This window comes from Delphinus delphis, chromosome 7 (assembly GCF_949987515.2).
Source record: "Delphinus delphis chromosome 7, mDelDel1.2, whole genome shotgun sequence".
In the NCBI taxonomy this organism is placed as follows: Eukaryota; Metazoa; Chordata; class Mammalia; order Artiodactyla; family Delphinidae; genus Delphinus; species Delphinus delphis.
Window position 1 is genome coordinate 11,411,547 of NC_082689.1, and position 576,716 is coordinate 11,988,262.

Here is a 576,716-nt window from a genome sequence, read left to right on the forward strand (position 1 = left end):
TATTTCTAAACCAACACCAGGTGTGGCCTCGAAATCCTTCACAACTCAGTTCCTCCTAGTTGGCAATAAGGTCTACAACCTATATGCCATCCTATGGCCAAATGACCTTCCAATGTTCTTTCTAGTCTCTTGTGATTAGGGATTTCCCTGTAGGGATTTCCATTTAAACTTTCTGATGGCTTTACTCAGTTCAGCAGTGGCCTAGGGACCTCCCTTTCTAGGGCAGGAATCTCCCCTAGGATTTCTTCTAATAGCTGTACTCCTACATTATCAGTCATGTGAAATAATTAAGAGAGCCCTAAGAATCCTTGCTTATAACTTATGTTTACCTAGTCCACAAAGGCAGCTCTTTAAACGTTTCAAGTTCAATATTATTATTGCCTGTAGAGCTTGGGTCTTGATTTCAAAACCCTCTTTTGTATCAGTGCTCCCTGTCTACCTCTCTCTCTCTCTCTCTCTCTCTCTCTCTCAACTACATCCCTTATGTTAGATTTTGAAAAAGAAACAAGTAGACTGACACAAATCTAAGCTGCATCATGAAGTTCAAAGACAATGACAGGGTGAGGTACAGTGTAGGATTTTACATCTTGTCACCCTAGACATTAAAAGGGAGCTCTCTGCATACATGACATTGATTAGATACATAGAGGGTAGAGCCCAGTGCTGGGCCCCTTTCTTGCCTCTTTTCTTTGCTTGCATCACCAAGCATTCCAGAACTACTTCTGGAACTTTCCAACCTTGTGCTTTCCTCAGTGCCCCTTGACGTGATGATTTGTCTTCTGCAACACAGCAGTACTGCCCTCGAAGGGAACAAGCGGGCTTCCCTGGTGGCGCAGTGGTTGGGAGTCCGCCTGCCAATGCAGGGGACACGGGTTCGTAGCGGCTGGGCCCGTGAGCCGTGGCCGCTGAGCCTGCACGTCCGGAGCCTGTGGTCTGCAACAGGAGAGGCCGCAACAGTGAGAGGCCCGCGTACCGCAGAAAAAAAAAAAAGGAACAACCAAGTTAACTTATATCTCCAAACTGGAAGAAGCCATGTGCCAGGAATGTTGCAACCTGTGATGGGAGGGTGGTCAAGTTCTCTGTGCAAGAGAGGGACTGAACAGGAGGTCGTGTTGTGTTGTGTTTGGTTTAATAGTTGTAAGTCTAACGTAAACCAAGAAGGTTTTAATATTTTGTGATGTGACTTTGAGAAATCCTTTCGTCCCCCTGCTTCCACACTCATGTTCCTCTACTGTCCATCCTCCACCCAGTACGTGGGCGGGGGGGGGGGGGTGTCCTTTTAAAACCGTAAGTCGTACCACGTCACGTTGCTACTCAAAATTCCATAATGCCCGCCTCCACGCCTGGCTACCCCTTCTACAAGGCTCCTCTTCTTCCTCTCTCTGCCCAGCCATTCTGACCTCGCCACATGGGGAAGGCAGCAGGCTCCTGCCTGGGGCGTTTCCTCTAGCTGTCGCCTCTGCTTTAAGCCAGATGTTTGTTTGGCTAACTCACTCATCTCCTCTCTCTATCTCACTTTCTCAGCAGGGCGTGTCTCGATGACCCTATTTAATATGGCAACCAGCCTCACACATACACACCCCAGTTCTCCATCTCCTTAAACTTGCTCGCCTTTATTTTTATTTTATTTTATTTTTTTCCAGAGCACTTATGAACTTCCTAAATACTATATTGTTGTTACTTACCATATTTATTGCTTATTATCAACTATCTCCCATGAGAATGTAAGCTGGAGGGGGGGTGGGGTGGCAGGAATGTTTTACGCTAATTGTCTTTTTCACTAATGTATTCTAGGTGCCTTGAATTGTGCTAGGTAGTTTAGGTGCTCAATTAATAGTTGATAAATAAATGGTTGAATGAATAAAGAAATGAATCAATAAAGCCTTTGTTCTGGGATGACTGCCGATTAGTAGCATCTAGAAACCTCACCTCTAACAGCGTTTCTAGAGTAAGGAAGGGGTGGGGGTGAAATCAACATTGTAGAAAAGTCTGAACACGATGAGATGATCGATAGCATTTATTTCTCTGCGTAATACATACTCACTGGTGGTGGTGACCTATTTTTATAGAAGCAAAACTGACACAACTTCCAGCAGGTACTTTTAACAGTAACTTTTTTATAGAGTGGTGATTTTAATATTTGATTTTATTTTATAAAAGACGGCTGCAGCAGTTCTCTGGGTCTTTCTGGCAAAAAAAAAAAAAAAAATGGTAGCCTGGACTACTCTAATAGCACTTCAGGTTTTCCTTCATTGGACAGAAAGCAGAAATGCATGGTGCAAGGAAGTTACTTAAAAGGCATGAATATTTTGCCAAAAGAAAGATGCTTTTGTGGTTGAATGATGGGATAATTTATGCTAACTACCTTTCAGCGACTCTATTTTTGCATGTGGAGGTGAGCTCATGTCACCAGGAGCCAAAAAGCCTTAGTAAGACATGCTCTCTGGACGGTTAATGAAATGACAGGCCGAAGGGTACCACCAAGGCAGTGCAATGCATCATTATCAAATAACCATCATCCCATCCAATTAACTTTTACAGAGGAAGCAACCTTGAATCTAAATGCTAACAATACTGGGCTGTATAAAGACAGCATGATTCTATTGAAAAGAAAGCTGACACTTGAGGCCCAATGAAACCGTGTCCATAAGACTCTGAATTTGAGAGAGGAGAGGAAATATGCAAAATAAGATGACAAAGTAAATGTACCCTGAGTCTGTATGCTTCAGAAGGAAAATGTGCATTTTTATGGCAATCTGGGTTTTAAAGACCCCTTTAGGGTGTTTATTGTTTCCTTCCATGTACTTTGCAGAAGTGCTTTTCACAATCTAGATGCCGACATGATTAATTAAACATGCACACAATGACACTCTACTGTGTGAGCTTAGAAAAATTGCAAGGCTAACCTTTTTAAAAAGTGCACCTAACTGCTAACACCTAATGAGAGGCGACACCAATGAAAGATTTTCAGATGAATCTCTGGTTGAAGTCAAAAGTCACCAGCGTTCCGTGGGCAGAGAAGGGATTAACCTTGGTTTCTTAGACAAGAGAGCTTCCTAAGAAAACCTAATGCCGAAAACTCAGCCTCTGTGGACCAGTGCCGAATCAATTCCTGCAGACAGATTCTCAGAGACAGGTGAAGTAGAAAAGAAGAGCTTTTTTGCTTTGCCAAGCAAAGGGGGACACAGCGGGCTCATTCCCTGAAAAACTGTATGTCCCAACCTGGGAGGATTTGGTGAGGAGTTTTCTAGCTATGGTTCAAGCTCGGGGCTGCTGAGTGTGCAGGGCCTGCACTCCTTTAATCTGGCCTCAGGTGGTCTCCGAATGAGCTTCTCAAGGTTATCAAACTGTTCCTTCTCTCTGGAACATCTTCCATTTGGCGGGGGTTTTAGTTCCGCAGAAGAGCTGAAAGATATTGTTAGGTGTGTCCCTTGAGGCCGAACCAGGACTCTGCCCCAAGGCTGCACTATTGTTTCTTGACTACTCCTCCCTTTTCTCTGTATCCCTTCCTGATTAGCAACTGTTGAAAGGCTTCCACCCCAGGAGCCCCACAGCATCCTGCTCGGTTTCAATACTAGCCACTTGCTACCATTTTCTTCAAAGGCAGAAATCGATTTATCCTTCAAGCCTCAGACCCGATCTTAATCTTCTGTAAAACCTTGCCAGATTTTTTTCAACCAGATGTAATGGTTCCTGTTTAGTTATTTGAACCCTTGTAATACTAGGTTGGCGCTTTTCCTATCCCCTTGGAAAGGTACCCCTTACCAGGTAACTAGATATGTCAGGTACTGAGCTCAACACTTCATGTGTATTGTCTTATTTGCTTTTGAAGAGTATGTATTACTACTTGCATTTTACAGATGAGGAAACCCACCCTCACAGAAGATAAGCTACTTTTCCAGATGCACAAAGCAAATGTGACTAAACTTATGTGTCTCCTTAACTTCACTTCTAGATTAAATGCTCTCTGAAGGCAAAGTCAGCATCTCTTACTCAACTTTCCACACCCTGTGCCTCACTTGGAGAAGGGGTTCATAAACACCAAGCATTGTTGATTTGAAGTGAATGTGTGGTTTGGATACCAGAGTCTAGTGATGTAGTAAAAAGACACAGCAAACATAGCATTGTACGCTTTCCAGTGCATTTTCACATACGTTATCTCATTAAGACCTCTCAACAATTCTGTAAGATATGTATTGTCTCCATTTCTCAAGTGGAAGACTGGGAAGCTAATTGGCTTTCCTCAAACCAAACTGTCAGTTGTGGCAGAGCAAGGACTCCAATTCAGGTGTCTGTCCATATGCCATTCACTAGAGCAACATTACCTCCCCGCTAGTCCCATCTAAAACCCAACCAATGGCACAATATCTTGGAGGCAAAAGAACCTTTATATGAACCTCAAATACTGCAAAAGAGGCAATGACCACAAATTAGCAGAAAACCTGAAACTGTTTTGCCAAAGTTCAGTTCTTTAGAAGGAAGAAGGTAGATAAACCCAGAGCCAGGCCAAATGCAAGAAATCTAATTCTCATTCTGTGGGAAGAAATAGTCAGCTCAAATAACTCCTTTAATCTAGCTATGGATTTATATAAAGTAACAAGACAGCAGGTTTTTAGGAACTCTGAATGTTGAACATTCTCATTTTTAAGAATTCAGTTCTGGAGCATTCTTCCTTTTCTTTCAGGAAGGTCAGGCGTGTCATTTCAACATGTCCCTGGCAGTGGTAGCCTTACAAAGGGGTTGGGCTAGATGATGTAACCATTTTTATATTTCTAAATATGAAAGCACAGGTTGGTGTGTTATACAACAGTGAAAGAAAAAGAACGGCTGTGTCTTTAGTAATGTGTCCCATTTCAAGAAGCAACCAGGGGGCTTCCCTGGTCGCGAAGTGGTTAAGAATCCGCCTGTCAATGCAGGGGGCACGGGTTCGAGCCCTGGTCCGGGAAGATCCCACGTGCCGCGGAGCAACTAAGCCCGTGCGCCACAACTACTGAGCCCGTGTGCCACAACTACTGAAGCCCATGCGCCACGAGCCCGTGCTCTGCAACAAGAGAAGCCACCGCAATGAGAAGCCCGCGCACTGCAACGAAGAGTAGCCCCAACTCGCCACGATTAGAGAAAGCCCGCGTGCAGCAACGAAGACCCAATGCAGCCAAAAATAAATAAATAAAAAAAATAAATTTATTAAAAAAAAAAGAGAAAGAAGCAGCAGCCAGGGTTTAGTAGGGAGTTTGTTCACCATAGAAAGAAAGAATGGAAGCAAAAACTGCTGACACACATTTGCAAAGGGAACGATTGCAACATTAGTCCAGGGAATGGAACTATAACTGGACTTTGTCTTTCTTCAACCTGATGGGGCTGGAGAGGAGCTTGATTGCATTATCTTGCTGTCCAGAAAGACTTCCTCGGGGTAGAACAAATATCAGACGTGGACTCTGTATCTAAAAAGTCATTTACTTAACTTGTGATCTGAATGCCGTGTACAAAGTCCTAAGTCACATGGTATAGGAAATACAACAAGGAAGTAGAGGCAGATCCTCCCCTCAAAGGGTTTTCTGGTTAATAGGAAAGGAGCATAAATGACCTCAAAGCAAGACAGAAAGGGAAATGTCACAAGAGCGGTGAGATACTGTGCTAACGCAGTTCAAAGGAAGGTGTGATTCCCTCAGTCTGGGAGAAGAAGGGAAAGGAGACTTCACAGAGGGGTTGGCAGTAGAGGTGGGCAGGATTTGGAGGGCACGTGGCCCTGGGAAGAAAGAACATCCCAGGCAGAGGAAACAACCGGGGCTAAGGCTGAAAGTAGGAAATACAAGAGGCAGAGCCAGAACAGAGAATTGACTTCGTCCATGATGTAGGATGCTTGAAGGTCAAACTTCTTCTAACAGTAATTTCTGTTAATAAGGCTTAGAAGGCATGATGAGGCTGTCTTTCAATAAAGTGAAATTCTTCTCAATTACCCAGTCACTTGTCTGCCCCTCTCTTAGCAATCCTAGTAGAAGAAGATTTTTTCACACATTTAAAGCTACATGGAAGGAGTAGCCAGTGGGCCAGGCACCCACTAGGAAGCACTTCATGGAATAATATTTAGATTTTACAACCAAGTACCTGTCCTTGGTTCGTACAATATGAAAAGCTCTGCAAGGTTCAAGGAAGCGTGTAAAATGCACACTTCTTTATAGAACTTGCTAAGGCAGCTGTTGGATTTTAAGTGTACAATTGAACATTAACACTGTGCAATACTTGTACTGACACATCCATGCCTCATGCTTGATTTCATAATCCAGATGTGTTGAATCAACTTTTCTGTTATGCATGAACACTGTAATAAGAAAAAAAAAGGGAAGGAAGGAAAGAAGGAAATAAAGAGGGAGAGAGGAGAAAAGAACATTGGCTTCCTTTGTATCTCCAAGTCTCAATTTCTGCATTTCATAATTCAGCTGAATCTAGGAAGCATAGTGTGATGCCTTTCCCAAAAAAGAAAGAAGGTATTTTCCTGCCAAATTGAATATATAGATTTGGATATGATGTTTAAGCCACGTGGTAACATATTTCAAGAGTTCTCCTTTTGTGACTGTCTATTAGCTCCATCTATACACAAATGTGTACTGGACTTCACTACCATAAAAAGGATACCTTTTTATTTCATCCTGAATCTCTAACTTTTTCTACCTTATGAAACATGTACACTGCAATGTTGTGTTTGGCTCAGTCTACTAAAAAAAACCAAAATCTTTCTTCAGGATAATCTGACCCTGTTCCCACTGTTTTCTCAGCATGTTTTCAGCATCAGCACATGGACTGTGCTGTCATTAGCCAGAATACTGAGACAGGAAAGAGATCTATTAGATCATCAAAGTCCATTCCTGGAGTGGGCCTAGGTCTCCTGGGAGCGCCTGTGACATAGCATCTTAAGCAGATGACCAAGGAGAATGTAGAGGCATGTAAAAGTTTACCTGCTACAGTTTTTAATTTTTGAAAGTTTCTGAAATAACTCCCAGGGACTGAAACAACAGCTCAAGCTGAATTTAGGTCAGTGGTTCTCAAGTGGGGGCAGTTGTGGCCCCCAGGAGATATTTGGCAATATTTGGAGACCTTTTTCGTTGTCACAGCTGGGGTGGGGGGTTGCTACCGGCACTTAGTGGGTTGAGGCCAGGATTGCTGCTAAACTTCCTACATTGCACAAGACAGCCCCCCTACGATGAAGCATTTATCCGGCCTCAACTGTCAATAGTACCCAGGTTGAGAAACCCTGGTTTAGGTCCTTTTCTAACTCTTTTTTCCCTGAAGTTTAACTGTTCACTCAGCTCCAGGCAGGTCAGATTGCTTGACGACGTGGCACCGAAGAGCACACACTGTTCTGAAATAAACTATTTCAAATAAAATCCCTACTAATTCCTTCTTCTTCAGCATGCAAGCAAGTATTAAGAATCATACGGAGAAAACAAAAGCACCTTTTCTAGTGATTTCAAGAGTTAGACTGTGTTGAATTTCAGAAGCCTCCAGATCTGGTAAATAACATTCTAGAAACTTGAGGCAAAGGAACCATTACACGCTTTAGGAAAAAGAAACCATCATACTTTCCTAAATCATTAGAGCCTTATTGTTCATCAGAAGCTTATATTTTTGTTTCTACATAGTCTTCAAATGTTTATAGGCAGAGTAGATCTTTAAACTCAAAACCTTAGGTGAAAAACTTTTGGTAACAAACAAACAGCTCAGAGTACTCGACAGATACCCTCCTGCCCTTACCCCAAATCATATCCATCATTCATTCTTTTTTAGGAAGTAAAGAAAGGGAAAGAAAATATAAGATAGAATGGAGGGATAGAATAAGGGCAAGGTAAGGAGAGGAAAGGAGAGAGGTAAACCAAAGTTTTGTTTCTGCCGGTTCAAATGGACCTTGGCTGACAGAAACTTCCGGGTGGGTTGTTCAACACCCAACTTTCTGTGCGACGTAGCACCGGCCTTGGCCTTACCTGTAATGTAGATTTCAATATTGCACATCAGGGAAGTTTGCAAAGGGAAGAAATGGGTAAAACATTTAAAACAGTTATGAATTGTTAACAAAATACTAGCATCGAAAAAGTAAGCAGTATTACAAATATATCAGCTTAAGTTTATCCCATGTCATAATATTTTCGCTTGCTTTGTGTTTCTAGTATTGAGAATCTAATTTGAGTTAATATTTTCAAAGACCGAAGGAGTTGTTACAAATTCCAGATTAGCTCAGAGGCTTTGAAAGTGTGAGAAGCAAGCCAGATCCACTGAAAATCCTTTTTAAATACATGGAGCTTTGTTTAGCTCATTGATTTCAATAGCAAAATGACACCTGTGCATTTGAAACATGAAAGCCGTTTACTCTTTGCCTATTATGGAGTCATTCCTTTTTTGAAACTGTGCCTTGACTATGACATTCACCCTCCTCCCCTGCCCCAAACAGAATCAAGGTTGAACCTTTCTGCACTATTAGGATAACTTGAATTAAAATCTGTCACTTGTGTTCAGTTACAATTCTGTTGTATTTCCTAATGAACTGTGTCTGATCTTCCTGCATTTCCTAGGGGATGTATGAGAATGGTGCAACTAAGGCTTAGGAGAGACTTCATGGTGCTATTTAGTATGTGAAGCATCTTTACAAAGCATACAGTCTAGAATCGTCATTCTTTCTTGTTATTAAAATCAGTCACCCACACTCCTCTCCTACTGCATGAGTCATGCCCAGGATAGCTCAAACACGAATTCTTCACAGGGATAGGACTGATCGTAGCAGAACTGGGAACTGATAAATCCAGTCCTGACTTTCTCTATAAACCAGGAATACATTTAATAAACTCTTTTCCTTTCCTTTTATTTTACTGAACTTGTACAAATTACAACAGTCATATAAGCTCATGATAAATGAAAAAGTGTCTACCACACAGAATGGTAGTGAAAACAAAATTTCCTTTCTCTATCTGCCCAACCTCCAGCCCCATTGCTCAGAAATAGGCACTATTAATAGTGCTTCTTCATGTGTTCTCCTAGAAGTTTTCAGAGACAAGAATAGAGAAAAAAATTTTTTTTCTGTGCCCCAATTCCTTTTTTTTTAATTTAAAAAAAATTTTTTTTTTTCAGAGCTCACAGTACTTTATATCACCACTAAATCTTTACCAGGTCAGTCCCATAAATATCTCAGGCAATTCTAAATAAATTAGAGAGCTAATTAAAGAAAATAATTTCTTAATATTAGTGGCAGACATTAAATAACATTTTCCCCAGCCTTCAATGGTTTCTCTCTCTGTTTATCTGTTTTGTTTTGATTTTTTTTGCGGTACGCGGGCCTCTCACTGTTGTGGCCTCTCCCGTTGTGGAGCGCAGGCTCAGCGGCCATGGCTCACGGGCCCAGCCGCTCTGCGACATGTGGGATCCTCCCGGACCAGGGCACGAACCCATGTCCCCTGCATCGGCAGGCGGACTCTCAACCACTGTGCCACCAGGGAAGCCCTTTCTGCTTTTTAATTCAAGTCCCCAAGTTCATTTTGAATTTTGTAGCTGTTTTCTTTCATTACACAAAGGGCTTCATTTAGTGAAATTAAGTGGAGACAAACTAACATTGATCCTGCAAACCCATGAAGACAGTGTGGAAATAGGGTATTCATTAGCAGGCCCACAGATCTGAATGTGGTGCTCTGATAGTCCTGAATATCTTGTTGCTTCAAGATGCTGTACTCTCACTATTTTTATTAAATCCTGAAACAGGAATGCATCACGCCCCTGGTCTGTCTTCCTGGCCGATTTCCTGTTCTCCCTGGACATATCTTGAACCTTTTATGTTTTTAAAACACATACCACTACTGTATCTAGGTTTGACCTCAGCCTTTTTGTTGAGTCATTCTGGCCTCGAGACTACTTTTAGGGAAACTCACCAACTTCCCCCAAGTCACTAAGGGGCTGCCACTAGGTGATAGGCCCCTGTCTTTCTATTACCTGCAAGGCACTCGCCACAGCATGAGGGAGAGCTGACAGGAAGATCAGGATGGATTTTATTATTAGCCCCCATCACCCCTCCTGAAGAACCCCAGTTTTGCTCAGGACAACCCTCAGGTCCTTGGGAGCAGCTGAGCCTCCAGGATGGGAGAAGGGCCTGGCTGGTCTGTCAGGAATCCCATCCCCTCCTCCAGCAGTTGGTTCAGTGATGGGCTTGTGAGAGGAGAGGTTTCCTGCAGCATCCTGCAAAGTCTCCTCACTCTAAGGAGAAAGGGAGAGGAACTAAATACTAACTAAACTAAATACTAACTAAACTAAATACTAACTAAACTAAATACCAACATTGCTGTTCTGGTCTTTCTCTTCCTCTGGAACGTCTCAATATTCGCCTACAGATGAGTTCAGCCCACAGGGGAATGCAGAGCCCAAGGGGATGGAACTAGAGCCTGTGGATTCAGTCAACCCTGACCGTGTCCTATCAACGCTCCAGTTGTGGGAGCCAAGACAGTTTCTCATTGTATAAGCCAGTTAAGTCCAGTATGTGTTACCGGACACCGAAAGTGTTCTAAATGATACAAAAATAGGGAAGCCAGCATCAAAGGAACAAAAACAGAATTTCTACCCCACAAACCATATTTTGTCCTCTTGGGCAAAGTAACAGCTTTGGAAAAAAGCACACTGTGGGTACTTTTTAATACCCTTATGGTTTCTTTGAATTTCTATAACATGTATTTGTTTTGGCCTGCTGTGTTTTGTTTTCTTTATGAAATGAAGACCCAAATTGTGTGGATTTTTTTTTCTTTCTTTCTTTCTAATTTAGAACCATAGGACACAGCTAAATGTATATATATATTAATATCAGTAAGAATAATAATTGCATTTAAAGCACTGGACTAAATATAGTGGTTATGGAAAGAGGTATAAAGAAAGATAAATAACATTGTGCTAGACTTAAGATGTTCTCATTCTAGTCCTATCCCCAAAGAATCATGGAGAAAGAGCAGTTAATGTAATTCTAACTGACAATAGCCTTGAGCAGAGGTGACATTTGACCTGAGCCTTAAAGCTTTTTTTTTTGCATAAAGGAAATTCAAACATAAAAAATACAGAGAATTACGTACTAAGCACTTGTGTCCTCAATAAACTTTTTTTTTTTTTAATAAATACTAACGTTGCTGTTCTGGCTTTAGATTCGTTTTTTAAATTAATTTTTAAATTTTGAGATAATTGTAGATTCATATGCAGTTGTAAGAAATAATACAGAGCTTGATGGGGTAAGTTACACGTTAAGCTTTACTAACGGCCAGGGAGATTGGCGAAGAATACCAATTCCCCAGCCTCGTGTCTCTATGTAAAGGGAAACTGTTGGAAATTATAAGATGCCTTGTTTTAACAGTTGTGATACCTTTAATAAGAAATAAAACAAATTCAAATTAAAAAATAATAATAATACCAAGAGATCCCCTGTAGTCTTTCCCCAGCTCCTCCAATGGTAACATCTTTTTTTTTGGAGGGGGGAGGTATAGTTGCTTTACAATGTTGTGTTAGTTTCTGCTGCACAATGAAGTGAATCAGCTATAAGTATACATATATCCCCTCCCTCTTAGGTCTCCCTCCCACCCACCCTCCATCCCACCCATCTAGGTGGTCACAGAGTCCTGAGCTGAGCTTCCTGTGCTTTATAGCAAGTTCCCACTAGCTATTTATTTTACACATGGTAGTGTGTGTATGTCAATCCCAATCACCCAGTTCATTCCACCCACCCACCGCCCCCGCCATGTCCACATGTCCATTCTCTACGTCTGCGTCAGTAGTGGGATTGCTGTGTCATATAGTAGTTCTATTTTTAGTTTTTTAAGGAACCTCCATACTGTTCTCTGTAGTGGCTGTACCAATTTACATTCCCATCGCAAGAGGGTTCCTTTATCTCCATAGCCTCTCCAGCATTTATTGTTTGCAGATTTTTTGATGATGGCCATTCTGACCAGTGTGAGGTGATATCTCATTGTAGTTTTCATCTGTATTTCTCTAATAATCAGTGATATTGAGCATCTTTTCTTGTGCCTCTTGGCCATCTGTATGTCTTCTTTGGAGAAATGTCTAGGTAACATCTTGTAGATGTAGGTAATACATTACCACAACCAAGACCTTGACATTGATACAGTCAAGATATAGAACATTTCCATCCCCCCAAGGATCCCTCCTGGTGTCCTATTATAGCCACACTAATATCTCTCCTATTAGGACCCTCTCCTTAAATCCTGGAAACCACTATTCTGTTCTCCATTTCTACGCTTTTATCATTTTGTAAATGTTATTTGGATGGAATCATAAAGCATGCAACCTTTGGGATTTGCATTTTCACTCAGCATAATTCCCTGGAGATTCATCCAAGCTATTGTGGGTGTTAGTAGTTCATTTCTTTTCATTGCTGAGTCATATTCCATGGTACAGATGTGCCACAGTTTGCTTAACCATTCAGTTTTTGGTTATTACTAATAAACTTTATTATTATTGCTACAAATATTCGTGTACAGGTTTTTCTTTTACATCTTTATTGGAGTATAATTGCTTTGCAATGGTGTGTTAGTTTCTGCTTTATAACAAAGTGAATCAGTTATACATATACATATGTTCCCATATCTCTTCCCTCTTGCGTCTCCCTCCCTCCTACCCTCCCTATCCCACCCCTCCAGGAGGTCACAGAGCACGGAGCTGATCTCCCTGTGCTATGCGGCTGCTTGAACATGTCTTTATTTCTTTGGGGAAAAATGCCCAGGACTGCAATTGCTAGGTCATAGTACTTGCATGTTTAATTTTTTAAGGAACTGCCCAATTGTTTTCTAGAGAGACTGTACCATGCTAGATATCCACCTGTAGTGGATGAGTAATCAAGTTTCTCTGCATTCATACCAGCACCTTGAGTTGTCACTATTTTGTAGTTTAGCCATTCTAATAGGTGTTTAGTGATATCTCATTGTGCCTTTTTTCATTGAAGTATAGTTAATTTACAATGAGTTAGTTTCAAATGTACAACAATGTGATTCAGTTATACATGTATATATATTCTTTTTCAGATTCTTACCCATTATAAGTTATTACAAGATACTGAGCTATAACAGTAGGTTCTTGTTGTTTACCTGTTTTATATATAGTAGCAGGTATATGTTAATCCCAAACTCCTAATTCTCATTGTGGTTTTGATTTGCATTTCACTAATGAATAATGATGTTGAACATCTTTTCATATGCTTATTTGCCATCTGTATATCCTCTTCTGTGAAATGTCTCTTCCTGTCTTTTACCTGTTCTTTAACTGAATTGTTTTTTGCTTGTGTGTTTGTTTGAGTTTAGAGAGCTCTTTACGTATTCTATATACCAGTCCTTTGTCAGATATATGGTTTGTGAGTATTTTCCCTCATTCTGTAGTTTGTCTTTTCATCCTCTTAACAGGGTCTTTTGCAGAGAAAAAGTTTTTAATTTTATGAAGTCCAATTTATCCATTTTTCTTTTCAGGGATTGTGCTTTAGTTGTCAAATTTAAGAATGCTTTGCCTAGCCCTAGAACCTGATGACTTTCCTATATGTTTTCTTTAAAAATTTTTGTAGCTTTATGTTTAACATTATGTCCATGATCCATTTTGGGTTAATTTTTTATAAAGTTTGAGGCTTACGTTAGGTTTCATAGTTTGGGCTATAGATGTGCTCCAGTACATCTGGAGCTCCAGCAACATTGGTCAAAAGGGCTATATTTCTCCGGTTGTACTTTTGTCAGACATCAGCTGGGCATATTTGTGTGGGTCTATTTCCGTTACCTTGATCTCTGTGTATATACTTCCACCAATACCACACTGTCTTGATTACTGTAGCTATATGATCAGCTTTAATATCAGTTAGGCTTCTTTCTCCTACTTTATTCTTCTTTTTCAAAACTGTTTTAACTAATCTGGTTCCTTTTCCTTTCCATATAAATTCTAAAATAATCTTGCCTCTATCTATAAAAAAATCTTACTGGGATTTTGATAGGAATTGTGTTAAAACAGTATATAAATTTGGGGAGAATTGATATCATCATCTTTTTTTTTTTTTTTTTGGCCGTGCCACACAGCTTATGGGATCTTAGTTCCCAGACCAGGGTTCGAACCTCAGACCCTCAGCAGTGGAAGTGGGAAGTGCAGAGTCCTAACCACTGGACCATGAGGAAATTCCCCATCATTATCTTAAGTATTCCAATTCATGTACACAGCGTGCCTCTCATTTTTTTTAGATTTTTAAAATTTTCTTTCATTAGCAGTTTTTTCAGCATGCAAGTACTGTACATGTTTTGTTAAATTTACATTTTTTAATCTATTGTGAATGGTATTGTATTTTTAATCTCAGTGTCCATTGCTAGTATATGGAAATACAATTGATTGTTGTAAGTTTATCTTGTATCCTATGACCTTTCTAAATCCACTAATCACTTCTAGGAGGTATTTTTTTGTTTGTTTTTTCCCTGCAATTTTCTACATAGACAATCGTAGGATCTTCATGAGACAAATTTTGATATGTTGTTTTTCCATTTTCATTCACATCAAAGTGTTTTTTTTTAAATTTCCTTAGAGACTTCTTTAACCCATGGATTATCTAGCAGTGTTTAGTTTCCAAAAGTTTCAAGATTTTCATATTATCTTTCTATTTTTGATTGCTTGTTTGATTCCATTGTGGTTGGAAAACACACTTTGTATAATTTTGATTCTGTTAAATTTTTGAGGTCTGTTTTGTGGCCAGGACATAGTCTATCTTGGTATGTGTTCCACTGGTACTTGGAAAGAATGTGTATTCTGAAGTTTTTAGGTGGAGTGTTCTATAAATGTCTGTTAGGTCCTATTGGGTATTGGTGTTGAGTTCTACATCACTGCTGATTTTTTATTTAGTTGTTCTATCAATTGTTGAGAGAAGAGTGTTGAAGTCTCCAACTATAACTGTGGATTTGTCCATTCCTTCTTCCAGTTCTAATGTTTTCTGCTTCACATATTTTGCAGCTCTTTTGTCTGGTGTGTATACATTTAGGATTGTTATGTCTTCTTGGTGAATTGGTCTCCCCCTTTCTTTTAATTATATAATGCCCTCTTTATCTCAGGTGATTTTCCTCTGAAGTCTATTTCATCTGATATTGCTATAGCCACTCCTGCTTTTCTTTGACTAATGTTTGCATGACATATTTTTTCCATCTGTTTACTTTCAATGCTTATATCATTATATTTCTAAGAGCATACAGTTGGGTCATGTTTCTTAATTCAAGCTACCAATCTCTGTCTTTAAATTGGTGTATTTATATCATTTATTGACATGTTAGAGCTTAAATCTGGCATTTTGTTGTCATTTTCTCTTTGTTCTATCTGTTTTTGTTTTTGTTTTCTTTTTTCTATCTTCCTGTGGGTTACCTGAACATATTTTAGAATTCCATATGTTTTTGAGTATGTCTCTCTGTTTAGCCTTTTTAAAGGTTTCTCTAGGTGTTGCATTATATATAGTAACTTATCACAGTCTACTGGTGTTGTCATCTTACCAGTTTGAGTAAGGTGGAGATCCCTAACCTCCCTTTACATCCATTTCACTCGCTGTTTACGTTATTATCTTAAATATTTTCTCTACATACATTGCAAATATTAGACAGTGTTATAATTTTTGTTTCACTTGAAAAACATAATTTAGAAAACTCAAGAGGAGAAGGAAAGACTCTTATATTCACCCATAGTTTATTTACCACGTTCTTTCTTCCTTAAGTTCCAAGGTCCCTACTTTTATCATTTCCTTCCTTTAGTCATTCCTTTAGAGTAGGTCTGCTGACAATAATGTCTCTTAGTTTTCTCTCATCTGAGAATGTATTGATTTCCCCTTCATTCCTGAAGGACATTTTTGGTGGATATAGGACTTGGGGTTGACAGTTCTTTTCTTTCAGCACTTGGAAAACATTGTGCCTTTTCTTCTGTCCTCCATGGTTTCTGGTGACAAATATTCTGCCTTTCAAATTATCTATCCCCCTATAGGTAATGTGCCATTTTTCTCTGGCTGCTTTCAAGATTTTTTTCTTCATCTTTAATTTTCAAAATCTTAATTATAATGTGTAATGGATTTCTTTGGGTCTATCCTATTTGGGATTCAGTCACCTTCTTGAATCAATAGGTTTATGCTTCTTGCCAAATTTAGGGAGTTTTCAGCCACTGTTTCTTCAAGTATTTTTCAGCCCTGTCTTCTGTCTCCTCTCCTTCCAGGACTGCAATGACATGAATGTAGAAACTTTTGTTATAGTTCTAAAGGGTCCTTAGGCTCTGTTCATTCTGTTTTTTCTATCTATTTTGTCTCTGTTATTCAGATTTGGTCAGTTCAGTGTTCAATCTTCCAGTTCACTGATTTTTTCCTCTGATCCCCCCATTCTGTGGTTGAATCCATGCATTTGGGTTTTTACATTTTCAGTTACTGTAATTTTCCCTTCTAAAAGTTTTATTTGGGACTTCTGGGTGGCATAGTTGTTAAGAATCTGCCTGCCAATGCAGGGGACACAGGTTCAATCCCTGGTCCAGGTAGATCCCACATGCTACGGAGCAACCAAACCCGTGCACCACAACTACTGAGCCTGCTCTCTAGAGCCCCACGAGCCACAACTACTGAGCCTGCACACCACAACTACTGAAGCCCGCACACCCTAGAGCCGCATCGCAACTACTGAGTCCACGTGTTACAACTACTGAACTAGAGAAAACCCGTGTGCAGAAATGAAGACCTAACACAGCCAAAAATAAAGAAAGAAAGAAAAGAGGTAGCACAAGGCAATGTGTGTGTGTGTGTGTGTGTGTGTGTGTGTGTGTGTGTGTGAGATGAAACTCTTTTGTATCTTGATTGTAGTTGTAATGATATAACTGTATGCATTTGTCAAAACTCAGAACTGTAGGGACTTTCCTGGCAGTCCAGTGGATGAGACTTTGCACTTCCAAGGCAGGGGGCATGGGTTTGATCCCTGGTTGGGGAACTAGGATCCCACATCCCAAATCCTGCATGCTGCATGGCACAGCCAAAAAACAAAACCAAAAAAAAACCACTCTGAACTGTATACCAGAAAAGAGTGAATTTTACTATGTTACTAAAAAGTAAAGAAAAAAGTTTACATGAGTGTTGTCATCCTTCTGCAACATTCTTATTCACTCAACATTGTTTTATATCCAGATCTACCTATGTCTTGGAAAAATTCCAGTATGTAGAAGAATGCATTCCAAGTAGTAGGACTATTAGGAACAAAGATTCAGAATTGATGTGACCTTGGAGCCATCTATGCACTTGATTCTAAAATGAAAAATATCATCAAATGGAGCAGGTTCAGATGATCCCCTGGGGAACATCACTTTGACAAGAAGGTTGACAGAGGTTATCCATCATAAGCCATTGACTCTAAACTTAAAGGCTGTTATTCTCAAAAGGTGAATTCTTCCAGGGATCTCAGCTATTTCAACATTAAGTAAAAAACATGAGGGAACTAGTCTCTACATTTTCTCTCATTTGTTTTTTTCCAATCCTGTAAAAATCAAAGTTATTTATCCATACTGCATTGGAAAAAGTACCCTATAAGTTCTAGTCCTATTTTACCAGCTAAATAGTTGGTGATGTTGGCAAGTCATTTAACTACTCAGAGTCGCTTTCCTCTTCCTTAAAAATTTGCATTGTGCTAGATTATTTTAAGTCTCTTCCACCTATAAAATACTATAGGATATTAATCAAACCTCTGAAGTATTCAATTGTCCAGTCAACTGCCTGATGTGTCTCAGGAACTTATCTAGGTGCCCTAGATACAAATAAGAATAAGGAAGAGTCCCCAGTTGAGTGTGGACAACAGCACAGCCATAGAACAATGGGTTGGTTGGTCAAGGTCTTGGGGGAGAACCACGAAGAGAGCAGTTCATGGCCATTTTGAGAGTGGGGAGAGGATATGAAGGATGAGAATGCCAAATAAGTATCCAGACACCCTCAAATTCACTGCTGCTTCTCTGCTCTCCACCTCTGATTTCATTTGAGAAAGGAAGAGGACTTTCCTCTGCTTCCATTGGTCTGTCCATGGATGTAAAGGAATAAGAAGCTACAGACTTTCAAACTTACTTAATGCCCAGATGTATATCCTCTCAAATCTTCATTTCTTACTTAACTAAACATATAATGAAAGCATCTGAAACTGGAGGACCTAGTGCTTCAGTAAATGTAACGCTCTAAAAGCTTTCCCAGTGATGAGTAAGCATTTAGAAGCTGGTCATTTTGTTGGGGTTTTTTTTGTAAGTGGTAACAGCCTAGCTTTGAGAAATGTGTGTAGCACATTTTCCCACACATCTTTTAAAGAAACAACAAAATAAATAAATATTCCGGAAGATGATTTTAGAGAATGAATATAATTCCTGCCCTTTAATTACCACATGATTTGACACCAGGAATGTTCATTTAAAAACAGTTAACCCAGAAGCTTAAGTGACAAGGAAAATTATTGTGATGAAAATCTAATGGTCCATTAATACAATCTCACATGAATGTGGAAAAGCTTAAAAAAATTAAATATGGAATAAATGTTACATGAATACTAGGAGTATATTTGTCAAAGATTAAACAGGGTTTCTGTGCATGCTAGAGAAACTCCGTTAATCAGAAAGCTTCCATTCAAATTTAAATAGGAAATGGGAAAATTTTTTCTACCACTTTTACATCTATTGTTGAAACTCTTTCTAAAATATAAAAGCTTTCCTTACTTTCTAAGCACAGAAAAGTTATCACAGTTGAGTTAACCCTTGAAGATTGAGATATTGAAACATCTGTGATGATGGCTGAGTACAGCAGATGCCAGGATTGAAGACCAGCCCTCAGACCCTCAGGTGAATCCTAGAGAATCCTTTTGGAGAGATGAATTCCTGATCCCAGCTTTAAAGCATTAAGTTCTCTCCTTTCACCAGGGTGTAGGGATCCAAAACCTAAAGTTTGGCAAAGGAAAACTTTCACTTCATCGACCCTGGCCAACTGAGATTTTACTGTCTTCAGAGAAGAAAAGCTCATGAGTTGAGATGCTGAATAATGTACTGGATCTCAAAGAACAGTCCCTCCAAATATTTTTTCATTATAAAGGCTAAAATAGTAACTTTACAGTGGGGAAACCTGCAAGATAACACCTTAACCAAATGACCAAAGATAACCTTGCAGCAATGGAACAAATGTATAGCATGTGTCTCCTAATAGGATACTCTAAGAAGAGCTCAGTATCACTCCTGTGGGATTCTTGTCCAAAGTATGTTACCTGAATCTAGTCATGAGAAAACAACCAACAAACCCGACTGGAGGGATGGTCTACAAAACAACTGGACTATACTCTTCAAAAATGCCGATGTTGTAAGAAAGAAAGACTCAGGAAACCATATCTGATCCTAGGAGACCAAAAGAGACAAAGAGACAAGATGACTGAATTCAAATGTTGGATAGTTTTTACTATAAAAAATACTGTTAGGGACAATTGACAAAAGCTGTAGATTAGATAATAGCATTGTTTCACTGTTAATTTCCTGATTTTGATCATCCTCCTATAGTCATGCAAGAGAATCCATGTCTTTAGGAACTACCAACAAATATTTTGTAAAAATAGGGAGTAAAATGTCATCATATCTAAATTTACTCTTAGGTAGGTGCAAGAAAACTTTCTGTCTGACAAAAGAGTTCCATATCTTTTTTTTTTTTTTTTTTGGTACACGGGCCTCTCACTGTTGTGGCCTCTCCCGCTGCGGAGCACAGGCTCCGGACGCGCAGGCTCAGCGGCCATGGCTCACGGGCCCAGCCCAGCCGCTCGGCGGCATGTGGGATCTTCCCGCACCGGGTCACGAACCCGTGTCCCCTGCATCGGCAGGCGGACTCTCAACAACTGCGCCACCAGGGAGCCCAGAGTTCCATATCTTGACCGTGGTGATTACAATGGTTACATGAATGTATTTATTTGTCAAAGGTCATCAAACTTAAGTGCATGAATTTTATTGTTTGTAACCGTATCTCAATTAAGCTGACTTGTTAAACTGCTGTTCATTTTGATATTGTATAGTATTGTTCGTGAAGTAGTTATATAGGTAATAAGTCATATGAACTAAGTTTCTGGTTTTTTATGTGTATGGTTTCGTAATGATTGATTGATTGGTTGCCTAATCTGAGGCATGAAATTCACTAAGATTGTCACTGAACTTTTTACAAGCCCACCCTCTCCATTATGTCATTTTGTGTCATCTATTTTAAGAAGTTTGCAACTACACATGCAAGTTCTCATTCAAATCTTGCTTGCTTTTTATTTTTTATTTATTTAATATATTTATTTATTTTTGGCTGTGTTGGGTCTTCGTTGCTGCACAAGGGCTTTCTCTAGTTGCGGCGAGCGGGAGGTACTCTTCACTGCCGTGCGCAGGCATCTCATTGCAGTGGCTTCCCGTTGCGGAGCACGAGCTCTAGGCGCATGGGCCTGGGCTCAGTAATTGTGGCACAGGGGCCTCAGTAGTTGTGGCTCGCAGGCTTAGTTGCTCCGTGGCATGTGGGATCTTCCCGCACCAGGGCTCAAACCCGTGTCCCCTGCATTGGCAGGTGGATTCTTAACCACTGCGTCACTAGGGAAGCCCTTGCTCCCTTTTTTAAAGATCTGCAAATATTTTCTATCTAAAAACATGTCTTCTTGTCAATAAAAGATATCTCCAACCTAAAACAATTCCTTTATTTTGTTTTATATAAAAGTGAAAAAAGAAGAAAAGCATGTTGGCTGCTTCAAAGGAAATGAAAACTAGGATTGGGGCCATTTCTGATCATTAAATAATAGGCACAGGAACTTAGCTATTAACTCAACTTAGGAAGAGGATTGCAGAACAGACTGCTTCTTGTTGGGAAGAGATTCTGATGCCTTTACATGGCAGCACCAAAGGCTTGAAGAAAGGTGAACAGCCAGGGTCAGCAAACACCATAGAAATTGGCTCTCAAACCTCAGGAGGGAAATACCGTGAGCACAAGTTGAAGCGATTCTGACCGACACGTGGATTTGGACCTGACCCACATTAGCAAGGCAGGGGGAGGCTGCAGCCTGCCTCCAAGGGCCAGAGCTTAATGAGAAGTGAGCTGAAAAGGTGAAGGCTTTCCTTTGTCCTGGCTCTACCGGATTAACTGAGCGTCCTTGTACCACGTTCCCTCTCTGTGCCTCAGCTTCCTCATCTACAAGATGAAAGGCTGCAGCAAATGTTCTTCACAGTGAGCATCCTTTGATTCTGAATCCCAGCATCTTCGATGTGGAACACAGAGGCTTTTTTCTGCTTCCTAACTTCTGCCTCTTCTCTCCCCTTGCTTACCAAATCTGACAACATTGTTCATGCTCATTGTCTATAGTGCTGCTTGGGACATTCTTGGGATGAGAGGAGACATTTAAATTGTTTCCATTGTGGTTTTTGCTTACTGGGAGATAGAAAATATTTCTCTCTTTGTTTTTTCCCACTAATTCCTGGGAATATCCATAAAACCGTCCACAGCATGTACAGACATGCTGAGGAATGGGTACAAACACTGCTAAGAAATAGAAATAATTTATGTTTGCTTAACTTGCATCTCCCGGAATTTCTCAGTAGTTGCGTAACCTTAACCGGCTGGTAGTAATATTATCTATGTGAAGGAGCCTATAGGTTCTCTTATCATCATTTACAAATTAACAGATTCTGGATTTGAAATTGAGGTACTGGATGTGGGAATATTCTTAGAATACAATCAAGAAACGCATCGAAAAAACCATTCCAGGCAATGTAAGAGGCCAGTTCAAGATCCAGCTTAGACTTCACACAGCTCTACCTTATGGTGAAAATGGCTACTTTAAATATGCACCAGCTTTTGAAGCTGAAAAGTGTTGAAGGGTACCGAAATCTGCCACCCCAAAATATGACTCTTTGGCATGTGGATTATTTTAAGAACCACAGATGCAGGAAAAACAGGGCACACAGCTTTCTTTTGTAAAGGAAATTTACATTTACAAAGGAAACTTCCATTTGTAGAGATGTTTCCCTCTGCTGCACCAAGAAGAAGGGGACTCAACTTGTATCAGTGGAGAAGGCCCCATAATAAATGTCACAGCCCTTGTTTTTGCCTCTCCATAACTTGTCTCCCCTACCCAGAAGCCCAAGACCCCTTTTTCTCGGTTTGGCCTACAATGCTTTATAAGTCCAAGTTCTAATCACCCCTTTGGGTTACTCAGCACTGGCTGCTCCCCTGCATATGCGTGATGCGCACGTTAATAAATTTCTGTTTGTTGTCTCGTGTTAATCTGTCTTCAGCCAGTCTAATTTCCAGGCCCCTGTGGGAGAACCTAAAAGGGGTGGAGGAAAAGATTTTGTTTCCTCCCCTACAGTGCTAGAGTATTAGACTAAAATATTAGAATAAACATTTTTAACCTTAAAGAAGAGAAATGTGCCCAGACTGATGGAAGAAGCCACTTTTCATTCCTTTTGTGATTGCACTGGGGCACTGTTTGTCAAAGTGTCTTCCTGAGAACAACAGCCATGGAAGATAGATGTGCAGAGAAAAAGATTCTGAGATCAAGGAGACAGAGAAATACTGCATGCTCTACCCAGTATGGGAGAGTCACAGTCCACACTGCCCATGCAAGGCTCTGAGATGTTCTGTATTCATTAAAATACAATTAACTTTATCATTAACGTGGAGCATTTCAAACCTAAGTGACCTCAGAACCCTTTCCTGTTTTGCAGAACACACTTTGGGAAACCCAGCATCAGGGTTCATTTTACTAAGAGTCCACTCGAGATTTGGTAATAAAATAGGGTTGCTCGTGGAATTTGGGGTTGGGCCCTGAGTGGGTTCTGCTTTTTCAGCCTTTTGAAAGTCATATATTACAATCAGGGAATATGTCGAAAACTGAACTCAATTTTCTTTGCAATATTGCTTCTTCTGTTCCTCCCCCGCTCAAGCCCACCTGGCCCCCTTTCTCACCTACGTCCTTATACACATATACACCTGTTAGAAGTTTTTTTAAAAAATATTTTTATTTATGTATTTATTTGGCTGTGCCGGGTCTTAGTTGCGGCATGCAAACTCTTAGTTGCAGCATGTGGGATCTAGTTCCCTGACCAGGGCTCGAACTCAGGCCCCCTGCATTGGGAGCGCGGAGTCTTAGTCGCTGGACCACCACGGAAGTCCCAACCTGTTAGAAGTTTTACCGATAGGAAGAACGTGTGGCACACAATTTACAAATATAATAAAACACGCAATAGTCTTTACTGTAGATTCCATGTGGTCTATCTATTCTTAGCAAATGCTTTCATTGACTTTTACTGGCTTCTTGTAACCACAGCCCTCCTATGGTACAACTGCTGAAGGAGTGTGGCCCTGTCACCCATGCTATGCAACCCAGGCCCCAGGCGCAGAAACGGTGTTTTCTTTTTTTAACCATAAAAGCTAGTTGTGTTTTATCAACAGGATGCCACAAAGGCCCGTGACAAAACCAGGCTGAACCAGCTAGATCCAAGATGGCGGGCAAAGCAGGCTAAAGGTCCCTGCTTTCCTTGTCTTGATTTATCTCTGTGTTTCCATACCAACCCCTGAGAGCTAAGGGACACTTACCCTGATTTATTTCTGTGTTTGTTTTCAAAAGTACCTGGTGTCTGGCAGAGATGCTTTGCAGCTGTACTTTGAGACACATGCATTGAGAGATATAGGATGGTCAGCTGCCTCAAACCACATCTGACTTGACCACAGGAACGCACCTGTGCAGATGAAAGCTGGAGGTGTCCGAGAGTTACCTTTGCTTCATTACCATGCTATGATCTCCACCCAAAGCGGGCATTTGCCCTCTGCTAGGCACAATCTGTGTCGTGTGCAAAGAAGTGTGGAAGGCTGTGCTTGCCCCTTTCCTAGAGCCCTGATGACCTGTCTGCCTCCTCACCCTAAAAATTCCCTTATTCCCATCCCGTTTGGGAGAAGGAGCTTCTAGAGCATGGGCTCCCCCTCTCTATCCTCTGGCCATTGAATAAAAGCCTGTCTTGCTAGCACCAAACTCAGTTTCATCCTTGGCACTGCAAACCTGAGAGGGAAAGAACTTCATGATGGAGCTGACGGCCTTCAGTCCAAACAAATGTTGGCTAATATTTTTGTTTATAACAGTGAATATGAAGCAGAAGGCGTATATTGAACTTCACTTGTTCATCAGTGATGCAACTCACTTCTTAGCTGAATCAGATAATAGATCTAAACATTGGAAGAATATTTCAAGTTTTTACACTATTATGTCATGGCTACAGACATAAAACCCTTTAAAGTTTAACTTACATTATTAACACTTTCTGTATCACTTTCTAGTCTAGAGCAGGAACTGGCAAACTGGTTTGTGGGCAAAAAACCAAAGCAAAGGGCTTCCCTGGTGGTGCAGTGGTTGAGAGTCCGCTTGCCGATGCAGGGGACACGGGTTCGTGCCCCGGTCCGGGAGGATCCCACACGCCGCGGAGCGGCTGGGCCCATGAGCCATGGCCGCTGAGCCTGCGCGTCCGGAGCCTGTGCTCCGCAGCGGGAGAGGCCACAGCAGTGAGAGGCCCGCGTACCACAAAAAAAAAAAAAACAAAAAAAAAACCACCAAAGCAAAAAAACTGGCTGCTGCCTATTTATATCAATAAAAATTGATTGGAACACAATCAAAGTTATCTTTTATGATTGTCTATGGCCACTTCCACACAACAACAGCACAGCTGAATAGTTATGACAGGGACTGTGGAGCCCAGAAAGCCTAAAATATTTTCTATCTGGACCTTCATAGTAAAAGTTTGGTGACCCTTGAGCTAGAAAATCAACAAAACAACAAATTGAGCCCTAATTTGTAGCTTTCACCAACTTTTGTGTTTATATATTTCCACCATGGCAGATTTCAAGCTACTAGGGTGACATCAGTGATGGAGTCAGGAAGAGAGACGCAGAAGTGCACCAGGAAATGGTAAGTCCATCAGACAGATATGGTAGATGCACGTGACCTCCAGAGCTTGGAGAACAGTAAAATCTAGTAAAATAATTGAGGTGATGACTTCTGAGAATGTGTTGACTTCTCACGGGCCGTGAGAGGCCCGTGTACCACAAAAAAAAAAAAAAAAAAAAAAATTAATTTTATTGTAAATGTATTTAATGTTTAGTGACGGCAATGTAAACTTACAATTGGATCACCTGCTGCTTCCAGCAGGCCACTGCTGAAAGGACACGTGAGTACCCCACCTCCCTCATGCCAGCCCATCAAATTGGTCCCCAAGTCCTGTAATTCCATCCCCTAAACCTCTGTAACATCTGTTCTCCTTCCTCGGTGCTAATGCTTTTTACCTCTGGGCATCTTCGTCTCTTGCCCAGACTATTATGATACTTTCTGAAATCCTCTCTTGAGTCCAGGAGGCACGCCTCCAACCCAACTTCTAGACAATGCTTCTTAAACTACGATATGCGCCTGAGTCATCGGGATCCTTGTTAAAATGCAGATTCTGACTCAGCAGGTATGGGAGGGGCCTGAGATGCTGCATTTCTAACAAGCACCTCGGCAATGCTGATGTTCCTGGTTCTCAGATCACACTTTAAGGAACAAGGCTGCTGAACACTCCTGCAAAAATGTGAATCTGACCGCATTACTCCCCTGTACAAAGCTATGTATAGTTCTCCAGACAGAACAGGCTGTTTCACACCTCTGTGCTTTATTAATATTGCTCCCACTGCCTGAAATCACTCTGCTCCCTCCTGCATCTACCTGGGAAACGCCTTCTCTCCCAAAGCACAGCTGTTTGGCAGCCTCTTCTGATGAGCACCCTCCCCTCTGTCCCCCTCCCCCATCCCCGTTCCAGTCAGTGCATCCATCTTCCTGACATTGTTGCATTTATTTGTTTGCATGAGTCTCTCCCTCATTAAACTCTGTCAACCAAAATTCCCTAAGCCATATTCTGACCTCAGCTCAAATGTCATTTCCTCAGAGAGTTTCTCTGACATCCCCAAGAAGCCCTCCACCCCCTACCTCGTCACTCTTTACACCCTGCCTGTAGCTTTTAGAGCGCCATTCAGAGCCTGTGATTATTAGTTTTTAGTAGAAGCAGCCTTATTTGACACAATTGATACCAGTAGTTGGTAAGTTGATTAAAAGTTAGACACTAAAATTGGGGAATCATAAAAAGTGACATATGCGTATGTTAAATATTTTTGTGAAAATATAAATAAAGGCACGTTCATTTACCGTGGTTTTAACCTAGAGCCAAGACCATCACCCTGGATGGAAGTTTGTTGATTCAAGTTCAGCATCATCTTTCTTACATAAACTATATCCATAAAGCATTATCTACAATTTCCAGTTTCAGTTTCTTTAAAGTGGAGCATGAACATAAGGAAACTTGTAAAGCAAGATTGAAAAAAACATTTCCATTAATTTCCTAATTTTACCAATTAAGTCTTGCCCACCCCTAATTTAACAGCATTGTTTAAAAGCAACCCATCATTATCTAATCTTCCAAAGAGTGTAATTTAGCACTTTTTTTTAAACAAACATTTTATTTGGGGGTAATTTTAGATTTACAGATAAATTGCAAAGATAGTACAGAGAGTTCCTGAATACCCCTCACCCAGTTCTCCCGGTCTTTACCGTCTCCATTTGTCAAAACTAAGGAACCAACATTGCTACATTATTATTAACTAAACTCCAGGCTTTCTTTGGATTTTACCACTTTTTCTATTGTCTCTTTCTGTTCCAGGGTCCAATCCAGAGTGCCACATTGCATTCAGTTGTCACGTCTCCCCAGTCTCCTCTGGTCTATGACAGTTTCTAAGTCTTTCCTTATTTTATTTTATTTTTAATTAATTAATTAATTTATTTATTTAGGCTGCTTTGGGTCTTCTTTGCTGCGTGCGGGCTTTCTCTAGTTGTGGTGAGCGGTGGCTACTCTTCGTTGCGGTGCACGGGCTTCTCATTGAGGTGGCTTCTCTTGTTGCGGAGCATGGGCTCTAGGCACGCGGGCTTCAGTAGTTGTGGCGCACGGGCTTAGTTGCTCCGTGGCATGTGGGATCTTCCCAGACCAGGGCTCGAACCCGTGTCCCCTGCATTGGCAGGCGGATTCTTAACCACTGCGCCACCAGGGAAATCCCAGTCTTTCCTTATTTTTCATGGCCCTGACAGTCTTTAGAAGTACTGGCCAGGTATTTGTAGAGTGTCTCCCACACAAATATGATATCTAAACTAGTAATTGTGAGAGGAAGAGAGTACAAATGCAGGATGTTTGAAATTCATTTGAAATTAAGAGATCAGCAACCTAAAACAATCATGTTTATTTATAGAGAGCTATATCAAAACCTCATGGTAACCACAAACCAAAAAATCTATAATAGATATACACACAACAAAGAAAAAGGAATCCAAACACAACACTAAGGAGTCATCAGAGCACAAGAAAAGAGAACAAAAGAGGAAAGGAAGAAAAAAATACCTACAAAACCAAAACAATGAACAAAACGGCAATAAGAACATACATATTGATAATTACCTTAAGTGTAAATGGATTAAATGCTCCAAGCAAAAGACATAGACTGATTGAATGGATAAAAAAACGAGACCCGTATATGTGCTGTCTACAAGAGACGCACTTTAGGGCTTCCCTGGTGGCGCAGTGGTTGAGAGTCCGCCTGCCGATGCAGGGGACATGGGTTCGTGCCCCGGTCCGGGAAGATCCCACGTGCCGCTTAGCGGCTGGGCCCGTGAGCCATGGCCGCTGAGCCTGCTTGTCCGGAGGCTGTGCTCCGCAACGGGAGAGGCCACAGCAGTGAGAGGCCCGTGTACCGAAAAAAAAAAAAAAAAAAAAGAGACCCACTTTAGATCTGGAGACACATACAGACTGAAAGTGAGGGAATGGAAGAAGGTATTCCATGCAAATGAAAATCAAAAAAGGAACCTGGAGTAGCAATACTCATTATCAGACAAAATAGACTATAAAATAGACTGTAGAATGTCTCCCAATATCTGATGTTTTTCTCATGATTACACTGGAGTTATGGATTTTCAGAAAGAACACACAGAGATGAAATGCTCTTCTCGGACACATCATACCTTCTTGCGTCACTATTGCTTGTAACCTCCACGTAATTTAGTTTTTATAAAATAATGCTCATCCTTTGAGCACTTACGTTTTATTGGTTTACATGTGATTTCATCGAATAATGTAATCAGAGACATAAATAAAAATGGCAGACACGGGATTGGGAGCAAACACAACTGACTCTGGATCACTGTGGTTTCCACAAGTGGGAGCAGAGCGTTTGGCATCGTGGCTGTCAGCCTGACAAGGGTATCCATCAGTGAGGTTTATGATGATGTGGAAAGCAATGGTTACTTCAATTTTATAAATTCATTGAGAAGCTAAAGGAGCATTAACCATTTACATTAGAAATTAAGAGTTTAAATCTCTCCCTGCGGTAAGTGGAAGTGCGTTAAGAGATTCCCCATGCTCGTTAATTGCGTTTATCTCTCTCCCCACGAAGCCAAGGAGCTTGTCTGGGTTATTCATCTCAGCATCCCCAGGACTTAGCACAGTGCCTGGCGTCCGGTGGGAACTGATTACATGCTTGTTGAATGAATACACGAACAGAGCAAACTTTAAGAGTAAGTCAGTCAGGTTCCAGTTAAGAAATATTTGAATTGAGAGGGCTTAATTGTTAACAAAGTACAAATCTGTGGACTAGAAACCAGAAATGGCAAAAAGATTGCACCAAATTATCAGGGAAGTAGCAACTGTAGGAAACAGCTATGACCCCTAGGGCTTGGAGAACAAAGAGACGAGGCTGAAATGATCGAAACTTAGATGCTTGGAGGAAAAGCCCCACAGAGCTGCAAACCAACCCTCAAAGAAGGACGCCAGCTGGCTGGTGCTGATGTCTCTGAGAGCATGTGATGAGACCAGCTCTGTAAGTGTTGAAAATACCGCAAACTGGATTTGGTAGTTGCCATGGGCAGGAATTGCTGCTGCCGGGGTGAAGAAGCGTCGCCGAGGTGCTGCCCCCAGGAGCAGGAAGCAGTCAGGAGGGAGCATGACCTTCTCCATCCTCCTTGCAGTAGCCCCCTAGGATCCCCCCACAGGCACAGCTTTACAGGAAGCCACCTCCAAAGCAAAAATGTGGTTTGCAGACACCCAGCCCCAGAATAACAAAGCAGAATGGAGAAGGTTGGCTTCGGAGCCGAGAGAAGATAGCTTTAGTGATCACCTCGGTACAAATTAGTTTGCAGTAATTTATTTTGGGGGGGCGGTGGGGCATGCCGTGTAGCTTGCGGGAAGTTCCCTGGCCAGGGATCGAATCTGAGCCCTCCACAGTGAAAGTGCCTTGTCTTAACCATTGGACCACCAGGGAATTCTCACAATAATTGTTAATACAGCATTTCACTACCTCAGTTTCCCCTTCCTACCCATGCCAATGCAGGGCATCAACCTTATTTCTTGGTTCCTCTCCCTTCTGGTATCTTGGGGGTCTCTAGACATGTCTCAGCTACTGTCGGAAGATTTCAACCCTGCCCTTGTCTCCAGGTCAATGACCAGGGTTATGATGATCCTGGCCAGTCTCATCTCATTCCTCCCATTACAGAGCCATTCCTCCTCTTCCGGGTTCTGCTGCCTTATTTAAGGCAGCAGAAATGAGTTACTTGGACCCAAGATGTAACGTGGTTAACTACACTATTCTTTTCTTTTTTTTTTTTTTTTTTTTTTGGCGGTGTGCGGGCCTCTCACTGTTGTGGCCTCTCCCGTTGCAGAGCGCAGGCTCAGTGGCCATGGCTCACGGGCCCAGCCGCTCCGCAGCATGTGGGATCTTCCCGGACCGGGGCACGAACCCGTGTCCCCTGCATCGGCAGGCGGACTCTCAACCACTGTGCCACCAGGGAAGCCCTACACTATTCTTTTAATTCTATATAAGGTCCTTTCCTCCCCAGGCCATTGACACACCTCCATTTTCTGACTGGGTCAGGTATAGGCTCAAGGACAGGCGACTCCAGATTTAGGACCTACTTTCTTTCTGGATAATAGTCACAAATGGAACAGGCTGAAGTCAAACCTTGACTATCTATCCCACTTCTGGAAGCCCATTCAAACCATGAATCTATAGACATTTATTTTGACAATAAAATAAAATCCAAGTTGATGCATTTGTAAACAGTTGAGAATGTGAACCCACACATTTAATATAAAAGCTGTTTGGCAAATGTTTTTGGAGGAGATTTTTCTTAATTGAGATCTCCTAAAATATAAATCCAGTAGACTTTGGACTGAAGATCCCTTTTTTTTTCCTGGTAAATCTGCTCAGCAAATATAGCTGTTACTCACTGCAACAAGGACTTTCCAATTGAATTAAAAATTAGGATTATCTTTCTTGAAAAAATATAGGATTGTCAATATGTTGAGCACCAAGGCTTCCAAGTATTTTGAATGGTAAATGCTGGGAGAAGGGATGGGAGGGGAAGTACTAATTCCATGAAGTTCCATGGCTTCACTAATCCCTCGCAAGCTGTTTCACAAGGTTAACTGCCTAATGCTATTCAATAATTTTAGTAACCTTTGGAGGAAACCTTCTTTGTTCCTATATCAGAATCTGCAGTTTCTCCCTGAACTCTGCTGGTGATGCCAACTGGTTCACTTCCTAAAATGATCAAATCATTCTTTACTTGGGCTACAAACATTTTAATGAGCCTCTTCTTAACCATTTCAAAGTTAAAAAGATAATGCCGATAGGCAGAGCACAGAGGGTCTTTAGGGCAGTGACACTATTCTGTATGATGCCATCATGGTGGATACATATCATTATATATTTTCATAGAATGCACAACACCAAACGTGAATCCTAATGTAAACTACGGACTTTTGGTGATAATGCTGTGTCAGTGCAGGTTCATTGATGATAACAAATTAACAAAACGGTGTGGGATTTTTATAGTGGGGAAAGCTGTGTGTATGTAGGGGCAGGGGTATATGGGAAGTCTCTGTACCTTATGCTCAATTTTGCTGTAAATAGAAAACTGCCTTAAAAAATAAAGTCTAGGGAGGGATAAATTGGGGATTGGGATTGACAATATGTACGCTACTATATATAGGATAGATAACTGAAAGGAACCTACTGTAGAGCACAGGAAACTCTACTCAGTACTCTGTAATGACCTATATGGGAAGATAATCTAAAAAAGAGTGGATAAAAATATATGGATGGATGATTCACTTTGCTGTACAGCAGAAACTAACACAACATTGTAAATCAACTCTACTCCAATAAAAATTAAAATAAAGTAAAATAATGCCTTTGCTGAAATCATTTCTTGGTTTACAGGTATCCACCATGATGAATTTTTCTCCTAAGGAACCCCATGGTTTCTCTTTTCCTTTTAAATTGTTATTTATCCTGTTATGCCCTTTGAATAAAGCTTTTTAAATTCCCATGAAATCAGTAAGTATACGTGTTTTAGAGAAACTGAAATGGGAAGGTGTGAGGTCTACTTCGTGCTGCATATTGGAAGCTACACCTTCATGAGGAGACATGGTTTCCCTTTCAATTTAGTGTCTATTGTTCACCTCCACCCTTCCAAGCCACATTTATCAGACCTAGGAGGTAATGGCGAGGGAGAAGGGTCATGTATATAGGAGTTGTGGTCACCAGACAAACTTTAGCTTTTGACATCTGGGAACCCATGTCACCATAGGCCTTTCAATGGTAGAGGCCAGGTCTGATTTATCTTGGCTTTCCCATTACCTAACATAGTGACCAGCACATATCACTTGCTTAATAAATGTTTAATGAGTGACCGAATAAATAAACAAACAAGAAAAACAAATGGAGATTCAAGAGTTGAGTAGAGGCATTTAGTGGAGAAAAGCTTTGAAGGAAAAAGAACGGAGAGATGACAAAGTTTATATTTTTAGTATCCTTTCTTCTGTTCCTTGGCAACTCTGATGTGAAGAGCGACAGAGATTGAGTCAGGAAACCTCACTCCAGGTTTAGAAAACATTGTCAGGGTGACAGAAAAAATCTAGTCGCATCCTTCCTGCTGGTCTAGCTCAGCCTGATTTCTTGCTTGGGAACACGCAGTTCAGAAGCTGACATTTCCTGCGACAGCAGCTTAGAGAACCCCAAGAATTTCAGTCTCCAGAAATAAAGGGGAGAGAGAGAAATTGGGTATGAGGCTGGATGGGTCAGATACAGCCACAAACACACACGTGCAGACCCCACCCAGAAGCAAGGTTTTGAAATTGGTAATGACGAGCACACGTGAGTTCAGAGCAGTTTTGACCTTCAACTTTGCAATACAGCCTGGCCAGGGCAGGAGTTGCAAACTGGGAGCCCATGGCTGGATCCAGCCCATAGACAAAAAAAAAAAGTCTGGCCTGAGTGGTTTTTAAAAAAAAATTGTAGTACATTGCCAAGATTTAGACATTGGGAAATTTCAGATCAAATCTGGATTTCCGGCTTCTTGTGAAAAAGCAGATCTGGGAAGAGCTGGCCCGAGTTTCCTCAGGGCCTCATGTGCTAGTGGGGGAGGGAGCGTTCACCTGACTGGCCTTGTTCTTGACCCCAGCAGCCTGGCCTTGTGGACGCTGGCATTTGCGCGCGCACACACACACACACACACACACCCCACCGCCCCTGCCTCTCTGGGTTCTTCCAGGGAATGAAGCTGGTGGTGAGGGCAGACATGTGTGATATATTCCTGAAAGGATAATATTACACTGATGAGCCATTCTGTTTAGTAGGAATCGAAGCTTCCTGGAGCCTTTCAATTATAAGCTCAAATGGAGGCTGTCACAGGGTCATAAGCGTATTGGGTGATTTAAAGATACAAAGGTCAAATTCTGTAAAGAGGACCCATGGCTCCTCTCTTTGCTCTGGCCCATTTGACCTGTTCTAAATGGCAGGAAGAATGCCTTCATTTTTATATCACATCTATACCTGGGCCAAAGGTCCAAAGGAAGGTAAGTTTCTTCCACATTGAACATTCCACCCTCTTTCAAATTAAGGCAAAATTGCTATGAGAAATAGTCTAAGAAATTGGCTGAATTATGAAATTTGCACTTATTTGAAATACCATTTCCTACTGACATTCCCCTTCTGGCTGCCTTGGCATTAATGTAAGAATTATTTATGACTCAGCATTTCCCCACAGCAGCTGCCCATGGGACAGAACATGAACTGAGGAAAAGGAAAACACGGCTGACTCCACTCTCTTGACTGAGAAGAGACAGCACCCGCCGGGGGACGGGGTACAGACTTCAGGGGGGCCAAGCTGGGTGCAAACCCTGACTTGGGAACGGACCAGTTCAGTGACCTTGAAACTGCTGTCTACAACAGGGGTCAGCCAACATTTTCTGTAAAGGGCCAGCTAATAAATATTTTCCACTTTGCCAACCTTTGTAATTTCTCAACTCTTAGCAACTATCGTAGCCCCCAAACTGCCAGACATAATATATTAATCTGCTACTGCTGCCATAATGAAGTACCACAGGCTGGGTGGCTGAAACAACAGAAATTTGTTTTCTTACAGTTCTGGAGACTAGAAGTCCAAGATCAAGATGTCGGCAGTGTTGGTTTCTTCTCAGGCCGCCCTCTGTGGCTTGTATATGGCCATCACCTCGCTGTGTCTTCACATGACCGTCCATCCCTCTGTCTCTGTTGTCTGCGCCCTAATTTCCTCTTTTTATAAGGACACCAGTCATATTGGATCAGGGCCTACACTAATCAGCTCATTTAACTTAATCACCTCTTTAAGGGCCCTATCTCCCAACACAGTCACATTCTGAGATACTGGGGGTTCAGACTTCAACATATGAATTTTGGTGGGGGGGAATACACACACAATCCAGCCCACAAAAGATAGCAGTATATCCAATAAAGATGTTAAAAAAATTATTAAATTAAATTAAAAAAAAATAGCAGTATGCGGTTGAGTAGGTGGCTGTGTTCCAGTGAAACTTTCCAGAACCAGGCCTGCGGCCAGATTTGGCCTGTGGATCCAGGTTTGCAGATGGCTGGTCTCCACTGGCTTCATTCCCTCCCTTCCCACCCCCTCTTAGCCAGCTCTCACTGGACTCTCACTCACATCACTCCATCTAAGACCTCTCCTAAGGTCACCCTTGGCCTCAGCTTTCTTGTCCCTCAACAGTGTCAGTTCACGCAGGTGACTTCCTATTGAGCCTTTCCTCCCTGGACTCTAGTGAGGCCGCACTCCATGGACTCCCTCTTATTTCTCTGGCTGGTGCCTCCTCCCCTTTCCAGCCACTCAGTGTTAGACTGTCTTAAAGCTCAGTGCTGGGCTCCTTCCCTTCTTGCTATATCATTTCTTCTAAGGTGATCTCATCAACACCCCCAATTTCAATTACCCTCTATAAGATGAAAACTTCCAAATATATAGCTCCAGCCCACACCCCTTCTCTGAGCTCCTGCCCATGAATCTAACTACCTCCTTCACATTTCCTCTTGTCACTGTTCCTGTAATTTTTTTTTTTTTTTTTTTTTGCGGTATGTGGGCCTCTCACTGTTGTGGCCTCTCCCGCTGTGGAGCACAGGCTCCGGACGCACAGGCTCAGTGGCCATGGCTCACGGGCCCAGCTGCTCCGCGGCATGTGGGATCCTCCCAGACCAGGGCACGAACCCCTGTCCCCTGCATCGGCAGACGGACTCCCAACCACTGCGCCACCAGGGAAGCCCTCCTGGGCCTCTTAATATGCCCCCAGTGACCAAGAGTCCCCTCTTGGAGTACGATCAGGTGGATCTCCAGCTAGCTTTTTCCCTAGGTTTCAATAACAAAAGAACTCATCTTAAAAAACTTTATTCCCTTATTTTTGAGAATTGAGGCCCTTCCCTCCATTTCAAAGGGGTATGACTAATAGCCATAACTAAGAAGTGATGAATTGGATATTAAGGGATAAGAAACATGCTGTATCAAGAGGAAAGGGGTGGGGAGGATAAATTAGGAGTTTGGGATTAACAGATACACACTACTATGTATAAAATAGATAATTAACAAGGACTTACTGTATAGCACAGGGAACAATAGTGAATATTTTGTAATAACCTATAAGAGAAAAGAATCTGAAAAAGAATATATATATTATACATATATATAACTGAATCACTTTGCTGTACACCTGAAACTAACACAATATTATAAATCAACTATACTTCAATAAAATTTTAAAAAAATTTAAAAATGCCGTATCAGACTCCAGAGTACCTAAAAGATTTCCAGACTGATTACAAGTTCAGTCACATTTCTGTTAAAGCAATTAAAACAAAAACCAAACAAATTATGTGGTCTAGCCTCAGGGCTTTCATTGGACAAACCATTTTGGTACATTCATTGTATTTTAATGTATCTTTTATACATTGCTTGCAGAATGCACCTGAATTTAGAAAAAGATACTTTCAAAAGCCATACAAAGAATATCTCTGCTAATTTATAAAGAGATCATCTCTAGGAAGATTTAAGATGCTGCTTCTATTGAGGAACCAGGTTCCTGGAAAACAGGCGATGGGAATGTGGAGGTTCCCCCCATACTCACATTTGAACTTTTTGAATTTTGTACCATGTATACAGATTACCTACTCAAAAATAAGTAACTTTTTATTACACATGAAGAAAAAGCTATATATTTATTTTTGTCAAGAAGTCACTCTCCCACCACTTTTATCCTAAAGAAATTCTCTCAAAGACTGAGGAAAATGATGAATTAAACTTTCTCTGACAGGAAAGGCAAAGTCTGAAAATTATGCCTGATGGAGAGAAAGAAGAATCCTGGCAACAGACACGGTGCTGACAGACGAAAAAAAGCACGTCTGACAGAATTTGGACTATACACAGAAGCTGAGCTACAGCCAGAAAGCGACACGTGTTTAGAATGACATCGTCCTTCTAAGTGTCAGTTTACTCAAGTAACCAACCCACTTTTGGGTCATGGCACCTAGTCTTCATCCTCTTCCAACTAACTGTGTCTTTTTTCGTTTCTTCCAAACTGATGGACACAAAAGTTGAGTCCCATTTTTGGTTGGAAACACAGTGCTGTCGGGATGCATTTTTCACTGCACGGTGGTTCCCAGTGCCCCAGGGGTGAGCTGTGAATGCCGCTGTCCCAAAAATTGGAAGATCGAGAGATGCGACAGAAAGTAGAGGAAAGAATTAGCAGCAGAACTGCCCGCTGTAACACGTGGCGGGAGGAGAGAGGTGTGCTTTCCTAGGACTGTTTGGCAGAAATGTGCAAGGTTTATGTATTAGGTCACAGCTAATGCGTTGTTTTTGCTGTGCCCTTTGATCCTTTTTGGAAGGCGAGCCACATGCCATCAATGACACACCCCGAACTTGAACATGCACACCCCGAACTTGAACTCAGAAGACACAGCGAGGTGCTGGGCATCACGGGGCCCTATGGGCTTTGGGCTTGCACCACTCACGGTACAATGACAGGGTTTTCATGGGGAGGGTTCATGGTATTACCATCTAATGGGTGTTATCTGGGTAAGAGACGGGGGATGGTTTATGTAAGAGATGTAGCCTGCTTCTCATTTCCTCAGATCCCAATTTTTCAAAGAGATAATGGCCGAGCAGACTCCAGGACACGAAGAAGCTGGCAATGTAATAAAACAGGATGCTACGGGCTGGGATCTGAAATAGCCATGATCTCCCCCAAAAGTTCCATGTTGTATGGGATGCGAGGCGTCAGAGTTTGCTGCTGGATAAATAGGTTAGGGACAGCTCCATGCAAGAGGGAGTAAGCATTGTTCACTTTGTTGAGTGAACCCTCAAATCATTTGACTGCAAATAGGGGAGGCCAGAGACCACCTCTACGGCAAAGACTGAACACTTCCATCATCCCCTCTCATTTGGTAGAATGTTGTCGCAATCCCCACTCTCCACTAAACAGTCAGATCGACTGCAGCCAGATGGTATCTCTAAAAATGTGGCCCGCAGCCATGCTTGGGAGTCGAGTGTGTGACTTGCACTCTCTCTCGGAATAAGAATACATAATGTAACCTCATTAAAAGCTTTTGTGCAGCAAAGGAAACCATCCATCAACAAAATGCAAAGACAACCTACTGAATGGGAGAAAACTTTTGCAAATGGTCTGACCGACAAGGAATCAATATCCCAAATATGTAAACAGCTACACAGCTCCACATCAAAAACACGAAGAAGCAGATTTAAAAATGGGCAGAAGACCTGAAGAGACGTTTTTCCAAAGAAGACACACAGATGGCCAAATAGGCACATGAAAAGATGCTCAAAATCACTAATTATCAGAGAAATGCAAATCGAAACCACAAGGAGGTGTCATCTAACACCTGTCAGAAGGGCCATCATCAAAAAGGCCACAGATAACAAATGTTGGCTAGGATGTGGAGACAAGGGGACCCTTGTGCACTGTTGGTGGGAATGTCAATTGGTGCAGCCACTGTGGAAAACAGTATGGAAGCTCCTCAAAAAACTATAAACAGGGTTACCATATGACCCAGCAATTCTACTCCTGGGTATATATCTGAAGAAAATGAAAACACTAATTTGAAAAGATACATGCACCCCAATCTTCATAGAAGTGTTATTTATAATTGCCAAGATATGGAAGCAACCTATATGACACACAGACACACACACAAAGGAATTTCAAAAGAGAATGAAATTTGGCCATTTTCCACAACATGGAGGGACTTGGAGGGTATTATGCTTAGTGTCAGACAAAGAAAAACAAATACTGTATGTTATCACTTATATGTGGAATCTAAAAAATAAAACAAACTGGTGAATATAACAAAAAAGAAACAGACACACATATTGAGAACGGTTATCAGTGGGGAGACGGCCATGGGGAGGGGCAAGATAGGGATAGGGGATTAAGAGGTACAAACTGTGTGTAAAATAAATAGGCTACAAGGATATATTGTACAGCACAAGGGATATAGCCATTATTTTATAAATGAAGTAGAACCTGTAAAAGCATTGAATCACTCTGCGGTACACCTGAAACTTATATAATATTGTAAATCGACTATACCTCAATTAGATAAACAAAAACAGATAATGTAGACAGCGCTGGTTGGGAGCGGCTGAGAGAGAAAAGAAACTACAGGATGGGACACTATGTGACTGAGGTTACTGATTCGTGCCCTTGTTTGCTCATCCCTCCCTCCTATTGGAAAGTAAGCTTCAGGAGGGCAGGGCTGGCACTGTCTGACTCAGGGCTGCATTTGAGCCCCTTGACTCATGCCAGGCACATAACACGTGCTCGGTAAGTTTTCCTCAAATGAATGAGGGGCTTTCTCAGAATGTTTTCTGTGATCGGGGACAAGACAGCGGCAGATTCTCTGCAGTCGTGAAGTCTATCTTTTCTGAATATCCCCACAGAGGCCGTGTCTTGATTACAACCATCGTGAGCCTAGATTGCTACGCAGACGGCCACGGTTTCAAACACAAGGATGAGAATTCCTCCCAGCTCCTGCCAGGCTGCCTCCTCACGCTGACTTTACGTTCGGGCCTCTTTGATTAGGTCTGGGGCCAATCTTGCCCCTTGCAAACGTTATTTTATGGGTCCCTTCTAGGTCCAGGAGTTAAGTCAGACATTCCTGCAGAGGGTGGATGGCTCACCCTCGCCCAGGTTGACTCCTGAGAACACACCGCCCTCTTGTGTCTATGATGCATTTGACAACATAGCTTCCAAGGGCCGCTAAAGCGCAGCCAGATGAAGCCCTTTGTGGCTCTTGGCAGAAAGACCTCAGTATTAAGGGGGAGGGAGAACAAACACGCCCAGTTGCCGTGAATGTCCAGAATGTTTTGAAGATGCTACTAATTCAGAGCTTTGAAAATGAAAACAAAAATCAGGCATGAGAAAATTCAAATTCAAGAGCTCATAGACAGAAAATTCTACCTTCTAACGGGGCTGGGCATTTCCATAAACTGACACTTAGACTATGAAGTAGAAGCATGAAGCTGCCCTCTTAGCATCTTCATATGCCAATGTATTGCCTTTTGAACCATCTTCCACATATTTTGTGTGTGTGTGTTGTCCATTCACACCACACACAAACACACACACACGCTCACATATGCAAGCTGTGTGAGGGTACAAATATACCCGTTCCATGGGTCCGTACACCCAATCACAGGGTAAGACTGTTCATCTTACTCGCACACCTTGTCTCGGGGAGAGAGGACCTTGGATCTCTACTGCAGCCTGTCCTCTTCACTCCAAGCCTTTCAGCAGGTGCAAGGGGGGCTTCTGGCACAGCCAGACAAACACCTGAATCTGAAATGCGCATGTTCACTGCCCAAGTGTGGTCTGGGTGAGACTGGTGAACTGAGCCTCTATTCTATTTGTTTTTAAAGTAGAGGCTAGAATGAAAGACACTTCCATCGTTGACATTATAAAAATCATCTTCTGAACACTCGATGGTACGTGGTCTTGGGTTACATACTGCAAAAAAAGAGTAAAAAAGACACACTTTGTGTTGTAGGAATCTGCATTCTACGGCTCCACCCCTCATACAGGTGCACCTCACCTTCAGAAAACTGCAGTTAGGGCCTCTGCAGGAGGCCCTGGCTGCGAAATAAACACCCCCGAAGGTGTGCAGTGCACAACCTGAACATCCTTACCAAGAAACCCTGATAAAATACCTTCTCTAACAAAAGAGCACAAATGTTTAGACTATGCCTTTAAAACCCCGTTTTGCTCACTACTCAGAAAATTCAAGAAGTAAGTCAGGACTGGGCTTTCCTACCTCCCCTCTTGGATTCTCATCCCACCGGTACTGTGTCTTTCCTTATCGATCACTATGCCTCCTCCATCCTTTGTCTTTTTTTTTTTTTTTTTTGTCTATTTACCTTCATTTAGGTTACAAAGGAAGCCCATAGTTTTTCCAAAAAGTTCAGGGAATATAGTAACGTAGGGCTTACACAGTAAAAGTCTCCTGTGTTTTACTTCCAGAGAGAATCTATTTATATCAACAATATGGCATATATTGCCCAGACCTGAGAGTACTAACGCATGATATCCACATAAATACAACAAAAATGCTGCTATTCACCTTCTCTTCTACAGATTGCTTTTTCACTTAACAATACTCACAACTGACTATACAACCTGATAATTTTGTAAATTATACATGCATAGAAAAAATAATAAGGGGAAATATAACATAATGCCAATAGCAATATTCCCTGGGTGTTAACATTATGGAAGAGTTTTTTCATTGCATACATTCTTTGCCTTCTGAATTTTCTTCAATGGAAGTAGTACATTATTATTTTTTTTTGGAGTATAACTGCTTTGCAATGTTGTGTTAGTTTCTTCTGTACGATGAAGTGAATCAGCTATATGTATACCTATATCCTCTCCCTCTTGGACCTCCTTCCACCACCCCCATGCCACCCATCTAGGTCATCACAGAGCACCGAGCTGAGCTCCCTGTGCTTTATAGCATGTTCCCACTAGCTAGCTATTTTACACATGGTGGTGTATACATGTCAGTCCTAATCTCCCAACTTGTCCCACTCTCCCCTTCGCCCCCCCGTATCCACATGTCCATTCTCCACATCTCTATTACTGTCCTGCAAATAGGTTCATCTGTACCATTTTTCTAGATTCCACATATATGCGTTAATATACAATATTTGTTTTACTCTTTCTGACTTACTTCACTCTGTAGGACAGACTCTAGGTCCATTCACGTCTCTACAAATGACCCAATTTCATTCCTCTTTATGGCTGAGTAATATTCCACTGTATATATGTACCACATCTTCTTTATCCATTCCTCTGTCGATGGACATTTAGGTTGCTTCTATGTCCCGGCTATTGTAAATAGAGCTGCAATGAACATTGTGGTACATGTCTATTTGAATTATGGATTTCTCAGGGTATATGTCCAGTAGTGGGATTGCTGGGTCATATGGTAATTCTATTTGTAGTTTTTTAAGGAACCTCCATACTGTTCTCCACAGTAGCTGTATCAATTTACATTCCCACCAACAGTGCAAGAAGTTTCCCTTTTCTCCACATTCTTCCAGCATTTATTGTTTGTAGATTTTAAAAAAAATAAATTTATTTTATGTATTTATTTTTGGCTGTGCTAGGCCCTCACTGCTGTGCACAGGCTTTCTCTAGTTGCGGCGAGCGGGGCCTACTCTCCGTGGCGGCGCACGGGCTCTCACTGTGGTGGCTCCTCTTGTTGCGGAGCACTAGGTGCGCAGGCTTCAGTAGTTGTGGCATGTGGGCTCAGTAGTTGTGGCTCGTGGGCTTCTAGAGAGCAGGCTCAGTAGTTGTGGTGCACAGGCTTAGTGGCTCCACGGCGTGTGGTATCTTCCCGGGCCAGGGCTCGAAGCCACGTCCCCTGCATTGGCAGGCAGATTCTCAACCACTGCACCACCAGGGAAGCCCTGTTTGTAGATTTTTTGTTGATGGCTATTCTGACCCATGTGAGGCGATACCTCACTGTAGTTCTGATTTGCTTTTCTCAAATAATTATTGATGTTGAGCATTTTTCATGAGCCTCTTGGCCATCTGTATGTCTTCTTTGGTGAAATGTCTATTTAGGTCTTCTGCCCATCCTTTGTCTTTCAAGGTGCACCCTGCTTCTAACAGGGCACAATCCCTTACCTCAGAGGAAAAAAGTTCTGCTGGTGACCAGCAGGTAAGGGAGGTATTTGGGGTAGCATGACATTTCTGATAGCCCTTTAAGCAGGCTTTCTATGCCTGTCTCTGTCATCTCTGTGAAGAGAAGCCTCTCTTTCTCTCTCTCTTTTTATTCTCTTATCCCAGTCTCACTGATCAAAGGACAGTTGGCCCAGTTGCAGAATAGATCTGACCTTTCCCTCCAGGGGCTCGAAAAGGCAATAGTGATCACACCAGTGTACCTAGGATAAGCGGAGTGTTGTTTGCTCTGAGCTAAATTATTCCAGGAATTGTTTTTTCTGATTTCTCTTTAACGTAAATTGAGGCTAATGGTAAAGGGCAGGGCCCTTGGGTTCATAGTTTTCTTCTGTAAAAGGGATTAGATTAAAAACATAACAACAATTCCGTCTCCAGGCTGGCTCATAAGGTGTAGGGTGCCCAATCGGGTTGGTTGATTGGCATTTCAAAGTGGCTCCTGAAGACAGTTCCCTTTTCTGAGGCCTGAGAGGGGGCTCTTGTTGGGTGAAGAATCTAAGAGAAGTCTCAATATACCACTTGTCTCCATTCTTCAGCCCACACTCGTCAAGCCCACCACACCATCCCACGGCTCCTTCCTGGTCTCCACGTTGCTAGATGCTGTGCACCATGTCTGGCCTGCCTCACCCCTGTGCTCTCAGCGTTGCCCACCATCTCCTGAAGACATTCTCTTTCTTTGGCACTGGCAGCCTGCCTGCCTGGTTTTCCTGCCACCCCTCTGCCTCTCCTTCTGTGGCTCCTATGAAGCCTCCTTCTCTCTGGTTCTCTTCTGGTCCCAGCCCTGACCTTCCCACAGCCTGCTTGATATCGTCATGCAGACGAGGCACTGGTATTTCCAATCCTACGTGACTGGCTCGAACGTCACAATCTTGCCCTCACCCCAAACAACCCCAGCAAGGAAACGGTCTTCCCACACCTGGTCACTCAGAACCTGGAGCAATCTTGACCCTGCCCCTCCCTCCTTTACATGTCCTCCTAAACATGTCCTAAACCCATTCACTCCTTTCCAGAGCAATTTCCTCCCCTAAATCTAATCCATCCCACCTGCCTGCCTATCGCAATGGCTTCCTTTCTCCCCATCTCCACCCTTTTCCATCCCATTCTCCACATGGCAGCAAAGGGGCCACTCACTGCCAGGCTGACAGCATACCCGCTGCCCCCAGGAGAAAGACCAGGATTCTCACCAATCCTGCAATGCTGGGCAAGACCTGCTCCCCACTCTCCCCCTGCAGTCTCACTGCAACAAGTGCCCCTTCTTTCTCCACAATCCACATCCTCCAGCTTTCTTTCAAGTCCTCTAATTCCAAAATGTTCCTACCTGAGTCTCTGAACCTGTTCTTGCCTTTGCCTGGAATGCTCTCACTCCCACACGTTGGTGGCCAGCTGCTGTTCAGACTTCAGCCGGCAGCTGTCTCTTCCTGGGGCACCTTCCCTGACCCACAGACTTGGTTAAGATCCCTCTGCTATAAGCCTCTCCTTCCCAGCACCCCTCACCATTGGAACCAAAATATATCTTTCGTTCTTTGTAACCACAATTGCCTTCCAAGGAGGGCAGAACCTATGACACTGCTGGATATCTTAAGGAGTCTGACTGTGAGAGCGTACGGGAAAACTAAAACATTTTACCTAATACAGTAACAATGACAACGCTGGATTTCTCAGAGGTATCCAGAAACAGGAGCAATGAGGGATGGAGGGGTGGATGCTATGGGACAAAGGGTACAGAGAGGGCCCAAGCGGAGTGACTGGAAAAGCCCTTTGAAGAACAGAGTTAGCATACTCTTAAAACATTCTATTTACCCAGGACTGCATCAACAGATCTACCTGTCTGTGTCAAAGACTTCTCCCTGGGTAACTTAACTCCTATTAAACTTGAGTCCAGAAAGAATGTTTTTTCCAAGTAACAAGGACAGCTGTGGCAGGAGAAATGTCTGTAGGAGCTGACATGATCAAGACAGACTCTGTGGGATGGATGTCCACTCTACCTGACCATCCTCCTGCAAATGTCCACACGGCAGACTTGGTGGAGGAGGGTGGGGGAGGGGTGGGGGCAAAACAGGAAGTAAGATAACTGGGGCGGCCAGGTGCACAAGTGGCCAGCAGGGAGGGGCAGGCAGGGCGGACTCCAGCCTGTACCCCGCTTTCGTCAGACAACAAAAGCTGTAAATATTACCTCGGAAATTCCCCAAGATCAATGTTAGCTGAAGCTCCATCCAGTGTTCCTGAAGAGCTGCTGTTAAGGCCTATATGTAGCTGATTTATATGTCCCCAGACACACCCAGGTGCAATAAATCCCAGGACGATGACGGAGGTGAATACGGTATCGATCCCACGTCAGTTTCTCAAGACCTATTCGACTGGCTCACGCGTCCCTGTTTTAACAGTTTCTGGAAATTCTCCCAGAACAATAATCATGTTTTCTTAATTAAGAAAAACGTTTCATTCTAATCAATCAAGTAAACCACACAACAGTGTAAGGGAGATTAGACCTTTAGAACAGCATCACAAACTTCTCCTGTCAAGGGGCAGGTAGTAAATTAGTCAGGCTATCTACCATCTCTGCTGCATATTTTAATTTTTTCTTATTTTTACAACCCTTTAACAATGTAAAAACTATTCTGAGCTTGGGGACAGTACCAAACCAGACCAAGGACAGATTTGGCCTGGGGCCATAGCTTGCTCTTCCTTTCTTTAGAGTAAGGAGAAACGGTGACAGGGCCATTTCACAATTTTTGATGCCCTGGGAGGGAGTTCAGATGGAGAAGCTGAGCTCAGAGACGTAAAACAACTCCTCCAAGTTCTATAACCCGAAAAGACAAAACCCAGATTCAAACCTCATCTCTGTGCCGGCCTATAGCTTCCAAGGCTCCTCTCGCCATGAGGCTGTGAGAGGCAGGCCATAAAAGATGACTCAGCCACCACAAGCACGGGCAGAAGTCTCACTTGTGAGCAGCCGTCCAGACAAAGGAGTCCTGAGAACACGGCCTGAGGCACTCAAAATCCACACTCTTCGCACAGTTCGTCTACCAAGCTTGTGCATCTTGGAGAAGTCAGTTCTGACTATGTGGACTGCCTATAGAATCCTCCAGATGTGGCTCTGAGTAGGGGCTGGGAGGGGCACTGTTTATCCTGTTTCTGCTCTATGTCAAGCACTGTTGTGGGCACCGGGTCTACACAGTGAGCTCAGAGTCTACACTGTGTGCACGATCTAAGGTGCGTGCGGAGTCTACAGCTGTGAGGCGTCCTCTATCACTGCAGGGTAGATATACATATGTATGTATACGGGAGGCCCATATGCTTCCTCTATGGGGCAAGGGGAACGCGTGGGCTTTGGCAAACGCGGGGCTTGGCCTTGCATGTGTTGCGGCTCAGTTTCCCTGCCGGTCCGCCCCCCCCCGCACCCCACACTTGGCAGTTGTGCCCATCAACAGCGGTTCCCTGACCCCCCTGGTACCTGATGCTCAGCTGTGGCTGCAAAGCTAAGAGCAGCCATCCCCCTCCAATCCTTTCATCCAACGCGTCGAAACCTCTGAAGGACATCTTTCTCTCCTTCAAAAACAATTGCTAGAGGGGCTTCTCTTTTCCTGATTCGATTCCAGCTGACAAACACAGTGAGTGCAAAGTCCTGAGGTGGGAACACATGTATTGCAGAGAGAGAGAGGCTGGCAGGGCTGGAGGAGGAGAAAACGATGCCGGAGTGGGGAGAAGCCAGAGGTAATTTACACCCACCCGGAGAAGGGCCCCGTGAAGCATCCTAAGAAGTCTGGATTTTATTCTGGAAGCTCTGGAAAGGCACTGTGGGGTTAAGGCAAGGGAGGGAATTAAACAGGAAAGGGGAGAAGTGGGCAAAACCAGACTGAAGAAACAGAACTAAGGAAATATAAATAAATAAATAAAATAATGAGACAGAATAACATGTTCTGGAAAAGAAAAAAGTGACTAAAAGGTACTTTAGTAATTATTTGTCAACATCTGAAGGGCTCTTTTTTTTTTTTTTGCGGTACGCGGGCCTCTCACTGTTGTGGCCCCTCCCGCTGCAGAGCACAGGCTCCGGACGTGCAGGCTCAGCGGCCATGGCTCACGGGCCCAGCCACTCCGCGGCACGTGGGATCTTCCCGGACCGGGGCACGAACCTGTGTCCCCTGCATCGGCAGGCGGACTCTCAACCACTGCGCCACCAGGGAAGCCCTGAAGGGCTCTTTCTGATTTTTTACATTTGCCCCATGTTTTCCATCTATTCCAAAGACAGAGGAAGGCCAGCCAGCCTCAAACCATAGAAGCGTTTAGGTTAGTGACACGGGAAAAAAATCCCCGACTGTAGAAAGAGGTTGAATACCCTCTTTTCTTGAGAATGTACACAAATAAGATAGACAGCTAGTGATTTTTAGCTGGGTGAAATCCAATTTGAAGACAGTTGTCACGTGTCCCTAGCAATTGGATCCACACAATCATGGATCATTTGGTCTCATGTTTATATTCACTCTTGGAAAATTTAGCCTTGCTTCTAACACTGTGTGTTGGTTTACTCTCTGTGTGCTCAGAAAGGCTAGTTTCTCAGTCTTCCATAATAGACAATCTTCATGTTAGGGAAACAAAGTCTGGAAATTACCTTATAACATTGTCATGACTCTGTTATGAACTGTGTTAACAGTGATAAGAAATCACCAGTCATTGCATCTTGAACATGTGAGAGGTCTGTGGCAGGAACCCAGGTAATGGGGTATTGGGACCCAGAGGCAGGCAAGGATCAAGGGAACAAGGTAGCCACAGTCGTCAATAACCAGTCAGCTCTCCCACTGACGCAGGCGCTCGGCTGAGGTCACAGCCTTAAGCTAATCACGATGATGTCACAGGAACAGAATATGGGACGTGACATCCAACCCTCACACACCCCTCATCTGTCAGCTCTGGGCCCAGAGGGAGAGTGGCGCATTCGAATCAGGTCCCACCAGACTAGTGGTCTCCACCTTGAGTTGGGAGGGGTGGGACTTGAGAGAGAGACAGAGCATTTCTGCCCTGAAGGTAGAAGCCGGGAAAGCAGACCTAAAACTGGACCCCGGATCCTGAGGCCAAATGGAGTGGGAGGCACAGGTCTGGGAGAGAGGATGAGAAACAGGAAGGGGAACAAGTCCTAGAGCAGGTGGGCTGGAGCAATGCCGCAGGTGCCGGCCACCCCGCCCTGGCTTCACGCCCAGAATGGACAGAGCCTGAACCTGACATCACTGAGACCTGGCCTAGAACCCCGGCTCTAAGTCAGCACTTGGGGGATGTGGGGCAAAGTACTTGACCTCTTTGAGTCTCAATACCCTCCTTTTTAAAATGGGAATACTGGAGGTCTTCATTATCTAGGGATAATTGGTACAGGGGGAAAAAACTTGAATCTATTTAGACAGGAAATAAAGTTTCACAGCAAATAATTTAGTAACATGATTGATTGCAACCCTATCTTTAAAAATGAGGCTAAAAATGATGCATATAAATTATTTTGTTTTATGGTTAATAAAATATAGGTTATGATTACCACTGTGTGCTCATTTCTAGAATGACAAATAACTCAGATTTGATTGCAGGGTTTTGGCATATTTTTCCTGACAACATGTTGGAGGGCTCCATCATTTCCTCTAAGCATTTCTCCTAATATTTTGATAGGCAAAGAATTCCCTCCCCATGATGTGGCATCCTATTGTCAATATATTCCTTTCAAGAACAGATAGGGAATGAATCAATTAATTGTTTTTAACTTTAATTTTTTATAGCTTCTTTAAAAACTCTATTGATCATTTCCATTTCTGGCAATATGGTAGGCTAGATACCCCGAAAAGCCTTCTGTCTCTGCAAAACAGTTAGAGATTCTGCACAAAATATAACAAGCTCCCCTTTAAGTGTAGAGTTGGCTCAGGAGAGTAAAGGCAGCCCCGAGGGGAAGAGATGCAAGAGGGCTACAAATTTGACATGCAGCATCCTTGGGCTGGGCAAAGGGGAACTGAAGCAGAGGCCCCTGTGGGAAGTGTGGACCCTCTAAGTTTCACCCTCAGTGAAAGGAGGGCTTGGAAAAAACCCACCCAGGACAAAGCAACCTATCTAGTGTCTGCAGCGGTTTGGGTGGTGGGTAGATGGGAGATTCGCAGAAGCGTGTTTTGGTGTATATCTCTTCAGATCTTTTCAGACACACGCACATACACGTCTAAACGAATTTCTATTGTTCTGTAATTTGGTTTTTTCCTCTTAGTTTTAGAGAGCTTTCAATGTGTACTATATGCATTTATCTCATTTTCTAAAAGCTGCATAATAGCCTATATCATGGCTATGGTTTAATTTGAAATTACAAAACCACACCACGTTTGTAATTTTCTTTTACTTTTCCGTTGAACTTAGCACATTCTAATGTACTCAATATTTATCCATTAATATTTATTTTCTGTTTCCTCCCATGAGCATGGAAATGTCAGGTGGCAAGGATTTGTGTTGGGTTTATTCACTGCTGTATCCCATGTGCTTAGAACAGAGCCTATCACACAGTAGATTCTCAAGTAAATACTTGCTGGATGAATTGAATTAAGCAGTGAGTTATACTTCAACCAATTCCCCCATGACTTATACGCTTTCATGACTCTAAAGAATACGACAAACGTCATCATATACGCTTCTACATACACAAAACCGCAGTCAAATCCTCTACATCTAATCTACGCTAGTTTAGAAACTATATGGAAAACTACCTCTATGGGCAAAACAGCTCGCTGTTATTTTGCTCGTGATTATTTATTGCAGATACATAATAAACAACTCTATTAGAACTGCTTCTCAGATCTTTTCCTGGAGGTTTTCCATTTTGCTCTGCCACAGTCGAGGCACACGACTCTAAAAGAGCTACTCATTTACTCCCGTTTTCCCCTTCGCTCTAATACAGAGGTATGTTCCTCTTTCCTCTGGGATAAGAAGGTGGAGAAAGCAAGCTCTTGTCTGCTTCATTTTTATTGCTCCAAGTTGAGCCTATGGGCAGAGTGGAGCACTTTAGGAAGTTGAATGTCAAGGTTCATGGTGACTGTGGACTGAAACCAAGATCCCATTAAATTAACAATGTTTATTTTAGCTTTCTATTTTATAGATAATAGTGTGTAAAATAGGTAACTGATAAGGACCTACTGTATGGCACAGGGAACTCTACTCAATACTCTGTAATGACCTATATGGGAACAGAATCTAAAAAAAAGTGGATATATGTATATGTATAACTGATTCACTTTGCTGTACCGCAGAAACTAACACATTGTAAATCAACTACACTCCAATAAAACTTTTAAAAAACACACTGTTTATTTTCTGTGAGAAAATATACCACATCATAGCAACATAAGACATGAAGAAGAAATTGTTTGTGAGAAAGACACATGAAGCAGAGGGACCTGCATAAGCCAGACAGCTGGAGGGGCCACCTCACATCACCAGTGCATTTTCCTACTGCGTCATGACTTCCTTCCAATTTCACCTTCCACAACATTTCCCCGAAGGGTGTTCAACCCGATAGCATCCCATGAACAAACAAGGAATGACCAGATATTCCGTTTGAAAGAACACACTCTCTTTTAATATTTTTTGTTGCCTCAGGTGATGTAGGGAAGAACAATAATCAGTCCCCACTTCTTTATGGGGCGGGGGGTGGCAACTCCACATGAAAGCAAGATTTGCAATGAACCTTTCCAAACCCTACCTCCCATCCTTCGACTGAAGGGCATCTTTGGGTTTCCCTCCCAGTAGACATGGTTTTGAGCATCCTAACTGACTGCTCTGCAGGAAGAACATCTCACCCATCCCCTGGACTGCTGGGACTTCCTCCTCCCACGCCTAACTTTCCAGGGCCGCCAGTCCCCACGGGATGAGCACAGACAGTTAAGAGTGGCTTTCAGGCCTCTCTGGACTGTGACCCCTGCCACCCCAGCCCCTCACTGCTCCTTGGACTCCAGCCACACACACCCTGACTATCCCAAGCCTGTCCCATTCTCCGTGTGCCTATTTTGTACTTCGGCTCGGATGCCCTCCACCTTTGTTTGCATGCATCCCAGCCCTAACGTTTGCAGGGCTGAGACTTGGGTACAAATGGAATTGCAGACTGTACAGTCTCAATACTATAAAGCAATAAATCATGTTAACAGACTGTTACGATGTGCTCTATCCTTTTGCCTGGTCAGATATACCATCATAAAAACCATATGAAAGGGCTTCCCTGGTGACGCAGTGGTTGAGAGTCCGCCTGCCGATGCAGGGGACGCGGGTTCGTGCCGGGGTCCGGGAAGATCCCACATGCCGCGGAGCGGCTGGGCCCGTGAGCCATGGCCGCTGAGCCTGCGCGTCCGGAGCCTGTGTTCTGCAATGGGAGAGGCCACAACAGTGAGAGGCCCGCGTACTATAAAAAAAAAAAAAAGAAAGAAAAAAAAGAAAAAAAAGAAAAAAAAAGGAAAAAATATGTATAACTGTGTGACTTTTGGCAAAATGCCAAAGACAACTGAATTTAATCACTACTGCATTGTGTCTGGGTATTATGTTGATGGGTCAGGATGTCGGATGAGTAGTAAAATAGAGATACACATAATTCATAAATTATTATATGTTTATTACAGAGTGTTTTTCCTTACCTTCATTTCAGCAAATTATTAACTATTTGGAATAATAAAGATTAAAAAATAACTTCTAATCTATTGACAGTAATGATCTAAAGGTTTAAAAATGAAATGTAAAAGTATTCAAACTGTACAAAATTTAAATATATTTTCATCAAAAAAACAGAAAGTGTAAAAGTAAAAAATTTAAAGTTTTTTTCACATGCTTAAAGCTTAACTTTCTTGGAAAAAATCTTCAAAATTACCTATAAAGTTAAAAGATAAAAATCAAATTATAATTAATGAACATTTTAAATTAAAATTATTTAAGTAAAACTAAAATATTTCTTTCAAAAATATGTAATTAAATTTTAGCAGATACATTATGAGAGTAAAAGCCATCACAAGGCTAGTGTTTAATGTCCATGTAGTGCCACAGTAAAGAATCAATAGCCCATTTCATGCATGTAAACAAATGTAGGGAAAATCTGTGTTGTTTAATACTGTAAACACTGCTCAGCAACCACATGCAAATGTTGTGGACACCACAGGGACATGTGAGTATCTCCAGGACAAGGAATTAGAACACAAAAGAAGATGCAAAAAAATGGATGCTTGCCACTCCTTACGGAAATGATACTTTATGATACAAGAATATTCTGAGGAAGCATTTGACAAGTCAGTCAGACGCTTCTCTTGCCTAAGTGTCTCTCCATCCCACAAATCCTCCTCCATGCTTTCTGAAGCAATCAGCCCACAAACCTCCACAGCAGTCGTGAGCCCCTGTTTCCAGGACATAGGGCAAGGGCTGTGGACACCATTGCCCCAGGGCCCGAACAGTGTGTCATCTCGCAGCAGCGAATGTTGAGGATTACGGGCCAAGTTCTGGATCCTACGTGGCAGAGGGGCCCTTGTATTCTTTAATAGATTTATGTCCATATGCTTTTGGTATGTGGGACCCTAACATGCAGGGCCTCAGGCCTCTTGCCCAAATCTAAGGGTGCTGCTGGGTGCATGGAAAACTCCTGTGATTATTGACGAATCACCCCCATGGAGACCTCCTCTGGGAAGGAGGGACCACCACTGGGACTTGACTCTAAAACAGGACTCAGCATGTGGCACTGAGATGGCTTGTTTGTACATAAGCTCTCACTCCCCTGCAGTCTCCTTGAGGGCCCATAGCTTAAAACCAAAATTTACTGGTACTTTGCTGTGTTTCCAAGGTAACACATACTCAATTTGCCAAATACAAAATTATACTGAATCTGTTTTTCTAGCTACTCCTGCCATCCTGTTTATGTGGCCGGGTGGAGAGCCACCATGCTCTTGGAAAGAGGGTGTTTCGTGTTCCGGGGCCGACAGGTCCAAACGTGGGTCTGTCTACAGGATCTGATTCATGCTGTGGGATTGCGTCTGGTTTCTGTCCACCAGCTGGTTCATCTAAATATCAAGTTTACAATTGAACAGAAAGACACCCGACTGGAAGTTAGAAGTCCCAGCCTAACCGTGAGTGAGTCACCTTAGCTCCCCTGAATCTGACTGTCTTACTTCTCATCTATAAAATATTAAGGTTGAGCTGAGAATCTCTACAAGCCTTTACAGCTTTAGCAGCACAGGAGTCTACTGAGTTCTCAAAATTAAATCCACAGGTTCTCTAGCCCACAGACTCTTGTATATACTTTGGCTACAGTGGGCATTAAAATTTGTTTATGTATATATAAACAACTCTCAATCCAATATGATCCATCGGTCAAAATCTGCCCTGCAACACAAATAGGTCACAGCCTGGTTCTGAGGGTGCAAAAATTCCCACTAATGGGGTCAGCGGAATGAAATGATACTTTTAAATATATTTCATTCTTTTGAAACATTTACTTTTCTGTTTGTGGAACTTCTGCACTTGTATTCCTACTTATATTGGTTATATACAGTAAGTATATAACCAGTACAGTATATTTCTTACAGTTTCTAATGTTCCCTAATCTTCCTAATTTCTGAATAAAACTCTAGGAAAATATGGTATCTCAGTGTCTTGTTTTGATTTGTTTTTTTATTTATCTTTGGCTGCATTGGGTCTTCATTGCTATGCGCGGGCTTTCTCTAGTTGGCGGTGAGTGGGGGCTACTCTTCATTGCGGTGCACGGGCTTCTCATTTTTTTTGATGTTTTTGAGGAGGGGTGGAAATGATGGAGTTGACTTTCAGCAATATGTTGCAAAGGTCTGGAAGGTTTTGAGGTGAAAGACAAGGGACACACTGAATTCATTGGGGTAATGCTAGCTACTCTAACATTGACACAAAAACATACTATGAAAAACATACAATGACTTAACATAATAGACATTTATTGCTTGTTGATGTCAACTATCCTGAGCAGTCCTAGGTGGGCAGAAGGGGCAGGGGTTGGGGCCTCTAGCTGGTACAGATTTAGGTCCGTGGAAGCTGATATTTTCAGCACATGACTTCCAGAGTAGCTTGGTTGTCTCCAAACTATAGATGGAAAAGAAGAAAATGGATGACCTCCATCACTTTGTAATCTCCTTAGATGAAAATAACTTCCCATTGGTTAGAAATAGTTACATGGCCCAACCCAGAGGCATGGGTAACTGGGAAATGTAGTCCAGGGCTGGGTGGACACTTCTCAACCACTCTACATGAAATGTAAAAACACAAATGTTAGTGGAGAGTTAGCCATATCTGTATATAAAGCCCAAGTTTTTCAGTCAAATCAGCCTCAACTGATTTGACTGAAGTGTGTTTAGAAGAGGACGCCTGACCTAACATGGGTGAATGTTTAATACCCATTCATATCACATGAATTCCTCCTGGGGTAGTACGGTCAGGCATACTCAGTGCATGGTTGGGGCTACTTAACTCCAACCATGGAGTGAGCAGAAGACAGTAAAAGCTAGAGAATTTTAGGAAATGTGGTCCCTGGTGTTTGACTACAATCCTTACTGCTCCTAGGTCCGTGGTGTGCAGTGGGCTAGGAGAAGCAGCATTAGGTCGGGCGGGGGGAGGACAAAACAGAGTGCTTTTGCTTTACCTCTTGTTTTCACCAATGGCACAAATATGACTTGGCTGTGACTCCATTCTCTCTCATATATTAAGTCCTACCCCTCGAAAAACCATATTTTTCTAATATGTTTTCTTGAGATGTGTTCTCATGTGAATCAAACAGGTAGTTTTAACTCGTTTTTAAAATGTTACATGTCATCCTAGACATGTAAGTATATCTAGACATTCTAGACATCTAAGACATGGAAGAAACACAAACATGACTGAAATCACTTAAAATGGTACGTAGTAATGGTAATCCCAGCTACTCTAGAGAAAGATTTTTCCATACAATTTAAATGAAATCACCCTGGTGAATTGTCTTCCTCAATATTCATTTCAATGTCATTCTAGTATAGCTTTCGGTACAGTAGAGACTGGAATGATTACCAACTACATTTTCCAGGGACTTCCCTGGTGGTCCAGTGGTTAAGACTCCACACTTCCAATGCAGCGGGCATGGGTTCGATCCCTGGTTGGGGAATTAAGATCCCACATGGGTGGCAAAACTACATTTTCCAGAATACTCTACATCTAAGTCTGGATATTGCAATAATTAGATCAATCCTTGAGCGATATTGAAATGGAGCAGGACCCTGCGGTCCTTGCCTGCCCCCCACCCCATGTCCTCAGCCTGCATTTTGTCTGTAGAAAAACTTTAGAAAAGAGTAAGTTTAATCAGAGAAGTGAGAACATGCAGCAACAAAGGAAAAGAGTCAAAGGAGACCAAATAATAATAGTTTGGTCATTAAGCAAAGTCAAGGACGTTTAGTTCCTCCTCAGGGGCTATAGATAATATTCTGAGCCGTATCCTGTGAGCTGTGTTATAGATACTGAAAGCCCCATCAGGTGGAAGAAGTTAACTACGTGATGACCAGACTGTAGCCACGACATAAGCTGCCACAATTCCGAGAACAGGTCTCAAGGCAATGGGAACAAACCGACCCTGGAACTGAAGATTAACTGTACTTAAAACAATCAAGATGACCCTGGTCAGACCACTGAATGACCAATTTCAAGATGACTCTCAGAACTGACTGTGCTTTTTCTGCATGTAGCCCCCAGCCTCCGTCTATAAAAGCTCTTGCCCACTGATTGTCAGTGGGGTGGGGAGTCGGCCTTTGGACAGGAGTCCGCCCTCCCCTCAGCAAATTTTCCTTTCCACCAACATGCCTCTTTATTGGCTTCTGAGTGGCGAGCAGCCAGACCCCACTTTCAGTAACAATATGGAAGACAGCAAGGAGGTAGAGGCCCTCTTTCTGCTGCTTCTGTCTGTGGCTGTGAAGGAAGATGGGGGGCAGGGGTTTTGAGTTTTCTGCACAGCCGCAATGTTCCTGGGTCCAGATACTACTTTCACGGAAGCTAAGAAGAAGTTGCAGTGGCAGGAGAAGTCAAATTCAGCGTTCCAGGGTCCTGTCTACCCTTGAGGTTGTGGAGGGGCAGTGGCAGCAGCAGTGGCGGTGGGTTCCTGGACTGCGGCTGCCGTGGTGTATGCATCCCAGAGGTGGCTTCTTGATTTCCCTGCCTTTGTGAGGACTGCAGAGGCAGAAGTTCCCCTGGGGCCATTCAGCAGTCATGTCCTGGAAGGCATTCCTGGAGACTGCCCCTCCAGCCCTCCCAACAGTTTTGTACTCGATTCCCCAATTATCCTTCTTCCAGCTTAGCACAGCTAGCAGAGTTTGGGTTTTCTGCAACTGACAGTGGTACATGAAATACCTTTCTGACCATCTTTTTGTGTCAAATTCTAGCCATCTTCCAAAGCCGAGAGGAATCCTGCTTCTTTGCCCATCTTGATAGAATCCTTCCGTTTTCTTGACTCCTTTTGCTATTTTAGTATGGCAAGTTATTTGTATACTTTTCTATCCTTGGTTTTAGTAACTTTGGCTTTGTTTTCAAAAAAAAAAAGAAGCCCACTTAAAGTACTAATAGGGGGATAATTTATTATGAGAATATAGAGGCATCTCACAGTAAACAGACACAGGACCAGCAGTCAGTCTTCATAGGGTAGAGACCAAGAAGTAGAAAGCCTGTTTTGTGTGTGTGAGCATACAGCCTGAAACTGAACCCTAACATTTTGACTAATCAAGAACATTGGCAGTAGAGAAAATGTTTTCTCCCAATCTCATATATATTCATTTTCTTGTTGAACCATTTCAAAATAAGGATCTTCCATAGCTGGTAATAATATCAATACAACAAGAAAAATAGGTTATATTAACTGGATATTCTTGTTTTTACTTTTTATATGGCATACTGGTATAATGTAAAATATGTTAGAAGGGTGTATTTTAAACCCATTTTTCTTATCTGCTGATTTTCATGTATAAATTTACCTAGTAGCAACCACAGATTTTTTTCCCACCTACCTTCCCCACCCCATGGTAACGTAAAATCGTCCTTACTTCCTGCAATACTCCTCATAATAATGTCCTGCCCTACTGGACTCTGAACTCATTTCTGTAATTTTTTTTTTTTTTTTTTGTAAGTGCTGAGCTTTAACTAGAAAGCTCAGGATAAAAGGCAAGACAGTGCCACAAAAACAGCCACCCTGACAGGGTTTCTCCTCGAACCAGGGGGTGACCATGACCTGCTGTGAAGGATGGACAGCCTGCAATGGATTCAGCCTGCTGGTTCTACTTCTGTTTGGAGTAACTCTCAATGCAATACCTCTAATTGTCAACTTAGTGGAGGAAGGCCAAACTTTTAAAAACCCCATCTCTTGCTTTGAATGGTTGTTCCCTGGGATTATTGGAGCAGGTCTGATGGTGAGTGAAATTTATTTGACTTGATTTGGAGCTATTTTACTGAACACGGTCTAAAGACCATCTTGCAGCCTTGCCGTGAGCTATGTCTTGGCTTAGGATATAGTGAGGATCAGTGAGTACGGTATTAATTTATATTGGCATCAGTGAAGAACAACAATTTAAATGAACTGTGGTACAGGCTAGGGAGCTTGGGCAAAAAATAAGATATTGATAAAAATTGGGCTTCCCTGGTAGCGCAGTGGTTGAGAGTCCGCCTGCCGATGCAGGGGACATGGGTTCGTGCCCCGGTCCAGGAAGATCCCACATGCCGCGGAGCGGCTGGGCCCGTGAGCCATAGCTGCTGAGCTTGCGCGTCCGGAGCCTGTGCTCCACAACGGGAGATGCCACAGCAGTGAGAGGCCTGCGTACCGCAAAAAAAAAAAAAAAAAAAAAAAATTGGTTGGGTAATTACGTATCATACTTCTTCGCATATAAGGCTGCTCTTCCAAGCTTCATAGTTAGTGTTCGGGACTTTTTGAATTTATTCCCTCAGCTTTCCTTTGCCAAAACCAGCTCTGAGTATTCACAGGGAATACGGCAAAAGCGAGAAGTGCTCAAGAGGAAGGGCAAGAACATTCCACGCCCGATGAGTCTCCTGGATGATGACGGTGAGGCATGAACATGGCATGGCCTGCACCGAGGGGAGCTGGCCCGAGAGGTTGGGGACTTGAAACCCTGGCTTTCTGACCTCAGGGATGTTTTGATTCAGATCTTTTACAACCCGTACATCATGGTGCTTGTTTAATGTTCGATCATTTTTAACAGGGCTATCTTTGTTGAAGTCCGTAGCAGAGCAGTGTAAGATAGAACTCCCCAAGGTACCTGGTCATAAGCCACCCGAGGCACCTGTAATACGTGCAGATTCACAGACCTTCTGGGAACTCTGACTCAGCAGGCCTGGGTGGTACCCATGGTGTAGAGCAATAAATCCTGTTTTCAGACATGACAGGATATTGAGATATTCTGGTTGTATATTCTCCAATATACTACTGTTAGCAAATCATTTATCCTGTGATTTTGTTTCCGTATCAGTCAAATGGGGATGTAATTGAAGTTTGAAAATTCAGCATTCAAGAGCCTTGTTTTTGTGATACCACTTGGGTGCTAATAACACCCACTTGTGGTCTCGTTAATGCCAGAGAAATGCGCCTTTGCTTGGATGTATGTGTGTGTGTGTATGTGTGTTACAATGACGATCAGTTATTGCTTCTAGTCTTATTCTAGTCTTATCTCCAGACTTAACATGAAAACACTTGTAGGTCATTATATATGAAAGAGAGACCACTGTTAAGTGCTAACCACTGGGTTCATACATTACACTATCTTATTTAAATGCTATAATAACTTGGCTGAGTAGTTATTAACATTTGTATTTTAACAGACCAGCAAACAGAAGGTTAAGAATGTTAACAAGGTCACATAGTAGGTGTGAAACCCAATTCCAGATTTATCTGACTCCAAAGCTCTGTTTTCCACCAGTATTAGCAACATAATCCTCATCACCTGTCTCAGGCTGACAAAGGGGAAAGACAAGATCTATAACTTAACCCATAAACTTAAGTGACCAGGAAACTGAAGCATAGAAAAATTATATAAATATGAAATCGTTTCAGAGAATCTGGACTTTTTTTTTTTTTTTTTTTTGCGGTATGTGGGCCTCTCACCGTTGCGGCCCCTCCCGCCGCGGAGCACAGGCTCCGGACGCACAGGCTCAGCGGCCATGGCTCACGGGCCCAGCCGCTCCGCGGCATGTGGGATCCTCCCGGACCGGGGCACTGAACCCGTGTCCCCTGCATCGGCAGGCGGACTCCCAACCACCGCGCCACCAGGGAAGCCCTGGACTTTTTTTTTGCAGTACGCAGGCCTCTCACTGTTGTGGTCTCTCCTGTTGCGGAGCACAGGCTCCGGCCCGGGGCATGAACCCGTGTCCCCTGCATCAGCAGGCGGACTCTCAACCACTGCGCCACCAGGGAAGCCCTGGACTTTTCTTGTTCCAGGATTAAGTTTGCTTTATCACCTCAATAAATATTAACAATGTGCTGGTATCACGCCAGGCTCTTACTATTACTCGGTATTGTGGAATATCTTCAAAGTATCACACAACCCTTTGAAAAGTTCAATAGACATTTTATAGCTAGAGCCTCAAACTCTAGACTAGGCTCACAAGCAAATAAGTGGGTGATAGAAAGGTTATTTTCTTGATCCTTGGCTATATATAGAATGTGGAAGAATATCTTTTTTCAAAGGGAATTGTGTCCTTTACATCTATCAAAATACTGACTTAGTTCAAAACATTGAACTCTCAATATACTTGTAAATACACAGAAAAGTTAATGAAGAAATCACTGTCGTGATAAGCACTTTTGTCATAGTTCTTGAAATCTTTCTAATCTGTAGCATTTTAAATTAGTATTGTTTCAAAAACAGGGAATTTTGCAGGAAGTAGTCAATAATAAAAACTATGGAATTCATTATCGATTACTCCATAAAATACAGTCATTTTATGGTTTTATGATTTACCCAAAACAGAGGTGAACCTTGTCATCTTTGAAACCATAACTAAGAGTAAATATGTTACGTAATTACCTTCACCTATTATCTGCTAAATGGAAAAACCCATACACATTCTTTTTCCAAGTCCTGAAAAAACGACTTGAAACGTTTCCTTGAAATGTTTCCTCTAAAAAATAAAGACCATTTTATTTTATAGATTAATTGTAAGCCTAATCTTAATCATGCCTATTTACTGAGTTCACTTATTGTGTAATAATTCACCAATTATTAAAACCTTAACAGAGAAGAAATTGTTGAACGTTACATTAGAAAATATTATGTCTAACAAAAATTTTCAAAATAGATTTTATATAATGAGCCACTGTTTTGTTACTTTCATGTTCAAGTACTTAGAAGAACCCTGAAAGTTTGAATTCTATTAGAGTTGTAATGGTCTAAAGCTCTTCTGTACTTCACTGATGAAATCATATGCCTTATTTCTAAAACTGGATGAAAATATGGATTTCTGTAAGGAAAAATAAACAGTGCTACTTCTTTTCTTTATAAAAACAAACGATTATCAAGAAAAAGTTTCACAAAAACTCATGCATTCAAATGTGCTTAGGAATTGAAGAGAAAGATTATTCTCAAGATTACTTACTTGTGCAGGAGATTATCTGGAAGACTTATAATTCAGTCACATACACACACACACTTTCACATTTTAATGTTCATCCTATAAAGAGCCCCTCTAATTTCCAAAGCTCTGAATAAGCAAAATGCTTGAAATACAGAGTTATCAAGTTACCCATAATGATGTAACAAAGATGTGTCAACATGCCATGAAGTCAACCAGGTGAGGATTCATACATGATAAGCTATTATTACTTTATAAAATTCCTTTGCAAGAGAAGCGAACTATGAAAGTATCTCTTTCAGCATCTCTGAAATAAATTAACCTTCAAGAAAGTTAGCAGAGTTTAATTTACATCAATAAGGAAAATGGAATGATTTATCCATTTTAATTATAATTTAATGTTGCTCTTTCTTTTAACAGATTAAATTTCTAAATCAGGGGTTAACACGTTTTTTTCTGCGAAAAGCCAGGTAGTGAATATTTTAGCCTCTGTGAGCCAGTCTCTCTCACAATAATTCAACTCTACTGCTGGTGCGCCAAAGCAGCATGGATAATAAGTAAGCGAATGGGCATGTCTGTTTTCATAAAAGTTTATAAAAAAGAGGCAGTGGGCCAGTTTGCCAGTTCCTGTTCTAAATGATTTGTTCCTTAAGCTCAGAAGGCAGTATCACTTCTAAGTACAACAAAAGAAATTTAGCCCATGAACACTGACACCTATTTGGGTACATACATTTCTTTTCCCTTTTCTTCTGGGCTCTCAGCTATGCCTTGAATGGCTAGGCTGCCATACATACACGTGCCCTTTGAATTATAAGAGTGTTGGTGGTCAAGGCAGTATGCAAGCAAAGCTTGATAACAATACAGTGTTTTCCATACGTGACACGGAGTCAGCACATGGTCAGAGTGGGGTGAAGTCTGTCAGGAAAGCTGCCTTGTAAGGCTGTTCAATCCGAGACCTGCTCTGAAAGGACAAAGGTGGACATGGTCTTGGAAAAATGGATTGGGGAAGGAGCAATTAGGAGGAGGACAATGAGATGAGTGAGGGGGTGATGGTGGTGGGGAAGATGAGAAGGTGCAAGCTCTAAGGAGGAACAGAGAATTGCTAGAATCGGCCAGTGTGACTGGAATAGTGGTTGAGTCTGGGCTCTGGAACCCTAATGCGCAACTGTGACTCCCAACTCTTCCACTTTCTTAGGCAAGTTACTCAAGCTTCCTGTGCCTCAGTTTTCCGACCCAGTAAAATGGGGATAATTGGCACCTACCTCATAGGATTTTTTTTTGTGGTACGCGGGCCTCTCACTGCTGGGGCCCCTCCCGTTGCGGAGCACAGGCTCCGGACGCTCAGGTTCAGCGGCCATGGCTCACGGGCCCAGCCGCTAGGCGGCACGTGGGATCTTCCCGGATCGGGGCACGAACCCGTGTCCCCTGCATTGGCAGGCAGACTCTCAACCACTGCGCCACCAGGGAAGCCCTACCTCATAGGATTTTTACGAGGCTGTGAATGAACTAAAACACGTATAGCACCTATAACAGTGCCTGGTATGTTGTTAGAACTCAGTAAAATGTTAGAAAACAAGAGTGGAAGGAGAGAGAGAGAACTACTCAAGGGCAGCTGTGCTGAGACGGCAAAAAACTTATGGCTAAAATATCTTAAGTGTAAGGAAGTAATCGACATTCAACCCTTCAATGATACAAAACTTCTTTCATGAAGAATTTCTAGTTATAGCTGCTGACTAGTTATTAGTAGAAATTTTAACCTAAGGCCTGTGAACATGGCATCATTTCTTACAGCTTTCCCCAGCAATGTGTGTTCCTTTGACACAGAATGTAATACAAGATTTCTAAACATCAGTGTGAAGTGAGATCATTCCATACCATGGATACAGGAGTAGAAAGGAGAACGTAGAACTAAAAGTAATTCTCAAATAATAAGTTTGGGGAACTACTGAGCTGGTGGTGACCCTGGGAGTGAGAGGAAAGTTAGGGAAGTGGGAGAAGGGTAGTGACAGAATTCTTAGCTCCCAACTACCAGGCAGACAAAACCATCGAGTTCCTTTCTGAATCCTTGCCAGATTAATTCACACTATTTTGGGGAAATTGGGTAAGTGGTTGCAGATTATAGTAAAAAAAAAAAAAAAAGTGAATTTTGGATGATGCAGCCATTCCTTCAGAAACATTCCTCCAAAATAATGAATAAATAACTTTATTTAAAATCCAAGTCTCTCTAATGACTCAAAGTAAAAATGTAGATGGAAGTTTTAAATTGCTATACTGAAATCCCCCATCCTTTCCCCCTTTTTAATCTTTATGGTCCAAATGGGGATCGTTAAGGGTCACAAGATCAAGGACATTGTCACATCTCCTTTTTATTCTCTTAAGCCTCTTGGCTTCCCACAACTGCTGGCAAGTAGAAAGTGAAGATTATTGCTTTATCAACTGATGAGAAGTAATAATATTCTTTGTTCCTGTTGATGTAATTTCCAGGTCATTCCAGCAACAACGATGTCCTTAGCAGCGAGGAAAAGAGCATGCTGCAATAACAAAACCGGGGTGAGCACAGCACAGCTGGTCTGGTGCATAAGCAGTTACCGGCATCTCAGCAAAGCCGCCGAGGCGTCAGCATCTCCTGAATCACCGTGTGGCTCCAGTGGCAGGGCTGGTCCTAGAAACACGTTATTTAGAATAATTTATATGATAATGCTGAAAGTGTGAAGTTTGTCTTTTTGTTTTCCCATAAAAATTTGGTTTTGGAGCGAGCTTTCAGACCTCTCCTCAATCTTCGGTTTCAGTCTAAAAGTTTTCAAAGAAAGGAGATTTTTGTCTGCACTCAGGGCTGTAATCAATTTCATAATACTCAAATACTTGTTACTTTTGTGGTGTGTATAAAATACTTAGGGAAAAAGTATCCTCAGTTCTCTTATGCATGTGAAAGACTGGTTTACTAGGAGCAGACTGTTAATTGTCCTTATCCAGTTAAGTTAAAGGAGACAACACTTATTTTTTCAAACATTTGGCATGTATAAAATTGTAACTATGTTAAAAGTAAAGGAAATTAATATTTATTAACCTTCTCTCACTATACTCAGAACATTTTCAAATACGCTATCTTATTTTTCTGAAAACCCATACGTTTTATGATCTGTTTTACTGAGAAATTGATCCTCAGAGAAAGCATATAACCTGCCAGTGTAGCACAGTTATTAGGTAGGTTTGTATCCAAATCCATCAGACTCCAAAATTCCCAGTCATCATACTTTTTATGCCATGAACATTGTTACGAAGTAACACTGAGGGCTCTCATAATTCTTTAAGGAAGCAGGTAGATCAATAAATAAGAAATCACAGTAAATATTCCTGACTGAGCTTGAGGTTTTAAAGCAATGGTTCTCAGCCTGATGGGAACATTAGAATCACCTGTGGAAAATCTTAAAAATACCAATGCCTGGTGGTCCCCCTGAGATTCTGCATTAGTATCTTTCAAAAGCACCTTGTGTGATTCTCATGTGCTCCCAGGGATGAGAGCCACTGTTTAAAAGGGTACATATTTATAGCCATGAGTTTGGTTTATTTATTTTTTAAATTACCTTTTCCTGACATTTGGTATTCATATAGGATTATAGTTACTTTGCTAGTTATTTACAGTCTATCTTTGTTCCTGACACACTGTAGTGGTCCGTTGAAATGGACAAGGTTCACGTAGAGCATAAGAGTTCAGGTTTTTCAGAAACAGTGGCAAGATCAATGATCTTTTAGCAAGTCTAATGAAATGGCAGGCACTCTGCCCTCTGCCTTCTTGTGTAAGTCACACCTAATCAAACTGTGATCTTAAGATCTAGGACTGTAAGGTGTCAGCAGAATGGCAGCAGCTGATGATAAAGACTGCATGTGCTGCTGAAACTAGAAACAGACAGGCAACATGTAACAACATGTGCAAATGTGCCTACTTTATTTTTCAGATGTTTCTTTCATCACTTCTGAACGTGATCACAGTCACTGGAGCTGCATACTGCCTGACGGTGTCCATCCAGGCTCTCGCGGAGGGCCCTCTCATTTGTAACTCTCAAGGCAACAGAACTTCCAGTTGTGAATTGTCATTTGAAAACTTAACGTGAGTAACCTTTTGCCGTCTTACACAGCTGCAGCTAGTTAGGTTAGGATAGTGTGGTGCTGACCCAGTGCCATGTTATCTGGCGTGGGACAGATTCTTAGGTATTTAGCACATTAATCCCAATTGGCCCAATCGCAGAGAAATGGAGGAATCACTGCATTCAGAGTGCTTTGGGTATGGTCTCCTCTAAAAGGAGTAGTTGACTTAGATGGATTATCCTTGTCCTTTAAAAATCTACAGCTGCATATGTGCATGTATATTAAAAAGTTCTGGAAATATACACCAAAAACTTAACTTTCATCTTTGGAGAATGGTAATGGAGGATGCCCTGGGGGAAGGAAGGGAGCATTGACTTTCTCCACTTCTGATCTAATTTAATCTGTAGACCCTGGGACTTCCCTGGTGGTCCGGTGGGTAAGATTCTGTGCTCCCAAGGCTGGGGGCCCGGGTTTGATCCCTGGTCGGGGAACTAGATCCCTCATGCATGTCCCAACTAAGAAGTCTGCATGCCGCAACTAAAGATCCCGCGTGCCACAAGGAAGATCCTGTGCACTGCAGCTAAGACCTGGCGCAGCCAAAATAAATAAATAAATATTTTAAAAAATTGTAAGCCCTAAGCATATATTACCTTTATAATTTGATAAACTGAATAAAAACACAATAAGTAAAAAAAAAATCTAGAGGCTTACCTATAAGCCTTAAGAAAGAAACAAAGCAGCAGCCAATGGAATCATGCAAACATAATAGAAACACAGTCAGCATGACAATGAATCAAAAGTTTAACTCACAGAGTAACAAATAATGCTGAAGAGTTACATGGAAATGGCTCATTTCAGTCTTGTAAGATGGTTCTGGGCCTGAATCTAGGCACAATTTGTAAAACTGGAAGAAAAGAACAACCTAATTCATTCGTTACCTATATATTGTTCAGTATGGAAAATAACTAGAATTCACTTTTGTAGTTACATGAAAATTTTTTTTTCCCTTTTTCCTTATCTCGCTGCATTAAAAAAGAAAAATCTCTCAAAATTTGCCTACCACAGCTGTTGTGGATCAAAATCCAAAGAAACTCCCTTTACTAGTAGAGCTGGAGTAGAAAATTAGAGATTTCAACCACACATGCTATACACATTCAGTCCTCAGCGCATGGCTACTCACCATGTACCAGGCGCCAGGCCAAGCTGGAGGTCACAGCATCAAGGTATTCCCACTCTAGTTGGGGAGACAGACAGTTACGGAGAGTAAACAATTACAGAAGAGTGACCCTACGCTCGCTGCAAACTGCAATGAGCATACTCATATTCCACGTGCTGACATGCTGTTGTTCTTCCCAGGCTGCACATCAGTTGCTGGTATGCAGAAATGCAAACTCTCTAAGAACACTTAGTCCTACTGTAGAAAACCAAAGATAAATCATGTCAGGACAGATGTGTTAGGGCTAAAAGTTTCTCATTCTCCATACCTTGTTACAACAAGGTTTTAACCAGACATATTTGAAATGCCTTTTGTGAGTAAACATTGTACATCGGGTTTAAGAACAGACGCAACACACCAGTTTTGCACTAAGAACTGAGCTCCTTGAACGGGGGAGCTTGTTTTAGTTTCTTTAGCCAGTAGAAGAGTGCCTGCATGAATAGGTGCGACCACAGGAAACTTAATATTCAACCCTTTCTGACATAGAAAATTTCATACAGTTCAACCTAAGAGTAGATCCTCTGTAGATGCTTGTTGAGTGATGGGATATACGATGTCAACGTTTTACAACTGTTAAGAGTACAACGGCACATGCTCAGAAACCCTCACCTTAGCTATAGTTTCTGGGCACGATGTTTCAAAAGCACTTTCTGTTTTACCATACATGTCCTTTTCTAGGCACAATGCTGCATTCTTTAGACGGTCAGTGGTATTCCTGAATATCTTATCATTATCATTTCTTTCATTTTGTCCAGTGCCATTCATCCAGAATCCTTCGATCTGCAGTGGTTCTTTGACGACTCTTGTGTTTCTCCTACGGATTTCAATAATCCCTCCAACAACAACACAACAGCCAGTAACTGGAGAACATACAGCTTACACTTCAATTCTATGGAAAACAAGCATAGGATTATCCATTTCTCAGTATTTTTAGGTCTACTGCTTGTGGGCATTCTTGAGATCCTGTTTGGGCTCAGTCAGATACTCATCGGCTTCCTTGGCTGTCTGTGTGGAGGAGTCTCTAAGCGAAGAAACCGAATTGTGTAGTTTAATAATAATAAAATGGAAATACTAGTTTGAACCATTTTAGAATGACATTTACAAGACATGCTTTTAGAAATTCAATAATGGAACATTATCTAGAAAGCTGTGGATGAGTCAGTTTAATCCAAAGGTTGTTTTTAAAGTCACCTTTGATGTACTTAAAAAACAAGTCAAGCTTCTACACTGAAGCATGTTGGTAAATGCACATTTTCATATGGAAAGAAAAATATCATCAGCGGTTGACTTTGGGGAAAAGTGGAGAGAAGCTTTCAATTTGTTTTGTGTCTTTCTGTACTATTCGGATTTTCTAACTATGTTCTCATATGTGGAGAAAGGAAGGGAGGGAAGGAGGAGGGTAAGCAGGAACAGAAGTTATACTGGAAGCCAAAGTATGGGACCTTTTTATTGCATTTCTTTATACTTCAAAAAGGTTAAATATATACAGTTGACCCTTGAACAACACAGGTTTGAACTGTGCAGGTCCACTTATAATGCAGATTTCTTCCAAGAGTAAATAAATACTAGAGTACTACACGATCTGCAGTTGGTTGAATCGGTGGGTGCAGAGTCCTGGATACAGAGAAACCCAGCATATGGAGGCCCAACCAAAAGTTACATGTGGATTTCTGACTGCGTGGAAAGCTGGCGCCCGTAACCCCTGAGTTATTCAAGTGTGAACAGTAATCTAAATACAATCAAGTTTTTAGACCTAATTCAGCTTACAGAAAATCCAGGGAAAGAGGACATTATTCAGACAAATTCAAAAGGTGGGACAGTAAACAGTCAATGGTCCCCTGTTTTCAACAAGAAAATGTAGTATAAGAAAAATAAAAGGTTGGATGGGTGGAGGGAACTATTCTAGATTAAGAGAGCAAAGAGACAGACATGATTCAACCAAATAGATTACGTGAACCTTGTTGGGGATAACTGGGGGAACCTGCACAAGGACTGGTTTAGGTAATATTAAGGGCTTACTGTTAGTTTTTTTATGCCTGATGATGGTTTTATGGTTATGTAGGAAAATGTCCTTATTTTTCAGAAATGAATATTTATGTGTTTGGGGGAAAATGCCATTTCAGTTAAAAAATGAAGCAACTGAAAAATGTTACGTTTAGGTGACAGGCATATGGCAATTCATTACACTCTTCAATTTTCCTATGTTCGCATTTTTCGCAATAATTAAAAAAACAATAAATATCTAGGGAAAAAAAAATCAGTCTTTCGAAATCTGGCTTATATATATGCCACACTTTAAGACAGGATAACGAAACAGCGTATTTACCATATTAAAATGTTATAAAATAGACAAAACTCAAAATCTACAATTTTCTGAATATGATCATTCCTGCTTTTTTTTCAATTATTTATATTCACTGGGCTTAAGATTTTAGAAATAATTTACAATACATATATTATAGCTGTCCCCCTCCCCCCAATCAGTAACATCAAGAACTTATAGGCATTTTTTTCTGAACCCATTCACTGTATAAAGACCTTCTTCCTATACTCCTATAAATACCTATTTATCCTTAAGGTCTAGCTTAAAAATCTACTATTTGAAAAAGCCTTCCCAGAGTGCATGATTTCAACAAACTAAGTTAGCACTTACCCAAACCACGATTATCATACCTGTCACAATGTAACGTAAATATTTTTGTTTATAAATCCATCACTTTAACACAATTTAAGAGAACAGGGACCATGTCCTTCTCATCCATTTATTCATTAGCTCTTTCCTTCTTCAGGTCCTCAGCAAGGCCTCTTCTCTGCCCAGCTCCCACCTCTCACTCCCACCTGTCTAAGCTCTGGCTAAATCCTCTTCATCTTTCAGACTTCAGCACAAGTATCACTTTTTCTGAGGCCTTCCCTAACAGCCTAATGGAAGGCAGGCTTCCCTTTACTCTCTCCTTTAGCGTTCTTTCATTTACAGCAGGGGTTCCCAACCCCCGGGCTATGGACCGGTAGCGGTCCACGGCCTGTTAGGACCCGGGCCGCACAGAAGGAGGGCAGTGGGCGCGCGAGCGGAGCTTCAGCATCCGCCGCGCCCGTCGCTCTCATTTCCACCTGAACAATCCCCCACTACCCCGTGGAAAAAACGTCTTCCACGAAACCGGTCCCTGGTGCCAAAAAGGTTGGGGACTGCTGACTTAACAGTACTGATCACAATGGCAACAGCATTTTAATGTGTACTTGTTCCTTAAATTTCACTCTCCCCCATAAGACCATAAGCTGCATGGGTACAGGGATATTTTTCTTTTATTCACTCCCGGGAGAGTCAGTACCAAGTACCGTGCCCGATACAAAGTAGGGCCACTACGAATATTTTGTTGAATGAATTAATCCTATCTTTAGTACTCAGCTTTTAGCCAAGACTCAACACTTACTAAATGAATGTCAAACTGCCAAGAGCCACAAAATTAAAACGCAAGTAAAATAAACACGACAGCTCACTGTATTTGACTGAACAAGTCAATGACAGTGCATATAATCTTCATTAGCCTGGAAATGGGTGAGAGATGACCCCAGTTTGCTACAGGGTCATGAACAGACGTGAGCCTCTCATGTCAGAGGGCAAAAGAAAGGATGGCTGGCAGTAGCACAATCAGCTGAAATAGCTGGCAAGTTAGTTCTTTGCAATTTTGGTCTTGTGGAAACTGCAGCCTTGATTAAATGCCTAAAGCCGATGGGCCACTTGTGGTGAGGTGGCTTTTGGGGACATGCCATCTCCACCCCGGTACCTAAACTTACAAATGCACGTCTATACACCCCCCCCCCCCACATACAACATGCACCTAGTCATCTACAAAGCTCATTGTTTTTTATTTCTCACTTCCATTCCCATGTTCAATCTCACGTTGGAATCTTTATACTTTTATTTTTTTACTGCATCCACCATCTGAAACACTCTCTCCCTGTTCTTGGGCATATATCTCAAATTCCTTCTCCTTCATAAAATTATTTTTATAATCCTCTACTTCTTTAATAAGCCTTATTTCCCTCCTCCTCCATTAATCTGTCAATTCCTTAAGAGCAGGGCTTGTGGTGCATCTGCTATAACCGCTTACTACTGAGGTCAGTGCTGTGCACACACGACTCTCTACTTACTGACACGATAATACATTGTAAGTAAAAGAACAAGTTACGGTAGTTACATTTTTCCAAACTTGAGGCCAGAAGAAGTTCAATTTCAGTATCAAATATGATCAAGAAGCTGGATAACAGACATTCATGCAGGAAAAGAAGGAAAGCTCTCTTGCAAATATATTTTCATAAAATTATCCCTCAAAGTGTCAATAACCAGCAAATGCTTCAACAAGTATTCCTAGAAGTGAAAAACGCCCAACCATTAAACAGAGTTCCGAAAGTAGTGGCACAATGTACTTGGCTACACTTGTACTTGCTACTTAGTTGTATGGCACTAGTGAGTATGGTAGGTTGATTACTGTTACTGGCCCTGACTGTATCCTTTTCTTCCACTGTTCCCTGCATCTGGAATCTTTTCTTCATTCTCTGCTTGTTGAAATCATATATTTATTTATTTCAAGGTTCAGCTCAAATATCTAAGAAGTATTTCTTGACCATCCTGACCAGGAGTGAATCTGATCCTCTCAACTCCCAAACCACTTTCTTACAATGATGAAAAATGACTTCTAGGGAAGGGAGGCTGGCATAGCTGGACTTGGTTTTGGAGTTAGAGAGACTCAAGCTCTTTTGTTTTTAGATCTGTGACAAGGTGAAGACATGTTTCTTTGTTGTCCCCTTTTGGTTGCTAAGTTGATTTCTCATTTACCCTTTCACTGAGGGTGTAGTTTTTTGGGGTTTGAGTTTCATGCAGGAGTCTCCTGTTATAGCTAATGCCTGCCTAGGAAGACATGTAATTATATCTCCTACCCCCGTATAGCCATTAAGAGAGAAAGTTCTAGGTCTCCAGTGTTTGGTAAAAGTCAATAGGGAGAAAAATAGCTTTTGTGCTTATCTCCTGGAATTCCTGCTCATGTTCATTTTTGACTTTTATGGAATCAATCCTTTTCATGTCTGCCCAACAAAAGAGGTGTTAACTTTATCCACTATTCTTTTTAATTTAATTTAATTTATTTATTTTTGGCTGCGTTGGGTCTTCGCTGCTGCATGCAGGCTTTCTCTAGTTGCAGCGAGTGGGGGCCCCTCCTCGTTGCGGTGTGCGGGCTTCTCATTGCGGTGGCTTCTCTTGTTGCAGAGCACGGGCTCTAGGCAGGCGGTTATCAGTAATTGTGGCTTGTGGGCTCAGTAGTTGTGGCTCGCGGGCTCTAGAGCGCAGGCTCAGTAGTGGTGGCACACGGGCTTAGTAACTCCACAGCATGTGGGATCTTCCCGGACCAGGTCTTGTACCCATGTCCCCTGCACTGGCAGGTGGATTCTCAACCACTGAGCCACCACGGAAGCCCTTATCCATTGTTTTTTAAATCATTTTTGTAGTTTCAATTATTCACAGAAATTACCTTGAGATATACATATAAAGATAGAATATAATTAATGACATCATTAGGATATTATGAAAGTCAGAAGACTTTCATGGGTAAAAAAAATTGTCACCAAACTCAGGATAAACCCTAGGAATTAAAGAAAAGAATCCTTCCTCCAAATATTTTTTTTTTTTTTGGAAGGACAGGAGAGAAGCAAGAATAGAACAGTTCAATATACCTACATCTAAGGAATTTCCCCTAATTGTCTTTCTCAAAACTCACTGCCTTGGTAGAAAGACACTGAAGATGTATGGAGAATACTGCACCTAAGTAAAATTCTATCCATTTCTGAAACAAAAAAAGGAAAAAAAAAGTTTGGGAACTAAAGGTTCCCAGCACTTGGTTTCATTGATGCATTTAATCTCATCAGATTTAGTATATCAGCTAAATACAATGGAAAAAGCAACACAACTGAAGGTTTTTTTTTTTTTTTTTTTTTTGCGGTACGCGGGCCTCTCACTGTTGTGGCCTCTCCCGTTGCGGAGCACAGGCTCTGGACGCGCAGGCTCAGCGGCCATGGCTCACGGGCCTAGCCGCTCCGCGGCATGTGGGATCTACCCGGACCGGGGCACGAACCCATGTCCCCTGCATCGGCAGGCGGACTCCCAACCACTGTGCCACCAAGGAAGCCCAACTGAAGGTATTTTTAGCTGAACCACTTTATAGACACTACAAATTACAAAAACAGCTGTAACAAAACCAGCGCCTACCACTACCAGGACGAAGATCTGAAAGGAAGCAAGTGGGTTCTTACTACCTGCCAAGTCATTAATTGCTTTCCTTGCTCCAGAGCCGGGAAAACTTAGGTGCATATAAAGAAACATAATATGGAATATAGCTCACAGCACAATATGATGAAATAAAATCTTTTGATACACAAATATAGCTTTGGTTGACAGTTTATTAAATACACTACATTTGTACCTTATTCTGTAGTTTTTTAAATCATTCACACAAGGACTTAGTAAAAATGTACTTTATAGAAAACCATCTGCAAAACTAAAATAAAAATAAAAATGCACATTTTGCCCTCATCTTAAACTGCTGAAAATGTTAGGAATTATTTTATTGAAGGTGATCCTGAAACATGAGGTGACTTGAGTTTATTAAATCTGACACCAGACCATGACTTCAGTAGTGTTAATGTTGAAATGTGGATGCAAAAATGTCTATTAACTAAACTGTTTAATCTAACAGTGTTTGAGAAACAGGACAATATAAAGTATTATTTTTCCTTTACAGACACTTCTCTAAATCCATTTTCTGTACACTTTTTTCTCTCCCATTCATAGAATTAGCTATGCAGACTGATGAGGCAAAAACAAAACAAAACAAAACAACAAACAAACTAGGTCCTATTTACAAAACATGCAAACGGAGAATTTTAAGTAGGTGTTATGGCAGAACTGGTTAAAACTAAATACAGTCGAGTGACAGGACATACCTTTACTTCTGCAAATACAAGTCTTTCCCCCATCCTTTCTGGGAGAAATACATTTTCAGGGTGGGGACTGTAAAACGGCATACAATGCAAAGACAGAAATAAAGAGGTTTGCAAATTCTTTATATTTCCAGCTGTTGAGACAATATTTTTGAGAGTTGAGGTTACCTCTAGCGGCGAAACCAGAGCCAGCTATTAAGCAGCCAGAATGCTACAGTAATTGAATACATGACCATTTCTCTTTTAGCACGTTCTTTGTTCTCCTCTTCCAGAAGTTGTAGACGTCTATTTAGTTTGATTATCTAAGTAAAAAACAACATCAAAAAATGAATAGAAGCTTTAATGCATGATGCAATCAGATTCTTACAAAGTAGTTTAATTTGTAAAAAGAATGATTACAAACATGAAGAGTTTCATTTGGAGCAAAATAAAGAAAGCTATATATAGAAAAAATGTTACCCACGACAGCTTAAATTCACTTAAATTCTCTTCTCTTATGAGCTTCTGTCACTCAGCTTCAGTTTTTCACCTTTAACCTGCTTTAACTGTTTTATGCCTTCTCTGAGTTACTAAAAGGATCCCAATAATTAACCTACTATAGTGGGCCCTGTGACCTGCCACCCTTCAGGACTAAAAGGCTAATTCTCTACCTGTTAGGAGTGTCACTGGTTGACAGCACTGTCCTCGGCTTTGGTCCCTACTGTGAATAGCTCTGGGCTGAACAACTGTCTTGCCCAAGTTCATGCCCCCTTATGAAGGCAGCATGAATCCACCGACTGGTCTGTGATGGGGTTAAAAGGCCCAGGCCGCTTGCTCCAACTGTGAAGGGTCATCTCAGCTTCAGAGCAATTTATGGATGCACTGGTTTGCTTAAAATGTTAGGATTCTTTGTTATTGGCTAGAATTACGTCAATCCATTTTGGTAATACTGCTTTATGCTGATCAAAACATGTAAATAGTAGTTTAATATGTCTTTAATCAAAATGGGAAAGTCAATTATGGTTTAATAAATAGTTTGATAAAATATTTTAATCCATGGGTTCCACTGGACAGAAAATGATAAAATGTTAGGAACTACCACTTTAAATATTATATGAATATAATTTAGGATTATATGGTATTTGGTACATTAAATACCTGTCGTCTTAATGAAGCTGCATCTACAACAGTCATGTCATCTGAGGTTCCTTCAATCGTTGTATCTATATGTGAAATGCCATACCTAGCAGATAAGAAATAAAAATATGATTTAATATTAGAATAGAACTAAAAGTACCTGGCAAGTCAAATCATGTAATATATTGTGTAATGCTCAGAGAACTGTTAAAAAGACTGGTATTTAACAGTACAAATTACTAAAATATTTACCAATCTGGACGGGTACTAACAAAGGAAAGGAAAGAGCTTAGCTTAACAACTACCTAGAATACTAGGAAGGTGTCCTGAAAGTTTGAGAAAGAGAAGAAACCCTGACTAAAGATATAAATAAGGAGACACTTTTCAACTCAGAGGGATGGCCAGTGTTAAAAAGGATACCTGGCTGAAAAGATTTGAGAGCTGCTGTGCTAGCATATAACGAAATACAATTCTCCCACCATCTGATGTCTGTATGTGGTTCCTCAGAAGTCCCTGCTGAGACTCATGGCAGGGAACACAAAGTAAACAAACTCCAGCTGAAAAAGGAAGACTCTGATCATGTTTTATTTCTCCTACTCTTCTCAGTGCCTCTTCTCTTGCCATTTCCACTCTTCACTTCTTATTTCCAATTACTTATTCTCTACTGTGTCTCCATAGAAGCAATTATAAAATCACCTGAATACATCCTGTCACTACATTCAGATCCAGAATTTAAATACTATAATTAAGAAGCGGTGTATAAAATAATACTGGAAAGCCACTAAGACAAACCTTAGAGAAACATTAAAAAGTATTTCTTGTTCAAATGCAGTTACTTCTAAAGGCGCACCGATTTTTAAATGAATGACAATAAACTTCTGAGATACAAATGCACACAAATGCTATTATTCCTCTTTGCCCAGATTTCCACTTTTAAAATATATTTTAATTAAGATACAATTCACATACCATATAATTCACCTCGTATATTTATATCCTTACTATTTGAATCCTGTATGGTTATTTCAGTAAAATGGCACATTAACTTTTCCAAATGAGTGGATCATAAATAAACTGAATTTAAAAGTTACTCCTATGTAATCTACAGAGTTGGCACATAGAGCGTAATATTGATATTTTTAATATTTCAAGCAAGTCCCTATTACAAAAAGCATATTACCACACAAACGTGTATGAAGAGAATTATATTTTTCCTCCAGACACGTTAAAGACAAGTCTATTCAGAAAATCCTTTTGTTACAAATGCCACTGAAAATAATTCAAAAATACTTTAATAAATAACATAAAACAATTTTTAATTGTATAATCCTGCAGTGTCATCATTCTGAACGCTGATTTTAATTACACAGGTTGCAGTTTCAATGATAGATGGTATGTACTGACTTTAGATAATCTAGAACAATCTCTAAATGTTCTTTTTAGGGCTAAATTAACTTACTTTCTCCTAATCTGCCCCTTCCTTCATGGGAACACAGCAAATATACTGGAATACCGAGAGTAACGGCATCAGATAGAGAAGTTAGCTACTAAGTTAGTAGGTGCTAAGAACTATGGCTTTACAAACATCTGAGTTAATTATTCCTTTGAACATTAAGCAGAATTCTTAAACAATTAGTGGAAAACATAAGGGTTGAAGATTCCTCTTCTCTACACTTTATCCTCAAAATAAAACTCTTCTATTTGTGAGGTCATACATGAGATAAATAATTGGGAAAAAAACAACAAACAGTAGAAGCAATTGCTTCAAAGGTAAAGGGACCCAGACTGAAGAGAGAGAATGAAGTATAACTGAAAGGGACTCCCCACAATTTAGATCCTGAACTAACTAAGGTTTTAAATATCTGTAAAGGAAATCTTCATTTGCTAAGAAAGCTAAGGATATGACAAAAGACTTTACTTGTATAATTTGACTTAAAACTAAAACCTGTATTGATCAGAGCTAAAAACTCTGTAAGAAATCTAAGTCAGATCACTGCCTGAAAATACTTTCACAGAAAAATAAAAGGATCACAAACTTACGAGAAATACACAAGGAAAAACTTAAAACGGACTGAGTTAATATTGTAAAAAGAAACAAGTCAGCGGAGTGGAAAGGGACCCCTAAGGACACACTTTTCAATTTTCTAACCTAAATTCAGTATTAATGAGAAAACAGTATTTCCCTCTTTTCTTGCCTAAAAATGAACGTGCCAGCTTGCTTCCTCTCATCATAGAAATAATGCTGCCAGTTTTTTTTGTCTGTTTTTTTCTTTTGCGGTACGTGGGCCTCTCACTGTTGTGGCCTCTCCCATTGCGGAGCACAGGCTCCGGACGCACAGGCTCAGCGGCCAAGGCTCACGGGCCCAGCCGCTCCGCGGCATGTGGGATCTTCCCGGACCGGGGCACGAACCCATGTCCCCTGCATCGGCAGGCGGACACTCAACCACTGCGCCACCAGGGAAGCCCCTGCTGACAGTTTTAAATCTACTGCTACAGATAATCAATTTCTGCTTAAAATAAATAAAACTGGCTCTGAAAAAATTACAGAAATGCTATCTGTAAATACTAACCAATTTTTTTTTTTTTTTTTTAACCCAAGAAGTTGGGAAATGAGATTTTGGCACCTGAGAACCTCGAAGTATTCGTATGTGCCATTCTATCTGTCCTTGTGCATGACAGGAAGAAATAACTACTCAGGCTAAGCATATCTGAAAGTGTGAAAGGGACAAAAATAAGAGAGAAAAGCTTAATCAACGGATGACAAAAATTCTTAAAACTAAATTCTCTTTCTAAACATTTAACTTCTCAGGTTACCAATGCTGATTTAAGATGATGCTTTACAGACACATTTATCTACACACTGGAAGTGACATTACAGACAATTAACAACTAAAAAGGAAATGCTGGACAGAACCTCAGGCAACAATTAAAATGATGCACATAAAACAAGGTTTAAGATTATTTTTTTCTGTGTTTTAGTATGACCGCCAATAAGCTATTAAAACCATGTTTAAATACCCTGTCTCTGATGTTCCCATGATAATGTATCATAACTATTTTTCTTTATACTCTTTTGGCCAAATGTCATGAATGATTAGACTCACTGTTCTCAGAGAAAAACAGGATGTACTCAGAGAAAAGCTGTAGAGATTCAAGCTATAATATAAAGGCGTGGCTGCTACATGCATTACGTCCTGCAAACTACACGTTCAGTCAACTCTCTACCCTGGTAATTACAAAGTCTCAAAGTTTACCTGGCGTTGTCATGATGAGGGTTAGAGGTGGCGGCAGCAGACCCACCACGCAACACAGGTCTAAGGCGGGTTTTTGCGGGAGAAGGCACAAGACAGAATCAGGAACCAGAGAGTAACAAGATAAAAGCAAAAATAAGACAAAAATAAGACAAATAAATGTCAAATATGTTTGTATGTTTCAATATAATATATTTCAAACACTTCAAGTATCTTTGTCTCACTGTCCTCCACTTTATGATTTTCATAAGTTTAGTATCTTACAATGTGTTAAAAAACAAAGGGAACCTACGTTTTTCATAACAAAATAGCACCAGCATATACTTTTTTTGGTGCTTATATTTTGATTTATGAAATTCAAGACAGAGGACAACTCTGTTCAAAATGTATACTTTCTCTCTTCTAGTTGGAAAAAAAAATCACCAGCAACTTTAGAAGCATGTCAAGAACTGGTTAGTAGCACCTGCATCATCATGGTTGCTCATCTGATATCAAAGCTCTATCTCAAAAATTTCAAGAAACTCCCATTTCTCACAATTCCTTGCCTCCCACCTCATTAATTTTGCTTAGTGCCTGATACCTTAATATAGTTGTGTCTCATTCAAACCCTCAGCTCTCAAGAGCAAAACTGTAAGCCTCAGCTCTGGAGCTAAGGAGATCAGGGACATGCTCTGAGGGGCATACTGCAGCACATTACAGGAAGTGCAATCAAATATGTGAGTCTGACCTTGAGACAACCAGAAGCGACATACAGGACTGCTGAAAATGAAGATTAAGGTGCACTGGATTTTCACCGAGTACATACTTTGATTCTAGAGGACAATTAGTTCTCTACCTAGGTAAGCAGTAACCTTTCCAATAAATTTTATTTTATTTTTTAAATCAGAAAACAAAAGCTCTATGTGGTCACTGGTCAATTCCCCAAAAAGTAATCAGCAATATTTATAACCAGAGAAAGGAGACTGGGGTATAGAACCCATATAAGGATTTGAAGAATTATTACATTCTATTTTGAATGTCTCCTACTCTACAGACGGATCAGGTTTTGTCTGAATTTAAGTATCAAGACAATTCTTACAGTAAACACTTAGTACCAAATGCACTATTTTTTTCCTGCAAGTTGGCACAGCTGTAGAATTTTGGTTACAATACAAATCACTATTTTATGTCAGGTCAGTTTATACAAGAAAATTTTAATGTTTAGCTTGTATGTTTCCTAAAGGCACTACTGGTGCTTAAAGAAAATTTCCAGAGCCTACAGGATAAGAGACTTTTGGGTCAGATGTTAGACTTCTATTTTGTTGGCTAAAGAACAGTGAAAAATTACATATGCTTGAGACAGGTTTTCAACTCATCCCATCCTACTAATTAATTTATTCTGTGACATTAGGAAAACTTACTTAACTACAATCCTACACTACATTAACATAGGAAAGGTTAAAAATGAAGCCACCGCTTTGTCACCTAAAGCTTTTTCTAAAAAAATCATACATTGCTCAAAAGGAGCTGCCATATTCAACATATTCCACCACAGAGATTCCCCTTTTATGATGCAGAGCCAGAAAATAACACAGTTACCTTTGACAACGTATTTCATTTTGTCTTCTCACACTGGCAATTGACACATATAATATAAAAGTAAATTAGAGAGGTATTTGGCAAAGTTAGAAACTTCAAGTACCACTTTCTACTCTAACTATGACTTAATACATTAAAAAATCTTTTTAAGTTTGAAAATATGTTTTGTAATTAAAGTGGCAAAAGGGAATGAGACTCAAGGCTCTACAAGTTCCCGCATTAACTTGTATACTGACATTTTTGAGTAAATAAATGGTCTGACTTAGTAGAATATGTTTCTTTGCTAAAAAAAAAGGAAAACTTCTACAGTAAGTAAACAGTTTGGATGTATCAGGAATTATATGAATATTTTAAAAATTAAAAATTTAAATTTAAAAATGATAAATAACAAACACTGTTTCAACTGCAACTTTGCATTTCTAGGTCTTCCAAATAATATATTTATATGGATACCTGCAAAAAATATAAATTATTTACATACTGGTTTCTTATTCTGTTCATTCAAAGCTAGTATAATCTGTTAAAGAAATAATCAACCCCCCCCCTTTTTTGGGTCATGCCACGCAGCATGCGGGATCTTAGTTCCCTGACCAGGGATCGAATCCTCGCCCCCTGCAGTGGAAGCATGGAGTCTTAACCACTGGACCGCCAGGGAAGTCCCTCAAGCTCCTTCTAAAAGTAAAACTTAAGCATGCTGAACATGACTCATCTGTCAATACTTAAATCATGTTCTTTCATAGGGACTAAGTTTCTTTTTAAAAACGTTAATATTTTGCATTGGCGAGTGAGATACGGAGCTCTAGCAGGTGTCAGAAGACATGAGCATCTCATAACCAGCAAGGACTAAACAGCATTTTAAATCCAAAGAACACACCTGGTGCTTGTCCCAGGTGTTCTGGTAAATTTTTGACACCTCAGTTTTCCAAATGCACAGCACTGACCTATGTAAATAAACTTTTCTAATGTATACCTAGGATTTAACTTTGTTTTCAGATGAACTTGGTTTTAGATCATGTAAGTGCTCAAGATGAGAAAACAAAAATACATAAACCTTTCAACAGTGTCCCTCAAAGTATAAACTAAAAATAGTTCTCATGCCAAACAACTGTGAAAATGCATTATTTTATGATAATAAAACAGGCAGACAGGTTTTTTTCTTTCATTCTGCCAAATAGTTCTAACTTAATTTAACTATACCTAATGTGATGGCTTAAGACCAAAGATAAGATATTGCATTAGCATAACAGCCAGGAATAAAAAGCAGAAAGGAAAAAATATGATGTACAGAGCAAGGAACATAAAAGCACTTAAAACTTTATAAGCAGTATTATTTTATAGTCATGCAAATAGAACATTATCCAAATTTCACATTCCTATTTCTTATATCTGGTAAGTCATGCTAGACAGTTCTCGTAGTAGAAATAAAAATTGATTTGGCACTTACAACTCTGATTAAATCCTGCTGAACATCTGATCATAAGAGATTTCAGTGCAACGGGGAAAAAAAAACTTTCAAAATTGAAAGCATCCAATAACACTAATGAGAATCTAATCTTCCAGGCTCCAAGGTGTGTATCCAGGAGCAAAGAATTATTAATACAACTACTTTATGAATTTTAAAAATCTCATTTAAGTGAATAAGATACTTCCTTCCCAAAAAAGGGAATTTTCGTTATCAATTTATTACAATTAAAAAAAATCACTTAAAGCTCAAAATAGTTTTTTTATAAATAAAAGAATACAAAGTAAATTTTATAATTAGTAAGATTTTTGTACTTGTGAGCTTGAGGCAAAATTTTTCCATTAAGGAGTAAAAAAATCCAACTATGTTTCCATATACTGCACTGAACTGTCTATATGTAGGGGGATGGGACAAATAATTTTAACATACTGGGGCTTTGTCATCTAGCTTTTAATCTATATAGCATTTATAAACATCTTTCTCATTCAGATATTTTCACTATAATAGCATTTAATATGATGTAATTTGACCTAATAATCCAGTCTCTTCTAAGGACCTATTTTAATTAAAAAGTTAAAGAGGATACCTGGTGAAGAATAAATCTATGTTAGGAGGGAGGAGAAAATAGGACTTTGGAAATATTAGTCAGGTGCCAGGTACTTTATATTCAGTAACTTTTTAAGGATCTCCCATGACACTAAATAAAGAATTTGAGTCCATTATCCCTATATCTTAAATAAAAGCAGGAGGGGGGGAAGATTCCTCATAAGAATCCAGAAAACTAGGTTAATATTAGTATTACCCTTCTTTTTTAAAAATAGATGAAGAAAATGAGGCCCAGAGAAGCTAAGCAATTCGCCCAAGGCCATCATATAGCTATAGCTGTTCAGTGGGGTCGATCAAGATTAAATCTGACCCCCTCCCTTGATCCATGTTTTTTTCTTCTGAACCATGATGCTTCTTACAGGCTCCAAATAACCTAAGATAGTCCTTGAAGCTTCAAAGAGATAAGAGGGACTCTAAACCTTTGGGGAGGGATATATATATATATATATAGATATATATAGATATATATATAGATATATATATATACACACACACACCCCCACACATGCATACACACCTATACATGAATACATATGTCCATAGATGTATATATAATTTTCACCCTGCCATGAGTTTTCTCTTTTATGCTCTTTCTGGTACAGCTTTAAGTCCTTGGACCCACACGTATGGGAGCCCTGGGAAGGGTCAGAAACACTAGTTGAGCAGCAGGAGGTGAAACACCTGGGGCTTATGTGAGGGTCAAAAGCACTTAATAAAAAGTTTGTTCAGAGCAAGTCATAAGACATATCAGTTCCTAAAGTAACAAAAAAGGTTTACTGAAGGGCCAGCTGAATTTATTGGGAATTCTTCAAAATGCAAAATTAACAGTCTAAAAAAATGATCATGAAAATTCAAACACTGACTCACAGAGTTACTACATAAAATGTTTAGAGTTGAAGTGAAACTGACTGTACCTTCCTCATACTATGCCAAAAAAGCTCCCAAATTCCATCTTTTTAAAACACCATCTAGTAATGAAGCAAGGAGAAAAAAGTATTTGAAATAATGGCAAAAAATTTATTTGAATGAACAAAGTCTAAGTATACACTACTAATGATTTTACTTGGAGATGTTCGAAAGTTAGATACACTATCCATACTGAAAAAAAATCAGCATTAAAAAGACAACAGCACCTGGGATTTTCAGTACAGGTGTGGAAATCCCTAGTTAAGAGGAAAGAAAAAAATCGTCCTGGCAGCTACACTGATATCATCTTCTCAGATTTGCTTCCTAATCCAACCACATTAGTAACATAAATGAGTGAATCAAAAGACTTACTGAAGAAAATGAGTACAGTTCAGTCCAACATCACACACTCAATCCAAAAGTACCCCTCAGCATATCCAAAAATGGAATCAGGTACTTAAAAACAGGTCAACAAAGTCTTGGGAAAAAAACCATTATACTTCCTGTGTATAATTAGTTATTAACTGAATTCCCTCCCTGACTGAAGAGAAGCTAACAGAACCTTGTGAAATGTGAATTTTGGACAATAATTTCAAATTAAAAGAAAGCAAAGCAAGCTGTTTTAAACCGCTGCATCTGAGAAAGAGACAAAGGCGCGAACATAAAAGGAAGACACCACAGTCCACTCATGAGGAGCCAAAAGACAGGCGGTAAAGTTGGTGCGAATCACAGGGCCGATCACCTGCGGCTTTCATCCAGCACATCCAGGATCTGCTGGCAAGCCCTACGAGTGGAAGACTGGATAAGCGACAAAATGCCACGAGCGGAGGAAGGATTAGCTCCATCTTCAGGTAGCATACGGGGAGGACAAACCCGAACCTGTTGTGGCGATGGTGTCACACTGTTTACACAAGCACAGCAAATGAAGAGAAAAACACTCAAGTCAGATTTGTATAAAACTTCAGCTCAGCAGTTTCCCCAAAATTTTAAGAATTATTAAAATTCTTAATTTTATAATTATTTAATTTAATAATTATTAAAATTATTAAAATTTTAAGAATTTCCCCAAAATTTCCCCAAAATTTTAAGAATTATCGTTTTCTTGCCCATTTTTCCCACCCTTCATTTTCCCCCAAAAGAGTCAAGCCAAAGAAGTTAATAAACATATTAAATTGCTTTAAAAAACAGGCTACCATGCAGTATCTGTAACTGTGGCTTTAAACATCAAATTGAGCAAACTGAATATGAAAGAACAACTTTAAGAGGGAAGAGAACTACGGCAAGGAGTATATTCAACCCCCAGCTTCGGAGAAGCGGCATTCTTTGCTTTGTGTGTATATTCCAATTCAGTAAACCAAGCCTCTAACAAACAACACTGCACTGCAACTTATGGATGGGCAGAACAGTCAGATAGAGAATTCTATATAGGCGTCAAGGTTTACACACATGAATCCAACGTGATTCCATGAAAATGCCATTTCAAATACTTCACAAAGACAGTGAAGCAATCTGAGTTTATGAGGAGTAAATTTAAAGATGAATTAAAGTTTCAGAAAGCTAACAAAAGCATTTTGATTACTTAATTACATTAAAGCATATGTTCCCTAGCTAAATGACTAAAACATAAAACTACTCCCAATTCTGTGAATACAGTGAAAAGGTAAGGATGGATGTTAAACAGCTATTTCTGGGTTGCTCAGTGACAGGGATCTTAACCATTCTTTCACACGTGAGTTGCGATTCACAATTTCTTTGGCTCCCCTGACAGCACCTCCTAAAAGCTGAGAGCATTTGAATGAAGCAATTTTACAATTCTAACCTGAACTCTTTACTTTCAGAGGCCTGTCTAATGTTAGAGCATGATCAGCCATATGCGGTATCTAACTGATATATGGACTTGGCATCTGGTTTGTTGTAAGAGGTTTTGTTACAAGAGGACTATGGGAAGTGGGCTCAATATTTTTTCTCAGTGTCAGGGCAAGAACGCCTTAGATTAAACCTCATCCTTTTGTATTCTGCACAAAAGGGTGAAAGTGGAGCAGACAGTGAACAACTGAAAAGATAAAAGATTTTATTTTGATTTGTGTAAATCTTTTCTAATTTAACATGTATTTGTTTGGGAACCACAAAATAAGTGCAATAATGTTTGAAGGGGTAACTGTCGTCTAATATTATTCCCAGAGTCCCAGAAAATTAAAAACAAAATCTTCTCCACAATTTTGTGAATAACTTTCAATGTCTTGATGATCCAAAGTGAGAAGTACAATAAACATGAAAACCATGTTTTCCAAAGACTACTTAAAAAACAAAGATGTAAGCCAAATCTTGGCATACTGAGAAATTAATCTGTCAGGGTTGATTCACCATAGGAATTAGGCCTAATCGTGTCAAGATAAATGCAATTTTTCAGACGCAGGCTCATGGATGGTTACCTTAAACATCTGTCCACAGACTAGGAACCTTCTGTAATATATATAACGTATCAACAACAGTATATATATATATAGCTTATCAACTGACCCACGGTACTTGGCAAAACCCACCCTGCGTATCCAAGAAGAGTAAAAGAATCAGTATATCTGGGACTCAAAGTCTAGGTACTAGCCTTGCACTCATAATTCTCTTTAGGCAGCATGGAGAAAACCTGAAGCTCTTGCTCTTTGTGAGAAACCAGACTGAATTCATGTTAGAAAAGTGTCACCAGAGGCAGGAATGGAGTGGCCAGTTCTGCGTCAACATAAACAGGCAATCCATCTTACACTCTTCTTGATAGCAGTGCCAACATACCTAGATAAATTTATACTTAAGCAAGTTTTAAAACACTAATCAGTACAATATCTATTGATATAATTAAAGCATTTGTCTTCGTATTTTGGGGCTAAATTGAACACTTCACATATCACTTTGTACTAGTAAATAAATTAGCTACATACATATTAAAGTCTATAATGATCAATATTTAGAATTATAATCTTACAGCAAAAACGCCGACAAACTGAATCCAAATCCATGAAAAAAGTTTGATGCATTTTTGCCCATTAAAATTTAAAAGGAAAGAAGGCTTCCTTTTTTTTTTGCGGTATGCGGGCCTCTCCCTGTTGTGGCCTCTCCCGTTGCGGAGCACAGGCTCCGGACGCGCAGGCTCAGCGGCCACGGCTCACAGGCCCAGCCGCTCCGCAGCATGTGGGATCTTCCCAGACCGGGGCATGAACCCGTGTCCCCTGCATTGGCAGGCGGACTCTCAACCACTGCGCCACTGGGGAAGCCCAGAAGGCTTCCTTTGATAGAACTCATTTTGTCAGAAATAAGCAGTAGGAATTGTTTATTTAAGTTCTAAAAGTACAAGTTTTTCCTGTCCCTGCACAGGAAATCAGGTAATCTAGAATAAATTATTTTCAGATTAATTGCAAGGAATTCTTAACATGGAATGCACAGAAGACTGAGTTTTAAAAACAGTCTATAAGATCACTTTCAATTCTAAGATTCTATGATCACATAAAACTGGAATATGGTATTAAATGGAAAAAAATCCTACCTGGTCTGTAATTGTAACTTAATAAGAAAACATGTTTATGAAGAAAGATAAAAGTTAAATTAAGTCTTCATCAATACTAGTAAAGATATTTCATCAAAGACTAATATCAAAAACATATTTGGACTTCAGGTTGTTTCTGAAAAGAAATTCGTTTCAAAGATTAGTAAGAAATCTGACTTTTCATTAATGTACATGGCAATCTTTCATAAACAGCAAAAACAGAGTAGGAAGCATTTTATACAACACTTTAGGCAGTGTACATATAGATTAAATGCCCTTGATTGTTAATATTTATTTCTATCTACAGATGAACTGAATGATTAAATCATAAGATGACCACAGTTCACCCGAATTAGAAGAAACAGTCTAGCAATTCTTTCTTCTTCAAGCTTTAAGCAGTCTTGCAAGTCTCTTTACAAATAAAAAAATTTAAACTCAGACATAAAAAGGAACTAAACTGGGTCATTTGTAGAGATGTGGATGGATCTAGAGACTGTCATACAAAGTGAAGTAAGTCAGAAAGAGAAAAACAAATATAGCATATTAACGCATATATGTGGAACCTAGAAAAATGGTACAGATGAACCGGTTTGCAGGGCAGAAATTGAGACACAGACGTAGAGAACAAACGTATGGACACCACGCGGGGAAAGCGGCAGGGGTGGTGGTGGTGGTGTGATGAATTGGGAGATTGGGATTGACATGTATACACTGATGTGTATAAAATGGATGACTAATAAGAACCTGCAGTATAAAATAATAAATAAAATAAAATTCAAAAATTCAAAAAAAAATTTAAGATCGAAAAAGAATAAGCCCCATTTTAGCAACTGGTCTGACGCTAGCTGGTATGTCCAGCACTGGCATCAACTGTGACAGGAAACAGTTCAGAGTTGAGTTTCATCTCTGTCCACGCATCCACCCAACCAAAGTGGACTGACTTTCTGGCTTTTTTGTTTGTTTGTTTTGACGCATGAACTACTGTGAAAAAGTAAACATATTGCGAAGGCACTGAGATTATTTAAGCAGAAGGTATAATATTAGTAATTTAATAAAAATGCATGTTGATGATAAATTGATCCTAGTAATGTTATAAAACAGCAAAATCTGTTTTATCTCTTTCTTTCATAAAAGATAAGGACATTTTCGGGCTTCCCTGGTGGCACAGTGGTTGAGAGTCCGCCTGCCGGTGCAGGGGACGCGGGTTCGTGCCCCGGTCCAGGAAGATCCCACATGCCGCGGAGTGGCTGGGCCCGTGAGCCATGGCCGCTGAGCCTGCACATCCGGAGCCGCCTGTGCTCCTCAATGGGAGAGGCCCATGTATCGCAAAAAAAAAAAAAAAAAAAAAAAAAAGGTAAGGACATTTTGAAGAAAGCACTTACATTTACCATGCTATTTCATTAGTAATAGTTCTCTCTCATGCTTACAGGAAATCTTACTACACAACTACTGAGTAAACAACACTAGCCAATGTCAGAACTCAAACTTAAAAGATGTACTTGGCATAACTATGTCATTATTACAAGGTAAGTCCAAAGTCAAACACCTCTTTCTGCATGGGTTGTCATAGGAACAGTGTTTCTCAAACTGTGAGGATTATCTCTTTGGTGAGGGTCCAGCCTCTTCCAAAAATACAGTAAAGGTAAAACAGTAAAATGGGGGAGAAAAAATTCTCACTGAAACACAAATTCTGTACCATTATGGTACAAATTCTGTACCATAAAATTTCTTTTGAAATTTTAAATAGAGAGAAAGCTTTAATTTGTTGCCACTAAGGTAACTGACTAGTTCTTAGAAGCATAACAAGAGAATGAGAACAGGAGAAAAATCATTGGTTGCCAGAGTGGCTTCTGATACTTGAGAACTACATTAGCTGATGAATCTTATACTGCACGCCAAAGTGCCCCCTCCCCTTAGGAGGCCAGTCATTCCTACACCTAGTTCTAGCACATGTACAGAAAGAGTGGGTTTAATGATCTCAAAATATTCTTCCAAAGCATAATTTTAATCTATGGAATTTAAAAAAAAAAACTTAATGACAAACTACACTCAGACTCTTTGTCCTTCTGGGTGAAAATGAACAAGAAAAGATAGTATGCCAAAATTTTCAAAAAGATTGGGATCACTGAACCTCGTTCAACTGAATCTATAGAGGACTAATGTGCCAACCAGAGCAAAATGAAGGAAATGTAAAAGGATGCTTGGTGTAAATTATTCCCTTTTACTTTCACCCTTATACCCAAAATCATACATAACTTCCTTGGTCTAGTTATTTCTTTTCTTGACAAAGTGTATGATGACAGCTTGAGAAATCCTGAAACAGAGGTACTAAAAAGCCAAACAGTAAAAGAATTAGGGCATTACATGCCAATTACCTGGTGAAATATTAGTATAACAAAAAGCCTGCAAAATTAGAACAACTCCTATTTGTGAAAAGCAGAGCAGATAAAATCTTACGTGTACTCCGGTGCAGAAATCGGTGCCTGGAACCTTGAAATTTTATTTCTTGGAGCAGAATCTGATCTGTGCCACCTTAAATAATAATTATGCTTCTTTTTATATATTCAGCTTTTATAACACAAACAGAAAGCTAAATACGATTCTACTGGTCAATCGTTTCTGTGTCAATAGCTGACAATAATCAATCCTATTGTCTCTTGCAGGTAAATAAGAAAACAAAGGCCAGTGTTTCTGCTCTTATACCCATATAGACTTCTATTCTTAAGGCCAAGGAATAAATAAAGTGGAGGCAGGCAATGGTTTGTGCACAATGACACATAAGTAATCTCACATTACAAAGAAAAGACTACAGAAGGTAAAGACAGGAAGAGTCTAATAATTACTTTGGTAGAGGTAAAATACAGCCATGTTATATTAATAGTTTCTTCCTTACCACATTGCCAACATTAAATACATGATGTGCTCATTATATTAAAATTCTAAAGTTCACTCAATGTAGATTCTTAAAGATGAATACAATTATAAATGATAAAATTAATAATGGTAGGAGAAGAAAGGGCAAGGTTACATTATTAACAAAAAGATGGTTAAGTATGTTACCAGGTAACGGTAACATAAATAACTACTAAAACAAAAAGTATGGTTGAGTAATGTAAGCATTTCATTGCAAAAATTGTATAGTTAAATATTCATGTTATTTTTACTACCAAAAATTAAAACATGAGATTCTGTTTTATTTAAAAATGCCATTAAGGCAACTTAAAGAAACAAAGAATTCAAATATTAGTTAACTTTGTTAACCTTTTCTGTTATGAGGACTTACATTATAGGTAACTGCAAAAATATCTATGAACTAATCATTTACTATAAATCATACTTCACTGGGTTGGTTTTTATATATAATAGAGCTGTTTCCTTTCTCTTCAACTTAACTCAGCTATCAATAATATATACTTTGTGGGGAAAAAACCCAAAAATGATGCTATAGTAAAACAGTCCTGTTTTTATTTCACTAACGGGAAGTTTCAAAGTAATTACGGACCTAAACAATAAGCCATATCTTTATATAATAGGAAAGTTTATTAGAAACTTTTGGTGCCTAGAAAGTATTACAAATAGAAAATAACAAAAGCCCTCAGGTGTAAGTTTAATCATTCTGAGAGGGTACTAAATATCAAGAAGCTACCTTCACCATAAATTATATGGTCTTTTCACCATTTGTTAACATAATCGAATATATTCTAGAAAAACGGATTCCATGGACTGGCTGACATCACTGTAAGCCAGGTACCTTCAGGGAAACATACAGTTATCATAAAAACTTCATATTAATAATGGTTGAACCTTGCAGATAGGCCTTCCCTGAAGGAGACATATATTCTTTTAAACTTACTATCTTCCTATATACCCCTTCAGAATAACTCTAACTACTTGAGGAGACATTTAAAGCTTCCCCAAGAAATGAGAACTGTTATAGTTCTCCTTTGCACCTAACACAAAAAAAGAGAGATCCTACCCCTATCAAAATCCCTTCTGCATCCTTATACTCTTTAGTCAAGTCTGAATTAGAACTTGATATGGTTTAACAGAAATAGTATAATTGCATTGTGCTCTAGTTATTTTGTATGTAAATTTAAATGTTTTGCTTTTACCTAGATTTGCAAGCTCTGTGAGAGACGTATCATCTGATTCTTTGGCCGTTCCCAGAGAAACTAATATGGACTTTCCTGGTGGTCCAGTGGTTAAGACTCCACATTTCCAAAGCAGGGAGTGCAGGTTTGATCCCTGCTCAGGAAACTAAAATCCCATGTGCCGTGTGGCCAAAAATAAAAGTCAGTTTGAGAAGCTAATATGATGCTTGATATCAAATATGGTTCATGGTGAATGAGCTTATGAAAACTGACTGAAAATTTAATGAGGAAGAAACATTAATTTACATTAACAATCTAAATCATCAATGGCTTTGAGACTTAAAATTCTGACCAGTTTTTTAAAGGGATATTTTATTTTTAAAAACCCATTAATTTTAATAAAACAACAAAAAGCACTTGCCCAATTTAAAACATCTTATAGAGGGGTAGCTTTAAGATCCGGGTATAATGTAACCAAATGAGCAAGAAAGGTTGACACAAATAGTCTGTTAATGTATTTAAATTTTTGGAAAATGAAAGGGATCCAAGAATTCAATGACTCAGTGGCAGAGAGCTAAAAATTAATCCTGGAAAGTAAAAAAGTTCGACTTGCTTACGCTACATTGTTTACCATGGCTCATAAGAAGCAGAGCTGGAAAGGGCTAATCCTGTGATAATCTTATGACAAACTGAGTAACTTGAAAATAAAGATGCTTCCTTAATAAATTGTTTTCCTTTTATTTTATATTTTTCCCCCCAACCTATATGCTAGATAAGCATTTTGGAAGGCTACATAGAACTGAGCACTTACTTTTATCAATTTTTCTTAAGTATACTTTATAGGAGATTTCCAAAATAAGCAAATCATATTTATAGAAGACTATCATACACATAGAAGAGGATAACAGGATTGAAAAATTCTCACAACTAACAAAATGGTCAGACTTTAAGGCTATAAAGAGTATTGCAAAAATATAAAGTTGATGTAAATGTATAGTAGATTTCAAACACTATTAGAATTATTTTTTTCTCCAGGTTCTTAGGCATAAAACATACACTTCCTCCTCTTTTTTTTAATATTTGAGTTTAAAAAAGGAAATACATTATTTAGAAAAGGATAGGACAGACAGTATATGGAGAAAACTTAATGAAGGAGATACAATGCTTAGTGGTTCTACTCACATGGAGTCAGTCCTGACCAGCTGTCCATTTTGGCGAACAGCATTTTCACTCATAGAGCGTTCTCTTTTTAGCCTGCCAACTGCACGGATCTGTTAGGCACAAAGAAGGGGAAAGGAATAGAGAATATTCTTAATAGCCTAGTAACTGCTTAGCATCAAAAGGACCTTTATCAAAGACTAGCCACAAAATTTACAAAGAAATAACCAAGAATTGCTACCAGGTATGTGTATTATACGTAGACATGTTAAAAAAAAGAACACCCTACTTATTATAATGCAGATAAACTTAGGAATGCTTATCTTCTTTACAAAAAAAGTTAATTCTAGTTTCTTTTTAAGTATCAATCTTACTTGGTACAATTATTAATATTTTTATTTATCATAATTTATACAATATACTTACATTATTTAAGAACAATTTACAATAGTTTTTAAAGGCACAAACACTATAGGACATGGGATATATTTGTACTCAAGTAAGTGTTCCTGGCTTCTGGGGTTAAAACAAATTCAGATTTGGTTGGATATCTGAAAACTAGACTTAAAAAAAGTTTTACTAGCTTAAAGGTTTTAGCATTCTAGAAATAGCCACAATCTTCCATCTCACACGCTCTTCTTACAAAATGTTATCACTGACCTCTTTCCATTAAGGAATAGAACCTATGTTCCCTTCCCTTGAAATTGGGTACTCTAGTGACCGCTGCAGAGATGATACAATGTGACTCCTGAGGTTAGGTCATAAACAACAATAAGGCTTCTGCCTTTTTCCCCTTCCCCAGGGGAGCTGTTTGAGATTCGAACAATGACACCATGACGTGAGGAAGCCCAAGCAGCCACACAAAAGGCCATGCGTAGGTGCACCAGCCAATAATACTGGCTGAGGTCCACACAACAGGTAGTATCAACTGACATGTGAGTGAGTAAACCTTTAGATGACTGCAGCCTCAAGCTGTGTGAGTCATAAACAGCCTTTGATACTTCCTAGCCTAGGCCCAGATAATATACAACAGAAATAAGCTTTCCTCATTATTCCTGATGCAAATACCTCACCCGCAGAATCCATGAGCAAAATTATTTGTTTTTGTTTCAAGCCACTAAGTTTAGGGTGGCTTATTAAGGGGCAATAGATAACTAGAACAATGGTAATCATTAACTTCACTTCTTTTTTAGAATTTTTTTTTCGTCTTTTTTTTTTTTTTACTACAAACACCCATGGCAACTTAATGGTTAAAGAAAAATTTGAACTTTACTGTAAAGGACAACTGGTGTGTGAAACAATGGACTTGATAATTAAGATTTTCAAAATGCACACCCAGTATCTATTAATGCTCAAAGACTTGGGAATAGATTATCAGGTTATAAGCACCATCAAAGCAGATTAAATCCTGTATTTCATGCCAGCAAAACTTAAAACTACTATGCAGCACATAATTTCAGAGACTGGTTTAGATTTGGTTATGGTTGTAAACCATTTACCCATCCAAACAAAAGAAAAAAAAAAACAGAAAAGGAGTCGGTTCAGAGCCTACTGCAAGAGTTCTTTACAGTTAAACCAAAAATCAAAATTACTTGAAGGCATTTATATATAAAAACTAGCACCTCCACAATCAAATACACTTTACTCATAGTGAGCAGTACTGGGTTGCTTTGTGAGAATCCTACTGATGCTTGCCTGCCTACCTACTGCACAGTTGTGCTTGCTTTTTCTAGAGAACTGTTCTTCCACGTTGTAGGGATCAAGATGAATTTCCTACTATATTAGAACTGTTCCTCCTGCTATGTGGTAAGAACTAACATTCAGCAGATAGGAAGAGACAGGACAAGACAAATTAGTCTATGACTCCAACATAACCTGACAAAGTAGAGGATCCTAGGTCTGTTATTTTCGCCATTTGAGACCCGATTTAAATTATATCTTAACAGGAACATTAAGCTCGACATTACTAACATATTGAGGAAAAAGACAACATAAGACAAAAGCATATATTTGTTATGCCTTCATATGACCAGCCTGTATACTGTAATACCAAAGAACTTTGATACTGCCTGAGGTGATAAGCAACACGGTGATCTTTAAATACTTTCCCCTTTAGTTCACAATCACGATGGTTGTTTTTTTCAATTCAACGATTTTTTAAAATTAATTACATTTGTTCCCAACATTATTGAGATCCAATTGACAATTCAAGGTTTTAAAATGTCATTCAGAACCATCCTGCATTGATTACCCATTATAAAACTTACATGCACTCCTTAGGCTGAGAAATAAGTTTCCAAGCTTCAGGTAACTTCCTGGAAGTTAGGTCACAGGGTCTTCTGTGTCTAATTATAGGCATAAAATTCTCCTCTAATGTGCTTATACTCTGAGTTACTTTCGATTGTTCACAGAATCCTGGACAAATCAGTGTCCCCGAGGTCTTTGTTTACTGGTTCTCTAGATTTATCTAGAGCTTGTCTCTCCTTCAAGAATCTGCTCAGATGCCTCAGTATTTTCCCCTATACTGGTCCCTGTTTTTATTTTTTTATATAATTTTTAAAAGTTACACTCCATTTAGTCACTACAAAATGTTGTCTATATTCCCCATGTTGTACAATACATGCTTGTAGCTTATCTTACACCCAATAGTTTGTACCTCTCACTCTCCCATCCTCATATCCCTCCCACAAACTGGTAACCCTAAGTTTGTTCTCTATATCTGTGAGTCTGCTTATTTTTTGTTATGTTCACTAGTTTATTGTATTTTTTAGATTCCACATAAGTGATACCATATAGTGTTTGTCTTTGTCTGGCTTATTTCACTTAGCATAATGCCCTTCAAGTCCATCCATGTTGCTGCAAACAGCAAAATCTCATTCTTTTTTATGGCTGAGTGATACTCCATTATGTGTATGTGTGTATGTGTGTGTGTGTGTGTGTGTGTGTGTGTGTATATATATATATATATGGCACGTCTTCTTTATCCATTCATCTACTGATGGACACTTAGGTTGCTTCCATATCTTGGCAACTGTAAATAATGCTGCTATGAACACTGGGGTGCATGTATCTTTTTCGTATTGGTGTTTTTGTTTTTTTTCGGATATATATACTGATTCCCGTGTACTCCCTTTTTTAACAAGACACTTGTTTTACTTCTCAACACATACAAAATAAAAAACTGTAATTATATTAAAACAACCAGTAAGTATTACAAGCACATAGATCCTACCATAGCCTAGTTCTTCATAACCACTGTGATTACTAAACAACCCTCAGAAAATCTGTAGCAAAAACTAAGATTGAAAACTGATTTCTGAAATGTTTGTGTTATGCCTTTCATTTAGGCAGTTTTTTATTCTTTTTAGTATTTTTTAAACAATTTTACCTTTTTAAGAAAAGGATTTCTTTTAATTCTGTCCAGAGAGAGAAAGGGAAATCCTCCATTTAATCATTTGGTATAATCTCAGTGAAAAATGGAGATTTATCCTCAAATAGTATGTAAGTTAGTTGCATTTTCAGTTAAGAAATAAAAAAATATAACTATTGAATAGAATTATTCAGCAAATTAATGGATACTGATCCTCTTTTTAAAAATAATAGTTCAGAGACATTAATCTGTGAATTGCTGTGGGACTTTTATTGGAAGAGGTAAAGCAGAGTTAAAAATGTGGGCCAAACAATCGGGGTGAACAGTCTTACCCCCCAAAACATATTCACTGTCCAAAATTTAAAATAATAAACTACCTGGAAAAATAATTAACCCAATGGGAAGGAAACATGGAATACATGTGTCAGCAGTGAATACAATGCCCATGCGATAGGGCCATGAAACAGTAACTGCACAAAGGATGTGAGTGCACATCTCTGAATCTTCCATGGATGAATGTGCATACATACATACAATTAATTAAGCTGTTCTTTTTCCTCTTCTCTCCCTTTTGCTCCATTCTACTCATCACAGCCCCAGCTCCTCTTTCCACAGGAGGGGAAAGGAAAGGGAGTTAAATAAACCATCACCAAATTGTGATCAGACCCACATTCATCAGCTTCTCAATTTTCAGAGCTACTGCCAGGACCCTTTTAAGTCCTTCTGAGTGTCCGGGAGTCCTTCCGCATTTCTTTTTCGTTTTTTAATTTTTATTGGAATATTGTTGCTTTACAATGTTGTGTCACTTTCTGTTGTACAGCAAAGTGAATCAGCCATATGTATACATATATCCCCTCTCTTTTGGATTTCCTTCCCATTTAGGTCACCACAGAGCACTGAGTAGAGTTCCCTGTGCTATGAAGTAGGTTCTCATTAGTTATTTCTTTTATACATAGCAGTGTATATATGTCAATCCCAATCTCCCAATTCCACATTTGTTTTAGGACGTGCCATATGGCTAAGTCACTCATTACACTTCAGGTCAACTATGTACTTTCACTTCACATCCTAGAGGTTGTCATGGCAATTGAACTGGACCATCACCCGGCACTGATAACCACCTGCTACGTCCTTACAGACTGTTGGATTACAGATCTAGAGCCCTCTGTTAGACACCCATGGCCTTTGTGTTGTCCTTAATGACAGCTTCTAGAGCAGCTGCTTTCCAAGTGTATTCTTTAAAGCAGTCAGTTCTAGCTGGATATATTTCCTCCTAGCCCTTGAGCTAGACACTTTGTACATGGTTGCTGTAGGATTTGGCATCCTGTGTAAAGCTTGCATGGCCTGGATACACTTCCTTTTCTGAAAACATTCATTGCCTTTGTTCTTTTCCAAAACCAGGTCAGGGTTTATACAGACCAATCTTCCCAATTCTTGGGACATTTGGGGTTCACTGCTGTTCCAGATTCATTGCAAAAATGAATGGCTTTCTCATCCTTCTCTTCTTTGAAGTAGAAGCTGCCAATTCAGGCAAAAGCTCTTATAACCTGTCTTTAGTCCAATTTGTTTCCTCTTCCCACTTCAGTGGTCTTCTCACAAAGCTCTTGGCCATTTATTGTAATTGATTTTTTCAAAGAAAACCACTGCTTGAGTGATGGGATATACTGATGGAGTCCAAATTTTTTACTGGGTCACACTGCTTCAAAGCTGTGTCAAGTCCTCATATTTTTCCAACTCTTTTTCTTTACCGTTCTTCCTTTTTGTTCTCTGCAAGATCTTCTCTCACGGGCTCCCATCTGGAGGTAGTGTCAGTGTCACAGCCTCTTTCTCCTCATTCACACTGCCTAACCTATTCTAAGAACACTGAGAGCTGTCATGATTTGTGTACTTTGCAGTTCATAGCCAGATCAGATGGTTTATTGCACAGTTGCTTTATTAGTTCCCTGTAGGTAGAATCACCAAGCAATGGTCCTTCCGAATATTAGCAGAGATTAGGCATATTGAAAGGTTCATCAATTTCCTCTACCTCCAGATTTTATAAACCCTCTCTGAGCTAGGGGGATTATATGCTTCGTGTTTTAAGGCCTCTTCATATGTTCACTTGGATACTTCAAGCCAGTTTAAGAAGTCAGTACGTTATTTTCTGCAAATTTATTTCTTGTATCAGTCAGGCTTTTAAACAAAAATCGTATAGTGTTCCTCGTAAGTCACCTTCAGGTATTCTTCTTTCTTGCCACAGGCCAGTGGTTCTCAACTGGGTGTGATTTTTTCCCTCCAAGGGACATCTGGCAATGTATGCAGATCATCTTTTCTGTCTTTTTATTGTGATAAAATAGACACAACACAAAACTCACCATTCTAACCATTTTAAAGTATATATATTATACAATTCAGTGGTATTCAGAACATTCACGGTGTTATGCAACCATCACCACTATCTAGTTTCAGAACATTTTCATCCCCCCAAAAGGAAACCCCAAGATTAAGCAGTCAGTCCCAAGTACTCTCTCCCCTAAACCCCTGTCAACTACTATTCTGGATATTTCATGTAAGCAGAATCATACAACATATGGCCTTTTCTGTCTGGCTTCTTTGACTTAACACGTTTTCAAGGTTCATCCATGTTGTAGCATGTATAAGTACTTCATTCCTTATCATAGCTGAATACTACTCCACTGTATGGATATACCACATTTTGCTTATCCATTCATCAGCTGAAAGGCATCTGGGTGTTTCCACCTCTTGGTTATTTGAGACATTTTTGATTTTCATGACTTGAAGGATGCTACTGGCGTCTCGTAGATAGAGCTCAAGAATGTTGTTAAATATTTTACAGTGCAAAAGGACAGCCCTCACCACAACAAAGAACTATCTAGTCTAAAATGTCATAGTGCTGAGGTTGAGAAACCTTGGCATATGTTGTAAAATGATTATTACAGAATAAATGATTTAGGGAATCTTACTTGATATATTCTAAGTAGCATCCGAATGAATAATCAATGTTATCAGCACTCAGGGCCTTACTACCCTTCCATTTCAATCCATTTTGTAGAAGCTACCAGAACTCTGGTTCCTTCCCTTTTCTCCTCTGCTCACTAGTTGATTGCCTCTTGAGGGCCACCTGACCCTTCTATGGACTGAAGCACAGATCATCACCTTTGCTTTCCTTTTAATAGGGAACTAGTACTAATATCGGAAACTCCTCTCCTACATCTCAGGATTTGGCCCCTGCCAAAGGTTTTTTTTTTAATTGAAGTATAGTTGATATACAATATTACATAAATTAAAGGTATACAATATAGTGATTCACAATTTTTAAAGGTCATACTCCATTTATAGTTATTATAAAATACTGGCTATAGTCCCTGTGTTGTACAGTATATCCCTGTAGCTTATTTTATACATAACAGTTTGCACCTCTTAAACCCTTACCCCTCTACTGCCCCTCCCCGCTGGTAACCACTAATTTGTTCTCTATATCTGTGAGTCTGTTTCTTTTTTGTTATACTCACTAGTTGTATTTTTTAGATTCTCAGACTTACTTCACTTAGCATAATACTCTCCAAGTCCATCCATGTTGTTGCAAATGGCAAAATTTGATTCTTTTTTATGGCTGAGTAGTATTCCATTGTGTGTGTGTGAGTGTATGCCTGTATGTCACATCTTCTTTATCCATTCATCTGTTGATAGACACTTAAGATGCTTCCAAATCTTCTGCCACAGGATGTTAATTTTCACAACAATGATACTTGTACCTATTGAACTTTTCACATCAATTAGAACATGTGCTAAACATACTACACATATTATTACATTTAATTCTCTCAATAATCGTATGCAGTTGGCATTATTCTTATCATTATTTTAGAGATGAGCCTTGGAATTGTTAAATAACTTGCCCAAAGTTATGTGGTTAATAAGTAGCAAAGTAGGCCTTCAAAATTAGGTTAATTCTCAGCCTCAGCTTTTCACTCCAGTGCTATACACTTTGGACATTTATCACATTTGACTATATATCAATTACAGCAGGAGTAAACCCCACATGGGCTTAAAACCTAGGTCTCCTGAGAGACAGTACTCGTCTTGTTTTCAGTTGGTTATTCACACCAAGTAGGCACAAGTGTCTAAAATGGTGGGAACATAAAGATCAGAAGACAGACAAAACCTGAAGAATATCAAAGGGAGGGTTTCTCTCCTGGCAGAATCCTCATTCCAAGACAATATTATTCACAGACCACTACAAAGGAACCATGTCTCACTGCACAGTGTCTTACACAAAAGCTCAAAAAATGTCTGTTAAATAAATATCAGTACAATTCTGCAAGTACCTTAGTGCCTCTTCATCGTGTGAACATTCAAATTTAGTACTCTTCACCGAGTAAATACCTAGAATGTCTAAACTGGCACCTAGGAGTGTATTATCTGAGTCACCTCAGCTCAAACTTCCAACCTAAGAAAAGGTCATACCTAGTACTAGGAAACTGCACTCCCGTAGGTTATATGGGTGATTTACCCTCTTAGGAAAGGATTATATGAAAAATGAAAGACAAGGGCAGTTCCATTATCAATAAAAACACATCTTTGCACACTGTTTTATACTAGCATCATGACAACACAGGAATTTAGAAGTTATAATGAAAAAGTTGCAACTACAGAAACCACAGAAAAGGAGTCTTACAAGATTGGCCCTGAATCAACAGCAAAGGCAAGATTTGAACTTTGCAACTAATACCTTATTAGTCCATATACTATCATATTTAGGTCAACAAGGCCATTAACACTACACAACACGGTAACTAACTCAGTTGAAACTTTCCAGCAAGCAGGGAGAATAGGTAGTATCAAGGGGAAAAAAGAGCTTTCTCTGCCATTTGCCAGACTGCTTTTATAACAAAGTGATGCATTAATTTTTTCCCATGCTAAACTTCCCAAATTTTTCTGTATTGCTTAAAGTGTAACTCCCAGCCATAAAAGCTCATCCTTCAAGACCACATGAATGTTAATGATTTCCACAAAATTGTCATTTTCCTGAAATATAATATTTAAATTGAAAAAAACCCAACAGCATAGTATCTCATTTGGGGTATTCATAAGCCAGAATTTATAGTAATCAATGTTCCATGCAAAAGGATTCCATTACATATTACCAATGATATGATTTATAGCCTCTTAACTCCTCTTTAACTTTTGCTTCTGTCTCTATTACTTCAAATTCAGATGATGTTAAAACTCTAGCACTTACTTCTTCACTTTGAGGGGTTGGAGGAGGTTTTTCTAAATCCAGAAAATCTAGTGGTCTTTCACTTAGTGTAAGTACACGAGGTGGTGTTTTTAGTGCCAGAGGTTTGAAGGGAGTTGACTGTATAAGGTCAAGATCTGCTGGCCTTGAAAATGGAATGTCTTCATTATTTCCTAAGCGTAGGGGGGAAAAAAAAAGGAAAAGAGGGAGATTTTTAAAAGACATAGGTTTTATTAAAATGTATTTGCCATTACACACCCACTAGCAATAGCTAAAATTAAAAAGACTAACAATACAAAGTGTTGTTGAGTGCAAATGAAACTCTCATATGTCACTGATGGGAATATAACAGGGTACAACCAATTTCAAAAATAGCTTGACAACTTTTCATAAAGTTAAACGTCATAACTTATAATATGATCTAGCAATTCCACTCCTAAGAGATATGAAAACACATGTCTTCATAGCAGCTTTATTCCTAATAGCACCAAAAAGGAAACAACCCAAATGTCCACCAACAGGTGAATGTATAAACAAATTGTGGTTTATCCACACACTGGAATATTAGAAATAAAATGGTATGAACAACTGATACAGCAACAATATGGAAGAATCTCAAAAACATTACATTAAGCAAAAGAAGCCAGACCCAAGAGTATATAGTGTATCAGTCCATTCATATGAAACTCTGGGAAAGACAAATGTGATCTCTGGTTATAAAAAGGAGATTATGGTTGCCTGGAATTGAGGGGTAGGAACTGAATGAGAAACCTTTTGGCGGGTAATGAATATGTTCTATATCTGGACTGTGGTGGAGGTTACATAGGAGTATACATTTGTCAAAACTCATCAGGCTGTACACTTTAAAATTAGACCATTTTATGTATGTAAATTATATCTCAATAATTAGTTGAATTATTAAAAAATACTAGTTGAAATTTCAGACTATTGTAATTTATAAACTTTTTGAAGAAAATGTAAAGTTGCATTTCCCAACCCCTTTTCTAAGTAACATTTTGAAAAATCCCAAAAGTTTTCATAAAAATATATAAAATACATTTATCAGGCAACTTTATAAACAAATATAAAATACCTGCTACAACAATTCTCTCTGGAACCTGCATAATCACACTAGCATTTGAAACTCCTTCTTGGAATCCTTGTTCCAGGTCAGCATTTGGTGGTGCTACCTTTAATTTTTCCGGGACCCTCATTCGCTGACTAATACCTTCGGTGTATTCCATTTCATATTGAATTCGACTAATTTCCGCCATCTCAGCAGCACTGGGAGAAGGAAATGCTGCCCCACTCACTCTGCGGGCAAAAAATTTAGACAGGGTGACTGAGTGTTAAAATGTCAGTCTTTTCTATGTAGTGAAGTTAGGATATCTTTTAGAAAGAGCAAAGGAGACTTCTCATTTGTGAGTACTGAATACATCCAAAGGAAAAATAAAAGATCAAAGAAAATGTTCTCCTCAACATAATACCTTCTCACTTAGTTGAAACTGCACCTTGAGGATATTGCTTAGGAACAAATTTTTTAAATTATTGTATAACCACAAGACGAATGTGCACACACATACACTCTCTTCCTCCCTGCATAAAGAGATATGCATGCTGCTTACATAACTCAAAAAATGCCTAAAATAAAACTTAAATAGAAATTTCCTAATGAATTATATGAAGGGAAGCTGCTAGAACTTTATAAAAATGAAATTAGAAATTCCGGTCATGCATGGAAAAAATAAAACCTTTTAATGACGAATATCAGATTCATATGGTAAATAATGTTAATTCTAAATTTACTAAAAAAGAAGCAACCCCCTGAATTTCATAAAATAAAAATGAAAACTTCTCTTATTGAATGTATATCTGATGACTGAGATGAAATGAATACCAAATATAGAATATACACTAATAAATCCTTAATGTTTGCATTCATTTTGAGGAACTATAGTGTGAAAGTTTCACACTATTAATTTGTACTCAGTATCATATTTACATGTATATTTTTAAAAAACATGACATGCCTTCAAACAGAAAGACAGGACAAATGCATTGAGAAACCTAAATCAGAGAAGGATCCATGCTCCAGGGAAATGCAGCAGAAAGGAAGTTGCCCCAAGATACAAAATGCTGACAGAAGTGTAAAGGAACAGGATTAGCCTATGGGCAATCAGCTTTAAAGCAACTATGTCTCAAACCTATAATGTCATCAGCTCAACTGAATAAAATGTCACTGACCTTCCTAGTGATGTGTCATTGCTTGTTCGTTTACTCATTTTTAATACAGTAAATACACGTTTATAATAGCTATTAAAGTACTGCCTCCCTGTAGTTCAGTTTATTTACACAACAATTCCCCTAAAGATCTGAATTTTTTTGGAGGTGTACATAACAACACGGAAACTGCTTTTCCAGCTGTAAAAAAGAAAGAATAAAAATCAGTATTTCAACAATTCATTTCATAAGAAAACTATCAATAAAAGTAAATATCTACTTAAAATTATTTTTGGATTTCAACCAAAATCAATTTCCAAATCTCTCCTAAAAAGAGTTATTCTATACCTCAAAAAAATATAAAGACTGTTTTAAGCATAGTCACTGTATTATGATTTTGCAAACGGGATAAAGAAAAGCTAATCAAATGTATATACAAATGTGAAGTCAGATTAAAAGAAAACATTTTGCCATAAAACTCCTCTAATTATTATATTCTAAAGGGGGAAAAGATCCTTTTCTTTTTCAGCCTAAGTACAAATGAAAAAATTATGAAAATAATGTAAAGGGCAGAAAAATGTATTTGAAGTAACCTAATATTTGATGTGTAAGTAATGGTTTCTTTAAAAGGAAATAACTTTGAAAGCCAAATTACACTACATTTTCAGTAGAAGGTATTATATATAAATCCAGGTCAATAAAAAATTAAAGACAGTATAAATGTAAGCCATAGCTGGGACATTTCTTAAACTCCATGTCAGAGATATATCACACATTTTAAACTCCACCTTACTGACATGCTTTGGAGGGTTCTTAGAGGTTGCTAAGGGGCTAAGCCCTGACAAATGGTTACTTATGACTGCTAACTTGCACCCTTCATTCTTTACCAAAATGTGTGAATTTTCAGGATTTGCATACAAATGGTTTAAAGACTAAGAAAACAGAGCCAAAAGAAAATTTTTACTCACAAAAGTGTACCAACTACTGCTTGCTTTTTGGCATTATCTGTTTCTGTGCTTCATATTAAATCCTTTAACTTGCTTCAATATGCATGTGCTGGATTTAGAGCCGCTTTTGTCCCTGGGGGAGAAAAAACAGGAGCTAACTGAAAAACTAGATGATACTACCATTAGGGATTCATTGCTGGAAATACTCCAAATAATGAAAGTCACTAAAGATGTACAACCTTACCTTAAAAAAACCAGTAAAATAAATAAAGAAAAAATGAACAAGCTTACCACCAATTTTAGGCCTAGAGACAGAACCCTACAGCCATTCATTAGTTAATGCAAGATAAAAGACAATCATTGTTTCTGATTTGAAACAAAGGAAAACATACCTGGTGAAAAATACTTATGTTTAAAAGAATCTTAATACTTATGTGTATAAATAAGTGTATATATATACACACAAATTAAGGAGGAGCAAATGCATTGGCTAAATTTTCATCCAGCTATTTTCATTCAGTATTTAATCTCATATTTGTTTCATTTCATTCCCAACTTTAATTTGGTATTTAATTTGAACCAGTAACACACGCACATGGTACAAAGTACACAAGAACACACAGAGATGTAGGGCCAGAAACTATAAAACTTACAGGAAAACATAGGCAGAACACTCTATGACATAAATCACAGCAAGATCCTTTTTGACTCACCTCCTAGAGAAATGGAAATAAAACCAAAAATAAACAAATGGGACCTAATGAAACTTCAAAGCTTTTGCACAGCAAAGGAAACCATAAACTAGATGAAAAGACAACCCTCAGAGTGGGAGAAAATATTTGCAAATGAAGCAACTGACAAAGGATTAATCTCCAAAAGTTACAAGCAGCTCATGCAGCTCACTATCAAAAAAACAAACAACCCAATCCAAAAATGGGCAGAAGACCTAAATAGACATTTCTCCAAAGAAGATATACAGATTGCCAACAAACACATGAAAGGATGCTCAACATCACTAATCATTAGAGAAATGCAAATCAAAACTACAATGAGGTATTACCTCACACCAGTCAGAATGGCCACCATCAAAAAATCTACAAACAATAAATGCTGGAGAGGGTGTGGAGAAAAGGGAACCCTCTTGCACTGTTGGTGGGAATGTAAATTGATACAGCCACTATGGAGAACAGTATGGAGGTTCCTTAAAAAACTACAAATAGAACTACCATACGACCCAGCAATCCCACTACTGGGCATATACCCTGAGAAAACCATAATTCAAAAAGAGTCATGTACCACAATTTTCATTGCAGCACTATTTACAATAGCCAGGACATGGAAGCAACCTAAGTGTCCATCGACAGATGAATGGATAAAGAAGATGTGGTACATACATACAATGGAATATAACTCAGCCATAAAAAGAAATGAAGTTGAGTTATTCGTAGTGAGGTGGATGGACCTAGAGTCTGTCATACAGAGTGAAGTAAGTCAGAAAGAGAAAAACAAATACCATATGCTAACACACGTATATGGAATCTAAAAAAAAAAAATGGTTCTAAAGAATCTAGGGCCAGGACAGGAATAAAGATGCAGACGTAGAGAATGGACTTGAGGGCACGGGGAGGGGGAAGGGTAAGCTGGGACGAAGTGAGAGAGCAGCACTGACATATATATACACTACCAAATGTAAAATAGATAGCTAGTGGGAAGCAGCCGCATAGCACAGGGAGATCAGCTCCGTGCTTTGTGACCACCTAGAGGGGTGGGATAGGGAGGGTGGCAGGGGGACACAAGAGGGAGGGGACATGGGGATATATGTATACGTATAGCTGATTCACTTTCTTATACAGCAGAAACTAACACAACATTGTAAAGCAATTATACGCCAATAAAGATGTTAAAAAAAAAAAGAAAGAAAGAAAAGAAAAAAAAAAGAATGCACAAAGAAAATAAAGTGTCCCACCAGATCCTATCCTATAACCACCTAGGTCCCCATAGGCAATCTCTAATCAATTTCTGTGCATCATTCTAAATGAGATACTCTTCTTATAATTGTGCGTATATATCTGAAGCACAGTAAAAGCTTACAGTTAAAACTAACACTGAAAAGAGATACCTCAAAAGGAGTATAGCCTCGGGACATCATAAACTGAAACTTTATAATAATAAACAAGGGACACAATTGCTAGAAAAACATTATCTCCCTGAAATGTGCTATTCTCCACATTCCATTTACTACATTTCAGCCTTCTTATTAACTTTCCACTAGTATATCCCACGGGTCTCAACATTTCATTTTACAGCAACATCTTCTCTTACAAGACTCTCTGAGTTTGCAAAGTACCCCAGACTTAGATCATAAAGGTGGACAATGAAAAGACAACTTCTGGAAAAAGTCAAATTCTCCTGTAGCCAATCTGAGCTACTGACAAAGTAGATGGAACTTTTCTACTAAGATTTAACATTGTACTGTTCCAATTACTGGCTTTTCTGCTTAAGTAAAATAGATCAAAATCTAATTTTTTTCTCCCTCATTAGACTGTGACATTTTTGTTAATATCTTTTGGCAATAAAGAAAATAAATTTCTCATTTGGAGTTAAGATATTAACTCCAATTTTGTCACTTACAATCTACTGGGCAACAAGTACATGAGTCTCTGTGATATAACTAAGGAGACAAAAGTCTGTCTCAGAATCATAGATGATCTTATATCTCTACTTTCTAAGCCCGGTGGTTTCCAACCATCAGTAACTTACCAACTTCATGCTTTTTTTTCCCATACTCACACAGTACGTTTACGCTCAGCTATACTTAATCTTTTCTTTAACTCAATTTTTAAAAACCTTAAGTGTATTTTAAAAGGAAATTTTACATTACTATTTTATTTTATTTATTTATTTATTTTTTGGCCATGCAGCTTGAGGGATCTTAATTCCCCACACAGGGATTGAACCTGGGACCCTGGCTTTGAAAGTGCTGAGTCCTAACCACTGGACCACTAGGGAATACCCTTACATTACTTTTTTAAACCATGGACTTAATGTACATATATAAAGACAGGTAACAAAAACATAACTCTTACAAAAAACCCTCATCTGCAAACCACCTAAAGTCAAGTCACATCCCACTTGTGGAAAATGTCCCAATTTGGGGACACAATGATTCAAGCCTGACTTTCTTATTTCTATATCAGAACACTGGGATGCAAAGAGGTAGCCCAGGAAGTCACAGAAACAACCTGGGTCAAACTGACTGTGGTTGCAAAGATTTATATAATTCTCCAATTACCAAAAAAAATGTTGGGTTGTTTGTCGCTTATTATGTGGACCTAGTTCAAGGCTTTTATACAGTCACCCTGTTTCAGTTCTCTTTTCAAGCAACTATACTTAAAGAATGGGTGTATGAGAAAATCACAGTGTAGTACCCAGGATTAATTTTAATTTTTAAAGAAAAATCACTGAAAACTTGGAAAAATACAAATTAACGAATTTTAAAATAAGGTTATCGATCCACAGAAAACAAGTTTCAACACAAGAAGGGAGGACAGTAACAGCTAAACTTTGTAATCATAAAATAAGGCAGCCCTATCAGACAGGAAGGGATAGAAAACACAATTTCCTTTTGGAAAAATCCAGCAAAACCAACTCACGAGTGCTTGAAACCAAATAGATAGCAGGTCCCACCCACAATTTAATTACAGGGGAAGAGACTACTAGGTACAACTAAATCGCTCTAATTGTTTCTGAATCTATCCTCCTCAGGGTTTTTCCTTTGGGATATCAGACACGGAAACAAATGTTTTTCATTTAGGGTGAGAAAACATTTAAAATCCTTCAGTTAAAGTCTCTCAGTGGGGTGAGAGGCCTGTAAACAACTGGTTCTATATTTGGGAACAAGGGCCCTAAAGCTTTTATCTTTTGCAACTAAAAGACGCGACCACTTTTGAAAGCATTCTCCTCCCTCGAGAATGCCCCCTGCTCTAAAGTTGTAGGCCGCACCCGAGGGTTTTCTTCTAAATACCATATAAGCGGAACTGCACCTGCAGACGAAGGTCAGAGGCTTGTCGGAACGGGAATCCGAGCTTTCCCCATTTCCCAGCTCCTGGAATGAAATCTAGGAGCATCTCCGGGCATCCACACCTGCGAGCAAGGATGCTTACACAGCGGCCCGACCAGGGACCTCCCCGAGGTACCTGGGCTTCCAACAAGGCCTTTCTTTTCGAACACGTTCTTTTCCACAAAGTAAAGACAAAACAAACCAAAAACTACTTTTAAAGACGGCAGGCATCGGGTTCAAGGTCATACTAAAAGGTACCAGGACCTTGGCTGAGAAGGATGAGAGAAGACTACCAGCCAAACCGCGCTTGAAGCTCTCAGGACGCCCTAAGGAGGAGGAAAGCCCAGGGTTGAGGACAAGAGGCTCTGGGGTCGGGCCTCCGGCCAAGACTACGCTACTAACGGGCCGGGGCCGCAGCGGGTCCCTCCATCAACGGAGGGTCAGAGCCGCGGCGCTAGGCCCGGCAGCCGGCTCGGGCCGCGGCTCCTGGGTCGGGAAGACGTCAGTACTCACCCCTGGGCCCGCTGAAGGTCCCTGGCGAGGACCGCCGCCCGCCGGCTCCCGGGGCGCTCGGGTGGGCGCTGTCAGAGACCGTTGGCCGAGCGCACGGAGGCGCCCGGGCAAATCACCGGCCAGAGAGGCCCGCAGCGGGCGGGAAAAGACGCGAGAACTTCCGGGACTGGCCCCTCCCAGGAGCCGTAGTTGAGGCAGGTTTGTGGTCATGTGACTCAGGGAAGGGCGGACGTACGGCCCACGCATAGGAGCGGGGGCAGTACGACGCCGATGAGGCGACATCTTTGTTATGGGCAAGGTGTGCCAACCGCTTCTCCTGTTTACAAGGTAAACCTTCAATAGCTAGTTAAATAACTAGTTTTCAGGACTGTCTGCATCAAAATCAGGACTGGTGTGAGGCCTAAGAATCTGCATATTTCGCCAGTTCTGCAAGTGATTCTTAAACACTATAGTACAATTTTGACGACTTTTCAAGCCCTCTATGTCTTCCTTAAACAGTGACCCCTGCCCTGACTGGCTCCACTGATCCTTAAAGATGAGAATCACCGAAAAGGAGAAGTTAGGGTTCACAGTAGTTAGCAGCCTTGTTTAGCTTCCAAGAATTGTCTACATCTAACCACTTAACCACTAACTTTCCGGGGGAAAGTCAGTGCCATGCTCATCAACGTTGGGAGGGACTGAAGCCAATTCACAGAATACTTTGTGTGCCTCGACGTTAACAAACAGCCAAAGACATACACATGAGTAGGTACTTCGCTAGAGTCTAAAGATACTCCAGAGATGTTACCATTCTTTAAAACCATTTAGAAAGTCCTCTGAGAATTTCGTTTTGGGGCCCCTTCTTAATAGTGACAAATCATCCTTTAAGAATAGATTGATGGGCTTCCCTGGTGGCGCAGTGGTTGAGAGTCATCCTGCCAATGCAGGGGACACGGGCTCATGCCCCTGTCCGGGAGGATCCCACATGCCGCGGAGCGGCTGGGCCCGTGAGCCATGGCCGCTGAGCCTGCGCGTCCAGAGCCTGTGCTCCGCAACGGGAGAGGCCACAACGGTGAGAGGCCTGCGTATCGCAAAAAAAAAAAAAAAAAAAAAAAGAATAGATTGATTTTAGGAGTGATCAGACATTACAAGCCAAACTTTCGGGGGGAATTTAGAGACCAAGCTGAATAAGCCCACTATGACCAAAATCTTTAGAAGTGAGGGTCTTCCTGCTCCACTAGTATTAATATCTTTCTATATCTTAATTACTTGCAGTTTGGTTTTTACTCCTGTCCCTTACCCTCCAGGAAAATCGAATTCACTTTCAAATGAGGATTGTGATCCAATTACCAAATCCAAAGTCTTCTCCCTTAATCTTGATAATCCATAATCTTCCTGCATCAGTTGATTCTGTTAAATTAAATTAGACAAGATTGTAGTATCAATACATGAAAGCACCTACCAGTTACACCTAACTGGTAGTAAATTCTAAAAGAAAAAAAAAAGGCTCTTTCTCTCCCTTACCTGGAAACTCTGCTCCCTTTTTTTTTTAAAGTAAATTTAGTTATTTAATTTACGTATTATTTTTGGCTGCGTTGGGTCTTCATTGCTGTGCGCGGGCTTTCTCTAGTTTTGGCGAGCAGGGGCTACTCTTCGTTGCGGTGCACGGGCTTCTCATTGCAGTGGCTTCTCTTGTTGTGGATCACGGGCTCTAGGTGCATGGGCTTCAGTAGTTGTAGCGTGTGGGCTTCAGTAGCTGTGGTGCTCGGACTTCAGTAGTTGTGGCTCGCGGGCTCTAGAGCGCAGGCTCAGTAGTTGTGGCACACAGGCTTAGATGCTCCACGGTATGTGGGATCTTCCCGGACCAGGGCTGGAACCCATATCCCCTGCATTGGCAGGCAGATTCTTAAGCACTGTGCCACCAGGGAAGCCCTGCTCCCTTGTTTTTTGTAATAAAGCTTCATGCTGGGTCTTCTGTCTCTTCTGTCATTAATGTGGGCATTCCTGTTTATGATTCAATCCATCATTGACTGTCTTTTCACCCACAGTTGCCTCAAATCTTTTGTGGGAAAAGGTGGTATTTAAATCTAAATAAAATTAACAGACCATTTTGTCTCATCCTGTTACAGTAGTTCTAGCCATTTCTTCGTAAGTGTCCCATTGGAGCTTTGATCCCAACAGGGTTTCCAACTCAAATTTTCTCCCTCTTCCTAATCCAGATAACTTCTGAATTTCCTTGTTCAGTTGATGGCAAGATATTTTTTACAGTCACCAAGATTCAAGATTCTGAAATCACCTTTCACTGTCCCCCATCCTTTATATTCTCCCACCTCGGGGCTAACTGTCCGCTTTCTCTGTCATTTCTCTTCCCGCTACGAGACCATGACCAATCATCTGGACTGTTACCCTTTTAACTGGCCTCCCCATTTCCAATATTTTTCTTTCTCTAATTATTCCTGGATATTGGATCCACAAAGAAACTATTTTTACAATTTGTGACAAAGACATCCCAAATTTGAAGCCCCAAATACAAAAATAAATTGATGACTTATAGTTCTCCACAAATTCAAATGTCCGTACAGCAGTACAGTAATTTTTAAAAACACTTGAAACTGGAAGGGTAGTATATGAAATATTGGATCTTCCATGTTACCATTTGTATGATCATTCTACTCTTTGGCTCAAAATCTTCAGTGGGTCTCTAATGCCAACCAATGATGTGCAAGTTCACTTTGGTGTTCTAAACCCTAATATGGCCCTCACCTCCTGCTATGCCACTTTATTTACCACTCCTTGTGTGTGTGTATATGATATATATGTATATATTCCATGTATTCTTGACCATTAATTGTTCTGTGAGATTGCTTCATGCTTTCCTAAGTACTTACTTTTATCTATGCTATTTCTGCCACCTAGAATGCCATCCTGCCTCTGATCACCTTCTGTTTCTTGAAATCCTAACTGCCCTTAAAGGACCACCTAAAATGTCCTCTCTCTTATGATTTCCTGAGGGCTCCAACTTTTGAACCACTGTTTGTTGACTCTTACAGTACTTGTCATATTCTGTTCAGTATTATAATTATCTATGTATTTACCTTATTTTCCCTTACCAGATGGTAAGTTCCATGTTTGAGACCAAGGTCTTTATCTCACTCATCTCTCTATCTTTATGGAGCAGCCATATTGAGCATGGGTTTGGGTTTAAAGTAATGAGATCTTGGGTTTAAAGTAGGTCTTGGGTTTAAAGTAGGTCTTGGGTTTAAAGTAATGAGATCTATTTCCCTGTTTGACTGATAAATTGGAATTAAAGATAATTCCGAAGCAATAGTTCTAAACAGGTTTTGAGCAGTGTTAGCATTTTTAGAAACACCATAGGGCCTCCAAAAACCTAGAGAGGGTCATATTTATCTGAATGTTTAAGTTGAGCCCGGTTATTCAAAATCAGTTACGTTTCCTCCTGTGTTTGGTTGTCTCTTAGTTTCCAGTAAGCAGAGAAGGGATTAGGGTGAGGTGAATTAGGCACTCTTAGTGCTCTGCAAGTGCCCTGTCAGTAAGTTGCAAAGAATCCCTTAGAGACTGATCAAGATTCTTCTTTTTAAACAGGCTTGTAAGTAGAGAGAATGAACTCAAATACAGCACTCATTGTTCTACTTGTCAGCAGTAAAAATAAGTTCATTAAAATAGATGAGTATATTTTTTGACTCAAAATGTTTTCAAATTAGACTTTTTTGTCCCAATTATGAGAGTGTTTCTAAATATTTATTTGAGCAACAATTTTCTTGGCTTTCTTAGAATTATTACCCAGCATCACTATTCATTCATTCTGTTTTTTCCTTTGATTGTATCTTTATTGTCATTTAACACGGCCCCAAAATTTCTTACCTATGAGAGTTAAGATTTTGTGTATTAAAGGCATTCATCTTTACCAATTCTCTACCTTTGAAATTTTATGACTATTTTTCCTTGAATAAGGAGTATTTGCATTATAAATGGGGAACATTTATCAAAATATATGACCCATAACTTCTGTAATCTGTATGTTTTCCTATTGACTTGTAAAAACTCCTTAAATATCTCAATAGGAAATGATAAAGATATTAGGCCTTTCACAGTAAAAAAAAAAAACAAAACCACGCACTAATTAAATATACTAAATTAAAAAACCCAGATACTAATTTAAAGTGATAAATATTCAGCCTCACTGGTAATGAGCAAAATGTAAATTAAAATGAGACAGGCAAAATTACAAAAGAATATCCAGTATTGATAAAATCATAAGGAGATGGGTGTTTTCATTACATTGTATTGATGTAACTGGAAATTCTAGCAATGTTCCTGGAGAACATATATATATATATATGTATATGTATATATACGTGTATATATATATGTGTATATATATACGTGTATATACATATATATATATATATATATATATATATATATATATATATATATGTATCTCTCTCTCTCTCTCTCTCTCTCTCAAAGGCCTAAGATTGCAAGTCCTTTGATTCTTCAGTTTTCCTCCTAGAGATTTATCCTGAGTAAATAATTGGACAAATGTAAGATAAAATGTGTATAATATGTCCATAATAAAACTAAAATAAATGTCCATCAATTCATTGATTTATGTAGGAAATCCATGTAAATAATGATTAGTTCTTATCTATTGATGTGAAAATATGTCCACAGTGTATTAAGTTTGATTAAAAATTTTAGTTTCAAGACAGCATGCTTTTTATTCCATTTTTGTTTAAAAATATATTTACAAGAAAAAAGTTGGGTGGGGCTGAGGGTTAGATCATGGCAATTTTTATATTCTTCTTCATAATTGCTGTTGTTTTTACAGTGAACATATACTGCTTTTACAATCCAAAAAAATTTGTTTATATTTTGAAAAAAATAAGACCAGATATAATTTTTTCAATTTTATTCTTAGACAATACAATAAAATAATACTTAAGTTGTAATTACAGAAATATTAGTACATTACAACATTGTAATTTTGTCAAGATATAATATAAAATATTCAATATATTTTAAATATATTTCATTTGGTTATAGAGTAAATATTAAATTAAGTTTAGTAGCAGTAAGTTACATTGGATGCATAGAAAAATCTTTGTAAGTTAAATTAGCAATAAAATTCAAATTTAGAATTATTGTAATACTTTTATAAATAAGTTACTTAATAATGTTTATCTTGTAAAAAGACCTTTGAGAAATCCACTATTTCAGCACACTGTGAAATTCCAAAGTTGAAGCCCGAAATTTAAAAGAAACAAGTTATTTACATTTATCTACAAAGTTAAATCTTCCTAACCTTATAAACTACTGATAGGTATCTGGAAAGGAATGCACATGAACTATCTTTTAATGCTCAGTCTTAGAAGTGGGACTGAGCAACTGTTAATATGGCTTCATTGGAATTTAAGGTTTTAGCATCACTTGTCTTCCTCAGAAGTTAAACACTGATAAGAGGGCAAGAAAAGATGGAGGCTTGGGGACAAGCAGAGGCCAGTCATTTGGCATTAGCACCAGTATAGAGCATTTACTTATTAGTAAAATTAGATGACCTTAAGGTCATTTGTGATTTTGGACTTTAAAGAGAGGCATGGATGGAGCAATGATACTGGCAGTGAACCAAAGCCAGCTGTACCTGGTAACTGTCTGTAGAATTGTTTCTTGAGTGTTTGCCTAGAGCAGTTCTTCCCAATCAGAAATCACCTGGAGGGTTTGTTAAAACACAGATTTCTGGGCCTTACCCCCAGCGTTTCTGATTCTAAAGGTCTAGGATGAGCCCTCGAATTTGCACTTACGGCCAGTACCCAGATACTGCTGATGCTGCTGGTCTAGAGACGACATTTTGAGAATTGCTGACCTACACAGGGTTTGTGGAGATCAGCTAGCCCTATGCCGTGATAGTACAATTAAGAGAGTAGGATATTTTTAGAGCAAAAAAAGTCTTAGTATCAGATGAGTCTGAAAAAAAAATGAGTCTAAGTAAATAAGTAAAATGCACTTCTCAGTTTAAATGTAAAAATGGCTTGACAGTAGTCACATGAGCAGTGAAGGATGCCAACCAAGGTCACAGTCTGTGCTGTCCTCTGGGGTCACATCTTCACTTACAGAGCAACTGAGGCTGAAGCAATAACCTGAATTTAAATATCAGCACCACCAACTCCACCTAGGTGGATCAGGAAGCATAGTTGACATACAACTGCCAAACTATACAATTCGTACATCAAGATTTTTACACAATGGACTCTTTCAATGGTTTGTAAGAATATCAAAAACATGTTTTTACAAAGGAAGAATTAGACAGTTAACAAGGGAATAAATCTCTGAACACCCAGTTTAAATGGAATATTTAGAGCAAAGGAAAAATATTCTGAGCCTGATCAGCTAACAAATGACTTTTCTTCCATGGATTGCTGAACTACTATTTTATAAGGTATGCACCAAGATTTATAGGGATGGGGATAAAGTGCACATTTAGGAAGTAGTGTCCTTGTTATTTGTGTGGATGTAATTAATTCACTAGGGTAAAAATTGTATCTATTTGAATATAAGCAAGCTATATTGCTGCAGTGAAATGAATTCAATGGACAAACAAAAATATCTTTTAAAAAATGTAAACCAAAACCAGACAGTATTTCCCAGGCTATTATGATTCCACTCAGAGCAACCCCCTTTTGGCCATAGTCTTGGGTATGTTTGAAAAAGCACTAGAAAAATCCATAAACCTCAGTTCAATTCTGGTTCCCTTAGGCCTTAGGTTACTCACCAGGTTTGAAAGTCCAGTTTATTCATGATGCTCTAGTATTCCACTTGTCTCCATCCCCTTCCCTACCCTGGGTCTAAAGCTTTAGGAAGCGGGTGGTTGGGCAATCTAAAACAGATTTAGCCTCCCTGAGTCTCAAAGACTGGAATAGAAGGGGGGCAAATCCTGGGAATCCAGTAGACCAAATAGCTCTTAACTTGTAGCATCAAACTTTATACAGTCACCATTTACTTAGTGCATTGGATACAAATGGAATACAATTTCAGTGATATTTTGTGAAAAGTCTACTGCCTTGAGTTAGGGAACTTTGACACAGTACAGATTTAGAGAGCAGTATCACAGAACTAACTTAAAAGAATGCTTTGTTGTGTGGGGAAACAAATAGCAACTTTGTACTAAGCCATCATAGGGCGATACTGTTCGGTTAGAGAAAAATACTTAAATAACTGCATGTTCTTTATCATTACTTGGTTATTTAGGATGAAAAGTCACAGTTCTATTTTTTCTTTATTTCTTCAATGTCTCCTCTTCATGCACACCTGACAGCGACTTATTATCTTTTCTAACTCCCCAGCTTTCACAGTTGACGGAATAGGTTTTCTGAAATAAAAAACAAAACAAAACTAAAAAAAAAAACCCACAAAAAGTTTCATCAATTTATAGATAAAAGGGAAATACTTCCTGGGTTCGAGTTTTATTAATGAATATTGTAGCTCATCTAAACTTTATTATAGGGAGGTATATTTCTGAAAAGGTATCTATGTCAGTATTTTAGTTGTATTTAGTAGCAACTTGCAGGTGCAAACTTATGGATCATTTTTTCTGAAATAAAAACTACTCCTATCCTTTCAATACTCTGTATTACTCACAAGTCTTCCAATACAGTAAATTAAGATTAGCAGATCATTTAGTATTGACAGTTTCATTCAGTAGTCTATAAATTCATATATAAATATTAAATACATTTAGTGATGACAAAAATCACTTTTTTTTTGGTCTTTATTGGTACAGTAGCACAAACCAGGGCTACCTGTTGACTCTAGACCACTTGTAAACTGGATTTTATTGGCTCAACAGGCTAAACAGGATTTTATTGGCATGGGGAGATGTTTTAGATGTGAGTACGTCAACACACAGGGCATGAAAATCTAACATAGGCAAGCTTTGAATCGTTATGCAATTGAGTCATCACATTAAACGTGACTGTGAATAGTTACCTGAACATTCTTCTGGGGTCTAATGAAGCCAACCAGAAACTGTAGGAATTTGAATAGTAGTTGCATGTTCCTCTTCCATGACATTCTATAAATGGACTGGCTCGGAATTCTTCTAAGCAGGAGCCAGGGGATGCCAGTGCCTGCCCAGCGCCCTCTGAACCTGCACTTGTGAACTATCATAATAAAAGTATCCAAATAAGAATTCTTTGCATACTGCTCACATTTTCCATGCTCGAAAATGTTCTTTGTTGTAATAGAAGACAGTAAGAAAAAAACCCAGAAGGATGAATTAAACCTCTTGTGCTTCTTTACCCAAATTTACTAACACTCCAGCTACCTTCCAACTTGAAGGATAGTCATCAAAAATAAAATAAAAGCTATTTATTTTGCCTGGAATGCTCTTTTCCCCAGGTCTGACTGGTTCTTCCTTGTCATTCAGGAGTCCGCTTAAATATAACCTCCAAAAAGATTTCCTCGACTTCATCCCTATCAGTCTCTCCCCTTATCTTGCCTTATTTCCTTCCTAGGACTGTTCACCGCCTGAACTCATTACTATTATTGTTATTTTGTCTTCTTGTTTATATGTCTATCACTAGGATATAAGCTCCATGAGAGCAGGAACTTTGGTTCGCTGCCAGTATCCTTAGTACCTAGAATGGTCAAGGCATATAGTAGGTGTTAAATAAATATTTGTTGAATTAATGATTGAATGAATGGACGTCTGTGAGTAAAGAAGGGGGAAGAGTATATCATAAATGATGCTACACAGAATATGAATGACCACTAGCCACGTTTGTGCAGGTATCAGAATCACAAATGTTAATCCCTAGATTTCTTCACTTAGTACTTACATCTCGGGAATTTTTCTTTAAATCCTATGAAGATGGGAACTAAAAGAAACAGCCTTTAAAAGGCTGTTCAAAGTTCAACGGGTCACAGTATAAGGCACAAAGATTTTGGAGCAGACAGGCTCAGATTCAAATCCCAGTCTTACCACTTACTAGTTGTGAGGCCCTGAGGAAATTTCTTTACTTCATTCTTACTTGTAAAACTGTAGATGATAGAAACTACCTTGCAGGGTTTTCAGAAGGCTTTTGGAGGATATATAAAACAGCTGCCACATTTTTTAAAAAAGGCATTCTATTACCAATATGGTAGCTACTCTTCACTTAAATGTCTTACTTAGAATTTGTGGGTAGTCTCTTTCTGAGAAGTCTATTTTTTAAAATGCTCCATTATTTACCAAAGAACAACTTACTTGAAGTAAAAAAAAAGTATTTGCAGGTTTTCAAGCAAATATCCACAGCACATTGTGCATATTGATGTCAAGCAATATTCCTGGGGCCACGTCTCATCCAGCCCAATGTAAGATTCCACAGATTATCTTTACTATGAATTTACTGTTCCTTTTCTCCTTACCATGATGAAAGAAAATCCTTTCCAGAGAGAAATCCAGCCAGGAGGACATGAGGGGATATCAGTAGTTTGGCTGTGAACAGCTACGGCAATCGCAGGACCTTCACAGACAGTGCATCTGTAACACGGAACAAAGAAGGTGGCAGCATCTCCACTTTCTGCACCATGACGTGCTGCCTTACATTCCATTACAAACGAAGTGATTCAACTGCTCCCATCACGAAACTAAGGGATTGGGATTTTACCTGCTAATATAAGGCTCCAGGGCCCGGCCAGTAATTGGAGCCATGTCCACTGGCATCAGAGCTGGTGTTGACAGCCAGTATGAATAATCGTTTCGAGATGCGAAATTACATACGTCATTGATATTGCAGAATAAGAATGGCATCGTAGTAAATCTCTGCAGGCAGCTCCCAAGAGTTCCTAATAAAACATCAGACTGGGTGTCACCTTCAGTAAGTTCAAATTATTTTGATTATCATTACTAGACAGAGGCTAATTAAAACACAACCTATGGCAAAAACTGGAGAAGGACAACACAAAAGAGCTATTTACAAAATGTGTGATTGAAAAGTTTTAATACTGGTAGAAATTAAAGATCCAATAGGGAAAGAAATCCTCCTTCGTTCTTCCACCTTTAACACTTCCTGTGGCCGTTTCTAATCAGTCTAGAATTTAAGGACTAGCAGAGGTTGCTTGGAAAAATGTCTGCTTCAAAGTATTCCCAGTTCTTCATATGTATATGCTAGCCAATAACCAGACAAATCTTTAGAAAAGATGTTACTTTGAAGATTAAAAAGCAGACAGGTATTTTAGTGAAAAGTCTTTGCGTTGCACAGGATGAGCTAGATTGACATTCATGAGCCAGGCTCCTTCTAGAGCTAACATTCTGGAATGAATATTAGACAGGCCAACATCCTATTTACTCTCTTTAAAAAGTGCTGTGAGATACTCAGGTTGTTTATACTTAACTTCAGAGGGAAGTACCCCATGCCATAAAAATGTAGAGTCTGCATGTGGAACAAAGTAGCTAGAAATGAGAATGAGGGCATTACCCAGGTCCTGTCCATGGGCTTGTTCATTTCCTTGTACAAAGAGAAGAGAAAACCCACTATAGAGTGGTTCTGTCCCTTCTGGACAGGAGGGAATCGCCGTGGTCTGGCTGTGCCGGGTGAAGACAAAGCCCCTCATCGTTGTCCCCCTTGCAGGTGGTCCAGTGTCTCCAGGTTTCCCCTTCAAGCCCGGCAGGCCATCGGATCCAGGCGGTCCTTTAAAAAACACATTAAACACGTTGCAACACAAATGAAACCTCAAACTTGTCTTTCCAAAATAAGAATTTAAATGTTTATATATATTGATTAAGCCTCAAATACAGAAAGGAGTCCCAAAGAATAATGGTTTATAAAATGGCCAAAGAATATTCTTAAATGTTGACTATTTTATTACAAATGCCTCTTACGATAGATATTTGTGTATATCTGATGATGAGTCTTTTGAGATCACGTTTTCATCTTCGTATTGCCCTGTGGTGCCTGACCTCAAGACAAACTCTGTCTACTTGTGAATAATTCTCAGCACAGTTTGTGTTGTTGTAGCCTTGCTCTTGCTTTGGCCCCATTCTGTAACCCAGACTTGGTCAGTAAAGTTTTTCAATTTATGGGATTATTAATAAGAGTTTTATTTTTTACCATTTTGAAAAACACATTTTTAAGGAAAGTCGAATGATTAATAATGTTTTAAAGCACTCAGGACAATTCTAAGTCATGAGTGATTATGCAGTTAATATTACAATTAATATTATTAGTTAGCATATTTAAAGACAAATCTCTAGTCTTTACAGTTGTATTATAGTAGATCTGGGCATATGTCAATGAATTCGAAATCACGTTTAGAGTTTTCTCTTACTTTAACAAAGTCAGCAATCCTAAAAAGTAAGATTTGGAGAGCTGGGTATTTTCTAGAAAGGTGCTTTTGAAACTTTTGCAGAAGGTAGGTTTTGATCCGGGCATATCAAATTGACACATATAAGTTTATGTTCAGACTAAAGTAGTTAAAGAGGCCCCCTTTTGGGACACGCACATGAGTTGTTGAGTTAGTATTCAAGAATGGCAAAGTTAAAAGACAGCTTTCCTAAATAGGGATACTAAGTTGCTCTTCTGTTCATATCAAGGTAATGTTTTTCCAACTATGTACTTAGGTGCTACTCTTACAAGTAGATATTATCAGCTAAGTACACAGTATCTGCTTTTCTGAAAATAGAACTGGTGTTTCATTAGGCCTGTGTGTCCTCAGGTTAAAAATCTGAAGTACATTTGTCCAGTTAACAGATAGGAAGAATGGTTTATTCCAGTAACTCTTGATTTTCTGTCTTCTTCCGAAAGAACATTTTGCCCCCGCTTTTCGTCTAATCTGCACAACACAAATTGAAAGATCTAGATCTAGATCTTGATCTAGATCTTATAGTCACAAACTTGAACAAGGCTCCTTTCTCTGTATATATATGGGTAATAGCTCTCCTTCAGTGAAGGAGAACAGCCAGCTGTTTGTTTACCTTGCTCTCCTTTACAACCTTTGTTGCCTTTTTCTCCAATTGGTCCAGGGGTTCCTGGTAGTCCATCCTTGCCTGGTTTACCTCTTGGCCCACAGGGTCCTAGGCAAAAAAAAACAACATTGTATTGAATGGATCATATAGAAAAAAATGCAGGGTGGCCGACCATCCCAGTTTACCGAAGACTTCTACAGTTTCAGCAATAAAAGTCCTGCAAAGAGAACAGACTGGGCAAACTGGGACAGTTGGTCATCCAACATGTTACACTCTACTTCCCAGGGGGGAAAAAAAAAACCCTGAAAAGTGAACTAGGAGTACATGAAATACAGCAGTTTAAAATTGTGCTACCATTTTGATTTATGTCGCTCCAGAATTCACTATGCCCTTTTATTGATCAAAGTAATAAATCGTCTCTCTCTTATCTCCCAGGTGATTCAGGCAAACGTAGAACACAACAATTCCGTTCAGAAGTCTATTACAATATGCTAAGACTATAAAAAAGGGTTAGTCAATTTCCATGAACCAATATTTTGAAAAGATTTCATAATATTAAGCATACATTTGCATTTACTACTCTTCCAAGTACTGTACAAACTGTTAGAAAAGTATAAATACCTGAAACTCAGGTTTATTTGGGCAATCACTTATAAATAGTCAGAACTCTAAGAATGACAGTTGTCAGAGAAGATAGTCTTCATACTTTTACCTTAACCAAAAAAATCCTGAGTTTCCTAAAGTGTATTTGTTCAAGTTTATACTATACACAACAGTTTTCAATAGACTCAAAAGGAGTTTTATTTGCTGGTCAAGAGTAAAATGAGCTCAATGCTAAAGCTGATTATTAAAAACACTGTAATGTGTAACATTTTCTGAGAAGTTGTATCATTTGTTTCCAAAGCTCTTTACAGGTATTTTGGTTCAACTGCTTCCTAGTGGTCCCAGTCAATGCTGCCAGTTCCACACCTGGGTTTCCCGGTAGCCCCGGGGGCCCAGGTTCTCCTTGCATCCCTGGTTCTCCAGCTGGGCCAGGTGGGCCTGGGCTTCCTGGAAGGGAGATGATCTTCACTGTGCCAGGGTCTCCACGTACACCTATTGACATGAACATATAAGAAGATGATAGCTTTCCTGATGAGTTACTGTTTCTTCATGGACAGCAATACTAAAGAAATCATATTTACCAGGTGGTCCTTTTGGCCCAATTCGCCCTGGAGGTCCACTTGGTCCCAGAAATCCTGAATTACCCTTCTCCCCTTAATAAAAATAAAAAGGCAATGTGATTCCACATAGAACAATGGGTTTCCTAGCTCTTTAGGTTGATGGTCGACTGTAGATAATGGCAGTTATGACCAGAGGTCATGAGTTCTGTGACACTGGCTGCAACTTAGTTATATTTGTGTGGGTTGTGGAATTTCATTTGGACCCAATTAGCCATGTAGCCATGTTTAATGTCTATTAAAAATATATTCTAGAAGTAGGCATTAAGAACTAGTATTTTAGCATTGAAGGGGAAGGATTCCTAAGAGTTCTTTTTAAGTTCAGAAACCTATTCAATTTAATATTTAAGGTAAAATATGAAGTGACATTAAAACCTATTTTAGCACTTCCTAGTGAATTATATTTGTTGTCAATAGTTATCTACTTTATCAGCTTATTACTCTAGCTTTACTAGTAGCCCAAAGTTAGTTATGTCAGAAACTCTCATGAGCTCATATGGAATATCTACTTTGACGTAAACTATGAAAGTGGTAAGATTTCTCTCCCAAACAGTCTTTGACATGAATGAAATGTTACCAAGAACCATCGATTGGGAGAAATATTCTCTTTTAAAAAATCTTGACAAAATGTAGACATTACATCTGATTACTTAGAAAGAACTTAATACTAAACATGATATTCATAGCAGAAATATAATAAAACAATTATATTACCCAAAGGTAACTGGCAACTACACTATAAATTATCCACTGGATATCAGAACTTGAGGATAGTGTTAACATTTGCTTACATCTACCAGAAGAGGCCCAAGTATTTTTCCCTTTGGGGATTAAAAATTTCCACATAAAGAACTGCAAACTCATAGGTAGTGCCAGATGACAGACAGTCTTATTCTGGAATCTAAGAGACTAATTGAATGTGTTTCATGGAACATATTCCAAAGAACTGATTTTACGAATCTTCCCTCTATATACCTGTAAATATTTCACCAGAATATTTTTTTCTTTAGTAGGGCCTTTCTATAAGTTTTCAAGTCTTAGCTGCTCCTGTTCTGAGACTCGGGGCAGTGGCAGGTGCACACCTTTTCCCCAGGCTGTCTGACAGTGTTCACCAACCCAGTGTCTAGGGAGACTCCTCAAAATCACTTGCTTTGATTTCTTCTTTGCTATTTTGCTCCTTGAAGAGCCAGTGGTTGAAAGCATTGAAAAGGCTCTCTTTAAACTCCAGCTTGTCCTCCCTCAGATCTGGAAAAGTTTGTCTTTCACAGAAACATGGTTTTGTTCACTTTGGTTGAAATTCTTGTGTAGCATCTATTTAGTCTACAATAATAGAGTCCCTGCACACACAAAACAATAGCAGTGGATTTAACCAGCTAAGACAACACATCCAATATTCAAAATGTCATCTGAGGTCATAGCACCCTTATGGAAGATTTGTGAATTATTTTCTGAAACCTGAAGTTTAAATTTATGTGTATGAACATTTTAAACTTAAAATCTCCAAATTACATGTCTTCTCTGATTAAAAACATAATACATGTGCCCCATAAAAAAACAAGTGCTTGAATCTGCATATAAAAATTTACTTACCCTCCCCCATTATCAGCTTGGTGAATATTCTTTTAGATTTTCAGCTTCTTAAAATTATCACACATACACAAAGCAAAATAAACCATTCAAAGCAATACTGTTGCTGCTGACGTAGTCCCTTATCCCCCAGCCCGACACACATCAGTACTCTCAAAGGTAACCACTTTAAACTGTTCCTGTTTTGAGTTTTTCTATAGTTTCCATCCTTAAGGTATGGTTTAATTTTTAAGGCCCCTGGGGTTGTGTGCTGGTGAAGTCTTCCTTCTTCGTTCATACTGAGGTCCTATTTGTATCCCAACTGTCTGTGGTGACCGTAGGGGTTCAGTAAACATTTGTGTACCCTAAAATATGAATCATGGTCATTGTCTTTGCATCCAAAGAGTAGTGCACAAAAACAGTACCTTTCATGCCTGGAAATCCATAGAATCCAGGATCACCTCTGACCCCTGGCAGACCTGGGGCACCTGGTACTCCCTATATTTTAAATAAGAAAGAGCAGAACAACAGACATATTTTTAAAATCACAGTACTCACTACAGTTTGTTTTTTTTTAAAGCATATAGGATATAATACTATGTTGGGTCAGAATGAGTTAAAGTTGTCAGACATCACTTTTACATTCCAATCCAGTATTTCACCTCCTGTAACTCCTGTGCCACCTACCTCACCTTATGACTGTCATTTTCAATAAGAAAGAAGTAAAAACTACCCTTAAGCCCAAGAGCCAACATAACTTCTCCTGTTAAAGTGTGTCGGTGTGAGTATTGGATACAATTGGATATTCTGTATTCTAAAGTGAACTGCCCAGTATTTGAAGATCTTTCAGGAAGAATAGGTACCAGATTGCCAGGATGAAAATTATAATTTGTATTTGTAATTCTTGCAAAGGCAACAGAGTTGCTGTTGAATTGTAGCACCCACCATCATTCTAACTAAGCCATCAGGGTTATAACTTACTCTGGTCAGAGTGACAGAAGTAAAGGTTCCAGGGATGGGAGCATGAAGGGGTTGACAGGGGAGTTTTGACATGCATGTTTGGCAAAGATGCAGTGGTCTGACCGGGCAGAGATGCTCCCTCCTTATGAGGTTCAGACTAATTGCTGAACCTCAAGCAAGATGCTCAAGCAAGGCCATCGGAGGAGCGGGGAGGAAACAGGGCTTCCGAAAAGAGTTCTATGTCAGAATGTATATTGCATCTACTCTTATACTGTCCATATGAATGAGACAGAATGCTATTACTTGAAAACAATGAATTGAAGGTCATGGAAAATGCCGACAATAACAAAACTGGTCTTTCAGCCTGCTGTCTTTGGAGCTAGAAGATGAAAGAAAGAACAGTCCTATTTCTTAGATAAGGTGGTGTGAGGTTAAAAAAGGAGAGAGAGGGCTTCCCTGGTGGCACAGTGGTTGAGAGTCCGCCTGCCGATGCAGGGGACGCGGGTTCGTGCCCAGGTCCGGGAGGATCCCACATGCCGCGGAGCGGCTGGGCCCGTGAGCCATGGCCGCTGAGCCTGCGCGTCCGGAGCCTGTGCTCCGCAACGGGAGACGCCACAGCAGTGAGAGGCCCACGTACCACAAAAAAAAAAAAAAAAAAAGGAGAGAGAGAAAACAACCATGTGATCAAGGAGTCTCAGGCTTCTGAAGTCTGGCCTGTTCTCCAGTGGTAAAGATAACCAGGGAGGAAGCTCTGGTGCCAGGCCCTGCCCTAGGGTGGAGAAGAAGCTGCTTCCTGCAAGGAGAGAGCGGTTAAGGGCAAGGAGTCAGTTTAGATATCCATCAAGAAGAATTTTCTTTCAAGCGCAAATGTAGAAGCCTAGACTAACCTTGGAGGCACAGGGGATTTAAGAGGGATCGCATTTCCAAACCAGACTTTCCACATCCCAGTGTCCTTGGAAGGACTTTCAGTGTGATCATAGGATTAGTGTTTGCCACTTTCAAAGAATCACGGAGAACATGAGAAATACCTAAGACTGGAGTTGGGCAAATATCTCACTTAAAAAAAAAGTTTTAAAAAGGTAGATTCTGGAAACCAAATACCAAGAGAGCTTAAGAGAGTGTAACATGTTTCCTGACAAGAAGCCATGCTGAAGAACCTCATTACCCATCACAAGGAAACACAGAACATCTCTGACATAACCGATTTCCTCATTAGTTTCCAAGAATTTGATGTAAACAGAGGGATCAGGTTTTTCAAATATGCTGTTAAGAGAAAGCTAGGGAAGGTGCCATAGTGTTGAGTGAGATGCTGTGAATTGAGAGATTTTAATAGGCTGGAAACATGAGCCTGAAGGAACAAGATGATAACTAAGGAAGGTAAATGTGTAAGTTCTGCCCTTATGTCGCAAGTATACAAATAGACAAGACAAAAAGTAACGGAGAGGGCTTTCCTGGTGGCGCAGTAGTTAAGAATCCACCTGCCAATGCAGGGGATGCGGGTTCCAGCCCTGGTCCAGGAAGATCCCACATGCCGTGGAGCAACTAAGCCCGTGAGCCACAGCAAGTGAGCCTGTGCTCTAGAGCACGCGAGCCACAACTACTGAGCCCACGTGCCACAACTACTGAACCCAGCGTGCCTAGGGCCCGTGCTCCACAGCAAGAGAAGCCACTGCCGTGAGAAGCCCGTGCACCGCAGCGTAGAGTAGCCCCACTCGCTGCAACTAGAGAAAGCCCACGTGCAGCACGAAGACCCAACGCAGCCAAAAATAAAAATTAAAAAAAAAGTAATGGAGAGAACTTAGTAGCAGTTCATGAGGAAAAGGCACAAGGTCTTTCGTTGACTATAAGCTCAATGTGTGATGACTGTGTGGTAATGAGGCTGCCAAACAGCTCATGTGGAATTTTAGGTTGGATTATAAAACAGAATGTTCAGGATAGTGAGACTCTTCCATCCTCTAGCCACTCCGTGGGGTACTGAGTTCTTACTCCTGTAAGGTGTTTGTCCCAGGGGCTGCATTTTTAAGGTATTGACAAACTAAGATATATTCAGAATAGAGGCAGAGCTGATGACATCTTAAACTGAATTTGAGAGAAAAAAAAACCATGTATTTATTGAGAAAGAAAATAGAAGGAAATGGCAGTTATTTACAAATACTGGAAGGTATGTCATGGGGAGAAAATAAATAGACATTTAGGGGATGGCAAAGATAATTTTTTTTTTTTTTTTGGCGATACGCGGGCCTCTCACTGTAGTGGCCTCTCCCGTTGCGGAGCACAGGCTCCGGATGCGCAGGCTCAGCGGCCATGGCTCACGGGCCCAGCCGCTCCGCGGCATGTGGGATCTTCCCGGACCCGGGCACGAACCCGTGTCCCTTGCATCGGCAGATGGACTCTCAACCACTGCGCCACCAGGGAAGCCCGGCAAAGATCATTTTGAAAGCATATTAATAGAGAAAAATTATGTTGTCATCTAGAATGGAACTGTTCAGAGTCTAAACAAGAAAAGGTCGGGAATGACATAGAGAAGGGTCCCATATGGACCAAACTTTCAGAGGCCTCTTGGAGACCAAATCTGTCCAACTCTTAAGATTCTTTGAACCTTCTGGACTCCATCTTTTTTGGGGTGCACTACACAGAAGCATCACAAGTGGGAAATTTTTGTTGCCTCCAGTTACATCTGATCCTGGCAATCGATTTAGAAGAATCTAAGACGTCAAAATAATTTTCCACACTTACCGGATGACCTGGTGGCCCCATGTCTCCTACAGTTCCAGGTGGACCTCTTGGGCCAGGTTGGCCCATAAATCCCTTGTCTCCTTTTATGCCTTCTACGGGACCCCCTTTAGGTCCAGGGGGACCAGGCTCACCTGAATTTACAAAAAGCCTGTCAGTATTGCCACTCAGGGGGCTTTGCAGCTCCTGTCAGTTACCCTTTTGAATGAAGAGCAAACTCTGTACTTTATCGTTACAGCGAACATACTTTGCCTCGTGGGGTGTGACAGGATTGTGAATGAGATAATGCCAGCCAAGCGCCTGGCACAAGGCAGGAACTGCTTCTCCCTGATGACGGTCTGTTAGAGCAGGGTCTGTGTCTAACCCAGTACCTTATACAGAGTAGGAACTCAATAAATATTGATGAATGGATGCATCTCTCTCTTCCAGGCTCATTAATTTGGTATGTACTAATTTTTCAAACAGGTCCCTCTGCCTCAACACCAACAGCCTTACTGCACCCCATGTGAGGACAGGTGGGCATGGGAAGCCAGAGGAGACCAGAGGGGAAAAGAAGCAAGATGGTCACGAGAAGATTGAAAGACATCAAATGTTACTTTCACTCTTTCATCGTATTTAGAAGTAGATCCTCTACCTGGGTTTCCTCTTCTGCCAGGTGGACCTCGATCTCCTTTTTGGCCAGGGATGATTGAACCAGGAAAGCCTGGTGGCCCTTGAGGTCCTGTCATGCCAATGGGCCCTCGAGGCCCAGCATCTCCCACTGGCCCTTTCCTGCCAGGGAGGCCCGGCAAGCCTGGGGCTCCCCTGTCTCCTTTGGCTCCTGCAAAGAAAAACGCCTGGTAAGTTCCTGTAATGCCCCTATATGTGGTGTTATAGTTTGTGATTATCCCTAATAATGTAGGCACTTTGATTAAAGGTGTTAAGCTTCACAAGATAATTTTTTTTAAGAGGCTGACAAAAGAGATACAGGTCTACAAGGACTGGGTCTAGACTAGACTCAATTCTGACTCCACTTAGCTGTTTGATCCTGATAAAGTCTCTTCACTGTTACAAGTCTCCGTTTTCTTATTTAAAAAATGAAGGTGAGGCCTCTGGCCTTCCAAGATGGCCCACACTCTGTCTATGGAGTGTGTATCTCCCTGAATAAACCTTCCTTCACTTTACTGTGTCTTGCTCTTGAATTCTTGCCTGCACAAAGCCAAGAACCCACACTGGGCGGCCATCCCAGGGACTCGGACATGACTTGGGATGTGACCATCCTCTCGCACCCCACTCTCTTTCCTGTAGCATCTTTTCTGGCACCCAGTGCGGGGCCTCCAAGGCCATAATCTCGATCCGCCTGTTGGGCTATGGCTCCCCTCTGAAGGGTGGCTGGGCCTTATCCTGAGCCACGTAGATTCGAGTAGCCCGTTAAGGGGCAGCTGACGTCACCTGCAGGATCTGCCAGAGACCAGTTCTCTGGCTGTGAAGAAGCGCACTGAGGCCAAGGCTTTTCCCCCTCAGTCTTTCTCCTTCTCCTATTGCTCTATCTCTTTGGACGTGAAAAGATCCACCCAGATGACCACCAAACATCCAAATTAAGACTGCGCGGCAAGTAATTGACAACTTGGCTGGGTCTAAAGAACTCCTGCCAGGGGGCTTATCTGGTGGCGCAGTGGTTGAGAATCCGCCTGCCAATGCAGGGGACACGGGTTTGATCCCTGGTCCGGGAGGATCCCACATGCCGCGGAGCAACTAGGCCCGTGAGCCACAACTACTGAGCCTGTGCGTTTGGAGCCTGTGCTCTGCAACAGGAGAGGCTGCGATAGTGAGAGGCCCGCGCACCGCGATGAAGAGTGGTCCCCGCTTGCCACAACTAGAGAAAGCCCTCGCAGAGAAACGAAGACCCGGCACAGCCAAAAAAAAAATAATGATAAAAATTAAAAAAAATAAAAAATGAAGGTGATATCTGACTTAACTCAGTTTTTTAAATATCAAGTGAGAGAATATACAGATGGAAAAGCATGGTGTAACCTTTAAAGTACTCTGTCCATGTAAGCCATAATCATTATTATCTGGTGATATTTAATTACAATGATATTATTCAATCACTGATAATTCAATAGAGCACTAAAAAGCTAAACTTCGGGACTTCCCTGGTGTCACAGTGGTTAAGAATCCACTGATGGATTGGGGACAAGGGTTCGAGCCCTGGTCCGGGGAGATCCCACATGCTGCGGAGCAACTAATCCCGAGCCTGCAAGCCACAACTACTGAAGCTCGCGCGCCTAGAGCTCTGCAACAAGAGAAGCCACCGCATGAGAAGCCCACGCACCACAACGAAGAGTAGTCCCCGCTCGCTGCAACTAGAGAAAGCCCGCCCGCAGCAACAAAGACCCAAGCAGCCAAAAGTAAATAAATACATACATACATACATTAAAAAAAAAAAGCTAAACTTCATGGCTGGTTTGTGCATTTAAAGTGTTGCCCAGACAAACCCAGAAAAAGGAACGACAAAGTTGCCATCCCCATTCTGTCCTCTGATTCTCCCCCATAACACAAACACTAGTCTGGAAGGGACAAATGTGGCGAGAGGTTTGGATTTACCAGAGAAGACCCTGCAAAAGGTCACAACTTAATACTAATATTTTTCATCTCAGAGAACTTTCAAGAAATTGTGCTTTGACATTCATAAATGGAAGATGTTGCTTGAATTGAAAATAATCTCTCCCTCTTCTCTCCCATCTTTGTGTTATTCTAGAAGTGGTAAATGGCATGAAAATGGGAGACAGAAGAAAGGAAGAAGGACAAGTGAGGAGGGGGCTGGTGGCACAGGAAAGGGCTTTATGCAGGGAAGGCTTAGGGGGATGATGAAAATAAAATTGATGACTATTGAATATCTAGCCCTTTGTCTATCATGTTCTTTAGCTTTTTTTATGCCTGCAATTTATACTTTTAAAAGAAAGTATTTAGATGATTTCAGCTCTCTTCAAGCTCTGAAATGCTGTAATTGTACGACAGGGTCTGGCAATGGTCTGAGGCACCAGGATGCTGTCTTGAGTTGTATATTCCATGTCCATGAAGATGCTTCCTTGTTTTACAATATGATTTCTTTTTGGGATTTGGGAGAATTAAAACTAATTAAAAGGATTCATACCTTCCAAGTATCAATGACCTCGTCTCCATATTTATTTATCCTAGAGGGACTGAGGTGCATAATCATTTGCTTTCATAGTTAGGCTATTTGTTGTTTTTAAAGGCTTTTTAATTTAAGATTTGATCGTTTGGTATCAAATTTTATTTCCAATTAAATGCTAAAGTGTCCTCATTACACATGGTTAAACTGTGAGCTTAGCCTAGGAAAATGAACGGAAACTCCCCTTTTGACCATAATTCTAAAACTAGGTTATGAAAAGCCTTTATGTTCACGAGGGAGGGAAGGGTCTGAGAGACGTGCAGACATTGAGCTCAACCAAAACGACTATCGCATCATCCAGAAACAGGAAAGAACGGCTCTTGTCTACTTTCACGTTGAGCTGGGAGGTCAGAGCAGTTCCTGCCCCGTGGGGTTTCTCTGTAGCATCAGGCTACTCCTTGCTGGTTCTTTTGAGCATCAATAACCAGAGGCCGTCACTGGGCTTAGGAATCTTTGCTAATAAAATACTCCTACCTACAGGACCTACGGCTGAGAAGGGTCAATAAAAGGTACAAACAATCTAGTATTTCTTCTGGCAGGTTTCTATACAAAATGGAAAAAGTTAAAAGAAGCTGCTTATCTTATGAAACACTGGCATGAGAAATCCAGACTGGCAGTCTGTCAAACAAAAACTTGTATATTCTTTGAATGACATATTCAGTAAGTTGCCGTGTCTGAGACGCTGAGAGAGTTACCGGGAATCCCTGAATAAACAGTAACCCGAGCCACAAGCTGGCTCTGGGAGGTTGGAATCAGACCTATGAAGATAACAAGGTGGGAAAGGATTAGTGTTATTACTGCATCTCAGAACAGCAGGGAGAGGAAACTCTTTGAGAAGCTATCAATTCCACCTCCAACTTTTTAGGAGGTGATACATTTAAACCATGCTAACAACATCGAAGCAAATACAGAAGTCTTTTTCATGTTTAAAGACCTTCATGGAAGGAAATTCCAAAATTGGATCACAGTGTTTAGTTTGTTCATTTCGTGGTGATGGTAATAATGAAGCATTTTTACTTGAACACTAAGAATATACATATGCTATACTACCACTGGGACTTCTTTAATTCAGTATGCTAAGTTTATTTTATCTATCAGGCATATTAAATTAGATTCTATCCTTGAAAATGTATATCACCAGGTTCAGGAAGGAAGAACTGCTCACCTTGAGGACCAGGTTTCCCTCTTGGGCCTGGAAGTGCTCCCAGCAAACCTGAAAGAGAAAATTTTGGCATTTTAATATTCTATACATACAGTTAATTTATATATACATATAAAAATGTATATGTATTTATATATATAAATTGTGAAACTGACCAATGTATATAAAATTTATTCCACTTGGTCAATTTCACTTTGGTTACAGAAAGAATTATCACATACCCAGAACACATTAAATATCATCAGTTCCGTCAGGGAAGAATTTCTAGAGCCATGAAGGATTACAGTGACACTAATTATTCTACGAAAAAGAAAACTAGTGTATCCAAAATGATGAGCAAGCGGTACCTGTTTCTCCTTTTTCTCCAGCTGGACCAGGAATTCCATCACGTCCTTGATTACCTCTCTCACCCGCTGGTCCAGGATTTCCTGGGAATCCTGGAGGGCCTGGAAAAAAAAAGCCATTCAAAGAGAGGACTTACTTCCTATCAGTGGCCTAATGTGAACCCCAGATGTGTGGAATTCTGCGAAATGTGTTCATTTTTCAGAACTGAAGCTATATGAAGCTAAATTCACAGTGAAAACCATGGACAGGTTAGTGCTACCATGAGGATTTTTCACTTTGGAACGTGTAGATCAGCTGATCTTTGAATTAGATCCGTATAATACCTAATCTCACTTTTCTGCATTGTCGTCTGAAGACTGGGTAACTGGGAGCTACCTTCTAAGGAGCAGTCATGGGTCAGAGGTACCGGTAGACAGAGATTCCAGCCTCAGAAGAAAATATGCTTCCCTCACAAAAGGGAACTAGACAAAGTACAAAAATGGAACCTGGAGGGCCTTTTATTCCTGGAGAGCCAGGGAAACCTTTGATTCCTTTAGACCCCAAATCACCATCAGGACCGGGCTTTCCTATAAATGAAGAGAGAGGGGAAGGAAAAAAAGAAAACCAAAAGATAAATGATTCCAGCAATGGCTGAAACAGTCAGCTCTTACAGTCAACTGCGCTCAAGCTGGCCTTCAAGGGGCACTCCTGCGACCAGTCACTTCAGGCTGTTATTTCCCCAGAGAAGCACAGCAGAGACATGGCCAATCATTTTCAAAGGTGTGCATGCCCCAGCCCCTTGGACCGCTCAATATCTGATTTATTACTTTAATTGGGAGTTAGCAGCAAAGCCACTGAACCTTTCCGTGTTTGAAAAGATAGTTTAAATATTGTCTTTAGGTAAGACCTGAAGCTGCAAACCAGTGGCCTGGCAGTTGTTTTTGATCAAAGTGAAAACTTCAACCCAAATAACAAGCAAATAAGAAAGCAAGCCGATGTTTAAACTGGAAACAGCAACAACAAAACCCTTAGAACAACAGTGCTATGGGTTAAATTGTGTTGCTCCCAAATGCATATGATGAAGTCCTAACTCCCTAGTATTTCAGAATATCACTGCATTTGGAGGTAGGTCTTTATTGTCTTTTTTTTTTTTTCTTTCTTTCTTTTTGGCCATGCCACACGGCTTGTGGGATCTTAGTTCCTTGATCACGGATTGAACCCAGGCCCCTGGAGGAGTCCTAACCACTGGACCATCAGAGAATTCCCAGGTAGGGTCTTTAAAGAAGCAATTAAGTTAAAATGAGGTCACCAAGGCAGTACCTAACACAATATGACTGATATCCTTATAAGAAAAGATTGGGACACAGACACACAGAGGAAAGACACCTGGAGAAGGTGGCCACCTACAAGCTAACAAGAGAGGCCTCAGAAGAAATCAACCCTGCCGACACCTGGATCTCAGACTCCCAGCCTCCAGAACTAGGAGAAAATTAATTTCTGTTTAAGTTACCCAATCTGTGGTATTTGCTTTGGAAGCCCTGGAAAACCAATACAAATATAAAGTTGGACAACAAGCTAACATTTCAGGTCTTTAGGCTGAATTCATTGAGGCAGCACCCCCGAAGTTTTGTTTACAGGAGGAGGTTTTTAGATTTCAGGTCACCAAAGTCGACTGAAATGGGCTCCTTGCGATTCATTTGCCATTCCTTAGTGTCTTCGAATTTGAAGATCAGATTTGAATAAAATCAATTGTAGTACAAAAGCCTAAACTGCTTTCCATTTACTATTCTAGGAGGCAAGGGCCATACCACACTTCTCGCTTGCAGCTTTCGGGTTGCAAAACCAGAGCTCACCTGGGTGGCCAGGGCTTCCGGGATTCCCAGGAACTCCCTCTGGTGCAGCAGGGCCCGAACATCCAGGTGTGCCAGGTGGCCCTCTACCTCCTTTCTTTCCCATGTCACCTGGCAATCCTGGATCTCCCTTAAATTCAGTCAAACACCTTTAAAATTCTCATAAGCAGGATATGTGATCAGAATTAAGTATAAACTAGGTTGGTTTCTATTTATGTATTTATTTATTTAGCAATTCATGGTAAGTGTCTGCTGTGTGCTACCACCCTGATAGCTGCTGGGAACAGGATGGCTACATAATTTGTGGGGTGCAGTGCAAAATGAAAATGCAGCTCTCTTTAAAAGAACTTTTAAAAAGTAATTGAAGACAGAAATGGCAGAGCATTAAACCAAACATGGAGTCCTTGTCAGCAAGGGACCTCTGTGGCTACACGAGTCCTGTGCCCAAGAAGCCAGGAATATAATAGTAACCATGTACGAATATGTGATGGATACAGTCCCTGCCTTCATGGAGCTTTAGAGACCAGTGGGAGATAGACACTAAATAAGGAGGTCAGAAAGAAATAGAACAAATGGATGTGTGTTCTTCATATACTCTGCATGCAGATAAACGTATGTCAACCACATGTAAAAAAAGAAACAAACAAAAACACAAACTTCCCATGGTTTAATATTCCTTAAATCTGTACTTCACTTTTATGATAAGCCAGAACATATGGATTTGATAGTAACTTACAAAATCTCGATGGCAGCTGACTAAGATTCATTATTCTGTTACTAAGATTTGCCAGCATGATAAAACCAGCACATTTTGTGTTCAACGCATAGTTTAAAAAATTTCTCCTGTGGTTATGAAAACTTTAAATGAAACTATTCATTAATTGAATGTGAATTAAGTCAAATATGATTCCTCACTCAGGAAAAATTTCAGCGGAAGGAGTCTCTTTCTGGTTTTCTGAGGACCTCGTTAAAAATAAAGGGAAAAGGAAATTTGTTTGAACTCCAAGTAGTAAAGGGTTACTTTCTCGGGTCTTTGTGGTTTCTAAAAGTTTTCTTTCTTGTTGTTTTACAGCTGGAGGAAATCTTTAGGAAAGGTGGTGTTTTATAGGCTCAAAAGAGAGTCAGGGAGAAAGTCTCCTAAGTAATGATTTTTATACTTTTTGGAAGTCTGATGAAAAATAACAGACTCCTAAAAAAAACAAAAACAAAAACTGTATCCAAACAATTTTCATTCGATTTCTTTGGATACAATAGTCTTCCCCAGGGATCCATGGAATCCCATGTGAAGAACCCCACTTGTGGGAATTTCTATTAATTATTCTCTATCGCTCTAGCTCTGGCCCTTGTGTAACTGCTATATGCAGAAAGGATGGAAGAAGATAAACCTAAAAGAACAGCTGAGCCACACTGAAACGTTTGGTTGCTGCATGATACCACATTCAAGGGAAGGCTTTGGCATCCAGTCTCTTAGTTGACAGGGCACAAGCGCTGAGAACACTGTGACAAGATAGAAAATCTTCTGTGTAATGCAACGACAAGAAACTTTTAAAACGATTAAGAAAGATAAATGTATATATCTTAGGAATTTTTTTGGTTTTGCTTTTTAATAATGCTCTAAATTTATTTTATTTTTCATCTTTTATTGTGTTTAAGAAGACAAGTATTTTTTATTACAAAGTTGGAACATTTATTTTTGTAAGCCTGTGTGAGATGAGTCTATAGCAGAGACTGGCCACTTTGTAGCACAAGAAAAACAAACACTGCCCTGGCAACTTGTATGGGCTTGTGATCACTACCTCCTCCTGGTAGCACACTTAAATTGCAGGGTTGGTTATGAGAAATTCCTTGGGGGTTAAAACTGGAGGGAATAAACTCAGAAATTGAAGTTGTGTGATAGGCATCCTTAGTTATAGAAAGAGGGGAGAAAACCTCAAATAACTGTCTGAAAATACAGTAATATTTTCAATTTTCTTTGCCCACAATGTTGATATTTAAAGGGACTCATTCCACCACCAAAACATAAATACTTCAGTGGCCTATATACCTTTGGTCCTGGTGGTCCTGGCCTTGTACCTTCTGAATAACCTGGCTCTCCCTTATCTCCTTGGGGACCATGAGTACCTGGGAGGCCTGGTCTTCCAGGTAGACCTGGGAATCCCATAGTTCCCTTCATTCCTTTAGTACCTGAAATTAGGAAAGAAATCAGGTAGATTAGTAAAGGCAGAGATCTTGAAGGGTTCTACTTCTCACCTTTTCACAAACCACCTTTCTCCCAAGAAGCTGGTTTTTCAGAAGCACTGATGTGTCAGATAGTCTTTTTTTTTTTCAATTTTTTAAAAATTGGAGTATAATTGCTTTACAATGTTGTGTCAGTTTCTGTTGTACAACGAAGTGAATCAGCTATATGTATACACATATCCCCTCCCTCTTGGACCTCCCTCCCACCCCCTCATCCCACTTATTAGAGAAATGCAAATCAAAACTACAATGAGGTATGACCTCACACCAGTCAGAATGGCCATCATCAAAAAAGATCTACAAACAAAAAATGCTGGTGAGGACGTGGAGAAAAGGGAACCCTCTTGCACTGTTGGTGGGAATGTAAATTGCTACATCCCACTATGGAGAACAATATGGAGCTTCCTTAAAAAACTAAAAACAGGTAGTCTTAATGGATGATTTTTACACAATGTAAATGTTTATTTTGTTCTCACTCATGTTCTGGTTGCATACAGTACATTTGTCTAGAAGCAAATCTAGTTGTTTTACACCAACTTTCTACCAAGTAGAAAACCAAAATGACAACACAGAAAATCTAGAATTAGGACCCATCTTGAGGCTGTAGGCTCGTAACAGGACATTCTGCATTACCTGGCACCCCCATGTTTCCCATGCTTCCTGGCACACCACGTGGTCCTGGCTCACCAGGATGCCCAATGCTGCCTGGATCTCCTCTGGAGTCTTGAGAACAAATAAATAGTCATACGCTCTGTGTAGTTCCTGGACATAGTAGATGCTCAATAAACACTTGTTGCTTGCACAAATGAATGAATCCAGCGCAGCCAGACCATCTGGTTTAGGTACTTGTTTAGCTGCATTTATGCCTTCAAATAAGGAAGGGACTGGTGACTCAGAAAATGTAAAATTAGAGAAAGTTAGATTTTTGTCAGCAGGCCTGGATTTCAAACATCAGAATCATCCTAGGACCAAAGCCAGCAGGAAAGAGGGGGCTCCTGTGACAATATAGTAACAGATTTTCCAATGCAATATGGAAATTTTATTACAATGCAATAAATTTCATCACAGATGTGGTCACGGGGAATGGGGGCTACATTATTTGTTTAAAAAATGACTTTGCAAACTCAATAACTTGTTTAAAATAGAAAGAGGCAAATTTGAAAACCTCTAAAGCATTATCTTACTTTCTTCTAGGATATATGAGGTTGTAATAAATTATAGTTTAGAATACATATCAGCTAGTTCAAAATAAAATTTTGAGTGCAAAGCAGAACTTCACGTAGGTTAACATTTTTTAGTTAATACAGGCTGACTACAATTTGGTTAAATTATAAGAAATATAATTTGGTTAAATTATAAGAAGCAAATTTCTGTTGGGGCAGAATTCATATTCTAGAAACACATTTTTGTTACATTTAGATCTAGGAAAACTTAACATCTGATATTTCTATTAGAGAATCAGCTATACCTGGTGATCCTGGTGGTCCAGGTGGCCCTTGGAGTCCTTTGAAACCTGGTAATCCTGGAATGCCTCTGTTTCCTTTCTCACCAGGCTTCCCTGCAAGTCCTAAAGTTAAAAACTATGCATTAAAAATACAGGTTAGAATTTTATCAGGCTTATCCATGTCCTGATTAAAATTTTTGAGCTATTATTGAAATACAACATAGCATATTTGTTAAGAGTATGGGCAGATTTGGGCTTATATTTTATTTAAAAGGAAGATTAAAAGAGGTAATACATGAAAAGCATTAGCACAGTGCCTGGCATGAGTTAGTTCTCAAAGAACTCTAGCAATTTTCATAACATTTACACTTTGAACCAACATTTTAAGAACCAGTGGCCTAAATACAGGCTTCTTTTTTTTTTTAAATAATGACAGTACTAATGACTAGTACTGTCATACTAATGACTAGTATAATGACTACTACTAATACTGTCATACTAATGACTAGTACTAATGACTAGTACATTTAAATAATGACTAGTACTACTACTATTCTTGTCTGGACTATTTCATTCTTAATCCATTTATTACAACTATCATTTATTAAGTAACTGGTTTATGGAAGACATTATTTTCTTTTATTTATCTTATTTAATCTTCAGGCAACCTCAGTGTATTCTTGAGCCTTTCCAGATAGGGTGTAGAGATGAGAAAATTGAGACTCTTTAAGAAGTCAATGAAATAATATAGAGTCACACCATCAGTTAGTGGTAATGCTGGGACTTGAATCCAGTTCTGCAGGCTAGAAGTCTCATAAGTTTCCCACAACACCATCCTCCCTTCCCTAAAACATGGCTTTGATCACATTCTCCTGCTCAAAAATATTCATTGAACCTCTTTTGCCTACAGAGTAAATGACAGACTCCTTTCACTGGCACTTGAAACATTCTACAACCTATCCATGGCTGCAACTTGTGCCTTTTCTCAAGCAGATTCACTTCCCTTGGCTGTTTCCCTGCTTACATATTCATTCATTGACATACGTATTGAGTACGTAATTAACAGACAGCTCTTGTTCTAAGTGCTGGAGACATAGAAAAATCAAGTTCTCTTTTCCCAAGTTTTTAGTGTTTAACTGGGGAGACAGCCAAGTAAAAAATTACCACCAGTGAGATAGTTTCTGTAACAGAGTTGGGCACAATAGGCTACAGGGAAGAATTTTGAGAAGAGGGGATTTTTTTAAATTGTAGTGTGATTGCTTTACAATATTGTGTTAGTTTCTGCTGTATAGTGAAGTGAATCAGCTATAGGTATACATATATCCCCTCCCGCCTGGACCTCGCCCCCCATCCCACCCATCTAGGTCATCACAGAGCACTGAGCTGAGCTCCCTGTGCTATACAGCAGGTTCCCACTAGCTATCTGTTTTACACATGGTAGTGTATTTATGTCAAACCTAATCTCCCAATTCAGCCCACCCTCCCCTTCCCTGATTGTGTCCACATGTCCATTCTCTACCGCTCCGTTTCTATTCCTACATCACTAATTATTAGAGAAATGCAAATCAAAACTACAATGAGGTATCACTTCACACCGGTCAGAATGGCCATCATCAAAAAATCTACAAACAGTAAATGCTGGAGAGGGTATAGAGAAAAGGGAACCCTCTTGCACTGTTGCTGGGAATGGAAATTGGTACAGCCACTGTGGAGAACAGTATGGAGGTTCCTTAAAAAGAGGGGATTTTTTTTTTTGCGGTACGGGGGCCTCTCACTGCTGTGGCCTCTCCCGTTGCGGAGCACAGGCTCCGGACGCACGGGCTCAGCGGCCATGGCTCACGGGCCCAGCCGCTCCGCGGCATGTGGGATCTTCCCGGACCGGGGCACGAACCCGTGTCCCCTGCATCGGCAGGCGGACTCTCAACCACTGCACCACCAGGGAAGACCAAAGAGGGGATATTTATAAGCTCAGTGTTGAAGAGCAAGTGGGAGCTAGCTGGATGGAGAAAGCATGGAGTGGGACAGAATTCTTAGGCAAGAAAATAACGTGCAGAGGAGTGGTGAGTAGCAGGGAGTTAGAATATTTTCTTTTGTAACTTTTGGTTTTTTTCCATTTATATCCTTTATCATAACCTAAAAATATAGATCACTTAGTTTACTCATTTGCTTTGGTTTTTAAGGGGCAAACAACCGTCTGTGGGCCAAACTTGGCTTGATGTTGCATGGCTGGAGAGCTAAGGATGCTTTTCCTATTTTTAATGGGCTGTAAACAGACAAACACACACAAAAGAAGAATAGGCAACAGGTGTCATATGTGGTCCACAAAGCCTAAGATATTTACTACCTGGCCCTGGATATAAATTGTTTACAGAGACATTATTGTTTCTTTCTCTTATTAAGCTGTAAGTTTCCTCATGACCAGAACACTACCTCTGCTTTGTTCACCTCTGTGTCTTCAGGACATAGTAAAAATGTCTAGTCATAGGTACTAAAAAATAATTGCTAAGTAAATAAAGGTCATGTGGCTGGAGAAGTAGGCAAAGGGCAAGTGATAAAGAAACCTGGATGCCAGTCAAAGAAACCTGAATTCTTTTTTTTTTTTTTTTTTTTTTTTTTTTTGCGGTACGCGGGCCTCTCACTGTTGTGGCCTCTCCCGTTGCGGAGCACAGGCTCCGGATGCGCAGGCTCAGCGGTCACGGCTCACGGGCCCAGCCGCTCCGCGGCACGTGGGATCTTCCCGGACCGGGGCACGAACCCGTGTACCCTGCATCGGCAGACAGACTCTCAACCACTGCACCACCAGGGAAGCCCAGAAACCTGAATTCTTAAAGCAAGGGGAGACTTGGAAAGATTTTAAGCCGAGAGTATCCCTTGCTCATCGGAAACCTACTCATAATTTAAATCCTTCTTCATGGAGGCTTCTCTTTCTTAAAATTTATTTTATTGAAGTATAGTTGACTTACAATGTTGTGTTATTTCTGCTGTACAGCAAAGTGATTCAGTTATACATGTATAAGTTCTTTTTCATATTATTTTCCATTATAGTTTATTACAGGATACTGAATATAGTTCCCTGTGCTCATGGAGGCTTCTTTGACTACCCTGGTTGAGGTGTGTTCTGCTTTGCTCATGTCCCACAAGGCTCACTGCCAGTGGTACCCAGCTGGCAGCACAGTGAGAAGGCTGAGTATGGACTTTGGAACCAACAACATCAGTGTGAGGTCCATCTCTGCACTTCCTATCAGAGTGACACTGAGTAATGTGACCTTTCCATTTCCCATCTATAAAATGGGATGACAGCAATAACCTACTCCTAGGGTTGTTGTGAGAATTAAATGAGTCAATATTTGTAAAGCTTGGAACAGTACCTGCATGTGGGAAGGGCTTCACAGGTCTTTGCTAAAATAGCATAACAGTTCTTTTATATTATTCTTTACCTTTTTGTACATATGTCTAAATCTTCCATGCAGACTCCTTGAGGAGAGGACGACTTTGCTTTTCATACCTTCAATAGCTCTTCCACATTTGCAGTGGATGTCTTTAAGTCAGAAACTCAGACGATAAATGAATCATATAGAAATTAGAGAGGCCTAGATAGTATGATCTTTTGTTGTTGTTGTGGTCTATCTCTGCTCCTTGGTTGTGGGTTTGAAAAGCCAAAAGGAAACATGTAGGACAGCTTCCATGCACCTTGTACTTTGCTAGAAGCATAAAAATAGCATGTGTCCCTATATATTTTACAGAAACAATTCTTTAATTGTAAATTAGTACCCATTGTGCATTCATGATGTTAGAGTCAAATTTTAGTTTATGTAGGCACAGATATGCTATTCATATTTTTTTTCAAAATGTTTGCAACACTACCTAAATCATCTAGAATAATCCAGTGAAGTGGTGTCTGACAGTTTATGAAGACTGGACACTTGTGTCAGTATTTTTTTTTTTTTACATCTTGACTTAGACCAGTTCTAGCAGAATTTTATAAAATTCATACTACTTTCTATTCTATTGTTAAAAATGTAATGCAGTCTTCTGTTCGCACCCAGAACTAAACCATCCCTTGGACAGCAGATTAAAGGGGGACTACCCAAAAGGCCTTTACTTGCTAGTTTTCCTTTATAGAAAAAAATCTGATTCTTTTCCCAATGATTATCCTTTTATTTATTTATTTTTAAAGTTTGGTCCATTTGAGGAATAGCAAAAGGCCAGAATGGCTATTTTATTTTTATTTATTTTTTTAAAAAATATTTACTTATTTATTTATTTGGCTGCATTGGGTTTTAGCTGCGGCACGCGGGATCTTCGTTGCGGCTCATGGGCTTCTCTCTAGTTGTGGCACGTGGGCTTAGTTGCCACTAGGCATATGAGATCTTAGTTCCCCGACCAGGGATCAAACCTGCATCCCCTGTGTTGGAAGGCAGATTGGATTCTTAACCACTGGACCACCAGGGAAGTCCCTGATTATCCTTTTTTAAGTTAGCAAATTAGTTGGATTCAATCACTCTCCAGAACCCTGCTCCAATGTCACCTCTGTGAAGTCCTTCCTGATTCTGGGAGAGACAGCTATTCAGTCTTGCCAGCCTGGTCTACAGAACTCTATCCAGAATTTTTAAAGCAAATCTTACAATCTAACTTCTCAAAGTTGATTACAAATTATTCAAAACTTGATATGGTTTTGCAACTACAAACACATTTTTCTTTTATTCTTCCCTGCTATAGAAGTTTGATCTGCAAACATTTAATTTTACCCAGAATTCCTTTGTTTTATTAAAGTTACTTGGGGTTAGGCTGGATCAGGAAGACCGCAAGGCAAACCTTAAATTTTGATTTGATATTGGCTGTATTGATCATATAAAAAAGCCTGTCATACAAAGTGCTTAAATAACTTGAAATAATTTGAATGGGTTTGAATTTGAGCTTAACAGCTATAGCTAACAAATAACAGCATTGTTTTGTTTTTTTTGTTTGCTTGTTTGTTTTGTTTTTTGCGGTATGCAGGCCTCTCACTGTTGTGGCCTCTCCCGTTGCGGAGCACAGGCTCCGGACGCGCAGGCTCAGTGGCCATGGCTCACGGTCCCAGCCGCTCCACGGCACGTGGGATCTTCCCGGACCGGGGCACGAACTCGTGTCCCCTGCATCAGCAGGCGGCCTCTCAACCACTGCGCCACCAGGGAAGCCCAAATAACAGCATTTTTAAGGCACTGATTTGTAATCAAAACATATTTTCTCTTTAGTAATTATTCTCCAAAGGATTCTGAGTGTAAGAAGCAGTTTTTAGATGCAATCAGAAAAATTCACCCTAGCAGCTGATAGAATAGAGTTGAATTTGGGGTGGAGTTTTCTACTCCAGCCAGGGAAGTTTTTTATGTGGAATTTTCTAAAGGTTTAATTTTCACCATACTTGGCAAAAGGGGGCTTTGAGGCTTAGAATTTAAAGATTGGCTAGTGAAAATTTAAAGACAGCGGACCAAAATGAAGAATTAACTTGGAAATAAAAAGTTACGATTTAAGGAGGCAACATATTACTGTTCAAGGCACACAAAACCCAGTTCTAGTCCAACTCAGTCACCAACTGGCTTTGTGAGCCTGGGCGGGAAATTAAACCCTGGTCCTCACTGTTCTCATATGTCAACTAAAGGGATTTTCCTGGATAATTTCTTAGTCCCAGAATCAGCTCTGATGTTCTGGTTCTAAACATAAGAACGTTTGTACCTTTGAGTCCTGGTTCCCCTTTGTCCCCGACTAAGCGTAATATTCCAGGAGGCCCTGGAATTCCTTTATCTCCTTGTTCCCCTTTGGCACCTGGGGCTCCTCTCTCGCCTTTTACTCCTGGAATTCCAAAGCTCCCTAAGAGACAGATGTAACATCATCAGTTCCTTAATTCTTTAAAAGTTCATGAGGATTCAAAAGTTAACAGTGCTTACCATAAAACAAAACAAGACAGATAAACCAAAAAAGGTTAACAGGGCTGAGAACTTGATAAATAGTTGCCCCCAAACAGGCAGCCACATGAGGGTAGTTGTCTAAGCCTGTAGGGAGAAAATATGACTATTCAAAAGGGACAAAGGAATACAGAAAACTGCAAAATCAAATATAAGGTTTTCTCAGAACTACTTTCTCCTCAAAGAATAAAATATAATTTATTTTTCTGCTAATTAAATGAACATTGTTCATGCCTCCTGATAGCTGGAAAGATATTCTATCACTTACCCCTCTGTCCCAGGGTGCCTGGCTTCCCAGGAGGCCCCGGAGGGCCAATGTTTCCGGGAACCCCCATCATCCCAATCGTTCCTTTTTCACCTATGGAAACAAATTAACACAAGGCAGCACATGCTGTAAAGAATGAGAAAAGTGAAATACTCCATAAAATAAAATGAATTATACTTAGAAAGAGAGAAAGAGTGTTGCAAAAATGGTTTCTGTAAACAGGAAAATAATCCCGCTTGTCTAGGGATGGGTCAGTAAATGGTCTTTTTTTACATCGTGGATGTGGAATTTGGTAGCAAATCACAATTGTGGATGAGGAGAAAATATGCTGAAGGTTTGGAGCATTCCCTCGTCCCAACCCTTGATCAATAACTTTGTTATATTCCCTTATTTTACTTTCTTCATAGCATTTGTCACTAGATGAACTTAGCTCTTAAATGTGTTTGTTATCGTGTTCCCCATTGTTCGAGGTGGAGTCTTATCCACCAATGTGTCTCTAGGGTCTGGAACAGTGATGACATATGATAGTAGCTCAATAATATAAATGAAAGGTTAATTAGCAGATTAAGTTCTTATTCTGGACTCTTCTCTGGAGGAGAGACCAGTGAGGTCCTTATGCCATGAGAAGACTATTGAAATATTCTCCCCCAAACATATAAACCATAATAAGTGATGAAATAAAAGAATTATAAGGGAATACTATGAACAATGACAGGCCAGAAAATCCAATTCTTAGAAGAGGCACAGATTACCAAAATTGACTCAAGAAGAAACAGAAAATTTGAATAGATCTATAAGAAGCAAAGAGATTGAATTAGTAATTTTAAAACTTCTCTCAAAGAAAACCCAAGCCCCAGGTGACTTCACTGGTGAACTCTATCAAATATTTAAAGCATATCAATTCTTCACAAACTCTTCTAGAAAATACAAGAGGAGGAAACACTTCTCATCTTGTTCAATAAGATAGCATTACCCTGATACCAAAACCAGACAAAGACATCACAAGAAAACAGACCAGTAAGTATCCCTTGTAAATATGGATGCAAAAAATTTCAACAAAATACTAGCAAATACATTTCACTAGTAATATATTAACAAGATTATACAGCAAAAATACTCATATTGTGGGTAATTGTGAAATTTGACCATCCCACTACCACCAGTTCCCAGCCCTCTGGCTCCTTGCAAATAACTCAGAAGAAAAACTTATACTAAATGAAAGAGAAGCTTAGAGTCAAAAGCCGATGCGGGTCTCTAGTTTACACAGCTACCTTAAAAGGAATATGTGGAAGAACAGAGAAGAAGAAAAACAAAAGCACATAAAGGGTACCTGGTGGCCCTAAAAATCCTGGATTTCCTGGATATCCTTTTGTACCAGGTGGTCCCATCTCCCCTCGATGACCCGGCATTCCTGGTGGTCCAGGTTCTCCAGGAAATCCTGACCTATCCAAGCCTGGAATACCTGGGTCTCCCTTTGGCCCCGTTTCGCCTCTTCTGCCTATATATGAATGAATGAATGAATGAATGAACGCACGATTGCTTTCCACACCAACTCCAGATATATTTTATGGCTGTAAATATTTAGCTCTGTGATTGTGGGCAAACCACAGACTTTTCTAATTGATAGATTTAGGTCCCCTTTTGTAAAATTCTAAGATCCCTTCTGGATTTAACATTCTGTGTTTCAATGATTCATGAAGTAATGATAGTGCAGAATTTAGATTTATTTTCTAGTCCTGCAGGCACATCTTGGGAATGCACTTTCTGACCGTGGCGCAGTCTTTAACTGGCAGAATTCATACAGAGCCACTCACGTGGCGGCAAGCCACCAGATGCTTCTAGAAACAATAGCAGCACCACTACAACAATTAACTTCTTGGCCAAAATTTTGTTTGTGAACATATAAGAAGTATAATAGGCGAGTTCTAAAGGATTTTTTACCCAGAAACAGTTCACAGATCTGGTTGAGAGGAGCGAAAAAGAGGGTAAGTTTCCCATGACCGCCTGGCTTTCATAATTTAGATTTACTTTCATACCCTTTCTTTTATGTTGCTTGTAAAGCAACCAACTATGTATTTTAGTTTGTAACTTGTGAACATATACCTTTGCATACATTCACTCTGTTTCAATAATAAGGATACATTTACCGCTTTAATATACCTATGAAAGTATTAAAGATAAAAGTTATTTGAGAGTTTATATGTATATATATATATATATATATATGTAAGTATACATCTGTATATATCTTCATTGTTCATATTTTCTTGCATACAAGACACAAACCAATCTTACTGTAGTAACTTCAGGTCTCTTACTCTATAGTTGGTATTCACTGCAACAAGTTCGTGACAACAGGTTTTTGTTTCTGAAATCACTTTTCCCATTGAACAGTGGTCAGGACTTATTACCGGATAGTTCTCATGTTAAGCAGCAAAACTCAAAGCAGGAGTCCCATGTCATCTGCCCGCCTGGTGACTGGTTTCAAGGGCCTCCCCCTACCTTGTTGCCCTTTCAATCCATTTAAGCCTGGAAGTCCTTGAGCTCCACTGAGACTTTCTTTGCACCTTCCTGGGGGGCCTCTTTCTCCAGGTGGTCCAGGCTGCCCTGGATCCCCTGCAAAATAGAGTCCAAGAATACAATCGGGTGGCAAAACTCAAGGTCCTAGTATTGCTATCCCAGTCATTCTCTTATAACTTTCCCTCCTGAATCGAACTTAGAGTTAATACCATTGATATGTCTTATAGAGAGGACACTCATTAAAAAGGAAAGAAGGAAGAAAGGAAGAAAGAGGGAACAAAGGTAGGGCAGCAATGGAATGGAAATTTGAATGGAAAGTTAATTAAGGCTCGCAAGTTCAATTTATTGAGCTGGAAGTTTGAGAAGAGTTCTTCACCCCTAGAGCACCTACACATTCAATCTGCAGCATTTTAGCTGAGCTCACAGTGGAGAAAAGCAATCACACTTGCTATTTTACCTCGTGGTCCATCAAGCCCTCCAGTTCCTGGAATTCCAGGGAGACCTGGAAGTCCAGGGAGTCCACTTTCTCCCTTTTCCCCAGAGTTGCCTCTTTCTCCTGGCAAACCTGGTGCTCCTGGCTCTCCAGGCATGGCTAGCCCTGGTTCTCCCTATAGCACAGAAATTACGTTAGTTTTACTGTATCATGCTTGCAAATCCTTACCGACTATTGATCGGTCTTTAGGGCTATTTACGTGAAAATAACGTCTCCATGATGGAGGTTCTATGTCCCTTTTGTACAGTCACCACCATTCCATCCACTTTCCTTTTTCAATTGTAGTTGCTGACTTTTTAAATAAAACTGTGCTTAGTAATTCTTCATAGCCTCCACTTTTTAAGAAGACTGTGGAATTTTCTGTAAACAGTCTAGATGTCTCTCCTTTTGATAGTTTTTCTCATAGATATCCACGTCTGTTTCTAGAGTTTTCCCATTTTAAGTACTCTGAATGTTTCTGAAGATTAAGGAAGAAATAGAGAGGCAAATTGGTCTTCTTACACCTTCTATTCTCCTTTCTAAAGGGGAGTGATGGTTCAGAGAAACTTTTAAAAAAGTCGGCATCTTCATCATCTACAAATATATTGACAATTTCTACACACAAAGCATCCTAACTGACTGACTGTAACTGCCCCTCCCCTCCCCTCCCCAATTATCAGTCTGAATTTTAATTCTCAAAGACCTTGACTCCTGGGAGGCCTGGCTTTCCAGGTAACCCTGGCTTTCCCATTTCTCCAGGACAGCCTGGTGATCCTTTTGTTCCTGGAAAACCTCGGTCTCCTACAGAGAAAAAGATAACAAAGGTTGTAAGACAGGTCTTAAAAGATTCTGAACAGTAGCTCTTAGATATTTTTATGAAAGTTTAAATGATGAGAATGCCAACCGCTAAATTAGCACTTTAAAAAAGTCAATTCCAAATCAGATTAAATTGGTTCCCAGTTTAAAAAATTACCTTCTCCACTCTTGTTGTTTAGCACCACTAAAGTTTGATTGAGCAATTCTTTAAACCACTGATACCGAATGACCATTTGGGTGCCTTTTTTAAAGTGTATTTTGCATACTGTGTACAGCCAAATGAATTTTTAAATGTGTCTATATATCTACTCAAGCATGACCCAGATCGAGATATAAAGCATTTCCAGCATCCAGGTAGCCTTTCTTAACCTGGGTTGCTCAAGAGAATTACTTCCTAAAGCTCTGTAATAGCCACTGAACATTAACTTCTCTTTTACGCATTTATAATAGGAGAGTTGAGAAAGGAGTTAACACACATCTTTTTCTCCGGTCTGTGGTTCAAAAGAGGAAAGCCTGGTAGAGCAAGGCTGCGTTCAAAGAGTTCCTTTGTGCCCCTAATTTGACCAGTTTCATTTATTTATTTATTTTAGCCATGTCGGGTCTTAGTTGCGGCACGTGGGATCTTCTTTGTGGCATGTGGGCTCATAGTTGTGGCATGTGGGCTTCTTAGTTGCGGCATGCATGTGGGATCTAGTTCCCCGACAAGGGATAGAACCCGGGCCCCCTGCATTGGAAGCACAGAGTCTTACCCACTGGACGACCAGGGAAGTCCCTAATTTGACCAATTTTAAATTCACAGTTATTTCATGGGATTTATTAGGTTCAACTGGGAAATTCTGAATCTCCACTTTCAAGAAGCCCTTATGCTAGTTCTGTTTCCCATAGTTTACAGTCTCCTTCCAGAAGGCAAATCTTTAGGGTGACAAGCTAGGATGCAACGTCTCAAGGCAGGGTCCACGAAGCACCTGGCTAAAACATGGGCCAGGTTGCATTACTTCAAGATCACTGGGAAGAAATCTAAGAAACTGGAGTCAAAGCCATTCTTGGGACCATGTGAGAAATGTGACTATGTTTTCTGTTTCAAATACTCATAAACTGAGATCAATATTCCTATATTTGGGCAGAACTGATGGGTGATAAACATTGCTGACATATTAATGTAAGAGTTGAAGCACCAAAAAATGGATTATATTGGGATAAGCACTTTCAACAATATTGAAACAAACATGAAATTATCATAAAATCTGAAGTTCTATGGGACATCGCAGGGACTGAGATGACTCATATGCCATCCTGGACAGGACTTTGATGTATGTGTCAGCAGGGAGCCTCAGGTTACTGTTTGAGTTCTTAGCATCTGGATTTCTTTGGAGTGTTTTCCCGCTTTGATGAGAAACAGCATTTTTCCCTAAAGGAAAATAACTTCCATAATTTATTTGGGAGTATATAGGGAGATCAGCTATCTGTGATTTAACAGTTTTTTTTTTATTATAAAAGAAATGTATAAGGTGAAGAAATGTGTAAATGTACAAAGTACAGGCATTTATGAAGAAGAATAAATTCCTCCTAATCCCACAATCAAGAAGCATCACTATTAGCATTTTAGTGAATTTCCTTACGGTTTTTTTTATGTACTTTAAAAAATATGACTGCGATGAGATTGCATAAATCAATGTGAATTCTCCCTTTTTCGCTAAAATTATTGTAAGGTTTTTTTCCCATTTAAGTCTGCTGGAAAACATCATTTTAAAGGATTTAATGGATATTTCCTATATTATTCATTATACGTATTTATATTTTATAAATATCCACAATGAACCTTATGTTTAAAAATTTTTTTTAATTTACCCTTAGGTCCAGGAGGCCCAGGGAATCCGATTCCTGGAATTCCTGGTTCACCATCGGGCCCAGGAAGACCCAGATCACATTTTCCTGTGGATCCAGGGATACCTTAAAAACATGCATACATTTACATCAGCGCCTTCCCTTTATCTTGCCTTAAAACAAAATGTTTGTTTCTGGGTCATCCCAGATCTTTTTGAAAATTAAGAAATAATAACCCCACCTTCCTCCCCCTTTCTATGCAATGAGCTCATCATTAAGAGGTGCAAATAATTTTGAAAATATAATTTAACTCCTAAAAAGAAATATTCTCGATATCTTGAACTATATGTCTCCCTCCATCAATGCAAAGTTAAGTTTTAGACGATGTTGGCAAAGAAGGTAAGTTTTCAAATGAAGAAGCTGTGGGAACTGTCCTGATTAAACACCAGCCCACATTCCTTGCTCCTCCACCAAAAATCCATGCAGATTGTTCTGCATTCCAACTCCTCTTAAGTAATGGTAGAGATTCTGTTTTGGAATCAGAAGTACTAACAGGAATAATCTGGGTAACCTCATAGGACAACAGCAAGTCTCCTGTCTGTTGGCTTGTCCCTTCTGGCTTGCACTGTTTTTTTTGGAGCCAGTGACTATATGCTTTCCTTAGAATGGGAGAGTTATAACTAGGAGAGTCAGGGTGCCATCTGATGCCATGTACCAGATGTGGCAAAGGGATACTCACCAGGTGGACCTTGGGGGCCAGCACGGCCTGGGGCTCCAGGAGGTCCTGGGGGCCCTGGAACTGGTGTCAAAACACCGATTTCTCCCTTAGGACCTTAAGAAAATTTGCATCATAAGATTGGCGTGCATATTGAAGCTTTTCTTTCTTCAGAAGGGAAAAACACAATTATAAGGGGTTCATAAACATACCCTAAGGAACATAAAAACTAATCTGCTTCCATAGGCTTCAAACTGGCTTAAAGATGACCAGCTCATAGAAATTCCACTGACAAATATATGGAAGCATCTACTATTGTCTAAGCCTTGTTTTAATTAAGAGCTCAACATGCTGGTCTATTAAAAGAGAGCCTATTTTTAAAAATATTAATAATATGGAATTCAGCCTAACTGCTGGTGAATACTAGTAGGATATTTATTTATTGGGTGACTAGTTTTCACAGGAAGGCAGTATGGTTTATTGGACAAAACATGAAGTGAGGCCTAACAAGTTGATCTGGGCTTGATTCTTGGCCCTGCTTTTTTTTTTTTTTTTTTTTTTTTTTTTGCGGTACGCGGGCCTCTCACTGCTGTGGCCTCTCCCGTTGCGGAGCACAGGCTCCGGACGCGCAGGCTCAGCGGCCATGGCTCACGGGCCTAGCCACTCCGCGGCATGTGGGATCATCCCGGACCGGGGCATGAACCCGTGTCCCCTGCATCGGCAGGTGGACTCTCAACCACTGCGCTACCAGGGAAGCCCGGGCATGTTTTTTAACATAAGTTCCTCATGTGTTGAGAAAATAATGCCTGTGTCACTGGTAAAGATTTGAGATAACATTCTGACCACAGTGGCCAATATTAAAAACATGTTAGTGATCAGTATTGTCCATATATTCATATATTTATAGAAAGAATAAGTTTACAGTAATGTGATGGGGAAAATTTGGTAATAATATATTTTATGACAGTGGAGTCCTTCACTAAAAATTCACATTTAGAAAGAACAGAAGAAGATTTGAAAATGGATTAGAAGAGGGCTGAGTAAACTTTTTTAGTAAAGGACCAGATAGTAAATAATTTAGACTTTATGGCCCAGGTGGTTCTCTGTTGCAATTACTCAACTCTGTTATCCTAGTGTGAGAGTAGCCAGGAACAATCTGTAAATAAATGAGCATAGCTGTGTGCCAATACAACTATATAGACACTGAAACTTGAATTTTATATAATTTTAACATGTCACAAAATATTATTCAAAAGGTTTTTTCCCCAATCATCTAAAAATATAAAAACCATTCTTAGCTTGGGAACTATACATGAGTGGGAGGTGGGCTGGATTGAGACTGAGGTCTGCCATGGTTTGCCAATCCCTGGATTAGAATAGCAGCCTCAAAGGTAAGGTGCAGAAAAAAATACACATGTATGAATAATCACAAAATAAGATTTACATATGTGTGTGGACAGAAATGCATGCATACAATTTATAATGTACTGGTGACCCCTGAACAACACAAGTTTGAACCACGAGGGTTCACTCATTCGCGGATATTTTCAATAGTAAATACTAGAGTACTACATGAACTACAGATACGGAGGAACCACACATAGGAGGGTTGACTCTAAGTTATACACGTAGAGGGTTGCCCGTCCTAACTCCCGCGTTATCTGAGGGTCACCTGTATGTGAATACTACTGGGGATACTGCACTCAAAATTTTATTCCTGGTGACGGATGCTATAAAAAGATTTGGAGACCCGTGGTTTTTTGGGTCTCTAAAGTGATTTTAGAAGTAAAAAACGACCATGGTAGCATTACTTGTTTAACACTGTCAGTAACGTGAAATTCTCATCTTTCGCCATGTTCTCCACCACGGATAAACATTGAGGTTCAGATCCCTCCTGAATCCCGCAAGTATGTTCAGTATACGTGGATCCCAAAATTAACGGGACTTTATTATCAAGACAACTTTTCTTCATTTGTCTTAGCTACTTTGAAGTTTTATTTAGAAACTATTTATGAGGTTATGAATCAAAAAGAACAAATTTGCAATAACATGAGTGGGCCCTGGGCCCAGGAAGAGGCTTCTCAAGATCAATCCTATAGGTTTTTGCCTTCCCTTTGTTTATCGTAGCTAACTTCCGCTCATCTCTTAGGATCTATTCACTCCGTGTATTTATATCAGTAATGGATATAGACTATTCCTAGGAAATTTCAGCTGTACTGCTCACTAACAGGGAAAAAGAGGATTATCTCTACCATATCCTACATGTTATTTCCCAGTGTCTACAAGTTGACATCGTCTATTTACTAGAAGCATGTTTCTATACATTCATTAGTCTTGAGGGAGTTTCACTAGCGCTAGGAACCATCAACCCACTCCACAGGAAAACAGGACTGGAAAGAAAACTAACCAACCGGCTTCTCCAGGTGGTCCAGGGGCTCCAGGAAGTCCTTGGGTGCCCTTTGGACCAGGCTCTCCCCAAGGTCCATAGTCTGATGGTCCAGCCGGTCCTGCAGGTCCTGGGGACCCAGGGATGCCAGGATCCCCTGGAAGACCCTGGTCTCCCTTCTCCCCCCTCAGGGCCTGTATCAATAGAAATATGTTTGGATAGTGATTCGTCCAGTATCCCTTTACACAGGCTAACCTCACCGTGCATATGAATACCAGTTAGGTTGTCATGGAGAAGATCTTGAATTAAAAAGCAGTTGTTACCTGAAGGGCATTGTTCCTAAAATAAGAGCACTGAATGATGTCTGTTGTTTTGCCCTTTGGAATCCAGCAACATTTCATTAACTCTCTTGAGTCCCACTTAAGGTGTCCTACAATGGGACGCCACATATGACAACAGCCCCAAAAACTTAGCTCAAATTGGCCAGTAACTCAAATGGCATTAGAGGTGACATTCATGTTACTGGCACATTTCTAAAATAAAACCAGTACAGCAAACTTTAATTTGATTGGTTTTTCACCAGGTATTTTCATTATAAAGGAGATATTCTATCTATAGTAATTTTTTTCTTATAAAATATTTTTTTTGTTGTTAATTCCATAGTCTGTCACTTTGAAAATGAGTTGTTTATTTTAAAGAAGTTGAATTTGACAAAATAATCGAAGTTCCCCTTCTTCTCCAACATGGCCCCAAATAATAAATTTGACTGGATTTTTCATTGTTTAGTGTCAATGTGGGACTGGGTAATCCTTCTTTCATAATTGCAGGGTGTAAGACTCTAATCAGTTCCTTGATTTTCTCTTACTTTCTGGGACTTCTTTACTGGAACTAATAAAAAAAATTAGGGCGATGCAAATGGAAGCATCATGTGAACTGTCTTGATATCAGACCAAAAGAGTTCCCAACTCCAGCCCTCTTTAAGGATAACTGCCACTCTGGAGGGGCAGCTGACAGTTTGCCAAAGAGAGTCTGAAACATTGGCCCTGCTAGCTGCTTCCACTCAAAAAGCGTTTTGTAGTTAAAAGGTTTAGGAAAGTCTGCATATCATATCCACAACCTGAGGAGTCACCATTCATATTCTCATACTAAAGGGTCTGTGAGTGAATCTTTAAATTTGTTTGACGAGTTTCTCTGCTTGAGGTGAAACCCTTTGTATTGGATGACACTGATTAACCCTGGGAGAAACTGGGATTTTATAAAACAGGCTGGGCAGCATGCCTTGCAAACTTCTCAGATACATGCGATAGGTTCTCAGCCTCTGCCTCTATGACATTTAAAAACAGATTCTGGGGACGCAGTGAGAGAGTGGCATGGACTTATATATACTACCAAATGTAAACTAGGTAGCTAGTGGGAAGCAGCTGCATAGCACAGGGAGACCAGCTCGGTGCTTTGTGACCACCTGGAGGGGTGGGATAGGGAGGGTGGGAGGGAGATGCAAGAGGGAGGAGATATGAGGATATACATATATGTGTAGCTGATTCCCTGTGTTATAAAGCAGAAACTAACACACCATTTTAAAGCAATTATACTCCAATAAAGACGCTAAAAAAAAAAAAGATCCTGGTAGGAACCTCTCACTTGAACGTGTGAGAGATTCCATCCCATGAAAAGAGACAGAATTATATAAACTTAAATATGGTAAATGACAAAACATTTACCCAAATGACAAAGCCCTAACTATTCTGTCCTCTTATGCATTTATTTTTACTTAAAAGAATGAACATTGTCCCCCAAATGTTGACTAAAACTTTCCACTATTAATCATTTTCTGAACTTCCCTATAAACTCATTTGATACAAATGTGGAATTGTAACTTGTGTATGAAACAAGGTCATTATCAATGTAGAATTTTCTATGGGCTAAAAAAACCATGGAGTGCTATTTTTTTTTTGTCAAAATACTATAAATATTTGTTCGGGTTATTACTGCTCATTTGAAGATGCCTAATCCTGCAGTTAAAGGGATGAACTGTGCTGAATGGCCAACAATTTTTTGAAAAGAAATCATCTGATGTCTTAACTTTAGAGCCCTTCATTCAGAGGGAGGGTAATTTGAAAAAAGTGTCTAGATACCAACCGGTTCTCCCTTAGGTCCTGGTAATCCTTTTACTCCCGGAGTTCCAGGAATTCCATCCAAGCCCTTTCTTCCAGGATGTCCTCGGAGCCCTGGATCCCCTGGGGCACCCACTTGTCTCTCTGGCCGAGATGCTTCACCTTTTTCTCCTTTAAGTCCTGGATGACCCTGATCACCCGGCAATCCCTAGGGTGGTACAAACATGAGTCTACCTTGCATTTGGGTACAGTTCTTGTGTCAATATTTAAAAATGTCAATAAGAACTTTTCAATTTTAATGAACATGAATTTTTTTCCAGACCCTTTCTTTGGCCCATAAGTAAAATTTCAAGCTATTTGGCTTTATCTTTTTCTTCCAAAACTATAAAAAAAATTCAATTAGTGTAATTCAATGCAATATATATACAATAATATAATTCAATATGATACAACCTTCATCATAATTCAGATTATGTTAGAATACTGGTAAATTTCAATATGCATCTATGGATAATTTGATTTAAATATATTTATCCAAGTATAACTTTCTGACTTAAATTTTTAACAACTTTATTGATGTATAATTTACATATTATAAAATGAATCTTTTGTAAGAATACAATTCAATGATTTTTGGTAAATTTACACATTCATGCCACAATCACCACCGTCCAGTGTTAGGATGTTTCCACCACTCCTCCAAATTCCCGCAAATCTATTTGCAGTCCATCCCTGTTCCCAGCCTCAGCCCCAGGCAGCCACTGATCAGCTTCTGTCTCTGATACCATTTGAAATGATTATAAATTCATTCATTCATTCACTTATTCTTTCACACATCATTCATTTATTCATTCAACCAACAAGTATCTACTAAGTGCTTTACTATTAAGTGCTCCTTGCCAGGCACCAAACTGACAACCTATATGGGGCACAACCATATTTCCAGAGGGCTCCATTTTCCAAATTGAAAGTAAATAAAGCGTTAAAACCATGAAATCTTACCGGAAATCCTGGAAGACCAGCGCTTCCTGGGGACCCTGGGATTCCTTTAATGCCAGCTGCCCCTTGTCTTCCTGAAAGCAGTAAATTATTAAGTATACATTGAACACAAACTCTGAACACCTAGGGTAATGCAGTATGTGAAGAAAATAGGATGTCTTCTTCTGAAGAAAGAAAATTTCTTTATTAAAACACACAGTGCAAGGTAAGAATGGGAGTAAATAACTGGAATAAGAGAGAACATTCAAAACAAGAACTCTTAAATTTTAGCTTCCTAAAATTCTTGTCTTTATCATTTTAAGGAGACACATTTTTTCTTCTAATGATAAAAGTAATGGGTGTTCATTGTAAAAAAAAATACAGAAAGAAGAGAATAAAAATCACACATACGGGGGCGGTCGTGGTGTGATGAATTGGGAGACTGGAATTGACATATATACACTAATATGTATAAAATAGATAACTAATGAGAACTTGCTGTATAAAAATAAAATAAAATAAAATTCAAAAAAAAAATCACGCATAAATCTACCACCAGAAGACAGTATTTGCTAAAATTTTCGTGTGCATTACTCATAAAATTTTATATCCATAAATGCATAGGACTCATAATACACTTTTTTGGAATCATACTGTACATATGTCAATAAATATGGACTTATAGCTTCCCTTTAAATGGCTGCATGGTAGCCTATTGTATGGGTGAACCTTCATTCATTCAGCTAACAGCTATGTTTAGACATTTAGATTGTCTTATTCAACTTTAGTTGTTGTAAACAATGCTGTGATAAATACCTCTGGATATTTAGTTCTGCAAATTCGTCCAAAGATTTCCTTTACAATAAATTGCTAAAAGTGTAACTGCAGGTCCAAACAGGTACAAATCTTTCTGAGGCTTTGTATATCGGTTGCCATATTGCGTTTTACTGTATGATTTTATTCTTCCTCTATTTAACTATCTCTGTAAAGAGGATCCCTTTAGAGGATCTTTTGGACGGATCTCAGGTCAGTTTATTAACAAATGTTTATTCAGATTTTTTTTTTTGGCAAGATCTAAGCCAGGAGAATGTTTTGTATAGTAATCCAAACAGTTTTACTGCTTATGTATCTCTTTGAGCTATACCTGTAGTACCTCAAATGTAGGAAAACCAAGGAATATACAGCAATGCGACCGGTTGGTTAGCAGCAGTGAGCTACCTGCCTGCAACACTAACCTTGGGCCAGAGATCGCTCTGGGGATGTAGGAAAATTATGATGGCTTTCCTTTTGTTCTTTACCTTCCTCCCTTCCTTTTAGTTGTTGTTTTAACATTTCCCCCAGAGACTTGGGCCTCAAATAGGAGCTGTATGAAGAACACTGCCCCCTGTTCTTTGCCCCATCCTTTCCCGTCAGGCTGGTCTCAGGGAGTCAGGGGGCAGTGACTGCAAAGCAACTAAGGCCTTCATGAAGAAGTGGGTAGGATTTGAGGGTGACAAAGGACCCCTGCCCCAATGCATGTCCTCTACTGGCTGGCCACAGTGCTCGCAGCTGCCACCGTGAGCCTTTCTTCTTTGGACTGAGACCAAGCCTCCCTGAAGACTCTGTGTCAACGCAAATGTCTACTGGATGGTGGTAACATGCAAACATGCTCTTATCTCCAAAGGTAGAGCTTTTGGCTCTTAGCTCCTAAGGTAGAGCTTTGGATTAACTTGGCTCAAAGGGCAGCGCCTGGTACAGCAATTAAGGGGTTCCAGTGTAGAAGGCGGGAGCATGTCTCCAGAGGAGAGTGTCTGGACTGGAGTCAGGCTCTACCGCTTATTAGCTATGTCATCTGATACCTCAGCTTCCTCATCTGTTAAATGGGGTTAATGTAACACTTGGCTCTAGGGTTGACATGAGGACGAAGGGCTGGAGGCACAGAAGACATCTAGAACCATGCCTAGGGCACTGAGCGAGGGCTCCGTAACTTGAGAGCTCTTAGTAGTTAATGAGAAATCATTTGAGGATGGTGTCTATAGACCAAGGTGCTAATGGCAGAACCCAGATGGTGTGTGATACCACGTGAAGGCCCTGGGTGGCCAGCAGAGTGGCACAGGGGCAGAGGAACCCAACTAATAAAATAGAGACTTTTTTCTACTTCAAGGCTTTGTCCATGGTCATTTCTATGACCAGGGAAGGGGAAGGTAGGAGAGCCGAGGCAGAGCCAGCCTGGAGCAACAGTGCTGAGGTGGAGAGCTCTAGTCCGGCACAGAGGTCGACAAGGGAAGCGACATACGCTTTATTTAGTCCTCAGGGTACTGGCCTATGAAATGTTTTTTCCTTCAAAAGTTGACGGCTAATTTTTTTTAAAACATGAGATTTCAGATAAAAAATCCCAATGTTATTCTTCCCATGAAAGATTGGAAGATTTATTAGCACAGAGCCTAAAAGGCTGCCGAGTAACAACAGGCTGGAGTTGAGCACCTCGTGGCACCTTCCCGTTTACCGCGGAGCCCCTTCAGTTTACTGAAGTCCTCACCACTCCCTATCTTCCCCAGCACTGGGGCCACGGGTGAACTTTGTTATCGTGCTTGTACGGTTAAGCATAATGTGAAATAGTGCATGTGCCCATGATGATATCAAAAGGGGGCACATGAAAAATTAGACTGAGAAGGGTCATGTCTCTTGAAAAAAAGAATGGGAGACAGTTTCTTGCATTTTTTTTTTTTTTTGGCCACGTCTCTCAGCTTGCAGGATCTTAATTCCCCAACCAGGGATCGAACCCTCACCCCCTGCAGTGGAAGCCCAGAGTCTTAACCACTGGACTGCCAGGGAAGTCCCAGGGGCTTATTTCTTTATGGAAGAAAAAAGTGGTTTGTGTTTGGTATGGCTGCTTCACTCCTCCGAGTTACCAGCTGCTCCCCTGTAGAAAAGTGAGTTTACAATTCCTGGATAACACAGTGGTTTGCTAGAGTTCAGCAACTAAGACGGAATAAGGGGAAATGCCAGCTTTTATGGGATTTTTGGCTTACTTTATGTTAACAGAGTGTGTTTCTGAAAGTCTCCCTCTAAATTCATATAAACCACATCCTGACATCTAGCAGTCTGATGCCTTTTTTTCCTGCCCAATGAATCGACCCTTTCGGTACTTGAAAAGATACTTGTGTGCAAATTGTCTGTACCTGGGAATCCTTTTACGCCATCTAACCCCGGCAATCCTGGGGGGCCTGGAGGCCCCGGGACACAAGGACACTGTGTGCACAAAAGGCCTGGCTCCCCTGCAATGAGAACACACTTGCATCACTCACAAACCCATGCCGAGTCCTTAGAAAGGACGTATTTTTGAACCACACGATCATTCGTTACGCCTAAAAATTTTTTCATGTATTGAAAATCATTTAGGACATTGTACATATTAATAAAAACATCATTCATCTATTATACCTGCTTACTTTATCTGACCTTATTTTTTGCGTGCTGAGAGAGGAAATCCCAAGAGCCTAGTATTAAATATTTACTATTTCAGTGTTTCTCTCCTCGAGTGCAGGCTACAACCCACATTCTAGGAAGAGCCAATGATTTATTGCACAGGTGCTAAATAAATGATTCATTTCCAGATAAATAAATACCGTTAGGTAATCCTTTTGGAAAAGAAGCCGTCTCTGACTGTCTGCTATTTTGGGGTCATTGTTGTCTCAGGGAAATATAAAATCAGTGATAATAAAGATGATGAGAATGGCTTATTCTAGTTGAGAAACATCACTGATTGAACCAACCTTTGGGCCCATCGACTCCCGGGATTCCTGGAGACCCTGTATGGCCTGGAGGTCCACCATCTCCAGGGGGACCTCTGCGAAGAACAATACCACCTACGAAGAGAAAACACCAAAGCTAGTTTTTTGTTTTTGTTTTTGTTTTTTTTGCGGTATGGGGGCCTCTCACTGTTGTGGCCTCTCCTGTTGCGGAGCACAGGCTCTAGACGCGCAGGCTCAGTGGCCATGACTCACGGGCCTCGCCGCTCAGCGGCATGTGGGATCTTCCCGGGCCAGGGCATGAACCCGTGTCCCCTGCATCGGCAGGTGGACTCTCAACCACTGCGCCACCAGGGAAGCCCGAGTTTGTCATTCTTAAAGCAGCTTTTCAAGAAAGCTGTTCCCAGTCTTCCACATACATCTGCTATTATAATGGTACGGTCAATAGTTAATTCTCTCAAATTGTTGTGTTCTATGATCTAATTTTTGGTCTTGCCATTTCCAATATAGGTTGAAGGCAATGCTGATGAAACTAAATATGTACAAACAATACCTATAGCTTCCCCCAATTTCAGAGCAACAGGTAACAGTGGAAACATTTAATTTGGATGGAATATGTATGTGTTACATTATGTCTGTTCCATTATGAAAGAATGCTTATTTTGTGATCCAGTTATCTGTGTCCTTAAGTTGAATGGGTAGTTATCTCTGAACAGTAAAATCTACTTCCACTTCTAAAACAAATACATCCTAGGGATGAAATATACAGCATGGTAACTATAGTTAATAATACTGTATTGCACATTTGAAAGTTGCTAAGAGAATAGGTCTTAGAAGTTCTCATCACAAGAGAAAAATTGTAACTACGTATGGTGACAGACACTAACTAGACACTGTGATGATCATTTCATAATATATACAAATATTGAATCAATATGTTGTATGCCTGAAACTAATATAATGTACATCAATTATACTTCAATAAAACAAACTGAATTTAAAAAATAGAAAAAAAAGTAAAATCTTACGGCACTTTTATACTTAACGTAGACTCATGTATACTTTTACATTTATACATTTGTAGATACTTATACATTTTCATATTCATTTCATATTTAACTCAACAAATATTTGAGTACCTACAATGTTCCAGCCCCCATGCTGTATGCTGGGCTTCAAAGAGTAAATGAGACACTCCCTGACCTCAAAGAGCTTTGAGTCTTATAGGGGAAACTGACTCAGACAAGCAATGTGGAAAATTCTATGATCAGGATAAACCTGAGTGTTATAAGAGGTAGGTGGGCTCAGTGAAAACTTTCTGCAGGACTTTGAAGCTCCAACAGGAAGGACAGATAGGTGTTGCTTAGAGAAGAAAGGGTAAGAAACAAGAACAGTCTCTGAAGGGCGAGGGAGCATGGTGCCTTTGGAGCGGGAGCTGATCTACGGCAGGCGCCCTGTGGGCCAGATTCTGATTTGAACATTCCTGAGCTTCGTGAGCTGTGCGTATCAGGCTTGTCATCGATAAAAGGAGGACACAAAACCTACACCTGGAGAAAGACTTGGAGGGCTAGAAGTTGTTCAAACCCCTGATATACAGTAAAGTATTTTTGTTGAGTTTTGCTTTGCTTAGTTTTCCATAGATCCACTCCATAGCTTAACAGCTTGTTCTTAGACATTGTCTTCTGTTAATAGGATAATTTCTTAGATTGTTGTTAGCCTAAAGGAAAGCTTTTATTTATTTATTTATTTATTTAGGCCGTGATGCGCTGCTTCTGGGATCTTAGTTCCCTGACCAGGGATTGAACCCAGGCCACGGCAGTGGAAGTGCCGAATCCTAACTACTAGAACACCAGGGAACTCCCTTTATTTTTAATGTTACTCATATAACTAGACACTTAACAGAATTATTTTATTACTACTAAGAGTTTTCCAGATTATTCTTTTTAATTTTCTATGTTTATAATTATATTGTCTATAAATAATGTTTCTTCCTTTCTTAAAAATATCACTGATGCATGGAAGATTCTTAAGGCTAGTAGGAGGGTTGGGTATAAAACACAAGACCTCCCAGGAACCTGCCAGGAAAGGCATGTAAAAATATATAGGGCGATCTGTATGTTCCTGAGGTTCTATATCCCTATCAGCCACATACAGAATGCTAAGTGGCTCTATCAGGGGATGGAGAGAAAAGGATAACTTCATCAGAACTTCCAGGTACCGCTTCAGAGCCTCTGGGCTGCAGCTCTGCGGTTTCTGACCCACTTTTCCTGGCAGCATCTTGCTTTGGTCCATGTTGCACACCTCTAGCCTCCTGTCCTGGGGCTCCCCTGCTGATGACAAGCCCCAGGACGCCCCAGGAGCCATGTCAACACAGCCTGGAAGTGTGTGTCTGTGGGGGGACGTGGATGGGGATGGTAGGGTGTTAGTCCCGTCCTGTGGTGCACAACTTTGACCCATGCGAAATAGGGTCTGGTGGGGAAATTCTTGCCTCTTTGTCTCCCCAGGAAAGATTATCCTGAGACGAAGTTATACAGCTTCTTGGAAGATAGTCTCCAGGGACTGAATGAGCAGTTGCGCTTGGCCTAGGCCAACTTGATAATGGTCATTCCTTCCCTGCTTCTCTCCCCTTGTTCCTGTTTCCTGCTCCACCCTCCGTGGGAACTCAGGCTAACACTGGGCTGCGCTTGCAAAGTAGCCCTGCCACCGTAGCTGCTTCCACAGATAGTTAATAAAATGAAACTCCAGTGGAAACATAACTCCTACGGTCCACACTGATGGCCAAGCTGCGTGTAAGGTTCATTGCCCCCGATGGGCACTTCTCTGTCACCGGGCAACGTACGCAAAAGGACATCTTTACCTGGTGGTCCTGGAGGTCCTGGCAACCCTGTAGGGCCTGGTGAACCAGGACAGCCAGGGGACCCGGGAAGCCCCACTGCGCTCTTTCCTGGGGGTCCTCGCTCGCCTTTACTTCCTTTTGCTCCTGGTACTCCAGGGGCTCCTTGGAGGCCAGGCCTTGATGACCCTTGGAGAAAATAATCATTTATTGTTTTTTAGATGTTTCCCTGATTAATATACATTTGTTTTTCAATTGCAAAAAGTGATATATTCTTATAAAAGTTGTACAATTGAAAAGTATATAGAGCATATAAAAGTGAATTATCTGATGTCCCTTATCTGTGGCCTTGTTAAACTATCACAATACAGCAGAGCTCAGACCATACCATTTCAAGAAGATAATTTATGTGACTTATTACAAGGGGCTGAAACAGAGGTTGGGATGCACTGTAGTCTCTTGATTCAAAAGGACTTCAGGAGAAATTCTTCAGTATATGTTATTTTATAAATTCTTTTTATTAGAGACTAAAAGATGCCTATCTTTCAGGGTCTCCAATGAGAAAGAGAGAAAATTGTAATTGGACTTTTTTCTTGCCAATCGTCTTAGTTATATTAAAGGGTACCCTGGGGGAGGCAGGCATCTCCTGGGGCAGAAGCCATGCCAGGTGATACAAAACCCCCTTCTTCTGTCCCTTCTAAAATGACCCGGATGTGAGAAGGGCAGTCTCAAATCTCTGCCTCATAGTTAAGAATCTCTGCTGAGAAACCAGTGGGGGTAATATCCGATTATTTCTGATTATTGAGCTTGAAGATTTTGGCCTAAAGGCTAATAATCCTTCGGATTGACATCTGTTTTAGAGCTTTTTAATTTTCACTTGCTGGCTTTTTAAACCATTCTATTCATTACTTGGAAGGAAGTCTTTCTTAATATTTGGTCAGACCTTTAAAATCCCCTTTTGCATCATTTCGACTTCAAGAAATACCTGCTGTTAAGAGTTTGGTATATATTTTTCCACGCATATGCAAGAACACATAATATTTATCCACTGATCTTTTTCTTTTGCAATAGGATTATAATATACATGTAGTTCTTCAGTCTGTTTAATTTTAATTCATTTTCAAAATTATGAAATAGTTTAAATATACAGCATAGTACAGAGAAAAATATAGTCAATGGCAGGGCTTACCAAATCTTTGCTATTTTGTTCTTAGTTTTGTCTCCTTTACAAAATGACACATTACGGTACGACAGTTATAACTGAGGCTACGGTCGTTGATCTTTAACCATCCTTGATCCTATTCTTCCTCTCTCAAGAGGCAACCACTCAAATGACTCACAGATATTTTCTCCACTTCACAGAATTGTCTATGTACCACAAACAATATATTTTTAAAATTAAAACTTTACACAACAGCTGTAATCTATGTGTCTTTAGGCAACTTGTGATACACTACGAAAACTATCATTTTAAGCAACCTAGTTGCCATAAAATTATTGTTTTTCTAGCTCTGTGCCTCTTCTGAGTTTCAAGCCTTCTGCTCCTTACACTGAAGTTACTGTCTTACACTTAGTTAAAACTACTGAGAAGTAAAAAAGAGCATTTCTCTATTACTTTGTGTCAGTTTCCCAGTTTCCACTTCCTTTTCCCCTGCAGGTCACAAAGTTAACGATTAAGACGTTGGAAACACTTGTATATCAATGAATGAAACATTTGTCTTATGTAAATACTGTCGACTCACTAGAGAGCAGTGTGTTTTCCATTTAATAGCGTTTCTATTGGTATCCTGAGAAACATGTACCTACCAGGACTTCCAGGGGCTCCAGGGGGACCACTGGGACCTGTGAATACATAATAGCAATTAATTGTTTACAAAGATGTAAATATCCCCTCCCCCCCGGTTACTGAAATCTTGGATGACGATATAATAATAATATAATAATACATTTTTCATACTTTTTCTCCACTCTCACAGAGGTAAATATGAGAAAACTTCACTCATTTAAACAAACTGTAAAGAAGAAACTAAGTTCATCTTAGATGTCTAGCACTCAAAAAGGGGGAGGGAAGAGAGACAGGGGTAGGGGATAAGGGACATGAGCTACTCTGTATAAAATAAATAAGCAGCAAGGATATATGGTACAGCAGAGAGAAATACAGCCATTTTTTGTAATAACTTTACATGGAGTATAATCTACAAAAATATTGAATCACTATGTTGTACACCTGAAACCAATATAATATTGTAAATCAACTATACTTCAATTTTTTAAAAAAAGTAAATCATGCTACTTTATCATCTTCAAATAATTCAACAAGACACTTCCTAAGAGTCTGCTCTGTGTTTGGCATTTTGCTGGGATGATTCAGATGCCAGAATATTAAATAGCTGGAATTGTCAAGAATATGAGTTTGGTCTGGATCCGTCTCAGATCGCTTATAGCTGTAACACTGCGTAGGGCTCTAATTCTTTGATGTATATGAGTGATTTATAGTAAGCATATCAGATTTTTAAAAATCTATGTCTAATACTTATCTGTCCATTTGTTTAAGTACACTGAGACTTTTACCCCTCTTAAGTAAAATTCTTTGAAATATTATTTATATCAATAATTTTCCTAGATCAGTGGTTCTTAATCCTGTTGCACGTTAGAATTAATCTGGGGAGCTTTAACGATCTGCCAGTATCCAGGGCCCTCCTCCAGGCAATTAAATCAGAACCACAGGGATGGGACCTGGACGTGGTTCTTATTTAGCAGTTCCTGGGGATTTTAATGTGTAGTAAGAGATAAGAGCTATTAGCCAGATCTTTGCAATCTATCAAAAGGGATAGAACGTAAGTAAATGTGACTTTAATTCATGATGCTGGAAGTCAGAAAACCAGGACTTCAGTTCTTTCTTGTCACTATTTGTGTGGATTTGCTCAAATCATAGCTTTTCAGGGACTCCATTTTCTCTTTTGTATCCCACTGAGATTGCTGGTTTCGGACACTCCCACCTCCTTCTCTCCAGCCATGTTTGTGTCTTCCTACCAGACTTGAACGTTATGCTTTCCTACATAAAGATAATTCAGTTACCTTCTACTGTATACCACCTATGGAATTTTCTTATGAAAATTAGGAAACACCAAAAAATATCACCACCTATGAACATTAGGAGACCTCCCTTCTCCTCTTGCCAATTCTGGGTCTGTAAACACACGCTATACATTTTGCCTTGAAAGAAAGACATGGAATGATCAGCAAATGCTTTAGGAAGAAATTTATTCTCACCCTGTGGGCCAGGAGCTCCCTTGGGCCCTGGTGGGCCTGGAATTCCTTCATCTCCCTTTTCCTGGTACGCATCATAATATTCTGTCTTAAAGGAAAAAGAAATTAATAAAGAAAAAAGACAGTTATTTATGGACAGCTCGCCAAATGCAATTACTTCAATTCCTTCTTTTTTGGCTACAATGATAGTTTCCTTATTTTCCTGAATTCATAGGTTTATGTGTTAGAAGGATATGGCAGTTAAGTATATGGGATGGATACATTTAAAAATAAAAGTTAATCTGGTATCATGATATCATATATTTCATGGGCTTTCAATTAGAAATACATTTTATGATGTGGCCCAAATCACATATACACATTTCAATATACATATACATATCTATATATGTGTGAATATGTATGCAGAAATTAAAGTTTCACAAAATAGTGACTTCTTACAACATATGATCAACTCTGATATTTTTTATTCTATTCTATTTCACTTTTTAAAAATGCTTGTCCTGAGGACTAAATTTATTTCAAAGTATATTGGGACCTACACATCAAGAATACTTTATTGATTGTTTCTTTACATTTCAGGACACTGTTGACCTTCAGACAAAGGTTTCCTCAGTCCAAGGACTCAGGACTATTACGTATTTCTTTTTCTTTTTATTTTTTTTGCGGTACGCGGGGCCCTCACTGCCGTGGCCTCTCCTGCTGCGGCTCCGGACGCGCAGGCTCAGCGGCCACAGCCCATGGGCCCAGCAGCTCCATGGCACGTGGGATCCTCCTGGACCGGGGCACAAACCTGCGTCCCCCGCATCGGCAGGCGGACTCCCAACCACTGCGCCACCAGGGAAGCCCGACTATTACGTATTTCTGAAGTGATCAGTGGACCTACTGCTGGTCTCCTTAACCATCTACTTCCAAAGCAGAACTTCCTCTGAAGTTAGCAGAAGCTGCAGAGTTATGTGGTATTGAGCATGAGAAAAGAAAATAGAAAGAAGATGGAAGTATAAAAGTTTTTTAAAAACTTAGTTTTTTCATACGCTGCCTGGGGCCAATTAGTTCACTGACTTGTTTAAAGAATAGGTAACTAGAGCTTTGTGGTTAAGCAGTATAAAATCACAAAAAAGAATTACTACTAATCATAGTACTAATAATGTACTAATCTCCTCCATCATAAAATCCATAAAGACATGTGAGTACCTTCCACGTAAGTACTTTCACAGAATAGCCTCTTTTATTTTCCCAGCAACCCCTTAAAAGTATCTTGGGATTACTTGCCATCTGAAGCATTTGCTTGTAGTGTAAAGAGGCTGATTTCTGGGACCCTCCTCCGGTTACTGAGTTGACTTACTTAGCCTGAAGGGCCTGAGGACTGCGTTTGTAACAACACGCACACACACTCCCCCAGTGACTCCTTTGCCACCATGGAGGAGTTTTCTGTCACACCTGCACAGTCACACGGAACGTGAGAACCACTGTCTTTTGAGGCAGGAAAGGAAGAGGCCAGACCTCAGAGCCTGGGTCTTCTGCACTCATCTCCTTAAGCTGCAGAGTCACGGTATAAAATGTAGCCACCCTGCAGTCAGGAGCTGACAGACATCAAATCCACGTTCACGCCGGGGAGGGGAGGACACAGCCTGCCACTAAGGAGCATGGGCTGGGGTCGTTGGTTTTTGCTGGTCCTGTATTAAACCCAGGGCTGAGCTGCTGCTGCCTCACAGTGCAGGGCTGTCTTAATGGGGCCCAGCTGGAGACGGCCACCCTGCTGCCCATGCTGTCCTCCTCTGCTGCCTTCCTGCCCTACTTAAGGGCAAGGGATTACTTACCTTGGGCCAGGCCTGATTAGACAAAGGTTTTCTTCTCTACAGCCCAGGATGGGCATGGCCAGTGCATTCCAGGGACCAAGTAGGACCAAAGAAAAATACTTGTCCATTATCAAATGGACAAATAATGACAACCGCTATTTTTTTTGCCCCGGTTTGATAAAAAGGTAAATACTGTAATCTCTATCATAGCAGTCAATGAGAGACAATGATTCAAAATTTCCTTGATATTTTGAAAGACTTGATCAAACATGACCTTAAAATGGTCTTTAATTACACTTACTGGACCACGAAATCCTGGAGGGCCCATGTCTCCTTTCCACCCCTATGTTGAAAGACAGTTAGAAATTATGAGCACATTAATCAAAAGTATTTACATGTTAGGTATACTAGAAACCAAAATGCACAGTTAAACAAATCTATGTTAAAATTGATGTTATTTCTATGAAATGTACAAACCAAGTTAACATGAAAGGGATACTACTTGTGATTATCTTCCTGGAGGGCCATTATCTGAGTCAAGAATCTTATCTACAAGGTCTGGAAGAAGTGGCTCTTGTTGTCTAGGTTTCTTCCACATCACTCCCTTCAAAGGATGTTTGCATCATTGCGTGCTCTCCTGTTCCTACCCAGACTAGAGGCACAGAGAAACCAGGCTGTGGGTTGTAGGCGATTCCCAGTGTCCCAGCTATAATCAAACTCCTTTCTTACCTACTCAGGAAGGCATTCCAGAATTCTACTGGAAGTGATATTAACACAGGATAAAAATCTTGAATCTGCATATATACCTACGTATGAAAACTATTTGAAAATATCTGTAACGTGTTGTCAGAAACAATGATGTGGAATACGGTCCACAGTTAACTGATGATGACCTTTCAGTACATCATGACCCAGGTTGAGACTCACGGGGACCAGCCTACCCTTGACCTCTGATGACCTGAAACTTCCTCCAATCGCAGGTCCTTTCCAGCTTCTTCCTCGGGGAGCTGAAATCTCAAATCTCAGCTGAGAGTGAGCTGAAATCTCACTCGTCCAAAGTCAGCTTCTACTACACAGGACAGGTGTAACATCTTTCCCCTTCAAGTGTTCAAATATAGTTGCCACATCTCTTGTTTCTTCTTAACAAATATGCTAAGATGTTTTAGTGAGCTCTAATTGCAATTCCTTGTACCGAGTTTCAGGACGTGTGGGGAAAGGGTGACCAAACCCAACCAGTTAAAAAAGCTGAAGATAGATGTTAGGAAGGGAATTACCTTGATGCCATCTTCGCCCCTTAACCCAGGGAAACCCTTGCTGCCTTTGGCTCCCTACGGAGAACAGTAAAGTGCGTAGGTCAGAAGAAACATTGATAATCAATCTCTTCTGTAGGAAGCAAAATGCTTTAAACTCCTTTCGGGAAAAAAAATGTGCTCAGATGACCTCTCTCCACAGTGAGGGTGTAACACTATGATTCTCAAACATAATTTTTAAAAGCTATATGCTTTTTGTTTGCTTAAAACTACTTAGTGACTCTCAAAAACCCTTCTTTGTCTAATAGGACCGACACTTTCACTATATTAATGGGCCACGTCACGTCTTTACCTCAGTGCCAGGGAAACCGGGGGCACCATCTTTTCCAGGCTTTCCCTAAAACAAAAGCAAAACAAAAACACGTAACTTCATAAATATGGGTAATTTCAATAAACATGAAAAATTAAATGATATGATCATCTCTTGACCTTAGGCAAGAAAGCCTGACTGAGGTTTCCCCCACTTATTAAAAGGAAAAACTATTAACCACAGAACAGGTGATGACTTTCTCTTGCCAGGGAAGGCAGAAGCCAGTCAGAATGGGAAATTAGGGAGGGTCACTGGAAAAAGGAGAGGATATTAAGAGCTAAGCTTAAACTAGAGTTAACACTACCCATCAAAGCTTAGAAGGAAAATCAAGGAAGCACTGAGCAGAGAATCGAACAGGAAAATCCAGAAAGAGGGAGGCGTTCACAGTCTATTCATTTGCGGTGTTGGCAATTCCCTGAACTCCAGATGTGCCTATATTTAAATATATGCATAAAAGGTATTTTGCAGCATTCAAACAGACAGGGCTTTTGGGATTAACTATTATGATAAAATAATAAATGATATGATAAAATTAAAAATCATATTAGTTGAATATTTTTTCTTAGAAAAAAATATTTTCCCAGTGTATAATTTTTAGAGTTTTTAAACAATATATGTGTTTAAATATTTGCAAAATAGAGCTGGGTGGGAGAGTGAGCCTCTGTTACTTCTACATTCTCCTCTTTTTTTACCCATCACCCCCTATATGGATGAAGATCGTTTGTCAAAGAAGAGGATGAGGCTGATACACAGAGAGGAGCAGAAGTGAAATGGACAGAGTCCTGCCCATTTCATTTCAGGTTCAGAAGTCCTTGAAGCTTGTTTTAACCTTGAACTTCTCAGATACTTGAACAAAGAAATTCTAACTCCCAAATTTTTAAAAAAAGTTTAGAAAATCTAAGCTAGTTTGAGTTAAGCACCTTACATTCATGCCCTCAAGAGTCCTGAGTACTTACTAATTTAGGTTGCCCATGACACTGAATTTCCAAACTCACCTGCGGGCCTGGTTCTCCAGGAGCACCTTTTTCTGATCCGTAAGATTCTCCAGGTGGCCCCTGTATTAATGAGAGTTAGGTCAAGTTTTGTAAATTATTGATTTTTGACTTACATTGATTTTTATTAACTTTTCCCTTCTGTTAAAAATTTTTGAAATGGTGGGTTATCTAAGAAGGACATCTTATTTATGAATATTAATTTAAACACAGATGCTGAAGATAAATCATAAGATGGGTGCCATTGGGTACATGTAAAACGGTGCAGGGATTTCAGCCAGAAGTGGCCATTAAATAATCCTAGTATTTACGATCTCTGCGGTAAAATACTACCGTGCTTTAGCTAATATTAAGATTTAAAGGTAGATCATACATCAGAATATGCTCTAAGGTTCTACTTTTTGTTTCAAGGGAACAACATGATTCTTAGTGACCTACTGAGGGTCCAGGGCGTCCAGACTGGCCCATGGCTCCCTGGTCTCCCTTCTCCCCCTTGAGGTCCTGTCACAAAAACAAGTTAAGGTCATTACAAACAGATCAAACAAGATATTATTGACTATACTTGCAAAAGTCCCCTATCTGTTCAATGGATTGGATTTTAAAGCTACTTATATACCTCTTGTTAACACACCACATTATCAATTTTCACATTTTGAATTTTATACCTGGGAACCCCCTGAAACAATATACAAACTTTTTGTGTGCTATATTTTATTTAATTTTTAAACTGATGTATAGCTGATTTACAATATTATATTAGTTTCAGGTGTACAATGTAGTGATTCAAGATTTTTATACTCCTTTTATAGTTACTATAAAATATCGGCTCTATTCCCTGTGCTGTACAATATATCCTTTTTATAACCTTTTCTTTTTTTAAAAAAAAAATGAAAGTATCCTTTAGATCAAACTGTATTAAACTAATTTAATTCTTGAATCAGTTTTCTATAAGCACAATTAGATCATTTCTTTTTTTTATTATTTTTTTTATTTTTTATTTTTTTTTTTGGCGGTACGCGGGCCTCTCACCGTTGTGGCCTCTCCCGTTGCGGAGCATAGGCTCCAGACGCGCAGGCTTAGCGGCCATGGCTCACGGGCCCAGCTGCTCTGCGGCATGTGGGATCTTCCCGGACCGGGGCACGAACCCGCGTCCCCTGCATTGGCAGGTGGACTCTCAACCACTGTGCCACCAGGGAAGCCCAGATCATTTCTAATGTAGTCTACTTTCATTTTTAATATACTGAAATTATTTTCACTGAGATCAACTATTTTCTGAGTAAATGTTAGGAGGATTGAATTCATTAATTAGGTTTGTTTTGCCCTTATCACATTTTATTTATATATTGTGAAAATATAATTTTCAAAAACAATTTTTTCCCAATGTGAGTATCCTCCTGAGGGCATCATTTTTAGAAATAACTCAATTTTGTCCCCTGGGTCAAATCTTCCAGATCTTGCTTTTGTCAAAATAAGATTTTTTCCCATCAATTTTCAGCCAATAGAGCTTTAGACTTTATTAAATATACTTTTGTTGATTAATTCTGAAAAGTTCAGTTATTCTCCTCAGCCAATTTTTTTCCAGTCTTCAATGAGAGTTATTATTTTGGCCATATAAAACTTCACCATGTTCTGTTTTAACTCTTCTAGTTTTGTTTTGATAATTTCTATCATTAAAAATTAATTATATTGGAAAGAAATGATTAAGGGATTTCTTCTGGGGTGATGAAAATGTTCTAAAATTGCACGTGGTTATAGCTGCACAACTCTATGGATATACTAATAGCCACTGAATTGTACACTATATAAGTGAATTTTATGGCATGTGAATTATATCTCAATAATGCGGTTAAAAGTTAATTATAATTAAAACCCATGAATTTTATTCTTTAAAAGGGTGAAAATTATGGTATGTGAATTATATTGCAATAAGCTATTATTAAAAACAATTAATCATTAAGTTTAAAGGAGAAGGATGATTTATGTTTATTTCTTAGTTAATCCACAAGAAAATTGTTAGCTTCCTCCTCACTCCCCATTCCCCTTCCCAGACATTCCAGGATCAACCTGGTGTCTAGGATTGGTGTATGATGTTGTGATGCACTTCTTCTGAGCATCTGATTCAATTCCATCCTCTGGTCCTTCTAGCTACCCCAGTGTGGGAGCAAAAAGCACATGATAATGTCAAAATAACGAGTCACAGTGCCCTTGGAGGGGAGTGGGGGCCACACTGCCTTGGGGTTATGACGGCAGGGTAAAAATGTCCCATTTGATTACGATACTGCTCTACCCTTATCTTTAGGTCATTGCTATCCAATTGCATCAGAGCCACACACCATTTTGCTACTGTTTATTCAAAAATACTCACCATATACCCACCCTATGTTAGCAACAAGGAGAGGGATGGGGATAATGGGTTAGCAAAATTAGATCTAGGCTCTTCCTTCAAGAATGTTGGGAGTGGCTTGCCTTGTATCTTCCCCATTTCATGTTTTCTAGTTCTCGAGTAAAAGATGGAGAAGGAATAAAAGTCCAGTTGGCTGAGCTGGGCTTAGGTGACAGAGCTTATAAAAGAGGTAAGGGATCAAAGGACCTCATCCTAGAAAGGGGAAGGCGCAACCTTAATAATAAAATTGAAGAGTTACCGTTCTGTTAACCAGGCCGGTTAGTGTCACGATAACTGTTCCTGGTGGTCCCGGCGGTCCTGTTAATCCTTTCATACCCTAAAGACAAATACACTCAGGAATAAAAAACTAAGCTTGAGAGATCTACATTTCCTCTTTAGTTCTTACCTAGGAAGATAAAGCACATGAAACCTGAGACACAGGAAATACTTTCGTTTCAGTGTGACTTAGTGAATCAATTGTGTAAGTTGATTGCTAGGGAACTTAAAATATCTTGCCCACAGATAAACCACAGAATTTAAATTACCCGCTCTCCTTTTTGTCCTATCACGTTATCGCCCATGTGACCCTGTAAGAAAACACAAAACCAAATTTTTTTTTTAAAATGAACATGAATGTATAGTCTAAACCCATTAAGGTTCAATGTTTATAATTGAACATTTATATTTTAACTGTAATGTTACTATCATGAAAGTTATTTTAGCTGTTTCTTGGAGTGGAGTGGCAACATGTTTCTTTTAAAAGTAGAGATCTTGAAGGGCAGAAAGCTTAAGGGGTTTACTTAATAGGGCAAGTGATAACAGGAGATGGTGTGGGCCAGGGGAAGGAGCCCAGCTCGGAGGACATTTTTCTGGCTCAGCCACCAGCCAATTTTGCTTCCTCTGGCTGGTAACTTCCTGATGCCCTAGTTTCCCCATCTTAAAAATAAGAGGGATGTGTAGCTGATCTTCAGGATTCTGAAATTCAAAACTTAATAGAGAACTAAGAATAGAATTCAAGCAACCTGACTTCACTAGTAAGTTAGTGACATGAGATAAGTCTGTGAATCATCTCTCTTCAGTAATCTATCATTTCAACCAATGTGTCTGTGCTTTTCTGCTCTTGAGTTTGCAGATTTTCCCCCAATTAGGCCACAAGCTGTAGAGAAAAGCACTTAACCTGAACCTATTCATCTCACAGGGTATGTATGTGTGTGCATGTGTGTGTGTGTGTGTGTGTGTGTGTGTGTGTACACATCAATGAAACAATAAATGTGAAAGCACCTTGGCAAGTACCCTACACACAAAGGCTATCTGACAGTAAGTAATTTCCTGGTGGGGCTCAGCCTTGCTCAACATTTTCTTACTTAAAATAATGAAGGGGATCAGAATATGCCACCCCCAAATATACCACTTTGGCAGAAGAATTATTTTGAGCTGAAGGCAAGTGAGAAACAGCAAATGCAGAAAAAGTTCCTTGTTCTCCCCCATCTGCCTCAAGACAGGGCCTAAATTTCCCTTTGTGAAGGTGTCACCCTCCCCTCTCCTGTACCAGGAAGAGAAGACAAGTCATCACTGGAGACAATACACACTTAAGTCTGCATAAACAAACTTTACTGAAATAACACTTATCTTCCATTAGTTTCCCCCATATATTGACCTTTCCACAATCTACTGCCCCTTGAAGCTCAAAACCCTGTTCCTTTGTCCTGTCACTCCTCCACAAATTTATCACCCTTTGTTAAAATGGTATACAAGCCTCTGGGTCTGACTGCCTCTTTGGGGTTTTTTATTTCATTTCTGTGAGGTTTCCACATGCATATGAAATCAAACTTTCTTCCTACAGTTAACCCACTCACTGAACCTAAGAAGATAGAAGAAAAAGTTTTTTTCTTCCCCCATACTAACAGTTGGCCTTTGTAATAGAAAGAAATGCAGGACTGTGCTTAACGAGTCCATGAATAGTCATTTTTATTTACTAGTATAAAAACAGGTTGGCTTTGGGAAGCAGCCCAGTAAAAAAATATATAAGGTAAAGTGTTGCGGGAAACATAAAGAGTAGGAGTCCTTGCCCTTTTCCTGATGAGGAACTCCTTATAATTGAATGAAGACGCTTTGTATCAGAGATCAAGTTACTGAAGTGCAGGGAGAAGGGAAGTAGGAGGTGCAGAGCTGCTAGCCATGCTTACTTCCCTGCTGGGAATCCTTGTGAGTTCCAGAGGGGTGCCCAGCAGTGACCCACATGTGGAATCAGACTGAGTTTGGCTTTTAGATCGGTTAGGATGTTCTGGCTGACACAACATACAAATTGTCATCTACCTTAGGTCCTGGAGGTCCCATGGTTCCTGGAAAGCCCTAGAAAAATCCACCAGTTAAAATTACAGCAGGTAATGAATCAAGCCTAAAACTCTGTTTAAAATTTTAGGCTATAATTCTTTTATTAGTTACAATGTGTACAGCAATGGTGGCTTCATACTCACAAAGAATCCTGGAGGGCCAGGGGGACCAATAGGTCCAGGAAAACCTGGAAGGCCTGGCAAACCCTTTAAATTAAGAGAAGAATTAGAATAAGTTTAAATTTACTTCTCACTGAAGAACGATGTCCATTAGTTAAATGCATTAAACTATTTTAGAAAAACCAGAGCCTAATGTTTCTTATTTATGGCTGCAATTGATTTCAATAGAGGCCATGTGTAACATGTGTTGCCATGTATAACAGGCTACCAGGATCATCCTGATGGTACTATTTCCAGGAAAATGACCAGAGCAGTTGCTTTACTTAAGAAGAGTTTTACAATTTTTAGAAATGTTTCCTCTCTCTCTCTCTCTCTCTCTCCCTCTCCAAGCACGCTCTTATCTCTGGGCCCTTCCACCTGCTCTGCCTCTGCCTAGAATCCTCTTTCCCCCGATATCTCTATAACTCACTTTCTCTCCCTTTTCTTATCTTTATTCAAACGTTATCCTTTCCATGGGGCCTTCCTGCCCATCCGACCTAATGCCACAACCTTCCTTCTAATCTGGAGACACTTCCTATCCCCCAACCCTGCATTATTTTTCTCCTTGGCATTTATTACTATCTAATACAACATATACTTAGTAATTTACATTTTTAAATATTTTCTCCTTCTAGAATGTGCCATGAGGGCAAACATTTTTGTTAAATTATTTTTGGAGATTTGTGCACCTAAATAGCCCCTGGAACCTACCTGGCACGTAATAAGGATTTCTTGTATGACTGAAGGTCCCACTGCTATACTTTCAGCAGTAGCACAATGCGGTACACGGCCAACACTCAATACACATTGAAGGGATACATCCGTGTCCCAGATTGCTACTATCTCCTCTTACTAGATGCCCTGCCCTCAGCATCTGGCTCCCTAAATGCTTCCTAAGCAAAAACACAAGAGCCATCATATTCTGCATCTTTTCTCAAAAGCTTATACGGCCCCGAACTGTGTCATTCTTCAGTTTTGCAGCCCATCATTAGCTGCCATGGCTCACCATATAGATGTTCAACAACCTTAACTCAAACTCTTTGACTCACTCAGGCAAATTCCTATCTCTGCCCAGGAATTTCCACCTATACTTCTGAATTAAGTTAAAATATTTCTGATTAATTAACCTAAAAGTTAGTATCAGAAGATCCCCCCCCCCTTTTTTTGGCTAAGACACGTTTATTTTTCCTACTTCTTTACAGCAAGAAAGCTTTTTGAGGGCCTTCAAAAACATATACCAATCAAATAACTTATCATCAAAAGATGCTTCTGAATTACAGAGTAAAGTGCACACAGCCACCAAATAGCTCTTTCCTTGTATCTATTCTGGATCACCCTCCGGCTACACACAGAGAGATCAGAAAGCAAACTATTCAACAGGAGAAAGGTGCAGTTAAATAAAATACTACTATCATGCAAACTTTACAATAGGACTGTTACGTAATATGACGATTTTAAATTGTATTCAACGTGTAATACAATCTTACCCGGGATTTCAACAAATACAAAGTGGAACACAACCATTCCCTGAAGGCTCCTTCTTAGATTTAGTAAAGCTTGGGTGATTGAGACTTAAGAAGAGGCTAAAAGACATATGTACAAAATCACCTTTTTTATATGAGCTAAATGTAGTTTCTTATAATGAGGTGAATGTGTTAGAATAAAATGAGGTAAATATGTAAATAGAAGAGATATGAATATCTATGAAGAACATTTGTAAGAGAGTGAGAAAGAGATAGAGGGAGAAGAAGAGAGAGAGAGAAGAAGAAGAAGAAAAAGAGGTGGAAAGAGAGATACAGAGAGAAAGAGATGGAGAATGATAGGGATCTTCTCTGAAGTGAGTACCTGGAATCCTGGAGCTCCTGGCAACCCAGGGTCACCTTTTCCATCAAGGGCTACGCCTTCTCCTTCAGCAGGAGCCCCCTTGAAAATGAAGAAGTTCATCAAACATAAGCAATGTTATATCTTCAAAACTCCTCTAAATGGTTATTCAAGGTCATACCGCTTCAAGGATAAAAGCGCTTTCAGGATATATACTTAGAGAAATGCTTTAGGATTATTTAGTTATTCCATTTTGAAGAATTTAAAGCATTTTTGTATTTTCTAAACTTGACCATTTACTGTGGAGGGAAGAAAGACACAAGAATAATAGACCATTTCCCAAGACACCAAAATGAGTGGCAATTCCTTATCTAGAATTTGGGGCCCTGAGCATAAGTTCAGCTCTCTTTTCCCAGACCCTATTTTCCTAAAGAATAATACAAAACTTGTATTCCTGAAGACATATCTATGACAAGAAGTAGAAGTTGTTCAATAGGAATAAATATCATGTCCTAATTCCTATGATTTCTGAATTAATCATGAGATCTGATTTGTAATTACTTATGTCTTATTGTTTAATACAAGTCCCTTTCATATGTACAATTAGAGATTTTTTGACAATCACATGCCACAAATAACTTACTTTCTCTCCTTTCAAACCAACGGCACCCTAAGAAAAGGAGCGGCATATTAGCGACCAGAGGCAAATCAAATACACAGCATCCCTGCTTTGTCCTCCCTGCTATTCTGCCTTCTCTCCCTGCTCTGTACCTCCCACTGGATTTTAAACATGCTCAAGTCTTTCTCATTTAAACAAAGTCTCCCCCTAAATCCACCCTCCCCATACTGCCTTGTCTATCTTTCATGTCATCGGCAAACTTCCCACTCTCTTCATCTCTCACATCTTTCTTACACTCACGTCTATGTCCTCCCTCCACCTGTCATGGAAGTTAAAGTCTGCAGTGACTTTGATGTTACTGAAACCGACGACAACACCTTAGTTCCCGCCTTACTGGATTTCTCAGCAGCACTAGGCAGCTCTCTGTCACTCCCCTTTACTGGAAATTGTTAAAAAGGAGATGGGTCCAAGATGGAATCACTCCTGTTAGGTCCACAGCAGCAAACCAAGACTTAATACCTAACCTGACTACAGTTTTAACCTACCCTAGGAATGTGACCTTTGACCCGCCAACCTGGAAATTCCTGGTCTGCACTAATAAGATATTCCACCCAATAACACCTTCCATTCCCCTTAAGAGGCAGCTTTGCCTAAGAAAATGCCTTCTTTGTTAATAAAACAATACATTCTTTGCTAATAATGTCATTTTTTCCATTCCCTCTCTGGCTTTAAAAACCTTTCCTATCTATGGTCGGATGCAGCAACTCTCTCCTTGCTAGATGGGATGCTGCCAGCCTCGTGAATCATCCACTAAGGCCAATATTAGATGGTCAGATTTATTCAGTCAAATTTTTATTATTTAGCAACATCTTCCCTGGGCTTCCAGAATACACTCCCTGCTTTCTTCTACCTTAAGGGCCCTTCCTCCTTTACAGGCTTATTGTCCTTGATCTCACATTACATGCTGGAGCTCTCTAAGTCCCAGTTCCAGGGCCCTTTTCTCCTCTCTTCCATCCTTGAGTCACCACAATCCAGGCCTTTCCCACTGTCTAGTTCACATCTCCCCTTCAGTGTCTCAAAAGCAAAACAAAGTCTCAAAGTGCATTTATTCATTCATTTCTCAACTATTAGTTGAATGTCTACTGTCGGCTGCTTCAGACTTCCCCAAAGTCATGACAGATTTCTGTATGTGGTCATTCCAAAGGAAACTCTTTGTAATTGTACTTTATGTCTTGGATGGGGAGTTAGAAATATAAACGTACCGGGATGCCTGGGTAGCCTGGTGTCCCCCGAAGTCCTGGAAACCCTTGCTCACCCTGGAAGACATACAGCGCTTGTCATTCTCTTAGTTGTTCTAGAACAGCCTATTGAGATAATTTCCCTGTTTCTCTCTTCCAACCCTGCAGTGGTAAATCTAGACAAAGTAACCCAAATTCCTTACAGCTACTGGGTCATGAGGCTGAAGGCCAGGAAACCATTATCTTAATTGAAAACAGGATTAGAATCTACTGTTTCTCAAATTGTGCATAAATGGCAAAAGGCTAATTGTGCCAAGAACTTTTCAATTGCTGCTTCCTTGAAACTTTAGTAATTACTCCTTTCATGGCCACCATTCTGGGGAAAAGGAGAGTGCAGTCAGGAAACAAAGGAGATGAATGCACATCGAAAAGCTCAGTCATTCTATTCCAAAGACCAATTTTGCATTCCAAGCCTTAGTTTCTGATTTATATATACTCACAACCTCAGATGCAAATAACCATTTGAGCCCCCAGTTATCTTTCGGTGGGAGAGCATCAGAGAACTTCCTTAAAAAGCAATCAGAAAGCAAGGTGGGGAGGACTTCCTTGGTGGTGCAGTGGTTAAAAATCCGCCTGCCAATGCAGGGGACATGGGTTTGAGCCCTGGTCTGGGAAGATCCCACATGCCGCGGAGTAACTAAGCCCATGCACCACAACTACTGAGCCTGCGCTCTAGAGCCTGCGAGCCACAACTACTGAGCCTGCGTGCCACGACTATTGAAGCCCGCACACCTGGAGCCCCTGCTCCGCAGCAAGAGAAAACACCACAATGAGAAGCCCGCGCAGTGCGACGAAGGGTAGCCCCCGGTCGCCAGAACTAGAGAAAGCCCGCATGCGGCGACGAAGACCCAAGGCAGCCAAAAATAAATAAATAAATTTTTTAAAAAAGAAAGCAAGGTGGGGGAGGGGAGGGGAATTGGATGCAGACACTGCAATGGTACTCCAAACTTCCAGTTATAAGATAAATAAGTACTAGGGAGGGAATGCACAACATGCTAAATCTAATTAACACTGCTGTCTGTTATACATGAACATTGACAGCGTAAATCCTAAGAGTTCTCATCACACACACAAATGTTTTTTCTTTCTTTAATTTTGTATCTATAAGAGATGGTGGGTTCACTAAACTATTGTGATGATCATTTCATGGTGTATGTAAGTCAAATCATTATGCTGGACACTTTGAACTTATGTATTGCTGTATGTCAATTATATCTCAATAAAACTGGAAGAAAGTAAAGAAAAAGGCATAAGAAGAAAGAAAACCATCGTATGTCTGCCCTGAAGACACATACCATCGGTTCTGGCTAAAAGAATATTTCAAGGAAAGCCTAGCCTGTCTCATTACTACTTCACCTTGATTCATTCATTTAGCAAAACGTTAACTAACCATCTCCTGTGTGAGGCATACATACCTTAGAACCATTGCATCCTGGCAAACCGACAGGTCCATACGGTCCAGGATGGCCTGGGATGCCCTAAACAATAGAGCAAGTCTCAAAAAGGAGAGATAATCAGGCCCCGGGAACAGGTGGAAACAGTGCAGAAATCATGGTGGGAAAAGATGGGCTAATTTAGATAGTTCTTTAAGTATAAATGGTTATTTAAATAAAGTAGTAAATTAGTTATTTTAGATAATAATTTAAATAAAAATCATAGCAAATAAAATAGGCTAATTAAAACCAAAAATTATCCAGTGAGATATAGATATTTAAGATAAAACAAAAGGTCTTTCTATATAAAATAAGTCCATTAGCACGCTGTGTTAAGCTGGCATAAAGGAAAGAGAAGAGGGAAGTGTGCACAGAGGTAACTATTTTATTATTTTATTATCCTGTGCTATCAAGCAGAGTTCATTCTATTCTATTCTATTCTATTCTATTCTATTCTATTCTATTCTATCCCATCCCACCCCATCCCATCCCATCCCATTCCATCTCAATCTGTTCCATCTGTTTGTATCTCAGGAAATATACTTTGACTTGTATGTCTTGTAAATCCACACTCTAATACACTATGTGATTCTGATATTTTCATCATGTAGCAAATGTATCAGTACTCATTTTCTTGTGCTATTGCTTTAACATCTTTATTAAAATGAGCTTACTTCTTATTATTCCATTTACATATTTTTCTCATTACTTACTGGAAGTCCAGGAGGACCTGAAAATCCTGGTAATCCAGTTGTTCCCTAAAGACATAGAAAACGGAGAGGGCGGCAAGAAAAAAACTCTTTAAAGATGTTCAACCTATAATCAAAAAATGATTTACCATGCCAATAACCCCGTTCTGCAACTATAATTGGGAACACTAAAAACTATTTGAAAAACAAAAAAAGGCTTGACAAACTTTGTAAATCTTCCATTTATATAACTTTTAAAAGAGATGATTAAGATTGCTTTGGGCCTTTCTTGGGTAGATTATTTCAGGTTTCATTTGCATACAGTAAAGTGCTCCAATCTTCCACAAACAGATTGAGGAATGTTTATATATGTGCATATGCATATATTGGTGATACTGTCACCCCATCCAGACATAGAACATCTCCAACACCCCAGATGGTTCCCTCATGCCCTCTCAAAGTCAGTTAACACCTACCCTCAACAAAGTAAGGACTATTTTGACTTCTACCATCATAGACTGGTTTTACCTGTTCCTGAACTTCATCTATAGAAGTGTATCACACACAATGTACTCCTTTGTGACATCTGTATAACTTTTACAGTGCAGATTTCTTTTTTTAAAAAAAAGAATTTTCAGCAAACAGTCAGGCTAGACTGGTTGGACTACTAACCCTCACGCCTTTGGGACCAGTGAATCCTGGAAGTCCTGGAGAGCCCTAGATCCAAAGGAGAAAACAAAAGGTAAGCACTGTGGCAATTATTTGGCATTAATAAGCCCATAAATGAAAGGTCCCAGTTTTATTCACACGCCAAAGAGTTTTGCTCTTGCGATTATTTCATCGTTAATACGGTTCAATTGCTTGTTGTTTCATTGGCGCTATAGTATTTATCCGAAAGGACAAACAAAAATCCATTCATACCCTTGCTACTCAAGGTGCGGGATCCAACAGTAGCCTCATCGGGGAGCTTGTTAGAAATACAGCTCCCTCACCTCCCAGACCTATTGATTCAGAATTTGCATTTCAACAAGATGTGATGATAATTCTTGCTCACATTAGTGTCTGAGAAGTGCCTCTGGAAAAGCCCCACATTAGCCAGACAGCTGCCGGGGGCTGATAAGGATGAATGACACGATTACAACAGTGGATGAGAATGGCAGCCAATATTTCTGTGCATGAGAAACACTTTATTAGCAAAATGTCCCTGGTGGGCACAAATAAATAAATAGCGAACTAAGGACTGCCTGAACCAGAGATAAACTTGCTTCAAGAACACGATGAATACATTTGGAGGTCCTGTTTCTTAGAGAATAACCACAAACAAAACTGTTTTCACGAGGCCACTTGGTGTGAAAGTTCCATTACCCAAAAGCTTTTCATCATTCCTGAGAGTTTCAGTATGTTTTGGTATTTCTGATTATTTGAGGAAAAGGTTGTTACAGAGCCTTCTGAGACTGGACTGTCAAGGCCAAAGTCAGCCTTTCCTGTCTGAGGTAGAATTCCTGGGTGTGTGACCATGGCCCCCTCCTCTGCAGGATGCTGTGTCTAATCTGCAAAGGCAGAAGCGTGACTTGCAGGTTTCACATCCCCATTATAAATTTTCTCTTATCTTCTATAGGAGACTATATAGAAAATATTTAAAATGAAGACATTTATAAACCTGAAAAATCTTTTTGGGCAGGTTTTAATATTCTCTGATTGTCTGCCTTTGATCGGATTATCATTTGTGACTACATCTCTGAGCTATACTTTAACATATGAACTCATGACAACATACGTTTCTGGATGAACTTTAGGAAATACCTGCACACCATGTAACCTATACGAAGCACCCTGTATTTACAACTATAATTTTAATTTATTGCTGGCTTCTCTAAAGAAATGCTAAGGAAACCAGCAGAGTGGGGTGCAGAGGACAAAATAAAAAGGAAGGAGTTGGCATTAAGCTGATCCTGAGTCCAGCGTTGAAGTGACAACTTCATTCTACCAGGAGAATGGAGGGAAATCTGAGGCCACACCCTGAAGGAACGCAGCGGAATGTTCAGACACTAAACATGTCTGAAATCAGACACCAAATGTCCAGAATCTGAATGACTTTTTCAAAATTAGGATCAGAGGAAGGAGAAATGAAGAAACAAAAAGCATACACAAATACAATAAAGTAGAATTCCTGGGAAATAATAAGCTTTGCAGTTTTACTTGGAAACTGTAGGTGTGGGTTTAGTTTCTTTGGCTGTAAGAGTTTGATTCTGGCGTCATCTAATACTGGATTTGAACTGTGATTTTGTCACCTATTAGCTATGTAATCCAGAACAAATTACTTAAGTGCTCTGAGAATCAGTTTCCTCATCTCTAAGATGGAGATAATAATATGTAACTATAGTCATGATTGATGGGATCAATGTGAGGGATAAATGAGATCTAGTCAAGAATAAATGTCCCAATGCCTGGCTCAGAATAAATTAGCAGAAAATGTTGCCTAAATAGTCTATACATCTGAAATTTAAAAAGACTCTGTGTGGATCAATTATAATTGCATTTTCGTAATTTATTAGTTAGTTCACGGCTCCCTGGAAACCGGCAGCCAGGGGAGCGACCCAGTGGATGCGTGAGAGCCCAGGCTTAAGTCCACAGCAGGAAAGAGCCATCAGCAGATCTAGTGGTTATACAGTTAGTTAGCAAATCCTCTAGGGCATTTATTGAAACAAAGCCCTTTGTTGTATCACAGACTTTAGGATAAAAATCTGTGATGAGTGTGAAGGGCAGTAGGCTCTGGTAGGAACCTTAGGATGCCTGATGTGTAAGGGACCAGCTGAGAAAGAGGAAAGCAAAGAGGATTCCGGAAACAAAGACATGTGTTTCAAGGAAAAGAGAGTGATCCACACAGTTGGAAACAAAGCAGAGGGGTCCAGGTCAGATAAAGACACAGAGTATCCTTCTGCATTGGCCTTTTGGAGGCCATGGGTGACCTGGAGGTCATGGGTTTTCAGGGCAGTGGGCAGGAAGCAAATTGTTGCTGGCTGAGGAGCGAATAGGAGATGAAACACAGCCAGTGTGGTTAGTTATTTTATTTTTTTAAAAGAAGCTTGACTGAGAAAGGTAAGACAGGGAAAGGATGGCAATCCTTTGGTTACAGGACCTGAACGATCTAGAGGAAGTTTATATTGGTACGGGTTTTATATTTGCATGCTTAAGGATGGAAAGAGAAAAACCAACATCAAAAGGAAAGTTGAAATGGCTGAGAAAGAGGACACACCATCAGAACAGGGTTCTAGTAGGAATCCCAGCGACCAGGATACCGGTAGAGGGATAGGTCCTGAATGGAAGGTAAAAAGAACTCATCCTTTCATGTGGGACGAAAGAAGGGAGGGGCCGATGCAGGTAGGGAGACTGTAGCTCAGGGAGGGGGATGAGGTAGAGCAGGGAGCTTGAAGATAATGATAATCATTTGAATCATCTTGGAATAAGATTCAGTTCGGAGGGCCCAGCTAAGACCGGAGCAGGAAATTACCAGAGCGTCCATCAGCTGGCTGCGATGTGGAATTCTCTCCAGGTTCTCAGCAGCCCTGGGGTCAGCATAAAGAAGGTTAAGTGGACTGGGGATTTTTTGAACTCACAGACTGGCATACCTTGGGTCCCTGTGGTCCAGGCAGGCCTTCCGGACCTGGGTATCCTTTCTGGCCAGGAGGCCCAGGGGGTCCGGGAAAGCCTTTCTCCCCCTGTTAAAATCAAAACAAGACAATAAACACAGAGAACAGCAATTCCCAGGAATAAACACACCCATAACCATCATTTTCTTTTCTTTATGATGTAATGATAATATCTTGCATATTTTTTCCTTGGATTAAAAAAAAATAGCCCTCAGCAGTAAGTACAAGAGTAACTCTAAATTTTCAGCTGTTAGTATTTGTCTGTAGGCTTGAAAGTGTTTGTCTTTGGTCTCCTGGAAACTCTACATTTACCCAAATGGTAGAGCTGCCCAGAACAGAGATTAAGGGAGCATGAATCAAGAACTGAGGGGAAAGCCCAGCTAGAGAGATGGAGGTTGGTGGAGTGTGTTTTCTGGGGGATGGAGAGACAGTGAAAATCAGGCACAAGAATGTCTTGAGAGTGTGCATAATTGCTATGTAGCTTGAAAGAACCACACACAGGCTATGAGTTTTAGTCCTTTCTTGATTACACAGGGATTAGGAATTCAATCTGCTGTTTGTGGAGGAGATGCAGGAGAGATATCGAGTGGCAAAACGAAAAGTGTGAGCTAAATAGTTAAGAGATGATATTACGGGAAAGCCCTCAGGGATGAGTGAGTAATTTAGTAATATAGGCCCAATGAGGGACATGTTTCTGCCACAAATAATCTTCCCGTGGACACAGATCCCATGGCTCCTCTTTAATAGTAAAGGCCACAGGTTGATTCAGTCAATCTAGTTACACAATTAGCAAATTTGATTTTTAAAAGAGTGATCAAGTCAGCGATTTCACAGTGTGTGTGAAATCCAATAAAAAGAGAAATAAAAGCATTTGCTAGACCCGTCTTAATACTCCATTACCTTCACACACCTGGAACAGCATCTCACCCAGAGTAGGGATTCCATAAATGCTTCTTGAATTCGAGAATGAATCATAGCTTTCCAACATGGATCTGAATATACTACTTTCATAGCTTCAGGAAATACCCTAAGTCAAACTACACATGAATTATAGAATACTTTAAAATAAATATGGTAATTTTTATTATTTTGTCTAAAGAGCTTAAAATATGTTCTAAAAAATATTTTTAAGCAGTCATCTTTCAATATTGTTAAGCAATTCATTAGCATATCTGAGAAAAGGGTTTTGTAAACAAAGGACAAACTTTAGTTCTGCCTCTGTCTTAATCATCACAAATTGAAAGTTAATGGAGCGAATTAATGAGATTTCACAGCACTCATTTTTCACTCCAATTCTACAATGGAGATGCTTTCCTCCGCCGAATTTTTGCCTCAGCTACAGTGCTGATGCAAGATTCTTCCACCAGGGGACGCCCTCACACCAATGCTGCAGGGCAAAATCTGCAGGTTTCAATGTTTCTGCCAAAGTGAGGCAATCAAGTTGTTTTCAGTTGTTCTCTCGCGTTTAGCAACAATGTAAATAGGGTATACACACGGAGGCATTCTTATAAACTCTGTTGTTCTTTAACTTACTATCTTTTCTTTACAGATCAAGAGAGTTACAGTAACTGCCGGTATTTATACAAGTTATTTGAAGTTTCCCTCCAAGGCCTTTTTCTACCACCCCAGGTTCATGTTTATATACAGCTACTTTGAAATTGGACTTGGGGAATGGAATATCATACTGCTGATCTTTTTGCTACGAATGAAAGAAGAGTGTGAATCCTTTAATGAGCTCTCTGGAGAAAAGAAGCAGAATGAAGGTTTTGTGTTTACCTTCTCCCCTTTGGTCCCATCACAGAAGCACTGGCCTTTGTCTTTACAGACACAGCCCTAGGAAGAGGGAAAGAGAAAGGGTTTTGTTTAAAAATGGCTTAATAGAGCCCAACTGACAGAACAAAAGCAAACATATTTTTCTGTTCTTTGAGCATCAAACACTATTTAGCAGGATCCCTGTGATACTGTAGCAATTTATCAATAGAAATAGAGTAGAAAAGTGAGATGTACATAGAACTGTGGAGAGTACATCATTTTTATTGTATTTAAGAATTTCAAGTAACTTATTTATGCAAAAAACCAAGTCAACTCTCCTTTTTTTCAGAACAATATATAGTTGAACCAAAGACCTACTGTATAGCACAGGGAACTATATTTATATTCAACATCTTGTAATAACCTAAAATGGAAAAGAATCTGAAAAAGAAAACATATATATGACTGAATCACTTTGCTGTACACCTGAAACTAACACAACATTGTAAATGAACTATACTTCAATTAAACAATGGTTAAATAAATAAAAAAATATATATATATATAGTTGAACCATATGAAATTTCCATTGTTGTAGGTAGAAAGTGGTCTAATGTTTGCAAATTTCTTAGGTTCAGCAAAATGAACATATATGTATTTGTGTATACTAATTGGTGATATCTTCTATAGGTAATTCTAAGGTTTTCTTTTCCTGAAATAATGTTCAATACTGAGAAAAGATTATCAGTACCTGTCATGTATTTTAAAGAACAAACTAATTAACTGGAGCTAATATCAAAATGCTTTTTCTTATTAAAAAACAAAACCAAAAATTTAGCTGTGAACTTGGGAACTCTTACCCGTCTAACTAGTCACTTTGACACACTTACAGGCCCAGCTTTCACATCTCTGCACACACCGACTCTAATGAAGGTCAATTTTTAAATTCCTCTCTGCCAGCAGAGGAACAAAGAGAAACAGATTTAAACAGTGGATTTAAAAAAATTTTTGACACACCTTCTATAGTTATATATTTATCTTTTTTGGGGCGATGTTAATATTGACTGGAAATTAGTTTATTTTCCCCAGGAAAAGATAGTAATTGACAGCAGAGGCAGGGCAAGGCTAGGAGATGTGATGGCTGGTAGGAAAAAGAAAAAGAAATTGCCTCAGATATTCCCAAAGTGGGGACCCTGTTTGTGCAATCAAAATAAGAATACACAAACATCTTTAATTGAATATATTTTCTGAGCCGAGGGCAGTAGGCTATGCTGTTATTCAAGAAAGAGGAGGGCTTCCCTGGTGGCGCAGTGGTTGAGAGTCCGCCTGCTGATGCAGGGGACGTGGGTTCGTGCCCCGGTCCGGGAAGATCCCACATACCGCGGAGCGGCTGAGCCCGTGAGCCGTGGCCACTGAGCCTGCGCGTCCGTAGCCTGTGCTCCGCAATGGGAGAAGTCACAGCAGTGAGAGGCCCGCGTACAGCAAAAAGAAAAAAAAAAAAAAGAAAGGGGAGTCCATAGTAATTTTCATACACTCATCATTGATCCTCACCACATTTACACGCATCTCAATTTATATGAATGGAAAGTAATTAACCGAAAAGGAAAGTCTATATTTTTCCCAAGGTTGGCTATTTGGTTTTTTTTTTTTAGAAGACTGAATTTTTCCGCTTTTCCTCCCAGGTGCTTGGGGTTATTAAGTCATACCTAGCTTAATTATTTTAATCTTGTCTTTCTAGGTTTTTAAACGTTAGTGTTCATTTCAGTCACATGTTTAAGTATACTAAGTATATACTAAATCTAATATACTAATTTAGTATACTAGTATGCTAATACCTACTAAAGCGGTAGTTCTCCAAGTGTGCATTTCCAGACCAGCAGCACCAGCATTATCCGGAAACTTCTCAGAAATGCAAATTCTCGGCCCTACCCTAGATGCACTGAATCAGTAATCCTGGTGTGGGTCTCAGTAATCAAAATAGGCCCCCTGGGTGACTCTGATACTACCAGTCTAAACCAATAGCTAAATTTCCAGTCTGTAGGGTAGAGCTAATTCTCTGAAGATTTCTGAACACTATGCCATTTGAGACACTCATTTGCACATCCGCTCTTTGTTTATGATGCCATTTCTTCTCTCATTCCAGGAAAGTAGCCAGGCTTGTATGCCCCTCACTTTCGGGATGCTTTTGTCACTGGGCTGAAAGCAAAAGCTGCCTGAAGACAAGATTTCTCCTGGCTTCTGTTTCTGGAGTGTAGGGACCTGTTGACCGTTGGCCCCAAGAGTGGAAGGGCCAGCAAGATGTTCCCACACGGTGTCTGGAAGAGGCAGCAGGGCCTCGGGAAGGAAAGTCCGAGTCCTACACCCAAGGGGACCAGATACTGGGGCGAGGAAGTTCAACCTGGGCAAGGAGCTGGGGCTCAAGTTTCCACAGCAGTGTGGCCACTGTTTTACATGGTCAGAGACCAAGAGCATCTCTGATTCTTCTGCCTCCCAGACACCACACAACACCTGGATTCCAAGCATCTCTGGACCACAGGTAAGAGGAGGCAACTGGGCAGTCCTCTAACTCCAAAGAAGATGCATGCAGGTCATCTTAATTTTATTTCTTACAGTAAAAGTCATAGTCACTCTATACTACTGAGAACCTTTCAACCTTAGCTTGAACAAATAAATGTTTGCTGAACTCCTCCAAACTCCCCCTTCTTATATGCTCCCCTGGGCCACTTGCAGTTCTATGTTTAATGTATATTTTCCTTGATGGCCCTAAGCCCCAGGAAAGAAGGAATTGTTCAGTCTTGTTCACAATGGCAACTGGGGCATATAATATGTCCTGAACAAATGCTTGTGGATTGACTGAATGGATAAGTGAGTGGATGGAGCGCTGGTAATTTGTTTACATCCAGTTTGGTCCTGGAATTTCAATGCATATGGTGTCTATGGCTGTTGTTGGGCTGCCATGACTAAGATATTTCCTATATAAATGTATATAGATTCTATATGTATGAATTCTGAACAACTGTGATTGAAGTGGAAGAGAATGAAACTAGAAGCTTTGGCTCTTTTAACACATGTTAGAATTAACACAAGGCTAATTAGTTGTTACTTGCTTGGATATAAATTTTTTTCTGGAAAAAATTTAAATCTTCAGAAGATTGAAAAACAGTACAATGAACACCTATGTATCTTCTCACCTAGGTTTCTCAACTGTTAACGTGCTTTCCCAGCCTTTACAGCTACACACACACACACACACACACACACACACACACACACACACACTTTCTTGCCAAACCGTTCAAAAGTAGACTGTAGACACCATGACACTTTACACCTAATACTTCTGCATGCATCTCCCCAAAACAAGAGTATATTCTTTTTTTTAATGATTTTTTTTTTTTTTTACGGTACGGGGGCCTCTCACTGTTGTGGTCTCTCCCATTGCGGAGCACAGGCTCCGGACGCGCAGGCTCAGCGGCCACAGCTCGCGGGCCCAGCCGCTCCGCGGCATGTGGGATCTTCCCGGACCGGGGCACGAACCCACGTCCCCTGCATCGGCAGGCGGACTCTCAACAACTGCGCCACCAGGGAAGCCCAAGAGTATATTCTTATCCAATTACAACATTATTTCCAAACCTAAGGAAGCAACATTGATAAAATAACTTAGTTACTAGTTTTTAAACAAGATCTTCAGCTTTACAAGACCCTTGATGACCATTAGAAAATGAAAAGCTATTTAATTTTTAACAAATCTTTTTTTTACTTTATATTTATTTATTTTGTTTTTTTGGCTGTGTCGGGTCTTAGTTGCAGCACGCAGGATCTTTCATTGTGGGGCGCTGGCTTCTCTCTCGCTGAGGCGCGCGAGCTCAATAGCTGTGGCGTGCAGGCTTAGTTGCTCTGTGGCATATGGGATCTTAGGTCCCTGACCAAGGTCCCTGACTCACGTCCCCTGCATTGGAAGGCGGATTCTTTACCACTGGACCACCAGGGAAGTCCCACAAATCTTTTATTTCATACCAGAGATTTGGTCTTAATCAGTGATTTCACATCTAATCAATACATGAGGTCTGATCTTAACAAGTGACTGTCACATATCCAAGAAGCTGTAGAGCCGACACGGCTGCACCCGGAGGTCAGGCGTGGGACTCTGAGTGTCAGCCCTTGCTCCTCTGAATTCCCTCTTGCCTGGGGACTGGTGGCCCATCAACACCGACAGCAACTTTGATCCTTGTTCTTTGTCATCAAAACCATGGCACCTGATTTTTTACATTATTGCCCTTGAGTTTGCTTGAATCTTCAAGGGGTGACATATTTAGCTTTTGTTTGTATTTGGTTTCATTGTTTTCACACAAGGGTGGAAGCCTTATTTAGTGGTTTGGAGCCAGCTGGTCGGTTAGTTGAAAAAGTTAGTGAAAGTGAGGAATCAAAAACAAACTAACAAAAGAAACGTAAACATGTTAAGCATTTTATTTTAACTTAAAACATATAAATGCACAACAATTCTCCAACGTTGTGAAACAGGGCCCAGGTCTTTTCTTTGGGAATGGGTCCGTTATTGAGAGGTGTAGGGCATCTCTTGCTAAGTCACACGCATAATGCACCACCGACATTTCCAGTTTGAGTTTCTTTGAAACAGGCCAATTGCTTAAAGATGCTTGCGGAGCAATCTGAGTATAGAGTCCTTCTAGATACGAATCCATGTTTCCCTCTAACTTTTTTTAAAAAAATAAATTTATTTATTTATTTTTGCCTGTGTTGGGTCGTCCTTGCTGCGCACAGGCTTTTTCTAGTTGTGGCGAGCAGGGGCTACTCTTTGTTGGGGTGCAGAGGCTTCTCTTTTTGCGGAGCACGGGGTCTAGGTGCGCAGGCTTCAGTAGTTGTGGCACACTGGCTTAGTTGCTCTGTGGCATGTGGGATCTTCCCGGACCAGGGCTCGAACCCGTGTCCCCTGCATTGGCAGGCAGATTCTTAACCACTGCGCCACCAGGGAAGTCCCTCCCTCTAACTTTTTAAATGTTTCCTCAGACACACTTAATTGAATAGCAGTTTTCTATCAGTTTTATCTTTTCAAATCTTCCAACCTAGTTTTCACAGAAACACGTCTTTAAGAATTTTCTTATTTATTAATTTACTTTTTAAATATAGCAGTGTGTACCTGTCAATCCCAAACTTCCAATCTGTCCCTCCCCACATCCATCCCCTTGGTAACCATAAGTTCGAGAGAAGCATGTCTTTTTTATGCATTTGTATTTAAACAATTTGTTATTTAATATTTAATCAGATGACCTTGTTATAATAATAAGTACAACTGGCAGAAGCAGCTAACCCTTGGCAATTGTAAAGCTCCACCATGGAGTGGGCATATGTCAGTGTGCTAGGGAAGCCTATGGGTGTCAAGGGGGCAGCAGACAGTGGGCATCAAACTGGTCTATCGTATAGAAGGTATGGAGAGTTCTGGTCAGTTGCTGAAAGTTAAAAGGAGAGTCATTGAGAGAGGGTCTACTGTATTATCTACTCATTTGCAGTGTCATCCACGGTGTAGATGTTCAGCCCTGTTGGCAAGACTCCAAAGCCAGGGCTAGGGCTGTGTTTCTGTGCCCAGTTGAGCAGAATTGCTCCAAAATTTTTCCAACTTTAATTTTCAATGAAACTGGCAAGGCATCGCCTGCTTATATATCTGCACAATGGAACTGACTAGGATTTCAGAGGATGTGACAATTTTGCTGACATGTGGGTGCTCCACCTGATTGAATAAACTCATAATTATGGTCTGGGCAGCTCTCTGGCAGATGTTCAGCTGCTTCTCTAGAAGCAAGTGCTGCAGAGAGCTGAGCAGAGGGCCATGTGAAATAAAGCACTTCGCTTTTCTTGGATATGATGACAGCAGCCCCAGACTCAAGAGATCCATTTCTCTTAATTGTGCTGCTTTTCTTGAAATAAATTTTTAACTTTGCAAATGTGTTTTAATAATTCAATAATTCAGATAGGTTATTTGACTAGAAGATAATAGTGGCCATATCTTCATTTTTGTTGAGTTTGATCCACTTTTTTCGACTCCCTTTTAAAACACCATGATTATATTAATGGAATATAACCCATTAATTACTACTCAAATGCTAAATCACTTGAAAACCAGTACGGCCAAATGCTATGAACTCTTAAGAAAGCATAACGATGGATATTTCTTAAGCAACATTTTAATGATTTTTCCTCTTCCAACAATAAAGTACCTCTTAGTTTCCATGTAACTTAATGGAGTGAGAAATCATTTGTCATGAGCAGAAAGCTCTTAATAATGATTTTATGGCTTTTCTCCCCCTGCTAACCATTAACACATCAGGAAGTGATCCAAGATTACATGACGTTTTAGCACCATTGCATATTAAACAGTTGAACTTGTGAGACCCATTCATTTAATAATCACATTCATTTTTTTATGACCTCACTTAGGATGCAAAATAAACTTTGGTGGTAGAGAATCTTAAAAGCCTATGAAGTCCAGAAATTACACGCCTTCTGCCAGATCTGTAAGGGATCTATTTCCAGATTTGCCAGTTACTCTCTGGAGCTTTGGACAAATTACTTAATCCTTCCAAGTTATCTCACCTGTAAAGGAAGCAATTGGGCTGGCCAAAAAGTGCGTTCGGGTTTTTCCGTAACACCTTACAGAAAAACCTGAATGAACTTTTTGGCCAACCCAGTATAATCTCTATAGGTCAATAGGGTGCCGGTAGAGTGTCCTGCATTCAGTAGCAGACTCAGTCACTGGGGGCGGCCACTCTCTCCTTTTTGGCTGCACAATCCTGTGCCAAAGCACATACATGCTACTTTCTGATATTTTTTTTCCAAACTAGCCACCGCCTTCCCAGACGTTTCCTCCTGAAGTCGTTTGTCCACTGCCAAATAACGGGTCCTGAGCAATTGTCAGAGAGACTAAAACGTATTTTTGTTAAACTGCAAATGGATTAAGTAGTATTTGTTAATAGTCCTCTTAGAGTTTGCTGAATATATTAGCTGATTAACCAATTATGATTTGTACCTGAGCACAGAAACAATTTGTTTTATTTATTTAATAAAATAAATATTGGGGTTTGAAACATCAATTGTATTTGATGCTTAAAAATGAAAGGTGGCAGATCAAATATATTACAAAAGCAGTAAGCACTTCTGGGAACGCTCATCAATCAGCTCTCACACTTTTCTCTCTGTTTCAACTCCCATCATGACCATGTATTGCCCGTGTATCACCTGCACACTGCCTTCTGTTCGGGGACAGTGTGGCAGAAAGGTAAAGGGCACTGGCTCCAGGGCAGATTTCCTGGGTCTAAATGCCAGCTCTGCCAAGCCACCTGTGTGACTTTAGGTGATCTCTGGTGCCTCGGTTTCCACATCTGTAAAATGGGGTCAAATAGGTTAACACTGGTAAAGCACTTAGAAGGGTACATAGGATGCCTACTGAGGGCTGTGAAGGAAACCAGAATGTGTCACCCAAAATTCGCCTCTTTGATATACAAATATTATTTTGAATTGAAGGTAATTAAGAAATACTAAATGCAGAAAAAGCTCCCCCATTTTGTGCCTAAATTCAGGAAATAAATTCTCCTTTTAATAAAGACAGAATCTTAGCCCAGAGATAGCACTAGAGGAATCTGCATATAAACCTCATTAAACTAGCCCTTATCTCCTAGTTACTCCTTCACCATTTACTACCTCTAGCCCAAACCTCTTTGTCTTATCAATTCTTCACAAATTTACAGTTTCTTTGTCTGAAAGGTCTAAATGCTTCCTCCTCCGGTCACTTCCTTGGATCTTCATTCTCTTGCAAATGCTCCCATGCACATGTAAAAATTTTTTTAAAAATGTGTATGCTTTTCTCCTGTTAATCTGTTTTTGTCGGTTTAATTTTCAGATCCAGCTAGGAACCCTAAGAGGGTCTAGGAAAACATTTTCCTCCCCTACAGCTGTTACAGAGGGCTATCCATAAGGTGGGCTATTACTAATATATTAACTTAATGTTGCTACTTAAATGCCCATGAGCTGAGGGCTTATTACATTTACTAGTCTGCAAGTAGGAACTGGGTCTCACAATCTTTACATCCCTTCAGCACTGGCAGGCAGTAAAAAGATTATCTGATTTTTACTCTTAAAGCTAATAAAGGATCTAATTATGCACATACATTTTAAAAGATTGCTCATGAATAAACCAGGAAACAATTTCCAAATGAGCTTGGATGTTTCCCCTTTCTACTCTCAAAGCATCGCAGGCCCAGCTTCTGTGCATCCCTGTGCAACAGACGTGGCCTTCCCAGCCCTCCCTCCAGGCTCCCCTCCCCCTCACGCAGCCCAGCCTGGTTTAGCAGAAGGGGAAGTTGGCAGCGTTCAAAGCTGGTTAACACTCTACTGAGCAGCTCTGTTGATTTTGCATTATGATTATTGACCCCCCTGCCCAGCCAATAGCCTGAGGCCAAAGTTTCTGTGTGTGAAAAGAAGAGCTGACAGACTGCGGGCCGGCGGTGCCAGACAGACTCCAGTGCTGTTCTTTGCAGGGTCCCTACATCCGCGTCTGCCTTAAGCAACCAACTGTGAGCCTTGGCAGCCTGCCCTCCAGTGACCGAGGCTGACATCCATGTGCTGCTTTCTGCGGTGTCCCCTTCTTCCCCGCCCAGGAGCCACTGTCCCCGCACTTGTGTATCACAGGGATCTCACTGCAACTGCCACTTCCTATCTTTCTGTCCAGAGAGACAACACTAGTCTAGACTTCTAAACCAGCCACCCGTTTGTGATTTTCTGGACGACAGCAAATGCACAGATTACTGGCTCTGACTAAGAAGGTGGCAATCAGACGTCTCTTGGTCCACTGGGGAATAAACTCACATAAAGCAGTGAGTGGCTTTTATACCTATAATCATTAACTCCCAGGTTTTAATTTTTTTAATTTTTCTTGCCCTAAAATGTTTTGAGTTCAGTAAGACTATGAGGCCGTTGCCATTCATGTAAGATTAATAGACTCTACAGTATCCTATGTAAAGGATGCTGTGGAGAAAATGAACTTCGATCAGGACTCTAATGATACCAGGAGGCAGCATTTTGGGAGCACTGCTCAGGGCGCACTGCCTAGTGCATGATCTGATTCACATTTGATAACAGTTCTGTGAAGTAGATGCTATTATTAGTCTCTTCTTCCAGATAAGACAACTGGGAGATTAAAAGGCTACAGGGGGTAAGGAACAGAGCTGGGGAATCTGAACCCAGGAGGGTTGACCCATGCCATATTCTCAACCCTATGCCCTGTGTCATTATTATTATTATTATTATTATTATTTTTGCGGTTCGCAGGCCCCCCACCGCCGCGGCCTCTCCCGCCGCAGAGCACAGGCTCCGGACGCGCAGGCCCAGCGGCCACGGCTCACGGGCCCAGCCGCTCCGCGGCAGGCGGGGTCCTCCCAGACCGGGGCACGAACCCGCGCCCCCCGCATCGGCAGGCATACTCCCAACCACTGTGCCACCAGGGAAGCCCCGCCCTGTGTCATTATTGACCGGCTCTGTGGGCTACCGAGACATTGGGGGAGAGAGAATGCACATCTCCTGCCCTCATCTCGTCACTGCGCTGCAAGGATGTCGTAAAATCCCAGCAATAAGCATAACATGGTTGCTCATGAAATCAGCTGGGTTGGCTAGTGCAGTCCACAGGTCAAATCCAGTCTGCCCTCTTTTTCTGTATAGCCTGTGAGCTAAGAATGGTTTTCATACTTTCAAATAATTGAAAAAAAAATCAAAAGAACAATAATAGTTTGTATCATGAAAATTATGTGAACGTCAAATTTTGGTGTCTGTAAATAAAGTTTGGTGTTTCTTCACTAAAGTATTTGTGGGTATTTGCTTTCTGTCTTGTTACGTAGGTATCTACATAATAGCCTTGATTTTGCCTCTTGACCCTTTATGGAAAAAGCTTGTTAGCCCCTGGTGTAAATTATCTTGATTATATGTTTTGTGGCAGTACAAAAGTTACATAAAAACATTAAAAGAGAAACTAAGGAATTTACCAGCTCTGAGCTCAGGTGAGAGATGATTTTTCTGCCTCCAAATGTCAGACAGGAATTTCTCTCTTTTCCTCCCATCCCTCCCTTATTTGCTTTTTCCTCCATCACACTTAAGCCCAAGATAATGCAATTTTGGGACTGGAAGAACCCTGAAGATCATCTAATCCAGAAGTTCCTAGTGCTTTGGAATTTACAGAGATGTAAAATACATATTTTTTAATGGACACAAACCTAGGCCTGTCCTATTTATAATTTGCTCTGTAAGGGCAATGGCCACCTACAAACACAAACAAACAAATCTAACCTCTCACTCACCAATCTGTCATCTACCACTGTCGTCATTCTGTAAAAATAAATGAATTAATTAAAAAACTATGAAGGAAGCAAGGAAATGCTCACAGAGTACAAGATGTTCTTTTAAAATGAAAACAAATAACTTTTTCTTCATAAAAAATCTCTACACTGTTCTTATTTCTTTCATTTGCCTTAGTCTGATGAAAGTCTACACAGATATGACCTTGTGAAGAGCTAAACTAGGCATGACTGCCCCCTCTCTCTGCCCCCATCCCCTCTGGCTGGCCACTATTTGCTTAGTGACGTATTGCAGCATGGTCTTCTGTTTGAGAGGTGACAGGAAGTTAATCTCATACTGCATAAGGCACGCTAATGAATTAATTTTTAAAAATCTGACGCATCTTTCAAGAACCAATGCCTTTTTTTGTTTGCTTGTTTTGTTTTTTTGTTTTTGAAGAACCAATGCCTTTTAACACACAAACACAAACCCCTGCCACAAATGCCACAAATGGTAGAAAGTTCCAACTTCAGACCCACAGGTGGAGACACATGTTGGGGGATGGGGCCCCTTAGTTTGAAAGCCTGGTTTGCCTGGGCATAGGGCCACATCTTTCAGATAATATCTTTGATAATACTGTTTAAAAAAAAATAAAATGTAGCTTATATACAAAACTCAGCTCTCCCATTTTCATTTGATAATCTGTGAATAAGCACTTAATAGGATTTTACCTGTTTACTGACAGTTGAACCAGGCACTTAGGGTTCTGGTTGATCTTTCCAGAATGTGCTGCTTCAGATGGGAGTAAATCTCCTGGGAGAAGCTGCCCTTAGCCCTTGTCCATGTGGAGAATGACCACATGCCTTTCACCACTTCCACAAGCTGTTACTTGGCTAACTACACCAATTGTCAATGGCGAATCTAAAGTGCATTTAAAAGTTTTACATTTTTCCATTTTGGTTCTGGGACAGTTGTTAAGAATTCTTAGAAACCTGGTACTTAATCACAGAAATGTTAAGACATTTTAAGGAAAAATCCATTTTGTATCCGTGAACTTAAAAGTATGAAAGAAAGAAGAAGCTGTATCCGTGAACTTAAAAGTATGAAAGAAAGAAGAGGCTGTATCCGTGAACTTAAAAGCATGAATGAAAGCAGCAACTCAGGGTCACCCATAAGACAAGACCACTTTTCCAAATGGAAGCCTTCTTTGGATTCTAGGGAAGATTCTGATGTTACATTATCTGGAAATATGGACGCTGCTTGAGTAGCAATACTATTCTGAAGAAAAGCAGGAAAAACAGGTTCGCTCATATGAGAGTTAATCCAGAAAGACAGTTGCTTCAATAACTTCGTATGTGCCCTCTACTTTTGAACACCAGAATACGATGATGGATAAAGAATTTTAAAAGTATCAACTCACGAGACAAGTAAAATGGGTGAGAAGACAAAACAAGATTAAAAGTGTCAATTAATTTTTGGAAGATGGAGGTGAGCGGAATCTTCAAGTCAAGTGGGATGGTACATTTATGAATACACCGGCACATAGTCTCTGTTCCAATAAAAGATAAGATATAAGAATAGAAAATAAAACAGACAAACTCAAAAAACAAGATGCATGTTCCCGGTGAGCAAAATGCCATGGCAACATACAGCAGTGGGAGAGGCCAAAGCCTTAGGTGGCTGGACTGAGTCTGAAGCCCACTGTGGTACCCGGGAGACTGGCTCCTGGACAGAAGAGGGAGCATGAACCAAGAAACACCATTTTAACACTATTTGGATTGGGGTCCTGGAGGACTCCCAAGAAAGGCAGCCCTAAAAAGCTTGGCACACACAGAGGAGAAAGAGAAAAGAAACAACAAAAGTTGGAACAGAGCTGTGGCAGCCAGCCTCCAAGATGGCCCCAGCGATATCTCGTCCTGGTGTCTATGCTGTTGTGTGGTCCCCTCCCACACTGAACCAAGGTTGGTCTGTCTAACCAAATAGAATAAGGTAGATGTGATGTTATGTCACTTCTGAGAATAAGTCATAAAAAGACATTGTGCCGTCTGCTCTCTCTCTTGGATTACTTGCCTTGGGAAGCCAGCTGCCTTGATAAGTCAAGAAGCCTTAGGAAAAGGCCCATATATTGAGGAACGATCCTGTGAATGACCTATTTTCAAGCTCCTCTTCCAACTCTGTCAAGCCTTAGATGACTACTGCTCCAGTCTATAGCTTGACTGCAGCTCCATGGGAGACTCTGAGTCAGCACCAACCAGCTAAGCTGCTCCCAGATCCCTGACCCTCAGAAAACGTATGAGATAACCAGTGTTTGATGCCTTAAAGTGCAATATTGTAGGATGACTTGTTAGGCAGCAATAAGTAATACAGGAGCCCAACTAAAATTGCAAGTTTGATGGAAATGATGAAGGAGAAATTCAGGAAATCTTCCTAGAAAATAGGACAAAAGGAAGAGAGGTGAATAAGAAAAAAACTAAGGTTTGAACATCAATCCAGGACGCCCAATGTCTGTCCAATAGGAGTTTCAGAAAGATAAAAGAGAGAAGATAGAAAGGAGGAAATTATTAAAAAGATAATGACAAGAAACAATTTTCTCAAGTGAAAAAAATAAATTTTCAGATTGATAGGGCCTAGGAAATGTCTTCCTCTCACAAACACACACATCTGAGGCACATTATCATAACAATACAGAACACTGGGAACCAAGATCCTAGGAGTAAACAGGCAACAAGAAGCAGTCGCCTTGGAGTCCAAAAGGCATTGGATGTGTCAACAGCAAGATCACGCGGGACATATGGCTTGAGGCCTTCAGAATTCTGAAGGAAATTGATTTTCAACCCACACTTTATACTCACCAAATGATACATACGTTGGAGAAGACACAGACATTTTCAGATGTGTAATGAACAAAAATATTACCTTCCAGGCACACTTTCAGAGTAAACTACAGGAAGATGTGCTCCACCAAAAAAAGAGAATTAGGTCAGGAAAAGGGAAAGATATGAGATCCAGGAGAGAGACCTAACTCAGAATGACAGTCTCAGATGACGATGGTACACCTGACCCAGATTGGAACCAGAGGATTGGGGCCCCAAGGGGACACCAAGGAGATAAGACAATTGTCTGACGACTGAGACAGTAGGAAATTTGAAGACTTCGGGTAAAACAAAAGTTTGTCCAAGAAAGTCTACAAACATGAAAAGTAGTGGCTCAGCAGTGGACAAAATTTCCAAAATCATTCACTACTGATTTAACCAAAAGTTACGATACAAGCGTGTTGAGAAGATTTAAGGAAAAGGAGGGAGGTGGGTCATGGGAGTGTCCTCCCCTACCAAACCGCAAGTCGATAGATAATGTCAAAAGTGGCAAACTGAGAAGTAACTCTATAAGCCCATTTTTCAGAAACATGGAGGTGAATAAATGGAAGAAATAGACACAAGAATTGAAAGTGGTTGCCTCTGTGGAGGGGAACTTCGGAGAGGGTAACCCGAAGAGGGGCTTTGTTTTTGTTCTGTCTTTTATATTACAAGTATTTTATCATTATCACTATTATTTTTTTTACTATCTGCATACTTTATGTTGCTAAAAATTAATAGTAAAAAAATAAAGTTCACCCAGAACAATAAAAAAGTTCACCTCAAAAACAGAAAATTTCCTGTTCCTTTACATTTAAAGTTCTATAATTTATTGTATTCTCAAACAGAGAAGCATTCTAAGTTCATATTAAGTGATGTTTTCCTTCAATTTGGAAAACTACCAATTTAGCTCTGACTTCCCGGTAGAAAAAAAATACAGTCAGAATAAACACAGGAAAATTTTAAGAAAAATGATTCAGACACATGATGAAGAAACCTCAAGCTGACAATTCTCTGAGACAAAAATAAATCTGGAGGTTGCCTGAGAGCTCAGTTGCTGGTAGTGGAGACCTACGTTCTCCCTTGTTATAAATCACGGAATATTAAGACTGCAAGAGGCCTTAGGGTCATCCGTCTCATACTGATTCTGAGGTTGGTCCAGATTTTATCTAGAGCCCGGAACTTCTAATTTTCCCTTGGCTAGAGGAGCTGACTGCCTTTTGGAGAGACTGCAAACTTCATGCACAGAGACGGTGCTGCACACGAGCTCTCCTGCCCACAAACCTGCAAGCTCACCGTAGAGAAGGAGAATTCTCTATGGCTGAATGGTGCGCGGGCACAATTCCTGGCTTAGCTGGGTCACCCCTGTGAAAATGTCTTCTCCGTAACAGTGGATAGTAGATGCTGTCCAATTAACATTTTGATTAGGGTTGGACATAAGCCAATAAATCATGAATATAACTTTCTATAAAGCATAAGAAGAGAATCTGATACCCTGAATTTGCTTTTGAAGACGTATAATATAAACCTTTTGGATGGTTTGTTGCCTTTGTTCTGATTAGCATCCTTATTTGATAGCCCCAATTCAAATCTAATTGTGATTCAGAAAAATCTCTCTCTTTCGTTTCATGGTACTACAACTAAAATTTAGGATAACAGCTCTCAACTTTTAGTATCTATAAATTACCTGGAGCTCCAGGTAGGCATGCTTTTCCCAGGATCCCTTCCTCACGAGTAAGTCTGAGGGCCTAGCATCTGCATTTGAAACAAGCGGCTCAGAAGACTGGGTTCCCCAGACCACACTTTGAGAATCTCCTCAGCATATCAAGCATGAAGCAGGAACTAAGACTCATCTGGAAAACTATTATACTAACCTCTGCGCTATTGATGAAATAATGAAAACAGCATTTATTTTTAAAAATAGAAGATGGTTGGATTAATTACCAACCCTAAATAGATACCCCAAATTGCATTACATCACTTCCCCTATTCAAATTATTTGTTCCTCAGCACGATACCCATCAGCAAGATGTATGAGGTTCTGTGTATTCTGGTCCCTCTATTTCCCCAGCCTCAGAGGCCACCGCTCACCCTCGCTCTCATTCCCATTCCTGTGCTTTTCCACATGGTCCTTCTTTGGCCTGAATGCGCACTTCTCACCACCCCTTACCTTGCTTGGCTAAGTTTTGCTCATTCGGGAGCAGTTCAAAGTTTACTTCTTTCTGGAAGATGACTTCCCTAAATCCTCTAGGTAGGTAGTGGCTCTCTCCTCTGTTTTGTGCATAACTGCTCTCATATTACATGTCTAATTGCATTGTAGGTATTTGTTTACATGTCTTCCTCTATCACCTGACAAGCCTTCTCATAGGACGCCACACTTTACTCGTCTCTGTGTTTCTGGCAGTGGGGACAGTTCCCAGGGCAGGTCTGGGGGGGAGGAGCCGTCCTCCCAGGGGAGAAATTGTCTCCTTAGCTGTGGCACAGGACATAAGGGGCCCCTTCGCTTATAAACGAGGCCCTTTAGATACACCAGAATGGTGGGAGTGGTCCATATGTATGGAAAGGTAAAAAGAGTAATGTAACAAACACCCCTTTGCCTACCACCCAGAGTAAGAAATACCACAGTATAAATACAGTTGGAGTCCCCTTTGTTGTCTCTGAATCCTCAGTTAAGTTTGCTCTATGAAACTGTCTTATTCTGGGGAAAATTGAACAAGTGGCTCTCTGTCCTGCTCTGATCCACGAATGGAACAAGAGAAGTGGAAATTGAGATGCTTGGGAGATTCAGTCTTTAGCAAGCACAGGAAATCAGAAGAAGAAGCTACCAAGAAAATGCAGACTCCAGGGAATTTGCAGAAGTCTTGGGCAGAACTTGGACTTCCCATGGATTTGAGATGGCATTCAAAGAATTTCAAGTGGTTTTAAACCTCAGAGGATAGGGTACTCCTAGATAGCACTGGGGCTACAATCGCAAACAGTAGATGCTCAATATATGTTGACTAGATGAAAGACAGATTACAGGTTGCTAAATACATAAAGATGGTACATAAAATTGGTGGTAGGGGTAATTTATACAACTATATAAAATATATAACTCTAATTATAGTGATGAAGGAAGGTTAAAAATGAAACTGGGCAAATATTAAGAGTAATACAATGTTTCACAGCTCTGAAAACAGACCATGGAGAGATAAGCATGGGAATATAATGATGACAGCTAGAGTGAGACATCCTACAAAAATAAGTAAGAAAGTGTAGGGCTTCCCTGGTTGGCGCAGTGGTTGAGAATCTGCCTGCTAATGCAAGGGGACACGGGTTCGAGGCCTGGTCTGGGAGGATCCCACGTGTCGCAGAGCAACTAGGCCCGTGAGCCACAACTACTGAGCCTGCGCGTCTGGAGCCTGTGCTCCACAACAAGAGAGGCCGCAATAGTGAGAGGCCAGCGCACCGCGATGAAGAGTGGCCCCCGCTCGCCACAACGAGAGAAAGCCCTCGCACAGAAATGAAGACCCAACACAGCACAAATAAATAAATTAATTAATGAACTCCTACTCCCAACATCTTAAAAAAAAAAAAAGAAAGTGTAAGCTATGTCTCTGGAAAAACAAACATGGATATTTTAGACATTTTAATGATTGACGGAATATCTCTTCTCATCCACATGACTAATGCCAAGTAAATAAAATCGTAGGAGCAGATAAATGAGAAAGCCACGGGAGAATTAACCAGAGTCCTTAGGATTAGCACTGGGGAAAAAAAATCCATTAGCTGGCAGAGTGTAGTATTATAAATAGGAGGGGCACTAAGAGAAGAATAAACGCATGAGCTGGAAAGCAGAGTAAGAGGAAAAGGCAAAGACGAGAGAAAAGCTGGGTCAGAGGATAGAGATTTCATTCTATGCTATTTCATTTTTGATTAGAAGATGAGAAATTCTGCATAATGGTGGTATCTGTTTTGCAGGAATACAGAAGGATATGATAAACGGATTTTTAAAGTTAATTCTGTATTTCAGAATAAGAAATACAAGCAGGCAAAAATAACATAATTTCGAATGCAAACAATTGAAATTTGGATCACTAAATTTCTAACTGTTAAGCATCAGATATGTTTTGGAGCTCTCTGAGATGATTCTATTTGCACACCAGGAATTCCTAATGTTTGCTTTGCTTTTCTCTTACTATTAAAAATATCTTTGTGTTGTTGCTGAAATAAAGTTTGCTTGTTCAGAACAGGCATCTAGATAGCTTGCTTCACTGTTAGTTTTGGAATGAAGACTACAGAAAGAACAACAAAAGTGCATTTAAATTAGTTTTCTTAGGACAGAGATATAATCAGTATCACATCCTAATAAGAAAGGCAATGTTTTTACATGACATGTTTTCAAATGTGTGATTGCATTTAGAGAACCCTAAAAGGGGTTTAGCTATTCTGGCAAATTCAAAATAATTATGTATATAATGTATACATATATATACACACACAATTTATACACAACATGTATGTATATATATATGCAGACAAGTAAAATGGTGTGGCTGTCTGTTAATAGGACTTTGGCAGTCAGGGTTCATGAGAGCTGCAGTGTCGCGGGCTGTGCTATAGTCATTATACAATGTTGCTATTCAGTCACATTCAGGTTTTTCAGAAGTCATTTACTCTGGGAGTTTGAATGTGTTTTTTTTTTTTTTTCTTTCTTTTTTTCTTTTTGCGGTACGCGGGCCTCTCCCGCCACGGAGCACAGGCTCCGGACGCGCAGGCCCTGCGGCCACGGCCCACGGGCCCAGCCGCTCCGCGGCACGCGGGATCCTGCTGGACTGGGGCATGAACCCGTGTCCCCCTCATGGGCAGGCGGACTCTTAACCACTGCGCCACCAGGGAAGCCCTGAATGTGTATTTTAATGGATGAATGTGGCTATCACAGCAGCCCCGAGAGCATCTCCTGCCCTTCGGCAAGCACAGTCTTGTTTGCAGAAACACGCTGCCCAACGGAACAAGCAAAACATTCAAAATAATGTTTAACTCGAAGGCCTCCAAATATTGTTTTAAACATTTTTTTGATGTGGATCATTTTTAAAGTTTTTATTGAATTTGTTACAATACTGTTTCTGTTTTGTTTTGGCCTTTTGGCCACGAGGCATGTGGGATCTTAGCACCCTGACCAGGGATCAAACCCGCACCCCCAGAACTGGAAGGTGAAGTCCCAGCCACTGGACAGCCAGGGAAGTCCCTAAGCCTCCAAATTTTAATACTTCACCTCTAAAGGAAAATACTGAGGTCCCATCAGAGACTGCACTGATCAAGTCTTTTTTACAAGCACACTTTTCTTGAACAATGATCTCTGCTATTGAATTCAGTTGCTGAAACCACAAGTTTCATTTCTGAATCCTCGCATGGTAAATACACTGCTAGATGACATATTGATAATTTTTCACAATTTACAGCTTCCCCGGAAAGAGGGAGGAAAGCGCCAGAAGTCACCGTCATGTAGTGATGTAGTGTACAACAAGTATTATTTTTTTTCTGTCTGATATCAGCTTTTTCTACAGCCCAAATCTATAAACTGTGGTTCTTGGCACAAATACCCAAATACAAGAGGGCTATAGCCAAGAAAACAATGTGGCTAAAATCAAGACACCCTGTTGCAAATGTTTAAAACTAGCAACTATGCCTTCATAACCTGCACACGGGCTGCTTGGTGAGTACCATGCTTACGAATTGCTCTGTTACAAAAGGAGCAAAGTGGGTGAGGTAGCAAGTCACGTCACTAATCCATATATGATGATTAAAAAAAGTCTCATTTTGACCCAGGGTTGTTGGGAAACATGAAATATTCTAAGTCTAATTTCTAGATAACTGGAGTTTATGCCTTGAAGTGCCCAAACTTTGATCATCTGTCATTGTATTACACACTCCTCTGCCTTTGTAAATAGATTTTAAGTGGCATAATCTTCCTTCTCTAAACACTACTGCTGTCACTGTCAACATTTTCATATCCTAATGGATTCTTGGCAAGTCACTGATAATTAAGAAATATTTGTTGATTGATGGTATTACATGTATAGAGAGGTCTGCATCTATATCATTTGACTACAACATAGTATATGGCTTCAGTTGTTAAATATCCTTTTTTTTTTTGAGGAAGGATTTTTTTGAAGGCATTCTGCCTTTCCTTCTTTCTGCTGTTGGTTTGCTGCCTGTAGCTGTCTGTATTTCTTGCTGCATTTCTAATTGTTTCATATGTGTTATTAAGAAATCAGGTAACTAGAGTTTGGTAGAATTGCTTACAAATTCAGAATAAAAAGACTCTGGGTAAAGTCTGAAGGCCTCAGCTGTAAACGAAGTTCAGGAGATTTGCAGTCTTGTCCAGGTTTTTTATTATCTTCTAGATAACTGAAATTGCTAGGTAAGGGTGGTGTTTATATAACTAATAAGTAAATGTTACATTTTTATTAAATAAAATATATACAGTCATCTTTTACATATCCTCTTATTTCTAAAAATGTTTGGTTGTGGTACAATATACGTAACATAAAATTTACCATTTTAACCATTTCTAAGTGTCAGTTCAGTAGCGTTAAGTGCATTCACATAGAGCAGTCAATCTCCAGAATTCTTTTTATCTTGCAAAATTGGAACGCTATACCCATCAAACAACAGCTCCCTGCCCCCCCACCCCAGCCCCTGACAGCCATCATTTTTTCTGTCACTATGAATTTGACAATTCTAGGGACCCCATATAAGTGGACGCACACATGACTTGTCTTTGTGTGACTGACTTATTTCACTTAGCATAATGTCCTCAAGGTTCATCCATGTTGTAACATGTAAACACTCTCTTATTTGCTTTATCATGATTAAAATTTTAATATCAGAAGAGTAGTACAAACATCTGTCATTGAAAGCCAAGGTCACAAAATGCATACCTGCCTACATGAAGCTAGGAAACACTGAGGGAGTATAAATCTGCCCATAAAAGACACAAGATTTCAAAAGGGGTTGGTTACATACATTACAGCACATCAGTACAGTGGAGTATTACGGAAACACATAAAAAGACAAGGCAGATCCATATGTATTACCTCGGAGAGAAGATATGACATTAAGTGAAGAAAATCAATTGCTAAAACAGCATGGTCATATTTCACATTTTTGTATGAAACATATCCACATATGTGTAGAAATTCTGGAAGTATATACATGAAATGGTTAAAAATGATTATCACTGGGGGTGGGATATGCTTTTCAACTATGCCTTTCATATTTGACTTTTTACTTTCTTTAATTGTTTTAAAACTTTTGCATGTACATTACTTCCTAATCTGGAGCAGAAACAATAATAACAATTTTCCTTTTTTTTCCAAAAAAAAAGAAATAATGATGATTATGAGGGAATGGTAGGCTGTTGACTTATCCACAAATATAAAAAAAAATTCATTGCTGAGAAATGTCTATGTTTTAGGTTCAGCTTATGTTAATTTTTCATTTCAGTCCTACGTTCTAAGACAACTAAACAACAACAACAAACCCCAAAATTCAACTACAAGTTTCACACATTCAAGAATGAGTCAGTCTGAAAACAAATATTTTCATGCACGCTTTTCATTTTTGTGGAGTGGGTAAATAGTGCCCTTGGGTAATGATGTGATATGATAAGAGGTTCTTAAAGCAGACGCCCAGACTGCAGAGCTCTATGGGTTTACAAGAAAGCTCTTCAGAATATGGGGCGCTACATAACGAGAAGGAAGCTAACAATGTCCATGACCATATTTCAAAGGGCTCGGCAGTGACTCTCAAGTTCTCTACACGCAGATGTTTGCCACGTTTTCCACTTTACACAGCCAGTGCCTCTAATTCGTAATGAATAGGCATTTGAAGAATGGAAAGCCAGTCGTATACCAGGAGCTATAGCTTTAGGATTGTAATGTGTTTTACAGGCTCTGGCTTATGGAATAAAAACCGAAAAAAGACACAATTCTGAACACACTCTATAGTCATCTGGCTTTAGAGAAAGAAACAGAGAAAAAAGGTTTGGATGCTAAGCTGTCATGAAAATGCAACTTCCTTTAAAATGTATGAGACAAACAGCATATGTCTAAACCAGAGAAGATGCGAATGACAAAATCCCCATCAAAGAAGCCATCTCTGATAGAACATTGGAAATATTAATGGCATGTCTGATATGCTTTCCAAGTGTGCATATTTAAGGGATTATAATACTAAGACATTGTGTTTTACTAGGTTATCAGGGATTTTCACATCAATTACCGTTCTTCATTTTGTGGTTTGGTACCTAAGAGTCCCCAAAGCATGCAGATTTCTCAATATGTGGAAGGTAGAATGAACCAGAATCCAATTTACTCAAGTCATCTTCAGAACTGATTCTCAAATAATATAGAATTAGTGTCTTTCCAGGAACATATTTTCATCTGTGGTTGCCTGTAAAATGCAACCAGACTCTTGTTCCACTGGGGCTCTAACTTTATTTTCATATGCCTCTTATCACCAAAAGACTGAAACAAGAATTTACATCTCATAGGTGTGGTTTAGAGCAGGGGTAGAAATACAGCCTGCAGGGCAAACCGGGTCTACCACCTGTTTTTGTATGACCCTCGAGCTAAGAATCTAAAGATATAAAAGCATAATCAGCCTTTCCAGGAGAGCAGTTGCTTAAAATATTTACTTTCTGACTCTCCAAAAAGAGTTCGTTGGCCCTGGTATAAAGTAGAAAGGATTGGAACTAAACAGAGAGCAAGAAGACTTGAGTTAGTTTTCAGACTGTGTGATTTTGGGCTGGCTAAGGACCTTCTCTGGGTTTCCATATTCCTATAACATATGGTCTCTTTTAATTTAATTCTAATTTGTGTTTCCGACAACACTGTAGCTATTTAAGAAATTCTAACAAACCTAATTTGCACAGCACCCAGAGAATAGCACTGTGACCTCAATTTGCTTTGGAGGAAGCCAAGCTGGGTCAAGATGAAAGGAAGTAATTATGGTGTTTACAAGTTTCTAAATGTCAAACCAAAAAGTTTGACGGAAACAGGTTGTTTATGAATGGCCAAGGCTATACTGATTGAGTCAAGAACCATCTCTAGTGCAAGGGTCTTGAGTTTTACTTTAAACAGGTTTATAGCCTTCAAATAGACAACAGTGTCTTGACTCTGAAACCTCTCAATGACTTTCACCAGGACCCTACGAATCGTGGATGTTCACCCCACACTATGGCCTGACATTTGAGGCCTGGGAGTAAGAGCTGAGAATGTGCTTTTAGCGGTAAGACAGTAGCAATACGCACCAGGGATGACCAAGAACTACAGTAAGTGAGAAGCATCATTCTAAAATGTACATGGAAGTGTAATAAGCCCACAGTAGCCAAAACAGATCTGAATAAAAGGACCAGGGACTAAGGACTAATAAGAACCTGCTGTATAAAAAAATAAATAAAATTCTAAAAATCCAAAAAAAAAAAAAAAAGGAACAAGGAGGGAACATGCTGGTGTAGATTTCAAGACATACGATATAAAACTATAGTAATGAAGCACTGTGTTGTTGGTATAGGGATGGACAACAGACCAGTGGAACAACAAAGAACCTAGAATAGACCTGCAGATATGGAAACCTTGTATATGACAGAGTTGGCATTGTAGAACCCTGGGGAAAGGATGGTCTATTCAATCAATAGTGCTGAGTCAATTGGTCATCCATATAGAAAATAATGCAAAGTTTCTCCATCTCATGTCTTACAAAGGATCAATGCCAAATGCACTAGGGACTCAAAGGAACAAGACACAATTTTTAAATTTTAGAAGAAAATTTAAGAGTGTATCTTTATGACCTTAGTAGGGAAGGCTATCTTAAACAAGACGCAACAGCACAGATTATACATTAAAAAATTGATATATTCTACCATATTCAAATGAAAATTTTCTCTTTCCCATAGATACCATAGAGAGAATGAAGAGATAAGTCATAAGCTGTAATATGAGATGTGCAACACACAAAACTAACAGAGAATTAGTACCCTGAGAATCAAAAAGAAAAAGACAAAAGAATAAACAACAGATATGACCAGTCATTTCACAGAAGAGGGAACATAAACAGTCCATAAACATGCACAAACATGTCCAACACCATTATTAATCAGAAAGAATTATTAATCCAAATTCAGGTATGACTTCACATGAATCATTCTGGGCAAAATTAAAAGTGGGTCCCAGACCAGTGAAAATTAAGTCTGACAGCATCAAATGTTGGTGAAGATGAAGAGAAACCCAAACTCTCATAACCTGCTGGAGAGAATATAAACTGTTTTCCAATGTGAACGTTGGAAATGTTAGCATTTCCTAATCAAGATAAACATGCACAGCCATGACAATTCCATGCCTAGGATACTCCTTACAGAGACCCTGACACACGTGTACCAGGACAAGTGTACAAACATATATTCACAGCAGTACTGTTTCTAATAGTAAAAACTGAAAATCCCCACATATACTTCACGGAAGGATGAAAAAATAAACTTTATGACATTAGGATGGGATATTATACAGCAATGAAAATGAAGAGACCACAGCTTTACAATAACAAGGATGACTTAAAAACACACGTAGAGTGAAAAAAGCAAGTCACAGAAAATTCATACAGTAAGATTCCGTTTACACTGAGTTCAAAAATAGGCAAAACTAATATATGTATAAATGTATATATATATATACACACATACGTTTGTTTGTTTAGAAATAACTGTGTAGAACAAACCTATAGAGAAAAATAAGGAAATGACAAACATAAAATTCCGGATTGCATTTGGTGGTGAGGAGACTGTGGGAAGGGAACATAGTCGTGGTCGATCCCACTGGAGTTTTAAATGCACAGGTGAAGTTCTGTATCTTAAGGTGGATGTGTGTGTGTGTGCATGCACTTGCCTGTGTGTTTATTGTGTCCTCTTTACACTGTGTGTATGCAATATGCACAGTCTTTTATGTGTATGCTGCATTTGATAATGCACTGCTTGTTACAGACTTACAAGGATACTTTGGAACCTTTGTCCCAATTCTGCGACAACAGCTAACGTCAGTTTGGGTTTGTTTCAGCAAAGGTAGTCAGATTCATGGATAACACTTACACAGCTTTTACTAGGTGCATCGCAATGTATTAAGCACTTTACGTCCAGTAACTCATTAGATCCTTACAACAACCTTTTGAGAATATAGTATTATTCCCAATTTACAGACAAGAAGACTGAGGCAGACGACATTAAATAACCCATCAAGCACCTGAGGGTTGGTCAGGACATACCCATTTATATGTGGAATCTAAAAAAAGGGTACAAATGAACTTATCTACAAAACAGAAATAGAGTTACAGAGGTAGAAAACAAACTTATGGTTACCAGGGGGTAAGGGGGGGGAGGGATAAATTGGAAGATGGGTATTGACATATACACACTACTATATATAAAATAGATAACTAATAAGGACCTACTGTAGAGCACAGGGGACTCTACTCAGTACTCTGTAATGGCCTATATGGGAAAAGAATCTAAAAAAGAGTGGAGAGATATATGTATGGATAACTGATTCACTGTGCTGTACAGCAGAAATACAACATTGTAAATCAACTATACTCCAGTAAAAATTAAAAAAGAAATAAAAGGATGACAAAGGGGCCAGGGTAGGTAAGAGTCTCATCTACTTGTCCTAATTCATAGGAAGTGAAGATCACATAAGATAAGGTTACAGAGGCCCCACGGAAGAGGTGGAGCTACAGCTGGCTTAGAGAGACTGTAGGATTCAAAAGAAGGGAGCTATGGGGGAAGATACATCAGGAAGGAAGAATAACAAGCAAAGGCTAGAGGTGAAAAAATACAAGGCATATTGAGGATTTCATGCTATTGGACCCCACTGGCTACAGTGAGGACAGCAGGAAGGGAAGGCCTATTTGGTCCACTGAAAAAGCAGGTTAGACTTCCAGACAACTGACATCGGAATCGAGCATCCTGACACAGCTGGATGCAGCCTGGACCATGCATTCCTAGGGAACTTCCCAGGATTATCCTCGGATAACCTTCCAAGTACCCCAGCATGTAACAGGACCTAGCATTGTGCTGGTGACTTATACCACGTCGGTGACATATGACCACGGTTAGCAGAGCTGCTTTTTCTCAAGCCATATTTTGCATTGTTCAAAAATAGCTGGCTTATGGGCTTCCCTGGTGGCGCAGTGGTTGAGAGTCCGCCTTCCGATGCAGGGGACAAGGGTTCGTGCCCCGGTCTGGGAAGATCCCCCATGCCGCGGAGCGGCTGGGCCCGTGAGCCATGGCCGCTGAGCCTGCGCGTCCGGAGCCTGTGCTCCGCAATGGGAGAGGCCACAACGGTGAGAGGCCCGCGTACCGCAAAACAAACAAACAAACAAAATAGCTGGCTTAGGCCAAAACTTCGGTTATTTTTTAAGTTTACTTTTAGTGCCCTCCTCCCCCTCTGCTTTCCTTTGGGAATTTCTCAACTCTTATCCTGTTCCCTTTCCTTCCTTCCCTCATCATTTTTTTTTTTTTTTCGTTACGCAGGCCTCTCACCGTTGTGGCCTCTCCCGTTGTGGAGCACAGGCTCCGGACGCGCAGGCCCAGTGGCCATGGCTCACGGGCTTAGCCGCTCTGCGGCATGTGGGATCTTCCCGGAACGGGGCACGAACCCGCGACCCCTGCATCAGAAGGCGGACTCTCAACCACTGCGCCACCAGGGAAGCCCTTTCCCTCATCATTTTTAAGTAATAATGATCTCATGAAAACTTTAGGTAAAACAATTTTAATGTAGTAGAAATATCTGATATCACACAGGTTCTTTTGCTTTTTGCATGCCTCCTATCCTTTCTTCTTTTGCTAATTTGACTTTGTTTATTTTGCATCTTGCTCCTCTTTCTAGAATCCTGTGTCAAGGTAACTTCTATATGTGCAACTGTGTGTGTCAGAGAGAGGAGGGAAGAGACAGGAAAGTAAATAAGAAGTGAAGAGAGGGAAATATTTGGAAGACATTTATTTTGTGTTATACTAATACGCATGTCCTTTTAGTGTGTGTTTGATTTTTATTTTAAGTCTGAGTGACTAGGCATTCCATTTGTACGGGGGTATTATCTTTTGTTGTTGTCATTTTCCTAGAACTTTTCCTCTAAGAAGTTCTTCTAACTAATTAGAAACCTGGAGTGAAAGCCCAGGGGTGACAAGAGAGCAAGCCCCCTGGGGTTACCCCCCTAGGGCTCTGGCAAGGGGTGGGGAGGTTCTTGCCCATTCACAGGCCTGCCGTTCCTAGTCCAGGACTTAGGCTTTCACTTGGGGATATCTCAAAGCCCCTGTCCTCCAGGGTGTCCCATAGACCCCCTTCAGGCCCCCTTCAGAGGTGGTGACATGTTATATGAATATGGGCAAGAGCTTTGGAGTTAGGAGTGTTGGGTTCAAATCCCTGCTCCACTACTTTCTGGCTGAGCAAACTACCAAACCCTCCTTAGTTTCAGTTTTTCATTTCAAAAATGGGCAATGATAAAGAATACTTCCTTCTGGGTTGATAGGAGGCTTAGCTGAGATGAGAACATGTAAAATTGCACACCAGTGTACAAACCTCAGCGGTTGCCATCATTGTTGCCCTGTGACCTAGCCTGGGATTCTCAAATCTTACTGTGAGTATAAAGCACCTGGGGGGCTTCTGAAAATGCAGATTCTGATGCAGTAACTCTTGGGGGGGTGGCCTGCATTTCTAATAAATTCCCAGGTGAAACCCAGGGTGTGAGTCCACCAGTCACACTTTGAGCAGAAGAATTCAGCCAATTCCTTCTCCTGTTGTTCCCACAATAACTCACTTTTGTTGACCTCCTGGCTCTCATCCTTTTCTTCCTGCCCTCTCCCTAGTCCCCAACCCAGTCTATCAAAATGTTATCCATTCTTCAGAACCACACTGATTGTTGGCACATCAGAATCACCTGGGGAACTCTTAAAACCCTCCAAAGTCCCAGGCTACACCCCCAGACCTCGTGAATCAGATCCCCGGAGGCTGAACTCAGGCATCAGTATTTTCAAAAGTTGCCCAGTGATTTCCATTGGTGAGACCCAGGTGAGAGCCACTGCCCTAGAGCCTCAGCTGAGCTGCTCCCAATGTCCCCAGACATATGGTTGACTCGCCAGCATTTCCATAGGCCCCTTCATGTGTGATGGTTTTAGTAATGTTTGTGAGAGTCCCTGCCAGGATTATAGTAAAGGAGAAGGGGGAAGGGTAAAGGGAGAAGAAAAACGTGAGGTAGAAGGAAAGAAGGAGAGAGAGAAAAAGATAGAAGCAAAGGAAGAAAAGATCAAGTAAAGGTAGTATCGGGTTATACCTAAAAGTAATAGCTTAGAGTTATTGAACATTCATGTGCCAGGCATCGTTTTTTGGTTTTCTTTTAATTGACGTATAGGGACATCCCTGGCGGTCCAGTGGTTAAGACTCCATGCTTCCAATGCAGGGGGTGCAGGTTTGATCCCTGGTCTGGGAACTAAGATCCTACATGCCACGTGGTGTGGCCAAAAAACAAAACAAAAAAAAACATGTAAAATTGAAGTATAGTTGATTACAATGTTGTATTAGTTTCATGTATACAGCAAAGTGACTCACATATATATATATATATGTTCTTTTTCAGATTCTTTTCCATTACAGGTTATTACAAGATATTGAATATAGTTCCTTGTGCTATACAGTAGGTCCTTGCTGTTTATCTATTTTATATATGGTACCATGTATATGTTAATCCCAAACTCCTAACTTATCTCTCCCTCCCATCCTTTCCCTTTTGGGAACCATAAATTTGGTTTCCATGTGAGTCTATTACTGTTTTGGGCATTGTTCTAAATATGCTATTTCTATTAATTCATTTAATCCTTACAACATATAACAGATTAAAAAACCTGAGGCGCAGAGAGACTAAGTAATTTTCCCAAGGTCACCCAGCTAGGAAATAATGAAACTTGGATTTGAGTTCAGACAGTCTAGATCTGCTGTGTGAAGATGCCACCCAATGATATTCGTGCTGCAAATTGCCCTTCTCATGAAGAAGGTAACCTCCATACTGTCAAGGATCTTAACATTTTCCACTACTGTATTCCCAGGTTCTATTTAAGACTGTGAGTCAATGAATATTTATTCCCCCCTTACTATGTGCCTAGCGATGAATGGTGCCAGAGATCCAGCTGTGAACATCCCACCTTCAAGAAGCTATATTCTAAGCGAATGTGCTTGTTATGTGATAAATATTCGTGGAATATTACTGCTGGAGATAAAAACGGGCTTTGCTCCCGTGATATACGGCTTCTTTTTTAAACACAAGCATACCAACATCATCAGTCCAAAACAGAGAGCAAACTTGGGGTGCCAAAGAAAGACGGCCATAGTTATAGAAATTAAGGCTTCAAGAAATACATATAGTATGTAACAAATGGCAACGTTTGATTGGAAGGATAATTAAACATGAAAGAAACACATGGGAATAGTCACAAATGCAGACAAGTATAAATTACTTAGCTGTCTGAACACAGGTGAGTTACATACTGCAGGCAAGCCAGAACTTGTGATGCCTTGATATTGACACTTACAATGTTACATCGGGTTGAATACGTGCTGTATTCAAAACATCAAATTCAATGAACCTGAAATAGAACATAGTAATACAATAATTCTGGAAAGGAATTCTGCACATGGATTTTCATGCTGCTAACCAACCCTGAAATCAAACTATTAAATAGGGCTTAGTGCACTGGCAAATCTTGAAGTCTTTTTTTTTTTTTTTTAAACCAGCGTTCAGGTTAATGGTTAAGGGTTGGTATTTAAAGTATACTATAGTTTCCTTTTAGTACTTTAGTTAATCATACATCATCCTTTGGTGTCTGAAGAATCGGTCAAAACAAGTAATGGCAAACTAGACCAATACCTTATTTGGGATTAGGGAGTGTTTAGGACAAAATGAATCTGGTTATCCGCTTCCAATAGATAGGAGTCATTAATTTCAATAGGAGAAATATCAATACATACAACTGGAATGCTTGAGTCCCATAGATGGTTTTAAATCTCTGGTACCATTCAGAATCCTTTCTATTTTACAGAATCCTTTCTATTTTCTATTTCTATTCTGACTGCTGTCTGTAGTAACATCAGGTATTTCTCAGTATTTAGAATGAACTATTTGTTTCTTTAAACACATGACCCCACACCTTGGATTTCACAGTCTATTGAAATCGAGGTCAACTGGAAACTAATCCTCTGCTTCCATTCTTCTTTTTTGCCTTCAGAGTTCAAGTAAAACCACTGACTGAGAGGAGAGCCCCCAAATACAATGTAAGCCTGGATGTGACAAATTTGCTTTTCCTACCCAAAATATGTTGGATTTTCGTTCTTTCATTTTTCTTATTTTGGATTTTGCTTTTTGAACCCACTTAACTATGTCCCTCCTATTAAACTACTGTTAAAATTTTACCAACAGGGGAAATTTTTTCCTCCTCAGTGGAAAAGTTTCATGTCTTAAAACTACTCATGAAGTTGTAAATAAGAGGAGATATATATATATATAAAATATTCCCTTGCTCTTTATACAGATGTGAAGTCAATATTGTTCAACTTTTACCTTCTTGGTTCTTCCTGGGGGCTGACTGGCTCTAGAACGGAGATTCATCAGGGTAACATTTCAATCTAATTAACGTAGATGTATTTGTTCAAGCAAAACTATTTTTAAAAACATTTGAGACATTTCATGATGTTTACATTAAAATGAAATGTAAAAAGTGTAATTTTTAACAGTAAATTAAAAGGAAAAACTTTTTCAAATTTTCTGAATGTTTAACAATTTTTATAATAAAATTTTAGAAAAAATACAAAACAACCCCCCCCCAAAAAAAGCAGAGATTTGACCGTTTTAGTTGAACATTGAAATCATAAACTTAATTGTAATTAACATCATGTAACTGATTATAGAGACAAGTTTACAAATACAAAGCACAGAGAACTAAAATGTTCTTTTAGAGAACCCTGCTTTGGGAAGGTGTGCACAGGTTTCTAGAATCTAGACCCCAGCACATTGTAGCTCTGTTTGTGCTGCTGAAGGGGATCAGAATACGTCATCTCAAAAAATTCTACTTTGGTGTAAGGATTATTTTGAGCTGAAGGCAAATGGGAATGGATATAGGAAGTGCCATCTGCCTCAACACAGGGCCTTTATTTCCCTTGGGAAGGAGCTCTCCCCTCACCCATTCCAGGAAAAAGATAACTTCCCTTATCACCAGAGACAAAGCACCAAGATGAGTCTGCATAACCTTAACAAGTAACCTTTATCTACTATTAGTTTCTCCCATATATTTACTATTTGTAGAAACCCCCAAACCCCTTTCTTCTGTCTAGTCACTTCTCCACAATTTATTGTCCTTTGTTAAAATAGTATATAAGCCCCCAAGTCTAACCACTTTTTCACTTCTTTTTCACTTCTTTTCTGTGAAGCCCCCATGCGTGTAAAAAAAATCAACATCAAATAAAAGTTGTATGCTTTTCTTCTGTTAATCTGGCTTATGTCAGTTTAATTCAAAAGACTCAGGTACAAACATAGGAGGGCAGAGGAAAAGATTTTCCTCCCTAACACTGCCAAAGGGTCTACTATGAATGGTTTTGTGAGTCTGAGCCGTTCTGAGTCCTAGCTCGAGTGCATACTAGAAACAACCACCATCATCTTTCTGGTTTTCTAAAATTGGGTAACTTTTAAATCTACATGCATTCTTTCTGCACCAACCATGTGCAGTAGCTGTGTTTGGAACTATGAAAAAAATTCCATAGTGGGCCAGCCCTCAAGGAGTCAAGGATTTAGAAGAGAAGAGGATGAGAACCAATGAGAGAACAAAGAAGGGTTGAAACCCTATGTGGAACCAGTACTATGTGAGAAATGGAGAACAGTTGGGTGCCTTGGGCTGCTGACACCCGGGAAGGACTTTGTGAACACTTGAATCCAATATTCGAATGGAAAGTAGCTTTAGACTGAAAAAAAAAAAAGCCCTTGCTTAGAACTAGATATACATATATACACCATGTAAAGACACAAAATTTGTTTCTGCTCTTTTTCTTCCAATGACTATCCGGATCACAAAAAGTAATGTCTGAAGATGGTAAGGTGACGGACGAGGCTCAGCCCACAGTCTGGCTCTGCCAGCATTTAGCCATGAGCACATGTTAAAGACTTCAGTCTTTCTGACACTCAGCTTCCTTAGATTGGTCAAGGCCATCTCTATGGTTCCTTCTACTTCTAGCATGCTATTGCGAGGTCAAACTATTCTCATGCCTATGAAATGTGGTACCTTCAAGGCTGTGAGTAAACATGCAGAATAATTTATAAATTAACATATAAAATATAAAGATAAGCACTTGCCTCAACCTTCCAATTTTCTTAAAAATCATCGAAGGCGTGACCCATCCTTCATACTAGTTTTCTAACATTTTTATGTGCACGGGAATTACCCAGGGAGCTTGGTAAAAGCACAAGCCCTTCTGGACTTCTGTTTCCTACAACCAGTCTTCATTCTGATTCAGCTTAAGTCTGGGAATTTGTATATTTAAGAAGTTCCCCCAGGTGATGTTGATGCCATGGTTGTTGTCCTGGAACACTGAAGCAGGGGATTCAGCCTGACCCTGAGTCATTTCTCCAGCTGAGTACTTTTAGGGACTTTAGGAAAGTTTCAAATCAATCTCTTTGGAATGCTTCAGATTAGAGATAAATCCCTTAGATCTGTTTTGATCCAGTCATGGTTGTAGGCTGAGGCAAAATAAACTACAAAGGGGACATTGATTACCCAGTTATATTTAAATTTCTTACATACTTCTTTTCTAGAATGATGGTGTGTCAGGGGCAAAAACTTCCAGAGGCAAAATTGTCCAAGCGGTGTCAGTGACAGAAACAACCCAAGGCGTAGTGGGGAGGGGGAGGATAGACAAGGAAATTAGTAACTAACTCTGCTCTAAAACTACAGAGCTTGCAATTACCCAGGTAAATCCTCCAGAGGAACATGGAATTCTTCCTGTGATAAACATCTCAAGATGTTTGTTTTTGAGATGCCCCATTGCTATACTTCCCAGTCTTCACTTACTGGTAATGTGCTTCTTTGTGCCTCACCTGAATTTTTATTCCTTAAGTCATTTTTCTCTGGTGTGTCCTTGGTTAAGACTACAGCTGGTACTCTCCAGGGTTAAACCAGCAGAGGAAAAGTTTCAGATACATGGAAAATATTAAGGTAGCCCTTTGATTTAGTCATCTTATTTTCAAGTATTGTGAGCACTATTTTGTTTTGTTTTTATACAATTACAGTTATTAGTTATTACAAAATGTTGGCTATATTCCCCGTGTTGCAAAATGCATCCTTGAGCCCATCTTACACCCAATATTAAGTACCTCCCACTCCCCCACCCCTACCGTGAGCACTATTTTGGATCTTCTGTGAACATTCCTAAACTTTGCAGAGGGGCGTCCCTTGTCCAAAGTCACACCCCCTCTGTGGTTCGGACTGCACGCCACGATGCTGTGGTAAGACGGGGTGGGGTATAAGTCCCAGGCTCCTTGCTTTGATTCATTTGATTCAGAAAGACCATCCTGGTTCCTGCTATTTCCAAGTCATTCAATTTCCTTTCCAGCCATCCTTTATACCGTCACACTGTCTTGAAAATGTAAATCTATGTTGATTCCCTGCTAAAAACCCTACCTTGCCTTCAATATAAAATTGAAATGCTTTTACATTGGAAAAAAAGAGGGGCTTTCATAAATATAGAGTACATCTCCCTCTTCCTCTCCCCTTTCTTTCTCTTTCTCCCTCTCCCTCCACCTCTGTACAAGAACTCTGACCTTCAGCCAAGGCTGCCAGAGGCTTTTCTCTCCCATCTTTTAATTCTTATGTCATTTTAATAGTTTTACAAGTAGTTTGGAAACTTTTCCATCTACCACTGTAATGGGAATTCCTTGAGGTCAGGGATTTTTTTTTTCATTCATCTTCATATTCCCAGTACACGACCTCGAGTGTTCATTAAATGAATGCATTTAAAAAAAAGAATGAAATAATTATTTAATTATCTCAAAAAATGATGTATATAACTCATGTGCTTCATTTGAAGTAATAATACTATAAATACAAATAATATATTTGTAACAATGTATTCAATTTTACTTGGTTCATTTGAAGCATAAGTAATACTTGATTGACAAGATAGTTTATGTTCTTAATACATGATACATTATATTTGAAATTTTTTTTTTTTTTTTTTGGTGATACGCGGGCCTCTCACTGTTGTGGCCTGTCCCGTTGCGGAGCACAGGCTCCAGACATGCAGGCCCAGCAGCCATGACTCACGGGCCCAGCCGCTCCGCGGCATGTGGGTTCTTCCCGGACTGGGGCACGAACCCGTGTCCCCTGCATCGGCAGGTGGACTCTCAACCACTGCGCCACCAGGGAAGCCCTATATTTGAAATTTTAAACAGTAATTGTGATAATTTAAAAAATCCAAGTTTGAGGTTAAGAACCTACTTCTAGTCAGACTATGATGGCCATTCACAAATCCAAGTTTGCTTGATAAAACCTGGATGCAGGAAACAAACATCTCACTTCCAGACTTTGGTTTCAATGCCATGAGTGGTTACAAAATAAAGATAGCTGCCCTGCTATCACTTACAGAAGATGATCCACATAGATAGCCAAGAACTGAATTAAATCTATTCTGACCAAGAGAAAAATGCAACAATCCCTAGAACAACAAGCCAACAAGCTGGGCCAGTGACTCAGGTAAGAGTCAAAGGGGGGCTATTTCCAAGAAACTTGGCGTTTTGCCTTTTCTTCACCTGGGCATAAATATGATTTCCACAATTCACAAAGGACATGGGAAAGGCAATAAACTGGAGTGATGATACCCACCCAGAGTTCTAGAGCCAGACTGCCAGGCTAACATCCCAGCTCCACTGCTCATCAAGCCTGTGACCCTGCATATTTACCTCATTAGTCAAATGGGATACCTCATGCTGTCACTCCCTCATTAGTCAAATGGGATAATAATTGTAACCTATCTCATGGGAGTGCTGGAACATTCTAATTAATACCCATAAAAAGCTTGCCACCATGCTGGCATGCTGGCCCACAGTAGGTGGGCTCAGTAAGTATTAGCCATTGTAATTTTCCAACTGCTGCTTCTTTTCCAAGGGGGTGTGTGTGTGTGTGTGTGTGTGTGTGTGTGTGTGTGTGTGTGTGTATTGTGAGAAATGACTGGAAAATTTTCAAATGCTTTCTAGTATCTATAGGGATACGGTTATGTTTTTCTCTTCTGAGTTATAAACATGGTCAATTTTATACATAAAAGCATTAAACAACTTTGCATTTCTGGAATGATACTACTTGGTCTTGGTGAAAATATACTGTACTTTTATTATTTTATTTTGTTTTGCTAATGTTTTATTCTGGACTTTTTCATCAGGATACTTACATGATATTATGATTTTATTTTCCTGTGCTATTTTGCTCAAGTTTGCAATTGATTTACGATGATTTGTAAAATAACAAAAATGAAAACAAAAAATCAGGACACCTATTATTTTTCTCTATGCATGGAACTGTTTAATAGCCTGAAGCTTAACTATTTCCTGGAATATTTACTGAATTTTCTCCTTCTGATTTAATTTTCTCTATTTGCATTTATTAAGAAACTTTTTGAGTTGATTGTTTCCTATATTTATCTTCTTTATTTTGATAACAGTGTGGCTTGCAGCAGAGGCAGGTAATTTCCAGTCCTCCTCCAGGCTTGCCCTCTATCCTGGGAGGCTGATTGTGAGGGCCAAGGAGAGGAGCTCACACAATGAGGGGCTTCTGAGCTGTCAGGCTTCTGGCCAGAGATGGAGGAAAGGAGAGGTGGGGGGAGAGCAGATGAAGCCAGGGTCTTTATTTTCTTGTCTCCCTCCCTGCTGGGTTGCCTTGAACTCCTGGGTCCCTCTACCTATGACCCCGGAACCCCTCAAAACAGTGGTCAACTTGGTACCACTGTATTTCAGGGTCCTGGGAAAGGAAGCAGAGAGAACTGGAAACAGTTTGCCTGCTGTACTATCTCTGATGGCTTCCCTGGACCTCATCCTTGTAAACAGTGTCTCCATAAATAAACTCTGCTCAAAGGATCTGAATTTGAATGTGCCACGTGTTTCTTATTGGGACCCTGACTGACACAACAGCTATGCATTTTCCTCGGAGGACGCTATTGAATACATCCCATATAATTTCATTCCTCGTCTTCTCATTATCAATATTTATTTAAATATCCTGCCATTGTGACCTTGACTTCCTCCTAAAGCTAAGAGTCATTTAGGAGGAAGATGTAAAGTGTACAGGTAAGCTTTTTGTTGTTGTTTTCTTCTAATTTGATTTGTTTGTAATTTTATTGCATTGTTAACAGATTTTGATTCTTACTTTATTTGTAACATTTGTGGGATTCTTTCAGTTATTCTTTGTGCTCAAATTATGTTTGATTTTTATAAATATTCTATGCACACTGGAAAAGATATATATCCTTGGATGCAGGAGATAAGAGTTTGACATATCAGGTTAATTACTAATTGCGTTATTCAGTTTCTCTAATACAGTGCAATTCAAAGCATGGGTCTCAGTTTCTCATCTGAACATGACAAAATAATATCAGACCTTGAGAGGCATTTAGAAAGTTTAGAGCAACTTGACAGAGCAATTTCATGATGGTTGAATCTAAAATAAAATAGTTGGGCTTATATTTTATATCTTCTTTATTCTACATTTTTTAAAATTTATTTTATTTTTTGCTGTGTTGGGTCTTTGTTGCTGTGTGCGGGCTTTTCTCTGGTTGTGACAAGCGGGGGCTACTCTTTGTTGCGGTGTGTGGGCTTCTCATTGCGGTGGCTTCTCTTGTTGAGGAGCACGTGCTCTAGGCACATGGGCTTCAGTAGTTGTGGCACGTGGGCTCAGTAACTGTGGCACATGGGCTTAGTTGCTCCGTGGCATGTGGTATCTTCCCGGACCAGGGCTCGAACCCATGTCCCCTGCATTGGCAGGTGGATTCTTAACCATTGTGCCACCAGGGAAGCCCCTATTCTACTTTCTTATCCTTCATATTCATTAAATTTTACACAAGTATTGGTCCACGATAGAATGGAAAGTAAAAGCCAAAAACAAAACTGTCCCGTCACCATAGAAAGATTGAGAAACATTGCTCTAAACACTTATTTACTTTGGTTAAATTGGTTGATCAAGGATCTTTTATTCACTCTTCACTATTGTCACACAGAGGATACATAACACCTCTCTCTGCCTTCCAGGCCACTTCTAACCCACCCAGCTCTCCACCACACACACACACACACACACAGAGAGAGAGAGAGAGAGACAGAGAGACAGAGAGACAGAGAGACAGAGAGCAAAGTTCCAGAAAAAAGGGACACGTTCAGAGATTGAGGATTTGGGGCACCCACACCTCAGCACCACTCCCGGGACAAGAGGATCATGTTTATATGTAGGACACCATTTGATCCCCACAATGAGCTGAGATGTAATAAGAGTGGATGAGAAAACTGAAGCCTAGGGGTTGGGTTGGTACTTATCTTGTTCTTTTGACTTTATTACCCCCTCCTTAGGTTCTGGAGAAAATGAAATAAGCAAGTCAAATGAGATAGTGTACACTAAATCACATTTAATGTTTCAAAGTATTTTGCGCACATAGAGAAATTAAATAAAATGATAGGGGAAAGATAACAACCACACACAAACCTAGCCTTCTTCACAACCCTATAACTAGGTTTGGACAAGCTATTCAAGATGAAATATGATACCAGCACCTGGAGCCACACTTGTTTGGGATAAATTAACCATCCGTCTTTCAAATACATTTTGCATCTGAATGGTAAAGGCATGTCTTGCTTTTCAGCCTATAACCTGAGTGACAAAAATGAATAATTTAGAGCAATTCTTTCTTCTAAAAGGCGTGCTTTAGAGAATGAAGAAATTAACAGTGCTACATTCACAGTTAGGTAAATTGAAGCAAATATAAATTTCTTTCTTCCTTCAATCATTGGGGGTTTTTTGTTTTTGTTTTTTTACTCTTAATGAGTATCCTTAGCCTGTTTTGATAAGGGCACTGCCTCTGGAGAAATTATCAAGTTTATTCCAAAGTCTCTGTGCTGTACAAGAGCATTTGTAATACTCTTAATTTCTCACTATTATTAGTGTCCCAAAAATGAATTATGAAAAGAATCTTTATTTTTAAAGATTCTTAAAGTCTTTAAAGTCTTTTCAATGACTAAAATAAGTGGTTTTCACTAAAAGTTCACAATCTATTTCTATTAGAATTACACTGAAATTTCTTGAAGTTGAAGGCAATAGTGTAAAATTATAGCCACATCTGCCTCCAAGATGAGTTATTAGGCTGACTTTGAAATCTGATAACTCTGTTTTGCTGAGTCACTGTAATCTTCTATTGCAGCCCCTTGGCATCCTTGATATGGGGCCTGGCCACCAGGGGGGCTCCATAAATGCTTCTTAGATGGAACCATTCAACATTTTTATATTGCTGATGCAGAGTGATTTTGTGGACTGCTTTTCAAAACACTTTTCTAAAGCTGATTATATTTCCTGCTTTCTCACTCCCTTTTTTTTTTTTTTTTTGGAATAAAGTCCAAATTCAAAAAATGGGTCTTTGTATACATCAAGAATTTTAAACTTTCACACCCTTTCATACCGGAATTCCATTTCTGGGAACTTATACAGAGAATATAATCCAAAATCTGAAGCAGAGTTTTATATACAAGTATGATTACATGCAGCATTATTTACAGTAATAAAAAAATGTGAGGGGACTTCCCTGGTGGCGCAGTGGTTAAGAGTCTGCCTGCCAATGCAGGGGACACGGGTTCGAGCCCTGGTCCGGGAGGATCCCACATGCCACGGAGCAAATAAGCCTGTGCGCCACAATTACTGAGCCTGCGCTCTAGAGCCCGCAAGCCACAACTACTGAGCCTGAATGCCACAACTACTGAAGCCTGCACACCTAGAGCCCGTGCTCGGCAACAAGAGAAGCCACGACAATGAGGATCCCATGCACTGCAACAAAGAGTAGCCCCCGCTTGCTGCAACCAGAGAAAACCCGCGCACAGCAAGGAAGACCCAATGCAGCTAAAAATAAATAAATAAATTAATTTTAAAAAATGTGAAAGGTTCTAAATCTGCTAAGAGAGAAGTAGTCAAGAAAGCATGAATGTTAAAAAAATATGTTTTCAATACAATGTAAATCTTATTTATGGAGTCTATTTTTGCAAAAGAAAAAGGGGCATAGAATTGTACACACAATATCTTTACATCTATATTTTAAAAAATTCTATACATAATAAAAATGCTAGAGGAAAATACTAAAAACATTAATGATATTGACTTTAAGTAGTGAAATTATGATTGACTTTTTTCTTTTTAAATCTTCAGAATTTTGCACATTTTCTTTCATTAGCATACATTACTTTTATAATAGAAAATCATCAATACATTTTATTTTTAATTATTCACTATATCTCAGCCTCAATATAGAGAATATACAAAGTCCCTCATCCATAAGATGTTTGGACCTGAAAGAAGAAACTATGTATGTTTCTAGATAATATGTTAAATACCTTTATCTATTTATGTGTTTGACTTAGACTGCAGCAGTATTTTGATTTTAGTTATTCAGGAATAACAGACTGCTGTGAGAAGCATCATTTTATGTCCGTGCTTTCAAAGAGTATCAGAATCTGCAAAAGACGATATTCAAGGCATGTTTGTACAACCAGCAGAGAAAGTAAGAAAGAGTCATGGGGCATGTGGACAAGGGTGGCAGTGAGGCAGAAGCATAGCTCCGTCGAGCATGCCTCCAGCTCTGGAGGGAAATGCATATACTTTGCCCTAAAAGATGAGAATTTATTTCAAAATCTCTTTGGTGAATATTTCTACTCATTTACAGCAGTGACGGCAGTTAAGATGCAAAGGGAAACGTGCTGAATGTAGTGGATATTTGCTTTTTTTCCCCTTTCCGCTGACATCCTTCTTCCTTCCTCTTTTCCCTTCCATCCTTCTCCCTGGCAACTGTGATTGCTTTAGAGCATAGGACTCCAAAACATTTCCTGGAAGATTTTTGGGAAATGAAACTTCCTGATTTGGGGGTTGGAGGGGAGGAATAACTGGTGGAGATGATTCCTCTTCATTGTGGACATAACACAACAGGGAAGTATGCTGTTGAGACCATGACAGAAAGCAACCTTAGGAGGAAGCAGACATCATAAAAAAAGCAGGGGCCCAAGAAACCAGGTCTTTCATGATACTGAAGCATGACCCAGCCTCACCTGAAACACTCCTGACACTGGATTTTTAAGTTATGGGAACAAAAAAATTCTTTTTCTTGTTTACATCATTTTGAATAGAGTTTTAGGTTACTTACAATTACAAGGCTGCTAACTGGAATTCTGGGTTATTTAATTCTTACTTGATAAAAGGAATACATACTAATTCTTACTTGATAAAAGAAATACATACTAACATAGTAAAATAGACAAACTCTTCACTGACACTAATTGGAAAATGAGTGTAGCACAAGTCCTTATTCGAGGTCAGTGCTTTGATGATGACTTGGGGTAGATCTGAAGACATCCATCTATCATCAAGTTCTATTGATTAGATATAAAAAACTCATAGACCTGCCTGCTTCTCTCCACGCTCTTGACCTTATCCTCCCTGGGACCACCTCCATCTCTCATCTGGATCACACCATGCCTCTGATTCTTTTTCCACACCACAGCCAGGGTGCTCTTTCCAAAGCATAAATCTGATCATATCTCTGGTTTCTGTGTTCCCCATTACTCTCACGACCAAGTTCAAACTCTTTAACATGACCCTGCACGACGGACCCCTGCCCACCTCTCCAGCCTCCTTCCTTCCTCACTCTACCTCTCTATATCCAGGCAATTTCATCTTCTCTTGGGGCCTCCAACAGGAAGCCCTAGTCCAGCATGGACTGCTCTCTCTACTGGAAGCTTCTTCCCTCCCATGCTTCCTGGCTGCCTTTTCCTCATCTTTCAGGTCTCAGTGTGGGTATCACTTTCTTTGAGAAGCCTTCTTGGACACTCTTCTGTGTGCAGGCATCCTCTACTACCACACTGCCCTCTTATCATATGACACTGCAATTGCCTAACTCCTACTGGATGGGAAGCTCTGTGAGGGCAGGCCCACCTTTCTCACTCTCACGCCCCCAGCTGTAACACAGCACCTGGCACACAATAAGTGCTTTAGAAATACTTGTTGAATGAGTGAATTAATTAGAAAATTATTCATCCGGTAAACCCAATACATAATACCATATGTATCTAGCAACGCAAAAAACTACATTCTGTGTACATATATTTGTGTCTAAACCAGAAAGTTATTTCTCAGGTATGGTAGCACATTTAAGTGAAAATGGTTCCAGCTTTAAACAAGTGAAAAACATTTCATTTGGGTTTTCATTTCATGAATCACAGAACCTGTGCCAATTTTCTAAGTGAACTGCTGTAACTCTGTTACGTGAGATGGTGTCGGGGAGAAGGCTTTAAAAATAGCTGACCGGATATCCCTCTTGGTGGCTTGGGTTATGTAAAAGTATTTTGTGTTAAGCCAATGTCTCACAATGGATCGCTGAGCTTTGAAAAGGCTATTTGGGATCCTTTTTTCAGTGTTAAATATCTGCTTATCAACAGAATCGGACTAAAAATCTCCTAGAGAAAGGGTACAATGTCCAAATAGTTATCACTTTTTAACTCCAGATACTTCAAAAAAAAAATCCAGTGCTAATACTAAAAGTGACTTTAAAAGACGGAAGTCCTTTAACGACTTAGTGAGAAAGAAACCAGGATTCCTATAAAGAAAGGTGGTTAGATTTGGGCTTAAAATACTTATTTTTTGGAGCAGACCAATCAGATAAATATCCTGTGTTACTAACATTTACTCTAATTTTTAAAAGGAAGTAATTTTGAGACATTGTTCTCATAAGACCCCATAAAGGCAAAATAATAGGGATTGTTGTTTGAGAGTTTATTACGGACCGCGTCCTTGGGCACAGCTGGTTGGACCAAGGTGGGTGAATCCATTGTCCTGTGATCTGCCCTGACCCAAAAGCTATGTCAAGGCAAAGATGAAATGATTAGCTGGACCAATCAGATTCTCCTTGGGGTGGGGAATTAGGTGCTTGGTGATGGGAACAGAAGCCCAGAACAGCACGCAGAAGGCAGAAGGGAGAAAGTCTGGCAGGAGAAGATGTGAATGAGCAGAAACCATGAGGTGGAAGCTGAGTAAGCAGAAACCAGGAGCTGGAACACACACAGGGAAGACGGTGAAGTGGTTAGTTAGCTGGGGCAGGAACAACAGAAGCAGAAGCTTCTACAGAGTTGCTATAATTCCTACTGTTCAAGGGACAGTGAGGTGACTTGGTCACTAAAAGTGCACATTCCTAAAACATCTTCCACTATCCATGAGACCTGCCTCAAGATTTAGATCCCTCTCTGGGAAGGAAATCCAACAAAGAGGGGATGTATGTATACGTATAGATGATTCACTTTGCTGTACAGTAGAAACTAACACAACATTGTAAAGCAACTAGACTCCAATAAATAAACAAATAAATAAATAAAAATAAAAAAAGAAAGTTCCTCCCCCCAAAGAAAAGAGGAATCTACATTCCTGTTTTTCTTATTGTTCAGTGTATATATTTACAGAGAACAATTTCTTGAGATACTGGGAGAATCTCTGTTCCTCATCAAAAAAGCATCATCCACATATATGTATATATATCTCTATCTATCTATCTACCTATCTATATATCCAAAGAAGCATGCAGACTCATTTGGGTTGTACAGGGTGCTTCCCTTCTGCCATACTTTTCTCTTGCCGTGGTCACACCATTCAAAGCCCGTTTTTGCAAAAGCATTGCCAGATGTACCAGTCTCACCCCAATTAGAGGAGTGTCATCACCATCTTTCCCCCATCCTCACTCTCACCCTACCTCTGATTTTCTCAGTTGGCAGAAGAACCCATTCAGCAACTTAGTAAGTCAACATCTGAAAGGGTGCTGGGATCCCTGATTCCTGAAGAAGATGGAGAATTATTCAATTATCCTGGGTCAGGTACTCTGAACTTTTAAAGACAATATGTCAGTTGATTACAAGGATCGAAGAAATGCACTGCTAGGCACCTGCCGTTTTGCCATGTGTAGTGAAAATAACTGGAAGATGTCTAGTAAGTGAGGAGACCGCCACCAATGAGAGGAGTGGCTCCAAGTAGTTTCTAACTAGTCGTTCCAGGTAGAATTTTCCGTCCCCTTGAGAAGCACCTAAGTTTATGATACTGTCAAGAACTAAATTTTCTTCATTTTCTCTACATTTTGGCTCTGTGTTGCTAGTATTAATGTGTTATTTAATTTTCCTGCTATGTGTGTTAGAGATCCAGTGTATAACAAATTAAATGAAATATATGTTCCTTTTATAGTTGAAGATGAACTTTAAACCTCCATTTTGCATTGCTTTTCCAGTAGTAATGACAGCTTTGCCTGATAGTCAAGAGCAGGAACAGCTTGTCAGGTTGCTCTTTTTCTCAGACGGCTAGAAGTGAACCAGTCCACCTGGAGATTTGATCTGTTCTTGGTGTCCTGACTAGCAGCACCATGCACTGGTTATCTACCTGGGGTAACTGCTGACAGCCTTGCGGCAAATCAGCTCAAGCCACCCATCCTTCATTTCATCAATCATCAACTAAACCTTGCACTTGGCCAGAAGCTTTTTATTTTTTACAATTTGGTTGACTGAATCCACTTCTTTAAAAAAAAATCAGCCTAATGTCAAGAGTCAAACAAGTCAGCTATGCAAAGTGAGGGTCAAGAATGTGTACACAAGTTTAGAGAGAATTTTTCCAAAATGTGCCTAATGAAAAAAAAAAGATTAGACTTTTTATAGAGTAAAAATGCCCTATTCGGTTTGTTTGGTTCTGAGTATGAACTTTAAACACGTTCAAATTAAGTTATTTAAAGCAGTTAAAATATTATCGCTGGTGGAGACGAAAAGGGAGGCCTTACAAAGTAAAAGGATATATTTAATGAAAATAGACTTTGAAATGAACACCAAAATATAGCAGTGCAGCAAAAATGTTGACCAGGTCCTTCTTGTTACAAAAAGCAAGGACCATAACTTCTTGAGGGCTGAAACCAAGCTGGCAAACAAGGTTACCTTCATGAATGTGCTAAGTCAAGTAGTTATTCCAAGTTACATCTCTTGGGAAGAGGTGATACTTCAATAGTTCCCGTTTCTTTTATCGATTGATTGAGTCAATCTTGATTTTACCTGGGCCGGCTCTCATACTGGATGCATACAAAACAGTGCTTCATAATTCGGTGATAAGCACTGCTTAATCAGTAACTCCGTTCTCACATTTCCCAGTCCATCCTGGGTAACCGCCAGGTCAGTTTCCTAGCAAAAGTTCATCCGTGTGCACTTGCTGGCCTGAATTTGTTGCTGCTGAGGGGAACTCTCTCCTCACATGTTAATATAAGAGGCTCCTTGACTGGGGTAGAAGGTTGCTGACCCACCAGTTCTGTTGGCCAGACTGGTGTCTGGATTCCTGAGTTCTTTGGTGGCAAGCAACAGAAATTATTTAGGCTAACTCAACGATAAAAGAGGAATTTGCTGGAATGACATGGGGCAGCACACAGAAGTTGAAGAAAAGTTAAACAAACAGGCCTCAGAAAAGACCAGCCTCAGGGCTGTGGTGAGGATCAAGGTACAAAAACGAACGGAAAGTTTTTCTGGGCGCTGCTGTCAGGATGAATAAGCTCCCTGCCCTTTCAGCTGAAGATTCAAATTCCTGGGAGAGGGCACTTGACTGGCTCAGCCCAGGTCATGTGCCAACCCCTCGCTCAGGGACTGTCAAGCAGCGAAGGGAGGATAGTTCCCTAAAGTAAAATCAACGTGCCACCCCCAGAAGGAAGAAAGCAGAGTGGTCAGGAAAAAAGAGCAGATGTCCACTGCACTCTGTTTTCGGGTGTTGCCTGATTTCCATCTGTCTGTCTGTTGGCTTTGGACATACTGTCTCCCCTTAGTTTGGGTCCTTCTGGCCAAGGTTGATAACCACCAAGTTTGAGCCAATCTTCTACCTAATTAAAGAGCCCTCTGGGGCTTTGCTGGTGGCGCAGTGATTGAGAGTCCGCCTGCCGATGCAGGGGACACGGGTTCGTGCCCCGGTGTGGGAAGATCCCACATGCCGCGGAGCGGCTGGGCCCGTGAGCCATGGCCGCTGAGCCTGTGCGTCCAGAGCCTGTGCTCCGCAACAGGAGAGGCCGCAACAGTGAGAGGCCCGCGTATCGCAAAAAAAAAAAAAAGAGCCCTCTGATTTACATCTCCCTCATTCCCACAAACTCCTTTGCTCTGGTCTCTGGTTGGAACATTCAGATGTTTCTGGCCTCTGGCTTCTGAGAAATTCCCCAGATTCACCCTGTCCTTATGCTGGTCACTGTTATTCTGGGCTCATTTGCCCCAAATGGTTATTTTAAGGAGAAAAATTCAAGATGTTTATCTATACAATTCCAATTTTTTAAAAAATGGCAAAACAAGCAAGCAAACCAAACCACTCTCCTCCCTTTGGAAATGCATAACCCTTAAGAATCTATCTACTTAGAAATTACTTTACATCTGTTTGAAAGTCAAATCTTTCATAAATCCAATGCCTATGAGTACAATGTCATTAGGAACAATTCTAATTTAATTTATTTTTATTCCTCTTGGTAAACTGAAATTTAAAAATTGAAACAAGTACCTTGTGATATAACCAGGATCTCATTTTTAAAAATGAGCAGCTCAACAGTCCTCTCAGTATGCCACAAGAGATTGTAAAGTAAACTAAAGGAGTTTGACTGCTGGGTTCTAGTAAGTAAAAACCAGATGCTGATTTGGTCGAAGACTGCCCAATACCACCGCCCACTGCCATGAACATGTACTGAGCTCCCAACATGCCAGCCATGGTGTTAAACATTTATAGACTTTGTCTTATTTAATCATCATCATATATAGGAACCTATAGGTTTGTATTATTATTCCCATTTTATAGATGAGGAAAATAAAGTTCAACAACTTAGCCAAGGCCAGACAACTAGTTGTTGGTGGACTGAGTTATATAATGATTGAGTTTCTATCATCTCAAACAAGTTTGGGTCTGTGAAAAAGTTTTACATGAGAAAAGGGGCCTCCGATTAAAAATGATGAATTCAGTGTTGAGGGAGAAACTATGATTGGAATTAACAGTCTCTTAATTTTATTCTAACGCATAGCTATGAACGCTTGTATTTCTCTACAAGGCCCCACAGATGGACAGTGGGAGATCATCTCCTGGGGTCGTGGTTCACTGTGGTGGTTTTGATGAACATGATCATCTTCAATTTGCTTACTGTTAGAACTACCACTCTAATTTTATTTATTTATTTATTTATTTGCGGTACGCGGGCCTTTCGCTGCTGTGGCCTCTCCCGTTGCGGAGCACAGGCTCCAGACATGCAGGCTCAGCGGCCATGGCCCACGGGCCCAGCCGCTCCGCGGCATGTGGGACCTTCCTGGACCGGGGCACGAACCCGTGTCCCCTGCATCGGCAGGTGGACTCTCAACCACTGCGCCACCAGGGAAGCCCTACCACTCTAATTTTAGAAACAAAAAGCACCATCCTTCTTCATAGTGAATAAACAGGAAAACTCTAGGCCAAGAAAAGCTTATAATAACAATGAAGAACCCACTGTATTTAGACCAATTCAGTGATTTACTCAAATGAGAAAGCACAGCATTTTCACATGTAAAAACAAGTCTGGCTTTAGCGAAGTTTTTCTGACTGCTACTTTCTGAAAGTGAACTTTATTGAAATAGACTCCCAAGTAAATCATTTACAGTATGTTAGTGGGTGGATGTTGAGAGTAATTGGTATTAGTCTCCTGGTTTTACATCAGAAAATGCTAAATACATTGCATTCACGTTAACTTGCTTAAAGAAAAGTTCTTGAATCCTGTGTGTGATGATTCAAGAGGGGTCTGACTGATACTGTGTCTCAGTAGGTGCAGGTCAAAATTTCCATCTTCCTCTTTTACAAAATCGTGAGTTTTCAGGTCTTTTCTTTATTTCAATTCTGTTTTTCTCTGCACTGTTATTTGCATATGAGATTATAATGCAGTCATTATATAATCTACTTCTGGGATTATAATGTACTATAATGTTTATCAAGTTACTGCTCAACTTGATATAAGGAAATCAACTTAGTTCTAATTTAGATGCATGGTTTAAACCCGATTGGCCTTCAAGACACCTAAAAAAAATCTAATGGATTCTTGGCCCAAATGTCACCTGCTGGGAGGTCATAAAAATGCATGAGAGAGGCATGAGGAGATAGGGTAGGTAGAGTGAAATTGAGAGAAAAAAAATATCATTGATATTGATTGGAAATAGCTCATTCTCTCCAAATGCTTAGAATGATCTAAAACCAATGGGATGTGCTATAGGGAGGGTTAATGGAGATCTTTGAGTCTAACCTCATTCTAAGTTTACAGCTGAGGGCGAGGGTGGAGGGGTCACTGAGAAATGGTGGGCTGACTGAGGTGAGCATCTTTAAATCTAACACTAGGCTGACTCCAGGTCTATTCCCTAACAAGGAGAATAACTGGTAAACCCCATATTTAATCTGTGGCCATTAGCTGTGTATCTCATTCTCAGATCTGTGTTCTAAGAAAATCCTGACTCTATTCAAGATATTCATTTTCGGGCAGAACTGAGATCACTAGAATTCAGTGGGAGATTGGTAGATCGTTGCAGAAATGATGTTGGGAAAATTGGCTAGTTTGGAGAAATTTTAAAAATCTATATCCTTTGCTCACATCATACACCAAATATTTTGGATTAAATTAAAAAATAAGATAGAACTTATATCAAAATGTTTACTCTAGTTACATTTACATGATAGAATTTGGCATAATTTTGTTTTCTTTTTGCTTAGTATTTAAACTATGTCTATTGTTGGACAAGTAGAACTTGTATAAAAAAAGAAAAACATTATGCCAGTTGATCTAATTAATAGTTCTAACAATATATGAGTCTGTTATAAAAAGAAATTATAAAGAGTCAAGAATTCTTCATAGTTTTGTTTATAACATCAAAAATTTAGGTTAGGGCTTCCCTGGTGGCGCAGTGGTTGAGAGTCCGCCTGCTGATGCAGGGGACACGGGTTCGTGCCCCGGTCCGGGAAGATCCCACATGCCGCTGAGCGGCTGGGCCCGTGAGCCATGGTTGCTGAGCCTGCGCATCCGGAGCCTGTGCTCCACAACGGGGGAGGCCACAACAGTGAGAGGCCCGCGTACAGCAAAAACAAAAACAAAAACAAACAAACAAAAAAAATTAGGTTAAATTATGGTATATAAACATGATGAAATGGTATGCATTAATTTTTAAAAGATATTTATTGATGTGAGAAAATACTAGCAATATAATGTCAAAAAAGCAGGATACAAAATGCCATATGCTGTATGACCTTATTTTTATACAAATATACCAAAATATTAACACTGGCTACCTCTAGGTTCTTATGTTAGGAGTACTTTTTGTTTTGCTTTGTTTTTATACTTATATATCTTGAATGTTCACAAATGGGCACATATAGTACTTTTACTGTTAGGAAAAAAAGCAACATAGAAAAAATATTTTTGTAGGTCTGATAACTGGTTCTAGCAACTTCATCTTGAAACTCCTCAAGGATCAATCCTCTGTTTGAAAGATAGTCCAAGAGTTTCCTTAGCACAATACATTGCATCTAAGGTGCTCAGTGAATGTGCACAAAATGAATTTACACTTTCTACCCTGTTGCAGCTGATTACCCATTAACAGAATTTGAGGGAGGCTGTGTGTCAAAGCTGGTTACATGGCTTTTCTTTTAAAGACAGGCCCCAAAGCCTATATTTTAAAGATAAGAAAGGAACAAATTATTAATCTGAAATGCTATCCAGGACTATCCCTGTAATTAACAGGTATTTTAGTTGAGGTATTTGGCAAGTCACCAGAAAAGTGATGAAATCATCGCTTGAGTTTTAGCATTAGTATTTACATGGGATGTAAAGTCAATAAACTGTTCATTTTTTGGTGGAGACAGTGCTAAGGGAGGATGCCATTTCTGCTGATGTTTCCAAATAATGTTATTAGAAAATACCAGCAGCAAAGAATGCACTGAATAATATTTTTGAAAATAAGAAACTCCTTAATACATTCCAGGAAGTTGATACTAGGTCACAACATAATAGGAGAATTAAATGAGTATAAGAAACATATTTGGACTACTGCTTTCCTGATATTGAAACTCATTCCTGTCTCAATACTACTTGGCATTTGTAGCATGCTTTTACTGTGTGCAAAATGTGTTCCATTGTATTATTTCTGGAGCTAGCAGAGAGAGGTTTTATTACCACGTTTTATGATTGAGGAAATGAAGAGTCTTGGAATTCAAGTGATTTGCCCCAGACTGTCACAACAGTGTCTTCCTGCTGGCACGGGATGAGGGGTTCTTACTGCTGCCCAGTGTTGCCTCATTGGATGGCAGGGAGCCTCAGATGTCCTTACCTGCAGGACTGCCCTCTTAGGGTCTGGAGATGTTGCTTGTTCCAGTCTCATGGGCTCTGAATGCTTCATCTCCAAGAGGTCTCAGCAGGTCTCAGTGAGCAGAAACTCTGACTAGTTCTGTGGGCACAGCCCCAGGCACATGCAGGACTGGATAAATCAATCCCTTGGCTTTCTCCAGCCTTATCTGCAGCAACTAGAGAGCGTTGGCATCTTCAGGAGCACATAGTCTGGCTTCCAATCAGTAGGAACCTTATCTCATGAGATTTCAGATACAGTATTGTTCTTAGATTTTTTTTTAAGATTTTTTTTTTGATGTGGACCATTTTTAAAGTCTTTATTGAATTTGTTACAATATTGCTTCTGTTTTATGTTTTGTTTTTTTGGCCACGAGGCACGTGGGATCTTAGCTCCCCGACCAGGGATCAAACCCTCACCACCCCCCCGCGCTGGAAGGCATAGTCTCAACCACTGGACCGCCAGGGACGTCCCTGTTCTTAGTTTTTATCACTTTTTGGGAGGGACTGTGGAATCCAGTCCATGTGCGTAAACCTTGCAGGCACAGCTGCCGAACGCTGACCAGAGCTCCAGTTGAGACAGAGGCTAGAAGGTGAAAATACCACCGGTAACTCTATGAGCTGCTTTCTGCACTCATTCCAACCTTATTTTTAGTACTCTACTTTGAGGAGAAGCTATGTGTTTAAGCCACCGAAATCTTACTATTTCTGGCTCCATTGCCATCACACACTTGCTTTATATACAGCCTGTGTGTTCGATGTTCTGTACATTTGCGGACCTTTATTCTTCCTTCCCAACTCCACTTAAATTTCGCTTTTGCATATTTGCCCTGTTACAGCATGTATAATTTTATTGCTATTGTCTGCATATTTATCTAAACCCCTCACTTGGTGACATATTCCATAAAGGGAGGAGGGGCTGTGTTGGTTTTATCTTTGTTCCCATCGTCTTGCTGACTTAATGAATGAAGCATTCAATATTTCTCTTGAACCACAAATAAGTGTTGGCAAGGATGTGGAGAAAAGGGAACCCTTGTACACTGTTGGTGGGATGTAAATTGGTGCAGCCACTATGGAGAACAGTATGGAGGCTCCTCAAAAACTAAAAATAGAACCACTATATGATCCAGCAATTCCACTCCTGGGTACATAGACAAAGAAAATGAAAACATTAATTGGAAAAGATACATGCATCCCAATGTGCATAGCAGCATTGTTTACAATACAAGATATGGAAGCAACCTAAGAGTCCATCAACAAATGCATGAATAAAGAAGATATGGTATATATATACACAATGGAATACTACTCAGCCATAAAAAAGAATGAAATTTTGCCATTTGCAATAACATGGATGGACCTGGAAGGTATTAAGCTTATTGAAATAAGTCAGACAGAGAAAGACAAAATACTGTATGTTATCACTTATATATGAAATCTAAAAAATAAAACAAACATTGACTATAACAAAAAATAAACTGATTCACAGATATAGAGAATAAACTAGTGGTTACTAGTGGGAAGAGGGCAGGGGAGAAGGGCATGTTAGGGGTAGGGGATTGAAAGGTGCAAACTATTAGGTATAAAATAAATAAGCTACAAGGATATATTGTACATCAAGGGAATATAGCCAATATGTTATAATATCTATAAATGGACTATAATATTAAAAAATATTCATCTGAAAAATAATGCTTTATTTTTCTTCTTATGCCAAAGGATCAAAAGATCTGTTAATTCTTTATCAACCTTTTTGTTTTAGTGTTTAATAAAATGTACATCCAATTCTATAAACATTCATTGAGGACCAGTAATACTAAGTGTGTTGTCAAGAGCTGGAATAACAAAGATGGGAAAGACACCTGTCTGCAAGAAGTCCAGTAGGGAAAGCGACATGGAAATAGGTTAAATCCTTTCTAGATTGGCAAGATAATTAATACTTCAGTAAATAAAGGTATTCCGTTGGTGTTTTGATTGTAAAAGGATAGCGGTGTCAGGAATCAGTCATTCTGGATAACTGAAGCGTTTAAAAAATCAATCTTGGGACTTCCCTGGTGGTCCAGTGTTTAAGACTCCACGCTCACAATGCAGGGGGTGCGAGTTCGATAACTCGTTGGGGAACTAAGATCCCTCATGCCATGTGGTGTGGCCAAAAAATAAATAACTAAATAAAAAAATCAATCTTTTCTCAAATAGTACTTAGTTATTTAAATGATGGATAAAGTGGCATCTGACACTCTTTTTCCATTATCTGTGATGTTTTTGGTAGTAAAAAGCCCTACTGAAGAGCCCTAATAAGCATAACTCCAAATTCTAAATCCACTCCCTCCACTGACTTGATGAATGCTCTTCCATCAGACCGTCATCTGTAAATCAGAAATGATATCACCTTGCCATCTAACTCTCAGAAAAGCACAAAATCAGACACTTGATAAGAAACCATCTACACACAAAATTATTTAAAATATAATTTTAGTGAATGTTTATCTCCAAGGAGTTCCATTGTAACATTATTTCTAAAGAATTGGAAATAACCAAAATATTCAGTAGAAGGGCATTACTGAAATAAGTTACGGTACCACCTATAATGAAGTACTCTGTAGACATTTAAAATGATATTTGCAATAATTAAAGACTCAGAAAACTTTTTCCAGTCTATTCTTAGGTGAAAAAAAAGTAGAATAAAAAAAAGTCTGGAAGGAAATAGACCAAAATGTTAACAGTAATTATCTATGCACAATATGATTATGGATAATTTTTATATTTCTTTTTGTACTTTTAAACACTTTCCAGATTTTGCACTACCCGTACAACTTCTTATTTTTAAAGCCAGCATGTGAATTCTTCAGCTTTCCCAATTTCATACATAAATAAACAGCATAAAATTATCCTATCATCTGGTTAAACAAAGAAAATGAATATTAGCCTTGTTGACTCTTCCCAGACACTCTTCCCTTTGTCATTTGATTCAAAGGGATAATATTGAAGATTTCTCAACTTTCCACTTTGTAGAACTTTTTGTTTGAAAAGTTCATGTAACAGCAAAATATACTGGTGGGAAAAAAATCCAGTGACCTGACTGTTTTGTCTACATAATGATAAACCTCCCAAGGTTTCTAAATAACTTGAACTTATTTTTAAATATGGGGATCACTTCTCTAAGAAACCGATTTAGAGAGACAATCTAATTAACAACCATCAATCTTAGAGATTAAAAATGGAAAATTCCCAACTTACCCCAAAACTACTGTCAGAAAAATAAAATATTTTTATATGGTTACATTTTAAATAGCTCTGAAAATTACACTTTTTTTAAAAAAAAATTAAATCTTAACTTTATTTCTATTTTATGTATGTTCAAAATGTTTATATATATATATATATATTTTCACATCTTTATTGGAGTATAATTGCTTTACAGTAGTGTGTTAGTTTCTGCTTTATAACAAAGTGAATCAGCTATACATATACATATATCCCCATATCTCCTCCCTCTTGCGTCTCCCTGAAAATTACACTTTTGGGGGGGGCCATTATCTCCCTACAACAATTAACATAAAATTCTGAAAATATAAGCTACTCTTTAAATATATTTGTGTGTATATTTATATGTACACACACATACAGACATGCATAATACCTACTATGATATGTGGAAATATTTTTTGATAGTCTGATCTTGTATATACAGAGCATTACACCATGGACTGGATTTTTTTTCATGAACTGGATTTTTAACCTTCCTCTGTTTGTACATAAATAATTATCAGATTAACTGCACAATTAACAGGGACAGACTGAGCGACTGCTATACTGGTCTAGACTGGTTCTCCTCCCTTCCTCTCTTTCTGATTTTCAAGGCACCAGAATCCAAAGAGAAAGCACCAACAAGACTTGTTTCCTGCTTGGTTACTTCACCTTTACATAGGCTGGGTTCCCAAGGACAGAACAGCCAACCCTCTCCAGGGGTCAGCCATATAAATCTTTAAAATAGGGGTCATGTCACCATCCTTCTGAAACACTCCGGCACCAATCACATCACAGTTTGAAGGACCCTCCAGTGTCCTTATCAAGGCTGGTACAGTTCTCAGACAATAATATGCCCAGGAATCCCTTGGATTGGTTAAAATGCGGATTCCAGTTGGGGAGGTCTGGGGCGGAGCCCGACATGACATTCTGTCTTCCTAACCCACACCCAGGGGAGGCTGGTGTTACTGGTCATTTGATTGAGGAGGTCTCCAGGTCCTTAACTGGGTTTCATCCTTCCCTGGCCTAGAGCCTTCCCTGGACTGGGCCTATGTCAGCTGAGACAGGGACTCTTCGGCTCAGCTTTACCTCCTCACAGCCACATTTGGCAAATTTAGACCCGTCCCTGTGAGGTTGAGAAGAAGATGAAGAGACAGGAGCAGAAGAAGGTTTTCATCGCACCACTTTACATGTGGGCCCATTACCAAGCCACAGTGTGAATCTGTTACTCATCCATGACTAATGTGCCAACTGTCCTGCGAGTAGCGTAAACACATGCATTGTGTCTTTTTTGTTAAAATACAAATTTGTTGAGTGCAGACACTAAAATCATACCATGATCAACTACATACAGGCCTGTGGACTTACCCCACCCTATTCTGCAAGCAATTTTCCATCCTTAATTAGCAGGACCGCCATGAGCTGGCCCTCTCTGGGGCCCCTGATGCCCTGCTTCCCATCCCTCATCCACCTCTAACAAAGTACTCAGCATATTCCGTCAGGCGCATGCGTTCCCTTGGTGGTGAGTAAATAAACTCAGCTTTTTTTTCTCCCTTAAAAAAAAAAGTTCTCTTGGTCTTGATTTTATTCTCTGACCACCCAGGAGCCATAAAATTGGAAGTGTCTCACCTCTCCTCACTGTCCAGAGGTCCTGGACCATATTCCTCAGTGCTTCCCAAGGCACTCTCCATGCTGTTTCCCTAGGCCTTAGCCTCTATGCTGCTCCCTCAGAAAGGCGGGTCCCGACCACCACTAGCTACAGTAGAACCTCTTCTTCTCCATCACCACATCCCATTCTCTCCCAGCAGGTACCAAAATCCATAGCTGCACATTTGTTTACTGAGCTCTTGTTTCTCTCACCTATTCCACTAGAATCCCAAATCCATCATGGCCAGGGAGTCAGGCTGTTTGGTTTATCCCCAGCACCTTGCCATGTGCCTGTGTCTCTGTCCTATTCTCTCCTTCCTGCTTTTATTAACGATAACAAATTGACTGTAGCTAGAATCTAAAAGCTGGGTACTTATTTTGTACTAAAAACTGTACTGAGCACTTTACCTGTAATAGATACAGTACCATCATTTTCAGATAGGGAAGCTAGTTTGCTTTTGGAAGCAACTTGTTCAGGGTAACACCCTGTTACCTGGCTGAAGTCTAGTGACAATTTAGTCTAGACGAAAGGCTAGGTGTGGCATGATGGTGTTCAATATATTTCTCACCTTCTCTATTTCTTTGGCCAAGTGTTTGCTGTTTTTGTGATGTTTCTTCAATTCTTTATGCACATAACTTACTCATATTTTGATAATGGATCACTATAATTAAATTTGTACGAGTGGTAATTTGTTTCGCTTTAAGCATTGTAGTCAAGGCCAACTATCTTAATTTTCTGGAGAAAAAGTTGCATACATATTCAGGCACAACCCATGCTGATTTATTGTCTTAAATTAAAGTTTATCATTTTGCCACATGTTTATTTCTTATGGTAAATAAACAAAATGTGTTCCATCCAGAGGTAAGTCCTTATGGACTGTAACCCTCTCTCATATCTGGATGCCATTTACCTAGATCTTTGCTGTCCAGAATGGTGCCCACATGTGGCCATAGACACTTGAAATGTAGTTAGATTGAAAGGTTCTAAAAATGCAAAATAGGCACCAGATTTTGCAAACTTAATAAGAAAAAAGGATTGTAAATATCCATTAATGTTTTTAATAGTGATTACATGTTGCAACAATACTGTTATGGATCTTTAGAATAAATAAAATCTGTTAAAGTTAATTTCACCTGTTGCTTTTTCTTTTTTAATGTGTCTACTGGAAAATTTAAAATTACATATGTGGCTCCTAGTTATGGCTCACAGTATATTTCTATTGGGTGACATGGACATAGATATTTGTTTATCTGAACTTATGAAAGTGAGTTAAGTGGAAAATTATAAAGCTGATATAATTTAATTCAGTCTTGGCTAGAAAATGTACCTGAAGCCAGAGGTCTTAATTGGCGGTTACCGAAAGAACCCAGGAGGAATGGGAAGACTGACACGGGTGTTTAGAGAAGACAAGAGCCAATGATTAGATCTTGTGGGATGAAGTAGAACTTGGGGTAAGATGCTTTCTTATCAGATCTTTAGAGATGAGGACAACTCTGAGAGGTTAAGTTCAAGGCCGTGGTGGTGGTAGGGCTGATAACGTAACATGTCTACTCTGTTAAGTTGATATAATTTTGGTTTCCTTATTTTCTCAAACTGAAAACAGAGGTGAAATAAATGACCTATGGTGAAAGTCTGTTATGATTCAAAAGTTTAGACTGAGGCTGGATATAAACTTTGTAGAACAGAAATGCTCTGAGCACCATGTGTTTGAAAAATCATTGACTCCGTGGTGGATGGCTGCTTTTTGGCTGAAGGCCATGACATGAGTGTGGTTAACTGCACATGGCTGAAGGACCACAAGGCGTATGCAGACCAGACTGCCCTGCTGTCAGACTCATACACTTATAGGTTTGAGGGTCTTAACAATTGTAATATCTAACAAAGTTAATCTTAGTCATAGGTAACACTAAGCAGTTATTACTTTGTTCTGGGTAACACGGCCATAATGATAAGGGAAATACAAAGACAAATTGCATTTAATTCACAGATTTTCCATGGACAATGCCTGAAAACATACCAAGGACCGAAACCCCAGAGAAATGCTAAAGGAGAAAGACCCTTAGTCTGGTTAGAGAGACAAAGCTGGCGGCTTTGCTGTGTGGTCTTGACCCTGCCCCACCTCATCAAATATGAGTCTAGCATGTTTGGAGGAAGTGGGTAGTAGGAGGGGACTGGAGGAGGGTGACCCTGAGAACAGGAAAGGAAACACCTTTGGTGCGCCCCTCCCCCCAGATCATTACTACATCAGTCCATCTTAGTGGGGAAAATCCCCTGGAAGCCTCAGAACTCCTTTGCTCCTTTTTCTTCCGGGGCAGGACAGCTCCAATCTGGGAGCAAGCTGTGATGACAGAGAGGCTTATTTTCCCCAAATCTCTCATGTACATAGTCTTCCTACGGATGAGAGTCAGTCAACAGACTGAAGAAACAAGATAGACTCCCAAATCTTGAAATCATACAAAAAGAATCAGAAAGATAATACAAATAAGTGCAAAATGACTAAAGTCATAAAAAAGAGGGGAAAACCCCTACAAAAAAGACCAAAAAAAACAAACCCTAACAAGTCAGAAAACCCCAGACAGACTTAGACTCCAAAAAGCACATCTAGAAATACGAATAGTCATTGAAATTAAAATTTAATGAATAAAAATAATCATATTTAACATTTATTGGATGATTACTATGTGACAGGCATGGTAAAGTATGTGTTGTATGTGCTAAATCATTTGATCCTCATAAAATGCTGAGGTGAGTCTCTTACTTCCAGTTTAAGATGAGGAAACTGAGACAAAAATTTTTAAAAAGCTGGTAGTTAACAGACCTGGGGTTATAGCCATTGTTGAATGGTTCCAGAGTTCTTTTCCATCATGGAAAGTTACAGTAGATTGAAAATCTACTGAACATTACAAACAGCAGGAGAGAGAATTAAACTTTGAAAGATGGATGTGAGGACATGTCGCAGGATACAGCATGGAGGGAGCAGCACGTGAAACAAAAGCTCAACACGTTACAATTTGGTCTCAAATACAACTGATGATGGGTCTCCTGGAGCGGCTGTGAGAACCTCTGCACTTTAGGACCGTTCTTCTGGGGGCAGAAGAGAAGAATTTATCCAATGGCTTCCATCTCCCACTGGTCAGAGATTTGCCCTGCAGGTGCTAATGCCCTGCACTTCTGGGGTGCAACAGGAAGACGTGGAAGAGAGTCTCAAGGAACACGAGGCTGTGCCTGTGTGAAGTCTGTGGCCAAGCTGACCACTGGGGGAGAAAGTGCCCAGAGCCCAGGAGCAAGGAGAGGCCAAGCGGAGCTGAGTGGCACAGGAAAGGTTATCTGACATAAGAAGGAAGGAGAACTGGAGGACGAGAATGAGAAGGCCCAGCTAGCATCCTGAGAATGCCAGGAGTAGAGACAGAGTGAGGAAGGAGAAATATAAGAAAGGAATGTCTGAGAATGTTCAAGATTTGATGAAAAAGAGAGAATCTCAGGTTAAATATCCACTGAGTAGGATTTATAAAAAACACATGTGTACCTGTATCACAATTTTAATAACATGATAAAAATCTTGACCTAATTGACATATGTAGAAATCTTTGAAGTCAAAATATCATCTCAAAATAAAAATAAAAATTAAAAAATAATAATAAAAATAAAAGAGAAAAAAATATATCATCTCTACCACAATTCAGTGAAAAAAATAACTAGAAAATTTCTGTATGTTTGGAAATTAAGAAATAAACAGTTAAATAACCAATAAGACAAAGGAAAAAATTAGAAAAGATTTTGAACTTAATGATATTAAAATTTGTATGATGCAGCTAATACAGTGTTTTGGGGGAAACTTTTTAGCCTTAAATGCATTTGAACTATTCAAAGTTGCTTGATCAAAGCCAAAACATAAAATTCAACTATGTTTTGCTGTATCTTTACCAGTTAAACTATAAAATTTAAAAAGTATATACCATTTCTAATATAATAGCACTAAAAAATGTCAAATACTTAGAAATCAAAAAAACAGAAAACTCTAAAATGCTGGGAGAAATTAAAGCCCTAAATAAACAGACTCATGTAAGAATACAAACAGATCATACATGAATGAGTTCTTGGTACACATGTTTGCAGATGTAACACTGAAAAACAGTGAGAGAAAGGATGGACTGTTCAATAAATAATGTTGGGACAGTTCATTTTCTATATGGAAAAAGATAAAATTATAATCCTGGAAGTAGAAAACAATTCCAGGATTATGAGTCTTAAATGTAAAAGAATTAAACTGTAATTTTTTTTAAACGTAGGAGAACATTTTTACAATCCCAGGGAAGGAAAGGATCTCTTCAACAAGACGCAAAACACAAAATCAAGGAAATCAAGGAAAAGATGGATAAGTTTGAGATTATAGTGAAAAATATTATACATTAAGGTACCAATAACTAAATGCAAATATAAACCAAAGATTGGAATGAAATACTTGCTGCACATTTAAATAGCAAAATTTCAGTACCCAAATATATAAATAGCTTCTAATTAATTAGCAACAAAAAGGCAAAGGCCACAAAAGATAAATATGCAAAGACTTGTTCACGCAATTCACTCGGAGAGAACTATAGACTGTCAATCAAAATATGCTAAGATTCCTAAACTCACTAGTCAAAACACGATCCTATTTCACACCCATTAACATCTAAGCACACCAAGTTTTGCTGAGGATATAGGGAAACAGGTACTCTGGCACGATGTTGGTACAATCCTTTTGGAGTCAATTTGACAATTCTTAAAAAATTTAAAATACGCTTTCTCTTATAACCCTCTGAATTCCACGTAGGAATTCAAAATCTAGTTGTCACGATGGTACATATACAAAGATATAAATTCCAACTCTGTAAGCTGAAAGCATGGAAACAAATTCGCTGCGTTTAGGCAGATGGAAAAATAAACTGCTTTATTTATGTAACTGGATACTATGCTCTCACATCTATATGTATATAAACAAATCGCATCTCTATGTATCAACATGGATAAAATCCAAAAACATCATACTGACTGATACAAGCAAGCTCCAATAGGTATGTATCATGTGAAACCATTTATTACATTTGAAGGACCACAAGACAATAATATTTATTTTTTATGGTTACTAACACACACACACACACACACACACACACACACACACTCACACATACACACATATCCATGGAGTATAAATATAAAACCATGCATGGAAGATGAGGCAAAGGAGGTGTTTAGGACTTTCTGTATTTATCTGTTATTTTCCTAAGGGGAGAGAAGTGAGAACAAACAGGTCAAAACTTATTAATACTTGCTTAATCTCAAGGGTGGATACACTGGAGTCTGTTACATTACTTTCTGTTTGTTTGAAATGTTTCTTAATTCAACTTAATTTTTTTTTTTTTTTAGATTTAAAAACCAAATCAGTTGAGAAGTCTCCTCCCTAAATGCAGCTGTTATTCAGCTCCTGATACTTGATTTCTGCCTTGTCTGGAATTTTAAGTTAAAAAGAGGAAGGATAAACCATGATATCTCAAACCATGAATCTCACCTTCTCTAGATATCAGAGAAGGAGCTTTCCCTCTCACTCTTCTCCCAGACCTGTTGCCTGAGGCAACAGCACAGTGCCTCCCAGTTTCAAGTTGATGAGCTGGGCCTGGTAATAGCTATAAAACCTGGGGATGTGCTGAACAGCCAGGCCTGGAACCGAATGCCTGCAGGCAAGCAGCAGAGGGATTTTACGCAGGGCTCTTCAGAGCAAATTGTGTGGGTGGACAGTTCCACCCCGCCTGAACTCAGAATAAGGGGTGAACAGCACTCCTATTTCTTTGAGAAATGCTAACGTAAAATTACAGGAATTTAGAGCAAAATATGTCCTTAACTATGCAGCACAAAGTTGATAAATATTATGTCCCAAAGACTACATTTAGCTCTCACTTATACAGAGTTTGTTCCTTTTTCCTAACATTTAGAAATTGAGAGATTTCTCATGGAAACTAGATTACCAGCTTCTTTTCTGAAAAAGCTGGATTCTGGTATTACTGAGTCTGAATTCTAGAATGTCAACAATTAGCTGGCCCTGAAGACTGCCCCCTACCTCAAAGCCTCACTCAATTAACCTTATCTACTGGCTCCATGAGGGGTTTCAACTCCCTCGTTTTACAGATAAGACTGAGGCTCAGAGAGGTCAAGAGGCTTGCACAGCATCAGAGCTACCCCGTGGAGGGAGGCATGCTGGCACTGTGCCGACCAGTTATCAGTTAATTTGCTGTGATTCCATTTTTCTACACGATGAGGGTACGTTTCATGATTTCTAATGACATCGTCTGTGTAACTGAGCAAAGTTTTAACAGAGACTTACTTCAAGGGCTGTTAAAAATAATATGAATGGATTAATTGTAGAATCAGCAGGAAGCCTCCAAGATTTGGCCAAACTCAAGACAGAAAAATTCTTATGTAAAAAATAATAAGGGAATATGACAGTATGATTGAAAATTGGTATGACTAGAGGTTGAATGATTACAGAGGATCACTTTTTCAGGCTGATCTTTACCGGTGTGTAATTCTTCCCCTCTTTCTCCACCGTCCCTAATCTCCCCTCTTCTTTGAACTCTAGAAGAATGTGCAAACCCTGCTCTGGAACTCTTCCCCAGCCCTTCCCACGACATACATACACTTCCTTTAGTTTTTTTTAGTTGTTGGATTTGTTCCTGGATTAATGCTGGTAGACATTCAATACTGACTTAGATGAGTTCTAACCATCATGCCCAGAAGTACTGAGCTACCTGGGTTGGGCATTCTTAGTCTATGCAAAGCACATTTTTGTTAGAACTATAACTACATGAAGGGATTACATGGATTACAAAATCCTTTAGAATATAAAACACTAAATAGCCTAAATGTAAATTGGTAGGGGAATGGCTCAATTAACTTTGGCATATTCATATCATGGAAAACTATACAATAATGCAATAAGGCAAAAAGAAAAGAGGTAGATCTATCTCAAATACTGTCATGGGGAGACATGTAGGATGCAAAAGGATATATACAGCATAGGTATATGGTATCGATTATGTTAAAAAATACAAACAAAAAACACATATTGTTTGTAGGTCCATATATGAATACATAAATGCCTAGAAAAATGTCTGAAAAGAAACACAAAGTGGCGAGAGTGGATATATTTCTTTAGACAGGGTGGGGTAAGGTATGGAGGTGATCAAAGGGGGTTTTAGCTTCACCTGTAATGTCATAATTTAAAATTTAACTTAAATGGAAAATACTTGTATTTCCTGTGACTTAAAGTTCGAAAACATTTTCACGTTAACACATATTTATGTGACTATTAATTTCCAATCACAATCTTAATCATGAAATTTGAAAAACATCTGATCATTCTGGGAAACGAAACTTACACTGCGTTGTCATCCCAGATTAAGTTTTCTGTGTAAAAGTCACAGAAGGCGGCTGAAAAGTTACATTGCACTTTTACCAGTTAAAATCAAGTAAGTCAACTCTAGGAGTCATAACAGTTTTGAGGACACTAATTTATCTTCGCAAAGAATAAGAAATATACGGGTGGATATAAATGAATCCAGGAGCTCTCAAATTTTGAATAGAAATCACAGCGACAGATTGCTTAATTTATCCTAACATGAGTTCTATTTCTAAGGTGCTATTAAATTTTCAGTGACGGCATTTGCTTTTCTCAACAAAACTGATGGAACACTTGAGGGCAAGTATTGACAAGGAGGAAAAGCGAGCCCCAGAGAGGTCAGAGTTCAGTGTGAGGTGACATCTAGGAAGTGGCAGGGCTGGGACTCCAGCCCTCTGTCCTCTCTGCCAGGCCATGTGCCTGCTCTGATTCACCGGTGTGACATCGCGCGTCTGTATATCCCGTGTTCTCAAGCGCTCATCCCTGGAGATTATCTATCTTTCCACATCTCTATATCTACCTGCCTGCATATCTATCTATCTATCTATCTATCATCCGTCTACCTACCTACTTACCTATCTACCTCTGTCAGGGCCTTCTCCATCCCTGACCCCTAGGAGCCCTCCAAGCCTCCTCCTCGCCCCTCCCTCCAGCCCCGCGCATTCCACCTGTTCCCGTGCATCCCCGCTTGCCCCCGTCCCCACGCTGCCCCCCGAGGTGTCTGCTTGGCGCCCGCAGTCACCGCACGCATCAGCAGAGGGTGAAGGGCAGCGCCCCCGCGGGCGGGGCCGGCCTGTCGGAGGACGCGGGGTGGGGGTCGCATCGCCGCGTACTCACCTTGCCGGCAGTGGGCGCGGCCACCAGGAGCACCAGCTGAAGCAGAAGCAGCAGCGCCGGCGGCCTCGGCGCCGTCCCAGGGCGCATCGTGGGCGTCCGCTAGGAGCCCCGGCGTGTCCAGGGCCCCGCAGGCTCTTGGGCCGCCGCGTGCCCTGCGCGGCGCGGGTTGAGGGGCCCGGCTGTGAAGCTAGCCTGGCCCGCCCGCCCGGGGCGGGTTTTGTAGGGCTCAGCCTCCCCACCGAGGCTTCAAGGGAGGGAAGAAGTGGCTTAGGTCCCGCCCCCGTTCCCCCTCCCAGCCAACTCACCGGGAGATGTCCCTCCGACCCAGGAAGCGTGCCAGGAGGCTGTGAGAAAGGGCTGCGCGCCTGCGGGGCAGGTGGGTGCGGGGCCAGGGTCAGGGGTTAAAGAGGTGACGCTCCCAAGGTTCAGGGGCCTAGGCGGGGCAAGGGGCTGCGAGTCGGAGGTGGGGGGTTTGGGGGGTGAGCGTTGTGGAGGCGGCGGAGCACGGGGGAGGGAGTGGCCAGCGGCCCTGCTCAGATTAAGCGGGAGGCGCGCCGGGCGTCTGCACTCGCGCGGCCCCGCTCGCTCCGGCTCCCGGCCTCTGCCGTGTCGCCTCTTTCCCCTTCTCAACGCGTCTCCAATCCGGCAGCCGCCGGACCCGGCGGTGAGCGCGTGGGGAAGAGGCAGCCGAGTCGCCCGCGGAACTGGGCGCGGTGGGAGGTGCGCGCCGCGCGGGCGGGCGCAGTCGTGGCTCCCGGGGCGGCGGGCGTCCCCACGAGGTAAGGTGCCCCCGACCCAGTCTGGGCGATGGATGGCAGCCCCAGGGCCCGGGCCACCCGCCTGGAAGCGCGGGCGGTGGAGGGAGCGTGGCATCCCAGGGTGGGGCGCGCGGGCTGGCGGGCGGGGCGGGGGAGCTGGGCTGGGGGTCACCAGACGAGAGCTTGTCTGGCTCCCGGCTTGTCTGCCTGGGCTTGAACTGGGCGCTGTGTGTTTTGATTAATTTGGAGGCTCGAGTTACCAGCCTGGCAGTCTGGGCACAACGAAATGCCAAGAGCAAGAGGCAGCTGAGGGTAAAGAGAAAGCCCATCCATTCTATTTTCTGCCGCGTTGAACTGGCTTTTTCACGTTAAATCTTATCTGCGGAAATGCAGGGAAAGCCAAGAGCCAACTTTGTCGGGGTGTCTCCCTCCTGAGAGGGCCCTTCTCGGAGGTGGCCTTGGACGCAAACGTGCAATATCTGGCTTGTTAGGGCACCGTCCTCAGAGCAGGGCTCGTGCCCTTTTCTTGTGCCACTGACCACATTGGATCTGATGAAGCATTTAGATCCTTCTTAGAATAATTCAGTTATCAGAATCAGTTTAACTTTGAATAAATTATCAAAGTATTAAAGTCATGATATAGTAACATAGGTGCATCATTATTATTGCACTAAATACCTAGATCTAACAGCAGATCTATTAAACAATTGTAATCTCAAAGTACTGATGACTGCAAAACTGAAATGTGACGTGAAAATACCAGTGGGTGCAAACTCTCAAGAACTGCTAATACTATTGTGGTTTGTTAGCTGTTTTCATAGCTGAAGGAAATGCTGAACTTCCAGGAAAGTTTAGTGAAAGTAGAGATGTAATATTTGTTCCCATCTAAGTTCACAGACCACCTGAATTCCATCTCCAGGTTAAGAACCGCTACTTTGGATCAGCGTTGCTGATGTAGTCGGTCATCAAACACACAGTGTGAAATATGTGGTTTGGTCACTGATTGTGGAGAACCATTTGCTTGCAATTAGAATGTGTATTAGACCTATGTAGCTATGTAGGTTGGCGAAACCCTGACAGTGAGTGAATGGAGATGCACACCCCCCTTTTTGGTTGTAGAGTGAACATTATACACTTCCCTCTGTTATATATATATATATATATATATATATATATATATATATATATATATATTTATTTATTTTTGGCTGAGTTGGGCTTTCGTTGCTGTGCACGGGCTTTCTCTAGTTGCAGCAAGCGGGGGCTGCTCTTCATTGCGGTGCGCGGGCTTCTCATCGTGGTGGCTTCTCTTGTTGCAGAGCACGGGCTCTAGAGCGCGGGCTCAGTAGCTGTGGCTCACAGGCTTAGTTGCTCTGCGGCATGTGGGATCTTCCCGGACCAGGGCTCCGACCCGTGTCCCCTGCATTGGCAGGCGGATTCTTAACCACTGCACCACCAGGGAAGCCCCTTCCCCCTGTTTTTTACGCCAGTGATTGTCAACTCTGGCTGTGTATTAGAATCTCCTAAGGAGCCTCTAAAAATCCTGAAACATCCCAAGTCAGTTACACTGGACTCCCCAGCAGTAGGACTCAGGTATCTGTATTTAAAGCTCTCTGGAGATTACCATGTGCAACCAAATTTGAGAGCCACTGTTTTCCATGCATAGTTCAGTTAGTTGCATTGAATCAGGGACTCTTCTTCATAGAATAATAAAAAGGACATGTATTAAACTCTTTATTAAGTCCTGTGAGTGCCCAGACCACAGATGTTGCTGTGTGGTATATAGTAGCTTCTCGCCATTGATAGGGAGGGTTCTTGTGGAACCTTCTCCTGCCATCCTTGTTAGATAGGACATCAGGTGCTCTGTTGATAAAATAACAGTGTCCAAGAATTCTGAGGCATATGACAATCTTGCATGAACTGACATTACTTCCTGGACAAAAAAAAAAAACAACCCTCAATGCTAGAGTTAAATTTTCCTTCTTTTTGCTGAATTCCAGAAGATTTTTTAATTTGGATTTCAATTGCCTTTGAAATGAAACCAAGTCATTCTGATAAAGACTTGGCTTTATCGACTTTAGAAAGGGGAGGCAGCAGTCAACTGCAAGTCACTTCCAACACTGCAAAAGAGCAGGAAAGAAACTTGTGATGTAACCACAGCAAGGAGGAAGCAGTGGTTAAGAGTATGGTCTCTGGAGTAGACTCTAGATTTTGAATCTTTTCCACACTTACTCATGTGGCTTGGGGTCTTCTCTTCTATAAAGCGGGCATAATCAGGGTACCCACCTCAGAGAACTGTAGGAATCTAATTCAGTAATCCATTAGAAGTCCTTTGTCCAGGGTCTTCATAAAACAGTCACATACTGGAATCTGATTCTCCAGTTTTGTAAAGGAAAACAAAGGAAGCTGATGAGAAATAGTGGCACAGGGTAGAGATGCTTTTCTCAGCTCAGCAGTGAAGTGGCAAGAGTCAAGCATACTCCACCAGCTCCCTTGAGGTCAATAGACTCTTAAGTCATCTGGAACCTTGCTGCTTGGCCTCCCTGGGAGCCGCAGCTTTGGCATCCTGGAGAGCTGGTTAGAAATGCAGAAGGGATCTCAGGCACCACCCCAGACCCACTGAATTAGAGCCTTTTTTCACCAAGCTCTCCAGATGGTTAAACGTTGAGAAGTGGCTTGCCTGTGAGTCAGGTTTAACCAAACCCCCTCCTCACTCCCCACATATATACACTCTGCTTTAGTACAATGTTGGTATGTTCACTAGGTGTTAATTAACCAGAAGTTTTGATTTTTAAAAAACAGTCTTAGAGTCAAGAGAGTTTCCCAGTTGGTTCTTGAAATGTGATAAAACTAAAGGAAAGTGAGGATGGTTCTCTTTTTGTAAGTACAAAGGACACACAAATCTCTGCTTTTGATTTGGTGCCAGGTAAGGGTTTTGAACAAAGGGAAATGGTAATGGCCTTTGACAAGCCCTGTCTTATTGTTTTTGCCCCCTTTTCATAATCACAATATCATGTCTGTTTTTCGCACAGTGCTTAAATGTGTAATGCTTGCTTCCCTACTTTTGAAGGCTGACTCCAATAGGACAGTGGACTTTTTGGTGTTCTTTAATGTTATTGAATGAATGAAGTTGTTTATTATTTGCTGAACGAATGAAGCTGGATGACTTGACAGATTCACTCAGGATTCACACCCAGGTCTGATTTCTTCCAAAGCTTATGATCTTTCTATAGCCTTCCCTGTGTAGGGATGTGCCTCAGCTTTTGATGTGATGTACTTTGCCAGGCTGCCTGTAGCTTCTCCTTTAATCTTTTAAAAAGATTAAATTTAATCTTAATTACATTTTAAGTTAATCTTTTTTTTAACTTCATCTCCCCACTTAGTCATCTCTCTTCTTTCAAGAACCTTCTCTTTTCAACACCTCTAAAACAATTAGACTCGGGTTCTTTTACAATCTCGGAGTCATTTTCAACTCGCCATTACATCTCCAGATTCTTTCTCCTCTTTTCTAAGATCATGGCCCCTGTCCCAGTGCCTGCACTTATCATCTGTGGATTACGGTAGCCTTCTAGCTAGTCCCCTGCAGATTCTTCCCTTTGAAATCCACCTTCTATGTTATTGTCAGAATAAAAGTGCACATTGTGTCAGAAGGAACAGGTTACTTTGGGGGCAGTTACAAACAACCCCCGAATTTCAGAGGCTTACATAACAAGACTTTTCTTATCCCTTTACAGTGAGTATTCATCACAGGGTGTGGGGAGGTGAGAAAGGGGGAGGGGCTCTGCTTATCATAACTACTCAGGAACCTCATGGAAATTCCCACTCAAGGTAGTTTTCTCTGATCTCTTCCAAAGGGGAAGAGAATGCGGCAAATCAAAAACTGCTCTAACAGCTGCCACCTGGGTGTGACACTCGATACATCTACTTCACCATCTCGTTGACCAAACTGGTCACTTCATTTTGAAAGTGATGGGGAAATAATCTACCACATGCCTGAAAGAGCTCTGGAAATATTTGATGAATGTTAGTAATGCTCATCACATCCATCGTGTAACTCGCTTATTTTAAAACTTCCAGAAGCTCCTCTTTTTCTTTACAGCTTATTTCACACTTCTTAGGATAGAAGAGAGTGGTCCAAAGTCAACTTTTGAAAAATCTCCTGTGTCACCCCATACTTCTCAAGTTCACCGTACAGCCTTCTTTACCTCACGCTTTTGTACTTGCCATTCCCTGCACCTTGAGGGACCTCCCTTTCGGTCTGTCTGGTGCAACCCTTGAATTTTGAGACCTAGATCAAAGGTCAGAGATCATGGTCTCTGTGAAGACCTTTGTCCAATCCTTTATTATGGATCACAGAAACAGTGTCATGTATTTTACTCTTCCACACTACAAGGCCTTTGAGGGCAGGTACAGAGATTAATTTTTTTAATATAGTAACTGCGGCATTTAAAAATAAATTTATTGAGGTTTCATTTATGTACCCAAATCTGTACCTAGTTAAAGTACACAATTCATGGAGTTCCACAGATGCATACAGCCTGTGAAATCAATAGCATGGTCCTGATACAGAGCTTTTCCATCACTCCCTGAAGTTTCCTCCTGTCCCGTTTCAGTCCATCTCTCACTCCCTGTCCATTCCCAGGCAACCACTGATCTGTTTCCTGTCGCTGTAGGTTGGTTAGCATTTTCTAGAATTTTATGTAAATGGAGTCGTACAGTGTGTACCCTTTGGTGTCTGGGTTCTTTGGCTCAACAGAACAATACTGAGATTGATCCATGTTACGTGTATCAGCAGTTTGTTCTGTTCTATAGCTGAGTAAAATTCCATTGTATGGACATCGCTTTTTTAAAGATCCAGTTACCTGTAGGACATTTGAATTGTTTCCAGTTTGGGGCTACTAGAGTACAGCTACTGTGACTATTTTTGTACAAGGCTTTGTGTGGACACGTGTTTCCACTTCTCTTGAATAAATACCTAGGAGCGAAATGGCTGGACCGTAGGGTAGATGTATATTTAATCATAAAAGAAAGAGTTTTCCAAAGTAGCTGTATCTTCATTCTCATCAGCAATGTATGAGAGTTCCAGTTCCTCCATGTATTTTTGGTGCCTTCTTTTGGTATTGCCAACTTTTTAAATTTTAGCTATTGAAATGGTTACACAGTGGCAGTTAACATGCTTTTGATTTCTCTAATAACTAGAGATGTTGAACATCTTTTCATGTACTTATTAACCGTTCAGAGAACTTTCGTGAAGTGTCTGCTCAGCTCTGTTCCCCATTTAAAAAATTGGTTGTTGTTCTTACCGTTGAGTCATAATAGCTACTTATATATTCTGGATACAAGATCTTTGCCAGATGTATATATTTTGAAGATTTCTCCCATTCTGTGGCTTTTCTTTTCATTTCCTTATTGGTGTCTTTTGAAGAGCAAATGTTTTTATTTTGATGAAGCTTGATTTATCAACCTTTTCCTTATGGTTTGTGCTTTTCCTGTTATCTGAGAAATCTTCACCTATGCTAACATTGCAAAGATTCTTCTTTGTTTTCTTCTTTTATAGTATTTTTACATTTAGATCCATGATCCATTTTGAGTTAATTTGGGAGTATGGCGTTAGGTAAGGATCTATTTTCTAACATTTTTTTCTGTATGGATATCGGGTTGTTCCAACACTATTTGTTGACTTTTTCTGTTAAATTGCCTTGGCACCTTCATGGAAAATCATTTGATCATCTCTGTTTGGGCCTTTTTGTTCTATTGATCTACACATCTCTTTTTTTTTTTTTTTACCAATACCATATTGTTCTTATTACTATAGCTTTATAACAGATCTTGGACTCAGGTAATATAAGTCCTCCAACTTTATTGCTCTTTTTAAAAATAGCTAATGCTATCCTAGTTCATTTGTGTTTACATAAATATGTAATTTGCTTTGCTAATATTGTGTTAAGGAGTGTCGTATTTATGTTCATTAAAGATATTGGTCTGTAGTTTTCTTGTAATATCCTTGTCTGTTTGGTACCTGAGTAATACTAAGCTTGTGACCAACGTTCTCTCTTCTATTTTCTGAAAGAGTGTGTGACGAATTGGTATTATTTCCATCTTAAATACCTGATAGAATTCACCAGTGAAGCCAACTGGTCCCGGAGTTTTCCTTGGGGAAGGTTTTTAACTACAAATTTAATTAATTATGAATTTAACTGTTATAGGGTTATTCAGATTTTCTATTGCTTCTTGTGCCAGTTTTGATAATTAGCATCTTTCATGAAATGTGTTCATTTCTTATACATTGCCAAGTTTATTTGTCTATATATCTGTAGTGGTTTTCTCTTTGTCATTTATGACATTGGTGATTTGTCAAGTTAATCTATTTTATTTACCTTTTCAAAAAAAAACAACCACTTTGGGTTTTATTGATTTCTCTTTATTGCTTGAGTATTTTCTCCGTTATTGATTTCCTCTTCTATCTTTATTATTTCCTACCTTTTACTTTAGGTTTAATTTGCTCTCCTTCTCTTAGTTTCCTAGGATAGGAACTTATAATTGATGATTAGACTTTTCTCTTTTCCTAATGTACACATTTATAGATCTAGTTTCTTTCTCTGCTCTGGGTAGGTTGTATCCCATAAGTTTTGATATGTTGTTTTCATTATCATTTAGTTCAAATTATTTTCTTCTTTGGCCCATGGGTTACTTGGGATGGATTAATTTCTAAATATTTTGAACTTTCCTATATGTTTTATTGTTGAGTTCTAATTTAATTCTCTGCAAGATTTTAGTCTTTTGAAATCTGTTGAGACTTGTTTTATGTTTTATTATATAATTAGTTTATCTTGGTGAACATACCATATCTACTTGAAAAGGATATATACTCTGCGGTTGTTGGGTGTAGTGTTATATATAAATAAATTAGGGCAAGGTAGTTGATAGTGTTGTTCAGATCTTCTGTGTCTTGACTGATATTTTCTACCTTGTTCTATCAGTTACCAAGAGAAGAGTTATTCTCCAACTATGTTTGAGAATTTATTTATTTCTCCCTTTAGTTTTTCAGTTTTTGCTTCATGTACTTTGAAATTCTGCTCTGAAGCCCATATGTTTGTAATATTTATCGATTTCTGATATATTAACTTTTTGATCATTATTGTCACTTTCCATCTTGAGGTCTCTTTTATGTGCTATTAATATAGCTTGTCCACCTTCTGAGATGGCCCACACTCTGTGGAGTGTGTCTCTCTGTAAATAAATCCACTTGTTACCTTAAAAATATATAGGTAGCTCATCTGCTTTCCTTATGCTTACGGTTTGTGTGGTGTATCTTTTTTCAGCCTTTTGTTTTCAATCTATTTGTGTCTTTTAATTTAAATTGTGTATCTTGTAGGCAGCATATACTTGGATTTTTCTTTTTTCTATTTTAAATCCAATATCTTGCCTTTAAATAGGAGTTTTTAGTGCATTTTCATGTAGTTGCTATAGTTGTTTTTAGGTCTGCCATCTCTCCATTTACTTTTTATCTATCTCATCTGTTTTTTGTTTCTTTTCTTCTTCCTAGCATTGTTTTGTGTTAATCAAATATTTTTTAGTGTTCCATTTAAATTTTTTTTGACTTCTAGTTATATCTCTCTGCATTGTTGTTAGTGGTTACTTTAGTGATTATAATATGCATCTTTAACTTTACCCAATCTACTTAAAAGTGATATTGAATTTTTGAATTCAGTTGAATTCAAATTGAATTCAGTAAGTTGAAAATTTGATTTACCGAATATTGAGTTCAGGTAAATCAAATTCACTTTTGTATCCATAGTGCCTAGTGCCTAGCATGGCATTTGATACAAAATGGGAAACTGACATATATTGACAGATATTTCGTGAATGAATAATAAGCATAGGTGTTTTTTATGTTGTATCAAAGTTATATAGAGATGATTCCAAAAAAAATTTTTTTTTGGTTAATGCCAGGCTAGTTAATAGAAAATCACTTTAAATTTTAACCGTTATTATATATTTAGTGGATTTGAATTTACAAATCCTGTAATTTTCTTATGTAGTTAAGATTCTATGTATTATTTTGTTTCATTCCCATATGTGTAAAGTTATAGTTGTAAAAATTTAACATAGACCTCTTCTTATCCTTAATTTCTGAAGTTTCAAAAATTTCTCATTTTCAAATTTTAGTGGGGAAATAATCTTACTTTAATAATGGAATTCTTTGTGGTTCTGTGAAACTTCCACCCACGGATTGTCTTGGCCATTCTGCCCACATGACATCCGTATCCAGTACACAGCACATTCTCTTGGCTTTGCTCAGTTATTTTCCAATGTGTAAATTTGACGCTGAAACACTAACTGTGTTTTATGATCTGTAGCAGACTACGAGATGGCATAGTTTTGAAGCCCAGGTTTGAGGGATGCCCTTCAATCTTTTATTAGGTTCCAGAGTGGCAGAAGCATTCCTAGAGGAGTCTAGCTCCAGGTCTTGTCCTATAGGGAGGAAGCCACTAGGAGACTCAGTCTCTAGAACCAACTCCTGCCGGAAGCAAGGCAAACAGGGGTGGGCACAAGACAGGATGCAACCATGAGGAAAAGCAGGTGGTTAAGCTCTCCTTAGAAAGGGCCCAAGATTCACACCAAGGCGGTTCTCCTTCCCCACTGAGACAAAGCTTTTCTCCTCTCTTGGAACCAATTGGACACCTGCCCCAGTATTTCTGTTTAACCTTAAAAGTTCATTTGAACACTTTTGTGAAATCTCTCTCTCTCTCTTTCTCTCTCTCTCTCTTTTTTTTTTGGCTTACATATCTGCCTGAAATACTTTAACTTTCCTATAATCTAGTTAGAAATGGTGCCTTAAGATCTCCAACTGTCCTACAGGAGTTCTAGAGTTGAAATTCCAAACATAAAGACCTTCACAGGAGAACTCTAGTTTTCTGGGATTCATGGGAAACTGAATGTCTATGTATCACAGTGCACTGTTTTTTTGGGGTTTTTTTTACATCTTTATTGGAATATAATTGCTTTACATTGGTGTGTTAGTTTCTTCTTTATAGCAAAGTGAATCAGTTATACATATGTTCCCATATCTCTTCCCTCTTGCGTCTCCCTCCCTCCCACCCTCCCTATCCCACCCCTCTAGGTGGTCACAAAGCACCGAGCTGATCTCCCTGTGCTATGCAGCTGCTCCCCACTAGCTATCTATTTTACGTTTGGTAGTGTATACATGTCCATGCGTCTCTCTCGCTTTGTCACAGCTTACCCTTCCCCCTCCCCATATCCTCAAGTCCATTCTCTAGTAGGTCTGTGTCTTTATTCCACAGTGCACTGTTGCATTTATAAATGACTTTCCCTGCTACTACTATATTGAAGGCTAAAGTTGTTCTTTCCGGAGACGAATTCCCCGAAACTTACCCATGAATTTTGAAGCTGTGCAGTGTAGTGGTTAATAAGGGAAACTTTAGAGTTTGAGCCCTGGAAATGTCTCATACTAACTGTCATTATTTGTAAAAGGACATAGTCATATTACTTACCTTGTGGGGTTATTGTGAAGATTGAAGATCTGTGTTAAACCTTTAGCACAGGGCTTAGCATGTAAGTTGCCTGCTGAAAATGCTGCTTATTATAATTTCTTATGGCGAGGAAGATGATGATGGCTTTCTGGTTGATAAAGCCAGATACTGACCTTTTCCTAAGAGTCCTCATAGAGTCCAGTTAACTCTGATTCTGACTATACTTGTCCCCCTGTATACCTTCTTCTACACCAACTGAAGAGTCATCCCTCTGGATAACTTCTCCTGACGTTATCAAAGGTACTTTAGGAGAGACTGTCACAGCTTATTTCTCCTTCTCATTTGCCAGATCTTCCTTCCTTCCCAGATCAAGTGTTGCCCCCCTCCTGAGGTCTGCCAGGCTTGCCCCACTTCCCAGTTTTCTAACCCTTCTCTAATTTATCGGGAGCTCGTTTTGCCTGCGTGGCAAATTAGGAAGGAAGGACATAAACATTTATCGAGCTGCTACCACATGCCAGAGACTGTGCTAGGCACGGATTGTGACTCAAGTAATTCTCTCAAGCATTCATTTTACATACTGAGAAATCAAGAGCTCAGGGTGGGTACAGACTTGCTCAGGGTTATACTGGTAAGTGATCAAGATCTGAACACAAGTCTTTGTAACTCTACAGTCCTGCATTCAGTCCCTCACCACGAGACCACAAGGTACCAGAAGAAGAAGGCAGCGGGTCTCTAGGGAGGAGGCAAGACGTCATCCAAAGCAAACGCGAGCCTTTCAGTACGTTGGTTGCGGGTGGGCACTTCCCAGTGGAATCAAGGCCTGTCACTGCCAGAGCTTACTCCAAAGGCAGCTCTCAGAGGTCTGAAAGGTCTAGGGAATCCAGAGTCGCTCCCCCTGCAGGTAGAATCACAGACCAAGAATAACCTGGGGGAGTAGTGCTTTTGACAAGAGACATCTAGCATTCTGAGTTAAGAATGTCATTCTTAACTTGGCGGTAAAGGGAGCATCTGGTTTTGAAAATCAGTTGTGTATTTGTGGAACCTATATCACCTGCATGTGTTTCCCACGTGGTGACATTATTAAGACTGTGGTCAAATGTTCTGTTGGTTTTGGGAGGAGACCTCATGGAGAAAAACGGTAATAAAAGCCTATATTGGCAGAATGGTGGATTAGCTGACATATTGTCCATTTGGCCCTGGACTAGCAAAGTCAACTCCAAGGTCAACTGAGGCCTGTGCAGCACTCTCAAACAATTCAGCTGAACCTAGGGGGAAGGCAAGGCGGGGGCAAGCCTGGCCGGAATCCAGCAACATTCTGGATTGGAGCTCACGTTGGAACTTAGAGATATTCTCAAGAATTTACTTGAGCAGTTCTCAAGTTTTCCCCGGTTCCTTCTCAGGGAACATGATGCTCCAGCCACATTCCAGTAGTGCATGGACCACACAGATTCGTGACTTGCTTTCAAAACCTTGTGATGTTTGACGGGATTGACTGTTTTCGCTAAAAAGCTGAAATCAACCTGAAGGCTTTGAAAGTCTGCAGGTAGAGTCAACCCAAAGATACGGGGTTTTAGAAAGTAACCAACTTGGATGTTGGGAAAAGGTCAGGTGACTTAACAGGGAAAGCATGAGCCTCTAAGTAGATATCCAGCCACCAGGCATGCCATTCTTTTTCTGGGAGCGTTTTTCTAACCCCTGAGGCCCCTTGCTTATATCTTTACAAAAGCTGAGCCTTTAGGAATTCTATTTTGGAAAGATAAAGGTATACAAAAATAGGTGTTCAGACCATCCAAAAAATTTAGGCTTGGAAAGAGAGTCTTCAGATAGCTCAGTGTCAGAAAGTCAAAGGAAAGACCATGTAGTCAGTGAGTTAATAAGAAATGATTTCCCTGAAAGAACAAATATTGTTAAAAAGAGCTCAGAGACTTAATGTTACCTGGGAAAAGAAAAGACATTATGTTTCTGCTACCTTTTGTAACTGGAAGATTCCACTCCTCAGTCTCCTGTTTATCTGGTCCTCCAATCTTGGCCATTGCCCCCCGCCCATCCCCCAATTGATGAGAACTCCAGCACGGTGTATTTCTATTCAAGATTGGGTTGCAGAGAAAACAAATTCCCCATGGTACAGAGAATGATTTGGAAGATCTCAGATCCTGTTCCCAGACCTAGCCTTTGGAAAATTTTGGGCACAGACTCCTAAGCAGTCCCAGGGGAATTGGAGTCCAGGAATTTTCATAAAGGAGTGAAGAAAAAAAAATAATCCCAGGGAGTTGGAGGAAGAGAACACAATGATATCTGCTGAATATGCATGCTAGAAATTACTGATATAAATACGCTGCTGGGCAAGAGCCTATGGACTTGGTCAGTGAGGGAGATGGATGTCAAAGGCCCAGGGCACGGACGTTCAGCTTCCCTGTTGCGGGTGGGTGGCTTCAAATGAGCTCCCTGAGGTATGTCGCAGCCTTGGGAGCAGCTGTGATGAGGACAGTGCTTTTTATCGGACTCTGCTGCTTGAGAGGTCAATTTGCTCAAGAAAAGGGAATTGACTGCAAGACTGCGTCAGGAATTGGGGGGGCTCTCGGGAAGGAGCCGGTTTTTTCATCCTCTCATGAGACCATCTGTCTTTCTCTTTTTGCGTTTTCCTCTCTTGGAAACAGCTTTTTCTGATTACTTAGCTTATCTGTTTCCTCTGAACTGGGGCTTGCACTTGGCCTTGACTTGTCCCAGTTTTCTAACGCCTGGCTGTACTTCAGGATGTACTGGATGCGTCCTTCCTCCCTCATCTCCCTTTCTTCTCTCAGTGTCCTAATTTCAGAGGACTGGTTCAGAAGATGTTTTTGTACCATCTTCTGGCCCAGAGTTCTGTGTTACCAAGCCAAGCTCTGGGTTGGGTCAAGCTTTGGTTATTCCCCAAGTTTCCGTGTGCCTGGGGAGATGGAATCAGGTGGTGAAAACCTGGTCGTGCCCCCAATTAAGAGCCAAAGGTGGGGACTTAGGGGGCTCTGATACAGCACTCCATAGCACTCACCACTCCCTTCTTGAGAATAACAGTTGGCAGAATAAAGCACACCCTTTGAAAGGTACAGAAGCTTTGAAAAAGTTTCCAAGGTAGGCATTCTCCCAGAGCTGTTGTTTCTATATGTTTTAGTGGCATTGCATTTGGGTTGTTTAGGCTTTTTTTTTTTTTTTTTTTTTGATAGACTCCAATTAGAAACATACTGTCTTGGCCACTCCTATGTGATGACAGCCTTTTATTTATGAGAAGATAGGTTAGAGGGATGCTGTTCTGGGGTGTTTTTATTTGGTGTCATCAAAAGCATGGTTGAGACCAAAGGTTTTTTGCTCTTAACACAGGCAGTTGCAACAAAGGAAATCCTCGTAGACTGTTGTGGGTACCATGTGTGACAGCCTTTTGGGAACTGTAGAGTGCTGTACACACCGCTGTTCACGGTGTCTAGCTGACAGCCAGATGGGCCTTTACTTAGCTGTGACCTAGGAGCTGCACCCTAGGCTGGAGAACAGTCCTAAAGTCTCTGCAACTCCTCTGTAGCTTTGTTTTCAGGCTAGACAGATGCGTGGAATGAGCAAGTAGTCATGCTAGGCTTTCTCTAGGTAAAACAGTGAACAAGGCAGTGGTTTTCCTTTTTGCAGCTCGTCTAAAGCACAGAGCCCCAAACTGAGGTACATGTACCCTTGGGAGACCAAAAGATTCTTAAAAGTTATGCAAGCAGCTTGGACAAGTAATTAAAGGAATTAATTTCTCAACTGTTACAGATATTATTTCTTAGGGTTGTTCTATCTGAAAATGGGCCTTTGGACTAGGTTCTCACCACCGCTTTCACAACTGTCCTTCTACTTTTCAAAAGAAAGGCATACCTCCACCCCATCCCTCTGCCCCATCCATCCCAAATGTTACCAGCCTGCTTTGTCCAGACCGTTTGTGGGGCCGGATGAAGGGTGTTGAGAACAGAAAGCATCTACCTTCTGGGCTGCACATCCCCTGGACCACTTGGTTTCCCACTTTCTGTTTTCATCACGATTGAAGGAAGACTCTATCAAGTGGTAGATCTTTCAAAATGATTCCTGAGGATAAATTCTATATTGCTTTTGATATGCAACTCAAGAGAAGTTCTCAGAATTGAGTGACATTTGTGTTACAAATTCCTTCCATTCATAACTTCTGAACTTTGTGAATAAGTTTTATTAGGCTTTACAGCTTTAAAAATTAAAATGGAAGTAACATTGTTGCTGAACCTCATTCCAGTAAGAAGTATTATTACTCTAGGGCTAAATAAACTAACTGAGAAACAAAAGAGCCCACTTCTTTCATTGCCAATGACATTTCCAATATAATTTCACTTTTAATGTTTAGTAATTGTTTATAAAGATTTAAATTTATTTATGTCTTTGATGAATCATATACTACTAATAATCATAACAATAAGTCAATCCGGGAGAAAAATCTTTTTTAAGATTCAGAGATTTGTGACTATAAGAAATTAAAAAAATATCGAATTTATATGTATTTTTGTTGCAGAGAAGTAGTGTGGGGTGATCAATATGATTTTCAAGTATAAAATTATATTGCACAAGGATATATGTGGGGGAGTGGAATGGAAAGACAAAATCATGAAGAAAAATAATGTTAAAAACCGTGTGCATATATTTTATACTGATGATGGTGAAAATCAGATTGCCTGGTATTGTGATGTACTGGCTACAGCTAAAATAGTGCTGCAATAAAAACAATAAAATAGTTTTTTATTTTTTATAAAAAATAGTTTTTTATTTTTATAGTTTTTTAAAAACTATAAAATAGTTTTATTTTATAGGTAACCATTTACAATGTTCCAAATTATACTCCTTGCAATAAAAAGATTAAAGATTTTATATGTTAACTTTAAAAAAGGAAGAGAGGGTTCAAATAGGTTTTTCAAAATTCTGATGGGAGTTTGAGAGCAGAAAAGTCTGAAGGCTGGGGTGTCAGTTGGGAGAAGGGACATATGTTGGAGTCCAGAAATCCAGATTCTGCCATTTAGTAGCTCTGCAACTTTGCACAATTAATTAAATTGATCCAGTGTCCTTTTTTTTTTTGTTTCCGGTCGTGCTGTGGGGCTTGTAGGATTTTAGTTCCCTGACCAGGGACTGAACCCTGGCCCATGGCATTGAGAGCGCGGAGTTCTTAACCACTGGACGGCTGCCAGGGAATTCCCCAGTTTGCTTTTCTTACACAATGAAAATAATACTTTTCTTGCTAAACTGTGGTGAAAAGAGGTGACTTGATTGTGGGCAACACTCTAGGCAGAGGGTCCTACGTATAATCAGTAAGTGTTGGTTTCTCATTACTTCTTCCAATGCCATTATGATTTTTCTCTCCATCTCCTTCATTCTCCCTTCTTCTACCGTCTTGTATATTCAAAATTAGCCTCATCTTACACCCCCTATTAAATATATTTGATTCACATTTGAAAGGTCCCAGAGTGTCTTCTATAAGTCCATTCATCCAACAGATATACATTGGGTACTTATTATATTTCAGAGACTATTATGGCACTGGGGATAAACGTGTGAATAAAAAAAGATGAAATCCCTATTGTCATAGAGCTTATATAGTAACTAAGTGCATGGTGATGGGAATGCATTGGCTACTCCCAGCATAGCAGTGTCCTCTCACTGTTAGTTAATGTCCTTTCACATTGGACAGTCCCACTGACTAATGGGAGACCAGTTAGGTTCCTGCAGGTTGGTTCAGCTGTCCATTCATGCATCTATCCACCCAGCCATCTTTTCAATTAAAATGTACTGAGACACTCCTAGATGTTAGGGCCACCATCAGACATTCTTCCTCTGAAAGGTGACCACAGCAACACACTATTTTAACAAAATCCCCTTGATGCATGCTTTATCACAATACGTCTGGAGACTAATTGCATGATGTATCTATTTTTTGGTTAAAATGCAAATACCTTTGGTTTTCTTTAAGTTTTGACCGTGTTTCCTATTTGTTTAAAATATCAAATACATTTTGAATGATTCAAACCAATTTGTGTATTCCTCATAAAACAATAATTTGTTTTACTGAGACTTGCTTCTGGAATGCAAGTAAAAAAATATTTTAAATGATGGATTTAGGGATGGGAGAAGATCTAGGTACTCAAAGTGATTCTGTTTCTACTTGGTTTTGAGACTATCATGGAATGTTGTTCCACCACTTACTTGGAAAACTAGTCTTTCATAAATGCAACACTGAATTAGTTTATCCAGATTTTATCCAGAAGTTTAAAAATAGTTTGTAACATTCTACACTCCCAGTTTCCTTCTCTCTACCCAATTCTTACAGATACAGGTCTTCAGAGAAGCCAAAGTTTTAAAGATGAGACATTTCAGTTCGTTCGGCCAAAGAGATCTTTTATCAAAGCATACAGTTCTTTGAGTCAAAATATTTTTTCTTTTTTAAAATTGGGATAAAGTTCACAAAATAAAACACCCCATCTTTACTCTTTTAAAGTTTATAATTCAGTGGTTTTTAGTGTTCTTAGAGTGTTGTGCAACCATCACCACTGTCCAGTTCCAGAACATTTCCATCACCCCAACTCTCCCCTTCTCCAACCCCTGATAATTACTAATCTATCTTCTGTCTGCATGAAGTTGCCTATTCGGGACATTCCATATACATGGAATTATACAGTATGTGATTTCTTTCACTTGGGATAATGTTTTCAAGGTTCATCCATGTTGTAGCACGGATTGGTACTTCACTGCTTTTTATGGTCGAATAGTATTCCATTGTATGGATGTAGCATGTTTTGCTTATCTATTCATCAGTTGAAGTGGGTCGTTCCCACATTTTGGCTATTACAAATAATGCTGCAGTAAATATTCATGTACAAGTTTACGTGTGAACATAGGTTGTCAGTTCTCTCGGGTATATACCTAGGAATGAAATTGCTGGGTCATATGGTAACTCTATGTTTAACTTTTTGACAACCTGCCAGAATGTTGTACCATTTTACATAAAAACATGTTTATATGTATTTGCTGTATGTAGGCAAAATGTGTATTTCTATACTAGGGGATTCCTTTTTAGTTTCAAAAAATAAAAAAAGCACTTGAAAGAATTGTAGCTTGGATTTTTAAGAGAAAAGATTAAATAGAAGAAAATTCCCCTTAGCAAAATGAAGCAATATTTTTTGTACAAGCATTACATACATATATCTTTTCATTTCTCAAAAATATATTTATGCTGTAAAGAATTTGAGAATATTTTTACTTGTAAGAATTAAAAATTAAGTATTCAGTTTAACCATTGCTAAGAAAAGATTGTTATGTCAAAACACTGTTGAAGTTCCCCTTTAGAAAATATTTCCATCACTGACTCTGAATGATGAAAGTAATTATTTTCAACATTATAATGCATACTCTGTTTTAAGAGATATATTTATATTTAACATATACAGACTTTAAACCCAGGACATAGAACCTCACTTGTAGATGAGAGTCTTCTGGAAGAGAAGAGTGGCAGAATTTTTTTTAAGTACCAAGATTTGACTATGAAGTAATTCGTGCACATGGCATTGGTAAGGCGCTCTTTCAGGTGGATCAAGCCCTTGGCCACAGATTCCTGGTGAGTGTCCTCAAGTACGATCACTGGTTTTTATTTAATAATTTCCCCTAAAGGTTGGTTCTGCAGGTGTAAATTATCTGAATGCTTCACATGTCCAAAAGCCCAATTGTTCCAGAAATCTATGGATTATGCCTGCTGCCGTTCTGTGATTCATTTTTATTATTAAACAGCAGTCCTCTCTCCTCTCCGCCAGTTGCACCCACATGATCACCCAGTGGGAGGACGCACAAGGCTACAGATTCTTGCTCTCCTATTCACTGGGTTTGAATAGCAAAAACCTTCTCATATGTCCAGAGCAGCAGGGTCCCTATAACTCGGAGAGTTAGGACAATGCACTTCATGAGTGGGGTAGGCAGAATAATGACCACACCCTAATCCCCAGAGCCTCTGAACGTGCTCTGCTATGTAGCAAGGGGGAATTATGGTTGTCGATGAAATTAAGGTTGCTAATCCGCTGACCTTGCCATGGGGAAATTATCCTGGATTATCTGGGTGGGCCCAGTATAATTAAAAGGGTCCCTAGAAGCAAAAGAGGAAGGCAGAAGAGTGAGAATCGAGAAGGAGAGGTGATGAAAAGAGCAGAGGTCAGAGGGTTGCAGCAAGGGAGAGACTCAGCTGGTCACCGCTGGCTTTGAAGGTGGAATAGACCATGAGCCAGGGAATGCAGGCAGCCTTTAGAATCTGGAAAAAGCAAGGAAACTGAGTCTCCCTTGGAGCCTCCAGAAGGAACACAGCCCTGCCAGCACCTTGATCTTCTGCCAGTGAGACCTACTTCAGACTTCTGACCTCCAGAACCATAAGAGAATAAATTTGTATTGTTTTCAGCCAGTGAGTTTGTGGTCATGTGTTACAGCAGCAGTAGGAAACTAATATGAGATTATTCGAGGTGACTAAAAAAAATTTTGGGAATTAAGACAGGGAAATGTTAAACGGTGAAAAATGTGAGAAGTTTTGGAGCTGATGAATATGTATTGATGGGCAGTGAAGGGAGAGAGGGGGATGGGAGGGAGGACGCAATTCTTTCAGAAATGCAGCCAAGTCTTATTTATTTGGAGCGAATGTGAAGCAAACTGCAACGTACTCTTAATTTTGAATTGTTCTTTAAAAAAAAAAAAAAGTAACCCCACTCCTAAGCATATATCTGGAAAAGATGAAAATTCTAATTCAAAAAGGTAACATGAACCCCTGTGTTCATAGCAGCACTATTTACAATAGTCAAGACATAGAAGCAACCTAAGTGTCCGTCGACAGATGAATAGATAAAGAAGATATGGTGTAGATATATGCAATAGAATATTACTCAGCCATAAAAAAGTATAAAATAATGCCATTTGTGGCAGCATGGATGCAACTAGAAATGATCATACTAAGTGAAGTCAAACAGAGAAAAACAAATATCATGTGATATTGCTTATATGTGGAATCTAAAAAAATGATACTAATGAACTTATTTACAAAACAGAAACAGACTCACAGACATAGAAAACAAACATATGGTTACCAAAGGGGAAAGAGAGGGAAAGGATAAATTAGGAGTTTGGGATTAACAGATGCACACTACTATATATAAAATAGATAATCAACAAGGACTTACTGTGTAGCACAGGGAACTATATTCGGTATCTTGTAATATATATTGGAAAAGAATCTGAAAAAGAATGTGTGCATATATATATCTGTATCAGTTTACTGTAGACCTAAAACTAACACAGCATTGTAAATCAACTATAATTTAAAAAAAAAACATAAAAAATAGAATTGCCTTATTTTTTTAAAAACGTGCTGTATTAAAAAAAAAAGGAATTGCCTTATTTTTAAATATATTAAGCAGCGGGAGGAACAAATGGGGGATGGGGTGGGGGGAGAAGGGACAGTCACAGGGATTCCGATCTGTTCGAGTGCCACCTCCCAGCCACTCTGCCTACAGCCTTTTGGGCACGTTATCCAACATTTCTGAGTCAGTTTGCTCTGGTGTAAAATGTGGAAAAACCTACGTTGCCTACAATTTTAATGAGACTATATATACGGAGGCCAAAATTGCTATAAGATGTAACCTGTCCTTATTTACAAATGTCCAAAGGGATAACGACCTGATTAAACAACAGTTGTTGTAAATACTTTTTGATTTAAAACAGTTTATTCCCTCTATTTAACACGTCTTTCCCCTTTTTCTTTTCTGATTTACTCCATTACTACACTGAAATGCCACCCTGGCCTATACTGGAATTGTCATGAATTCCAAGAGAAGGGTCGCGGAGAAGGGGGACTTTAGTGTGGAGGCCCGTGAGTGTGGGCCGGACCCACTCCCAGTCCCCCATCTCCTAGCCTGGGTCTCACGCAGAGGCACGGCTCTGTAGGTTTCTGTAATGCTTATCAGCATCTCAACGCAAGAAGAAGGAGCCGAGGATGGAAAAATAAGCCTCCTTTGGACAGGAGGTTTCAGAGAGGAGAAGGCTCTACACGAAAAAAGGGACAAGGGTGGCAGAGAAATCACAGCCCGAGTCTGGGCCCCAGTTCTCCTCCCATCCAAGCTCTGTTTTAAGGATTCAATGCGATGACGGATGTGGAAGCTCTTGGACGGTCATAAGCCCGAGGCAGACATATGCAGTTTTGAGTGGTTGTCCTAGTCACTCCAGGCTGCTGTGACACATACCATCGACTGGGGGGCTTATGAGCAATACAAATTTATTTCTCACAGTTCTGGAGGCTGACGGTCTGAGATCCGGGTATCAGCATGGGCATGTTTTTGTGAGGACGCTCTCCTGGGTTGCAGACTGCTGGCTTCTCATCGTATCCTCACATGGGAGAAGGACTGAGAGAGAGCTCTCCAGGTCCTTTTAGAAGGGGAATAATCCTATTCACAAGGACTGCACCCTCATGACCTAATACTCCCAAAGGCCCCACCTCCTAATACTATCACATGGGGCTTAGGATTTCAACATATGAATTGGGGTAGGACACACACATTCAGTCTTTTTTTGGTTGCATCTTTCCTGTTAAAATTTCTCTATAATAATGATGTTACCCCAGTTGGATTTCTGCCTCACTTATAAGACCCTGAACTACCTAACTCTCCCCTGACTTGTTCGTATTGTTTCCCAAACCGTCTCCCCAGTCCGGTTAGGTTTCTTCCATCCTCCCTCCTTCCGGCTGGTTCCACTTAACAGCATCCAGGATACACTAGTCTTTGCAGCAGTTCCTGGACAAGGCTGCCTCCTTCCAGCTCTCCTCTAGTTTTCATTATGAGAGTCGTCTCCCTCCAATCATCCGTCCATCCAGGTCTCACCTTCCAAGTGTCCCCACCGCACCCAGCACAATGAGGACCACACCAAAGGTTGTGAGTACTTGACTGATTAAAAGGAGGAAATGTAGTGATGATATCCAGAGAGAGGATAACATTTATCTTGTCACTTGTGACAATCAACTGGCAACAGTAACCTTATTGGAAACTAAAAAAAAAGGTTTCTGGAGTTAATTCTTGTGTTCTTTTTCTTTTTAGTTTGTTTTGCATTAAAACCAGCAGTTTAAATTAATCCGCGTTTTTGCTTTTTCGTAGGTTGCTCGTACTTATTCTCTTTTCTGTACAACATGTGTACGGGGTAAGTCCATTAATGAGCTCTGATTGCATGTTGAAAATTCACTGTATTGAATGAATCATTTTTATTATACTTTTTTAACCATTTTTAAAAATGCAAGTATAGTTAATTTACAATATTGTGTTAGTTTCAGGTGTACAGCAAAGTGATTCTGTTTATCTATCTATCTATCTATATCTTGATTCTTTTCCATTATAGGTTATTACAAGATATTTAATATAGTTCCCTGTGCTATGCAGTAGGTCCCTGTTGGTTATCTGTTTTATATATAGTAGTGTGTATATGTTAATCCCAAACTCCTAATTTATCCCTCCCCTCCTTTCCCCTTTTGTAACCATAAGTTTGTTTTCTGTGTCTGTGAGTCTATTTCTGTTTTGTAAATAAATTCATTTGCATCATTTTTTTAGATTCCACATATAAGCGATATCATATATTTGTCCTTCTCTGGCTTATTTCACTTAGTATGATAATTTCTAGGTCCATCCATATTGCTGCAAATGGCATGATTTCATTCTTTTTTATGGCTAATATACCATTTGTTTTATATATATATATATATATATATATATATATATTTACCACATCTTCTTTATCCATTCATCTGTTAATAGACATTTAAGTTGCTTCCATGTCTTGGCTATTGTAAATAGTGCTGCTATGAACATTGGGGTGCATGTATTTTTTCAAATTAGAGTTTTCTCTGGATAAATACCCAGAAGTGGGATTTCAGGATCACATGGTAACTCTATTTTCAGATTTTTAAGGAACCTCCATACTGTTCCTCATAGTGCCTGAACCAATTTATATTCCCACCAGCAGTGTAGGAGGGTTCCCTTTTCTCCACACCTTCTCCAGCATTTATTATTTGTAGACTTTTTTTTTTTTTTTTTGCGGTACGCGGGCCTCTCACTGCTGTGGCCCCTCCCGTTGTGGAGCACAGGCTCTGGACGCGCAGGCTCAGCGTCCATGGCTCACGGGCCCAGCCGCTCCGCGGCATGTGGGATCTTCCCGGACCGGGGTATGAACCCGTGTCCCCTGCATCGGCAGGCGGACTCTCAACCACTGCACCACCCGGGAAGCCCTATTTGTAGACTTTTTGATGATGGACATTCTGACTGGTGTGATACCTCATTGTAGTTTTGATTTGCATTTCTCTGATACTTAGCAGTATTGAGCATCTTTTCATGTGCCTCTTGGCCATCTGTATGTCTTCTTTGGAGAAATGTCTATTTAGGTCTTTTACCCGTTTTTTATTTGGTTGTTTGGCTTTTTTTTATATTAAGCTGTATGAGCTGTTTGTGTATTTTGGAAATTAATTCCTTATCAGTAGCATCATTTGCAAATATTTTCTCCCAGTCCATAAGTTGTCTTTCCATTTTGTTTATGGTTTCTTTTGCTTTGACAAAGATTTTAAGTTTAATTAGGTCTCATTTGTTTATTTTTGTTTTTATTTCCATTACCCTAGGAGGCAGATCCAAAAAAATTTTGCTGCAATTTATGTCAAAGGGTGTTTTGCCTATGTTTTCCTCTGGGAGTTTTATAGTATCCTATCTTACAATTAGGTCATTAATCCATTTTTTTTTAACATCTTTATTGGAGTATAATTGCTTTACAGTGGTGTGTTAGTTTCTGCTTTACAACAAAATGAATCAGTTATATATATACATATGTTCCCATATCTCTTCCCTCTTGCGTCGCCCTCCCTCCCACCCTCCCTATCCCACCCCTCCAGGTGATCACAAAGCACCGAGCTGATCTCCCTGTGCTATGCGGCTGCTTCCCACTAGCTATCTACCTTACATTTGGTAGTGTATATATGTCCGTGCCTCTCTCTCGCTTTGTCACAGCTTACCCTTCCCCCTCCCCATATCCTCAAGTCCACTCTCTAGTAGGTCTGTGTCTTTATTCCTGTCTTACCCCTAGGTTCTTCATGACATTTTTTTTTCTTAGATTCCATATATATGTGTTAGCGTATGGTATTTGTCTCTCTCTTTCTGACTTACTTAACTCTGTAAGACAGACTCTAGGTCTATCCACCTCATTACAGATAGCTCAGTTTCATTTCTTTTTATGGCTGAGTAATATTCCATTGTATATATGTGCCACATCTTCTTTATCCATTCATCTGATGATGGACACTTAGGTTGTTTCCATCTCCAGGCTATTGTAAATAGAGCTGCAATGAGCATTTTGGTACATGACTCTTTTTGAATTATGGTTTTCTCAGGGTATATGCCCAGTAGTGGGATTGCTGGGTCATATGGTAGTTCTATTTGTAGTTTTTTAAGGAACCTCCATACTGTTCTCCACAGTGGCTGTATCAATTTACATTCCCACCAACACATTAATCCATTTTGAGTTTATCTTTGTATATGGTGTTAGCGAATGTTCTAATTTCATTCTTTTACATGTAGCTATCCAGTTTACCCAGCACCACTTATCAAAGAAACTGTCTCTTCTCTGCTGTATATTCTTGCCTCTTTTGTTGTAGAGTAATTGACCATAGTACATGGTTTTATTTCTGGACTTTCTATCCTGTTCCATTGATGTTTATGTCTGTTTTTTGTGCCAGTACCATACTGTTTTGATTACTGTAGCTTTGTAGTATAACCTTAATTCAGGGAGCGTGTTTCCTCCAGCTCCGTTCTTCTTAAGATTGTTTTGGCTATTTGGGGTCTTCTGTGTTTCCATACAAATTAAACATTTTTTTGTTCTAGTTCTGTGAAAAATGCAATTGGTAAATCGATAGCGATTCCATTGAATCTGTAGATTTCCTTGGGTAGTATAGTTATTTTGACAACATTGATTCTTTCAATCCAAATACATAGTATATCTTTCCATCTGTTTGTGTCATCTTTGATTTCTTTCATCAGTGTCTTATAGTTTTCAGAGTACAGGTCTTTTGCCTCCTTACGTAGGTTTATTCATAGGTATTTTTTTTCTTTTTGATGTTATGGTAAATGGGGTTGTTTCCTTAATTTCTCTTTCTGATATTTCACTGTTAGTGTATAGGAATGCAAGAGATTTCTGTACATTAATTTTGTATCCTGCAACTTTACCAGATTCATTGATGAGCTCTAGTAGTTTTCTGGCAGCATCTTTAGGATTTACTATGTATAGTATCATGTCATCTCTGCAAACAGTGACAGTTTTACTCCTTTTCCAACTTGGATTCCTTTCATTTCTTTTTCTTCTCTGATTGCCAGGACTTTCAGAACTATGTTGAGTTAAGTGGTGAGAGTGGACATCCTTTTCTTGTTCCTGATCTTAGAGGAAATACTTTCAGGTTTTCACCATTGAGTATGATGTTAGCTGTGGGTTTGTCATATGTGACCTTTATTACGTTGAGGTATGTTCCCTCTATGCCCACTTTCTATAGAGTTTTTTTTATCATCAATGGATGTTGAATTTTATCAAAGGCTTTTTCTGCCTCTATTGAGATGATCATATGGTTTTTATTCTTCAGTTTGTAAATGTGGTATATCACATTGATTGATTTGCAGATATTGAAAAATCCTTGCATCCCTGGGATAAATCCCACTTGATCGTGGTGTATGATCCTTTTAATGTATTGTTGGAGTTGGTTTGCTGGTATTTTGTTGAGGATTTTTGCCTCTGTGTTCATCAGTGATATTGTCCTATAATTTTCTTGTTTTGTGATATCTTTGTCTGGTTTTGGTATCAGGGTGATGGTGACCTTATAGAATGAGTTCAGAAGTGTTCCTTCCTGTACAAGTTTTTGGAATAGTTTCAGAAAGTTAAGTGTCAGCTCGTCTCTAAATGTTTGGTAGAATTGGCCTGTGAAGCCATCTGGTCCTGGACTTTTGTTTGTTGGGAGTTTTTAAATCACACATGCAATTTCAGTACTTGTAATTAGTCTGTTCATATTTTCTATTTCTTCCTGGTTCAGTCTTGGCAGATTGTACCTTTCTAAGAATTTGTTCATTTCTTATAGATTGTCCATTTTATTGGCATATAGTTGCTTGTAGTAGTCTCTTATGATCCTTTGTATTTCTGCAGTGTCAGTTGTAACTTCTCCTTTTTCATTTCTGATTTATTGATTTGATCCCTCTCCTTTTTTTCTTGATGAGTCTGGCTAAAGGTTTATCAATTTTGTTTACCTTTACAGAGAATGAGCTTTTAGTTTCATTGATCTTTTCTCTTGTGTTCTAGTCTCTATTTCATTTATTTCTGCTCTGATCTTTATGATTTATTTCCTTCCTTTATGATGAAAACCTTTGGGTTTTGTTCATTCTTCTTTCTTTATTATACTTTTAAACAATTCACTCTCTGGGATTATTCTCTCATCTGTAAAAATGAAATGTTGGATTAGATGAACTCTAAGGTTTCTTTTATATTCTACAGTTAAGACTGATTACCAAATTGCATAGGTATTAGAGATTTTTTTTTGTTTTATAATATAACCCTTTCTTCAAAACTTTTTTCAGAGTGGGCAGGAAGCAGCCGGGCCATTACAAGATTAAATCAAGAAGTATAAGATTAAATTTGAACGTTTTAATTCTGGAGAAGGATAAGCCTAGAACATTCCGTAATAAGTCCTCTTTCTTCTGCCTCCTCTCTAGAGAATCTAAGTTATTAAACCCAACTTCAGACATTTCTAGGAAATCCTACTAGAGGCAGCCTTTAGTCAGGTTCATCTTGAGAAAGCCAGACTGGTTTAAGTCACGCTAGTGAACACACGTCTGTCTATCCGTCCGCTAGCTTGGATCCACCCGATCCAACTTCGGTGATTTCAAGTTATCATAGGTCTTTGCAGAGCGAATCAAAATAGAAAGTTGCCATGCATTCTCCTTTCCCTTTTAGTCAGGAGCAAAAGCACATGCATTAAAGAATAGGACGCCCTAGGTTTTTGGCTTTGCCATTGATTCATCTCTTAACCTATTCAAGACTCAGTTTTCTCCTGTGGGAAGTGGGCATGATAAAATTTGCCCAACTTAGTTCACAGGCATTTCAGAGAATCACCTCAAATAGTGAACAGAAACATACTGAAATATTTGTGTGTGAATTATTTTTTCTCTTATCTGACTTTTCTAAGTTTCTTTTGTATTACATTCTTTTTTTTCATTACAAAAGTCTACAGAGCGCTAAATTTTACTTCCTTTGTTACTTATGTCTCATATAAGTGCATATAACTCCTGAACCAAAGATTACTCTATCCTGGACCTTCCTACCAAAGTCTGGTATGCGAAGATTCCAGAGATTTCACACAGAGAGTGGCTATACTGTAGGTGGGCTTTAAAGGGAGAGAAATAAATTGATGCAATCTCTATTAAAGGCAATTTGGCATTATCTATCAGGATTTTAAATGCACATGCCTGTTGACATAGCAATTTCCCTTTTTGGAATTTATCATACATATTTATTCTGACTTCTGCATAAAGGTATATGCACAAGAATATTAGTTTAAAGGTAGTGTTTGATAGCAAAAAAGGGAGATAATGAAATGACCATCAATAAGGACTGATTAAATAGTACTTTGTTTGGTGGATAGACATATGTATTAATTCAGAATGATTAAGTGAGAAAAGCAAGGTACAAAGAAATATACCATTTGGGTAAAAATAAAACAAGGACAAAAATCACCAAAAGTGTGTGTGTGTGTGTGTGTGTGTGTGTGTGAGATCATTGTGTAAATATGCTCATAAATGCCCAGACACGGGTTTGAAGAGAGCGATTACCTTTAGGGGAGGGAACCGGGGGCCAGAGTTGGAAGATAAAATATCTTTTTTCCATTACACTATTTTGTACTGTTTGAATTATCATGTGCATATGTTATTTGTTTTGCCAAAAAAACCCAATAAAAGTAAAAAATGCAAGACTGATTACTAATCTGGAAGTTAGTAAAATATTTTCTTTAACTTTCTATGCAACAAATATTTGTTTAAAAATATCTGAGATAAAATAGATAGTGACTTTTCTTCTCTTTGAAGAAGAATGACACTGGTTTTTGAGAATGCCACTGTATTCCCAGTGAATGTGGTTTATATTTTGGATGTTGACTTGTCTGAGATATTGTCTTGATCTCTTTTTAATGGGATTATACAATCTGTTTCTGAGGTGCAGTTTCTTCCTCTATAAATGCCCCCCCCCTTTAAAGTGATGTTTTTGGGGACATGTCTGATGTAGAAGAACTTCGTAGGGACTGAAATCACCTCGCTTTTTTCTTTTATTGGTCCAAGTCAAAGCTTTACATGTGTTCCTTTATTAGAATTCTGCTAATCTACTTTAAACTGATTCTTGTCTGAAATTTAATTTTGCTACAAACATCTCAATGATGCTTGGCACAATTAAGTTAAAAAAAAACAAACTTGCCTTTATTTTCAAGCCATCTAATCAACCGACCTTCTTTTTTTCTCTGGTTATTTTGATATTTCACTGAACACATAGTAATGAATCCCAACCTTAAATGAACCCAAGTGTTCAGCCTAGTTATTTTAAGTGCTTTCATGCTGTCCTGACCTGGCCCTGAGCATTTAAAAAATTATTTTTACCTAATCAGGGTTTTGAACTTATTGTTTCTGCATTTATAGATAACAGGGTTCCTCAAAATTCGAGAGGCATATGTTTCTGAAACTTCAAATACATTTTTTTAAACTTATCTACTTGCTTGGCTCTTGTCAAGGTTCGCATTTTTATATACTTTTAATGACCCATAAGCATTATGTTTATAAAGATGTCCTTTTTATTAATGCTTAAGTTAAAGGCTTTTTATTGTGTCTGCTCATAGTTTTCAAGAAAAAAGAGGTCTTAATTTTATGATTGAAAAGAAAAATGAATGCTGCTCAGACTCCTTTCCCTCCCATCACATATACATTCGTATGTATACATTTGTGTATTTCATGTGTACATATGTATATTCATGTATATTCATGTACATAAGTATGTTTGTATATTTATGTATATACATCTTCTGTCAGAACTGTACATATTGGTTCAGTTGCTTTATGTTTCCCCGTTATATGTTGGTCTAAAGGCTAAAGTCTACAGTGTCGTTAGTTTTAAGAGATCTATCGGTTATAGAAGCGTGTGGTCCTGTCCACACCTTCGACTCCTGGCACCGAGAGCTGCTTTACCACATCCTCCCTCTCAACGTGCACCCCTGTCTGTGAACAAATGCTCAGTGCATTTGCACTGCAGGTGCATGATGCTGGCTGTCGTTGAGGATCTACTTATGGAAACAGTTCCTCTGGGACTGCTGTATTGAAGTGACTGATGACTCACCATATACATAGAATTTGTGAGAAAAAGGGGCTGATTCTTCCCACGGGGCGTGCGTGCGTTGTGCGTGTGTGTGTGTTAAAGTTAAGACGAGATGCGACTGTGGGGTCATTCTCTAAAGAGAGTTGAAGAAAAGCTAGCTAAAAGTGGGGAAAGTGCTCAAGTTATTCAAGTCCAAGAGCCTTCTGGTTGAGACACACATTAGAGGGAGCCATCTTGGAGCAAATTGTAGGAAGAATAATCTTAATCCGAGTCCAAGGCTATGACTGCAGTTCTGACCCAGGAGGGCCTCCCTGTGGGACACATACCCTAGCTGATCTTGGAGATAAAGTAAGAGGGTCTTACTGAAAAAAAGCCAAGCTTATAATTTAAACTTGACACCACTGTGGTGTCTAGTTGTGTACACAACTACATAGTTAACATTCTAAGATTGTTCACAACTTGGTAAACGAAATCTTACCAAGAGAGAGATTGCAGAAGATTCTGATTAAAGCAGCGTAGCTTCAGAAGGAGTTTTTTTTTTTAATCCTGGCTCACATAAACTTTTATCCTGCTCACATAACCATCAACTCTTTTATTATCAAGCCACAATGTAAGTTTTTTGCCTTTTTATATATCAATATTAGTCGTTTCACAGTTTCAGAGGTAAAATTATACTGTGACATTCTCATGAGTTAGATAAACCAACAGTGCTTGTTATAAGGTATTTACCATGTACCCATCGAGGTGATGAATACTGGTAAACTAAAGCAGATTCTTCACTTTCTAGGGTGGAAAGAAGTTTATTGGTCCCTGCGGGGGAAGAGATTGCTCTCTTTGCCAGTGCTTTCCTGAAAAGGGGTCTCGGGTAAGTGATGTAAAAATCAGCATGGGAAATGGGAGCGGGAAACGGGAAATTACTAATCAAAGGGCATAAAGCTTCAGTTACGCAAGATGAGTAAGTTCTAGAACTCTTCCGTCCAACGTTCTACCCACTCTCAGCAATAATGTTTTGTTCACTTAAAATTTTGTAGAATCACCTTGTACAGAAAGGATCCTGGTGCGAATGGTCCATGCCGGGTCGCCATTATTGATATTCATGTTGTATATCAACATTTTAAAGGCTCTGTCTGAGAAATTCTTCAGTGAGTTAAAAAAAAAAAAAAACCTACTTAACTTTGTTTAAAGTAGTGTTTCCAGACATTTGACCACATGACTCTTTTTTGGACAGCACCTATTAAAATCCCGTGGAATAGTGTTCTGTAATCGAAGTGAGAGCTGCATTTATCATGTGCTTCTTATGTGCCAGGCACTGTCTTATGTGCTCAAAATGCTTTAGCTCACTGATCCCACACAACAACTCTCTTCCCATCTTATGGTACCATCTTTGCAGTGTCGAAGACTTCAGCACAGAGCAATTAAGTCCACCCAGGATGGTGCTCTTGATGACTACACCCGATTCTCTGCCCTGAGATGCACAGTAACCCTGACAGTATATAGGGTCTCTTACACATTTATTTATGAACCTCTCTCATATATTCTGACAGCAGCAATTGGCAGGCACTAACTCATCTGTGCTGGAGTATTAGATCAAACCATCCTTTTGATTAAAAATACTCCCACAATCTTCCAAGAAAAGAGTATGTTTCAGAAGTTTTGGACAGTTTTTGAGTCAGATCAGTGATCATTTTGAAACATGTCCAAATCGATCCCACAGGGCTGTGTGTGACACTCAGAAAACACAAATCAGTCAAGATGAGTCAACAAGGAGGTGAAATGTTACCTTTCTGAGAGAAAGGACCATTTTTTCTCCCACAGCATTGCTTTATTGTCACACGAGTTGTGTGACACATGTGCAGGTCCTTCGTTGTGTTCTTGTTGTAAGCAGCTACCTTGTTGAGCTGAAGTTATGGCAGATCGCTTTCTACTTAAACGGATTTGTTTCTTCTTCAATAAAATTTTGGTGATCAGAATTTATCTCGAGCTTTTCCCAGCCACTTTCATGATACAATTTAAAAACTGCATTTCCAGGAAACAAAGTTAGGGCCCTAAGAAAGAGCAGAAGTGCTTTAGCTTTTTTCATGTCAATGGACACAATGCTCAGGAAGAAAGCCTGGCATTTGTGTGAGGTTGTCCCTATAAACGTGCCAAGATTTTAAGACCCTTTGAGCTTGAGGCCCAAGAAGAATGTAGTGATCAGCTCCGTGGCAGGAATGGGATGGGGACACCACAAACCAAAGAGGGACAGTTGTTTCGATGAAGCCGGCTTTTTGTATACTTTTATATACAGAGGTGTGGGCCTCTGATTTAATGATGTCGAGACATTTTTTTTTTTGCTGTCACAGCTGGATGGAGGGGGGTGCTCCTGGTTCTAGTGAGTCACAGACCATGGATGCCCTTCAATATCTACAATGCACAGGACGGCCCCACATGAAAGAACTGAAAGAACTAGCCATCCTCGAACGCCAGTAGTGCCGAGGTTGAGAAACCCTGCTTTAATCCTACAGCAACTCTGCGAGGCCAGTAGGATTATTACCAATATTTCCATTGGTCAGTACAAGGAATCTGGATTTACAAGAATTTTAAATAACTTGCTAGTATGTGGAAGAGGCAGGAACCACCTCCTGGTATTTGGTCTCAGCCCCCGAGTTTGCCCCGTGATCAATGAGAAGAGGATTACACTCAGGTTCAAACACCAGTTTTAGCCCTAACTTTTGGGAGCCCTAGTGGCGGCTTGAATCTGCCCAAGCCTGGCAGTTTCCTCTGCCCAGTTTTCTCATATTTACCTGCCTGGTGCTTTGTCTTCTGTGTCCTTGGGCCCTAAAACCATCGTAAGCATTTGCACGTGTAGAGGATGCTCTGTCTCTCCCATCACACAGTCTTCAGCGCCGTGGGTCAGGAGGGCTCACGGGGGTGGGCTGCACCCCGCCCTGCTGTCTGCGTCCCTGCTTCTGGGTGGTCAGGGGGAGCTGTGTACGGAGCACCGCCAACCTCTGCCCTTCCCGGCACAGACGGGTCCTTTGTGACGGCACAGGTTGCTGGTGATGTTTTCCAGCTAGGAATTTGGGAACGTGGCTTGTGCATACCCGGCAGGTGGTTTGGAGGCGACCAGCCAACTCGCACATCATCTCTCGAGCCGCCGTGACAGCTCGAGGTGCACTATAAAGATAGGAACGTACCGAATTCCGAGGGTTGAGGCTCTGCCCTAGGCGGCATAGCCCGTGAGTGGAACAGCCAGGCCTTCCTAAGAGGGAAATGATTCCTCTCGTATGGTTGAATGGCTGAGTGAGTGGTTTGTTCAGCCCCAAATCAAAACTGCTGTGTCTGCAGCGAGGGTTGGGTGCCAGGCTGGGTGAGGGGTTCAACTGGAGATAGAAGCTGGGGTTTGAGGGGGAGTTGGGATGCATCAAAGGGCAGGTGCCAAGGGGGGGGGCTCCTTCATCTCACCGCTGTACCGCTGGAGGCTCACAGCCCAGCCTCAACACGCGTTCTCATCAGTAATCACTGTGACCTCCCGTTGGACCATCTCCTGCTGCATCAGCTGGGCCACTCACTCTCCCTTGAACATAATCTAAATATTCCCACTCCTCTACCTTTTCATTTTTTTAAAAGAATAATTATAGTAGTTTTTATTGTACTATTCATATATGCTTATTATAGACCATTTAGATAATACTGGAAAACTAGAAGGCACAAAATAAATCATCCGTGGATTCACCACCAGGAAGCAATCACTCAATATTTATTATTTATATTATTTTATGTATTATTATATATTATTTTATATATATTATATTTTATAATATATATATTTTATAAAATATAAATATAAGATTTTATATTTTATTTTATATAAATTTATATATATAATATATTAATATTATATAATATTATATATATTAATATATATTATAAATATATATTTTATTATATATATTATTTATATATAATATTATATTTTATAAAATATATATTTTATAAAATATAAATATAAAATTTTATATTTTATATATTTTATTTATATTTATATTATATTTTTATATTATATTTTATTATATATTATTTATATATTATTTTATATTATTATTTATTTTTGACGTACCACCTCTACCGTTTTCTGGAAAGCCTTCCCACTTCCACTCGGCCTCCATCTTGAGCCCTCCTCAAAGGAGCTCAGAAGAGACGCTGCCCCCATAAGGCCTCCTGCCTGTCCCAGCCAGTGTGGACGGGTCCCCCCGTGTGAACCTGCTTCCCTCCCATGACGCTTCTCGTACCCTGACCTGGAGCTCTGCTTGGGTTCGAGCGTGGGTGTGTCTGACCCTCTGGATTGGATTGTCAGCCCATGCTCCTTAAAGGGGGCTGTGTGGACGTGTGCGAGATGCTCACGCTGGCTCCCGGCCCACCATGGATGCTCTAGAAATAGAAGTTGCCTATGTCTGTTTCTCCTCCTTGAGGGAAGGGGGTCCTTTTTTGGTATTTCTTTGAGGTGATCACAGTAGATGGCACCTAACAGGTAGTTAATAAATACACATAAATCAATAACTTAAAATTCAGAGTTCAGCCTGGACAGGATTTGGGAGCCTGAGCTGGTGGCCACATGCAGCATGTATGTGGGGACACCCGCCAAGTCCGAGGGAAACGGGAACGGAATTAGTGGGAAGTCTCTCCCCTCCGCGTCTTTTTTTCCCACACACAACATGTAAACCTGGTAGTAAGTGACCATCTCACAGAGTTCAGATTTTCTTGGAATTTCAGGTAGGGCCAGAAATAAGCACTTTGAGCCACAGAAAGGAGCATGACCGTTGCTGTACTCAGACCTTTTAAAGGTTCAGTAGCATCCTGCATTCTCAGTGTGGGACACTGGGGATTACCTCTCTGGTCTTTTTGGTTTTCAGAGCCCTCACCTGGGAAATAAGGGTTTGTACTGGAGGGCTGGCCCTGTCCCTCCCAGCCCTAACACCCTGTGGTTCTGTGATGTGCGGCACGACTTTTCACACGTGACAGCGATTTAATGGCTTCCAAAATACTTTGTGACTCTGCCTAACGTTTACCCAAGCATCATTATGGTCCCTCTTTAAGGATATGAATGAGGTGGACTTGGGCAGGATTTTAAATTATTCTTTATCTGTTTCAAGGGAAGAATCTCTGTTTCTTTGATGGAGGTCTTCTTGCAGGGAAAATTACATGCCTTCATAGACTAGGATGGGACCTTTTGTAAGTTCTGCTTTAGTAACTAGTTTGATAATAAAGACACCTTCTGTACATTTTTCCAGAATAAAATATATTTGTATTGTTTTCCATTCAAGGGAGTCTAGTAACTGTTAAGTCAATAGAACTTTACAATTTGGTAGTTTTATACACAAGAAGGTCAAATGGCTTAAAACTCAAGGCCTGTCTTAGTTTTTTTTCGTTTGAAAACCAAAATCACACATCAGCAAAACAGTCTTTCCTTTGGGACTTTTAAATCACTAAAGTATATACAAGTATTTTTCCTGCAGTTTCATTCACTTGTCCCTCACACTCCTAAGAGCTTGCATTCCATTATAGAAATGGAATTTCCTTGGGCAGTTTTAACTGTTGTTAACATTTTTCATATCATTAAATTATTTGCACACAAAGTTCTAGAATTCAACCTCTTTATCACTCACACAGCTGCGTTCTAGTACACTCTCTAACTGTAGCCTGATAAATGGTTCAGAGCAATTATTTTCATGTCCCAAAGTTTGCGTAAGTCAATTATGTTACATTTTGAAGGAAGCAAGTTCCAGTGACAGTGGAGAAGTTGGCACATTTGGTCTGTCACCACCCCTTCGTGTTTTGGTTTTGATTTCTTCTTTTTCTTGCTGCTTCTTTCTCCTCCAAGCGCCAACTCCCTAGCTCATTGTGTCTCTACTGGAGAATTCTCTGATAGATGCTGACACGCTCAGCGGCCTTCAGGGGACAGCAGGTGACCTGAGTGAGGGGCCCTGGGAAGGGGCCTCAGCCTTGGGGACTATATGAGGAGCAGAGCAGTGCGCTTGTCATGTAAAGGCATCAGAATTCAGAATTAAACAAACAAACAAACACAGTGCCTAACAATTAAACAAATTTCCTGGTAGAATTCAACCCTCCACGTGCCAGCTTGTAACTGGTTTAGCTTGTTAAAGTGTTCTCCTTGTCATGAATATTAAGCTTAAATTTTGAAGAATAGAAAACTTGCAGAAGTTGAAAGAATGAATCTTTTATGTCAGTGCATGAGGAAGTATTTCTGAACAGGGTATGGGAGACCCGGGGGGGTAGAGGGGGAATATATGCCTATTATTTTATATTATTTGGCCTGTTAGCTGTCACTAATAGCTGATATCTATACAGAGGAATAACTACAACTAATTAACATGGCTTTCAGCGTGCTTGACAATCTGTCTCTTTAGATCCAGCGTTTGTGCTTGAAAAAGGAGAGAAAGCAAGCTCATATCTGCCTGCTACTTTCATTAAATAATTTGCCAGTATTATTTACCAAACAGGCCAAGTGTACAAAACCTCACTGAGGAATCCTAGTTGCAGAGGGCGTCTGAAGGTAGATTTTGGCATCTCTGCCCCAGTCAGTCACCTCATTAAACGGGCAGTGATTTGCAGCCTGAACCCTTGGTCTCCTGTGTGGAGTTCAATCCCATAGCAACGATGATTGCTGAGCTCTGCGACCCAGTGTGAACCGTGGCCAGGCGGGCGCAGAGCTCAGCAAATGTGGGGCTAGGCTGAACTTGAGAGGATCAAGGTCATTACCAAAGTGGAGTCAGCCTTTGTTGTTGGTGAGAAATAAGGCGCATCTCAAAGCAGGGCGTATTCCACGCAGGAACACAGGGAGTGGTGTTTGTGATTCTGAGAATACCTCTCTAGTGCAAAGGCAGCTTCCGACTAAACTAGTTGAAATGCTGAATTACAGAGTTTTAGGAAAGAAAAGTGTACTTCTCCTTTCAAATACCATTTTCAATAAGTTGCCAGGAAATCCACAGGGAAACATATGTCTCCAGGGTGCTCTTTTGCCACTCCTCTGTCATACATACATGAACTTGCAGTTCACTCAGCAAATAAACATTCATTCCTTCCGTTCATTCAGCAAACAGCCGTTGAGCGTTCCCCGTGTGCCAGGCGTCTGACGAGGCTGTGAGGCCTCGGGGATAAAGAGCACAGTCCCTGTGGCCTGGAGCTCGGGTTCCAGCAGGAGAGACAGGTTCACCTCCCGGCTGTTATTTCTGGGTGCCTGACGAGTGCCAGGCGTGGGGTGGTCTAGGTGCCTGGGATGCATCAGGGAAGAGGACGGACGAAGATCCTTGTGCCCTCCCCAGGTGGATATTTGGTGCCCTACCTTGATTTTGCACTGGAGCCTGTGTGTGTGGTAGACAGTGCCGGGGAAGCTTGGACCTGGTGGAACCGGCGGTCAACTAGCAGTGGCCTGGTGGAAGCATGGTGTGTTCATTCCTAGGGCTGCTGTAATAATGACCACATATCTGGTGGCTTTAGACAACAGAAATTTATTTTCTCACAAGTTCTAGAGGCCAGAAGTGCACCAGCAGGGCGTCACCGTTGCCATACGCTCTCCATAGGCAGTAGGGGAGACCCCCATTCCCCGCCTCTTCCAGCCTCTGGTGCTGCCGGCGTTCCTTGGCTTGTGGCTGCATCACTCTCATCTCTGCTTCCATCTTCACATCAGCTTCTCCTCTGTGTGTCTGTTTCAAATCTTCCTCCATGTCCCTCCATGTCTTATAAGGATACATATAATGGCATTTATAGATAACGCAGAACAAAATCCTCATCTCAAAATCCTTAACTTTCCCACATCGTTTGCCACCTAAGGTGATATGCACGGGTTCTGGGGTTAGGGCGTGGACATATCTTTTTGTGGCCACCCTCCAAACCACTGCAAGTGTTTGGGCAGAGAGAACAGCCCCTACTGAGGCCCTGAATTGAGAAGGAGATGGGGTGGTATGTTTGGTGGACCAAAAGGTGACCGGAAAGGTTGGATCCTGCAGGTGAGGGAGCAAGCGGTAAGGGATGCAGTTGAAAAAGCAGAGACACAGTTTATCCTGAAGAATAAGCAGAGGATTCGAAAGACTTTAGGAAGAGTAGAAACAGGTTGAATTTGCGTTATAAGAAGATCGTTCTGGCAGCTCTTTGGAGAATACAGTGATGGTGGTGTGGGGTGGGAGCAACCTTAGGAAGGACGTCAGGAGGCCGCCGTCGCTGCCCCGGTGGAGGTCACGGTGCCTTAGCAAGGGCGTGGGCGTGAGCGTGGGCGGGGTGGGGGAGAGGATGGGTGTCGGATGTTTGGGAGGCAGACTGGTCGGGAGAAGGAGGCTCCATGCGGGGTGGTCGAGGTTAGGGTTAGAGGCGCCCAGGATGCCCAGGGGCGTGAGAGCAGCTGTGTGGGTGGCGGCCTGTGGCCGAGGAGCACGTTTTGGGGGATGATCCTGAGTCCAGCTTTGCATGTGGACGTGTGGCCGGGGCTCCTGAAGGGCGTCCGGGTGAGCGAGGGAAGTAGAGGGGGTGCTCAGAGTTGGATGTCATTGACCCCATAGAGATGGACAAGTTTGCCCAAGAGAAAGCGAGAAGAGGGCAGGGCGGTCCAGTGGAGTTGCAGGGGCAATCCCACCCAGCCCGCCTGCCCCCAGAGGAAGGGCAGCCAGCGCGGGAGACACAGGCAGGAGAAAAACATGGCCAGGGCCAGGGGCAGGGATACCAGGAGAGCAGAGCAAGGAAGAGGGAGGGAGAGACGCCTGGGTTCAAGCTTCTCAGACGCCGACCAGGAGCTCTCGGCGCTGCCTGTTCCGTTCCCACAGCAGGTGTGCGATGCTGGGCTGATGTTAACGCCGTTTCTAAAAATGGGAAAACCACTCTTCCGTGACCTGGCTCAAGGGGTGACCTTATTTTCTTTTAATTGAAATATGGTTGATTTACAATGTTTCAGGTGTACAGCAAAGTGATTCAGTTTTATACACACACACACACACACACACACATATTCTTTTTAAGATTATCTTCCACTTTAGACTATTATAAGATTGAATATAGTTCCCTGTGCTATACAGTAGGTGGGGGACCTTATTTATTGTTCGGTGGCAAAGCCGTGTCTTCTAGTTCTCAGTGCAGTGTTTTTTTTCCCATTGCACCAAGCTGCCTCTTAAGAAAACAGCTGATCTTTTTCTTATATTTTGTATCTGTGTCATAGGAGATGATGGATGTTCACTCCACTTATTGTGACAGTCATTTCGTGATGTGACTTAAATCATTATGCTGTACATCTTTTTTATCTTTTTTGTTTGTTTTTTTGGTGCACCGTGCAGCTTGCAGGATCTTAGTTCCCCGACCAGGGATCAAACCTGGGACTCAGGAATTCCCACTGTTTTACTGAGATATAATTGATACACCACCGTGTAAGTTTAAGATGTACAGCATAGGGAATTCCCTGGTGATCCAGTGGTTAGGGCTCCACGCTTTCACTTCTGAGGGCCGGTTCAATCCCTGGTCAGGGAATTAAAATCCCACAAGCCGTGTGGCACGGCCAAAAAAAAAAAAAAAGAACCTGGAAGAAAAAAAAGATACAGAAAATATAGCTTATTAATCGAATAAAAAGACATTAATAAGTGAGTTTTACCTGAATGGTTTGGAAGACCACCTTACTGTCCTGCTTATATTTATGAAAAAAAATAGTATTCACTTTACATCCATTAAAAAAAAAAAAAAGAACACAGCTGAAGATCCTGAGTCAGCGTTACTACAGGCTAAACTGAAAAATTATGCCCTCATTGAGTGAGGTGAACTTAAGGTACAAGAAAATACTCTGCCATTGCAGTCCGGTCTCCTTGGATTGTCTACTCTTTGAGTTAAACCTTTTTGTTATTTATTTTATGATCCTTCTAGATCTCCAGCAGTCCTTACATCTGTGATACAGGAGGACCCTGGAGGCACCAGCTCTTTAGCTGCGCATTGATTCCCGTTTGAGGGTTTAAGTGATGTTATAGTGCCACCTAGGGGCTGAATGGTTGAATTACAGCCAAGTGTTAAAAAGGCAGAGGGGTGCTGCCGAAGGCTTCTTTGTTGATTTTAATAATAAAAGGCCATGAGTATATGTTTAGAATTTATACTGTGTAACGCAGTAGCCAAGGTGCTGAGGTGGTAATAAAAATTTACACAGATTCCTGGCCTCAAAAATCTTATTGGACGACGTCACCCCAAGCAGATATTAAAGTAACATGCACAAAACAATAATGGAAAATAGATGCTGAGCCTATTTAGGTATTATGTTAATTGTCTGAGGGTGGGTATGAGAGTTTGTACCAGAGTGAGATTAATAAGGACTGGGGTGAAAAGGGAAGCATGTATGACTCTGCTTCCCCCAGGTGGCAGCCAAGTGGCCTTGGGTCACTTGCTTCATCTCTCTGAGGCTCAACTTCCTCATTTCAGAATGAAAAAGTAGATACAGGATGACTTTTTGCTTTAAGGGTGTAAGGATTCCATGAGAAGAATGCACAGTGCTGTGTCAGTGCCCAGAATGGAGTAAGTGCTCAGTGAAGGGTACGCTAACATCGTCATCATCATTTTCATCATTGCTGTCATCATAGTTTTGGTTGGAGGAAGGTTGAATTTGAGCTACCGATGGACAAAGGCTGCTATTGCCTCAGGCAAACAGAAGACGCAAGTGTAATTGGAGCAGAGGGTGTAGGTGTGGACACACAGGGACTAGGGTTGGCTGGGGTGGAGGAAGGTAGACTGTGCTCATTGCAGGTGTTGATGGAAGCAATAACACAGCAAAGGGAAGACTGAAGGTCAGTTGACAGTTACATGTGGAAATGGGGAGGAGACTGGAGTTAGAGAAGCTGGGGAGGCTGGTGTTTGTGTCCCGCACCTGAGATGACCAGACCACGACCCAGGGTCTCCACGATGAGACGAAAGAAAGACAGACACCTGAGATTTAATTCAAAGAAAGATGTGATAGGCTTGGTCTTGGGACAGAATGGATAAGGAGGGAAAGGGGGATCACCAAAGCTGACAGCTGCGTGGGGAGTTTAAATGATGGAAGGAACCAAGTTGCCGTCTGCTGAGTCAGGGAAGAAAAAGGCAGGGAAACTAGTCTGGGATGATGAGCTCACCTCTGATATGATGAGTGTAAATTTACAGGGAAGAAGATTCAAGGTAGTTTCTAGAAAACAGAGATAGAGGATGGGACTAGAAAACTAGATTTGAGAACCACAAAAATGGAGGTCTTTAACTCATTTGATGAATACTATTGTTTCCCCCCAAAAAAAACTTCATAAGAGAAAATAAAATACATCAAGATAAAAATTTTAAAATGTTTACAAATAAGATAAGGCTGGAAGCAGTTGAATTGTCATGGTAGGCAGAGCGTGAGTGTGGTTTAGTGCAGGGACCCTCCATGGTGCCAGGATGATGCCGTGGAAGGAGGTGAGGTTTGGAGAGAAACTGACTGATCCAGGTATGAACTCAAGCTCACTAGGCACCTCAGTTTGAGTAAGCTGTACCCCCCCTAGACTTTCCTCATTTCTACAGGGGTAAAAATCTCAGTGTTGCTGGTTGGTTTAAGTGAGGAAAGGTATGGACACTGGGAGGCGCATAACCAAGCTTAATAAAGAAATACCTTCCCCTTCCTGTGACGCTTTTGATGATCAGTGTCATGATCTTATTGACCAAGGGTAATTTGGAAATTTATTTGTAACTAGTATAATAAAAGCATCTTTCTTACTCATTTGTTCATTCATTCATTCATTTATACTTCCTTGCACTGATTCTCTGGTTAAAAAAGAGCAAGAAGTAGTTACACAAAAAGTGTGTTTGTACATGCATTTGTCATGGTATATCTGTAGCTACTTCTCTCAATCCTCATACTGCTAAAATGACAAAGGATTTCTTAGATTTTTGTCATTCCCCATAGGGTTTGGGCCCTGGAGGCAAGCAGATCTGTGGCAGCCCAAAAGGCTCTTGTGGAGATTTGCGTTTTAAAAATGTACATATTCTCTTATCTGTTGGTCTCGTCTACCTAGTGTTGTGAAATAAAAATAGTTTGATCTTAGCCCAGCTCCAGAAACGTGCCTGACACAGACGATTAACAAGGCAGAATCCTAAAGGAATGTTCCGGCTTCAGAGAGCCAGGTGTAGGATTCCATGTCCACTCCGATTGCCTCCATCCTTTATTTGTACAGCTGGCCCGAGAGCCCAGTGCGCCTGTAGCCACAGTGGGGAGGCGCGTATAACAGGTCTGATGACACGGTGTCAGCCTGGCCTTTGGGTAGAAGACGATGGCCTGGTGGCTTCCCATGGCATGCCAGAGCTTCCTCAGCTGTCAAGCCGATTGGCATTTCTGGATTTAGTGAATCCGTTTTCTGACTTCATTGTCTCTCACAGAAAGTCGGAAACCACAGAGGCAATTCCATGCAAAAAAAAAAAAAAAGAAATTCAGAGATCCCACTTCTGGAAGCCAGCTATTCCCCTGGGCATTTTTTCTTTTTGCTACAGTGACTTCAGTGCAGTGGTCCATTGCCTATCGTGGGTGGAGGGTGCATGGGTAGGAGTGGACTATTTCTTTAAAATTTTTTATTTTAAAGATGCAAAATTCCTGTGATTATTTAATGATTCTGTAGTTATAGAAATGTCTTTTCTGGGCTTGTTATTTATGCCCCTTCATCCCGAAGTTAATTCTGGTGTAGTCTGATAAATTAGTAAGCTCAACTATTTACTTTTAAACATCGTCTTTTTTTCTTTTACTGACTCCTTCTTTTACATGAAATAACTTAATGAAAGTGGAATTGTTCTCTCCATCACTGTGGATAAATTATTTGCTCAAATTGGGTGAACTAACAATGACTATTTCAAAGATTGGTGTTTGGGAAGTTTCTGTGAACAGCTTTCTGACACATTTAATACTGTTATACAAGGTTTAGAGTATTTTTTACATTTATCCTATAATAAAATACCTATTAAGAGGAAAAAACAGCACTGCATAGAAAACAAACCACAGTCTGCCCCGTATAAAAGTAGGCATTTAGTGCTTTCTGTTAGTTTTTTCGCTTTTCAAGGTAGGGGTTGTGTTTGCCATTTAGCATGGTTGAAAAGAAGATGGAGGACACCTGTGTCATATCTCAACAACAATAGACACCAGACATTACTGTGTTCACGGCCACTTGCTCTGCTCGCCCCAGCGTGGAATCATCTCAGATCTGCATAGCTGTTCTCAGCCAGACTTCCAGGGATGTCAGTTTAGAGACAGGATAAAGCAGATCCTTTTCCTCCTTTACAGTCTTCCTTTGGGTTGGGTGGGTGGGTCTGACATTATTTTATTATTTAATTAAGTATTTATTAAGATTTTAATTATTTTTATTAATTATTATATTTTATTTTTAAAGATTAATTATTTTATTAAGATTTTATTAACATTATTTTATTAAGTATTTATTGTTCTCTGCCTGCCTTAACATCGTGGCCTTGGGCACCTAGACTCTGTCTTCCAGGAGCTCGCGGTCCGGTGGATGTAGGCCTGGGAACTTACAGACAAAGCGGTGATCACAGGAGCCAGTGAGAAGTGTTATTATAGAGGCGGCTTGGAGAGGCATTTAATTCTGAAGGGTTTGGGGCCAGGGCAGGAGATCACTGGAGTCTTTCCGGGGCGGGGGGAGGCGGGGATTGAGAGATGACATGGAAGGCATGGGAGGGACACTTCAGGGACAAGACACCGAAGTCTGTGAAAGAACAGAGCTTGTTGAGAAACGGCAAGGATGTCGCTGTGACCGATCAGGGCTGGGGGAGGAGGGGGAAGGGAGGGAGGAAGAATTTAATAATGCAAATTACCATCCCAGGTCGTACTTCTGTTCGTGAGTGTTTTAGATGGCACTTTCTCAAACCAGGACACATTTCTATGTTGAATGGAGTGTTTTGTTTTGTTTTTTTTTGCGATACGCGGTCCTCTCACTGCTGTGGCCTCTCCCGTTGCGGAGCACAGGCTCCGGACGCGCAGGCTCAGCGGCCATGGCTCACGGGCCCAGCCGCTCCGCGGCATGTGAGATCTACCCGGACCGGGGCACGAACCCGTGTCCCCTGCATCGGCAGGCGGACTCTCAACCACTGCGCCACCAGGGAAGCCCTTGAATGGAGTTTTATCATTCTTGCCCCTGTGCTGAATATTTCCACTCCTTTTTGTTTTCTCCCCAAAGTTCCATTAGCTCCCTGGATCCGGCATCACGTGTCTAAAATGAAATACATTAAAGAGAATGATAGCCAGTGAATTGGCTGTCCACTCTGTTACCCTTTATGTTCAAACGTGCCTTTTGTTGTTTTTAAATAATACGTTATTGTGAAGTACAGCATTCACAAAAGATAATTTAGGAGTTTGTGTGAATTATATGTAAGACACAAAGATAATTTCCATACTTAATGAAAAAGCAGTTATTTCCTGAGCCTTTAATTTAGGAAAAATGGGAGCTTTTCACTTATGGTAATTAATCTAAAGCAAGTAAGATTAATTAAAACAGGTAGAAAAGGTCAGCTGAATTCATTATTTATTCTTGCTTCTAGATTGTAGTTTAAAAATTGTATAATACCTAGAGAAAAGCAAGATGCCCTCAGAGTGCCCCCAGATGGTTTGTGCCCATAGAATTGACTTTATATATTATTGTTGTCTTTTCTGTAACACATATTTATACATTTAAGCTTCCTTGAAAATGGTGAGCTTTTAGTATTTTTATGGATACTCAAGAAATAGTAGCTATTATAATGATGATGAAAAAGCATGAGGAGAAGGGAAAGTACAAATAAAGTATGATTTTGATTTATAAAATTTAGGCAGATGTTAAAGTTTGTTGGTAATGTTAGCAAAGTCAATGACTTAATGATGAAAGAAATCGTAATTAATCTTTATTATAAAAGTCACATTTGCTGTTGGTAAGATGCTCACAAAACAGACTTTATCATTGCCCTGGTTTGCATTTCTCACTCTTGAGATGTGGTAATGTGCCATTTCTTGTATATCCGTCTAGAAATGTTCGTTTACAAACATATATGTTAAGAAAATGTATGTCCATTTGTTTCTCTATCGGGGGGATCATATGATACATGGCTTTTTTTCCCCACTTAACAATGAACTATTTATAATAACGATCATGTATAATAACGATAGCTAGCATTACTGTGCAGGCACTATGCTAAACACCTTACATGCATTGTTCTTTTTAGGTCCACAAGCCACTGACAGGTAAAGAAGCTGAGGAGCAGAGGGGTTAAGAAACGTGCCCAAGGTCCCACAGCTAGTAAGTGTGGGCCTGGGCTTCACACACAGGCGCTGACTGCAGAGCCTGGAGCTCAGTCACTCTGTTTCTTCTTCATGGGTATCACAAGGCTGTTCTATATCCATCCAGAGAGACCTACTTCATCCTTCAGTGTCTGGGCCCTGTGCATTTCCCTGAGGCCTATTACTTCAGTGCTCCTGTTTTGGGGGGGAGTTAAGGGGGGGTCTCCAGCTGCCAGTCTCTTCATCTCTTTGTCTGTGGGCTTTCTCAAAGCCCCAGGAGCAGACACTTCCCACCCACCATCAGTGGCCCTCCACCAGTGAGGTAAACACCCTAACTCCCTTACCCCGGGCCGGGTAACTCTGAGGTGTGTATTCTACCTTGACACCCAGAGTTTCCGCTCTGGGTTAAGCTCCAGTAACCCACGGTGGTAACTGGCTTGATAGCACAGCCTTAGGGGCTGCCTTTCCTTCTCTGTGTCACATCCCTGCTCCTTCACCCCGTCTCCTTCTCACCATGTCTCCTTTATTCTCAATTAAACCGTTTGCATTGATGCTGTGTCCTAATTTGCTTCTGGGGCACCCAGACTAAGACAGCCTGTGCAGTATTTCATTGTATGAAGATACCATAATTCATTCAATCAGTTTCATTTGGGATTTTTATGGGATTTCCAGTTTTTCTTGATATTACCAAAGATGACGTGGGGAATATTCTTGCATTATTGTCCTTAGACCAGGACAAGCAGGGCTCCTGACCCCAGGCCCCGCCTCAGGCAGGGCCTCACTGGGGACCAGGACCGATGGGTCCCAGCATCTGTTTCTTCCCTTTAAGGTTGTTAAAACTCAAGACAGTTTAGGTGGTACAAACAAATTTTATTTAACACCTCATGAAGTGGGCAGCCTCCGTTCCCGAGGATCCGGAGACCTGCAAAATGGGGAGAAATCAAGAAGCCTTTATAGGATAAAGAATAAGGAACAAGGAAGAGAAAAATAGAAATGAATAAGGAACAAGGAAGTACGCGTAGAGCCCGAAGTTGGCTTGGCGTCTGGCCATTAGCTGCCTGGATGCATTCCATTTCTGTTTATGAGGAGCGTTTACAGGGGCACAGAAGTTACATAAGTTTGCTGAAGTGGCACCCAGGCAGCAGCGGCGTCATCTTGGGCTTAAAAGTAGTTTCAGCAGGATGCTCTCTGACCCTTTAGCCAGTGGGAGTTGACCGCATGAGGAGCTCTGGGGTTCATGCTCTTGGGCTGGGCTGGGGCCCCATGGCCGGGCCCTGGTATCCAGAGGGTGGCCGCCTGATAGGACAGCCTCCCTTGCCCGCTTGTGGGATTTTGTTCTTCGTTCATGGAATCCCTGAGATTGGGTCACCAGAATGACACTGATACACTGATTTCAGGTGACTCAAATTTTTATGTAGGTGGGACTCTCCAAAACATATTTTTCCCTGGGCCCCATACACCCAAAGGATAGCCCTACGTTCTTATACAGGGTCCCGTGCACGGTTACAGTTGAGCACTAAGGTTGAAATTGCCCAGAGGTTTAAAAGTTCTAAGCAGATATCTCTTGAAATCCACTCAGCTTTTCTCTCCACATATCAAGACTTACTTGCTCTCTGAATGCAGTTATCCGTGTTGTTTGGGTCGGGAAAGGGGATATTAAATGATTTTTTCTTAAATCTTTGGAAAAATTTTAAAAAGCATAAAATACTTGCAGGTGACAGCCTGTCTTCAGATGAATACAGAGTGTTTTCAAACTGTAGTGAAATAAAGCATGGATTTTGACATGTGTTAGACCACACAGCTGGACACATTAGCCACCACAGGGCATGGTGTCATGTGACCAGATCACCCTGCATCGGCGAAAGCCTTGTTATAAACGTCTCAGTATAAAGCTTCTCTTTATTTAATCTAAGAGTATTATCTTAGGAATGCAAAAGCGAGTTATTTAAAAAAACATAGGAATCTGAGATACTTTCTGCGCACATCAAATTATAGACAGAGATTGAATGCTGAGGCTAGAAGTATCATTTAGAAACCCTGATTTTAGATAGACAGAGATTGAATGCTGAGCCTAGAAGTATCATTTAGAAACCCTGATTTTAGATTCTTAATTTCATTTGGAGAGCCTCATTGTTCCCATGAGTTGATTATTTCATAAAAAGTAAACAAGTTTGAATGTGTAAAATCAATCTGTATGTCATAAAGATTACATTTGATAGAATAACTTTTTGCAGCATTCAAAAATCACTTTCCTGATCATACAGGGCCCTCGTATAGAGTGTGTCTGGAGCGGATGGGTGGTCAGGCTGGACCACTAAGCCTGTGAGCATAGTCACTGCCACGTCTATCCCTCATTCATTCATTCATTCCTGAGCCAAAGGCCACGGTAGATGGTAGATGGAAGACTTAACTGGTGAGCAGATATCCCTGCCCTTATGGTGCTAGTGTCTAGTCGGAGAGCAGACAACAAACTAATGGGCAAATACATAATTTAAAAAATGTGAAATGCTAAGATGCTAAGAAGGAAGTGGACAGGATACCCTGAGGGAGACTAATGGGGGTGAGGATGAATTGGAGATCCTGCTTCACTGGTGGCAGTTTAGGAGAGATCCCCGTTATGTGCAGATCTAGAGAGAATGCTCGCACCGAGGCCCAAAGACAGAAAAGAGCAGCGTGGCTGGGACTTAGTGAGTGTGGGGTGGGCACAGCATGGGGTGCAAGGGAATCTGGGGCCACACCCTGTAAGGTCTGGAAGGGAGGAGCACGAGGTTTATTCTACATGGAGTGGGAAGACAATGAAAGTTTAAAAAGCAGAGCCATGCCATGATCTGATCTCTGTTTTCTTTGTCTTTTTAATAAATTTATTTATTTATGGCTGCATTGGGTCTTGGCTGCTGTGCACAGGCTTTCTCTAGTTGCGTTGCTGTGCGTGGGCTTCTCGTTGCGGTGGCCTCTCCTGTTGTAGAGCACCAGTTCCAGGCATGCGGGCTCAGTAGTTGTGGCTCACGGGCCCAGTTGCTCCGCGGCATGTGGGATCTTCCCGGACCGGGGCATGAACCCGTGTCCCCTGCGTTGGCAGGCAGACTCTTAACCACTGTACCACCAGGGAAGTCCCTCTGATATCTGTTTTAATGTCACTTGAAGAGAGGCAGGGAGGAGGGTTAGAGGAAGCTGGAAAGCCATTTGGGAGCCTGGAACACCGGTCTCACTGATGCTGACCTGCAGGGTCACAGCAAGGCAGACAGTGAGGTGGGTGAGTTTCAGACCCATTTCGGGAGTGAAATGCTAGGAATCGATCATGGGTTAAATGTAGGTGTGGCAGAAAGAGGAATATCCAGGATGAATCCCAGGATTCTGGGGCTGGATTCTGGGTAGATAGAGACAGTGGATGGAGAATCAAATTTGGGGGTAAAATCAAAAGTTGCATTTTGGATTTTTTTAAGCTGAGGGTACCATCGTATTCAAGGAGATGTCAAAGAGGCAGCTAGATACGATCATCCGGAAGTTAGAGAAACTGATGCTGAGACATACCAACCTTCCTACTCCTAGGAAGAGCTGTGAGACTCCCTGTCGTAACTGAACATTCATTCACTGCAACAGTGCATCTAAATGCAACGGAGAACAGGCTTAAAGGGAGCAAGGAGTTCCTCATCTTTGTCCCAGAGATGTTCCCACTGTGGGTTTAGGGGGAGAACTGAGTTCCTGAAACTTCTTTGCCTAAAATAAAAGGTGATGTTTTCATTTATGGAAAGAAAGTTGGATTGCGTAAAAATAATGCGACATGGAGAGCCTGATTCCAAATTATGGATAAGAAATTAGCTAAAAGCAGCTAAGAAAGAAATGTTTCTCCCTAAAAGGGCAGACAAATTATGAGCCATTTGAAGTAAATAAAATATCTGGCACTTTTTCCTCACTCTTACCTTGTGTCACTTACATAATGCTAATGAGACCTTGATTTTTAAAAATTCCTTACTGCACTAAATAGCTCAAGATTTATAAATTTCAATGACAGAATGAAAATAGTAAGAGAACTATAATCAGTTTATAGATGTGTGTGTACATTCAGTAATTCAAATTTATCGTACAGCTTTGATTCAGATTGAAAAAGGCAACATTTTCTTTTTTTATAATTAATTGATCGTTCGTGCTTCTATTATTAGAGTTTGCTCCATCTTTAATTTTCCAGTCTTCTGTAAACCCAAGTCACCATATTTTTTTGTTAGAAAATATTACTTAAGAGTCATCCATCCCCCTGCCTTTTTAATCTTGCTTCTTAGGGTCAACCAGGACCACCAGGGCCACAGGGTCCTATTGGACCCCTGGGGCCACCAGGACCCATTGGAATTCCAGGAGAGAAAGGGATGAGAGGTGACAGTGGCCTTCCTGGAGCAGCAGGTGACAAGGGTGATAAGGTAAGCCTCTTCTTAAGTGAAAGATTCATATTAAACCCTCACCAGAATTGCTATGCCAGATTTTTTAATAATCACGAGTAGTACCTACCTGAACCTTAGAAAAATCAAGTCTAAACTCCTCTTCGATATTCAGTCCTCATTCCTAACCCCTTTCCAGAGGAGCATGCCTTTCTGGACCTTTTCTAAGCACTTAAATACATGAGTTTACCCAGTAAGGAGTGGTTTTCTTCATGGCTTTTTAAAACAACCTAACTGATACTATATGTATCATGCAGAGCCTTTTTTTTTACTCAAGCATATGGCTTGGAGATCATTTCATATCAATTTGTGTAGACTGAATTTACTCCTTTACTCTATGATATACCATAATATGGATAAAACTATAGTCTATTCCCTGTTGATGAGAATTTGAGATCCTAGTCCGACTTCGTGTAGTGCAAGTGTGCAGAAACAGTCCTGTAAATTACCTGTGTTTACATTTAAGAGTTTGTTTCTCTAGGATAAATAGAGTCTGAGAAGTTGAGTTTCCAGTTATAGGGTATTGAATGTATTCTTTGAACTAATATTGCCATGTTGGCTTCCTAAGTACGAAAAGAAAAGCACAAATGGTTGATTTCCAAATGTTGGCATTTGAGCTCCTTAATGTAAAAATAGATGACAATGACTGATAAGGTTTTGTTTTTAAAACAAGTTATTAATTATTAATGTTTTTAAGTAAATTAACCTGTTAATCTAATAATTTAGTAGCTTTTATATCTTTGTTTTATTTTCTGGGATTTTAGGGTCCAACTGGTGTTCCTGGATTCCCAGGTTTGGATGGGATACCTGTAAGTATCCTTAAATTTTCTCCATTTATTTTAAAGAAGGGAGGGACACTCATCAAAGCCCTTAAAATCACGTTTTGTATATATATAAAATATATTTATATGATATATATTATATATAATATATATGGCAAACTCTTCTTTATTTTCTTATTTTAGTAAATGGAGGGTGCTTGCATTTCAATTTTGTGTAATAACTCTGAGACCAGAACATTTTACTTGAAGAACAAGGTTTTCAAAAACATTGGAGAAAAGCATTCCAAGATATGAGCTTGTATACTTGTCAGGTCAAGTACAATGTTCTGGAAATAAATTTATACTCATTACAAAAGTTTTTATTTGCTGGTGAGTCCTAATGGTGGGAGTGGGCTCAAACCTCTCATTGCTGATACGAAAACCAGAGGAAAGAAGGAAAAGGTATTTGGCAGGGTTTATAATCCATTAGGTCTTTCTAAGGATTTCAAGGAAGATTTCCTCCCTGATCTCTGAAAATACTCCAGACTAAATTAATTTAAATTGGGGTATATGAAAATAGATTTATTTATTTTTACTATGCTACGTAGTTCTTGTGGGTGGGGAAGGAAGTTTCACAAGACTGAACGACATGTGAGTCACAGTTGCCATAATTTGGGGACCCATATCACAGAACCTTTTTGTTATGGTATTCTTGCAAAAATGCTTCACCTATCATTTTGTTTCTTGTAGGGGCACCCAGGGCCTCCTGGATCCAGAGGCAAATCTGGCATAGATGGCTACAACGGCTCAAGAGGTGCTCCAGGCTTTCCAGGAGAAAGAGGAGCTCCTGGCCTACAAGGCTCCCCAGTAAGACAGCCACAATTCAGCCTAGTGGGAATCTTAAGTGAAAAGGCCCTCCAGTGGGAGCAGGCTGGATGTGTTCGAGAAACAGAGTTATTGCAAGTGTACTGGGAGCCTGGTGAACAAATGCGGGTGACTGGAGGATGAGGACAGAGAGTTGGGCAGGACGTAGAAGACACGGGGCCTTGTAGACTATGGAAGGAAGCTGGGTTTTCTTTTCCATGCCATGGGAATACACTGGATGGTTTTAAGGAAGGAAGAAATATGATCCGACTGATGTTCTATCATGATGCTCCTGGCTGCAATACAGAGAATGGATGATAGGGGAAGGGAGGCCACTTAGCAAAGCTTAGGTTGTTTATCATTCAGGGTTCACTGCAGATACATAAACCCCTCTAGGTATTTCAAGACAAGCGGAATTTTTTTTTTTTTTTTTTTTGCGGTACGCGGGCCTCTCACTGTTGTGGCCTCTCCCGTTGCGGAGCACAGGCTCCGGACGCGCAGGCTCAGTGGCCGTGGCTCACGGCCACGTAATATAATATAATATATTAGTAGATATTCTGTCTTAGGAGATTCCTCAGTAGATCTTAACCAAATATTAAATAAGTATATATGACAACCTTAGGATGATAATAAAAATGAGAATAAAGAAATCTCCACTAGTGAAATATGATTATAATGGTAATTTTATTGGTGAGTAATATTTCATTTGCAAAAGAAAATACAGAAATAGTAATATGCTCTTTTCCTCTCTTAAAGTGACTATTTTATTTTCAGGGCCTTCTTGGGAAAAAAGGAGAAAAAGGAAATTCAGTGTTCATTTTAGGTGTCATTAAAGGTATTCAGGTAAGCTTTACAATCAGGATGGGTTTAAAACAATTTTTTTCTATATAAGTAAACCCATGCAGAAAACACATGGACTGAGATTTCCTTTAAAATGGCTCTGAGGATACTGGTTTTGATCATTACCCTGACCCTCTGGGATGACCCATACTTCTTGTGTGAAGGCGCTTGGCTTTAGCTTCTCTGGCTGCAAAATTCCCCTCCCTCCCCATGATTCTCGCAGAGTTGCAATGAATACATTTATTTCAGAGTTTCTCAGCCTCGGCACTGTTGACATTTTGGGCCGGTGAATCATTTGTCGTGGAGGCTGACCTGTGTATGGTAGGAGGTTGAACAGTTTCCCTGGCGTCTACCCATTAGATGCCAGTAACACCTCCCTGACCCCCCCCCACACATACCCAAACAATATCTCCAGACATTACCAGATGTCTCCTGGGGGAAAAATCACTTCCAGCTGAGAATCATTAATTACTTTGTAGTTAAAATATTGTGATATTAATATTTACCATTCATGTTGATAGAAGTCACCACTATTGAACTTGAAAATTGTAGAAACCTGATAGCACTATCCTTAGCAAAAGAAATGCCTTTGTGTTTTTCACAGAGAATGATGTACAAATATTCAGAAATAAACTCTTGAATGACCACCGCCTCTCTCTAATCTGAGTAGCCGTGGATGAGCAGAAGGAGATCACTAGATACGATAGACTCAGGAGAGATACAGTACATTTTCAAGACATGGTCATATCCTTTAAGGAAAGATATTCTACAATAATTAGATAAAGGTAGTCCTAGATTGCCTCTATCAGATTCCAAGTTCTGTGCCACCTGGAGTGGCCACACCTGAGTGGTGATCCCTTAAGTGAGCTTACAGTATGTGTTTATAGCCTCTGTGCCTAGTCTTACTTGTTAGACAGCAAGCACTGTGCTTCTATTTATAGCTTAAATGATACATTCATAAACTTAGCATCAAAAACAGGGTCATTCTAGGAACCAGTATGATGTGTTGGAAGGAGTGAACTGACCCTTACCTACTACTGTGACTTTAAGCAACCCCCTCAACCTCTCTGAGCCTCATTTTCCTTATTATTATTTTTTTTTGCGGTACCCGGGCCTCTCACTGTTGGGGCCTCTCCCGTTGCGGAGCACAGACTCCGGACCGTAGGCTCAGCAGCCATGGCTCACAGGTCCAGCCGCTCCGCGGCATGTGGGATCTTCCCGGACCGGGGCACGAACCCGTGTCCCCTGCATCGGCAGGCGGACTCTCAACCACTGCACCACCAGGGAAGCCCCTCATTTGCCTTATTTGTGAAAGGAAATTAATATCTACCCTGCCTTCCTCTCAGTGCTGATGGTCTGTTATAATCGTTTATACTGCCATGTATTGTAAAGTATGATGAACAGTACAATATTAGTTATGGTGAGTAGTTTTTGGTAATTGTGCAAGAAACAACAAGCAAGACAGAAAGGGAGATGAATATAGAGATTTCCTCATCTTAAAGAGAAACAGAGGATCCCTAATGAAAGTGGCATGCAGATCGATAACCTTGGAGAAACAATGGTCTTATTAAGAGCCTATATCCACTTCCTACCCATTTGGATGATTATTAAAAAAAGAAAAAGAAAAACAACATAATGTGTTAATAATTATGTGGAAGAGTCGGGACCCTTGTGCATTGCTGGTGGGAATGTAAAATGGTGTAGCTGCTGTGGAAAATGGTAGGGTGATTGCTCAAAAACTTAAATGTGGAATTACCCTATGACCCAGCTATTCTACTTCTAGATACGTTCTCCCAAAAATGAAGGCAGGAACTCAAACAGATATGTGTACACCCATATTCATAGCAGCCTATTCACAATAGCCAAAAGGTGGAAGCAACCCAAGTGTCTACCTACTGATGAATGGATGTACAGAGGGTAGTACGTACACACGTACAGCTCAGCCTTAAAAAGTCAGGGAATTCTAAAGCATGCTACAACATGGTTGAACCCTGAGGTCATATGCTGAGTGTAATAAGCTGGTCACTAAAGGACAGGAAATGTGTGATTCCACTTAGATGAGGTCCCTAGAGTAGTCAAATTCATAGAGACAGAAAGTAGATGGTGCTTGCCAGGGGCTGGGGAAGGGGGGATGGAGGGCTAGTATTTAATGGATACAGGGTTTCCATGAGGAAATGAAAAAGCTTGGACAGTGGAAGCACAACATGGTTGCACAACATGGTGAATGTATTTAATGCCACAGAACCGTACCCTTAAAAAAGGTTAAAATGTTAAATTTTATCATACGTATATTTTGCGGTATATTTTACATTTTGGAAAAAAAAGGAAGAGTCTGTATTCAAGAGAATATACACCCCTTGATCCTTTCAATTGAGTAGAGTCTCGGGGCAGAGTCGAGTCACAAAGCGGTAGGTGTGCACAGCGGCAGAGAGGGTTTCCACACGAATTCCCTTTACATTTGCTCCTGGGTGATAACAGGTGTTAATTAAGGGAGGAACGGTCTGCCAATCAGATGACAGACAGTTAAACTGATGAAATGGGACCACTGGATCCAGAATTTAGAGCTTTGTTTTTTTCTTTAGAACATTTTAAACTGAAAGATGAAATCTCATCTTGATTCCATGTCCTCACGACTCCAGCAGTCTTTCCCTGGTTTCAGCTGGGTAGAGGTAGAATTCAGGGCTTAAGAATGGAGACAGAAAAGCACCTCCATAGAGCCCTTCCACAGCTGTCTTTTCAACACTGAAAAACTGAACAAACTGCACAGACAGTCCAAATAAGTCCTGTGTGTGTGTGTTTACTTTTATGTTGTGTGTTTTAGGGAAATGGTGTTGCTCTTCTAATGCAATGTCCTGATACTATTGCAGGGTGACAGAGGGGACCCAGGACCTCCCGGCTTACCAGTAAGTCTTCTGGGCAGGCCATGCGCTTCTGTTTGCTCCTCAGATAGCCTATGGTCTCCACTAGTTTGCATCTCAGCAGGACCAGCTACCTAATTTGCAGGGCCCACCTGGTGCAAAATGAAAATGTAGGTCTCTTGTTCAAAAATTATTACAAATTTTAAGATGGTGACAGCAGAGCATTAAATCAAGCATGAGGCCCTGTGTGACTGCACAGGTCCCGGGCCCACAGAGCCGCCCTTGAATCTCAGTAAGCTCCGGCTTACCTTTCACTTCTATCTTGCAATGATCATTTGGTATTGCTTGGGTAGCTATAGTCGCTTAATATTTAGGAAGATAATTCCGCTTAGAAACTACCTAAATAATATATGTCCAGTGAAAATGATTTTGCTTGCTGAATCAGTAATTGTGTATTATGTTTAGTATTTTGCCCTATCTTCACGTTCCTGGAATTTGTGATTCAATGATTATATTTGTCTTTGCAATTCATCAATATTCACAAGATTAAAACTGAAAGCAATTTGGCCTCCTAAGGGTTCACCTATAATTGTGTTTGGTAACTTCTGGCTGTTGACAGGATTACTTTCTCAGGTTGTTTTTTCCTTACTACTCCGGCAGCTCAGTTCTACGTTATCAGTGAGATACCTTGGTGTCACTGTTAAAATAAATACCAATTCATTCTCTAGGAGAGAGTAATGCCATTGCACACTCTCAAATCATTTGACATGGGCAGGGTGAGTGGGAGAACAGAGCCCCTTTCTCCATACTTCTAGAACTGCCCAACTATAACCTTTCCTTGTGAATTTGTGTGTTATTCTGCTGTAACTTAACATGTTGCAGGAAATTGTTTATGGCTTAATTACCTTGATCTTGAATTGGGGACATTTCTATTCACACTGATCTTACAGGGCACGTTGAAAGGATATATTAGAGTATAACTACATTAATAATTTATTTAATGCTAAGTAATATTAATATTGTAAAAGCATTTTGATATATATTAAATTTATAAAATATATGGAATTTAGGAGGAACAAGGTTTCTTTGTTCTCTACTTTTGCTACTACAAGATTTATTTGTGAATAAGTAGATTGATCTCTGGGTCTTAATCCCAAACGTAGGAGTTAGTCACACTCACCAAGTGCTACTGCCTGCCAGCTCTGTGCCCTTTTCCCAGCTCTATCAGAGCTACTGTTCAAGATGACGCAGCAGGGCAGGTGTGGCCGGGACTGTGATTTCTCCGGAGGTCTTTATCCAACTGGGATTACATGCAGCTCTCCCGTGAACGATGATTATGGTTTCTGGTAAAGAATTTACTGATTTTTCTCATGTTTAGGGCTCAAGGGGAGTGAGAGGACCAGCAGGCCCAGTGGGATATCCAGGAGAGCCGGGGTTGGCAGTAAGTACAGCACTGCTGATTCTGTCTCTCCAAAAGCCCTGACTTGATATTTAAATCAAGCAAAAGAAAGCAGAATTGCAGTCTTGGGCAATTCAGGCAGAGATGGGTTCTTTTCGAGATTATCACCTGATGAATCAGCCAACACCCACCATTAGGGGCGTGAGTCCCTCCTGAAGCACGGGTCCCTGGAGGTGGGGGGCAGGAGGGGGGTGGGGGGCAAGCAGCCCAGCCATGGTAGGAAGTCCATCATGTGTGTTTCAAAATTAAGCGTTTCCTAAAGAGGAGCTTGGGACAACCAATAAGGGCACAGTCTGATCTCCATCACTGATAACTGATTTGTGTGTTTTTGCTGTTGATTTAGGGACCTCCAGGCCCTCCTGGGAGTCCAGGTTTGAAGGTAGGCGGCCATGAGTAAGATACACAAATGAAGTCCATGTACAATGAGATAACTGACACTAATATTTGTCAGAATCATGTCTTCCCTCTTTTTAGAATTCCCGAACTATTTAATAAATACACTTCAACAAATTGCTTAACCAGAAGTCTTATTACTTGTAATTACTTTTTAATATTCCAAAGCAATTAGTTTCCTTTTTCTTTTCTTTTCCAGGGTAATCCTGGCGTGGGAGTAAAGGGGCAAATGGGAGACCCGGTAAGAACTCCCTTTTGCGTGGAGGAGCACATGTTAAAATGTATGGGCTACCCGGGTCGAGGAGATGGTTCTGATTACCACTTAACTTGTGTTCGTTCTCTCGTCACTGTCCAGCTTTATGGCTGAGAATTTGTCTTTGCTGAATTATTATGACACCATTACCCTTGACTATAAAATGACAGTTCTGACAAAACCTAACAGTAAATTCAATTTAATTTATATAACACACTTCCCCCTAGCCCAAAGACATGGAATATTTCTGATAATATATCCGGGGTAACAATTTGTTTAATTATGGATTTGTTTAGCTTAACTTGCCAAATTTCATCAGAGTCCTAAACTTCACACATAAATAAAAATATGAATAACTGTGACCCAAAGCATTGAGCAACACACCGTCCACCCCTCACACCCATAGTCCTTTCTGCTGAAACACAAAACTAGGTAAGGATAAACTTTAGAAAAGTGCCTTAAGGTGGAAGCTCATCTGGAAACAATCTGAATGCTTAAGAGTCGGTGAGGGGCTCTTTCAACAACTGTGGGTAAATAGATATTGAGCATCTACCCTGTGCCAGGCTAGTATTGGTGCTTGGTGTGGGGATTTGGCGAGACAGACCTGAGCTCCGCTCTCATGGAGTTCCAGTGTGGTTGGGAAATTTATGGTACAGCCATTTAACACGCTTGCCAAAAATATACTGGAAGACGTCATGATGTGGGGAAATTCCAGGTTCTAGTACTTATTGGGTTGGCCAAAAAGTGCCTTCGGTTTTAAGTAAAAATAAAAGACACATTTTTCATTTTCACCAAGAACTTTATTGAACAACGTATTCACCCTTTTGTACCACTACCTTCTGCCATTTTTCAGGCAACTTAATCATTCCATCTTCTCAAAACATTTTATCTTTTTGAGCAAAGAAATGTTCCAGGTGCCTTTTACATTCTTCCAGGGAATTGAAATTTTTTCCAATAAGAGAATTTTGTAAAGACTGAAATAAATGGAAATCCAAAGGTGCAATGCCTGGTGAATACGATGGGTGAATCAAAACTTCCCAGCCAAGCTGTAACAGTTTTTGCCTGGTCATCAAAGAAACATGCGGTCTTGCATTATCCTGATGGAAGATTATGCGTTTTCTGTTGACTAATTCTGGACGCTTTTTGTCAAGTGCCACTTTCAGTTGGTCTAATTGGGAGCAGTACTTGTTGGAATTAACCGTTTGGTTTTCCGGAAGGAGCTCATAATAGCGGACTCCCTCCCAATCCCACCATATACACAACATCACCTTCTTTGGATGAAGACCATCCTTTGGTGTGGTTGGTGGTGGTTCATTTCGCTTGCCCCACGAGCTCTTCCATTCCACATTGTTGTACAGTATCCACTTTTCATTGCCCGTCACAATTTGTTTTAAAAACAGAACTATTTCATTGCGTTTCAGTAGAGAATAGCATGTGGAAATATGGTCAAGAAGGTTTTTTTCGCTTACGTGGAACCCAAACATCAACACGATTCACATAACCAAGGCTGGTGCAAATGATTTTCCATGCTTGATGTGGATATTTTGAGTATGTCGGCCATCTCCTGCATGGTATAATGTTGATTGTTCTCAATTATTGTTTCAATTTGACCGTCTCAACCTCAGTTGGTCTACCCGACCATGGAGCATCATCCAGTGAGAAATCTCCAGCACGAAACTTTGCAAACCACTTTTGACATGTTCGATCAGTCACAGCACCTTCTCCATATACTGCACGAATCTTTTTGTGTGTTTCAGTTGCGTTTTTACCTTTTAAAGCATAATATGCCGAAAATGTTGCTTTTTTTCTTCCATCTCCAATATTAAAATGGCTACACAAAAATTCACCAATTTTGATGTCTTTTTTTAAATGCACGCTGATAGGACACCTGTCACATACGGTCTAACAAAATTGTTCCGAATGAAGTTAAAGACAGCTAAGTGCTACTAGAGCCGGCTTATGGAAAAAACCGAACGAACCTTTTGGCCCACCCAATGTGATAGGAAAATGTGCAAAAAATAGTGTTGTAAAATATATTAAATGATTTTAAATTTTAATACAATATAAACTATATTCTGCATTTAAATTGTTTATTATTATATAGTGTTACTTTTATTATAATATATATATTTTTTATTGGGGTATAGTTGCTTTACAATGTTGTGTTAGTTTCTGCTGTACAGCAAAGTGAATCAGCTATAGGTATACATATATTACCTCATTTTTGGATTTCCTTCCCATTTAGGTCACTGCAGAGCATTGAGTAGAATTCCCCGTGCTATATAGCAGGTTCTCATTAGTTATCTATTTTATACGTATTAGTTTATATATGTCAATTCCAAACTCCCAATTCATCCCACCCGCCTTTTCCCCCCTTGGTGTCCATACATTTGTTCTCCACATCTGTGTCTCTATTTCTGCCTTGCAAACAGGTTCATCTGTACCATTTTTCTAGATTCCACATATATACGTTAACGTATGGTATTTGTTTTTCTCTTTCTGACTTACTTCACTCTGTATGACAGTCTCTAGGTCCATCCACGTCTCTACAAATGACCCAATATAATTCCTTTTTTATGGCTGAGTAATATTCCATTGTGTATATGTACCACATCTTCTTTATCCATTCATCTGCTGATGGGCCTTTAGGTTGCTTCTGTGACCTGGCTATTGTAAATAGTGCTGCAATGAACATTAGGGTGTATGTGTCTTTTTGAATAAGAGTCTTCTATTAGAGTTTCAAATTATGTTTAGCACACCATTTAGTCCCATACACATGTATGCACACATGCATATCATGCACATGTGTATATGTAGACATATGTATACATGTGTGTATACACAGTTATAGACCCACACATACATACAAGCACACACACACCACAAAGAACTGCACCAAAGTTTTAATAGAGATTACCTCTGGATGGTAGGATTATGGATTACTTTTATTTTTTAAATTCATTTTTAACAGTATGTATTATTTATGAAAAACAATAAACATTTAAAATTACATGATGTATTTGCCATGATTTTTATTTTAAATCCATGACATACAGGCTTGTAAGCATTATACCACAATATGTGGGTGAAAGTCTTCTTCGTTTCCATTTTTATTTCAAACTAAAGTTAATATGAAATTCTTATTATCTTGATTTTTTTAAAAGGGTGAGGTTGGCCAGCAGGGTTCTCCAGGACCCACCCTTCTGGTGCAGCCACCTGATTCTGGTCTCTATAAAGGAGCAAAGGTAATTCTCAATCCATATGTGACCTTGGTAAAATAGTCATAGCCAACGTTTTCTGAACATGTTCCCGTGCCAGCGAAGAGCTGAGCACCTACATGCAACGCTGCCTTGATCCCAGGGTAACCTTTACAGGTTGGCACTATTATTAGCTCCATTATACAGAGTTGAAAAAGTGAGACTTGGAAAGGTTACCAGGGTTCTCAAGTTTACCCGGCTGTTGAGTGGCAGACCTAGCTTGGGCTGCTAAACTGTGACATGTCCTCCAGGATATAGTCCCCCATTCATGTCTTTGATATGGTCGCTGAAAATACCACTGGAAATCCAGCTGTCCTTTAGATGTTACATATGGATCTGATGCTTTGGTAAATTGAAAGGTGACAGAGGCATAGAACCGAGCATGTAATAGACTCTTGGCAAATATTAATTCCTTTGTCACCCTCCAGCACTGATGTTACTGATGCCATGTGCACATTCTCCCATCAGTTTTCAGTTACTGGATTCAGTTTCACTACCTTGCTCAAAAGGAGCCTCTCCTCTCAGTGGCTGCATTCCCAGCTTGCATCTGCTGCCCTGGGTCCATGGTGGCTCCCCCCACCGCTCTGCTGTCCCACGCGGCCCAATGCTACACCTTTTACACAGAACTGGCCTCCTGAAGAGTGTCAGGTTCAAAGGTGCGCTTGGATCTTAGTTGCTAATTACCGACAGTTGACGAGTAATCCCTCATTAAAAAATTAGGAGAATGGCTGTTGAAAGAGGTAATTTCTTAAAGAGATGGAACTCAGTATGTTGAATAGAGCCGGTAAGCCAGATTATATTCATTGTGATTTTTAGGGTATTAAAGGAACGCCTGGAATCATTGGACCTCCCGGACCACCAGGACCCAAGGTAATTTATTTAAAGAACTTAAAAAATTGTATGATGTGCTATCTTAATTTAAAATTTTTACATGGTTACTATCACTGCTTTAAATGCTGATATGTTACTAGAACTTTTCAATATTTCATCATAATTCTGTAGGAAGACTATTTCCAAAGTAGCTGTTTTCTTTAAGCTGCTGGCAATAATTTTTATTTCTCGTTTTGTTTTTGCATTTGTATTGCTGAAATACTGTTGCTTGAACTCCTCTAAAAGTGTCGTCTCTTTAAGGGGGAGCCCGGTATTGGGACAAAAGGAGAGAAAGGTATTCCTGGGTTTCCAGGACCTCGGGTAAGGATCATTTTTGGCATCCGTAACTTCAGTGAGTTTGGAGGCATTTCTCTCTCACATTTTTATAAGACTAGATCAATATTTCTGAGAGTTCAAAAGTGGAGATTATCTCTAAGAGGAATGCTATATTTTGGTCAGCAAGAATTGTGTAATAGCTAAGTGCCCCAGAGCATCCCTTTCATGGACATCATTTGGATAAAACAGACAAGCAGAAGATGGGAGATTTGGCAGGAAGTAATGGGATCGTGGCATTTTCTTACTGGCTCAGTGTCAGTGTGATAGTAGCTTGGAGTTGTTCATTTAAGCCTATTTGATAAAAGAAGGTACTGATCTAGGGGCAGTAACTAGAAAACAACTCTATAGCATCAGGCCTCAAACATCTCCACACATGTCACTAATGGGATCCCCATTCATAGAGTCACTATGAAGACCAGACCTTGGCGAGCATGGGCATTGAGTTTATCTCACTCAGATTCAGTACTTAACGAGACAATATTGACTTCCATAGTAATTTTCATTGCTCATAATGCATAGAGCAACTATTAATCTCTAGACAAATTATATTGCGATGATTCAAAGATATTTAGCCCAGTGCAAGCATTAAATTAAATAAATTGAAATGGAAGAACAGCAAAAACAACACAACCGTGTTCTTAATTTAAAGCACTGTCAAGGACATTTATTTTTTTGAATAAGATTAAAGATCAATTAAAATAACAAATGTTATAAAGAAATGGAATCTCTTTTATATTTATTTCCTTTATCCAGCTACCTTTGCAGACAAGATTAAATACCAACGAAGCAATCTCCTAAGGTGAAAAATGATTCACTGAACTGGTTTATGTATTTGTTTTAATTCTGCTTGTGTTGATTCTTGTGAATTTATTAGGGGGACCCTGGCTTCTATGGCTCTCCAGGTTTTCCAGGATTAAAGGTAAATGAACACGATTATAGAGAGGATAAATACATATTCATTAGTAAATGCAATTCAGTGTCATTCAAAAGTTGTACCGGGGCCTGTAGACTCACACACAGTAATGAGAAGGGGAACACATTTATTTTATAAGTTACATGATTTCACTGTGGGTACAAAAACTAAAGCAAAACTGTCGGATGCAACCCCAGAGCAGTGTTAAGATTCTGTACAGAATCTCGGTGAGCATGGGTCGTTCAGATTAAATGAGAATGAGATAATTTGTTACCCAATCACATTTTTTTTTAAAAAAGGCGTGTTTCATCCCTGATGTTCTGCAATTACCTTCATTGTTTGATCCTCATGAAAACAGCACTGTATATATAATGCATTGTTTTATTTCCTGTAAATTTTGTAGGTAAATATGTGCATAAAAATAAATATATATGCTTAAAAAAATAAAAATAAAAAAAGGCATGTTTTTGGTTATTTGTAGGGGGAACCAGGAGTGTTTGGAGATCCTGGGCCGTTTGGATTTCTTGGTCCAAAGGTAAAAAAGTGAGCCTATTTGAGTACAGTCTGATAACATCCTATATCCCTTACGTTATCTGATTTATTTTTTTAAATATTTCAAAGAATCATTCAAAACTGAGTTCATTTTGCTTATATTATTTTAATGCATGTGGTAATGATTACCTTTTACATTTGAGCAATGATCCTTTTGAAGGTGAATAATAATGAGAGATTCAGAAATTCCCTAGGGATTATACAGTATCATGATTAAAAACAGGGAACCGTGGAGAGTCCTTTGCTTTGAACACCACTGCATTTTTTCTTTCCTTTTTATGTGACCTCACCTTCAGCACTTGTGCAGGACAAGCCATGGTGGCATTAAGGTGACACAATTAAGGGGGACAATATCTGCTGCTAAAATAAAATGTAGGTTCAGGTCCTATAGGCAAATAAACTATTTGTTCTGGAGTGCAAGTTAGACATTAATGCTCATAATAGATCCGAGAAACTTCATGGCTTCAGAGGTATCTAGTTGATGCACATGGAAGCATTTTTGGAGTTTGAATTGTTTTTGGGGGGGGAGAACTTTCCCAGTTGGCTGTTAACTTCTGCTTGTAGGTGGGAGATCTCATACTTTTGTTCCTCTTAGACCACCATGAGCTATTTATTTCTCTAGTCAGCCTACAGGCTTTGTTTCCTATATGAATGCCCACTTGGTGATGCTAATATTTACTTAGTGCCAGGAAACATGAGAAAAAGATTAATATTTCTAAGAAAAGTGAATGAATGAATGATTTCAGGGAGATCCTGGAGACCGCGGGCACCCAGGACCACCAGGGGTTTTGGCAACTCCAGCTCTTCCACTCAAAGGTTTGTGTTCCATTTTTTTTCTCTATGGATTATGCTGAAATGGGATTTGCACGGTCCCAAAAGAAGGGTTTGGCCTGGTCCTTCTGTAGTTTACACACTCAGAAGGCTACGTATACGAACTTCTGCCATGAATGTATAATTATATTAGTGCAAGTAGAGATGTGCATCTTGGTCTGTCTCTATCAGCCATAAGACACCAAATTTTATTTTAGTGGGTGAACTTCATGCTGGGATTTTTATTATGTTACCTTTCAGAAAGTAGGTTTTTTAATCGCTAGAAATGTGTGAAGCCATTTGACTAAGACCTGCCAAGATGCTGCCTCCAGGAAGAAAGCAGCCTAGATCGATGACAAATTCCGCACTATGTGTCTGCATGTGTCTGCAGCGGAGGGTCTAAGATATTGCACTTTAAACGTGATGAGAAACTGCAAAACAATCTCCTGGTGTACTTTAACAAGGCTCACGAAAAGTGATTGCGCGTGAGCCATTAAATGTATATATATGTTTACTGTATACATTATGCCATTATCTTTGGCAGGGCCTCCAGGGGATCCAGGGCACCCTGGCCGCTATGGAGAAACGGGGGCTGTTGGACCACCTGGTCCCCCTGGTCCCCCTGGTAGACCAGGGGAAGTCTGTGCAGGTATGGCTTTTACATGCCAGGTTTGCTGCATCCTCTTCCACACCAGGGCCTCTCCACTCTAGCTGATATTAAAATCACCTTAGCATTGTTTCAAAAATACTGATGGCTGTGCGTACCCCAGATCAGGAATGTTGGACTCTCTGAGGGATGGAGGGACCAAGGCATCTACTATTATAAAAGGGTCCCCATACTTTTTTATTTTTGGCCGCACTGCGCAGCATGTGGGATCTTATTTCCCTGACCAGGGATCGAACCCATGCCCCCTGCATTGGAAGCACGGAGTCCTAACCACTGGACCGCCAGGGAAGTACCCACCACCCGCCCCCAACCCCTGCTTAATTCTAATGCACAGCCAGGATTAAGAAGCACAGAGCTCAAACCAATTAATCATTTAATTGGAAGAAATCCAGGCTCCTGGACTGCACCTCAGAATTATTCAATCACTATCTCAGGGGTGTGATAAGAAATATGTATGTAAAACAAGCTTCCCACAAGACTACCAGATGCAGTTAAGATGTGGAAACTGCTGCTAGGGTTAGAGTGTGTCTTTAGGTCTTTCCCACTTTCTTGGAAGGCTCTCTCTATGGACATCTACTTGTTAAAATTTAGTTCATTCACCTAGGCCCCAACTTAAATCTTCTGCATGAAATGTGGAAATACAAAATTGCAAATAAAAAAATAAAATTTTGATTCGGACTTAGTTAAAAAATAAACAAAAAACAACAGCCCTCTCGCCCACAAAAAAACCCCTATGGCTCATGGTAGTATTTGATGAAAGGCCTGAGAAATAATCCTGTTGACACACGGACTTTGAACTCCTTCAAGTGCTGTCTTAGCTAATATTCCCAGTGAGATTAAGAATGGAAGTGTAGGGAATATTTGTATTCTGTGAACCCAGGAAGACTGATTAAACGTGTGGGGAGAAAAGTCTGGTATAAATGTAATTTTATCCGGTCTGTTTCATGTTATAGTTCCTGAGGAGTTAGAAGTTTCCTGAGATATTCAACTGTGAACTACGAAGTTCTTGTTTAATGTTTCACAAAGCTAGCTTTCACTTTGTAGGATCTGATGACCACAAAGGCAGTAAATAAAGCTTTGTTTAGTTCATTTACTCTTTCGATATCGCAGCCATGGCTTAATTGACCCAGAACTATATAAATCATACAGAATACTCTGTTGGTCGGGAGGCACTAGACTCCGCTCTTACATTTCTCCTTTCGGGCTTGTTTATAATAAAATACCACCTCCAGCAGATTGAAATCAAAACCCAGTGGGAGTAAGTAACACCTGTCTCTAGCAGATTCCAAACCAAGTATAACAGGAAGCTTCTTAATTCCAAATATCTTTTTTAAAAGAATCCATATTTTGACTCCAACCTATAGTAAGAAATAATTTTATATTGTATAGCATTTACATTACATTACACACATATATGCATACATACCTACATATGGTTGAAACACAGATTTCACAAAATAATATCTCTGGGGTATCTGATGCACTCTATTTTCTATTCCATTCTTTTCTTTTGAAAAAAAAAAGTTTTTAATGCTGGCCACAACTGAATTGATTTCATGTCCTATCAGTTGGTGGGCGAGGCTGCGATATGCCACACACTGTAACCCATTCTGCCTTTTGGAAGCTGGTTGAGCATTCTCCCTGGTACTGGGACGAGATAGCAGGCAGCATCTGGGACCATCCAGTGACTGATTGTGGAGATTCCGAGTCAGGTCTTAGGACTGTTATGAAGACAAGATGGTAGCCAAGTCCACAGGAGTACATGTTCATTTTGTTTTAAACATACCATTGTATGTAGCCTTTATTATACATATTTTATTTTATAGTCATCTATAGTATTTACCATGAGATGAGTTGGGTTTTGGAGCCAGACACCTGTGATTGAATCCCAACCTTCCCAATCCGTATAGTATAGTGAAATAGTTATGCGTTTACACAATGGACTAAGAACATTCCAGGTTCTAGTACTTACAAACTGTGTGATCTTGGGCATTTATTAAACTTCTCTGTGCCTGAGTTTTCCTGTCTGCAAAACGGAGTTCTTGTTACAGCTGAAAGAAATAATATGTATACAGTTCTTAGAATACAACTGGGGATATAGTAAAGACTCACTGTGTTAGCTACGATTATTAGTATTCATATTTGGCCTAAATTTTCTGTGCCTTATCTATAAGGTACGAACTTTTCAAGGTTGTTGAAGGAGTGAAGATAATGTTTGAAAATACACGTAAAGCCCCAGCACGTATGCACCCAATAACGAAAGCCATCAACTTAACTTGCATGCTACATTACTGATGACGGACAGGGTTTCAATTGTCTGTTGCTGAACAGATAGCCCAAAACCTAGTGGTTTAAGACAACAACGTTCAGTATATTCCCCTTCACTCTTTCTGTGGTTCAAGAATTCAGGAAGGGCTAAGCTGAGCGATTATGGAGCAGGGATTTTCATCTGGTTGCAGCCATCGTGTCTGGAACTGAAACATGAGGAATGGCCAGGCATCTCTCTCCTTCATTTCTCATATAGCCTCAAGTCTCTCTGTGTGACTCTGTACTTAATTTAGGCTTCCTTACAGCATGGTGGCTTCCGAGCAGTGATATTGCTTCTGTGGTGCCTCAGGACTCCAGTCCAAGCATTTTGCTCACAAGGAAGAAGCTGAATCTTCTTTAATAATCTGGCCTTGGAAACCATATCGTGTCACTCCCGCCATACTTCATTAGTCCAAACAACCACAAAAGGCTGGTACATTGAAGGGACGGGGAACATTCCACCTCTTGCTAGGGGAGCGTCAAGGTTCTACAAGAGCGTGAGGGACTAGAGCTACCCTGGCGCCATCTTTGATAATGTCAGTCTTCCACAGAGAGGTCCTGGAACCAGACATGCTTAGGCAGAAGCAGCTCAGAGTAATGATCACTCTCACACCAAGGCTTCCAGCTGTCTTTAAGCCAAAGCCACCAGCGAGGGGGAAGTAGCATGTCAAGGGGAAGCAGGATTTAGCTGCTGCTGCATTACTTTGACCTGCTCTAAACACACTGAGCATCCAGTCGTTCACTGAGAACATGCCAGATATTGCAGTAAGCTCCTTATGTGGATTATTTTATTTAATCTTCATTACAAGCCTCTGAGGAAGATATAGAGGATTAAATAAGTTAAATAACCTACTTAAGTACCTGTGGCTGGAGAGGGAGAGGCCAGGTTCAAATCTAGCACCTCTTTGCTTTTCCACAAACCTAAGTGGTTATAGTATTTTACATCTACATAGATAATTTTGTGAGTCCCATTTTTTTTTGGCTGTGCTAATTAATTTTGGGGTAAAAGATTAGAAGACTGTCTCCATGTAAGCATATCTCAATCATATCCAAATATTACATTTTAGTATCTAAATGGCAACACCAGTTTTCTCATTAAATTCTACTAGTCAATGATAATTATAAAAACAAACAGCTTAAAATTATATACCAGGTACCTGTCTACATGATTTAATGTATTACCTTATTTAGTTTCTTCTAATTTTTTAAATTTTTTACTGAACTTTAGTTGATGTACAGTATTATGTGTTACAGATGTATAATATAGTGATTCACAATTTTTAAAGGTTATGCTCCGTTTATAGTTATTATAAAATATTGGCTATACTCCGCTCGTTTTACAGTATGTCCTTATAGCTTACTTCATATGTAATAGTTTGTACCTCTTAATCTCCTACCCTTATTTTGCCCCTCCCCCTTCTCTCTCCCCACTAGTAACCACTTGTTTGTTCTCTATATCTGTGAATGTGCTTCTTTTTTGTTATTTTCACTAGTTGTTGTATCTTTAAAATTCCACATGTAAGTGATATCATACAGTATTTGTCTTTCTGTGAGTCCATATTTTAATTCACTATATGTGCTAATGTGTTTATTCAGGTTATTTTTTATCAAGTTACCAAAGTTTTTTGATATTTTTAAAACTAATTTTAATTAAATAATATATATTTCTTTTCCAATAATCCTAAAGAATAGACAAAAAGGTAAGAAAATCTGATTCCCTAAACCTTTATTACCACTTGTGTGCTTGTTTCAAAGGAGGTGAGGCATTCTGATGGCTGGGATACTCAGTTATTTTTTAGCTACATTTTTTTTCCTTAAAAAAATTCCACAGCCTACGAAGAATGTACTGATTTTGATTTCTTCTACAGAAAAATGTTATCTGAGAGTATGTGTGGTTTTCATTCTTGATTTCTCTTGGAGGCATGATGGGACCCCCTGGGCCACGAGGGTTTCCTGGTCATCCAGGATTTCCAGGGGCAGCTGGTATTCCTGGGAGAGCTGATTCTGCTCCAGGGAAACCAGGCGACCAGGGACCACCTGGGTTGCCTGGAGTGCCAGGGTTGCCGGGACCTCCAGGATCAGATGGTAAAGTGCTCTTCATTCACATTCACTAGCATTTATGTTGCATTTGATATTTGCAGTATCATTCAGAAACCATGACTTTGCAAATTTTAAAAACGTTATCTAATATTTCATAAGCCAAGTTAGTTGTATTAAAAATACAAAAAAGTAAACTGATGTTGGACTGCCACATCTCTTAAATTATGTGAAAATATTTGGATGGGAATTTAAGTATGCTGATAGAATGTTGTAAATTAACACAATTTTACTTTTTAAATGTAGTTGTCATTTTTATAGAGTTACGTATGGACATAGCTTGAGTCAAACAGCTCTACAAAGCCTTTTGTGAAAAAACTGCTGTCCCAGGCAACCCCTTCTCCTATTCTCTCCTCCCCAGGGGCAATATTTTCCCCACAATTAGCTGGATCTCTTGGGATTTGCCTCTGTATTGCCATTCAACATACTTGTGTTGCTATTTCTTAATTTTTCAGTTTGCGCATTATCTATTGACTTTCCTCTGTAGCGGGTGAATTCACCTCACACCACACATGTGCCATTTTCCACTCCTACAACCTATCAATATAGTTAGCGTCATAATTTTAGTTAAATAAATATGCAGTGTTTACACGGAAGGGTTATATAAATGCTATTCACCAGTTCAGCCATATAATAATATATGATACTACTTTCCTAGCATAACAGTTTGGTAATGATTGTCATATCTTTGTGTGTTTGCTTGGTTTTCAATATACTTATTGCTAATTCAACCTCAAACCGTCCGGAGTTGTATACATCTCTTAATCATACATTTTAACTCATTACTAGTATTCTCTCTTTGAATAAATCTCATCTGGAACTTTTTGACCTGTTTAAATTAGGTCAGGTTGCAATTTTAAAAGCTGATGCTGCGACACTGCCCGGAGATCTTCCTTCACCATTATCCTAGGAATTCTCTGTCTCTATCTCTCTGTCTGTCTCTGTCTCTCTGACTCTCTGTCTCTCTGGGTCCCTTTGTTTCCACAACTCATATATTTCTTCTAATGGTTTACTCATTATACTTTGTGAGAAAATGTGTGTATTTGGGGTGTCTTCACTATTTGAAATACCTTTATTCTGCTGTGGAATTTGATTGATAGTTTGGTTGAATATAAAATTCTAGATTGGAATAATTTTTCCTCCAAGTTTTTGAAGGCGTTTTCCATTGCTTTTTAGTGTCGTTACTGAGAAGTCCAGTAACCTTTAGATACTTGATTCTTTGTTTAAAATCCCTTTTCTTATTGAAAGCTTATAGGAATTCTCCTTTGTTTTCAATGTCCTTAAATTTCACTGTGATTTACCTCAGTGTGGGTACATTTGCAGGCACTAGGAGCAATTTAACACAAATCCTTCATTTCTGGAAAAATTTCTTGAAGTATTTCTTTTTTTTTTTAAATATATTTATTTTATTTATTTATTTTTGGCTGCATTGGGTCTTCGTTGTTGCATGCGGACTTTCTCTAGTTGCAGCAAGCGGGGGCTACTCTTCGTTGCAGTGCGTGGGCTTCTCATTGAGGTGGCTTCTCTTGTTTTGGATCACGGGCTCTAGGCACGTGGGCTTCAGTAGTTGTGGCACATGGGCTCAGTAGTTGTGGCTCGCGGGCTCAGTAGTTGTGGCTCGCGGGCTCTAGAGCTCAGGCTCAGTAGTTGTGGCTCACAGGCTTAGTTGCTCCACAGCATGTGGGATCTTCCCAGACCAGGGCTCGAACTCGTGTCCCCTGCATTGTCAGGCAGATTATTAACCACTGCGCCACCAAGGAAGCCCTTGAAGTATTTCTTTGAAGATACTTTGTCCTCCTTTTTTTTCCCTCTGTTTTCTATTTCTGGACTCAATATATTTGTCTGTTAGAGAATCAATCCTACATGTCTGTTTTTCAAATCTTCACTCTATTATTCTTCACCTTTTTATTTTTCTGCAACACTTTCTGGTAGACTTCCTCAACTCCATCTTCCAAGTCTGCTCCTGAATTTTTAAATTTCTGCTTTCATAACCATTTTTTTTGTTGCTATTGCACTCTCTCTCTCTCTCTCTCTCTCTCTCTCTCTGTTGTTGTTCCCTTTTAATGTTTCTTTTTGCAGCAGCCTGTTTCTGTTTTGGGAATGAAATGCCTTCGCTTGTCTGCTTTCTAAACTATATAGTTTATTTTAAAGATTCCTTCTTACTTCATTGTCTGTTTCCTCCAGTTTTGAGGGCGTTTGTTTTTTCCTGCTGCAGTTTTTGAGAAGGTTTTCTTACTATTTAGCTGCTTCTTTGACCAATCATCCTGTTTGGGGTCTCACTGTCATTCTACTTCAGAGGTACCAATTCTTGAACTTTGGAAGAGATTTCCTAGGTAAACTGTGTTCTGTTTCCGCTTTCCCCACAGCCTGCTTGGAATTCAGCTTTTTAAGGTCTGCTAAATCTTTTTACTTTTTTTTTTTTTTTGCTTTTGTTTCTCTTTTTCTTTGTCTTGAAAGATTATACCTTTTTATAATATTCTTTTACTGTCTGTTATCTTACTGGTATTTGGGGAGACAAGGAACTTATTGTTTGCATTTTATCTAACATTTTTAATCAGATGTCTCTGAATTTTTGCTTTTACAAACCCTGCTTTATGCTTTCTTTAGTAGGTAATTATTGATAATTAAGGGGCAAAATATATTTGCCATATACTTTTAGTTTTTTGTTTATTTGTTTTGTTTTGGTATATTTGTTTGTTTTATTATCCACTACTTTGCTTGCAACCCATTAAATTGGGGCTGAGATTAGGGATAGTGTTATCAATGGTTATGGTAGCAGAAGCTTGCTGTGACAATTGTATGGTCTATTTGTATACATATTCTTATAGCAGAGAGAAAGAATCATAAGAAAGGAATGGAAGAAAGAATGGTGTTGAGGGGGGATGGTGTGAATGAGAACACACCAAGCTCTACTTGTTCTATATCAGATCTATATCAGATGTTCTATATCAGATGTTCACAAAAATTGTGTGATTCTCTCTGCCCGCCCCCTTTCCCGCTGGAAAGTTGTATATTGTAGTGCTGGGCCTCCTGGGCCACAAGGAATAAAAGGCAAAGTGGGTCCACCAGGAAGAAGAGGCTCAAAAGGAGAAAAAGGCAAGTATGCATCAAAGTAGAATTTCTAGAAAACAACATATGGAGGATTGGGAGGCATTATGAAATGTACAATGTGGATTTCATTTAGATTCTTCACTCACCTTAGTTACCCCTGTGAGTACTTAACTCACTGTGTGCTTGTGATGTGATTAGAACTTACCGAAAAGTCAAATCTATATCTTACAGCATAAAGGAGACACTTACCTGCCATGAAATTTGTCTCAAAGTGATGACTTTTTCCACAGGATCCTCTCAATTCCTTGAAAAAAGCAGAGATAGGACAGTATTGATCTTTAATTTTGGTTTCTCTCTGGGGGTCCCATCTTTCCCAGACTCATCAAATACCTAGAGCTCTATGTTTCTACACCCTAAATTGTTTGGTGCCTTTTTGACCAACTGAGTCAGGTGGGTATGAGAGCTGAGGAGTTTGACTGTCCTAAAGGCATTTTTTTAAACTAAAGGTCCTGATGATTAGAAAACGCACTATAGGGAATTATTAGCTGTAACATGCAATACAATCAATAATCCCTCTTAACATATTATTTGGATTCTTTAAATGCCCAGAGTTTATGCTCTAACCAATTTTGTTGTTGTTGTTGTTGTTTCAGCAGGAACCAAATTAAGAGACTTTGTTTTTTTTAGTAGGAACCAAATAAGAGACTTCTAAACTTTTAAAAATACAAAACCTTTCTTATTTTCAAAGTTTCTTCCATAGAATCAGACATTGGCTTTTCCCCTAGATTTTGTCAGTTTGCGTTTATTAAGACAGAACACCCCATTTGTCTGGAAATGATATGTCCACCCACATAGACCATAGCTACCTCCAGGTCATGCCCTGTGCTCTCCACATCACATGTTATCAGTTATCTGTGATAAGAATTGTGCACATCAGACCCTTTTTGTTCTTATTCGCACTATTGGTTTTGTATAGTAAAGACTTTATTGGGATTTCATTCAGGAAATTTGACAAAGCTGCCTTTTATCCTCTGTCTAGGAAGCACAGGGCTCTGTGCCTGCCAGCCTGGTCCCTCAGGCCCACCCGGCCCTCCAGGACTTCCTGGGAGGCAAGGGAGTAAAGGAGACTTGGGACTCCCTGGGCGACTTGGAGAAAAAGGTTACCCAGGCCTTCCTGGTGCCAGAGGATCTCCAGGGCCACCAGTGAGTAACTCTCTCCAGTATCAATCTTTCTAGTTAAAAAAGACTGGTAGAGATAGAATTCACTTGTACCTCTCTCCAATTTATAGTGATATATATATTGTATGTTTTGAATCTATAAGTATATTCATGACAAAAAATCATCTCTATCCTTTCATTCATTCATTCATCATTCATTCATTTGTTCAGTCAACTAATATTTATTGAGCACCTACTATGTTCCAGGTACTATTCCAGGTGCTGGGGATACAGCAGGGACCAGAACACTATCTCTGCCCTCTGGGGGCCTCTACTCTGTTGGGAGGACATACACCATATAACAGATAGAGGGGTGAATATAGAGTATGGCCGATGGCAATAAAGGCCATCACCATCTGGTGTGGCTTGCGTGGAGAGAGTGAGGGAAAGAGCAGACCTGAAGTCAAATGGCTGGAGGTTAGGAGGGGTTGGAGAGCATGGAGCATTGTAGGTGGATTGGCTTCGAGCTTGTACTCTGGATGACATAGAACAGCCAGCGGAGAGTTTTAAGGAGAGAGGAGTCTGACAATAGTTTTAATTGGATCACTCAGGTAGCTTTGTTAAGAACAGACCAGAAGAGACAAGGGAAGAAGTAGGGAGATTTAGCTGGGCTATTGCTGCAGTAATCCTGGTGAAATATGATGGCGGACAGGTGTACCTATTACTGTTGGGTGTGACGGGAAGTGGTCAGATTCTGGGTATATTTTGACCATAGAGCCAACAGACTGGCTGTGAGGCTGGATGTGGGATATGAAAAGCAGAGAAATAAAGGATGGGGCCAAGATGGGCAGACAATGTGAGGAGCAGGCCTGGGGGGCAGGAAAGGAAGCAGTGCTGTTGGGCACATTTTAAGTTTGGGGTGCCGATTAGACGAGCAGGCGGAGGTCTCAAGTGGGCTGTGGGATGATATTCAAGTGGGGGATCCAGGTGAGAGATCGGGTGGAGCTGTAGATATTGGCTTCGTCAGAGTTTATGTTATATTTCGTGCCAGAGGATGCATGAAATCTTGCGGTGACTTCTATTTGCTGACCATTCCAAGTGACTCGGGCTGAGGCAGAGCGGTCCCTCAGAATAAAATCAGTGCCCCTGGGGGCCCTCCCCTGGAGGCTGGAGACAGCCCTTATTACAGGGGCTTAATCCTGGGGTGGCCAGGAGCCCAACCATCAGCCCCTGTGCACTCTTTTCCATTTTCCCCAGGAAATCTCGTGAAACTAAGGTTCCAGCCTGAGAGCCTTAAGTGAGGGTGATGGTTAAGCTCTTCCTGCACCAACCTTGTCAACTCAACGAGAAGTTAGGTTCTTAATATGCATATGTTGAATAAACATAATTGTAATTATCAATATTAAGTAGGCTGCATTTTATTGTCTGCTTCTTTAATTCAACTTTTTATAGCCATTTTTTAATTTTTTATTTTTTAAAACCATCTTTTTTTAAATTTATTTTTGGCTGCGTTGGGTCTTTGTTGCGGTGCACGGAGCTTCTCTAGTTGTGGCGATCAGGGGCTACCCTTCGTTGTGGTGCGTGGGCTTCTCGTTGCGGTGGCATCTCTTGTTGCAGAGCATGGGCTCTAAGCACGTGGGCTTCAGTAGTTGCAGCACGCAGGCTCAGTAGTTGTGGCTCACGGGCTCTAGAGCGCAGGCTCAGTAGTTGTGGCTCACGTGCTTAGTTGCTCTGCGGCATGTGGGATCTTCCCAGACCAGGGCTCAAACCTGTGTCCCCTGCATTGGCAGGCGGATTCTTAACCACTGCGCCACCAGGGAAGTCCCATAGTTATTTTTTTATGTTGTTACCTAATCTTCATAATGAAGGTTTTATTGGCTCTAAAATATTTTTCTTCCTTCACATTGAGTCGCTTCTCAGAGCTAACATCTTGGAGTGTGGATTACTAGTTCAGCCAGGGTTATCCTGGCGGAGGTTTATGTAATTCAGTTGCTCCAGGACTTACCTCTTAATTTTAAAAAAAAATTTATTTTAAATTAAAGTGTAGTTGATTTACAATGTTGCATTAAACTGGCCGTATTTGTGATGTCTCTGTTCTGTGTATGATTCTGTCCATATGACTTCTCTGTACTAAATTCGTCTCACTGTGATCACAGTTAGGGACCAAGTTCATACTATGGGGCACAGGAAAGGAAAGGAGGGAGGGAGGGATGGACAGAAAGAGGGAGCTTGAAGGACCCACAGACAAGCATTCTTGGGTGTTCTCACTCCGCTGTACATCTCTCTCCTCTGCTGGTCCCTGGCTCCAGAAGCCACAGATTTGTGGGAAAGTAGAAAACAGAAAAGTAGGTTTAAGTTCTTTGCAATTTTTTCTGTGGTTGGACCAAAGCCTTGTATTCATTGCCTTAGCCTGAGAGCAGTTCCCAGGATGGGGGTTTGCCACCACGATGCTCTATTGGAAGGCACAGGGCTTAGGAGCATATGGACCAAGCTTCAAATCCCAACTCTGACATTGCTGAGCTCTGTGGTGTTCCTGTAAGATGGATATAACAACACCTGTCCTACAAGTTTGTTGGTAAGAATTCAATTCAACAGTATATTCTGAGAGCTACAAGGTACACACCAGTGAACCAGATGGCCAGGGTCGCTGCCCCTGAGGAGTCGCAGCGCAAACCAAAGGCCACAAACTGCCATGGACTAAATCTGAACCTCCAGCGTGTTTCATTCTGTCCTCACAGTGTTTGCTTTTGTACTATTAATATGTTTATGGCTGCCCTTGAGAAATTGGAAGCCCATTAGCACAAATCACTGGATCCCCACCACTGCCGGAAGCTGAGGAGGTCTGGGGGCTCGAGTCTCCACCATGCCCTCTCGCCTGCTTTTCAGAAGAGCATGGCCCCCCAGTGGGCATCCATGGTTGAAGTTCCTGACCTAGACTGTGTATAAAATAACTAGTACTTGCCCGGCAGAGAGGAATTCTTGTGGCTGCTGAGATTTTGTTGTTGTGTATTTTTTTTTAACTTCTTTATTGGAGTACAATTGCTTTACAATGGTATGTTAGTTTCTGCTGTATAACAAAGTGAATCAGCTATACATATACATATATCCCCATATCCCCTCCCTCTTGCATCTCCCTCCCACCCTCCTTATCCCACCCCTCTAGCTGGACACAAAGCACCGAGCTGATCTCCCTGTGCTATGTGACTGCTTCCCACTAGCTATCTGTTTTACATTTGGTAGTGTATATATGTCCATGCCACTCGCTCACTTCATCCCAGCTTACCCTTCCCCCTCCCCATGTCCTCAAGTCCATTCTCTACATCTGCATCTTTATTCCTGTCCTCCCCATAGGTTCTTCAGAAACTTTTTTTTTTTAGATTCCATATATATGTGTTAGCATATGGTATTTGTTTTTCTCTTTCTGACTTACTTCACTATGTATGACAGTCTCTAGGTCCATCCACCTCACTACAAATAACTCAATTTGCTTTCTTTTTATGGATGAGTAATATTCCATCGTATATATGTGCCACATCTTCTTCATCCATTCATCTGTTTATGGACACTTAGGTTGCTTCCATGTCTTGGCTATGGTAAATAGAACTGCAGTGAACATTGTGGTACATGACTCTTTTTGAATTATGGTTTTCTCAGGGTATATGCCCAGCAGTGGGATTGCTGGGTCATATAGTAGTTCTATTTTTAGTTTTTTAAGGAACCTCCATACTGTTCTCCATAGTGGCTGTATCAATTTACATTCCCACCAACAGTGCAAGAGGGTTCCCTTTTCTCCACACCCTCTCCAGCATTTTATTGTTTGTAGATTTTTTGATGATGGCCATTCTGACTGGTGTGAGGTGATACCTAATCGTAGTTTTGATTTGCACTTCTCTAATGATTAGTGATGTTGAGCATCCTTTCATGTGTTTGTTGGCAATCTGTATATTTTCTTTGGAGAAATGTCTATTTAGGTCTTCTGCCCATTTTTAGATTGTTTGTTTTTTTGATAGTGAGCTGCATGAGCTGCTTGTATATTTTGGAAATTAATCCTTTGTCAGTTGCTTCGTTTGCAAATATTTTTTCCCATTCTGAGGGTTGTCTTTTCATCTTGTTTATTGTTTCCTTTGCTGTGCAAAATCTTTTAAGTTTCATTAGGTCCCATTTGTTTATTTCTGTTTTTATTTCCATTTCTCTAGGAGGTGGGGCTAAAAGGATCTTGCTGTGATTTATGTCATAGAATGTTCTGCTTATGTTTTCCTCTAAGAGTTTTATAGTGTCTTGTCTTATATTTAGGTCTTTAATCCATTTTGAATTTATTTTTATGCATAGTGTTAGGGAGTGTTCTAATTTCATTCTTTTACATGTACCTGTCCAGTTTTCCCAGCACCACTTATTGAAGAGGCTGTCTTTTCTCTATTGTATATTCTTGCCTCCTTTATCAAAGATAGGGTGACCATATGTGCGTGGGTTTATCTCTGGAATTTCTATCCTGTTCCATTGATCTATATTTCTGCTTTTGTGCCAGCACCATACTGTCTTGATTACTGTAGTTTTGTAGTATAGTCTCATGTCCGAGAGCCTTATTCCTCCAGCTCCGTTTTTCTTTCTCAAGATTGCTTTGGCTATTCGGGGTCTTTTGTGTTTCCATACAAATTGTGAAATTTTTGTTCTAGTTCTGTGAAAAATGCCATTGGTAGTTTGATAGGGGTTGCATTGAATCTGTAGATTGCTTTGGGCAGTATAGTCATTTTCACAATGTTGATTCATCCAGTCCAAGAACATGGTATATCTCTCCATCTGTTTGTATCATCGTTAATTTCTTTCATCACTGTCTTGTAGTTTTCTGCATAAAGGCCTTTTGTCTTTTTAGGTAGGTTTATTCCTAGGTATTTTATTCTTTTTGTTGCAGTGGTAAATGGGAGTGTTTCCTTAATTTCTCTTTCAGATTTTTCATCATTAGTGTATAGGAATGCAAGAGATTTCTGTGCATAATTTTATATCCTACTACTTTACCAAATTCACTGATTAGCTCTAGTAGTTTTCTGGTAGCATCATTATGTATAGTATCATGTCATCTGCAAACAGTGACACTTTACTTCTTCTTTTCTGATTTGGATTCCTTTTATTTCTTTTTCTTCTCTGATTTCTGTGGCTAAAACTATGTTGAATAATAGTGATGAGAGTGGGTAACCTTGTCTTGTTCCTGATCTTAGAGGAAATGGTTTTAGTTTTTCACCACTGAGAAAGATGTTGGCTGTGGGTTTGTCATATATGGCCTTTATTATGTTGAGGTAAGTTCCCTCTATGTCTATATTCTGGAGGGTTTTTATCATAAATGGGTGTTGAATTTTGTCGAAAGTTTTTTCTGCATCTATTGAGATGATCATATGGCTTTTCTTCAGTTTGTTAATATGGTGTATCACATTGATTGACTTGCGTATATTGAAGAACCTTTCATTCTTGGGATAAACCCCACTTGATCATGGTGTATGATCCTTTTAATGTGCTGTTGGATTCTGTTTGCTAGTACTTTGTTGAGGATTTTTGCATCTATGTTCATCAGTGATATTGGCCTGTAGTTTTCTTTTTTTGTGACATCTTTGTCTGGTCTTCTTATCAGGGTGATGGTGGCCTCGTAGAATGAGTTGGAGAGTGTTCCTCCCTCTGCTATATTTTGGAAGAGTTTGACAAGGATAGGTGTTAGCTCTTCTCTGAATGTTTGATAGAATTCACCTGTGACACCATCTGGTCCTGGCCTTTTGTTTGTTGGAAGATTTGTAATCACAGTTTCAATTTCAGTTCTTGTGATTGGTCTGTTTATATTTTCTATTTCTTCCTGGTTCAGTCTTGGAGGGTTGTGCTTTTCTAAGAATTTTTCCATTTCTTCCAGGTTGTCCATTTTATTGGCATATTGTTGCTTGTAGTAATATCTCATGATTGTTTGTATTTCTGTAGTGTCAGTTGTTACTTCTCCTTTTTCATTTCTAATTTTACTGATTTGAGCCTTCTCCCTTTTTCTCTTGATGAGTCTGGCTAATGGTTTATCAATTTTACCTTCTCAAAGAACCAGCTTTTAGTTTTATTGATCTTTCCTGTCGTTTCCTTCATTTCTTTTCCATTTATTTCTGATCTGATCTTTATGATTTCTTTCCCTCTGCTTACTTTGGGGATATTTTGTTCTTCTTTCTCTAATTGCTTTAGGTGTAAAGTTAGTTTGTTTATTTGAGGTGTTTCTTGTTTCTTGAGGTAACATTCTATTGCTATAAACTCCCCTCTTAGAACTGCTTTTGCTGCATCCCATGGGTTTTGGGTCATCGTGTTTTCATTGTCATTTGTTTCTAGGTATTTTTTAATTTCTTCTTTGATTTCTTCAGTGATCTCTTGGTTATTTAGTAGTGTATTGTTTAGCCTCCATGTGTTTGTTTTTTTTTTTACAGATTTTTTTCCTGTAATTGATATCTAGTCTCATAATGTTGTGGTTGGAAATGATACTTGATATGATTTCAATTTTTTAAATTTACCAAGGTTTGATTTGTTACCCAAGATATGATCTATCCTGGAGAATGTTCCATGCGCACTTGAGAAGAAAGTGTATTCTGTTGTTTTGGGATGGAACGTCCTATAAGTATCAATTAAGTCCATCTTGTTTAATGTATCATTTAAAGCTTGTGTTTCTTTATTTATTTTCATTTTGGATGATCTGTCCATTGGTGAAAGTGGGGTGTTAAAGTCCCCTACTATGACTGTGTTACTGTCAATTTCCCCTTTTATGGCTGTTAGCATGTGCCTTAGGTATTAAGGTGCTCCTATGTTGGGTGCATAAATATTTACAATTGTTATATCTTCTTCTTGGATTGATCCCTTGACCATTATTTAGTGTCCTTCTTTGTCTCTTGTAATAGTCTTTATTTTAAAGTCTATTTTTTTCTGATATGAGAATTGCTACTCCAGCTATCTTTTGATTTCCATTTGCATGGAATATCTTTTTCCATCCCCTCACTTTCAGTCTGTATGTGTCCCTAGGTCTGAAGTGGGTCTCTTGTAGACAGCATATATACAGGTCTTGTTTTTGTATCCATTCAGCCAGTCTATGTCTTTTGGTTGGAGCATTTAATCCATTTACATTTAAGGTAATTTTCGATATGTATGTTCCTTAATTGTTTTGGGTTTGTTATTGTAGGTCTTTTCCTTCTCTTGTGTTTCCTGCCTAGAGAAGTTCCTTTAGCATTTGTTTTAAAGCTGGTTTGGTGGTGCTGAATTCTCTTAGCTTTTGCTTGTCTGTAAAGGTTTTAATTTCTCCATCGAATCTGAATGAGATCCTTGCTGGGTAGAGTAATCTTGTTTGTAGGTTTTTCCCTTTTATCACTTTAAATATGTCCTGACACTCCCTTCTGGCTTGCAGAGCTCCTGCTGAAAGATCAGCTGTTAACCTTTTGGGGATTCCCTTGTATGTTATTTGTTGCTTTTCCCTTGCTGCTTTTAATATTTTTTCTTTGTGTTTAATTTTTGATAGTTTGGTTAATATGTGTCTTGACATGTTTCTCCTTGGATTTATCCTGTATGGACTCTCTGTGCTTCCTGGACTTGATTGACTATTTCCTTTCCCATGTTAGGGAAGTTTTCAACTATAATCTCTTCAAATATTTTCTCAGTCCCTTTTTTTCTCTTCTTCTTCTGGGACCCCTATAATTCAAATGTTGGTGCATTTAATGTTGTCCCAGAGGTCTCTGTGACTGCCCTCAATTCTTTTCATTCTTTTTTCTTTATTCTGTTCTGCAGTAGTTATTTCCACTATTTTATCTTCCAGGTCACTTATCTGTTCTTCTGCCTCACTTATTCTGCTATTAATTCCTTCTAGAGAATTTTTAATTTCATTTATTGTGTTGTTCATCATTGTTTGTTTGCTCTTTAGTTCTTCTGTGTCTTTTTTAAACGTTTCTTGTATTTTCTCCATTCTATTTCCAAGACTTTGGATATCTTTGCTATCATTACTCTGAATTCTTTTTCAGGTAGACTGCCTATTTCCTCTTCATTTGTTTGGTCTGGTGCTGCGTTTTTACCTTGCTCCTTCATCTGCTGTATGTTTCTCTGTCTTCTCATTTTGCTTAACTTACTGTGTTTAGGGTCTCCTTTGCGCAGCCTGCAAGTTTGTAGTTCCCGTTGATTTTGGTGTCTGCCCCCAGTGACTAAGGTTGGTTCAGTGGGTTGTGTAGGCTTCCTGGTGGAGGGGACTGGTGGCTGTGTTCTGGTGGATGAGGCTGGATCTTGTCCTTCTGGTGGGCAGGACCGCATCCGGTGGTGTGTTTTGGGGTGTCTGTGAACTTATTATGATTTTAGGCAACCTCTCTGCTAATAGGTGGGGTTGTGTTCCTATCTTGCTATTTGTTTGGCATAGGATATCCAGCACTGTAGCTTGCTGGTCGCTCAGTGGAGTTGGGTCTTAGTGTTGAGATAGAGATCTCTGTGAGAGCTTTCGCTGTTTGATATTACGTGGAGCTGGGAGGCCTCAGAAGAAATGTGAGAAAAAAATACAAAAAATAAATAAATAAAGTTATTAAAATAATAAAACTTATTAAAAATAAAAAAGTAATAAAAAAAAGAAAGATAGAAAGAAGAGAGCAACCAAACTAAAAAACAAATCCACCAATGATAACAAGCGCTCAAAACTATACCAAAAAAAAAAAAACGGACAGACAGAACCCTAGGACAAATGGTAAAAGCAAAGCTATACAGACAAAATCACACAAAGAAGCATACACTTACACCCTCAGAAAAAAGAGGGAAAGGAAAAAAAATATGTATATATATATTAATAAAAAAAAAGGAAGAGAGCAACCAAATCAATAAACAAATCTACCAATGACAATAAGCTCTAAATACTAAAGTAAGATAAACATAAAGCCAGAAACAAATTAGATGCAGAAAACAAACCCCAAGTCTACAGTTGCTCCCAAAGTCCACCACTTCAATTTTGGGTTGATTCATTGACTATCCAGGTATTCCAGAGATGATTTGGAGATTTAATCTGCTGCTCCTGAGGCTGCTGGGAGAGATTTCCCTTTCTCTTCTTTGTTCGCACAGCTCCTGGGGCTCAGCTTTGGATTTCGCCCCTCCTCTGCGTGTAGGTTGCCCTCTGGCGTCTGTTCCCCGCCCAGACAGGACGGGGTTAAAGGAGCAGCTGATCTGGGGGCTCTGCTCACTCAGGCCGGGGGGGGGGGGGGGTGGAGGGCGGGGCACGGAGTGCGGGGCGGGCCTGCGGCGGCAGAGGCCGGCGTGACGTTGCAACAGCCTGAGGCGCGCCGAGCGTTCTCCCGGGTAAGTTGTACCTGGACCCCGGGACCCTGGCAGTGGCGGGCTGCACAGGCTCCCGGGAGGGGAGGTGTGGAGAGTGACCTGTGCTCGCACACAGGCCTCTTGGTGGCTGCAGCAGCAGCCTTAGCATCACATGCCCGTCTCTGGTGTCCGCGCTGTTAGCCGCGGCTCGCGCCCGTCTCTGGAGCTCATTTAGGTGGTGCTCTGAATGGGAGTATTGAGTAGTGTGTGGAGCTGTATTTTCTGTACATTAAATGGCTCCCAATCATTTTGTCCACTTTAGTTTTGATACCTGTTGTATACATTTTAGGCTTTTTCTTTGCTCTTACTGTTTGATGCTGCCATTGTCCTTTCTCTACTTGTACCTCTACCCCCCTTTGTAGTTCACTGCTCATGAACTAATAGAGGCCAGTTAAAAAGATAATTAAGCTTGCTTGACCATGCTGTTAAGACTGTATGAAAAAAAGACAAAGTGGCATCTGTGTAAGCAAAGCAAGTGGTCTGCTCAGTCATTTTTACCTCCTTCCAAATTCTTGTCTATGTTTCTTGATCATTGAGGTCACCAGATAAGTGACCTTAAGCTATATACAGTGCTTCTATAACTATATTTACTGTAATGCTTGGTCATTCTCATATACCAAAGGTAGGATTACAGATTTTTGATATGTCTTACTATTTAATAATATGTAACACAAAACTGTGACTGAAATAGTCCAGGCTCAGGGCAGTGTTGAAGTTAAAAGATGATGAGCCCATTGGCCAAAATTAGTTGTTTACTTGCCATACAGAGGAAGTACATTGATTACAGAAAGATTCCTTCTCTTGCTCATCAATGTCCTATAATAACACAGTGTTTTTCATCACATTCATTCCTAAACCTCTGTGTTCTGCTCTAGTGCCAGCTGCAGTGGTTAACCTCTCCCCTCCTTTCCTCCCAATTCTACATGACAGCACTCAAGATAGTTAACTTTTTTAATTGTAAATTATTTTGAGATAAATTTTTATGTTATGACTCACAAGAAGTTGCACAATCATACCCAGAGGTCCCATGTACACTTCACCTGGCTTCCCCCAGTGAATATCTTACAGAACCGCAGTACATTGCCAAAACCAAGAAGCTGACAGCGACACATTTCTGCTGACTCAGGCACAGTGGTTACTCAGATTCCACCAGCTTTCACATGCAGTTCAAGAACCTCAGTTTTGTAAGGCAGGACCCCCCTTGGAAGGTGGGGAAGAGAATGACACCAACAGTACCAAACTAGAATCTAGAACAGGTGATTTAGAAGGAAAGAAGAGAGAGGTTAGATGTATACAAATAACTTTTGACCCATCACGGTTAAACTGATTTTTTCCTCGTGTTTTTTACCAAGGGAAAACCTGGTACCTCAGGACCACCTGGCAGCAAAGGAGAAAAAGGTGACCTGGTTGTATCAAGAGTGAAAGGTGGGCATAATCAATCAGCTCCCTGCCATTTTCTGAATGATGTATGAACCATTCTCTTGCATTAATTTCTCCTGTGACTGCAGATGAATTCTATAATAAGATTTGGGACTGTTGAGATTGCTTAAAAAAAATACTCCCTGCCCTTCAGAGTCGTGTGAATGTTGAGCCTAAATCCTGTGCTCAAATCCTCGTTGTTGTGAATTGGGTTTGAAACAAGACCTCCTTTGATTTGCCTAGCGTTTATTCACTGCATTCTAGTATCCTGTATTAATCAAGAATATTTTGGTTGTAAGCGACAAAAACCCAGCTTGAAGTAGTGTCTTTAGAGAAGTAATTTATTGACCTAAACAAAATTTGAAAGGTTAGGTGTATGGTTTGCACCGGGACGACTGCATGAGAAGGCTGTCTCGGCATCTTGCATCTTTCTTTGCACCATCTGCATTTTCGCCCTGTCTGGTTTTCTCTGGGCTATGGGTACATGCCCCCAGGTAGCTCCAAGTTCTTACGGCCAGAGGTGAAAGAAGACTCTACCTCTTTCTGCCCCAGTTAGAATAAAAAAGGTCCAGGAAGGACTGGATTAGCCTGGGGCATGGGCCCAACCATGGACCATTCCCCCACTCACTATGGCCAGGGGATGGCATACCGTGTTTGGTGTCACACAAGCAGAGGAAGATGCTTAGGGATTGGCACCTCCACACACAACCTCCTTGTCAGAACAGGAAAAGAAACATTTCCCAAATAAGAGATTCAATGGGTTTGGCAATTGTCAGTCTCCCCTTTGACTTTTGCATGGTGGTCTTCGTGTGACTTTAGTCAACTGAGACTCTCAGAGGAACCTCTACCAGCCCAGGGTCATGGTCATTGCCTTTATCTTTAGTCCTTTGTTTCCTTCTACTTATCCCTTTGCTGAGAAGGGCTTGACTCTTTCGGCCTTTGTTACCAGGGCACAAAGGAGAAAGAGGTCCTGATGGGCCCCCAGGATTTCCAGGGCAGCAGGGACAACACGGTCGAGATGGATATGCTGGAGAAAAAGGGGACCCAGGACCGCTGGTGTGTATAATTCTTCTCCTGCTATAGAGTTTCACTCTCTTACATGGTCACAAAGCATCTGTTTTCCCCTTCTCAGTTTAAAAAAGCTGAACAGTAACGTGTCAACGTGCTGTAAATCAGTCACCTTTGATTCCCTGCCACAAAAAGATGGCTGTTCCAAAAGGTATGGCTTATTGCAGATGGCCTAAAATCCCGAGTGCAGTTCATCATAGCAAGAGTTTCTCTCCCTAGTCTTTATATTATTCTCGTAGTGCTTATTTCCTTCTGGGGCCCTTGTCTCTACAGAGCCCTCACTGGTTTCAGGTCTGTTCAGTTGACTCTGTAGGGTGGAGGATAGCACACAGGTCCTGATAATTACCTTCAGTTCTGTTCTCTGATGAAGAAGCACATGAGGGGAAGTGGCAAGCAAGAAAGGATAAACTAGTGCAGATCCACTGGGTAGACATACTGGCTGATGGAAGGTCCCACTGATAAATGATAATTCTGCATTTTTCAGACATGTTTTGGGTGGCATCCACGTGTAGCTGATGAAGTTCATAAGAAAAGACTGTGAGACATAAGCAGGAACTTAAAATATCTTGGCACATGAGGTAGTTCTGAATGCTTGCAATGCCACACAAACTGAGCTAGATGTTTTACTCGTAACTGTTGTCTTCTGAGGAACAATTATCTTTGAGAGTTTACAGTAAGGAGATGGAGGCTTCGGGTACGTTACTCAAGGTCAACAATCTCTCAAGTAGGCTAAGCAGGAGGGCAAACCCAGTCTTTCTTATTTCCAGTACATGCTGTTTGCACCAGATCATGCAGCCTGCCATCGAGAGTGCTGTAAAAAGGAAGGACCATGTTCTGATTTTATAGGACTCCTATCTGATAAAATACATGTGAATAAGAGACGGAAGTTTGGAAGTTGGGTTAGATGGTATTTATAGCTTTCTGGTCTTTCAGCGGATATTGAGTATATAAATAATCTTCTCTGCTTTAGACTTGGTAATCCCTGTTTCATTCCTTCTTCCACTTAAGAAACTACAGTGGTCCCCCCCCCTCATCCACAGGGGACATGGTGCAAGACCCCAAGTGGATGCCTGAAACCGTGGATAGTACCCGACCCCATACATACCTATGATACCTACCTATGATAAAGTTTAATTTATAAATTAGGCCCTGTGAGAGATTAACAACTAATAATAAAATAAAACAATTATAACAAGATACTGTAATACAATTTATGTGAATGTAGTGTCTCTCTCTCTCTCAAAATATCTTGTTGTACAAATTTAATGCCTTTCCATCCTAACTAAGCACTTAGCAAGCACTGTGCCACGACTTCTGCAGGTTGCGGTGTGGCAGCAAGACTAGCACAAATTTCATTTTCCTTCTTCACAATCTCATGGATAGAAAAGTCATTCTTACCATAGATCTTAGCAACCTCAGCATACGATTCTTCTTTCCTTATTAAGTTGAGAACGTGCACCTTTTCACTTAGAGGAAGCACTTTACAACTTCTCTTTGGCATATCTGAATTCTCAGCGTCCCTACTCTTGTGCTCTGGGGCTGTTATTAAGTAAAATAAGGGTGACTTGCACACAAGCACTGTGATACCACTGCAGGCAATCTGATAACCAGACGCTGCTAAGTGACCGACTGAAGGATATGCTGGAGAAAGGGTTGATTCATGTCCCTAGTGAGATGGAGCAAGACGGCTTCATCATGCTACTCAGAACGGAGCACAGTTTAAAACTTGTGAGTTGTTTATGTCTGGAATTTTCCATTTAATATTTTCAGACCGTGCCTAACTGAAACCTTGGCAAGTGAAACCGTGAATAAGCAGGGGACTGCTGTATTTAGAAACTAACGTCACCGAGTGATAAGTGTCATCATGTACTAACCTAACTGTGAAAAACCGAAGTGTATTTACAGATCAGATTGGGAGAGGAATTTCTATACCACCCGCTAGGGACGGGGGAATCTCTCTAGAGTTTCAGACTGAGTCTGAAACAATTCAGACTCATAGACCACATTTGGGACCAGGCCGCTCAGAAGGCTAGAAGGCGTGACCCTCAGCTTGCCTGCAGGGCAGTGTCAGGCGTTCCTCCTACACAGGAGTCCTTGCAGCTTTTCGTTCAGTTGGGGTGAAGGCAATGAGATTCTCATATGCAGAAGTGTGAGCAGCCTGGACTTGAAAGCCTCCTTCTCCACGGGAGTGTTATCTCCACCACAGGGCTAGCTTGCGGGGACCCCACAAGGAACTTGCCAGTTACAGGAGCCACCTCTTAAGGAAGCCCTGACAAAGGCTCCACACAGGTCTTTATAGTTCTTCCAGACCACATGCAAGTTTTGCAGCCAGGGATTAATTTTACCATAAGCAATGTGGTCTAGTAGCGCAGTTGACATCCATTTTTATGCAGATTCCTGAAGAGCAGAACTAGACCCTTAACCAAAGGTCACATTCTTATGCAGGAGGAGAAAGGATTTGTCAGCCCTTGGCCCACAGAGGTGGAGGGCGATAAAGTCCCTCCCTGTGTCTTACAATAATGCAGAAAAAACGTTTCTAATAGATGAGAATTTATTTAGTTTGTAAGCCCACTACTTCCCTTAATGTATGCATTTCTATATGTTATTGTATTTGCTGTCACAGAGTGGTTCTAAATAAAATTTCTTATTCTGTATTTAAGACGTAACACATATAATTTTCTGTTTTTGAATCATAAAACACACATCAAGAGCATATATATGTCTGTAGATATGTATGTAAAACATTAAGAAGAATCTTAGTTAATCATTTAAAATTGCATTTGCTATTAAGTAACTTCTAGAATTAACTGGCTTTCTGCATGCATTTTTGTAGCCTACAGTGACAATGACTGCTTTGAGTTCATGGCCTTTCAGAGGTTGGTGATTGACTCTTGATGCAAATGTTCTCAGGGAGATCATGAAGATGCAGCCCCAGGTGATAAAGGGCCTCCTGGACCACCAGGCCCCCCGGGCAGAGCAGGACCTAGGGGGCCTCCGGGACTGGGATTTCCTGGTCCACCAGGAGAGAGAGGGCAACCAGGAGCTCCAGGCTGCCCAGGCAAGAGGGGCCCTGATGGCTTGAAGGGTCAGAAAGGTAATTTTGAATGTTTTTGTGACAGAATGTCAAGTGAAATCATGGAAACTAAAGTAAGCTTCTCTTCTGGGCAAAGTTATTACAGTTATGGTAGAACCTCTAAAATAAAATTCCCACAATTCACTGTTCAAACCTTGAATGTTGTCAAACAAATAAAAGCATTACAGCACAATCAATACTTAAAACAAATCTTTAAAATGCTAAGATGTCTTTGCTGTTTTATTGGTTTGGCAAATTGCCTTTCATTCATTTCTCAGTATCAATGTGGACAATCTGACTTAAAATTATATACATGTATATATTCAAAATCTCTCTTTTTTTACTATCTTTTGAGATTATGCATTTTATTTGAATAAAACCACTAATATTTCATTTTAAAAATACAGCATTGTCCATGAAAACCCATTTGTAGGCATTCTAGGGAGAAAAAAGGGAGGGATTTTAAATATATTTGACAGTTATTTGGATTTCAAACAATAAAGTGACTTGTAGTTTTATAGCTGAAAACTTTTTAAAAGTTTGGAAAAAGATCGATTTAAGATTTTTCTCTTTTGTAATATGTGCATATGACTTGAGTTACATAGGTACTTGTGAAATTTTATAATATAATAATATGTTTGGTTCTTGCTTTGACAACATAGAAAGACGAATACCTTGGAATTTGATATGGTTTAAGATCATGGTCTGGAACCATCAAAATATAACATTATTTTTATTCATATGGTACATTTTTTATTTAAGAGCTTATGGTGTAATACATTATGAGATGAAATTTCTGTTATAAAAGGGAAACATTCCATTTTAAAGGAGAAGAAAACTCAGAGCACAACTTTGAAATTTTATTTTCTTTACCAAGTGAAATGAAGGATGACAAAACCACATTGCAAAGTCATTAGAAAAACAAGAGCCAGTATATATATATATTTTTAATAAATTTACTTATTTTATTTTTGGCTGCATTTTGTCTTCATTGCTGCACACGGGCTTTCTCTAGTTGCAGTGAGTGGGAGCTACTCTTCGTTGCGGTGCATGGGCTTCTCATTGCGGTGGCTTCTCTTGTTGCGGAGCACGGGTTTTAGGCATGTAGTTGTGGCACGTGGGCTCAGTAGTTGTGGCTCGCAGGCTCCAGAGCACAGGCTCCGTAGTTGTGGCACATGAGCTTAGTTACTCCACCACATGTGGGATCTTCCCCGACCAGGGCTCAGGCCCGCGTCCCCTGCATTGGCAGACGGATTCCCAACCACTGGGCCACCAGGCAAGCCCCCAGAGACAATATATTTGAAGCACCTGACCCATGGCAGGCCCTCAGTAAACGGAAGCTGTTATTAGTATCTCTCCCAGTCTCTTCATTTGCGCAATTCCCCCACATCCAAGCTAGGAGTCAGATCTTGGGAACTCAGTGTTGGATACTTGCTTCTATTTCATGATTTATCAAAGCTTCTGATTCCATTGTAGTAGACATCCATGGGTCTATACATCCATTATTTTTTGTAGGTTATTAAACTGCTATTTCTTGGAATCAATATTTTTCTTACTCCCCTTCTATTACTGTCTGACAGTTGAAGTTCAGATTTCAGGACAGATCTTCTAGAAATTCAAAATAAACGTAGTTCAAGTGACCTAATGAGACTCGAGAGTCTTCTTTTCCTTTGAATTCCACATATACCGTATGAAGAAGTATCTTGATCGAGTTGTCATTGAGATTCACGTTGCATTGGACTATCAATTATGTGAATGCCAATTTTTTTTTTTTCATTCCAGGTGATACAGTTCCTTGTAACATAACCTACCCTGGGAGGCCAGGCCCGCCAGGTTTTGATGGACCTCCAGGTACGATCAAGGAGAAGTTACTGTCATACACATTCCCAACTAAAAGAACTGGTAAGACAGATAAACCAATAGCAAATCCTCAGGAACTATTTAGGATATTTCTACCCTGATTATAAAGTTTTGAGGGACTACGGGAAACACCATTTGTAGCCATTCCTCTTGGGTCGCCAGTCCACCAAACCCACTCTGAATAATATTTCTGTGCAACAAAATTTACCCTGATTTGATCACATATCAGCAAAAATGATCGCCTTTTGAGCATTTTAAAACTATATCTTCTTTCTTTACTTGTGCCCCGAGAGTGAAAATTGATTACTTGCTTACTGATTATAAGTTTTATTCTATTCTGCTTTCCAAGAGACCCAAATATCTGACCAGAAACATTCTGAAAAGTGCCCACGCATCTGCACCCCTGATTACACTTTCATACAACCACTGCACTTGACTCAGTCACATATTTATAGCTGAATTAAACCCTAGATCTATGTAAGGGATTTTGTCTAATTCTTTTTTATTTATTTAGAGTTCACTTAAATTGACCTGTTAAGTACTGGCATGGCCACTAAAGGTCACCTTTCTTGTTCTACGTAACTATCAATACAAAAAGTGTTTAAGCATTGAATGATGAATGGCTCTCTATTGCCCTCTGTAACCACTGGCTTTCACGATAGTGTTGTGTAACAACCTCCAAATTGCAGTGGGCTTTAACAAATAATATTTAGTTTCTCTCTATGGGTCTGTCGTTCAGCTGATCTAAGATGGTGTCTATCGGCTTCGTGCCTGGTCCTGGGTCAGGTCAGGTCTGCAACGGGCATCTCACTGTGAGGCCAGGGTGTGCTCTGCTCCTGTGGTTGCAGAAATGCCAGAGGGTGGGGCCCAGCTTCACTTGCACTGTTCACACCTCTCATTACTTCATGGTGTTACTATCCTATTGGCCAAAGCAAGTCACATGGCCAAGCCCCGGGTCAAAGTGTGGGAAATACGGGCCACCCACCACAAGGCAGTGGCAAGGGTGTGGAAATATAATTCTGTATCAGTGGAGTGAAGAATGGTTGGTTGACTGATTGTACGTTCATCTTCACATTTGCTGGTACCTCGTCATGGATGGATAAAAAGCACGCGTGGTCGCTTCCAGCAGCTTCAGCCTCAAGGGAAGTGAACACGCAAAGTTTCAGCTAGCAGTTGCATCTCCTTTGAAGTTCATGATTTATAAGTTATTTTTGCTTAGAGAACTCCTTGTAGGAAAACACAGAAGGTTTTTAAAAAATCTCAATTCGTTTTGCAGGTGCTTTTTTTTTTTTTCCCCCGGTATGCGGGCCTCTCCCGTTGCGGAGCACAGGCTCCGGACTCGCAGGCTCAGTGCCATGGCTCACGGGCCCTGCTGCTCCGCGGCATGTGGGATCCTCCCGGACCGGGGCACGAACCCGCGTCCCCTGCATCGACAGGCGGACTCTCAACCACTGCGCCACCAGGGAAGCACTTGCAGGTGCTTTTTGCCTGTACTTCATTTAAGGGCAAATGCAGTAAGATGCAGGGAAACAGACTTGGTCTTTATTCTGGTGCTTTCTCATCAAGCCACACACTGGCCACCACCTCTGTCCTCTTACAAGGAAGGGTATCCTCACATATTTGTGTTTGAGACTCAGCATGGGAAGGTATCAAAAGATTCATCTGAATGGTGGTGTATGTCCCAAAGGCTTTCAGAAAGAATTCTTTACGGTATGGCTTCTGAGAAAGTACCTTAACACAATCTCTATGAAAAGCTTATTTGGAGCACAAGACTTATAAAAACCAGGCTAGGCACCACCTATACTTCCATAAAGTAGAAATACCCTAAGAAAGACTTAATATAGATTTTAATTTAAAAATCATCTTATTTTGTCCTCATTTGATTTTATTGTGTCTGTGTTTTGTTGTTTTTGTTTAGGTCCAAAGGGATTTCCAGGTCGTCGGGGAGCTCCTGGGTTGAGGTGTCTGGATGGGGAAAAGGGTCAACGTGGCAAACCAGGAATCTCAGAAATACGTGGTCCACCTGGTAAATAAGGGCTTTTCATTTAGGAATGTCTCATGATCTTAGTCAGCAAATGGCCCAGGGATCCCTAGATGGTGGGAGAATGGTTTTTCTTGATATAGTAGGCTCTTAGCTATGTTTCGATAACTTCTAGGTTATGATACTTTTGTGATGTCTCAGGGCTCCTTAAACCTGGAGCATGAGTTATAGACTATTATATTATGTTGTAGGAACTGCTCAGTCTAGACAGACTCTTTGCTGGTAAGCGAAAGCAATTAGGGAAACGTCATTGGCTTATAGGAAACACGGAGTTACAATTCATTTTCTGACAAAAGGTGGCAAAAAACAATATTGCCTCTTAAGTTACTCCTAATTTTAGTAGGTATCCCTGTATCTTAAAACAATGTGTTTTTATCAAAGTAGTAGTCTTATATGTGTGTTGGTTCTATATCTGTACATGTAACAATTTAAACAATTTTTTGTTCAATAGGTTTTCATGGTGATATGGGAGATCCAGGTTTTGGAGGTGAAAAGGGGTCCTCCCCTGTCGGGCCCCCAGGCTCTCCAGGTTCACCTGGAGTGAATGGTCAGAAGGGACCTCCGGGAGACTCTGCTATTGGCTACCCAGGACCCCCAGGAAAGAGGGGTCTTTTAGGAGTACCAGGGTCAAAAGGACTCAGAGGTGATCCTGGACGACCAGGGGCTGCAGGTATGAGGGCTGTGCTCTTCCTGTGGTCCATAAAGCCAGCTCAGTTCTGAAACAGGTCCCTGAAGAGTGTCTAGACTATCTTGCCTTAAAAATCTAGAATTTAAAATTTTCAGTCAAGCATCTTCCTTCATACATGGGCATTGGTTACATTTCTAATAACCTGCATCCGCAGTGTTGCCTTTGCATTTTATTGGTGGTTTTCACACCCAGCTCACCGTGGCTCAGTCTGTTCAGTTTGATTCAGCAGCTACCGGACATCTGCCTGCTTTGGACTCCAGGACAGTATGTTAGCTCCGAGGGGCAGGGAGATCAGCCCACTGCCATTGCCAGGCTGAAGGAGGGCAGGACAGGCTGTCAGAGAAGAGCAGCTCCGTGGGGCAAAGCAGGGTGGGCTGGCATTCAAAGGAAAGCTCTGGGGGAGAGCTAGGCACGAGCTGAGTCCTGGCAGACGCTGTGTTCTTTGGACAGGTGAAAGGATAGAGGGGCTTTCATTCCAGCAGGGGTAGCAGGCAGGGCAGTGAAACTTAAGATGGGGAGATGGCCCTGGCACTGAGTCACATCCTTTTCTGAAATCGTTATGGATTCTTCAGGATCCCCAGCAGAGGTTTTCAGATTTTCATGTACTTAAAAATACCACGCCCCCCAAAAAACAGGGGTAGAGCTGGGGGTCATTAACATCACCGTCTTCTGGGCCCCAATCTAGGAAATTGTGATTCATGACATCAGAACTGGGTGGAGCCCAGCAGTCCAGTCTGAATTTCAACCCCTGGGGGATGGTGACGAAAAGTGGACCCCAGATCAGACTTTTACAAACAGTGTTCTGGTTCTTTTCTAATGATGGATGGGCCAGTGTTTATTAGGTACCCATGATAGTACAATAGTACAGGGAAAATGGAAGGCGGGGAAATAAGCCACATTCTTGGTCCTCAGAGAGCTTATCCAATAGTTTGTAAGTCAGAAGCTTTCATATACAAAAACCCATTTAATTGGAACGTAACAAGATAATACATTATGTGAGTCAGTGAAAATAATTTTGTCCCAGTAATCCCACTATCTCACTTGTGAAATGTATTTAAGGGAAGAATTCAACAGGAGATGGTTAGTACGAAAATACTGTTGCAGTATTATTCACAGTAGAGGAACAATTGAAAACAGTAAAGAGGGCTAAGTAATACGTACATACACATACTCACACACCACACTCAAAGGAATACTATTCAGCTATTAACAATAAAAATTATATTTGCAAAGATTACAATAAAATGGAAAACATTTGCATATTAACATGCAATATGAAATAACCCAACAAATGAAAGTGCACTGGGATTACTATTTTAAAAATGCAAACATATGAACCAAAATACAATGAAAACATTAAACAATAAAATAGATTTTTAGGTTAGGGTGTAGAATTATGGAAGACTTTTTTCCCCCTGAAGATCATGATGCTATCTTTCCAATAAATACAAATTTTGAGAGTTGGAATGATGAAATCGTTCACAGAATGCAAATTCAGACAGTACAAACTGGGTGTGCAAGCGTTGTGGTGGTTTGGGGTAAAGCCTGCCGCAATGTTAGAGGTTAATGGAAATCAGGAAGAACTGCATGGATTTTTAATTTGCATAAGCAACTTCTACATTGTCTACATAACCTTATCAAGTAATTCTCTTAGCAATGCATGGTTTTACCGTGCACTTGGAGCTCACTATCATCTATGATAAGAAAATCCATTCAGAGGCTTAACTCATTGGAGCCCAGAGCCGGGATCAAAATGTTTACCTCCAGTATTGATATACATGAATACCACTGTAGGCCGTCTATGTAGTGTTATGCCCTCAGTGTCACAGATGAACTGTATCATTTCAGGGCCAGCTGGCATGCCCGGATTCCCGGGTCTCAAAGGTCCCAAAGGGAGAGAGGGAAGTGCTGGGTTTCCAGGGATCCCAGGTCCACCCGGCCATTCCTGTGAAAGAGGCGCTCCAGGGAGACCAGGGCCACCAGGGCTCCCTGGAGCTCCAGGAAGTCCAGGTAAGTGTCGGCAGGTGTCAAGAACTGTGACAGGTGTGGGGTTTACCCTACTTACAGAGGAATAAGCTCACCTGTTGCTCTTTTACGGCTGCTGGCAGAAGCAAGATTCTTGGGTCAGAAACAAAGGATTTGATTATTTGTGGCACTGCAAGTAGCAGGAGTTTCATGTTGGTTTGTGTCATTTCCTTGTGTCACCCAAGTGTCTCTGGGGTGATATAAGAGGGGCTAGTGGATGCCGCACACATGGTGGGTTGCAGTTTCTGAGCCTGAGATACAACAGCTATACATTAACCTGCAAGACAGCTTGCTTTTCTTACTGGGGGAGGCACTGTATCTGTCAGGCTGCTCGCTGCCAACACAACCTTGAGAAATAGCCCGAGTGAGGATGGGTCAGGACCCTCTGTTCTTGGAATACCCAGCAAGACATCAAAGAGACCCATGAGAAAGTGTCTCTCAACACAAGGTGCTGGGGGGCTGTTTCCAATATGATCTTTATTTCACCATCCAGATTGTCACCTGTTATTTCAATTCTGCTGTGTTTATCCACATCCAAGAATACCCCCTCTCAAAGGATCAAAACGAGATTGGAGCAAACCCTGCCACTACAGCTTTGTTTTTTATCACCAGTAATTCTAGATGACGTTGGTGATTCCTATAATGCTCTCATTACAAAGTGAACAGCTTGACCAAAATTCACTCGGCTGTAGCTTTAAGAAGCACCTGGAATGTTTTCTCCTATTAGTTCCCACCCTCTCCCCACCCAAGAGTAAATATAAATTCTTTACCCTTATCCACTTTCCATTTTAAAAGACTTTATAATGCATCTCAACTGGGAAATATTTATTCAAGCAATCTGCCTTTCTTTTTATAGCAGCCGGAAAAATATATACTTAGACTGATGGAGAGTGGCTACTGGGATTTTAGCTGATAAATATTGTTTACTTGGCCACAGATACACAATTTAAGCTACCACGGATTTTTTTCCTGCCCGTGTGTGAAGCCAGTTCTCAGTCTTCCTCCACTGTTGTCACTGCGGTTTGTCACAGGTGCCCCAGGTTGGAAAGGACAACAAGGGGACATGGGGCCTCCTGGACCCGCTGGAATGAAGGGCCTCCCCGGAGTCCCAGGACGGCCAGGGGCAAATGGACCCCCAGGGCCCCCGGGAGTCCCAGGCCCCAGTGGGGATGATGCGCTACCTGGTCTTCCAGGCCCAAAGGGTGGGTATTGCTTTTCCATTATTCCCCCCCCCAACGCGCCATTTTATAAATCTGAAATCCACTGCCAGGTGAAGATAATTACAGGTGACCATACTGTGGAGTTTACTGGTATATTAGCCTGACTTGGTCCTTTCCTGTGTGACTTCTCCCTTCTTCTTGTCTTCTGTATTGTGATTTCCAGGGGCAGAGTGTTCTGGTTTAGGTAAACGGGAGTGTTGGGGGGAGGGGTTAGGTCCACAGAACCTACACACACTTCTGCCCGGAGGACTGGGTGGTACTGATGGAGGGGGGAGGTCAGGGCTGATGTGCTTCCACTTTGGATGGGCCCCTCCCTCTACCCTCCCTCCCTCCCTCCCTCCTCCCTCCCTCCCCCTCCCTCCCTCCCTCCCTGCCCAATACCCAGTTCTCTATTTTTTTTTTTTAGGCACTACCTGTGTGCCAAGGCCCAGACCAACATGTTTGAACTTCTGCTTCTTTCTTTTTAAAATTTATTTATTTTATTTATTTATTTTTGGCTGCATTGGGTCCCTGTTGCTGCATGCGGGCCCTCCCTAGTTGCGGAGAGTGGGGACTGCCCTTCATTGTGGTGTGCAGGCTTCTCATTGCCGTGGCTTCCCACTGCGGAGCACAGGCTCCAGAGCGCAGGCTCAGCAGCCATGGCACACGGGCCCAGCCGCTCCGCAGCATGTGGGATCCTCCCGGACCAGGGCTCGAACCCGTGTCCCCTGCGTTGGCAGGTGGACTCTCAACCACTGCGCCACCAGGGAAGCCCAGTTCTCTTAAAGCTTTGTGGGATCTGGACTCAGAAGCATAAAGGCCTGCAGTTCAGATCTGTGGGGGGGAAAACTGAGACTTGGATGGGACAGATTGTCTCTTACAGGCGGGAGGCTGGTAGTGACTGTTCCCTTCAGCACAAGCTCAGAGTTAGGGGGAGTTCGCTTCTCCACGTGGATGGCAAGGAACACAGATCTAGGAACCGTACTAGCCTATAAAACTTTTCCCTAAAAATTCATGTTACTCCTCAGGACCCCAGGGGCTACCCGGCTTCCTGGGTTTTCCGGGAGAGAGAGGAAAACCTGGCCCGGACGGACACCCTGGCAGAAAGGGAGAACACGGAGAACAGGGTTGGCCCGGCTCCCTGGGAGACCGAGGAGTGAAAGGTGACAAAGGTAAACGCAGCTAATGGCACAGCGATGCAGCATAGATTGTTTTTAGTGTTTGACCAGAACCTGTAAGTATGATCCCTGAAAAAATAAAATGGAACTATCCTGCAGCTTGGATTCTCCTGCCTTTTGAATCTATGATGTTTGTTTTAGGATTTTAAACAAAATGTATTTCCTTTTGTTTCCTCCCAATCTTATCCCATATAACTATGGCAAATGAATTGCTCTATTAATAGAAAAAAATTAACAAGGGCTTTGACTTAGAGCTTTTGGGTTTCAGAAAACCTTCTCACCTTTTGGGAAGGGGGTGCAGGCAGGACTCCTGGTCCCCAAACCCTCCTTCAATTTTTTTAAATGAAAAAAACAGTTTTTTTGTTAAGGCCACATGGTCTCTGTCGAAATTACACAACTCAGCATTTGTAGCACAAAAGCAGCCTGAGACAACACGTAGACAAACAAACATAGCTGTGTTCTGGGAACATTTTATTTATGGGCACTGAAACTTGAACTTCACTTAATTTCACATGTCATAAAGTATTATTCTTATTTTGAGTCCCCTCCCCCAATGATTTAAACGTGTGAAAGCCATTCACAGCTCATGGATTGTATAAAAACTGGCAGCAGGTGGGATTTGGCCTGTGGGCTGTAGTCTGCTGACCGCTGAACTAAATGAGTCCGCTTTCATCTGGGCCACGAATTGCATCTCTCCCAAGCTTCATTTAAAGAAAAGTTTCCATTACTATTTTAAAAAAAAGTTTCAAGACCACTGGTGTCAATGTTCTGTGCCCATCCCTGTTAAATATTTACTTTGATCTCTTAGCCATGAGGCTGTGGTGAGTGAAGGTGAGATTTCATTTCTAGTGTTAAGAATGAATGCTTGACAATTTCTAGAAACAAGGTTTTTGTCTTTAAAGCCCTTTGGGAAAATAGCCTCATATTTAATTCAAATTACTTTTAGTTGATTGATTCTACTATTAGTTTTTGTTTTACTAGCCTGTAAATTATTTATATAGAATCGAGGAATCAGAGTCATTCTCCATTAGCTTAGATAAGTGATGTTTGCTGTGCTATTGTGCTTCTATATAATTATCCCACTAAAAATATTTAAAATTGGGTTAATGCCAGTGATGTTCTGGTAAGCTGGCTCTCTAAAATAAAGTTTTTAAAAAATGCCCTGATTACTACACTACAGTTTGCTGATTGCCAGGGTGTAAATACTCCCACCATAAATACGCTCAACATGACTGATTTAAAACTACCGATGGTTTAACAACTAGTTTACAAAATTCTTGACTTGTTACTAAGTGGCTCTCATCAAGCTGAGATGAGCCCACTCCAGCCCACATCTACAACTGGATAGTGTTTGCAGAAATCAGGAGAAATATTGTATACCCTCCCTACCTCTTAGAATTCTCTATGTGGAGAACCAAGTTAAGTGTCTGTTCTTTTAATGTAAGGAAAATATTGGAGGCTGGTTAGGAAGGGGAAGATAAGGAACTGGAAAATATGAGATGGACAATTCAAAATTCACAGGATAAAGAGATGTAGTTTTAAAAAATTTTATTGAAGTATAGTTGATTTATAATGTTGTGTTCATTTCTGCTCTACAGCAAAAGTGACTCAGTTATACACACATTCTTTTTCATATTCTTTTCCATTATGCTTTATCACAGGATATTGAATATAGTTCCCTGTGCTATATGGTAGGACCCCGCTGTTTATCCATTCTATATACGTCAGTTTGCATCTGCTAATCCCAACCTCCCAGTCCTTCCCTCCCCCACTACTCTTTCCCCTTGGCAACTGCAGGTCTGTTCTCTCTGTTTGTGAGTCTGTTTCTATTTCATAGATACATTCATTTGTCTTGTATTTTAGAATCCACATATAAGTGATTATCATATGGTATTTTTCTTTCTCTTTCTGACTTAACCTTGCTTTGTATGATCTCTAGGTCCATCCATATTGCTGCAAAATGGCGTTATTTCATTCTTTTTAATGGCTGAGTAATATTCCATTTTATATATGTAACACAGATGTATTTTAGACCTGGAACTTTTCAAGCCTGTCTCTTTTTACTGAAGACTCTGAGACGAGTTTGGTTGAATTTAGCAAACATTCACTGAGCCCTCAGTGTACACCAGTCCCCTTTGCTGGACAAGTTGGGAAAGGAATGTAAAAGGCATGGCCCTTCCTTTAGGAAGTCAATCAACAATGTTGATACTGTGCAATCTATGAACATACATACAGTTTGGCAGGTTAAATGGGGATTTGCAAACTGGGCGTGAGGAGCTGTAACAGAATAATCACGTGTGTGGTGCTTCCTTTTGTTTTGCTCTTATAAAATTAATATCTAAAGGAGCAAGAGGACCCCCAGGATATGAAGGAGAAATGGATATTATTTTGAAAAAGGGGGAAACCGGGGAACCTGGACCTCCTGGAGATGGTGGATTCCCAGGAGAAGAAGGTAAATGCTTATGTTTTTTTAACCATATCAAATAAGTTGACTTCTTTACAGGTCATTCAAACAAGCATGCATATTAGACAACTTTCCCAAAAAAACGGTAATTCGGAGATTAGGAAAGGTCATTCTTTAGATAAAAATAAAAACATACACTAAAGAACCTCATGGTACTTTTCTTTCCATGCTAGAACTTAGCTGTAGTTCATATGTGTTTATAGATTTGGATATTCCAAACTTGAATCAGTCCAGACAGATACATGAAATACTGGTACCAGGTTTAAAGTATTCCTGGTTTTGCTGGCTGATCTTAAAATGAGTAGCACAGTGACTCTCCAAATCATTTCAGTGGGTGCTATTCAACCTTCAGTGTGCATCCCTTGGGGCCCTTGTTAAAACGCAGATGCTCAATCAGCAGGTCTGGGGCCGGTCTGCCTCTGACTTTCTAACAAGCCCCTCGCTGCCTGTGCTGCTGGTCCTCAGAAACACCCCAGAGCAAGGATTTTGACAACCACATTTGTGTTTTCTTTTCCCAGTTTAGACTTAATTTGAATGGGACCTGGGTTCTTTTGTTGGCCCTCTCCTTAACGAGTTAGGGAACAAATGTTTTAAGTCCTCTGGTTAAGTCCTTCCTCATTTGTAAAATGAACATGTTAAAATAAAGCAAGTGGGCTTCCCTGGTGACGCAGTGGTTGAGAGTCCGCCTGCCGATGCAGGGGACGCGGGTTCGTGCCCTGGTCCGGGAGGATCCCACATGCCGCGGAGTGGCTGGGCCCGTGAGCCATGGCCACTGAGCCTGCGCATCCGGAGCCTGTGCTCCGCAAAGGGAGAGGCCACAACAGTGAGAGGCCCGCGTACCGCAAAAAAACCAAAACAAAATAAAGCAAGTGATGCTGCTCACTCCCCCCGGGGTAGCCTTGAGTCTCTTCATGGGCAGCTCCTTTTTTTTTTTTTTTTTTTGCGGTACGCAGGCCTCTCACTGTTGTGACCTCTCCCGTTGCCACGGGCCCAGCCGCTCCGCGGCACATGGGATCCTCCCAGACCGGGGCACGAACCCGTGTCCCCTGCATCGGCAGGCAGACTCTCAACCACTGCGCCACCAGGGAAGCCCTGGGCAGCTCCTTTTACAGTGAGGTCGCGGAAGCCAGAAACCCCTTGTGATGCAGCTTAGGGCAGGAATTAATTAGGACTCCCAGTTCCTGGGAGATGGCTTTGTCTCCTATAAGTAGGACCAAGACCCACAGCCTAACTATCGCCTGTCACGATAGTTTAACTATTCCTTAAAGTTCAAGAGATTTCCTCCAAGAGGTCTGTAACACTTCTAACCCCATCAGGTGATAAAGGCCATCCTGGGATACAAGGGAAGAAAGGAGAGCCAGGAAGCTGTGGACCACCTGGATTTCACAGAGGGGAGCCCGGGAGGAAAGGGCAACCAGGCCTTCCTGGACCCCCAGGCCCTCCAGGCTCACCAGGGCTGAGAGGGCTCATTGGCTTTCCGGGATTTCCAGGTGACCAGGTAAGCAACTGCTGTTTTGGAAGGAAAGAAATAATAAAACCTTTCTGCCTTGGGATGCCCGTAAGTCATCTTACTTTGCCAGTGTACATCACAGCCCTTCACTGGCTTTTAGAATGTAAGGAGCTGGTCAAGGGAAGAATGGAAACTTCTAGAAGGCCATGATGTAACTGTAATTCTGGCCAGTGCTTATGCCTGGTTCCGGTGACATAAATGATCAAGTCACTTACTCCACATTCTACCCCCAGCCTTGTTTAAACAGCTCCATAGAGACTTGCCTGAGGACTGTTGGTTTACCAGCACAAAGAGTCATCTGAAAAATGACCCAAATTCTGGTTACTAAGCTTTCCTATCCAATTGCAGACATCATAGATTTTGCTGTAAATATACTTTATCTTTACAATCATAAGCAAAATACCCCTTGAGAACCCAGGAAGTACAAATGCAGTAGCCTACATCATAATTTCTGGAAAATGTATAATATACTTTGCTACCCATCTTTTGGAATAAAATAGATTTTTCAGGTTTTGGGTATAAATTATAACAGTTTATTTCGTATCAATTTGTTCATTCAAAACTTAAAGTTCAAGTGATGTGATGCAATTACTCTTTTGCAATCAAGTATTGGGACTTGGATGCCCCCTGTTGGTATCACTAATTCCGGAAGAGTTTCGTCAACTTTTAAAACCTAGGTGCATGTAGTAGTATGCTTGCAATGCATTTCCAATTTTCTTTACCACTGCAAATTATAAAAACCAAGTTAGTTCTAGAAAATTATAACTGGATCATGTCAAGCATGTGTCATTTGTATTTGCAATTCAATTACAATCTTATTTCTGTTTCATTAAACTATCAGGGTGAGCCAGGTTCTCCAGGGCCCCCTGGACTTTCAGGAATCGATGGTACAAGAGGACCTAAAGGTATGGTTTGGAGACACAGCAACCATCCATCAAACTCATAGTCCTGGGTGTTTGTAGCATTGTGAGCAGGTACCTCTGGCATGAAAAGTAAAGTAGATCAAACAAACTGCAACATTCAAAGAGTTCTTTTTAGACTCTACGAGGTAGTCAAAACAAGACCTAAATCATCTATATTTGTCATTCAGATCTAAGGGTACCATATAGAAAACAGCATGCTTGCAGGCATAGCATAATTTCCTCCTTGGTGGGAGTACTCTCAGCTGTCCTAGTGACTGCAGCTCTATAAATGACAGCTCAGGTGCCAGGAGACAGATGCGCATTGGTGGTCCATGGCCCCGTGCCCCACAGGAGCCAGTATCTCTTCTAAGGACTCCATAGGTACAGCTTTTGGCGACCCAGTTACAAGAGTCACGGTACACAGAGAAGGCCAAAGCCATGACTTCCCACCAAGTGCTAATAGTTCAGCTAAGAATTCCTGGGCCACACATAATCTACAGTTGAGTTATTTTTACCATAAGCCAAGGGTCAGCAAATGTGTTTTTCTCAAAGGGCCAGATCATAAATATCTTCAGCTGTGTGGTCTCTGCTATAACAGCTGTGCATGAAAGCACACACAGCATGAAAGCAGCCGTAGACAGTATGCAAACAAAGGGCTGTAGCTGTGTTCCAATAAAACTTTCTTTGCAACAGGCTGCAGGCTGGATTTGGCCTCACAGGCCTTAGTTTAATTTGGGCCAAAGACAGTATTGCCTTGTAACACAACTTACATTCTGCCTTTATCAGGTTTCCAGAGAAATAGGAACAGGAAGTTAACCCAAGGGAAAGAATGTCCTCAGAGAAAGAGAGGTTTCGTTAACCCTTTATCCAGACAAACAAAACAAACAAATCCAGGGTATCTTAAATTGCAGCGTTTACACAAAAGCTTTAATATTTTTTACTATTTTTGTGTACCATTGGGTTAATATTTTTCTTTAAATCTACTTTAAAATGATTCACCTTTTTAACCTTAATCTCACTATCTGTGAATTCACAGGCTTGTGGTACAGTTATATTTTATTTTAATACAGATTAAAATAAATAACTTTAAAATCAGAAACAGTAATTAGTGAACCACCTAAAAATCTTCTCCCTTACTACCAGTGAAACATGCTTTACGCTTTGAGAGACACTCCATAAATAACATGATAATTGCTGTAAGAAAAGTTGAACTGTGAACATGTATGTATTCAGAAAGAATAACTTAGATCTTCTCTTTAGAAATAGTTACAAATAGGGAAGTTTTCATATTTTATTTTGACATTTTATAGCTTCAATCAGTGTTCAGAACTCAGTCCTCTTCTACTCATCTATCCATTTATTATAGACCCTTTGCCTCTCTCAAAGAACAAACCTATTTCTTCTTGTTTCCTTCCTACTTGTATTTGGCCATGTTTGCAAGGAACCAAAATGCAATGAAGGTACTTGGAGTAAAAGCTGTCTCGTGGAGCCCACAGATAAGATAGTTCTGCAGGACCATAGTCTGAAGGAACCTAGCCCTTGGGAAATCCATGGATTTTTCTCTTGAGACTTTTCTCCGTGGTCTGCTTTTTACTTACCTGCCTACCAATTGGCTTTATCACTCTCTATTCAGTATCCTTTCTGGATGTGTTTGGATTGTACTTGATCATGCTCTATATTAGGACATCATGAAAATGCTTTTGATTTCTGCCTCAATAGGCAAGGGCCTCAAATTCTTACGTTTTATTACAATTCCTAAAGGAAAGACTGGCTGACCTGGGATGAACCAGATTCATACCCTTCAAACAATTAACCACAATTATGAGTAGGGCCAGGTGGAAGAGAACCTACCATAGGTGTGGGTGGGACCCCTTAAAAGGGGTGTTCGTGTGTAGATGCTTTAAAACATGCCTAATTAGCTCTCTTCTCTTGTAATCCCATCAATTTCTTGCCCTTCCCTACCATACCATTTTGAGTCCTCCATTTGTAATTGACTCCCAGCTATAATGTAAGTCCTTGTGTCTGGAAGGATGCAGCAGCAGTGTGGAACAGCTCTGTGGGACTGTAGGGGTCACTGCCTACAGTGGCCTCCAAAGTGCCATCTCTTGTGAAGTCATCAGTAAGATGACTTGTGATTTCGGTTTTTTACAAGGACACCGAGTTGAGCTTCCTTGAAGAGAGCTTGAAATGTGATTGCAGCAGCTGAAACAGTGACAGTTTCTGCTTTCTGTTTCTAAAAAACAATATAAGGATACTGAATGCCAAGTAATTTCTTAAATAGATCCCTAAATTTGAAATTATTTTAGAAAATTTAAAAATTTAAACTTATTAAGATCTATAGTTTCTTATGACTGTTTTGAACTATAAAATAGTGTGTGTGTGTGTGTGTGTGTGTGTGTGTTTAAATCACAGTTTGCATCTATGTTTCTGTTTGTTTTTATGTAAGCAAAAAAAAAAAGCATTGTTTCAAAAATCCTCTCCTGGAACGTTGAGGATAGACTATAAAGGGAAGTATCATGAAAGTTATTAAGTCACTTGTATGAACAAAATTAAACTCTCTTAAATAATGTTATGTGCATTTTATCACTTACAGGATACAAAGGGGAACCTGCAAGTCAGTTTGGCCTACCTGGTCCAAAGGGTGAGCCAGGTAGCCCTGGATATCCAGGTATAGCTACATACTTTTATTATTAAAACAAAAAAGAGTAAGTTTGGTTTGAAAAATAGTGCAATTACTTTATCTTCCTAGCTGGCAATGGTTGTATCAGTATTATATTCTCCCTTCGCTCATTAAGATACCTATCAGAAGGATTATGTATAAGCACTGGCCTAGGAGGACACCAGGATTATACACCAGCAACTCACCATCTTTTCTCCACCATGGCTCCCATGACCTAGGATGTTAACAACACGCTTCCCTAGGCATGCCCAGATTTTGGCAGGGTCAAAACTGATTATTGCAAGCAATTAAAATTTGGACTGTTTTGCAAATCTATAACTAAAAATGATACATTAACAATAACCACTCAGCTGACTACAGCTGCAGGTTGTCATTCCAGCCCTTTCTTTCCTACTCAGAAAAGCATAGGTGAGGGACTTCCCTGGGGGTCCAGTGGTTAGGACTCTGCACTTCCCTGCAGGGTGCATGGGTTCGATCCCTGGTCAAGGAACTAAGATCCCACAAGCCTCATGGTGTGGCCAAAGAAAAAAGAAAAGCATAGGTGAATGCCCTGAGGAGTGCAGTTGCTGAGATATGATTGAATACCTCCTTTACTAAGTATCTAGTTTACTCAAAACCAAACCAAAGGAACGTAAAGCCTCATCATCAGCAACAAATCTCAGTCTTTCCAAACAGCACTTCATGTATCAGCAACAATAGATGTGTAATCCCTCAGAACAGACTGTGATGTTCCAGGGAGTTCCTGCTCTCCGGTAGAGGTTGTGGCTCGTTACAGTGGACGACCCACAGCTGACAAAACATACACGTGCTTTTACTTAGTAATTCCACGTGTAGGAATATATCTTAAGTCAATAATCAGACAAATGTACAAAGCTCTGTGCACAGGGATATCCACTGCCTGGAAAGAATTTGTTTCTTCACAGATGATTGGTTCCATAAGTGATGCCCAATGTCATTCAGCTGATAGTGGACAGGTTAGAAGCCAGGCTTGTATTTAGATGGGTCCACTGTAAATTAAAATATCTCATATTAATAGTTTTGTGTATTACCTTAAAATTCTCTTCGGCAGTGGCCATGTTTCATTCCATACAACAGAAAGAATATCTGAGAAGAACTATTATGGGAAATTTTATTTCTTTATTTTTATTTATTTATTTACTTTAAAGAATAAATCAATTTTTTAATTATTTTTAACTTCAGAAATTTTATAGATTTTTTTTTTTTTTTTGTGGTACATGGGCCTCTCACTGCTGTGGCCTCTCCCGTTGTGGAGCACAGGCTCCGGACGCGCAGGCTCAGTGGCCATGGCTCACGGGCCCAGCCGCTCCGCGGCATGTGGGATCCTTTCGGACCGGGGCATGAACCCGCATCCCCTGCATCTGCAGGCAGACTCTCAACCACTGCGCCACCAGGGAAGCCCGATAGATTTTGAGTCGTCTTTACACTCTATAAATATACACAATTCAGTAAATTATGGACACTGGGAAGGAACATTTAAAATAAGGAGAATGAATTAAACTTTGTTTTTATACCATAAGATTGCTAAAATGGAAGTCTAACAGGAAAACAAGCTATTGCACTGGCAAAAACTTCCTTCCCCACTCCCTTTCATACGGGTCCTTTACCTCTGGCATGGTCAAATAGATTTAGATACTATAATATTTTAACTGAAATGTACAGCTTATGTGTACATTTGGAGGGGAAAATAGCTTTGAGGTTAGCATTGTGGAGGCTCATAAAAAGTACCAGAGGGAGGTCTCAGAAAGGAAAATCACTGGTTCAAAGTCAACCTCCTTTCCCACTGAGCATATGGTCTTGGGCAAGTTGCTTATCATCTTTGAGCTATTTCCTCACCTATAAACTGGCCCTATGCATATTACAGGTTGTTCTGAGGATCAAATGAGATTCCTTGAAAGCAATTTATAAACTAAAAATTGCTACACAAATGGAAGGTGTAATTCATCATTGTCATCAGCAGTCAGCAAAACATGAAGAGATTTTTCCACACTTACTGGTATTTTTATGTAAACCTTTAAGATAGTAAGATTTTATAAGCTAAAAAGAGTCCTAATATTACCTAATATTGTAAGTTAAAAATCATAGAACTGAGTTATTTTATATGTAGGCTAACTTTTTCAAGAAAATTTGCCTTGGTGTAATTTCTCTGGTCTCCTGTGGTTGTCACCGTTTAAATGGTTCCCTTTCCCAAATGCCATAGCTTTTGCTTAAAATCTTAAAATTGCATCATATGTTATTCACCAGCACAGAGTTTACCTAAACATGCAATTTCCATTGGCTTGAAAAAAGCTGCATTGAATTTGAACAAGCCGATCAAGAAGGCGTAGATCTGCAGCCTGTCTCAGGGGATTTTATATGATTGTATTGGGTTCAGTTCTACCTCCCTTTTCTCTATTTCAGTGAGAAAATACAGTACAGCTTAACTCACAGGTTCTGTTCTTAATATAACTGTGATTGGAGAGGCAAGGCTTTACTATTTCAGTTTCTTCATTTGGAGGTGGGAAAAGGCTGCCTTCCCTTTAGCGCAGGAATATTTTCAGGTTGAAGAAAACAATACACAGTGAAGCTCATAGATCTCAAATTTGATTGGGAACAAGTATAGACTAACATAGGCTTGTTTCTCTTGTGTGTTATAATAAATAGTGACTGTGACCCCCGTGGGTTTGTAAATACAGAACCACATATTTTATTTGCAGATTCAACTGGTCATTTTCAGCACAGACTATTGGTTTATCCTACAAATATAAATTGTATTGATATTAAAGTCATACATTATAAATAAACACATGGGGAAGTCATCTTCTCTAGTAATCAAAGAAATGTAATTTAAAGGAAGTCTGAAATATCATTTCATCCTTACTAAATTAGCAAGAAAACAAGTCAACAAATTAGAAAGTCCTTAGTGAGCACATGGAATGATGGTCTTGGGGCTGTGTGTGGGTGACGTGTAGGGCTGTGAGCTGGTAGAGCATTTATCCAAACCATTTGGCAACCTCTGTCAAGAACCAAATGCTGAATGGTCTGTTCTAGAAGACTCAGAACAGTTGGGCCTTTCTCTTCAGCACGTCACTGTCCTGAGAAGGGGACTGTAGTAGGTTTTTTTTAACCTAATAGATGTGTCCACCAGATGTAATGTGTGGTTCTGGAATGGGACCTGGTGTGGACTCACCGGCTGTGAAGGACATTGAGGGGACGATTGAGAAAACTCAAATATGGAAGGAGGGTTATATGATATTAAGGGTCATTATTAATTTTCTTGGCTGTGATAATGTTACTTTGGCCACGTAGGAAAATGTTATTTTTCAGACTTACCTCCTGAAATATTTAGGGATGAAATTCCACGATGTCTGTGATTTACTTTAAAATCCTTGAGCATTTAAAAATGCGTTAAAAAGAACCAAAAATTCTACTCTTAGGAATTTTTCCTGAGGAAATAATTTAATAGGAGAAAAAATTGATTAAAGATGTATAAAGATCATTATGCATAACAGCAAGAGTTAGAAATAACATGGACGGCCAACAGTAGAGAAAATTAGATTAATTAATTTAATTAGGGTTAACTCAATAAGCTATCAGCCAGTTATTTTAAAACAATAATTAGGAAAATGATATCAAGCTTGGAAAATTACTTACGATGCAATGCTAGCTAATTAAAAAATCAGAATATAAAATTGTAGGCCTTATTTGCACATTTGTTATACATATGAAACACTGTATTAAATTGGTGGGATTATAGGTGTTTTGTTTTCCATTTTTCCTTAATGTTATCTTTTCAACAGAAACATTGTACATGTAAAAAAGTAAGAATAGAAAAGAGAGCTGAAGTTGGAGGTTTTATAGATTCACCACCTTGAAGAGCAACTACAACTACTCAGATGTCTGGTCCTTTTTTCTTTAGGACATTTGGGAGCACCTGGAGAGCAGGGCTTGCCCGGTGTTCAAGGACCTGGAGGACCACCCGGAAGGCCAGGACCGCCTGGCTCCTCTGGACCAGCGGGGTGTCCAGGTACCTCAAAAGGAGTCTGGAGAGTTCCCGGGCACTCATCTATCTCTTGGTGTAGGGGAAGAAGCTGGCTCTGCCTTTTCCCCAACCTGTGACTTTGGACAAGTCACTTAAATGTACTATTCCTCACCTGTAAATTGGAGATAGACCAACATCACTGAGTTGGTCTGGGAGTAAACGAAGACAGCGCCTGTCACGCACCTAGGAAGATACCAGGCACAAAGCGATGGTCTGACAGAGGAAAGCTCCTTTCCAACCTTCCCTCATGCACCTACCATTCAGGAGGCTGGTTTCCTGTTCTCCTTTAGACTTAAGCCAAACAGCACACATTCAACACAACATTTTAACGGCTCCTCCTCTTGCCAATTCAGAATCAAGTGAGCATTTCAAATCATAATTGGCAACTTTAATCACTCAAGTGTATTTTCTCCTCTTGAGATTAAGTTAGGAGGTCTAGAAAGAAAAAGTAATAAAACAGTATCCCAGTTACCCATAGATTAAGAATATAGACGACCTTCCCATTTCACGAAACTCATATCGTCTGGGTGTCTGCAAAACCTCCCTGTCGTCCTCAGGTGATCCAGGGCTGCCTGGGCTGCAGGGACATCCAGGAGAAATGGGGGATCCTGGGCCAAGAGGCCTCGTGGGGGATCCAGGGGCACCAGGTCTTCCGGGAATAAAAGGTAAGTCGAAAGGAGGCCCGACGCATCAGAAAGCTCCCCCCGGTGATGCTCCCACAAGTTCACAGTGCCTTTCTAGCACCCTAATGACATGCTCTGGGGCCTGGCTCTCTCCAAGAATGCCTGTTGGCACCTCCTGTTCTTTCTTACTTGGGCGGCGCTTGCCTGGTCTCTGGACCCGCTCTACCAAAATGATGCTGCTGCCCCCTCATTTTTTTTTAACATCTTTATTGGAGTATAATTGCTTTACAATGGTGTGTTAGTTTCTGCTGTATAACAAAGTGAATCAGCTATACATATACGTATATCCCCGTATCTCCTCCCTCTTGTGTCTCCCTCCCACCCTCCTTATCCCACCCTCTACGTGGACACAAAGCACCGAGCTGATCTCGCTGTGCTGTGCAGCTGCATTTCCCCTATTGTTTCCCATGATGTTCCGGCCTTTTTATTTATTCTTTCCCCAGATAGTCAAGCTCCTGTTATGTCCTAAATTCTAGGACACAATTAATTGTGTGATACTAGGCACACAATTTTGAAGAAAATAGACATGGTTCCTGCCTTCACAGAGCTCACAGTTTAGTAGGGGAGACAGATATTAAATGTATTTTTGTCAGTTGTGCAAAGGAAAAGGAAAAGAGTAAGATGCTATGGAGAAAGAGGAATTAATATTTATTATCTTTGTTTGATAGAGAAACATTTTTTTCCTCGTTAAGTTTTTTCTCTTTAGAAGTACAGTAGACTGGTAATAACATAGGTCTGGTGGGATAGAATAGAATAGAATAGAATAATTGGTTATTAACAAATATTCATGCCCCTCCATACAGCCCTGGTACTTACTCCTTTTCAGTCCATTTCTTTCATTTTAGATTTCTTTTTTCCCATGGGTACCTTGTGTATACCTCTAGCATGACACTTACGTTGTATCGTGTTTGTTTGTTTAAAGGTCTTTTAAAAAGCAAGAATCATTTTTTTAAATTGAAGTATAGTTGATTTACAATGTTGTGTTAGTTTCAGGTGTACAGCAAAGTGATTCAGTTATACATACATTTTGTTTTTCAGATTCTTTTCCCTTATAGGTTATTTAAAAATATTGATTTTAGTTTCCTGTTCTATATAGCAGGTCCTTGTTGGTTATCCATTTTATGTAGTAGTGTTAATGTTAATTAACATTAGTGTGTATATGTTAATCCCAAACTCCTAATTTATCCCTACACCCCTTCCCCCTTTGGTAACCATAAGTTTGTTTTCTATGTCTGTGTGTCTATTTCTATTTTGAATATAAGTTCATTTGTATCGTTTTTTTTTTTTTAGATTCCACATATAAGCAACAGCATATCATATTTGTCTTTCATTGTCTGGCTTGCTTCACTTAGTATGATAACCTCTAGGTCCATCCTTGTTGCTGCAAATGGCATTATTTCATTCTTTTTTATGGCTGAGTAATATTCCTCTGTGTATATGTTACCACATCTTTCTTATCCATTCATCTGTCAGTGAACATTTAGGTTGCTTCCATGTCTTGGCTATTGTAAATAGTGCTGCAATGAATGTTGGGGTGCATGTATCTTTTTCGAATTATGGTGTTCTCTGGATATATGCCCAGGAGTGGGATTACAGGATCATATGGTAGCTCTATTTTTAGTTTTAAGAACTATTTTTTGTATCCTTGGAACCAGTATATTCCTAGTAAGTCTGTTGGTTGGTTATTGTAAGTATTTATTTACTTATAGAAATAAATAAAAATTTAAATATATTAATAAATTTAAAAAAATTTATAAATTTACTTTTATAAATAAATACAATTAATTAATTAATGGAAAAATAGAGAATGAACAACTGAACAAGTAGCTATCAGGTTGAGAGTCTGTCCTCACTTCGATCAATAGTTGAAGGGTCCAGCCTTACTTGGTAGGTTTCTATAACTGAGACCCCTCTCTCTCCTTCCTCCTTTTTCCTCCCACTTACCTTCTGCTCGTTGGCCCATACATACACTAAATTTTGGTCAAATAAAAAGTACTTCCTCTCAAAAGAATTGGAAATCCCTTCTTTTGGGCTTAGTCAGTCTATTGTTTTGCAAATCCAAGTAATGTTTCTCCACGCTCTCACCTCTTCACTCATCAGGTAGATTTCAAATAACTCCAGTTGTCCAGCAAGTAGTAGTGTGGTGGTAAGTATTACCTGGTGCCTCTGTACAGAGGGAAGCCGTTTAGTTTGAAGAGTTGGTATACTTACGAATTTCTACGCAGCCAAATAAGCAGACAGGAAAAGCTCCCACCACAAGATACCTTTGTACTGTCCCCCTTCCTCTTCACTGGCATTTTTAGTAATGTGAAGTATAGTGATTGGTGATAAATTTAGCGTTCCAAGCAAAATAATTTTGTATTTTTAAGAGTTTCACTGGTTCTTGTGGCTGTTTCCTGTCTCTGGCAATCCCTATAGCCCTGGCGGGATATTCTTTGATGCTCTTTTGAGTGTCTGGAGGACAAAATTGATAAAGAACCAAAAGAAAACGTTTTCCATTACTTCTGCTGCATCTCCACTTCTTCCTACCCTCCTAGTTTAGTGAAATGGCAAGGATTTTCAAGTGTCCGGGTGCCATTTTATGCACTCAGTTTGACTAAAATGACAAGGTTCATGTCGCTATGGTTGATTCTTCCTTCCCTTGAATTAGTTCACATTTATCACATAACTTCAGTATATGTTATTAAAAAACTAATAGCTAATGAATTTGACCGAACAACAAAATTACCTCCAATTACATCATAATTCGATGCTATGAAATAATAAGTTTGTTAAGAAGAGAAGGTGAGAAAATGAATATATCAACCCACATATTCATACCAGTGCACAGACGGTTGCTGCAGTGATGCTTCCTGACCATGCAGGGACACTGTTTCCCTGCAAACAGCCCAGTGAACAGCACAGTCTTTAAAAAAAAACCCACAAAACAGTGAAATACATTCCTAGGAATGAAAACGTCTCCAATATAAATCCATTGTTGCAGTTTATCATGCTGATAGAAAAATGAACCACACTCGGGCAGAAACGCTTTGAACTGAGAAGCTAAATATTTGAAGTATGTTCTAAATAAGTCAAGGGGACTGATTATCTTGTTTGAACAAACCAGCTGCTGAACTCAAAGTTGTTTGCTCCACTGGAACGAGCCATATGGACTCTTGAGTCTTGCTTGTGTTCAATCAGATTTAAACTTTAACTTCAACATATGTAAAAATGGCTTGATGCTTAGACTTAAATTTTCCAGTACCTATGCCTCTAAAAGGAAGATGCTCGATTTCCTAGTTAGGCATTCATATAAGAATGTAATAATGGAGGGCTTCCCTGGTGGCGCAGTGGTTAAGAATCTACCTGCCAATGCAGGGGACACGGGTTCGAGCCCTGGTCCGGGAAGATCCCACATGCCACGGAGCAACTAAGCCCGTGTGCCACAACTACTGAGCCTGTGCTCTAGAGCCCGCGAGCCACAACTACTGAGCCTACGTGCCACAATTACTGAAGCCCGCACGCCTAGAGCCCATGCTCCGCAGCAATAGAAGCTACCTCAGTGAGAAGCCTGCGCACCACAACGAAGAGTAGCCCCCGCTCACCACAACTAGAGAAAGCCTGTGCACAGGAACAAACACCCAATGCAGCCAAAAATAAAGAAATAAATTTATTTTAAAAAAAAGAATGTAATAATGGAAACCTAGAATGATAAGCTTTAGCATGAGAATGTGTAAAGAATGTGGACTGGGTTATTTTGGTGGGTGACAGGTAAACTATTTCATAAGAAAAAAAGCACCTAGAAATGTCTTTTGTCAGCATAGAAATGCGGGGCACCTTACAGCTGTGAAAACCACAGAAATATCCTCCCTCCTTTTATGCAGCTAGTGTCCTCCCTCTCCCGCCTCCACAGCACTTACCACTCTTGAGGTAATTGCCTGTTCGTTCTGTCAAGTCAGGGATTGTTTCTCTCTTGCTCTCATTGTCTGGTCAGCTCCTGTCACTAAGTGCATTTGGGGACTGAAACTTCGCTGTTAGGGCACCATGTCTTAGGCTCTTGTGTGTCCCCTTGGTAGGCACTCGTGTATTTTCTGAATCAAAAAAGAATTCAATCTTATTTCAGAATCTGTTTTGATACGTTTTCCACTTCGTTCAACCTTTACCTGTAGTCACAAAGAAAGGTCTCTCCCTTCGGCTTTCAAGTTAGGGTGACCAGCTGTCCCGTTTTGCCTGGGACGGAGGGGGTGCTCAGGACACAGAACTTCCAGTGCTAGAACTATAAGAAAGTCGCCGGCAGTCAGGGACGAGTTGGTCACACTAGTAAAAGTGTACACCTGTTAAAGGCCCCTGGGGATAGAGTAGCATTTTCAGGCTTTAGAACAAAAGAAAACCTCAGAGAGGGAATCCAGTCACGAAGAGTCACCTGGCTCACATAGATAGAAGCTGGTATTATGATTATGGCTGGGGTGGGAGAGTAGATTCTCTGACTAGAGGGGGGGCACCCTGGCCTGTGAGTGCAGCAAGATGCGGCCTTAAATGATGGTTGTTAAGCCCGAGGATGACCAGAGAGGTGACAGAAAATGCTCATTGCCAAGGAATGTGCTTTGTGAGACTAATTGCCTCTCCTCTGCCTGGTATATATTTTATGCATGAACAACTTTTTGATTTAGAGATGGGATGGATAAAAAAGCTTTCAGTAAAAAGGAAAAATTGCCCTGAAAACCCTACCCAGATGTAGCTGCATTCAATTTAGAAAGGTAACATTGCGTCAGATAAGGGTCAGCCAGTTCAACGATGGCGAGAGGCTGAGGCTGTGACAGTGCAGGACCTGGATGTGTTGATGTGACAACGGAGAGTTGGCAGGAGCTGAGACGTCCCACCCCCAGCCAAGTCCCCAAGCCATCAATCTTGGTGGCTTAAGCTGGAGATCAAAACACAGTGAAATAGCAGAGGAGTCTCAGAAAATGTCTTATCATTTCAGATGGATGGCAATAAGTATCCAGATTTGGCAGTTGAAGGTCTGTGTGTTCTTTTGGTGCAAACTTGAAACATTTGCTCATAAATAGGAAAGAGAATTGGAGAATAAGCTCAGCCAGAACTGATAAAAGTGGTTAGGAAATAAGAGCTTTAGGGAAAAAAAGGGTGCGTTCCCCCACCCTGCTTTTTTTTTTTTTTTTTTTTGGTGCAAGACAATATGGCTTATTCCCACCAATCTAACGTTTAGATTTAAAAAATAGAATAACTCTGTTTCTAGTACTGATAAAAAATAAAATGGAACCAACTAACTGTTCCATCGTCCAGTAAGAAGTCTACAGAAGACTTGCTTTAATGAAGAGATAATAATTAGCACTTGAATTCTTTATATGCAAATGGATAGCACTAACTTCCTCAAATCTTACTCATCCGATAAATCTATCAATGAAAGATATGACATGCAAATAGAGATTGGAATCCACCCTTCTTTATAGCTTTCTCTCCACCTGTTCAGTCCCTCACCCTCCCTGTTCCACACTTGGTCATTCACTCATTCATTCGACAAACATTTATTGAGCACCTACTGTGTGTCAGGAGATATGCTAAGTGGCGGGATAGAACAACTAATAAGACCTGATCTCACACTCAGTTAATTCATCCAAAGTAAACCAGCCACCGCAGACAGGATTGTTGTACAGAGTAGGATGGGCCTGGCAGAAGGGCATTGAGGGAGCTCTACACAGGTGTCATGGGGGTAGATGAGGGGTACTTCTCTGTGTTCGCCATAAGCTGAGGGTGTGATTATCACAAATTCGAGGGCTGGGACCCTTAACTGAATGAATGGCTGGCTGTGTTCTGAGGGGCTTTTAGCCTCAGATGAGAAAGAAAAGTTTCTGGTTGGAAGATCCATTAATGAAATAGGAAGGTTACCAGGCTTGGCCAGGGGCTGAGGAGAAGATTCTTTCTCCCCCATCAATCAGTGGGACGTGGGTGACGCACTTGGCAGAAGCGCAGCAGCTGGGAGATGTTCTATGTCTGTTAGTTATCTGCCTCTTCCCCCCACCCTTCCCTTTACTTGCTTCCTACAAATCTATATATTTATATATGGCAAATATATATAACGTATTATGTATATGCTATATGTATTATCATATAAATATAGATACAAATACCTATATATTTATCAATCTATAGATTTATCGGTGTTCGGCTTTCAGTGACAACTTATGTAAAGTCAGATTAGTAGATGGCTCCTTAGAGAACTCTATTGACACCTGACAGAAGGTTCTGGAAGAAGATGCAGGCATCAGCGAGATCCTGTCTAATTACAGAGAATGGAGTTTGCATGATCATCGTGAAATACACTTACTAGTTGCGAAGAGGCATCAGAGTGGTTCTCTTTGGAAGAAGGGGTGGCAGAGGAACAGCTGTAGCCACACCTGACCTGCAGGCCTGTTCTTTCTGAGTCACACAGGGCTCAAAAAATCAGTAGGGTGTGTATTCCCCAGGGTGCCACCGTCCCCACCTGTCCTTAACTGTCTTACTACCTTTATCCAGATAGATTCTGAAGAAACTAGGATCTGCAGACCGTGGAGTGTGGGAAGATCCTGGGCCTGGGAGGAAGGAGGAAGGAAGAGGGCGTTTGCTCCCAGCCAATCCCTTTCCTTGTCTAGGATCTTTTTTTTTTTTTTTTTTTTTTTGTGGTACGCGGGCCTCTCCTTGTTGTGGCCTCTCCCGTTGCGGAGCACAGGCTCCGGACGCGCAGGCTCAGTGCCCATGGCTCACGGGCCCAGCCGCTCCGCGGCATGTGGGATCCTCCCAGACCGGGGCACGATCCCGTGTCCCCTGCATCGGCAGGCGGACTCTCAACCACTGCGCCACCAGGGAAGCCCTAGGATCATTTTATTGTTGTAAAATTGGAGGTCATTTCCTATACCAAGATTCAGTAATTCTAGAGTCTATCTGATTAGAAAGAGAGAGAAAGAGAGAGCGAGAGGTTCATGATACGGTCATAAACCAACAGCACTGTGTTAAAACCAAAGCAAGTTATGTGATAGGATATATGCCCGGCTGAGGGATGGCGTGGGAGTTTGGAGTTTGGGGTGAGCAGATGTAAGCTATTATATAGAGAATGGATAAACCACAAGGTCCTACTGTATAGCACAGGGAACTCTACTCAACATCCTCTGATAAACCAGAATGGAAAAGAATATAAAAAAGAATATATATATATAAAAAGTAGATATGTGTTAAGCCGTCTTAACAGAAAACATCCATCAAATGAACGTATTTAGTGATGACCACTGGCATGGATTCTGCTTTGATAGTGATGTTCGGAAGGTGAGGTCTCCTGGTTCCTGCCTGGAGAATCTGTGGGTCCCCGTCAGCTAACCCTCCCCTGGACTGTGCCTGCAAAGTACAGCCAGAGGATGTACCTTGTGTACTTTGTGTCATAGACCTGTGATGTGTTTCAGGTCCCTCCGGGTCGCCCGGCCTGAACGGCTTGCACGGTTTAAAGGGTCAGAAGGGCAGCAAAGGCGCTTCAGGTAAGAGAAAACCCTTTGCAAGAGGCTGAACAGCAGGCAGGGGACCACGAGAGTCCGCTGGTATTTCCTCCCTTCACAAAATTCGGATGCGAAACTAGGACAGTGGTTTAGCTCAGATTCACAATGTTGGAACTGTTTTTAGTGCTGGTGATGACATATAAGAAAGACACTTGAGAAAACCCAATTTAAGCAGGAATGGTTGGTTAACAGTGCCTTTTGTTGATACTGCTTGTGACTGTCTATTAAAAATACTCTGAATAATCGCTTAGGTGGAGCTAGCTTCCAAAATGTTACGAACAACCAATAAATAGTCGGGATTGGGGGGTATTGTTTTGTTTTATGTATAGTCGTGCCAAGTACAACCACGTGGGTCTAATTAGTACTTCTAGCATCCTTCAATAGCCTGCTGCTAAAACAAATTACCTGAACAAATTGCTGTTATTTTTGATACCACAAATAGGCTAATCATCAAGATCTTAGCTAGTTCCATTATTTGGATAGAATGCACATCGGTTGCATTAGTTTCTCAGGAAAAGAGCTCGCAATCAGACAAGGGAGCTGGAATCAGACATGCAGATTTGGGGGGCTGTTGGAAAAGGATCGGATTGCTGGGCTGCGTGGTTTGAATCTGTTGCTGAGGAGGGACAAAACCTTGATACGGTTTGGAAGGTCAAGAAGTAATTTACCTCACTTAGGATTCAGTTAGCAGCTCTTCCAAATAGTCTGGTAAAACGTGTGGCCTCTCCAAGAAACCAGTGAAGTTCTGCCTTTTCAGCGTGAAACTGCACATTCCTTCTATTTATTTGCCGGTTTCCACCTTAAATTTCAAGCCAGTTTATTGACAGTCACTTATCGTCGGATCTCATTCGTTTCACTCTTTCCACTGTAGAGGTTGAAGGGTCAGTATTGTCAGTAAGCTGTTGTGTTTTGAAATCTGGGAAATAACCATAAAATAAATCAAAGCTATGCTGGACAAGTGTGACGGGTCATAAGACAGGAGACGGCGACCCAGGAAGGGTGTGCGGCCATCTGGGTCACCGTTACAGCCAGTGTTGAGCCTCAGCAGGGCCGGCAGCATCCCTGTCACATGACTATTTAGAAGCAGTTCCTTTCCAGGCCCCACAGCAGGGACACACCAGGAGAAGATGCAGTGCTAATGCTGTTTTCCTCGTTAAGGTTCCCATAAAACGGGCCCACCTGGTCCAGTGGGAATGCCCGGGCCAAAAGGCGAGACAGGAGACCCCGGGAGCCCAGGAATTTCTCCTCCAGGACTTTTCGGAGACAAAGGTCCCCCAGGTCCCCCAGGTAAGAAGCAGCATGCTTTTCCCTTCTCTCAGTAACTAAATCCAAGCCTTCCAAATGTAATGAGACTAACAACTGAACATGTCCCTTCTCAGGGAGACCTGGACCGCCTGGTCCTGCAGGTGCCCCAGGAAGAGCTCTTAAGGGTGACATTCCGGACCCGGGTCTGCCTGGAGATCAGGGACCTCCTGGCCCCAGTGGTCCAAGAGGTATGAGAAGAATCATGGCAAAGGATGGTGATGCCCCTTTCCTTAGATGCTGCCAGCTCTGTAGGGATGGAGGAGCAGAGAGTGGCCGAGTAGAAACCCCTTAGCAGCCCCATCGATTTGGCAGATGGAAACGGGGAGTGTGGGCAGTGGCGGGCTCCCAGGACGGGTGCTTAGGCCCCTCACACTTCTGTTTCAACTCCATCGGACCACCTCTGACTCAGAGCAAGCCTTTCCCGTTGTCGGCTCGATGCTGAGCGTGAGGGTGCAGGAGTGACAAGCAGGAGGCCATCACGTGGGTCTCAGCGTCCGCACAGAGAGCACTGCTTCTGGCCCAGGGTGACAGGACCCAGGCCTGACTCACACACAGGAACAGTCTCCTCATGTGCTGCTAACATTACGTGTTGTTCCTCGCGTCACTTCACTGGGACAGACTCTAGCCAGTCAATATTTAACAAAGTAAGACTGGACCAGAGATGGTCAGGGGGTTGGAAAAAGACTGTGGCTCAGTGCAATTTTTTGCCAGCTGGCAGGCGATCACATTCCTACTAGCTCACAGAACTCTTCCAGAGAGACAGAAACCTTAAAATCTTCAGCATTTTAGTAAGGGTAGGATAAAATATATAGTTCTCTTTTACACTGAGAAAAATAAAAATGCTCAAAAATGTGCTGAGAAGTTTAGAAGCTAAGTAGGAATTGAATTGGGGCTCAATTCCCATGTGTAGACTCTGGTTTTCAAATAGGATTTTAAATTTAATTGAGCGGATATTCCTTTTTCATCAGCCAGATTTTCTTAAAAGCCTATTATCTCTCTCTCTGTCCACCCATCCATCTACCCATACATTCATCTACCCATCTATCCATTTACCCATCCATCCATCGCGTGAAAGCAGCAGGATGGCAATGCAAGACAAAATCATAAACTGATACTGCCAAAAGGAGTGGCTCTGAAAGGAAGGAAGGCTTTGCTTAGCTCATTTTAACAGTTACTAACAGACTATTCACACCATTTCTCAACTTGGGCTCCAGTATTAGACAGACTGTTTCACCTCTGATACTACTGACTTAGTTATTCTAATTCCTTGCATCCCTTGCTTGTAAGCCATTAAATTCCTTTCCTTAAGAAGCTCGCAGGCAGCCAGCATGCACATTTGACTGAAAGAATCTTTTTGCCTACTCTCTGTGGTCAGGAATACCCGGGCCTCCAGGGCCCCCTGGGAGGGTTGAACTTCTGAAAGGTGAACCAGGTGACTGTGGTCTGCCGGGGCCTCCAGGTCCCCCAGGCCCACCAGGCCCTCCAGGACGCAAAGGCTTCCCAGGATGTGATGGAAAAGATGGCCAGAAAGGTATGAATGCAAGTAGTTCTTTAAGTAGTACTGGATGACTTTCATTATTTAGCCCTTAAGGGTCTGGGGTATGCACCACTTTGAGGTATTTCTCATTTCCTGTGGAAATAGTGACTACATTTCCAAAATGTCCTGACTTTCCCAGAGTCCTAAAATTTGGGTAATAGTTGGACAAGTAAGAAGAAGAAACACAAGTTCATCTTTAGCCCCTAATAACATACTTGATAATCTTCTAGACAAGAACTAAACAATAGAAATTGAATGCAAGCTACGTATGTAATTAAAAGATATAGTAGCCACATTTTCAAAGTAAAAAACAAAAGAAATTTTCATACTTTATTTTATTTAACATAATATATTCAAATATTATTTTAACATAAAATCGATATGAGTTATCAAAGGGGTAATTAGGTCTGGCTGTACAAACCTGGTTCTTGTCCCAAATAAGACACTCCTTTCTGCTGCTGAAATCTGGTGTGTATTTTACACTGACGGCACAACACAGCTTGGACTTGCCAGTTTCAAGTGTTCAGTAGCCGCATGTGGTTAGTGGCTTCTGTGCTGGACAGTTCAGTTTTAGACTGCTGACTTTGTCTTTTTATAATCACAAAAGAGTCTCCATTACTGAATTCCCCCAGTATTTAAGGCTAAAATATTTTTTAACTAATTTTTACCTAACTGCTAATGTTTGGGGACCTTAGTTTTTGGTTACGAGAATTTTAGAGAATTATGAGGTTCATAGGACGTTTTGTTGAGAAGAGACCAATAAAGCGTATCCATGTTACCTCCCTTATGTCATAAATAAGGAAGCTTGATACCAGAGAAGCAAATGTTGGGCTTCCCTGGTGGCGCGGTGGTTGAGAGTCCGCCTGCCGATGCAGGGGACGCGGGTTCGTGCCCCGGTCCGGGAAGATCCCACATGCCGCAGAGCGGCTGGGCCCGTGAGCCATGGCCGCTGAGCCTGCACGTCCGGAGCCTGTGCTCCGCAGCGGGAGAGGCCACAACAGTGGGAGGCTCGCGTACCGCAAAAAAAAAAAAAGCAAGTGGACTTGGGTTGGGATTCCAGGGAGGGCTTCCCTGGCGTGATCTGCACGCTACAGAATGAGGAGCACTTGCTGGACGGGGGGAAAGGAACCGTATGTGCGAGGCACTGAGTGGCTGGTGTGGCTGAAACTGAGAGAGTGAGGAAGAGGGGGTGGGAACTCAGGGTCGGTGGTCTCCAGACAGTGGAGCATCTTTCCTTATTTTTCCTTTCCGTCGCGGTCCTTTGACTGTCTCCAGAGAAAGTTCAAGATGACTGGGCTCTTCATTCTAATTTAGTTTTGTCTCGGTCATGGAACAATATTCCTTAGTCCGGTTGATGGATAGTTATGTTTCCTTCAGACAGAGGCAGCTCTTCTCCACCTCGCAGAAGAAACTTGGGGTCTATTCTGCACTCTAAGGCTGGCTTTGCCCTGCATTTTGCTGGAGTGAACCTCTGAATTCAGCCCATTGAGCTGTCATTATCTTTATATTGCTTCCTTCTAGTGCTCTCCTTTTCATGTGTTTGTTTTAGGACCAATGGGATTCCCGGGGCTGCAGGGGCCACCTGGAACTCCTGGGCCACCTGGAGAGAAGGGTTTACCTGGACCTCCAGGCAGACAGGGGCCCTTGGGTCCTCCGGGTAAGCTTCTAATGCCTAGTCATCTCCACCCAGCAACCTCCATACAGTGTTTTGTTGAAATATTTACGATGAGGGTCATCTTTCAGAAGGTAATTATCCTGAAATTACCAGCAAGTTCTAATAAGTTAAGCTTTTTCTGATAAAGATTATGTTTATCTCAGGCTGCACTACAAAGTCTCAGGTTTGTTAAACTTATTTATTATCAAAGCAAGTAAGTTTGAAAGTTAGGAGTTGATTTTACATGTACTATTTCTAAGGTAAATATCTATAAATCTGTGTTCCCGCACACAGGAGGCAAAGACTGATTTGATTATTGTATGTGAAGACTGTATAGTCAATTCCTGCCCCCAAATTCCCTCCTATCGATTCTCCTAGATGTTTTATTAAACTTTTCCTGTAAAGTACATTAGTTGCTATGAAGATGAAAGGCTATTCGATGTAAGCTCTGTAGACAACAGGTTTTCATCAGAGAGTCAAAATAAGCAAAGGGTTGGAAGGGCAAACAGACGTGTATTTGAGATTGGCAGAAGTAATACCTTTGAAGATCCTAAATCAATACTATGACAGTATGGTGTCAGTTCAGAATATCTTGCAGTCTCGTAAATGAGCACTCTAGTCCAAAGAATGAGTACACTGCCCTGCTTTATGATGGATCACAGAACAGCATGATAAAGAACTTATACTGTGATTCACCTCTTACTTCCTTTCTGTGCATAATCTACAAAACTTGGCAAATTAATATGGAATTTTCAGAAGCCTTCGAATGGACGGAATTTCTACATACATTAAATGGGGGCATATTTGCCGTAAGAATTCAACTCGAATTTTATATTGTGCAAGGGAGTTTCACTTCAGGACTTTCTAGATATGAAAACTCCATTAATCATAGATGTTCTTGTCAGTAACATTGATGTGGACTTTTTATGTAAATAAGATGCTGTCATTCTACTTGTCATTTCACTTTTGTCCTAATTCACACTTTTATAATCTCTTTCTGCCGTATGAAAATCGTTGTGTGGCCTCATTGTGGCTTTGGATCTCTCCAGGTTCCAGAGGTAAGCATTGCTATAAGATGAATCATTTCCTCTAAATCTCATTTGCAGTCATTTCCGTACTTGCCTTTTTCACTGTATGTGTGAGTGCAACTTCGTTGCATTTGTTTAGATGGGGTGCTGTAATTATATTAGGTTTTAATGCCTTTGCTTCCTCGTTACAGATATGGTAACCCCATATTAGAGTGCCCCAATGCTGAGCCTCATTACAGGTTGTCAAGGCGGCGTAGAGACTCAGCTTATAGAATTTCAATTCAGGCACAGAGTATGAGTGCTTTCTCTGTGAAAGGCTACAGTACATACCAACGCAGGTTTCCTTTCTAAATTCTACAATATAAATACAGAGAACGTCCCTAAAATAAGTAGTATCAACAACATGAAAAGCTGGGTCCTTACTACCCAGTAAGGGGCTGTGACGAGCCTTTCCCATCACACCCAAAGTCCACTGTCAAGGAGCACGTTTCTTTGTGTGTTAAAATGAAAATGCCATTATTCTTTTCAACTAAGTGTTCACTCAATCCTCCACAATGCGAAAGCAACATATGATTTTGTGTCTGGCATTTTTAAAGAGAATAAAAAGAGTTTCTCAAAAGAAGAAAAGAAAAATCGTGAAAGTGTGCATTTCTTCTTTCCAGGCGTCTGTTATTAACCCTAAGGAACGTTGCCCTGAATACAGACACCATTTATTATTTTTAGGGCCCTTACAAGAGATACCTCGGCCCCTTTCTTTCAGCTTCTGGTTTGTCAAAAAGTAAAGAAATGCAAAATCAGAAGTTTAAGAAATGCTGCATTTTAAATGTTATATTTTTAAATTACTATTGTATATTTAACGAGTTTCACTTCAGTCCTTTTAGTGTCTCTCTGACTGTATATATAAGCTCACTGGAATATAACATCAACATCCTAAATGTGACGTACCAGCCAAATGCCCGCCCATCCTCCACTAACCTGCTTCCTCCCCTCTACCCTCACTGGTGAATTCCCACCATAATGCACCAGATTATCCAGGGAGAGTAGGAAATGCCTACATGCATCTCTCTCAAGTCCCTCAGAGCGAAAAAGCCAAGTTGTACATTAAACTGTATGTACTGTAAAAAGGTCTCTAACTTGGTGTCACTTGTGGTTTCACACGATATTTTCGAGGAGGTTAAATTCCAAACAGCTTATAGGGTTCTAGTTCATTTTTCCACAGGCAGAGTAAGTACCGTGTAGACTACATTGTCATTGTGGCCAGGTTTTCTAGGATTTTCTCACTGCTTTATCACTGTCCTTAAAATTATTTTGCACATTTGTATGAATTTTAAGAAAACCATAACTAATCAGTGATGTGTTTTACAATATGTTGCATTTCTTAGAATTCACCACGTAGGTGTTCAGAGTTCTCAGGGGAGGCATTATGGGGTGCGGGTGAAGAGGCCAGTTTTGGAGCAAGGATGTCTTGGAGTTTTATCTAGACTGTGCCACGTAGTAGCTTCGTGACCTTAGGTATGTTGCTTATTTACCTGAGCCTGACTTTTCTTCCCTGTAACCTTCTAATGACAGCAGCACACACACACAGGCTGGATGGGAACATTCACTCATAAAGCACTTAGCACGAGGTCTGATGCGTGATCCAGTAGGTGTTAGCTGTTAGCATTGTGGCTTAGTGTCATTATTTCTTTTTCCTTGTGGAATGTTTGCAGGGTGACTGAATGAAGATTTAGCAAAAAAAACCCAAAACACAGTTTTTAGAGCTGTGAATGTGCCCAAGAAGAAAAAACATATTAAACCTTTAGGGCAGTGGTTCTCTAAATGAGATTCCCCACATCAGCACCATCAGCTTTACCTGGGCACGTGTTAGATATGTAAAATGTTGCCCCGCACCTCCAGACCTACTGACTCAGAAACTCTGGGCTCTAACAAGCCTGACAGATGATTGTGATGTGCTAATGTCAGAACTGCAGCCTTCCAGTGGTGCTTCTTATCCCTGGCTAATATTGGAATCATCTGGGGAGTTTAAAAAATTAGTAATGCCTGGGTTCCACCCCCAGAGATTCCTTTTTAATTATCTAGATGGGATGCTGGCAGCGGTATCTTTGAAAAGCTCTGCAGATGGGATTACTGTAAAGTCAAGCTTGAGGGCACTGCCCGGGCCACATCCTATACCAATGAAACCAGCATTTCTGGAGTGGGACCCAGAAATCAGTATTTTTATAACTCGCCTGGATAATTCCAACGTGCACTCAAGGTTGAAAGTCACTGCCTCAGTGCCTCTAGCAGTCCTGAAATTGTCCCCTTGAGTAGCAGACACTCTGGAAACCCAGGTGGCTGCAGTGTAGACTGATGAATTAGGGTGATGTTAAGCTGAGTATGAGGAACACACCGGGACCTCTCCCCATGCCACCTGTGGCCAGCTCCTGGTAAGAAATGGCCCAAAGATTGCGGATCCTGTGAAGGTCACCACATGATCCCTGTCATGGCCCATCTTCACTATTTCATACTTCTTTTGCTTTCTCTGAGATCCCATTCACTCACTCATTCAGGCATTCAGTCATTAACAGAAAGCATTCTAGAAGTTTTCACAGTGAACAAGACAAAGCCCCATTCTTCACAGAGCTGACATTGGATGCTTGAAGATGCTCGATAACGTTTCAGCGTAGTGTCAGAAGCCCATCCAGCTCGAGACGGCAGAAGGACCTGGTTCATAAGCATTTGAATCCCTCACACAGGTGGTGGTTCTAATTGCAGGTGAACCTGGGCCCCCTGCAGACGTGGATGCTTGCCCCCGAATCCCGGGGCTTCCTGGGGTACCAGGCCCAAGAGGACCAGAAGGAACCATGGGGCTCCCCGGAATGAGAGGCCCCCCAGGACCAGGTATGAACCTCACACTGATTGTTTGTTACTGGCAGCATAGGTTGCTGAAATGAAAATCTGGGTGTTTGCTACGAAGCTTTTTGGTATGGAGCCGCAACAACTAGTGGGGATGAAGCAGTGGAAACCTCCTTCCCCTTAAACATCTTCTCTGCATCTGTCCAAAGGTTTAATCATGTAGTAACAGGATCGACACATCCCTTCTGTTGTGATAAGGAACGCCTACTTTAATCTTTTACTTGTGGGCAGCTTTTGGGCATGAGTTTTTTTTTTTTTTTTTTGGCGATACGCGGGCCTCTCACTGTTGTGGCCTCTCCCGTTGCGGAGCACAGGCTCCGGACGCGCAGGCTCAGCGGCCATGGCTCACGGGCCCAGCCGCTCCGCGGCATGTGGGATCTTCCCGGACCGGGGCACGAACCCGTGTCCCCTGCATCGGCAGGCGGATTCTCAACCACCGCGCCACCAGGGAAGCCCGGGCATGAGGTTTTGAAACCTCTTAGCACCACCGAGTAGATGCTCTGTGAGTAGTCATTACTAGGTGTTGATGTGACCTTGAATTAAAAACAATTGAATTGGGACCCAGTGGAGCAGAACAGCCTACAGGAAGGGAGAAGGAGGTGTATCACTTGGAAGAGGAAAAGGGAAGAGGGGGAGGGTCACGATAAATTATGGCAAAGATCGCGTCGTTCATCTAACGGATCTGAGCATTGCTCAGTCATTGTCAGGGTGGCAGGATTCTTATTTAAGTATTTAAACCAAACCATTCCTTTAAAAGGTGCCCTCCCAATGGTTTATTTTCTCTTCATATATCCCCATCTCATTGGGTAATTTACAAAGAGATGAGAGAGTTTAGGCTGGTCATCTAGAGATAACTTATCTTTTTAGACCAGTGGCAGTGCCTGTGGTTCTAGATACCAAATTCTAGAAACAAATGTGCAAATTAGCCTAAGAGGCATGAAACCATTCCTCTTCCTGGCTTTCCCACTGCCCAGCTGTGGCTCTGGCTCCTTTTAGTTCAGGGCCAAAGAAATTGGAAGTAAAACCGAATCTTGCACCACCTGTTTTTCCTTGTGTTTCCCCAAACTCAAGGAGCTAAGGACCCAAGAGATGTCCCGGTCCGCTGGAGCCTGTGTAGTTCTTGGGTAGCATCCCGAACAGCTCTGGAGCCTTGTTTATGTTAGTGTGGGGTTCTGTTGTTTGTGTTTGCTGCATTGCGTCTGCGTTTGTGCGGTTAGTATGGGGTTCTGTTGTTTGTGTTTGCTGCATTGCATCTGTGTTTGTGCGGTTAGTATGGGGTTCTGTTGTTTGTATTTGCTGCATTGCATCTGCGTTTGTGCAGTCAGTTAATTGAGTGTGGATGGGAGCAACTTCCTTTAATGGCCCACGGGCACTGGGAATTGAGAGTAGTTACTTTTTTATTTTTTTTGGCACTCTTTGCATGAATAAACCCTTAGTCAGTCAATAAACTCATCACTCAACCTTATTTTAAAACCAAGCTGCCTTGTTGTTATATCTGCAATATTGAGGGCTGGTCCCATCCCCCCTTTAAAAAATTAACTTTCAAGTAGAAGATGTGGCCTGTAACGGGTTTCTGCAAATTCATTTCAGAGAATACTTCCAGACTCCCTCTACTCTTTTTTTTTAATATTTATTTATTTTTGGCTGTGTTGGGTCTTCGTTGCTGCACGCAGGCTTTCTCTAGTTGCAGAGCGCGGGGGCTACTCTTCATTGTGGTGCGTGGGCTTCACATTGCAGTGGCTCCTCTTGTTGTGGAGCACGGACTCTAGGAGCGCGGGCTTCAGTAGTTGTGGCACGTGGGCTCAGTATTTGTGGCTCGCGGGCTCTAGAGCGCAGGCTCAGTAGTTGTGGCGCACAGGCTTAGTTGCTCTGCGGCATGTGGGATCTTCCCAGGCCAGGGCTCGAACCATGTACCCCTGCACTGGCAGGCGGATTCTTAACCACTGCGCCACCAGGGAAGTACGCCTCTACTCTTTATAAAATGCAGTACTAGGTGTTGTGGGCAATACAGATGTGAATGAGATGTGGGTCTCACAGCCTCATGGTAGACATAGCTGGCAGATCATAAGTAATTCTAAATAATGGGAAATTATAATTCGTGTTTTGAAGGAGTTTCAAGCAAAAGGCATTAGGAAAACGGGATGGGGAGAGGTAATTCCAGCCTGGAGGATTGCGGGACTCTTAAGACCCCAGCAAGAGCTGGCATTTGAGCAGAGCTTGTAAGGAGAGATTGGACTTTGAGGAACCAGAATTGTCCAACAGGGAGATGGCAGGAGCGCAGTTGGGGCAGGTTGGCCTAATAATCCAGAAACTGAGAACCGGCTACATCTTTGCTGCTCAAAGTGTGGTCTGAGGACCAGTGGCAACTGAGGCCACCCCCCAGACCCACCTAATTAGAATCTGCATTTTAACAAGATCCCCGGAATATTTGTATATACATTCAAGTTTGAGAAACCCTAACTATATTATATGAATGCTGTCCTCAAAAGAGTCAGGTAAGGGTGATGCCTTCTTGAGTGACTCAGTCCTAGCTCTAGGTTAAAGTCACCTGGAGGGGCTTGAAAAAATATTGATGTCCAGGGCTCATCCCAGGCCAGCAAAACTCAGAGGGAGACAGGGCCCGAGCATCAGTGTTTTGAGAAAGCTGCCTGGGTGACTGTAGCAGGCAGCCAGGGCTGAGACCCATTGCTTCACCCCAATATCATTAGAGACCAGATAGGTAGTTGGGTTCACCTACTGTGGTGGCTTTGGAAAATAACCGAAGAAAGTGACAAAGAAAAAAATCAAGTGGGCAAATTCTGCACACTTTAACTTAGTAGTTATCTTGGGCACATAAAAGATTCTCTCTGCATAGATTGTGAGCTTCTGAAAGAGGGCTGACTGTCTCTGTGGTCCAGGTGTGATCACCTGTCCTCTCGAATTCCTCCTGACTTGGGGTCGGATGGGCTTATCCAGCCGTAGGTGGCCACAGAACGGCCGTCTCTGGCTTCCCGTGCCCTCTCCTTACTGACGTCACTGACCCTGCCTGCTGACAGTGGGGACACCCCGAGGCCACTGTTGTGCCACAGAATGTGATTGTTATGTTAAAAAAAAAAGTGCACAGTCCTTCCCGGCAAGCATCACCCACTTTCCCCAGCCGTCTAACAGTGTGGGCTGCACTGCTCTGTGGTCAAGCTTCCCTGGAGCTCCTTTTGGCCCTGCTGTGTACCCATTCCCAACCCACTGCTTTCTATGGGGCCCCCTCTCCTCTGATACAGCCCCCAACCCAGCTCCTGTTGTAGAGAACCCTCTTTGCCAGCAATGTATTCCCTGGTCCCCTCTCCCTGTCTGCTCCCACTGGCCACCCTAGATGCATTGGCCGTGCTATCCAGTTACTGCAAAGTGACAGGTATATTCTAAGGGTCTAAAGTGGCCCAGCCGTGATGGACTTGCGTCGTCTGTCCTTTTCTGAAGGCGATTCTTTCAGCAGGGTGTGTGGGGCTGTAAAGACCACCCCAAGGTTGGTTGTGAAGGATCAGCTGCCCCTGCAAAGTACCACCTTCGCTTAAAATGACATTGTGGTTTTCTTCCTGTTTTCCCTCAAAACCTCTTTCATTGCTAAGCTGATTTTGTATCCAAGGGCTGCCGCTGAAACCTACATAGAGAAAAACGAAGTTCTGGCTGTTTGCTACCCAGTATGAGCGGGTAATGGCCACACTAAGTAAAACTTGAGTCTGTTAAGAGCTCTCGATCACAGAAGGTCTAATGCTTCTCTACTCACACATCTCTTTTTTTTTTTTTGCGGTACGCGGGCCTCTCACTGCTGTGGCCTCTCCCGCTGTGGAGCACAGGCTCAGGACGTGCAGGCTCAGCGGCCATGGCTTATGGGCCCAGCCGCTCTGCGGCATGTGGGATCTTCCCGGACCGGGGCATGAACCCGCATCCCCTGCATCGGCAGGCGGACTCTCAACCACTGCACCACCAGGGAAGCCCCACACATCTCTTTGATCTACAACTTTTCCTTCCTGGGTGGCCCTCAAAGGCTGAGACTTCCTGTGATGAACGCAAAAGTGGTTTCCATTCTGGTTCGAACTGTCACTGCCTAATGGACTTCCCAACATCCTGTTGGGAGTGTTTGTCTTCTAGTCAACACGTGACTCTCTCAGAGGAGGGACTCCATCCAACATTGCTGGGCTTCTAGACGTAGGTCTGTTCTGTAAAACAAGTTCCAAGTAGAAAGCTCTGGGTACACAACTCGAGTTAACAAAAGCCTTCCTTCCTGACTCTCAGAAATGTCATCTGCTGACAATTTCCCTTTGTCTTCCCCTAAAGGGAGCAAAGCCTCTATTGTAACATCTGGCAGGGAACTCTTTTCCAGATGGGGCGGTGAGCTCGTCGCATGTCCATACTTGGGAAGGAATGTCTGCTGACTTGTCTGTGACACGCCCATTGCTTCACTGTCTCATTAGCCCTGGGCAGCCCTTTCCAGGATCGCACAGTAGCCACGTGTTGGAATCACCTCGTTGGGTGGGAGAGAAAAGAGTGCTCTGAGCTCACCATGCGGCCTTAGGTTCCTTCCGAGATAACGGATATTCTCTTCGAAGCTGGTGGAAAGAGATGCACCAACTCGCGTACCGCAGCGCCATCCAGGAAGAGGCTTCTGCCCAGTTAGGGGAGGGCGTCCCTCCCCTCCATGGGGAGGAGAGGTTTCCTTTCTCACTTACTGAATGGTGACCACGGAAGAACGTAGTCCAGGCACTGCAGGACGTTCCAGGAGAATTTGTTTATGATCCAAGAGGAGACAGAGTGACATCACAGCACCCCGAAAGCCAGGAGCGCCCCCGACGCCCACGCTGAACGTAGTGCGACCAGCGTCGGGTGTCGGGGGGTGGTGGCTGCTGGATGTGGGATGAAAAGAGGAGGTTTGTGGGGGCCACTCTGGCAGGCGATGTTAGGACAAAATGTAAAGGCAGTGACGTTTGGGGGGCGTGCACTTCAGATGGCTTTAAGGGTGCCTGTGTGAGAGCGGAGTCGAGTGAGATGTCTGGTCCCCTGAGTACGGCAGGCCCTATGCCACATCCTCAGGTGGCCCCCGCTGCCTTGAAGAACACGTCCCGGCGTGGAAAAGAGGGGCAGCTACTGAAGTGAGCCCTCTTGGACTTAATGGTTGGTTTTAGGCTAATTTGTGGCAGAGAGAGGGAATGGACAGAGAAGACTGATCGAGAAAGGGAGAGAGGGAGAGAGAATAGAGGTAGAGAACAGAAACCTTGAGGGACTCGTGATTCAGGTAATTAGGGGAAGGGCTGCAAAGTCCCCCGCAGGCAGGGACCAAATCTGCTACCCAGACCAAAGGAGATGGTGGCTAATGAACTTATGTCGTGGGCCAAAAGGAGCCAAACACTTAAAGAACCGCTCGAGTCTCAGTGTGACGGCTGGCCGCCGAGGCTCCAGGGAACACGCCTGAGCCCTGGTCACCAAGCAGGGTCTGGAGATGGATGGTGCAGCCTCTGCCCTCGGCCTGCCAGGCCTGTTTCCTCGCTACACGTGGTCAGCACCATGGCCTTTCTTAGCCTGCGTCTCCCCACTGGTAGCCTGGCATGTGGGAGCACCTCGTCACGTGGCTCCTGTGAAGACTGAACTGGATAATTCACATAAAGGGGTAGCACCTTGTAACCCTCAACAAAGAACTGTTGTTAAAAATTGCTGCCCTGGGCTTCCCTGGTGGCGCAGTGGTTGGGAGTCCGCCTGCCGATGCAGGGGACATGGGTTCGTGCCCCGGTCCGGGAAGATCCCACATGCTGCGGAGCGGCTGGGCCCGTGAGCCATGGCCACTGAGCCTGCATGTCTGGAGCCCGTGCTCCGCAGCGGGAGAGGCCACAACAGTGAGAGGCCCGCGTACCGCAAAAAAGAAAAAAAAAAAATTGCTGCCCTTGCTTTAAATTTAACCTGACTCTCAACTAAATGCTATTAAGTTTTATTCATTCCTCCATTCAGGCTTCCAAAAAATTATTCTTAAGGAAAATATTTAATTACAAAAGCCAGATGTGTTCAATGTTAAAAACAACAACAAAAAACAAAAAAAAACCCAACCAGGTCAAATATACAAGACTATGAAGAAAATGTGAAAACGTCTCACTCAACACCTCGCTGCTCTGGCTTCAGATCCTGACTCTGCCCATTAATGATTCATTGGCCTTAATTGATCAAGTTACTTGCTCTCTTAGAGCCTCAATTACCCCCACTGCCAAGTGGAGACAGTATAACCCCAACTTCAGGTAGCTGCAGGGATGAAATGAGCCAGTGCAGCTTGGTCCAAATGGGAGGCCCAGGGCTGACACGAGGAATCCACGCAGTAAATCCTAGCCTAGTGGGTGTCACATTGCTGTCATCATCACCATTGTGAACTTCCCTGCAGGGTGCAAAGGAGAGCCCGGGCTGGATGGCAGGAGAGGTGAGGATGGCCTTCCAGGGTCCCCTGGGCCTCCGGGACACAAAGGTGACATGGGAGAAGCGGGCTGCCCAGGAGTACCAGGTAAGGAGTTTCGGTTTCTCTTCTTTTCCCTGGCACAGTGGATCTAAGACTGTTTACAAGATCCCCTGGCCTCTTAAGCATTTGCCTTAGACATCCACTCACCAGGCTTTAGGGAGACAAAGCAACAGAACAGAACAGGATGTCCTCCACATTTTAACTGATACTCGACCATCATAAAAACAGGTCAAGCCATTATTTTCCCAAAACGCTGTACATTAACCTAAAAGGCTCTGCCATTTCCCCAGGTAAGCCTGGCATTGGCTGTGTGACTGCCACTGAGAGGCTGTGCTGAAGATCTTGGGGACAGCGGGGCTGGTCTCACATCTACAACTGACTGAATCACTTGGCCTCTGGTTTTCTGAGTTCAGTCATCTTAGCATACAGCCATCAATCAACTTATATAGAATACAAGGCTGTTCCTTAAGAGAAATATTTGAGAGTGGGCCTTGGATGAGAGGAGATAAGACTCTACAGAATATAAATTTGAACGATAACACACTAGGCAATATGTTAGGGCCCAAAGGCTCCCAGATACCCTCTCATCTTTGGAGAGTATCTGTCTGGCAGTACCGGGTTACTAATGAGAAGCAGGTGAAGGGGTGGGAGAGGGACTGAGGACGGGGCACTGCAAGAAAATGGAAGCTGCAGTCCAAAAGCAGCAGCTCAGCTTCGGCTCTGTAGAAGTTGTTGCCATGTAGAAATGCGGGCTCGACGTTCCCTACACTCTGCTTTTCTAGCCGGAAATCTTAACTCATCAGATCTTGGTAAGTCAAACAAAACACATGAGCACGATGCAGTCCGCGAGCTACCACTTTGTAACTTCTGGTGTATAGATGAGAAGAGCTGCCAGTCTTCCAGAAACAACACATTTTTAAAACACCGTTTGATTTCAGAGTCTAACCTCACCTTTTGCTTTTGGCAATTAGAAGTAGCCACGGGCCTTCTTCCATGGGTCAGCCCTTTAGAGATGCCAAAGGAGAGGCTCCTGCCCACATTCTGTACAACCGTTCATTTCCCACCAGCCACTTAAAGAGTTCTAGAATTCGGCCCTCCTTCCGCCTCCCTCCCTTATAAAAGAAGAGCTACAAAGCCAAACATATGGATTCCAAGCCCTTGTCCTTCTTAGAATGGAACTGACGATACAGCAGAACAATGGGACAGGTCTGGGAGGTGTCAGAAAGACTAACTTTGAGATTCGCCTTTTCAGAGAGCAGGTTCCCAGTCTAGTCGGAGGGGTCTGGCAGATCCTACATGGGGTGTGTCATTCCAGCTCTTTTCTTCTCAGCACTTATCACTTATTAAGTATTTCACAATTTACCTTTCGACTATGCTTACTGTCATTTCTCTTCTTTGAGTAAAACTAAGCTCTAGGAGGCCAGGGATTTTCATCTGTTTTTATGCTAATGTAAGACAAGCAGCTAGAAGTTGCTTGGAACAGGTCCTTGCTGGATGAGTTGCTGGTGTACATTGCAGTTGTGTGAGGGGGACATTCCTCTCTGCTCCCTGAGTACTTAGCACAGCAGCAGACGGGGTGGTGTTAAGAATGCTTGTTAAACTGAACTCGCTAAATGGCCTTTATTTATTTGTGTTTCTTTATTCCTCCAGGCCCTCCTGGGCCCGTGGGGGATCCTGGGCCCGAAGGGTTCGGCCCTGTATACCCCAGTGGCTTCCTCCTGGTTCTCCACAGTCAGACAGATGGAGAACCCACCTGCCCCGCGGGCATGCCCCGGCTCTGGACCGGGTATAGTCTGTTATACCTGGAAGGACAGGAGAGAGCTCACAATCAAGACCTTGGTACGTAGCTGGCACGCGGTCACCCAGATTCATTGCTTAAGAGCAAAACTTTGGGGTTAGTTTTACGGATTCATCAACATCTTAAACGATCAGTCATCTATGGGATTTTTTTTCTTTTTCAACTACCATGCTAATTCTCAACTAATTCTGTTAAACCTATGATCCTGAGAGGTGCCAAAGCAGCTCATTCTGGCTATAGTTGTTATTATCTGACTACTTATTATTAGTTAAAAAAAATAATTCTTAAGGGTAACTCTGATATAAAGTGCAATTTTTATTTCTCAGTGTAAATGATTTGATCAGGATATGGTTGGTTCCTGAGTTTAGATGTAAAATGGTACCCTGGTGGTTATATGGTGTGGCATTAGCCAGCATCAACTCCTCAACCTACGCCAATTTTTAAAATTGAAATACATTTGACATATAACATGATGTAAGTTTAAGGTGTACAAAAGTGTTGATCCGATATATCATAAGATGATTCCACTGTATCGATAGTTGCCACCTCCCTCGTATCACATAACTATCACTTCTTTTTTGTGGTGGGAATAATTAAGATTTAATCCTTAGTAAATTGATGATTAGGATACAACATTGTTGTCTATGTTCATTCCACTGTGCATTAGATCATTAGGACTTGTTTATCTACTGTTTGCAAATTTGTACCTTAAGCAACATCAGAACTTTATTCAGGGAGTTATCCTTGGCACTATCTGTCAGTTTTCAATAGTGGATTTGTGAGCCGCAGGAACTGATTTTTAAGCCGAGGGTTGAGTCCCCCCGCCCCCTGGGTGCTGGCACTCGTGGTCTCCCCGAGATAGTGGTGGCTGGAGTGGTGGGTGCAGGAGGGCTGTGCCCACAGGGACAGCTGGTGTTAAGGTGAGTCTCGTCACGGCTCTCATTGGGCTGTGACACCCCCCCCCAAGTCCATAAGGGTGGTGAAAGGGTGCAGGCCTAGAGGGGCAGCTACTTACATGTGTACCATGGGTCACCTCCCCTGCCCTGGTCTAACCAGAGCCACCATGGCCTCGCTCTGCAGAGCTTTGGGAATAAAATCCAAACTCCTTAACAAGGTGGACAGAGCCCGCATCCTCTGGTCTGATTTACCTTGGGATGCCCTTGAGACAGACCCAGACCTGCTCTCCCCACCTTCCCCCCAGTGAATTTCTTTGCGTTCTTTGAGCTCCATGCCCCCTTACTACCCCTGGCCCTCTTTACTGCTGTATAAATAGGCCTTTCCTTTGAATGGTCACCACCATCTCCAGACCCGGCCAGATCTTTTTCATAATTCAGGTCCCAGCGTAGAGTCACTTTTTCCAGCCATCCTTCTTGTAAGCCCCAGTGCCTCCACTTCTCAGGGCTTGTGCTGCTGTGTTCCCAGGGCCCGTCTGCCCCTCCCGTTCCCCCATCAGGCCGGGCTAGGAGCTTCTTGAAGCTCTCGGGGAAGAGCTGTGCTCACCTCTCCCTCCAGCACCCGGCCTACTGCTTGGCTCCCGAGACAGTGACAAGTGGCCGAGGGAATGCGGGCTGGCCCCTGAGACCGCGGAGGCGGCCCAAGTGGTCAGGGGCACACCGTGCTCTCGCCACCATAGCAGCAGGCTTTGGCCAGAGCCTCCCGATGCCAGACCGTGTGCGCGCAGATGGGCCGTGTCGGGGAGGCCGCTTCTGCACCCCGCACCCCATGCTGCTGCCTTCCCTCCCAAGGCCTGGCGGGCTCCTGCCTCCCCATGTTCAGCACGCTGCCCTTCGCCCACTGCAACATCCACCAAGTGTGCCAGTACGCCCGGAGGAACGACAGGTCCTATTGGCTGGCGAGCGCCGCGCCGTTGCCTATGACGCCGCTCTCGGAGGAGGAGATCCGCCCGTACATCAGCCGCTGCGCCGTGTGCGAGGCCCCCGCGCAAGCCGTGGCCGTGCACAGCCAGGACCAGTCTGTCCCGCCGTGTCCGCGGGCCTGGAGGAGCCTCTGGATTGGGTACTCTTTCCTGATGGTGAGCCCCTGCGCGCCCGCCGTCCCTAAGCCCCCTTCCGTCCGGACTGGACCGAAATTCTGAGGGTCCTGTGCAGACCGGACGGCAGTAGGACATGGGGTCACGAAGGCCACCACAGACTATAGCCTGTGGAGATGCAGGGCCACTCTTTTTTCTTATTGTCCATGTTTTTTTTTTTTTTTAAACTTTGGTAGAATTTGGAAGATGGGTTGGCATCAGCCCTCAGCGAAAGTGGTTTATTGTTGCACGCACACCCCTCACGTCTCCCGCGCCTCCTTTCCTCAGCAGATTGTAGTTTCTCCCTCCTGGGATGATTTTCAGGGAAAATGTAAATCAGGCCCAGACCTCGGCGTGTCACTGGATGGGTAGGGGGTTGTCTGCAGATGTCTGAGCCCTAATTCTCTCTTGTTGTCCGGGTAGCACACAGGCGCTGGGGACCAAGGAGGCGGCCAGGCCCTCATGTCACCCGGCAGCTGCCTGGAGGATTTCAGAGCTGCACCGTTCCTTGAATGCCAAGGACGTCAGGGAACTTGCCACTTTTTTGCAAATGAGTATAGCTTCTGGCTGACAACTGTGAGACCTGACTTGCAGTTTTCCTCAGCACCCTCACCGGACACCTTGAAAGAAAGCCAAGCCCAGCGCCAGAAAATTAGCAGGTGCCAGGTCTGTGTGAAGCATAGCTAGAGAACCCGCCGCTTGTCATCAGGTCACCAAGAGAAGTTTGCTAGGAGGCGAAGGCATCCTAGGCTGTGCTAAGAGATTCAGTGGTGCTCATCTTGGACTCCTGGTTTAGCTGTTCCTTCTGTTTCGATGTGGTTGTTCCCACAGTACTGTAATCCCTTTCTCCGTTTGGGACAGATTAAGCAAACGCTACACGTATGGATTTGTTTGGACCTACCAACCTACATGAAACCCGGATATTCTTAGCTGGCTTTATTTAAAAGTATGCTAATTCAGGGGAAGGCAAATAGATGATACAAATTACATTACTGAAAACGTCATTCATTGGTTAATAGCAGCTCAAACAATTGAAGTCAATTACTCTGTAATACAGTGGGCTTCTGGATGGATTTTACAGGAAAAAATAAATAGGCCAACAAATGAAACTAGAAAGTAGAGATTTCCTACGTTTCAAAATGATTTCCTCTGTAATCTGTTTTTCCATGCACTTTAATTGTAAAACTATGACCCACGGAGATTAAACAAAAATCCACACAGCCAGCCTGAAGAGTTCATTTCAAAGCAGAATGAATCATTATGCCAGGAAGGACCACGGTCGCTGTATTCCAGAGATGCGACATTAGCATAAAACACATCACAGATGAACATAAAACATTATGTTCTCTTCTGCATTTTTCAGAGAACAGAAATGCCTGCTTTGGCAACCCTTTGGAAAAGTAGCAATTATGGAAAAATACACGTCCAGTGAGGGATTAAGAGTCGAAAAGCTATTAATGAATATTAAGGCAGCGATTCACAAGAATTGACTCCCCACTGCCGTCAACTTCCAAACAGACTGCTTTTGCCCAGTCGGGGTCTGGCTTGTCTTCCAGTGTGCGTGCTAATGGGACTGGAGCCACATGGGGCCATGTTCACATAAAGCATCCTGTTCCCCTCCCTGGGGGCGCCTGCAGAGCTGCCTCACAGAGAGGGCCTGCAACGGACACTTTCCCTCCATCCACATAATGGCATCTCATACAGGGAAGTGACAGAGCTATCATTATGCACTTGGGAGAAAATTAAGGGCCGACTTAATTAAACTTAGGTAAGAAGATTCATTTAAGTCATCATCACCCCATGCCCCCAAAAGACCTAGCACTCTTTTAAATGAAACAAAGATAACCTACAACTTGAATTTTATGTTCCTGTTATTGGTTTTTACAGGAGCATCCTGCTTTTCTAATCTTAAAAACATTCTTATATTTTATATCAGTCAGTACTAGAGCAAAGCAGCAGTTTGATATTTGGCATTAATATCTTCTGTAAAAGCTTAGAAGATATGTCACTTTATAGTGAGTAATTTTCTGTATAGCAAAGGATAGGTTTTCTATTTTGCTGGGAATTCAGTGGTCTAATGCTAAAAGTTAGAAGGCTTATTGGAAAAGATTTCTAGGAAACTTGCCTTCCTTATTTAAATAAATGTTATTCTAGAGAAAACTAAAGAAATTTCTCACGAGAAAGTGACATTCATTTCAGTGCTTATTTTCAATGCACTTAATAATTAAGAAAAACTCAATTAAAACTTTGTTTATAAGAAATGCTTTCCTTGGCAAACATTGATTGGGAGTGTGCACTTACATGCAGAATATATTTCAAATGAATTTTGCTCTGGGGTGTCCCCCGGATGGGGGGACAATTTATTTTAAGGCTACTTCCTGGTAAGAAGAAAAAATATACATTTTAAGAGGAAATATTGTCTTGATGTACCAGAACATTTCCTAGTTCATTTGACCCATTTATTAATTTTTTGAAACTCTCCTATGGCATGCTAAATATTTGGTATTGAACCCAGTTTCAACCTTGTTTATAATTACAATTTTGTTGCCACAAGTTTTATCATATATTATCAAAATTCAAGCCTTCTAAAATTTCATCATGTTCATTCATGAAATTGGTCCGAGAACACTTTCTGGGAAGAGGTAAGGGTGATCGATGGGCCATAGGAAACATATCTTGCTTGCTATTTTAAACACCTTAACTTTGGTATTAGAATTATCTTAATAAGCTGGTCAAATAAATTTTGAAATAACAGCCCGAATTAAGTGGGCACGTTCCTGCACAGTGAGTCCTCCACAGTGAGTCAGCCCCCTCCTGAAAAATAGCTTACTTTTCCATAAACTGAAATTTCAGAAATAAGATTTGAGAGATGTGACAATGAGAGAAGACTCTTCATGGAAATGTGGTATGACTTAACTCACGCTGTAATCTGTATTCCCTCATGATCGTCAAAGCGTTCTACTATAAAATCACCTCTACAGAGTTTGTGTACCTGTTATTGGTGCTTGGGAAAAGAGGGACAGAATGGTCCACTAAAACTGGATTTTATCAAGGATTTTATTTTGAGCCTCTTAGAGATGATAATAAAGGAAATCATTCTGTTTTCCAGGAAATTACATTAGATTTGTGCTTCTATTGGCTCACCAGACTAAAATGATAATAGTTACTTTTATTTGGTGTGGCTGCAAGAATAGTGGAAAGATGTGCCTTTAGAGTTGGTTGAATCCAAGCTTCAATCCAGCTCTGTCACTCTCCAGAGGTGTTACCCTGGGTGAGTTATACCAACTCCCTGAGCCTCATTTTCCACATTTACAAAGTGGGACGTAACACCTACTCTTGCATTGAAAATTAAGTTAGATTCTATGTCCAGCAGATAGCAGACCTTGTATATTTATTATGGTCACATCTTCTATTTAAAACAAGCTGTTTAATATGAAAAATGTTTCTTGGGATTCTTTACATAGTAGAATTAACATAAGGATTCTCACAGGGCATATAAATTACTGATTAGAATTATTTATACCTGGCCAATTCTTAATGTCTTTGGGAATGCTATTTTATTTCAATTCTCAAAGTTATTGTACCACACACACAAAACTCACAATTTCCTGCAGGGTCAGTATCAGGAAGTTCTGCAGGGAACAAAACAATTGACATTAAAAGTCAGTACTCTGCAATTGTCACTGTTATTATCTGCCAGAGACTCTGCATAATGCATTTTCGACCACCAAGGCTGGCTGCCACATCTGTGTGAAATGCTTGAATTTTATGGTGCTTAAATATTTAATGATTCATAGGAAAAAATGTGAAATGTGTCTGATAAGTTGCATCCCTTTCTCTAACCTAGGGTTGTAAAGTTAAAGACTTTCAACATGTAAACTTTGCAAGATGCCTGACCTGCTATTGACATTGAAATCTTGTATTACAATTTGTAATATCACTTATTACGTATAAAAATTCTGCAATGACCTCCAAAAACAACTGTGTTTTATCTGGTGCATTAATTTTCTTTCAAGCCAAAGTGAGTTTACTACTTAACCTACCTTGTAATACAGCCTACCTTGGGTCTGGCTCAGTAGGGAAAACAGGAAAGGTTACACGTGGTAGAGGTGCGATCTGCAGATGGGAAGAGCATGTGAGCAGAGTGTGGAAAGTGACCCCCTTGGCTTGGGAAAGCGTGGGATTCTGAAGCTCCTGGAAGCACTGTCCTGTACACAGTGATGGGGTGGGGTAGACATGAAATCAGGCCTCAGGGCCCGGGCCGTCCTGCAGCAGCCTCTGCTGAGTTGCATGCACCCTCCAGCATGGGGCAGAGACCCCGCGGGTCTCAGCTGTCCCATTAGTTGAACCACCTGTTTCACAAGGTTGCTGTAAGGGTCAAGAGTAAGAGATATGATTACAAAGAGATATAAAACGTTAGGTCCTGTTACTGATGACCAGAGTAACTGGCAGTTAGGGGTTTGTGATGATTATATTTTTATAGCCCACGCACTGCTGAGCACAGGGGTGGCTGCAGTGCCGATATTCACAGGTGATATTCACAGGTAATATTCACCTGTTTCATGAAGTAACTCTTTTTAAGTAGGAGGGAACTTGAGTGGTATTTGGTCCAACTTCTCAACAGAAAAATAATGCTGTTTAATTAACATTTCTTGAGCACCTACTATGTGACAGAAACTGTATGAACCCTGTTATAGGTGCTCCCCTCAACCTCTCAACTATCCTATTTTACAGACGAGGAAACTGAGGTTTGGAGAGAATGAATAACTCGCTCAGGGTCACACAGTCAGCACCCAGTAGAACTTGAACCCTGGTCCATCAGTCGCTAAAGATTGTATTTTACCCGCACCATCACCTCCCATACTATTGATTTCATTACATAATTCTCTTCCCAAGCAGCAATATGTATTACCTCCAAATTCAATGATTTCTACTAGCAATGTTTCAGTTTTCCTTGATAAAGTATAAATCGTATGTTCCAATCTGTCAGTTCATCTGAAGATCTAAACAAGATGTCAAGATCACTCTCTCCTTGCCCCTAAAGAAGAAGAAAAAAAAAAAAAAGGGTTAGCACAGACACATCAAACACACCTGCAAAAGTACAGTGGCCAGATTTGGCGGTACCCATAGGGGCTCCCTGGTGATACTCTTTGAATGTCCTGGAATCTTGAGTTTTGTGCAGTAGGTCGCAGCATTCGTGACGTGGGGCATGCCTCAGACTGACACAGGGAGGATGGAGACCTCTCCCCACCATCTGGTGAGCATGCTGTCTTATGAAGTGTTGGGAAAGGCCTGGATTTTTCTGTTTCTATGGACAAAAGCTTTCTTTCAAGTGATTCTTTCCTGTGATTCAAGAAAACACACACACACACACACCCTCAACAGTATCAAGCAGCCACGGGCACCTCTTCATGTGTGCCACTGGCGATGGTATAAATGAGCTTCTGTTTCAATCCACAAACGTTTATTGGTTTTGACATTCCAGACAAAGCATTGTTTCAGGTACTGTGAAGAGATACACAGTAACACATGCAGGGTTCCTGCCCTTGTGAAGTTTACAATCTAGAGAGAAAGACAGTCCTCTCACTGAAGGATAACTAGCAATTAATTCTAAGTGGTCTGTGGTAACTGTGATGAACACCCTATAGGAGCAGATCATTCTGGGTTGTGGTGTCTGATGGCAGGATGGGGAGAATCTGGATGGGCAGAGGGAGAGGAAAAGGTTGCTTCAGTTAAGTCACAGGGTCAGGAAAGCTCGCAGCTTGGACGGCGAGACCAGTTAGCAGCACAGACTCTGTTATGGATACGGGGGGATGAGGCTGAAGGGCTGGCTGGAGCCCCATGGTTGAGGCAAATGGGTTTGACCTTTATCCTTTGGCAACAGAGAGACAATAGAAGGTACTGAGATGGTGAGTGGCATCGCAAAAGTAGGTTTTGGAAGATAACTGGCAGCGCTGTGTAGAACTGAGTGAAGAGGTATTTTAAGTATTGAGCAATGTACTGAGAGATTTTAAGGTCCTTCTAAGCAGGGAGTCTGTGACTCTAAAATGAAAGACTAGGGGCAAAAAAAAGGAAATGACTGCAATAATCCATGGGAAGGGAAAGGAAGAGATGACAGGTTTGTTTTGTTTTGTTTTAATGACTATTTGACTCTCCCAAGATGAACTAGGACTTGGGAAGTCGGTGGCAAGTTGGCCACACCCTCTGTTTTACTGTCCTTGTTTGGTGGTGGGTCTCAGCCCTTTAACTTACTCCCCAAGCGGCGGAATGTGTGACCAATATGTAGACTGGCCCCGATTCTACAAAAACCAGCCATTTACTGTCTGGGCCTCAAAAACAGACAGCTTAAAAGCACAGAGGAGCCTTGAACAATCATGTACAACTTTGGAATCACCGGCACTAAATACTTCCAAGCTCGCAAAGAGGAAGCAATTTAACTGCTCCCTCATCTTGAGAACCAAGGAAAGATTCTGAATTAAGAGGTCTCATAAGTTGACTAACCACAACCAAAGTGTGGGGATGTTTAACAATCAGGAAATTACTATTAAAGCAAAGAAACCAAATTTAAAACCAGCTCTAAATGCTTATTTCCTATTAGAGACAGTCGAATGCACTGGCTTTTGTCTTTCTCAATCCAATTCCAGTTTTTTGGCATAACTTTGGAGATTCCTTCTTGTAGGAAAAAAAATAAGACGGATGTTGAAAATAATAAGCACTGGTTACAAGTAAGCCTATTAACTGAACAAAGTAATTATAGTAGTTTCCAAAACACCTTTACTGTTGTGCTAAGATAACCGGTTTATATTTGTAACTAAAGTGACCTTTCCCACATCTGTAAAGTTTAGTGATGTTCCACTCCATAAATAAAGACGGCGTGCATATTACAGGTACACATCTGAAATTCAGTTCTGGTGTCTTTATATCTGACAAGTGAATCAGAGCAAGGAGCTACTATTATTGGACTCAACAGCAGTAAAAATATATATATATATATACGTCCATATATAGTGGTTGGACTTTTAATGCATTGAAAAAAACACTTTGGGGAAGCTAACGTTTAATAAGCCCCTACTGGGAGCCAGGCGCCAGCCTTTGGGTGGCAGGGTTGAGGCGGAAGTGTAGAGTTAACAAGACACAGGCCTCATCCCAGAGCCATTCATAACCCGCGCTCCCATGCAGAAGGCACGTCTTTCTACAGTTGTGCACAAAAAGTCGTAGGGCAAGATATAAGCGTTATAACAGAATTACCTTTACAATGTGCTGTGAGAAGATGGCATGTTAAGAATGAGCTTACTCCGGGGCTCCCTGGTGGCGCAGTGGTTGAGAGTCCGCCTGCCGATGCAGGGGACGCGGCTTCGTGCCCCGGTCCAGGAAGATCCCACATGCCACGGAGCGGCTGGGCCCATGAGCCATGGCCGCTGAGCCTGCGCGTCCGGACTGTGCTCCGCAACGGAAGAGGCCACAGCAGTGAGAGGCCCGCGTACCTCAAAAAAAAAAAAAAGAATGAGCTTACTCCCAACAGAGGCATGGGAAACAAATTCGAAGAGTTTGGGAGAAAAGACATTTAGCTTGAACATTTAAATTTTAAAATGTTTGAAGCTACGAGACTCAGAGATACAATTCATACTCTAAACATGCTGTACGTAGCTCTATATCAATCAAAAATTAACCCAAGGAGCTCAGGTAACACGTGCCAGCTGGCAGGTCAAGGTGCTCCCAGGTCCCACGTGGTGATTTTCTTAGCTCATGTACATGCAAGTGGCAAAGCCTCTCCCAGGTCAATTCAGATTAGGAACCGGATACAAAACTGCACAGTTGGTATGCTCCAAATCTGTCAAATGTATACAAAGACTGAGAAAGCAATATCCCCAAAATGTTAACCCTGGGTACCTCTGAGTGGTGGGGATACCGGTGATTTTTTAAATCGCACATGTATTTTTTTGTATTTCTGTTTATATTGTAAATTTTATCAACGGATCCACAATACTTATTATAGAGTCCATTTTCCTGATTATATATTTCTTGATTTATTATTATATAAATCAGTTTTCCTACCGCAAAAGTAGTACACGTAACATACGTATACACACATTTTTAAAAGACAGCAATACAAAATCGTAAAAAACAGAAAGCAAACTCCTATGCACTCCACCTTCCAAAATAACCTCTGTTAACATGTGGGTACATTTCCTGCCAGATGTTCGCTTTATACATATACAAGGTATATATATTACTTTCATAATCAGAAAACTATATAAATGCCAGATAAAGCAAAACAGGAAGATCCTTTTCTGCTTCTAACTCCCTTTAAACGTAAATATCTCAGTGAAATAAGACATCAGTGATATGTGACTTTTTCCTTTTATTCATGAAACACAAGCACCAGGAAACACCTTAAGTGACTTGCAGTCTGTGGGTTTGGGGAGTGTCTTGGATGGGTGAGTAGGACAAGCGGCTGTTAACAGTGGTCAATTAAAAGGCACTTTTATGAGAAAAAAGTACTTCGTCACGAGGGATTTCTCAGTGACCAACCCACTGGTCACTACTCTGGCTGCTTTGCTGGTTAGTTCAATACAAGTTGCATCTCCGGGATGGTACATCGCCACTGGAGAGGCTGCTGGGAGCCCAACTGTGGATGCCGCCTGCTGTGTCATGGAGTGTGTAAGTGGTTTCCCATCTGAGGTCTTACTTAAGCTTTTCCAGTTACACATCCCGTGAAGGCAGAGTGATAGCATAGCAAAGCAGGTTCACTGCAACCACCATCCAGATAATGGGGGGCCCAAGGAGCCAAGGCGCTTGGGCAAGGGAGACCGGAACGACAGCCTGCGATGGTAGCCACGTCCTGTTCCTGGAAAGTCACCATGGCAACATGCCAGGAGGATGAGGGATGGCTCCCTGCTTCCTTCCAAGTCGAGCACTGAGCAGAATGAGGGCCTGATCTTCTGGGCTGGTGAACACAAACCTCTTGGCGAAGGTCACGGTCTTCAAAGACAAAACAAGGCTGAGTCAGCAGTGAGAGAAATGAGTGTGGAAACTGGACCCTAGGTGGAGACGCTGACTTCCTGTCTGCAAGAAGACAAGGCCAGGAGGTGGGCCACTCCCAGAGGGCTGTGAGCTGCATCCAACAAGCCTGGTCTCAAGATGTCAATCTGCTTGCAAATTAGACTCACAGAGGCCATAGGACGAAGGGCCACGGCAGATGTGAGCAATTGGGACGGTCATAGTGCCCTCTGCTTTTGTTCAAAACTAAGTGGGGGCTTGGGGGCAATGGTAACACAGCTGGATCACATTTGTTCACATGGCTGGGTCACCTCACTGGCCGTCGAATCTGTGAAGCCGCTTTCTCCTCATTTCTTCTTCTGGCGTGAGATGGAACCGATAGGCCGGGGTGCTATTTCTGCGATTTCCTGTAGAGAGAAAGCACAAGGGAGAATCAAGCGCTGCCCATCCACTGTCCTGACATTTACAGGGCACCGCATCCTAGGATTCCCAAGGGGGAAAAAAAGATGGCTTGGGTGTCATCTTTATATTAGCATGAAACAGAAATGTAACAAACATATTTCAGAGGTCAATACTACATTTCAACAAAAAGTAAACATTTTTAGCGAGGTCCAGTCCATGAAACTAATTTGACTCATTTTGAAACTTCTTCACAATCCTCCCATTTCTATGTTCTTTTCCATCATGTTCCACAATTTGCATCATTTAATTTCCAAAATGTCTCAAGGGCTTACTTTATTTCTTTTAATGCCCAGAAATAACTGTCACTGTCTGTAACATCCTCACCCAGTGTGCTCGTAGGGTTCTCCTATTGGGCCCTTTTCCTCCCTCTAACCTGCTGCCTCCTGTACTTCCCCAGCTGGTGGGAATCACGCCTGCCTGAAACTCACAAGCCCCCACAGGGCATCATGGCCCATAGAGCAGGGGCTGTGTTACCATAATGACCAATATCTGGGCAGGCAGACAAAAATGCAGGCATAATATTTGAAGATCATGTGGGCCATGGAAATCATCACTGAAAAGGGTTTCTCGGGGCTACAAACAGAACATATAATTTGCAGTGATATAAGCATTTCAATCACTGCATTAAAAAAACACTCTTCCAGGCACTGTAGGGGGATAATAAAGGAATAACAATAGACAGTCCTTGACCTCAAGGACCCAGAAACCTAAATCTAATGAAAGAGCTTCAATATCCTCCATGAGGCAGCCATGCAGGGCGTCACTGATGGATACATGCAAACAGTAGGTTCACGTCTAAGCATGCGGACCAGAAAGATTGCACCTTTCCCCTTCTGAGCCTCTGCTAACCTTGTAAACTCACTCTGAGAGGCCCACTCCCATCACCTCCCTCCATCGAAAGTCCTACTCGTTTTCCAACGCCCCATCCAAATCGCACTGCCCTCTGGCCACCCCCAATGGAAGAGCTCTCTCCAAATTCAAGTTCCTCAGCTTCCAGCACCTTCCTCTCAGTGGTCCGCATACAACAGTCACCACATCCCACAAGACAGGGCAGCCACTATGCATACCGCTGCTCTCTGCTACTGGAATCACAAGCTCTCAAATGGCAGGGAACATTTCTGATGCTTCTCTCTGCTCCCCAGTGCCCGGTACAGCCCCGCACACACAGAAGCTGTTCAAGAAAAATAAGGGCCTGACTCAGCGGCACATGCCTATGACTTCCAAAGGTATATGTTACGGCCAGACCACCACATTCAACGTTGCCCTCTGCGGTTCTGACACAACTGACTCTGGAAGCCCTGGCCTAGCTGGGAAGGGTGGATGGGCAAGAGGGTCAGAGCCAGGAGGGAAAACAAGTGAACAGTTGACCCCACCCGCTCTCGCTCCAAGCGTGGTACCTTGTCGGAGACGCTGACAGGTAATATATTGACATGGTGGTTGTTAAGACAATGATGAAAAGATGTTAGAGAAAGTGTGAAACTAGGAGTCAGTTTGCTAAGCCACCACTAGAATTTCAGTTGTCAGACAATGAGAACTTTCTAAAAAGGCAGTCAAAAGCAACCCCTTTTTACATTTTTTCCCCCACAGTGATAGAGACCCCAACACTTACCCATGTCTGATTGTCCTTTCCTTTTGAGACGTGAGGGAATTACCCCTGCTGGACCCCTTGTAACATTTCCTGACTAGTCCACCCAGAAGTGATCCTGGTGGGCCAAGCCCGGCACTCACTCTCGCTGGGTAAACTCCACTTGGAGGTTTTTTGATAAGTGAAGTATATGTCATTTTACCAACTTTCACTAAAGATGCTGTTCAAACATGTAAGACTTTTACCATAAAGATTTTATGAATACTATAAGATTCAAAGTTTTACTGGATATGGTTTTCACCACATACATTTGTAAAGGAATTTCTCTCTGTTCAAAGTGGTAAACACTTTGAAATTACAGAGAAACTCATGAATCCAATTACCATTAGTTTATTGCTTAAAAGTGCTTTATACAATGAGCTCCAACTCCTGCTTTCCTTTTAACGGTTGTTTTTAACAAGTCCATTCTTAATTGTACTTATGAGCGCGGGCCAGTGTGTGACAGCCCATTCCAGCTGGGCAGGGAACTGGGAGGCCTGGCTGTGGGCGGAGTTAGAAGCAAGCTCAACGTGGCATCTTGACTCCAGGCCACAGGGCACGAGCCCATAGATGCTGAAAGATGCTCAGACTCCCAAAGGGAATCACAGTGTCCAAGAGGAAAAGCCTGTTCCATAAACGGAAATGCAGGGAGGAATCAGAGGGGGCAGACTGTGAAGGTTCTGGGGGTTCAGCTCTCAAAATGGCCAGCCGGCACAAATGCTCTCTAGACCCATGCTCGGGGCATTTAAGGAGAACCACGGCTGGGCCAACAGAAGAAATGCCACGTGCTGAAGTAGAAAACTCACATTAAGAGAGGAACAATAATCACTCTTTCACAAGAGCCTTTTTTTTCTTTTTTTTTTTGCAGTACGCGGGCCTCTCACTGCTGTGGCCTCTCCCGTTGCGGAGCACAGGCTCCGGACGCGCAGGCTCAGCGGCCATGGCTCACGGGCCCAGCCGCTCCGCGGCAATGTGGGATCTTCCCGGACCGGGGCACGAACCCGCGTCCCCTGCATCGGCAGGCGGACTCCCAACCACCACGCCACCAGGGAAGCCCCACAAGAGCCTTTTAAGATATCCAATTTGAATTAGCTTTTACTCCCAATTTCATGATGCCAATTTTACAGATGAAAAAAACTGAGGCTCAGGGAGTGTTAGGGACACACCTAAGGTCACAAAGCTAGCGTGAAGGCAAGCAAAAACTTGCACCTATCGGTCTTCCGGCTGCAGTTCTAGCTCTCCTCCTCTTCCACAGCCCCACACTGCCGATCCTACTAACATGCCGAGTATGTTATCACATCCCTTCGCTGTGCCTCATCCTCCTGCCAGAACCCAGAGGGTCCCTTTCCTTCACGGATATGCAGGGAGCTCACTGTTATCTGAAAATAGAAAAAGAAGAAGATCCAGCCTAAGCTCTCAAATCGACTGGGCTGTGCTGTCATCACAGATGTGACTACAAAGTTCCCGCACTGGGTCCCCTTAAATTCTACTGACTACTAGAGTGGTTTGGGTTTTTAGGACCCCTGGAAAGGCCTTGTGTATAGCAACAAAACAACAATAATGACAACGCCTGATGTGGATGTTTTATGGGTATTTTAAATCCTTCAAACTCAGTGTTTCTGTTAACATCAAAGCCACCTGACTGTCTGCAGAATGATTTAACTGCTTCATTTCAGCCTTTGAACTGCATTCTTCTTGCTGGTAGTTAGTTTTCTTGGCAAGTTTTCAAGACTAAATTAACCTGTGATATGTTGACGGCAGTTATGTATTTGATGTCAGTCAGCCAACCCCCCGACCCTGTTCGTCACATCTGTGCTCTGGGTCAGTGCCACACTGGGGACCAGGCCTCCAGCTCCTCCCCTCTGCCTCAGCTAAGCTCTGTCTTCCAATTCTCCACCTTGTCATTTATTTTTAAACCATTTCTATATTTTCCGCTTGTGTCACATGACCTATTATTTCTCTCCTTAGCCTCCAGGACCCTCTGCAGGCATTTCTCAAAGGGTCTAAGAAATGCGCTTTCCACATCTACCTATATTTATTAAGCACACAGAAAAGGATCTGGATGGGCCTCAGCTAGACGGCAAAAGGAGAAGAGGTCCCCATGGGTATATTGGAAAAAGTGTTGCTAGGAAAATGGGAGATGCTTCCGGCCCTGCCTGGAACTAGAGAGGACACCCCAGACAAGTCTTCATTCCGGCAGGCTCTGGTTGGTTCACTTGTCAGGGGAGAGGGTGCAGAACAAGGTGGCTGCCAGGGTCCTTGCCGTGACTCTGGAGTCTGATGACTGGGATAAAATCCTGACTCTTCCACTTACAGCTACACATCCTTGAGCAAGTAGGTTACCTTCACGCGGCCTTAGTTTCCTTACCTATAAAATGCAAATAGTAACAGTAGCTCCTTTGCTGGACTGTTGAGAGAATAAGAGAGGATGCATATAAAATGCTTAGCTGAGTGCCAGCAGTGCAGTTAATGCCTGATGAGCACTGGATGTCAGGACTTCTAACCTCTAACATCACTGAGAACCATATGGGTTAAATGGCTACCTGTTCATATCACTGGCTAAAAGACAGATACCAAATAAAATGACCAAAGACTTCTTAAAAGATAGAGCCCAATTCTGTTTGAGGACCAGTTGGCAGTGTTTTGTACAAAGTGTGGAGTCACTACTTACTAAATACTTGTCCTCTAAGAGACAGATACGAAAAAGGTAATTCACAACCACCACATGCCAGCACACTTTTGTGACTTTCGGGCACTGCGAAAACTGGAGAGCCCAGCTGAGACCTCTTTTCTCCACTGAGTTAAATCATGCATTGAACATTTACAGGTCTGGGTGAAACAGCCTTGCTCTGATGAACTTGGTACAGAACATTAGTATTTATGAGCCTTGCTTCTATGGTCCTGTAAATGGAGGTCAGCCCTCAATTTTACTCAAAGAAACAGTGAGCATGCTTCAAAGGACCTCAGGAGCAGTGCCTAGTTTAAGAAGATTTGGCTCAATTATAGCACCAGTAGTGAGATCATAAGATTTATTGATTTGTGGTTCTTGATGGAAAAATTTTCAGTTCTCTACCCTTATGTATAATGCAGTAACCTCTGCATTTTACATCTAAGAGAGGAGAAGCAATTTCATCCACATAAGAATTGCTAAAAAGAATGCCATGAGTTGATGGCCATTTCCCCTACTGTTCGCCAGCCCTGTAAATAGAGATGTTTAATTTGCTGTATTCATAGGTCCTGCCCGTGATCTGACGAGCCCTCTATGCCATTCAGTGAAATTATACTAAAGTGAAGCCTCAAGATGGCTTATCTTTCCCTTAAATTGGGGACCTATGGAGGCAATCACTTAAAAAAATTTTTTTTTTAAACCAAGAAACCTCTAAATATTCCTGTACTCTCTGGGATTGCTTTTGTCAAATGAGGGCAACAGCATGGGACCCATATTCTCTCTTTCAAAAATGCTACTTTATTAGAATTCCATGAATTCTAAAGCTTCCAAAATGTCTTTTGACAGGACAGTTGCTAAGTCATTTACTATGACCAAAAAGGCCTGGAAGGAACCCCAAGCCCAACAATTAGCAAGATATTCTTTTAAAGTAGGAGGTGCCCAAGGACAATACGAGCACTTTCCTTTTTGAGGCACTAATTATAATGATCTATCATCTATCCATCCGTCCATTGCTTTAAAAAGAGTTTGAGGGCTTCCCTGGTGGCGCAGTGGTTGAGAGTCCGCCTGCCGATGCAGGGGACACGGGTTCGTGCCCTGGTCCGGGAAGATCCCACATGCCGCGGAGCGGCTGGGCCCGTGAGCCATGGCCTCTGAGCCTGTGCGTCTGGAGCCTGTGCTCCGCAACGGGAGAGGCCACAGCAGTGACAGGACCGCGTACCGCAAAAAAAAAAAAAAAAAAAAAAAGAGTTTGAAATTCACCTAAAAATCTCGTAACTTTCATACAGGTGGAAGTTAGATTATGGTTTACAATAAAGGTAACATTTAGATGTGATTTGAGAGAGAAAAATTCACATTTCCACTCCTCAACTGATCAAATCAACAGTGGTGGGATTTCTTAGTTCTGAAACAGTATCTGGAATCCCCAAATGAGAAGCTCTGAATGGAAATCAACTCAGTTGCTACTTTCCCTGTTGTACTTTTCTCTCTGTTCTAGTTGGTTAATTTGGGGGACCATTAATGGACACAACTGACTTCAAATCAACAGGCTTCAAAATCAAGTTAAGTTGATAATTATAATCAACTTAATAACCCAGTTAGCAATTCGAGTAACCTAAAATATTGGGTCCACTCTGTCAGATCTAGAGTTTTTTTTTGCAATATCGAGAACACATGGTATGACCTCTAGAACAAAAAGTGAAAGTCCGAGAGGAGACAATAAATGTTTGCTGGGCAATTGCTACATGCTCACTCTACTTTACTCTCCCTTCCTTTTAAAAAGTGTACAACTTTATTAATTTCCATGCACTGAACACATGGGACCAACATCCAGACCAAAATACAGTATTTCCAGCACTCACAAGCCTCCATGGGCTCCCTTCCGGAAGCGGTCCACTGACTTCTTACAGCAGAGATTCATTTTGTCTACTTTTGTCCATAAATGGATTCATATAATATGTACCTTTTGTGGGTTGTTTCATTTTACATTATGTTTGTGAGACTCACCATATTGCTGTATGTGGTTTCTATTCTACTTATCCTTCTGAGTAGAATTTCCTTGTCTGTTTTATAGAAAGAAGAATGGAGGCTTAAAGATTTCAAGGAACTTACCAAGGCCACACAGCTGGTCAGGGACTGAGGCAAGAGTCACACCTAGATCCCTTTCTACTCTGCTCCAGACATGAGGTGTGTTAGTTGTCTTCCTTAACCCCAAAACCAGAATCTGTAAACCCGAACAATACTATTCCTTTCAACTTGATTTGGAAGCAGGATCTGTTTAAAAAGCAGCAGGAAATTTTACCTTCTGCTTTAGATAAGGTTCACTGCAAACAGTAAGATCTTCTGGATAACAAAGTATCTAGAATTAGGATCTCCCTTGACAAGGTTTTAGCAAGAGGCCCAGTTGCAAAAGTCAGCCTTGGTGATTAACTATATCATGTATTTTCTAAACAGAGAACAGCTTATAAATTCTTACAGAAATAACTCTCGATGGGCTGGAGGGGCAGCAAAAAGAGAGGCTGAGGAGAAGAGGGTCTTCCATTAGGAACCACTGTAACATGAAGCACATATTTCTTTAAACAAATGGATGCAGATTTTATCTATCTATCTATGGCTGTGTTGGGTCTTTGTTGCTGCGTGTGGGCTTCTCTTTGTGGTGGCTTCTCTGGTTGCAGACCACAGGCACTAGGTGCACAGGCTTCAATAGTTGCAGCACGTGGGCTCAGTAGTTGTGGCACACGGGCTTAGTTGCTCCACGGCATGTGGGATCTTCCCGAGCAGGGATCGAACCCGTGTCCCCTGCATTGGCAGGTGGATTCTTAACCACTGAGCCATCAGGGAAGCCCAGATGCAAATTTTAATACTAAAGGGATTTTCCATTTTTAAAAATCAATCTGTCTTAAATCCCTTCACAATTCTGTCACCACCTTAACACTTTATCAAGAGGGATTTAAATGAGATTAGGAATGATTTTCAAGCACCTTTTATATACATTTAATGGCTTTAGGATGTTTCAAATTTTCTTTGATGTAAAACAGCTTGCCTTTTGGCCAGCAATCTGAAGGTGCCTCAGATGGAGTTTACCCAATCACATCAGCTGATTCTGGAAACTGAGAAGAGGTTGACTATCTCCTCTGGAGGAACAGCCTTCCCACTTCCATATAATTTGGGGCTGTACCTTTTTTCTTTTTTTCTTTAAATTCAAAATCACCTACTGATATCTACTGGACAGATATAAGAAAATTCTTGGAAAACTAGATGCAGGGCTCCCTTTGCTTCCATATTCTCATTGCCTAGTACCCACGAGGGCCTACGTGCCTGGCTCGGACAGCAGAGAGAAACCAGACAAGGGCCCTGCCTGGAGGGAGAGATTTGAGAACATATTTTACAACAGAAAAGAGAAAACTGAAAGTAGAATGAGGAAGTCTTTTGTCGGCAGGGAGTTCTGATGGAAAAAAAAAAAATATATATATATATATATATATATACACACACACACACACACACACACACAAACACACACATAAGTACGGACAAAGCTAGAAAAAAGATGAAGACCCTTTGGACTATTAAAATCCCACACTCCTCTCTGAAGCTCCAGGGCCAATGTGCCTGACTGGCCCAGGACAGGCAGCTGCGGCCTGGGGCCTCTCCTGATGTTTCTGATAGAGATCCCATACCTGCCCGCAAACAGGGCCCTAGCAGGACACCCCCAGAGAGGGCCGCTGCCCTGTACCTCCCGCCTGGCCTGCATCGTTGTTGGACTTGGACCCTCCAACCTTAAAGGATTCCCGAGGTCCAAATGTCTACCTGCTCAAATCTCTGACCTCTCCGGCTCCTGGCCCTTTATCAGCTCTGACCCTCTGATCGTCATCTCTTAGACAGAGGAGGCCTTCCACTGCCTTTTTATGGCTGGATTTCCTGATGATGTTAAGATGGGGCCACGGTGGCGGGGGCAGGGGAAGGACAAGCAGGATGGAACTTCTAGCCTTTTCCTCAGAGCCTGGATACCACCCCTCCTCTTGCTTCTTGATCATGGGGTTATCTTTGAGTAAGTTTTAATTTAAGTATTTTCTAAATTTAATTATCTTTGAGTAAGTTTTAATTTTTTTTTTTTTAGGAGAGGGAAGTGGGTAAGAGATTATTTAAACTATAATAAATTGAGCTCAAAGAGATGTAAAATTGCGTCTTCCCGAGACCCACTGGGTTCCAGCCCTGGTGCCTGCCACTTGCTAAGGCATCATCGTAAAAGAGTGGCTGCGGCTGAATTCTCCCCTTGCTGGCCTTTAGCAGCCCCGTCCCATGAGCACAGTTTCCATAGAACAGCAACCAACTGGCCGGTGAAGGCAGGAGTCAGAGCTAGGCTCCCAGTTTTCAGTAGCTCAGATGCAAGAGGTTTGGGCAAAGCCAGGCAGTCTTGGAGACTCTATGAACGGGACAGCTGTCTGGTTTGCTGCTGTGATTCCTAAACTTTCATATGCACAATAATGGAGAACTTGTTAAAAACGCAGATTTACTAGATCCTACAGCCAGAGATTCTTACGCATCAACTGGTTGGAGAGCAGGAAGGTGCATTTTAATGAAAACCCACCCTGGCGGCGTTTCTGCTGCAGACAGTGTATCAGATCACTGAGAATCACTGGGGGAAAAGAACACACTTCGCTGGATGTGGGTCTGCATCTGGCTCCACGAGGACCCTGGACGAGGCACTTCTCCCTGGGCCTCGGGCTCCTCATCTGTGCAATGACGGGTGCTGGATTGGACATTTTAGACCTCCGCACAGAGGTGCAACATCCGCGGCTGTTCGCTTCTCAGTGAGCCATCAGGGTTGGCTGGCCTAAGAAGGCAGGGTGCAGATGGGCCACACCAGCAGCCTGCGTCCTCCACTGCCTGCAGTCCGGGCAGCTACTCTGCCTGCCTGGCCATGACTTCTGACAGCTGGGCCGAGAACTGGCCATGCTGTGCTTCTTGGCAACTTCCTCCAACTAATTTGATCTAATTCAGTGTCCCTCCATGCCCCAACGTTTTAATTTTTAATAAACTTTTGTTTTGTTTTTTTGTTTTTTGTTTTGCGGTACGCGGGCCTCTCACTGTTGTGGCCTCTCCTGTTGCAGAGCACAGGCTCCGGACCTGCAGGCTCAGCGGCCATGGCTCACGGGCCCAGCCACTCCGCGGCATGTGGGATCTTCCCGGACCGGGGCACGAACCCGTGTCCCCTCCATCGGCAGGCGGACTCTCAACCACTGCGCCACCAGGGAAGCCCTAAACTCTTTATTTTGGAATAATTTTAGATTTAAAGAAAGTTACAAAGGCAATACAGCCAAACATCTTACATTATCATGATCTAGTCAAAATCAACCACTTACAGGGATGGGTGCGCTACTATTAATGAAATTCCAGACTCCACTTGGATTTCACCCGTTTTTCCACTAATTTCCCTTCTCTGTTCCCTTCTCTGTTTCACCAGTTTTGCCACTAATTTCCCAACTAAAGCCAACAGTCCATTTAGTTGTCAGGTCTCCTTAGTCTCTTCAGGTCTGTGGTACCGTCTCAGTCTTTTCTTATTTCCTGTGACCTTGACAGTCCTGCGCAGCGCCAGCCTACAGCAGAACGTCCCTCAGTTTGGTTTGTCTGATGCTTTTCCTCATCATTACTCTGGGGTTAGGGTTTTGGGAAGAAGACCGCGGAGGAGAAGTGCCCTTCCCATCCGATCGTATGACTTATCACTGGTGATGTAACCGCGAGCACTGGGTTAAGGAGTGTTTGCCAGGTTCTTCCACTTTTAAAATTTTTTGATGAGCTCCAAGGCAATGAAGCTTTAACTCTCATCACCAAGAGTTACCTGGATAAACTGGAATAGGTAGAAGTGGGTCCCTCACGCAGCCTCTGTCACTCTCCCTGCTTGAGGATGAGCAGGTACAGGGGGGTCACCCCTGACCGTCACTGAATTCAGGTTCTCCAGCACAGAGGTGAGCGCGTGCATCGCCAGGACAGCGCTTTGAGAGTTTCCGATCTGGCAGGCTTGGCATGGAGCCCAGGCTACCGTATTTTAATGAGTTCCCAGGTGATTCGGAGCTACACTAGCTTTTTAGAATCAGCTCGGATTTTTTTTTTTTTTTTTCAACTGAAAATCTCCACCCTGGGTTTCACGCCAGTATTTACACTTGCCGGCAGGTGGAGCCAGAGGCTCATGACTCAATCTGCTGAAGAAAACTAGGACAAATTCCAGTCAACAAAGCATTCCGCACTGTAAGCAGAATTAGGGTTATTTTGAAACAGATGGGCTCTACAGAAGCCGTTGCACTGAATATTATGCAGTTGTTTATTGTCTAGATGGTCTGAAACCCGGGGACTATTCGCCAGCATCTAGCAGTTTCTGTGTCATATCAGGTTTCTTCCAGCGCAGAGGAGACTGACAAGACCCTGGGAGACAGATGTGGTTATGGGTACGGATGTGGATACAGTATTTTAACCAGCTCTGAACTCGGGATTTACTCCTGCTACGGTGCATACTGCCTTGCATGGCTGAGTGCATCTTCCTGGAACGATCAGGATCCCTCTAACTCCACATCAGAAGAGTAGATACAATAGATACATTTGGATACAATAGATACAAATAGGTACAATCTGTGACGATAAGACACCAAATCCCGGTTGCAGTAATTCTAAAACTGCTTTACTTAAGCCTAATCAAAGTGGTCTGTTTCCTGGTTTACATTTTTACCCACACGCCCACTTACACTTGCCCCCATCCTCTTTCCTTCTGCCCCTCTCCTGTGCTACCCCAGCTGGCATTAGCAGGGAGGAAGCAAGGGCAAGGAAGGCCAGCTAGCACGCACTTGACTGTGCCTGATGCACTGGTCCACAGTGGGCAGGACCAGGGCTTACAAACGGAGTGTTCTGTGAGTCCTGGAAATCTACAATGGCCTCCAAGCGCCAACGGTTCCTCCGTAGAGAATGTTTTCAGTTCCTTGGCCTGGGATCCCAGGCACTCAGCTGCTGCTGTGCTGGTCAGCCTGGGATCAGAGAGGCCGTGAAGGCGTCTCTGAGGTTGGCAGCTTGGGGACGGGTGGTTCAGCAGGTTCTGCTGTCTCTGTGCTGGACAGACCCTCAGTCACCTGAGGGGCGCACAGACGTGCTTCCTGGTGGATAAGGCCCTGCTGTAAGCAGTGGGTTCGTAACTGCCTGGCACAGTGGCTCCCTCCCTCCAAGGGATAAAACGTCAGTTGATGGTGCCCCCCCCCCCTTTTCATGAACAGGGGCAGGTCCCCCGCTCAGAAACAACAAAATCCCCAACGTGCTTGCTCTTTGCCCAGATTCTCAGACGGAGGCAGAGAGAAGCACTGTTGATGACATTTAGACCTGTTTCATTTTTTTCTCACTCCCTTCAACTTGAGTTTCAAATCAGAGACAGCCCAATGGCCAGCTTTTTAAGCAACAGCCCAAGGTAATGTTTTCATTGACTTTTAAAATCATAGCCCATTTGGAATTAGCCCATATTTCCCACAGAAACCTCAATCTTCTGAAAATACCTTTTAACCTTTGGGCATAGAAAAATATAAGTAAATATCATCCCAAGAAATCAAAGAATAAGAAAGAGAAAAGATGGAGAGTCAGGAGGAGAACTCTGGAAAGGGACAAAGAAACTTAGATCGGGAACTTCTGCCAAGACCAACCACTGAGGGGTAACGTCCAGGTCACACTGGACAACTGCTGCCAGTGACTGTTTGTCAGGAGAAACAAGGACGTGGAGCCTGGGAGGGAAGGGGTTTGGGACAGCTGACCCTAGGCTTGGTGGCCGGACTGACTGGCAGCAAATAAAATAAGCCATGCGACAGGCCCTACACCTTCCCACTGCTCCCATGTCACAGTCCTGTGAAACACGCAGCAGCACGTCAACGCTCTAGAGACTAGACACTGGATCTAGAAGAGTAATTTCCAAACTTTCATGTGGGTGAGCACGGTAAGAGGCAGATTCTAGGTTCTAACTTGGGAGATCCCAGATCAACGGCTGTGGTGAGACCCAGGAATCTGCATTTTTCAGAAGCACCTCGTGTGCGTCTGATGCTACCAGCCCCACTCTGAGAAACTGGGATCCGAGGGATGCCGTACTACATTCTGGGGTTTTGTTTGGTTGTAACTAACGATGAGCACCAACACGGCATCTGGTTTTGTACACACAGGTCTTTTGTTACATCCTCCCTGAGCCAGAAGCTCTGGTGGTTTCCCAGGTTGTGCCGTGCTCAATCCTGGATGATGTGAATTTTAAAAGTAAGACACCAACGCAACCCAGCTCTCCTGAAGATTCTATTAGTTATAACATGAGAGTGGACGAAACTGGCCACTCACCCAGTCGTAGGAGCAAAGCCACTCACCTCTGGATCCCAGGTGCCTGGGACCTGGTGGGCACGTCATAAATGTTTGGTGAATGAACAAAAAACCAACTAATATGCTATCAGGGCTGAGCAGAGAGGGGGCCAGGAACCAGGGGCCCAGGCCAGACCAACGGGGCTAGAGGACCGTGAGAGAGATGTGGGTAAATGGTGGCAGGTAGGGAATTTCAAGGCCCAAGAGTCTTGGTTTCTGGCCTCAGCCAACAACCAGCTTTCAAACCCTGAGACATAAGTGGGTGAGAACAGGTGACAGGAGGCTTCAGAATACAAATCAGTCTATTTGTTTCCTCTAACAAGTGCATGAAGTTGGTCTGGGCTCTGGGGTTCCGTTACATTAGAGAACTTCAGTATCCAGAAGTAGGCCAAGATATGAGATGTACTACGTACATCCATGTTGAATGCTGTAAACATTCAAATTATTTCTATTTTTCAGATATCATAAGCCTGACTGGTGCATAAGTACACATCAAGAGATACTGATATCAACGCAGAATTATGAAAACAATCCCTGACCTAGGAAACTGTCCCTGAGCTGTTGAGAAGCCAAGGAGAACACCATGGTTCGAAGCTCTCACAAAAGCTAGAAGCTGCCGGCATGCTCCTCTCTCAGGTGGAAACAGAGGAAGATGAACTATTCTGGGAAAAGCCTGCAATGAGTGCATCACAGCTGGTCTCAAAGGTGCATGAATGTCAGGGTGAAGGTGGGGCGGGCACCCCGAGAACCACCGGCTCAACCCCACAAGGAAACAGCAATGCAAGGGCCCCGGCAGATGCACTTGCTGGGTTAAAAAAAAAAAAAAAAAGGCAGGAGAGGGAGGGGGCGGGAGAGCCAAGAGGGAAAGTAACTGGAAGAAGAATGACATCCTTGTCAGCGGTCCGAGCCCCACGAATTTTGAATGGTTGGTGGTTTAGAAAACCAGGGTGGGCTCCTCGGCAAAGGCCTAGATAAGCTGGGAGGTAAGGACGACACAAGCGTATCCCTTCAGAGCGGAGCAGCTCTGACTGAGATAAGCGGCAGGGTGAGAGCATCTGCACAGAACGCCAACAGGCAGGAGCCTTGCTCTCTGCACCAGAAGCTGAGAAATGCTTCCTGTGGGTCAGAGTTGGCCTAGAAGCGGGATGGCTGTGAAGTTCTGGGATGCGATAAACTATCCCGGAAGTTGGACGGTCATCTTAAAAACACGCTTGTTTTTGTATTTGGTGGTATTTAACCAGTTACCTGGCGGTCCAGTGGTTAGGACTCCACGCTTTCACTGCCAAGGGCCTGGGTTCGATCCCTGGTCAGGGAACTAAGATCCCACAAGCCCTGTGGAGCGGCCGAGAAAACAAAACTAAACTAAACCAAAAAAAAAAAACCGCAAAAAAATATTGCTCTGATGGTATGTAACGTAACCCTGAGCTGAACTGCCACTTTTTGTTCTTTTAGGTCTGATTAACCCACTCCCACCCACACCAAGTTCTGATCCACTAATGAGAGACAGTATGTGTGTTTGTGTGTGTGCGTGCATCCTTGCGTGTGGGCTCGAGTACGTGTGTTACAGACACACCTTGTGACTGAAACTTCTCCCATAAACAAGCCCTCGCAGCCTCAGGAAGAGCCGGGGGCTTTCTCAGACCGCTGGCACACAGTCGTGAAACAGCCTGCCTCTAACTAACCTAGAATGGCTCAGAAGTGATTCTAAAGTGGGCTGTGCTGGGGAGAGAGACTCAGTAACAAAAATGGCTTATTCTTACATGTCTGTTAAATAATTTCTAGTAAAACAAAACTTACTTTATGAACAGAAAGGGAGACCACAGAATGAAATTTTTTGAACTTTAAATTCCAAGTTAGGAATCTAGAGCGAGGCTTACCTTGGATAACTGATGATTTAGATAAGTGGGGAGGAATATGTTGTTCTCTGAGCATCTTTGGAAACAGATGTTTCATCTAAGTGTTTGCTGTAGCCAGAGAAAAAGCGAGTACTACAAGGCCTACCTACAGGTTTTTTTTTTTTCTTTATTGGAGTATAATTGCTTTACAGTGTTGTGTTAGTTTCTGCCGTACAATGAAGCGAATCAGCTATATGTATACATATACCCCCTCCCTCTTAGGTCTCCCTCCCAGCCCCCCATGCCACCCATCTAGGTGGTCACAGAGCACTGAGCTGAGCTTCCTGTGCTTTATAGCAGGTTCCCACTAGCTATCTATTTGATGCAAGGTAGCGTATATATGTCCATCCTAGGCCTACCTGTAGTTTTAAGAAAGAAGCTTTAAAGATACCATGTCAAGTGTGGAAAGGAGATTCTGTGTGAGATGCATCCAGCGCATCTTAAAATCATGGATTTTCAGGACTTCCCTGGCGGTCCAGTGGTTAAGATGCTGCGCTTCCACTGCAGGGGGCGCGGGTTCGATCCCTGATCAGGGAAGTTCCACATGCCTCACGGTGCAGCCAAAAAAAAAAAATCATGGATTTTCAGAGTGGGGTGGGGGAGGACTTGGGATGATGGAATCCAATATGCTCAGTTCAGAGCCCAGAAACGGAAGCCCAGAGTGGGTAAATGGGTCTCCCGTTTTGCACAGCTGATGGGGGCAGAATCAGAACCCAGGTCTCTCAGTGCTCTGGTCATGTCACCAGACTTCATCGTTTTCCCTTTTAGCCATTTCATCCTGAAGAATCCAAACCTCCCTTTCAAGTCTGGAGTGGACATCGGTGTTTTATACAAGTGCCTTCTGCTACCCGGCTCTGTGGGCAGCACGGGAAGGGAACGCGCTCTGGTGCCAGACAGAGCTGAGCCTGAATACGGGCTCTGCCCCTTCCTCTGTGCTCCTGGACAAGTCACTTTCCTCACCAACCCTCACTTTTCTTATCTGTGTGGATGCAGGAACCTACCCCTGGATTGCTCTGAATGGAAGGAACTAAAGGACGCCAGCACCTGGCTCAAAGCAACAGAGGGTCAGTGGTTCCTGCTATTACGCTAATAACCCCTTCCAGGCTTCCCCACCCCGGGAATGTCCCCACCATCCATCCAGTTAGTCACACATACCCAGACCCCAGTCATCCTAGACAGCTTCCCCTTCCTCATGTGCCCCCTTCAACCTGCCACCAAATCTTGTCATTGTAACCTGAACCTTCCCCTAACTCGTTCCCCCTTCCCTGCACCTGCCATGTCACCAGCCCTGCCTGAGCCACCTGCTTCGTGAGCCTACACTGGTGCCTGAGCCCCTAGATGATGTCCTGCCCTTGCTCTGGTCTTCCAACCAACCACCCTCCACAGGGGAGCTGGAGAGCTTTGCCAGAACACGCATCTCATCCACTTCATCCTCTGCCTAAAGCCCTCCAGGAGTTTCCTTTCATTCAAGGACAAATATCAAACTTCGTACGCAGCCCAGTAAGCCTGCCCTCCCACAGCTCCAACTCCCAGGGACCCCTCCCCGCCTCCCCAAGCTCTCAGGAGAGTGGCCGCATCCCCCTTTGCCCTAAGTTCTCCCAGGATCATGTCCCCTTTCTCCAAAGCACATGATGCCACAGTTAGTAGTTACATGGGACTCTGATGATCCCAGCCGAGTGCATCCTCGTTAGGTGGTGAGCTCTGTGGGGTGAGAACACGGCGGGTTTGTGTTCACCTCCCCATGGATGAATAAATGAACAAAGCAGCAGGAATGGGCAGGAGGGAGATGTGGAGGAGTAACTACTGTCCTCATTTCACAGATGGCCAGACTGAGGCTCGAGGAAGGCGTGTGACTTCCCGAGGTCGGGGCCCCCAGGAACTGCATGGAAGCGCAGTGGTCCTCACACACCGCCCACCACGCTGCTTCAGAAACCAGCTCCCACATTTCTCCTTTACCATCCAACCTTTCTTCACAGTAGCCAGTGGCTCAGCAAAAAATTAGTGGGTTCTTTAAAAAAAAAAACATAGGAGGCTCTGAGGGCATGGGGGGGCGGGGACTATAATTGTCACATGGAAAAAGGAAGAAATTGCAAGTTAATAACGGGGAGATTTTGAGTTTAAAAAAAAAAAAGACCATCCAAAGCTACAAGATTTGTTGCTATTTGGACCAAATGGAACAACATTTCCAGAATTGTCTCTATGGATCTGAAGATTCTAGATTAAGGGCAAGTGACTTGGCCAAAGGCTTAGACCTGTTTTCCGACACAGGTACTCTTAGGGAAGGAAAAACAAGGGCGGTAAAAGCCCCAGCAAGGTTGCTACACCAGTATGACTGATCTAAATGGAACACACTTCCATGAGTCATTTGTAGCTTTAAATACTATAGAAAAAAGAATTTATGAAACATGCCCAAACAGTCTCCCTTTAATGTGGCGAGCTCTTTTCAAACCACATTGTTCAAATTTATGTTAAAATGCAAACCCTTCATGTTTACAATGGTACTCTTGGAGGAATAATATAAAAGTACAACTGCTAAATTTCAAAGACAAGACTTATAGCCTCAGAACAATGGGGGCATTCCCAGCGCAAATTTATGAGCTGTTAAACCTCAAAAGGTTTCCTCAATTAGCAATGAAGGTTTTGACATATTTGCAGCCTGGTATAGGGGCTGCTTTTTATACAATTTGGGGTGTACCGCTTTTATCGGAACTTTTCCTTACTTTTATTGACCTCGGATGACAACTATTGTGCTCCTCTCTGGGCAGCGTTTGATCCTGCTAATTGTGCCGTGGAGCCGGGACGGCATTTCACGGTTTACCATTGCTCCTGGGGCGCACGACAAATTATACATAATGCATTGCGTTGTAATTGCTGCATTGTGAACTTGGCTCGCCTTCCCAACATAAAATACCGACATCCAAGTAGTTTTATTACAAAAAACCGAGAGGGATTCTTTTGGATTATAAACATCTGAAGACACAACGTTCTCATGAATTCCGGTGGCTATTTTGGACACACACAGGGCGGGCGAGGCTGAAAAGCAAATCAAATGTACTTCACATGAATGTTTACAGAGAAAAAGAGGAGGCAGTCACGAAGGCAAGGCCATAGGGAATGCAAAACAAAACGGAGTAGGAGCTGAAGGGCAGACAAAAGTCCAAACTGGGAAATCAAAGAGGCAAGGTCTAGTGATGGCCCTTCGTCTCCCTGGGCCTCAAGTTCCTCCTTTTGAAAACAAAGGCACAGAACAAAATGACCACAAAGGTCCCTTTTCCATGAAGACAGGAGCCTCAGGGAGGCAGTGACCTGTTTTCCAAGTCTGATTTGTCAGCACTAGAAACCTGTGTCTTGTACCAAACACACAGCTTCTCACCACTGCCCTGTTGGTTTGGGGCCTCTTATAAAAAGATGATGCCTCTTGAAAGGGCAAGGGGCAGAATAAATAAAGCACAAGTTCTGTATATGCAATATGATCAAGTGCAAAAAAAAAAAATCACAAGCACAGTACAGTGATCACTCTAGATGCCCACAGCGGGCCGCGGTCACAGGACCCGCTGCAGATTTGGAAGCAACACCAAGGCACCAGGGGGTCCCCTCTTAACCCTCCCTTCTCCTCTCTCCCTGCCCCGGGACAGCAACCTGATATATGAATTCAGGGAAATGAATGTCCTAGAGGAGCCAGAGGTGCTCCAGCAAGATTTCAAGCACAAGGGGTCGCCTGGCAGCTCAGCCGGCCACACAGGTAACACATAACTGGACTGTGTTAGAACCGTGGCTTCTCTTTGAAGCCAGGCCACAGACAATCCAACGTGCAGTTGGTAGGCTGTTAACCTCCTGCCAAAGAATTCTGTGTCCCTTGACCGACTTCGCCTCCCACCTGGTTCAACAGCAAGCAAATGGCCCAGTTAATTGCAAACCGAATTTAAGACTTAAATTTGACAACGAAGTATGCTTAGAACTTTGAGTGTTTGGCATAGGAGGGTCAGAATTCTAACTATTTACTTAAATTATGACACCCAGCGCTGCATAAAAGGCATCCTGGATGAGAAACACACCGGCTGTCCATCTGTCAAGATTGTGGAAAGCCTGTGAGGCAGTGTGGGCCTCCTCCCCCAAACCCTCACGTCTACTGTGGGCGACGTAGCCATTGTGCTACCAACTAGTTCACGTGAACAAAAGGGGATGCTCCGGAGTGGGCAGCTAGGGGGGCAACAGTCAGGATTGCAGTTTTAGGACAGAATACTCTTACTTATTGGCCCTAGAGTTGTGCTAAGGCTCACAGACATGTTCCCAGGGAGGTATGATCAGCTGTGATTTTGTCAGTGAATGAAGCACATCAAGGTTTTTCTCTGGTTATCACTCCTTAAGAGACAATAGGGAATTCCCTGGCGGTCCAGTGGTTAGGATTCTGCACTCTCACTGCTGAGGGCCTGGGTCTGATCCCTGGTCAAGGAACTAAGATCCCACAAGCCAGGCGGCGCGGCCGGGAAGAAAAAAAAAAAAAAAAGGGGGACTGGGCAGGGAAAGTGAGAGGCCATATCTAGGAATTGTTTTTGGAAACACTCCCAAGGCAATGGACTTTGCTCTAAATAAAGAAATACCAATCTTCAAAGGGGGATAGTTTTGGGTAAATGGCAAATCATGAGGAAGCTGAGTAGCAAAGGGAATATGAAAATACTACCTTCCCAACAAATACCATATGATATCAGTTAGATGTGGAATCTAAAATATGACACAAATGAACCTATCTTTGAAACAGAATCACAGACACAGAGAACAGACTGGTGGTTGCCAAGGGGGAGGGGGTTGGGGGAGGGATGGAGTGGGAGGCTGGGGTCAGCAGATGTAAGCTATTATATGTAGAATGGATAAACAACAAGGTCCTACTGTGTAGCACAGAGAACTATATCCAATATCCTGTGATAAACCACAATGGGAAAGAATATTAAAAATGTATATATATATATATCTATGTATAACTGAATCACTTTGCTGTACAGCAGTAATTAACACAACACTGTAAATCAACTATACTTCAATTTAAAAAAAAAGAAAACACCACTTTCCCAACTTCTTTAGACAAAACTAGGCCTGAGGTCCCCCCCGTCAGGCAACCACTTCGTAGTCACGAGCATCTCCAGTGCAAGAAAACATCTCACACAATTTTCTTGAGTAATTATTTCCCTAAATTGATGCCAGGAAAATCTTGTTCTTTCTCTGGGGAGAATATACTTTGGGATTCCTGCCACAAGTTAAATGGTCTAGATGAGTTTAGAGAAAGATCATTTAAGGACAATCAAAAAAATTATACACACACACACACACACACACATATACACACACACACATACACACACACTGGAAAAAGAAAATAACAAACGTGAACGAGAGTGCCTAAGTTGGAGGTCCAGGTAGGAACCCCATGAGGAAGGGTAGTGCCAGGGAGGCAGCACAAACTCAAGAAGGGTTCTGTATCCCTCTATTTTGAAGCCCAGGTCCATCAAGAGATCTTAAAAGAAATACATAAAAAGAATATAGCAGTGGAGAAACTGAAGTTTTACATTTCCAATTTTTATGTTATAGGCTTCCTTCCCCCCTCTAACTTCAGTTTATAAACTGAAGGCTTCAGTCTTTTGAATACACAAGGACACTTGTGCACACACAACCAAATCCAACCAAAAAAAGAGAAATAAAAACCAAAGCCATTTCAAATATACCTCAAGCAAGAGCTTGATCGAGCGTCTGGACTCCAGAGACAAGTCTGCCTGGTCATGGTGGTATTCCCAAGGCAGGTGGCCAATCAGAATTTGTTGAATGACTGAACCCCAAAGAGTTTTCATGGATGGAGGGTTAAGTTCCACCATTTCCAGCTCCTGCCTTGACCCACAAACTCAGCCATCCTGGGGCGCTGCAGGTTTTTGGTTTAGTCCTAGTCTGCCCTGGAGCCATCCAGCGAGATCCATCTAGAGACCCTGGGGATCCAGATGAGCTGACAGGAGAAATTGCTCCTGGTGTCCATTTACATAAGAAAAATGAGGATCCACTTTTCTAGGGGTGAAATCAGGGCTGAGGCAGAAAAGGATGGCTCTTACACAATCTTCATCTCTCTCTCCCCTCTCATGTAGTCCCTTTGTATTTCTTTCTTTCATAAGAAGGGGGCTCTCTAGCTTTCCAACATGTTCAATAGCTACCAAATCCAAGAACTCTGAAGACAGACCACGAAGATTCACCCTTGGATTAAAAAAAAGTCACGTCTCGTGAAAACACAGGTATCACAATGAGAAATACCTGAGAGAAAACACTTAGAATTCGAAACAAAACAAAACAAAAAAGACAGGCAAAAAAACACTTCTTTGGTTTTGTCAAGAAACTTATTTGAGTATTTGAATATTAATAATAACCACATTTATCCCACACTTGTAAGGCAAAGCAAATAAACTATAGCAATTAAACAGAGAAAAGAATTATCACCCTAAAGTAGCTACTCCTTCCTAAGAGCTACCAAAACGCAAATAACTTGTAGCCTGTTCTTTCTTGTGCCTTAGCTGTAACAGAGGAGGAAACTGGCTTGGAAAAGAACAACGAGAGAAAGACAAGGACTACGTTTTGAATGCACAGCTTGGGGGACGTCCACCATGACGGCCGTGTAAAAGAAATAGCCATCCAGGGCTGACATGGGCTTTAATATAATGCCAGACTTCACCACTTATTATTCATTCGTTTGTTCATTCTTTCACTCTTTCTCTTATTAGGTGATCATTCATCCAACAGACATTTATTAAGCACTTTCCCGGGGGGTCTGTGATAGGTGTGGGGTGCACAGAAGTGAATAAGAGCAGGGGCATGGCTTTATCCACTGTAGAAACAGTGCTCAGGGACTAAGCCTGTGAAAGCGTCTGAGATCTCAAAGCAATTAAGTGGCTCCCTCAGTGAAAAAAAAAAAATCTATAAAACTGAAAAGTAATAAGTATTTGATTAAATGCCTATGAAACGTACCATATCAATCATTTATATCTCAACTCATAAATATGACATATATATTTATAGTCGTTTACTTAAATATATATTTATATACTACGGATGGGCTGTCACATGTTTCAACACGTGAAATGACACAGGGTCGAGGTGGGGTTTCTAAAAATAAAAGCCCACATAAGTCCTCAAAAGTCCCCACAGGATGGACAGGACATCTGTGCTCTCCCGGAGTTTATAGTGTAGTGGAGACAGAGGCACACGCCAGTAGCCACAATCACCTTGTGAAATATCTAAGAAAGTACCCCTCTGAGCCTCATTTTCTTCATGAAAAAATAACCTACTGAAAACCAGAAACCATGGCCTTTGGGGCAGTTCTGAGGTCCAAGTTAAAAAAAAAAAAAGATGGGAAAGTATTTCATAAGCTCAGAGTGATGAGAAGTAAACTTTTAACCCCTCTGGTCTTTGCCCCTCCTGGTAGTAAATGCCTCTTACCATGTCGGATGCTACACCTGCCGCCTACCTGGGAACTGGTGCTCAGACCAGAGACAAATCTCTACCATACCCTAAACATAAGGCTGCTCTGGTGCCCTTCTGCAGCCCACAGATGTCTCTGATGGACAGACACACGTAAACCAGGACGCTTCATGTAAAGATAAAAGTTGGCCTGTATCGTGAGATTCCAAAGAGACAGAGGTTAAAAAAAAAAGGAAAAACAAAAAAAATCAAAAAACCGCCCCCCCACTTACACTGGTAAAAATGAAACCATTTTTCAATTAGCTCAGCCCTAAGCAGACACCATCATCTATTTTGCCCTAAGAATGAAAAGCTGTGGACTGCTCCTAAAGTCAATTTTACTTCTCTCTTTTGTAGACATTTCATGAAATATCTTAATCTTCCCAGCAGGCAACATTAGTAGGTAAAAGAGGAAAATGAACTCACTTTTGGAAAGAAAGGATCATGTGGTATAACACAGAAATATATCCTAGGAGGCAGTCTGGGTCTATTATTTGTCCTTTTTCCTATTCTTCTTCATGGGCTCCCTTTTACGGAGCCGGCTGGGATGGGGCTGGGGCAGGGTATGACCAGGTTAAAAGCAGCCCAGGACACAACATCATAAACGGAAGCGGGATAGCAGTTATAAGCTTCTGCAGATAGAACCTGGCCGCTTCAAATGTGTACGACTAGACCCTCCTGGCTTCAAGATTTCCTTTGTGTCTCACCACGGGATGTGTGTTAGGATGATTGATATACAACGGGTTTAAATAAAACAAGAAAACAAACCAAGAAAAATTATGCATGATGAAGAATGAAAATCTACTAAAAATACTTTACAATGGCTTCAAACATGAAATCACATTTACAAATAACATTTTCATGACTTGGGCATAAGTGACTCAGGAGCATATGGCTTAAATTTCCTTCAGAACGCACAGGGCTTTAAAAATCAAGCAGAAACTTGCTTGGCAAAATTAGTTTGTAGAGCAGAGCTCTGGGGAAAAAAAGAAAAGAAGTTTGTCAGACGGCACTCGCTTTGGCATCCCTTCTCTGGTGCATTCTTTGATGACCAAGTCAACTGGCTACAGTGGCCATTGCCTAGGAACAACTTTCTTGGAAATCGTTTAACTCTCTTTCCCTATTTAGGCAAAGTATTCAATAACTTTATAATAAATGACTCTCCTTCACCTCGACTATCTCAAGCATCAAAAATCGTGGTCTAAGGCCCACTTCTGTAAAAAGTGTTGAGCCATCTTAGGCAGAGAGCAAATGGCTGCCGCATCTTTGCGGCCATCAGGTATGACTGCATATATAGGGATGCCTTTATTTCCTATTAATCCATTTGAAACTAAATACTTTTTCCCCCCAAATTAAAGACACACATTTTAGACAGAGCCCACAACAGTCAGGCTCTGTTTTACCTGCCCAAACTTTTTGGTTTCTTTCACCACACAAAGTTCACACACGAATACTACCACCACCAACATGGCTATAAAATAACCTTAGCATTCACAGCGTTTACTGTTTCCAAAAGGCACCCTCAAACATCACCTCATTCCATTCTGGGGGATAGTCATGACAAGTATTTAACCCATTTTTAGATGAGGAAACTGAGGTTCAGAGAAAGGTCATATAGCAACAACTAGCCATTCTTCAAATACCAATTGTACTTTCCTGTCTTGGCATCTTCTATTGTTTATTTTGATAATTTTTAATAGTCATGTTCTCTAGAATACCTATTCCCTTCATCCCCACTCACTAGAATCTCCCATTCTTCAAGGACCAGAACATATACCACACCTTTCAAGATGTGATCCCTGAACACTAACTCTCCAAGCAGGATGATCTTTCTTATGTATCAATTGGGCTAGGCTACAGTTACCAATTATTCAGTCAAACACTAATTGGGGTGTTGCTCTGAAAGTATGTGGTAGATGTGATTGAGTATCTAATCAGTTGACTTCAAGGGAGATTATCCTAGTTAATCTAGGTAGCTGAAATTAATTAATTAGCTGAAATTAATTAATTAGCTGAAAACCCCCTAAGAGCAAAGCTGAAGCTTCCTCAACAAAGAAGAAATTCCACTGATGAACTGCAACTTCAGCACACGTCCCAGAGTCCCAGCCAGCCCTTCCCGAAGGCCCGCCCCACAGACTTCAGACTTGCTGGTTCAGCTGCCAGTTGTGAGCTCCTCAATGAGTCAGGCACTGCTTGTTACTGGATCATGAGAAAACAGCAAGATTTTCATGAAGTTCATAGGGCACATTTGGGATATCCTGACTTAAAGTATCTGTTCTGTGGCATTTATGGAATTCACTCTTGGGGATCTGGGGTCGCCTCACAAAGAGGTGGTCCATTTTCTACATCAGGTTCTCAAAGTGATTCCCAGACCAGCATCAGAGCGTCACCTGGGAGCCTGTTAACCAGTCAAGTTCTCACACCCCATCCCCAAACCCATTAAGTCAAGAACTCTGGGGGTGGGGCCCAGCTCTAAACACAGGAAACCATTCTGTTTAGTGTGTAAGAGAATTACCTGCAGAGCTCGTTGAACTAGACTGTTGGGTCTCACCTAGGACACATGGCTATTTACATGTAAATGAATTAAAAAAACTAAAAAAGCAGTGCCTCAGTTGTACTAACTACATTCCAAGTGCTTAGCACATGTGGCTAGTGGCTACCATGTCGGACACTGAAGATAAAGACCATGCCCATCACTGCAGAGAGTTCTATAGGACAGTGATGCTCTGGAGCCGCTGAGAGGGACCCCTAGGAGAAACCCCTCCAACACACGTCAGGTACTACAGGCAGGGAAAATAATTTCCATTATTAGCCTTACACTGAAAAAGCACAAGGCCAGATGGTCCAAATCAAAGGCAAATGTTCCTTTGTGATTACGTTGCTTCTCACGTGGGCGATTCTCTGTAGCTTAGGATGAGCAGCATCAGGGACTTATTTATTTAACACTAGTTAAACTAAGGCTGGGGAACCCAGCAGCAGTAGCGCAGGCTACAGGAGTCATCAGAATCCTTTTTTTTTTTTTTTGCGGTACACGGGCCTCTCCCGTTGCGGAGCACAGGCTCCGGACGTGCAGGCTCAGCGGCCATGGCTCACGGGCCCAGCCGCTCCGTGGCACGTGGGATCTTCCCGGACCGGGGCACGAACATGTGTCCCCTGCATCGGCAGGCAGACTCTTAACCACTGCGCCACCAGGGAAGCCCAGAATCCTTCTTTTTATTCTTTCACAGGGGTGGGGGTGGGGATTAAGAAGCTCAAAGCCTTTAGAAGCTCAGGGCCTCTGTTTTAACTCTGGTGGAACAAAGGACAAAAGTAGGGTCTATATTGCACCATCAACTGTTCACTTCCTGAAACAGCTCCTGGCAAGGCTATTGCTAACCTCCGTGTTGCTAAATCCACGGATCATTTCTCAAGTCCTCATCTACCTGGGACCACTGGGGCATTTGGCACAGATGGACACTCTTTCCTCCTAGAAAAAGATTCTTGTCTTCTAGGACCACCTGCTCTCTTTTTCTCCGGTTTTCCACCCTGCTTCACTGGTTCCTTCTTCTCCCTCTCCTTCGCTGGTACCTCTTTTTCTCTCTGACCTCTTTATGTTGGAGACCCCAGTGCTCAGGCTTTGACCCTCTTCTCCATCTTTACTCACTCCCTTGGCGATTCCACCCACTTTCATGAATTTAAATACCATTTATATCATGCCGATGACTACCAGATTTTTATTTCCAGACCATACCTGTCATCTGCTCTCATACAGAACTACCTACTCCATCCCCACATGGAACTCTCATAAACCTGTCACTCTCTCCAGGTCCAAGACTGAACTCCATTTTTTTCCCTGCAAACCTGCTCTATCTGCATGTTCAGATTAATGGAAACTCCAACTTTCCAGTGCCCTCAGCCCAAAACTTTATTCCCCCTTCACTTCTCTTTCTCTCACAATCCCCACCATTCTGTCAAAGAATCCTTCTGCTCTACCTCTAAAATGTACCCAGAAGCTAACCGCCACGCACCTCCTCCACGGCTGCCGTCCGGGTGGGAGCTGTGGTCCTCCCTTGCCTGGGTTACTGCAACAGGCTCCTAACTGGTCTTCCTGCTGCTGCCCTCTGTCTCTGTCTTCACATGGCCTATCCCTCTGTGTCTATCTTCTCCTTTGCCCTCTCTCATCAGCACACCTATCATTGGGTTTAGGGCCTACCCTCATCAGGATGACCTCACCTTGCCAGTGTCATTTTCATTACATCTGCAAAGACTCTTACTCCAAATACAGTTGCATTCTAAGGCTCTGGGGGCACAGCTCTTTTGGGGGTCAGCATTCACCCCACTATGCTGCCCCACAGACTATTCTCAACACAGTAGCCCCAGTGAGCCTTTAAGAAATTAAGTTAAATTATGATACTCTGTGCTCAAAACCCTCTAAAGGCTCCCATCTCACTTAAGAGAAAAACCAAAGTCCTTCTGCCGGCCTGAAAGGCCCTGTGTGAGCTGGCTCTTAAACCTCTCTGTCCTCACCTCCCACCGTCCAGTCGTAACAGTGGCCCAGGCTAGCGGATGTGGATTTGAGACATGTTTTGACTTAGCATCAAGATCACCTGGTTACTGACAACACCCAGGAGGTAACACCTGACGAGGAACAAGTTGGGGAGGTGGAAAAGGTAAGTACATGCTGCATTTGAGATGTCCTTGAGTTCATTTATATATTGATATAATTTCAGAAAGAGATCTGGGCTGGGAAGATAAATTTGAAGTATAAATCGTAACTAAAGCCTTAAGAAAAGAGGTCCAAGAATGAAGTCATTAGGAAAACTGATATTCCAAGGTAGAGCAGAGGCGGGTGAGCCTGCAAAGGAGACCAAGGAAAGAGGTCAGAGCAGTAGTGGGAAAGCCAGGAGGGTAGAAAAAAGGAGGGTTTCAAGGAGTGGATAGTTATGTTAAGTAAACCTGGGGAAGAGAAGTGTCTCCGGGCCTTAGCAACATTGAGGCCGCTGGGGAACTTGGCTAGAACGGTTTCATGAGAGTAACGGGGGTCAGCAGCACGACTGAAGAAGTGGAGACTCTGCAGACCGTAAGTGGAAAGGAAAGGTGGTGAATGAAAGGCAGTTGTGCTGTTGGTCTCTCTCTCTTTGGGGATGAGTGTGGAAAGAGACTCGAGTAGGTTTCAATATTGACAGGAAGGATCTGGTAAACATTCAGAAGCTGAAGACAGAGGGAAAGGGGGATAATCAGTAACAAGAGCTTTTCCTGAGAAGTTAGGACAGGGAAAGGATTAGCTTTCGGTAAGAGGAAAGAGACTTCCCTGCCCAGCTATTAGGAGGGACAAGTTCAGTATGGGGGTGGAGACAGGTAAGTTTGTAGTTTTCATCATGGGACGTTGAGGGCATTACCTACAGGTGGATTCTATTTTTGGGGGGAAGTCGAGGACAGGTGAGATGTTGATATCATTTGTAATAGACTCAGTTTACTCTGTTGGGGCACAGTCTCCAATTGGGCTCAGCTGCCAGGTGCAGGGTCCGAGAAGCCTAGGGGCTGGGCTCATCTAAGTCTGTGGAATTTTTCCATATAGGTGGATGAAGGACTGAGCAACAAGGGCACGGAAGGTATTTGTAAGAGAGTAACTGAAACAAAGGACTGGAAATCTAAGCACTGGATGGAGGCAAGTAAGACAAGAAGGGAAGGAATTAATGGACTGGAAAGGGGAACAAAGAACACCTGCAGCTGAGTACCCAGAACTTTAAGGTCACCTAAAAGTGGTCGAAACACTACATACTAAGTCCATGAAAGCTAAGAGCCCAGTGTATTTAACACAAGAAGCAAAGGAGTTTTAGATACAACCACTCTACTACCAGGGTACCAAGTGCCACCCTACTTGCTATCAGAGAGAACCAGAGGGACCTTTACATTGAAAAGGTAAGAAGGAGGTACTGAAATTCAAGGAATATCATTCCAAATCTGGATTTCCTGCCACTAAATCACTTCCAAGTGATGTGCTTGATTTTATTGATTTTGCTATAACTGATTCTATGTAAGTGTCCTATACACAAGTTTACCTGATTCTTTATCATCTAAACTTACCCTCTGGTGTGGTGGTTCTCAACAGATTTTGCCCCCTAAGGGAGAACTGGCAATGTCTGTAGATACTTTTGGCCGTCACAACTGGGAGGAAGGGTGCACGAGCATCTGGTGGGTAGAGGCCGAATGCTATTCAACATCCCACAATGCACAGGACAGCTCCACCCCAACAAGGAATTATTCAGCCCCAAATGTCAATAGTGCTCAGGTTGAAAAACCCTGCTCCAGAACAAACATGCCTGCAAATGTACACTATTTACATCAGAGAGAGGAGGGCTCAACTTGGGATCCAAGTAACAAACTGTCTTCAAATTTTCTGTACCACAAATATACCAACAGCCTAAATAAAACTACCTTAGTTTTTAGAAAAACATCAATATATTAGTGCACAAAACCTTGTAGACTTAGATATGTAAGAAAGCATATGGACGCCCTCGATGACTTCTTCCTACCTCCTTCCTTCCTTGCCTGGTTTTTCCCATTCTCCTGTTTATTTCTCTCCAGAAGGAGCTCTGTTCCTCACCAGTTCCTGCATACTGGAATATTAAGTTCCAAAGATAAATTAACTTTGATAAAATTCCTTTATCAGAAGTAAATGTGAAAGTCTGAAGAATTTAGTGAGCTGGCCTTTTGCTCATATACAGAAATGATTAAAGACTAGACTGCGATTAAATTCTGAGCAGAGTGACATAATTAGCAAATTTATGAATGGGTCTTCTTTTCACAGTTCTACTGTCAGGACTAATTACTTGTATTAATTAGAACTGTCAACACATTAATATGCTTGTTGAAGCCGCTTCCTATGGTAAAATACGAGACTGGTAAATATGAAGACACTTGGAAAGATGCAAAGGCCTTCATTTATTAGCAACTCTAAATGATGCAGAAGCACTGACTGCACAATGAGCCCTGGGGATTGACTGTAAATGGATTCCTAGTTAATGAATTTGTTCTTCCTTGCTTAGGCATTATTCTTGGTTTAGCGTTTGGACGAAATATTCAATATATCACTACTTTAGAAGGACTGTAGCAAGAATAAGGAAAAAATTCTGCAAGTTACTGGAAAAGTAGAGTAGCAGGGATGGTTAAGTTGAGCAAGAGAGAGTTCCTGTCTCGTCTTTGATTAGTCTGAGATCTAGTGTAAAACAAGTTTTGAGAACTGCTTAAGTGAAACGGGAAGGACAGCTGGGGGATTAAAAACTAGAGTTTGAGACCCAGTTTTAACTCTGTGTGACCTTGGGTAAATGGACAAGTTACTAAGCCTCTCTGTGCCTTGGTTTGCTCATCTGAAAAATGGGGACAGCAATAGAACTTGTAGAGGGCTGTGGTGAGCCTTAAATGTCAACATATATAAAGGGCTTAGAGCGGTGCCCAGCACAAGCTACGTGCTGGCTGTTACTGTTTTCATAATCATCACCTGGGATGGCAGCAGAAACAGAATTTCGAGCTCCAAGAACGAGATCCTTGGAACAGGACGCAGTGCTTTGGAGTCAGATAGAGTCGAGGTATGAATCCAGGCCTATTACATTTAATTTTTAAGCTTCAATTGTGCCCTACCTCATAAGTCCTTGTAAAAAGTAAATTTAAAAAAATGCATGAAAGGCACTTGCTGTGCCTGGTACATAAAAGAGGCTTGCTAAATATTAGTGCTTAAGCATTCATTACCATTATTATCTTTTTGGAGGAATCTCTGAGACATGGAAATAAATGCCAAAAGAAAAATTTTAGTAAGTGACCTAAGATGAGTGGAGAGAGCACATGTGAAAGAGGAGAAAGGGAAATGAAGAGGATCTATCGAGGGCCTTCTCTGGGAAGGGTGTCCTCATGCCCTGTCTCAAGCGGCCGTCACCACCGCCCCAAGAGGAGGGTTTAACTCCCCAGCCACAGAATCCCCATAAATCCCCTAATTACCTTGTTCACTGGTGAAGGAAAGACAGCTGGGATTCCAACTGGGGCCTGAATGGCTGCGAAGCCCACACTGTGTCAAGGCGTGAACGCCAGGCTGCAAAGGGCTTCATCACAGACTGCGGGGGAAACAGACTCTAAGCTCTTCCTACCTTTTTTCCTTCCCCCCACCTTTACATATATTTAAAAACACAGTCATCAAATTCTTGATAGGCAAAGCTTGTTCCAGCTGGCTAGGTAAACTTTACCTGATAACTACCATAAAATAACTACCATAAGACAATTTTAAATTAAAGCCGGTTAATCAATTTTTTAATCCTGTTAAGTACCAACTTGGCAACGGTCCACAAAAGAGAAAATTATTCTCGTTTTATGCTTTGTCTTCCAGAGACACACATTTCTGACAGTGTGAAGATGGCCCGACTCATGGAGGCTGCAGGGAGCATTTGGGGAATGAATGAGAAGCATCTCCTAGGGTCCCTCCCAATTCAAAAAGCTAATGTTTCTGCATGCAGCAAGATGTCGATGCTAAACTTGATTTCAATTAAAAACCCATTTCTGTACAAATGTTATAAAACTAGACTAATAAAATGTAAGTTGATGACTCCTACTTTTGTCTTAAAAATTATGTGATACCTTAAAGATCAATCTGGCCAAAACTCCACAGCATCAAAATAATCAGTGCATAAAAAGAAGACCTAGTTGTAGGATGTTCTGGATCCATTCACAAGAAAGCTCGGTTAAATGCAAGACGCTGGTAAATCTGCTAGAGTTCCCAATGTCATGTTAGACAGCAAGCGGCTCCCAGCTGCTCCCTGGAGTCCCTGAAAACTTACTTTAAAGGGTAGAGCTTACCCCCTCTACTCTAGTTGCTCACTAGACAGTTCTCGAAGCACATGCAGGTACCAAAGGATCTTACTGACAGGTAGTGGGGGATGTGTGGTAGTAATGGTCAGAATGTGCACTGTTACTCTGCGAATAACCCCGTTTATTTTTTTGATTGCATATGATGCTTAAAAATGAACTTGGGGGATATGGTAAAAACAGCTCCGAATGGGGAGTACAATGATGCAGACTCCAGCACTAGCTAAGGGACGCTTAAGCCGTGTGGCTCTAGCCCACACCCTCTCTTTCTAGGGTGCAGTGTGCCAAGGTGGTCAGGACCAGGCCGTTTCTAAGGCTCTTACAGAGTTATAATCTAAGAATAACTATATTAACAAGAAATCTGTAATTCTTATAAGGCCAAACCGCTGCCACAGGGCTCTTAGGCTAAGGTTGTTTGCGCAGTTGCTGAAAGTGTCAACTGAGCTCTCCTCAAATGGCAGTTGTGCTGTCAGGTTATAATCGTCTGTAATTGGTGCTTTCGTGAATTGCAAACTTCCTAACCACTAGAAGGCCTGAAAAAGAATCTCATTCCTCTGTAATAAGAAACATGTTAAAAGGCAAAATAATTAAAAAAGAAAGCACACTCTGAGCAATAATCATTAAAACTTACTGCTTGGGTTTCTCTGGTGGCGCAGTGGTTGAGAGTCCGCCTGCCAATGCAGGGGACACGGGTTCGTGCCCCGGTCCGGAAGATCCCACATGCCGCGTCTGTGAGCCACGGCCGCTGAGCCTGCGCGTCCGGAGCCTGTGCTCCGCAACGGGAGAGGCCACAACAGTGAGAGGCCCGCGTACCGCAAAAAAACAAAAAACTCACTGCTTTATGTTTATGTTAACATTCCTCATCAGTAAAGACAAGCCTAGAGAACAGAATAGACAAAAAACAAACATGCTATTTTACGATTTCTTAATAGCATGATTTCCAATAAGAATTCGTATATGAAATATGTCGGTCTTAATGGTTTCTTTTCTTGTCATCGAAACATACTAGGAAACCATCCACAGCTTTTCCTTCCTTCTTTCCATCCATCCATCCCGTTCCTAAATATTCCCAACCATCAGTCACACTTCTCTTTGATTAGCAACAGTTTCACCCAGATAATAGCTATTTTTGTTGATGCCTTCCTAGTTCCCTCCCTCCACCTTTCCTCACTCTCTCTTCCACTTGACTAAGTTCCCTGAAGGCAGAGAATTTGGTTTTTGTTTATCTTCATTTGGGGGGAAGAGAGATGGCTACCTTGCTCATACGTGGCACAATATGGGTTTTCCAAATATTCTAAAAATTACATAGAAAGAATTTAGAAATCTAGGTAACTACTAAAATGGATGGTACTATCTGTACCTTCAATTAAAAAAAAAGTACCCATTGTCTTCTGCTAGAGCTTCTTAAGAGCGGCGCAGAGAGAAATGGGAACCTCCCTCCGTGGCCCTCAAGGAACTCCCCACCTATAGACCTGAAGCCCTGCGAGAATCACCAGGGGACCTTATGAAGCAGTCCCAGTACCTGGGCCCACGCTGCCGCCTTTGTGCACCTGCCCTCACCCCTGCCCCACCAGCTGTATATTCTGATTTACTGGGGGCCAAGGCACTGACAATTTTTTTTTTTTTTTGCCAGTTTGTTTGTTTTAATGACACCTGGATGCTCGGGCCTTGACCGCGTACTTCCGGAGCGGGTACAGCCGCTCATTCCACTGCTGCTTCTTGGTCTTCAGGTTCTCTTCGTGTTTGTTGAGCCGGCGGCACGTGGCACGCGACACGCGTTTTCTTGGACCACAGATGCAGGGGCTTGTACTTCTTGCCCTTACAGAATTTCCTGAGGTTCTCATTCTGAGTCTGGTTAATGATGGTGAGTACACGGGCGATGGATTTGCAAACAACTTGGATCTTGGAGAGTTTGGAAGCCGCGCCGCCTGGTACTTTAGCCACGCGTAGCTGGGACAGCTCCACTTTCAGGTCCTCCAGCTGTTTCAGCAGCTCCTTCTTCTTGCCGCGAAGGTCTCGAGCCTTAATCTTGGCCATGACTGTAGAGTCAGCCTCCGCTGCCTTCTCAGAGGGAAAAAGCGGCACTGATAATTTTTTTTTTTTTTTTTTTTTTTTTTTTTTTTTTGCGGTACGCGGGCCTCTCACTGTTGTGGCCTCTCCCGTTGCGGAGCACTGGCTCCGGACGCGCAGGCTCAGCGGCCATGGCTCACGGGCCCAGCTGCTCCGCGTAATGTGAGATCCTCCCGGACCGGGGCACGAACCCGCATCCCCTGCATCAGCAGGCGGACTCTCAACCACTGCGCCACCAGGGAAGCCCCGGCACTGATCATTTTTAAAAGCTCCCCAGGTGACTGTAACAGGAAGCCAGGACTGAGAACTACCAAAATCTCTGAAACCCCTCCTCTAGTTACTTAACAAATGCTGGTTAACTATATGCTTGGCCTTTCATTGTCCTACAGGCCTTGGATGCACCCACCATTCATTTACTGAAACACACTGCACATCAATGGTTATTCTTTTTTCAGAAATCAAGTGAGGTCACTGCTCGAATAAATTTAATTCTCCTTGATGTCAGTGAGCTGTAGCTTTCATAAATGTCCATTCTCCTTCATTTAATATGGTCTTTTCTAACTTTCCATTGAATTGGAGTATTCTATCTATAGTTAGCTGAGTGTTACCTGGGGGCTGGAAAACAGCTGGGGATTTCATGTTCCCTAGACTTTCACAGGTCTCCACTGAAGGCCCTGAAAACACTCAACCATGAAATCTGCAGTAGAAATTCCCATAGGAAGTTTAAAGTTGACCAAGAAGTCATTAATAACCTCTACTTGAAAAACTTAATTTGAAACTTTCTGATGAATATTTTACAGAAAACTCTAACTCACTAAAATTTCTAATTTCATTCCAATAGGAATGAGTATGAATACAGAAAAAAAGTTCACTAAGCTAGTAAAATACTAGTAGCATTTAGATTAATTATATTAATTATTAATTAAATTATGATGATGATGACCATACCAATACAATATGAAAGGCAAAATGACGTCATGGGTAATAAGTATATAGACTCTGGAACCAAGACTCCTTGTGCTCAAATCTCAGCTCTGTCACTTATTAGCTATGGGACCACAGTTTGCCTTCCTTCGGTTTAGTCTCTTCTCTGAAATGGGTAAACAGTAACACTGCATTGGTGGTTGTTGGATTGAGTGAACACACACGCACATACACACTCATGTGCATACACATGTACATACACTAAACATGCATACATGTCACTTATAATGGTGCCTGGTGTGCTGGAACTCACTCAAATTCCATCTCTCTCCCTGCAACCCAATCCCCACACACAGCAGAGTGAGCTTAAAAGCCAGATTTCATCTTATTGCCCTCCCTACTTAAAAGTCTCAATGGTTTCCCCTGTTTCCAGGGTCAAGTACAAAACCCTTAAAAACAACATACCGGGCCTTTCACAACCTGATTCCCACCCATCTTGCCACTCTGGTCCGACAATGAAAAATATATTGCAGCCACAACTATCGCAGTACCTACAATGGGCCACCCTCTCATCTCAGGGCCTTTGCCCATTTTCTCTGCTTCCCTTGCCCCTTTGTTCACACCCTTCACTAACTTCTCATCACATTCAGGGAAAGACCAAAATCCTTAGATGGCGCATGGTCTGGAGCCCACTAATTCAAATTTAGGATCAATACCTCGATTGCCCCAAACTTAGATATGATACATTCATTCATATGAGAAAGGATGCTCACTCCCTAAATATTTGCCTGCCAATCTTTAAGATAATTAAGGTGATAGCAGATGTTATGACGTCATTACAGTCACTCGAGGAAAACCTGTGAATTCTGAGTTTCGAATAAAGAGTATCCTGTCTGTATACCTCTCTCTTCTGTTTGCTGTAGGTGCAATATTTAATTTATTTCCATGTTAAATAGTTGTTTGTCTATTCATGTAACTAAAACAGCAGAGAAAGACACCCTTTTTAGAAAACACAAGTCTGGGTGTTTTTAAGGACAGTGCTCATTTGATCTCATTATTCTGCCAGTTAATTGACAGGAAAGAACATCCTAATTGCTCATTAACTCTGAAGATGTCCCCTTGTCTGGTGTCAAGGTCTAAGAGATACAGGGTACACAGCAGCTGTACAACTGCTGCTGCTTTAGGGGGACAAAGCATTAGGTTTGCACAGTTAAAAAACAGCAGATGTTCTGATATGGGTTTCAAACAATCCCATCTATTACATGGTAGAATTTGGTGGTGAGTTATTTCCCCCTCAGGCTAATAAGATGAACCACATCGCTGATTAAATATTATCTTCTGGGGCCACAAGGTTGTTTTCACGGCTACCGCTTATGGAAATCATTCTTGGTTGGACTGGAAACTGCCCAAATGCCAACTGGTTTGAAAGGCTCTCCGAGAAAGGCATTCCTTGGTGCTCTTTCCCTCTACCCACCCGTGTCCCTACGTGCAAGACCATCTGGTCCTGTGATAATAAGCAAAAGCATAAGAGACACAAGCCATCAACACAGGCCTGCACAGTGACTGTTCAGATCCCTTCCTCAAAGCATACAAAGAAAGCCAGAAGTCCAGGAAACAGCTATGCCCACTTAGCAAGAAGCACTGTCTCCACGCTTCCCTGATATATAAAACATTAAGACGATAATAATTAGCAAATAATTAGGGCTGCCAAGGGGTAAGGAAACACTGTCACAACCTGACAAGTGTCATAGTGTCAAAAGCTGTGCTCAAAACGGGCCTTGCTGGCCCTGAGTTATCTAAGCCAGGGGCTCATTTCCCTCCTCACCCCCATGTGTCTCGCCAAAAAGCATCCTCTACACAATGGTAAACTACTTGGGGCTTAAAGTTTATCTTTGTCACAGCACAGTGTGCCAAAAGAAGGGCCCTTCTAACCCCCAGAGACGCAGCTTATTTAAAGTTATAATGAAGGCAGCAGGTGTTCCATACAGATGTCTCTCCTTTTAGAAGACACCTATTTGAAACACTTTATTCTCCCTTAACCGCGGTGGGCTCAGCTGCGTTTTATTTCAGCATCACCTGAGCCAAAAGCAAACTGTTTCCCTTTAGCCTCACTGAGCTGAAAATTAAAAACGACTGGGTTTTGGGTTGTTTTGGTTGATTTGCAGGGAATCCTGAACGCGATGATTCCAGAGTCAACTCCCATTGTTTTCTGGTGACAATGAAAGCAATGCCAGACTCCCCAGAAAGTATGCCAGACTCCCCCGCTTTCCTTGGCGACCCAAACCTCTGAGTGCCAATCACCTCACACCTTCCAGTGACACGAAGCAGAACAGATCTGAAAGGACTGCACTCGATAAAATGTATGCTGCTTTAACTTTCGTAAACTGTAAAGTCAAATGGAAATGCCTAGTGCCATGGCACTAAAGCAGCCTCAAACTAAGACAGGATCCAGTGTGTTCTGGAACCCTTAAGAAAGAAATCATTGTAGCAGCCAGGCGAGAGCTAGCTACCAGTAACAGGAACCACTGGTCTTCTTGCCCAAAGTGTATGGATACCTTTAGCCTGGAAGGTTGGAGTAGAGATGAGAAGGGAAAGAAGGCAACGAGCAAACAGGAAAAGTGGAGACAGGACGTCGAGGTCCTAGTCTGGATGCTCGGCTCTGCGCAATCTCCCTCAACACACTGACAGACCATAAGTAGCCCACAGAAGCTGGAGGTGAAGGTGTGAGGTGTAGTTTTCTCTGCATTTCTCTACAAAAAATGACCTGATGCCTTTGATGGGATGGCACTGTGGAGAATATCAAAGAAGAGGAAGGTCAATATTAAATATTTTTAGCAATGCATAGGTTTTCATATTTTTTCTTAATAAAGGTTCTCCATGATTTTGCAGACATTTTAGAAAATGGAGTCAAGCCAAAACAAGAAAGTAAGTCACCATAATCTTATTTCTGAGAAATAAGGATGAGTGGCATTTTGCTAAATATTATTCCAATCTTTTTTATAGTACATTTACTAGGTCTTACAAAAATAAATGAGTTTCTACTAAGACTACTGCTATATCCTGCTCATTTGACTCACTGTGAACCTGCTTCTATTTTTAGTGGCTAAGTATTATTCTAGATCATGATTTATTTCACCTATTTCCTATTGGGGCATGATTAGGCCATTTGCGAGTTTCCAAAGCAGATGATTACAATGTAATTTTAATCAGCTTAATATTTATAGTAATCTTAATAACGCTGTGCAATTTTGGTCCTGTCTTGCAACAAAAGTAGATTTAAAAAACACAGATGTGACACAGGAAGATTGCTGGTCCCTAATTGAGATGCTTGAAGATATATAAATATATATTATGCATGACTCTCACATCTGGCTCTCCATAAGAAGTTCAACAGAATTATAAATAGTTTTGAATCCTTGGAGAACTGCCATGTGATGAAACTAGACCACTTTGAAAGCTATTTGTGATTCTATAATAAATGGAAACCAACATATGACTTGATTTTTCTCACTAGCAAAACAACACAACAAAACGGATGAACACGTGCACCTCTGAGTGAGACTCAAGAGGCTGAGTAAACGACAGTGAAAATTCTCACGTGAATGATTCACGTGTAGTATTGATAGGTGGCTCCACATAAAATTCTGTCTTAAAGCGCACTTAGGGCAAGCACATTTATTCTTTTTTGTTATGAATCTTTTCTTTTCTAAAAAGAAAGCCACTGGGCTTCCCTGGTGGCGCAGTGGTTGAGAGTCCGCCTGCCGATGCAGGGGACATGGGTTTGTGCCCCGGTCCGGGAAGATCCCGCATGCCGGGGAGCGGCTGGGCCCGTGAGCCATGGCCGCTGAGCCTGCGCGTCCGGAGCCTGTGCTCCGCAACGGGAGAGGCCACAACAGTGAGAGGCCCGTGTACCGCAAAAAAAAAAAAAAAAAAAAAAAAAAAAGGAAGCCACTGAAGAAAAATTGAGTCCTATTTAAATGAACAACGCAAATATCCCTAATTCAAATGTCACTACTTGTCCAGAGTAAAAACAGTATTTTCAAACTCATATGCTATGATTTTTGGTAGAAACAAATCACTGCCCAGCAGATTATTTATGATTGTCTATAGGAAGCATTTTTTTGGTGTGTGTTCTATTAGGTACCTGAGATGCCAGTTTCTTGTGTAAGAAGGGCATTCTTTCCCTAAACAAACTATTTATTTCACAATTTTTAATTAATGTCAGGAATTTTTGCTTAAAAAAAAAGACAATCCAACCAAACAAAAGAACTTAGCCAATCATGTGAGGACAACAGTAAGAGAAATGTCATTGTCATTCTACAAGTAATACTGTCTTTTTAAACGTAGCTAAGACTGTTCTATAGTGACCACACCTACCAAAGAGTTTTCAGTGTTCTGATTTCAGGATGATCGTAATGGCCAATCCACCTCCCAAAACACAAACATAACTCCAGCTCGGCCATGCGGGCTGACTATGTGGAAGGCTACAGACAGGATCATGCTGGTCTCTTCCATAACTGACAATTCACGACAGCCTAGAAGCGCTTTTTCTGAAGAGGCCCCGACTAGGAATAGAGAAGTCTGGCCTTCTTGCCTGGTGTTTACCACTCAGAACGTGACCCCGGGCCAGCCATTTCATTTCTCTGTGCTTCTATTTCCCAATCTAAAACAATGGCTATAATTACAAATGCTTATTTCGTAGGGTTCTGTGTGGGGATGTGAACCTTCCTAGCACAGTAACCACGAGGGAAGAGGTACTGCTTGTTGACCTGGAAAGAATTCACCAGAACATTTAGTTACAGTGGTTTCTTCTGGGTGCCTGTATTATGGGTAGCTGCAAGGATACACCTCAAATGTGATGTGGTTTTTCTCCGGGTGGTGGGGTTATGGATCACTTTTTGTCTTCTTTTTGGTGATGTGTATTGATTATTTTCCACCGTGAATATGTTCTGCTTTTATAACCAGCAGGACAAATGCTTGTCCAAATTCTGAAAGACCATAATAACCGAGTTCAGGGACCCATCATCACCTGTCTCAGGCCCTCAGCACTGTCCACCCCGGGACATCTGGAATTCAGGGAGGACTTCCTGAAAAGGAGCTGAGTGCTGCTTATTCCCATGGCAAAACAAAAGCAGAATCGCACGGCAACCACAGCACGCATCTAACAGGTGTTAGCACACACACATCAGAGCAGTCTCACACACGTCATCACCTGCCTCCCTCCCTTCTGAAGACCAGAGGACTCTGTCCCTGCGGTAGGAGAAAGCTGAGAGTCCATTTGCAGCCAGCCTGGAAGGCGGATGTGGGAGCTAATTCAGGGGTTCAACTCTGCTCTAGGGTGGACACACAGGAGCCCAAGGAAACGTGGATCCAATCTAGCACCTTCCAGGAAGGTCCTGACCCCCAGGCTCTTCATGCCTGGGGAACCCAACCTACATCACAACAGCATCCCCAGGGCAGGACACCATCCACAGTAATTGGGCCATAGATATAAATGATGGGATATTAAGTCTCTTGACTTCTCCGAGTCTGTTTCCTCATTGAGTAAGATCAGGTGTCAGATATGCTGACCTCTAAGGTCACTCTCAGTGCCAGTTATGTTTGAAAATGGTTCAGCCTTGTCTCATTCTCCATTATCTACTTTAAAAAGTAATTTAAGTAAATTAAGCAAAGGATCCAAACAATAGGTCCCTCCCCAAGACTGCAGTTATGTGCTTAAAATTATATGCTAAAGTTAGGTGGTATACGTTATCTGTACTTACAATGCTTAGAAAGGAATTAGAAAGGTTCAAATAAAAAAGAATAAAATTTTATTCACTGAAAATATCAACTACTGAGTCTATGAAATAACGTCTCAAAGTCTGGGCCTTCAGCTCAAAAATAAAAAAATAGATACTGTTTTGTTTGGTTTCATATTTTAGTACAGACACAGAGAATTAGAAACCTCTTCACACCCTCAATTGTTTGATTAATAAGAATGTAAAATCCACTATAATTTTAACGCACTATTTGACATCTCTCTTCCTAATTAAAACATTTTATGAAATGGAGTTTCTTAATCACACCTATATTAATAGTTTTCTCCAATTAAGTTTGATCTTATGAAACACTGAATATACACCTCAATAACTTCGAGATTAAAAATTGTATAGATGACTTGAGTATCCAAATCATCATATTAGTAAACTTGATATTCTCTAAAATTCTTACATAACTTAGGGAATCATAGTTGCTGAAGCAGAGAATTTCATAGATGGGTAAGTAAAGTGATCAGCTCATTTCAAAAGTTACTGTATCTCTTTCCTAAATCTAATATATTGGGTAGCTGAAGTGAAGTCAGTCAGTCACTAAAACCTCCTGTCGTTCAGCAGAAAGAACAATGTTTTTGGTTTGATAGCAAAGAACAAGATTTACTCATTTCCGTACCCTGCAGTGCTTAACAGTACCATACACAAACAAGAGGCTCCAACTGGGATTTCCTGAGGAACAGAATGAATAATGATCCAGGGCAACATGATGAGTGTGCAAGGTAATATTTCCGAAACCATCAAGACTTGGTAGTCCACAAAACAGGGTCCACGTGTGGGGAAGATGAAGGGGACATGGGTAGGTGGAATTAATTCATTAGAAGTTTGTGTATACTTTTATTGCTAAATCTACTCATTAGCATCTGAATGATCCCTTTCAATAAATGGTGATTGTGGGGTTAGGTAGCCGGAGGAAAAATTATAAATTCACATAGAACTATTAATGTTAATTTCTCAAATATGTTTCAATTTCATGTATCATTATCTTTATTATTTTAGCAGCAGCTGAGCTACAGTTAATCTTTTTAGGTATAAAACCTCCACAGAAGCCTGCTCCTTCCCAATAGGGACCTAAACAGAACTCTGGTCCACTTATTTTATTATTTCTTTTCCTGACTGGGATATATTCACATGTTCTTTCGCAGGTTTGAAACATCATGTATTTACATTTCTTTATATGCACAATTTCACATCTAGATACAGTCTCAAATATCAAACTTTACTCACTGAAATGAATATCTCCAACGTAGAGAGAAGGGAGTAAGAACCTATAATCCAAAGGAAGTGTTCTGCAATGAAACTGCTTTTAGGGAATCTGGCAGATGGCGCTTTTTCATTACAGAGAACGTTTTCCTGGGGGAAAACACACCAAATTACTTAAAAAAAAGAAGTGGTCACATGGAATGAGCTGTACCTCTTCTGTCCTGGCCTGCAACACGCCTGCAAAGCCAAGCAGGCCGGCCGTGATCATTTGCATATGTTAAAAATCGCCAACTGCATTATGCCTGCACTGGGCCAGTGAAGGCTCAAATAATCATGCAACTGACGCAGATACCACCATCAAATGCATGTATTTATCAATTTAGATCTGCCTTAGACAGCTGTGTGAATTTATCTTCCAGAAAAGATCTTTCATCCGTCAGCCCTGAAACCTAGATGACAAACACTCGCCAATATTCCTGACATTTTTCAATACCCGCATCTCTTTCTAGCTACGCCCGTCCTGCTCAGTCCATTACCACAGAATGGAAGAGGAAGAAGCTTTGAAGAGGACCCAGTTCAACTCTCTTATTATAAAAAATAATAATAAAACAAAGGTCTGATCAGATCCAGTGACTCACACCTCAAGTAAGGTTAGTTCACTGATATTCCAGGACTGAAGCTCAGACCACTGAATTCCCATCCTTTTCTCTTTGTACCACACGATGAAAGATTAAAAGAACATGTACATAATTTATTCCATTTTTTTCAAAATTTTTCATACAACAATAAACAAGACATGTCATTTTTATTTACCTTGGTGTAGCCTCAATAAAAAGCAAAATATACAACACAGTTAAAATAAATTCTCTTTCTGCTTTTTATTTAAAATGTATCTGAATTGGCCCCTATGAACATATATGCCTATAAACAGGATTCAAAGATATTGTCAAGTGATCTTTTAATAATAAAAGCCCTAGATATTAATTCGGAACCCAGATACTCTTTTCCAATATGGCTCTCCTGGTAATTTTACATGTAAAGACTTAGAGACAAAGCAGCAACCAGTTTCATTCTGAAGCCAAGACCTTTGTCGTATGTCCCACCACAGCTTCACATATGGCTAGCCAGCAACCCCAACTGTACAATGTGGGGAGTGGGTGACAACTCTGCTTGATTTTCACAAGAGAGCCAAAGTGTGATTGTGGCCATTTGCCTTTCAGAAGAGTCTAAGAAAAGAAGCACACGTTACTCCACATGTCACGAGAATTTCCAGTTTTAACCAGTACACATGCTCCAGACTGGCAGATAGAAGTTGAAAAGGACACAGCTTTGTACCCAGCCACCCGCTGAACTTGGTGGCAGGCTATTTAAAAAAAAAAAAAAAAAAAGGGCACAAATTATACATGGAAGGACGTGGGGGAGAGGGGAGAGGAAAATGCAATGAGCTAATGTTCCTAGCTGGCATCTGCCTTTTGACTCAAAGAAAGGAGATGGCTCTCGTCCAAAATTTTTCTATTATTGTGGTATCAGCTGCCTCTTGGATTCGTTTATAAGAACTGAGACTGCCAACAGAACAAGACAAGATTTCTGTTAATGGTAGTAAATGTGCAAGCTTCTTGAAATAATAGGAATTTCGATATTTCTTCTACAAAGGCTACTTTGGTATTATTATTCCTGGCATGAGCTTTAGGACTTATAATTATGGCCAGGTACTATTAAGAAATATGACAACAGCAAATTCTGAGGTTAAAAAAGTTGTTACCTTGATTCTTTAATTTACTCTTCCAATATATTGAACTAAAGAAACTAATTGGTGCTGGATGTCTCTTTCTGGACTGGCATTCTACCAAATGAATTTCTATTAGTTGGCTCTTTCAAATCTCAGTATTATTGATGACTATTACACTAACTTCTTACTCTGAAAACTGGGAATCAAACAGAAAGAATTAAGCATTTACCTAGCCTTTTAAAAAAAGGACTATAGATTCTACCTACTTCATGAGGGAATGATCACACTTTTTAAAAAAAGCCAATAAATAAATTACTAGACAGATTATGTCTAGTAAATGACAGATTCAAACTAAGGATGTAGAAAACAGGAAAAAGCATCACTACTATCCTTACAATAAACATGAATGCTGGACAATCTGCAAATCAATACCTTTTCCTGAACCCAACAGAAAGCTGAGGCAGTAGGGCAGCCAACTAGACAGAAGTCTAAAACAGCATAGGAACACTTGCTTACCTAGGACAGACTCTGCTGGACACTAACAAAAAGAATTCAGCCAAAACTGTTAAACTGCTAAAGGCTGAGTGTGAGCTGGCAAGATTCTATTCATAGAATATATAACACGGAACATACTGGGAGATGCAGTACAAAGGAATTCACACCCACTTTCAGGCTCTTCTCAGGACCTCATGTGGCCCTTGCAAAAGACATATATGAGCCCAGAGAAAGTGTCCTTTGTCCTCTGTCATTCCTGGCACAGTCCTGAGGGAAAGAACAGCAGCCACTGCAGGAAAGGTCTGCATGAAAGGCTGCCTAGATCCTTCTTCCCTATCGTCCCTAAGGAACAAAAGACTTAAATGCCTGGGAGAAAGGCGAAAGCCAAGTTTCCCTTAAGGAAATGGTGAAAACCTCCTGCAGCTTAGAGAAGGGAAGAGGAGAAAAAGAAAAAAACCCTCTAAACTGGGGAGAGGGGCAGGGATACTGAGAAGGCCACACCTCCAAACCGAGGGACACAGTGACTGTGTGGACTAAGGCTTAATCAGGGCACCCCCCGGCACTGGTCTCCACCACCAAACTAAAAAACACAGGCTAACAAGTAATAGCAGTGTGCCACCGGGGGAGGGGCGACGGAGGGGATGGAGTACCTATCCCAGCTGCAGCACAAAGACTTACAACTGAAGTTCAAGCAGACATTGAGAGGCACTCTGGCAAATCAGCCCCCACCCTAAAAACAAGGTAACAGAGGAATTCGAAGTCTTTGATGCACTGAGGGGACCATACAGTACCTACTCAGTATTACTCACAGTAATTCTATATAATTCACAATACTCACAGTGCTCAGTAGACAAGATAATCCATAGGGATTAGGAGATCTGGGCAACACTATCAACTCAATTAATCTAACTAACATTTGTAAAACACTCCACCCAACTAGAGCAGAACACACGTTCTTTTCAGGTGCACATGGCATTTTCACCAGGATGGGCCATAAAATATCACAACCAGGTGAGATTTATCCTGAGAATACAAACCTGCTTCAAGTTTGAAAATCAAAATGATTTAGTATGTCAATAGACTAAAGAAGAAAAAGTACATAATAATCTCTACAAATATAGAATAAAAAATACTATTTTTAATAGCATACCTCTCCCTGCAGAAAGAAAGAAAAAAAGAAAGAAAGAAAAAAAGAAAGACAGACTTAGGTATAAGTTTAAGAAAATATATAAATATATGGAGGAACTGTATGTTCAAAAAATTTTAGTGGTGTGAAAAAATGATTACAACATAATACTGAATGAAAAAAAGTAAGGTTCAAAATAGTACATATCATATGGCCAACTTTTATAAAATAAACTCAAACCAAATATTTTTCCACCGGGAAAAAAGGGCTAAAAAGTAATAAAGGCCATTTAAAAAAATGTCTCCTTGGTTTCTCACTCTTAATAAGACAGTCATGAAGTGTTTTAAGGAAAATAAAATTGAAATTAATATAAACAATTTGCAAAGCTATTTCCTTTGTTGTCACCTGTTACTGTATAATGCACTTCAAGGAGTCTCTTCAGATCAGTTTTATTGGAACTAGTTCCATATGCTCTTAAAACATCCACTGAAAATGAAATTCTGTGGTCAAATAAGTTTGGAAAACATTAATTTAATAAATTGGTTTCTTAATTGTAGAACTAATTAGAATCGTCAGTATAATAGTGCCATTCTGGATCTTCAAGGGGGTATAGTTTGCAGTTTCCCAAACTTATCTGAATGTAGAACTTATGCAGGGAGGAAGTGAGTGAGTGAAAGAATGAGAGAGACAGGAAAGGAGAGAGCAGAGAGAGTTGTTTCGGCTAAAAATTGAAAGTAAGTTGCAGACATATTATTTTGCTTCTAAATACTTCAGTGGGTATCTCCCAAGAATCAGGGACCTTCTGCTACTTGTCCATAATACCAAAGAAAGCTAATTTCCCAAATAACATCTAATATCTAGTCCAAATACAAAATTCTCCTGTTTCCTCAAAATTTTTCTTTTATAAGAACCAGTTTTTCAAGGTTCTCATGTTATATTTGCTTGTTATTTCCTTTTAATATAAAATCACATCCTGCTTTTTTTATGATACTCTTCCCACATCCCCCGCAGGAGACCAGTCTCACTGAATTGCAGAAACCTCACGTTTTATCTGATTTCTCAACTTATTCCTCTATTCCATGTATTTCCTGTATATGGACCCCTTACATTGGAAGACTTCATTAGAGTCAGGCTAAACATTTTTAGTAAGAATATGTCATAGACGGTGCTGTGTTCCTCATATGGCATCATATCAGGAGACACACAATATCAGGCCCTCCCACCAATGATGCCGCTACGTTTGATCGCTGGATTCAGGTGGTGACTGTCAAATCTCTGTTTGCCACTCCTATTAGCATGTCCTCTATGAGGTGATACTTTATCACCATGTGAATGTCCCGTTTCTTTTTTAAATTTTTACTGGAGTATAGCTGATGTACAATGTTGTGTTAGCTTCAGGTGTACAGCAAAGTGAACCAGTTAGACAACGTCCGGTTTCTAAACAACCTTTTAACTAGTGGTTTACGGTGCTTGATGATCTTTGCAAGGCTACCAGTTATTTCATTGGTCTCTTGTTAATTTTTATTTACTTCTTTTAAAATTCCTTTTTAGGAAAATGTACTCTTTGTGGGATATAGTTAGGTGAGTTTTGACAAATGCAAAGAGTTGTGTATCCATCACAACAACCAAGATACAGAATAATTCCATCACTCCAAAAAATTCCCTCCTGTTGTCCCTTTGTGGTACTAAATAAAGTTTTGTACAAAGTCCATGATTAGTAGGCTTGCCCTGACTTACTTAACTTTTTTTTGTGTGTGGTAGACTGGGATTAATATTTTTATCAATGATAACATTCCTACTGTATTTCTAAGATTTACATCCAAGAAAGCATATCGTATTTACGTGCAATGGACAATCCAAGATAACAAATCGGACCACAGTTCCGTTAAGATTATGGCTTGTTCCAGATTAAATTAAATACATAATATCCTCACCTCCAGTAATACTTCATGTCTCACCTGGGAGTGATTAAGCAGCTGTGTGCACAGGACTAACCTTGAGAATTTGTTAAAATACACCCTCTGGGGCCCTGCCCCCAGAGGTTAGGATTCCGAGGCTAAGGCATGCTTGCAGTGATTGTAATACCAGTAGTCCACTGAACCTAGTGATTACAAGAATGGCCCCAATTATCCACCTCTCCTTCTGTGCAGCCCCTTTGCCATGTGACTCTGCAGCTCCTCCCATGAAGAGATGGAGTCTATTTCCCTATCCCATGAATCTTGTCTGGTCTCATGACTTTGCTTCAGTAACAAAATACAGCGGAACTGACGATGCATCAGCCCAAGTCTCACTTGTTTCCACACTCTCCCTTGGAACCCTCGCGCTGAGGCCTTGTGAATGAGCCTGGGCTGGCCTGCTGGATGATAAGTCATGTACGGCCCAGTCTCCACCATCGCATCAGACAACAGTCCGTCAGGCATGTGAAGGACGTCACCCTAGAGCAGCCAGCCTCAGATGACCACTGCAGACACCTCAGCACACCAGCCGAGGTCACGGAAGCCTGGCCCAGTGGACCCGTACACACAGGAGCAAGAGGAAATGTGTATTGTTTTAAGCCATGGGTGGCAGGGTGATTTTAACCAGTAACAGACAACTGATAGACCACAGTTCTGATACTCTTCACCCGACAAGTACTAATTTATCTCTTCCTCCCCGTTTCCTAGGTCACCCCCTCCACGCACACTGCTGCTGCTAAGACCGTATTCCCTCAATTCAGACACCAAGTAGTCACAATTTATGTATTCCCATCATCTGGTGTGATGCCTGGTACCCCCCCGCCAGAGGTGCTCAATCCTTGTTCGTGAAATGACTGCTGCCGATTCACATGCACAGGTCTGATCTCATCACTCCCCTGTGCAGAACTCTTACTGGCATTTACATCATAGACCAGATCCATTTTCCACGTGGCCTATTTAATTCTAGGACCTCTGTGATCAGGCCCTAGCCTCGCTGCTCACTCTTCTTCCCCTTCTTCTCTTAATGCTCCATTCGAAAGTGAAGGTGGGATGACCACACCGCTTGCTTCTGTGTCTGAGCAGATACTGATTCCTGCCTGGAAGGACCTTCCGCATCTCTGCAAACCCTACACATTCTTGAAGGTCCAACTCGAATGCCGCCTCTTCTGTGAAATTCTGGTAGATCTAGTTAAGGAAGAGCTCACCCCTTCTCACTGCCTCTAGCAATCGGCCTAAGCCTCTCCTAGGTACCTGACATTATGGTTACTTATGGCATCTAGCATGCATTTCCCCTACCAGAGATTGTGAACTTTGGGTGGTGGGGGGAGATTCCACTTTTTAACCTTCCTGTATTCTTTATCACAGTACATGAAACACAGTAAGACCTTAATAAATGTTTATTGAATGAATAGACGATTTTTACTGCTTTTTAAAAACGGTAATACCCAAACCCCGGAACAAATATGGCAAAATAAATACGGCGGTTTTCATATATCAGTTTGTAAAAGGATCTTCTGGAAAGTTGGTTAAGAATACAAATTCCTAGTCTCTGCCCACAGGAAGACTGGTTCAGCAGGCCTGCAGTGGAACCCTGAGTTTGAATTCTTATCAAGCTATTCATGTGATTTTGAGGAAGGCTTGTGGCCAACAGTTTGATACACAGCGATATATAGCCTACTTTACAGATACGAATTTCAAAGTAAACCCCTTCAAAGTTCAAAGTAAACCTAAGAATTTTTTTTTAGGTTCCTTGACTTTAATGACAAAGCACTGAGTGCAGCAGACCTATAAAAAGAACCACTTTAACAATACATACATAGTCTGGCACCTTATTAGCTTAAGCTGCTAGGAATACGGCATCACACCCCATTCTTTGTAATCACAATCTGCACACATTTTTTCATCTACATATCCTTTTTATAAACTATTTAAAGTTTAATTTGCTACAAATAGTCCTTTTTCAGACATCTCACCACGTGAGGTATGTACTTTAAAATAAAGTGAAGGGCGCCAAACTCCTACCTTGGTCCCGGAGGCTGGCTCTTAGCGCTCTCTCCAGCTGTTCCTCTTCACTCAGTCCCGCTGTATACGCGTCAAAGTTCCTGGGTACTTCTTCAGGGTAACCTGGCCTACCACGTGGGTAATAATCCTGATATCCAGAGTAGCCTACAGGCACAATGAAAAAGTTATGGAATGCTGCCATGGACTATTCTTTTCATACTTCCTATTTTGTTAGCAAAGACAATAAAATAATTTATGTCATTCTTTTGACTACAGTGATAATCCTCAAAATTAGAGGATTCTAATCTAATCTAATCCTCAAAATTAGACCGATGGATGGAGAATGGCTCCACGAAGGTGGGCGATGACTGTCCCGTCACTGTTGTAGCCACAAGGCCGAACACGGGACTGGATATGAATGAGTCCTTATGTGCTGAAGACGAAGAAGATGTTTATTTTTTAAATCAATTTTTACTGGAGTCTAGTTGATTTACAATGTTGTGTTAGTTTCAGGTGCACAGCAAAGTGAATCAGTTGTACATATACACATATCCACTCTTTTTTAGATTCTTTTTCCATTAGGTTATTACAGAGCATTGAGTAGAGTTCCCTGTGCTGTACAGTAGGTTCTTATTAGTTACCTATTTTATATAAGAAGATATTGAGCAGTTTATATATAAGAAGACATGAGCAGTACTGGAGAGGGGACTGGAAAATGGGCTATTGACATATGGAGTGGATTCTTTCAGTTTAGAGCTACTTAATACTTGGAGTATTTTCAGTGAAGTCCTGGCTGGAGTCAAGGGAATGGTTGAACTGATAGCTGATAAAGCCTTACTGTCTGGTGGCTCCAAACAATGAGAGGCAGACCAATATTTACAACACATTCTGCCAGGCTTCTGTGCTAGGTATGATACTTCAGAGGCTGATAACTACATCGAGAAATACAAGCCAGTGTGTCTCTAATTAGAATCCTAAGTCAGAGATCATAGTTTCTATTACTAGCACTTCCGAGAAACTGGTTGCAAGATTAAATGAGAGAAGAGACAACCTGGTCATTAAATAATGCTTTAAGAATCAAACTTCGACATACCATTAATAAAGGGCAAAGTTGACTTTTGCAAGGTACTTCCATCGACCTTTTCAAGTCCGTTTGAGTTTATTCCTTACATTTTTCTTTAATCACCACTTTTATGGAATTTGTTTGGAAGATATTATTTTTCCCCACAGACGATTACCAATCTAATTCTGGTATAATGAGAGAGAAGTATGTTTGATTTTTTTTCCCTTCTCTCCTTCCATTATCACACCCTTTGAAGATGATGTTTCAAATGTTTAATTAATGTGCTTATTATTGATGAAAATTCCTACCCTTCATAAGTCTTGTGTCATATGTCTCCATATCACCCACCATAGCACATGCCTGAGTTTAAGCTTCTTATTGCTTTAAAAAGACTAAAGAAAAAAAAATATCAAGTCAACAAGGGGAACACTGTAGGGCAGAACCTGGTTAATTGAAATTTCATATTCAGAATTTTTGATAATTGGTCTTGAGGCTATTTTAAAATTTACTTTTGTGTTGGTTATGAAAAAAATGCTTTCCTAATATATGAGATTAAAATGAAAACAGTTAATTTCCCATAAAAAGCTTTCAGGCACTCTAAAAGTCTTTATTTTCAAATAAAAAGTGAAAGGACAATAAAACACACTAGTTTCAGCTGATAATATATGTGTTTAGATAAATATTTGTCATATAAAGTATTTGTGTCTATTGGTATGTTTTTACAACTTTCATGAGATATAACTGACATACTATATAATCCATCAATTTAAAGCATGTAACTCAACGGCTTTTAGTATATTCATAAGAGTTGTGCCATCAATACCATAATCAATTCTAGAACATACCTATCACCCCCAAAAGAAATCTGTACCCTTTTAGCTCTCACCCTCTGACCTTCCTAGCCCTAAATAACCACTAATCTACTTTCCATCTCTGTAGCTATGCCCATTCTGGACAATTTTATAAACAGAATCATATAATATGTGGTGTTCTGTGTATGGCTTGTTTCATTCAGCATAATGTTTTCATGGTTCATCCATGTTGCAGCATGAATCAGTATTTCATTCTTTTTCATGGCCAAGTAATACTCCATTGTAGAAATATATCACATTTTGTTTATTCACTCATCAACTGATGACATTTGGGTTATTTCTGCCTTTTGACTATTGTGAATAATGCTTCTATAAACATCTGCATACAAGTTGTTATTTGGACATATGTTTTCATTTCTCTTGGGTACATACCTAAGAGTGGAATTGCTGAGTCATATGGTAATTCTATATTTAACCATTTGGAACCACCAGAATGTTTTCCAAAGCAGTTACACAATTTTATATTCACACAAGCAACATGTATGGGTTCATATTTCTCCACATCTTCACCAACACTTGTTATTAACTGTCTTTTTAATTATAGCCATCCTAATGGGTGTGAAGTGGTATCTCACTGTGGTTTTTGATGACTAATGATGTTGAGCATCTCTTCATGTGCTAATTAACCATTTGTATATCTGCTTTGGAGAACAGTCTATTCAGAGCCTTTGCTCACTCTTACTGATTACTACAATACTCTTCTATTTATCATCTATTACAAAATCTTCTATGTTGGTACTATTTTATTTAATGTCCTTGAAAGTCACAGACATGAATGATTTAAACAAACATTAAATAAAATTGTTCAGGATTTCGGGGGCTAATCCTTTCTTCTAATGTAGTAAAAATTAATGGGCATTTACTAAATACCTCCTATAACGCAACTTCCATATTCTCTCTCACATGTTTCCCATGTCAGAATATAAACATTATGATATTTGAATCAGGATAAGGATATAAGTATACTGAATGATTTAGGACTGAAATGGGATCTGGACACAATTTTTAATAAGGACACTCTTCCTCAAATTGGTCTCTACGCAATAGAACAATCAGAAAAATTCAGCTCCCACTACTGTGTTGGGGAACACCCACCAGCAAGGTTCATATCCTGAGATAAAGACGACTGTGGCACTGCTACAAATCTTGCTTTCTATGCTTCTCACCAAAAAAGCCAACAAATAAAAAATAACCCCCCCAAAAAAAAACTTTTCTATAAGGGCAAATGGTCAAAACACAATAAATGTATCTACTTCACAAAGAATAAAAGAAAGGGGCAACCATTCCAAAACATAATAGAATATTTATGGATAAGTCGCTGAATACCACAGGATGCTTCAGTAATGCCTGAATAGAGAGACTGCCCAATTCCCTAAGAGTGCCAATTATTTTATTGCAACACAAAAAGCACATTGGGCACTTTCCCATATGGCTCATTACCACTTTCAAATCCCTGTGGAAAGTCATTTTGTTACAGAAGGTCTAAGCAGCATTTCTACCCTCTAAAATATTCAGCTCGTTCAAAATCCAAAGTAACCCCAAAGCTCTGAATAGCTATCTATGCAGATACCGGAAATAAGACATACGTCTATAGAGTTTCAATTGACAGGTAAATTTGCTACGATTTGAGGCAACATTTTCTTGATAGAGAAAAACATCTTTCCTCGTGTATTTCTTTTAAAATACAACCGAGCAGTGCCTTAACAAAATGTAAGCCTACAACTCTAAACATCTGAATATTATAAAATCTAATTTGGTACTTGTGAGACAAAACATGGGGAGAGAGAAAGGGAAAGTTTTAATGCCTTAAGTCAAAAAGACTAGTGTGGTTAAAGGTTCTATATCATCAGTCATAAATCATCAACAGGACCGAAAATCCCATCAATATCTATTATAATGAGAACAGGTCTCCTAGGACCAAAAATTTTCTACAGCTGTTCCACTGGCCCAATCAGATTTTTTTAAATCTTCATAATAAACATAGCTGGAAAAACCTAACAATCAAACACTTAAGATAAAAAAGTTTAAATTATATCCTGCAATGAATACTAGTTTAATATTTTTTTGTAGTTATATACTTTGGCTCCGTAATAAAAGAAATTCTGGTTATCATTATTCTATAAACTACTCCATCTGTTCCTTATACACATACCAGAATTTCACAGCAAAAGAGATCAAGAAACACCACCGAGATTAGAAAAATTGGTAACAGCTTTTTAAACATTCATGAGGTTCTCTGACCTATAAAGACTTTTCCAGCTAAGGATGGCCATATTAAGAATAAATCATTACTTGTAAGAGATACATATGCTCTCATAAAAGTTCCCTAGATGACCATTAGTATGGCCACCGGGCCTTATGTAGCTCTGCCTTTGAAGAAATCCAATCACTTCAGTGGAAGAAATATAAATATGGTAATCTTACAGGGAATAAGAAAGAAAGGTGAAAGGGGCTTTTATTTTTGCCTTTGATTCTCTGGCCTATGTGTCTGCTGTGCTTATGCCTCTTTCATATGAAGGAGGCTTTTTGCAGGTTTCCGTTTTTCCTTTTTTTTAAATAAGTTCAAAAAAGATGAAAGAAAAGTCAATACGGGAAACTTCCCTAATTTGTAAGGTTAAATCAGTAGAATGTCCATCTCATATCCCTGTACAATAGAAAAAGCAGCAGCTAGGAATCAGTGACTTGCATTCTTAGTCCTAGTTCTATAACTAACTACCGGTATGACTTTAGCCAAATTACTTAACATTTCTAAACCTCAATTCCCAGCTGTCACACAAGATATTAGGACTAGGTAATCTATGATAGTTCAAGTCATGTCTGTGCACAAGTATGTTATTATTACTCTTTTCATCTAGAGGAACATTCTTGTTTCTTTTGGAGACTTAAAAAATGAACCAGGAGACAAGCTCCTTTTCCTCTAGCAACTCTGAGGTATTAGGAGCCATGTCCTCTGCCTACTAGAGAGAACAAGGTCAACAGGAAGAGAGAAATCACAATGGGAGACAGAACCAAAATGGTCTTCCTGTACAATTCACCTCTTCCTAGTCACATAGGCCGAGAAACCTCTTCTTATACTTAAGTCAGTGTAAACTGGCCTCCATGACAAACAACCAAAAGAACCCAATGCTCTTCCAAATGACTACATCAGCTTTGTTGACAACTGATCATCACACCTCCTCTCCTCGGGTGAGTCCACAGATAGCAGCAGGTGAGCCTGCATTGTCCAGCAGCCGTTCCTCTCCTACACCAAGACCACGCTTCTAGGATTCGAAGCATCCAGATCATCATCAGCAAAAGCCTCAGAGTAAAGCCTCTCTGGGCAGCAACAGCATTCATCTCGGTAGTCCCCAAGCCAATCACCTAAGCCTATGGTTTTCGTTCCTGAACCCATTAGAATCACCTGGGAAGCTTTAAAAAAGAAAGTCAAAGTCCCTGTCTCTATCCCTATTCTAACTTAATTGGCGTGGGTTGAATTCAAGGCATGGACATGTTGTAAAAGCGCCTCAGGTGATTCATACAAACAGCCAGGATGGATGACCATGCTCCGAGCCTTTAGAACTACAGCAAAAACGTATCTTCACTATAACTCCCACAGTGTCACTCTACTGAATACATTGTTCAGTGGCACTCCAGTCCATTCTGGATAATCCCAGACAGGCTTTTTCATAAAGGACTGAAGAGCCCTTTCCTTTCATGGCTTTCCTTAACTTCTACTTACTCATCAAGACACAGCACCCCACTTCTTCTGGGTAAAACCTCCAGTGACTACAGCCCTGCTCCTTCCTTCCAGGCTGAACCCCGACTGCACTACATTAATATCGCTGAATTGAACTTCTACCTCTGCCAGGAAGGAGTAACTGGGACTGGACTAGCCCTTCTACTTAATCTTAAGTAGAAGTCTGGAGAAAATATATGAAACAAATGTTTTTAGACATTGTACAATTGGCAGTACAAGATTTTGAATCTTGAGAGAAAGGAAATAAAGGAAGCCTGGAGGCACTTTCCAGAGGTGGTACAGGGAGCGTGAACACAATCAGATGCAGCAGGCTCCCTGAGTTGAGCTGGAATTTGCAGGGCAGAGTACAGCAAAGAGAAAACTACGTGCATAGCAAAACCTCCAGAAATCTTCATGGGGTCGCCTGGAGATGTTGTTGAATATTAAGCCATGAGTGTGAAATTCCATGAGACCAGGCAAAGGATGCCTGAGAGCTATAAACTGAACAATTCCCAGAGATCAGGCAGGGCTGGGAGACCTTTGCATTCCAACCAGCCAGAGCAGAGTCCCTGCTGAACAAAGGGCATTCAGGAGAGATCCCACAAAAATAACATCTCAGCCACAGCACAGAATTAACCCTAGAATAAAAGTTACTTTAGACCCACCCTCAAGAATTAAAGAATAAGCCCCAGAAGGATCAAACTAATCATCAGGAAACTTAACTGTGTGCCAGAACAAAGTCCAGTTTTCTTTAAAAGGAAAGAGACTCTAGCACTCAATACCACAAAATACACAATGTCTAGCATCCAATCAAAATCACAAGATAAAAAAAAAAGATTGTGACCAGGAAAAAAATCAGTCTAATGAAGCAGATGCAAAAAATATATAGATAAGACAGAATTAGCACTCAAGGACTTCAGGATAGCCATTATAACTATGCCCATGACTTAAATAAATAAAAACATGAATTTAATGAGAAGAGAAATGGAGGATATAAAAGGGAACTAAATGGAACTTCCAGAACTAAAAAAGAGAGCATCTGAGAGGAAAAATTCACCAGATGGGATTGACAGCAAATTCGACATTATGGAAGAAAGATCACAGAGCTTGAACACACAGCCACAAACACTATCCAAACTGAAGCCCACACACACACCAAACAACATAAACAGAGCCTCAGAGACTTGTGGGACAACATGAAGCAGTCTAACATTGGTGTAGGTGAAAATCAGATGGGAGAGGATATTCTTTAGTTCTTTAGTAAGACAAAAGCTAGAAGAATTGATTACCAAGAGACCTGCACTAGAGGAAATGGTTACGATAGTTCTTGAGGCAGGAGAAAAACGATACTACCTGGAAATTTGGATCTGCACAGAAGAACCTTCTATTTCTGCAGATCAACTGACATAAGCCCTGGGCCCATCCCTGAGCTATGCATGCAGTGAACAGACACAAGGGAATAAAAGAAGCAAAGACTTGGAAAACTCAACTACCACATAACTTAACTACACAAGTATCAGATCATCTCATGAGTGGTACATGAATGGGATAGGCCCAAATAGTACAATAAAGGATTTGAAAACTGAACTGACATTGGAACCAACCACCCACAGAAAGAAAAACAGAATTTGTGCTCTGAACCTAACCAGGTTGACTGCTTGGTCAAACAAACAAAAATCAACATTCTGCAGAGGATTTTAACAGAATCTAAAATCTCACAATAAAGGTCAAACCGTTCAGATAGAAGAGAAATTTACCAGGCATACAAAACCAAAACAAAACAGAAGAATGTGACCAATTCTCAGGAGAAAAAGACAATCAGCAGGTGCCAGCCACAAAACAGGCCTCAGATGTTGGGATTATCAGACGGATTTTAAAGATAGACAATAACTGTGCTCTATAAGATAAAGGTGCACTCCTGAAATGCACAGACAGAGTTTTCATCAGGGACACAGAAACTAAAAAAAGAACCAAATGGAAATTTTAGAACTAAAATTACATTATTAAAAAAAAAGTCACTGGATAGGTTCGCTAGGTTCAATAGCAGAATGGAGATGACAGAGAAAGGAGTCAGTGAACTTGAAGATAAATCAATAAAAGCTATCCAATATGAAGAACAGAGGGAAAAAGATCGAAAGAAATAAATAAGAGCCTGAGGAGCTTGAGGGACATTATTAAAATGTCTAAAATTCATGTCATTAAAGCCTTGAGAGGAGCAGCAGATTGGTGGAGAAAAAAATACTTATAGAAATTGTATCTGAAACCCTTCCAAATTTAGTGAAAGACAAAATACATGATAAAAAATTAGATACAAAACCCAGTAAAGACCCAGAAAATATAAACAAGACTGTAAACCGCCTTAACTTAATTGATATGTGTAGAGTACTACTTTCAACAATGGCAGAATACACATTCTTTTCAAGGGCATATGGTACATTCACCAGGATAGACCATACACTGGGCCAAAAGAAAGCCTCATTAAAGTAAAAGGATTAAACTACACTGAGTCTGTCCCTAATAACAAGAGAAATAAATTAGAAATTATTAAAAAAATGATATCCAGAAAATCTGTGGCATATTGAAACAATAAAATACCATTCAGCAGTAAAAAAGAATAACTACTGATACATACAACAACATATATGGATCATAAAAAATGAGGTTGAATAACAAAAGCCAGATACAAAAGAGTACTTAGTAAATGAGTAGATTTATATGACGTTCAGGCTCAGGCAAATTAATCTATGGTGACAGAAATGAAACCAGAACAGTGCAGGGGGTAGTTACTGGAAGGAGACATTTTAGTAAAAACTCAACAAATGTCATTATTAGCTATCATTGCCTTATTGTGTATCACCCCACTCCACGGTTCACCATTCTACTTTCTATACCCTAGTTAGTCCTTTTCATTTCTACTGTTTCACCTTTTTAAATGTATGGCACCTACATTCTCACTCCTGGTTAAATACTGAGACAGGGACTATAGCTCTTTCTTTCTCTCCCACAGTGGTTAGTCTGACACGTGCACAATGAACCACTTACAAAGTGCTACTGAGTAAACCAGACTGAGGCTAAGAACCTGTACGGAAAAATAAAGCAAAAGCACCGTGTATATAAAGCTACAACTTATAGTCCAAATACAACCCACTGCCTGTTTTTGTAAATCAGGTCTTATTGGAACACAAATATGCACATTTGCTTATGAATAGTCTATGGTTGCTTTCATGCTACGACACAGGTTGACTAGTTGAGACACAGACCATATGGTCAACAAAGCCTTTAGAACCTCAAACAGTAGCTATCTGGCCCTTTACAGGAAAGGCTGCTGACCCCAGATTTAAGCTGCAGCAATTCCCGATGCGCAGGACAATAAAGCCACCCACTGCTTGCAGAGCCTACGGCTTCTCTGACACCTATCTGCTGGTATTGATCCAGGATATTGCAGTGCAGCTTCCCCAGGCTGGAATGCAAGAACTTTAGCCTAAAACAGGTCATATGCTTCAACAGGAAGTCCTTTCTACCTATTTACAAAGATATCTAGAAAAAATACATTCTCCTCTTTAAGTCACATGGTATTAACTATTAGAGGAATGCCTATATTAGCCTCTTAGGGCAAGCATGATTCTTTCTGAATATGTAGGTGGCATGGACCGTGGAGAACTGTATATCTGAAACTAACTTCTAACACTTAGCCAGCAGAATGGTCTCTTAGGCTGAGAATCAAGGGACCTGGGTCTAGTATGACTCTAACCATGTCTGAGAGACCTCAAACCAATCATACAGTATTTTCACACCAGAGTTCCCTCCTTCCCTAGCCTTCCCTAACAACGCGCCCACATGTGCTCCCCGGGTGACCCCTCCATCTAGCTTCCATGCATGTTAGAGGCACAAGCATATAATGTGTGAAGTACTCTCCAAAGGCATAAAGTATTATTTTAAAGTAGCTCTACAGTAGCAAACACTATCATTTTAAAATATAAGTTTAAATGTATTAAATGAAACACAGTACTTACCAAAACTATTAAAGTAGTACTGCTGTCCTGGGTAATCAATATTGGAGGGAAAAACGCCTAAATATGAAGGAAACAAACATTTTAATTGCAGGGGTAGGCTTCTCCCGCCACCCCTGCCAGCTTTACTGAGGTGTGACTGACAAATAAAAATTGTACATGTTTAAGTTGGGCAACGCAATTTTTTTAAAGGTGTACAATGTGATGATTTAATATACATATATGTTATGAAATGATTTCCAGAATCAAGTTCATTAACTCAAGTTCATCACTTTATATACTTACCATTGTGTGGGTGTATATACGTGAGAACACGTAAGATCTATTATCTTAGTAAATTTCAAGTATGTAATACAGTATTATTAACAATAGTCACCATGCTGTATATTACATCCCCAGAACTTACTCATCTTACAACTTAAAAGTTTGTACCCTTTTACCAACATCTCTGCATTTACCACCCCACGCCAACCCCTTGGGAACCACTGTTCTACTCTCTGGTTCTATGAGTTTAACTTTTTTAGATTTCACAAATAAGTGAGATCATACAGTATTTATCTTTCTCTGGCTTATTTCACTTAGCATAATGTCCTTCCGGTTCACCCATTTTGTCAAAAATAACAGGATTTCTTTCTTTTTTATGGCTGATAATATTCCATTATATACATATAAATACCACATTTTCTTTTCCTTTTTTTTGAAGATGTTGGGGGTAGGAGTTTATTAATTAATTTATTTATTTTTGCTGTGTTGGGTCTTTGTTTCTGTGCGAGGGCTTTCTCTAGTTGTGGCAAGTGGGGGCCACTCTCCATCGCGGTGCGCGGGCCTCTCACTATCGCGGGCTCTCTTGTTGTGGAGCACAGGCTCCAGACGCACAGGCTCAGTAGTTGTGGCGCACGGGCCTAGCTGCTCCGCAGCATGTGGGATCCTCCCAGACCAGGGCTCGAACCCGTGTCCCCTGCATTAGCAGGCAGATTCTCAATCACTGCGCCAACAGGGAAGCCCAATACCACATTTTCTTCATCCATTAGGTTGTTTCCCTATCTTGGCTATTGTGAATAATGCTGTAATGAACATGGGGGTGCAGATATCTCTTCGAGATACTGATTTCATTTTCTTTGGATATACACACAGAAGTGGGATTGCTGGACCATATGGTAGTTCTTTTTATTTCTTGAGGAACTTCCATGCTGTTTTCCATAGTGGCTGCACCAATTTACATTCCCACCAACATCCTCACCAATACTTGTTATCTCTTGTCTTTTTGATAATAGCTATCTTAACATTTCCTGATTGCCATCTATATTATAAAGCTATAGTAAACAAAACAGTATGGTAGTAGCATAAAAACAGACACATCTGATAGAACACAACAGCCATAAGGCTGTAACTACTAACCTTTCCAACAATTAAGAGATTCTTTGTAACAAAGCTGAAAGCCATTATAAATGATTTCTAAACAATTGTTAAAATAAGCTCTCTTTTGTTTGGGGTTAGCCCTACAGGGAACAGAATTTGGTGGGGACAATGAAACCCTAACATACTCTCTGAAGTTCCTTAAGGTTCCTAATGACATAAGATGCACTTTGCCTTCCAAGGGACCAAGCTTGGTCTTTGAGACCTCTGACAAGTAGAGATGCTCTGGCTATTGAGAGAAGCTGCCCCACAACAAAGATGCTAGGTGAGCCACGTTCTTACCCTTCCTAAGGGACTTTCCCATTTCTTAACCCTAAGAAAGCAGTAGGACAGACGACTCAGTACTGCTGAAGGAAAGGAGAGAGGGAGGAGTGACAGGGGACACCTTCAGTGTGATGCTCCTCTCCCAGGAGTTATCAGACAGCCGCCTTCATGTACTTGATTATTTTCCACAGGGCTCCCGTGTCACCTCAATTCTTAGATCACTCTAGATCTTTCTCCGGCTTCACCAGAAAAAACGGCGGACAGATTGCAGACCATTTGTAAATAGCACTGAATGTTTCAACTTTTAGCATTTAATTTTCTACTGTATTACACTGAAAATAGAATGATATAAAAGTAAGTCTCCTTAGAAAATAGACAAGGTTTTAAGAAGGAAACTAAGAGTTTAAATGTTATAATTGTGGGGGAAAATCCTCTTTAAAACCAAAATACTTGCCTAAATTTCATAATATGTCTGTAGAAAGCTTTACTAACCACTTAATCCTCAGACACACAAAGAAAAAGGAAACAAAACATTAGACTCCCGAGAATCATTTCTTTTCCTTTGTCAGCACTGAGAGCATCTGGGCAAAAAAGCTCATTACTAGATTTCCATAATTAAGTTGTATCAAAAATATAATAAAACTGGACATTTTCAATAAAGGAAGCTCCTGCTGCCTCTTCCAAGCACACACACTAGAAACACAGTAATAGGCAAACATAGGAAAATAAAAATCTGCGTAGATGCAACACAATCTGTAAAAATCACCAGAAAGTGAATACAATCAGCTAATAAAAGCAACAGCACAGTGCTTGGAAAGCTTTCTAATATCATGAATATCATATGGTTCTCAAGAATACCAGTCACTGGCACAAACTGTGAAAATAAATTATTTATGGCTCAAGAAAAGGTAAAATAGTCTCAGAAGATTTCCCATGAATAAAAGATGAAATACTGGGGACTTCCCTGGTGGCACAGTGGTTAAGAATCCGCCTGCAATGCAGGGGACATGGGTTCGAGCCCTGGTCCGGGAAGATCCCACATGTTGCGAAGCAACTAAGCCTATTCACCACAACTACTGAGCCTGCACTCGAGAGCCCGCGAGTCACAACTACTGAGCCTCTGTGCCACAACTACTGAGCCTCCATGCCACAACTACTGAAGCCCACGTGCCACAACTACTGAGCCTGCACTCTATAGGGTCCACGTGCCACAACTACTGAGCCCGCAAGCCACAACTGCCGAGCCCGCGCGCCTAGAGCCTGTGCTCCAAAACAAGAGAAGCCACCGCAATGAGAAGCCCGCGCACCACAACTAAGAGTAGCCCCTGCTCTCTGCAACTAGAGTAAGCCTGTGCGCAGCAACGAAGAGCCAACATAGCAAAAAATAAATAAATAAATTTATTTATTTATTAAAAAAAAAGATGAAATATTGGAACTCATATGGTCTATAGAACAAGTGTTTGCAAAATATCAATAGTTTCCTTCTAAGTCAAGACCAGTATAGCATTTTCAATTAAGAGATCCAAAAAATTCATAGGTTTCTAAATAAAGTATTTTCATTGAGCATCAATTAGATGAAAAAAAAAATTTTAATTAAAAAGCAGAAGCCACACTTCAAGCAATAACAGACTTGGTTTGGCCATGCATGAATATATGTCTCACCCGCCAAGGACCTAGTGGTCATTCTGAATTCTTTAAAATACTGGCCTTGCACTTCAGTACAGATTTGTCTTTCTTTTTTTAACTTTTCCTTGTACTTTGAATTCATGGAATATTACAGAAGAAAGCATATTTTAAACCCGCTTTAAGTCTCCAAATTTCAAGGAAATCATGGTTTTTGGTGAGTAGCAATAAAGCTGTGGGTATAAGTGTGCAACGCTATTTGTCCCCTAAGAAAGCCTCAGGTTTAAAATTGGGGTTTGCAGCCTCTTCTTCGGAGCAGTGTGAGGACCAGCACCAGCTGGTTTACCTCTTGGTTTAAAAAGAGCCTATTAGGAAGCTCCTAAGCTGAACCACAGGGAACTGTTCCCGTTAAATGAAGATTCCCGTTAAAATGAAGATGCTTCTGCTCCCGTTAAAATGAAGATGAACTTCCAACCTGTCAGGCCAGAAGTGTTCTGTTCTGTACCTGAGCATATTTCCATGATCTTCTTCAGAGGTCCGCAGGTGTACATTAGTCCAACAAGGATCCCGGCCAGATGCCCGGCGAAGGAAGTCCTAGGGGAGAAGGAAAGCCTTCGTGAGTGTTTGCTCTGCTGCGGACTAGCAACCACCTTCTCATCAGCCCAGGGCGCGTCAATTAGTCACAGTCTGCAGGCTCTCTTCCACATCACGTGTTTCACACTGAGCAGCATTTAACTTAGTCCCAAGAACAACATTTCCTATCTTACCAAAAAAAAGTACAATGAATAACAACAATGACATGTTTAAAAGGCAATATCCCTCCTTGACCGAGAAAAGTGGGCTGGCTCCTTCGGAGTAGCAGAGGCATTTTGTTAAGACAACCCATTACACTTCTTCCAGTGTTTTCTCTGTAGCTCTTATCACAAAACATAAACGAAACGCATTTTCTCTGAATTAAATCTTGAATTAGCTAGCCACTGTGAGGGATGGGAGCTATCTGTGTTCACCACAGAGCAGACCGCTACGTTTTTACGCACCCCTGACTAGTGAGGCGGAGAGCAAGAGAAACTCGGCAGAAGAGATGTCCACACTGGGCCCCCCCAGCCCCGCTACAAATATGCATCTTTCAGTCGCTCAGCCAAGAAAACCCAAAAATGTAAACTTCAAGCTTGAAAGATGAGATAGAGCATTAAATTGGTTCCACTCTTCTTAAAATAGCATCTAAGATTGGCAATCATTTCTAAATATAAATACAAGGCAAGCCTCAGCTAAGTATATGCTGAATGAGTAAAAGAGTAAATGAGAGAAGATCACCCAACGGGGCTCTCTGCCACCCCCCAGCTCTTCCTCTCAATGCAGCCCATACCCTGCCATCAGTTACTCTCCCAGAACTGAGGTGAGGTCATGTATGTCACTGCCATGCTGTGGGGATCGCCGTCTTCTCCGTTGACAGGACGCTCTAGCCTGCAGTCAAGGCCTCCCAACGCCTGGCCCTGCCCACCTCCTCCTTCCACCCTCACCTGCTAAACCCATCCCCACAGACCCCCCCCCCCAAGTGCTCACTGGTGACCACAAGGCTAGGAGGAACAGCGCGCCTCTCATAAAGAGTCACGTCCCAGTGGAAGAGTTGCTCTTTCCTTCTGCTGCCTGGCAACTGAAAGTTACCAAGGAGCTGGATGTGAACTCCAAGGGAACAGTGACTTCTGTGGTTTTCATATATGTATGTCATACACCTAGGACTGTGCCTGGCACAGGACAGACACTCAAATATGTGTTGAATGCATGATTCCAGTGACCCAGGATGGTTTAACCAAGAGCACCAGGAGGCAAGTTAAAACCGCTGCATCTTCAATCTCAGAGCGCTGGCTGTGCCACGGCAGTGACCGAAACGTGGCGCTGACGTTGTCACCCACGCAAAACCTAGAATCAAATCCAATACACCTTGTGACCACGGCCACAGAGGACAGGGTAAAGAGGCCCTAAATGCCACAAGCAAGGCAGCCACAAGTGACTGTCATTAGCTCAGAGCCAGGGAAAGACTTGCTGGTTCTCAGGAAAGGAACAGGCAAGGGAACACTTCAGAGAAAAAGACTAAAGGAAGCTTTCTGTAGACAGGATGGCACTGCCTCTTGTTCCCAACAGCCAAGTCGATCACACTATTGCCCAAACAAGGTCCTGCGTACGTCTACACACACCGAAAGTCTCTCTCTCTCACACACACACACACACACACACACACACACACACAATTATCCCTCAGGACAGCTATTATTTTTATCAAATATATCTACCTCACAGTATGTTTAACCTGATAATAAAAACATGGGATCAGATACTCAGTTTTCCCATTTTCAGGGAAGAATAGTATCAACTGCGCTTTCCTTTAGCTTTTCCAAAAAAACCCAAAATTGTACTTATTTTATTCTATTTTTAGGCTAAATACACTCTCCAACTAGTTCTAGGAATGGCAAAGAAAGTGGTAGTTTGAGGGAAACAAAGAAGAGGCCAGAATCAGTTTTTTAAAAACAGTAACCTCAATTTAACTGAAAAGAATAAAATACATCAATATTTTTGAAACTTATTAAGCCAATCTTTATGGTGAATCATATAGATATAAGATGACAAGGAAGAAAAGTTTCAATTTTAAATCCCAACCTATTAAACAATCAACCTTGAATTTCATTTACAAGTTAGAGTCTAATATAGTTAAATGAATTTTTTCTCTCTCTAAATGGGTTTGTAGAAGTCTGAGTTATAACCTAATTGCAAATAACTAGGCAAGGGAGGCTGGCAGACCAGAGACCACACAGCATTACCTGCCAACATTCAGCATTTTCCACAAAAGTCCCAACTCGACACTCCTGCTGTCCTTATCATTTTCTTCAAGTTCTACACTAGTGTGCTTCTTTTAAAATAAAAAACAAGAAGAGGTAATGAGCTTATTCAGTCAAAACTGAGAACCTCTCAACATTACACACAGAAAGGGGAGGATACCGTCAATGAAAAAGGAATCACATGCTTGTTTCAAGACGTATGTTAACTTGCTCCATGCCGTAGGTAACCATGTGACCAACTACCTCTCTTGGCCCTCTAAGAGATACCCATGTCCTGAGAGAGGAAACAGACCTGCAGACAGGAAATGGAGCTGGGAACCACCTTCTCCCCAGCAGGATGGGGCACCCCAGTCCTAGGATTAGGGTGCTTTATCCCCACCCCCAGGGGGTGCTGGGAGGCCACAAGGAGGCCCTGGGCTTCGGGGGAAGAAGACACATCTGGGTGCTGATCAGTGGCTGGGAACTACCTTCAAATGTAACAGCTTTAGAAACAGACTGTGTTATTATGATCATAATTATACATGCTAAACACGTTTCAACATTTGTGGTGTCTGAGTATGCCCGTGGCTCCACAGAAGCCCTCCTGGAAGGCGTGCACTCTCCTCTGTTCTTAGTTATACCTTCAGGCTGACACCCCAAGGGGCAGGCTGGGAAAACCCTGCTCTTAGGAACAGCTTATTCTTGACCTAAGCAGGTCTTAGGCTGGGACTGAGGATTTGGTGATGACCTGCCTCCTCACATCGTAAGTTAAGGTAATTCCTCAGGAACAGAACCACCATATTCAATGCTACATCCATGATCACACCTGGTACAGTAAATGGCCTGACACTAACACTCAGTAAACAACTACTGAATGAGAGGAGAAGTGGAATTAAAATAACACATAAAATGCACATATCTAATGTACATTACAACTGTATTCTAAAAACACAAGTCACACCGGTCACCAGTTAATAGCTGTTTTTGTACCAAATTTCACTGGGAGAGCTAATGATTGAACACAACACCTCCTCCCCTCCCTCCCCTGTGCACACTTGGACAAGGTATTACACAAAACATGTGCTCAATTAACATAACAACAGCACTAAGCCTATTATTATAGCTTAAAATCCATCACTGAGAAGCTTCACTTCTTCTGATAGCTCAATAGTGACTCTCTTGAGAAAGTCATAGCAGCTATAATCAAACACTGACTGTGATGGTGCGAAGAGGTCACAAGAGCCAGATACACTGTTGCTGTGTGTGGTTACTCAGGTCGTACACTGCACACACTACTGTGAGAAGGCACATCATCTGTCCAGGGTCTCAAGAGTTCCACAAAGTAACTGACAGATCCAGCAATCAAATTCATATCATTCTATCTCAACGTCAGAGCAAGTTAAGTACTGATGTAATTTCATCTTAATAGGGGACAATACCATAATCCATTAGTTCTTAAACTTGTCCAGGTTCTAAACCCCTTTAAATATCTGATAAAAGCCATGAATCCTGTCTGCAGAAAGACTACACATACACAAAATATGTCATTTATAATTTTAAGAAGTTCATAGATGGCTTGCATCCTATCCATGGACCTCTCACTAAAAATCCTTGCCTGAAAGCAATTCATCACAAACAGAAGAATTTCGGACATCAGCACCAAGTCTAAGCAGTTATATACTCAATTGGAAAAACATTTTGTTTATACTCAAATCCTAACACAGAGGCAGCCATTTACTTAGATTACTTAAGTTTATGAACATGGCCAATTTCTTTATTGGCCCATTGCTCTCTAATGGTGGAACCTACATCTGGGTTCAATTTATTTCTTTCTAAAATCCAACTTTCAGTAATTCTTTCAGTTAAAGTCTGAGACTAAAAACTTCTGCTAGCCTTTGTATGTTCGAGAAGGTCCTTATTTCTGCATCCTGTTTTGTTGACAGGTGTAGTGACCTACTACTGCTGCTATGAAATGCACTGTCAATTGGACAGTCATTCTTCTGCAGGTAACGTCTTTTCTCTCAGCCTTTGAGATTTTCCCTTTGTGTTGGATTTACTATCATTATAGAACAATCATTCCAGGTGTAGATTTGTTTAATTTACCCTCCTTGAGATTTGCTGTGTTTTTTCAATCAGAGGTCTCATGTCTTTCTGGAATTCTGAAAAATCTTCAGCCATTGTTTTTTGTCCTATGGACCTCTAGATATACAGCACTTGTGTATTTCCTGACTCAGAGTGGGAGCTCATGTTTATAGAAAAAACTATAAAAAAATAAAGAAAAAAGAAAAAAAGATGAAAAGCAAATATCAAATCAGTGTTGCTACATATTACTTATAAGGGACAGTGACGGTGGAAAGATAATTTGGGAGCAAAAGTAAGATTAAGATACTCTTGTGGATTACATGTCAGTTATATCTCAATAAAGCTGAGAAAAAGATATTACTGTGGACTTTAGTTACTCAAACTATATGCGGATATTATTAACACCAGCACACAGTGTTCTTTCCTATGATGCCAGCATTGGCCGATCCTCACTCCTTAAACAGGCTACTTGTAAGGCTGAGCTACCTTACGTGCTTATGCAAATGTTCCTGCTGTCATGTGCACTGCTGAAGACTCAAAAACTAAAGCTATGATTGAAATCTGGGATAAGCTATACAGGTCTTCTGTTAAATGGCAACTTCTTCCCACAGATGAAGACGCTGCCCTCTCAGGCACAGGTCAGAAAGCAGAAAATGAATTACTCTATGACATAATCTCCCGTGTATGCAGAGCAAATGACCTCATTAAGGGCGTAACTTGATGGAGACACAGCGTTGGACAAGGTAAGATAATAAGGCAAGGTAAAAGGCAATCAGCTAGAAGTGGCCTCTTGTACTGTACGTTCCAGAATTTCCTCCTGTAAAAGCAGTTACTATTACCAGATAGGGACTGAGCTGATCAGAAGCTCTGGGGTTTGGGGATCTTAATAAAAGGTCCCAGACTGGCATTAGAGCAACAAGATGAAGCAAGAATTTTTTCAGGTTTAATGAATGCCACTACAAAAAATCTTGATCGTATTGCTTCTTCCCAAGATAAACTATTCTTAAGCCATCTGTTTCTATCTGTGATGCTGTCTTCAGCCACACCAGCCTGTGTCTTTGGCAATGGCAATCTGGGAGAGACTGGGTCTGTATGTCCTCTTTGTTTCTCTTACCATACCTCCCTCATTCCGCCCCCGTCCCGCCCCACCCAGCCACCTTTGGCTTCAGAAGTAAAAACTAGTCACCTGCCAATATTACATCCTCGCAAAGGCAATGCAACCTCTACTACTCTTGCTGGTTTAATAAACATGGCTCCAACCTCAGACATAGGGTTGGGAGCTGACTGCTGACATTTACTTCAGTCCCGGACAAACATGACCTGGACAAAAACAAGCATTACAAAGGTGGGAGAAGCCTCTTTTACAAAAGAGCTTCCAATATAATAGACGACGCCCAGCAATTCCTTGGCTCTCAAGCCCATGTCTCTCAGCCGGGCAGGAAGAGAATTCCATGAGCTGGTTCAAGGAAGTAGCATTCATTCATTCATTCATCCATCCATCAAATATTCACCGACTGACTACTACTTAAATAAGACAAACACAGTCACTGCCTCACAGATTTTACAATTTGCGGGGGTAACAGACACAGACAGACAGACACACAATAACTGCAAATTGTGGGAAGTGTAGGAAAGTGAGTCTCCTTTCCCTAGAGTGGTCTGGGATGGCTCTGTAAGTGGCATTTAAAGTGACACCCACAGGATTTGGAGCTGCCAGGTCACAAGGTGAGGATGGCTGCTTCTGGCAGGGAAAAGCACATATGGAAGAGCTGCGAGGCAGGGAAGAACTTGGTGTTTTAAAAGCACTGAGCGGCTATCAGGTGGCTGAGCACAGTGAGGACAGTGAGCACAGTAAGGACATGGGGTACAGCATGCGAAGAATTTAGAAAAACAGGTGAAAGTCAGGTCCTATAGGCCTTATGTGCCATGCGGAGGAATTTGGGTGGCTTGATAAGTACATTGGGAGGCCACTGGAGAAGCTTAAACAGGAGAATTCTTAAGAGTGATCTATCCTGTCTGCTGAGAGAACAGACTCTAGAGAGGCAAGAATGGCCAGTGTAAGCAGATCAGGAAGGAGGCCGATGTAGCTCAGGTGAGAAACGGTGGCAGCTTGGGAGAGGCTGGCAGCAGTAAGAGTGGGCAGCAGTGAATGGCTTGGGGTCTGTTTTGGTGGCGGAGATAAAAGGACTTGTTGATGGATTCAGTGTCGGGGGTGAGGGAAAGGGAGAAAGCTAGGCTTTTGGCTTGTGCAAGGAGATGCACGAGGGAACCACTTGCTGAGATGGGGAAGATGGGAGAAAAGGGGGAGGGTGCGGGGAGAGCCCAAGTGCTCAGTTTTGTTGTTTACCCCGAGATGCCTGCAGGACAATCAAATGGCAATATCTAGGGGAGTGTTCAGTAGGTAGCTAGATACCAAGTTGGAAACTGAGAGGAAGAATGATTCAAAATATTGCTCACATATTTCATTTTATTTGACTCCTAGACCATTTGTATACAATAGGACCATGATATTATATCTTTAAGTATATGACATATAATGCATTATACACATGCAATTATATGTATAATATCTAAAAACAAGATTTAAAAGAAATACATAAAAACAGCAACAGATAATATGGGGAAAATACATCCCCCCCCCCTTTTTTTTTTCTTTGCGGTACACGGGCCTCTCACTTGTGCTCAGCGGCCGTGGCTCACGGGCCCAGCTGCTCCACGGCATGTGGGATCTTCCCGGACCGGGGCATGAACCCGTGTCTCCTGCATCGGCAGGCGGACTCTCAACCACTGCGCCACCAGGGAAGCCTGTCATCCCCCCTTTTTTAGTTCCAAATTTCTTATAATAGTGTTTTAGTGATTTCATTATTTTTTTTTTTTTGAAATATAAAGGGAACAGTAACTGAGCAAGGCTCCCATTTGAAAAACAATATTTCTCTCATCGTTGTGGCGGATAAATCTAAACATTTTCGTTGCTGTTGGGGTAAATCGTCAAGAAAGCTTTCCCCCATGTGGCACATGCTAGGGCTTTTAAAATGAACTCCAGATGAAAATCATGATCACTAGCTTTGTGGTATTAATAAGTTTCTTTAGGAACTGTGTTGTTATTCTAATCTCCTTCAAAGCAAAATGAGAAGTTGTGCCCAATTAAATGAAAGAAACAAGTGAAATTACATGCAAAATAAAGGAATAACCCAGTACACTTAATTGGAGGACAGATGTTAAAGAGTCAGTGTAATTCCGTACGTGAGGCCGGTGTTCTTCTCCTCCTAGACACCTCCTAGAGTCCCCTTTCCTGTATCTTCCATATCACTGCTGAGTAGATTCCAATTGCCCAAAATCTCTCCATCTGCTCTGCACTGCCCCCCGCCCAGTCCTGCCCCACCCCAAGCTTGAGCCATTTGCAAAAGCCATGCTTCCACTCTTCTCAACTTTGTATGCACCATTCCCTTTGCCCAGCTAAGCCCTAGCAAAACAGCCTTCCTGGTCTGCCTTCCCTCAGGACAAGGCAGGGGCTGCTTCTGGGCTCCTGCAGTATAGTCTGAGTTCCCCTAGCATTTAAGGACCTTCCCTGTCTGCTGACTTTTCTGCCGTTGCCCTGCTGCTTAAGCTACTGGCTACCAACCCTATCACACCCAATGCCCCCTTAAACCCAAATATTCTTTAATGCTCTTTCTATTTTCTTGTAATGGAATTTATAAATAACTTACCTACACGCATACTTTTAAAAACACAGACACAACAAACACGTGCAATCTCAACTCAACACAATGCCCCAGTTGTAAAAATTAAGAAAGAAAAATTTAATTCGCATAGTAAAATACTATGAATTATAAACGTTGAGGCAGAACACCACCAGAAGACATATAAAGTCATCCTTTGCTTGCCCCTCTATGTACGGAATCTGCACGAAGGTGAGGTTAAAAAATGCAGGGAGGTACAGATGGGCTTTCTGTGACTCAAACACCACAGGCAGGGTTCCACTGGTCACGTGATCTTACGTGAGGGTAACTAACTTTTGACTCCAAATCAAGCAAAGTATAATACAATTTTCCCTTCAGTTACATTTACAATTCAATTTATAATTTTCCTGGAAAAGTCACTGTATATTAAATCTATGCCAAAGAAAAAAAGTCTTTGTGTTTATATGAAAAACACAATCAGGTTTGAGGCTCGGATAATCACGAACAGGTTTTTTACCTACAGAAAAGTCCTTTCAACAGACTGGGGTGTGGGGTGTGCAGGACATTGTTGTGGAAGGGGACGGTCCTGCGTGCTGCAGGGCAGCCGGTACCTCTGGTCCTCACACACCAAATGCCAGTAGCACCTCCACTAATCATCATGACACCTACACACAGTCCTGTAAATGTCCAAGATCCTTCCTGGGGACCATGTGACCTATCCCAGTGGAAAACCACTAGCTTAGCACACAGCAAATGCTTATTAAATGTTTGTGGAATTGATGACCTTTAATCATTAGGCCTCAAAAATATTTCTTTTCGAAGTACATCTCATGTGACCACATCATGCACAAATTCCAAGGATTCCAAGTAAATTTACAACATATTGAACTGATACGCAAGAAAACTTCCCACCACAACTGACACGCACGTGGGGAGCGAGACTGTTTGGAAGAGGCCGTGATCACTTCCACGCTGCACTGTGGCAGAATAAATGCAGCTTGGCATATGAAACCACTCTGCCATCTGCTATTACTACAGACGAAAATATTTCTGGATACCACATGAATGATTATGTGCACATCACCTCCAGAAAGTAAATGTAAAATGAAAGAGAAGTTGGATTGTTTATAGCCTGATTTTAACATATGCTACTGTTATGACACAAATTGGCCTTTTGGAGGTATTTTCAGAAGCCGTGTCATAACTGGAAATCCTATGGCCCTATGGTAGCTGGGCTCTTTGAGGTTGCAGGAAGAGACTGGCTTAGGTGACCCTGATTAATGCGAGTTCATCATGGGGTACACAAGGAAGAGAGGACGGCAAGGAACAGTCTCGACTGTGAACTGTGGCAGTAACTACGACACTGTGCTTGTACACCAGGACACAAATGGACAGGAAGCCCTTGCCAGGTGGTGATCTTAATCCACTGGCTCTCAATCCTGGCTACAAAACAGAATCTCTTAAAGAGATTCTCAAAGTTACAGCCCCCTGGACTCCACTCCCAGAAATTCTGCAGAATTGCTCTCGAGTGGGACCCTGACACTGTTGGGTTTGTTGGGTTACTTTTTGATTATGTTGTTTTTAATTTAATTTTAATTTTGATTATGTTGTTTTAATAACAACAATTTATGTTGTTTTTAATGTGTTGAGGTTGAGGACCATTGATCTTAAGCCAAAATTCAAATTCTAATGAGATTTCGGCTGGCATAGTAGGCCAATAAGAAAAACATTTTGAGTATTGGCAAGACTCTTCACCCTACAAAGTACCCCACAGAAGTGACATCTGTTTCCCTCCTTGGGAAGTTGGTCTTAATATATTCCGAAATGCTGCAAGAGAAGTAGGTATAGCTTTGAAAATACATGCAAGGAAACATATGAACTTACTTCAAAAGATTTACAAGTTCTTTGTTCTTATAAAAATATGATAATTTAGCTAATGTACCCACATATTCAAGACAGTCATATACACACAGTCAAAGATGAAGACAGTAAAGAGCTAAGGTAACCCCTCAATCCCTAAATCCAACAGAAAGACTGGGAAACAAAACTGGATCATAAAGCTAGCCTATAATTTCAGAAAAGGTAAATACTACTTGTGGTTAAATCTGGTCTGAATCAAAATTCTAACTATGAATGCCCCACCTATTACATGACTCAAGAGACCTGGGCATGCCATGCATATCACATACTGCTCCTGTAGCAGCTTTACTGGTATGCCTGTAAGGCACAGTTAATGTTGAACAAGAGCACAGAACCACCACCTGCAAAGTTCTGAAAACAGCCCATATTTGTTTACGCAAGACAACATGCTAGGCTGAACATCTATAGACAAAGTAACCCAGTGAAGCCATGAGACCCATGTGGGCTCATCTGAGGAACACTGTCACAGTTAAAGATACACAGTTCCACCTCTGATGGAGGCCCAAGCAGGGCAGGTGTTCCCTCATCTCCCTTCCTGTCAGCTAGAGCACAACTGTGGGACTGACACTTGGCCAATGAGATACACCTCATTCCTAATCTTGAGAATATGGCGATGAGAGTCCAAGGAAGCAGTGGCAATGGCACAAGTGTCCATCCAGTTCTCACAGGTTTTTTTCCAGCCCAAAACTTCAGAATTCTCAACAATTCTAGAAGCTGCTTGGTATCCTTCTAATAAGTCTTTTGTGGTTAAATACGCCAGAGTTAATTTCTGTTTTCAGTCAAGAATCCTGACTGGTAAGGAACAGGTACATATATGGATGCTGAGGAGATATGTGGCTCTATCTTCTCCAGAATTGCTGGCCTTACGCTGATGTAAGACAGGAGCTGTTGGTCAACTCCGTCAGCATGTGGAGAGAGCTTTCCTGAGAATGAAGCTGTGGTGTACAAATTCTAAGATGGTCCTGGTGATACCTGATTCCTGGTATTCTTGCCCTTCATAAATCCTTTCTCCCTGAGCATGGATGGGACTACAACTTGCTTCTAACCAACAGAACAGAGCATGCCACTTCCATGATTATGTTACATAGGACTGTAATTTCTGCCTTGCTAGCAGACTCTTCCTTGCTGGCTTTGATGAAGGAAGCTGCCCTATGGAGAGATTCAAGTGTCAAGGAACTGAGACTCTGGCTGACAGCAGACAGCAAGGCTCTCAGTCCAACAACCCACAAGGAACTGAGTTCTTTCAAAATCTACATAAGCTTGGAAGCAGATCCTTCCTCAGTCAAGCCTTCAGATGAGACCTCAGTGCTGACACCTCTGTTGCAGTCTCGCGAGAAAACCTGGAGCAAAAGACCCAGATAAGCCATGCCCAGCCTCCTGACCCACACACACCATGAGATAATAAATGTGTGTTTGAAGCCACTATGTTTACTATAACTTGTTACATGGCAATAGATAACTAATACAGAAGCCAACACAGGAAAAAACAAAAAACAGAGACAGAAGATAGAGATAGAATCCTGACAACATTGCTTGAGTTGAATCCCAGCACATCTGACGTCTCTGAAACCCTGAAAAGCACCACTGGAAATTTTAATTATGTAAGCCAACAGAGGTCCTTTTCTTTGATCAAGTTAGTTTGAGCTGGGTTTCTTTAAACTGTAACTAAAAGAACCTCAATTAAAGTGTCCAAAGATGACAGAGGCAATGTAGAACCAACAGATCTCTAAGTCTCAGAGAGAATTCTGCTCTACACTATTTCAGTTCCCGTGTTGGCCAAGACTCCAGGTGGAATGGAGGGCTTGAATATTCTACTAAAACTGTCAGAAAGGATGTTACCACACTAAAGAAATATTAACCCAGATGTTCAAGTCACTATGAATTTCCAGAACCTACACCCTTGAACTAGATACAGCTCCATTCGCCACGTGTGGGAGAAATAAAAATAAAATTGCAAGGATTAAAAGAGAAGATACACATAAAAGTGTCTCATATAATGCCTAATACATTGTAGGTATTAAACAAAATTGTGAGTCAAAATCCACCCACCTCACTTTTTTAAACTGAAAAACACTATTTGTAATTACTCATTTACTATCTCTACTCAAGAGCTCTTTGAAATCCATAGATACTTTTATCCAGTAAGGTGTTATTCTCAGGGACTCTGATGCGCTCAGACTTGTGTGAGCTTCATCCACCCGTCTTCTCGTACCCACAGAAGACAGCTCAGGGGCAGTGAAGTGGTGGCAGCTCTTCCAAGGAGCCAGACACTGATTTCAGGACCTTCCTGTGTTGTATTTTTAGTCCTCCCAACAAATCCATGAGACGGGTACTGTTACTGGCCCCATTTAACTGATGAGGAACAGTAGAAGCGACACTCAATAAGTGTGTGTTGAAAGGAGAACTGAGTAATGGATCCATCCCCAGTACCACTCACTGATGGATACACCTCTGCCTGCCTTTGCTCAGCTTCTGTGTGTCTAGGAGAGCATAAGTAGGATGTATAATCTGCCATGAGGAACATGAGAACAAGACTCCACATATACAACCAGGAGCCATATAACTGTTCACGTAACACAAGTCTAACAATATAATGGATCATGTTTTACCCACAAAACACTTCCAAAAAATGAATTAATCTACTCTGATTTCTAATTTGCACCTCTCAACAAACTTTTTCAAGAAACAATGTGTGCCTTTTTCAAATCTACTGAAAAATTTGTTTCACCAGGTGGTTTTAATCTTCTTTACTATTTTCTAAGAACTTCTGCCGCCTGTTCCCCATTCAATCTTTTTTTTTTTATTGTCGGTTCTGCGCTGAACCTTAAGAAAACTCAACTGAAACTGACATGCAAAAATCTATGAAATCCAGATCAAGCCATCATTAAAAACGAAGACCTCTGAGGAGGATCTTAGAATAATATGGACCACAGGAAGAACACCTCTCTCATTAGTTGGGCAGTCCACCTCTACCTGACAGGGAACAACAGCTCTCATGAGTCTTTTCAGACTGAATACAGCAGTGCTCCCTGGTCCATGATTTTGCATTCCAAGGTTTCATTTACCCAAGGTCAACCGTGGTCCAAAAATGTCAAATGGAAAATTCCAGAAATAAACAATTCATAAGTTTTAAATTGTGTGCTGTTCTGAGTAGCATGATGAAACCTGTCACTGTCCTGCTCTGTCATGCCCGGGGTGTGAATCATCCCTTTGTCCAGCATGTATGCCTGTTAGACACTGAGTAGCCATCTGGGTTGTCAGATCGACTGTCACGCTATCACAGGGCTTGTGTTCAAATCACCCTTATTTTACTTAATAATGGCCCCAAAGCGCAAGGGTAGGGATGCTGGCAATTTGGATCTGCCAAAGGGAAGCCATAAAGTCCTTCCTTTAAGTGAAAAGGTGACAGTTCTCCACTTAATAAAGAGGAAAAACTGTACGATGAGGTTGCTAAAATCTACGATGAGAATGAATCTTCTGTCCATGAAATTGTGAAGAAGGAAAAAGAAATTTGTGCTAGTATTGCTGTCACACCTCAAACTGCAAAGGTTTGGCTGTCATAATGTATGACAAGCACTTAGTTAAGATGAAAAAGGTATTAAATTTGTACAATAAGATATTTTAAGAGAGAGACCACATTCACATAACTTTTATTACAGTATATTGTTATAATCGTTCTATCTTATTATTGCTGTTGTTCATTTTTTTCTGTACCTAATTTATAAATTAAGCTTTATTATAGGTATGTATGTAGAGGAAAAACATACATATAGGGTTCAGCACTATCCATGATTTCAGGCATCCGTTGGGGGTCTTGGAACGTATCCTCGGAGGAGAAGGGGGGCCTACGGTACTCAGAATGAGCCAATCCTGTATCATTTGAAACATCGTTGCAAACAATGTGCGTTAAATAGTATATGATCAGTATGCTCAAGACATTGATAGCAACCATATGTGGTGTACTCAGAGAGACACGGGAGTGGAATTTATGAATTTTAAATGAACTTTTACTGTTTCTTAGGGCAGATCTTTAAAATTACTGCTACAATGCAAAAAGCTTAAAGACAGGTGTTTTCAACCTTCCTGTGTCTAGCTATAACCCTCCAATCACTGTGGTTGTGACTTGAGCCATTTCTCAGTCCCTGCAAACACACCTTAAATCTTTTGCCATGAAAGCCATTTAGTGCCTAACTCTGAGATTCTCAGATTAGAGATCTGATAACTCCAGAACATGACTAAGACCGCTATTATTAGTGTAAAATACCTGAGGAAAACAAAACCAAATACGAACCATAATAATGACCATGATGAAGGAGAAAATTCTTCCACTTTCAGAAAAACCAAAATTCTTTATTGGCAGGAGGAAGAACTGTACAGAGGACCACACATGCCACTTAGCTTTTCCGCATAAACAAGTTTTCCTGGATAAGATCAGGAGAAATATGAGAGGAGCAATGAGTCAATGAGAAATGTGGCGAAGACTCATCATAACCTATGATCCTTACTTTTTCACTCCCAATTAGACTCCTGAATTAAGGAGGAGACTTAATATTCCACAAGGTTATTTGGCCACCACCTATCCGGGTAGGCAAGCTCTTAGGAATCTCACACTTATTCAAAGTGAACTGTCTTCCACGTGGACTCTCCCCTCATCCCTCACTCAGCAGCACACAAGAGGGAAGAAAAGGGGAGGAGGCTGCCATGAGTCAGTGATCACGGCTCCTATTAGAAACCTACCATAAGTACACATGTGGTACCTGTGCTGAAACGACTTTAAGGCAATTCTCTAATGGGAAAATACAAAAAAACAAAGAAAAAGAGAAACATTAGTAACAGAGAATTTCCATCAACACCATACTGGTTATTAGTAAAAAGATGTATCGAATAGTGTTCATTTCTAATTCATAGACTCCACTAGTATATTCAGTACAAAAGAGCACTGCAAGTTTATAAGACCATTTTTCTGCCGCCTGCATGGTACTGAATTATTTAAAACTCATTTGAAAAACACACACACCTGACAGCTTTTAAAATATCGTTTGACAACACCGTTTTCAACATCTATAAAAATATGTGCTAGGAAAGCAGATTCTGTATACTCTGTCTTTCATTAGCAAGTCCTGAAGTATTTTTACCCACTGGTGCATCACACTTCACAAAATCACTTCAGAGGAATAGGAAGTAATGTGAGCCTTTGTTCAGAGTTCAAGTTACTTGGTTTATATCATACAATGAATTTATATCACCCTCAAAGTAAAATTAACTGCTTCACCAAAATCTGCACAATGTCAGTTACACTGGGACATCTTCCCTCAAAAGTTACAGGATCTAAGCCCTCACAAACTGACTCAGTAAGATCTCATCAAATAAATTCTACAACTTTGGATGCAATACTGATGTTGGAATACACCTTAGAAACTCAAAGACATTGTAAGGATTATATATCAATATTGTTTGGATCATAAAATCTCTATGTTTTCTTTTAAAAAGAATTTTTGGGTTTAACAATATTAGTCCAAAACTTTAATAATAATAAAAAAGTGATCTCTTAAAACAGAAAAAAAAAATTTTTAATAAATTTATTTATTTACTTTTGGCTGCGTTGGGTCTTTGTTGCTGTGCGCGGGCTTTCTCTAGTTGCGGCGAGCGGGGGCTACTCTGCTGCGGGGCGCAAACTTCTCATTGCAGTGGCTTCTCTTCTTGCGGAGCACAGGCTCTAGGCATGTGGGCTTCAGTAGTTGTGGCGTGCGGGCTCAGTAGTTGTGGCTCGTGGGCTCTAGAGCGCAGTCTCAGTAGTTGTGGTGCACGGGCTTAGGTGCTCCGCGGCATGTGGGATCTTCCTGGACCAGGGATCAAACCCGTGTCCCTTGCATTGGCAGGCAGGTTCTTAACCACTGCACCACCAGGGAAGCCCCAGAAAAAATTTTTTTTATGAAAATATACACCCTTTTAAAAGTTGATTTAGCTTCCTCCATACCTACTTACATCTGCTTTTTCATATCTACTGCTTCAAGTTTTCCTTCTAATTTTCTTAATTAAACCTGCCATAGACTTGTCCATTTGATTCGTCTTTTTAAAGATACGGCCCTCCAATTATCTATCATTTTTTCTTTTTAGTTTATTAAATTTTGCTTTTATCATTATCAATTTCTTCATCCTCTAATCTTGTATTTATTCCTTTTCTAGCTTAAGTTGAGGACTTCATTTATTTACTTTTAAAACTTCCTTGCTATATTATAAAAAGCACTTAAGAGTTTGACATGGAGTGCTCTCATTGTTCATTTCTAAAGGTTTTTTTTTAACTTTCCTCTTAATCATGGAGTTATTTAAATTTCCAAGTGATTATGAATGATTATTGGAATTTTTTTTTCCTTTTACTGATATTTAGTTTTTAAAGTCTTTATTATTACTTTGTGATCAGAGAATATGGCCTATAAAATCTCTATTTTTAGAGGTGATTGAAGCTGCCTTTGTAGCCTGGTACACAGTCCCTGTTTATCTTATTATCTCATGTAGGAATGTGTGGTCTCTGTGTAAGATGAGGCTGGGCCGACGGGCCCAGGCACTGCTGGGCACTGAGGGGCGCTTCAAGCATTCTAGCCCCCTTGCTGAGCTGCCTCTCAAGCCTCCTGAGTGTTGTTTTCTTTTTTGTCCATTTGAATTGACTTTGCCTTCTAACTCAGCACTCAGGTTTTGCATCTGACTTCTTTCCTCTCTAGACTTCTGAACTCGGGTCAGTAACTCAACAATTTACTCTTTGCCTATTATCTTTAGTTGGGCCAGCCACCCCAAACTGTCTTTATTCAACAAACATACACTTTTGAGTAACTGTGATAGGCCAAGCACTGTTTTAGACACTGGGAATACACAGCGAACAGAACAGACTATAGCTCTGCCCTCCTGGAACTTAGGAGGCACAGGTAAGTTAAGACTCATGAAAATATGCTACTGTTAATATTTTAATAACTCAATTTTTCCACTGTAAATAATGCATGCTCACCATAGAGGATCTGGCCAAAAAACGTTGAATAAAAACAATAAATAATTCCGTAACGTTAACAAGTAATAATATGTTTATGTGCTTTTCTTAGTCCTTTTGGTGACTATTTTTACTTTGGAAAAAAACTGAAACCACATCATATGTAATATTTTGTATTCTACTTTCTACCCTTATCTTTTGTTTTGTGTTTTTGGCCTGCTGTGCTCAGCTTGCATGATCTTAGTTCCTCGACCAGGGATTGAACTCAGGCCCACGGCAGTGAAAGCGTGGAGTCCTAACCACTGGACCGCCAGGGAACTCCCTCTATCCTTATCTTGATGATCTTCCAATTCCATTAAAATAATCTCTGAAAATAGCATTTTAATGGCTATATAATATTCCATTACAACATGATTTATTAAACCACTTACCTACTACTAGATATTTAAGTGGTTTCCAATTTTCCAACACTTCATGACAATAAATATACTCGCGTCAAAAAAATTTTTTTTGTATTTACAGTTATAATTTGGACAATTTCCTAGAAAGGTAATTACCAAACTAAAGGGTATAAACTTTTTACAGCTCTTGATACAGATCATCAAATTACTTTTCAGAAAGTCTGTAGCAAGATACAGTCCCATCAGAAGTTTATGTAAACTCCCATTTCACCAAACTCTTAACAACAGTAATAATTTTCTAATCTTGTTGGTTTAATAAGTAAAATAGCTTATTATGTTAATTTTCTGTATTTGGTCAACAATGGATTTTTATGTTTTACATTTATTAGTCACTGATTAATTTTTTTTCTGTACATTGTCTATTGATGGACTTCTTTCTTGCAGTTATTACTGTTCATCGCAAAGATATGATCCTCTTTTTCCACATATATTTCTAACTTTTTTGCCTTTCGTTTTAATGTATAATGTATTTGGACCTGGAAAAAAAAGTGTTGCTTTTGACTTCATTTGAGGTTATATTCATTGTTTTTAGGTTTAGAAATTTCCTCCCAATTCAAGAACTGAAAAATTTCCCTCACACACTCCTAGACATTTTTCAGATGTTGTTTTTTAAATCTTCTAAACATAATCTATATGAAATTTGTTTTGGAGTACCGTGAGTTAAAGCTATAAGTTTAATTTCTTCCAAATGGTTAAACTATTCTTCAAGTACCATTTGCTAAATAACCCTTATTTTCCCCCACTGATTTATGATGTTATCTTTATTATGTTTGTGGCCTATTTTGCCCTAAAAAGACGTAGGGGAAAAAAAGTGTGTCTTAGAATCAAGGAACTATATAGTAATATAAATAATAGAAGAGATATGTTGCTAGAAATAAAACTTGTTATTTATTTGACCTGTGTGTTATAAATGACTACAAAATTAAAATGTTCTACTCTTGAATTCAGAGGGGAACAATGTTCATTTAAAGAGAGATAAATTAGAATCAAATTATTTCATCTCTCATATAAGCTAATGAGAAGCCAAGTTTAAATGGAAGGAGCATTCAAGTAGTCTACAGCCTCTTCTCAGCTGGTTATCACAGAATAATTGATGTACTAATGATTTCAATTCATAGCACCGACTGTCTTCATTTTGTACAATTTGAACCAAACCTGAATGTAAATGGAAAACAGTCCTCTTGACTATTTAACTCCCAAGACTTTTAACTAAAAAATCACTTAATACTGCAGAAGAGGAAGGGGGAAATTAACAAATATAAAGAACTTTCTATTTAAAAACATTCCTCCTTATACTGAAATGGGAAGAATTAAGAAAATACATCAGGAAGTTCCAGAGATGTGATTTATCATCTTATTAATTGAGAGTGAAAGTTGTAACATTTATCTCCAATAGTGTCTCCTGAAAAAAAAATTCCAAACAGACCAAAGTGCATATTCTAAATACTCCAAAGGGAAATAAATGTGCTTCACAGGGTTCTTTTTTTTCATTAAAAAAAATATTAGTAAAAAAAAAAGTCAACTCAAAATAATTGCTACTATTGGTAATTAACTTCTCAGATTAAAAAACACCCTTTTTCCTGTAACACACATTATACAGAGCTCTTTAATTTAATAAGATGTACTTATTGATATCACCTTTTAACTTAGGGCATATGACTTTTCTTTGATTTTTAAAAAATTCTATCTTTTAAAAATAGCCTCCAGTTGTCATTACCTGAGACATCCAATACAGTAAATCCAAGTCTTGCACCTGTCACTAAGTCACCAGAATTGACCATTAACAAGCCTAGTTAGTTAAGTACAGATTGGGTAAGTGCTATCATCCACATATCCACAATTACATCACAGCATGATGGCCAATTAGTTTCAACCTGAGTAGTGAACCTTATTCCAGACAACTCTGTGTTCAACTGGAAAAACAGCTGCTTCCTTATTTCTACCTACTGTTCTTCTCTGCTGTTCTGAGCCAGCCAATTGGGTGAAGCAGGCCTGAAACAAGGTCTGAGTAATTTACAGACAGCAGGAGTCCTCCATGCTGGTGTGCTCTAGTCGGGATGGAAATTTCTCATATCTACCTCTGTGTATGACATGCACATTTTACAGTGGAGCCACAGCAGTTCCATTTAACAGAAGACAAGAGGTGTCCATACACCTAAATTAAAACTTGCTTAGAAACCATGCTACATGGCTAACTGAACACTACTTCTGGGTTACAAGAGGGCAAATAAAAGGAAGTTAATGCTTATATACACGGACATTCAGGAGTGATATCTCACAACTCTTCATTAAAAATAAAACCAATTGTCACAGCCAAGAGGAGCTGCTATGGACTGAATTTTGTCTCTACCCAAATTCATATGTTGAAGCCCTAACTCCCAATGTGATGATATCTGGAGATGGGCCTTTGGGAGATAATTCGGTTTAGATGAGGTCATGAGGGTGGGATTCTCATGATGGCATGCTCTCATGCACTCTCTCTCTCTCTCTCTGTCTCTCTCTGTCCCTCCCCCGTCATGTGAAGACACAGTAAGAAGGCATCCGTATACAAGCCAGGAAGAGAGTCCTTGCCAGACTCCAACCATGTTGGCACCTTAATCTTGGACTTCTAGCCTCTAGAACTGTGAGAAAATAAAACTCTGTTGTTTCAGCCAGCCAATCTACAGTATTTTGTTATGACAGCCCAAGCTGACTAACACAGGAGCCTAAGGATACATGAAATGTCATGTGGTATTCCAGATAAGAACTTAGAACAGAAAAAGGACATCACATGAAAACTGGGGAAATCTGAATAAAGCATGGAGTTTAGTTAACAATAATGTGTCATATTGGCTTATCAACTGTAACAAATATACCATACTAATGTTAAGATGTCAAAATTAGGTGAAACTGGGTGCAGGTTATGTGGGAGCTTTCTGTATCTCTTCACAATTTTTCTGTAAATCTATAAAGCCATTCTAAAACATAAAATTTATTTAAAACATATAAATAAATCCTGTCTTCAATCTACTCCCAAAACAACCTATCATATCATTTCTTGATTTTCAGTGTAAAAGACTTTCTGTTCTTAGCTATAGTTTAGAATAAATCTTTATCCATTCATATCAGCCAAAAAAAAAATCCCCATAGACACTGGCTAAGTTATTATTTATAGAACTTAAAATTGTACTGTGTACTTAAGATTTCTTAGTATATATAATCTAATAAGAACACCTTGAAATTCAGTATCATCACTCTAACAATGAACAATTATAGCGTCCTGAAAATATGTAGAGGACACAAAGACAAATCACAGACAAGGAAATATAACTTACTAAAAAGGAAATAAAAAGTTGTCCCATTTCACTAACAATAGAAGTATAAATAACAGCAAGAGAATAATTTTTGTTACATATCAGATTTCCAAAAACCTTACAGCAAATATTCAGGCTGGCCAAGAAGTGGGGAAGCAGACACTCTCATATGCTGTTGGTAGGCTATAAACTAGAACAAACTTATAGAAAGCAAGTTGGTAAAATGTATAAAAGTGCCATGAAAATAGTTCAAATCCATTATTCTAATTCTGGAAATCTACTCTGAGGACATATTCAGACCTGGGAGCCAAGACTAGCAAATGATGCTTTGATAGACATCCTCACTTATAATTTGGACGATTAGGTAATAAAATTAGCATGTAAAATTAGTGAATGAGAAAACAAAGGAACCACAACAGGAATCATTATACACCATTAAAACTGAGGCTTTTGAAGAGCTGTTGCTTATAACAAGTTAAATGAGAAAATAGGAAATATAATTGCGTATAAGGGAAGAGGTGTGTGATGGCAGAATGCTTAAAGTAGTTTTCTCTGGGAAGGAGACTATGGGCAATTTGTTTTCTTTATCATACTTTATATATCGTCAACTTTTCTACAATGAATATATTGTTCTTTCAATTAGGAGCTGAGAAATTAGGTTACACTCTCGTTCAGCTACTGCTTTCTTTTCAGTTTAATTCTTTACGTAATATAACCAGTTTTTTAAAGAAACTGTTACATTAAATCTCTTATAAAAGAAAGAAGAAACTTAGTAGTCAGATACAATTCTTTTCTGTTCTTAATGCACCTCCTATTTAGCTTGAAGCTCTTCCTATGGTGGTCAGGGATGGGCTCAGGACAAGGCTGGGTCTCCTCTCTTGCCACAAACTTGGACTCCAGAGCTAGAGAGATGATTTACACATTCCCTTTCCCTCGAAGAGTTCCAATTCTAGTGGGAGGGAAAGTTCTCTGCCTCGAAATTTCTCATTCTCATCTCGTAAAACCTAACTCAAGGGAATCACTGCTTTGGTTAAGTACTGCTCTCACCTTGAGTCCTGGTCAACTGGAAGCCCTCCTGGAGACAGACAAATTAACTAACTCCTTTATATAACTTATATAACCTTCCTTTACAGGAGTCTGTAAAGGGAAAAGGGAGGAAATATATCAATGGACATCCAAGGAATGCAGAAGAAAAATCTGCTCAGGAGAGTCCTGGGACGTTGATTCAAACTGAACTCTTTAACAGGCTGTGAAAACATGTTTCAGTGAAATAAAACAGAGGGTGAGTATCAATTCTATATATGCAACATTTGTCATCCAAGTTTAGTAGAAAAATGCAACCGTCCCAGTAGATACAAAACAAAAGATGCAATTGTGTAATATAACTTCTTGAAAAACAACTTAATCCGCCCTTGAAGAACAGGAATCTCAGACAGCAGCCCTCTCTCCTCTCCATGGGCTGCCATAACACAGCCCCAGCCCTGAGAAGACCACAGTTCCTGCTTAGCTCTCATCCATCAGGCCATTCTTGTCAAAGGAGCATTCTCTCCAAAGCACAATTAAGTATCATTGGATTTACCTATTTGCCACTTGCTTGCTTACACAAACTCCCAATGTATATTTTAACCCTATATCCATTCAGGTTTTGTTTTATTTTCTACTAAGTTATTGAATACGTCTACATTTAAAAGGCTTGGAGAGGAATATTATACTTTTTGGGAAAATGTGGCAACTTTTACACTTCATTGTCTCCTTTGCTCTAGATAACCCCTTTCTCTTGAATTCTCAAAGGATTTTTACGAATAACTTTATAACTGAACAACCGTTACTAGCATTTCTGGTTTAGGTGAAGTCTAAATCTGTTAGCATACATCTCCATATACAGACAGCTATCTTGAGAGCTCACTCGGTCATTGATAAGCCTTGTAAACTAGCACTTATTCTAATGAAAGACAATAAATTAGTAGAAATCTGGAGTCACAGCCTGTTCATCTCATCGCCACCAAAGACCTGGCAATCTAATCCTCTTTCGCTGAAGGCAATAAATGTCTCTGATCCTATAAATGTATTTAACTCTAGTTTAAGCAACTAGTAGCTGCTTTAAAGCAACACCTCCCAAAATCTTTGTACTGTGTCCCACAATAAAAATACATTTTTAGAAATATAGCACACACATACATATAGCTAAAACAAAAGTTCCTTGAAATAATACCCTTACCACATTCAACACTAACCCATCTTTCTCTTTCCTTCCCTCCCTCCCACTCCCCTCTCTTCCTTCCTTCCTTCCTTCCTTCCTTCCTCTCTCCTCTCCTCCCTCCCTCCCTCCCTCTCTCTCTCTTTCTTTCAAATGCTGGTTGTGACCCACTACATTGATTTCAGAACGTTTTAAATGATTAGAACCCACAGTTGCCAACCACTGCTTTAAAGCCCTGCTATTTGATGAGTGGTGATGTTATGACTCGTGGTACCACAGCATCTCAGCATGGATTCCTCCCCAGGCCTCCACCCTTGGCTCTCTTCTGCTTTCACTCCACTCTCTCCCCCACTGCCCAAACACTGCCCTTTGTACTCCTTTGCTTTTCATTCTAGTTTCCCTCCCTTTTTTTTCATTCAACTCGTTGACATTACGTAGGACAAATCTCCCCAAATGTAGTGACATAAAACAACACTTGTTTTCTTCCACTCACAGATTCTGTGGGTCAGGAATTCAGAAAGCACAGGGGGTGACAGGTCTCTGCTCCACAATGTTGAGGCTGAGGGGACTCATGGCTGTATATAATGGCCACTCACTCACAGGTCACGCGCCACTTCCTCGTAGCATGGTGGAATCAGGGAACATGGGCTCCATGGGCAAGTGTTTCAGCTCACAAGGCAAGAAACTTCTTGCCTCAGAATTAACATGGCACTTTTGCTGCCATCTACTGATTACACTGCGTCACAAATCCACCCAATTCAGGGGGAGGTACACTGGACCCCACCTCTAGGTAGAGTGGCAAAGTTCTAAAAGAACATGTGGGACAGGAGATGGTGTTACCGTCATCTTCCAAATTGCTATTCCCCAACCTCAGTTCTAATTCCCAAGGCAAAAATCCAATAGACTACTACGTAGCTAGATCCACAGGGGTGTCAACTGACACTCAAACAGTATATGCCAGCCGAATGCACTTTTCTTTTATATTCCCTATCTCAGTACTACTGGGGAAGAAAGAACTGCATGTTGCATTTTAGATGAATATGCCAGAAGCACCTTAGCACAAAATGTAAGCAGACGCAAGGAGAGAACTGAAAGTAGGACGGGAGTTCCCTGCATCTAAGGAATTCTGTCCTGTGTGGAACACAGGCAGATCTTATAGTCAGTCCCTGTAATGAGAGTGACAAGTGGCCATTCTCCTTCAGACAGTGTTAACAGTTCATGCTAATTAGCAACCGTTAATTAGCAATTTCAGTGGTATACAATATACGTTCTCACATACTTCACTGCTTCCCTTTCTCTGCCATCCCTGACTGCATGAAGCTCCCCATCTTTCCTTTCATACAAGCTAAGAAACGGTCAAGAGTAGTGCTAGAGAGGCAGCATGAGAGCTGGGAGCAGCGATTCTCAAAGTGTGCTCCATGGGCCACTGGAGGTCCCAGAGGCCCTTCCAGCAGTTCATGAAGTCAGAACTATTTTCATAATTATACTGAGGTATCATGTGCCGTTTTCCACGTGTTGATGTTTGCATTAGTGGTATAAAAGCAATGGTGGGTCCAACTGCTTGTGCCTTGGCCGCTTGAATCAAATGAATCAAGGCGGTGACTCCAAACAGTACCAGTAGTCGCTGTATTTTTCACAGCCACACATGCACATTTAAAAAGAAAAAAGAGGGCTTCCCTGGTGGCGCAGTGGTTGACAGTCCGTCTGCCGATGCAGAGGACACGGGTTCGTGCCCCGGTCCGGGAAGATCCCACATGTCTTGGAGCGGCTGGGCCCGTGAGCCATGGCCGCTGAGCCTGCGCGTCCGGAGCCTGTGCTCCGCAACGGGAGAGGCCACAACGGTGAGAGGCCCACGTACCACAAAAAAAAAAAAAAAAAACAACTAGTGATATTTATTGTCAATGATAAAATTTGAGCTTTAAGGTGAAAATTAGAATTTTGCAATCACCTCCCCACTGTGCCACCTTGGGAGGAGGGTCACTTCTTTAAACACAACCACCTACCAGGGCCCCAGGACATGCAGGGAAAGTAAAAGACCATGTGAGGCAAAGATGTCACTGAAACAAGGGACACACGAGAACTGTAAACGCAAAAGCTCCAGCAAAGGAGTGCGATTACGTCACTCTGCTGGTCAAGTCCATAACCTCTCACAGTGCTGAACCAACGGCTGGCTGTTTGGAGTGGCTTCCCTCCATAAAACTCCCTAACTGGGGAAATTACTAATTCTGTGGCTTTCATAAAACACAGAGGTCCACCAAATGTTTGCCTGGCAGGTTTTTTTTTCTCCCAAAGGGCAGCTCATTAAGTCCGTCGATAAAGCAGGCTTTGTTGTAAAGATTTACAGTGTTTTCCCAATGAAAACTCTAATTGACAACCACCAGGAGAATAACAATGCAGAGCCCAGAGAGCTCTGGTTTCCCCCATCCTTCCAAGATCCATCTCAAAAAGCATGCCCCTCTTAGGTTTCCTGGACCAGCGTTCAGCTCCGTCTTCAATGGACACATGCATAAGCAGATGCCTGGATATCAGAAGTTTATCATTCAAAGCAGTCAAATCTTAAAAACCAAAAGATTTTGTCTTTCAAACTTCAAAGGAAATTCCATTTAATTCCCAAGCTCAGAATATCAGGTCCCTCCACGCAGAATAAGCATATTACATAAAAATGCAACCATCCCTTATCTATGTAAAGGGGGGGGGAACCCTAAAAAAATAAAATGCGTGATGGAGTCTTCAGAAATAGTTGCATGAGACTATTAAAGGCATTGCTGTTCAATGGATTCATTACAGAATAAAAGTTCAAGTACCAGAGAGAGTGATTTTCATATGAATGTTGGGTGTTGCCCTCACACACAAGAGTCTCTGGTCTCCACAGAGAACCGAGTCACATCAAGCAAGTCAGGGAGCTGTGAGTGACAAGGTATAGAGAGGGCTGTTCAGATAAGGGACAGACATTACTGGACCCTTTTTCAAAGAAAACTTTGAAGATTTTGTTAGGCTTTCTTCGTGGAACTGTCACAAGATAACAATACAGTTGCAAATGAGTGGTGTTCAGTGGCCACATCACTGCCTTTTACGGACCAGCTGGCAATGGCTGCCCATGATGGGAAATTAGCATTAAAGAAGGACTCAAGGTTACTGGGCTGACACACAGCCCAAGGAGAATACTCTCAAATAAAGTACGACACCCAACGCAGTCACACAAATGGAAAGCTGAGGAAAAAAGCTCCTGTCTGAAAAGCACAGCAGCAGAAAAATATCCTTCTTACTTCTTTCTGAATCTTCCTGAATCTCCCCCTTCTCCAAACAGCGTCCAGGTCCCCGAAGTAAAAATAAATGAGCAAACCATGGGCTTCCAGGTGCATTACACAGATTAAGAGAAGTGCAGCTGGTGGAAGAGGTGGGAAAATAACACAATTCACTCTCTTTTTTCTGAACAGAAAGTAGAGAAAAGAACCAAAGCGGAAAAGCACGCCCCACCTCACCCCCGTCTCCCCGCCGAGAACACCCAGACCAGGAGTCCAGAGGCCTGAATCCTAACTAGTCTAGTGTCTACCACGACACTGCTTGATGAGTCCCTAAACCTTCTGAATTTCCCTGTCCTCACCCGTAAAGGAAATTCGCAGACATCAGTGATTCCCAAAATGTGTTCCCTGGAGCTCTAAGATTCTGTGGAGGTGCCTCTTAAGGCAGTCAGTGACACAGGGGTAAGGCAAAGGGAGTGGAGCCCTATGCTTCCTCTCCATCCAAAACAGTTCAGAGTTGATCAATTTTCTATATCAAAATTGTGAGTAAAGTCTTTTGTTTAAAGAGTCGACCACCAAGAAAATTCACAACTAAAATGGCTTAAAGGCACTGGACCAACATACCTTTTGATTTCGTATCTTTCTAATTACGTGGTTTCTATGTGCCTCTTTAGATTATTGTTATTAGAATTAATTAATTGACAGGCTGGTTAATATTAATCCCCAAATCTGTGTATCAGGTTCAACTTAAAAGGTGAGGAAATGGAAACTCAGATAAGACAAATACATCAAAATCACTCAGGTCAGTAGCTGACTAGATTCAAACACGGGAATATCTGACATTAAAACCATTAAGCTGGATTCTGTCCTTATAGTTAAAGAAAAACTTCACTGTAAAAGACAATTGATTACCTCATTATGACTATAATTCTTTCTCTATGGAACATCAGGTTCTTCATTTGTATTCTCTAAGAGTAAACACTTACCCTGTCGAGACGAAATGAATAGCCAAAAGTTCTGCCCAACAAGCAAATTTGCTGGGTACTGGAAAGCCCAAAACGTTGACAAAGCCTCCAGGGCAATAACAGTTGTTAAGAACTTTCAAAGCAAACAAAACTCCTAAAAGAGGATAAAGAGCATATAAATATCAACAATCCAAATGTGGAGATGATTAACATTTACAAAGAAAACTAACTGAAAGTGAAAATGATTATTCCATTACATCCAACTTTTTGCTTCGAAACATACTCTATTCCTTACAAGTCAACCCAGCATTTGGTAGAAAAACAGTCTTCAAGGCAATCATTCCTTTGATGTTTCTTAACACGGAAGTTCATACTGACTTTGAGTATGCTACTAAATATATAACACATAAAATGGGAATAAGACACCCGCAATGGTGCAATACTAAATGCCACTGAACTGTAAACTTCAAAATCGTTCATTCTATGTGATTTTTAACTCAATTTAAAAAATATCATTAACGTGTAGTTTTCTAACTCCTATGGAAAGACATATTGAAGGCAGGGCTTATTTCCTTTCTTCTCACACAATCAGATGCATGAGGATGCACCTTAGAGGGAAGGGGTAAGGACGGCAGGGAAAACAGAGGGAAGGGTTTGATCTCCTTTGGTTTCGGGACTATTTCCCTCCTACCCTTCACATGCTAATTTTCACGATACCTATTTTAAGTCCTGATGGCAATTTAGTCCTAGGAGAAAAATGTAAAAAAAGAACTAGTGAGGGGAACAGTGAGAGGCAATGTAATATGTGTTTAAAGCTACGAAGACTGGGTTCAAATCCCAGCTCCGTCACTTATGAGGTGTGCAACCTTGAGCAAGTTACCTGACTTCTCTGGGCCTTAGCTTCCTCATCTACAAAATCAAGACAAGGCCACCTCCCTAGGGACCTGTTACATTAATTAAACAGCATGAATTATGTATAAAGACTATCATGGCTCTGAAAACACAGTGAGCATGCCATTGTAGGGTGTGGTGCATTTATTTTAATGGCGTTATTGAGATGCATACCCATCTTTTTAGAGAACTCCCACAAGTACACCAGTGCCTCTCTCCCTCGTCCCACCATAATGGAGCCAGTGCATATCTCCAGGACCACGTCTCCTACAAAACTACCTTTGGGCAGACCCTAGTCTCAACTGTCCAAGAGTGAATGATGCGGCATAATGGGAAACAGCAAAATCTATGTCTCTCCTGTGCTCCAATCAGCCTATTCACCAAAATCCAAGCCCCAGCAGTGCTTAGCCACTCAGAATTCAGTTCCCTCACCAACTGGGACCCCTGCTTCAAAAAATGACAACAGCTGCACCTCCCTTACTGTTTTCATGCGGACTACCTTAGAAATGCATCTGCCTTACCTGAGAAACCTACAGCACAGTCCCTTCTGAAGCCAGGGTCACCCATAAATTCTGCCAGAGCAAATTCCAGGAGCAGGTACACCACCCCAGTGAGTAGGGAGAATGTGGTGATGACGTAGGCAAACCATTTACTTCCTAGTCTTCTTTCCAGATGAATTCCTTTCCAGAGCATGGATGCCATATTGAAATACAAGTGCCAATCATCCACGTGGTGAACCGGGGAAAGCAGTAAGCGCTGCCAGTCTTTTTGCTGGTAACACTTCTCCACGCTAAGGCAGGAGCTAAGCAGCGGCTTCAGAGGATTCAAGAAGAACCAGATGTTGAGAGCCAAAGTTGTTAGGGTGACAGGTGGAATATTGTTGATCCCAACGCGGAAGATTTGAGAAAGGAGCAGGAGCAGCCCAGTGCTAATTCCTCTTGACCTCCGCTGCATGGTTAGATATCAAGCCTGTGACGGGAAAATGTGGTCAGACGTGAAGAATCTGGGAAGATACAGAGGCAGCTGAGCCTAAGATGTAAAATAAAATGCACATGAAAATCCGTCAATTAAGAATTAGGACAGTGACAAGACGTGCTCACTTAAAAGATGGGCTTACATTATGTATATCTCATCTCCCATCTAACAGAAGCATTATTTTCTGTGTCTTCCAGAGTAACGCCCAGGACACTGGCTGATGTCCCTCCTCATTTTACATCCTAAAGGAGAAATGTCATCCCAGATCCCAGTGGACCAGTTAATGGATGGGTATGCTTTTGCTGACAAATATGCCATGAAAAGGTAACTTGTCTTCCTTATAAACAAACTTATAACCTAACAAAAAAACATACAAAGATAGTGCGCAAATATTTAATAATTACTTCTTCTCAGAATGCTGGAGAGAATTCTTCACCCCTTCACTTTTTTAAAGAAATATTCGATATTTATATATTAGAGTCTGCTCCAAAGTTCTTCAACATTAGCAAGCAAGTCTTAAAATGCAAGCATATATTATCTTCTATGCCATATCACCAGATGTCAACTGCTAGACTGCTTTATTTTCAGAAAAATTTCCACTTTTAAAAGTTACCTACTATGAGCCAAATCCTGGATTAAAACACGGTCGCTGTCTTTAAGGAGCTCACTTTCTACTAAGAAGTAAACCAACAACTGCCACACAATGTTCTCAGTGCAGGGACAGAGGAAGCCCAGACCCAAGGCACACAACTCAGGCTGAGGTGGTCTTGGAGGGTAGATTGGATTTGCCCACGAGGAAGAGTGCCATATTCACGGGTCTACTTCTCCATGCCCTGTGCTGGCCTTGTGACCTGCTTTGGTTGACAGAATGAAAAGCAAGCGACACTAGTTCCGAATCTAGGCCTCAAGATGATTTGCAGACTTCTGCTCTCTCTTGAAACCCTCCTAGGCAACCATGTGGACAAGTCCGGGCTGGCCTACTGGACAACGGAAGACACATGCTCTAGTCACCCTGATGGCCCTGGCCACTGACCAGCTAATGCCTCAGAAGCAAAGTGGTCTAGCTGACCAGCAGCTGACCACAAATGCATAAGTAAATCCAGCCGAGCCCAGACTAATTCGTTGACCCACAGAACAGTGAGCCAAATAAATGATATTTTCAATTAACTTCACCAAATTTTGGAGTGGTTTGTTATACAGCAATTACTAACCAATACAGAAGGTATTTGCTTCGGAAAAGGTCTAGGTTAGGCTTATGGGGAAAAGCTAGTAAAGAAAGAGACACAGACTAAAGATGCAAAAGAGAAAAAGAATCAAGTCCTTAGAGGGAATAGCCTTGTCCATCATAACAGGAAGGAAGAAGAATTTTAGGTGCAGATATGCGTAAATAGGCAGATTAGGGGACAGGATGCTGAAAAAGTTCTCATCTAATGGTTTTCTGATTTCCCTGTGGAGCTATCTTGGCTCCAATCAAATATATAATGCACTCGGATACCCTAAAGGTTCTCATTCAGACAGCACATTAGAAAGTGCATGGGCTTTAGAGTAAAAAACAGCTAGATTCCTACTTACTAGCCCTGAGATCTATGGTAAATTACTTAAACTTCAATTTCTTCACTTTAAATTAGAAATAATACCTCCTTCTCAGGATTACTGTAACATGTCTGGAACAAAGTAGGTACTGAATAAATGGTAGCTACTTTTTTCATTACTATAAAGTAATCTCACTTAGGAGAAAAAGTCTTTGCAACGTTAACATTCGAATAATAAGACTCAAATGTACTCCCCATCCCTCTCCACACAGGGATTCTTACCAACTTCACACCCAAAAGAAACGCCCAAGAAAATATTATATATACGTATGTGTTATGGGTGTACCCCCATTATTAGCACAACCCCAGGTTTCTTTATTGCCAGGGCTTATTATTATAGCTTTGTAGCATTCTCATGAACTAGAGAATTTAATAAAATTTCAACTGAAACGCTCCCAGATAATTTTGGAGAAATAGTCTATATTTTTCACCTTGACGTTCAGGTTGATTTTCAGATCTCCAACTACTGTGACATGTTTCCAATTCCCCTAGATAATTATATATATCAAACATCATTACCTGTAACAGGAGCAATGGAAAGATATGGGCCTGATCATTAAGTAACCAGCTTATAAGAAATCACAAAATAAGCCCTTCGATATCAGTACAGTGTCCTATGATGGCAGGCTACGCACAGCAGAAAATCAAACATAATTATGTCTTTGCTTAAGAAAAAGTCCCCTCTCGACTGGAATCGTTAGTGGTGGAGAGTATAAACAAAAGGACAGTGGAATTTCCCCAAGCTTGTCTCACACTGTGCGCCCAGGCTCACATTAACCCTCAGCTCTATCTCCCCACTGCTGGCTGCTCCTTCTTCCCTGGGACGCTGTGCTCTCCTGCACGTTCCTGCCTCCTCCCAACTCCCCTTCCTCTGCTTCTCAGTTTCGCTCTATTCTTATTCTACGCTATTTTGCATACACTTATGGAATTCCACTCTCAGGGGTTCTGTAATTCTTTTTATCAGGATGGCTCCCAAATTTACATTTTACAGCTTTGACTTCGCAGATTTCAGGGACACAACCTTGTAGGAAGAATACAGTCCACCTGATCTCTTGATTTCCCAAAACTGAATTAGCCCTCCTTCTTACAGAATGACTATTCAGCCATTCCTCAGTCACTTAGTTTTTAGAATAAATATCAAGTGCCAAATGCATGCCAGTCCCTGTGCCAGGCATTAGAGGTACAGCAAAGACCAAAACACTTGCAATCCCGGCCCCTAAATGGCCCATTTCTATCATTTCTATTTGTTGAAGGAAATAAAAATACTGGCTGCAGAAAATCACAAGATGAATAAAATGATGTGGTATGCGTAACGTAAAGGCAGATAGAACCATAACCAACATGAGAAGTGCATAATATAGGTTGGGCTCTGTTTTCCAAAAGGCCACTAGACCGTAGTTTTAAGTAGCGAAGATAAATCGACACTATTTCAAACCGGCTCTATGGCCCAGTTTCCTTCCTAATAAGTAATCAAGTCAGCCATCCAAGGTGAGGGATGTAGCCTGTTTGTAACAAGGTAACAGAAAATCTAACTGGTTCCTGTGAAGATCAAATCTGTAACCTGACTTTGTGGGCCAGGCAGGCACACATCTTACTGTAAGATGAATATTGTTTCATCCTGCCCATAATTACATAGATATTTTTAGAGAGCTAAGCTGTAGCAGAAAGCATAGAGGCATGATTCATAAGCTGGAAACCAGTGCAATGTGTTTGGTTTTGAAAGTGACTTGTTATTCTAACCTGTACTCAGCCCATAACCAGTTACACCAGCGCGAGGAAGAGTAGGCTGGTCCTTGCACTCCATCCCCACCCCCCGCCTTGTAAACATATCCTCCCCCTCACATTCAACACGCCCCAAACTGAACACTGGACAGTCCCTTCCAAGTCTACCCCTCCTCCCATGTGCCAGATCTCAGGACACAGAATCTCCAGCTACCCAGGTGTTCAGGTTGGAGATACAGACAACATCCTCGACACATCCTTCTCCCTCTTCACTCTGCTTCCCCCAAATCCCATCCACCACACTTTGCTAACTCTTCCAAACTATTTGTATCATCTACCTCTTTCTAGCTCTAGAGCCACTACTCTAGTCTAAGCCACCATTATAACTTGCCTGGATTACAACATAAACTCTGCTTCTCCTCTTCTACCCAACAACCATTTTTCACTACTGCTCAGGGTAATTTTTATAAAACTAAAGTGGGATTCCCCTGCAGTAAGCCTTCAATGGCTTATCGTTACAGTTGGAATGAAGTCCAAACTCTTGACCGTAACTACACGCTCGTGCTTACCACTGTCCTGCCTACCCCTCTGGTCTCAGCTCACACTGGTCTCTGCCTTGGTCACTATGATCCAACCACCCAGGTGCTCCCACACCGGGAGCTCCACAATTATAGCATAAATGCTGAGGGCAGAACTATCTATTTTGATCACCACTGAATACCCAGAGCCTAGCATAGTGACTCGTATACAGTCAGTGCTTAATAGGTGTTTGTCCATTGACTCAAGATGAGCATGCTGAATATATCTACATTATAAAATAAATAAGACTGACTGAAAAGGTCTATGATACATTCATCCCTAAGTATTTTTCCTACAATTGCAGCAACCTTCCCCAGAGCACTGTACATATTATTCCACTTATCATTTACTTCCAGAAGAGTGTTGTAACATTTATCTCAACTGGACAGGAATAAACCTCTGATCCATTTAAAACGTATTAATAGGTTGCTTTGCCAGAACTATTTGATTAAAAAAACATGGCATTTTAACCCTGACCAGACGGCTGTTTGACTTCTACTTCCACAAGGGCTTTGTTGATAAGAGCGTCCACAGGGTTGTCACTCTGGTGTCAGTAGGTTCCATGAACACTACAAGGTTCACGACAATTTACAAGTTTCAGTGCTACCTGCAGTGCGAACCACAAGGATTAGAACTACCTAGAAGATCTGGCTGTCGGTTAAAATCTTTACCAAAGACTGCTCTTCTGAAAACGTGGAGAGAGCAAATAAAACAGAGGGAGGAGCAGGGTGAGGAGAAGAAGAAAGAAACCAAACTTCTTTAAATTCATACTGTAGTGGTTTGTTAAACAGTCACCTTGTCCTGGAAGTGCTCTGTTTATGAGGAAAACAAAAAACAAAAAAACCATGGCGTTTTAATTATGTAGTAATACACACCAGACAGTGCTATATCAAGGTTGTGACAGAGAGAAATGGAAGACCTCTTGAAATATGGATAGGAAAATAAGCCATATTTACTTTTAATGAGAAATTAAAAATTAAACAGGTTGTAATAAGAAAAACTAAGTGGCTAGAACAAACAAAAGAAACTGAATTCATAACTTGGGAAACCAACGTGTCTCACGGGGTAAAGAAAGGAATTTTACCAAAAGGGAAAAGAAACTTACTATGACGATTTTCAGCTCTACTTACAAAGCAGGAAATGTTTCATCATTATCATTTACCAGGATGACATTATATATCAATTTTCAGTTTAAATGTTCAAGAAGAACTCAGGCCATTAAACTGCAAGAATATGTACCAGTTATAAATTATATTCCCAGTCTGGCATCTGACAGTAACCAAATTAATTTCACACGAAAGAAAGAAACTACAGTCTTGATAGGAGTAATTGAACGCTTTTCTGAAAACAGCCTTCCAGGTCACTGAAAGTGCAACAAATCTTAAAATTATTCATTGAGATCTTTTAAAATTGTGTGAGATTTTTAGTTAAGAATCAAGAAAAGGTTTATCAATACTTATATGAGGTAGATTAATGATATGTCATTATTACTATTGTCATGCCTTTGGAAAATTTCATTTAGGTTCCATATATTTTAAGCATATTCTCTAAAAAATAAGAATCATAGAGGAGAATGTAGGTTTGTTCAAGTCACTTGGCAAGTATTTATCAGAGGCCTGCTATCACTCAGGTTGAATATTTTGCTAATGCCTAACTTTCCAGATGCTTAAGCATTGATTTTTTAAAATTGAGATATAATTCACACACCATAAAACTGTCTTAAACTATACAATTCGGTGGTTTTTGTATATTCACAAGGCTGCACAGTCAGCACCACCATCTAATTCCAGAACATCTTCATTACCCCCAAATGAAACTCTCCCCACTTATCTCCCCATCCCGCCCAATGCCTGGCAACCACCAGTCTACCTTTCATGTCAACGAATTTGCCTATTCTGAACATTTCATCTAAATGGAATCATACAATATGTGGCCTTTTGTGTCTGGCTTCTTTCACTGAATACTGTTTTCAAGGTTCATCCACATCATAGGAAGTATCCGTACTTAGTTCCTTTTTATGGTCCAATAATATTTTATTATATAGATATACCACACTGTGTTTTTATCCATTTATCAGTTGATAGACACTTGGGTTGTTCCCACTTTTTTGGCTATAATGAATAACGCTGCTATGAACATTCATGTACAATTTCTTTGTAGAAACATATGTTTTCAGTTCTCTTGGACATATACCTAGGAATAGAATTGCTGGGTCATACGGTAACTCTATGCTTAACTTTGTAAGGAACTACTAAACTGTTTTCCAAATTTTTGTCCATTTTTCATTCCCTCCAGCAGTGTATGAGGGTTTCAATTTCTCCATACTCATATATACTCAATACTTGCTTTTATCCATCTTTTTTATTATAAACATCTTAATGGGTGTGAAGCGGTACTGATTTGCACTTCCCTAGTGACTAGTGATGTTGAGCAAATGCTTAAATTTTCATTGCTTAAAATATAAATATGCATGTTCATAGGTACACGTAACCATACAGAAAAACATGTCCCTTCTCCCAACCTCCCCCCACGCCATCCCCCTCCAAGAAATAGTTTAACAAGCGCTTCAGAAAGAAAGATGAAACCATGAAGAAATCACCCTGGTTAAACTGCCAGGATTTTAGCACTACCATCCCCCCGCACTGTGATGGGTTAAAAGTGAATGTGAATGCACTTCAGTAGCAGGGGCAGGGCTTAGGCCAACACATTTGACTCTAAACCCTGTAAAATCTTTTTGAAAGACGCAGAGGGTTAGTATGACTTATCACTTCAAACAAAGCAAAAAAGCTATGGAAAAAGCAGACTGGATATGCTAAACATGAAAACTTTTTAAATTACAAGAGCTGAACAACAAATTAGAGCGTCATAAATACCACATTGACTTGGGCAAAATATTCACAAAACAACTAGATGCATTTTTTTCTCTCTCTTACTGTTTTAGTACAGTCTACCTTCTTTAGGGATGAAATGAACTGGATCATTTCTTCTCACTCCCGTAACTCTCTCAGGAATCTTTTCATTCATGGCTTTTTTAATCCAAACATAAGAGACTGTTTTCCCCACCTGTTACTATAGGGCCAATAGATGAGAACGTTTTAGTCTAGCACAATAATAAAATCCTTTGTTCTTCCAATAACATATCTTAGCATAATTTTATTTTTCCTAAAAGGCATTAGCTTCCTTAGGCCTCAAGAAAACCCAATTACAAAATGCAGATTTTCAAGATATTTTTGAAAATAAGAAAATGGTACGGTATAATATGTATTTGCATTTAGTGGAAAACAAGAATTTATTAACTGAATGCTAGTGAAGTAATCTGTTCCTCTTTTCAAATATATGAATGCATTTCAAAGAGCCTACATAGCTTCAATGTGATCACAGTCGTTAAATGCAATACACAGTTATATCAATAACGTGAATTATACTTTTAAAACTTAGTATTTAAATATTAAATGTAATAGCAGATGGTCTGGCTTCACACCACTGCACCCTGTTCAATTCACCGGAATGCATCATCTACCTGAGTTGATCAGTAAATGGGGAGCTCTGGGGGTGCAGTATGAAATCTGTGTCAGAGCACCATCATCATTTAGTGACAAGTTGTACATAAATGACAAATTTTTTCTGGCCATTGAAATCTGTTACATGGCTTCATGAGTTACATTAATGATAAAAATCAAAGAGAATCAGCGTAGGATTCTGTTTTCTTATTTCACATTAAAGGCAGAGAGATACAAAGAAATGAGGTCAATCGAATGAAAACTGACTTCATGAATAAAAAATGAAAACTGGAATCAAATTATATTAAGAAGCTAATGGGAATCTAGTCCTCATGAATATTGTGACACTCAGTAATTACATTCCAGTATCTATTCACGGAAATATCTACAACTTGGACTCTGTTCCAGAAGAAATTGGGAATTGAGAGCACTTCCCCCTTTTGAAGGCTGCTGAGATCTCCATTTATACGATGGTTCTCCAACCTCACAGACGTCGTCATCATAACCATATAAGAAATTGTCTTACCCAGCTGGAGACAACCACTAAATTCTCTCTCAAAGACCAATGGGCTAAATCTTTCTGATTTTAAGCCACCAGACCTAGCTTAAACACACAAGACCTAGCTTTTAACACACAGGAGCTCCTCCTTCCCTTTTTCCCCTCATATACCATCTCTCAAAATGAAAACAAATACAAAATTTCCCATACCTTTGTGGAACAATGTCCAACTGTCTTTTACAAGGCTTGTCTTAAGTATCAATGCCATCCACGTGGAAGGCAAAAGACCTGACCTCTAGGGAGTTAGGATTTAAGACCACCAAAACAACCTAAGAAGTTAAAGAATGTTCCAGACAAGTAAGCAGCCATCAATAAGGTCACATGTTATGTGGTGACAGATCTAACCAAAGGTCAGACCCTTATCACCTGACACATTTCCCCCAATCTTACTTATATAACACCTGACTTGGTTTGCTTAAAATCCAATCTCATCATGTTATCCCCACCCTCAATCCACCGTGCTTTCTTACCTAGATCAGCCTTCTGTACTTCATCGTTGTAAGACTGAACAGTATCACAGTTAACAGAACAGACTTCGAAGCCTAATGGCTTGGGTTCAAATCCTGGCTCAACTGCTTGGAATTGTATGACCTTGGGCAATTTCTTAATCAATGTAAGCTTACCTAAGTTTCCCCACTTATAAAACAGACACTAACAATACTAAGACCTGCCTCATAGAGTTGTTGATGAGTTAGTATATGTAAAACACATAGAAAAATGCCTGAAACATAATAAGGACTTTATAGGTATTAACTGATATAAAGTCATCATCTGATCAACTTCAAGCATTTCAGCCTATACTTTAGTCTTGTAATATTTATATACCTTTCCCAATAATAACTAATATTTATACAATTATTTATAGTTTACAAAGTAGTTAAGTATACTTGCTTCATTTCACTTAATTCTCACAATCTGGTGAAGACAAAGTTAGTTCCATGTCACCTACTAGCTGATCTACCCAGCACTTACCAAACAAATCACTTTACTGTCCTTTTAGCCACTCTGAAGCCTGCTCTGTAGAACTGTCCAGGTAAGAAGGAGCTCAGTGAAGACTTGAGACTTTCTGGGGATGTTAAATTTCTCTGTCCAAGGTGCTAAATAAGTGTGGCTATCTCCACAGATGGGCAGTCCCATGGGGCTCTCTCACCACCAGAGGTCACCAAAGTGAATTTCACATGCATCCCATAGCTTTTATTTTAAGCCTGACCATTCCAAACATAAGTGCCCAATTTAATGGAAATCCTTTCAGCAATTTTGGCATGAAACCGCCAAAGACAGATAGAAATTCCATTTCTTTCTGATATAAAGAACCCAAGGTGACAATATGCTCTTAAACTGGACTATCAGGACTCAAATGCAGCTCTTCCCACCAGACGGTGCTGCTTCTCTAGCAAGCCCTTCAGCCTTCTGCCTCTCACAAATGCAAGCCTTGCTGCTACTGTCTATACCATTTTTTTTTTTTTTTTTTTTGCGGTACGTGGGCCTCTCACTGTTGTGGCCTCTCCCGCCACGGAGCACAGGCTCTGGACGCGCAGGCCCAGCGGCCATGGCCCACGGGCTCAGCCGCTCCGCGGCATGCGGGATCTTCCCGGACCGGGGCGCGAACCCATGTCCCCTGCATCGGCAGGCGGTCTCTCAACCACTGTGCCACCAGGGAAGCCCCTATCTATACCTTTGAGAGGCCTCCATGGCCCTGCCTGTCCATCACTCAAGAAGCAAACGTCCACACTTCCACAGCACATAACAAATTCCTTGATTGTCTATAAGGGGTTAAATAAAAATCTTTTGAAATTCTAGGCTGTGATCTAGAGGCAGACCAGGAAATAGTTCAAACTTCTGCTTCACAGCCAATCCTTTTTAACTCAGTAGAAACCCTTAAACAAGGTATCACCTAGTTTTCTTTCACATAACTGCTTCTTGGTGGGTAAACTCAAGTTTAAGAGAATTTTTTTAAGTACTAAGAAAAGACTAAAACAATGTTTCATTTTTAGTTCAACTTCTACTTATATGGTGTAAAATTTAATTAGAACTATTTTAAGTAATAACATGAGAAAAAAAGTGATTAAAAGGGTGATGATTTCAACACTTTTCATGTAGAAAGGCTTCCTTCTATGAAAAATAAGATCTTACCAAAGAGAGAAGGTAGAGCCACACATTTTAAGTCAGGTATTGCTTTGGGCAATAATGAGAGCCACTAAGATGCATGCGTTATCAAGTGAGCCATCTCTATGGGGGACAGGCTTAATCTCACTGGGAACTCTAGGAGCCAGACTAGATATGCCTCAGTATTAACTGCCAAAGGGCTAGGGGTCTGCCCTAACTCCCTGTCACCTGTGACTTGCTACAGCAGGAAAAGTGGGCATCAGGGGGTCAGAGAAAACACTCAGGTGAAGAACCGCAGGGGCTGGAGGCTGGGAGTCCACCAGGGCACACTAAGGGCGTGAGGACGCGGGCAGGGTCCTGACAGCACCGCCAGCGACATACCCCCTCCTCGTCCTCCCAACCTATTTACTTTCTCCCCAACCTTCAAAGCCCAGCTCTAGACTTGCATCCTTAATGTCGGGCTCCCTGACCACGTCACTGCTCACCGACCTCCACAATGCCTTCCACATGTACTGTCCACCAGTGCCAACAGGCTGTCACCAGAGGCCTTTTATCATCTCTACCAAACTGTGTTTCCCGGGTACCTTGGGGTTTGAGAGCACATACTCTGGAGTCTAAACTGGTCCCAATGACTGGCTTTAGCATTAAGAGCTGTGTTAACTTGTGTAAGTCACTTAACCTAAGCCTCAGTTTCCTGCTATGAAAATGGAATAGTAATAATAGTTAAATCTGATCCTAGAATTCTTGTAAGGATTAAATGACTGAAAACACCAAGTGAATGGCTTCCCTAGCGGCGCAGTGGTTAGGAATCAACCTGCCAATGTAGGGGACACGGGTTCGAGCCCTGGTCCGGGAAGATCCCACATGCCGTGGAGCAACTAGGCCTGTGCGCCACAACTACTGAGCCTGTGCTCTAGAGCCTGCGAGCCACAGCTACTGAAGCCCGCGTGCCTAGAGCCCGTGCTCCGCAACAAGAGAAGCCACGGCAATGAGAAGTCCGTGCACCACAACAAAGAGTAGCCCCTACTCGCTGCAACTAGAGGAAGCCCACACACAGCAACGAAGACCCAACACAGCCAAAAAATAAATAAATAAATTTAAAACAAACAAACAAACAGAAAACACCAAGTGCTTAGAATAATGCCAAGCACACAGTAAACATATTAAATCTCAGCTATTGTTTTAATGAAACAGAAATACCCATTTGCTACTGATTTCAAGTTTTCCTCAATACTGGTGAAATAAAAAAGTCAAATCATTGGCTAAAGTTACACACTTATATAGTACTAATTCATCTTTGGTAGTACTGTTCTCAAACTTTACACGTGTGCCATTACCTGACAAAGTTAATTCATATATTGGGACCCACAAAATGAAGGCCGTCCCAGTGGTCCAGCCCATGTCACAAGTCTAACCTTAAGTCAGCCTGCCTTTATGGGAACTGCCTCACTGTGCAGGAAACCTAATGCCAATCACCATCCTCCAGGTCAGCTTACCCTGGAAAGGAGGCCCTGCTGGCCTCAAAAGGAAACCCCCCCACCCCCTAGCCAACCACATCCTGTTTTTTTCGTTGACTTTTCTAACATTCTTTAAAACTCACTCTGGCCCAAAATCCCCTGGGAAGAATGCTCCACTGTTTGTGAGGCACTCTACTCCCCCAATCTATGGACTGCTTTCCTTTGAATAAATGATATCAAACTCATTACTAAATCGTTTTAGTTTTGTCATCTGGCATATCCCATTCAACCCTCTGAACTCTATGAGGCAGGTATTATTTCCTCATTTTACAGATGAGTGGGGATTTTAACCAAGATAATCTGGCTCCAGAGTCCTTGTTCTTAAAATGAAGTTGTGAGTCAGGTCTGTCTGCAGAAAAGCTGCGAGTTTTCAACTCTCAAGACAGCCTACACTCATACTCCAGCAGTTTGTCAAAATTACTGTTAAAGTGTTCCAACGAGTTACTGCCATCAGTGGTTCAGTTCCAGCTAAGCTGATTGTAGGGCAGCATAATGTGCAACACCAAATATGCCACTTGGCATAAGGATTATCTTGAGCTGAATGCAATTAAGAAAAAGCAGATACAACTAAAGCTCTCTGCTTCCCCCCATCTGCTTAAAAGCAGGACATGAATTTGTGAAGGTGTCCCCCCCCCCACCAGGTATGACAAAAGTTAATCACCAGAGACAACCTTACAACTGGCTCCAAAAAAAATCTACACAACAAACTTTACTAACTAGCCCTAATCTTCCATTAGTTCCCCCACCTATTTGCCTTCCTACCATTTGCTGCCCTAGAAACTCAAAGTCCTTTTCCTTTGCCTTGTCACTTCTCTAAAAATGTATTGTTCGGGCTTCCCTGGTGGTGCAGTGGTTAAGAATCTGCCTGCCAATGCAGGGGACACGGGCTCGAGCCCTGGTCCAGGAATAGCCCACATGCCGTGGAGCAGCTAAGCCCATGCACCACAACTACTGAGTCTGCGCTCTAGAGCACGTGCTCTAGAGCCCACAAGCCACAACTACTGAGCCTGTGTGCCACAAATGCTGAAGCCTGTGCGCCTAGAGCCTGTGCTCCGAAACGAGAAGCCACCGCAATGAGAAGCCTGCGCACTGCAATGAAGAGCAGCCCCCGCTCACCACAACTAGAGAAAGCCTGCGTGCAGCAATGAAGACCCAACACAGCCCCAAAAAAAAAAAAAGTATTGTTCTTTTGTTAAGATGCTATATAAGCCCAAGTTCTAACCATCTCTTTGAGTTACTCATCACTGGGCACTGCCACTGTGTGCACGATCTTGGGCTGTGATTCTCAAAATGAGCTTGTATCTCCAGATTTGGGCGTGATAGTTTGCCCTGTGACCTCAATTCTCTGATGGATCTAAGAAAAGTCACTGATTTTCAGTCTGTTCAGGGTTTTTCTTGTTGTGAGGACAGGGGTGATGACCTCCAAGCTCTTTACATGTCAGAGGTGAAATAGGAAGTCACTCCTATGGTCTTTTAATAAGAGATATGACACTTCAACCACCAGAAGAATTAGGAAAGACATTATTTGAGCATAAAGAATTGTCTTTCCTAAGAAAGTGCAGTTGGTGACTTCCATTAAACATACCAAAATGTATATGCATTTTGAAATATTTCAAATGTAGAAAATCTCAGAACATAAAACTTTTACTCTACCAAATGTAATTGTTTCTTGATACAACTTAACTTGTAGATCTATATTTAAGAGAGTAGTACAAAGCAATGTTCAAATACCCAGCTTCTTTTGGTAACTGTTATGGTCATAGCTTTAAAAACAACAACAAAAATCTGTTTTTAAAATCAAATTAAAAACGAAAAAAGTAACAATAATCCAAACGTCACTTTTCTCATCTGGGGTTATACTCTATACAAATAGAGAAGCTGAGGAACAGAAGCCCCTGTGCCTTCTCTGACTTTTTCCCCCCAGGACCAGGCATCTGCCTGGCAAGAACTCTGGAAAGAAAGGGTTGTGGCGGGGGGATGTGAAGTGTTCCCTGCTTGGCATGCTTTCACCCCCAGGCCCTATCCTGCAAAGTAAGGTTTAATCTGAGAAGGAAGCCACAGAGAGGCAAAAACATCTTTTCTACCTTTTAAGAATTACGGGTATAAAGGAACACTTTCCCAACTTTTAGCCCTGTGTTTTGCCAAATCTCCAAATGTTGCATGGTCAGACTACGTCACTTTGCCTTTGAAGAATGACTTTTGCAGAAATGCACCTTCATATTAGGCCTTGACATAGGTCTCACTCACCCAAGGGACAGCCACAGAGTAATCATTTTCACATTGCTGTAAAACACTGTTCCGACTTTACTGTTCCTTGTGCAAAATCCCATCAGCACTAGAAAAACTTAATTTCACCTAATAAACACGCATGCTTTCTTCTGTTGAGAGCTACTCAGCCATTTGGTTGCTAATTTTTCCCCCTTTACTACTAACTTCTGTCTTAAGTCATTTCTAGAACCTACACTACCTGGAAATGGGCAAATAATGTACAAATATGTGCCAATATAAAAAAGGTTAAGTTAATTCAATTCAGAGAATACCTCAGAGAAGCTTCCTCACCTGCACCAGACTTTGAAAGAAAGTAATTGAAAGGAGGAAACGTATTTTAAAGAGAGGAAATAGCATGCATGTGCTGCTAGCACAGAGACAGGAAATATGTGAAATATGCTTAGGGAAGTTTAAGTTCATTAGGCCGATCAGTTCTGCTATAGTGCTTGTTTTGAAACAAGCAAATTTGTTCAAATGCAATCAATATATATCAAGGAACAACTGGAGCACGATGCAAATTTTGCATCTGATTGTGCACAATTTCATCAGCACAAGCCCCAGGTGAAGGCAGGAAACTGCACCCGGCTGAAGTAAGCTACCTCAGTTTGCTGAGTATTTTATAAGTTCCACCCATCCACATCTGCAATTATGACTTGACATCCAATCCGGATAACCCTTCTTCCACCACTTGACAATAATTCACAAGCTGCAATCCTTCTGACAATCGCTTCTGAAAGCAAAGGTCAGGACTTTTTGAAGGTAGAGTGCCATCTTTCTATGTACTTCTGCGTTTCTTAATCATTTAACAGGTGTAAAACCGTGCTGCCATTTTATTAGGTTTCTATCTTTTCTTTTGTAATGTGCCACTGACAACCTTTTTGAGTGTTTTGCTCCTAACACCCTTTGCACCATAGCTCTATGGTTTTTATTGCGTGATTTCGCATAGTATGGTGGTTTTAGGAATGCCTATGTCCCTTCTGGCAGAGCTGACTCTTCCTCTAGTCTAAGGCATGTGGGAGGGAGGACAGCCTGCACCCAGGGACTGCTGCTCATTAGCCATTGTTATCCCACATCCACTTTGTGCTTTATTCCTACCATCCCATTCTTTAACCAAAATCACCCAAGTTAGAGGCTCTCATCACTCAAATATTTAAACACCACATTCTCTGAACTTTCTTAGGTAAATTAGAATAAAAGGGAAAAATTCTCCTTCAACCTAGCAAATATGCCCACTATTTTTCCCTTTATGTCTTCTCTCCCAAAAGTTGTTTTACCTTCCTTCACATGGAATTTAAAACCAAGGTTCATTTAATTTTGGCATTTGTTTACTTGACTTTATGTCCTAAATGTGCCAAGGTTTCGTGTCTGATTATAGTTATTCAAGGACACAGACAACATTTGTGTTTGGTCAGATGCTTTTAGTAAGAGATATCAGTACAATATTCAGTTCGAGTGTAACAATTTCAGCAGAGAAGTAAGGGAAGAGTGAAGTAAGAACCCAAGATCAGATGCTCTGACAACACATGAAGCTCAAAAAACCAACTGCATTTACATGCATTGTGCATGTTTCACTTCTAGACAGCATACAAGGTCAAACCGCTGTCAGTTACAATAAGCTTCCAAACTTCTGGTCAATTACCTGGTTAATAACAAAAGACAAGGCTATGACATCATTACAGTTGTAATTAATTTACACAGATCAGCCTCCTGTTAATCAAATACATCTTTAAAAGCATTTAATTATTTTTCACCTAGAAAGCAACACTTAGCTTTGTTAAATGAAAAGCAACCTGGCTGAATTCAACATGAGAAGCTGTCAGACTGCTTTAAGGCATAAATGACAAAAGGCTTCACAGGGCACACTGTGCAATATAGGAGCTATTGCCATACTCACAGCAAACAGAAGCACAAGATGATGGATAACACAACACATCTGAACAGTTTCCAAACATAAAGAAGTTGTCAGGGAACTTGGGGTAAACAGACAGATTCTGGAAAAAGAAACATCACAGTGCTTTTTGTCAAAATGATACACAGGGCTAGCAATATTAACGTTTGCAGTAGAGGTCAGTAATTAAGGTCATGGACTTTGGTAAGAGCTCCACAATACGCCAGCCATGTGACCTTAGGAAAGTTATTTAACTACTGGTTCCTCACCTGTACAAGGAGATAATGCAGCCATATTCGGTGTGTGAGGATTAAATGAGATTATATATATAAAATCATAAATTGGGAAATGATACTGTTTTTAATGCATATCAACACATAAAATAAGGCTTAAGATTAAAAATTTTAAATAGCTTTAAAGTGTCTTTATAACTTAGTAACCAATTAGCATTTTTCTGGGCTATGATCTTACATTTTTAAACTGCATCATGTGATTCAATTACACATACATTTTAAAAAAACAGTATGATGGGGTGTGTGGAAGGCACATGAAAATAGAAATGATTTTTTTTAACTAAGATAAATTTTGTAATAAAATCTCAGAGTTTTTGTCAACATTATCTTTAAATTACCATTACATTTGAGAATTTAATGAGCCTCCATTTTAGGACTAAAAAAAACTCTATATGTCAGATGGCAAAATTTTTTATTTTTCCCTCCTTTTTAAAGGGTTATAGTCTTAACAGAAGTGATTAGATTATCTTTATACGTGAAAAATGGAATACTGGATTTTGTATATAATCTTGACTTTTGCTCCACAGTGAGGTGAATTAGTGCCAACTCCAATTCTGATCCATCACCGCTTATGATTTCCAATATCAATCATAAGCTGGTTCCCTCTCTCACGGGCTACAAGTTTTAGTTTAACGAGGGCTCATTAAAGTTCTCCAACTGACAGCCCTGCAGACGTAGGTCCTTAAACCAGGAGACGTACAGGGAGCAGCAATGCCAGCATCCCACCATCACTCCCTTCAAGAAGATTTAAGTAATTCTATTCTGAGGTTCGCTCCACACCAGATTTCTTTGTTTGTCTACCTAAAGTCAATGAAAAAGTGATAGCCATAACCCCATTTAAACTAACTCATGTAAGAAATGTTAGTGAACTATTTACGTAACTGAAATCCTCCCAACACAAGAACTGGCCAAGAGGGGAGAAGCATGCCAGGCGACAGAGCTGTGCACGTTCCACAAGCACACAGGACGTCCACTAATTACCAGGTGGTGGGGACGGCTTGGGCTTTGTTTCCTTTCTTTTTCTCTGCCCGGCATTAACACCTCATTCTTTCAGTAACAGGTAAGAGACGCCTCTCACCCCCATTGGATGTGGTCCTGGGGGGGGGGGGAACCAGAAATCCAGGATGCCTTTCCTACACTGATTCAAGGGTAACAGTGACCAAGAATGGAAGAATAACTCTCTTCCTGGAATCTAACACTTTTGCAGAGACACTAAGACCAACAAATTCTGGATCTGATACTCAGAACATTAACTTAAAGAATTTTCCAGATCTATCAAAGTCTACCCAAGCCTCAAGAGCTCATCTGGCTGCAGTCCTGTGGTTTGGTTTTTCTGTAGATTTTCTGAGCTCATCCATATACTTCCAATAAACCTCTTGTTCTTGAATAAGTTATCTGGATAACTTAGTTAACTGAATTTCTGTTGTTTGTAGTCAAATAACCCTACACAGATACTAGGGAATTTGCCAAGGGCTGGCAGCAGATCCTAGTTTATTTCAAGCATCATCAACTCTCATTTTTCAGAGTACATACAACACTCTAGCTAACAGGAGAACCAAAACGTGGAGGGTATACAAACAGCATCTCAAAGGTCTGCCACAGGCTGAACATCTAGAAAGCAAAAAGGTCCCTTATTAATACAAAATTCACATTCCTTGGAAAGAGAAAGAGGAAGCCCTGAATACTTCCATGTGAAGGAACTTCTACTACATGGGCAGCACACACAATATTTATTCCTACATCTGTTCAAGCTCAGCATCACAACTGACTCATTAAAATACACATCCTTGAAAATTTCTGGTATCTGTAATATAAAAAACACAGCAAAATTTCTTTAACAGTGTTGCTCAAGGGACTTTCAAGGGAAAAAATTCCAAAATTAGAAGCGGCTGCCAACACACACACACCCTTATATATTATTTATATAAAACTGAAGTCCTTGTAATATGTATCTAAATTTCATTCATACTATCCTGATATTGTGACTTTGGATTAAAAATGCATAAGCAAGTGAACACTGTGGAGAAACAGCTGTTGGTGTAACGACAACATTCCTGGATCTGAAGCTAGATATGGGGTCAAGTCTGGATGCCATCACTTACTAGCACGTGGCCTTGGGCAAATCACATAATCAGTCCTGCTGAGCTTCGGTTTCCTTATCCATGGATGATGAAAACTCCACTTACTTCCTGGAGTCATCAGGAAGAAGAAATGAAACAGCATATTATGTAAAAGCACACAGCACATCCCCCAAGTTTGTTTTCCATTCTCCCTTCCTCTCCATAAACTAATGAGCCTTTTGCCCCCATGGAACTAGACTTTATTGCTTTATAATTATGATGCTCATGTAACAATGTCCAAGAAACGAGATGGTAAATAATACCAACATGCAAACCTGAATGTACGCATTGTTAGTTGGCTACCAGCTAGATCCCAAAGGGCTCTTGCACACTATCTATTGCTTCCCAGAAATTTGATACATTATCTCTTCTGAATGCAGCCAGAATTATCCACGGGCTTTGAAATATCACCATCATGATGTTGCAGAGAGCAGCTGGTTGATTGAAAGTGACTCCCCCTCCCCCATGCTCCAGCTGTCACCAGGAAACCCTCCTCAATGTGTGAAAAAGGACAATGTGATATTACTACTATCGCTATTAAAAACAATCTAGCAAATACTTAGCATTTGAAATTGTTTTTCTTATGAAAGCTCACTATTAACTAAAAATTAACTCTTTAAGAAAAACCCTTTACCATATAAATGCAAACCAGCTGCTTTCATACAACAAAATACTAAAGGACAGTAAACACAAGTAATATATTTCCACTGACTCCTTGTTTCTTTTTCCTTGAGTCATTTGTAATGCTAAACAACAGCCAGTTAAAATATTAAAGTTTTAACCGTGGTAACAGCTGTCACAGCTTAGAGGGATTTAAAAACAAACAAAACTGGGCTTCCCTGGTAGTGCAGCGGTTGAGAATCCGCCTGCCAGTGCAGGGGACACGGGTTCGGGCCTGTGAGCCATGGCCGCTGAGCCTGCGGGCCTGGAGCCCGTGCTCCGCAACGGGAGAGGCCACAACAGTGAGAGGCCCGCGTACCGCAAAAACTTAGATGATTTCTCAAAAAATGTGCATAGATTCCTCCCTATTTTTATATAATATGGGTCGGATTGAAGGCTGGATTTTTTTTTTAAATGATCTCACTTCTCTACATGAGAAACTATACACATGTCTGACATTGCTGATAACCCTGGGAGTTGTCTTCAGAACAAGTTTGTGGATCCCACTCAGGAATTCTCAACACCTGACTTTTTAGGTACAGCTCATCTCCTGAGGATTTCTACCCCACAGATGGTTTCACACCCTGTCACACGGACTCCTTGAAGTGTCACTGCAGGAGGCTCCCAGCAGGCAGGTCCTATGCCCTTCAACCCCTCTTCTCTTAAAACCTCTCAGTTCCTGAGCTTTACAGGTAAGATGCTGCTAAAGAGGGTCCCCTGCTAAAAAATCTGAGGCCCCCTGCTTAGATGACTAGAGCTACAGCATAAAAGGCCATCTATCTTTCTAAGGCATTTCTATCTTTGTAATGGTTTTTAAAAAGAATTTTTACATACACATGCATTTACCTAATTTTACTTAAATGTATAGATTATTTGTCCCTACCTCCATATTATAATACATTGCCAAGTAAACGAAATTATGACCTAGTATGACACCTTTCAAGTCGTTTCCATGCTCACATATTCATATGCACTATATACAGAAATATGAGATTTTTTGATCATTTTTTAAAATGGAACATAAAACTCTTCACTTTCCAATCATTAAGCATCCATATTGAAAAATAATGATTTCAGAGCTATAATAGCATTTTCTTATTCTTTGGTGCATGTCTTCAGTGAAGTCTCATCTCCTGTAACAAAGTGCCCCCTTCTGTGGCTGACTGTCCCCATTAACTAACTGTAGATACTTAAACAGTAATCATCCGCTGACCTTGACCTTCCAGTAAACACTCAAAACAATTTATGAAAGTTGCTCTGTTATGCTGACAGAACTGAAAATGGTGCCTTTCTACCAGGTTTAGAGTTTTAACTTTCTCCAAAGTGTTTGCTTTCTCTCATTCACAATACTGTGAAAGCTCTTCAGCATTTTGCTTAAAAAGAAAAGCAGCGCAATCAAGTAATTAATAAAATTACCTCATTTATAAAAACATTACGAGGAAATGAATGAGATCAAGCTAGGTTTCAGGTAATAACTACCTTTTCTCCCCTGTCCAACATGCACCAGTTACTGAGCCTCTCGGCGTTAACAGACATGCTTTCCACTTGATTTCATTTTATTCACTGTCCTGAGGTGGTCGCACACCACGAGTCCTACTCTATAGGAAAGGAGATTCAGGCTGGGAGGATGTAACTTGTCTACTGGACACAATCAGTATGTAGCAGAGGTGGGGTTCAAAGCAGGGTGTGCCTGACCCAAACCACCGCTAAAGATCAGCCTCTCTGACACAGTGAACAAGAAAAATGGGGCCTTTGAAAAGTGAATACTTCATGATGGGACAGTGTTAATTTAGCATTAACAAAATTATTTATTGGATATAAATATCTAAACTGACTCACAGTTATCTGAAAACTCACCCACAATACCCAGGAGCCACGGTGTGGCCTCGGGAGCAGTGGACTCTAATCAAAGTGACCTGTTGTTTCGGCCATGGTGCTACAGACTCTTCTCAACATCACAATGAGTCTAGGCTTTAGGTCAGCTGCTTCAAATCCCGAATATTTCTCTTTATCCCCCCAACACCAACCCCCTGAAAAGGGGAAGGAAAAAGCTGTAACACTGCAGCTGACATTCTGTAAAAACAGCAGATGGAGGGCACATCTAACTTAATTCCTGTGATGCTTCCAGAAAACACAGGTAAGTAGATATGATGAGAACTTCTTTGCTATCGTGGAGCTGTACGACACATGGGGAAAAAAGGACAGAAACATCTTCAGTTTTGTCTCTCGTTTCCAAGTCACTGCTCTATAATACTTCTCAACTCTAAGGCTAAGGCTGATCTCCAATCAGTTATCCACTCTACTTTCTTTACCAAATTCTGGGTCAAAAGAAGGCACAATGAAGCTGAAAAAACCAAAAGGCCAAAGAATTAAAAACTGCTCTTTAACACAATTACTAATGCGGTTCTTAAAAATACTACAGCATTGGTATTAACTGAATATCCTACATTCGACAGCCTCAATCGTATACAATATAATGAGAATCCATAAAAATAAACTGCCCTCTAAGCAGCAGAAGAGGCACAATATTTGTGCACTACAACCCACATCTAAATCAAAGAAGAATCCTTTCAGCACAATCTATGTACTTATTTTAGACAGTTCTAACAAGTTCCTTAATAACATCTCATCTCTGTTTTCCACCTGTGTTAAACTCTTTTCCTGCATTTTTACACTGAATACTTTCAGTCCTATGAAGTAACCTTTAACTAATTTGTCCCAGGTCCTACACCTAAGAAAGGTTTCACCTGGATTCAAATTCCATTCTGTGACTTCACAATGGCTGTTCTTTATCACTATGGCCAGTAATTCGCAAGCTTTAGCACACAGGTGCCTTGGGATCCATTTGAAGTCTTGTTAAAATAGATTTCTGATTCACTAAATCTGGGGTAAGACTCCTAAATTTGCATTTCCAACAAGTTCCCTGCTGACGTTGATGCTGGTAGCCCTGGAACAATTTGGGAACCCAATGCACTGCCTTCTTCTAAGATCATTTGCTTTCCCAAGCCCTGCCACACCAGCAGCAAATTAGAAGTTTTTAGATTTAAAGGTTATTAGGACAGCAAAAAGTGGCATATAAATGTGAGACATAAGACAGATTTTTAAGGAGCAATTCCAAAGGGGGAAAAAAAAAGAGCCAAGTCCAGCTGTCACTGCAAAGAGACCAACCCATCTCGATGACTCAATCATGACTATGCAATAATTTATTTTGACAGTAACACTGAGTTTATGCTCGGTTTGGAAAATCATATAAGCAATTGATCCGTTTTTGTAAAGGTTTTTAAGGCCTGGACAGAAAAGGATTAAATACACTTAGTGTATTTCCTGTTCCGTATTAGGAGAAATACCACTACTTAGATTAGGATTAGGATTGTTCGCCACACACTTGCTCTGAGAAACAGAGTTACTCTTCCAAGAGAAACTGAAACTACAAGCTGTCGCTGATGCAACGTCCCTTTAAACCACACCCCGCCCCCCCACGCCCCGCGCCTCCCAGAGCCAACGCCATCCACCCAGGGCCTGGGCACGTCGTTCCCTGTGCGATCGGCCTCAAGCACAAACGCGAGTGAAAATGAAGAGACCCCCGCTAGACTCGCTCCGGGAAACTCCCTCCCTGTTCTCGGACCTGTTGAGAGCTCCCACGGAGCAGAGGCTGCGCCTCCAACCCCGCCCCCGCCTGGCCCCACGGAAGCCTACGGCCTCCCGCAGCGCCGCCGCCGCCGCCGCCAGCGCCCGCGGCCCTGGGAACAGTCGAGAGACGCGGCGCGCAACGGACGACTGCATCGGCGCCGAACAGACGCGAAAACTCACGCTCTATACGGCCGCCTGCGTCCCCACGTCTTCGCGACCACGTGCGTCATCACGCACGGACGCCCGCTCCCGGACGCTCCAGGTCCCAGCGGCCTGAGGGGCGGGGAGAGAGCGTGGTTGATTTCGCGACGCAGCTCCCACGGCCCCCGTGGAGGGTGGGAAGGGCCGTAAAGCGGGGCGGGCGGGCGGGCAGCGGCGCATGCTCATTTGCGCGCGACCGCGCTCTTTTTTTCCCCGCGGGCTGGCACCCAGGACCGCGTGCGGTGGCGGTGGCTTGGAGGAGGCTCGACGGGGAAAGGACCGCGGCCGAGCGCGGCGTGGAGGGCTTGTACTTTCTACTCGTCCTCCAAGCTCCGAGTGACACGTAGATAATAATATTCCTTCTGCCATAAGTAACTATTGGCTGCCCACCACGGGTAAAGCAAGCGAACGGCCTGGCTTACATTCGAGGGACCGGACGCGGGATGGAGATGCGGCGACTGGGCCGCGTGGCGACTGAGAGACTGCCCTACCGGGCCCCAGCCCTGCCGCAGGCTCAGGACCTGTTGCGTGGAGGAGTCACATACTACCTGTGAAGTGGATGGCGGAAGAGACAGAAATCTTCATGAGTTAGAGCGGCCCATCACCCATCTCAGGGCGGAACCCGCGGTTACAAAGCAGGCCAGCAAAACAAGGTCGTGGGTGTACATTTCACAACCCAAAGTCTCAGTCTGAGGCTGCATTTCTATGTCTGTCTGTCTGTTTAAGGCTTTAGGTGTTAAGTACTTCTGTGAACGTATCATTTGATGCAATTTTAATTATGGGTCTGTTTCTGCTCTGAAACAGGTTTTATGTTGGGTTGTAGGAGTCAGGTTAAGTTAAATGCTGTATTTCATGCGATATGAGAAAACTATCTTATTTGGTACGGAATTTTCTAACAACTAGGGGGAAGATGCGTCTTTTCCAAGGACGAAACCAAGTGCAGGTGGTTTTATGCTGCTCTGTATTTATTGGAAGTTGTGGCAGCTGTGTTTAGATAGTCTACTTAAACAAAAACTGCCTAAATCAGAAGAGTTTTGACTATCTTTTGTTATTGTGTATTGCAAGAATTCTTCATGAAAATGTTTCTTATGGAGTTTGGAATTTAAATGAAGATTTGGCTCACGTGCAGGGTATATAACAGACGTTCAAGTGATAAAGAAGAATCTTAGCAATTTGCAACTATGTTCCTTGAGCCTTACAAGTTATCCGTTTCTTCTGAAAACAGTACGCTGATCAGAAAGTTTGGCTGACAATGAGAAACTGCATTTCTGGAAATAGAAATTCAACTGAAGGGTGGAGGTGAATTGCCAATAGAAGTATTTTGTGTATTTCCCTAGAAAAAATAAAAGTAATTTCTCAAAAAGAAGGGATTCCCTTTTATCCTGATCCATGATATTATGCATCAGTTTAATTAATGTTAATCCTTATCTTCCATTGTCTAACACCATTTACACCTTTCTATAATTGCATCATTCTTCCTGTCCTTATATGAATATATCAAATACAGACGTGATTTTAAGGGAGCCACAAATCAAGAAGTCTCAATACAGTAGTCTCATAAAAATGTCTTTATATATGGGGATTAAGAGTATACTTAGGTTCGGGCTTCCCTGGTGGTGCAGTGGTTGAGAGTCTGCCTGCCGATGCAGGGGACATGGGTTCGTGCCCCAGTCCAGGAAGATCCCACATGCCACAGAGCGGCTGGGCCCGTGAGCCATGGCCACTGAGCCTGCGCGTCCGGAGCCTGTGCTCCGCAATGGGAGAGGCCACAACAGTGAGAGGCCCGTGTACCGCAAAAAAAAAAAAAAAAGAGTATACTTAGGCAATTTTATTCAATTTCAGACATAAGTGAAAAATTTCATAGCCATTTAAGAGGAAAGAAAAAGTCTAGGTTTTAAAAAATGACCTTTTTTGTCCTACATGATTCGTTGATCAGACAAGAATTTTTTTAAGCCTGTTGAAATCAACACGTATCATACTCAATCCCCATTTAAACTGACGAACAGATCACTTGGATAATAATTGTATATCTTAAACATTAACATATGTGGCAATCAGCAAGATCCTTTTACTGAGGCAAGGCTTCAAAATACCAAAAAGATCAATGCCTGAAAACGTTTTAACACAAAAGTTATGCAATTATTAAATTACCTTGTAAGATAATGATTCCTAAAAGCTCAAAAGTATTCTTGTTTCTTTATTGTGAGAAAAAACAGGATTATGCACATGACATATGATATTTGAGACCTGTGTAATTGTCTGGACAATTTTCTATTTTTATCAAAGTTTTGCAGGAGAGCAAAGATACCTGAGATTAAACCATCTGATTTAAATGAGTGTTCCTAAAATGTGATTCTTGAGTACAGAGGAGTTGTGGTTAAAATATCTTTGTACATTTCATAAATCTAGGATTGGAACTGGGAGAAAGGCAGGTGAGTATCATTCACAGCTTTCAAAACCTGGACTGAAGGTGGGAAAACATGAGTCAACAACACCATGAGCAAATAACACAACTGGATTATTATTTTAAAGAGGAGTTTGTTTAGTATCTAATTCCTTGTAATGGAGCAAGTATTTATTATACCCAACACTATACAGAAAGATGTATGAAACTCATCAAAGAATTTATGCTTTATTGTTACGAAAAAGCTTGCAAATTAATAAAAGGATAACTATAAAAGTAAGTACAAAGTTGCATTATGTATTATGATGATGAAAAGACTAATAGTACTTAACAGTGATAGACCATGCAAATGGCAAACATAAGGGATTTGCAGTGGCAATAATGATGTCAGACAAAACGGACTTTAAGACATATATTTCTAGAAACAGACATTTTGTAATAAAAAGGTCAGTATGTCAAGAAGCTATAATAATTAGAAATGTACATGCACCCAAAACAGTCCTAAATACATGAAGCAAAAATTGTTAGATATGAATGTAGAAATAGACAATAATTTGATATTTTAATTTCACATTCTCAATAATGGGTAGAACAACTAGACAGAAAACTGCTAAGGCTATAGAAAGCTTGAACAACACTATCAACCTAACAGATATGTATAGACCATTGTCCTTAGTGACAGCAGAATTTATATTCTTTTTAAGAAGTACATTCTCCAGGATAGTGTATATGCTAGGCCATAAAACAAGCCTCAGTAAATTTAAGAGTATTGGCACCATGCAAATTATGTCCTCTGGTTACAATGGAATTACATTAGGAATAGATGATAGAAAGAAATTTGGGAAATCACCCAAATATTTGCAAATTAAGTTACTCATGGTCTGAAGGAGAAGTAACAAAGGAAATCAGAAGATATTTTGAACTGCATGAAAGTGAAAACACTGAAATTTATGGGTTGCAACTAAAAGAGTGATCTGAAGGGTATTTGCTGCTTTAAACACTTACATTAGAAAAGAAAAAGGGTTGTAATAGTCTAGGCTTCCAGTTTTAAAAACTAGAAAGATAAGAGCAACTTAAACCTAAGCAAGCAAAAGGGAGGAAATAGCAGTCATACTGGAAACTAATGAAATAGATAAGAGGAAAAATAAAATCAATGAAAATAAAAGTTGGTTCTTTGAAAAGGTCAGTAAAGTTGACGAGCCTTTATTATGCTGACCAAAAAGGAAGACACAAATTACTAAAATCAGGAAAGCAGGATATCACTACCCACCCTACCAAAATTAAAAGGGGCTACAAATAACTTTATGCCAACAGATTAGGCAATGTAGATGAGTTGGACAAATTCCTAGAAAGAAATTGCCAAAACTGAATCAACACAACAGAAAATCTGAAAAGAGTTTGTATTCATTTCCTAGGGCAACCACAACAAAGTACCACAAACTGAGTGGCTTAAAACAATAGAAATTTATATCTCACAGTTCTGCAGGCTAGAAGTACAAGATCAAGGTGTTGGCAGGACCTGGAGGATCCTTCCTTAACCTTTCCTAACTTCTGGTGGTTTGTCAGCTAATCCTCCTTTGGCTTGCAGCTGCATCAGCTTCAGTCTCTGCCTTTGTCATCATATGGTCTTCTCCCCCCATGTGTCTGCCTCTTCTTACTAGGATGCCAGTCATAGAGGATTAAGAGCCCAGCCTAATCCAGTATGACCTCATCTTGGCTAATTACATCTGCAATGACCCTATTTCTAAAGAACACAGTCTGAGGTCCTGGGGGTTAGGACTTCAACATATCTTTTTGGGTGATACTATTCAACCCATAATAGTCCTATAACAAGTAAAGAAATTAAGTTAATACTTTCAAATATTCCCACAAAGAAAAGCCCAGGCCCAGATGGATTCACTGGTGAATTCAATCAAATATTTAAAGAAGAAATGATAAAATGATTCTCAAACTCTTTATAAAATAGAGAACACTTCTCAACTCATTCTCTGAAGATGTTAAATCAGATGACATTACAAGAAAAGAAAGCTAAAGATTAGTATCTTTCATGAACGTAAAAAAAATTTCTAAAAAAGGGTTAGCAAACCAAATCTAGCAGTGCATAAGAGGGACTATATAACATGAATGCAAGGTTGGTTTAACATGGGGGAAAAAAAGTAAAACACCATATTAGTAGACTAGAGCAGCAATCCCCAGCCTTTTTGGCACCAGGGACCGGTTTTGTGGAAGACAAATTTTTCCACAGATGGCATCAGGGGGCAGGGGGTGAGGATGGTTCAGGCGGTAACGCAAGCGATGGAGAAAGGCAGATGAAGCTTCACTCACCTGCTGCTCACCTCCTGCTGTGCGGCCCGGTTCCTGACAGGCCGCGGACTGGTACCAGCACGGGGGTTGGGGACCTCTGGATTAAAGGACAAAAACCATATATCAGCTCAGTAGATACAGAAAAGCATTTGATAAAATAAAACACACTTATGATTAAAAACTCTCAAAAAAAGATTAAAAAAGAACTTCCTTCCTAATAAAGGGCATCTGTAAAAAACCTACAGCTGACGTCATACTTAGTGGTAAAACAGTGAATGCTTGCCTCTTAAGATCAAGATCAAGAGAAGGATGTCTGCTCTCACCACTTATATTCTAAAATTTATTGTGGTGATGGTTGCATAACTCTGTGAATATATTAAAAACTATAGAAATGGGACCTCCTTGGTGGCGCCATGGTTAAGTATCTGCCTGCCAATGCAGGGGACACGGATTCGAGACCTGGTGTGGAAGATCCGACATGCCGTGGAGCAACTAAGCCCGTGAGCCACAACTGCTGAAACCCGCACGCCCAGAGCCCATGCTCTGCAACAAGAGAAGCCACGGCAATGAGAAACCTGTGCACTGGAATGAGGAGTAGCCCCTGCTCGCCGCAACCAGAGAAAGCCCACGCACAGCAATGAAGACCCGACTCAGACAAAAAACAATAAAAATGTTACTCAAAGTTTTAGCCAGTGCAGTAAAGGAACAAAAGAAGTAAAAGGCATCAAATTGACTATGAAGAAGTAAGATGGTTTTTATTCACAGATCACCTGATGCTGTGTAAAAATCTTGAAGAAAACACACACACACAAACACTACTAGAATTAATAAATGAGGTAGCACAGTCTTGTGAGTACAAGATCAAAATTTTAAAAATGTATCTCTATATACTACAAATGAAAACTCCAAACATAGCATTAAGAATATAATTTCATTCCAGATAGCATCACAAAGAGTAAAATGCTTGGAAATAAATGTAATAAAAGAGGTGCAAGACTCATACACTGAAAACTACTTAAAATGGCTGAGAGAAATTGACCCTCCATGTTCATGGACTGGAAGGCTCAATATTGTTAAGATGGCAGTTCTCCTAAATTGATCTATGGATTCAACACAATCTCAAAATCTTAGCAGGATTTTTTTTTGATAGAAATTGATAAGCTGATTTTTGTAACTTAGAATAAAAGGTTTATAATAGCCAAAACAATTTTGAAAACGAATAAAATTGGAGGAATGACACTACTCAATTTCAAAATGTACTATAAAGTTACAAAAATCAAGACAGGTTATTATTGGTGTGAGAGTAGGCATAGAGATCAATGGAATGGAATTTAAATAAACCTATGTATGGTCAGTTGATTTTCAACAAAATTGCCAAGGCAAAAGATAGTCTTTTCAACAAATAATGCTTGGAAAATTGGACATCTATATGAAAAAAGACTATTAATTTGGACTCATACTTCACACAATACACAAAAATTAACTCCAAATGGAACATAGGCCTAAATATAACAGCTAAAGCTATAAAACTTCGAGAAGACACAAGAGAAAATCTTTGTCATCTTAGATTAGGCAAAGGTTTCTTAGCTCTGGCACAAAAGGAAAATGATAAATTGGACCTTCTCAAAATTAAAAAAACATTTGATTTTTTAGAAATATCACTAAGGAAATGAAAATCAAGCCACAGATTGGAAGAAAATATTTGCAAATTTTATGTTTGATATAGGATTTGTATCTTGGATATTTAAAGTACTCTTACAACTCAAGAAAAAGAAAAACTATTCAATTAAAAAGTGGGCAAAAGAGTTGAGTAGAAACTTCACCAAAGAAGATACATGAATAACTAATAAACATGTTTAAAATATCACCAACATCATTAGTCACTAGGAAGGTGCCAGTTAAAACCAAAATGAGATACACAACACCCTTCCCCCCACCCAGTGACTATAATAAAAAACAGTAATGGCAAGAATGTGGAGAAACTGGAATTACTGGTGGAGATGTAAAATGGTGTGGCCACTTTGGAAAATAGGTGGCTTTTTTAAAAAGTTAAACGTATGATACAACCCAGCAATTCCACTCTTAGGAATCTACCCAAGAGAAATAAAACACATGTCCATAAAAGACTTGTGTGCCAATTTCAAAGCAGTATTATTTATAATAGCCCCAAACTGCAAACAGTCCAAATGCTTATCAAGTGTTGAATAGATAAATCAATAAGAAAGACACAAACTACTGATTAATCCTAAGACATGGATGAACCTCAAAAACAGTATGCTAGGGCTTCCCTGGTGGCGCAGTGGTTGAGAGTCCGCCTGCCAATGCGGGGGACACGGGTTCGTGCCCTGGTCCGGGAGGATCCCACATGCCGCGGAGTGGCTGGGCCCGTGAGCCATGGCCGCTGAGCCTGCGCGTCCGGAGCCTGTGCTCCGCAACGGGAGAGGCCACAGCAGTGAGAGGCCCGTGTACTGCAAAAAAAAAAAAAAAACCCAGTATGCTAATTGAGAGAAACCAGACCCAAAAGACTGCATGTTGCATAATTCCAATCATACGAAGCGTCCAGGAAACGCACATCTGTAGAGGCAGAAAACAGATCAGTGTTTGCTTGGAACTGGGGGTGAAAGCCGAGTTAACTGTAAATGGACATGAGAAAACTTTTGGGGCTGATAGAAATGTTTAAAACTGGTTTGTGAAGATGGTTACCCAGCTCTATAAATTTATAAAGATCACAAAGACACACTATACACAGACATTGGGTGAACTTTATGGTATGTAGATTCTACCTCAAAGTTGTTTATGGATGCCATACTCTAGGAACTTCTAGTCTTGGAGTGGAGGGATCTACGTAAATTTTAGTGAAACTGGATAGAAAGAGCTAACTGCTCTAATGAGTTTTAGTTAAATTAACTTGAGACTTTAAAGGAAGATAATATTGACCAGAACTGGAGACATGAGTGAATGCTTTGTGGAGTTGAAATTTGAATAGTTTCCTTGAGGTATAAGTGGGATTGGACCTACTGAGGTGCATGGAAGAGAATTCCAGACCAGAAAAACCAAAAACCAAAAAAATAGCGAAGTGAGAACAGTATTATGAGGAATCAATCATTAGGGTGATTTATGTTTTGTGTAGCATATGAACAGAGTTATTATTTTGATCAAGAATAAGGAGTGAATGGGCTTCCCTGGTGGCACAGTGGTTGAGAGTCCGCTTGCCGATGCAGGGGACACGGGTTTGTGCCCCGGTCCGGGAAGATCCCACATGCCACGGAGCGGCTGGGCCTGTGAGCCATGGCCGCTGAGCCTGCGCGTCCGGAGCCTGTGCTCCGCAATGGGAGAGGTCACAACAGTGAGAGGCCCACGTATCGCAAAAAAAAAAGAATAAGGAATGAAAAGGGTATGCCATTATGTCCAATATTCTTGGTGTATGAGCATTATAATATAGATACTGGACTAAAAGGAATGGGAAAAAGTTTTGGAAGAATAGTGGGTAAGCTTAACTGTAGATTATGGATGTAAAATACAGAGAATACTAAATACCACTTGAAAAAAATTAATAATAAAAATGCAATCAGTGAACATGTTTTAGAAATTCTTACAATGATCTTGTCTTTGAGTCTTTATATGGAAATGGGTGGTTTAGAACTTCAGTGGCTTTTCATTGGTTTAAATGAAGAATATAGAATTAAGAATCTATCATGATTGAGTTCCTTCTACGGCCAATAGAAGTCCTGGAAGTAATAAGGTATTACTAAAACTACAAATAGGAGCAATGCACTTGCAGTAGACCTGTGATGGTTAATTATCCTGACATTATTATGGCCATTACTATAATTGCATATCAATTGTCACTAATCAACTCTCAGTCAATCTAATGGAGCAGAAATATAAGTAGGAAGCTGTCAGTCACAGGCTCTCTCTTGGGACTTGGATTCTTGGGAGGGTGTGGAGAAGGTGAGGCCATAGTCATCTCAGCATCAGAAATGACGGTGCTTCAGTGGGAGAGCTGGAGGCTGAGTACCCCTCAAAGCTCTTATAGAAGGGAAGGGTGTTAGCTTGACCATCTCAGGATTCCCTGAACTTCAACACAACCCTTGACTCTACCGCTAAGACCTTCAGATACAGATTTTATTTTCTTACAACTATCATTTTAGTTTTTGGTTTTTTTTTTTTTTTTTTTTTTTGCGGTATGCGGGCCTCTCACTCTTGTGGCCTCTCCCATTGTGGAGCACAGGCTCCGGACGCACAGGCTCAGCGGCCATGGCTCACGGACCCAGCCGCTCCGCAGCATGTGGGATCTTCCTGGACTGGGGCACGAACCCGTGTCCCCTGCATCGGCAGGCGGACTGTCAACCACTGCGCCACCAGGGAAGCCCATTTTAGTAAATTTTAAAATTGTTTTCTCAGTCCTCTAACATCCTGTAAGATCTCACTATTACCACTACTGTGACCTCTACTTGATAAGTAAGGTAACGCATTGAGACCTCTTATCAAAGTGCCTGGCACACAGTAAACACTCAATACAAATCATCTGTTTCTATAACTACTATTAGCCACCATTTGTTGAGTGTCTACTATGTGCCAGGCACTTCACCTCCATTTTGTAAATGAGGAAATGGGGTCAGAGAGTCTAAGTAATTTAGCAAAGCTCACAAAGCTAGTGGACAGAGGGACTAATGGTTCAAACTTTCTAATACACTATTTCTACTTCTTGGTTTTGTTTTGTTATGTTTTTGGCCTCCCAGCATGTGGGATCCTAGTTCCCCGACCAGGGATCAAACCCCGGCCCCCCTGCATCAGAAGCACAGAGTCTCAACAGCTGGACCACCAGGGAAGTCCCCACATTTCTATTCTGAATATTAAGTGTCTATAGCACTGCTTGGCATTGGATGCATCAGTGGCCGCATAAAAGGTAATTTTGTTTTTATTCACGTACATGTTTACATAAAGTTTTCATTGTTTCATTAATTATCTAAACTGTAAAAAGTGAAAATGACCACTTACTATCCATTTCAGAATTATTTTGAATGATTGCGTGTCTTTCAATTTTCTATTTTAGGAGGTATTTTTTCCTGTTGAGTGTTGGATATATCTTCCTTAATCTTATTTTGACTCATCATGATTATTATCTAAAAATTAAATTGGGTTTACAGATACCCCATTGTTCTTATGTTTACAGGGTAATAGTAGAATATTATGTGAGAGTTCCTTTTTCTTTCAAATAAGAAATCCTAAATAAGCAGCTTATTTTAATAATCATCCTTTAACAGCATTTTTCTTTTACATCTGTGACTGCCATTTCTGTTTTCATATCAGCTAAAATTCTGATGCTTCTATGACTACAATGAATAATTTCACTCCAAACTGCCACGTCACATTTTCTATGTGCCGTTTGAGACCTCATAGGAGCCTTCCTAAACCACATCGCCTCAAACCTGGCGGAATACATCATGAAGACTGTATATGTCTTTTATGAAAGAACAATTCAGATCATGAATTCTTAGCAAAGGAAGATCTGTGGATGTTCTTGCTAGGAAAAAATATTCAAAAAGGAACTTGCATCAAAATATGGGAAATGAGGCTGTGATGACAGTAGCAGTAGATGATGCAGGCATTCTGGCTATCTCTCCTGTCTGCAAGTGGTCCACGGTGATTTTAAGACTTTTTTGGGGCTCATGGGAGCATATCCACACACACATACACACAGCTGTTTGCTAATAGTTAAAATCTCTTCAAAAATGCCCTTCCATCCACAGTTAGACATAACTTGTTTAAAATGTAGGGCTGTTGAGGGAACACTTAGGAGAGAATGAATTTATTAAAGGTCAATGAATCCACCTGTCTCCCAGCATGTGACAGTCCTGACTCGAGGGAACCAGAGGCAGAGGGATCTTGAGTGGAGGGAGAGAAACTGGGACAAAAGACACAGCAGAAAAATTTGCAGAATTGTTGCTAAGGTTTTGCCCAGTTTACTACAATAGGACTAGGAAAAATAGAAGCTATGGGCAGAGCAGAAGAGGTGGGAATTTTTGACATCAACTATAATCACAGATAGCTCCACTTGACATAATTTAGATGTTTCTTTTTCTGTTTTAATTTAACACACCTGACTTCTAACACCAGCATCCCTTTCCCAGGGGATTTGTTATTCAAGAGCTAACTATATAAGTAAAGGCTGCCATTTATCTGAGAATGTTAGGTATATGTAAGTGAAAGAGGTTTTTTACAGTTCACTGTTTATTTTTCTTAAGTTATCAGAATGCCAGTCTTAAGTGAATGGCATATCATGTAAGTTTTCATGCTGCCAATTATGTTTTTAATTAATTTTGAAATAATTGCAGACCTTATTGAAAAGTTGCAAAAATAGTACAGAGAATTTCTGCATATTCACAAAATATCCTAAATGTTAACATTTGTTTCTCTCTCCCTTTCTCTATATGTGTATGTTATATTAATATTAATATATTAATTGATATATATTATATATATACACACACCATTTTTCTGAATCATATTGTTGTCAAACCCAAGTTTGTGTGCCTAACGCACAGTGAGGCCAAACAAACCGAAACATCAGAGTTTGGAGCAGAGAAAAGTTTATTGCAAGGGCCATGCAAAGAGAATAGGTGGCTCATGCTCCAAAGACTCCAACTCCCTGATGATTTTCAGGGAAACGTTTTTATAGGCAAAATTTCAGGGGGAGTGGGGGACGGTCTGTAGAGTGTGTGACCTTCCTCTGATTGGTCAGTGGTGAGGTAAGAGGATGGTGTTAGTAACCCAAAAACTGGGGTTGCCTCTTGGTGGGTGTTGAGCTTCAGTATGCATTTCCTAAAAGAACAAAAAAATGTTTTTTAAGAAAAAGGTTATTAACCTTAAATTTTGTCCACCAAAAATTAATCAGTCAATCTAAGAAAGAAATGGAAAATTGTATTCATGCCAAATTGCGTATTATGACCCAGGAATAGCCTCTCAGAAAGCTCCAAGAACTATTCTGCCTGTTAGAGATCAAAGCATAGTTACATAGGTTTTTGAGACAGAGAGCTGTACATTAAGTGACATAGACAGTTTGCACAATCCAAATCTGTAAGTACAAAGTGATGGGTCATCGTGACCCCTTACAAAGTCGAGAAGGAACGTTATCTTTTAAAGAGTTGTCTTGGTGCTAGTAGAACGTTGCTCTTTTTGGCTGAGCAGGTATTTCTCCCAATAGGGAAGGTTTGGTTGGCGCATAATGCAGATGTATAATACACAGTAGAGGGGAGAGAGGAGGCCAAAGGGCAGAGAAAATGGTTTATGTTTAAGTTTTTTTGTCTTGCCATAAAATATGAATTTTATTTCACAATTTCCAGGGTAAATCTAGTACACTATTCTACCCATTTTAAGTTGCTGACATCCAAGTGCCATTGGGCTCAGCTGTGAGAAAATGTTGACATCTATTCAAGACCATACATCCAAATATTAAGTAGAGCACAAACTTGTTTTAAAAAAATGAAATGCAAATGACCCATTGAGCTGAACTGCTCACTCTTAAATATTTCTCTCTTCATGTGCACCAAAGAACAAGCATCCCAACGAAATTAAGTTCATTTGACTAAATAATAGCCCAGAACCTTAAAATTAATTGATTGAATAAAATAATGTAAGCTATAAAAGAAGAAGATATCAAGGAGGCAAGGTCAGGATGGGAGTATGGGTCTAACAGGCTATGGTAGAAATTATTGTTACACAGAACTTTCAAGCTATTTGCGGAGGCTAAGAGAGGTTTTAGTTTCCAATGATTTTTACTTACAGTGAGCAGGAAAGCATAGGAGACTTGGAAAGTGCACAGAATGTGATTTTCAGCTATAGCACTAGCTATGTGGTCTTGAGTAAGCCATTCAAACCCTCCAAAACTTAATTTTCTCAACTGCAAGATGAGAGAATCACATGAAATTATTTCCAAGGTCTCCTTCAGCTTAAGCATTTTAAGATTCCAAGATCTAGAAGAAAAAAATAAATGGCACATTAGAAAAAAAACAAAGACAATAAGATATTAAAATGTGACTAGAAGAGTTGCTGAGCCAAAGGGAAGATAAAGTTTTGAGATATAAAGAATCACGATAATTTTTAACATTTAAAAATTCACTTAAGTTGAAGTAAAACTTTGATGGTATAGAAAAATGGAGAGAATATACAGTTTTGTTATATTTTGGAATGAAGAAAATAGAATCAAGAAGTAGTCAATAAACTAAATATAGCTGACAGTTACTTAATAAATATGTCTTGTGCTGTGATGTCCATGAGACACAATTACAGCTTTATACAAAGAAAATTCCTAAATTATAAAATAATGCATGACTCAAAAAACAACTTAAGTTTAAAACTTTCTATCTACTGAGAGCCAGTAAGTCATAGGAAAAAAACAAAGAAAAAAATATAACTAAACAAAGTCAGCAACTCTGGAACAAACTCAAGCAAAGAATAAGCCGCTTATTTTAAATTTAATAGAAAAAATATAAATATTAATTCACTGCTTTAAAAAACATATAGAAAACACTACTAATCATTATTGCGTTTATAACTGGCTTGAATTCAGGCAAACCAGGCTTGGGTCCCAGCCCAACCCAGAGACTGTGTGATCTGGCCAACGTCTTAAATGGAGCAATAATTCCTTCCTCTGTGGCTTCTTGTCAGGATTGATTGATATATACATATAAAATGTATATCTTAGTGAATGACACGTAGTAAGGGTTCAAAAAGATGTTAACTGTCATATCAACCTTTCCATCATTCATATTCGATCTTCTGCTTTGAGGAGGAAAAACAAGAGCTTGAGTAGCAGGGATAAAAGAGGATGGGGGTACCAGAAGTCTAGAGGAAGAGCAGAAAAGGTCTGACTGATGCTCTGGGGGTGCTGCTTGCCCACCTTCCTGGACCAGTTAAGAGGCCCCATTTCTTGAGCGCGATTCTTTGGAAGACCAGCTGACTTTCTGGTAACTCCCTTTTGGATCTGTGTTAATAGCTCTTCTGATCTTATTTTCAAAAATAAAAGTTAATTTTTAAAAGAAACATTTACTTTTCTGTAGACTTTAATTTTTAGAGACTGAGAAAGAGTCTTAGGTAGGAGTGATGACTAGCTATTAGCCTAAACAGTGCTTTATCATGAGTAACATTCATTTGCCTTTTCTTTTGTTAGATGAACAAATCTCTTTAAAAGGAAAATTGAAACAAGGGTTTACTACTTACTTTTTCAGGAGTTTTTCTTAGGTCCTATAAAATATTCTTTAGTCAGTTTCAGAAAAAGAGTCACCCTCACTGATTAAGGCTATCACTTATTGAACCTGTGCCATGTACCTTATTAATCAACGTACATTTATCCTCCTAACGAGTCTATGAAGTAGGATTATTATCGCATTTTACAGAAGCAAAATAAGTAGTATTAAGTTCACAGAGACAAAAAATGAGAGACTTGGAACCCAAACCTAAATCACCATGAATTAATCCACAGAGCTTCTGCTGCCCTAGGTGAAAGGGAGACCTGAACTGCAGGAGAGAAATAATATCATGACATGTAGTTTTCAAACTTAAACCCAGGCAATATTTCATTAACAGATTCTTACCTTGAATTTTCTTGAGAGTTATTTTCAGTGAACATAATCAAGGGCGTAAAAATAACGAAGGAGAATGCTTATTTTTCCATTGCCAGGTTATATTTGGTCTTGGGAAAAGGCAGCATGTTTGATTTTCAAGGTCCTGCTGAGAAATAATATAAAATATTTTAACTATATTTTTTTATGGAATAAAGGAAACATAGGACATGAATATTCTTGGGCTATTGATCACATGTGATTGATTTAAGGTGAGTTTTTAGAGTGTTTTTTAAAAAACATTATTTATTTTTATTTTTGGTAAAATACTGTAACCAACTGTGTTTTCTGTAAAACGACAGTCTCTATAGCAGTATCTTTCCTTTTGCTGTAAAAAAAAAAAGAAAGAAAGAAAACTCACAAAATAAAATATGCACATCAATTAGACATAGCAAATTGTGTAGCCTCTTAGAAAGGCCTGAGTTAGATTGAACCTTCTTTTGATTAATGGGCATTTTTTAAACGAATTAGCCCAGATTCTGCCTAGGAGCATAGTACGGGCATCCCAGGGGGATACAGTCGAACAAGTCTGAACATGGAATATCTGTCTTCATCATCAAATACTGTTCAAAAGCAATTGGTTTTGAAGTACCCTTAAGACAGGGTCACAAACTCCAGTGCCTTGAGGAGGTAGGCAGGTGATATAAATGAGTCAAGTGGGCGGGGTGGGAGACAGCATCTGAAATATCGTGGTGACAAATGGCACCTGACACTTGGCCATGGTGTCAGGGAGGTGATCTGGAGCCATGGGATTATGGCAGACTGGCCATCAAAAGGGGCAGCTGCTCTTCAGTTTTGGCTGACTGAGGCCATTTGGGAATCGAGGGCCAATGCTCTCAGATCATCTGATTTTTAAAGAGAAATTAGAATTTCAAATTTTGATGTATCATCTTCTAATCTATAATGTTGAAAATTAATTTTAAAAAAGCTGTTTGGGTCAATTTAAAAAACTACCTATGGACCACATCTGGCCAGTAGGCTACCAGTTCGCAAATTCGGACTTAAGGAAATAAGACAAATAGTAATAGAAATAATACCTGAAAATGTTATCATGGTTCTGAATTCTTATACCCGTATACTAGACTTTATATACATTAAAAATACACTTAAGTTGTACCTTCCCAAAACAAACGGGAACGATGATATAGACCTAGGGTTCTATGTGAAACCGTAAAGTGTATTTCTTAATATGTGAACTATACACCACCTACTTTACAATTAACTAAAGAACTTATTTTAAATGTGCATGCTGGATTTGCATTAATTAGGTCTCAGGTGGCTTCTAGCAGTCCGACTTTGTACAAACACCCCGATCCCCAGATGATTCTAATAGTTGTTAATGGAGTTCCTCCCTTTGAGAATTTGCAGGCTATGTGGTCATTTTACTGCCAGCCTTAACTTCTGTATCTTCTCTATTCTCCCAGGCAGAGACAGCTGTGATTTAAAGAGGGTTAAGTTTCGGATCCTTTGGATCCCTGCTTGGTTGGGTGATCCAGAGCACATCTGTGCTTTCAGGTCGTTCAATCCCATAGTTACAGGTTGATACTTCGTAGTGACACATGTCTACCCCATTAGCTTGCAGTTTATGGTTGCTCAGTATATGTCTTCATTTAGCTAATGTCTTAGTGGGTTATTTCCTCGTGGCTCCCTACTGAATATCAGTGTAATGTACCTGATCGGTGCCCAGTAAGTAATTTTTGATTGATATTATAATGCATTAATTAGAACATCATCAACTAGGCCTACCAGATCAACTGTCTGTGACTGAACTGAATAATCATTTACTTTAACCCACTAGGCATTTTAGTTAAGCCAATAATTTGACTAATTTTTAGCTCTCAGGAAAATTATCTGATGACATTTGACCAAATGAGCCCATTGCCAAATGATTAATGTAACTTCTGACCTTGCCTGCTTTTACATTCAGGGGGCAAACATATTATTAGGGGTATATAGCTCATTATGCACTCTTACACAGGAGAAAAATCGTATCATAAAAGTGGTATTGTCACACCATTTTAGACACCGAAACATCAGCTGTAGAAAATGCTGATAGACTGACATGTTCAGTGAACTACACCGTGCCTAGGGAAAACCACAATTGAAATGTAAATTGTCATTTTGCTTCAGTGAAAAGTGAACCAAAATGCAAATTTCCTTTTAAAAACATTGAGATCAGGAAAAGGCATTAGACCTGTGTTTTCTATCTTGTGCTCACACCCTGTAAATAACAGCATCTTGGATATGGGGCACAGTTTAAGAGATTATTCATCCCTTAGCCTTGACTATAAGTAGGGATGTTTCTTTATTCCAAGCATTGTTAGACAAAAGAAATGTTTGACCTCTGAGATAACCTTCTCCAGAAGATAAACTGATAATTCCTTGCACAGCTTGTCTCTTTTCATCATTTCCATTCCAGTCTAGTTAATGCAACCAGTTTTGCAGTTCAGAATATTCAAATATGCTACTTGGGTTCTGGACACGGTGATGGGTCTTAAATTCTCCCTCGCAGAGGTGAAGTAACATTAAATTTGTCACTGCCTCGTCTAAGTCAGCAAGGTGGCACTGTATAATATCTTTAGAAATACTAAGTTAAGAAGTCCATGGGGAAGAAGGTGAAAAGAAGGTCAGCTACTGACATAAAATCAAGCTTTAGATGTGATGACCCTGCGTCAGAGGCTTTGTAGCCTGCGAGTCAGCATAATGTTATTGAATCCACGTCCTAGCTGAAGCCAGACACGGTGACAAAGGTGGCCCCACCTGCCCACGGAGAGATGGGCCGTCAGCATCACCTCACAAACCAGGCACACAGAGCAGTTCTTTTTATAAAGAAAGAACTTAAAGCTATAAATGGCCTCTTTTATTTTCTACTCCCTTCACCCTAAAGGGTTGACCTTTATTTTAATGTCTGAAGAACCCATGAATGCATTATAACTTAGAGAAAGATAAGAATTAGCCTTTGGTAGCCAGAGTCCTGAAAATTATACTTTGAAGAATTCCTGGAAAACTCAGTCTTCCAATTGGTGAGCAACTGGAATAAAAAAAAAAACAAACGAACAAACTTTAGTTTTGCTAGAGACAAATATAGTGACAACTCTTCAAATAACCCTTTTCCTCCATAGAACACACCAAAAGTAGCTTAAACTAGAATTAATGAAGTGGAATAGAAATTGCAATTACTAATTTTTACTTTTGCCTCCTGTTATGTAGGTAGAATTCATGGTCTTTTGAATCAATCGACTTTGATATGCTTCAATTAATACAATATAAAAATTCCCCAAGATTTCTATATTACCTAGAGGATTTAAGCAGTAAAATATTCAATGCATTTTTTTAAATTAATTTTTATTGGAGTATAGTTGCTTTATACTGTTGTGTTAATTTCTACTGTACAGCAAAGTGAATCAGCTATATGTATACATATATCCCCTCTTTTTTGGATTTCCTTCCCATTTAGGTCACCACAGAGCACTGACTAGAGTTCCCTGAGCTATACAGTAGATTCTCATTAGTTATCTATTTTATACATAGTATCAATAGTGTATATATGTCAATCCCAATCTCCCAATTCATCCCACACCACCCCCCGCTTCCCCCCTTGGTATCCACATGTTTGTTCTCTATGTTTGTGTCTCTATTTCTGCTTTGCAAATAAGATCATCTGTCATTTTTCTAGATCCCACATATATGCGTTAATATACAATATTTGTTTTTCTCTTTCTGACTTACTTCACTCTGTATGACAGTCTCTAGGCCCATCCACGTCTCTACAAATGATCCAACTGTGTTCCTTTTTATGACTGAGTAATATTCCATTGTATATATGTATCACATCTTCTCTATCCTATTCAATGCATTTTTAAAGCTTGGGTGAAATGTATAGTAACTGTATTATCTGATGTGCTGATCCCTATTTTATTTTATTTATTTATTTTTTCCTCAAGCAACTGTGGGCGTGGTTTAATTTTTATATTTTTTAGCATCTTTATTGGAATATGATTGCTTTACAATGGTGTGTTAGTTTCTGCTTTATAACAAAGTGAATCAGCTATACATACACATATATCCCCATATCTCCTCCCTCTTGCGTCTCCCTCGCACTCTCCCTATCCCACCCCTCTAGGTGGCCACAAAGCACCAAGCTGATCTCCCTGTGCTATGCGGCTGCTTCCCACTAGCTATCTATTTTACATTTGGTAGTGTATATATGCCATGCCACTCTCTCACTTCGTCCCAGCTTACCCTTCCCCCTCCCCATGTCCTCAAGTCCATTCTCTACATCTGTGTCTTTATACCTGTCCTGCCCCTAGGTTCTTCAGAAACATATTTTTCAGATTCCATATATACATGTTAGCATACGGTATTTGTTTTTCTCTTTCTGACTTCACTCTGTATGACAGTTTCTAGGTCCATCCACCTCACTACAAATAATTCATGATCCCTATTTTAGAAACAAATCTCCAAACTAGATGAGAAGAGGGATTCCAAAAGGCAGACTCTAGGGAATTGTTTATGATGAAATATTATTTTAGAACTTAGAAAAATAATTTCAACTATTCTTATTGCAGAACTTAGCTTATATAATTACTGATGGGAAATTTCATGATGACAGTCAATGTCAGTTACCAACAGAGTTAATGAATAAGGATTAAGAGAAGAAAACTTAAAAAGGTTACGTTTGGAGGCTTCCCTGGTGGCGCAGTGGTTGAGAGTCCGCCTGCCGATGCAGGGGACATGGGTTCATGCCCCGGTCCGGGAAGATCCCACACACCGTGGAGCGGCTGGGCCAGTGAGCCGTGGCCGCTGAGCCTGCACATCTGGAGCCTGTGCTCCGTGGTGGGGGAGGCCACAACAGTGAGATGCCCACATACCACAAAAAAAAAAAAAAGGTTACATTTGGGCAAAGAAAAGAAAAAACTTCAAGCTAGTTATACCTAAAATTGACCAGGAAGCAAGAAGAACTACAATCCTGCAACCTGTGGAAGGAAAACCACATTCACAGAAAGACAGAAAAAATGAAAAGGCAGAGGATTATGTACCAGATGAAGGAAAAAATAAAACCCCAGAAAAACAACTAAATGATGTGGAGGTAGGCAACCTTCCAGAAAAAGAATTCAGAGTAATGATAGCGAAGATGATCCAGGACCTCAGAAAAAGAATGGAGGCAAAGATTGAGAAGATGCAAGAAGTGTTTAACAAAGACCTAGAAGAATTAAAGAACAAACACCTAGAAGAATTAAAAAACAAACAAGCAGAGATGAACAATACAATAACTGAAATGAAAAATGCACTAGAAGGAATCAAAAGCAGAGTAACTGAGGCAGAAGAACGGATAAGTGACCTGGAAGACAGAATGGTGGAATTCACTGCCATGGAACACAATAAAGAAAAAAGAACGTAAAGAAATGAAGACAGCCTGAAAGACCTCTGGGACAACATTAAGTGCAACAATGTTCACATTATAAGGGTCCCAGAAGGCGAAGACAGAGAGGAAGGACCCAAGAAAATATTTGAAGAGATTATAGTCCAAAACTTGCCTAACATGGGAAAGGAAATAGCCACCCAAGTCCAGGAAGCTGAGAGAGTCCCAGGCAGGATAAACCCAAGGAGAAACACGCTGAGACACATAGTAATCAAATTGACAAAAATTAAAGACAAAGAAAAATTATTAGAAGTAACAAGGGAAAAATGACAAATAACATACAAGGGAACTCCCATAAGGTTAACCACTGATTTCTCAGAAGAAATTCTACATGCCAAAAGGGAGAGGCATTATATATTTAATGCGATGAAAGGGAAGAACCTACAACCAAGTTTTTCTACCTAGCAAGGATCTCATTCATATTTAACGGAGAAATCAAAAGCTTTGCAGACAAGCAAAAGCTAAGAGAATTCAGCACCACCAAACCAGCTCTACAACAAATGCTAAAGGAACTTTTCTAAGTGAGAAACACAAGAGAAGAAAAGGACCTACAGAAACAAACCCATAACAATTAAGAAAATGGTAATAGGAACATACATATCAATAATTACCTTAAACATGAGTGGATTAAATGCCCCAGCCAAAAGACACAGGCTTGTTGAATGGACACAAAAACAAGACCCACCTATATGCTGTCTACAGGAGACCCACTTCAGACCTAGGGACACATACAGACTGAAAGTGAGGGGATGGAAAAAGATATTCCATGCAAATGGAAATCAAAAGAAAGCTGGAGTAGCAATACTCATATCACATAAAATTGACTTTAAAATAAAGAACGTTACAAGAGATAAGAAGGACACTACATAATGATCAAGGGATCAATCCAAGAAGAAGATATAACAATTATAAACATATATGCATCCAACATAGGAGCACTTCAATACATAAGGCAAATGCTAACAGCTATAAAAGAGAAAATCTACAGTAACACAATAATAGTGGGGGACTTTAACATCTCGCTTACACCAATGGACAGATCATCCAGACAGAAAATTAATAAGGAAACACAAGCTTTAAATGACACAATAGACCAGATAGATTTAATTGATATTTATAGGACATTCCATCTGAAAACAGCAGATTACACTTTCTTCTCAAATGCACACGGAACAGTCTCCAGGATAGATCACATCTTGGGTCACAAATCAAGCCTCGGTAAATTTAAGAAATTTGAAATCATGTATAATTTCTGACCACAACTCTATGAAATTAGAAATAAATTACTGGGGAAAAAACGTAAAAACCACAAACACATGGAGGCTAAACCATATGTTACTAAATAACCAAGAGATCACTGAAGAAATCAAAGAGGAAATCAAAAAATACCTAGAGACAAATGACAACCAAAAACCCAACGATCCAAAACCTATGGGATGCAGCAAAAGCAGTTCTAAGAGGGAAGTTTATAGCAATAAAATCTTACCTCAAGGAACAAGAAATATCTCAAATAAAAATTCTAACCTTACACCTAAAGGAACCAGAGAAAGAAGAACAAACAAAACCCAAAGTTAGTAGAAGGAGAGAAATCATAAAAATCAGACCATAGATACATGAAATAGAAACAAAACAATAGCAAAGATCAATAAAACTAAAAGCTGGTTCTTCGAGAAGATAAACAAAATTGATAAACCTTTAGCCAGACTCATCACAAAAAAGAGGGAGAGGACTCAAATCAATAAAATTAGAAATGAAAAAGAAGAAGTTACAACAGACACTGCAGAAATACAAAGCATCATAAGAGACTACTACAAGCAACTCTATGCCAATAAAATGGACAACCTGGAAGAAATGGACAAATTCTTAGAAAGGTATAACCTTCCAAGCCTGAAGCAGGAAGAAATAGAAAACATGAACAGACCAATCACAAGTAATGAAATTGAAACTGTGATTAAAAATCTTCCAACAAACAAAATTCCAGGACCAGATGGCTTCACAGGTGAATTCTACCAAGCATTTATAGAAAAGCTAACACCCATGCTTCTCAAACTCTTCCAAAAAAATTGCAGAGGAAGAAACACTCCAAACTCCTTCTACGAGGCCACCATCACCCTGATACCAAAACCAGACAAAGATACTACAAAAAAAGAAAATTACAGACCAATATTACTAATGAATATAGATGCAAAAATCCTCAACAAAATACTAGCAAATGGAATCCAACAACACATTAAAAGGATCATACACCATGGTCAAGTGGGATTTATGCCAGGGATACAAGGATTCTTCAGTATACACAAATCAATCAATGTGATACACCATATTAACAAACTGAAGAATAAAAACCATATGATCATCTTAGTAGACGCAGAAAAAGCTTTTGACAAAATTCAACACCCATTTATGATAAAAACTCTCCAGAAAGTGGCATAGAAGGAACCTACCTCAACATAATAAAGGCCATGTATGACAAACCCACGGCAAACATCATTCTCAATGGTGAAGAACTGAAAGCATTTCCTCTAAGATCAGGAATAAGACAAGGATGTCCACTCTCACCACTATTATTCAACATTGTTTTGGAAGTCCTAGCCACAGCAATCAGAGAAGGAAAAGAAATAAAAGGAATACAAACTGGAAAAGAAGAAATAAAACTGTCACTGTTTGCAGCTGACATAATACTATAAACAGAAAACCCTAAAAATGCCACCAGAAAACTACTAGAGCTAATCAATGAATTTGGTAAAGTTGCAGGATACAAAAGTAATGCACAGAAATCTCTTGCATTCCTATACACTAACAACAAAAGATCAGAAAGAGAAATTAAGGAAACAATCCCATTCACCATTGCAACAAAAAGAATAAAATACCTAGGAATAAACCTACCTAAGGAAGTAAAAGTCCTGTACTCAGAAAACTATAATAAGACACTAATGAAAGAAATCAAAGATGACACAAACAGATGGAGAGACATACCATGTTCTTGGATTAGAAGAATCCATATTGTGAAAATGACTATACTACCCAAAGCAACCTACAGATTGAATGCAATCCCTATCAAATTACCAGTGGCATTTTTTACAGAGCTAGAACAAAAAATCTTCAAATTTCTATGGAGACACAAAAGACCCCGAATAGCCAAAGCAGTACTGAGGGAAGAAAATAGAGCTGGAGGAATCAGACTCCCTGACTTCAGACTATACTACAAAGCTACAGTATTCAAGACAATGTGGTACTGGCAGAAAAACAGAAATATAGATCAATGGAACAGGATAGAAAGCCCAGAGATAAACCACGCACCTATGGTCAACTAGTCTATGACAGAAGAGGCAAGAATATACAATGGAGAAAACACAGTCTCTTCAATAAGTGATGCTGGGAAAACTAGACAGCTACATGTAAAAGAATGAAATTAAAACACTCCCTAACACTATACACAAAAATAAGCTGAAAATGGATTAAAGACCTAAATGTAAGACAGGACACTATAAAACTCTTGGAGGAAAACACAGGAAGAACACTCTTTGACATAAATCACAGCAAGATCTTTTTTAGCCTACCTCCTAGAGTAATGGAAATAAAAACAAAACTAAACAACTGGGACCTAATGAAACTTAAAATCTTTTGCACAGCAAAGGAAACCATAAACAAGACAAAAAGTCTGCCCTCAGAATGGGAGAAAATATTTGCAAATGAATCAATGGACAAAGGATTAATCTCCAAAATATATAAACAGCTCATTAAGCTCAATATTTAAAAAACAAACAATCCAATCAAAAAAATGGGCAGAAGACCTAAAGAGACATTTCTCCAAAGAAGACATACAGATGGCCAAGAGGCACATGAAAAGCTGCTCTACATCACTAATTATTAGAGAAATACAAATCAAAACTACAAGGAAGTATCACTTCACACCAGTTAGAATGGGCATCATCAGAAAATGTACAAACAACAAATGCTGTAGAGGGTGTGGAGAAAACGAAACCCTCTTGCACTGTTGGTGGGAATGCAAATTGATACAGCCACTATGGAGAACAGTATGGAGGTTCCCTAAAAAACTATAAATAGAACTACCATATGACCCAGCAATCCCACTACTGGGCATATACCCAGAGAAAACCATAATTCAAAAAGACACATGCACCCCAGTGCTCATTGCAGCACTGTTTACAATACTCAGGTCATGGAAGCAACCTAAATGCCTATCGACAGACGAATGGATAAAGAAGATGTGGTACATATCTACAATGGAGTATTACCCAGCCATAAAAAGGAATGAAATTGGGTCATTTGTAGAGATGTGGATGGACCTAGAGACTGTCATACAGAGTGAAGTAAGACAGAAAGAGAATAACAAATATCCTATATTAATGCATATATGTGGAATCTAGAAAAATGGTACAGATGAGCCTATTTGCAAGGCAAAAATAGAGACACAGATGTAGAGAAAAAACGTATGGACACCAAGGGGGATAGCTGGGGGTGAGGGCGGGTGGTGTGATGAATTGGGAGATTGGGATTGACATACATACACTAATATGTATAAAATAACTAAGAACCTGCTGTATAAAAAATAAAATACAATTCAAAAAAATAAAACTAAAATTGATCATATGCGTGCACTTCAAAAAAATGGTGTTGGGAGGGGCAAGGACCTCAGTGGGTCCAAAGCAGTCTTTAAAATTCTTGCTGAGTGGCCAGCCTGTAGGTGGATCTGTCTTCTGAGGCAGAGCAGTTTCTGTAGCTAGTCATATTGGCAACCAAATAGGTCAAGGTGCACACGGTGTGACTGCCGGTAACTGCCCACGTCCTGGGGGATGGCAAGGATGGAGGGTGGCTTGTTTGCTGCTTGTGAGGCCTGTGGCCCTGAACTCCTCTCCACTCTCTGTGCAAATTCGTATCGGCCAACTGTGTCACCCTGGTGGACGTAGGGGGACTGGGAACTGGCACAAACATGCTGACTTCTGACTACTATTTCTGTGCATAATATACTCTTTCATTTCTTGAAAATAAAAAAAAGGTGGTCAGATGTCCCACCATCCTCCCAATTGCTCAGGATTAAAATCCCAGTCATGTTTGACTTCTCTCTTACGATTGTCCCAGTCAATGTGTTTTCAAAGCCCATCGTCCCCACCTCTGAATTTTCTCTTACACCTGTTCCTTCCTCCTCATTTCCACCACCACAAACGTAACCCAGACCCTCAGTATCTCATTTGGTCTTTTGAAACGGGCTTCTAACTAGCCTGCCCTGCCCAAGATTTCCATTTTATTCTGTTTTTCAGATCTGCTCATGTTACTTCTCCTGTTTATTATACCAAGTGCTCCTCATTATTTGCCAAATAATTCCAAGCTCTTTGATCTGCATTCAAAGTCATCTGTGTGGGCCCTCAAGGTTAATGTAATAATATTCAATTCTACAGTGGAGCGTTGAGTGCCTGCTATGAATGGTTCTCAAATGAAGAGGACTCCTCAAAGAATTTGTAGTCTCCACTTCTTATAATGGAACCATGATGGTTACCAGGTGCTTAATCCCTTACATACTTGATCTCATTTATAGACAGGCTGTGTGTTCCTTTTCTTCCAGTCCACACAGGATGCCTGCTTTTCTTCAAGACTTTCCCACCATTGTTCAGAGAGTCTCATACCTGGAGTGCTTCTTTCAGCCATCTTTATTTAACACATATTTGTCTGGTGATATACTTAACACATATAACTGGTGATACTTAAGAAAAAATAAAGTAAATTAAGGCGAGAGTCAACCTGGCAAACTCTTGCAACTTCTTTAACAATAAGATTTCTGTGACCTCACCACTACATCGTAGGCCCTATTCTGCATGGGGTGAGGGATTGAAGGTGGGAGAGATGAGGAGTGGTGGGACTAATCCCATTCAAGACACGTGGTTAAAGACAACAACAATAATGATGATGACAATATTTATTGAGCACTGATAACACAAGAACGATCTGTTTAAAATCTCACAATGATCCAGTGAGATACTATCATTATTCTCATGTTATTAATACTTGAGACATGAGGTGGGTTAGATAAGTCATCAACATTTACCATGATGGTAAGCAGCAGAGCCCATTGAACCAAGACGATTCAGTTCTAAGGCCTAAATTAGTCACCTTCTATGAATTAATCCACAGGGTGTCAGGGTGCTCTGGGGAAAAGATGGAAGGTGAATTCTGGGTAGATGCCCAGTGAATTTCCATGTCTATTACCTCTCTGCCTCCAACCTTCTCTCTTCTAAATCCATCCTCGAAAACTCCAAGACTGATTTATCCAACATAAAAGGCCAACTTTGTCGTTATCCTGATTAAACAATTTAATGGCTCTCACTGCTGGAGAAACTATTATTATTCATTGCTTGCTGATGAAATTGACAAGGTGATGTGTACCTTAACTGTCAGTTTAAGGAAGCTGCTGTGCCAAATGTAAGCACCTGGTACAGAAGGACAAGTTTGTTTTGGTTTGTTAGCCATTATGAAGAGAATCCTTATTGGATGTCATTGACTGTCTGCAAGGAAATTTAGTTTTTATCCACAGAAATCTGTCCTCGGTGGTATCACAGCGAAGTCAGGAGCAACTCTTGGAGTCAAAAGGGTGGAATGGTTAAAGACAGAAGCTTTGGAGTCAGAGTTGGGAATTATGACATTGACTCTTTGAGCCTTATTTGCAGCAGCCTCAATTGCAATTTGAGGATAACATCTTTCTCAGGGTTGCTGTGAGGACTGAACGAGAAAATACTGGGTTAGCCAGAAAGTTCGTTTGGTTAGTGAATACATTGTTCAGTAAAGTTCTTCGTGAAAATGAAAAATGCCTTTTATTTTTACTTAAAACCGAACGAACTTTTTGGCCAACCCAATATATAAAAGGGTTTAAAACAATGGCTACATAGAAGTTCCTAAGCAAGTGATAACTATTACACATCATTAAAGGTTTCATTGTTCTGTACTTGTTATATATAATTATAGTAGTTTAATTCAAGTAGTAATACAGGAATGTAGTTGAAAAAACAAACAAGCACTATAACAGAATATGGGAAAAAAGAATCCCTTTCGCAGAGAAAACCATTGCTAAGATTTCTTATTTGCCCTTCTAGATTTTTTTCTATGTATTTAAAAATATACTTGTGCTTTTTAAAAAAAACATAAATGATAGCACTTTTAATACAGTTTTGGACTTTGCCTTTTTTTTTCCTGTAAGGATTGTTCCACAGTGACACAAATAAGTTTCCTAAATTATTTTTAATGACCATGCAGGATTTCAACAAGTAAATATGGAATAACTTATTTAATAAGTTCTCTATTGATGGACATGTATGTTGCTTTCAGTCATTTTCTATTACAAAATAAATTTCAATGAATCTTGTATGATGATTTCCATAAAATGTGGAATTACTGGGTCAAATGGCATATGCATTTGAAATTTTTATAGCTCTTGTTCAACTGCCTTCTGAGGAGGCTGAAAGAATTTATATTCCTACTCAGTTGTAGTACAGAGAAGTTATTTAAATCTATTCCTTATAAACCACTCCAATTTTCTTAAGCCAATTTTTTCACTGTCCCAGAAAACCCCAAGTTACACTCCTGCCTCCTTGTCTGTGATCTTGTTTTGCTGCTAGCTTAGGATTACCTTTCTTCGCATTTGTCTATCTAAATCCTACCTATCTGCATTAGTAGGACACACTCAGTTGCAAGTAACAAAACTCAAATGAAACTAGCTTAAGTAAAATTAAAAGTAGAGGGGAGGAAAACTACTGAAAGGATTCTAGGTAGTTCACAGAACTGAAAGATGAGCTGCAAGTTCCATGGGCAGTTCTAGAAACCTAGGACTGGAGCCCTCACACACTCCTCTAATTATCCGTTTCCAACTTCATTTATCTCTGAATGATTTCCATTCTCTTCTATGGTAGACGGGTGGGTCTCATAACTGAAAAAATGTGAAAATTTACATAAAAGGTAGCACATCATAAACTTGAAACTTCAAAAGATGTTTTGCACTGGCAGCTTCTAGCTCTGCCTACTTTTGGTGTCTTCTCATCTGTCATTAGATAGAATTCGATAAAGAAGTTTGGAAAACACTGATGGAATATTTTAATGTTCTGAAAAATAATTCCTCCTAAATATCAGAGAATCAGAATTCCACTGCTATTCTTTAAGTGAAGGTTGTGCAGCAACAATTCCAGGGTCATCTTTTCTCCCACCTGCATGACTAGAATATTTCGGAAGTGCCCCTTTCTCACGCTCTCCGTGGTCCTGAACCACCCGTTGGTGGTCCTGAAGAATGCTCCCTTTTAGAGTCAGCTGAAATGAGATAGGAGGGGAATTAGGGAGTAGAGAAATTGAAGAAGCTGTTAGGGAGAAAGAAAATATTTTTGTTTTGTCAATTGTGTTACTATCAAAGAAACCACAATTAACCTTGGCCAAACTGAAAGACAGTAAGCAAATTTGTGGGAAGTATTGTCATCTATGCAAATGTCCACATGCATAATAAGGAAGGTCACCTAGGGGAGCAGGCAGATCACCACTGAAAACACTAACACAAATATTTGAGAGGGAATAACTCTTCACACCTGTCAGAAAAATTTGACACTTGTGATTGAAACGAGAGAAACCTCAATGCAGTAATGTCTCAGTTAACTTGACTGACAAACCCCCATCCTCATCAAAGAATGCAAAAGAAAATGAAAATATAATAAAGAAATCAAGAAAATTTTTAAAAAGTAAAAGCAAGTCTCTTAGATAAGTGTCAGTTATTAGGGACTAATCTAAAAAAGTCACCAATCAGTAAAATTTCTGGAATGGAAAAATTAAATAGTGGCATAGAGTTTTCACCTTCTCCCTGTCCTTCAACCTCATCCATCTGTTTATTTCATGCTTTATTTAACCAAAACCAACAACTGTTTTGAAATTGTCTTTTGAAAGTATTAGTGTCTTTCTGAAATCTTGTTCCCACGGTATTTAATTAATTTTCCTGTGTGCCTAAACCAGTGATTCTTAAATTTTAGCGTAAATAACATTCTCTTGTAATACTTCTTAGAATGCATTTGGTGGGGGGGTCCAGCGTTCTCTGAGAGATCCTGGTTCAGTAGGATTTGGATATAGCCAGAACTCTGCATTTTTCATCACACTTTGGAAAACACTAACACAAATGTTTGAGAGAGAATAACTCTTCACACTTGTCAAAAAATTTAATACTTGTGATTGAAAAGCGAGAAACCTCAATGCCATAATGTCTCAGTTAAGTAGAGTTTTTATTGCTGTAGTTCTTGGTATGTGTACAATCCTAAAATGTAAGTATGCCCCTTGCCTTTCACAGCACCGTATTACTGTGCCTTTAAAGTAATCATCAGTCACCTACAACTGTGCTACTGAAAGGGTGGTGCCCACACCCACCCACCCAGCAGAATCAGCGTCCCCTGGAGCGTGATAAAAACGCAGGCCTCAGCCTGCCCTAGACCTTCTAAATCAGAACCTGCATTTTAACAAGATCCTTAGGTTTGAGATGCATTGATCTAGCAGACTCTCCAGCTAAATGTGACTTTTCAGCTCACTATTTTAATTTCACTACTTCACATTTTCAATCCAAAAGGATGAAAGAGTTTAATTACAAGAGAAAATACGGTTATTAAGTAGAGAGACATCTGGAGGGTCCCAAATTGTGTCTGTGATTGATGACTTTTAAATCAGAAGGCAGTTGGTTTTTATGGTATCTGAGATCACAGTGCTCTGAGATCCCAGTACCTTGTAATTGTATTCATCTCTCATCTTCACTGTAAGCTTCCTGTGGGCAGGATAATGTCTGAGATATTTATATCTTCAGTGGCTAGCCTAATGTCTAACCCAAGGAGGTGCTCCAAAACGCCTGGCTGGGAAAAAATTGCCAGTTGCTTACGAGTTATATCCACTCTTCAAGTTCAAGCTTAAGGCTCCTTTCCTCCGGAAGATTTCTTTGGTTATTTCACCTACCATCCACCTACTCTAAGTAAATACCACTTATTTGACATTTAACACACACATGACTTTAGTTATCAATTATCTTTATTTTCTCTCTTATTACCCTACAAAAGGTGTAAGAAGCTGCTTCTTTTTATACTTTTCATACTGCCTTGCAGAGTAGCCATTCAAATATTGCTTACTATTGAGAGCTCTCTTAAAATTTTAAAAAACCACTAAAGTGAGAAAATCTACAAGTTTTGATTTTCCTTCAAGCATCATTCTAAATTGTCAAAATTAATTCTAGAGTTGAAAATATTTAAACAGCTCCTCCAGTTTTGACCTATTTAACTTAAGTAAAACATGTACTTTGATAAAAAATACTTTCTAATTTTCAAATGGTTGGTTGTCCCTTCAGCCAACTCAATTCTCATTTCTGTTATTTATGCCAGTAACTTATACTTCTCTATGTTGAGCATATATAAAATGTTTAATTTATAACAGATTAATTCATAACTAAAATAAATTTATAGCTAGAGATCACTTTAGGGAAATTATGTAATAATTTATAAAGTTTGTATGATGTCCCTGAGAGTGTCACACACAGACGGATATTTCCATTTTAAAGCTAATTGTAGACATATTGCCCCATAGTGCACCCATGGCATGTAAAGTTTTAACTCCTGGAATCATCACTGCATTTGTCAACATCAACATAGCTGTCCCAGTGTTTTGATGTATTATTATTTCAGCTCTTGTAGTTTTAAAACGCACTTTAGCCTGTTACGTAAATCATCTCTAACTGTCCTATAGATGGCAGCGTTGAGCAATATATTTGGTAAGATTGCTTTTTTGGTTTCTGTGAATTTTCAGTTGGGAGTGAATTTTTCATACAGCATATTTCATTACAGTACACCTCAAGACTAATTTAGCATACGGTGGCAAGGTAATACGTGTACCTGCTCCAAGTTACTTCAGTTAGTTTCCACAAAAGCGTCTCTTTCTATTCTGTATATGAACCAGATTTCCAGAGTTATCTCAACCCATTAATAAAATAGTAGAGAAAATATGAAATTACTGTAGTATAATTATAATTAAATATTCACCACCTTTAACGTTGGTAGTAAAACATCAGCAAGTAGGAAGAAAGGACAAGAACATCCAATGATCAGTGATTATCTACCACGTGAAATCCATCGGTTTGGAACAAAATGTCACAGCAATATGGCTTATTTCATGATTTCCAATGAATATATTAGCCACTGAAGTGTTTTTAATGCAGAAATCCTTTCCCGCTGAGATTTTTTTTAAAGCTTTTATAATAACAATTAGTTTTATATGATCACAATTCTAACCTTTCTGTGAAGATTATTCTAGAATAGTTGCAAATTAAGCTGATCTTCCAGACGACTCTTTCTTCTAGAAAAGAGTATTTTGTTTTCCATCTAGGTGTATTTCTTTTATTTAGCTTATTTTTGGAGGGGGATCATTTCAAAAGTAAATGGATTGGGATTGTTTTTCCTACAAAATTTGAAATATTCTCCACCCCCGCCCCGCGCTAAACATCCAACCTCTAAAAAGCCCCTTGGCCTTAGATTACATTGTTACTAGTAAACAACACTTCTACCTTTTTTTTTTCCTCCAAGGGTAAAACCCCACAATTACTTTACTACTAACTTCAGACTTCCCTGCTTCACATCTCCCTCCTCTGCTCCCCGTGAAGCATGCTATTCCCCCAGAATCCCGGTCACTGTTATTGCCGCCTTGTTACCAGATTATATCTGCTATTTATAGCTTTGCTGTAGTGGGCACGTGTGCCCACATCACCAAGCTGTCAGAAGTGGAGAAGGGCGGGCTTTCAATTCAATAGCGAGTACACAAATTATAGATTAACCAGGTTGAGATGAGGCTGCACGATGGCACGGAATAAGAAGGTGAGGGAAGAAATGAGAAGCTCCCAGGCTTCGGTGGGGAGTAGCCGCCTTGCAGATACCGGCTCCCCCAATTCACGTATCACACGCTGCTGAATGGCGTCTTTGGTTGTTCTTCTTTTTTAACTACGCTTTGCAACCTACCTTGGTACCCTCACCCTCTCTCCCCACCTCCCTCCTGCAATGCAAGACTTGAAAGACAGGCAGCCCCACCAATCAGCAGGCTTCCCCAAGAAACTCCCCCCGCCCTTCAGCCCGGTATTAGGCCCAGGCGCGCTCCTCTGCTTCCCAGCGGGTCCCGTCACTGAGCATGCCCGGCGCCTCCACTGCTGCGTTTCCCGGCGAGCGTCTTGCAGTGCTTGAGAGCTGGCGACCCCAAAACGGGCCAGCAATGGGGTGGGAAAATAAGATAGCGTTAAAAAGAGTGACAAGTGTCATTTTATTAAGGGTACTTAATGCCACCTGGACCAGCAGGGGACAAACTGCTTGTTTACAGGTCAGTTTAACAAACAAACAAAAACTTTGGGGAGCATTTGCTTGTGGTGACACTGAGACAGCAAGCTAACAGTGTAAGCGCCTCTGCAAGTAGACCCAAGTTGCTGACCTGTTCTACTCATGAAGTGGAGCCTTTTCCTGTACAGTTGAGCTGGCACCATCCTGTTTTCTCCCGATTATCCTTGTGGTCAAGGGTAAAAATTGTATGGGGTGGTTCAGAAGCTGTGTGTGAAACAAACACTTCAGCCAATATTTACACAGTAGAGTTCTGGCCTTATGAACCCTCTGTAGGTCCCTAACATCTTTTTAAAGTCACAAATAGATTTCAGAATATGATAAGGGCCGGGAGTCTCATTTTCTCCCCAAGCCTTCATCCCAAGGTGTGAATCCCCGCCCTCTCTCTAGGATGGGGCGGGGTGGGGGGGGGGGGAGAAGCAGTGATATTGACATTTTCTCCCTCAGTTCCTCAGCAGCTAACCCCACCGCGCCAGACATACGACGTTTCCCAGGGATCCCTCTTCTTGTTTTGGAGTGACCATAACCCCCCCAATCACTGCCCTTGGGCGTCCCTCTGCTTTTTCGTGGTACTTCATTGCAGCAAATGCGGGGATTCCAAGGTGGAAGGCTGGCCCAGAAGTCCTTTAGAAAACCTCACACGAAATACAGATCTCACCATGGCCTATCACCCTGAAACTGAAATCCAGCCTTTATATTTCCAGGGAGAAAAAGCCTTGACTAGAAACCTCCTTCCGGAGGGGTTGATCTTACCTGTTAGGTAAGATCCAGCCCAGCTCTCGCGCCCCCTCCTCCCCGGGCCCTCCTACGCTGGGCTCTGAAGCCGCAGTGCCCCCCCGTCGCCCCCCACCCTCGCTCCTGCGTCTTCCTGAGTTCGCCCCCCCCCCCGCGTTTTCCCAGACTCCCCTCGTGCTTTCTGGTAGCCACCCAAACACCCCCGCCCGCGCTCGCGGCGGGGATTCCTGCGGGCCGGGGGCGCCCTGGGTGGCGCGCGAGGAGGAAGGCTCTGCGCCAGGGCGGGCGGCCGCGTAGGGGCGCTGCCCGAGCGCTGCGCAGAGGCCGGGCGCGGGCGCTGCTGCGGCACGGCCGCGGGGCGGAGAGGGGCGGGCGCGGGGCGGGCTCGGCCGGGAATGTAGAGACCCGGGCGGGAGCCTCCCGGCGGCGGCGGCGGCGGCGGCGGCGGCGGCGGCGGCCAGGCTGCGGAGCGCAGAGGCTCCGTCACGTGTTTTTCTCCTCCGAGTGAGACGGCGGCGCGGTCGGAGGGGGCCGGCGCGCAGAGCCAGACGCCGCCGCTTGTTTTGGTTGGGGCTCTCGGCAACTCTCCGAGGAGGAGGGAGGAGGGGAGAAGTAACTGCAGCGGCAGCGCCTCCCGGGGAAGAGACGTCTTCCCCGACTCCTTCCCCAACCTCCCCCCGTTTCGTCTCCCGCCCTAGTCCTCCCCCCCTCCTCCCCTGCCGACTGGAGCGAGGGGCAGGGATGAGCCTGTCCCTCTGGCGCGTCCCCAGCTCCCCAGGCTGCCTAGTAGCGTTTCGCGTGGAAAAGCCACTTTCTCCGCCTGCCGAGATGGGCCCGAACGGGGGCTGCAGAGGACGCGTCCGCGGGCGGCGGCAGCAGCAGCAGCAACGGCCGCAGCGCCGCGGTCTCTGCGATTGAGCTGGTATTTGGGCGGCTGGTGGCGGCGGGGACGGTTGGGGGGGGTGGGAGGAGGCGGAGGAAGAGGCGAAGGAGGAGGAGGAGGGAGAACCCCGTGCAACGTTGGGACTTGGCAGCTTGCCTCCCCCTGCCCAAGGATATTTAATTTGCCTCGGGAATCGTTACTTCCAGAGGGGAACTCAAGAGGGAAGGCGCGCGCGTCTGGAGGGGCAACGCCAGGACCCCCGACCGCCGCCTGCCTGAGCCGGACTCTGGCCCCGGCGGCGAGAGATGCTTCTTCCCGGCCGCGGCGGCTGAGAGGAGACTTGGCTCTCGGGGTATCCAGGCTGCACTCGCGCCGGACGCGCAACCTCCCCGCAGGGCATGAAACGCCAGTAAACTCCGGTCGGGGCTATCGCCTTGGCGCAGCTGCTGCGTCCTCCTCTACTGCCCCTCCCCGGCGCGGAGGGCGGCGTGGATTTCGGAGTCAGGGTTTCTGCCGCCTCCAGCCCTGTTTGCATGTGCGGGGCCGCGGCGAGGAGCCTCCGCCCCCCGCCCGGTTGTTTTTCGGCGCCTCCCTCCGCGCGGTGGCGGCGGCGGCGGCGGCGGCAGCATGGCGAGCCCTCCCGAGACCGACGGCTTCTCCGACGTGCGCAAGGTGGGCTACCTGCGCAAGCCCAAGAGCATGCACAAGCGATTCTTCGTGCTGCGGGCGGCCAGCGAGGCTGGGGGCCCGGCGCGCCTCGAGTACTACGAGAACGAGAAGAAGTGGCGGCACAAGTCGAGCGCCCCCAAACGCTCGATCCCCCTCGAGAGCTGCTTCAACATCAACAAGCGGGCCGACTCCAAGAACAAGCACCTGGTGGCCCTCTATACCCGGGACGAGCACTTTGCCATCGCGGCGGACAGCGAGGCCGAGCAGGACAGCTGGTACCAGGCCCTCCTGCAGCTGCACAACCGTGCCAAGGGCCACCACGACGGGGCCGCGGCTCCCGGGGCGGGAGGCGGCGGGGGCAGCTGCAGTGGCAGCTCCGGCCTTGGCGAGGCTGGGGAGGACTTGAGCTACGGGGACGTGCCCCCAGGACCCGCCTTCAAGGAAGTCTGGCAGGTGATCCTGAAACCCAAGGGCCTGGGTCAGACAAAGAACCTGATTGGTATCTACCGCCTCTGCCTGACCAGCAAGACCATCAGCTTCGTGAAGCTGAACTCGGAGGCTGCCGCGGTGGTGCTACAGCTGATGAACATCAGGCGCTGTGGCCACTCAGAGAACTTCTTCTTCATCGAAGTGGGCCGTTCCGCAGTGACGGGACCCGGGGAGTTCTGGATGCAGGTGGATGACTCTGTGGTGGCCCAGAACATGCACGAGACGATCCTGGAAGCTATGCGGGCCATGAGCGATGAGTTCCGCCCTCGAAGCAAGAGCCAGTCCTCCTCCAACTGCTCCAACCCCATCAGTGTCCCCCTGCGCAGGCATCACCTCAACAACCCTCCACCCAGCCAGGTGGGGCTGACCCGCCGCTCGCGCACAGAGAGCATCACTGCCACCTCCCCGGCCAGCTTGGTGGGCGGGAAGCAGGGCTCCTTCCGGGTCCGCGCCTCTAGTGATGGCGAAGGCACCATGTCTCGCCCTGCCTCTGTGGACGGCAGTCCTGTGAGTCCCAGCACCAACAGGACCCATGCCCACCGGCATCGCGGCAGTTCCCGGCTGCACCCGCCTCTCAACCACAGCCGCTCCATCCCCATGCCTTCTTCTCGCTGCTCGCCTTCCGCCACCAGCCCGGTCAGCCTATCGTCCAGTAGCACCAGTGGCCACGGCTCCACCTCGGACTGTCTCTTCCCACGGCGGTCTAGTGCTTCCGTGTCCGGTTCCCCCAGTGATGGCGGTTTCATCTCCTCTGATGAGTATGGCTCCAGTCCCTGCGACTTCCGAAGTTCCTTCCGCAGTGTCACCCCGGATTCCCTGGGCCACACCCCGCCGGCCCGCGGTGAGGAGGAGCTGAGCAACTACATCTGCATGGGAGGCAAGGGGGCCTCCACCCTCACGGCCCCCAATGGTCACTACATTTTGCCTCGGAGTGGCAACGGTCCCCGCTACATCCCGGCAGCCGGCTTGGGCACGAGCCCAGCCCTGACAGGGGATGAAGCAGCCAGTGCTGCAGATCTGGACAATCGGTTCCGGAAGCGGACTCACTCTGCTGGCACGTCACCTACCATTTCCCACCAGAAGACCCCATCCCAGTCCTCTGTGGCCTCCATTGAGGAATATACCGAGATGATGCCTGCCTACCCACCAGGAGGTGGCAGTGGAGGCCGAGTGCCCAGCTACCGGCACTCCGCCTTCGTGCCCACCCACTCCTACCCAGAGGAGGGTCTGGAAATGCACCCCTTGGAGCGGCGTGTGGGCCACCACCGCCCAGACACCTCCAACCTCCACACCGATGATGGCTACATGCCCATGTCCCCAGGGGTGGCCCCAGTGCCCGGGAGCCGAAAGGGCAGTGGGGACTACATGCCCATGAGCCCCAAGAGCGTGTCTGCCCCTCAGCAGATCATCAACCCCATCAGACGCCATCCCCAGAGAGTGGACCCCAATGGCTACATGATGATGTCCCCAAGCGGCAGCTGCTCTCCTGACATTGGAGGCGGGCCCAGCAGCGGCGGCAGCAGCGGTGCCGCCCCTTCTGGGAGCAGCTATGGCAAGCTCTGGACGAATGGGGTAGGGGGCCACCACTCTCACGCCCTGCCACACCCCAAACTCCCTGTGGAGAGCAGTAGCGGCAAGCTGTTGTCTTGTACGGGTGACTACATGAACATGTCGCCAGTGGGGGACTCCAACACCAGCAGCCCTTCCGACTGCTACTATGGCCCTGAGGACCCCCAGCACAAGACAGTCCTCTCCTACTACTCATTGCCAAGGTCCTTTAAGCACACCCAGCGCCCCGGGGAGCTGGAGGAGGGCGCCCGGCACCAGCACCTCCGCCTTTCCTCCAGCTCGGGTCGACTTCTCTATGCTGGGGCGGCGGAAGATTCCTCCTCGTCCACCAGCAGCGACAGCCTGGGCGGGGGATACTGCGCGGCTAGGCCCGAGCCCGGCCTCCCGCATCTCCACCACCAGGTCCTGCAGCCCCATCTGCCTCGAAAGGTGGACACAGCTGCCCAGACCAACAGCCGCCTGGCCCGGCCCACGAGGCTGTCCCTGGGGGATCCCAAGGCCAGCACCTTACCCCGGGCCCGAGAGCAGCCGCAGCCCCAGCCGCAGCCGCCGCCGCCCCTGCTGCCCCCTCCGGAGCCCAAGAGCCCAGGGGAATATGTGAATATTGAATTTGGGAGCGATCAGCCGGGCTACTTATCAGGCCCGGGGGCTTCCCACAGCTCGCCTTCTGTCCGGTGTCCATCCCAGCTCCAGCCGGCTCCCAGAGAGGAGGAGACGGGCGCGGAAGAGTACATGAACATGGACCTGGGACCGGGCCGGAGGGCCGCCTGGCGGGAGAGCGCTGGGGTCCAGCCGGGCAGCATGGGCCCGGCACCCCCTGGAGCTGCTAGCGTGTGCAGGCCCACCCGGGCAGTGCCCAGCAGCCGGGGTGACTACATGACCATGCAGATGGGCTGTCCCCGGCAGAGCTACGTGGACACCTCGCCAGTCGCCCCCATCAGCTATGCGGACATGCGGACCGGCGGCGGCGGCCTCGTGGAGGAGGCCAGCCTGCCTGGGGCCGCCGCGGCCACGCCCTCCTCATCCTCGAAGGCCCCTGCTTCCCCCGCCGCGCCTCAAGGAGCAGAGGAGCTGGCGGCCCGCTCTTCCCTGCTGGGAGGCCCGCAGGGACCCGGGGGCTCGAGTGCCTTCACGCGGGTGAACCTCAGTCCCAACCGCAACCAGAGTGCCAAAGTGATCCGTGCCGACCCGCAAGGGTGCAGGAGGCGGCACAGCTCCGAGACCTTCTCCTCGACGCCCAGTGCCACCCGGGCAGGCAACACGGTGCCCTTCGGAGGGGGGGCTGCAGCCGGGGGCGGCGGTGGTGGCAGCAGCAGCACGGAGGACGTGAAACGCCACAGCTCTGCTTCCTTTGAGAACGTGTGGCTGCGGCCTGGGGAGCTCGGGGGAGCCCCCAAGGAGCTGGCCCAAGTGTGCGGGGCCGCCGGGGGTTTGGAGAATGGGCTTAACTACATAGACCTGGATTTGGTCAAGGACTTCAACCAGAGCCCTCAAGAGCGCCCCGCTCAGCCGCAGCCTTCTCCTCCCCCGCCCCCTCATCAGCCTCTGGGACGCAGCGAGAGCGGCTCCACCAGCCGCTCCAGCGAGGATTTAAGCGCCTATGCCAGCATCAGTTTCCAGAAGCCGCCAGAGGACCTCCAGTAGCTCAACTGGACATCACAGCAGGTGCGTTTCATGGTGACAAAAGTCAGAAGACAAAATTGCTTTTAACCTTGCGCTCGAATTCTGTTCCCCTGCCCCCGCGCCTTCTTCACTCTCCTCCCCACGGTTTCTCTAGGGAGTGCACTCCTAGGAGGGAGGGGTCAGGGCACAGGAGATGACACCTGGCTGATGGCCCGATAAATCTGTAGAAGCAGCCACAGGAGGGCTTCTTCCTTTGAGGTTCCCAAGTGAAGTACTTTGGTATTTCCAAGACATATATCCTACCATACCAGTTCTGAGGTTTGTGAAGTTCATGGATAAGAACCTTGATCTCTTTATCGAACTTTTCTTTTGACTATACAATTAGGTCAGTCTCTGGAAGGGACAGTTCTATAAAAATATTTATTAATACAGGGGCTAAGCCCTTCATGTAAAGGTAATTTCTCAGAGCTCTTAAGGGTGATTTTATCAAGTTGCTCTGTGTACTTTGGTTGTGTGATTTCACAATAACAAGGCAACATAAATAGCAGTGGGAAGCATCAATTTGTATTCCTGTTGCCCTAAAAAGATTCAGAAGTAAGAGCTTGCTTAGGCTTACATATTTAAAGAAATACCCGTCTGTGACTCTCTTTAGAACATAATTATTGGCGACATTTTTTTTTGTTCCTTCCTGCATGAAGATTTATGAAATATTACTCACACCGACCCACAACCTCACAGGCACGGCTGCTTTTATACAGTGAAGTCTGCGTGCGTCTGGGACCCATTACTGAGTTAAGAGTTACGAAAATTCATCTCAGCTTGTGTGCCTTACAATTGTCTTTCCTTGCAAAGGCCCGCACAGAGACACCACACAGGTCATATTGGGGCTACTGTACATCTTCTGTAAAATTACTTAACATTTTTACATTGAAAAGAAGGAATATTAAGTCAGGGAAATGGAAGAGTCTGGTTTTCATCTGCACTGAATGTAAGGGCTAACCCTTGTACTCTTCGTTTGTAGGATATTTATTGTTTGCCTTTTAAGTTCAAGAGTAGATGCCTCAGTAAATGTTGAAAGTTGGCTTCAGGTGGTCTGTGGCTAAGGCTGTATTGAAAACGAGAAACATTTGTAATAGGAAATTAGCCTGCCCTTGGTTCTGTTGAGACTGTTTTCTGGTGGTCATGATTGTGGGAGGAGGAGAGGAGTATAGTTTGCAAATAATGAGATGAGTTGGCAATGTAGAAATTTCCAGCATTTGCAAACACTTTATTCTGACAAACTGATTATCTTGTGATAGTCTTTTTATATATGCTTCACCGAATGAGCTTTTAAAAGCATTTTTTCTTCTTAATGTGTGTCCATTCATAAGAAATTCATGTGTGTATTGGGTTCCTAGTGATAGGTATTTTTTTATTATGTGGTCACAGTCTCCTTGATTCTAACAGTTTCTAATATTTGACCCATATCATTTTCTGTTTTGTAGAACAAGGTACAGGTATACAGACATTCAAACTAAGATTTTAGGTGATATGATATATTACACAAAGTATTTATTTGATTAGTATTCAAGATTTATTTTCATGATTCGTTCTCTAGAAGAGAGATTTAATTGTTTACCTCAACAGTAAAAATTTTGGTTATTTCAAATGATGTTTTTGGAAATGTGAATCTCTACCACTTTAACTGTTTGTGTTGCAAAGTGTTTCATTTATAAAGGAATGAGAATTTGAAGGGAAAAAACCCCAGCAGAACTAAGATTTTGCTTTTAAAGGAGATGAAAGATGAGGCTAACAAACAATAAGTTTTCCTCACCTGTTTTCTTAATTTGAACAGGTTTTTTTTTTAAGAGAGTAGAATAAATAATATTTTGTTCTGAAGGAAATTGATGACCAAATAAAGTTTTTGTTTTTCAAAAGGGCTTTAAAAGAAAATCCTCCTCATATGGAGGATACACTAAAAACGAACCAACCAAAACAAAACAATCTTCTATTCTTAGCTTTCTGAGGGAAAATATAATATTCTGGAACAACCATATAAGCATATCCTTAATAATCCTGGAGTAGCAATAGACCATGCTTTGATAGCACCATGCAATAAAAATTCTAAAATATGTATTTGTAAGATGTAAATGGAGAGAGATGAGTGTGTGTGTGTGTGTGTGTGTTTTAAGTGAGGTACCAAATGCTACTTGGCACATTTACATCCTGAATTTTGCTTGTCTGCCTTTGCCCTGTTGAGTTTAAAGATGTGATGAGATAGGCAACTATCATCTGAAACAAAAAGAAATCAAACCTATCTGTGGCAAACCACTTTGCCTGGGAATGAGTGTGTTAGTTTGTGAAAACCTTGTTTTCCTAACTTCCTCAGCAATTGCTATCTTTGCCTATCTTTCCTGTTTCTCAAGTAAAACCTGAAATAGGAAAGGAATGAGGGGCTCAGAGATGTGTGCTCTTTCTCCTAACCTCTCATTTTAAACAGCTCTTCTTGTTGAATATTTTTCACTGGAACATTTCTGAGGTATTTAGTGCAGGTGCCCAGGACTGCTGGTTGCCCTTGCTTCACCTTCTGTCTGACCACCTTTTCTGTTTCTTTTCTCTCTCTTGGCCATCCGTGTCTCCTCTGGGTTCTGACCTGCTGGATTGTTTTATCCCCCTCTCCTATGCTCCTGTTTCCCACCTCTTATTTCATGTTCCTGCCATTGTGTTTTTTTTTTCTTTTTGGCTCCATTTCATAATTTCGCAGTACTTGTGGCCTACTCTCCGCAGAGAGTACATTGAGAGCCCAAAAGGGAGGGCAGAAAGGGCATAGCAGCCCATCTACCTTCAACCAGCATTTACCGCAATTTGTGTGTTAGTTTTGTAACTGCAGCGGGGCAGATAGAGCAGGCTTTGGCAAAGACACAGACTCCAGCCATTGCTTTAAGGTTCCTTTTTTTTTTTTTGGTCATTTTGTTACCTGCCCTTGAAAAACAAAATGGGCCATTTTTCTTCCTTTCACTGCATTTCCTAGTTGTGATTTCCAGGATGCCTACCTCCACGGCTACCTCCCATCTCTCCTTCCCTCTCCCTCCCTCCTGTCCCCTCGCTGTGTGGCCTTTTTGTCTGGCGCACACCCTCTGGGCTCTGGCACTTTCCCGTTTCCTCGGTCACCTCTGCTTCCTGCATTCCTCCCTATTTATTTGGGGCTTGGCTCCCCCTGCCTCCTGCAAGCCCCTTTGGCCTGGGGTCGGGAGATCTGCAGCGAGGCTGAGGCCACCCTAAGAAGACTCCAGCCCCGCCCTCCTCCGGTCGCCTGGGGGCGCGGGGGCGGCCGGGTCCCTTCCCCGGCGCGTGGTGTGAGGTGGTGGTGGCTGACGGCGGTGGCGAGCGAGCCGCGGCCCCTGCAGAGCAGTAGAGTCTGGCCCTGAGCGGGCGGGGCAGCCGGGCTCTGATTGGCCCCGCCGGAGCCAATCAGCTCGAGCGTAGGCCGAGCCGCAGCAGGGGTGGGGAGGGGCCTCGGGCGAGGGTTGATTGGGGGCCTTGGTCCGGAGTCCGGGGCTGGTGGCGGGCCGGGCCTCCGTAGCCCACCCCTCTCCTTCCACCCCCTCCCTCTGGAGCCCACAGAACTGAGGCAAGTACACGCCCCCTCCACCCCCCTCCCAGAGGATGTTATGCACTCGGCCTTATTCTTGTCCATCTAGACCAGAATCCTAAGAATGAGAAAGTCCAACCAGCCCACTGACAGAGGCCGGAAACACACGCTTCCTCTTATATTTAATTGAGAAAAATCCAGGCCGTGACCATGTGACGTGCCCCATTTTGTTTCCCTCCTCTCTTTACTACGGTTTACTACTACGCCACGTTCCTGTTCCTTCACCTTCCTGTCTAGAAATCTGCAAGCAGGAGGGAGCTCTACAGCACGTGGTTGTAGGATTGATTGGGTTGGCTCAAGATTTTTACATTTACTTCTCTTACTATTGGGAGGGAGGAGAGAAAAAAACGGAGTAGGAAATACAAATGCTGTGGCTGGCACCGTGTGGGGATCATTTGGAAAACACATTTGGCTTGAAATTACGTTAGGGTCAACCCTTTATTGAGTGCTTGCAGTTTGCAAAGCACCAAGCTAGATAAGATCAACAAAAACTGACCATCCTCGGCCCATGGGAGCTCACTGAGAAATGAAAACGTCTGATGTAGCTTGCTTGCAAATCGTGAGAATCTAGAAATTCGTTACAAGGGCTTGGGTAGGGTTCCTCACTGAGCTTGGAGGTAATGCTGCTTGCTTCTCAAAAACAGATTTGTCTTTTGACCAGTGACAGCCCTAGTGACAGCTCATCAGGGCAGGCTGGGCGCACTGATTTTGAAAGCTTGCTAGATTTGTGTTGTGCTCCCTCACATAACCAAAATTGTGTGAAATGTAGTACCAGATGAGATCGGAAATTTGTTCAGATTTGTCGTTTGTACAATAAAGAGGGGAAATAACAAAGAGAAATACCATGGAAGTATTTTCTTCTCCCCATCCCTCTCAAATAAGCATTTCTCACCAGCCAGCAATCCCTGTTGCAATCACTGAATCATAAGCCCCAAAGGCAGCATTTTGAAACATCGCAGGTGAAAATGTAAGGAAGTAATTCTATGCCCCTGAGTAATTCTGTGCCCCAATACTGCTTCTGAGCAGGTGGGAGTGAGCTTCTCTGCTGTTCCAGAGAACTTTGAGCATCCAACAATCCTCTTAATTTCTGCCATTGTTTGGTTAGCTTTTTGTGTTAAACATAAATCCATAAAAAATTTCATATGTTGGAGTCATTTATCTGATTGCCCCCCAGATAAACACAGTATCTCCAAGATCGTCTTGAGAGTAAGAGACTTGGAATCCAAAAGGGCATACTTCCCTCCCTCCTCCTTTTTTTTTTTTTTTTCCTTTGTTTATCAGAATTCCCGGAAAGTAGTTTAATGCTATCTTGAATGATACAATGGAAAAAACAGCTTCTGGGAGCCAGAGATCTTGGGTTGTAGCACAGCCTGTGCCCTTCACTAAGCTGAGCGACCTTGAGAAAGTCACTTAATTTCTCTGTACATATTTCCTCACCAGTAACTGGAGAATTTTGTTCTAAATTATTCTAACTTCCTTTGCAGCTCTAAACATAGGGATATTTTGGAGAAAATGACTGATATTCTTTAATGGGTCAGTTGTAATGAGGATTCTTTCTGAAGAAGCTATTGATGGGGTTGTAATGAAGTGCATTAGAATATACTGTTCTGTCCTGTTCTAACTCCTGGATCACTCTTTATGGTTTGATTCAGGACTGATTTTTAACCTTTCTTGTTTGGAGGGGGCATATTCAGGTTTTAACAGACCTTAAGACAAACCTTCCTGACTACACCAGTCTAAATTTTTGGAACCTTCTCTAGACTGGATTCGGTTCCTCTCCCTCCTCCCTAAGGTCAGCTGTTGGAAGCATCCCTCCCCACCTGACAGTATAGGTCAGGCTTTAACCAATCCATGTCTATGACATTATTCTGTTTATTATGTCGGAAATCACCCCTTCTTGCGCTGGTGGTCTGTTTATGGACAATGTTTCTCATTTGTTCCATCAGAATCCTTCAGTGAGGTATCCACTTGAGTGAATGGAGAGGAAATCTGAGAGGGCAATTGGGAACTATAGGAATTTGTGCACGGTTTTTTGTTTAGTTTTATTTTTCTCTGTTAGATGTGTGAAAAAGTTCTTGCTGGCAGAAATCATTGTTGTCCGACTTTGTGCTTCAGGATTTTTGATTGGTCGTTTGAGCTCTACAGTGCTTTGCTGACCCAGTGTAATCCTGACTGTCCAGTTGCCAATGTATTCAGAGGTTCCTACCCTTTGGGCACCTCCATGTGTATTTCATAAATCATTAGAATAGTTTATTGACTTTTTCAATCAAAACTTCATTGACCTAATGCTTTTCCAATCCTCCTGCTATAATCATATATATTTCTTAGCTGTATAGTATATGAATGGTTCCTTTTATTTTGGTGGGTTGGTTGTTTTAGTATAATGGAACATTTCACAATTTTAAGGTTTTGTTTTGCTTTGTTTTAAAGAAATCCATTTCCTCAATTATTTCCTCATGTTACGGAGTTACTGGAAATTGTATTCAAGGAAAATAGCTTCTTGTGGATTAGTTTGAAGTCAGTTTCACACTAAAGATTCTGTAACTTTTTTTCATACTAATACTTTTTTTTTTTTTGGCTGCGTTGGGTCTTCCTTGCTGTGCATGGGCTTTCTCTAGTTGTGGCGAGCGGGGGCTACTCTTCGTTGCGGTGCGTGGGCTTCTCATTGCAGTGGCTTCTCTTGTTGTGGAGCACGGGCTCTAGGCACGCGGACTTCAGTAGTTGTGGCTTGTGGGTTCTAGAGCTCAGGCTCAGTAGTTGTGGTGCACGGGCTTAGCCGCTCTGCGGCGTGTGGGATCTTCCCGGACTAGGGATCGAACCTGTTTCCCCTGCATTGGCAGGTGGATTCTTAACCACTGCGCCACCAGGGAAGTCCCCTAATACTTTTCTTGTGTTTAAAATAATAGATACTCTACCACATTTATAATTATGTAATTGACTTATTATTTCATTACCTTGTGAGTCCATAGCTATATGGCAAACTTTAAAAGTTCTTTTAAAAAAAAAAAAAGTTCTTTTAAAAATGTTATAGAAACAGGCTCAGAAGTTGTAATCACATTGAATTTTAACTTAACAGAATTAAATTTTGATGTTGGTATGGTATAATTGTATACTCATTTCAAACTATTGTGAAATGTTTCAAAAAGAGTTGTTGTAAAGCTTTTTAAAATGATAGACTAGTAAATATAATCTTTTTGGTTCTATTCTTATCTGCCAGTATAGAAATGGTAGTATTTTCTCCCATTCTTTTTTTTTTTTTTTTTTTTTTTGCGGTACGCGGGCCTCTCTGTTGTGGCCTCTGTGACCACTGTTGTGGCCTCTCCCGTTGCGGAGCACAGGCTCCGGACACGCAGGCTCAGCGGCCGTGGCTCACGGGCCCAGCCGCTCCGCGGCATGTGGGATCTTCCCGGACCGGGGCACGAACCCGTGTCCCCTGCCTTGGCAGGCGGACTCTCAACCACTGCGCCACCAGGGAAGCCGTCCCATTCTTAATTTATGGGAGTAGGCGGAAGATAGATCAGATAAATATAAGGTACTGTCATCTACGGGAAGAGGAAAGTTTTCCATTTTAATAATCTTGCTGCAGGCTCTACTATCATCTATTTGTTAAAACAGATTTGGTTGGATAAATGTTATTTGTGCTTCTTCAATGAGTCAGTGATCTTTGAATAACAGAGCTTTTACAAATGATGTGTTTATGTTGAAAAGGCTGCTTTTCTTTTTCAACCCCCTTTCTGCATTTTCATGAATGATAGCAGTGGAATTAAATATGTGGGTCAGACTATCATTTTAACTGTATTTATCTTCAAGCAGGGAGGAGATTTTTGTGGTTTTGTTACCCTACCTTGAATATTTTATTAAGCTGTGTTGCCTTCATTGTCTTCCTTTGCCATTCCCTGTGTTTGTTGTTGCTGTTTTCCAGTCTGTGTCACACTGTCCACCATCACCCCTGGCCCTGTTGGAGCCAAACCCATATACACTAGTTGCTAATTGGTCGGGCTGAAGAAGATGCCAGTATAACCCAAGTTGTAGTAAAGAAGAAAGATGTTGATAAACTTCCCTCCCCCCCTTTTTTTCTGTTGACCAAAAAATACTTTGATGTGAGTTCTCTGATCCTCCCTGACATATTTAGGTCATGGTACTGAACGGTATCAGTTAATCTTGAGAAATTGATAGTTGTGTTATGTTTGTTGAAATGATCAAAGAGGCATTCTTTTGGTGTTGTTTTTCTTCATATATATCTAGTGTGGCAAACAAGTTATATTTTACACAGAAAGTCGTGATTCTTTTAGGAAGGTTATGATCTAAATGAGACAGGCAAAATTAAAAAAAAAAAGACATTTGCTAAAAATAGAGCAGTTGAAGGTCTCTGAAATATTCAGTAATTACTATGTATTTAACTACTATTCAATATTCTCCAATGATGATCTCCCTGTTCTTTTAAAGATTATTAAAAGGGCTCTATGGGATATGAAACATAATCATACTTAGCCTTGAATTTTAGGGATTGTAGGAATAATCAGAAGAACTTTCCAGCTCCATTATTACAATAATGGAGGCCACCCACCTCCCAACCCCAAAATAACTGATCTGCCTTTGGCCAGACAGGCCCTAAACTATGATTCCCCTCCCCCACTTTGCCTCAATAAACACCATTGAGCACCTGTGGTATTCCAAATAACACGTATTTTGTTAAGAGGATGGGGATGAAGACATGGAAACGGGGACAAAAATGGGAGCGAGGAGGATTCATCCAAGTAGTTACCAAGTTTGTTATGGCGCAGCTTACTTGGGGGGAAAAATTGAGATTCAGAAGGTGCAGTCCGTGAAAATCTGCATTTTTCCTATACTTACAGGGCTAAAGTGCCCATCTGTCTTAAAGTTTTGCAGCTATCTAACCACGGCTTCCTGCCTCACCATAGCACAAGCATACTTAAATAGTTTATAAGGCTGTTGAAACTCTCCTTTGGGAGAATGGTGCATTTTCGGCCATTCTGCTAGCAAACATAATATTTACAAGAAGCAAGAAAAAGATATCTTTGGTCTAAGTGAAGCAGCCAGGAGAGGGGTCCAGGTGTTAAACGTGCAGGAGTTTTGTGAGTACTTGTCACGGGTTGGTCAGTGTTAGGAAACATGAGGTGAAGATGAGGGCTGCAAAAGAAATTGTAAAATCTTTTCTTTTGGTCTTAGAAGCTCTATTATTCAAGGACTTTTTCTCCCCCTTTGGGTAGGTGGTTTTTATTTTTAGTAGTGAAAACCTCTAAGCCTCTGACCTCTGGTTCCTGTGCTTGCTTCTGGTGGGAAGTATAATCTTCTTTGAGATATTGCCACTTCTCTTTTTTAAGCTTTCTCTCTCTCTCTCTCTCTCTATTTGTTTTGATGGTGTGCAGTCATACTTGTTTTTAAGCTTATAGTAGTTTCTTCCAGAAACATTAAAAAACATTTTTTTAAAGACCACCAAGTTTTATGATAGTTTGCTGTATCTATTCACACTATTCTTTTCGTTAATATTTTGGTATAGGCAATGCATGCATGTGCTGTAAGTTTCAAGTGGTTTAAACTTTTTTTTAAAGGTATAGAGTGAAAATGAAGCCTTCCTCCCACTCCAGTTCCCCAGCTTCTCTTCTCAGAAGCCACCACCAATGCTCGTTTTTTGTTTATCTTTCCAGAGATGAGCTGCTCATAAAATTTCAAGCTTAGTAATAGAAAGTTGGGTAAATGCCCAACAGCTCAGTCTTCCATGGAAGAACACACGCAGACCCCACATTTCTACACGAAAGGATCACAGCAGACAATAAACCTCTTACAGTAGACTCACTGCTTTGTTTTTGTTAAAGGGAAAAAGAAAAGTACTCTTTATTTTCCATGCCTCTTTTGAATACTCAGGTTAAAAGAAGTACCTAACCCACAAAGGAGGAAAAGCATTAGTTAAGAAATGGTCACCTTTTCTAACATTGAGGTGTTTGTGCTAATTGATGGAGAAGGAGAAGGTGTCTAAATTTTCAAATTTTCATGGTATTACTCAAGTATTCGGCACCCAACCCCCTTAGCCCCCCACCCCAAGACTGAATGAATAACTAGTTCTTAATATAGTGTAGTAGGATTAAGTATAAAGGTTAAGGATCTTTGTGAAGACTTTCTGGACACTAGGGTCTCATAGTTTTGAGAGTTCAAATGAATTAATGCCTCTTGCTGGATGACTGAGAGCTAGAAGTTCACCTCTGAGAAAAACATAAAAAGTGACTGCTTGGAGCTTCTAGTAGCGGAGGCTGTTGTCTATATTTTTAATGCCATTGGTGGTTGGTGAAAATATTCATACTATTTTCCTAGAGTAGAGAATTATACTTTCTAACAGTCCTCAGGCGGCTCACACAGGACTGGAATTGAAATGTTGTCCTGGAAAGGCACCCAGAGCCCCGAGGACATGAGGCATCTTGAACGATCCCTCTGCCTCTTCACCAAGACTGCCCTTTTCCCATGGACACAGGAAGCTGGACCGGATGAGAACTTAAACTTGAGTGAGGAGAGATGGGGAGCAATGACTGAAATGGAGTCAAAGACTTTCAAATGGGTTGAAAGAGGTTTTCCCACCTGAGCACAAGCCCAGATCTGGGTAATGCAGGGTTGCTAATTATTGGAAAGCAAACCCAAAGGGTTGGCAACATCCCACTCAAAACCAAAGCAGGGCTTTTAACTCTTTGCCCCAGATCTTCTACCAGGCCGTATTTACCTTTTTCTTTTACCAGAATCCCCAATGTCTTAAATGTTCCTGAGGTTACAAAACAAAACAAAATGGGGCCACTGTATAAAGTATGTCATGGTAGAGGGAGGGGAGGGAGATCCCTAAAGTGTTTTGAGGGGCTGGCTGAGTGAGGGTATTTATAGCCCAGTCTTGGCAACTCCTACCTACCCCACTCAACTCCTCCCTTTACTGCTGTTTTTGCCCCCTTTCCCAATTCCAGTGCATGCTTTAAACCACAGCTAAACAATAATATTCTTTCAAAGTTGATCCCATTCCTCTGGTTAGATTAAGGAGTATAAATATTACATTTTCTTTTTAAAGAATGGGTAATGACTTAATTTCTGAAAATATTTTACCTCCACTAGTAGGGTGCCCTGGACATTGGGATTATAGTTAAAACTTTCCCTTTTGCCTAAACTTTACTGCGTGTGTGTGTGTGTGTGTGTGTGTGTGTGTGTGTGTGTGTGTGTCTGCGTGCGCGCGTGTGCGTGGGGGGGGAGTGGGGAGGTGCGGCAGAGGGTTAGGATATGGAAACTATAGTCCAGTAAAAAGGGTTCTATTCCTAAAACTAGGTCTTTAAAGGTATCTTGCAGCCTGAGCCTTGGTCCCTCGCAAGTCCCTGCAAGGGACGACCTTTAGAAAGTGTGCGGGCTTGCTGTTTCTCGGGCCTTTGAACCAGGTGAGGAATGTGTCTCAAGACGGAAAAATGAATGGTTGGTGCTTTTAGCCTCCAGCTTGAAACTCGCAGGAGGAATGTTTTTGTCCCTTCAGAGCCTGCTTCCCAGCCACCAGGGCTCTTGGAAAGCATCTTTGCAGGATGAAGTCCTCAACAAAAACCCATGCCACATACTGGACCGAATGTTAATATCATGACCTGGTATGAGTGTGTTTTGTGTTTGGTAATTGCAATCATTGTTGCTTTTGTTGTGGTCACCCATTTACAATGCTTGGTGTCAGTTTATTTATCTCTTGTAAAAATAAAATACAGTGTGTGTGTGTGTGTGTGTGTGTGTGTGTGAAAACAAAAACAAAAACAAAAACAAAAAAAAACCCATGCCACCCAATTCGATCTAATTCACAAGCTACTTTTCGGTGGATTTTAAATGAATGTCTCTTCTCTAAGAATAGAACCCCATTCTATGGCTTCCTCACCACCCCAACTGAGATGATTTATGGTTACTCATGAGATAAAGAAACTTCAGGCTTTTTTTTGGCTTGGGGAATATTATTTTAAAAAATAGTGGCAGGAGGTATTTAGGGACATAAATAAAGAGTTCTTAGCTCTGATGAGTTCAGAATGGATTTCACCATCTGTAAAATTGCATTTGCAATATAAAATCAATACATTTAAATGATCAAAGAAAACATTTAGAGTATTCGATTTGCTGGGTTCCAGTGTACCTAGCACCCAGTCTCTTTCCTTTCTTGTAGAAAGCTTACCCCTTCCTGAGAGATGATGGAAACCCCTGTCCTGGCTCTAATTACTGGATTAATGCTACTCCTTCCTACTAAAAATTGTAAACTGTTTGAGAGTAGTGTCACTAATTGTTTCATGACTCCAGCATCTGTGGAGGTGCACACAAAATGCTTGCCGAGTTAAAAATTTGTATATCAACAAACAGTTCTGGAGAGAGTTGTTGAACCAAGGAGAAGACGGCTTTAGAAAAATTCCAAACAAAAACAATACTGTTGGATATATTTTGAGTACCTCAAGCCATTTCATTTGCCTAATATTTAAAAAATCATATTCAGATTTAACAATATATTTTTTAAAATAGTCAAACAAAATTACAGGAGTCTTCGCAATCTGATATGACCGGATATGAAAACTTGGGGAAAATTAATTACAGCTGCCTCATTGCTGTGTCTGAAATCCTTGGAAACTTCCTCTGTTCCCCCAAACCATTCTTTTAAAGATTGACAGAAACTTTGCTTTGTTTTGACAAGATTTATTTCTTTGCTTCCAACAGTAGTTCATCAACTTTTATTCTGCTAATAGAGTTCTTCTGATGTTAATTGTAGCCTACTGATCTAGGTCAGAGCATAGCATTTTCACCGAGGTTTAAGATATCAAAAGCAATGAGAAAAGTATTTGAAAAATAATTATTGTATCATAGTTACCTCTATTTTTAAAAAGAGGCCAGTTGTTAAGTATTTGATTCATAGAGTAGCCTTCTGATTTGTCCCTATGCTCATTCTTTTTCTTCCACTCCAGTATATTGTTGCTAATTAGCCCTTCTACTAAAATATAGGTAAGGTCTGGGAAAAGGAATTAAATTTTAACGACTCCATTTTGCAAGTGTGGTACTTCTTACTACTCTGCTAAAAAGTTACCTTGGTCTCAGCAATTGACCCTAATTGCCAAGATGTGAGACTTTTCCCCTGTTTCCGCTCTTGATTAAGCCTGGGCTAGTTTGATGAGTAGAATGTATGTTCTAAACTAGCTATTCAGCTATTATAGCAATTCTTTTTAAACATTGCTTGAAATTTTAAGTATTACGCTAACAATTAACATCCAAGCAATTTTACATATAGCAAAACATTTGTCATCCTTTCATTATAAAACTCCACAAGTCCCCAGGATCTGTAACATAAATGTGTTCTATTTTATTTTAAATAGGACTTCAGTTTTCTTGGTCCTGCACAGTCACATTGGCATTCAGGCTACTTTCTAAAATTTGCAAGTGTTTCCAGTGGGTATGTGTCGGGTATTGAGCTAGGCTATTTTTCTCTCTGCCAAGGTGGTTGACTGGGTTTACATGCTTAGTGCAATGTGTCTGGCATTTGGTTGACACTATTTGTTGTAGATACTGAATGAATGAATGTGGGACCATATGTTTTTAAACCACAGTGTGGGAAAGGTGCCAACACCTCATTTATCTGGAGAGCAGAATCCTATTCTATTCAGGAGGACAGAGAGTTTTTCTTAGCTACGTTACCACTGTCTGACACTTGGTGGTACTTCTTGTCTTACATGTTTCCATTCATTCCATAATTAAACTGTTGTAATTACTGAACCTGGAAGTTTGAAGAAATCATAACTGGTCTTGAAGATAGTTTTGGGGAATTGCCAAGGACTCAAAATGTTTGTAGTTGTGGTTAATGAATGCAACAAGGAGTTAGTGAGATACTACTGAGTGTCAGGCATATCCCTAAGTTTTTGAGTTACAACTGTAAAGAAAACACATGAAAATTCAGACCCTCATAGAGCTTTTTTTCATGAGGACTGGTTGAGGGAGAGGCTAGAGAGGATCAGCCTTCTCGGGGGACAAATAACATCCACTGAGAGAAGGAATAGGGATACTGGCCCTTTTTCTGGACTTGAGGGGTTGACATTGATTTGTTCATGTACTTTAAAACTCATCACGTCCTTTGGCCTGGATCTAAGTACGTCATTTGTACTCCTTGGGGTTTTTCAGTCATGATTAAGGTTGCCTTGTGACTCACAAATGAAGCAAAGTCAGATTTTCCTGATGTCAAAGGGCAGGATTTGAAAGAGGGAAGTAAGACTTGAAATTCGTGTGTGTCTGCTTGAGAGAAGATTGTCTTAGGTGAAAGGCAAGATCTAGAACAGATGACACCATGGGAAGGGTGTGCGGGGTGTGTGATGTCTCCAGGAGGCCCTGGAAAAGACTGGCCACAGCTGTGGCCACCACTGTGTGTTGGGCCACATGTGTGTGCTGGTGTCATGAACCACAGCTATGTCGTAGTTTTGGATGGTAGTATTGATAGTTTTCACTGCGTACTAAGAGGTTTCTTTTGAAGACTATTATGCAAAACTGGTAATTTGTCATACCAATTCTTTTCTGAAGTTTTGGTTGAAAATTCTGTTGGACAATTATTTAATATGTTTGCTTTTCTCTACATTTATTCCTTATACAAAATGTGAGGAAAGACCAATATCTTGAAACTACTCTTTAAAAAATATTTCTATTTTGCTGTTACTGTGTAATTTACTAATAAGGATCTTCAGGTATGTTCCTGTTACATCCATACATCACGAGAGTAAATTCCACCATTTTGAGGTAACTTTTCTAGTGGTTACCAGCTTTTATGGTGACGAAATCTGAGATTATTTCCCTCATTCTTTTTTTTTTTTTTTTTTTGCGTTACGCGGGCCTCTCACTGTAGTGGCCTCTCCCGTTGCAGAGTACGGGCTCCGGACGCGCAGGCTCAGCGGCCATGGCTCACGGGCCCAGCCACTCCGCGGCATGTGGGATCTTCCCGTACCGGGGCACGAACCCGTGTCCCCTGCCTCGGCAGGCGGACTCTCGACCACTGCACCACCAGGGAAGCCCTATTTCCCTCATTCTGACTTTAGTAGTGGTGACAAGTGATGACCCTTGTCCTTTTATTTTTTTGTAAATTGAATATGAGTTATATTTTTATCAGGAGATTTAAATTTATGTAGTAAAAAAAAACTTTTGTAAGGTTCTAAAAACAAATTAAAGATAAAACAATGAATACATTTAAACGTGCAGAAGATAAAACAAGAAATCATAACAACATTGGTACTGTTATTAATCAGTTTGCTAAAAGAGGAAATAAGACTGGAAATGAATTTAAACAGAAATTCGTAGAAGAAAATAGGCCATAAACATAAAATATTTCATAAGTGATTGGATAATGCTCATGAAACTGAATATGACTTTCTGGGTTTCAAATATAATATATTAAATAAATAAATAAATATTTATATATATCAATATATTAAATAAATAAATAAATATAATATATATCAATATTTAATTGCTTAAATTTAATTGTAGAGCCAGTTGCCTCTGAAAGAAATTTTGCATCATCCAACTTTTCTATAAAAAAATCAATAATTATATCAAATACAGTTTACAATTTGGGGTTCTCTAAAGTGGCCAGGAAACTTAAAGTTGTTTGAAAACCATTTAGAGAGCAGAATACATGAATATTTTTATAATTAACTAAACTTGTTTTATTGCTCATTATTAACTCAGTAGTATTTTTTTTAAGCATTTCCTTACTTTCTGTTATTATAAGATACTCCATGATCATCTTATTTGTTTCCTGCCCCAGTCCTAGAATCATCGGTTTCTCCAAGGAGCCCTTATTCCTTTTATTGGAGAATTGTATTAGAAACCAAGATCTTGGCACTAGATGTGTTTGTTCCTACTGGGATGTTATTTCTTTTTTGCCCTCTCAGCTGTCAGAGTAAGGAAATGTGTGTGTGTATACTAACCCATATATATATACACATATCTATAAAAATTTCTGCATGTAACCATCTGTAACTATACTAAGCTACGCATGAGTTCATACTAATGTATAAACTCTAATAAATTTCTGTATGGATTATTCTAGCCTCCTTCCCTTGCTTATCTGCACCTCCCACCCCAAAAGTGAGAAACCTGGCTGTCACCATCCTTCATCCATTTACTTATTTGTTCAGTTCCACTACATATATGTACATAGAAGTGTCAGAATTGTCAACCCATGGCCTATAGGAAATGACTTTATCAACTAGAGTGCAGTTTCTTTTGCCTTTAGTTTTGTAGATGTGCCTGTTTCCAGTTACCTAGGTCAGCACCTGATAATCTCCACATGCTTCAGTGAGGTTGCTTCATGCATCTGTAATACATCTAGGTGCTTCGGTCACATTCTACATTCCACCCGTAATCACTGATCTCTCAAATTTAAAAAAAAAAAAAATTTGCATACACTTAAGGCTTACTCTTTTTGCTATCAAGTTCTAAGTTTTGACAAATGCTTAATGTCTTGTGTTTACCATTACAGTATCATGCAGAACAGTTTCACTATCCTAAAAATTACCTGCGCTTCCCTGTTTAAACCTCCTCCCCTCTCCTCAGCCTCTGGGGATAAACCACTGATCTGTTTAGCATCTCTGTAGTTTTGACTTCTCCAGAATGTTATATAATTGGAATCACACAGTGCGTACATTTACCAGACTGGCTTCTTATGCGTAGCAGTATGCTCTTAAGATTCATTCACGTCGGGCTTCCCTGGTGGCGCGGTGGTTGGGAGTCCGCCTGCCGATGCAGGGGGCGCGGGTTCGTGTCCCGGTCCGGGAAGATCCCACATGTCGCGGAGCGGCTGGGCCCGTGAGCCATGGCCGCTGAGCCTGCGCGTGCGGAGTCTGTGCTCTGCAGAGGGAGAAGCCACAACAGTGAGAGGCCTGCGCACCGCAAAAAAAAAAAAAGGATTCATCCATGTCCTTTTTTATGGCTTGACAGTTTCATTTCTTTTTATTGGGGAATAATATTCCATTGAATGGATGTACCACAGTTTGTTTATCCAGACCATTGACCTTTTATGAGATGTTTTCCTACATGTGTTTGAAGACCTTTGTGAAGTCATCTCTCAGTTTTCCCTTCATATTCACCATTATTAAGTTTTAGTTGGCATTCTGACTTCTCAAACCTTCAGTCAGTTTTGTGGTTCTTTCCAAAACCTGTAAAATATTCTGTATCTTTTTCCTGCCCAGAATTGGCCAGCATTCTGGAGTAGAGTGTTTCAGACCAACCCAGGGTACAGTTGGAGATTTGCTTTCTGATTTCTTCAGTTCTCCCCCATTTTAATCTGCTTGTGTCAGTGTTTATTTGTTCAGTGGCAGCAGAACGTTTTAGATTTTTGTATCACGTTGGAGCCACTGTGATCACCTTCTTAAGCTCTCTTGCTTCAAGGACCTAGCTGGTTGGATTTTTTTAAACAGTCACATGAATCCTTCTACTAGTAGTCTTTTAAAAAATATTTTATAATATTGCCTCACTATAGATATTTACAAAATCCATTTTTCTCTTACAGTGATTGTTTCCCAGGTCTCAGGGGATCAAGTTAATCCACTTCATGTGAGCTTGGTCATCATCGATTCTGGACATCCAGTAGGAATCTGGAACTGGCCAGGCATTCCCGTCTGATCTGGGTTCTGGGTGGTTCACACAAGGCAGCCACAAGGTTCATCGCTGTCTGGACTTGTAGTCTGGGGACAGGGCTTTCCTTCCTGGACTGCAGAATTGTTCCTGGCTCATAAAGGGGCCACTCTGTGAGAATCTGTGCTTATCACCCTGGTGTGAAAAAAGGCAGCTACTTAGCAATTGGCTAAAAGGGGCACGAAGAGCCTATTTATAGAATCTCTCAACACTTAACAAAAATTTTTGAGCATTTACTATAATTCAAGGTGAAGTCAACCTTAAGGCTACTCTCCTAGGGTGACTTCCATTGACCAGGGTAAAACCCCTTCTTACCCAGCTGGGTGCTCTGGGGCAGGTAACTAGAGGAGGGAGTGATAAGAGGGTCATAAAGGCACAGATGTTTGGTTCAAATACCATAAAATCCCAGGCCGTTTATCGTTTATGTTCTGTGCCATAGTCCCATTCCACAGTCTTTTTTTTCTTCTTTAAAAACACAGACGTTGATGTTTTTTCTCTCTTTCTCTGAAATGGTCTCAGCTTGTTGTGTGATTCTGGCAATAGAATTCCTGACATACTAGATCGTAAAGATTATAGCTAGGTGTCTTTTATACCTGTGTGCATGTCTCCATGTATTTTATCCTTGGGTTACATGAGTAATTTTTCAAACACATTCCCGTATAATCAGTTTTGTTGTCTGTACCTGTTGACTATGAAAGCCCTTGGAAGAGTTGTTTAAAAGACCTAGGGGTTTCTTGAAACACATCCTTTTCACCAAAATGACTCTCTGAACAAGAGCTATTTTTAAGACTGTTTAAAAATTAACTGACCTGAAATAAATCTTATGTTCTTTTGTGAACTATATATTAAAAATAGGCATCTATATCTGCTAATGGCTTTTGTTTCAAAATTTCCAGAAATATCCAAATAGAGTGCTGTAGGTCATTGACTAGGGACATTCATGGGATCCTCCATAGAATTCCTGGGGCTGCTGGATTTTGCACGTTCTCGATTGCCACCAAAGCCTAAGAGGAATTGGTGTGACTGGACTATATTTGCATTTAGAGTGTTAGCAAGCCTCCAGAGTACATATGCTGGGCTATTTATGAAACAACTTCAGCTGACAGCTGAAGATCAGAAGATTCTATTTTGGGACGTGTCCTAAATGTGAGGTTCTGTGGTGAAAAAAAATTTAGTGTCCTACAGATAAGAATACTTAAAACAGGAAGCAATGGTAATTTACTGCATCCTGTATAAGTATCCTTATCAGTCTGATAAGCTTTTGGTTTCAGTTCTGCTTTCCTGATTTCTTTTCCTGTAATCAGCTTCTATAAGAGGATTAAAAAGAGGGGGGGGGCCGGGGGGGGGGGTTCAGGGGTCCAGAGAGAATTTACCAGCATCATTTTTCCTGTCTTGATAAGACTCTTTTATTTCCTACCACTCAATGGTATTTACTCTGTTAAGAGCCGTGTACTATGGTTCACTCATCCCATTGGCTCATCTACTGTGTTTATGCCTATAGGATTGCTTCTGTATATATTGTAATGCAAGGCTAGGTTGCCTATCATACAGGAAAGGTTGAATGATATGACAGAACCAGCATGGGCAGGAAAAGAGGAGATGTAAATTGTATTCCTGATTCGGCCACTTCCTGGGATCCAGCATTCTTTGACCTAATTTTCTGGTCCATAAAATTGGATGCAGTGATAATTTCCCCAATCTGTCTTACAGTTTTGTTTGGATCAAGTAAAAGTGCAGGTGTAAACTATGAATTGCCTTTCGAGCCTAAGGTTTGCAGTGGTTTGAGTTTCAATCCCACCACTCCCCTTTTGCCCTTAGAACACAAGGGTGCTTTTGGTATATGTTCTTTCCTTATTAAAAATATTTTTCAAATTCAGTGAGCTTCTTAGACATCTTGGCTGGACCGGGTATATTGTGATTGAGTGCCTGAAAAGATGCATTGACTCTGACTCTCCAGTTCAGATATTTGTTTCATGAAGCTTGAGTGTGTTGTACAGTGAAATTCTAGGAAACTGGGTTGCATTTATTAGCTGGGCATAGAAAAAATAAAGTTCTACACGTGGGCTAAATTATTTTATAAGCTGAAAGTATAAATCAGGATTAAAGACTGAAATGTATTTATTAAATTTTAAAAGGAAGTATGTACATGCATTTTATAGTTCCTGTGGATTTAATTATGTACTAAATATGGAAAATAAAAGTATTACTGGGTGGTGATGAATGTTTTCTTCCATAAAATTCTTGTTGATAAATATCTCTACTCTGGAGTCTCAGCACCCTTTGCCAGAGAGACCTGGTGTTCCTTGCTGTGCTGGGCAGAAGGGTGACCATCTTGAAGTGATAGGGAAAGGAAAGAATGACTCACCCACTTAGTGAAGGAACTAGATGAGCTCTTTAAGGTTGGTCCTAGAATCTCAATGGTACAATTTACCAGTGCTAAAGAAAGGAAGCTTGGAGAGTGAAAGCTCCAATAGCTGAAAGAGTGCTACTTTACCCTTGATGGGATAAAATGGCTTTGGTGGTGTTGGCTGTGTTGTGACTTTGAAAGTACCCCCTTCCCCCCAACCCCTGCCACAGGGGAGAGTGAGTATTCAGGTGTGAGCTCATTCTTGGTCCCGACTTGCGTTTGTCAAGGTCACGGGTTTTGTGGAAGGATAATGGCGATAGGGTACACATAGCTGTAGAGGAGTTTCCTGCAGGGTGCCCTTTCCAATGCTCAAGTGCAAAGCATTAGTTAGCTATCCAGAACGATAATTTCAGGGGCTCATTAGGCGCATTTGTAGTCCAAAATTCAGAGCCTGTGGCTCCATTGGTCAAAGAGAAAGGAAATAGAGAAAAAATGAGAACAAAGGGGTAAGTTGGAGGAGATGTAAAATTGTATGACACTTTGGGAGCTAGTCATTGGCCATAGTTAGTTAATGATTGATAACTAACCAGAGGTCAGGAGTTAGAATTTTAGTTATTTTGCTATTTTGTTTTCTATGTAGAGTGGATTATGTAAACTGTTGTATGAGTCTCTAGAATTTATTAAGAAAAATATTAGGGCTGTTAAGTGTCCTTAAAGATGATAAAGCTGAAAATGTTCATTTTATAGATAAACTCGGGCCCAGAGAAGTTGAGTAACTTGCTCAGGATGACACAGCTGTTTTGTGGTAGCATCACCAAGAACTCCAATGTATCATCTCCAGCTTGATGCTTTTCCCCGTGCTATACTCCATACTGATGTGCGTGTGCATAATGCTTTGTCTATTTTAATTTACATACATATTAAAATATATTACGCATATGTTACATATTCACCTTTATATGTGGGCTCCGTGTGGGGGTGTGTTACAGATTTGATTGTTCGTTCATTTGTTCCTCACATATTTTTAATGCCAGGCAGTGTTTTGGGTTCTGGGAATATGGCTGGGGAATAAGATTTAGTTTCTGTCCTCATGGAGTTTATATTCTAGTGGGACAAACAGACAATAAACAGATGAAGTTATTTCAAACGGTGATAAGTACTCTTAGGAAAAAACCAAGCAGAGTAGAGGAGTTGGTGGGCAAAGTATATGATCATGAATTTATCAAAGAAGCTAAGTGGACCACACTCAGATTTAGTTTTAATTTATTATTTTTGAGGGTTGTTTTGAAAAATTCTGTTGGGCAGGAAGCATTCAAAGTTTCAAAGATATTTTGGGAAAAAATTGTAATTTATGAGAATAATTAAAGGATTTAAAAGATTGCTCGTTAAATGAAGTTTCCTCTTTTATATGTCGAGTGTTTGATTATTAGCCCTGCTTGAAAATAATTTATGAACACTGGTAATTAACTGCCTGTATCTATGATTTAGTCAACCGTTACCATAAAGTTTTAAAAACGCATTTATGACTACTGGGATTTTATTAGTGCCCTTTTTTCAACCTCCTGTTTCCTTTCTGGGAGAGGAGTATGTTTCCTAGTGCCTATGCTTCTCATATAGAAGAGCAGTGAAAACTGTGATGCTCTATTTCACACAACTTGAAAGGGTGTATCTTATGCAATAGGAAGGCAATCAGTGGACGATACGTCTTAACTAAGATAAATGTATGCTTGTTATCAGTGGAACCCGGAGTTCATTCAGAAAAGTTGGAAGACTATTGCATTGGCTATGACTTGTTTTATGCACCTGTTTGCCCAGAGTCATAGATGCAAAGTTTTTTAGAGAGAACAACCAGGGATCCCTCCCTATTATCTCCCCCTTTTCCAATAAAAGGATCACTTTATTAAAGTACTTTGATGTTATGATGATGGGTTGATAAGTTGTTGCTTTTCAAATGGAAGGTCTCTAGCCTCCTGCGAAACTCTTAGGAAGCCTGAAATGACACATCCTGCGTGTCTAGGTCTTCCGTGCATTGACTGGTTAGCTGGATGGCCAGGCCCAGAAGTGGCTCTGTGGTTCCATGGGGGCTGGAGAGCAGTACTTTGGTCTAATGTTTGAATTTCCTGAAGACAGCCTGGACAGTCTTTTTTTCTTTCTTTTTTTTTTTTTTTTTTTTTTGCGGTACTCGGGCCTCTCACTGCTGTGGCCTCTCCCGTTGCGGAGCACAGGCTCCGGACGCGCAGGCTCAGCGGCCATGGCTCACGGGCCCAGCCGCTCCGCAGCATGTGGGATCTTCCCGGACCGGGGCACGAACCCGGGTCCCCTGCATCAGCAAGCGGACTCTCAACCACTGCGCCACCAGGGAAGCCCAGCCTGGGCAGTCTTGATTGAGCTTCCTTTTCCTTGTTAATCACTGATCATACGAACCTGGCCTGGCCTGATTTTTTTTTTTTTTTTTTTCCTTCTTCGGTACGCGGGCCTCTCACTGCTGTGGCCACTCCCGTTGCGGAGCACAGGCTCCGGACGTGCAGGCTCAGCGGCCATGGCTCACAGGCCCAGCCGCTCCGCGGCATGTGGGATCTTCCCGGACCGGGGCACGAACCCCTGTCCTCTGCATTGGCAGGAGGACTCTCAACCACTGCACCACCAGGGAAGCCCTGAACTGGCCTGATGTTAATGTCCATGTTCTGCATTGCCAGTGTCCATCCTTGGCTGGGCAAGGGCTGGTGTCCTTAGTTGTCTTCCGTTTCATTGTTCATAACTCTTTTCTGACTCTGTACAGTTTACTGCAATCTTCGGCACGTCTTCAATGCTTTAAGAGCATTCTTGCGGTCATAGAGCGATTTGGCAGCCTTGGACTAGGAGAACTCTAGTACCAGTTTCTAGGTTCTGATCGTCTCTTCAGTTGCATAAACAGTATTGAAATATATAGAATAGAGTTTCATAAAATACGTAGAATATGAGTGGTCCTTTTATGCAAAGAACTATTACAGCGCTGTTGGAGAATGGGTCACAGAAGGTACCAGCTATCCTGCCTCCGTCAGCTCTGATGACTTTCAAGAAGAACCAAGATCTTAGTGAACTTCTGAGGGCATCCAAAATGGTAATAGCCAAATAACAAGGCCCTACTGTATAGCACAGGGAACTGTATTCAATATCCTGTGATAAACCATAATGGAAAAGAATGTAAAAAAAAGAATTGTCTATATGTGTGTAACTGAGTCACTTTGCTGCACAGCAGAGATTGGTACAAGATTGTAAATCAACAATACTTGAATAAAAAAAAATTTAAAAATAAATAAAAAAACAAATTGGTCATAGCCACGGTCTAGTTTCCAATGGATTTTAAGGCCAGCAAATACAGAAGAGTGCTCAAGACAGTTTTGCCAGTCAACTCTTGGCATATTATGTAGTACACAAACACTTCTGCCTTTGATTAGCCCTTTGGCTGTGGTTCGCTTTGTTTTCATCTTATCAATGATTATTTGCTTTTTTTCCTTCAGTCTTTTTTAAAATTTAATTTAATTTATTTATTTATACAGCAGGTTCTTATTAGTTATCTATTTTATACATATTAGTGTATATATGTCAATCCCAATCTCCCAATTCATCCCACCACCACCACCACTTCCCCTGGCTTTGCCCCCTTGGTGTCCATACGTCTGTTCTCTGCATCTGTGTCTATTTCTGCCTTGCAAATGGGCTCATCTGTACCATTTTTCTAGATCCCACATATATGCGTTAGTATAGAATATTTGTTTTTCTCTTTCTGACTTACTTCACACTGTATGACAGTCTCTAGGTCCATCCACGTCTCTACAAATGACCCAATTTTGTTCCATTTTGTGGCTAATACTCCATTGTATATAAGTACCACATCTTCTTTATCCATTTGTCTGTTGATGGCCATTTAGGTTGCTTCCATGACCTGGCTATTGTAAATAGTGCTACAATGAACATTGGGGTCCATGTGTCTTTTTGAATTATGGTTTTCTCTGGGTGTATGCCCAGTAGTGGGATTGCTGGGACATATGGTAATTCTATTTTTAGTTTTTTAAGGAACCTCCATACTGTTCTCCATAGTGGCTGTATCAATTTACATTCCTACCAACAGTGCAAGAGGGTTCCCTTTTCTCCACACCCCCTTCAGCATTTGTTGTTTGTAGATTTTCTGATGATGCCCATTCTAACCGGTGTGAGGTGATGCCTCATTGTAGTTTTGATTTGCATTTCTCTAATAATTAGTGATGTAGAGAAGCTTTTCAAGTGCCTCTTGGCCATCTGTATGTCTTCTTTGGAGAGATGTCTATTTAGGTCTTCTGCCCAGTTTTTCGATTGGGTTGTTTGTTTTTTTAATATTGAACTGCATGAGCTGTTTATATATTTTGGAGATTAATCCTTTGTCCCTTGATTCGTTTGCAAATATTTTCTCCCGTTCTGAGGGTTGTCTTTTCGTCCTGTTTGTAGTTTCCTTTGCTGTGCAAAAGCTTTGAAGTTTCATTAGGTCCCATTTGTTTACAAAAATAAACAATTTTTATTGGAATTTTTTATTTTTATTAATATAATGGAAATTTTTATTTCCATTACTCTAGGGGAAGGGTCAAAAAAGATCTTGCTGTGATTTATGTCAAAGAGTGTTCTTCCTGTGTTTTCCTCCAAGAGTTTTATAGTGTCCAGTCTTATATTTATTTAATTTATTTATATTATGTTTATTAATACGATAAACATTATATTATTATTTCATTTATTTCTGCTCTGATCTTTTTCATTTCTTTCCTTCTACTAACTTCAGGTTTTGTTTGTTCTTCTTTCTCTGGTTCCTTTAGATGTAAGGTTAGAGTTTTTATGTGAGATTTTTCTTGTTCCTTGACATAGGATTTTATTGCTATAAACTTCCCTCTTAGAACTGCTTTTGCTGCATCCCGTAGGTTTTGGATCATCAGGTTTTTTGTTGTCATTTGTCTCTAGGTATTTTTTGATTTCCTCTTTGATTTCTTCAGTGATCTCTTGGTTATTTAGTAACGTATTGTTTAACCTCCATGTGTTTGTGTTTTTTATGTTTTTTTCCCTGTAATTTATTTCTAATCTCATAGCTTTGTGGTCGGAAAAGATACTTGATATGATTTCAGTTTTCTTAAATGTACCAAGGCTTAATGTGTGACCCAAGATGTGATCTATCCTGGAGAATGTTCTGTGTGCACTTGAGAAGAAAGTGTAATCTGCTGTTTTCAGATGGAATGTCCTATAAATATCAATTAAAACTATCTGGTCTACTGTGTCATTTAAAGCTTGTGTTTCCTTATTAATTTTCTGTCTGGATGATCTGTCCATTGGTGTAAGCGAGTTGTTAAAGTCCCCCACTATTATTGTGTTACTGTCGATTTCCTCTTTTATAGCTGTTAGCATTTGCCTTATGTATTTGCCTTATGTATTATGCTCCTATGCTGGATGCATGTATGTTTATAATTGTTATATCTTCTCTTGGATTGATCCCTTGATCATTATGTAGTGTCCTTCCTTGTCTCTTATAACATTCTTTATTTTAAAGTCGATTTTATCTTTATGAGTATTGCTATTTCAGCTTTCTTTTGATTTCCATTTGCATGGATTATCCTTTTCCATCCCCTCACTTTCAGTCTGTATGTGTCCCTAGGTCTGAAGTGGGTCTCTTGTAGACAGCATATAGATGGGTCTTGTTTTTGTATCCATTCAGCGAGCCTGTGTCTTTTGGTTGGAACATTTAATCCATTCACATTTAAGATACTTATCAATATGTATGTTCCTATTACCATTTTCTTAATTGTTATGGGTTTGTTTCTGTAGGTCCTTTTCTTCTCTTGTGTTTCTCACCTAGAGAAGTTCCTTTAGTATTTCTTGTAGAGCTGGTTTGGTGGTGCTGAATTCTCTTAGCTTTTGCTTGTCTGTAAAGCTTTTGATTATTCCATTGAATGTGAATGAGATCCTTGCTAGGTAGAGTAATCTTGGTTGTAGGTTCTTTCCTTTCATCAATTTAAATATATTGTGCCACTCCCTGTGGCTTGTAGAGTTTCTGCTGAGAAATCAGCTGTTAACCTTATGGGAGTTCCCTTGTATGTTATTTGTCTTTTTTTCCTTGTTGGTTTCAATAATTCTTCTTTGTCTTTAATTTTTGTCAGTTTCATTACTATTTGTCTTGGTGTGTTTCTCTTTGGGTTTATCCTGCCTGGGACTCTCTGTGCTTCCTGGACTTGGGTGGCTATTTCCTTTCCCGTGTTAGGGAAGTTTTCATCTATGATCTCTTCACATATTTTCTTGGGTCCTTTCTCTCTCTCTCCTCCTTCTGGGACCCCTATAATGCGAATGTTGTTGCGTTTAATGTTGTCCCAGAGGTCTTTTAGGCTGTCTTCATTTCTTTTCATTCATTTTTCTTTATTCTGTTCTGCTGCAGTGAATTCCACCATTCTGTCTTCCAGGTCACTTATCTGTTCTTCTGCCTCAGTTACTCTGCTATTGATTCCTTCTAGTGCATTTTTCATTTCATTTATTGTATTGTTCATCTCTGTTTGTTTGTTCTTTAATTCTTCTAGGTGTTAGTTCTTTAATTCTTCTGGGTCTTTGTTAAACGTTTCTTGCATCTTCTCGATCTTTGCCTCCATCCTTTTTCCGAGGTCCTGGATCATCTTCACTATCATTATTCTGAATTCTTTTTCTGGAAGCTTGCCTATCTCCACTTCATTGAGTTGTTTTTCTGGGGTTTTATCTTGTTCCTTCATCTGGTCCATAGTCCTCTGCCTTTTCATTTTGTCTGTCTTTCTGTGAATGTGGTTTTCATTCCACAGGCTGCAAAATTTTAGTTCTTCTTGCTTCTGCTGTCTGCCCTCTGGTTGATTATTTGCTTATTTTCATTATTATTTCATAAAATGTATTTATATCAATGCAACAAGTATATGTCCAATTACTTGTTGAGTCCCTACTCTGTGCCCAGACATGTTTTTGGAAAATGGAGATTCTCTAGTGACTCAGGCAGAGTAATAGGTTTTTGTCCTCATGGAGTATATGTTATTGCAGTGGAAGAGACAAATGATAAGCAAGCAAACAAAAGTAATATAATTTCAGGGAGTAAGCATTACAGAGAATATCAAGTAGTGTAAAGTGATAGAGATGAAAGGTAGAGTGGGCTGATTTTGACAGGGGTAGTCAGAAAAGTAGGCAGTGTTTGAGCAAACACCTGAATGAGGTGAAGGAGAAAGTTATGGCACGTGTGTGCTGGTGAAGACTGTTCTCAGGAAAGGCAGCAGCAGATGGAGTCCTACACTGGGAACAATTCCAGCATGTTTCCACACATCCGTAGCAGCAGAGAGAGGGGCTGGGGAGGCGACTGGAATAGGAGGCTAGGGCCAGATCCTGGAGGGCTTGATAGACTGTGATGAGTCATTTGGATTCATTCTAAGTGTGATGGGAAGCCCGTGAAGAAGGTTAGCATATATGCCAGGACCACCCAACATGCCTACCAAGTTTCCTATTGGAGAGACATGGAGCTCTGCTGTTTGGAGTTCTTCTTTTGATTGAGCCAATCAGCTGGGACCTCTTAGAAATGAACTAAAGCCACCTGTGACCTAGATTTTCCTAGAAGTGTTCCCAGCATCACCCAGGGGTGCATTCAGGAGATTTCCTCTTTAGTCTTGCCACAGCAGCCTACTGCTCAGGCCCCTGGGATGCCCATTGGCCAAACTGGGCCCTTTGAATGTTATGACTACAGTTTGGTCCTAGTTCCAGGCCTGTCTGGATGCTTGGCCGCCTACCTGGTGATCGTTGACACATTCCTTGCAAGACACACCTAAGCTGGTTTCTTTAAAGCCAGATCCCAGTTCTTCGTAAAGAATGGCAAAGGCCCTTCCTGCTGGGGTAGGAGCATTGATTTAAGCTTACTAACTGTAAGTAATTTAACCCTGTTTTTATACACCTTGATTCGGTCATTTTTGTTTTGGAATCCATGTCACCTGACATGACCTGTTCACATTATTGGCCCTATTACTACTTGTACTTATTTCAGCGCTCTTTGTATCTTAACTGGTTTTTAGGTTATGAGATCCAAATTTAAACTTGCTGATATCACTTGGCTGCCAGTTGACTGAGTGGAAGTCTGTATGTTTTAGGAAGTACAGTATTAGTTCATTTTAATCCTTTACTCTTCTGTATGCTAGATGCTAGTCTGCTCCAACACCTACATTTCAGAGCATTCTTTCTGTGACATTTAAAACCCATCATGGAAACATATGGCATCAGTCAGGTAGAGTGAGTTAGCTTGGGCTTTTATTGCTTTTTTTAAACTGGATTTTACCTACTTCCTGGAAGATGTTGGCCGAGTTAACTTTTATGATGTTTGGATATGCCATGTGCTTTAGGTGTTAATTCTGTGACCATTGTTTCGGACAGCCAGCTCTAGTGGTTTCATGGGGCCATACTAGTGGGTTAATGAAAGCCTCAATAGGGTGGTGGCTGGGTGGCTGGTGGGGGAGAGTGATCTTCATGATCTGAGTTCCTGCAATTAGAAGGGTTTAGTTGGGAAGTAGAAGCTGTAAAAATACTCACTAATGAATGAGCCACTTTAAAACTCTCTCCTTGCTTATTATCATACTATCCTTAATACCAAGGACCATGCCTCCATCAGTTTAATTCGACATTGAAAATGTGCATTTTGCAAAAGATGCAGGATTTCACGAAGTCAATGAAAGTGATGTCAAAGAAGGTCTGGGATTCACAAATAGTCAATGACAAGTAAAGGTCTAGCAGAATTAGAGGAGTTACCTGTTGACGAAACAAATCAAAGATAATGACTCTCTTAGTGCTTCTAATGCACATGGTAAAAATAGGATTAAGAGAGGCCCTTGGGGAAATTGGTAAAGCCTTTGAATATTTCTATAGAAATGGTCCTTCATGTGATCTGTAAAAACCAAACAAGAAGTCAAAGATGAAACATGATGGAAAAATAATCCAAAAAATGAACACTCAGTCACACTCTGTTCATTCTGAGACTTTGCCAGTAGATGCAACTGAGACTTTTTTGTTAAAATAAGGTGAAAGAAAAAAAAAAAATAATAAGGTGAAAGAGCTTTTCCCCATATATTTTAGTTTCAATATGTCCAACATTTTAGTTTTCCAGTATAAAATTCCATTCAACCCCCCCCCCCTTTTTTTTTTCACTATGAAAATCAGGTGCCGGTGTTAAATAGACTTTACTCTTTTTTTTGTATTTTTCTTTTTTTTTTTGCCTGCTCTGCGTGGCATGTGGATCTTAGTTCCCCGACTGGGATTGAACCTGCACCCCCTGCAGTGGAAGCGCGCAGTCCTAACCACTGGACTGCCAGGGAAGTGCCTAGACTTTACTTTTTAAAATGACCTTTTTCTGCTACCAGTTATGTTCAGCTGATAAAGGCATCCTGCATATTTCTTTTAGGCATGTGGCAGAAGACAGTCGTGGGAAGCCCTTTTCTTTTGCTCCCCAAATTTTGCTCAGTAGAAATTGGAGTTTCTCATTGTTCCAGAGCTGTGATGCCAGTTGTTAAGCAGGCAGGTGGCAAAGCTCCAGGGATATTTCACTCCTGTGAACCCAAGAAAGACCATTAGTGCTCATGGGTTGTTTTCAAGAACTCACTGGAACAGAGTGAGGCTAACCAACTTTGTAGTAAACACAAGTAAGATATCGATTCCTCACAGGACCCCCATAAAAATTCTTCCTGGCCCTTAGAACTGGATATGGACCAGTTCTGAAGACAGCTGCATCAAGAGGACCCACCAGAGAAGTTTGTCTGACAACAAATAGCTATTCATAAAGGGCTTGCTACTTAAGGGGATTATCTAGTGTCTAATTCCCATGTCAGCTCCACTGTGTTTCCTGAAGGAGGTGAGTTTGAGCAGATTTTTTTTCTAAGAAAGAAATACGAATTGATGAAGTGCTAGTGCGAGATTGGGATAGATAGGGATATAATCCAAGAGGAAGGAAATGGAAATAGAAGCAGATTTTCTTGGCTTTGAAGAGAATTACCAAGAAACAAAGTTTGGGCAATAGAGTTCTGCATACTATACTGATAGCATTTCTGTAACCACCATATCAGTGTGATTGTGCACTGTTAGGTCTTTATTTTTTTTTAATTAATTATTTTTGTTGAAGTATAGTTGCTATATAATATTATATGTTACAGATGTACAATATAGTGACTCATAACTTTTATATTAAAAAATTTTTTTTTAATATTTACTTATTTTTTATTTTTGGCTGTGTCAAGGTCTTAGTTGCGGCATATGGGATGTTTCGTTGCGGTGCTCGGGCTTCTCTGTAGTTGTGGTGCGTGGGCTTAGTTGCCCCGTGGCATGTGGGATCTTAGTTCCCAGACCAGGGATCGAACCCCCGTCCTCTGCATTGGAAGGCAGATTCTTAACCACTGGACCACCAGGGAAGTCCCGTGACTCATAACTTTTAAAGGTTATACTCCATTTATAGTTATTATAAAATATTGGCTATATTCTCCATGTGGTATAATATATCCTTGTAGCTTATTTTCTACCTAACAGTTTGTACCTCTTACTCCCCTACCCCTGTATTGTCCCTCCCCCCTCCCCACTGGTAACCACTAGTTTGTTCTCTAGATCTGTGAGTCTGCTTCGTTTTTGTTACATTCACTAGTTCGTTGTATTTTTTTAGATTTTTAGGGAGCACTTCATTAGTGGCGTGTGGGATGTAATCTTGTAAGAAAACCAGTTAGGCAGTTGACCCGGTTCTGATCTGCTCACATATAGATGAGCATAAGACCTTGACAACTCCAACACCAAAGTTAGACTGTAGATCATTCTTGTACAGAGATGATGCTGTGATGCCACCACTGTGATCTGCCTCAACATCTTTCTGGATTCATAACATTATCCTCATTCATTCTCTCTCTTTTTTCCTGGTCTTCATGTGTTAGGTTTATGGAGTACTTTCCATAGCAATTTTAAAACTCCGTATTTTAAAATCTGATTATTTTGTCACATTCCTTTAGTGATCCCTTGTTATTGCCAAAGGAGCACACACTTTTATTAGTGCAGTAAAAGCAAAAGCAAAATGTTATTTAGAAAATCTGGTATGGGGAGAAATCATAAAACTCATTTTCAAATGGAGTAGAAATGATACTGGATTGTGTGCTGTTAAAGGTTACCCATGCTCCCTCTACAGAGTTATGTCTAGGGATTTTCATTTTAGTATTAGTATTTGGAGTTCATTTACTGTACAACATTGATACAAATGAGTTCTGAAGCCCTGACTACTAAGCGACTGGCCCAAAGATTATCATATTAAGTAGGATATAAGTAGGATATGTTAATACCCTGAGGTTCATTGTTGGTATTGCTAATGAAGAAAAGAGTAGCTTGGGTATTGCTAAAGAGAAATTCAATTCAGAAGTCAAAGTTTTTTGTGAATGCGGGATTTCTGTAGGGTCTTTTTTTTTGATGGCATTTAAAGTTGATTTGGACTTATTGTGAGAAGAATGAATAATTCCAGATGAGATAAAACTTATAGAAACCAAGAAAGACCACAAAAATGTTGATACCGTGACCATTGGAAATCCAATGCACTATGATCTAATGTTTTGGATTGCTGGTGCTAGAGACGGAGAGAACTATTTCTACTGCTGTATTGCCTTTGGAAAGCAGATGGCATCTTTTGAAAGCCATGCTCTCTGAATGGCTCATTTCATTGTCCTGTTGGCATTCAAAGGGGGGAACCCACCAGGATCTGAGATGTGGCATCCATGGCACTTTTTGTGGATCTTGTTTGTAATATTTTTGTCATAAATATGCATAGTAGCCTTCCCAGAGAGTCTTAATACAGAACCTTGCATAATTTGAGGACTGAAGAAACCACAATATGGTATAAAAAGAAAAACCCCAAAAATGTAGTAATTTGAATAAAAAGAAGCCGAAAATAGGATGATGTGGGGAATGTTTAGGGAATGGTGAATTTAAAGCTAACAAGACCCTCCAGTGTAAGCCCCTCAGCCATGCAGTCTCTGCAGGTCCTTTATTCCTTATGCTAATTTTCTTCTTCCCTTGCCATTCAAAGTATTGTCTCTTTTCTCCTTTTATCTTTCCATTCAGAAAATTTCTGTGTCTTCTTTACTACAAAAGCATTTAAAGGAAGATTAAGACACAGAATGTTGTGAAAGTAGTCTTGTCCTCTTCTGGGTGATCAAAATAGTATTACAGTGTTTTGTAAGAATAACAAATACCTATTTATACTTGGGCAGGCCTCTTTTTAGCTATTTTCCTTACCTGATTCCTTGCATTAGAAAGGTGTTTTCTGTTTGTAAGGTTGTTACTCTGAGCTGATTTGTTTTTCTTTTTTCATTTATTTTATTGAAGAATAGTTGATTGACAATGGTGTGTTAATTTCTACTGTATAGCAAAGTGATTCAGTATATATATACATATATGTATACATTCCTTTTATATTCTTTTCCATTATGATTTATCACAGGATATTGAATATAGTTCCCGTGCTATACAGCAGGACCTTGTTGTTTATCCATTCTGTATATAATAGTTTACATGTACTAATCCCAAACTCCCACTCCATCCCTCCCCCCTCACCCCACCCCTGATTTGGTTTCTATGTGCAGTCCCTTTGTATTCTTATTACAAATTCTTTAAAAAGAATTTTTTAAAAATTTTTTGGTTACACCCCATGACATGTAGGATCTTCCCTGACCAGGGACCAAATCCATAGCTGCTGCAGTGGAAGAATGGGGTCTTAACCACTGGACCACCAGGGTCCCTGTATTCTTATTCCTGATTTACAGTGGAATATGTGGTTTTGCTGACTTTCCACTAGATCAGGAGTCAACAAATTAGCCTTATTGGCCAAAATCTGGCCATCACCTGTTTCTGTAGTTTTGGTGGGGGGGCACAGCTATACCCCTTTCCTTATGTATTATCTGCGGCTGCTTTCCGACTATAACAGCAGAGTTGAGTTCTTGCAACAGAAATTGTAGGTAGATATGGTAGGTAAAACTTATATTGTGATTTTTTTGCTCCTTATCTCTTTTTTACGTTTCTGTGGTCTCATGGCATTTTGGATGGTTATATCACAGCAGGCATGAGTTATGTGTCTTTAATTGTTAGTGCAATATGACATATGTAATGGCTTCCCGAAGAATTCATTGATTCTGAGTCAGGATGCCACATTGAGATGGTGAGAGTGCACTTTTATATTCGCAAAGAGCAAGGGTTTTAAAACCTTCACTAAATTAATGAATCAAACCAAAGTCAAATCTGTGTTGTTCTGGAAAATAATGATTGCCAGTTGCTGGAAGCAAGTGAGCCTTAGGGAGCCTTCTGATTTGTGTTGAGAGTGCTTCTATAGTAAGCAAGGATTGTATTGATGTAGGGCTACCCATCAGCCCTTTGTATAGATTAGCCATTTTTGCCCTGCCTTACATGCTTTTTGGATAATCAGAATGAAGTGCCTGTACAAGCCAGTAACTAGGGGTCTTTGCTAAAAATAATGAGAAACTTTAATATTTCTTTAGTTTACAAAGGAAAGCAGTGTCACTTGGCAACCTCTGTTATTCGTGACCATGCTGTGTCGTGATTTCCAAATGACATTAACGAAACAGTCATTTAAGTTTTGAGGCTGACAGTTTGGAGCTCCACTAGGTCAAACACCCCTTCCTTGGGCAGATTCCTTGGCTTTGGAGAATTTCAGATTTATTGAAGTACCTATAAAATCTTAGTTCTGTTCAAATTTTAGAACCTGTATCATCTGCAATTTAGGATTCTTTGTGGAAAGAAGGAAGCTCTTTGAAACCTCAACCATTCTTTATTCAGTGTAAATTTCGATAAGAAGCAAAACTTTGTCACTGTGAATGACAGTTGACCAGCATGGAGCAAGTCTATTATATAAGAAGTATCAGAGATAAAATGGATAATTTCCAACTCTTTCTGGTATAGCTCTTGGTAGACTTCATAAAACTCACAACCACCTGAGCACAACTCAGGACCGTTTCCTACAGATGATGGTGTAAATAGCACCCGCCGTGGTTACAGTGTCAAAACCTCAGTTTCAGCAAAAGCCAAATTTAATACCAGCAGCATTCCAAAGCAATTACGCTGTTGTTGTAGTTAAATTATCCGGAGAGTTGGGTTTGATTGCCCTTTGCTCATTAAAACCAATAGTTTAGGATTGGAATTGTCTGTATGTTCACATTCCTGCCCACAGCTAGTGAGGTGATGTAGCTTGATATAGAGCCCAGCTTTATTTCTAAGTTTAGCTTCACATCACGAGCCAGCAGTGAAACCTAGAAGTGTTGGTTTTCATGGAAGCGGCATGGAAAACCTCAGCAATTCCCGAATCTCCACTGCAATGCACATAATGTGAGTCTGCCGCTGGGACGGGGGCAGAGGTGCAGGGTTAGATTTCACAACGCTACTTTCACAAGACTGGCCTCAGCCTTGTGCGCATTTGCTTCCAAGGCTTCTAGTGACGGTAAAAGACAGCACCTTGGACTTCAGACAGCTTTGATGGCGAGTTTTCAAGCTTTGTTCTTGCGATACCTTTTCAACAAGGAATTGTTTGGTGTCTGATAATAGTACAGAATTCAGTGATAAAAACACTCATTTCCTCGCTAGCTTCATCCGAAAGTGGGAAGAAGAGGGTGCAGGAGGGATTAACCATTGAGCCATGTGGATGTACACACTTAAGTGGGTTCCTTCCTACGTGCCCAGATCTCTGCCAGCTGTGTACTTGTTCATCTTCCACAGGGGGGTGAGGGTTTTCCTCTGACGTAGGGACATTCCAGATGGACAAGAGTGTAAATGCCAGGTTACATTTTTAGGGGCTTACTAATGGAGCCGCAGCAGATTAAGAGGGCAAAGAAAAAGGAAGACTGCTTATCTTAGTAGCGAAGTGTGGACCGGACACCATTAGATTTACTGTTCATGAGATCCTCTTCTATTGACATTTTATAAACTAACAGGGTATTTCAACTTGCTCCAAGGGATAGAGAGGAGATTCTTAATGCTACCTTTTGTTGAATTAATATTTCAGATAACCTTTTAGTAAAGCCACTTATCAAATCTTGGTTTTAAAGTTAACTTTTAATCTTGTCTTAGGGCAAAACACAACAAAACAAACAATGCAAAAAAAAAAACCCACCCAAACAAAACCAACCCTGAATTTAATTTATGCACATAAATTAAAAGACTTTTTGTTTGGAGGGTGGGCTTATCCTGCAAGTGACTTTTCTCTCATCTAAGCCTTGTGTATATGTTCTAACAGTTCTAGGAGACAAAACATTTCAATGTGTTTTCGTGATTTGTGGCATATTTACATTTTATTGTGACATTTGATTCTCTCGAGTTTTCGCTAGCATAAAGAAAGTGGCATGTTTTAAATTATATTAAGAAAATGATTTTTATTTGCCTTTGCATGAACTTTGAAAATAATGAGTTGCTGTGTTGTTTTTCATTCACTTTTTAAGTACATTTGAAAATTTCTATCTGCTTTGATCATAATGAGCTCTTCTCTGCTCACATGATCTTCATTCAGACTTAGTGAAGGAAATAAATTTCCCTGCACATCAACGTTTTGTTACATTATAGGAAATGCTGCTGAGTTTTGGAATGTGACTTTGCTTCAGCTGCTGTTTGGTGGTTAATGGTTCAGGATGTTTGCCAGCTGCCATGGTTTGCTGGCGATGTCAAAACCTTTGTAACTTCAGACTCAAGAACCCAGTACTTATTTTCCCCTTTATTAAATGCAGGTACCATGTTTAGAAGTTCATTTGTTCCAGACCTCCGTAAAAGTTTGCTCTGGACAAGGTGTTTTGCTTTGTGGAAAGAACTTTTCCATTTACCAACATTGCGTTGTAAAAATACAGCAATTATTCATCTCACGTTTATGAATAAGCATTTGAATTTGGCTTTCAAAACCGCATGGATGCCTAATGAATATTACTTGCTAGTTGTGACTTTTATTTGTGCCTTGAGCGTCGTGTAATATTTTTTTCCCCCTGATGAAACAGGCAGTTTTGGATATTAGGACTTATTTTTCTCATGATCCCCCATTGGGCCTCTATGAGTCATCTTCTGGGCACAAACAGAAGCAAATATATAATTGCACAGCCTCTCTTACTCCACAATTATTGGATACAATAATTTGTAATATGCACTGAGCATTTTTGCTAAAGGAATGTACAAAAACGTCTTCAAGATAATCCCCGTGTCTATCTGAAGAGTTTCAAAAATTCCACTTCCTTGGACATTCTAGGCATCTTAGATTGGACTATGTCCTATCTGGCTAATTGTGGGGTTGTTATCATTTGCATATGGTAATTTAACTTTCCCTCCCCTGCCACCATCTCCTCTTTGCTTTACTCCTGTAAAACAAACACTGTGCTCCACAGGGAGATCTGCTCCATGCTCTGTGAGGACCTAGAGGGGAGGGATAGGGAGGGTGGGAGGGAGACACAAGAGGGAGGGGATATGGGGATAAATGTATACATATAGCTGATTCACTTTGTTATACAGCAGAAACTGACACAACATTGTAAAGCAATTATACTCCAATAAAGATGAAAAATAAATAAATAAAATATAAAACAAAAACAAAAACACTGTGCTCTTTCTGTTTCATTTCCATATTTCTGGGAGTATATAATTTGTACACATAAAATATCTTAGAAAATATGCATATCATCACAGCTCTTTGGAAGCCAAGAAAGGGATCAAAGTAATAGTCTGATTCATTGTAATTATTGCTATATTAACCAAAATTTAACCCCATAAGCTATAATTTCTGCCCAAGTCTAAATTGGGCAGACATTCAAACTTCACATTTTTCCAATATATACAACTGTATACTGAGAAAATATTTAGGCTAAAATAATACAATATTCTGTTTACTGTTTTGAAAAAAAGTATGGTGTTTTTCATTTATGATGTTTTTTATGAAAGTACTCATCATGCGTGTTTGGTCATAGTGGTAGACTAATGGTAGAATTGGTTTTTCTAGCAATATAAAATATTTTTACTTTTGTCTGTATTTCTTCAAGTGTTATTTAAAATTATTTGTGCAGTAATAAACCATTTCATTTATATGACATTCATCCAGCAATGCCATGAAGGTAAATATAAAGCACCTTTCATACATGAGCCATGAAAACTGAAGGATGGTTTTCTGAAGTCAGATCAAGTCTATGAATAATTAGGGAAGGAAGTTTGCTCTCTACGCTCTTCAATTCATTTTATCTCTCTCTATATATTTATTTTCTTT

The 576,716-nt window shown here is 41.0% G+C and overlaps 6 protein-coding genes and 1 pseudogene across 22 annotated transcripts in view; 3 read left to right on the forward strand and 4 right to left on the reverse strand.

The window, feature by feature from the left end:
* The first annotated feature begins 55,879 nt into the window (after window positions 1-55,879).
* On the forward strand, window positions 55,880-66,081 carry TM4SF20 (transmembrane 4 L six family member 20). Its single transcript, XM_060015996.1, has 4 exons — window positions 55,880-56,111; window positions 61,765-61,830; window positions 63,237-63,388; window positions 65,338-66,081. The coding sequence occupies exons 1-4, from the start codon at window positions 55,929-55,931 to the stop codon at window positions 65,627-65,629; spliced, it is 693 nt and encodes a 230-aa protein (XP_059871979.1). The 5' UTR covers window positions 55,880-55,928; the 3' UTR covers window positions 65,630-66,081.
* A 4,930-nt stretch (window positions 66,082-71,011) lies between these two features.
* Window positions 71,012-105,777, reverse strand: MFF (mitochondrial fission factor). Of its 11 annotated transcripts, XM_060015997.1 has the most exons (13): window positions 105,622-105,777; window positions 101,702-101,764; window positions 101,070-101,181; window positions 100,126-100,302; window positions 98,975-99,195; window positions 97,885-98,054; window positions 89,297-89,385; window positions 86,481-86,555; window positions 81,231-81,389; window positions 77,515-77,547; window positions 75,940-75,999; window positions 72,707-72,791; window positions 71,012-71,871 (listed from the first exon to the last, which is right to left on the reverse strand). In XM_060015997.1, exons 4-13 carry the CDS (start codon window positions 100,161-100,163, stop codon window positions 71,740-71,742), a joined length of 1,062 nt encoding a protein of 353 aa, XP_059871980.1. In that variant the 5' UTR covers window positions 100,164-100,302; window positions 101,070-101,181; window positions 101,702-101,764; window positions 105,622-105,777; the 3' UTR covers window positions 71,012-71,739. The 11 variants fall into 11 exon arrangements, with proteins under 11 accessions (XP_059871980.1, XP_059871981.1, XP_059871985.1 ...); XM_060015998.1 differs by lacking the exon at window positions 101,702-101,764; XM_060016002.1 differs by lacking the exon at window positions 100,126-100,302.
* Window positions 105,778-110,631: 4,854 nt separating this feature from the next.
* Window positions 110,632-245,102, reverse strand: COL4A3 (collagen type IV alpha 3 chain). 4 transcript variants are annotated; one of them, XM_060016011.1, is made up of 53 exons: window positions 245,027-245,102; window positions 244,722-244,873; window positions 182,673-182,729; window positions 180,876-180,965; window positions 177,919-177,963; window positions 177,271-177,315; window positions 176,540-176,602; window positions 175,089-175,142; window positions 173,851-173,877; window positions 173,232-173,309; window positions 171,372-171,434; window positions 171,211-171,246; window positions 169,440-169,481; window positions 169,154-169,231; window positions 166,950-167,012; window positions 166,515-166,574; window positions 165,502-165,546; window positions 165,174-165,227; window positions 164,201-164,242; window positions 162,104-162,188; window positions 160,637-160,672; window positions 158,855-159,019; window positions 156,022-156,114; window positions 155,428-155,523; window positions 152,291-152,361; window positions 151,314-151,496; window positions 149,200-149,368; window positions 146,813-146,905; window positions 146,098-146,199; window positions 144,137-144,234; window positions 143,419-143,569; window positions 142,944-143,057; window positions 141,772-141,939; window positions 140,445-140,534; window positions 139,947-140,081; window positions 134,259-134,357; window positions 133,424-133,513; window positions 132,597-132,736; window positions 130,556-130,682; window positions 129,209-129,289; window positions 128,726-128,824; window positions 128,382-128,429; window positions 124,676-124,861; window positions 124,045-124,175; window positions 120,774-120,846; window positions 118,747-118,818; window positions 118,532-118,657; window positions 117,572-117,670; window positions 116,076-116,288; window positions 115,266-115,443; window positions 115,024-115,138; window positions 113,605-113,777; window positions 110,632-112,987 (listed from the first exon to the last, which is right to left on the reverse strand). In XM_060016011.1, the coding sequence occupies exons 2-53, from the start codon at window positions 244,806-244,808 to the stop codon at window positions 112,903-112,905; spliced, it is 5,013 nt and encodes a 1,670-aa protein (XP_059871994.1). In that variant the 5' UTR covers window positions 244,809-244,873; window positions 245,027-245,102; the 3' UTR covers window positions 110,632-112,902. The 4 variants fall into 4 exon arrangements, with proteins under 4 accessions (XP_059871994.1, XP_059871993.1, XP_059871995.1 ...); XM_060016010.1 differs by lacking the exon at window positions 245,027-245,102 and having other exon boundaries at window positions 244,722-244,985; XM_060016012.1 differs by lacking the exons at window positions 113,605-113,777; window positions 245,027-245,102 and having other exon boundaries at window positions 244,722-244,986.
* A 203-nt stretch (window positions 245,103-245,305) lies between these two features.
* COL4A4 (collagen type IV alpha 4 chain) lies at window positions 245,306-380,258 on the forward strand. Its single transcript, XM_060016014.1, has 48 exons — window positions 245,306-245,500; window positions 262,431-262,597; window positions 266,154-266,196; window positions 274,202-274,279; window positions 292,960-293,094; window positions 293,877-293,921; window positions 294,624-294,740; window positions 295,512-295,580; window positions 298,445-298,480; window positions 299,814-299,876; window positions 300,238-300,273; window positions 300,487-300,528; window positions 303,705-303,785; window positions 304,614-304,667; window positions 304,929-304,988; window positions 305,878-305,922; window positions 306,398-306,451; window positions 307,215-307,284; window positions 307,823-307,927; window positions 312,173-312,337; window positions 315,356-315,449; window positions 316,444-316,603; window positions 327,244-327,316; window positions 328,260-328,366; window positions 331,289-331,472; window positions 333,234-333,302; window positions 335,230-335,337; window positions 335,804-336,022; window positions 337,889-338,050; window positions 339,097-339,267; window positions 340,293-340,436; window positions 342,787-342,894; window positions 344,223-344,404; window positions 345,258-345,321; window positions 347,912-347,986; window positions 351,915-352,022; window positions 352,595-352,702; window positions 360,148-360,219; window positions 361,396-361,524; window positions 361,617-361,730; window positions 362,918-363,073; window positions 364,629-364,736; window positions 365,783-365,791; window positions 368,516-368,641; window positions 375,051-375,167; window positions 376,773-376,961; window positions 378,666-378,952; window positions 379,373-380,258. Exons 2-48 carry the CDS (start codon window positions 262,542-262,544, stop codon window positions 379,634-379,636), a joined length of 5,061 nt encoding a protein of 1,686 aa, XP_059871997.1. The 5' UTR covers window positions 245,306-245,500; window positions 262,431-262,541; the 3' UTR covers window positions 379,637-380,258.
* A 6,702-nt stretch (window positions 380,259-386,960) lies between these two features.
* Window positions 386,961-501,807, reverse strand: RHBDD1 (rhomboid domain containing 1). 4 transcript variants are annotated; one of them, XM_060016017.1, is made up of 8 exons: window positions 501,483-501,652; window positions 497,180-497,266; window positions 478,600-479,047; window positions 477,209-477,341; window positions 450,061-450,149; window positions 446,256-446,312; window positions 436,614-436,757; window positions 386,961-388,356 (listed from the first exon to the last, which is right to left on the reverse strand). In XM_060016017.1, the coding sequence occupies exons 3-8, from the start codon at window positions 479,030-479,032 to the stop codon at window positions 388,262-388,264; spliced, it is 951 nt and encodes a 316-aa protein (XP_059872000.1). In that variant the 5' UTR covers window positions 479,033-479,047; window positions 497,180-497,266; window positions 501,483-501,652; the 3' UTR covers window positions 386,961-388,261. The 4 variants fall into 4 exon arrangements, with proteins under 4 accessions (XP_059872000.1, XP_059871998.1, XP_059872001.1 ...); XM_060016015.1 differs by having other exon boundaries at window positions 478,600-479,107; XM_060016018.1 differs by lacking the exons at window positions 497,180-497,266; window positions 501,483-501,652 and adding an exon at window positions 501,668-501,807.
* Window positions 420,121-421,385, reverse strand: LOC132427967 (large ribosomal subunit protein uL29 pseudogene; annotated as a pseudogene).
* Window positions 501,808-535,522: 33,715 nt separating the features above from the next.
* IRS1 (insulin receptor substrate 1) overlaps window positions 535,523-576,716 on the forward strand; it is a 61,828-nt gene continuing 20,634 nt past the window's right edge. Inside the window, exon 1 of the mRNA XM_060016020.1 lies at window positions 535,523-539,834. Coding sequence (XP_059872003.1) covers window positions 536,070-539,813 — 3,744 coding nt within the window. The 5' untranslated portion in view covers window positions 535,523-536,069 and the 3' untranslated portion in view covers window positions 539,814-539,834. The remainder of the gene's footprint in view (window positions 539,835-576,716) is intronic.

Coding starts and splice junctions, on each gene's coding strand:
- TM4SF20 (XM_060015996.1), top strand. CDS start 55,929: ATGACCTGCTGTGAAGGATGGACAGCCTGCAATGGATTCAGCCTGCTG. Junction 56,112..61,764: donor TTATTGGAGCAGGTCTGATG/GTGAGTGAAATT, acceptor TGTAATTTCCAG/GTCATTCCAGCAACAACGAT. Junction 63,389..65,337: donor TTGTCATTTGAAAACTTAAC/GTGAGTAACCTT, acceptor CATTTTGTCCAG/TGCCATTCATCCAGAATCCT.
- MFF (XM_060015998.1), bottom strand. CDS start 100,163: ATGAGTAAACGAACAAGCAATGACACATCACTAGGAAG. Junction 86,556..89,296: donor CTGGTCAGGACTGACTCCAT/GTGAGTAGAACC, acceptor TTATTATTTAAG/GTGGCACAGATCAGATTCTG. Junction 72,792..75,939: donor CCTCATCATGACAACGCCAG/GTAAACTTTGAG, acceptor CTTATCTGCTAG/GTATGGCATTTCACATATAG.
- COL4A3 (XM_060016011.1), bottom strand. CDS start 244,808: ATGCGCCCTGGGACGGCGCCGAGGCCGCCGGCGCTGCTGCTTCTGCTT. Junction 140,535..141,771: donor AGGATTTTTAGGGCCACCAG/GTACCCTTTATG, acceptor TTGTTTCCATAG/GTGAAAAAGGAACGATTGGG. Junction 115,139..115,265: donor CTGGAGCCTTATATTAGCAG/GTAAAATCCCAA, acceptor TCCGTGTTACAG/ATGCACTGTCTGTGAAGGTC.
- COL4A4 (XM_060016014.1), top strand. CDS start 262,542: ATGGCATTGGTAAGGCGCTCTTTCAGGTGGATCAAGCCCTTGGCCACA. Junction 305,923..306,397: donor CAGGTTTTCCAGGATTAAAG/GTAAATGAACAC, acceptor GGTTATTTGTAG/GGGGAACCAGGAGTGTTTGG. Junction 342,895..344,222: donor TGGATTCCCAGGAGAAGAAG/GTAAATGCTTAT, acceptor TAACCCCATCAG/GTGATAAAGGCCATCCTGGG.
- RHBDD1 (XM_060016018.1), bottom strand. CDS start 479,032: ATGCAGCGGAGGTCAAGAGGAATTAGCACTGGGCTGCTCCTGCTCCTT. Junction 477,342..478,599: donor CTGTGCTGTAGGTTTCTCAG/GTAAGGCAGATG, acceptor ATCCTCTTTTAG/GAGTTTTGTTTGCTTTGAAA. Junction 388,357..436,613: donor AGCCAGCCTCCGGGACCAAG/GTAGGAGTTTGG, acceptor TTCTCTCTACAG/GAAATCGCAGAAATAGCACC.